The sequence below is a fragment of the Rhineura floridana genome, chromosome 7 (genome assembly GCF_030035675.1).
Source record: "Rhineura floridana isolate rRhiFlo1 chromosome 7, rRhiFlo1.hap2, whole genome shotgun sequence".
Taxonomy (NCBI): domain Eukaryota; kingdom Metazoa; phylum Chordata; class Lepidosauria; order Squamata; family Rhineuridae; genus Rhineura; species Rhineura floridana.
The window spans coordinates 36818362-37395077 of record NC_084486.1 but is presented as its reverse complement, the minus strand read 5'-3'; the positions used below and the strand labels follow the sequence as shown (position 1 = coordinate 37395077).

General features: G+C 43.4%; 3 protein-coding genes and 1 long non-coding RNA gene across 5 annotated transcripts; 3 read left to right on the top strand and 1 right to left on the bottom strand.

Annotated features, from left to right (window-relative positions):
• Positions 1–109927: 109927 nt before the first annotated feature.
• Positions 109928–111665, top strand: LOC133389649 (ankyrin repeat and SOCS box protein 15-like). The gene is made up of 2 exons (XM_061637685.1): positions 109928–109954; positions 110718–111665. The coding sequence occupies exons 1-2, from the start codon at positions 109928–109930 to the stop codon at positions 111663–111665; spliced, it is 975 nt and encodes a 324-aa protein (XP_061493669.1).
• Positions 111666–128925: 17260 nt separating this feature from the next.
• Positions 128926–136309, bottom strand: LOC133388842 (uncharacterized). The gene is made up of 2 exons (XR_009763951.1): positions 136086–136309; positions 128926–130554 (listed from the first exon to the last, which is right to left on the bottom strand). It is a non-coding gene; the product is annotated as an uncharacterized LOC133388842 (long non-coding RNA).
• Positions 136310–314334: 178025 nt separating this feature from the next.
• On the top strand, positions 314335–522913 carry UNC5B (unc-5 netrin receptor B). 2 transcript variants are annotated; one of them, XM_061635253.1, is made up of 18 exons: positions 314335–314434; positions 314570–315487; positions 453518–453739; positions 463472–463615; positions 468803–468906; positions 475049–475229; positions 477386–477553; positions 481073–481237; positions 486514–486546; positions 490383–490577; positions 493671–494060; positions 495217–495304; positions 497845–498013; positions 500315–500548; positions 509600–509749; positions 510677–510841; positions 512825–513003; positions 514547–522913. In XM_061635253.1, exons 2-18 carry the CDS (start codon positions 315397–315399, stop codon positions 514710–514712), a joined length of 2844 nt encoding a protein of 947 aa, XP_061491237.1. In that variant the 5' UTR covers positions 314335–314434; positions 314570–315396; the 3' UTR covers positions 514713–522913. The 2 variants fall into 2 exon arrangements, with proteins under 2 accessions (XP_061491237.1, XP_061491238.1); XM_061635254.1 differs by lacking the exon at positions 486514–486546.
• Positions 522914–532882: 9969 nt separating this feature from the next.
• SLC29A3 (solute carrier family 29 member 3) lies at positions 532883–570907 on the top strand. Its single transcript, XM_061635252.1, has 6 exons — positions 532883–533157; positions 535669–535967; positions 558670–558752; positions 564048–564274; positions 567097–567259; positions 569853–570907. Coding segments are annotated over exons 1-6 (1437 nt in total). The 5' UTR covers positions 532883–533156; the 3' UTR covers positions 570517–570907.
• The last annotated feature ends 5809 nt before the right edge of the window (positions 570908–576716 follow it).

Below are 576716 nucleotides of genomic sequence, written 5' to 3'. Positions count from 1 at the left end.
GCAAGGGCTGCAAACATACAAATATTTGCAAAGTAATCACATATGAAACAGGTGGTTGGTGCTGGGTTGAGGGACAGAAAGTAGAGTGAGATTAGAGTGGGATGGGGAGGAGGTGTTTAAAATGTTTGTGAAGCCTTGGCCTAAATGGTAAAGCTACACTGCTAACCATGTTGGAGACTCTGATGTTCTGTCTATCGAGTCTTCCCACATGATGGATAGGATATCTTATATGTTTGCCTCTTAAAAAGATATTTTACATATAAACGTAATATCTCAGTGGCTGTCCGTCCCTGGCCCAGGCTTGCCAGACCAGATTGCCCTTCCAGCCTTCTTCTTGCTCTGCAGTCACTCACACCTCATCGCTTTTTCTGCACGCAAAAGGAAATCACACCAGAACAGGGATGTCCCTGTTTTGCCTACAACAAGCAGAATGTGTGATATGCTGCCATGAGAATGAATGAATACCCCTGGCTTCCTTGCCTCACAAAAAGCAGAGAGTTTATCCATATCAATATTCTCATTGCATTATTGGTTTCAAGTGTTTTTTCCTTATTTTTAGCAGGTATAAGTATGTAGTCAACGGAAGGGGAGAACCGGGTGTGTGTGTTATGGTGTGCCACTATCTAATATGGAAGTTGTCGTGGGGTTTTTTCATCTCTTAGATTTTTTCTCTCTCTGTTTTTCGATGCAGACTGTCTTATTTTCTTCTTTAGTTTTTCTTCTTCTTTGCACCTCTTTTTTTCTTTCTTCATTATTTTTGGGTGGGGTGGCCTTTCAAGTTTTCACATATATGCTTTGTCAGTTTACACAAATTATTTGCTTTATCTATTTGCTCAGAATGAATTGCTATTACAAATGTTTATATTATAAAGATGTTGTGGTTCCATGCAAGGTGATATAAATCCCTAGAAAGTGTCCTCATAGTATAACCACAAATATGTTTTCCCTTATGATTTATATGGATTTTTAGTAGTTGTGGTATATGCATGGGCATCCAGAGATTTTACATAATGGTCTGAGGAACACACACCCCTTGCTATGTTTGAACATATTTTCTATAAATGCCAATCTTGTATGGATACCTATTTGGACACTTGGAGGGTTTATATTATACAGCCACGAGAGTGGCTGTATACTATAGTCAGCATGGATTTTTCACATTCTGCAATTTTAAATTGAAATTTTCCCCCATGCCATTCTGATGCTTCCCATAAGCTCATTTCAAAACAAAAATTACAAAACTTATAGTCCTGAACTCAGAAACGCTTGCTTAACAACCCTCAAAATTTTCATGGTGATACACAAAACAGTCAGAGAGAATCGAGAGTTCAAAGTGTAAAAAGAAAGAGGAAAAACCCCAGACCCCTTTTGGACTTTTTTCTATCAGAGTTCTCATAACCTGTTGAAATTCATGAAAAATCAGCCATGTTCAGAGAGTACCTGTAATCCTATTACTGACCTTGCCCCATACTCTGACCTTCATCTTCTGCAGTTTAAAAGTTAAAAAAAAGTGCCTGGCTGATTTTTAATTAATTTAAGAATTTTTGGCTTGAACTGAATGATAACGTCAGGCATGCTCAGTAAGAACCAACTGTCAGTGTTCTAAAAGCCAGACTCACACCTGTTGGGCTTGCCTTATCAGGGGGCCACACCCACACCAGACCTTTATTTCACTTTAGACAATCATGGCTTCCCCCAAAGAATCCTGGGAAGTGTAGTTTGTGAAGCATGGTGAGAGGAAACTCGTATTCCCCTGACAGCTCCAGTGGCCAGACTGGTTTAACAGTCAGCAGCTCTGATTGAAGCTCTGGGAGAAGAACAGGGCATCTCCTAGCAACTCTCAGCACACACTTCCCAGGCTTCTTTGGGAGAAGCCATGACTGTGTAAAGTGAAATAAAGGTTTAGTGTGGATATGGCCAGTGACAGCTTTGGTTTAAATTTGGGTGGGAGGCTACATGTGTCTGCTGTAGAATAAAAAGGTGAGGGAAATACTGAAAAAGAATGATACTGTTCACAAAGTTTTCCTTTTGGAAAGGAAAGGGGCTTCCCCTCTGCATAGGACCCACCCATCCAACCTCCACCCCTCCCTCTCCCCTTCCTGCCCTTTCCTCTGCCCTCCCCCTCCTGCCCTCCCCCTCCTGCCCTCACCCTCCCCTCCACCCTCACCCTCCCCTCCGGTCAATTTTACCTATCCTAAGCATGATTGCATGGGAGTAAATCCCACTGAACTCAATAAGCATGCAAATGATCAAACTTGCCCTCCCCTCCTCCTCCCTCCCATCACCTCCCTTTTGCCCCTTCCCTCCCCGTTTCTTCACCCCTCTCCCCCTGTGCCCAGTGCCCACCCATCCAATCCCCTCCTTCCCCCTCCTTCTCCTTCCTCTCCCCTCTGCCCTCCTTCTCCCCCATGGTCAATTTTACCTATCCTAAGCATGATCATAGGATCATAGAATAGAAGAGTTGGAAGGGCCCTATAAGGCAGGAATCCAAATCAAAGCATTTCTGACAGATGGCTGTCCAGCTGCCTCTTGAATGCTTCCAGTGTCGGAGAGCCCACTACCTCTCTAGGTAATTGGTTCCATTGTCGTATGGCTCAAACAGTTAGGAAGTTTTTCCTGATGTTCAGTTAAATCTGGCTTCCTGCAACTTGATCCCATTATTCCGTGTTCTGCACTCTGGGAGGAATGAGAAGAGACCCCAGCCTTCCTCTATGTGACAACCTTTCATGTACTTGAAGAGAGCTATCATATCTCCCCTCAGTCTTCTCTTCTCCAGGCTAAACATGCCAAGTTATTTCATTCTCTCCTCATAGGGCTTTGTTTCCAGTCCCCTGATCATCCTTGTTGCCCTCCTTTGAACCTGTCCCAGTCGGTCTGCATCCTTCTTGAAGTGCGGAGACCAGAACTGGATGCAGTACTAAAGATGAGGCCTAACCAGTGCTGAATAGAGGGGAACTAATACTTCCCTTGATTTGGAAACTATACTTGCCTGATTGCACGGGAGTAAATCCCATTGAACTCAATAAGCATGCAAATGATCAAAGCTGCCTTCCTCCCTCCCATCACCTCCCTTTTGCCCCTTCCCTCCCCCTTTCTTCACCCTCTCCCCTCCCCTTCTAATCCCCTCCTCCCCCTCCTTCTGCTTCCCACTTCCCCCTTCCTTCTACTCTACCCTCCCCCTCCTTCTCCCCATGGTCAGTTTTACCTGTCCTAGCCATGATTGCATGGAAGTAAATCGCACCGAACTCAATAAGCATGCAAATGATCAAACCTGCCTTCTCCTCCTTCCCCTCTCCTCTCCCTTCCTCCTCCCTTCTTCCTCTCTTCCCCTCTTCCTTCTTCCTCCTCACCTGCCCACTCCAGGCCTCCCTCCCCATGGTCAGTTTTACCTATCCTAAACATGATTGCACAGGAGTAAATCCCACTGAAAAAACATGCAAATGATCAAACCTGCCTTCCTCCTCCCCCTCCTGCTTGCTCCCATCCCCTGTGGTCAGTTTCACCTATCCTAAGCATGATTGCAGGGAAGTAAATCCCACTGAACTCAATAAGCATGCAAATGATCAATCCATTCTCAGCAAACTTGCACATGATCCAATTTCTTACCTCTCAGATTAAAAAGCAGAGAAATTCACTAATCGTCAAAAAACCTTGTGGTTTAAGAACATACCTATAGCCCATAGATATTTCTAACAAACTGAAATTAATAAAAATAAATTTGACAGAGATTTTTAGGATGAATAATGAAATAAATATAATTTTCTAGGTTAGATTATCCGTAGAAACAATAGTAACACAGGAATGAAGCAAAGTAAGAACAACACCAACAAATATACAAAAATGTAATTGTCCATCTTTGGAGATGGCAGGTGTTGCCACCACTCACCATATGCTCAGAGGCACATGTTACCAAATTCTTCCAAGCTACACTGGAAGTGGATTGGACTGTGAAAGACCAACCCAAATGGTGTTTGCATTTTGACAAATTTATAGGGCAGTACAATATCTCAGAGAGGAGGTCAAGTTTCCTGCTCCGTTGGTGCATTCACTATAGCTGCCCAATATCCCTGCTTTATAAAGTTTGATAGAAATATCTGTGGGCTATAGGTACGTTCTTAAACCACAAGGGTTTTTGCCTATTAGTGAATCTACTTACAGTGTATGTTAATTTCAGATGGAGGTACTGATGGTTATTGAATTCTTACGCGAGCTGACAGTATTTTTTAACATTCTACTTTCCTGCTTTCCCTTTTGCCCCCTTTTTGTTTGTCTTCCTTTTTTCTTCTTTGGTAAATGTGATATTTAATAAATTATTTTTCAAAAAAGCAGAGGGTAAGGAGATTCCCATAAGGAGAATCTGGAGGCAGGGCTGCCTGTAATACTTCTGGGGGCTGGTAGCCTGGTCTGGAAGACTTCAATCAGTGTAGGCCCTCATTCAGAGGAGTTATATGAACCAGAGGCTTAATTTACAATAGGATTTGAGATTATGAAGACTTTGAAAAGAACTGTCTCTCTCTTTATATTTGTAATATATTTAGTGCTGTGACCATTTAATTTATTACCATATCATCATCATCATCAGTATTATGTGTCAGAGGCAGTTACAGCAATGTAAAATTATAATATTAAAATCTGTTAAAACAATTTACAATCAAAAGAACAGAGTAGAGGATTCTGAGGATCCAGAGCTAAACGAAAGAGGAAACATTTTGAGCATTATTTGACAAAACCAGTTGGACAAACATTGACAAGAGATAGTAAAGTAGGCATAAGTATTAACATTTAGGAAATTCAGCTGATTTGCATAAAATAAACTTCCAAGTTAATCCTAGATACAACTTCCACTATTTCATCAGAAGATAAAATTGCACACATGTTGAACTGTGAAGTAAAACAATTACTTTATTTGTATTTTAGAATTCTCTCTTCTGATGACTGAATAGTCTCTGTTGCAATGTGTGATTGGTCCTTTGAGCCTCAGAGGGTGGGGCACACTCACAGAAGGACAGACTCCTACTCAGGTGGGACCACCTTAGATACTCTAGCAAAGGACAAGATCCTTGCAAGTCTTGGGCTTGCTCTTTCCATTTCTTGAAGTGTAGTCCTATGCATGTCTACTTGAAACCAAGTCATAGGATAATAGAGTTGGAAGGTATCTTGGAGGTCAACTAGTCCAATCCCCAACATAAAGCAGAATCTACAATGCAGGATGCAGCTACAGCATCCTCAAAGATGCCTATCCAGCCTCTGCTTAAATACCTCCAGCAAAGGAAAGCCCACCATGTCCTGGGGCAAGTCTGTTCCACTTGACTGCCAGAAAGTTTCTCCTAATTATTAGGTCCTAATGTTTAGCTGAAATCTGCTTCCTTGCAATTTCCACCCATTCGTTTTAGTCCTGCCCTCTGGAGTAACAGAGAATAAGTCTGTTTCATCTTGTGCATGACAGCCCTTTAGAAGTTTGAAGTTCCCTATCTTGTCTCCCCATAATATTTTCTTCTCCAAAACTCCCCATTGAGTTCAGTGAGTCTTACCCAAGTTAATGTGTACAGGATTGCAGCCTAAATAATTCAGAGCAATAAAAATACTTCAGCAACATCCCTATAGTTATGGGGGGAGGATTACAGTTATATCCATCTTATCCTTCCTCCAAGGAGCTGAGGGTGGCAAATACTAGTTTTGTCCCATTTATACATTAATGATACAAGCATTGCCCCCATTTATTAAAATATTTATCTCCCACCTTTTCCATTCCTAATGGGACCTTCAAGGCAGCTAAAAGCATCCAAGCTAATAAAACAAAAAATCAATTATTATTTTTTTAAAAAAACAAGACAGCAGCACTATTATGGAGGAGGTGGAGAAGAAGAAGGATAAGCGGGGTGGGGGGGAGAGAGAGATTGAAACAAATAAAAGCCAAATTTGTTTAACTTATTTCAGGGAGCTCTTTAAGCAAAATGCCCATTTAAACAACAGTGGTTTGATCCTTCGCTCTCTTCTCACCAAGCAAAGAATTTCACAATTCAGTTATGGCTCTGTCTCACATGGAGGTGGAGCATTGGACAGATCTAGCAGAACTAACAGGAGTATATGCTTGCCATCCTGTTCCTAAGGAGAACATCCACCAGCGTGGCCAAAGCCATCACCAGCCTGAAATTAGTCAGAAACCAGCTTTAAAAGGATCCAGTTAATCAGTGTCACTTAGCAATCCCTGGAGTTGTGATGTTGCCATACTAGCACCTTCCCCAGAAATGGCATATGAGAAAGTGGTGGCAGTTACTCTTATATGGAATTCACATCACTACATACACTTCTTTAAATCAGGGATATCTAATGAAGGTTTTGTCAGTAGAGGTCCTACTAGAGTCTTCTTTAAGGCATCTGTTATAACACATCCTCTCAGCAAAAGATAATCTTCTACCCAGTCAGCAGATCCATTCTTACTGCTTTAATCAGCCAGAAAAGGTAGGCATCAAATGTGCATTTGGCAATTCTCACCTCTCTACAGGGCCTTCATAAAAACCCTGTGAGGTAGATCAGGCTGACCTATTGTATGGTCCAGAGACATCTAGGGATCTTCATGAGTGGGATTTGAACTCAAGTTTTCCTGGTTCAAATCCAGCATTCAACTTTCTATATTGCCAGGTGTAAACTAAGCAAACTGCTGTTCAGAATATTATTTTGGGAGCCACCCACTACAGTTTAGAAGTACTCAAGCATCATCATCCTTGCACTTTCATAGATTTTAGAAAGCCATTTCTTCAAAGAAATAAGGTTAAGACTTTTTCCATGTTGCAAGCTAACTTTGCTATTGTTAACAGATTAGCAACCAGGTCTTCATCCATTCTGAGGGATGTGACCTTTCAAACAACTTAATAACAGCTCTAGTTATTATTTATATAATAGTATGTGCTATTTCTTCGAAGGGATGCTTTGTTTTACCTTTGGAACCATCTACCAACTGCTGCTTTTTCAGTATTTGTGGTGACGTAGACCACAGCTGAATCTCACAGTGATGGAATCTTACTTGCCTTCCTATGAGCTGAAGGCACACTTAGGACCGGGAATCAGTACGGATCATCAGGCATTTCCCATGAGCATTGTGATCTGAAATGGTTGTGTGAGTAGCCCTTCCTCTTCTTCTTCTTCTTCAACTGATGTTTAATGGTGAATCAAGGCCAGGACAAGGCCCTATTATCACCACCTACTGTCAATCTCATGTAACACAACTCATTTATAGCCTTTCATAAAGCTCAGTATCTTTAACAAACTCCCAAATGGGTTCATTCACATGGGAGCTGAACTTTGTATTTTGATGTGTAAATTTGTATATTTGTCAAGCAGAGATTTACAGTGGTCTGAAATGTGAGTGTGCCAGTGTGTGTGCGCGTTTACCTAAGAAAGCAGGCTTTTACCCTGCATTAGGATCACTGAGACTTAAGACTTAGTAAAATAAGAAAAGCTAGTTTATTTATAGAAATACATAGTAGGTAGAAAGGCATACCTAGTTCTAACTAACTAACTAAGTTGGAGGCGCAACACCCAGGCTTGAGAGTTACCCTCATAGCTAGGAGAGAGAGAGCAGAGACAAAGGTGTCTCCTCTCTCCCAGACAGTCGGAGAAGAGAAGAGAGGAAAGGGCGGAAGGAGGAGGGGCAGGTAAGCTCCCCTTAAGGCTTATCAGTCTAACAGCCAGAAGGAAGTCAGTCAGAGCATCACAGGTAAAGGTAATCAAGCCTATCCATCTGGAGGACCTCTATCTCTGGAACATAAACAAAAGAACAAAACAGGAGTTGCTCTTGCCCCACTTCCAACAGTATTAAAGATGGCGCTTTTGCCATCACAATAGATTTGCAAGGTTGACACTTCCTACTTTCCAATCTGCTGTTTTTCATTCACACTGAAGGGAAAGGATCAATCATGTAGCTTCCTAATGACCACGCCCTCTTAAGGTCAAAATTCCACTTCCTCTGGTTACCTTGGCAACAGAACATGCTCAGTTTGTTCCAGAGTAAGTTTCATTAAAAAAAGAAAAAATCCTGAAGTGCGATTTGTATTTTCACTGCTATAATCCAGCTGAAATTTATTTTAACAGTGTTATGCCTTTTTGCACAAGTTAGGGGGGAAAGAAAAATAAAGCCCCATTTGCAGCAGGCTTGCAGAACGGGAGCCAGCAGGAGGAGGAGGGAGTGGGTGTGGAGAATGATTGACACACCCACCTAAAAGCCTCAGAGCACAGTGTCTGCAAGCACTAGAGATATGAAGTGGAGACATTTTTCCTTCCCTTTTTGGATTATAAAAGGATTGGGTTACTATGGATTTACAGGGGGCAAATTACATGCTAGTTTCTGTTTGCCAGTAATGTCATGTGAACCACGAGGATTAAAAGGGTCTGTGAGTAGCACCAGACACACACTAAACCTCAGTGTGAATCAGTCTCCAGAACCATGCCCCAGAGACTTTTGTCTCAAAGGACCAAACCCACATTCAGTTTTCTAATCCCCAAAACACTATGCTTCTGGAGGAGAGGCTCTCTATTTTCTACATATCTAATGCAATCCCAAATGACATGGTCCATGGTTTCCACCACCCTACAGAGCTCACAAGCATCAGAGTCCATATACAGGCATACCCTGCTTTAACGTACGCAATGGGACTGGAGTGTGTATGTAAAGTGAAAATGTACTTAAAGTGAAGCAATTATCTATGCATGTACTGCACTGCAATCGCCACTAGATGCCATTAAGTGTCCGTAATTGCGAAGCGCGCATACGTTAAGCAGGGTATGGTGGTGTATGGAGCATGTACGTTATAGCGAGGCGACGTTAAGTGAAGCGGCGTTAAGCGGGGTATGCCTGTATCCAACCTTGTATTAACTATATTAACTATATTGTATTAACTATAACTGGATATAAACTATATCGGAAGGACAGGGAAGGACGTATTGGTGGCGGAGTCGCTCTATACATGAAAGAAGGCATTGAATCCAGCAAGCTCGAAACCCCAAAAGAGGCAGACTCCTCCACAGAATCGTTGTGGGTGGTGATACCATGCCCCAGGAGGGACTTAATACTGGGAACGATCTATCGTCCCCCTGATCAAAATGCTCAGGGAGACCTTGAGATGAGATATGAAATTGAGGAAGCATCCAAACTAGGAAATGTGGTAGTAATGGGTGACTTCAACTACCCGGACATAGACTGGCCGCATATGTGTTCCAGTCATGACAAAGAAGCAAAGTTTCTAGATATTCTAAATGACTATTCCCTAGACCAGTTGGTCATGGAACCGACCAGAGGGACGGCAACCCTGGACTTAATCCTCAGTGGGGACCGGGACCTGGTGCGAGATGTAAGTGTTGTTGAACCGATTGGGAGCAGTGACCACAGTGCTATTAAATTAAACATACATGTAAATGGCCAATTGCCAAGAAAATCCAACACGGTCACATTTGACTTCAAAAGAGGAAACTTCACAAAAATGAGGGGATTGGTAAAAAGAAAGCTGAAAAACAAAGTCCAGAGGGTCACATCACTCAAAAATGCTTGGAAGTTGTTTAAAAACTCTATATTAGAAGCTCAACTGGAGTGCATACCGCAGATCAGAAAATGTACCGCCAGGGCCAAGAAGATGCCAGCATGGTTAACGAGCAAAGTCAAGGAAGCTCTTAGAGGCAAAAAGTCTTCCTTCAAAAAATGGAAGTCTTGTCCAAATGAAGAAAATAAAAAAGAACACAAACTCTGGCAAAAGAAATGCAAGAAGACAATAAGGGATGCTAAAAAAGAATTTGAGGAGCACATTGCTAAGAACATAAAAACCAACAACAAAAAATTCTATAAATATATTCAAAGCAGGAGACCATCTAGGGAGGCGATTGGACCCTTGGATGATAAGGGAGTCAAAGGTGTACTAAAGAACGATAAGGAGATTGCAGAGAAGCTAAATGAATTCTTTGCATCTGTCTTCACAGTGGTATAGGGCAGATCCCTGAACCTGAACTAACATTTGCAGGAAGGGATTCTGAGGAACTGAGACAAATAGTAGTAACGAGAGAGGAAGTTCTAGGCTTAATGGACAACATAAAAACTGACAAATCACCGGGCCCAGATGGCATCCACCCGAGAGTTCTCAAAGAACTCAAATGTGAAATTGCTGATCTGCTAACTAAAATATGTAACTTGTCCCTCGGGTCCTCCTCCGTGCCTGAGGACTGGAAAGTGGCAAATGTAATGCCAATCTTCAAAAAGGGATCCAGAGGGGATCCCGGAAATTACAGGCCAGTTAGCTTAACTTCTGTCCCTGGAAAACTGGTAGAAAGTATTATTAAAGCTAGATTAACTAAGCACATAGAAGAACAAGCTTTGCCGAAGCAGAGCCAGCATGGCTTCTGCAAGGGAAAGTCCTGTCTCAGTAACCTATTAGAATTCTTTGAGTGTCGGGAGGATGAGCTGGGCTCCTGGGGGGTTGGAAGAAGAGGATTCAGATGGCTGGCAGAGGGAGGAGGGAGGAACTTACCCTCTGTGGAGCGAAGCCGAAACAGAGGACATGCCAGAGATAGGGTCGCCTAGCAACGGGGAGCCTGAGAGCCTTGAAGTTTTAGAATCCCCCCCAGACATTCCCAGGCCCTCCCTTCTCCGCAGCTCAGAGCAAGAGGGAGGGCTGATCACAGCAGAAAGGCGGAGAGATGGTTTACCCTCAGCTTCTCCTTTATCACCCATAGTGGAATCGGACACTTCAGAAGAGGAGGAGGTGATGCCTCCCCCCTCACCACGCACACGCAGATGGTTGAAAAGACAGGAGAGAAGGGGGGAAGGCAGGCAGTACCTGAGGGGGAGTTAAGGAGGAGTGAAAGGTTGCGCGCCCGTTTAGCCCCTTCTTAAAGAACAGGCGGGAAGCAGCCCCTTGCTCTGTCAACTTTCTCCCAATGTCGCAGGACCTGTATCCCTGTATTGCTTCATGAGAAAGCGCAGTCTTTGTTTGGACATTACTCTAATAAAACACGAATTAACTACAACCTCTGGTCTGGTTCCTGAGTCTCATCCTGGGCCTGACAGCTTGACAGAGCCACCTAAATCACCCTCAACGCTCTCTTCACTTGACTGGGACAAGATGTCAAAGGGAGCAGCGGGGGGGACGAACCCCACTTCTGAGACGGAAGAAGTGAAACTCTTGAGGACTAAGGTAGCTGAATTGCAGACGGATGTCCAAGCCCTGCTAGCAGCAGTCAAGGCGCTGAAGATGGATAATCAAACCTTGAAGGCCACGACAGACCAGATGCAAACAGCCCCTCCAGCTGCCGCAGTAAAGGTTCCCATTGGATTGCTCCCAAAATATGCGGGACAAAGTGATCAGTTGGCAACTTTCGTGGCTCAATGTGAGTTATATCTGGATGTCAGGCACATGGAGTTTCCAGACGATGGGGCTAAAGTGGCCTTCGTGATTAGCCTCCTGGAGGGAGAAGCTGCAAAATGGGTGACTCCGTATCTCGTGAGAAAAGATACTGTCTTAAGAAGGTACAGAGGATTTATACAGGAGATGACCGAGATGTTCCAAGACCCGCAAAGAGCTGAAACAGTAGCGTGGCAACTAGGCGCTCTGAAGCAAGCTAAAGGGACTGCTTCCGAGTACACTAACGCTTTTAAAATTCTGTCCCAGGAAACTGGTTACAATGACGCCGCCCTGATGTTTATGTACCGGAGTGGATTAAATGCTGAAATCCTGGATGAGTTGGCCAGGACCTCCCCCCCAGCTGACCTACCAGGGCTCATCCGGCTATGCCTACAGATAGATCACCGGATGGAAGGAAGGCACCTGGAAAGGAAGCAGAAGGTCCTGAGATACTCAGCCTCGGCATCTCGCAGCAAGACCCTTCCCTCTGCAGGAATGGCAGGTAATGCAGCTGAGGGACAGGGAGGGGCTAGGCCAAGACTGTCAGAAGAAGAAAAGGAAAGACGCCGCCGAGAACGTTTATGCTTTTATTGTTCAAAGCCGGGCCACGTGGCCAGAGACTGTGGACTAAAAGGGGGGAAAGCTGAGCCGTCGGGAAACTAGAACACCCAGTCCACGTGCAGGCCGGTGGACTGGGGGCAGCGTTGTATAAAGGCCCCCCAACGATCCAACCTCCCTCAAAGGGGCTGTTGGTCTTGCCTATTTGGATTACAACTTCCAGAGGAGTGGTGTTTAATTCCACTGCCTTAATTGACAGTGGAGCCTCCACAAATTTTATTGATGCAAAGTTAGTCAAGCGTCATGGAATTTCCCGGTGGAAACTGAACGCTCCCCTAGCTGTGGAGACTATCGATGGGAGACCCCTGAAGTCAGGAGGGGTGACACAAGCCACGGAGGAAGTGAAACTTCAAATCCCCGGGCACGAAGAGTTCATTTCGCTATACGTGTCAGATCTCTCGAACTTTGAGGTGATTCTGGGAATGCCCTGGCTAGCAAAGCATGAACCCACAATAAGTTGGAAGGAGGCGGTGGTGTGATTCACCTCACAGTATTGCCAGGAGAACTGTCAACCTGAAGGAATCAAGAACACCTTAGCAAGATCGCTAAGAGATCGAGCAAGTGACCCTGCCGCCAAAGTATGAAGAATTCAAAGATGTGTTTGATGAAAAGGAGGCAGAGACTTTACCCCCCCACCGCCCTTATGACTGTGCGATTGATCTAGTGCCAGGAGCCAGCATTCCATCAGGGAGAATCTACTCTCTCACAGAGATTGAGAGGGAGACCCTGAAGGAATTCCTGGATAAAAACCTGAGACGAGGATTCATACGCCCCTCACAATCCCCTGCTGGAGCGCCACTATTGTTTGTGAAAAAGAGGGGGGGGAACTCAGGCCCTGTAACGACTATCGCGCATTGAACCAGATCACCATTCCCAACAGCTACCCACTGCCCCTGATCTCAGAGTTGTTGGACCGACTGCGCTCTGCAAAAATCTTCACGAAGTTGGATTTGAGAGGAGCGTACAATCTGATCAGGATGAAGCAGGGAGATGAATGGAAAACAGGGTTCTTGACCACTTACGGACAGTATGAATACCTGGTCATGCCGTTCGGACTTTGTGGAAGTCCAGGAATTTTTCTTTTCTTTTCTTTTTTTTTACAATAATTTTTATTCAGATTTTCATAAAACATACAAAACAAAATCATAAAACATTCAAAGACAAAAAACAAAACAAAACAAAAATGATTAAACAAAAAAATAAAATGTTGACTTCCCATTTGTTGCAGATCAAATCAGTTATAGGTCTACAATATATAACAATCCTGTCTCTTAAATTATATTATAAAATCACTTTCCTCCAGTAGTTATCTTAATTAATCATCAAATCTCATAAACATTACTTTATTCTTTCCACAAAAAGTCAAAGAGAGGTTTCAATTCTTTAAGAAATATATCTATCAATTTTTCTCCAAATAAACATATCGATTAATCCATCTCGTTAATAATAATAATAATCTTATTGTCATAACCATAGTCCAAATAAACATATCGATTAATCCATCTCATCAAAATCTGTTAGGTCCAATAATTTCAATAGCCATTATTCCATTATCCATATTAATTCCATCTTCCATCTTCAATAGTCCTGTTAAGTCCAGTAATTTCAGTGTCCAATCTTCCATGATCAGTATTCCATAATAATCTTGCTGTCATAGCCATAGTCATATAATAAGAGTCTGATGGGAATTTCCTCTATCCCAAATATTTTCTTGCCATCAATTCTGAATAAGTTGCTGAAATATTGTTGTAAAGTCATATCTCTGTTCTTCTTTTTTACAAAATGCACTGGCTCATCTCTTGAGAGTTTTTCCATTGTCACATGGCTGCAGTTAATTCCATAGATTTTCTCTATATCAAGCTCCATCACGTCATTCCAGTCCAGAAGATTATCCAAGCCATTGATAACTTTATCTCTAATATCTTCATTAATTTCTTCAGAGATAACGTTAAATTCCAAACAGTAGATTTTATTTCTAATATCCATAAACTCCAGATCTTTTTCCAATTCCACATTTGTTCCAATCTCCAGGGCTTGTATCTTCCCTTTATTTTTTCTTTTCTCATCTCTGATCTCATTCTCCTCTCTCACAGGATCCCCTATTTCTTTAAGCTCCTGCATCATTTTGCTCAGTTCAATTTTCAGCTCCTTACTGCCCTGTCGCAGGGTTTGTTCCGTTATCTCAATCTCATCTATTATTTTCTGAAACATGATTACTTCCAGATTCTCAGCCACTTTCTTGATTGCCATTTTTAAAACCACGAAAACAAAACAAAACAAAAATAAAGAAGAACCACTTCTTATTTCAGCAACAATTGGGTTAATATTCCAGGCTTGATGACATCACAGTATAAACAGAGCAGCCTGCCTTATCTCTCTATGTTCAAGAATACAAAACAAATTTAGTTCCCAGCATCAAAACAGTTAGTGGCGTTGTGAAGAAGCAGATTCGTCAAAATAAAATAGACCAAAAAGAGAATAGTCCCAGACAATATAATGTTCCACGGAATAGAAATCCCTCTTCTGTTTATATCTTTAGAATGCACTTCCAGGACAGCTTTTTACAATAGAAACAGAGATAAGCTGTTAATTTCGTGAATAACAGAGAAGAGTTATAGCTTACCCAGAAGTTCTTTAAAGCTGATTCATTTGACAAATCTCTTTTTGCTGCAACAATTTAAACCAAGTAAAAAAAATAATAGAAAGAAGGGTGCTTGCCTGTTAATCCGTTTTCTCTTTGAAGAAAAGATAAACGTATCGCATTAATCAGATAGAGCTTGTTCGGAAGTCCGTCCGGCATTGCTGGCTAGACCTTTTCTCATAAATTAATGAAATCCAGTCCTCCCAACAAAAACAGGCTTTTGAGGTTGATCTCTACGTTTCTCCCTGCCCGGGAGAAATTTCATCAGTTAAAAAAAAAAATGTTCTGACTGATTTATATCTGAATAAGCTTCTTTTGAGGCGGGAGCCCATCTCAAAAGCAGGCACAAGCGAAGTTACCCTTCCCAGAAGTCTCGGAAGTCCAGGAATTTTTCAAAAATTCATGAACGACGTGTTTAGAGACTTGTTGGACACATATGTAATCTGTTACTTAGATGATATCCTGGTGTTCTCAAAGAACCAGGAAGACCACGACCAGCATGTGAAGACGGTGTTGCAGAGACTGAGAGAAAATCACCTGTATGCTAAATTAGAGAAATGTGGATTTGACCTCAAGTCTCTAGACTTCCTTGGATATCGAATCTCAGCAGAAGGCGTGGAGATGGACCCAGGGAAAGTAAGCTGTATATTGGACTGGGGCCAACCTGTCACCAAAAATGATGTACAACGGTTTTGGGGGTTTGCCAATTATTACAGAAAGTTCATTCCAGGGTTTTCCAAATTGACAGCTCCTCTGACTGACTGTTTAAGGAGAAAGAAGAAGTTTCAATGGACAGAGAATGCCACCCAGGCCTTTGAGGAGCTGAAGAGAAGGTTCGCTTCCGAGCCCATTCTGCACTTTGCTGACCCGACCCGCCCTTTCATCGTGGAAGCAGATGCTTCAGATTTTGCTATCGGGGGGGGGGGTCCTTCTGCAATTAGACCAAGAAGGAAAGGAGCTGCACCCCTGTGCGTACTTCTCTCGGAAGTTAAAGCCTGCAGAGAAGAATTACACAGTTTGGGAGAAGGAGCTGCTGGCCATCAAGGACTCTTTTGAAAACTGGAGACAATACCTAGAGGGGGCCCCTCATCAGATCGAAGTGCGCTCCGACCACAAGAACCTGGAAAGCCTCCAAACTGCCAGAAAGCTGAACCAGAGACAAATAAGATGGTCCCAGTTCTTCACCAGGTTTAACTTCAAGATCACTTACCAAGCCCAAGCCAAAAACCAGAGAGCTGATGCCTTATCCAGACAGCCACAGTACAAAGAAAGTGAATCCGAGGACCAGCCTCAGTACGTGATCCCGCCACAGAAATTAATGTTGGGATCATGCCAGTCTTCATGGGAAGAGGAACTCAAAAAGGCACAACAAGAAGATGCAGACGTACTAAAATATGGGCAGGAGACGGGACAAAGTCAAGACTCAGAAGTAACCTTTCACTGGAGGAATGGACTATTATGGTTCAAAACAGCCAGATATGTGCCAGAAGGAGAATTAAGGCTCAGAATCCTACGCCAGTGCCGTGATTCCATCACAGCGGGACACTTTGGGATTTACAAGACCATTCAGAACGTGGCCAAGGACTTCTGGTGGCCTAAAATGCGTAGGGATATTGAAAGCTATGTAAAGTCCTGCTCTGTCTGTCTGCGGACACAAACAGGAAAACCAGCAGGACTGTTACAACCGCTACCTGTCCCACATGAACCCTGGAAGGATCTCTCCATGGATTTTATAACTGATCTACCCAAATCCCAAGGAATGACAGCTGTTTTAGTCGTGGTGGATCTACTCACCAAAATGGCGCATTTCCTCCCTTGTGCAGGGGCCTTAGAGGCTAAGGAAACGGCCAAGTTATTCATCAAAGAAGTCTACCGACTGCATGGGTTGCCAAACAGTGTAGTCTCAGACCGAGGAACTCAGTTCACAGTCAAATTTTGGAGAGCAATGTGGAAACAGTTGCAGACGGAATTAAAACTCTCCTCCGCCCATCACCCCCAGACAGATGGGCAAACGGAACGCTTGAACGCCGTTTTGGAAAGATATTTAAGAAGTTATGTGTCCTATCAACAGACTGACTGGGTATCATATTTGCATTTTGCAGAGTTCGCCTACAACAATTCTCTACACTCCAGCACTCAACAAACCCCATTCTTCGCGAATTATGGATTCCATCCTAAAGTCTTTCCAAGCAGCTCAGAAGGAATGCTGGTACCGGCAGCTGAGGACTTCCTAAAAGAATTGCAAGCGGCGCAACAAACACTGAAACAGCAGTTAAACGAAGCCAAAACAGAGTACAAGCGAGTTGCTGACCTGCACAGGAAGGAGGGTCCCCCCCTTCAACCAGGAGACCAGGTATGGCTGTCCACCCGTTTCCTCCAGATGCCGGGCAAATGTAGAAAATTACAAGACAAAAGGGTGGGTCCTTTTGAAATAGAAACTCAAATTAATCCCGTGGCGTACCAGCTGAAGCTACCTGACACGTTTAAAATACATCCTGTGTTTCATCGATCCCTCTTGACGAAAGCTGCCCCTCCCAGTGAGCTGCGGCCGGAGGAGCCTCCTGGGTCCCCACTCCTGATAAATGAGCAGCTTGAGTTTGAAGTTGAGGAAATCTTGGATTCCAAGATCAGATGCCACAAGCTGCAGTATTTGATTCACTGGAAGGGCTATGGAGTGGCTGACAGATCATGGGAAAATGCAGATCATGTGCATGCTCCAGAGTTAGTAAAACTTTTCCATCAACGTTTTCCTCACCGCCCCAAGCCAGACAGGGGGAGGGGGGCACAGCTTGAGAAGGGGGATGGTGTCGGGAGGATGAGCTGGGCTCCTGGGGGGTTGGAAGAAGAGGATTCAGATGGCTGGCAGAGGGAGGAGGGAGGAACTTACCCTCTGTGGAGCGAAGCCGAAACAGAGGACATGCCAGAGATAGGGTCGCCTAGCAACGGGGAGCCTGAGAGCCTTGAAGTTTTAGAATCCCCCCCAGACATTCCCAGGCCCTCCCTTCTCCGCAGCTCAGAGCAAGAGGGAGGGCTGATCACAGCAGAAAGGCGGAGAGATGGTTTACCCTCAGCTTCTCCTTTATCACCCATAGTGGAATCGGACACTTCAGAAGAGGAGGAGGTGATGCCTCCCCCCTCACCACTCACACGCAGACGGTTGAAAAGACAGGAGAGAAAGGGGGAAGGCGGGCAGTACCTGAGGGGGAGTTAAGGAGGAGTGAAAGGTTGCGCGCCCGTTTAGCCCCTTCTTAAAGAACAGGCAGGAAGCAGCCCCTTGCTCTGTCAACTTTCTCCCAATGTCACAGGACCTGTATCCCTGTATTGCTTCATGAGAAAGCGCAGTCTTTGTTTGGACATTACTCTAATAAAACACGAATTAACTACAACCTCTGGTCTGGTTCCTGAGTCGCATCCTGGGCCTGACATTTGAGAGTGTCAACAAGCATATAGATAGAGGTGATCCAGTGGACATAGTATACTTAGACTTTCAAAAAGCGTTTGACAAGGTACCTCACCAAAGACTTCTGAGGAAGCTTAGCAGTCATGGAATAAGAGGAGAGGTCCTCTTATGGATAAGGAATTGGTTAAGAAGCAGAAAGCAGAGAGTAGGAATAAATGGACAGTTCTCCCAATGGAGGGCTGTAGAAAGTGGAGTCCCTCAAGGATTGGTATCGGGACCTGTACTTTTCAACTTGTTCATTAATGACCTAGAATTAGGAGTGAGCAGTGAAGTGGCCAAGTTTGCTGACGATACTAAATTGTTCAGGGTTGTTAAAACAAAAAGGGATTGTGAAGAGCTCCAAAAAGATCTCTCCAAACTGAGTGAGTGGGCGGAAAAATGGCAAATGCAATTCAATATAAACAAGTGTAAAATTATGCATATTGGGGCAAAAAATCTTAATTTCACATATACGCTCATGGGGTCTGAACTGGCGGTGACCGACTAGGAGAGAGACCTCGGGGTTGTAGTGGACAGCACGATGAAAATGTCGACCCAGTGTGCGGCAGCTGTGAAAAAGGCAAATTCCATGCTAGCAATAATTAGGAATTGAAAATAAAACAGCCGATATCATAATGCTGTTGTATAAATCTATGGTGCGGCCGCATTTGGAATACTGTGTACAGTTCTGGTCGCCTCATCTCAAAAAGGATATTATAGAGTTGGAAAAGGTTCAGAAGAGGGCAACCAGAATGATCAAGGGGATGGAGCGACTCCCTTACGAGGAAAGGTTGCAGCATTTGGGGCTTTTTAGTTTAGAGAAAAGGCGGGTCAGAGGAGACATGATAGAAGTGTATAAAATTATGCATGGCATTGAGAAAGTGGAAAGAGAAAAGTTCTTCTCCCTCTCTCATAATACTAGAACTCATGGACATTCAAAGAAGCTGAATGTTGGAAGATTCAGGACAGACAAAAGGAAGTACTTCTTTACTCAGTGCATAGTTAAACTATGGAATTTGCTCCCACAAGATGCAGTAATGGCCACCAGCTTGGACGGCTTTAAAAGAAGATTAGACAAATTCATGGAGGACAGGGCTATCAATGGCTTCTAGCCGTGATGGCTGTGCTCTGCCACCCTAGTCAGAGGCAGCATGCTTCTGAAAACCAGTTGCCGGAAGCCTCAGGAGGGGAGAGTGTTCTTGCACTCGGGTCCTGCTTGCGGGCTTCCCCCAGGCACCTGGTTGGCCACTGTGAGAACAGGATGCTGGACTAGATGGGCCACTGGCCTGATCCAGCAGGCTCTTCTTATGTTCTTAACCACTCCTAAGAGCACAGTTCCATTAGAACTCTAAACATGCTAACTTGTCTCTGCCATCCTTTCAAGTGAAACACTCTGAAGTCCGTCAGAGTTGGACCAAAGAAAAACACTCACCGACTCATTGTTTCCATCTCCCAATGAGTAGCCCTTGAATCAGGGTCTGCTCATACTGCATTAAGCCCAGTGAATGAGATGAGAGCACTGGTGCTACAGTATTATTGAAGCTATCCAGGTGTGGACCTCAACATAGCACAATGTTGAGAAGGTTGGATTATATCTATATATGTGTATGTTACACAGAGATATATAGATATAGTCCAACCTTCTCAACATTGTGCAATGCTGTAGTGCAGGGGTAGCCAACATGGTGCCCTCCAGATTTTATTGAACTATAACTCCCATCACCCCAGATGATCAGCCATGCTAGCTAGGGCTGACAGGATTTAGAGTCCCAAGAACATCTGGAGGGTGTCACCTTGGCTACTCCTGCTCTAGTGTGACTGTCAGAAACTGCTGGATGTGAATGCAGCTGCCCTATATCATGAATCACTGAACTACAGCTGCTTGGCTTCTTAATGAACAACTTCCTGGACTGACTCCACCCCATTGGATCCAGCTGGGCAGGAGTATAAAGGGTTTCCTGCTGTAGTTGAGCTTTGATTGTGTAACAAGACTTTCTACGCTCAGGAGGGGTGTTTTCCTCCTCCTTTGTATTCTTCGTTGGTTCTCTTTGGTCTTGATTCCTGCTTTATACTTTTTGGTCCTGTCTCCTGGCTTGTCCCTTGTCCCTGTCTTGCTTGTCAGTTCGGACCACTGACCCAACACATAGCTCCTGGCTCATCTCTGACAACAGCCCATGGCTCACCCCTGACAATAACAAACAGAGGACAAGGCAGCACTAAGCACACAGGAGCTCACTTGACTCTCAGAGACTCACATTCTTGACTCCTACCCCTAAACAAAGTTTGTGGGTTACGGTGTGAACAGGATGATTATTTAGTTCAGTCATTAGGTGGTACTGGACTTAGCTGTACCTGACTGGAGTCATGAGTTTAGTAATGATGTTCTGCCCTTGTTTAGGAGAGGCAAAAAAGTTCTCATCTAGCTTCCCTACTCCTCAAGACCTAACAACCATGTTCTGTTTGGGGAAGCAGGGATAGCCCTTTGCTTTGCTTGATTCGGTGGCCTCAGTGATGGACCTGAGAGTGGGGAATGGCAGACAAATGAATGAGGCTCTAGATCCCTCCCTCTTTCTATCTCACCAAGCTTGACAGAGCTTTAGCTAGGTAATAACAAGAACTCATTACTTCTCAGCCAATCAAGAATGATGTTGTTCGTCCTCATTTCATTTTTTTTTTAAAAAAAGGCCCTAAGGGATTCTTGCTTGCTCAAGAAGATCCCAGCTACCAAAACATGGCACCATTTCAACAAAGAACAGAGTTAACCCAGCCAATGATTTTCCACTCATATCTTTCAGACTGTTCCCTGGTGATAATGCTTGCACCTGCCTCCTCCAGCAGCTCTGCCCGCATGCCTCCCTCCTTGCCCCCTGCATTAAATCCTTGATAACTGGGCTGTGTTTAATTAAGGGAAAGCCTGTATGCTCTTATCTGCTCCCCCCACCCCCATGGCCTCCCATCTTTAGTCTTACCCTGGTCGCACTCTGAGACCCAAGCCTTTAATGAGTTACAGAAATCAGGCCTCTGAGCACACACTTTTATCTGCTGGCATTCTTGCCCTCCCTGATTAAAGTCACGCTGCAATGAGGGAGAAGGCAGGGTCAAGCTGAGAACTGGCTGGACTGACTTTGCACAGTGACAAGAGATAACAACTCAGCTTCATCCCAGGGGGGTTTCCTATACACCCAGACATTTCATCATACACCTTTCCAGAGGATTACAGTGCTCTTGTTTGGCCTGCTCCCACCATAATTTATTATTCATATCAGGACATAGGGAAATATTGCAGCTTCTCCTCCTCCCTGTCCCAGGCAATTAGAGAAGTTTGATTTTCAGCTTACTGTCTTTGCAGGTCCACATTTAAACAGCTTTTTAAGAGCTAGTTTTGACCTCAATTTATCTTACCAAGGTGCGAGAAATATGAGTAGAGAACCAGCCAGAAAATGGATGCAGAAGGACAGTTTTGTAATGTGGGAATGGTGAAAGAAGAGTCCAAGGTGATGTGGCAAAGTGAAAAGGCCTTTCTATAGCACATTCCTTTGAGCCATGTTGAGAGTTTCTCTGAAACAGCAACAGAGGAAGGCTGCACAAGGCATTTATGCTTCCTCTTCCCATGGTTCCAAGTCTCATTTCAAAGAATGAGATGTGTGCATTCCCTTATGAATACTTCATTGCACATCACATGCCTGCATCAGCAGAAGATGCATTATCTTGCAGAGGAAATGCATAAGTCCTCTCTTTGGGGATGGCCAGATAAATTGCCAAAATAAGGAGAATGCATTGCCAAAAGACATAATGAAATTGCACATATCAATTTTATGTATAGATGCAAATTGAGAAATAATTTATGTAAAGTATAATACATCTCACTATCTTGGGGAAGACTGTGACCTCATGACCTGTATGCCTGCTCTGTCTGCTATCCAAATGCTAACTGTTGGTGGTGTGCAACTTCAAGGCCATTGCAGTGTTTTTCCTTCTTAGGGTTTGTTATCTTTGGATCAGCCAGTTCTTCAACTGCAGGACTGTCCTCTGTAAAATAGGGCACATTGCCTAGTGAGACCCTGCACATTAGAGACACTTGAAGTTATTCATGTTTCCTCTCACCACTTCTGTGAAACATTTATATAGCATAGAGGTAAAGAGCATGAGCTTGCTGAGCTGAGAAATCCCAACCACAAATGTTACATCAGAAACAAATTCACTATGAGAGCTTAAGCAAACAAATATTGTCTCAGTAGCTCCCATCTAAAGGCGAACCATCAAAACACTGATCAATCATAACTGCAGATCTGTTCCCCACATCCTAAGCCTATAAACCTGCAGTTCTCTGGCTGAGCAAAACCTTCCCCAAAAGGGCACACCACAACATTGTAGGAGGATTTTGCATCAAAGAAGTGGCCTCTCTGGAAATGTAGAGTATCTCAGAGTGAGTGGTTGGTAGATGAAAGAAGGAGTAAATTGTGGGTACATAGGAAGCAGTGATAGACTACAATTCTCATTCCTTTGTATCTTGAGTAAACCATAAGGAATCAGCCCTGGCTAAGACCTGGGGGAATTGGGAATTTAGAATAAAAAAGCACTATGTTTGCATAATTGGTTACTCCATGGTAGTGAATATCACTTGTGCTATGTGGGAGGGAATCCTAGTCCCTAAATCTAGATATGGACTAGTTTAAGGAGTTTGGCTGAAGGGCTGCAGCCTTTAGAGAACAGTTCTAGAATAATCCCCCTCTCTTCATTTATCCACAAAGGGGTTGGGAAATTCCCGATAGAGATAGAGAGGTGTGTTAGCACCTACCGTGAAGTGCTCTGAACACTGTAACATGCTTTACACAGAAGGAAACATTTCCATGTTACAGAGATACACATGATCTGTAAACCTTTCCTGGTTGCACACTTGTATACATTTTCAGAACACAAGCAGGAAAACAGCAGAAACAGTCCTTACCTGAGTTCTCTCTTAGCTAACATGGCTTAATCTGTGGTCTTATATCTAAGCACTGGAGAAAATAAGTCCTCCTTATCAAATATCAAAAGCCACTGAATGCAAAATGTTAACATTGATTATATCTGCAGAATATATATATATATATTTAATATTCAGAGGTTATTTGGTAAATATTCACTATCAAAATTTGCTTATTTGGGGGAAGCACATTCATTTCACGTCTTAAACATTTCCTTATATATGATGTGTTGATGATACTAGTGAGCTATTATGACTATTGGTTTTTGCACTTTTGAGTGTGCAAAATGTGTTTATTTCATTCTTCCACACTAGTCTGGTGAGGCGTTTTGTCAACTAAATGAGGGAGCTAGTTGCTTGGCCAAAGCTATCCAGTTAGCCTTTCTAGCTGAGCTGTGATTTTAAACCCAAGTCCACACTCAACATACTGATCTGCCTACTAGGACGTACAGCCAAAGGTTACCCCTATTTGGGCTGACGTCCATTATGATTAGTTGCTTAATGTCTGTCCAATAGTTTGACAATGTAAAGTGTTACTGTCTGTGACCCCAAAGTGTTTTGAACTCTGCCCAAAGTGGAGAAAGAGCAGCAGCAATGAACAGGGGCCAAAGAGAACAGAGTCAAGACAGGCTTTTTTCCAGGAAGAGTCATTACATACAATACAAAAACACTAGAAGATTAAGTGCAGGGACAGAGCTGGACCACTTGGTTTTTGCTACTCTGCAGCTAAGTGCCACTTATTTATGGGATTGTATTATTACCAGGGGATGATGGGCTGCTCGCTTCTGCTTCCCACGGAGAAAATCAGGGTGAGTGGGCATTTGTGAGCCTCTCTAATTCTAACACACTTTTGAGTAGTATTGATCAGATTTTCTCAGCCTCTTCCATTACAGCTGCTAAACAGAGGTGCAAGTGAGGCTTAGCAATCATATTCTGTCCAGTTTTTCTTTGTAAAGGTTCTTTTTTACATCTTCATACTTTCCTTGATTTTGGTTGTCAGCTTAGTGTGTTAAAGCGACACTGTAAGCTATGCTCCCAATAAACAAAGAGCATCTCTTCTTTTCTCTTCAGATATGGGTTGTATCATTTTAAAACATTATTTCTAATTGCATTACAATATGTAGTAAAGTCAGCTGAATTATTTGAAATAATAAATAGAAAGAGTTAGCAAATGTTGGCGTCTATTTTAAAAAAAATAAATATTAATGCTCTCCCAAAAATGCCTTTTGTTTTTTTTAACCATTCTCTATCAGTTAATTAGAAAATAAATAGCATTCAGAATAATTAAAGGGGAGGAGAAATTTCAGTGAAATTCTTGCGAGTGGAATGTGTGGATTGTCTTGGACTTTCCTTACTCTTGAGGTGGTCAAAGGGTTTTGTGAGTGAGTGAGTGGCCTTTCTTTCATTCTACAAATCATTGTTCTGGTGGCCTGCATTCTGCAGCTTTCCTGGGTGCCCACTACCCATGCTTCCTGAAAAACCAATTATGGCCTTGGCTGGTCTTTCCTGCGAGCACAGGAAGGTGGGGAGGCTGCCTACTGTGCTCCTCTCAGCTGTTCATTATTGTTGTTTTTAAGTGAAGTCTTTTTACTTTTAAAGATAGTGTGAACATTTTTTTAAAGGAAAAACTTCCCTTAAACACAAAATAAGTGAGGCTACTGATCTCAGGTGTTCAGTAGCCAACCTGTCATGGTCCAAGACCATGAATCCTCAGAGGCAAAGTCTTCTGATGATGGCAGCCTGAAGGAGAAGATGGATCCACTCCCTGGTCCATCCCATGTGGAACTACAGTCATTGGAGCCTGCAGCTCCTTCCCTGAACCCTGAGGAGACACCAAACTCCATTTACTATTCCACAGACTCTTTGGAGGATCAGGATAAGCTTGAGGAGATATCATCATAGCTTGAAACACCAGGGCCTAAAAGAAGTCAATGGCTGCAGAGGAAGGCACCAGTCTTTAACTAGCCAGTTGAAGCATTCAGAGGCTGGGGCTGCAATGAATACTTAACCTATCTGTCACTTGCTCCAGGACACTACTGAGCTGAATTATCTTGCATTCAAAAATGTCTTCTGCCTATTTATACAATTTAATAGATCAAGGTAGAGGTAACTAATGTGGTACCCTGCAGATATTGCTGGACTACAGTTCACATCATCCATGACCTTTGGCCATGCTGGCTGGGGCTGATGGGAGTTGTAGTCTAATAATATCTGCAGGGTACCACAGTAGATACCCCTGAGCTAAGGAAAGGTGTGAGCAGAAACAGGCTTTTGCATACAGATTCTCTATTAGTCTGGAAACCAGTTGTGAAATCTTTGCTATGAATGCAGTCCCCACCACAGAATCAGGATCTGTGGGTGCAGCCAATCAAGGTTTGTTGGTGCTGTCAGTGTTTGAGGTGGGGGGACTGAATCTGGGTTCCTCTCCTCTCTGTGCACGTGGTTGGCACTGACAGTGGTGACCCCAATGTCCTCAGCTAAGCCTAGGATGACTACTTACACACCACCAAAATAAAGAGGATACCTATTTTCATTAAATCTGCACATGCTGATTTATAGAAGTAAATTTAGAAGGAATTACTATAATTCAAACAGAAATACACCAAATAGAAATATTCTGCAAAGTAGAATGCATGGCTACCTACGCAGCTGGATCAGAGCCATGGTCCATACATAACTTTCTTTTAAGTGAAAAGAAAGCAATAGTCAATAAAACCAGTTTCTAAAAGATTGGACAATTACAGCAACTGTACCACAATAAAAAGAAGAGTTCAAAAATCATCAGGATCATTCAACAGATTTCACAAAGGTTAAACAAAGGATACAGGTTCAGACCTGTCTTGAACATATCCACAATAACGGACTGTTAGGCATCTTGGTGGCAGAGGACAGCAGAGGCATAGCAATACATGGAAAAAGTAGGAAGTTTTTCCCTCTGGCAATAGATTGTTAGTGTTTTGTCACTGCTTGTTGCTTGCTTGTTTGTTTTATCGACAAGGGAACCCAAGCTGAAAGAGATCTCTTTCTCCTTCTTCCATGCACGAATCACAGCAACTCCAAAAATTAAATTCAATAACTAAGGTGCTGTGTGGGATGTGTTTAATTGTCTCAACCCTGCTGCACCCTGATAAGCTCCTACTGATTTTTTGTACAAAGCTCGTGTGTGTGTGTGTGTGTGTGTGCATGTGCGTGCATGTGCGTGCATGTGTGTATACACAGGTGCACCTATCATTAACTCTGTATTTCTAATTTTCCATTAAAGGGTGAGCACCTGATATTTCCTCTACAAAACGACCACTTAAAGAATCATTTTCTCCATGTTGTCCCTTTCCCTGGTCAGTGATAAATTTCATCCTGTCCAAGATGATTCTGTCCAGAATGAACAATTTATCTCTTCATCCACACCCTGTGCTCACACTAATAAGAAAACAAAGGCCCCTGACACAGGAATACAATGTTGTTCACTTGTCCAGCCATCTATCCATTTATCTTCCCATATCCAATCATGGAGATGTTATGAAGAATGAACCTACAAGAACTTGTGTCAATAGGTTTTTGAACACTGACTACATTTTTCATCACTTCTTACTCAATATGGTACTGAAAGTTTATGATATTTTAAGATAACAAAACAATAACGTATTTCAGTATTTCTGGGCATGCGGTTATTTGCTGGTAATGATGCCCACTTCAGAGATCAGGCAAAGACAAGATTTCATTGGAATCAAGTTCTGGAACAAGACCCGACTGGAATTAATATGCATTTAGGCCCTAGTAATTGAAAGGGCTGCATCCTAACAGCACAGTCCCATGAATCCTTCCTAAACTAGGAGGAAGCCCTATTGGGCACCATGTTTTGGATTGCACTGTATAAGTCACTCATGCCATCCAGACCACTTAGAGTAGCAGCTACAGTTCAGAGTATCCCATCTTTGACTTCTAAGCCCAATAAAGTTTGCTCAGGTCTAATTATAAGGAAACTGGCCTGCCCTTAATGATGGAGAAATGTCCAAAGCAACCAACCATGAAGACAGGCAGTTGGAGGAGGGGGAGCAGCTTCCCTTGAGATCTAATAGGATTAGCAAACCTGCTTGACACATGTCAGATAAAATAAAATAAATAAATAACAATGTTTATAAGAAGATTAGCTTGAACAGTCAAATTTCTCTAGGGAATCTCCACGGTAAAACTCAAAAAAGAGAGCTTATCAGAGTGATGAATTTCCACCACTGTGGGCCATTCAAAATTGTCTCATTGCACTGTCTATTTCTGCCTTGCTCCCCAGCCATTTCCCACCCATTCCAGTTTTGATGTGGAAGATTTAGGGCCCAGCTGTTGGGACAATCCAGTTTTACCATGTATATCAGCATGCTTGGTGTCCCATCCACTTGGTGGGACAGGAGTAAGGCTTTGGCTGTTAACTCAGTGGAAGTAATGCAATGTGACTGTCTAATTTGCGACTGAGACCCCTTCAGGGAAAGGACCTGTCTCTGCGAGACCGATTAGCCACAGGCTTAACTGCATTGTTCAGAAATAAATCATTTTAAGTTGTAAGCATCTAATCAATTTGCTCCACAAACACACAGAATCATTATGTAAGAAGAACTATCTGGGCATCCATATCAAGCATAATGTGTAAAAAATTGGCTATGCATATTTAATACTCAGAGGCACATTAAAAATTAGTGATCTGGACATCTTGAGTGGGACATAACATTTGTTGTCTATAGAAAGTATTCTAAAAAGAGGTATATGACAGTATGTATGGGTAAGTCACAAATCATGTTTAGAATAAGGAACACTTCAGCCAGGGGAGAAAAGACTGCAAAATATTTGTATGAATGAGGATGTGTACAAACATTTAAAATGTGTTTAAAAGACACCTTTTGTTGTCATAAATGCACAAATATTGGGCCAATCGCTGCCTCCCAGCCTAGGTCACCTCACAAGGTTATTGTGGGGATCAAATGGAGAGGGGACAACCATATATGCCATCTTGATCTCCTTGGAGGAAAGTTGGAATTATAAAGGTAATAAATAAAACAAAACAAAACAAAATAAAATGTTATATAGTAGGAGTAATAAGCATACAGCTTATTGTGTTTACAAAGCACCTTTATGTGGTTTACAACTCTTATTATTAGAATTATTACGTGAATCCTCAGCTTTCATTATTTCATTTTTTTTTTGAAGTCTCTAGCCCTCATGATGAACTGGACAGCATAAACCAAGTAACTAAATTACTTTTAGTGTGTACTTCCAGCCTCCTGATATTAATACATTGTAAACAATGGAAATGCTTCCATTTGGGCTTCGGACCACACTGATATGAGAAACACGCATATGTATGCAGGTCTTTTATAAGTTTGAAATTTGAAGTACAAGAATAAGTCAAGAAAGAAGACATGGAGTTATCTAAGATGTCAAAGAACTACTCATGATGATGAACAGGGAAATTGGTGTGCTGCTAGTCAACCAAATGGAAATGTGAAATTCTGCAAATTCACTGTAGGCAGAGGAGAAGAGTTTATACAGCACTGTGCAAATCTAAATTAAATTATGCAAATATTTTGAATAGTTTGATCTAATCAATCAAATGTGCTTGATTGATTCTATCAGATCATAAATACACAAATCTGATTGTGAATTATGTATCTTTTATGTATATATTTATTTATTCAGTACATGTCTATCCTACCTGTCTTCTATCATGGAACTCAAGGACTATGTACATGGGGTTCCAAGGCAGTCTCCCATACAGGTACAGATCAGATCCAGATGTGCTTAGCTTTAGCAAGGTGGATGGTGATGATTTCCAGTGTGCTACAACGGATGGTATTGATTGCCAAACAGCACTAGAAAATGGAACTCACAGTGTATTGGTGGTAGTGAGTTGGCACAATGAGTGTTGAATAATGAAGTTATCCCATTCCCGGGTTCCTGATACACCATATAGAGAACACTTCTAGTCTCAAAGACAATAGCAGAAACTCTCTTGACCTTCTGAGCCTTTCCCATTTACCATGAGGGCTAGAAACAGGGGTGTTTTCTTTAAGTCACTCTTGAAGAATCTGATGGAGGCTCCAGATTCCATGCTGGAAGCCAGATTTTTGCAATTCATGATGCTCTCTTGGTCACACAATAAACCAATGTCCCTGGAAACGGATGGAGATGGAGACTGAGTAGTTGATTTTTATAGCCATATGTCATACTGAATAATGCACTCTCTCTGTGAGTACAGAGAGGTGGATGTGTGTATATACTGTATATTAAAGGCATGAGACAGATTGTTTGGCTTCATGACAATATATCAACACAACTTAAAAAGAGGTGACTGAATTATGATCATGCAATTCCTTTGTGGGTCTGTGGTGGCTTGCACTTCTTTTTAATGATTTATGGCAGTACATGGACCTCTTTTGCTGAGATCTCCAGAGAGCTGTTCTAGGGACACTGAGCCTAGGAAAACATGGGATTGCATGCCTCTTGGACATTCTAGGGGTTGATACTTAGCAAGCTAGATGACATGACAGAGATCCATTGCTTTCTCTTTACATGTTTGTAAAAAGGAATTGGGCTCTCTTTGGTTGGGACCAGAGCACTGGGGGAGGCTGGCAATGGTACATATAAGCTTTCCATGACATGATGGGGTATATCGCAGCTAGGAGGGGTGATTATCACTGGGAAAACAGTATAGGAAGAACGGATTAAAATGAAAAGAGATGGCAGATCTGATCATGGCACTCCATCTAGTTTGGCCCTTTACTTTATATTTTGTACAGGTATATAGGGATACTCCAGCAAAAATATATTAGCCTCTTTGCCAAGCGTGAACTCAATGCACATATAAAATTTGTCAGATATTCTTTTCACATGCTTGGTAAAGAGGGCCCACTCTTTCCCCAGTTGTTGATTCTGGGTATTATAAAGGGACACGCATTGTATTTCATACTAAATGAATGCAATAAATAATATGAGCATTGACATATTAAACCCATGCACAATTAGAACAGCAAAGTGCCACTTTCTCTCTCATCTCACAATGTTAGAGAATGCTAAAGGTTATTTCATTTTTCAGAGCCCCTGAAAAAGAACTGTCACAAGATGCACTGAAGGCCAGCAGCTTATATGCTTCTCCCTCCCCAAAGGATTGAACAAATTTATGCAGAATAGCCTTTCAATGGTGATGAGTTATGACAAGTGGGACTTGCAACAAATGTTGGAGAGTCCTAGTCAGTGAGCCATGCCCTCTTTCAGTATATGCCATCCCATTACCTCTCCCCTAGAGGTGGGGGAGAAATTTGATTTAGTTTGCACTTAAAGGTGAACTTACTTAATTTGCATTTCCCAAAACAATACATGAACCAAAACAAAGCCATCCTTCAAAATCTGCACTTCTCCGAATTTTGCAGCGCAGTTCTCCAGCCAAGTAATGTGCACAAAAATGCACACACTAAGGTAAATTGTGCCTACAATTTAGGCACGTATTGGTGAAAATAACATCCAAAAATGCATTGTATTAGGAAAAAATGCTTTGCAAAAATCTGTATATTCAGCAAAAGTGGATACAAGCATGTATATTCAAAGAAATCTGAATTGAAATACTGATGAATTCTTATGTGGACTTTTTTTTAAAAAAAATGCAAACTGTAGAACTGGAGATTGGAAAAATGAGAAATCAAAACTGACAGATTCATCCATCCCCTCCATCCATTTTGCATCCCCCCCACAAAAAAAAAATCAGCCAGCATTTTGTGATGACAGTCCTGTTTGGGATGTTCTGTGGTTCCCCTCCCCAGGTTTTTTTCCCTACAGGCTTTTGTACTTCTGCAAGCCTGCTGTTATGTCCCTCTTGTGCATAGAGGGAGCTGTTTTGGCTACGTAACCCAAACTACCTCTGAGCTTTGAAAATAGATGGAACAAGTATGGCTAAATGGAACCTGCATGCAGTATACTTCTGGAGATCATTTGCTACGGAGCAGTAGAAATCTGTTGCCTTCATGTCCTGCTTGTGAGTTCCCAAAGTCACCTGTCAAACTACTGTCATTCTGGACTAGATGGTACATTTGTTAAAATGACTGATTTTTATTATTTTCCAGTGATCATAAAACACTAGCAAGCAAAGTATATCACAATGAGGGTTACTTACAGCACAAATGTAGGTCTCTCAGATAATTTTTATAAGATCAAAGATCATTCTATATAAGATCAATTGCTATTTCTGCCCTGCACTTTGTAAGATCAAAGATTGGTACGTTGCCACTGCTATTTATGCACTGGCACTTTTAGGTTGTTAATATTGATGTTAATGATACTGTTAATGTTGCAGCTGGAAGTTACAGAATTATATTTTTGTAAATGCTGTTATTGTTATGGGATATTGTTTGTGGGTGCATAGGTGGAGGATTGGGAGAGCAACCTTTAAATGTAAGATACTATGTGTCAGGGCAGCAGGTGCAGAGGGGACCCAGTTAAGACACTTGTGTGCAGAGGGAGGTAGAGCCTCAGGGGTCAGTGAGTGTTGTGGAGGAGAAGAGAGCAGCGGCATCTTTGAGGTATCCTCTTTTCTGGTTATTCTCCAAGCAAACATCATGGCTCTGTCAGCCAGCCCTCAAGTTTGTTGGTGCTATTACTGGCACCAGGCCATTCCATATTAAGACTTATGTTATCTGTGATCTTATTGTGAATGAGGGGAGTGGCCTGATCTGTATTATAAGATCTGGGTAGATGAGTTGGGTGGTGTTGATCTCGCACAGCTTTGCAGTTCAGCATCAACATGCTGGATGACTGGAGGGCAGGGCACCGTCATCCATAGGGATTCAATCTCCCTTGCAAGGAGACTTCTCTAATCATGGACTGGATTTGAAACATTGCACCTGGTGTTGGATCAGAGAGACAGGATAGGTCTGCTGTTGGTGTACCACCCATCCTGCTGCCCTGCAACAGCATTGACCAACCTGACAGAGGTCCTTTTCAGTGTGTGATGCTGGAGACATGTGGGCACATGTCCTGAAGGCCTTCGACAAGACTGCTTTGGGAGGACCGCCATAGGACTTTATGGTCACCAAGACAACCATGGGGCTGTCTCAGTACACCACTGAACCAACACATCTGGCAAGCCATGATTTACATCAGCACTTTGCAACTGGGCAAGGGGCTGGTGGGGGAGGTGCAATAACCCTCTTATCATAGTCAGACCACTTTCTGGTAAAATTTGGGTTGACAAAGGCAGTTCCCCTCTGCAGGGTTGGAGACCAGGGTTGGAGGCCAGATGGTCTGCCCTCAGACAGTAAGTATTATAATGGATTGTTGTAAGTTCTGGGGAATTTTCCAGTTTGACATGGCAGGCACTCCTATTGAGACCCCAGTCTCACTGTGGCATAGTGAGATAAAGTGCCCTCTCCAGTAATGTAGAATCCATTTAACTCCCTGGTATTTTGAGGAACTCAAGCTGCTGAAACAAGCCGGACAGTGGCTGGAGTGCATGTGACAAAAGTCTCACAGTGTCTGCAGCCAAAGAAGAGTAAGAGCACATTATCATGCCTAGTATGTGGCAGTGATAATAGCACAAAAAAAGCCTTCACTTTGCGGCTACCATTGCCTCCTTGAGTAGCCATCCAACAAAGCATTCTTCGATGGGGAAGAGCCTATTAAATCTGGTCCAAGAGTGGAAGTGTTAGAGGCCTCTGAAGCGTGTTGTAACAAGTTTGCAAAGCACTTTGAAGACAAAGCTGAACTTGATGTTGCTGTTACTACAGATCCTGAGGAGGTGTCCGAAGAAGTGTCTTGTCAAGTTGTGTGGGATCATTTTCAGTTATTGCAGCTAGAGGATGCAGCCAAGGCCCAGGAAGAAATCCAGCTGACTACCTGTATGCTTGACTCTTGCTCATCTTTGCTATTAATATCTTGCTTGGCCATTAATATCTAACTGGTCATCAGGGTTTGTGTACAATGCTTTGAAAGCCTCAACAATCACTTCATCATTGGGGCTTGACCAGGCAAAAACTTGTTACCTGGTGACCCCATGGAGGGTGGGGGAGATAACAATCCGACTTACCAGCTGGATCCAGCTCACACCCCTGATCTGTATGAAGCCACTGGGTGAGGTCATCAGGGAATTTGGAGCAAGGTGCCATCAGTATGGTGAAGTCACTTGCTTCTATTTCTCTTTGTCACTGGAGTCAGGTGAGGCCATACAGGTGCTGAACTGGTATTTGGAGACTGTAATGGACTGGATGAGGACCAATACATGGAGACTAAATCAGGACAGGGACCCCTGTGAGTAACTGGTTCTCAGGTCCTGGAACTGGGTAGGCTGCGTGTTCTGGATGGGCTTGTACTTTCCCTAAAGGAGCAGGTGGATAGTATGAGAGTAGTTTGTGATCCAGCATTGTCACTGGAAACACAAGTAGCTTCAATGGTTCAGAATGCCTTTTTGCAGCTGTGGCTAGTTCACAGATAGCGACGACCTGGCCGCAGTGACACATGCTCTGGTAACGTCTTGCCTGGATTTCTGAAGGCACTTTAAAATGCCCTTGAACCTTCAATTCCTGCAGAATGTGGCTGCCAGAGTGTTGTTTGGGGCAGCCATAAGGGACCATGTGACACCTATCCTGAAAAATCTTAATTGGCTGCCTATGTTTATGGGCTGAATTTAAGATGCTAGTATTACCCTTTGAGGCCCTAACTGACTTTGGACCCATGCATCTCAAAGAATGCCCCTCCCCATATCATCCTACCTGGGATCTTATATCTGGAAGAGAGGCCCTTCTCGTGGTCAGATCATTAGTGGTGGAGATGCATCACGTAGTGATAGGGCCTTTTCTGTGGTGGCCCCGATTGTGGAATGTCTCTCCCTGGAAGTATGACTGGCACTGGCATTGCTAGCATTCTGGCACCAAGTAAAACATACCTTTTTACCCAAGGCTGTCAGGGATTTTAGCCTTTCATTTCAATGAGATCTGTTGGAGGTTGTCTGAGGCTTTATGGTTGTTTTTATTTGATCATTTACCATTTTATTGATGGCAATTTTAAAGGAAGAGTAAACCACCCTGAGATCCTTGGATGAAGGGCAGGCTAAAATATATATTGACAAAATAAATATAAATAATGCAAGTATGACAATAGCCCAGGCAGAGCAGTTTTACGTTCTTAACTTCTAAAAGCTTCTTACTGTGTCTCTGGCCAAATGAATGGAACACCTGCATGCCAGCATCAGCATCTCCCAATTGTCTTGTAGTGCTGCCATTGGATACTACACCCATTTTGGAATTTTAGTAAGAAGTATTTAGCTATTTCCATTTCCACCTCGGTTGCCACCACAGTGAACAGCTTTTTAATGACACTTCCATAAGGCTGGTAACATTTGAACCGGTCCAAATGCTTTCATAAAGGAGTACATTAAACCATTTCAGGGATTTTGCTTGCCAGGTTTCCTTTCCCCTGATGATCTTCTGAAAATGATTGCTGAGAACAGGGGTGGCCAAACAAAAGCAAATCTAAATTGTATTGGATTAAGTAGGAGGATATTTGGACACATTGCTTACAAGACAGGAGGCTGGTTGCCCCATTATTGGTTTTGCTTGTACCTTTTTGTGGACAATAAATGGAATACAGCAGAGACCCAAGCCAGATAATATTAATTGTTGATGGGGGTTTTTTTAACTGAAATGTTTAAAGTGTCGCTGCCTCTCATTTGCATCTTGCAGCCCACAGCACACTGTCAGAGCTTAATAAATGTTAAATTGCTAGAGTCATGAATTCTATTGCATATAGAGATAGCTCTTTCGCTCAGGGCTTGTGACAGCTAAGTACATTACAGCCCTGCTCTGGTTGCTAGGCATCTGACAAACACCCAGGCTTTAGTAGTTGTGAGCAACTAGTCATGCATAGCAACTGGTGGTGGGCTTGGATGTAGGGGGAGAAGCATAACGATCCATATGAGGCTGCACATAGAGATTCACATCTACCTTGGTGAACATTTATTTATTTATTTATTTATTGCATTTGTATACCACCCCATAGCCAAAGCTCTCTGGGCAGTTTACAACCATTAAAAACATTAAAAACAAATATACAAATTTAAAAACACATTTTTAAAAGGCAATTTAAAAACATATGCTAAAATGCCTGGGAGAAGAGGAAAGTCTTGACCTGGTGCCAAAAAGATAACAGTGTTGGACCCAGGCACATCTCATCAGGGAGATCATTCCATAATTTGGGGGCCACCACTGAGAAGGCCCTCTCCCTTGTTGCCACACTCCCAGCTTCCCTCCAAGTAGGCACCCAGAGGAGGGTCTTTGATCTTGAGTGTAGTGTACAGGTGGGTTCGTATCAGGAGAGGCATTCCATCAGGTACTGTGGTCCTAAGCCATGTAAGGCTTTATAGGTTATAACCAGCACCTTTTATCGAGCTCGGAAACATACAGGCAGCCAATGCAAGTGGGCCAAAATCTGTTTTGTATGTTCGAACCGTCTGGTCCCTGTTACCAATCTGGCCGCTGCATTTTGCACAAGCTGCAGTTTCTGAACCATCTTCAAAGGCAGCCCCTTGTAGAGCGCATTGCAGTAATCTAACTTGGAAGTTACCAGAGCATGGGCAACTGAAGCCACGTTGTTCCTGTCCAGATAGGGGCATAGCTGGGCCACCAACCAAAGTTGGTAGAAGGCACTCCATGCCACCAAGGCTACCTGAGCCTCAAGAGACAGAGATGGTTCTAGGAGAACCCCCAAGCTACAAACCTGCTCCTTCAGGGGGAGTGCAACCCCATCCAGGACAGGTTGGACATCCACCATCTGGTCAGAAGAACCACCCACTAGCAGCATCTTAGTCTTGTCTGGATTGAGCCTCAGTTTATTAGCCCTCATCCAGTCTATCGTTGCACCCAGGCACTGGTTCAGCACATTGACCACCTCACCTGAAGAAGATGAAAAGGAGAAATAGAGTTGAGTTTCATCAGTATACTGATGGCAACGCACTCCAAAGCTCTGGATGACCTCATCCAACAGTTTCATGTAGGTGTTGAACAGCATGGGGGACAGAACTGACCCCTGTGGAACCCCATACTGAAGAGTCCAGGGTGCCGAGCAATGTTCCCAAAGCACCACCTTCTGGAGCCGACCCGCCAAGTAGGAGCGGAACCACCACCATGCGGTACCTCCCACTCCCAACTCAGCCAGTCTTCCCAGAAGGATACCATGGTCGATGGTATCGAAAGCTGCTGAGAACTCAAGGAAAAGCAATAGAGTCAGACTCACCCTGTCTCTCTCCCAACAGAGGTCATCATACAGGGTGACCAAGGCTGTTTCCATGCCAAAACCAGGGACCAGGGACAGTCTCTTCAGGAGTGGTCTCACTCCTGCCTCTTTCAGGCAGCCAGGGACAACCCCCTCTCGCAGAGAGGCATTAATCACTTCCCTGGCCCAGCCGGCTATTCCATCTCTGCTAGCTTTTATTGGCCAAGAAGGGCAAGGATCCAGCACAGAAGTGGTTACACGAACCTGTCCAAGCACCTTGTCAACGTCCTCAAGCTGTACCAGCTCAAACTCATCCAAGAAATCAGGACAAGGCTGTGATCTGGATACCCTGCTTGATTCACCTGCTATAACACTGGAGTGTAAATCCTGATGGATGCTAAAAAATTTATTCTGGAAGTGCCTAGCAAATTTATTACAGTGGGCCTCAGATGGTTCTACCATGTCCTTTGGGCCGGCATGTTATAGCCCTTGGACGATTCTGAAGAGCTCCACAGGGCATCAGATTGATGATTTGATAGTGGCAGCAAAATATTGTTTTTTTGATGCCCTCACTGCCCCTAAATACAGCTTACCATAGGCACTTACCAGTGTGTAATTGCATCCACCAGGAGTTCATCTCCATCTGCACTCAAGCCATCTCCTATATTGTTTCATCACTCTCAGCTCTGGGTTATACCATGGAGCCGTACAAGCTCTACACAGGAGAGGGCGCTCAGGAGCAATCATGTCAACCACCCAGGTCATTTCTGTATTCCACAGTTCAACCAGGGTTTCGACAGGAGCTCCAGCCCTATCAGCCGGAAAACTCCCCAGACCCTTTTGGAAACCACCTGGATCCATTAGTCTCTGGGGGAGGAATACCTTAATAAGTCCCCCTCCCTTGCAGAAGGAAAAGCCGCTGTAAGTCTAAACTTCAGCAAGCAGTGATCTGTCCATGACAGAGGGACTGATGTAAGCCCCCCCACATTCAGATCACTATCTCCATGTCCAGTGGCAAAAACCAAGTCTAGAGTATGCCCTGCTACATGTGTTGGGCCAATGTCATATTGGGGCAGTCCCATGGTTGTCATGGAGACCATGAAATCCTGAGCCGCCCCGGATAAGGTGGCCTCGGCATGGATGTTGACATCCCCCAGAACCAACAGGCTGGGGGATCTCAACAGTATGCCCGAGACCACCTCCGTCAGCTCAGCTAGGGAGTCTGTTGGGCAGCGAGGTGGGTGGTACACCAACAGAATCCCCAGTCTGTCCTGCTGACCCAACACAAGGTGCAAACACTCCAGACCAGTAGTCACATGGACAGGGTGCTTGAAGAGGGAGATGGAGCTCCTATAGACCACAGCAACCCCCTTCTCCGACCCTCAGGTCTACCCTGATGCTGAACCAGGTACCCTGGCAAACATAGCTGGGAGAGACTGACTCCTCCCTGCTCACCCACCCAGGTTTTGGTTATACATGCCAGATCAGCTGCCTCATCCACAATTAAATAATGAATGAGGGAGATCTTATTATGCACCGATCTGGCGTTTAGATGCAGCATGTGGAGGTCTGAGAGCTGGCTGATAGGGCAACCAACAAACCTGCAGGTGTGGGGAGGACTGGAACAAGGCACAGTTGTTAACTGCCTGAGCTGCGTTCCCCTTACCTGGCAAGTCCTCCTCACAATGCCATATCTCCCTCTGCCCATCACTACACTAGTTGGGGCCTCCTCAAGTCTCCCCACTGGGCTCTGAGTCCTCTCTCCCAGGCACATGACTCAAGACCAGCAAAAAGCCAGGCAATCTGCAAATATGATTTCCAAAACAGACTCACTTCATTTGCATCCCCTGAACTGATGTGAGAATGGTACATGGGCCCTCTTCACAAACCTTCCAGACTAGTACAAGGATGGGACATGCACCCAACTCGCTTCACAATCTGTACTCCTACTAGATGCCATGACCAGATGGTCTGAGGGCTGATTCTGTTCTTCTTTTCTTTCTTTTTTTTTACATAGCTACTAGCCTCCCGGAGTAGCTAGTGTGTGTGGCTCTTGCCACTTGTATTGAAAATGTAGCTGCAATTCCCTTGGGAGTGATGGGACGGGCCATCACTCCCGTGGAAACCGTATGAGGAAAAAACATGGCAGTCTCCATGGGCATGTCCCCCACCCCCATATACACTCCTTGAGTGTGATGGAATGTCATCACATCTTGTCACTCCCAGGGGGAAATGCAGCCACATTTTCAAAATGTGCATCAGGAGTCATGCTTTATAACTGCTTCAGATGGCTAGTACTTGTAAGGGTCAGCCTTCAGAGCACCTCATAACCACTTCTGAAACATTATTTGCAAAAAACCCCCCCACAAATTATTATATTTTTGTGGGTTTTTAGAGGATTTTCCCTTAGAAAAAATCTATAGTGAAACAGGATGGAGTGGACCTTTCAGTGAACAAATTTTGTGCTACTCTGGACCTTCCCCTCCAGACACCCTGCCTCCCTGTGCTTAGCTATCCCCCACCCCCATGCCATCAGGTACCCTGCGTCCCCAAGTGTAGAAGAGCAATCCAAATCCTCAAACCACTGAATTGGAGAGGATTTAAGAAGGCATGGATATAAGCTGTTACCATCAGTAGCCATCATAAAGCTCCAGTGGGGTGTTTCAGGGGTAGAGCTGATCCAGCCCACAATCATGACCCTTTTGCTGCACTGATGTTAATATTAATATATGGTAATCCCTTCCACTCTGCCACCACCCCACTAGATTGGCTCTACCCACTCTGCTGACTGAGTATCCCTCTTTGTAAATTTGCTGTATGCAGTGTACTCTCTTTGGGGGAGTACTAAAGAAACTGTGAATTCTACAGATTGCTATACTCATAGTAACGTGTTGCATTTATAAATGTTTTGAGTTGCAAGATATTGACTTCTGCAAGTATGATAAAGTGCACCATGCTTGAGTATCTGATGGCTCTATAAATTTCTTGAAGCAACTTCTCAACTTCATTGTTATCCAAGGGGTGCATGGTTACTGCTTTTGGCATTGATGAAGTGGCCCACATGCTGGCATGGCTTGGCTCTGAAGCACTGCAGAGCTAAGAGAATCAAAGAGGTGAACAGGGATGGGGGAGAAATTAAAACCAGTTCACATTTCAATTAAAAGTGAAATTAGTACAAAGCTTGTACTTTCCTCCCTGTCTATTTTCTAAACGGAAATATACACTACATCCCCCCCCCACACACACACACCTCTTGCCCTCCTCTTCTATTAGCTTGCTTCCTTTGCCAAAATAAGAAGTCAGCTTCTCTCCTGATGTAAAATATTAGTTTGGTGGTTAAGATGGAGGTTCCAAACCACATAAAACCAGATTTCTGGTCTTCTGGCCTCTGGGGCAGGTGCCAGATTTGTGCATAAAAGAAGGGGAAGAAGCAAAGGGCTGAGGACTAGAAAAATGCATTCAATCTCCTCCTGACAGAACAATGCATGAAGATTTTGCAGGTCAGAGGCATGGATCATAAAGCAGAGGCAGCTGTGAAGTGGCTCATCAAGCCATGCCAAACGGCAAAAGTTATTCTGTGCAATCTCCTGCTGGAGCATGGGCTTCCACAGGTGACAACCCCTGGTACCAGCTCGGAATAGAGGCTAGCAGGCTGGGGCTCAGCTTAAGAACTTACAGCACAATGCTATGTAAACTTTGAAGATGGTCACACTTTTTTCAATAGGGCTTATTCCTAGGAAAGTACGAGTAGGGTGGCAAACTAAAAGAACTACACTGGCTTCCAATTTGTTTCTGAGCAGAGAGACTTTCAGTGTTCCTATTTTACTCTTTGACATTTTGTAAGGTCTGGTTCAGTGAGCATCAAGGCAGGTCACACTATACCACCAATTACTTTATTGTAGAAGTAGGAAGTTTCCCTCCCTTTATATTAAATTTTATTGCACTTGCATTATTGTAAAAAAAAAAATTGTCTATATCATACGTATTTATTTTAAGATATGGCTCCTCATGCCTTTCAGAGAAGGTTCTTTGCTGTTAGGGTAAAAGACAACATAGGGAGTTAGGAATATAGGAAGCTGCCTTATACTGAGTCAGACCATTGGTCCATCTAGTTCAGTATTGTCTACACTGACTGGCAGCAGCTCTCTAGAGTTTCAGAAAGGGAACACACCCAGCCCTATCTGGAGCTGCCAAGGATTAAACCTGGGGCCTTCTGCATGCAGAGCAGATGCTTTACTACTGAGCAACAGCCAGTCCCTGCCTTTTCTACTGTCTTTTAAATGGCGTTGGGATGTTTTCCCTAAATGGGGGTATGAAAATGAAGAGAATTGTTTAAGCAACCTGGCAGAAAGAACAGCAGGAACATCAATGTTCTATAGAAAAGTCTAGACTCAAAAGAAACAAAGGTAGATAGGTTGTCAAAAGTAACTGTGATATGTCCTCCTTTATGACATCACTGGCAGGTGGCCTAAAAGTCAGGTAATCAGAAGTGTCAAATGTGATGGAGTTAAGGCCAGGGGTGCAGTCGTTCAGGGTCTCAGGGGGTCTTAGACCCTTTACTTTTTGGGGAGCAGGGTCCCAGCAGGGTCCCTCTATCTCCAGTGTCCTATGAAACACTCAGCATGGAAGGGGAGTGTGTTAACCATTGACAGTGTCTTCTAACATGCTTCCTTGTCCTTTCCTACTGATTGGAGCCAATTGGAGTGAAAGGAGGTGAGCCAGCCACTGAGAAGACTCTTTTCAGTAGCTAACATTACCCCTTTCATGCTGATTGGCTTCTAGGGACATCTGCTGTTGTGGGGAAGTCATTAACAAGGATCTCATTCTCAACCCAGCAGCAAAAGAAAAAAGGGAGAGAGTGTGTGGCTGTGACTGTCATGACAGGACCCTGGACTTCTGAATTTGCCACTACATTACTGGTTAAGACAGAGTGAGAGAAAGCAAAAAGAGAGCACAAAAAGAAAACAAAGACTTACATATCTTTCTTTGTGTGTGTCAGATAGACACATGAGAGGTTTGTGTGTGTGTAGGAAAAGATAGATAGATAGATAGATAGATAGATAGATAGATAGATAGATAGATAGATAGATAGATAGATAGATAGATAGATAGATAGATAGATAGATAGATAGATAGATAGATAGATAGATATGGGTTTGGGGTTGAGATAGATGATTTCTATGAGTCCCCTTTCCATCCTCTGATTTGGAACCCTGCACCTGGAGGTGGGCTCTGCAGCTGAGAGGCCTGCTCTGTTGATCAGATGAGTCTCCTTTGTTAGTCTAATAGAGTGGCCAGGTGGGCTAATGGGTCTGTCAAGTGCTCATTAACTGGTAAATGGGCCAGGGAGATCCTCTTGTTATTGAAACTATTCAGGAGAGCCTTCCCCTCCTGAAGAGGGGGCTTGTGCTTTTAGCTAGTCTGGGAAAAGGCTGGAAACTGGAGACAGGCAGAGATGCTAGCTCCCTATACCATGGCTTTAGGATGCCTCCTGTAAGCCTGATGGAAAAGAAAGATCTATTGGATTGCTGATAATATGAACCCTTCCATCTTAAGCTCAGGTTGTAATGTGTAAATAAATAAACCATATTTCATAAAGAAACCATAGACTCCGCTAACCTTCTTTCCAAGGAAACCACACCCAGGGCAAGCGCAGGGACCTCTGGAGATCTCTCACCCCTCGAAGACTGGGGTGGCACGCAACAATAGATAGATAAATAGATAGATATTTGTGCTGGAGAGTTTGAGAAAAGAAACTGCCTAATGTTAAAGATGTAAGTAAATTTGTACTTCTTTTTGATTATATCTTTGATAGTTTCTGTTGGGAGTAAAGCACCAATGCTTGTAATAAGTAATGTGGACCAGTGGAGCGGGTGGATAGATAGAAAGATGACCTATTCTAATCCCTCACTGGTTCCTTCTTTAAAAATTACTTTGTGTTTTTGAGGCTTTACTTCCTTACTCCTTCATCTTTTTTGTTAGTGAGAGTGCTAGCCTCATGACTCTATAATGGACACACGTATGCCTGTAGTCAAAATGGCTTTATTTCCCTTCAGCTTCTTTTTCTTTCAACTACCAGTCTTACCAGATTAATCATTTCTGCACTCAGCTGCAATATATAACAAACTCCAATAGTTTCAGGATATTCCTAGTTGTCATCTCCCTCTCCGTCTAGGGCAGGGTTCCCTGAGAACTACTTTACATTTTTCAGACCAAACTACTTGCTTTTTCTTTCTGGGCATCTTTGGAATCCCACCATGTGATGTGTCATAGTGATGGAAAGAGCTACACACACATGCCTGCACACACACAAACCCCATCTGGAACAGACACCATTAAAAAGGAACTGCTGGGACATATGTGAGCTACCCATTGCCTGCATCCAGGCATCTTCCACTCTCTGTATATGGCCCACCAAGTCCCACACCCAGTTTCCTCACTATCAGGTTCATCAGCCACCAGCTACACAGCAGGGAAAAGATCACTGTCCCCGCACTGCTAAGTAGCTTGGGTAGGAGGAGCAATCTTGGCTGCATTGAGATCACTAAAGGGGGAAGAGGTTAACGCTTCTACTCTCCAGTGATCCTGACAAATAATCCCTGCCCCTACCCTGGTGGTGGTATACTGTCTCTCGGAGCTTGGACGATTACTTTTAAAAAGTAATAAATTACAGTTACATGGCCCAAAAAGTAGTAATTACCATTACAATTGCTCTGAAAGTAACTGATTACTTTTTCTCAAAAGTAATCACTACAGTTACATTTCAGTTACTTTTTTAAAAAAATGCCTACAAGGTGCTGGCCTTGGCTGCTGCACATCTAAGTAGCCTAAAACAACATGAAAAATAAACACACACATACAGAGGTAGTAGAATAATTCTTTTTATCCATAAGATAGCAATGGTGGTCTCTCCGTTGGTAAGGGAGGTGAGCAGGGAGGGACAGGCCACTGATCAGATCTTTGCACATCACACCAACTGCAACCCCCCCTCAGCCAGCAAGCACAATCTCTCTCACTTAACCACCTCCTGGACTCTGCCCTGCCACGAACTAAGGGACACTCAGCCAAGCAAACATTTTCCCCTGAGATGCAAAAAAGTTCAAATACTGCAAATGCAGCACAGTAGCCAGAGAGGGTGGTAGAGGCCGCTTTGTGTGCCAAGTGCAAACACACACACACATAAAGTTGCCAGACCCAGGGCCTGAGAATGATTCTGTATCTTTAAGAGAAGATACAGAAGACCTCTTGGTTGCCAGGCCCATCCTCCCAGAGGTCTTCTATATCTTTAAAAGTTGTGTAGGGGGAAGGGAGAATTTCACCTTGTGGCTTTTCCCATTACAGTGTTGAAAGAAAACCTGCACTTGGCTAAATTTCTCCTCTTAAAGATACAGAATCATTCTCAGGCCCTGAGCCTGGCAACCCTACACACACATGTTGTCCTCTTTCACCTCCACAGTTCTTTATTTCCATTCTGCTGCTGCCTCCTTCTCTTCCTTTCCCTCCAGCTCCTTTTTCCCTCCACTCCATTTTTTAAAATAATTGTTTTCTCTACTCCACCCTGTCTCACTCTCCACCTCCTCCCTTGTTGCCTACTACCCACCCACAGCCCATGATGATAATGAAAGTTAAAGAGGAAAGCACAAAAGCAGGACTACAGCTGAATGTCAAGAAGACTAAAACAATGACAACAAAATATTTATGTAACTTTAAAGTTGACAATAAGGACATTGAACTTGTCAAGGATTATCAATACCTTGGCACAGTCATTAACCAAAAAGGAGACAATAGTCAAGAAATTAGAAGAAGGCTAGGACTGGAGAGGGCAGCTATGAGAGAACTAGAAAAGGTCTTCAAATGCAAAGATGTATCACTGAACACTAAAGTCAGGATCATTCAGACCATGGTATTCCCGATCTCTATGTATGGATGCGAGAGTCAGTGTGGTGTAGTGGTTAAGGTGTTGGACTGCCACCTGAGAGACCAGCGTTCGAATCCCCACACAGCCATGAAGTTTACTGGGTGACCTTGGGACAGTCACTGCCTCTCAGCCTCAGAGGAAGGCAATGGTAAACCACCTCTGAATACCGCTTACCATGAAAACCCTCTTCATAGGGTCGCCATAAGTTGGGATCGACTTGAAGGCAGTACATCGTCATCATCATGTATGGATGAGAAAGTTGGACAGTGAAAAAAGTGGATAGGAGAAAAATCAGCTCATTTGAAATGTGGTGTTGGAGGAGAGCTTTGTGCATACCATGGACTGCAAAAAGACAAATAATTGGGTGTTAGAACAAATTAAACCAAAACTATCATTAGAAGCTAAAATGATGAAACTGAAGTTATCATACTTTGGACACATCATGAGAAGACATGATTCATTAGAAAAGATAATAATGCTTGGAAAAACAGAAGGAAGTAGAAAAAGAGGAAGGCCAAACAAGAGATGGATTGATTCCATAAAGGAAGCCACAGACCTGAACTTACAAGATCTGAAGAGGGTGGTTTATAACACATGTTATTGGAGGTCACTGATTCATAACGTCACCATACGTCATAATCGACTTGAAGGCACATAACAACAACCTCAAAGTGGCACACATGGTTCTCCTCCTTCCCATTCTATATTCACCACAATCCTGTGAGGTAGATTAGGCTGCAAGATAGCGAGTGGCCCAAGATGACCCTGTGAGCTTCATGGCTCAGTACAGACTTGAACCCTCTTCTCCCAGTCCTAGTCTGACACTCTAACCACCACACTACTCTGGCTCTACCCTATAAACTAGTTTTGGATACTATATCAAAACTAATTAGTAATGTTTTATAAAATAGCATATAAAGTGCAATCTGTAGAAAATCAAATGTCATTCAGTTATCTGCTGATTGCTGATGATGGTGGCACGAGGGGGGAAGTGGCAGGCGAGAGGGGGGAGAGGTGGCAGGCGTGAGGGGGGAGAGGCGGCAGCAGGCGCGAGGGGGGAGGTGGTGACAGGTGTGCGGGGGGAGGCGACAGGCATGAGGAGGGAGGCAACAGGCACAAGGCAGCGACAGGCACGAGGGGGAGGCAGCAGGCACGAGGGGGGAGGCTGTGGCAGGTGCAAGGGGGAGGTGACAGGTGTGAGGGGGAGGCGGTGGCAGGTGCAAGGGGGGAAGTGGCAGCAGTTGCAAGTGGGGAGGTAGAGGCAGGTGTGAGGGGGGAGGAGACAGGCATGAGAGGGAGATGGCAGCAGGTGCGAGGGGGGAGGTGGCAGCAGGCGCAAGGGGGGCTGGCAGGATGAGCCCACATAAGGGGGAGGTGGCAGCAGGCACGAGGGGGACACACACACACACACTATCATCATTCACCTTAGCTCTTCATCTCCATTCTGCTTCTGCCTTCTTCATCTTTGCCCTCCGGCACGGTCTGGCTCTCCACCTCCTCCCTCGTGCCTCCTAACACAGAGCACAAGGGAAGAGCAACGCTGCACAGAAGCCCAGTGCGAGGCACATGTCTTTCATCCACCAATCACAGCAGCAGACTTCCCTGTTGGCGTGTGTGCGTTGTTGCGTGAAACAGCATGCATTACGTTGGAGTTAAGTTGAGCAAGAAACTTCTTCAGAACATTAGAGCATGTTAAGAGTCTTTTATTAAGACATTATGGCTTAAGGCTTAAGAGTAAATACATGTAGAGTTTCTTCAGTCATCCCCCCCCCTCTGGGGGTAAACACAAAAGACAACCTCTCAGTTCAGAGGCAATATTCAGAAGACCAGCCTCACAGATCAGAGGCATAAATCAGAAGACACAACTTACAGACTCTGTTAGAACTTTCCCAGTCTATCAGATGGTTACCATAGCAACGGCCTTGGCAGTCCGTTCCCAGACTGGGCTAAGACAAAACTCCCCCTAGTTACAGTTTTGCAGACTTGATGGAAAACTACTAGGCCTCATGCCAACACTTTCTCCCCTAGTAACATCCAAAAGTAACGCTGCAAACGTTACCATTGCTGCTAAAAAGCAGGGAAAATACTAGTCGTTCTATTACTAGCAAAATGTAATGAAGTTACCCACTCATTACTTTAAAAAGTAATGAATTACAACTAACGTTATTTGTAACGAGTTACTTCCAAGCTCTGCTGCCTCTGAACCTGAAGATTCTACAGAGCTATAATGGATAAGAGTCATATATAGCTCTCTCCTCCTTCTCTATCACCTTTCAAAGCCTCCAAATTTCATTGCATCTTGTGGCAGTGAATGCAATAAGTTAATTATACACTGCATGAAGAAGTCCTTTCTGTGGTCTGACCTTGATCATCTTGACTCCCTTTTTCTACACCTTTCTCAACTGTACAAAGTCCTACAGTTACGTTCAACTGCAGAGGTAATAAATTAAATGATAGATGTAATGTTTGCAATTAAAGAGTTTGAAACATATTAAGCTGTCCATACTTCTGTTCTGGCATATATCTGTTCTGTCCTTGTCCTGTCTAGACTCCCCTCTGCACAACATTTCTGGCAGAGGGCCTCACTCTTACTTTCTCTCCAATCTGTTCTAGATTTAGACAGCTATAGAGTCTCATTACTGCAAAGGACTGCAAAGATCACCCTTTTAGAGGCTGGGGACAAAAATAAACAAAGTCCTGGTAATCCCTTGATCCTTGGAAGGAAATAAAGTAGTTTCTCAAAGGGAAGCTAGGCCAGGACAGTTGCTGGTGAGCAGCCATCCCCTTTTCTGGAAGTGGGGGAAAGAAAAAGGTTAGGATGGTATCACAGGATATAGGATGATAGCAGCTGGTGCTCAGGTATCTTGCAGCCTTCAGAACATAAGAGGAGTCCTGCTGGATCAGGTCAAAGGACCGTCTCCACCAGCATTTTGTTCCCACCATAGCCAACCAGATGCCTCTAGGAAACCCACAGCAAGACATAAGTGCAATAGCACTCTTCTTACTTGTGATCCCCAGCAGCCGGTAATCCTGCCTCTGATCCTGGAGATAATTCAGTCTTATACTCCATAGCCATCACATCTCATGGTAGGGAATTCACTGTGTGAAGTGCTTCTCTGTCCTGATTCTCGCATCATCCAGCTTCATTGGATGGCCCGTTTCCAGTATTGTGTGTGAGAGGGGGAAAGCTTCCCTCCCTCCTCTCTCCCCTCACCATGCATCATTTTATACAGCTCTATTCTTACAATGCAGGATAAAGCCAAGAAAAGGAGAGCGCACAATGCAAAATTGAGGGAAAGGAGTTGGATGTTAGGCCAGAAGGGATGCCAATGTCTGGGAGATGTGAGGCAAAGCTGGGACATAGGCAAGGAGCAAAAGGTGTCATCTGAGGATTAACCAGAAGATCGTGTTGGGTACCTGCCCAGTGCAGGGTCTGACAAGGAGCAAGTAGACAGTAAAAGAAGAGAAGGCATTACTGGAAGAACAGGTCCATGGAGACATTTCACAGGATTTAGGACAGAATGGAGAAGCTTAAAGGGAGACACAAGAAGATCAATATGATGGATATTATCATAATCAATACAGGAAACGCTAAGAAATGAGCTAACATTGCTCTAGGTCCTTCTTCATTCCTCCCATTTCGGCAACAGTTACCAAGACTTGCTGAACATATCTAGTTGCCTGAGGTTAGTATCTGAGATAACAGAAGTGAAGCGTGGGTACGAAACCCCTCAGCACAAGTGCTTCCCCTCCCCATAAGCCCAGGACCATGTCCCTTTGAGATGTTTGTCCCCTGGGCTCCCAGAGTACTGTCTTTTGCTCCCGTAAATTTCTCAGATTTACAGTCTCATCCACAGAAAAGTCCTTCCCTGGTTAACAGCCTCACTATTGCCACCTTCAGGAACTCACCCAAGATGATTTTTTTGTTAATGTGCACTGCAACTTGCAGGCACCTGCATAAAGGCCTGAGAAAGAAGACAGAGAACTCTGGGATGTTCAAATGACATAGTGGCCCAGGCAACCACGATGAGTGAGACACAGCATGAGGAAGCCAGAGGGAAGGTACGTGGGAGACCTAGGGATGGGATTTGGGTAAAGTTCTGTGGAAGTAAAGTTTGTGGATATGGCAGAGAGGAGGAATATGCAGGTGTTTGGAATAAAAACACCAATTACAGCTTAAATAAAACCCAAACTGGGATTTGGGGCTAGAGCAAGTCCAAGGGGAACTGACATTTCTCTTCTGCTCTTTTGTCTCTACCAGGATATGGGGGGGGGGAGGAACAGTTTCCCAGAGCCCAAAAAGGTTATGGCAATGAGAGTGGATGCCAAATACAAACTCAGATATGTTGTGGGGGGATATTTATTCACAATAAATAGGGATTAGTGCGGTGGAGTTGCGTAAGAAAAGGGTGGCTAGTGATTGGAAAACTTAAGAGTGGCAGAAAAGCCAACAGAACAATGGAAGCCAAGAGAAGAGGTACCAAGGGAACAAACAGCCCTTGATCTTGACAAGGAGCCAATGGGGCACAAGGAAGAAGGAAAGCTGTAAGTGAGCAAGGTGCTCTAACTATAGTCTAGGAGTGGATGGAAGACTTTTATGCTTCCAGGCCACACCACCCTCCCCAGTCTCCACCCCTTCCTTGAAGAGGGAAAAGCCTTAAAGGGGCAGATATCCGGCTCAGAAGCTGCATTTAAACTGGTCTCAATTCTGCCATTTGCCACATGACATTTTATTCACTTTGCTACACTAAAAGAAGAAATGAGGATGGCAACAGTGAGGAGGTAAATTCTGAGCTGATACCAGTTTGTTCATTATTAACGAGTTTGGACTTGTATTCGTTCAATTTATCTCCCAAATCTGGCATGTCTTTTTTTCTCTTGCTGATACTTTAGTAAGAGAGTAAGCTTGCTCACACTGATAATGGCATTGTTTTCATTGCTTTCCAACTATTATGTGCAATTTAAAAAAAAGTGTTTTCCCTTATGGAAGTGGATTTTGATTTGTTATTTGTTTTAGTGTGCCAATTTTATTTGGAGCTCACCTCTCTCTCTCTCTCCTGTTAATTTGCTTTTGTATCACACTCCCTTTGAACAATTCTGTACCACCTTTTCTTTAGGCCACAATTTATACTTTGTTTCTTTACACCCTTTAACGTTCATCCAGACTGTTGAAAAAAAAGTCAAACTTGCCTGACTTGGGGGTATATTTGGACCCCAATGAGATTTCCAATGGAAAGATGAGGGAGATTTTTATTTTTATTGGTCGCCGCATGTGTGCTTGACACTACCAAAACACCGTAAGCCAAAAAACTCTTCTCCATGCATATTGAGTAAACTGGGATAATTTTGGATTCCAGTGGGTTTCTTTTTCTTTCCAGAAGGAAAACAGTAAGAGGTAAATGGCTCAAATTTGAGGACATTGTACAGGTGACAGTTTGTGACAATGTCATAGAAGGACAACCCTGTAGGTCTACTCATGTAAATTATACAATAAAAGCCAGAAATTTGCCCCACGGCTTTTTGCTGGGCTATTTTTGGCCCCCAGTTGTTTTTTGTTTCCAGAAGGAAAACAGTAAATGATAACTGACTGAAATTTGGGGGCATTGTACGGGTGACAATGTCCTAGAAAAACAACCCTGTAGGTCTACTCATGTGTAAATTACACAATGAAAAGTGCACCTGGGGTCATATGTACCCCAGAAGTCAAGATGAATGCTACGTATTTTATGCATTGCTAAAAAATCTATTACCTGAGATTGTATCCAATGGAGTTCTGTGCATGCAGTGGGACTTCCCCTTCCTATCCTCTCCCTGTGTGCCCCTAAAATCTACCATGGAGGGTTCACTCTGGAGCAGATTATGAGGTTGTGTGATGGGTGCTGTAGGGGAGAGGAAAGGAGCAGGAAGTTCCGCTCCACAACTGAGAGTCTGTTAGGCAAATGCAGTGACAGTGCAGGATACAATCCCTGGATTTCTTTCCCCTTCTTCCCACATCCTCTGCTGCACTGAATCTATGGACCCATTTCTATTCAAGTGGTGATGGGCTCTCCCCCTCTTGGCAGGCAAACTGAAAACACTGCAACTCCATCCTACATCTCTGGAGGCTTGCTACCGTATAGCATTAAGCATGATCTAAAAGTCCAGGATTAAAACCTTGGGTTCCAAATCCATGCATCAAAGACAAGAGTCCAAAGAGATACAGAAACTCTGTTGTTTCACTTTAGAGGGTTTCTTGAAGGCAGTCATTTTCTCTCCTGAAAACACAGGGGCGGTTTATAGATTCATAAAATCACATGGGATAGCTTTCCACAGATTGTACCACTTCAGGCCTCAGAGGGATCTGTAGAACATATTGAATAAATAAAAATAAAATAGATATGAGAAAGAAAGCTATTAAAAACCTTGGTGAAAAAAGTGATGTGCTGCCTTTCTAAATAATCAAAGTGTTGCTGTTTCCCTTACCTGCCAGGGAAGGGCACTTCACAGACGGGGCACCGCCATTGCAAAGGCCCTCTCCCCACCTGGCCAGAACATCCGGAGGAGGGCCTCAGATGCAGAGATTAAATTTGGGGCAAGATCACATGGTAGAAGATGGCCTTTAGAACTGTTTGGGAGAACAAACAAGGAATCTCTCTCTGTATGGTGAAACAAAAATTTGAAAGTAGTTCCTATAGCTGCCAGGTAAACTCAAGGTGACTTAAATTTACTTTGGAATAGAACTTTGCATGATTTCTAGTTTATCTTCATGTTCATCCCCCCCCCCCCCAGCAAAAGGCCTTGACTCTTAGCTTTCATTAAAAAAAGTAAGTCAACTGGGCATCTATAAAGAAGTTAGAAAGCAAGATATGGAGGTACCGCTGTTGTTAAAGATGCTTAGCCACTTAATCACTGTTGCTAAGCAATCAGAAAGAAGAAAGGAGAGGCATTTTCTGTATCTTCCCTGCTAAAGAGATTTTCTATCTTCTAACTAGAGATGGAGGAGAAATTCTATTCAGTTCGCATGAACTTGAAGTAGAACTAGTTCTTTTTAAAAAGCATTTCCAAGCATTGAATACATTTTTGTAGTTCCTTTGCCACCCACCCGCCACCCTCAACTACAGATCATTTCTGAAGTTTAAAATTGTTTTGAAAACATAGTTCTTCAAGGATACTATAGATTTTCTAATTTCTGAAATGAGTAACATGGATGTACATGCTATAAGATAAAATAATGCACATCTACTGATTTCAGGATTAAGAGCCATCTAAAAGTTAACAGATTTCTTGCAATAATTAAAAACAACAACCGGTTATAAAATGAGACAAATTGAATAGGAAACAGTTTAAAAAGAACATAATATGAAACAGTTCTAAAGGAACATCAACAAGATTTAATAGTACCAATTCATATCACACACCATTATTCAGCTATAAATACATTTTAATTGATTAGTCAGTTTTTAGTACATTTACTATCCATTTCATTTGTGCATTCATACTTCTTTAAAAAATATTAAAAGCAAACATACATTGTTTAGAGTACAATGAATAGGCATATGAACATGAGATAAGAGTGAAGAACAACCTTTGTGAGGAACTTGGTGCGTGGACAGCTGGGGTGCTGGTGGGGCCAGGAAGATGTGTTCCCCAAGATTACAACGGGGCTTCTTTTTTCCCCTAGGAAATGCAACTTGGTTTCCTTGTTAACAATCCTTCAGGGGCCCTTCCCAGCCCAGTCTGTCTTCTCTGGCTGACACGGGAGAGTAATCTATCAGCCTCAGTGTTCCCTTAAGTAAAACGGGATTAACATTGCATAGAGTTGTCTCATGCTAAAGTATGCTCTGCCATAGATAAATTTAACAGGCTTGATTTTGTCATCTCAGATTTATTGTACCCAACTGTTAAATGGGATCAAAATATTTTAATCTGCAATGTCTTTTTAATGATATACAATATATCACATAGCATATTGTTGATGAAATAAACACACTATTCCCATACTGTGCTGCTAAAAGCTATGCCCACAAAGAAGATTTAGCAAAGCTCAGCTGGGCTGACTTCAGGTTTGGAGGATCTATTTTTATTTGTGATTACCAAAGGCCCAGGAGGAGCAAATAGGAAAATGGCAATTTGGAACCAAATGTAAAATAGTGGGTCAGGTGAAGGACTGAATTGTGGGGTGGAAAGAAGAAAAGGTAGGAAACTACACAGGTGTAGTATTAATTTTTAATAATCTCAAGCAGAAAATGTTTCAAGAAAATACAGAATGTTATCATCTCCCACAAGAAAATGGGGGAACAAATGAGGGAACAAGGTATAGGAAATAGTCATTCTGCACCTGTGTGGTTTTCCATGTTTTCTTTTTTTCACGATTGGTAGTTCTTTTTCCTGCCATAAGATTTCATGGACAAGAGTTCACATAATCTGATGCATGATGACTAATCCACAGTTGTAGATATACATACACATATTTAAGGTATCATAAGACTTGTTTTAAAGAGTTTTTTTTCACATTGTTGCAATAGGATAATTCAGTCCCTTGTTCCCTTCCTGCTGCCGTTTTTAATAACAGCACTTTCATTTGTTTTATTTGCTGCAGCATATTAACACAACTACTCCTCTGGAAATTGTTTTCATAAAGGTTTTGACCAACTGTAGAGTTCAGGTTTTGTTTCAATAGCAATGTCCCAAATCATGTAGGCCACTCTGGTAAAGTCTGAGGTAAATTTCTACCACAGCTTCTGCTTGTGCCAGACTTTTGTGTAAGGCTTCTTCAGGTATTTGCCTGAATTCACGAGGGTCAAAATTGTGCAAAAGGGTGGAGCACACAGGCAAGCCCAGCTCCCAATGTTCCCTCATGCAAGGTCTCCTCACAGACCATCTGGTTGACACCACTTTCACTAGCCTCTGATTTACAGCATGGTCAAAATAGGTTTGCTCAGACATAAGCCCTACGGAGTCCCTCAGGACTCACTTACAAGTAGGGATGGAAGAGAAATTCAATTCTGTATGCATGTTAATGTGAAGCTACCCAATTCACACTTCTCAAATCAATACAGAAACCAAAACACAGTTAGCCTTTGAAATTCGCATTTCTCCAAATTTTGTGATGCAGTTTTCCAACCAAACAATGTGTACAAAAATGTATATATTAGGGGAAAGTGTGCATAAAATGCATATGCCTGTATTAGTGAAAATAGAATACAAAATCGTATCTCCCTATACGAGCCTGCCCGGGCCCTGAGATCTTCAGGAGAGGCCCTTCTCTCAGTCCCAACACCCTCGTAAGTGCGACTTGTGGGGACGCGAGATAGGGCCTTCTCGGTGGCTGCTCCTAGGTTCTGGAACTCCCTTCCTAGGGAGGCACGAATGGCCCCCTCCTTGCCATCCTTCCATTGCCAAGTAAAGACTTTTTTATTCCGACAGGCTTTTGGGATAGAAGGCGTTTAGGATTGGGCTTTACAAGGCTTGTTTTATTGTTTTATATTATTATCTGTATTATTTTAAATTGTTTTTAGATTTTTAAGTGCCTTTTACGGTTTTAAGGTTGTGCATAGTTTAACTGTATTTTAATTGTATGTTTTTCTATGTTTTTAACTACATGTAGTTCTATTTGTAAGCCGCCCTGAGTTCCAGTTTGGAAAAAGGGCAGGGTAAAAATAAGGTTTCAATTCAATTCAAAAATGCTTTATGTTAGAGAAAATTCCTTTCTAAAATATGTATGTTTGTCAAAATGTTATGCAAAAAATTGTTTATTAGGAGAAATGCACACTAAAATGCTGACAAATTTTCATAAGGATTTTTTAAAAAAAAATTGCAAATAGCTGCAGAAATGTGCAGATCTGATTTTAACATTGGAAAAATAAGAAACTGAAAGAACTGAATTTGACAGATTCAGCCATCCCTACATACAAGTATGTTTCAGATTGCATTCTTCCTTTTCTCCCTTGCTTCAAGCTCTGAGCTTCATCCAAGAAATAGCTTGCATAAACTGTTATGTGGTGCTGATTGTTTGTGTGTCTGGATTGATTTGGATTTATCTTGCCCAGCTCCTTAAACATCACTGTTACTGTCTGACAACTGTTCAGCAGCCCTTGTAAAGGAATTAGTGGTCCTTTTTTGCTTGTTCTTGGCAGATAGCAGCCCAGATCCCTAAATCCCCCATTAGCAATGATATCAGTGGACATTCTCCCTTGCTGGCAAGCCCAGCTAAGAGAAGTGCCAGGATTAAAAGTGATTCACATTAGTTCAAAGCTTGTTCCTTCCTCCCCGTGTAGATTATAAACGGCAATACATGTTACAAACCCCACCTTTCTTGCCCTCCTCTTCTATTACTTTGCTTCATGTGCCAAAATAAGTCAGGTTCCCTACTCATGTAAAGTATTGGTCTTTTGCTTAGTGGTTAAGATGAAAGTTCAAGCCAGCTGCTATATTTGTATGTGTAGAAAAGCCAGAATTTGGAGACTGTCAGATTGTTTGAGGTTACAGCAGCATCCTTTTCTCTTAGTGTGCATGCAACTATTGAGTTCAAGCCAAGTTCACCATTTCAGATGCTGATGTGTAAGAGACTGCAAAGGGCATGTGAGGGTGTTCCTCTGTGTCCAGAGACAGACTCCCAGTCAGCATAGTCATGGGTGATAGGAATTGTAGTCTAACATCTGGAGGGCCATAGGCTGTGGCTCCCCACCCCCACTACTCCACAGGTTCCAGTGAGCCAAAGCAGGCAGGGTGCCAAGTGGCCAAGTGTTGTTCTTTCATCCAATATCCTGCACAGCTCCTTCATCCTCTAGCCTCCCCACCCACCCAGATTTAGTTGAGCAGCTGTCCAGGAGCAAACGTTGGGCTCCTTCCCAACTGAACAGTTTCCAATAATGCATGTATATGTGAGATTCAGACCCCTGTCTCACACCCTGGAGAGCTCCTGCCAGTCACTGTAGACAGCTAGATGGATCAATGGTCTGACTCGGTAGGAGGCAGCTTTCTGTGTTCCTATGAGATGGCCCTGTTCACATGATGCAGCTGCTGCACAAAAGAGGTGAGCCTCCTACATGGACATGATGTAATCATGTACAAACATTTGGAAAGAAGTCACACTGAGCTTCCTAAACATGGTAAGGGAAAGGTTATCCCTCTTACCTGTCTATATGTAGAATAGATATGCTGAGGCTGGGTTTAAACCAACTCTAAGATACTGTACCAATGAAAAGCCCAAGAGCCATCCCAGTTTCCTTCAGTGGGAGCGTATTCCAAAAGACGATGCACTACCACCAGTTAATGGTAAATAAGTCATATTACTACTGAAGTCTATTTTGCAAGCAAAATAATAATTGCTCTTGTTGTTGTCCAGTGGGTTCAGTTTTCTAAGGCATTGACTTTGGACATGGAAGTCTTAAGTTCACATCTCCACTTTTTCTTGCCTGCCTGACCAGCCTCACTTTGAGGTGCATCTAAGCTTGCAAACTACAGGATAAAATATACCCAAATTCCATAATCTGTTATAGAGAGCGTCAGTTAAACAAAAAAACTGAAAATGTGGTTTTGTCATTCACCCACCATGCTCCCTGAGAGTGAAGGAATGTTATGCTAGGCTTAACTCTGTTAGTTTCCTTTGAAAAAGAAACTATAGGAGACTTATAGTATATTTGTTGTCATTAGCTGTTGTGCAGGCTGAAGAGGCATAAAGTGTTACAGACTGTATGAGACTGAGAGAAACATTAGTTAAGTTTCCCAAATACTAAATTGAACAAGCCACATTCACATTGCTGCTTTTCATGTCTCTTTTCACATACTCTTCGAAATCAGGCAAACGATGGCCTCAGTTCCTACCCTGGTATGACTAACTTAGATAGTTTAACACCAAGTCTGTCATAGCAGGTGAGGAGCTGTAACCATCATTTGTCTGATTTGGAAGAGTATGTGTGAGGTAGGGATGAAATTCAATTTAGTTTGCACTTTAATAAGAAACTACCTAATTTGCACTTCTTGAACTAATACTTGAACTGAAACACAGCTATTATTCAAAATTCACACTTTTCTGAATTTTGCAGTGCAGTACTCCAAATGCGTATATTCAAGGGAAATGTGAATAAAAATGCATATATTCTTGAAAATAACATTAAAAATATCAGGGGAAAATGCTTGCAAAAACTGCATATATTAATCGGGATTGCAGCTTGAGATTGACAGACAAATAGCCAAGGAATACCTAATCACTTTGAACAAGTTCAAATCTCCAAGGCCTGATGAACTGCATCCTAGAGTATTGAAGGAACTTTCTGAAGAACCACTGTCTATTATCTTTGCAAAATCGTGCAGGATGGATAAAGCACCAGATGACTGTCAGTCTCATACAGTCTGTAATGCTTTATGCCTCTTCAGCCTGCACAACAGCTAATGTTGTTCCTATCTTCTAAAAGAGCAAAAAGAAGGAACCTGGGAACTATAGATCAGTCAGCCTGACATCAATTCCTGGGAAAATTCTGGAGCAGATCATAAAGCAGTCAGTCTGTAAGCACCTTGAAAACAATGCAGTGATTACTAGAAGCCAGCATGGGTTTATCAAGAGCAAATCCTGTCAGGCTAATCTTATCTCACTTTTTGGTTGGGTAGACTCCTTGGTAGACTGACGGAATGCTGTGGACATAATATATCTCGACTTCAGCAAAGCTTTTGACAAAGTACTCTTCAACATTTTTATTAATGACTTTGATGAGTAGGTGAAGGGAATGCTTATCAAATTTGGTCCCTCATAGGTCCCAACCCTACGATTCTATGATATTCTCATTAGCAAGCTAGCGAAATGTTGGCTGGATGCAACAATTATCAGGTGGATCCACTCTTCGCTACAGAATCATACTCAAAGAGTGCTTATCAATGGTTCCTTCTTAAACTGGGGGAGGTAATAAGTGGGGTACTGCAGAGCTCGAGCCTAGGCCCAATGCTCTTCAGCATTTTTATTAATGACTTGGATGAGGAGGTGCAGGGAAACCTTATCAAATTTGCAGATGATACAAAATTGGGAAGGATAGCTAATACCTTGGAGGACAGAAACAAAATTCAAAGGGATCTTGATAGGCTGGAACATTGGGCTGAAAACAACAAAATGAAATTTAAGAGGAATAAGTGCAAAGTTCTGTACGTAGGAAAAAGAAACCAAGTGCACAGTTATGAGATGGGGGATACTCGGTTCAGCAATACTACATGTGAGAAGGATCTTGGAATTGTTGTTGATCACCAGCTGAATATGAGCCAACAGTGTGATGTGGCTGTAAAAAAGGCAAATGCTATTTTAGGCTGCATTAACTGAAGTATAGTTTCCAAATCACGTGAAGTATTAGTTCCCCTCTATTTGCCACAGGTTAGGCCTAATCTTGAGTATTGCACCCAGGTCTGGACACTGCACTTTAAGAAGAATGCAGACAAACTGAACAGGTTCAGGCAAGGGCAATGAGGATGATCAGGGGAGTGGAAACAAAGACATATGAGGAGAGATTGAAAGAACTGGGGATGTTCAGCCCTGAGAAGAGAAGACTAAGGGGAGGTATGATAGCACTCTCCAAGTACTTGAAAGGTTGTCACACAAAGGAGGGCCAGGATCTCTTCTCAGTCATCCCAGATTACAGGACACCGAATAATGAGTGCAATTTACAGGAAGCCATATTTCAGCTGAACATCAAGAAAAACGTTCTGTTAGAGTGGTGCAACAATGGAAGCAATTACCTAGGGAGGTGGTGCACTTTCCAACGCTGGAGGCATTCAAGAGGCAGCTGGACAGCTACCTAAGTTGGATTCCTACCATTTAGCAGGAGGATGGACTGAATGGCCTTGTAGGCCCCCTCCAAGTCTACTGTTCTGTGATTCTTGATTCTATGATAAAACTGCACACAAAAATGTGTTTATTGGGAGAAAATTGCACTAAAATGCTGATGAATTTTTATGAGGAGTTTTGTTTTAAAAAATTGATAAATTGCTGCAGAAATATAAAGAACGGAATTTAACATTGGAAAAATGAGAATCTTAAGGAACCAAAATTGATAGATTTGCCCACCCCAGTTTGAAAACACCTGAAGAGCAGCAGTGTAAACACTATTAGAGAATGATCAGCTAAATTGCCCAACCATGTCCATTGTCAGTTACCACCCATGTAAATAGCTAAAGAGAGAGACATCTCTCTCCTTTGCTCAACACAAGAGCATCACACAAACAACAATATTTTTATTTCTTTCATATTCCCTTGCAGTAGAACTTGCTGAACCCCTGGAACTTGCATCCTTTTTTGCCACTTAGTTTCTTCTTCTTTTCATGAGTTATGTGCTCCTTCTCCTGCATCACTGCGTGGCTCCACCATGGTGAGGATGTAATTTATTTGGAAAGGGAGGGGTTGTTATAGTAGATGGATTGTTTGTGTCTAGTTTAAATACAGCATGCATAAAATATCTTTTTCTCCCACTAGATCCACCATTGCTTTTTCTGCACTAAATCCCTTATTTTTCATTCCAATTGAATGGTTTGGGTTTTTTATTTCATTTCCAGGGAGAGAAAAAAACCCAAAACATTAAAAGTTATAGGATGGATAACCTGTAAGCAGATCCTTTTGAGGGCTATGTGCCAAGAGAGGCTGCAAAAAAATATGAAAATGGAGCCGAAGAAATGGCAGCAATACATACATGACTTACAAAGGGCTCATTCATTCCCATTACGAAGAAGTCCGCCTCCATTAATAAACATTTTAAGCAAATGTTGCCTTGAGCTAACATGTCTGCTGCAGATTGTGGGAAACTGAAATTTTATTTAATAAAAACAACTGTGGATACAGATTCTCTTTCTTTCCCCCGAGATTTATTATGTCTGCACCAGTCTTGAAATGGGGCCATTTATTTAGCTGGTGTGCTTTTAGCAGGATGCATCCTGGATTTCCTTTGTTTCAGTATTTACCTTGAATTTCACATTGCAGTGCTGTGGTGGGGATTTCATATCAACACTGCAGTGTTGTGGGGCTCTTTTGACCAGTTAATGCCATACTATCAAACTGAACAAGATGCATGTATACTTTTCTGCGGATCTTTTAGGTTTATTTGGGACTAAAATAATGTCTTCTGTTAGGAAATAGTTTGGAGGAAACAAGCCCTTTTCAGTCATTATCACTGCCATCCTCTGCAGATTCAGTAAACACACGTAGAGGGGGATCACAAGCCCCAACTTGGATCTCCATGCATTCCTTAAACACCTGAATGGGGCTACTATGCATGCAGATATGGGGAAGGCTGTGTCCACCTAACTGAGAAACCTGAAAAGGTTTCCTGTGTGCAGTTGTACAGACAATTCATGCTTTTAGTTCATACATGGAGCTCAGAGGGAGAGTTTTTTGATGTGATGCCCCCCAACACACACAATGATTCATTGAATGCATGCAGGAGAGGCAGTAATAATATCTGAAAAGGGCCTACTGATTAATCAACTAAATCCACAAAGCAGCTAAATGTTTAAAGTGCTTTAACCCTGTGAATGTTTATATGGGTATAAGACCTGTCTAAACAAGGAATGGGTGGGTGAGAGTCTAGAGTCAAGATGCAGACTTCAAGACAAATATATGAACTGCCCAACTAATGCAGTAGCTCGGTGGTGAGATGGAGAGCATCTGCATTGCATGCAAAAGATCCCTGGTTCAATCGCCTGCCTCTCCAGATAGGCTTCTAAAGAGCCACTGCCAGTCCTTATCAACAGTGATGAGCTATAAGGACCAATGGTGTGACTCTGTTCCTAAAAACACAAGAACTGCTTTATTGGTTCAGAGGTCCATCTATTCCAGAATTTTGTTTTCAGTAGTGGCCATTCAGATGCCTCTGGCCACCTGCAATCAGATCATAAACAAGTAACCATCCAATTTTCGCCCTCAGAATCTTTTGTCCACCAAGGACCCAGTTAAGCTATTGTTGCTCATAACCACTGAAGGACGTCTCCTACATGACTACACCTTATCCTGTTAGAACCCTGTTTCAACTAATGCAAAAATATTTCCGTTAACATGTGAGTGTCGTGTGGGCAGTCATGATTCTACCAAGATGGTCTCATTCCCGCTTGGTAAATCTGACATCCACCACACATTAGACAGCCTGTCTGTGTAGGTTGGAATTGCACAATCTGTACATTTCAATTTTGCATGTGCACGCTGTAGTGCATATATGTAAGTCTCTATGCAGACATGATGCCCAACAAATGGATGCTAGGTGCACTGAGGAAGTGAAACTGGCCAGATCCAACCAGCTATTTTCTCATTACCACCGCCCTCCTGCTTTGCTTAATATCCAGTCTGGCGGAGACTTCTGGTAGTCTTAAAAGCGTGCTCATCTATTTTTGTGACATTTTGATTAGTCATAAAAATGGGACTTTGCATTTTTTTTCAAAATAAAAATGGCAGTTTAACCCTTAGCCATGTATACTAATGTGGGTTTCTCTCCGAGAAAACCTTATTTATTTAGCATATTAGCAAATAGCACCCCTGGAGATGACATCCCTGCTATGAAATAAGTGGTAGTGCTTCATCCCTAATCCATCGTACCACTGGAGAGGTATAGTGTATCCCTTTTCACACTGTTCTTAATTTTATGAATCTCTGTTATGTCCTCTTTCCCTTTAGTTGCCTTTTCTCTAAACTAAAAAGCCCCAGATGTTTTTCCATAATCTCTGTTGCCATTATTTTTTAAAACCTCATGAACTCTAATTTACCCACTACTGGTCTCAATCCACATGGATTTGGATCCAAATGGATCAAAATTACGAACAATAATGGATCATATAGTGGTAGATGTTATGGGCAGCAAGACTGTCAGGTATTTTAAACCTGCCTCTTACTGCTTGGAAAACTTTGGCATCTTTTGTTAACCAAGGCTACAAAGGAGAAGATTCAGAAGTCCAGGAATGGTAGAAGATTTCATTCTTAAAATTATCTCTCAGTGATCTTATTCAGCAACTGTATAAGTGTATAACTGTATAAGTGAAAAAGAGGCAAATGATGGGGAAAGCCTATTATAAATGAGGATTTGATTTAAGTAATTTTTTTTAATTCTAACTATTTAAAAGATAATGCTAATTATGACCTTTACCAAATGTGGATTAAATTATCGAAATGCTTTGGCAGAAGTGAACTTCAGACACCTGAATAAATGTTTCTGTTTGTTTAATTCATCTAGTTTTAGAGGTTGGCTAGAGTTTGCCAGTAGCAGATTAGTGCCATATTTACTGTGTGGTGGGTAAGCTAGCCCTGACAACAGTGCAAATGTCTACCTATATCTTAAGGGGGGAAATTTAACTGAAACTATTTCATTTCCCCAGTGGTACATGAAAGGTCTCATAGAAAACAAAATGCCCCTCATTTCAGACAGTTGAGATTCTACAACCATTATGTATTATGGCAGGAGTTTGCAAATGGCCACTTTCTGGGCCAAATCTCATTTACATATGCCATTCAGTCTTACCTAGTTGCCAATCACAGAGGGAAAAGGGTGTGTTTTTATGGTTTTTACATGAGGCAGCTATATTTTGTCCCCCATACATCTACTTCTGAGGGCAATGGAATGTTATCAAGTCCCATCACCCCTAGAGAGGCTTGCCTGTGAGCGGCTAGAAAACCTCTGCTAAGGTGTTTAAAAAGGAAAACAGTTTTTTAAAAGAGATGGGAGGTGCAATGCTGGAGCCCTCAGACTGCCTTATAAGTGCTTTTTTAACATTTGAATTTCCATGCAGAATTTAAAGATTTTTCCCTTTCAAATCCATGCAGAAACAGGACAGGATGGTGTTAGTCCAATCTTCGTGTAAAACCTAATGGGTCCATCCATCTCTAGTTGCTAATATTTACCGGTCCTGTGGTAGAAAGAAACTGAGGGGAAACCTTTTGGATTTTCACTATAACTTAGAAGGGGGTGATGGACACTGAATTTACAGAACCATGACCAGATTAATTGTATCCAGTGTGACTATCTTCCGGCAGAACCTGGTGTTACCATAAACACCTGGAGACAATGCCTGCTGCCTCCCCTTGCCCAAGGAACCCAAGTAATCTTTGACATGGCCAAAAGAATGACTCCTCCCTTGCAGTTTCCTTTTATTTGGGATTCTCTCAAACCTTTTTTAGTGTAGTTCAAAAATGGAAAAATCTCCTTAGAAGATTTAGAAAGATACCAGCTGGTGCCTTTATGAAGATGGGCCTTGCTAGTCCCAAAAACAAAACAATAAACATGGTTTAGACATAATGGAATGGGGAGGATATAGGCAACGAAAGGGTCTAGCTACAGTCTGCAAAAGGAAGTAAGAAGCCAGCTATCATAGCCTGCAGTGAGGGCAGCGTGTCGTGGAGAAAAGTGGTGCAAATCAGCCTCCCTAAGTGTCCCAAACAAGTAAAGTAATGCTCAAGATTCTACAACAAAGGCTCTTACCATATAGGGAGCGAGAAATGCCAGATGTCCAACCTGGATTTAGAAAGGGAAGAGGTACCAGAGATCATATCGCAAACATACATTGGATAATGGAACAGACCAAGAAATTTCAGAAGGAAATCACCTGTGCTTTATAGATTACAGCAAAGCCTTTGATTGTGTGGATCGTGAAAAACTATGGAATGCTTTAAAAGAAATGGATGCCACAGCACCTGATTGTCTTGATGTGCAACCTATACTCTGCACAAGAAACTACTGTGAGGTCAAAATATGGAGAAAACAATTGGTTCCCAATTTGAAAGGGTGTGAGACAGGGGTGTATTTTATCACCGTATTTGTTTAATCTCTACGCAGAACATATACGAAAAGTGGGATTGGGCCAAGATGAATGGGGTGTGAAAACTGGAGGGAGAAATATCAATAATTTACGTTATGCAGACAATACCATATAACTAGCAGAAACCAGTAATGATTTGAAATGAATGCTGATGAAAGTTAAAGAGGAAAGCACAAAAGCAGGACTCATTCATTGGCGATCACTTGTGGCCGAGTAAGATTGTCTTCCAAGATAAGGTCTTTAACAGTGGGTCCGTAAGTGACTGTGGAGGCCAATTCTGGATCCACACAACCTCCCACAGTGAGGACATAGGTTTCCAGATGGAAGATGGTCGCAATGAGGATTTGTTTGACATGCCTTCCGCTTGGCTTGTTTTATTTACTTATTTATTTATTGTACTTATATACCGCCCCATAGCCGAAGCTCTCTGGGCGGTTTACAGTAACTAAAAACAATAAAACAAATATACAAATTTAAAAACACATCTTTTAAAAGCAATTTAAAACACAATTTAAAAATTTAAAACAATTTAAAAAACATGCTAAAATGCCTGGGAGAAGAGGAAAGTCTTGACCTGGCGCCGAAAAGATAACAGTATTGGCGCCAGATGCACCTCATCAGGGAGATCATTCCATGATTTGGGGGCCACCACTGAGAAGGCCCTCTCCCTTGTTGCCAGCCTCCCAGCTTCCCTCCAAGTAGGCACCCAGAGGAGGGCCTTTGATCTTGAACGTAGTGTATGGGTGGGTTCGTGTCGGGAGAGGTGTTCCATCAGGTATTGTGGTCCCAAGCCGTGTAAGGCTTTATAGGTCAAAACCAGCACCTTGAATTGATCTCGGAAACATATAGGCAGCCAATGCAAGCGGGCCAGAATCGGTTTTATATGTTCAGACTGTCTGTCCCGTTTGCCCTGTATTCGTGCTTCTTCGAAGTCCACAGCACCTTTGATAATAGCTGACCTCCATTTGGGATGTTCATGGGCCAAGACTTCCCAGTTGTCGATGTATCATGTTACATTTTTTTTAGATTCGCTTTAAGAACATCTTTAAACCTCTTTTGCTGTCCACCGATATTCCGTTTTCCATCCTTAAGTTGGGAGTAAAGTAGCTGCTTTGGAAGACGGTGAACAGGCATTCAAATAACATGGCCGGTCCAGCAAAGTTGATGTTGAAGGATCTTTGTTTCAACACTGGTAGTCTTTGCTTCTTCCAAAATGCTAGCGTTAGTCCGTCTGTCTTCCCAAGTAATTTGCAGAATTTCCCGGAAGCAGCATTGGTGGAATCTTTCAAGAAGTTGGGAGTGGTGTTTATAGATGGTCCCTGTTTCACAAACATACAGTAAGGTCGGTAGTACAATGGCTTTGTAAATAAGGATTTTGGTCTCCCTGTGAATATCCCGATCCTCGAACACTCTACACTTCATTCGGGAGAATGCAGCAATTGCAGAGCTCAGACAATGTTGAATTTCAGCATCGATGTCAGCTTTTACAGAGACATAGCTGCCAAGATAGGGGAAGTGATCAACATTCTTCAGCGTCACACCATTAAGCTGGATTGATGGTGCTACAGAGGGACTAGTTCGCACCTGTTGATGAAGCACTTTGGTTTTTTTAATATTAAGTGAGAGCCCAAGCTTTCCATATGCTTCTGCAAAGACATTTAGGATACTTTGAAGATCTTTCTTTGAATGTGTGGAGACCACATTATCATCAGCATATTAAAGTTCTACAACAGAGGTTGACATTACCTTACTTTTTGCTTTCAGCCTACTGAGATTAAAAAGCTTTCCACCTGTTCGATATATGGTTTCCACACCAGTAGGAAGTTTCCCCTCAATAAGGTGTAGAATCATAGCAATGAAGATAGCAAATAAGGTAGGAGCAATGACACATCCCTGTTTTACGCCTGATCTGACTCTGAATAGATCACTCTGAAAGCCATTGTTATCCAAAACTGTCGCTGTCATGTTGTCATGAAGGAGTCGCAAAATATTCACAGATTTATCAGGGCATCCAGTTTTCAGAAGGATGGTCCAGAGAGCAGTTCGATTCACAGTATCAAAGGCCTTAGTCAGATCAATAAACGCCATATATAAAGGTTGATTCTGCTCCCGGCATTTTTCTTGAACCTGTCGTGCAGTGAAGATCATGTCCACTGTCCCACTGGAAGGGCGGAAACCATTGTGAGATTCGGGGAGGACATCCTCTGAGATCGATAGGCAATTTGCAAGGATCCTTGCAAGGATTTTACCTGCAGTAGCAAGAAGAGAGATACCTCGATAGTTTCGACAATCTGTTCTATCACCCTTCTTAATAAGGGTGATAATTATGGCATCCCTAAAATCTTCTGGGATCTCCTCCCTCATCCAGATTTTTTCAATGAGCTTATGAAGTTGTTGTGTAAGTTCAGGCCCACCTTCTTTAAAGACTTCAGCAGGAATCCCATCAGGTCCACTAGCTTTGTTGTTCTTCATTTGACTGATGGCTTTACTGACTTCATCCAAATTAGGAGATACTGCAAGCTTGTCTCTAGTTTGTTGTTGTGGAATTTGCAATAAGACCTCATCAGCCACAATAGAGTTACGATTAAGGAGGTCATGGTAATGCTCTTTCCAGCACAGTACAATAGACTCTTTATCCTTAAGAAGTTTGGTACCATCCACTGAACGTAAGGGATTTGTACCGTGATTTGTTGGTCCATAGATGGCCTTTGTGGAAATAAAAAAGCCCCCGTGCATCGTGAGCATCTGCAAAGTGCTGGATTTTTTGAGCTTTCTTTATCTACCAGGCACTCTTCAGTTCTCTAGTTCTTCTTTGGACCTCAGCCTTTGCACTAGCATAGATTTTCTTTCTTAGCAGCACAGTTAATGTCTTTCTGCCATATCTGGAAGTCTTTCCTTTTCTTGTCGATGATATGTTCAATCTCACTATCATTCTCATGAAACCAATCCTGATGTTTCTTAGTTTGGTATCCAATAGTTTGTTCACATGCTGCAATAATGGATGTCTTCAATTTAATCCAGCGTTCCTCAACATTTTCGGGGAGTTCCGTCATCATGGCCCTAGTGAGGAGTACATCACAACAATCTCTGGCACGGACACTTATGTAATTCAGGAGATGCCGGTGTTTTAACCGAGGGTGCTTCCATGATGTTTTAAATTTATTTTTCTAGTGAAAGAGTGTGTTTGTAATAACAAGATTATGCTCTGCACATTTAGCCAGAAGTAGAATTCCATTCAGGTTGTTATTGCCGACTCCTTTCCCAATGGTTTCTGGCCATAAATCAAAATCATGCCCAACTGTTGCATTGAAATCGCCTAAGAGGATAATTTTATCATCCTTAGGTATCTCTGATAAGATGGTGTCCAGCTGCTCATAAAAATTTTCCTTGATGTCTTCATCAGCATCTAATGTTGGTGCATAAGCACTTAGAATAGTTACCTGCTGGTTTTTGGCAAGTTTTAACCGGAAAGTTGAGAGTCGTTCATTAATGCCAGTAGGAACTTCTGACAAGAGCTTCACAAGATTGTTAATAGCAAAGCCTATTCCATGTATTCGTCATTCTTGTTCAGGCAGTTCTTTCCAGAAGAAGGTATAACCTCCTTTGTCTTTCTTCAGTTGTCCTTCAAGTTTCTTGGAGTGCTGCTATGTCAATATTAAAATGTCTCAACTCCCTCACGATGATGGCAATCCTGCATTCAGGATGTTCACTATCTGTATTGTCCAGCAATGTCTGTATATTACATGTTCCAAAATTCAATTGACTTTTGCGACTGCTAATTGGTGACCCCACTGGACGCGGTAATCCAGTCAGGGAGAGAGATGTGGCAGACTATGTTTAGGGCACCTATTCTCGCCCCCCCCATACAGGGTGAGCAGAGTGTATCCTGAATAGGACTGCTCAGTTGTGGATATAGCTGCCGAACTACTCAACTGCCTCAGTCCTTGAGCCAGGACAACTGTATCCACTGCCCATGTGCCAGTCCATGACCAGGGGCTTCCAGATTTCACAGTTCTGCCCCTGTTGCCATTCGCCAATCACCATGGGACGTTTGGTTTGGTTTGGTTGGAAGATGCCTGTGTGTGAATTTGTTTTATGTGGGGGGATTGGCGCATGACGATCAACACACAATCTTGACAGAAAAAGGCTTTGATCCAATGGCATGGATACCATGATGATTGGAAGTCTTTTATCTGCTGCAGCCTTCATCCGCCTTCACAGCTATTGTAACGGAAACATTGTTATCCTCCACCTGTTCTGCCATTGAGGACTTTCTTGGATCGTTCTTTGTCTGATTCCTCTCCCTTGACCTTAATGTCATGGGTGACCCTGCTGGGAGTACATGACTCCCAACGGCATTGCTGACAGGGTTCATTGGAACACGCAAGCCCACTCACCACTGCAAGGTGACGATTCACCGAATGAGAAAAGCAGGACTACAGCTGAACGTCAAGAAGACTAAAGTAATGACAACAGAAGATTTATGTAACTTTAAAGTTGACAATGAGGACATTGAACTTGTCAAGGATTATCAATACCTTGGCACAGTCAATCAAAATGGAGACAATAGTAAGAAATCAGAAGAAGGCTAGGAGTGGGGAGGGCAGCTATGAGAGAACTAGAAAAGGTCCTCAAATTCAAAGATGTATCACTGAACACTAAAGTCAGGATCATTCAGACCATGGTATTTCCAATCTCTATGTATGGATGTGAAAGTTGGACACTGAAGAATGTGGATAAGAGAAAAATCAACTCATTTGAAATGTGCTTTGTGCATACCATGGACTGAGAAAAAGACAAATAATTGAGTGTTAGAAGAAATTAAACCAGAACTGTCACTAGAAACTCAAATGATGAAACTGAGGTTATCATACTTTGGACACATCATGAGAAGACATGAGTCACTAGAAAGGACAATAATGCTGGGAAAAACAGAAGGAAATAGAAAAAGAGAAAGGCCAAAGAAGAGATGGATTGATTCCATAAAGGAAGCCACAGACCTGAACTTACAAGATCTGAACAGGGTGGTTCATGACAGATGCTATTGGAGGTCACTGATTCATAGGGTCGCCATAAGTCGTAATCCACTTGAAGGCACATAATAACAATAAAATATCCCAAAAAGCTGAACCAGAGCAGTCCAACTGGTTGTAGGAAAAGATCTTGATTAATCTCACCCTTAAAGTCAAAGGGATCTTTTTCAAAAGGGTCCATCCTTGTATATGAGTGACAGTTCGTGGCAAAGACATGTGTGAAGAAGTTCCGGGGACATCCTCACTTGATTTAATTAAAGGACATGCCACAGGGTAAAAAACCTAGCTATAGGGTTATTTCTTCCTCATTCAATTTTAGCAAGATTCCTTTCTTTGGTGGCCACTGGCCTACCCCAGTCCTGTTCAGATAAGCTACAGGAATGCCAGTGTTGAGAGGGCAGTGGTTGGTGATGGCCACTGTGATGTTCCTGCTTATATTGTAAATATGGTAAGTGCTGGTTATATAGAAGATAGATGGTAAGTGGAGTGAAAGAGGAGGGGGAGTACATGAGCAGTAGAATGCTGAATGATTGGCTGAGCGTTTGAATGGCTGGGAGTATAAATGGAAGAATGACAGCTGAATCTGTGTGGAGGCTTGGTGTTGAATTGAGGTGGTGGCTGTGAGGTGGTGTTTGGAGGTTGTTGTTGTTGTTGAGAGTGAGTCGGAGTTCTGAGGCAATTATTAGGAAGTAAAGTACATAAGAAAACATATATGAAACCATATGGCTTTTAAAAGGCATAGACAACTTCATGGGGATCATAATATTACTGGCTACCAGTCATGATCGTTACATACTACCTCCAGTATCAGACGCAGTATGTCTCTGAATACCAGTTGTCCATGAACTTGAGTGCGAGAGTGCTATTGCTATGTCCTGCTGCTTGCAGGCTTCCCAGAGCCATCTGGTTGTTCACTGTGAGAAGAGAATGCTGGATTAGATAGGCCTTTGGTCATATCCAGCAGGGTTCTTCTTACGTTCTTCGGTGATCACTGAAGTGGCCTCAGGCAAACCACTATTTCTGCCTCATTCCCCCATCTGCAATATAGTAATATTGATGCACCTTATAGGGCTGCTGTAAGGCTGCTGAGATAATGTTTTCAAACATACTTTGATGTGTTAATTAAATACTATTATTACTCATAAAGCCTGTGGGACATTACTTTGCTTTGTATTGGTGTTTCTTCTAGACCTGTGATTCATTTGCTTTGAAGACATCTTTTCATTTTTACAAACCTTTTGCTGATGCGAAAGCTACCATCCTTGTACTCACATGGTTTTGAAGCCCCTTTTCTGAAGTGTGATAAAATTATATCATAGGATATATATGCTGTTTTCTAGAATATAACTCTTTAACTGAGCACTGTCCTCCAATCTGTCCAGAAATGTATATAAAGAGGCTGTACCTAATTGTGATCACTTTATACTGTAACTTAATTCAGCTTAGTAGCTCTCCTTTCACCAGCGAAGGGTGGGCATCTGTGTGCCCTACTTGACAGAAGACAGTTGTCTGAAGGGCTGTTTGGTCCAAGGTCTGTTTAAAGATAAAGAACCATAAAAAGAGAGTAGTGACCTCGACTTAGGAACTGGACAGCAGACTGAGCAGGCACACAGGTTGCCTGGTCACAGTCTTCCCCCATTTGATGGTGCAATTTATTTCTGTTTAAATCATAGTAATTATTTCTACATTTGCATTTATAAATACAAACCAGCATATGTAAAGTTTATGCAAATCTGCCTCCTCTCTTTTTTTGGTGATACATTTCCTCTTTTCTTTTCCCCTCTTTTTTTGGGGGGGAGGGACAATGTCAGACTGACCACCCTACACCAGCAAGCCCCAGTTCCTGCTGAGGTCTTTCCTAAAAACCTTCCTTAAAATTCTCAGCAGGTGTTGGGTGCAGAGTACAGTTTCGTTTTCTCTTACCATCACGGTTGAAATACAGCTGCTCATTTTGCCTTGGTTGCCTAGGTTGGGTCCTGAGACAGAAAAAACAAATTAAAGCATTAGGGGATGTGCAGAAAGAAGGCATTTTAAAAAGCAGGATGAGAAGCTGCAGTGGCAAGGCAACACGGTATAATTTCACAGGCCATTTCCATAACATCTAATTTCAATGCAAAACTCATGTGTCTGTGACACTGTACAGATTCCTTTACAGCCATTCACTGTCTTTGCATGAAACTAGTCATTACGGAGAAAAATTGGGTTGGCTGTGGGTGGTTCCATCTTTTTCTGTTAGTGAATACCCAGAAGACACCATGGTTTAGAGATACAGAGGTCTCCTAGAGAAGTAGAATTATCACCAATGAAAGGAATATTTCTCATAAAGTAATATCACTTGGTATTGTTAGAATTATTATTCTTAAGCACTTAAAATTGAGAGACTTTGCATCTTTAGATTGTAAGTCTGTGGGCAAGGCACTGTTTTTTATTCTGTGTTTTATATTGCACACACACACACACACACACACACTAAAGGAAAAGGAAAGGAAGAGAAGATCTGCTGAAGACTGAAACCTCTGTTAATTCAGCAAGACAGGAGAAAGCATATGTGTCTTCAATCAGATGTATTTCTTAAAGAGCAGGGTAAACACAAACCCACAAACCCAACAGCTTAAAAGCATAAACAGGAACATTTCAATGTTAACAATATTAAACAGATAAGCAGTTAAAAATAACAGACCAAAATGTTTAAGTAGCACTAACAATACTCTTCATGGTGGGTTGCCCATCCCTACTATTAACAGAGCATTTTATTCAATGAAGTAGCCCAGTAACAAATTAGTATTTTGCTGCTGATAGCTCTTATCCCCTCATCCTTTGTTGAAGAATAGCCTTCTATCTGTTTTAGACTAGAAACTCTAGTATTTATGTATGCCACCAGTTACAGAAAGGCACCAGCAGTGCCAGACTAAGTGATGCTATTAAGATCAGACTTAGGGCCAGAGCAGGGGCGTCACTACTGGGGTGCAGAGGGTGCGGCCCGCACCTGGGTGTCACCATGAGGGGGGTGACACCCAGAGCCGCCCCGCACCGTTGCCCGGCAAGGCTGCTCCAACTCTTCCTTGGAGGCGGGCGGGCGGGCGAGCGAGACCGGGAGCAGCGTCGGCAGGGTAAGGGAGGCGCACCGGCGTTCCCAGGCCTTCTCCGGCTGGGTGCCCCTCCGGCACACGCCCTCCCAGGGGCATGGACGGGGTGGCTGGCCTTGAGTGTGCGCGCCAGAGGTTCAAGGCCTCACTCTGCAGAATGATCAGGCAGGCCCTAACTGCAGCAGGGCTGGCTTATCACAATTTGAAGTAACAGACATTGCTATTTAAAGAGGTGTGAGCCTATAAGAGCATCAAAACCATTTTAAAAATCACATAATTACACCACTGGCCAAATTGCAGCCATGCCCAACCAATAGACTCCACCTCCCCGCAAAAAAGACTATGCACAATATGCACAATGGTCCAAGTTGTCCGAACTGAGCCATCAAGCATAATCAAGCATATGAACTTTTGTGTGTGAAGTACCTGCATCACTGGTTCCTTTTGGTACATGGACTCATGGAACATGGATGACTGCTCGCTCCTCCACTACAGTCTTAGTCTTAGTTCTGAATATTTCTTTAGCAACTACATTTAAGTAACAACATATAAAAGATTCATGCAATGATTCCTCCTTCTCTTCCGATAATTCCTCATTTTTGCCGTGTCCCAGTGTGGTCAAGTTTTACCACACTCTGAAAAATTATCACTTTTGTAATGTGTCACAACTGCGTACATTCACAGTATAGGCTCACCCCACTGGCATTTTTTTCTGTTATTAAGGATAATCCCTAAATCATCCTAAAATAAAAACACAGAAGGTTTGCAGAGTAAGTGCAAAGAGATGGAAGGTGTAAAATGGAAGCTTAATGAGGAAGACAGAAGGTCAAGTCTGAAATGCTCAGGAGTTAACAGCCTCCAAACAAGCTCTGCTGAAAAGAACACTCTGCATAAGAGAACAATAACTTTGTTATTAGAACCCAAAGGGTATTTTCTTGTTGACAACTAACTATAATGGCCTCCATTATAACACTCTGTTCTTCAGTGTATGCCTAAGTGCTGCTAGGGGCCGCAATGTCATCAGAACATTTCTTCCAATATGCAGACTGATTCATGTTCAATGTTCTCTGTCTCACTTCCTCTTTTTTTCATTTCTAGGCTTGGATGGAGCAGCCCTTAATCGATTTGGTCAAAGTGGGTGGGACCAGGGCTTGGATGAAAGGAATCTGAAAGCACATTGCAATCAAACTGCAAAAATGATACAGGGCCCAGAGAGGAAGAGAGAATGATTGCTACTTATTATTCTATGCGGTAACATTTTTAATTGCATATAATGTGGGACACAGGTTTCCAATCAAGGCACCAATGCCAGATACAAAGGATAATATTCATCAGGGCACAAAGGTTTTGTAGGCACCGTGAGAGGACTCCAAAAACCACTGCCAGTATTCGGGTGGTTCTTGTGCCATGCCCTTTATCTGAATGTGTTATTAGAGAAACCTGAAGCAATCATATTACTTATAGCTGCTGTTTCATAATTGCATATCGTGGTCTACTTTTTTCACCCGCTGATGAAGTTGTGAAGGGAGGGGACAGGATTTGTGACTCAGTGAAGTTTCATAGGAATTGCACTGATTAATTCCACTTGCAGAGTCAACTTATGACATTGTCTAAGACATCCTGAAACAACCTAACCCAGAGCATAGAAAAAAATTAATCAGGCAGACATTTTGATAAATTATGCCCAATCCTTATTGAGATATGGATATGACAAAAAATCCATAAAACAGTTCTTATTTAAGTCAGGTTGTTTTCTTCAGGGTAGGCTTTGGGTGTACTGGTTGAACTTCTCATTTTGCTCACAGTTTGTCAGTCTGATCATTTTATCCACCAATTTGGTCTGCATTTGACGGTTTTGATTTTTTCTCCCTTTTATTCTGCATATCAGAAGTTAATGAACATAATGTTGGAATTAAAGGAATGATTGATGCACAACACTGAATGATCCCTCAGTGATTACAGACTGTGTGTTTCCTTTTTTGATGAGCTAGTTATTTTATACCCTACGGCTAATTGTAAATACTTAAGAATATTGACATTTGTTTTAGCAGAAGTAAATGAAGTACTTCTAATCTCAAGTCATCTGGCTTTTCTATTTGTGGGCCAGAGCTATTCAGTTGTCAATAGTTGGGTTTACACAAACAATGTATGTATTTATGTATGCATAATGTATTTATTTATTTGCAACGTTTTATACCGTGCCTTTTATATTAAAATCCCCAAGGTGAAGTACAACAAACAGTTAAAAATAAGAAACAAACAAGACCACAAGATGAAAGATGAAAAGAGGAATTTTTATTTGTTTCCAAAATGAATAGTATTATTCCTTTCCAACTCATAATATTCCAGACTGAAAATTTACAAACATGATGTTCTAGAAGAAATTCCTTTAGAATGTCAGTTCCAATAATTAATAAGAGCCCATTTTCTACCACAGTCTGAGGCTCTGATGGATTCCAGCTGGTAAGAGGGAACACGACTGTGGCAATTGTTGATTGTATTAAGATGTCTTGGATTCAGGGAAAGCTTGTAGCGAGTTGCACATTGTCCTTCACACAGATCCACAATAGGCCAAATGTGATCACTTACCAAATGCTGATTAAACATTTCAGGAAAGCTTTTCCCCAACAAATTTTGAGCAAGAACAGGAAGTTTCTACATTTGTAGAGTCTGTCTCCCACGCTATCTTTCCATCTCTGGCTGTCTGCATGTGGATTGGCCAAGCTCAAAAGCAGGATATGAATTTTTCAGTATCTTTGCTTACATTTGGTCTGGTGTTCTGACCCTAATGATAATCAACTAATGCTCTTTCAAGGATTTCCTCCCATGCTATACATGGTCCAGCTGTGTGTTATTTAGCTGCCTAACTCTCTTCTGGTCATAGCAGCTGATAGGGTGCATTAATGTTTCTTCAGGGCAATACCTGTTTTAATATTTGCTGTTGTTGTTGTTGTTGTTATGTGCCTTCAAGTCGATTACGACTTATGGCGACCCTATGAATCAGCAACCTCCAAGAGCATCTGTCATGAACCACCCTGCTCAGATCTTGTAAGTTCAGGTCTGTGGCTTCCTTTATGGAATCAATCCATCTCTTGTTTGGCCTTCCTCTTTTTCTACTCCCTTCTGTTTTGCCCAGCATTATTGTCTTTTCGAGTGAATCATGTCTTCTCATGATGTGTCCAAAGTATGATAACCTCAGTTTCATCATTTTGGCTTCTAGTGACAGTTTTGGTTTAATTTGTTCTAACACCCAATTATTTGTCTTTTTCCCAGTCCGTGCAAAGCTCTCCTCCAACACCTCATTTCAAACGAGTTAATTTTTCTCTTATCCACTTTTTTCACTGTCCAACTTTCACATCCATACATAGAGATTAGGAATACCATGGTCTGAATGATCCTGACTTTAATGTTCAGTGATACATCTTTGCATTTGAGGACCTTTTCTAGTTCTCTCATAGCTGCCCTCCCCAGTCCCAGCCTTTTGATTTCCTGACTATTGTCTCCATTTTGATTAATGACTATGCCAAGGTATTGATAATCCTTGACAAGTTCAATGTCCTCATTGTCAACTTTAAAGTTACATAAAACTTCTGTTTTCATTACTTTGGTCTTTTTGACGTTCAACTGTAGTCCTGCTTTTGTGCTTTCCTCTTTAATTTTCATCAGTGTTCGTTTCAAATCATTACTGGTTTCTGTTAAGAGTATGGTATCGTCTGCATATCTTAAATTATTGATATTTCTCCCTCCAATTTTCACACCTCCTTCTTCTTGGTCCAATCCTGCTTTCCGTATGATATGTTCTGTGTACAGATTAAATAAATAGGGTGATAAAATACACTCCTGACTCACACCCTTTCCGATGGGGAACCAATCGGTTTCTCCATATTCTGTCCTTACAGTAGCCTCTTGTCCAGAGTATAGGTTGCACATCAGGACAATCAGATGCTGTGGCACCCCCATTTCTTTTAAAGCATTCCATAGTTTTTCATGATCCACACAGTCAAAGGCTTTGCTGTAATCTATAAAGCACAGGTGATTTCCTTCTGAAATTACTTGGTCTGTTCCGTTATCCAACGTATGTCTGCGACATGATATCTGGTGCCTCTTCCCTTTCTAAATCCAGTTCATTTCTACTATATACATTTTTGTACACATTACTTGGGTAGAGAACAGCATGGCAAAATTCAGAGAATTTTGAATTTTAAAGTATGGTTGTGATTCAGTTCTGATATTGTTTTGAAAAGTGTGAATTAAGCAGGTTCATCTTTAAATGCATGCATTCTGAATCAGATTTCTGTCCCATCCCTGCTCAGATGTAACTACACCTGAGCTCAGTGGGACTAATTCCAGTCAGCATACTTTCTGTATAGCACATATGGCTGTGCTATACACAAAGACACAACCCTGAAAGAATGTCCACCAACCAAGATATGATTGTACGTGCATTGCTAAATGATCTTGCTGTACATACAGTGGACAATTATTGGCCTTTTTGTCCTGTGTAAGTCAGTAAGGCTTTGCCTAAACCATTCCTTATCTTTTATTTCCTATAGCCAATGTTATGTTGACTCTTTTATAAATCTAATACTTTATTCATTGTAATAACCTATATGCTGTCTCAAACATCAGATTCATTCAAGATATCCCATATATTTTTACACCATTTGACTAATTTTCTTTATCAACAGAAGCTTAGGTTGTTCTTTTGTTTCTCTGTTTCTCTGACAACCTACTTCTCTAGTTACCTCTTTCTCTCAATCTCACCAGCACATGTATTCCTAACACTTTCTCTCACAGCCATATGCTTGCCATCATTAACTCTGCTCTACTTGTTCTGTCTCCTGCTCAAAGGTCAGAAATGTGGGGAATTTGGATCCTCTACGCTCCAATTTGCAGATGAAAAGATACAATATCAGTGGCAGGAAAGACAAGAGTTTCCTCCAAGCTAGCATGTTAATTATTGATAATACTTTAATCTTAGGTTGCATCCACACCTGGGCCCTTTAGCGCTCTTGCGGCATTGCTTTTCTATTATAATCAGCTGGAAGTGAAATAAAAACAGTGATTCTACATGGTGCTGAATGTAGCTCTATATGTTCTAACAGTGTCCATTCAGATGGAAAAATTAGGACACCTAGCATCATCATCATCATCATTATTTTTATTTGCATTTGTTGTTGTTGTTATGTGCCTTCAAGTCGATTACAACTTACGGCGACCCTATGAATCAGTGACCTCCAATAGCATCTGTCATGAACCACCCTGTTCAGATCTTGTAAGTTCAGGTCTGTGGCTTCCTTTATGGAATCAATCCATCTCTTGTTTGGCCTTCCTCTTTTTCTATTCTGTTTTTCCCAGCATTATTGTCTTTTCTAGTGAATCATGTCTTCTCATGTGTCCAAAGTATGATAACCTCAGTTTCATCATTTTAGCTTCTAGTGATAGTTCTGGTTTAATTTCTTCTAACACCCAATTATTTGTCTTTTTCACAGTCCATGGTATCCGCAAAGCACATTTCAAATGAGCTGATTTTTCTCTTATCTGCTTTTTTCATTGTCCAGCTTTCACATCCATACATAGAGATTAGGAATACCATGGTCTGAATGATCCTGACTTTAATGTTCAGTGATACATCTTTGCATTTGAGGACCTTTTCTAGTTCTCTCATAGCTGCCCTCCCCAGTCCCAGCCTTTTGATTTCCTGACTATTGTCTCCATTTTGATTAATGACTATGCCAAGGTATTGATAATCCTTGACAAGTTCAATGTCCTCATTGTCAACTTTAAAGTTACATAAAACTTCTGTTTTCATTACTTTGGTCTTTTTGACGTTCAACTGTAGTCCTGCTTTTGTGCTTTCCTCTTTAATTTTCATCAGTGTTCGTTTCAAATCATTACTGGTTTCTGTTAAGAGTATGGTATCGTCTGCATATCTTAAATTATTGATATTTCTCCCTCCAATTTTCACACCTCCTTCTTCTTGGTCCAATCCTGCTTTCCGTATGATATGTTCTGTGTACAGATTAAATAAATAGGGTGATAAAATACACTCCTGACTCACACCTTTTCCGATGGGGAACCAATCGGTTTCTCCATATTCTGTCCTTACAGTAGCCTCTTGTCCAGAGTATAGGTTGCACATCAGGACAATCAGATGCTGTGGCACCCCCATTTCTTTTAAAGCATTCCATAGTTTTTCATGATCCACACAGTCAAAGGCTTTGCTGTAATCTATAAAGCACAGGGTGATTTTCTTCTGAATTCCTTGGTCCGTTCCATTATCTAACATATGTTTGTAATATGATATCTGGTGCCTCTTCCCTTTCTAAATCCAGCTTGGATGTCTGGCATTTCTCACTCACTATATGTTAAGAGCCTTTGTTGCAGAATGTTGAGCATTACTTTACTTGCATGGGATATTAAGGCAATAGTTCGATAATTACTGCATTCCCTGGGATCCCCTTTCTTTGGAATTGGGACGTATATTGAATGCTTCCAGTCTGTGGGCCATTGTTTAGTTTTCCATATTTCTTGACAGATTTTTGTCAAAATTTGGACAGATTCAGTCTCAGTAGCTTGTAGCAACTGTATTGGTATGCCATCTGTTCCTGGTGATTTGTTTCTTCCAAGTATTTTAAGAGCAGCTTTCACCTCACATTCTAAAATTTCTGGTTCTTCATCATACGGTTTCCCCATGAATGAATCTGTCATCCTGGCATCTCTTTTATAGAGTTCTTCAGTGTATTGCTTCCATCTTCCTTTTATTTCACCTCGGTCAGTCAGTGTGTTCCCCTGTTGATTATTCAACATCCCTACTTTTGGTTTAAAGTTCCCGTTAATTTCTCTAATCTTTTGGAACAGGGTTCTTGTTCTTCACTTTTTGTTGTCCTCTTCTATTTCTATACAATAACTACTGTGATAGTCCTTTGTCCCTACATACTAGTCACTGTACTGTTGCATTTACGGTTGTGACCGTGTTTCTATCTCCTCTTGCTTTTGCTTTCCTTCTCTCTTTAACCATTTTAAGAGTTTTTTCAGTCATCCATTGAGGTCTTTCTCTCTTTTTAACCCAAAGGTATTGCCTTTTTGCATTTTTCCCTGATAATGTCTCTGACTTCACTCCATAGTTCTTCTGGCTCTCTGTCAACTAAGTTTAAAGCCTCAAATCTGTTCCTTATTGGATCTTTATATTCTTCTGGGATGTTACTTAAATTGTATTTTGGCATTATGATTGCTTTGTTGGTCTTCTTTAGCTTTACTCTGATTTTTGATACTACCAGTTCATGGTCTGTACCACAGTCTGCTCCTGGTCTTGTTTTCACAGAAAGTATGGAACTTCTCCATCTTCTACTACCCATTATATAATCAATTTGATTCCTATATTGACCATTTGTTGATGTCCATGTGTACAGTCATCTTTTCAGTTGCTCAAAAAATGTGTGTGCAAGCAACAAATTATTGGCTTCACAGAATTCAATAACACTTTCTCCTGCTTCATTTCTGTCTCCTAAACCCCATTTCCCCACAATTCCTAGTACTTCTCTGTTTCCTACTTTTGCATTCCAGTCCCCCATGATTATCAGCACATCTTGTTTTGGTGTGTGATCAATTTCCTTCTATACTTCTGTGTAAAATCTCTCCAATTCCTCTTCTGTGTTTGCCGTTGGAGAATAGACTTGGATGATGGTTATGTTAATAGGTTTCCCATTTAATCTCATTGATATCACTCGCTCAGACCTTGCATTGTAGCTCCTAATTGCTCTTGCTACATCACTTCTCACTATTAAAGCAACCCCGTTTTTTCTTCATTTCTCATTTTCTGCATAAAATATTTTGTAGTTGCCTGATTGGAAATGTCTCATTCCCGTCCATTTTAATTCACTCACACCAAGTACTGTAATGTTGATACGTTCCACTTCTTGCTTGACAATTTCTAACTTTCCCTGGTTCATGCTTCTCACATTCCATGTTCCTATTGTGTGCGCCGTACAACTCCGGACTCTCCTTTCGCATCTGTGCACATGAGCCACTGGGCTTCCTTTCGGCTTTGACCTAGCTGCGTCATTAGTCACACCGCTACTCGTACTTGTCCTTTGTTCTTCCCCAGTAGGTCAGTGAGTGCCTTCTGACCTGGGGGTCTCGTCTTCCAGCACTATCTCATGTTGCATTTTGGACACTCTGTTCACAGGGGTTTCATGGTAAGAGGTATTCAGAGGTGGTTTACCATTGCCTTTCTCTGTGTCTGGATGCATCTTAGTCTTGTGTCTCAGCTTTGACCATTCCGTCTTGGGTGGCCATGCTAGGAGTCTAGTCCCCTGGTCTAGACTCCTGACGGCATTGCTCTCAGCCTCTTTAACACTCTCAAACCCCCTCACCATGTTAAGGTGTACATCCTAAAGAGAGATTTGCATTTATACCCCACCTTTTCTCCAAGAAGCTCAAGGTGACATACCTGGTTCTACCCCTCCTCATTTAATCCCCACAACAATCCTGCCAGGTGGATTAGGCTGAGAGTCAGTGACTGGCTCAAAGTACCCAGTGAGCATCATGGCTGAGTGAGGATTTGGAGCCTAGTCTTCTGGCTGGCCTTAGGGTTAGGCAAGCTGGGCGGTTGCCTGGGCCACCAAGCTGAGGGGGGTGCCAAGCTGTCCTGAGAATGTTTTTTTAATGTACTGTCTGCAGTGAGCTATGTTGGCAAAATGCAAGTGTCTGTAACCTTTTTTTTTAACTTTTGAAAGGTTTTGAAGGTTGTTGGGGTACTAGCTACTAGGGATGTGCTACAGTTCTGCTCAATTCGGATTTGGTACCAAATTTTCCATTAATTTGCTTCTTCTCTATCATTGTGGATCGGATTTTTATGTAGCAATTTTCTGCAGCTATTTTTTTTTAAAAAAAATTAAAAATCCAACTCTAAAATTTTCTTAAGAACAATAATTTTATTGATACTACCTTTTATTTACTGATATTGCCATTCATTTATCAATATTTCTTTTAAATTATCAATATTTCCTTAAAAATATCAGTATTGATATCAATATCTTTGCAAGGAAAAAAACGGATTGGAAAAGCAGCATCTAGGAGACAAAGAATGAACTTGAATCTATACCGGTCTGTGAAGTCGACGGAATGATTTCAAACCAGCACCAGCCAACAGATCCCATCCCTACTAACTACAAAAATGATCTTCCTTCAATTAGCTTTAAAGTATGTTTCTTTTTCAATTTCCACTTTGCACTAGGTAAAAATCCATAAAGAAAGTGAGTGAGTGAATGCCACCTAAGAATTCCAGGCAAGGTGCCACTGGAGAGGAATTTTCTGTGGCAGTTACCACAGGGAAAGGCACAGGAGCAGCATCAGGCCTTTAGGGAGGAAACCTTCCCTCCTGAGTAGTGGAGAAGGCCAACAGAAAGCCACAACCAGAATACCTGTGAGACTGAGGCCAGCAAGCAGAAAGACTTTGGGGAGATACTCAGAAGATGCACAACCCACAATCCCTATTCCTTATCTTCGTATAGGAAAAAATGAAGCACATTTTTCATTCTGCTTGATCCCAGGGCAAGGAGGAGCTGCAGACCCACCCCTAGGCACCGGGAAGCAGGGCACTTGCCCCGGGCCCCGCACTTTGGGGGGCCCCCGCGCTTGGCGATCTACTCACCAGCCGGCTCCTCCCTGCCTGCCTGCTTGCCTTCGCCATGCCAGGCAGGGCAAGTGCTCGCTCACTCTCTTTCTCTCCTCCCAGGACAGGGGCTCGCTCGCCTGCCTGCCCGCCTGCCATGCCAAAGCCGCCACCGCCACCGCTGCTCCTGCTGCGGTCAGCGAGCAGTAGCCGCCCCAGGAAAAGCAAGCTGGGCCGGCAGTTCCAGAACTGGTGCCTGTGCACCTATGGTGACTCAGCCAAGACCAAGATGGTGACCTGGAACAGATGTGGGGGGGCCCAACTATGCTTTTGCCACAGGCCCCGCACATGCTAAGGGAGGGCCTGAGGAGCTGCAGGTGAAAATTCTCACATGTAGTCCATGCAAACAATAATTCTCACTTGTGCCCCCCAGCTTCGAACACACATGCATGGGTCCTTGTATAGGGTAGCAGCAGGGCCCCCAACATCAGTCCTGCACCAGGCCCTATAAATCCTCTGGGTGGCCCTGCAAAGCTGACTAGGGGGTGGGTGGGCACCAAAGGCATTCCTCGCCCAGAGCGCTATCCTAGGGCTAGCCCTGCTGGTGGCCCAGGTCCTAGTCTAACACTCTAACCACTACATCACACTAGCTCTCACTATACCACACTAGCTCGTTGAACATCCAAAGCTATTCTTGTGACAGGATTTGCTAAGTATTCACAAGGTCAGCAGTTCAGCAAATCAACCCCATGCAAAGTTGCTGCAGGATGGCTTTCCCCCACATGTCACTAGCAATGTGTTACTAGAAACTGCTAGCAATTAGCCCCTCCACGTGGTCCATGTATGTATCTATCTATACAGCCCCAAGATCTCAAAGCAGAGAACAATAAAAACACATAAAATACAAACCATTTACCAGAAGAACAGATAAATTACCATTATAAGCTATCAGAAATTGCAGAACATTCCAGCTGAACAGTAAAAATTACTAAGGCCGTGGCCAATAGCCATGTTTTAAGCTGGTGTCCAAATAAAAACCAAGGGTTGTATCCAATGCAGCATTAGGTGATTGTTCTGTCAGTGCAAGGATTCAAGCTTGCACAAGTTCCTTCCCCTGTGCTGTCCCCACACCCTCCCCAAATCTGCTCCAGGAGGTTGGAGGAAAACCCAGAACAGATTTGGAGGGGGGACATGCAGGGGAAGGAGGGGAAAGTTCCTTTGTGCCAGCATGAATCCTTGCACTTGCAGAACAAGTTAGTTGGATATTGCCCACAGTAGATGCCAGATGAACTTCAGAGGGAAGGAAATTCCACAGCTGTGGCCCTCTCATACATCATTGCATGGTATATAACACTTGATGCCAGGATGAAGAATCTCCCTGGCAGATTTTAACAGCTGGACAGGACTATGTAGGAAGAGGCACTCTTTCATGTATTTGGGTCCTAAGTCATTACCAGTAGCTTGAGTTCAGGCTGGAAACATATTGGCAGCCAGTGCAATTCCTTGAGAACCACTGAATATGGTTCCAGCCAGTAGTGGCTGGTGCTTATTGGGATGGTGGGGTGGAAGGCAAAGGAATCTAACAGTAGGTACAGTCAGAGCCAGACCACATTCACACAATGCATATATTAAGAACATAAGAAGAAGAAGAAGAAGAGCCTGCTGGATCAGGCCAGTGGCCCATCTAGTTCAGCATCCTGTTCTCACAGTGGCCAACCAGGTGCCTGGGGGAAGCCCGCAAGCAGGACCCGAGTGCAAGAACACTCTCCCCTCCTGAGGCTTCCGGCAACTGGTTTTCAGAAGCATGCTGCCTCTGACTAGGGTGGCAGAGCACAGCCATCATGGCTAGTAGCCATTGATAGCCCTGTCCTCCATGAATTTGTCTAATCTTCTTTTAAAGCCATCCAAGCTGGTGGCCATTACTGCATCTTGTGGCAGCAAATTCCATAGTTTAACTATGCGCTGAGTAAAGAAGTACTTCCTTTTGTCTGTCCTGAATCTTCCAACATTCAGCTTCTTTGAATGTCCACGAGTTCTAGTATTATGAGAGAGGGAGAAGAACTTTTCTCTCTCCACTTTCTCAATGCCATGCATAATTTTATACACTTCTATCATGTCTCCTCTGACCCGCCTTTTCTCTAAACTAAAAAGCCCCAAATGCTGCAACCTTTCCTCATAAGGGAGTCGCTCCATCCCCTTGATCATTCTGGTTGCCCTCTTCTGAACCTTTTCCAACTCTATAATATCCTTTTTGAGATGAGGCGACCAGAACTGTACACAGTATTCCAAATGCGGCCGCACCATAGATTTATACAATGGCATTATGATATCGGCTGTTTTATTTTCAATACCTTTCCTAATTACCGCTAGCATGGAATTTGCCTTTTTCACAGCTGCCGCACACTGGGTCGACATTTTCATCGTGCTGTCCACTACAACCCCGAGGTCTCTCTCCTGGTCGGTCACCGCCAGTTCAGACCCCATGAGCGTATATGTGAAATTAAGATTTTTTGCTCCAATATGCATAATTTTACACTTGTTTATATTGAATTGCATTTGCCATTTTTCTGCCCATTCACTCAGTTTGGAGAGGTCTTTTTGGAGCTCTTCGCAATCCCTTTTTGTTTTAACAACCCTGAACAATTTAGTGTCATCAGCAAACTTGGCCACTTCACTGCTCACTCCTAATTCTAGGTCATTAATGAACAAGTTGAAAAGTACAGGTCCCAATACCGATCCTTGAGGGACTCCACTTTCTACAGCCCTCCATTGGGAGAACTGTCCGTTGATTCCTACTCTCTGCTTTCTGCTTCTTAACCAATTTCTTATCCACAAGAGGACCTCTCCTCTTATTCCATGACTGCTAAGCTTCCTCAGAAGCCTTTGGTGAGGTACCTTGTCAAACGCTTTTTGAAAGTCTAAGTACACTATGTCCACTGGATCACCTCTATCTATATGCTTGTTGACACTCTCAAAGAATTCTAATAGGTTACTGAGACAGGACTTTCCCTTGCAGAAGCCATGCTGGCTCAGCTTCAGCAAGGCTTGTTCTTCTATGTGCTTAGTTAATCTAGCTTTAATAATACTTTCTACCAGTTTTCCAGGGACAGAAGTTAAGCTAACTGGCCTGTAATTTCCGGGATCCCCTCTGCATCCCTTTTTGAAGATTGGCGTTACATTTGCCACTTTCCAGTCCTCAGGCACGGAGGAGGACCCAAGGGACAAGTTACATATTTTAGTTAGCAGATCAGCAATTTCACATTTGAGTTCTTTGAGAACTCTCGGGTGGATGCCATCCGGGCCCGGTGATTTGTCAGTTTTTATATTGTCCATTAAGCTTAGAACTTCCTCTCTCGTTACCACTATTTGTCTCAGTTCCTCAGAATCCCTTCCTGCAAATGTTAGTTCAGGTTCAGGGATCTGCCCTATATCTTCCACTGTGAAGACAGATGCAAAGAATTCATTTAGCTTCTCTGCAATCTCCTTATCGTTCTTTAGTACACCTTTGACTCCCTTATCATCCAAGGGTCCAATTGTCTCCCTAGATGGTCTCCTGCTTTGAATGTATTTATAGAATTTTTTGTTGTTGGTTTTTATGTTGTTAGCAATGTGCTCCTCAAATTCTTTTTTAGCATCCCTTATTGTCTTCTTGCATTTCTTTTGCCAGAGTTTGTGTTCTTTTTTATTTGCTTCATTTGGACAAGACTTCCATTTTTTGAAGGAAGACTTTTTGCCTCTAAGAGCTTCCTTGACTTTGCTCGTTAACCATGCTGGCATCTTCTTGGCCCTGGCGGTACCTTTTCTGATCTGCGGTATGCACTCCAGTTGAGCTTCTAATATAGTGTTTTTAAACAACTTCCAAGCATTTTCGAGTGATGTGACCCTCTGGACTTTGTTTTTCAGCTTTCTTTTCACCAATCCCCTCATTTTTGTGAAGTTTCCTCTTTTGAAGTCAAATGTGACCGTGTTGGATTTTCTTGGCAATTGGCCAGTTACATGTATGTTTAATTTAATAGCACTGTGGTCACTGCTCCCAATCGGTTCAACAACACTTACATCTCGCACCAGGTCCCGGTCCCCACTGAGGATTAAGTCCAGGGTTGCCGTCCCTCTGGTCGGTTCCATGACCAACTGGTCTAGGGAATAGTCATTTAGAATATCTAGAAACTTTGCTTCTTTGTCATGCCTGGAACACATATGCAGCCAGTCTATGTCCGGGTAGTTGAAGTCACCCATTACTACCACATTTCCTAGTTTGGATGCTTCCTCAATTTCATATCTCATCTCAAGGTCTCCCTGAGCATTTTGATCAGGGGGACGATAGATCGTTCCCAGTATTAAGTCCCTCCTGGGGCATGGTATCACCACCCACAATGATTCTGTGGAGGAGTCTGCCTCTTTTGGGGTTTCGAGCTTGCTGGATTCAATGCCTTCTTTCACGTATAGAGCGACTCCGCCACCAATACGTCCTTCCCTGTCCTTCCGATATAGTTTATATCCAGGGATAACCGTATCCCACTGGTTTTCTCCATTCCACCAGGTCTCCGTTATGCTCACTATATCAATGCTCTCCTCTAAGACCAAGCACTCCAGTTCTCCCATCTTGGTTCGCAGGCTCCTAGCATTAGCGTACAGGCACTTGTAAGCAGTGTCTCTCTTCAAGTGTCTTTGGCACTTGTGGTTAGGCCTGTGGTAATTTTGCTGTTCTGAATTTATATCCTGTGCCCCTGCTCTCACAATGCCTACTTCTAGGCCTACCCCTTTTAAAATTTCATCATTTCTTTGGTTTTTATCCCAGGGGGGAGGTTTATTCCGAACCGGACCTTTCTCAGCTCCTGTTGGGTTTCCCCCCTCAGTCAGTTTAAAAGCTGCTCTGCCACCTTTTTAATTTTAAGTGCCAGCAGTCTGGTTCCATTCTGGTTCAAGTGGAGCCCGTCCCTTTTGTACAGGCCCGGCTTGTCCCAAAATGTTCCCCAGTGCCTAACAAATCCAAACCCTTCCACCCGACACCATCGTCTCATCCACGCATTGAGACTGCGAAGCTGGGCCTGTCTGGCTGGTCCTGCGTGTGGAACCGGTAGCATTTCAGAGAAAGCCACCTTGGAGGTCCTGGCTTTCAGCATCCTACCTAGCAACCTAAATTTTGCTTCCAGGACCTCACGGCTGCATTTCCCCATGTCGTTGGTGCCAACGTGCACCACGACCACTGACTCCTTCCCAGCACTGTCTACCAAACTATCTAAACGACGGGCGATATCCGCAACCTTCGCACCAGGCAGGCAAAACACCTTGCGGTCTACACGCCCATCACACACTCCACTGTCTATGTTCCTAATGATCGAATCACCCACTACAAGGATCCCTCCACCCCCTGGAGATATATCCTCAGCATGAGAGGATAGTTGCTCATCCCCCAAGGAATGGGTCCCTTCTAAGGGATCGTTTCCCTCTTCCTCAGCTGGATGCTCTCCTTCCCCGAGACCATCGTTGTCCATGATAGCAGGAGAGCTATCATCGTTGGAGTGGGACACAGCTATAACGTCCCTGAAGGCCTCATCCACACACCTCTCTGCCTCTCTCAGCTTTTCCAGGTCCGCCACCTTGGCCTCAAGCAAATGAAGTCGTTCCCGGAGAGCCAGGAGCTCATTGCACCGAGAGCATACCCACGACTTCTGTCCAACAGGCAGATAGTCGTACATGCTGCAGGCGGTGCAAAACACATATTCTACTATTATTCCACTTTAAATAATCATACCCAAAGAATCCTGGGAAGTGTAGTTTGTAAAGAGTGCTGAGAGTTGATAGGAGACCCCTATTCCCCTCGCAGAGTTACAATTGCCACAGTGAGTTAACAGTTAATCCCTCTTCCCAGAGAACTCTGAGAACTGTAGCTCTATGAGGAGAATAGGGGACTCTTAACAACTTTCAGCACCCTTCACAAACTACACTTCCCAGGATTCTTTGGGGGAAGCCAGGACTGTTTAAAGTGGAATAAAGGTCTGGTGTGAATGTGGTCCCAATGACAGGGTCAATTAATTATACTGTTGCATCCATCCTCCTCCTTGCTGAGTTTGACAAGGAGAACACTAAGAGTAAGGAGGAGGAAGCTGATAGGCACCTGCATCCCTGAACTTGATGTAAGTAAGAAGGCGGGGCAAGTGGGGGCTGGCTGAGGGCAGACTGAGGTTGGTGTGACAGTGCCCCACTTGCCCCAATGCAGCCTTTCCCAACCTTTGGGTCCCCAGATGTTGTTGGACTACAACTCCCATCAGCCACAGCCAGCATGGCCAATGGTCAGGAATGATGGGGATTGTAGTCCAGCAGCATCTGGGGACCCAAAGACTGGGAAAGGCTGCCCTCATGGATCAGCCTCCATTGCTTTCAGCTGGCTGCTCCACTCCATAAGAAAGCGGCCACATTTGTAGTAGGCCCTACATGAATGCATTACAACAATCCAAATGCAAGGTTATCAGAGCATGAATTACTGTGCCCAGGCTATCTCTATCTAGGAAACCCAGCCCTCCACTATCTAGATTGGTGTTAATGCTGATTACCTGGGTGGGCTAGCCATGTTCTGCCTTGCCAACTGTATTGCAGAAGCAACTGCATGTGCCACATTCAATTGTATATACAGTTCCACCATTAAACTAGAGAGCCATTCAAGCAGGCTGCCTCAATGGGAGAGATGAGAAACAGGGCTAATTCCATCAGCTCCACTGAAAGGCAAGCTCCCTCAGGCCTCCTGCCCCTTAGCTGTGTGCAGTCCAGTGGGTCCCTATAAAAACTATTTAACTTTAATATTAAAATTTAACTGGCACTTGAGTTTGCTTTTTTCCTCTTTAGTCCCTATTCTTTTCCCCTTTTATGTCAGGTCTTTTAGATTGTAAGCCCAAGGACAGGCACTGTCTTATTTTAATTGATTGTATGTAAGCCATTCTGGGAACAGCTGGTATAGTACAGTGGGGAGGAGAGCCTGTCTGGGAGTCCACAGTCTGTGAGTTCAAATCCCCGCTGGTGTCTCCTGGGTGTCAAGGGCCAGCTAAAGATCACCCCCACAGTGAGTGGCTCAGCGGTTACGTGCCCCGCCACCTATGCAGCTGCATAGTCCAAGGAGCCCAGTTGCCCCCCAGCTGGCAGTTGCAGACAAGGAAGGGGCTGGCTTGTGCAGCTGTGGCAAGCTGAGCAGGCCCTAGCCAGCTGGAGAGGACTAGCCTCAGAGGGAGGCAATGGTAAACCCCCTGTGAATACTGCTTACCATGAAATCCCTATTCACAGGGTCACCATAAGTTGGGATCAACTTGAAGGGCAGTCCATTTCCATTTCCAAGCCATTCTGGGAGCCTTTTTGGCTGAAGAACAGGGAACCAAATTCTCTTAAATACTGATGCAAACGCTGGCTCAGGACATTCTGTTTTCATTGTCTTGTTCAGTCATTAACATTGATTGCCATCCTTATACTTCTTTTAGCCACTGCTTGACCAATCAGATACTTACTTCACCCCGACCCCTCACTAGCCACTCCAGCAAGATCAAGAATGATGCTTGCACTTGTAATTACTATGGCTGGTCGAGAAATTGTAGAGGAGGTGAAGAAGCAAGAAATGAGAAAGTACCAAGATCACCTGGTCACTTTTCCTCCCTTGTTTTTAGAGTAGAAAATAGGCACATCAGCAGTTCAGTATTTGAAATGCGATTGGGATCTACCAAGGATATCAAAACATTTGTGGAATGAATTTTGTCTGTATGACAAGCTTTGTCTCTTGAGCTTGCAGAATTGGTTAAGTTATACCATTAGCTGTATTTCCCCCTCGTATCAAACCTCAGCATTGTTTTACCTGCTTTTACTTAAAGATGATCTCTACAGAAATCTATCTACCTACTTATCTATCAGTGAATATAAGATGTCAGCTTGTATTATTTAAAAATGCAAAAGTCTGTTGGGTCAAGCAAGAGCAACATGAAGCTTATGGATAAAGTTATCTCTGTCCCGGTTATATGCCTGAGGCATCTGCAGATACTGTGAAAACTTCCCAAGCTGCAGAAGCATGAACTTAATATTTGCATATGCTTGGTTGATACTTCTGTCAATTAACTGATGAATCAATGTTTGATGCAGGCATTGCAAGAAGTCCTTGCACTTGTCCTTTGCCTCACTTACACATGGAAGGTTCTTTTCAAACCTCTTAAGACTTCCAGTTGTGCTTTTAGTGCCAAGACCTTGGTCTGTAACTTGAGTGTTACTTTCCTCTAAACCTGAAGAAACAATGTTATGTTATGGAATTCTGTTTCTCTCATTCCACTCAGTAGTTCAGAAAATCATTTTCCTTCTCCCTTTTGTTTTCTTCTTTTAAGCACAATCTTACAAACAGATTACATAAATTTTCCAAGAGAGTGCTCAGATAATTTTAAATAGTACAAGCTGACATCTTATATTGGATAATGCCGGTATAAATAACATTATGGAATGCCCATAGAAACGATACCTTCCTATCCATTGTTGCCTCCAGCCTGATCACATATGCATGTTTATTCAGAAGGAGATTTCTTTGTGTGCAGTGGGGGCTTACATCCAGATATGTCGGGCTTCAGCAGTTGTCTTTCTATTTGCAGTTAATTTATCCATGCTAAGTATTTTCAAGATTTTGCCCATTCACTCCTGCTTGATCAAAGGAACTGGGGTGTTCCAGCATTGTGCAAAGATAATTCCAACAACAACAACAACAACTTCATGGTTGTCAACTGGTATAACCTCTTTTATATCTTTCAATAATAAAGAACCAAAACGATCTAGTGATAGTTTACAGAGTCGCAGGAGGTACATTTAGAACTGATTGTCTGCCTCAGGCAGTCATCTGACCATATTCAACTGCCATCTGTAGTGCAAAGGTCTTGCAAAAACATTAATCTGAGTACTTCACACTTTCATTTTGCCAAAGTCTAATAAGGCTTAATAGTTCATTGGGTTTCATGCCCCAGCTAAAACTCTGGCAGATGAAATGAAACCAATGCAAGTACATCAGCTTGTTGTGACTCAAGACTGTAAGAAAACCAAGTGATATGGACCTTTCATTGGATCAGCTGGAGTATAAGACTCAGAGAATACAAATACAAAATGTTGCAGTGTATCCTCTCCTTGTCAGAGGAATGTTCCTGTTCAGGGCCCCAGCTACCCTGCCGCACCTTCCTCTGAGATACTGTAAGCACCTCAAGTAGGCTATTCCATCCTCACCCAGTTTTCTGTTTCCCTGTCACTCAAAATTTCATGAATACTGGACATGCTCAGTCTTCATTGCACTCATCTTGATATTCCATGGATAGAGATAGAGATTGATAGACAAATGATCAAGGAATATCTAATCACTCTGAACGAGTTCAGATCTCCAGGGCCTGATGAACTGCATCCTAGACTATTGAAGGAACTGGCTGAAGAACTCTCAGAACCACTGTCTATTGTCTTTGTGAAATCGTGGAGGATGGGTGAAGTGCCAGATGACTGGAGGAGGGCCAATGTTGTCCCTATCTTCAAAAGGGGCAAAAAGGAAGAACCCAAAAAGCTAGCGAAAGGTGGGCTGGATGCAACAATTATCAGGTGGATCCACTCTTGGCTACAGAATCATACTCAAAGAGTGCTTATCAATGGTTTCTTCTCAAACTGGGGGGAGGTAATGAGCAGGGTACGGCAGAGCTCAAGCCTAGGCCCAATGCTCTTCAGCATTTTTATTAATGACTTGGATGAGGAGGTGCAGGGAAACCTTATCAAATTTGCTGATGATACAAAATTGGGAAGGATAGCTAATACCCTGGAGGACAGAAACAAAATTTAAAAGGATCTTGATAGGCTGGAGCATTGGGTTGAAAACAAGAGAATGAAATTTAACAGGGATAAGTGCAAAGTTCCACACCTAGGAAAAAGAAACCAAGTGCACAGTTATGAGATGGGGGATACTTGGTTCAGCAATACTACATGTGAGAAGGATCTTGGAATTGTTGTTGATCACCAGCTGAATATGAGTCAACAGAGTGATGTGGCTGAAAAAAGGGAAATGCTATTTTAGGCTGCAATAACAGAATTATAGTTTTCAAATTACATGAAGTACTAGTTCCCCTCTATTTGGCATTGGTTAGGCCTCATCTTGAGTACTGCATCCAGTTCTGGACACTACACTTTAAGAAGGATGCAGACAAACTGGAACAAGTTCAGAGGAGGGCAACGAGGATGATCAGGGGACTAGAAACAAAACTATGTGAGGAGAGACTGAAAGAAATGGACATGGTTAGAGAAGAGAAGACTGAGAAGATATAATAGCATTTTTCAAGTACTTGAAAGTTTGCCACACAGAGGAGGGCCAGGAGCTCTTCTCGGTCATCCCAGAATGCAGGACATGGAATAATGGGCTCAAGTTACAGGAAGCCAGATTTTGGCTGAAAATCAGGAAAATCTTCATAACTGTTAGAGCGGTACGACAATGGAACCAATTACCTAGGGAGGTGGTGGGCTCTCCAACACAGGGGACATTCAAGAGGCAGCTGGACAGCTATCTGTGGGGTATGCAACTGTACAATTCTATGATACTTTAACATCATTTGTGGAACTTCAGGGTTACCCTGAACATGATGAAATCTCCCTCTTATTTTTCAGTAGCTCCATTTGGGTTCCAGTTTAGTTAGCGCTCACCACCTGATTTCACTATTAGCAGGAGTGATTTAATATCAGCATTTGTAGAGGAGAAATGTGAGGAAACATTTGGGAAGCAAAATAGTTGTAATGAAAACCAATGCAAGGTTCTCTGGGCAAGGGTGGAATTGCTTCATTAATTTCGGTACTGCATAACGCATGCTTGGTGTATTATACTTGCAGGTCCAAGACACCACCTTTTTATCTGAGTTGCAGGTGTCAGAAACTTGCTGACAAAGCTTTGCAACTCCTCATCTAGTTTTCTTTCGGTGTCTTGTAATGATATATAAATATAAGCCCTTCAATACATTGCCTGGTGTTTGGACACTGAAAGTTGTATTTTATCACATCTATAAATCAAATCAATATGCTATGCCTCTCAAACAAATTCATGATTGCCTGCCCTCACTGCACCAATAAGTTAAATGTTTACACACAAGTAAGTTCCACTGATTTCAATGGCACTCCCTGCCAAGTAAGTATGCCTAGGAATCCAGACTTAGTGCAACTGTAACAATGGAACTATGTTGCTATATGTTTGGAACTATGTATACACCAACCTGATGATGCAGTTTTTAGGATCACCATTTCTAGATGGGTGCCTTGTGCCTATTTTTGCTTTTATTAAAATCAATAAAGCCTTATGAACAGCAAGAACAGCAAATAATAACAGTATATCTCTGTGCCTCTGAGTTTGTAGAATAACTTGAAAAGGAACAGTGGTACTACACAGTGGAAATCTAAAAGAGCTCACAAATGTCCCAGCCCTCCTAGCCTGATCTTGTGCCATCTATACATTGAATCCACTGTTTCTGCATAACTCCAAGTGGGAAACTTAATTGCTAATCACCAGTGCAACTCTTGCCAATTTCCAGTGGAAGCTGGTTGCTCTGAAAAACATGGTGCTCAAGGCTCCTGCCCAAGTGTTTTCTTACCTTCAGCTGTCCTACTTCTCTCCAGGGGTCTCCTCCATACAACAGGACGATACAAACACATGGTACATGATTGGATGGCAATTAGAATGTGATAAATGTAATACTACCTTGTACAGGGACAAGCAGCAGGGACAACCAACTTAGGTTAAGAATACACTCAGGCTGCAAATGGGAGTATGTATTTTATGCAGAAGTGCTCGAATCACTTCCTAAAATATCAGAAAGAATGCATGTCCAACTGATGTGCCTGAATCCATCGAGAGGAACAACAGTAAGGATCTCTCATCTGTCTTGAAAAGCTTCAGTCACAGGCTTTTATTTATTTATTAGATTTAAATCCTGCCCTTCCTCCCAGTAGGAGCCCAGGGCGGCAAGACTTTGATCACTGGTATTGTGGGAATGGTTGTTGTTCTCTGGTATCTCCAGGTAGAGCTGGGAATATCCCCAGTCTGGAACCCTGGAGAACTGTTGCCAGTCACTGTAGACAGTAATGAGCTAGATGGACCAATGGTCTGACTCGGTACAAGGCAGCTTCCTATGCTCCTATGTACAAGAAAAGTTACTGAAAATGTCTACCTGAGATAATCAATTGTCCTTTGGATTCAGTGATCCATATACCAGGGTGATCTACACGTCGTGGGTAATTATCACTATGGTGGACCCACATACTCTCCAATGTTTCACAGGTGAAAATAGGGACAGGTTTGTAACACTTCACTTCCCCAAATGCCCCCCTATTTGCTGAAAGCTCCACTCTGCCTGCTGTACACTTTAGTTATTTATACTGCAATTTCCTATCTTGCAGCAATTTGAATGTCAGGAGAGTGTTTGTGAAGGCCATGCAAGGCACCCTGATTCACTGTAGGGTCCAATTTGGTGGTTCCAATTAAGCCATATAGCTCTGGGGCCAACCCTACCAAATCTGAGCCCCGAACCAAATCAGAGAACTTGCACAGCCATAGGGTCAGATGGCAAGGAAAGAAAGTGGCAGTACATAAAAACTGTCCAGTCTAAAGTACAAAGAAATGAGAAGGATGTTAACTCTTTTTATAATTGCTTATAACATGGGGACCCTTTGTCCAATTTTGCCTGAAACATGCCATATCTGATGCATGAATGGGGTAGTAGAAGGCCTGCAAATTTCATAACGTTTGGATGTTGCAGACAAGAGAATACGGGATGAATGTCCTTTAAAAGCAATGGGAAATGGTAAAGAAATTGCCTCTTTTTATTTGTTTATACAATGGGGACGCTTTGTGTAATTGGTCTGACTTTGGGACAGTCAATTGCCAACAGAGATTTGTACAGCACCTGACAATTATGTGCCATTTGGATTAAGACTTCCAACATCATCGTTACTGGAAGACAGACTGTATCTCCATTGTAATCAGTGAAAAAATGAAACAATACAAAAAATGAATAGTAGTAAAAGAAAAATGAAATTAATGAGACAACAACAAATGGAGAATGAAATGAATGGGGCTTCCAGAAATGGAATGATATAACAAGAAACAAAAGGAAAATCCCTAGCTGCCAAGGGCCAACTTTCAGTGAGGATGGGTCATGCCACTAGGGATAGTGGGCCTTTCCACTTGCCCATTCCTCCAACTGCAAGCTTATCTAGGCAATGGCAGTGGCAGGATCTAGGAAGCATCCCACTATTTAAAATCTCCCATTGAGCTACAGGGCTATCCCACGTAAACGGAGATAGATGAAGCACATGGGCCTTTTAAAAACATGATTCCAAGTGTGTAAAAAGTGCATGGCATTCACTTGTCAATGGCTTAAACTAGGTCACTGACACCACCTGTGTGTATAGGGATCCTTAAGGAACTTGATCTTTGAAAATTCTGATAAAAACTGAGCTGATCTGTACTTCCTGGACTAATGTGCAGATCAGAAATTCCCCAGAGGCTTTTGCACTTCCTGAATGTTCTGATGTAGTTGGTTAAAACAAAATACATTTGTAAAGTATGTTTAGAAATGTGTATTTTAAGAGAAAATCTATTTAAAAATGCATACAAAATTTATTTTTGGAGGAGTTTTTTTAAAAAAATACAGATGAATGTGGCCCAGTCAGAATTATTATTATTATTATTATTATTATTATTATTATTATTATTATTATTATTATTATTATTATTGATATTGATATTCTGGTCCATCTTCCCAGAAGGAGCCCGGTGCAGCAAACAAAAACACTAAAAGCATCTTTGAAACAAAACATCTTTAAAAACAAACCTTTTTCTAAAAAAAACCCTAAAAACAATACCAGCACAGATTCAGACTGGGATAAGGTCTCTACTTAAAAGGCTTGTTGAAAATGTGCACAGCTCTGATAGCCATCAAGTGTGCACAGCTCTGATAGGTTTGGTTTTTTACATGCCCAGCATCAATTTAAAATGGTCAACCTCCTATACAGCTCTGGAGTGGAGACTGGGAGAAAGTGTGCTGGCTGCCTTGCAAAGGAAATGCTACCTCTTCCATGTCCAGGGCCAGTGAATTAGGCAGAGCTGTGGTGCTTCAATTCATTGTTAACATGAACTGTTTTCTGGTGTTTTGGACACTCCTTTGGAATGTGTTATCATGGGGGGGGATACTCTGCTTCCTGCTCTACCCATGTTTATTGACAAGTTTGCACTCTTCTACGCACCAAGAACTCTACGTTTGCAGACATGCCAACAAGCAGCTGTATAGCAGAAAGGAGTGGAGATTGCTACCATGATTCTCCCCCATCCACCTTATCCATGCTCATTGAACACATGGAGCCAAGACCAAAAAACATGAAAGAAGCTATGGTTGTTTGGGGGTCTGTATGTGGAAGAGATTTAGATTTGCTGGGCATCAAGAAAATATGTTGGGAAAAGCCGAACTCATTTCAAGAGATGGATTCCACTTTAACAATAATGAAACTAGACCGCTGCTGCTACTTAAAAAAAAAAAGAGCTGTAGGGTTCTTCTAAGAAAAGGCTGACTAATGTGGAGATGCATCTTGCTGCAAAGGAAGCATCTGCGCTGTAAACAGCCATGTGTCAGAGACACATTTGGAAAGCTTACCCTCATACACATACACCCAGTAACTGAGCTACTTCTCCCTCCTTAGTAAACAAACATTGAGAAGAGGAAATCTGCTGTGATCTGGATCATCTTCACTGTCTGAATGTAAGGACGGAATAACCTGTGATAAAAGGAAATTAATTTGCATTACGTAATTTTGAATTTGTTTCATGTACATGTTTGCAACCAAATTTCATGGGCAAGCAAGTTTTACCACGTGTGGCTCCATACACAGTTGGATTTCCAAACTGGAACATACAGTCTAGCCTTTGTTGCATAAAAGTTGCAGACATTTCCTGAGAGGCTCCTCTCCCAGATGGAGAATTGCAAATTTCCTGAGTTTTGAACTTCTAGATAATTTTAAAAGTTATATAGCATATGAATACGGTTCTTTTAAAGGTTAATATATTCCCAGCCATAACTTTATCTTAAAAAATAATTTTAGGTTGGCAACAATCATACTGAGGCAGTAGGATAGGCCTTTTCAATCTCTAATTTCTGTGCTTCATTGATTCTTTTTTCTCCCTCAGGTCAACCATCCAGGATGGTTTTAAACTAAATTACAGGAAGAGTACTGAGGTTATATACATAAAGGTGATGCATTGCATTACTTTTGTAATTCCTTTGCTTAGGATACATCAACCAGGCCGATGATTTTGAAACAGAATGTTAACAGAAGCTACAAATAGAACCTACAACAAAATGTTGCAGTGTGGAATGCTCCCATTCAGGGTTCCAGCTAGCTAGCTGTGCCCTCTGTCTGCTATGATGTGAACAGGATACTGGACTAGAAGGGTCACTGGCTTGATCCAGTAAGCTCTTCTTATGCTCTTAGGATTCTCCATTTCATACCCACCCACCCAGTTCTTGGGGTCCCTTCCCCACCAGTAAGTCAACAAAGGGACACAGCCTCCATATGGCAACATTAGAAGCAGCCTTATCAGGAGTGGCACCACAGCAATGGAGTAGTCTTCCTAGAGAGGTTCCAGTCCTACAGTTTTACAGATCTAAACTGTGTTTTATATTTCAATTCAATTGTGTCTTAGTTTTTAAGGGAATAATCCGATAGCTATCGGGAGGGTGTCCTAGGGCCATAGGTTACATTGGTTTTCCTTCTCTAATGTTGTAGACAAGGTTCCAACATTGTAGAGGAAGTTTGGATGTTGGTACCCCTCCGTACCACCCCTGAAGCGTCTCACACTCCAACTTCAGTAAAGCCCAAAAAAAGAGTGTGCCTTGAGGGGGATTCTGGAGGAGGACTAAGAAAGAACTGGGATCTAAAGGTTTCAAAGCTTTTCTGGTCCCCTAACATGGCTCCAAACTGGGGGGAAAGTAGACCTGTTCCTGAGCTTGTCTAAATCTCTCCCACTGTTTCCAAAGGGAAAGAAAATGGGGGGGAGGGGAGAGGGAATTAACCTGGAAGAATGCGAGATCATTCCTCTGCCCTGCTGGCTCAAGTCCACCTTCTGTTTTTGCCCCCTCCCCAAACGTATGATTGCAGCTTTAATTCATTTGTTATCATTTTTACTGCTTTATAGTGGACTCCCACTGTGGGGCAGCTATATAAATGCAGTTCATAAATCAAGAGATCAGCGATCAACTTATAAAATATGACATTTTCAAGAAAACATGAAAAGAAATGTCAAACGATTGCATACTCATGCAAAAAGAAAGAAAGAACACTTCTCAAAATGGCAATCACAGATCAAGTCCTTCCCCTGTCTTTCCCATAACATTTAGACACAGTTATGATGTCACCATGCTGTTCCTCCCCCCCCCCGGCAGCAACTAATAATCTAATTCCACCTTTAAAAACCTGACATCTTCAGCTGAGTAGCCTTATTTTTTTTGGTCCTGGCATGGGGGGGGGAGAAAGGATGCCACTTGTTCACTTTTTTCCCCATAAGAGAAATACATTATATACATTAGAGAAACATATTGACTGTGAGAGTTATACAAAGGTAAGCCAGAGGGAACATTGAAAAATGGGAGAAGGTATAGAGAAGAAACACACAGCTGATTTTTTCCAGGGGGGGTGGTTGTTGCACCAGCAATTGATTTTGAGAAAGCATTTAATGGCTACAGCAACAAAGTACCCATTCTGATTCACTATGTTTGATCTTTTGTTGCAGCAGAGATATTAGTAATCTAATCAATAGTAATAGTTATCCTGATCTAATCATGACACAGATTTGATCACGTTAGTTTTATATTACTCCCTCATTTTTAATAACATGCTATTGTTATTCTTACATATTGGGAAGACTGCTCTGTCGACTGAATAACTTCTTTTAATTAAAAGAGTGGTACTGGTTTTGGCTCACCCGTACTCCTAATTAAAGTTGGATAGTGCTATTTTCTATGAGGATAGTTTAGCAATTAAAACATTTTCTGAACAGCATGGTCCTCAATCTGGGCATTCTTAATGTAGCTGCTGCACACAGGAAATGCCCCCCTACTGAATAAGGCAGCAATCCTAACCCCACTTACCTGCGAACCCTGTTCAGGTATTTTTAAATATCTGTGCCCCCCTCAGTTGCTGAATCCCTGACTTTCCCACATTGATCAGGAAGATGTGAAGGGAGATTTACATATTTACAGCCCATCCATGATCAGTAACACTACATCGATGGTCAAGGGGAGAGGGGTGGGGTGGTCAGAACCCCAACTGCAAGGAGCCCCATGTCCCTTCCACAGAGAGAGTTTAAGTACACCTGAATGGGGCTACAGCTGGATGGAATCGTTTGATATCTCTTAAAGATCCAAATCTCCCCCTTCACACAACTGACGTTTCTAGGATACCCTGGGGAAGAGGAAATAACCAGTAAGTACAGTACCAGTGGGACCTGCAACAAAATGCAAAAAACATTCCATTCCCCTCTCCCCCCCAAACTGAGTTTCCAGTTATTTCCCCCAACAGCCAGCCAATATTCTATGCCCACGGACCATACTAAGTCTTCACTGGGCTATTTTGTCTCAAGGACTTTTTGTACTTCTGCAAATCTCGGGGTTACCCCCAAGGCTGCTCATAGCTTCCTTTTGTGCACAGGTGGTTTCATTTTGTCTACATAAGCAATAGTAAGCACAGCCTGAACATTGGAAATAGATAAGTTTTGAGTACAGAACATTCCCTCCCATTCTAGCCCCATTGACCCTCTAACAGCGAGTTATTCACTCCCCTGCCAATATCTCAGCATATCCTACAGAAAATGTTACATCCATCATCCACCAGGGTTACTGTATGTTTGTTTATTATTAAATTTATATCCCACCCTTTCTCCCAGTAGGAGCCCAGCACGGCAAACAAAAACACTAAATGCTCTCTAAAACAACATAAAAACAGACTTTAAAATATATTAAAACAAAACATCCTTAAAAACATATTAAAACAAAACATCTTTTTAAAAAAGCTTTAAAAACATCTTAAAAAGCAATTCCAACACAGACACAGACTGGGATAAGGTCTCTACTTAAAAGACTTGTTGAAAGAGGAAGCTTTTCAGTAGGCACTGAAAAAATAACAGAGATGGCGCCTGTCTAATATTTGAAAACAAAATGAAAATGGACTGCCTCAAGTCGACCCTGACTTATGGCGACCTTATGCATAGGGTTTTCATTGCCTTCCTCTGAGTCTGAGAGGCAGTGACTGGCCCAAGGTCACCCAGTGAGCTTCATGGCTGTGTGGGGATTTGAACCCTGGTCTCCCAGGTTGTAGTCCAACACCTTAACCGCTATACCACACTGGCCCTCCGTCTAATATTTAAGGGGAGGGAATTCCAAAGGGTAGGTGCCACTACACTAAAGGTCCGCTTCCTATGTTGTGTGGAATGGACCTCCTGACAAGATGATATCTGCAGGAGGCCCTCACCTGCAGAGCGTAATGACTGACTGGGTATATAAGGGGTAAGATGGTCTCTCAGGTATCCTGTTCCCAAGCTGTATAGGGCTTTGTACACCAAAACCAGAACTCTGAATTTAGCCCGGTAGCTAATGGGCAGCCAGTAGAATTCTTTCGGCAGCGGGGTGACATGTTGGCGATACCCTGCCCCAGTGAGCAGTCATTACCAGTGGAGGTTACCAGGTTGGATTAATAATATTAAATAATTAATAATTATTTTTAATAAAATAATTAATAATCATTATTATTTAATTAGTTTTATTAGTCGTTTGCTACCCAAAGGTCTCCAAGCGACGTACAACACTGTTGAAAACAAAAACAAATATCATACTGTAAAAACAAAACAATAAAACAACAAAAACAACACCATACAGCTGTAGGAAGCTTTGGCAGCATATTAATAACAGACATCATCTTAGTCTATCAAATGTCTGGGGGAAAGGTGAGTCTTTACCTGGCACTGAAAAGATATCAATGAAGGTGCCAGGCAGACCTCATTGGGAAGCATATTCCACAGATGGGGAGCCACAACTGAAAAGGTCATCTCCTTTGTCAGACAGAGTGATCGACTGTTCGGTGGATTCCAGTGGCCAGAACAGCTGAAGCACCAAACATTTTTAATGCAATCTAATAGCTCAAGGAGTGTGATTGCTAAGCCAGAGAACACTAAGGCAAGACTAGGGAACCTCTGGCCCACAGGGCACTCTTGGGCCACCAGGAGGTCCCATAGGGCCATTTCCCATAAATCCCACCTGTCAATCAGCTGACATTACTTGTTCAGTTCTGCCTTGGCTAAGCAAACAGCTGCTTGCAGCCAAAACACGATTTAGCTTCCTGCTAAAATGTACTTAAATCACTTTGCCCCCAAACCACAGATCCCTTTACACAACATTGGGGTGCTGGAAGATGCACAAGAGGATCTCTGCACATTTATCTGCTAAGCAGTGAGTCAGTGGTAAAAAGGTTCCCAAAAAATAGAACAGACTTTAAAGGAGAGCTTGTGTCGAAAAACTTTGAGAAATGCCACACTATGTAAAGGGATACACAATAATGGACTGAAGCATTGACAGATTTGAATCCCAGCTTCACCAGAACTGTGAATTAATCACAGCCTTGTGGATGCAGGTGCAGGGAAGAGAGACTTTGGCATCATAAGATAATAACTAGAATAGCAAATCCAATTGCCCAGTAAGACTGGCAAACATTTGATCTATAGGTAGCAGCAATCTGCAGACAAGGAAGTGGGGGGGGAAGCACTCCCCTCATTCCCCATTCCATTTAGAAATCCTTAAACATAAGGTTTTATTTATTTGTTGCTCTGTTGTCTTGGTGAACTGGAAGAAGGTAAAACATAACATTTGCCCATAAGGAAAAGACAGACACTTTGAATGTCTTTCCTCCCAACAAAAGCTATCCTATTTCCCCACCCCCTGAGCTGCTTTTCCCTCTGCTACTGGGCCATCTTTCATTTACAATACCTTTGCTTTAGCATCAGCAATGCATCCATCCAGAATCCCTGCTAAGTGCTAACAATGCCTTTTAGCACGATGTAGCATGAGTAGCTACCAACAGAATAATCGTACTCTTTGAAACGGACTCCTCCCGCACAGCTTGTTGCTGTATGTCCAGCATGTCTCCTGCCTTCCTTTGGTAAATTCATCTGCTGCTTCTCAGTTCCCACAAGTTCTGTTTGTTCTTGTGCTTTCCTTCAAGGTTCCATCTGTGTGGTCACGATGACTCCATTTTGTAACACTTTTAACTGCCTTGAAATGTAGCATGGCTTAGTCTATTTATTTTAGCAGATGAATCTTTCAGGGACTCTTGGTAGAAAGATGAAATTCAGCCCTGGCTCATATGTTTGCCCTGGAATTGGGCATCACATGGAAGTAAGCCTCCTAGTGGCTGTAGCAGTTGGACAAGTCCCAAAAGCGACAGAAACTGTTGCCCTTCCAGACCTTTCCTTGCCTCACTGCGAGAAAGTTGCCACAGTGGCTCTTTTCACGCTCACAGCAACACAGTGCGTCACATTGTTGTGGATTGGTTTGCAACAGGGGACAAGACAATCAATGCACTTTAACAGCAACCTTCGGTCTATGCAAGACTTCACTGCATTTGCCACAGGTTTCCATGTGTCTGCAATCTCATTGCCATTGGCACTGCATCAAGCCTAAAAATAAAAAGACAGATTGTCCACTTCAGCTATAATTACTGACTGAAAAGGCCCTATGGGGGAGGGGGGAAAGAGAAAAGAACACAGCTATGAACAGCACATCAATCAGCAAGGCAGCCTACCATGTAAAGTCCCTGTCTAGCCACGAGGGCAGAGAGGATCTTGTCTCAGGCAATGTTTAGACCACCATGCAACTCCTTCCTATTTGCTTTTTTGTTCTCTTCTTCTCCCCAGCCCACAGCAGCAGTAACTAAGGGCACATCTACACTGTGGTTTACTGTGTGTTTGGTGCTACTCACATCTCCTTTAAATTTGCATAGTTCACATGACATTACCAGCAAACAGAAGCTATCACAATTTCCCCCCTGTAAATCTGTACTAACCCAATCCACAGATAATACAAAAAGGGAAGAAAAAACTCTTCATTCCCTTGCTCTAGTGCAGCCTTTCCCAACCAGTGTGCCTCCAGATGTTGTTGGACCACAACTCCCATCAGCCTCAGCCAGCATTGCCAATGGTCAGGAAAGATGGGAATTGTAGTCCAGCAACATCTGGAGGCACACTGGTTGGGAAAGGCTGCTCTAGTGCTTGCAGATGCTTTGCTCCAATGCTTTTAGGTGGGTGTGTCAATCGTTCCCCTCTCCACGCCCACTCCCTCCTCCTCCCTTCTTTCATTTTGTTTCTAGTAGACTGATAAGCAACTTCCTCCCACTCTCCGCAATTCTGCTGGCTTTTTTTATGTTTTTCCCTTAAGTTGTGTGCAAACGCATAACATTGCTCAAACAGAGATTTGTATTTCAGCTGTATCCCACCAGGAAAAACACAGATATTTGCCCTTCCGGGTTTTTTTTAAAGGAACCCACTGCAGATGGTAGAACAGACTGAACATGCTCAGTCACCTAGCAACCAGAGGGAGTGGAAATGTATAATTAGAGGGCAGGGCCACAAAGAAAAAGCAAGACTAATCGTCCCTGGAGAAGTGCCTACTTGTGTGAATGGAGAAAAGCAATTGGCAGCTAATATTGAGCAGGAACTGTGGACAGTGCGAATCTATTATAAAGGTAAATGCTGTGTATTTCCTACAGAGAAATGCTCCTAGATGAGACCTAACAGCTAATTTATACAATCGGTGTGTCATACAACTTTTCCGTGGACTGCTCCATTTCACAATATAGTGTATGTGTGAAGAGAAGGCGGGTTGTGTGCTTGACTGCCCTTCCTATATAAATACACAGAAAGATTCCTGCATGTATTTAGGATGCCAGGGGAAATAGTTCCACCTAGCCTTCTCCCTGACATTCTTCCCAGCACCCCATGAAGGAACATTAAAACATGCAGATTCCATCCTCTGTTGCTTGAAGTGGTGGTACAGTCCAGGGGAAGCTTTGCCACTTTATTCTGATGAGCATAACGATAAACTGGATCAAAGGTATATAGTGCGACCTACCTGAATATATGTGCTGTTCTTCTTGTTGTTCCCACAGACGTGGAGACATTACAGACATTACAGAATACATAAAGGTGCAACTGCAAGCAGCAGCCCTGCATCTTGTCCACTCTCCGCCATGTAACATCCAGTGACACAGTGTCTGAATTCAGCTGATCCTTCCAACCATGGTTTGGAGAATTAAGAATGTGTTCCGTATTCCTTCTCTCTCTCCTCCCTCTATGTGCCAAGCTTAGGCTACAATCCTATACAACAGGGGTGGGGAAACTTTGGCCCTCCAGATATTGTTGAACAACAACTCCATAATCCCTGGCCATTGGCCATGCTTTCTGGGGCTGATGAGAGTTTTTATTTTATTTATTTCATTTATTATTTTATTTATATCCCGCCGTTCCTCCCAGCAGGAGCCCAGGGCGGCAAACAGATGTGCCAAAAACACTTTAAAACGTCATAAAAGACCTCAAAATACATTAAAACAAAACGTCAAAAACATTTTTTTAAAAAGTCTTTAAAACATATTTTTTTTAAAAAAGGATTAAAAACATATTATTAAAGAATAACTGGAGCTTGAGTGAATTATAGAATTACACTTACTCATTTCCTCTTTGAATCAAACCATAATTTTGTTGTGACTATCGTAACAGGCAAACTAAGGTTTCAGCAGACCCTCCCAACCAGGATTGCAAATCCCTGTTTGATCTTTATTTGTAAATTCTGATTTGGAAGGCTCATTCAAACTACTGCTGGTTCTGACACAACAGCAACTTTGATTTGATTAAACCATGAAGAAATTAGTTAAGTCCTGCATAAAATGGGAGGAGGAAATGGATAACAGGGAGAGATGGCTCACACTCCTTGCTTGTTCCTCATCCCCAAACCACCATAGTTTGGAGCATCACCTGAATTGATCAAATGTGTCATGTGACATTATGATACTGCAAGTTTCTCAACTGCTGCTGTTCTTCAGTGACTGCCACATGGGGGTGGGGAAGCTCTTTGCATGATGGCATGACATGCATTTTGCAGCACTAGACCAGCCTTCCCCAACCTGGCTTCCTCCAAACGTTTTGGACTGCAACTTCCATCATCCCTGATCATAGGCCATGCTGACTGGGGCTGATGGGAGTTGGAGTCCAACAACATCTAGAGGGCACCAGCTTGGGGAAGGCTGCATTAGACATCACCTGGGAGCCCAGGAGAATGAGACATAGGGCTTCATTGGGGGGGGGTGGCCTTATGTCTGCCAAAACATTTTGTTTCAGCCTAAGCATAATTTTGACCAGAACAAAGAACTGAAGAACATACTCTCCTGAAAAAGCAGAGCTTGGAAAAGTTACTTTTTTGAACTACAACTCCCATCAGCCCCAGCCAGCATAGCCACTGGATTGGGCTGATGGGAGTTGTAGTTCAAAAAAGTAACTTTTCCAAGCTCTGTAAAGTCTGTGTCCATCGTAGGCTCTTAATGCTACTGTTGTCAAAATATATTGATAGAGCTGCATTTTGGATAAAATGAAGAACTGTGGTTCACATGCTCCATCTCTAGAATCCCCAGTGTTATTCCACATTGCTTCCCTCCTTCCCCCTGAAACATGCCAGGCTTAACTCTGACATGAGATCCTACATGACAAGAGTCCGTATTTGATAAATTATCTGGTAGAGCAGGATGAGATTAGGGTGACATTCCTGGAGTTTCTGACATTTCTCAGCATTGCCAAAATGTCTGAAGTGTGGTAGAAGCAATTTTGGTGATTGTGAGTGGCACTGTGTGACCTTCCCCCCCCCCCATACTTTCACCCCCTTGAAAATAGGCCTTGGAAAGTTAAACAAGAATTGGGTTTTTTTCACCTTTCCTTTTTAATTCCACTATACTTTTTTATTAAGCTTAAAAGAAGAAACAAAATTAAAATGTAACAAATACATGTGTTACATCATCAACAGAGACCATTCACATTTGCATGGTATATCCAGACGTTAATCAATTCTACCATGTCACTAATAAAATTTTCTTCTATTATTCATCTCCTCATCCTATCTACACAAATTATTTTTTATCGTTCAGGATAGATGCCATGTCTTCTGTAAATATGTGAGGCTGCTGTATATGTTGCGTCAGTCTATCCCCAGGATTGTCTGCTCTAGCAAACAGCAGTACTCCAAGGTCTTAGGCAAGGGGTAGGGAACATGTGGCCTGCCAGATGTTGCTGGGCAACAACTCCCATGATCATCCCTGACCATTGGCCATGCTGGCTGGGGATGATGGGAGTTAGCGTCTAACAACATCTAGAGGGCCACATGTTCCCATCCTGTCTTAAACAGAGGTTTCTTCCAAGTCTGGTACCTGAGATACATTAAAACAAGAGATGCCAAGGATTCAGCACCAGGCCTTTCTAAGCTCCAGCTTTTCTGTGGGACAGCTCTTCCTCTACCTTGCCTGCTCTTTTCTTAGGTTCTTTAACCCCTCTTTCCCTAGATCCTTTTTTAGCAATTTAACCAATGGTAAGGCAGAGGTTTCCTGCCTGGCTCATCCCTCTGTAACAGTAGGACAGATCAGCCAATCACTAGTGGAGGATTCAAATAACCCCCTCCATGCATGGGGGGGGAGGGAAGCATCCAAGTTAGCCCTGTCCCATGGAACACATAGGGAATGGCTTTACTTATGTACATGCATACAGCCGTTCCATGGGAGGTGACCACTGATTGTCACAAGGTATCCCCTCACATGAAGGAGCTCTGTACACTTAGGACTTCTTCCAGTGTGCTCCGAATGCATGGGTAGTGGGATGTGGCTACACTGCATGGCTCTACAAGCCCCCTCATGTGTTTTTTCAGTGCCTAGGGTGAGGTCTTCTGAACTGCCCTGTGATAGAAAGGCTCCCAATGGTGAAAGTGAGCAAGTAACCCTTCTGCATATTTATTGCAGGCATTTCTAAATATTCAGCATTTTTGGTAGTCACCCTTGAAACATACGAGCACAAATAATAAGAACATAAGAAGAGCTCAGAGAGATTGGATCAATTATTTTAGTCCACCACTCTGTTTCTAATAGTGGTCTGCCAGATGTTTCTGGAAATCTTCAAGGAAGGAAGGAAATCCACAACCCTCCCCTGTTGTTTACTCCGAGCATTTTGGTATTCAATGGTACACTGCTTCTAAAGGTGGAGGTTCCATTTATCTACAATGGCTAATGGCCAGGGATGCAGCAGTCTCCTAAGAATCTGTATAACCCAGAGCTACAGTTTCCCTGAGCTTAGTCTAATCCTTTTGGAAACAAACAACACACACACAATCTATGATAGTGGCCATCACTACATCTTTATGGAGACATAACTTTGTGGAGACACTTTCTTTGTCAGCAGTAGAGGGTGAGACAATGTGCCAGTTGGCACCATCGACCATTGTAGCAGAGTGGTTAAACAAGGAGGGGAGCCTCCCACCCTTATCTGTAAGCACCAGGAGGCAGTGGCAAAGACAGGGGTGCCTCACTCAACATAGTGATACCTCTATGGCCACCACCCAGCACTTATAGCAGGGGTGGGGAACTGGGGCCCTCCAGAAGTTGTTGGGACTCCAATTCCCATCAGCCCCAGCCAGCATGGCCAATGGTCAGGGATGCTGGGAGTTGGAGTCCAGCAGCATCTGGAGAGGCAAAGATTCTCCATCTCTGACTGAAAGATGATGGTGGAAAGTCCCCTCTTCACCTCAGTCATCCTGCAGCGGCAGCCAGTGGTTCCAACAAGCAAACAGCCTCATCAGCTGCTGCTTTTTTGGATTACCCGCACATCTCCCTCAGTAAGGAGGGAGGAGTAAGGAGGGTTTGAACCCACAATCCCTTGGGCAAAAACTTTGGACCCCTCCAAATGACCTTTCTGTTGAGCATTCATGCAGATTTGGTTGCATAAAGCGTACACAGAGGCTAGATTATCCTGTCTTCTTTGAGCATTCATTCTGATTTGTTTGCTGGGGGGTTATACGACAATGAGCATTCATCTTCCATTCATCCTGTTTTGCTTGCAGGGTGATTACACGTCTTCCTGTTAGTCATGTGTTCATCCCACACTTTTCAATGCATTTCCCCATCTCTTTCCAAACAACAAAAAGCCTATGTTGTTTTTTAAGTGGATTTATTGTGCTAGAGCAAGAGAGACCTTTAATCCACTTCCATTGCGCAAACCTAAAATTCTGGTATGCTCTTGAATCCCTCAATGCCAAACCGTGACAGTTTAGAGGTGCCCCTAGTGAGACTCTCATAGCTTAAAAGCATATTATTCCAAGAGGAGGAAGCAAAACTGATTGTCAACTGCCATGTATTATGCCATTTACATGTTCTTACAAGATCCGAGCTTAGATAATGCAGGTACTTACTTTTTTCAGATGCCGGTTATAGCACGTCTCCACCCCTGCCCACCTCCCATTACTTCCTCTGCCTGGTTCCTCCAGGGTCTATGGAGATAATTGTTACTGAGCGACTGTGAATGTATGTGACCTTTAGCAAAGTAATATCAGAAGCAGCTCTAAAAGAGACCTAGAGGAAAAGAAGGAAAGGAACACTCAGCAGAGAAGACAGGGTGGGAGCCTGCTCCAAGAATATAAGCTATGTAAAATGGTCTGCATCTGCACTGGAAGTGAAGCAGCAAAGAACCCATTCAGCAGCTGTTGGCTTTCCACAATGGGCCCATGGAAGTTTGAGTAAGATGACCGTGACAGAGGCATTCCATTACACTCAATGAGTATACAGTCTATGTACCTGTGTACACAATAGGTGAGCTACACAAACCATGTTCTCTTTCACGCAAACACCTATACATGTGTAGAGACCTCTAGTACCTAGTACACTGTGTTCAGTGTAATGTGTGAACAAGCCTTCTATCATGCATTGAGCCGAGGATTGGACTCAATAGCCGTATAGGCCTTCCAACTCTACTATTCTATTATTCTAACTCCAAGTGGGACCTTAAGCTCTAAGAGGAAGGGTTTATCAACATGGGAGCATTACTTCATACTAAAGACGCTGTTTTCACCTCTGTTTTCTATTTGCACTGTCCAGGGTAGGGGCTCAATGCTAGCTGTAAACACTATGTTTTCTATTCACACTGAGGGAAGGATCAATCACGCAATTTCCTAATGACCATGCCCTTTAATTTAACATTTACACTCCCTCTGATTACTTGGCAACCCAGCATGCTCAGTTCGTGTTGCAGCCCAGGTTGGGAGCAGAGGTTTTGAGGTGCCAGACTCTAACATTGAGGACTGTGAGGATGAGCTGGGGGAGGAGACAAGCAGAAGGGATATTTCACAGAGCATGCAAATCCCTGTCACTGACACCTTGACTCCCCTCAGTCCTGGCCCCCCTGCTGACCAGAACTATTAGAGGCTGCCCCTTTGGAGGCTGTTCTGTTAGGGACACCCTCATCACCTGCACCCGCAGCAGAGGCGGCACCTGTTTCACCTAACATTTCCTAGCTGGGCACCCCGCAGGTTCCCACAGTCAAGCAAGCTGACCACCCACCACTCTCGGAGGGGGAAGCTGAGAGCCAGCCCCCATCGCCCTGCACGCACCGGAGGCAGAAGTGGGAGATTCAACAGACGTTGAGGAGGAGCCAACAGCTTTGTGTGAAAGCCAAGCCTTCTTAAAGGGATGCAGGGGAGGGGTTCATTGCTGAGTCAATGTTGTAGTGCTGCAAAGTCATGCTTAGTCAGAGTTACTCAGGGAAAAGTTCCTAGAAAGTGTAGTTAGGTTAATGAGCTGCACTACTTTTGATGTAACTGTAAATTTAATAAAAAGAGAAAAAATCACAGCAGCGTCTGAGACTGGATCTCTCTACTTCGGGCAGCGCAGTTTGTTCTACCAGCTGCAGTAGGCTTCATTTTTTAAAAAAACCAACGGAGTGTGATTATTTGTATTTTCACTGGTACAAATCAGTTGAAATACAAATCTTTGTTTGAGAAGTATTATGCTTTTGCACACAGGTTAGGGGGAAAAGAAAAATAAGGCACCATTTGCAGCAACATAAAAAAGGCCAGCAGAACAGAGAGCAGCCAGAAGTTGCTTGTCAACCTACAGGAAACGAAATGAAAGAAGGGAGGAAGAGATAGTGGATGTGGAGAGGGGAATGATTGACACACCCACCTAAAAGCACAGAGCAAAGTGTCTGCAAGCACTAGTGAGACTTTTCTTCCCTTTTTGTATTTTCAGAGGATTGGGTTAGTACAGATTTACAGTGGGAAAACTGTGTGATAGCTTGTTTGCCAGTAATGTCATGTGACCCATGCGAGTTAAAAGGAGATGTGAGTAGCACCAAACACACATTAAACCACCATGTAGATGAGCCCCAAGGCTCCTGTTCAGGGCTCCAAGCAGCCTTCAATAGGAGCATTGTTCAGACCTCATGGGGAAGAGAGACATTTCAGGAGTGAGAAAGGAAAAAAGGATATACTGTTTTCTTTCTGACCCACTCCCTCGCCTGTGCATGTGAAGAAATATCCAATGAGGCCCTTGACATTTGAGCAACTATGAGGAAAAATATCCACAATTTCCCAAGTGACAAAAGTATTGTAATTGGAGCATAAGGCAGCGGTAGGGATAGTTCTCTCCATTTCTCGTCTTCCCAACCATAATTTCAGTTCTCCACATTTCTGCAGCAATTTGCGATTAATTTTTTGAAAATCCTCATGAAAATTCTCCAATATTTTAGTGCAAATTTCTCCTAATAAACACATTTTTGCAGGCAGTTTTGATTAATGTACACATCTTTGCAAGCCATCTCTCACCATATAATGTATTTTGGTATATTATTTTCACTCATACTTTTATTTTTTATGCACACTTTCCTCTAACGCTTGCATTTGTGTCAACATTGGTTGGCATTAAGTGCGAATTTCAAAGGACAGCTGTGTTTCTGTTCTCATATTGTTTCAAAAAGTGTGAATTGGATAGATTTAGCTTGAAATGCAAACTGAATCCAATTGCTCACCAATCCCTAGCCAGTGGTTGCAGGAAGGGGAGCATTAAAAGTACTTGTGAGGGGGTCACCAAGACACTGTGATCTACCCCTTCCCCAAGCCATGTCTTCTGCCAGCTGTGTTCACATGGTAAGTGTGTGAAGCAGCCTTATCCACATACCAGCCTTTCCCAAGCTCACTCCCTCCAGATATTTTGGGCTACAACACTCATAAACCTTAACCCTTGTCCACACCCCTGGGACTGATGGGGCTGATGGGAGTTGTAGTCCACCTGGAGGGCATTAGCTTGGAGAAGGGTGCATTGGATACCATCTGCGAGAGCAGGAGAATTAAGACACAGGGCTGCTGTTTTGGGTGGTCTACCTAGTTCCAGGCTAAGAATAATTTTGACCAATGCAAAGAACTAAAGAATGTACCCTCTTGAAAAAGCCTGCATCCATCATGGGCTCTTCATGCTGGTGCACACTGTGTCTCCACACAAAGAACAAATCTTGATCAGACCAGGATTCCTCCTGGCATGGAGGCACTCTACAGGTGCATGTTAGTGCTCATGCTCACTGAATGCACAGCTCGCAGGGGATATGGCCAGCAAAGATATTGGCAGTGGAGACAGGGCTAGCCTGCACACATCCCTGACCCCCCCCAATGCATGATTTATGTGGGAAGGGGTTTTTTTTCTGACCACCACCTCCCAATTCCCCCACTAGAACTGTTATCTTGAGGTTGGACACCTGAATACCATGCAACAAATGAATAACAACTATTCATTCATTTTTCTTTTTTTAAAACAGGGAAAGAGAAAGTTGCTGTAACGACCCTTTAAGGGTCCTCACCCTCCTGCAGGATTACAATTCCTAAGCTTCCTTTAAGACAGGGGCCTTACCTTTTACAGTACAGTCCTAACCATGTCTACTCAGCATACGAAGGGCATTATTTGGCCTTGAAATTCATAATTCCAGTTACATCCCAAACTGCAATCCAGAAAAGTGGGCAGAGTCCCATCCACTCAGCAGCAGATGGCCAACATCCACAGTGCCTAGAACTCCTCATTGAAAATGATTTTGATGTCAATGCCCTCCTGGCAGAACACATTTCTCAAAGTTATGATGATGAAAGGAAAACAGCACTTTATTTTGCTGTTTCCCACAATGACATCCTCTCAACCGAACTAATGCTACAAGCTGGTGCAGACCCAAATAAAGACCCCCTCAACTGCCTCCTTGTAGCAGTGAGAGCTGGCAACCATGAAATCGTAAGGTTGCTTCTTTCTTATGGAGCAAATGTCAACTGTTACTTTAACCTTGTGAATGACACCCATTTCCCCAGTGCTATTCAGTATGCCTTGAATGATGAGGTAATGCTGAGGCTCCTGCTGAATCATGGATATCGCGTGGATCTGTGTTTTGACTGCATGCATGGGGACATCTTTGGAAATTCTTTGGTGTGGTCAGCTCTGGGGGAAGAGGAAGTGCTACCAGGATGGACATCTTGTGTAATTAAAGATATTCCATTCTGTGACTTTATTACTGTTTCTTGGATGAAGCATTTAGTTGGATCCATTGCTCACATTTTGATAGATTACATGGACTATGTTCCCCTGTGCACAAAACTAAAGTTTGTCTTGGAGACACAGAAAGAATGGGCACATATCCGGCAAATATTAGAGAGTCCTCGCCCACTAAAGCATTTGTGCCACCTGAAAATATGTAAATGTATGGGATTAGAGAGGATGCAGAAGCAACAGTCACAGAAGAAGCTTCCCCTTCCGCCAGTTCTTAAAGCATATATCTTATACAAAGAATCTCGATTAGGAGACAGAGCTACGGGACGTGTTGGGTAGGCGGCGGGGAGTGCAGAGAGCAGCTGTACAAGACGGGTAGAGTCATGGTGGAGATCCGGGAATGACGAGAGGCAAGAGGGCAGAGGCCTTTCAGCTGCAGGTGAGCCAACTCCACCTCATGGAATAGGAGAGATACGGGCAATTGATACATATTTATTGGGGGTGGGGGGCCTGCCTGATCGGCAGACAGGGAGAGAGGCATGTGCAGACCGGAAGGGAGTACGGTGGGAGGAGTGGGGAGCCACGAGATTACAAGGCTAGGCGGCAGATCCTGGCAAGGCGTGCGTGGCAGGCCACGCCAATTTAGGGGAACAAGGGATAGATGCATTATATCCATCCCTTGTTCTGGGCCTGTCCACAACCAGAAGATAACTGGGGGGTGCAGGACTCCATCCAATCTTCGACTGCTGTTATGTAACACCAGGTCTGTGGTACAGAAGACATTGCTCATCCGGGATATGGTCCTGGATGAGAACGCAGACCTGGTGTGTATTACGGAGACCTGGCTGGATGTCTCAGCTCCCATACTTAAGGCCATGTGTCCAGTCGGTTTCCGGTATGCACAGCAGCCGAGAATTGGTAGGCGGGGAGGGGGTGTGGCAGTTATCTATCAGGAATCTTTGGTTTTCGCCAGACCTCCCCTCCATGAGACCAAGTTTGTTGATTGCATGTACTGGAGGTTGGGCCCAAAGGGCAGTTTAGGGATTCTACTTGTGTACCGCCCACCCCGCTGCACAGTAGACTCCCTGACCGAGGTGCTTGAGGTGGTCTCGGACGTGCGGTTGCTTTCCCCCAACCTATTGGTCCTGGGGGATTTCAATGTGCGCACTGAGGCCGCTCTCATGGGAACCCCTCGGGATTTCCTTGAAACCATGACTTCTTGGGAACTGCACCTTAGTAATACAGGGCCCACCCATGTAGCCGGTCATGCCATTGACCTTGTATTTGTCTCGGGAGGGGAGGGAAGTGCTCTGAAAATGGGGGCCGTTTCTTCTAGCCCCGTGTCATGGTCAGATCACTATCTGGTGAATATAGATTTTTCGATGCCGCACACCCTCCGCAGGGAACAAGGACCTATTAGAATGGTCCGCCCCAGACACCTGATGGAATCTAAGGGATTCCTGAATGCGCTGGGGAATTTGGAGCTGGCTGAAGGACGCCCGGTCGAAACCCTGGTGATGGAGTGGAACAGGGAGATCACTAGGGCAGTAGACCGGGTGGCTCCGAAACATCCTCTCCCCCTGAACAGAACTCAGATCACACCCTGGTATACACCATGGTTGCGGGGTCTGAGACAGGAGGTGAGACAACTAGAGTGCCGGTGGTGGAAATCTCGCACTGAAGCCGATCGGACTCTGGTCAGAGCAGCAATAGCCGCCTACCAGGTGGCAACAAAGGCAGCAAAGAGGGAATTCTTTGCTGCCTCTATTGCGTCGGCAGAGTGTTGTCCCAGGAGGTTGTTCCAAGTGGTCCGAAGCCTGGTCGGTCCAGTTGCTCAGGAACCCATGGAGCATTCCAAAGCCTCCTGTGACACATTTGCTAAACACTTTGCCGATAAAATCGAGCACCTGAAGTGCATGATTCCGTACACATAGTGGATACAGATAGTGGGCCAGAGTCAGCCAGTTGCATTCCGGTCCAATGGGATCGGTTTCAGCCTCTCCTCGCTGAGGAAGTGGACAAGGTGCTCTGTACTGTGAAGCCAACCACCTGTCTGCTTAATCCTTGCCCTTCGTGGCTCATTATGAGCTGCAAAGAGAGACTGGGCGAGGGGATCAAGGCAGTGGCAAATGCATCCTTGGAAGAGGGTGCAATGCCATTAGCCTTCAAGGAGGCAGTGATAAAGCCCATCTTGAAAAAGTCCTCCTTGGATCCCCAAGAGTTCAATAACTTCCGCCCTGTCTCTAATTTACCATTCTTGGGCAAGGTGATAGAGCGAGTGGTGGCCAAACAGTTACAGACACACTTGGATGAAGCAGATTACTTAGATCCATTCCAATCGGGCTTCAGGACTGGACATGGAACTGAAACAGCCTTGGTCACTCTGGTGGATGATATGAGGAGGGCGTTAGATAGGGGAGAATATACCTTCCTCGTCCTCCTAGATCTCTCAGCGGCTTTCAATACCGTTGACCACGGTATCTTGTTAAATCGCCTGGAGGGATTGGGAATAGGGGGCACTGTTTTATGGTGGTTCCATTCCTATCTCTCAGGCAGGTACCAACGGGTGGCATTGGGGGATGAGGTTTCAGACCCTTGGCCTCTTAATTGTGGAGTGCCACAGGGCTCTATCCTTTCCCCCATGCTATTTAATATCTATGTGAAACCGCTGGGTGCCATCATCAGGAGCTTTGGGCTGCAGTGTCACCAATATGCAGATGACACTCAGCTCTATCTCTCATTTAAGTCCTCACCAGAGTTGGCTGTGGATACCATGTCCAAATGCCTGGAGTCCGTAAGTGGATGGATGGGCAAGAACAAGCTGAAGCTAAACCCTGATAAGACCGAGGTGTTGCTCGTGGGTGACAGGACAAGGTTGGGGGATATAGACCTGGTGCTTAATGGGGTAAGATTACCCCTGAAGGACCAGGCCCGCAGCCTAGGGGTCATTCTTGACTCCCAGCTGTCCATGGAGGCTCAGGTTTCAGTAGTGAGCCGGGCAGCTTGGTATCAATTACATCTGATACAGAGGCTGCGACCCTACCTTCCTGTGCACCTGCTCCCACGAGTGATACATGCCCTGGTCTCCTCTCGCTTAGACTACTGTAATGCGCTCTATGTGGGGTTACCCTTGAAAACAGTCCAGAAATTGCAGCTGGTACAGAATGCGGCGGCACGCTTGAATAAGCATAGCCGCTGCCGGGATCATATTACTCCGGTGTTAGTAGACCTACACTGGTTACCAGTTGTTTACCGGGCCCAATTCAAGGTGTTGGTGTTGACCTTTAAAACCCTATACGGTTTGGGCCCAGTTTATCTGAAGGAACGCCTCCAGCATCACCAATTATGCTGCCTGACAAGATCAGCCACACAGGACCTCCTCTCGGTCCCACCAGCCAAAACGGCTGGGCTGGTGCGGACCAGAGAGAGGGCATTCTCGGTTGTGGCCCCCACCCTCTGAAATTCTCTCCCTTTTGGTCTTCGTCATGCCCCCTCCCTGATCAGTTTTCACCGAGCCTTAAAGACCTGGCTATTCAGGCAGGCCTACAGGATCCTTGGGATGGATTAGTTTTATGATGTATAAATTGATGTTTTAGAATGACTGATGATTTGTCTTTTAATTGTACAGTGTATTTTAATCTGTTGTTGTAAGTCGCCTAGAGTGTCCGTTAACTCGGACAGATAGGCGACTAACAAATAAAATTTATTATTATTATTATTATTATTATTATTATACTCAGAAGTCCTGTAGAATTCAGTGGGCCTTACTCCCAGGTAACTGGGGTTAGGATTGCAAACTTAAGACCATAGAATAGGAGTGGAGAACTTCATGCCTGGAGGCAGGGGTGCAATGTAGCCTCCAGGCCATGCTATCCAGCCCTCGGGGCTCTCCCCATGCCATGGCCCGTCATAGGCCACGCCACTCACCAGCCCTGCTCCTCAACCTCCTTGAAGGTTTTTGCCTGGTGAGAATGTGTCTCAAACTGTGATAAATGGATGGAGGGGTGTGCAAGTGTAGAAGCGCTGCGTTTTGCATGACCAGAATGTAGCCTGTCACTTTCACTGCCCGACCCGCTTTTGCTTTTGGCCACGCCCACCACCAGGATGCAGCCCCAGAAGATTGCCCACAAGGAAACGCAGCCATTGGGCTGAAAAGGTTTTCCCACTCCGGTTGTAGTATATAGACATGCCAGCTTGCCTGCCTGCTGATGCTGATGCACCTGGGTTTCTCTTTCCCTTTCCATTTTTGTTGATATATTGTATATTTTGTTCTGGAAAAAGAAATAAAAACACAATTAAAAAAGAATCAGTGAATATCCTCTTGCATTCCGAGCTCTTCCATTTCAGAACACTGGGATCAATAATGTTTTCCTCTCTTGAGCGCCATGCGGTGCCCACAAATTTCTATGCAAAGATGAGGTGTCATTAAATGAAAATGGGTTAAGAGCAGGGATGGGGGAGAAATTCAATCAGTTTACATTTAAAGCCAAATGTATCAAATGTACACTTTCCAAACAGTATGGATACTGAAATACAGCCATCGTTCAAAATCCACAGTTATCTGAATTTTGCAATGCAGTTCTCCAAGAAGCCAATGTTTTAAAAAATGTATATATTGGGGAGAGTGTGCATAAAAATGAATATATGAGTGAAAATAACATGCAAAAATGCATTATCCTAGGAGGAAGTGTTTGCAAAATGTGTCCGTTGGTCAAAACTGTATTCAAAACTGTGTTAATTTAAGAGAAATTTGCACTCAAATGAAGAATGTTTGTAAGGATTTTGTTTTTAAAAAATTGCCAGTTGCTGTAGAAATGTGGAGATCTGAATTTCAGATTGGAAAAAATGAACAACTGAGAGAACCGAAACTGACTGACCTTTCCCTTTCTAGGGAATAGCTGGGTTGAAGCACTGTTGGGCTGATGCTGTCCAAGACTACAAATGGATGGCAGAAGACCAAGCCATTCTGCCCCAGTCCTCTTATGCCCTGAGATAATATAAAATGCTAAAATAAATATTCTTTGCGGCAATGAAGTATTTCCATCCATTTTCACCATGGATCTTGTCTTCGTGTCGTATATTCCTTCCCCTCCTTGATGACCGTTTAGGGTGTAATTTCCCCCCTTTCTGTCATTTCTCACACTGGGCTGTGTGAGGTTGGTTATTTTTCTTTTTTCCAGGTTCGTTCTCTTATAAGGCCACACTGAGCTGCTCAAATCCTGTTGAAGTCTTGACAGATGATGTACCAGCCCCCCTCTACTTTGTATTTGACATTTTCTTGAGGACAAAATGTGCACACATACAAAAGAAAGGAGGGTCTATAATGGTCCTTTTTAAAAGATTTCATCAAGCTGAGAAATCATTACACACACACAAAATATGGGGATGTTTCTGGACTCTAAAACCCTTGATGTAGTTCCAGTGAGAAGTGCAGGACTGCCCGCCATGGTTAAAGTGCGGATGTTCCCTGATGCCACTGAAAAAACTGTGGGTTTCCCTTTTAAAAGGAGTCCATTTCCCCCTTGGAAAGGAAAAACATGGGCAAGACTAAGGCCAGGCGCAGAAAGGGAAGGATGCTTCCATTGCAATAGCATAGATTGCAGTGATGGGTGACTGTGTTGTTCCTGCCTTGACACCTGCTGAGCACTAGTCTATGTAAACAAAGCAGCAAAAAACAAGGACAGACCTACATTTTTCTCTGTCTGGCACAACCAGAGTCATTCTGAGATCATCAGTGCAGAAAAGACTTTGGATTTTAAAAAAAAATCATATCAATCCAATGCATATTTACTTGGAAGTCAACCTCTTTGAGTCCAGTAGTTGCTTACTCCCATGAGGACTGCAGCCTTAATTCTACCCTGACATATCCAGCTATATTTTCTACTGGCCTATCCACCCCCACTTCTCCTCTGCCCATCTATGTGGTCCCTGTCCTTCCAGCCTGGAAAGTCTGTTTAGATCCTTCTGCCAATGCTGCATCTTAATCTTAAACGGTGGTCACACTTGAACACATCCTTGGAGCATCCCTCTCTCTGCCAACGCTCTCCAGTCTGGTCCCTGGCCAGCCATTTGTGTTACGGATGAGGGGCTCTTCAACCATCTGTGCCAATTCATTACATTCAGATACAGATTTGCTAAAAGGACATAGGAATCTTCTGTATACTAGGTCAAGCTAGTATTGTTCCATTCAATTCAGTATAGGCTGCAGGTCTCCAAGCAGAGGTCTTTCCTATTATCTGCCACCTGATCCTTTTTAAACTGGATGAATTGCCAGGGACTAAACATTCTGCATGCAAAGCATATGCTCCGCCACATGCTATGGTCCCTCTCCAGAAGCCTGTGCATCCCGCCCTTCCTGTGGCTTGCCAAGCAAGCTTCATCTGCTGAAATTCCCTCTTCTATACAACTATTACAGGTAGTAAGTCCTCTTTTGCACCTGGCCACTCTATTCCTGAGTGAACACAAGGCCCTTAGGTTTTTCTCAGTCCACCCAGCTACCTCTCTGAGGCACTGCAGAATAGAAATGCAGCCATGAAAGCAAGACCCAAGACAACAGCAGAGCAGTAAAATGACTGAATTCCTGTGTCAAAAAACATGACAGCACATTGCACACACATACAGAGAGGTCACCTTTGGACATAATGCTAAGCCAGAAGGATGGTTTAGGAAGCATCCTGAGCACTTCTCCCTTGATGTGATCAGGTAAAGATGGCAGAGATAGCTGAACATGATGTCCCAACCTAAGATAATGATACACTTCTCCTTAATAAACCATGACTGCTAGACAGTCTTAAACTATTATTCATTGTTGGCTTAGGGAGCAATCCACTTCACCTTTCCATCGGGCTGGGTTGAGTTGGATGCTGTGGATCCTCGGCTGCACTGGGCTGCGCCAGGCTCTGCCAGCGACAGCCCTCCACCGCAGCTCCCCTCCTCGTTCACAACCACCCCTCCTCTGGCTTCCTGGCATTTGTATTGATTGCTCTGTTCGAGACTGTGGTTTGTTAAGGCAAAATAAACCACTGTTCCAGGTCCAGACAACACACTAAGCTACCCCCATTGTGGTTTGTTTACCTGCTTGTCTGAAGTAGGAGTGCTCAAGCTGTGTCCACCAGCTTGACTTAGTAAACCATGCTGTATAGAAGGGGTAACCAACGTGGTCCCCTCCAGAAGTTGTTGGACTCCAGCTCCCATCAGTCCCAGCCAGCATGGCCAATGATCAGGGATGGTGCAGGTTGTAATACTGCAACCTCTGGAGGGCACCATATTGGCTACCTCTGTTTTATTGCTTAGCATCACATGCAAATACAGCCCATCTGAGAAAACAAACAAAAAGATGATGGTGCTTAATAAAATATACCCAAGTCACCCCCTGGTCACCAGAATAGGCATACACTATTACTTGCTTAATAGTGTTACTAGATATTACAAAGCGGGAACATTTTATGCAGGCAGGGATGGAGTAAATTTCCAAGAATCAGGACATTTCTCTGTAGGCATGGTCAGTGCCTGAATGGGTGACCTCCTCAGAATTACCTTGGTACCATGATGGAAAAAGATGAAATATAAAGGTAAGAAAATAAATAAATAAAGCACCAACTAATAACTTCTGAAACTAAAACTGAACTGCTTCCAGATAAATATTGTTATAAGAGGGGGAGGGGGTACCCTGGAAATCATCTTTGGGATCACCTCCAAGCTTACAATTTTATATCTGTAAGAAGAGATTGATTACAAAAAGAGATTGCTGAAGTGATCAAACCAGTATCTTTGTTAAATTAATGGCTTGAGCCCAGTCTGTTAAGTATTCTTTACATGACCGTGCAGTACAGGTAACCGGTTGCCACAGAAACTACTAGCTGGCAGAAGTGTCTCACTGATGGGATGGAGACTATTATTTATTTATTATTAAATGTATATCCCGCCTTTCCTCCCAGAAGGAGCCCAGGGCAGCAAACATAAACACTAAAATCACTCTAAAACATATTTTAAAAAACAAAAGACTTCAAAACATGTTAAAACAAAACATGTTAAAAATGTCTTTTTTAAAAACTTTTAAAACATCTTGAAAAGCAATTCCAACACAGATGCAGATTGGGATAAGGTCTCTACTTAAAAAGCTTGCTGAAAGAGGAAGGTCTTCGGTAGATGCCAAAAAGATAACAGAGATGATGCCTGCCTAATATTTAAGGAGAGGGAATTCCAAAGGGTAGGTGCCACAACATTAAAGGTCTACTTCCTTTTTTAAGTGGAACGGACCACCTGATAAGATGGTACCTGCAGAGTGCAGTGATCTACTGGGTATGTAAGGGATAAGATGATCTTTCAGGCTATGTTAGCTTCTTGGCAGGTGGGTTACTGTTGCTTACTGGGAAGGAGAGGAGTGAGGCAGCAGGGAGCCAATATGGCAGTCCTTCCAAAGTGCTTACACCATGTTGACATCATTACTGCCTCACCCCTCTGCCTCCCAGTAAGCAACAGTATCCCATCTACCTGGAAGCTAACACAGCAGTTCCATCCCACGTGGCAAGCTGCTACCACTAGCCTGGAGATGCTTCCGGAAGGTGGAACAAATGTGGCAGGCTTTCCCCCATCTGGCTAGAGGTGATGGGTGGTATTCAATGCCAGTCTTACCCAGAGTAGACCCATTGAGGTTAATAGACATGATTAACTTAGGTTCATTAATTTCAGCAGGACTACTCTGAGAAGGACTTAGTTGAATATAACCCAGTATCATTGGTAAGTGTAAGAGAACATCAGACCAGGTGCTTCTGGGCTAGAAAGAGACATAGATGCTTGCTTGGCTCTCTGTGCTGGATCCAAAGCTATGGCACTCCTTCCCCCCCAAAAAAACTAATGGGGGAGCAAGATTTGTTGGGGTGTTAATGCTGTGCTCCCTTCTATTTTATGCTCAGCCTGTATACATGAATAAATTAAAAAAAATATGTCAGAAAGACACCACAGTCTCCATTGTCCTTCATTCTAAGGAAACCAAACCTGATATGTGCACTGGCACTCCTGAAGTCTCTCAGCACTCAGAGTCTGGGCTGCACATATCAATAGGTTTGTGTGTAACAGAGGGTACATAATACATCTGGGAATGGGTGAGGAAACAACATGTGAAGTGCACCCTTATAATGTCTGCTCAGAAGTAAGCCCCATGGGGATTACAAACATAAGTTCACACAGCCTCCTTATGCAAGGCATTCTAGAATCTGAGAGGAAAACAGGACTTTTTGAGACACAAAGGAAATCTTGATGCAGCCATCACTCTTACTGTCGGAAGGCAGAGCTGGGGTCCCAATCCCGGGGAGCTGGATCCCGGAGAGTTGGGAGAAGAGTATTCGGATGGATGGCAGAGGGAAGGGGGAGGAACTTCCCCCCTTTGGAGCGAAGACGAAACAGAGGAACTGCCAGTGATAAGGTCGCTTAGCGACAGGGAGCCTGAGCCCTCCCTGGACATTCTCACGCCTCCCCCTCTTTCAGGCTCAGAGCAAGAGGGGAAAGAGGGAGGGCTGCTCACAGCCGAAAAGCGGGGAGGCAGTTTACCATCAGCCCCTCCCCTATCCCCCATCCTGGAATCGGAAACTTCAGAAGAGGAGGGGGTGATGCTTCCCCCCTCACCGCGCACACGCAGACAGCTGAAAAGACAGGAGAGAAGGGGGGATGGCGGGCAGTACCTGAGGGGCAGTTAAGGAGGAGCGAAAGATTGCGCGCCCGTTTGGCCCCTTCTTAAAGAACAGGCGGGAAGAAGTCCCTTGCTCTGTCAACTTTCTCCCAATGCCGCAGGACCTGTATCCCTGTATTGCTTCATGAGAAAACGCAGTCTTTGTTTGGACATTACCCTAATAAAACACGAATTAACTACAGCCGTTGGTCTGGTTCCTGAGTCACATCCTGGGCCTGACACTTACTGACACTTATAAAAATCATGACAAATCCACTGGAGAATTCAAAGGGAACAAGAATGAAACAAGTGCATGTGCGTCTGTCAGCACAGCAACATCTTATCATGGTCTTGTTCCTCTTGATGACAACTGAGCCACTGGGATGGCATCCTCCAATGGTCAAGGTTATGGCCCAGCCTATGGAAAAATGTGAAAGTTGGACAGTGAAAAACGCGGATAAGAGAAAAATCAACTCATTTGAAATGCGGTGTTGGAGGAGAGCTTTGCGGATATCATGGACTGTGAAAAAGACCAATAATTGAGTGTTAGAACAAATTAAACCAGAACTGTCACTAGAAGCTAAAATGATGAAACTGAGGTGATCATACTTTGGACACATAATGAGAAGACATGATTCATTAGAAAAGATAATAATGCTGGGGAAAACAGCTGGGAGTAGAGAAAGAGGAAGGCCAAACAGGAGATGGATTGATTCCATAAAGGAAGCCACAGACCTGAACTGACAAGATCTGAACAGGGTGGTTCACGACAGATGCTCTTGGAGGTCGCTGATTCATAGGGTCGCCATAAGTTGTAGTCGACTTGAAGGCACATAACAACAAAAAACACCAAAGCTTCCCTGGATGTCTTAGGGTGATCACAAATAACCATCCCTTAACTGGCAGGTTATTCCAGTGTACACTTTTTGTGGCTTGGGTCCAACATATTTAAGAGACCATCTCTTCCCATATGTCTGGGAGCTGAGCTTAGGATGGACTTGTGTGAGCAGGCAGCCATTGCTGCCTTTCCCCCAATTAAGAGAGAAGGATCGGTCAAATTAACTGAAAAAAAACAACCATCTTGGGGATATCTGTGGCTTTCCTTCTAGTAACTCCATTTCCTCCTGGTAGAGCAAGTGTGGGGAACCTTTGGCCCTCCAGATGTTGCTGAACTTACACCTGTCATCAACCCCAGCAAGAATAGCCAATGGCCAGGGATGATGCGAGAGCTTGCATCACAAAGATGGTGAGAAAGAAGCTCTTCTGGTTCACTTCAGCCATGGCTAGGGTGCGCAGATGCAAAAGAGGACCTTTAATAGTAGCATAGAAGAGGAAAATTCCGCAGGTGCAGCTTGCCCAGTAAACTATATACTGGCTGAAATTCTCTCTTCTACAGAGCTATTAAAGGTGCAGGAGCTCTGTCCTCTTCTGCATCTGCCCCCCCTCCCAGCTATGATTGTTATTATTCCACAAACATCTGCAGCTCCTCCAGATAATCTGTTTATTCATCCTAATTTGTTGGTACAAAGCTTACACAGAGGTTAGACTAGGTCCAGTTCTTACTGAGCATTTGTTCTGATTTGTTTGCGGGGCAGTTATAGGACAATGAGCATTCATCTTGATTCATTTGCACAGGGTTTATATGTCTTCTCATTAGGGATGCAGGAGAAATTCAATCCAGTTTGCATTTGAAGCCAAATTTATCAAATCTGCACTTTCCGAAGCAACATGAGAACTGAAACACAATTGCAGTTCTCCAACTAAGGAAAGTTTGCAAAAATGCTGATATTATGGGAAAGTGTGCATAAAAATGAATATAGTAGTGAAAATAACATACAAAAATCATTATCTTAGGAGAACTTGCTTGCAAAAATGTGTACAGTAGTGAAAATTGCCTAAGAAAATGTGCTTAGTAGGAGAAATTCTCAATAAAATGCTGGAGAATTTTCATGAGGATTAAAAAAACTGAAAATTGCTGCAGCAATGTCGAGAACTGAATTTAAGACTGGAAAAAATAAGAAACGGAGAGAACTGAAATTGACAGATCCTTCCATCCTTACTTCTCATTAATTATTTGTTCATTCTGCTCTTTGCAGTGCATATCCCTGCCACTTTCCTAACTCCATAAAGTCTGCTGTTATTGTTTTGTTTATATCGGGTTTGTTTTTTTAGGGGAACAGAGTGATTTAATCCATTTTAATGGTGCAAACCTAAATTTCTGGTATGTGCTTGGATCCTTCTGGCAAAATATTGGAGGTGGCTCGCATAGATCCAAGGTTGAGAACTTTACTAGACCAAAAGGCAAGCCATCTTTTGGTTGCTTGGGGGGCATAACAAACAACTACTAACAAACAAGGTGGAAAGGGAGACTAAACTATAGCAATAAGGAGCCATGTCAAAATTACTAAATGTGTATAGTTAGACAACATCCCCAAGTGCCAACAACAAATATGCCTTGCAATACAACAGACACTTCTATGCGCCAGTGTATTTTATATATACCTTCTGGCGGGGCTCCAATGCTTTTAACAGCTGCATAGCAGGCAGAAATTCTGAAGGTGCTTTGCAGCCATTCCTCATTACACCACTGGAAAAGCATACTTGTTGATTTCCTGCTTCTCATGCAGCCGTTTGTTGGTTTGGTTTCTTTGCAAACTTTGGTCCTAATTTTTCCGGAGGTGCCACTCAGCACAGCTAACAAAGGTGTTGAATCCCAGGGGAGTGAAGGTGGCTACGGCAATGTAACACCTGATAAATGGTTGTCGATATCCACCCATAATTAGGAGCATAAGAAGATCCCTTATACTGAGTTAGACGATTGGCCCATCTAGCTCCGTAGTGCCTACAGTGACTAGCAGCAGCTCTCCAGCATTTCAGCTAAGGGACATTTCTGGCCCTACTTGGAGATGCCAGGGATTGAAGCTTCTGCGTCAAAGCAGATGCTCTACCACTGAGCTACAGCCCAGGTATATAAAATGAGATGAAGTGTCTGTTTTTATGTAGCATCCCATTACATACTGGAATGGCTTTTCTCCTCTCCACATTTCCATCAATACTTTGGTGAGTAACTATAGTTGGGAAGAAAAACACCACCTGAAAGCCAAGACTTTTCATACTTCAAGGGGCTACTTGCCCATCCTGTTGCCACTTCACGTAACACTACAAAGCGAATCTGCCCAGCATGTTGCATGAATGCAAGCAGGAAACCAAAAAGAAAGATTCAACGTACGCATCGCTTTTGAGTCAAAGGGATATTCTTTGCTTGGAAGTCTTGGCTAAGAAGTGTCAACAGATGCACCATGTAATACAATGTGAAACTTACTACTGTGATTTCAGAGAGTCTAAAGAGGGCGAAAAACATCCGGCGACACAGATAAACACACATGGTGTTCTAGAGCTTGCGACATTTAATGCTTCACTAATTGTGTTACTATTTCCAAGGTACATTGTCCGCTAGCACTGAACTAATTATTATTTCTATTTACCTACATCTATATAAAATGTTCAATCCCTCTGCAAGGAAAAAGCTCCCCACTTCTCACATTTGCCTCAACTTCTTTTTTTCTTTTTTTTTAAGTATGCAGTCTCCAGCATTGTCAACTTAATCAACTTTTCACATACAGTTGTCATTGTTTGTTTACTACTGGCACTGCTCTCATGCTTTTAGAAGTAGCCCTGGAATGGAGAAATTAAGGAGTTGATGCCGGAGACTGACCAAAATAGGCAGAACAAAAATCCAAAGAGCATGTTGCATAGAAGTAAAACAGAAAACATAAACAAGATCACTAACGATCTGTTGCACTTTAATGATAAACCAGAATCTGCCCCTAATGGAAGGGCAAGCTCTACAGATGGGGAGAAACTCAATTCGGTTTGCATTTAAATGCATCCCTACAGAATTTTGCCCTTTCCAAAACAATGCACAAAGCAAAACTCAGTCCCGCCTTCAAAATTCACACTGCTCCGAAATTTGCAGTGTAGTTCTCCAGCTAAGCAGCGAGTACAAAAATGCATATACTAGGGTAAAGTGTTCATAAAAATGCATATATCCATGAAAATAATATTTTTAAAATGCACTATATTAGGGAAACCTGTTTGCAAAAATGTGTATCTTAGGTAAAACTGCATAAAAATATGTACTTCAGGAGAAATGCACACTAAAATGGTAATAATTGTAATGAGTTTTTTTAATGCAAACTAACATGGAAAATGAATTTAAGACTGGAAGTACAAGAAAGTGAAATGGAAAGATTCACCATCCCTACCTAGCCTGCTTCCCTTCACTTTGTTCCCACGCCAGGAAAATATTATTTGGGAAGGGCTGTAGCTCAGTAGTTGGATACATAATTCCAAGTGTCTTCGGGTAGGGCTGAGAAGGATTCCTCCCTGAACCCTTGGAGAGCTGTGGCCAGTCAGTTTCGACAGTACTGAGCTAGATGGATCAATGGTCTGACTTGGTATAAGGCAGCATCCGATGCTCCTATGTGGATCTGCTTAAGTCCTGTGTGCTGGCCTGCTGTTAAAGGCAGGGGAGCAGGGCCAGGACATGTTAAATGCTAGCTGCCACAGAGGACCCCTGATCAGGACTGGGAGTGTCAGGAGGGTTGTTTAACCTTTCCCACCTGGGAACATGGCCTCTTGGGAAACATCTCCCTGAAGCAGCTATTCACCACAGGAGCGAAGCCCTGTTGGCACCAAGCTAACCTCCTTCCAGAGCAAATAGTAACTTGGGGTGTGTAGTTTTTGTCAAGATTCCAATGTGGGGGACAGACAAGGATAAGGGTTCTTTCCCTGTGAACCCAGTGGAAGCATATGGGGCACTAGCCCTACCCACCTAAAGCTGCGGTCCAATATCTGGGAGTAAGTCCCATTGAATCCAATGGATCTTACATCTGAGCAGACATGTATTGGGTTGCACTGCAAGTCTGCCTTTAGCTATTCTCCACCTGACTGCCTTCTTACTTACAACCACTCCAGGGGTTGGCACTGCTGGCTAGCTTCTTCCTCCTTCTAGAACAGCCTTTCCCAACCAGTGTGCCTCCAGATGTTGTTGGACCACAATTCCCATCAGCCTCAGCATATTTTTTTAAGTTAAATAAAACATATTCATACATTTAATATCTCACCTAGTTTGACCCTGAAATAAACAAGTTTCAAAAATAAGCTAAAGTAATAAAGAGGTTATATGTCATATATTACAGAGAGAGAGAAAACAAAGGAACAGCATAATATGCAGCTAATAGCCTTAATTTGGTGAGCAGGACTACCACCTTTGTTGCAACAGAGGCTCTGTGTCTTTACTGGCTGCACCCAGAAATCCAACAGGTACAGATTTTCGAAGCAGTCCTAATTAGGCAGAAACCTCTCTGTTACCATCTGAAGCTAAAGAGAGAAGCTTAAGGTTTATCATTCAATTGTAGCCAAAATAAATTATTGCATGTGTGAGGTTGCAGATTACAGGGCAAATTCACTCAACTGGGGAACAGTGAACATTGCCCCTACTCTTCTGCCTCTGCTGCTGTGCTTTTTAAATACAGTAGGGCCAGCGCCAGTTTCAGGCATGCCGGGGCCCTTGGGCATCAGCTTGCCCTGGGCCCCAGCATGTGTGTGCGTGCGCATTTGCGTGTGCAGACCCCCCACGCCCCCACCTACCTGTCTCCTGTCTTTTACTATTGCCATTAACCAAGATAGCGGCCGTGGTTTCCCTAAGGGGATGAAGCCTCCGTGGCCATCTTTGTTGATGGCATGCTTGAGTGCTACACACAAGCATCTCTGCCATCAACTAAGATGGTGTCAGGGGCTTCAGTGCTTTAGGGAACCTGCAGCTGCCATCTTCATTAAGGGCCATACTGAAAGGCAGGAGACAGGTAAGTAAGGGTGTGGGGGGGGCACAGATCGCCACAGATCACAGTAGGGGAGTGGAAGAGCCGCTGAGGGCCCCCCTGTAGCTCCAGGGGCCCTTGGGCCAGTGCTCCACCTGGCCTTCCTTTAAAACTGGCCCTGAGTAAGGCCCCACTCATACAGCGGGTTACTTTCTGGACCCCCACTGTAAAGCAAAAACTGCTGTAAAGCAGAACCCATGAAATAGAATGGTGTACGATGCCTGAAAAAAAGTGGAACAAGCGCCGTATGAGTGGGGCTTTAGTCTAATTGCATCTAATTGAGACCGCTCTATTAGCGAAGCGCTGTAAAGTGGGGCCCAACTGTAGCAGTCCTAACATACAGCAATGCTAGAGGTGAAATTTTACACATCACTTTATCTCCATGATAAGAAATGTGTCACCACCTTCATTTCTTCATGGCAGGCTACTGCTAAAGGTACAGAAAAGGGGCTGATGGGAAAAGTTGGCAACCCTAGCGCCCCTGGATGGAAATCTAACAGAGGGGTGCATGCAATGTAGTGCTAAGTAAGGATCCTGCCAGCACAAGGATTACCGTTAGCTCGAGGGGGGAAGTCCCATTGATTTGCCCCCTGCACCCCTAAATCATTTCTAGGACTTCACCCAACCCTCCAGAGCAGGTTTGGAGAGGGTGAGGGGTGTCTTGGGGGGGAGAGAGAGGGAAGTCTCATTGCATTAGTGGTAAGCCTTGCACCGATGGGACAAGTTAGATGAGTAGTACACAGGCTTTGAAAAAGTTAACAGGGTCTTCATTGCACCCATTCTCCCTTCTGGTGCTCAGTTTTAAAGTGAGGTCTTGTGCCACAGACATTGGATTTGGTCCAGACTTACACTGCTATCTTACCCATGCCTACTCAGAGTAAGTCATATTGAATTAAATGGATCTTATTGCCAAGTAAACAGGGTTAGGATTGCAGCCCTAGTCTTGCTTCTTGACACGGAACTAAAGCTTCCTGCTAACCATTTAATAAAAAAATGGCCTGGCCTGTATTGTTGTTTTTTTTGGCACCTTCAGCAAGTGAAATTTTTCATGCCATGGAGACATTTCTGCTAGCTTGCTGCGGCTCAAATGGTGGTTAGAGGGACAGCTACAGGGGGCCAGTTCAAAAGCTGGCAACTTCCCCTGGAACCCTTTCCTCCTAATCCCAGACGTTGTGTATAGGCCAGGAGACATCAGAGAGTACTGAATGAACATACACAGTGATGAAGGCATCTTAAATGACTTGTGGAGCAGCAAATGGCAAGCCATGGCAATATGGTACAAAACATGGGCCAAAGCAACAAATGGGAAGCTGCCTGCTCTCTGTTAATGGCAATTTGATCTGTAGAAATCAGGGGGGCACGTGAAGAAGCACTATCACCTGCTACTGAAAAATGACAGGAGCAGGGTCCAGTAAAAGTTGGCACCCTGATCATATTAAGTCCTACCTGCCAAGAAGGTTTGGTCCACATACTTTTATGGCTCAACAAATACCCAAACCAAAACATCAGGGTTAGATGCTGCCATCTGGCAGAGTCAGTGGCCCTCTTCAGGTGGTTGGAGTGAAGGCATCCCAACCTAACAAGGGGAGAGTCTCACATGCAAGCCCTGCCCACTGTTTCCCTGTATGTGCCACTACAAACCTTCCCACACTGAGCATGGGGGGGGGGGCTAAAGAGGAATTCTAAGTACATTTTGTGAATGCGCCTAGAACTCTCCTCACAGAGAAGGGAGATGCTAAGTACATTCAGCTGAACACAATTAGAATCCTCTCAGTAGGGATGGCAAAGAAATTTGATTCAGTTTGCATCTAAAGCCGAAATTATCAAATTTGCACTTTCTGAAATAATATGAGAACCAAATCCTTCAAAATTTACACTTAGCCAATATATGGGGAAAGTGTGCATAAATATGAATATATTGGTAAAATAACATACAAAAGTGCATTATATTGGGGGAAATTGTTTTGTAAAAATGCATATGCAAAGTGGCATACAAAATGTGCTTATTAATAAAATTAGTACCAACATGCTGAAACATTATGAGGATTTCTTTTAAAAAAAAAGCAAATTGCTGCAGAAATGAGGAAAACTGAATTCAAGACTGGAAAAATTAGAAACTGAGAAATTTGCCAGACCCCTCCATCCCCACTTCTTGTGCCCGGGGGGGGGGGAGTCTTACAAATTTACAGTGAACAGCAGGCTCCCCTGTAGTCCAGGGTACACTTGACAGAAACTCCACCCATGGGACATGTGGTTGTGTCATATTGGGAGGAGCTTTCAGCCTAATGTGGATGCTGTTGTGGTTCCCCATGTGTGGTGTGTTGTACAGTTTCTGCAGCAACTGTTAGTCTGGAGCCACAGCAGCCAGCCTCTGCTGAAAAATGGATGGCAAATGGCGTATGCCATTTTGTGAACAGAACTAGAGGATATCATGTTGCTTTGGTTGGAAAAGTTAACGTCAGGAATGGAGTACAAATTCATTTGGTTAGGATTTTAGAGGGGAAACTAACTTGCTCTTTCTAAAACAATATGTAAACCAAAACACAGTTATCCTTCAAAAGCAGCATTTCTCTGAATTTTTTAATGTGGTTCTCCAACAAAAAGAATATGTACAAAAATGTGTATGTTGGGGAAAGTGTGTATAAAAATGCATATATTAGTAAAATAATATAAAATGCATTATATTAAGGAAAACTGCTTGCAGAAAGGTGTGGATCAGGCAAAATTGTATATAAAAACGTGTATATTTGGAGAAATTTGCACTAAAAACCTGACAAATTTTAATGCAGACTTTTTTTAAAAAAAAATGCAAACTGATACAGAAACTTGGAGAACTGTTGGGAAAATGAAAAAGTGAGAGAAACAAAATTTGACAGATTTGTCCATCCCTATATGACATACAGAAATAATTGATCACATGTGAATAAAATAACCTGAATTTGTATATCTGTTTTTAGTATACAAAGCAGAAAGGTGAAGGAAGCCTAGCAAAACTTAAACTGGCTTTACATTTAATTAATCTTTCAAGTTCGTTGTAGATTCCTTCTAATATTTTTTACATTTTTACATTTGTACACCTCGGGGTGATCAATGAAAGTGGCTTTATTGTTAGCAGGGATTGCATCAAATATGGATTTCGTTTCCTTGTACTATTTAAAACAGATTTTGTCTTTGGAGATCTTATCCCCCTCTTTGTGTTTCAAATGCTTGCACATGCACAGAACTGACTCAGCAGCTGATCAATACTTTTGCAGTTCTCCGTTCTGTACACTTACTGATGGGGACACAGGTGGGGAATTATTCAAGTGAAAGTTACAAGAAGAAAATTAGTCAAGGTAGTTGTCATGGCTTATAAAAATGGAATAACTTTTAAGCCTAAAGCAAGCACATTGATTTGCATACTGCGCGCAGCTGAGGTGCGTTACAACTTGCACAAAGTGGAAAACATCTTTCCATTATGAAGTTCTACTACACACATACACAAATCATTTCTGGTTTTCTGTTTCACACATTCTGTGCTAGAGATCCATCTGAGCGGGGTTTTCTTCACTGTCTTCAAGAGGGAATCCAATCACACTGGGTGTGGCTGGATAAATTGCAGGAATTTACACTGTATGTTGAGATCCATGAAACATCCCTGCAGTTGGAGTCAGAAGGGCAGTGCTAGTAGAGCATGAACCTGGGACACAAAAGCAGAGCTTGGAAGAAAAGTAATAAATTACAGTTACATGGCCCACAATTACATTTCAGTTACTTTTTTAAAAAAATTGCCTACAAGGTGCTGGCCTTGGCTGCTGCACATCTAAGTAGCCTAAAACAACATTAAAAATAAGCACACCCACACAGAAGGTAGTAGAATAATTCTTTTTATCTAACATTAACAGAAAGGCGTAACAGAATCTCACATACCCCCACCCCACCCCCAGCAATGATGACACTCCAACACACATATAATTCACTTGAAATCAAATTTTACACTTGAAATGCTGCTTTTACAATACATTTCTGTTATGTCTCAAAAGAACAGGATACTCAAAGAGCAGTTCAGACAAGGAATGTCTTTCTACATATTAGGTTGCCATCAGTACTGAACAGATGTTCTACTGCGGTGCTTGAAGGCAAGCCTGTGTTGTGCTGCAAAAAACAACGCAGCACTAAACACTTTCAACTAAAACACATTTTGATCAAAATGGCAATCCCCTATCATCAAAGAAAAATGCAAAGTTTAGTACTTTACTAGTTGCCTTTGTAATTTTTTTTGTCAACAGTATAGCTCTGAGGTAACTTAATCCTGTACATACTTACCAGGAAGTAAGTCCCATTGAACTCATTGCGTAGACATGTATGCACAATTGAACTGTCAGAAGCAGAACTTAAGAGACGTAACGTAGGTAAACAGAAAATGCACATATCAAAAGTAATCCACCAGCATAAACATTATCCCTTCTCCTGCAATTAAAAATGTGGTCTTGCCCAGCATATAGTGAAACTATAGAATTTACTACCACAAGAAGCAGTGATGGGCACCAACTTGGATGGCTTTAAAAGAGGATTAGACAAATTCATGGAGGATAAAGCTATCAGCGGCACCTAGCAATGATGGCTATGTTCTACTTCCACTGTCAGAGACAGTATGCTTCTGAATATCAGTTGCTGGAAATAAAAGTGAGGAGAGTGCTGCTTGTGCACTAAGGTCCTGCTTATGGGCTTCCCTTTAGGGCATCTGATTGGCCACTGTGAGAACAGGATGCTGGACTAGATGGGGCACTGGTTGGATCCAGCAGGTTCGTCTTATGTTCTTGTATGTATTGCAACAAACAATGAAGGTACTTGTGGGGCCTTACAGATCAGGGATACCCAACGTGGTGCCCTCCAGATGTACGACTACAATTTCCATCATCCCTGATAATTGGTTATGTTGTCACGATGCTGAAGTTGGTTCCTAGTTCCCAGTTCCTTATTTGCTTGAAAGTTAAAAACACTAAAAAAACTAGTAAAGGTCACAGCTACTGCAACTCCAGAGGAAAGTTAACATGTCTCTGAACCCCAGAATATATGTTGGGGTACCCCATATCATATATCGCTGTGATCCGGGGACTCTCCCCGTCAAAAATAAAAAATTTATTCAGTCAAAATTATCAGGCTTGTAAAATGCTCATAAATGCATAATGATGTCATAAAACCATTAAAAATAAGTAACTGAGGGTGCCCACCCCAAAATCTGCCCTGGGCTGGGGCATACCATACACCCCAGGAAAGAGGAGGGTGTCCTCTACGAGATGCCAGTATGTCCCGCCTGGCCCACAACTTTTGCTGGGTGCAGGGCAGGGATAAGGACATCTATGCAGAACCAAAATGGACAAAAAGATGCAGGAAAAAAATTAGAAACTGAGGGTGCCCACCCCACAATCTGCTCTGGGCCAGGGCAAATCATACACCCAAGGGAAGGGGAAGATATCTTCTACAATATGCCAATGCTTCCCACCTGGCCTAGAGTTTCTGTTGGATTCAGGGCATGTATAAGGGCATCTATGCACAACCAAAGAGACAAAAAGCAAAGAAAAGAATAAATATCCGGGGGTGTTCACCACAAAATCTTCTCTGGGCCAAGACAAATCAGACACCCCAGAAATGATAGTGTGTCCTCTATGCTATGCCAGTGCTTACGGTCAGTGCTTATGATCTACGTGGATTTTTAACAATTTTGTATTGGTCTTCCCTGTTACTTACTTTGTTATAGCTCAATTATTATTTTTTAAAGCCATCGATGTTGGTGACAGGAGGACTCGTGGCAGGGTTAACAAACAATGATTTCCTGAAGAAGATGTAATTTCATAGATAACACTCCAAAGTATGCATGGATGGCATCTCATAGAACACACTCTCCTAGATGCATGGAAATATATCTGGTGCCCCAAATCATCTTTTAGGATGGGCACTCCAGTTTCTTGTTTTCTTTCCTCTACATATTTTTCTAATACATATATGCCCTTGTCTGTACCATACATACAAAAGAAGCTCTGAACTGGGTGGGAACCCTGTCCTGCATGCATGGATGTATGACCTGTAGTGCCCAAAACAAGTTCTGGGGTGGGAACCCACAGTTCCTTATATACTATTTATTATTCGATTTATTAGTCGCCCATCTGGCAGGAAACCCAGGCACTCTGAGCGACGTACAAAATAAAGGCATATAAACATCAAACATAAAAGTATATAAACATCAAAAAAACAAGCAATAAAACTAAACAACAAAGTAGAAGCTATCCCCCAACCCACACGGCCCAACCCAAAGATCAGAAAGTCCTCCTAAAGAAGCTGCGTTTGAAGGCTGGAGGGTGGGGCAAGGCAGGTGGAAAAAGCCTCCCCTGATGGCAACAGAGTCTCTCTCCCCTCATAGTCCTTCTCCTGAGGCAGCTCCCTTTTGAAGGCTGGAGGGTGGGGCAAGGCAGGTTCTACATTGCTTGTTGTGCGTAGATGTACATACCCGTTTCGTGTGTCCATAAGAAAATCCATTCCAGGCAGGATGCAGCGGCATCCCATTAAGGACACTCTCTCCTTTGCCCAGGTGAATGATGTTTCATGACCCACAGCAGATTTTGGAGTGGTCACACCAAATTACATATTTTCCTCTATTTACTCTTCATTTTAGTTCTGCCCAGATGACCTTATGAGTGCCCTGCACCCAGCAGAAACTATAAAACAGGTGGGAAGTACTGGCATCTTGTAGAGGCCACCCTCCCCCTTCCTGGGATGTATGATTTGTCCTAGCAGCAGGGGTATAGTTGTCCAGGGGCTCAGGGAGTCCTAGACCCCTTACTTTTTTAGAAGCAGGGTCCCTATGTCTCCAGTATCATATGAGCTGATCAGCATGAAAGGGGAGTGTGCTAGCCACTGAGAAGATTCTTTTAATATGCTTCCTTGTCCTTTCCTGCTGATCGGAGCCAATCAGAGTGAAAGGAGGTGAGTCACCCACTGAGAAGACTCTTTTCAGTAGCTAATACTCTCCCCTTTCATACTGATAATCTCCTAGGGACATCAATTGTGGGAGAAGGCATTAACAAGGACCTCATTCTAAACCCAGGAGCAAAAAACAGGGGGGAAGGGGGTCTGGCTTTGGCTGCGACTATCATGAAGGGACCCTGCACTTCTAAATTTGCCACTGCACTGCTGCCTGGCACAGTGCAGATTTGTGGGTGGGCACCCCCAGTTTCTTATTGTTTTCAGCATATTTTTGTCACTTTGGGCTGTGCATAGATGCCCTTATCCCTGCCCTTTACCCAGCAAAAGCTCTGGGCCAGGTGGGACACACTGGCATCTCGTAGAGGACACCCTCCCCTTCCCTGGGGTGTATGAGTTGTCCTGGCCCTGAACAGACTGTGGGATGGGCACACCCAGTTACTTATTTTTTATGATTTTATGACATCATTATGCATTTATGAGCATTTCAGAAGCTTGATACTTTTGATTGCATAAATTTGTTATTCTTGATGGGAAGAGTCCCCGGATCACAGCAATATATGATACGGAGTACTCCAACATATATTCTGGGGTTCAGATACATGTTAACTTTCCTGTGGAGTTGTTGTAGCTGTGAACTTGTCTTTTTTAGTGTTTTTAACTTTCAAACAAATAAGGAACTAGGAACCAACTTCAGCATTGTTATGTTATCTGAGACTAATGGGAGTTTTAGTCCAACAACATCTGGAGGGCACTATCTTGAAGACCCAATTAGATTAACACAACTCCCTTCCCACCTACCCATCTGTTTCAAACACATCCAGAAAAGTATGTCTCTTAAATTCTATGTCTGACAGTGCGTTCATTTCAGAGGTAAAAATTAATCTGCAATCCTATATACTTATCCATTTAACTCAATGAGGCTTAATTTGGAGTAGACATATATAGGACTGGACTCCACCAGAATACATTTCAGCATTTCAGGGGCTATACTTTATTAATGCTATACCAGCTACAACTACCAACTGCCACTTATGTACATATATTGTCTCAGCCTAAGCTACCTCACAGGGTTGTTGCAAAGATAAATGGGGGAGGGAATTGCAATGGTCATGGCATTCACAAATCAAAATAAATCTGGGGAGGGGCACACACAAGTGATAAGATGTCTGACAGATAGAATGTTAACAGGTGAAGCTTTCCCCATAATTGTATTTGCATACAAAAAAGGCTTACTCCGTTTAATTTCTACCAGCCCCACAGCTGTCCATAAGAGCCCGATCTCCTGCAATGCAACCCCTAAACCATGCAAAGAACTCAAGTAAGAAAACCAGCAACCAAAGAATTTGGGTGATTTTTTTTAAAAAAAGAACATCTGTAACAGTATGAAATACGACATTTTCAGGCAAAAGGAAGTTATGAGAAAGTAGACATAAAACTCACACACAAAGCCTTGACAAAGAGTGACAAAAATACTCAACATGAGCATTTTCACATTTTAAATTTTTACTCATCATTGCATAATACATGTCTACTCAGAAGTAAGCTTTATTGGGCTCAATGGGACTTACTCCCAGGTAAATGTGTACACAATACACATGTGGCTGGGAGTAAGTCCCATTAAACCCAATGGGACTTACTTCTGAGTAGACAAGTACTGGATTGCAGGTTAGTCCTTGTATTACATGCATCAAATTTTACTTGCCTTAACCAGATTGATGCATCTGTGTACTATGAAGAGCCATATTTTTTCTCTCCCCCCCCCAAATTGGTACAGCTGCAACCAGACCTTATCTTGCCTAATTATATCGTATATCCAATTTGATTTACCTGGGAGTAAGCTCCATTAAACATAAAGAGACTTACTTCTGAGTAGACTCATATATATTGTACGGTAAGTCAGCTACACAATTATTTTTAACAAGTGCTCGGACAAGTGCATGTTTGAAACTCTTTGCATTTGCCATGAGGAGGAGGATTTGCACAAAAGAGCTTCCAGGAAATATTTCCCTCACAAGATGAAGATGCATCCTACTTGTTAGGAAGAACTGGAAGCAGCAGCTCTTTAGGACCCTGGCCGCTTGCTGCTGCAATTTCTGCCTGCTCATCACTCACCCTGAAGCCATGGTTTTTAGTCTCTCTCTGCTGGTAAGAGAGGAGAGATGAGGAGAGAGGAGAGGTGAGGGGGGAGGGAGAAAAGCAGAGGCCACCTCAAGCTTTGCACACCACACACACATTGTTGTTTCTCACCTCTGCAGCTAGTTCTTTATGTCCATTTTCTGCTGCCTCCTTGTCCTCCAGCTCTTTTCTTCCTCCACTCCTGTCCATTTTTAAACAACTGTTTTCTCCACCCCATCTCATTATCCACCTCCTCCCTCAAGCACAAGGGAAGAACAATGCTGCACAGAAGCCCAATTTGAAGCACATGATATTTATCCTCCAATCAGAGGAGCAAAAAATTTCCCCTGCTCCCCTCACCGAATAACACCCAAAAGTAACTCTGGAAATGTTACAGTTACAGCTCAAAGGTAATGAAGTTACTACTCGTTCTATTACCAGCAAAATGTAAAGAAGTTACCCACTCATTACTCAAAAAAGCAATAAATTACAAGTAACTCATTATTTGTATCAAGTTCCAAGCTCTGCACAAAAGAATAGTTATTTCCAACCAGAAGACTTGCTGTACAATCTCAGTAAGGTTTGTTTGCTACTTCGGTTACTGCTTTTATGTGCTACTTCAGAATTATTACAAATCATTCAGTGTGAAATGTGAAATGTAATTTTCAGGGGTTTTTTTATTCTTATTATTTCATTCAAGTTTGCAATTACCTTTTGAAAGCAGGAGATGTTCTGAGAATACAGATAGTTTTGCCCCAAGACTATCTCATGAGCCTGTGACTGAGCTGGGACATGAACTCCAATCTCATGTGTCCAACTGTTGTTTTTACTACAAAGAAAAAAATTACCTTGCCAGATAAGACTTATGCCACCTTTTGTCAATTCCAAATTATAATGGTGCAATCAGAATAATTGCACTGGGACCCACACCTGCAAGGGGACCTGAACTCTGAACTTTCATTTCTTAAAAAAAAGTAAGTCTGTGGCCCTACTGGAAGCAAAGTTACAAAGCAAAATGTGCAGGCAGCTTTTTAAACTGAGGTTTTTGAACTTAATGCACCCAACAGTACCAATCTGATCAAGATAAGATTTTCCTGAAGTCAGGGTCACAGGAGCAGAGCAGTTCCTACACAGCTGTTCCAGGAGTTGGAAGGGCCTGCCCCCCTCCATTCTAATTGGCTGTGAAATAATCCTCTCCCCTTCTCTTTGGGTGGAATTCTGAGAGATTGTGCCGAAGGTGGTTGCTGCCAGAAGTGGTAGGCATATCTGCCTTTTGTTTGTTTTTTCCAGAGGGTGCTTGGGGGCAAGAAACAGCAATGGAGTGAAGAGGGGAATATTTTTGTTGCCCAGTAGCGTTTTTGAACGGATGGGGAGAAGAAAAGCAACAACAAAGATGGTTTCCTCTTTGGCTTTGCTTAGGGTTGCCAGGTTCAGGGCCTGAGACTGGTCCTGTTTAGGAGAAGAGAAAGTCAGTCAAGTGCATGTGTTCTTGCAACACTGTAAGGGGAAGAACCACAAGGTGGAATTCTCCCTCCCCCCTGCACAACTTTGAAAGATACAGAAGACCTCTTGGTTGCCAGGTCCAGCCTCTAAGAGGTCTCTCGTATCTTTAAAAGTTGTGCAGGGGGAAGGGAGAATCCCACCTTGAGGTTTTTCCCATTACAGGGTTGCAAGAACACCTGCACTTGGCTGACTTTCACTTCTCCTAAAGATACAGGATCCGTCTCAGGCCCTGAGCCTGGCAACCCTACCCACTCACCTGTCTACTCGTTTGCGGGGACAGAAAAGCAGTGATGGGGTGATTTCCCACCTTGCCTCTTTGTACCTGCCTATATGTTGGTGGTGTCAGGGAACAGATCTCCTGTTTTGCCCAGATGTAGGATACTGATTTCCATCCAGGCCAGAGCTTGGAAAAGTTACTTTTTTGAACTACAACTCCCATCAGCCCAATCCAGTGGCTATGCTGGCTGGGGCTGATGGGAGTTGTAGTTCAAAGAAGTAACTTTTCCAAGCTCTGATCCAGGCCTCATTGTGATCTACTACTTTGCCCAAAACAGGCTTTTGGGGGGAAGGAAAGCAAGGGGGTGGTTGGTCCACTTGTTTTGATCTGCTGCTTTGTCTGGAAGGGGGCTTTGATGAAATGGGGGGGAGGCAGGTAAGGTGGGGTAGTTGTGTCCTTCAAAGGTTTCTGCTTATTTATTATTTATTTATTATTATTATTATTTCAATTTATATACCGCCCTTAGCAGAATAGCTCTCAGGGCGGTGAACAAACAAGATAAAATACAATATATCATAGTAAAAATCATAAAAACATATACAAACAAACAACAACAACAAAACCCTTTTGAAGAAGGAGGAGGGGAGATAGTAAAGGCAGTATCTTACCCCCACCTCCTGTTCCCCCTGAGTCTACTATGTGTGAAGGCCCTGATTGTACAATCTAGCCACGTGTTGCTTTAAAAAAAAAACCTCCACCATCCACTAAGGATGGGGGAGAATATTGATTTAATTCGCATTTCAAGCTGAATTTATCAAATTTGCACTTTCTGAAACAATATCGGAACCAAAACACAGCCATCCTTCGAAATTCACGCTTATTGAAATGCAATGCAGTTCACCAACCCAAGCAATATTTACAAAAATGTATGTTAGAGGAAAGTGTGCACAGAAAGAAACACATGAGTAAAAATAACATGCAGTAATACATTATATGATGAGAAATGGCTTGCAAAAATGTATACGTTAGTCAAAACTACCTAGAAAAGGGTGTTTATTAGGAGAAATTCACACTAAAATGCTGGTGAATTTTCATGAGGATTTTTTTTAAAAAAAAATGCAAATTGCGATAAAGTTCTTGTGGAAAACTGAATTTAACATTGAAAAATGAGGGAACTAAAACTGTCAAATGTTTCCATTTGCCCACAAACCATATGTTTAAAATACCATGTGCACTATAATTTACTCTGCAATCCTAGCCATGTCTACTCAGAAGTAAATTCTGCTGAATTCAGTTTGGACTTACTCCCATATAACCGGGGTTAGGATTGCAGCCTAAATATGTAAGAATGAGAATGTAAACAGTTTACACTGTGCAAATGTTCTCCATTCAATCTGTGTGGTTAGTTCTCAGACTTGCTCTCATGCGGATCCTTTTTGTTTCTTCTTCCCGGTCTGAAGCAAGTAAGCAACTTTGCAGCTGGAGCAACGAGGATACTGCATAACATGTGCTCACTTGCCCACTTGTCTGCCCACATGACCTGTCTCCTGCTGTTGCACAGTGTACTGGACACGTTTTCTGGGTTGCTGTGGGCAGAGCTTGGAAAAGTTACTTTTTTGAACTACAGCTCCCATCAGCCCCAGCCAGTATGGCCACTGGATTGATTGGGCTGATGGGAGTTGTAGTTCAAAAAAGTAACTTTTCCAAGCTCTGGCTGTGGGTCTTCTCTGTTTCTTAATACCCTTAATGAAAGCCGTGTGTGCGTGCGTGCGTGCATGTGCACATGCACATGAGAGAGAATATGACAGTGCCAGAATGCCAAATGTTATTCATTGCTAAATGTAGGCTTTAAATTTTCCTTGACAGGAACGGCTTTGATTAGGCATGTTTATTTCCAGTGTAGACCAATGGAAACTGGGAACAGGTTTTATTTTTTTACTGGGACTTATGGATCTAAAACATGCAATAATCAGGCCAGGTTAAGATTGGTTGAAGTCTTGGAGCTGTATTGATTTGTGAGGGAAGAGGGGTGCGAAAAACCATGCCTTTTACAGCACAGGGATGTATCACTCTGGTTATAGGAACCAAAATTTAATTCTCTAATACAAGCATCAAGTTCCCTTTTGCAACTATTTTATACCTCCTTCTATACCTTCACAACAGCCATATGAGGTAGGTTAGGCTGCGAACTGATGACTGTCCCAAGGCAGGAAGTGAGCAAAAGCAATGAGTTAAGTGTTCATGCTCAGAATATTTTATTTTTATTTATCAAGGTGTTGATAAACAAAATTGTTTTTTGTTTGCTGAGAATTGTGAAACTGTATGTTGGGAGGTTGTAGTCCACGGAAACTTATGCTATTATAAATGGATTAGTCTTTAAGATGCCACAAGACTTTTTTGTGGTACTTTATTTTAGGCATTTCTTTTTGGGAGAAGGGGGGCCTATTTTGGAAACTGCAACAGGGCTCTCAACCACCTCAACCCCACTCTGTCTCTAGGTAAGAATGAATGAATCTGTCAACTTCAGTTTGTCCCACTGTCCTCCTAAGTACAGTTCCCCCCACATCCACATCAGTTTGTGAATCTTTTTTAACATGAAAATTCATGTTTCCATTTTTCCTTTTATATATGTGTTGCCAGCCTCCAAGAGGTCTTCTGTATCTTTAAACGTTGTGCAGGGGGAAGGGAGAAGTCCACCTTGCGTTTTTTCCCATTACAGGGTTGCAAGAACACCTGCACTTGGCTGACTTCCTCTTCTCCTAAAGATACAGGATCCGTCTCAGGCCTTGAACCTGGCAACCCTAGTGTGTATGCGCACCAACTTTGCCCAATGTAAGTGTTTTTGCAAGCAATTCCCCTTAATACAATTCATGTTTGCACATTATATTCACTAAAATAAGCATTTTTGCATGGCAAATTTTGAAGAAGTGCAAATTGTGGAGGATGGCTGCATTTTGGTCCACGTATTGGATTAGGTAATGTGAATTAGGTAAACTTGCAAAATGTGAACCAAATGAATTTCTCCCCCATCCTTCCCTTGATGGGAGTTGGAGTCCAGCACCATCTGGAAGGCCACAGGTTCTCCCTTTCTCATAATAGAAAAACTCCGGCGCACCCAGTGAAAGTGATTAACAGCAATTCAGTGGGGGAAAAGAATGCAACTCTTTACCCAATGAATAATGTAAATTATAGAATCTGCTGTTGGGATTGAAGGCAAAGGAAATAGTCTTAGATGGCTTTAAAACTGGGTTATATAAATTAACAGAACACCAGGCTATCCTTGGCTATTAGTCAGAACAAGTAAATGAAATCTCCATGTTGAGAATCCAGCACAGTTGGAAGAGCTTAAACTTCTCCCTCCACACATGGCAATATCCTGATTGGGAGTTCTTCTGCAGCTGCCGTTTTTTTAAAAGCAAAAACAAAACAGATACATTAAATGTGATCCTGCACTAAACATAATATGTAGTTCAGCCATGTAAATAAGCCCACAAAGGTTAGACGACCAAAACAGTGACAACCACCCCACCTTGCTTGTTACATATATAAGAGGGGCTGGCAGAAGCTCCTTTGGCAGCTCCTCTTGTGAGTAAAAAGCAGGCTAGTAAAAAAATGTTGCAGGCTATAAACAGGGGTGCAAATTAGGGTTGCCAGGCTCAGGGCCTGAGAATGATTCTGTATCTTTAAGAGAAGAGAAAATTCAGCCAAATGCAGGTTTTCTTGCAACACTGTAATGGGAAAAACCACAAGGTGAGATTCTCCCTCCCCCTGCACAACTTTTAAAGATACAGAAGACCTTTTGGTTGCCAGGCCCAGCCTCTAAGATCTTCTGTATCTTTAAAAGTTGTGCTGGGGGAAGGGAGAATCTCACCTTGTGGTTTTTCCCATTACAGTGTTGCAAGAAAACCTTCACTTGGCTGAATTTTCTCTTCTCTTAAAGATACAGAATCATTCTCAGGCCCTGAGCCTGGCAACCCTAGTGCAAATAGGCAGTTTTGGACTCGGCACTTGGCAGTCTCATAGGGACCCCCCTCGTGAAATGGAAAGCCATCTCCATTTCAAAATGTGGTAAGCCAGCCACGCTCACTCTGATGAGAGCCCGAGTCCTGCCCTGATGGCACTGCTGCTCTGAATATCAGTTATTGGGTGGATGGCAAACATGCTTTGCTTGTGGGTTCCTCAGAAGCAGGCTGGCCATTGACAGCAATGTCATGCTTGACTAGATGGCCCCTTGGTCTGATCCAACAAAGGCCCTTCTTAGGGCTTCATTTACCTCACAATGGTTGTTTTGTGAGATGCTGTGATGATAAGATGAAAGGAGTCTCTGAGCTAGTGCTAATTACTGCTGGGGATGATAACCACACAACTTAAATCTGCTCTCTGCCCACTTCCGAAGCACCAGTATGTTTGCTTTTCCTGCTGCTGTTTTGTCTTCCTTTAATGTGATGAATTGGATTAGAAATTGCACTTTGAGGCATTGCTTTGGAGTGTCAAACTTTTTTCCACCGTCTCTCTGCCATTAGTGCACTGATGCTTATTAGCTCTTTCTAAGCACTCAGGAAGGTGAGTCACCTTTCAGTTAGGCCCTTTAATTAATTGATGGCTACTTACCTTCCATTACCAAATGGCTGTGAGGGGAGGACTGAGCTTCCCCCTCCTCTGCACCCTTTGGATTGTAAAGTGCATTTACGGTGGTATATAATGCCATGTTAGGTAGCAGGGTGAGCGCAATGCACACCACCGGAAACTTCCAGCTCCTGACATTTAGTGGATTATTCCTGGTCTTTAAGCACAACACTATCTCACTCCAGCAGCAGGTTTTGAGGACTTGAGGTTTCCAACCTGTCTTCCAGCAAAGCTCCTATGTCTTGTAACAGCATTAGAAGAAGAAGCAGCAATGCAGCATGTGCCACTGCCCCCAGCATGCCGGATCAATGATGGAGAAAGCTTCACCCAGTGAATTTGTTTGTCATGAAGCTGTTAAAGGCCCAGGAACTCTGGTAGGAAACAAAGTTGTCAGCAGAATACTTGTCAGTCAAGGTGACCTGTAATATTATCTCAAAAAGAGCCTCTCTTCAATGATGCAGTCTAGAGGAAGTAACTTTTAGGCATGCTTTAAACCCATTGTGGTCAAAGGCCTTAAATGATGAACTGTGCACTTACTCTTAAAACTGTAGGGCAAGCCGCACTTGTTAAAATCCCTTCTTCTATAAAGCTAAGGGCCAGAAGTCCCTTTTCTATCTAGACATGGTATATAGAAATGAAGATGGCGAAGCTTTTTCCTGCCACTTTCTCTCTAGGAATGTGTGTGCTTGTAAAAAGAAAATCTAAATACTGCTCCATGTTAAACCAGATTCTGTACCAAGAAAGCTAAACTTAAGCAATTTTTTTATTAAAATAGCTATATGATATATGCAACTATGAAAGCTTTGCCTGTTGTCAAAGGCCCAATAACAAAAAAAGGCAAGCTTACTTCAGTCTCATTGATTTCAGTGGAAAAATCTATTGCGTACTTCTAAGAAGTAACACAATGTGTTTGGGCCTCTCTAGATGTCCTCCTTATTGTCCGTTCGTGATTTCTGCTCATTATGATATCCGGGCAGTTATATGTAGTTCCTCCTTCAATACTGATCGTACCCTCAAAGATTTTGGGGTAGACATGTACTAGAATTCCGTCCAATTTGGATTTGGTACCAATTTTTCCATTAATCTCCTTATTTATCATTATGGATAGGATTTTTATGTAGTGATTTTCTGCTGCTATTTTCAAAATTTGTTTTAAAAAAACTGCCTCTAAAATTTATATTTCATATAATAACTTTATTGATATTTCCTTTCATTTATCAGTATTTTCTTTCAAACTATCGATATTAATATCAATACTTTTTGCGAATTTTGCAGTGCAGTTTGCCAACCAACCAATGTCTAGAAAAAGCATACGGGGAAGTGTGCATAAAAATGTATGAGTGAATATAACTTACAAAAAAGCATTATGATGAGCAATTGCTTGCAAAACTTCCTACAAACGTGTTTGTTAGGAGACAATCACACTAAAATGCTGGAGAATTTTCATGAAGAAAAATATCGCAAATTGCTGCAGAAATGTGGAGAACTGAATTGAAGATTGGAAAAATGAGAATGTGAAAGAACTGAAATTGACAGAACTTTCCATCCCTAGAAGGGAGTGGAGGTGAGGTGTTGGAGGACAGAGCTGGCTGTGCACAGCACTCATTAAGCTAGCCTCTGCCCTTAGGTGAGGGGAAGAATGCTGTGTCATCGCCAGTGCTGAGATAAAAATCAACTGTCAGTCTGATTGGCTTCTGTATGAGTAATGGACACCATTTTGTCCTTCGCCTCAGGCTGCAAAATGTGTGTCCCTTCAGCACACACACACAAATTAAAGACCCAGTGGGTCCCTGTCTTCCACTGACCCTGGCAGCAGGCAAGACTGGCCTGTACAGTATCTTTTACTGGCCTGTACAGTATTGTTGCCTTTTGCCACAGTATTGGAACTGCTGCCTTGGCTGGTGAAAACGCAGCTGTCATCCTGAGGCTTAAGCATAACAATGAAAACTTGACAGCCCAGGTGAAACTGGCCACCAGTGACATCCATTTCTTTTGATGAGCGAAGATAAATGTCAGAAAAGTTCAGGCATCATGGTTTCATACAGAGCATACTTTTCTTGTTTTCTATTCTGCTTTTCCCAACTGCAGTTTTGTATTTGTGCAGAGAAAGGGAAATGTTTGGAAATAGGAGAGTAAAAAGTATTAAAATCCTGTATTATTTGAAAACTTAGCAGCCCAATCCTATGCATTTTTTTTAAAACTGGGAAGTGAGGCTATACACTTACCTAGGAGCAAATCTCATTGAATCCCGTAACACTTTATTCTGAGTAGACAGGTATGGGATTGCTTTCTAAGGACACAATCCAAGTCATACATATGCTGAGCTGAGGGGAGGAAGGTGGATGTTGCGGATCTCTGGCTGAGCCGACTAGGTCCCGGCTCTGCCAGGCTACACCAGCAGAAACCCTCCCTCCTGGCATAGCCGCAGCACAGCCACAGCACAGCCGGCGCATCCTGGCTCAGTCAGGGATCCACTGGAGAACCCCAGCCCGGTGTGCAGAAGCTGGCACAAAGCCCCCCAAAGGGGCATTCTGCAGGCATGTCAACTTACGCTACATCCGGGTCCCGTTTGGCTCCTTCCCACAGCCCTCTGTCCCGGCAACTGGTGTACCAGGAAAAGGGGTGGCGGAAGGAAACATGTATTTTGTTTCCTTCTGCCGTGTCCTGCAGGCACAGCCGGTGTCCTTCCCTCTCATTGTCTCTCCAAATGGCAGGTGGAAGTGGTGGCCCCTTCCGCCATCTCCACTCCAACTGGCCTCTGACAATATGGATTGCTCTGCCTGTTTCACTGAGGGCTGAAGCAGCATCACAAATATCTGTTTAGGATCTGATGGAGGGGTCGGGGCAGCCCTACCATTAGGTAAAGTGAGGTGGCAGCCTCAGGCAGCAGATGCTAGGAAGTATGCAGCAGTAGTGTTGTGTGCCCTGTGTCTTCAAAGGTACCCTCAGGTGTGGTAGGGGGTGATGTCCTGTGTCAATAGTGTGAACGTAAGATCCATCTGCCCATTTGGTCCCCTTCTGTACTTGGAAAGGCAGGGGATCTTGTCCTTTGTGTCAGGCCACAAAATTTCTCAGGCCAGGCCAGGGGTGACCCGCTGGAGAAAATGATTTGGGGATGTGAAAGCAGCAAGCAGAAAAGGTCAGTCACCCCTAATTCCCCATCTCCTCTGCTCAAAATCTCCCCCTCTAGAAGTGGTTTTTCCTGGATGGGGTGGGAAGAGTCACTGGGTTCTCTTGCATGTATTTGTGTATATATTAGGCCACAAGGTCCCCACCTTTAGGCTGTGTAACAGGCTGCTGTTAAAATGACAGCAGCTAGGTCATCAACATGGTTGGTAACTCTAGCACCCAGTGAATTTTGGGCTTCAGAAAAGGTGTTCCTTATTCTTACTGACTTGCAGAGGACATTCCGCTGAGCCTAACTGAGTCTTAGGGCTCATCTACATGGTGGTTTACTATGTGTTTGGTGCTACTCACATCTCCTTTAAATTTGCATGGTTCTCATGATGTTACCAGCAAACAGAAGCTATCACGCAGTTTTGCCCCTGTAAATCCTTACTAACCCAATCCACTGATAATACAAAAAGGGAAGAAAAAAAGTCTTCACTCCATATCTCTAATGTTTGCAGATGTTTTGCTCCGATGCTTTTAGGTGGTGTGTCAGTCGTTTCCCTCTCCACACTCCCTCCCTCCTCCTCCCTTCTTTCATTTTATTTCCTGTAGGCTGACAAGCAACTTCCAGTTGCTCTCCTCCATTCTGCTGGCCTTTTTATGTTGCTGCAAATGGTGCCTTTGTTCTCTTTTCCCCTTAACTTGTGTGCAAAAACATAACACTGCTCAAACAAAGATTTGTATTTCAGTTGTATCCTACCGGGGATATTTGCACTTCTGGGTGTGTTTTTTTAAAGGAACTTGCTGCAGTTGGTAGAACAGGCTTGGTCACCTGGCATCCAGAGGGAGTGGAAAATGTATAATTAGAGGGCGGGGCTCAAGGAAAAAGCAACACTAATTCTCCCCAGAGGAATGCCTGCTTGTGTGAATGGGAAAAAGTGATTGGTAGGTAACCTTTGACTATGTGGACGCTAACTGTGGACGATGCAATGAAAAACGAAGGCAAAAGAAGTGTATTTCCTACAAAGAAATGCTCCCATGTAGATGAGCCCTTATTTTCCAAACAAATACATTTAGTGAACTCAATTAATGCTATCAGCTCAGGACTCAGAGAGGGAAGGGGTGAGCCCAACAGTGTTGAGCCAACATCTATCCTCATTCCCAAGTACTGGAGGAATGTAGATTACAGTGGTGAATGAGGTGGATGTTAAAACAACTTACTTTATTCCCCGCCCCAAACTGTCAGTCAGTTTAACCTCAATGGTGGGAAACAAATTACAGTAAAAACTGTTTAATTCATTTTAAACAGCAGAGGCCAAGAAATATTTACCCTTGTTTATTTCAATTCAGCTCTCTGCTCTGCGAATTGCAGAGGAGGAGAAAGACAGGGGTGGCAGCCCGCAAAGAGAGGTGTGTTTGAATACCAGCCAGTTTCTAATTGAATGGATTCCCCTGTGTGGCTTCAATTGGATATGCTTGTCTTCTTGAAAGCTGCTGGGTTTGGCTGCCATGTGTTGTTAAGCAATTACCCATGCTTGGCATCAGTGAAGGTGAAGTGGTTCCTTCTTGCAGTTTACATTATATATTACATGTGGGATCATTTTAGTCATGCATGGGACAAGCATGTTAAATTGTACAATCTATGAGCTGCAGGGCAACTGAAATTTGGTTTTTAGGAAATTATTATCATGATTGCTATTATCTAAGTGGGATGAGTGGTGTTGTTTTTTATTAGATATTTGTGAAATAAGCAGCTGGCAGTGTATAGTTCAGTGTAGACTTGCTGCCAAAATATGCAGAAAATTTAATTCAAGTCAAATGTTGAGATTCTGTGACTTTTGAATCTGGCTCCAAAAATTCTGGCCTACCATGTTCATCCTGACCTAGGAAGTTTTCATTCCTAACGTGCTTACATATATTAGAATATTATGTTTATAACACAATCAAAAGTGGGGAGAGTGCTTTTGAGCCTATGGGCTTCCCATACACATCTGATTGGCACTGTGAGTATAGGATGCTGGACTAGATGAGCTTTTGGCTTATTCCAGCAAAGTTTTTCTTATATCCTTATTTTCTTACTAGGGGCTTCTGCCCCTGCTCTCTTTACTCACCCACCTACCCAAAACATCTCCCCTTCCCTTAGAGCAGTGGTTCTCAAACTTTTTTGGTTCGCGGCACACTATAAAACATATAAAAAATTTCTGGCGCACTTCGTGTACAAAATTAAAAATATATTAATATATTTTAAACTATGAATACAAATAACAAACTATAGAAAACTATTACTTACCCTATACAAATGGGTTTCTTCTCGTTTTTGAAATATACTTTCATAATATTTGAGGCACACCTAGCCACCTCTTAGGGCGCACCAGTGTGCCTGGGCGCACCGTTTGAGAATCACTGCCTTAGAGCTTGCCCAAACCACCCTCTCCCCTTAGAACTCGCCAAAAGCCTTTTACAGTCTTCCCCCATCGCTTCTCCTCCCACTCTGGCCCCAACACCAGAGGTGCAAAGGAGATGGGCAGGGAGGATCACTGCAGGTTTAGACCTTCCCATTTCCATCTCATGCTGCCGCTGCTGCCCAACCAAAAGAGTCAGTCTGGTAGGAGAAGCAGTGGCTGGCCAGTGGGGAGGAAGGTGGTCAGTTACAGAGCTTGGAAAACTTACTTTTTTTGAACTACAACTCCCATCAGCCCAATCCAGTGGCCATGCTGGCTGGGGCTGATGGGAGTTGTAGTTTTAAAAAAGTAAGTTTTCAAAGCTCTGGGTCAGTAGCAGCACTTGCCAGCCTTGGGATCTGGATCCCAGATGCAGCAGCCCAGGACTCCAGGCTGTGGAGCCAGTGGAGCTGGGCGGCTGCTGCATCCTGTACTGACTGTCCCTCTGCAGCTTGCCTGGGCTACCCATCTACCCCTTTTCATCATGCTGTAGTTTGCAGCACAACCTGTCCGCATCCAAGTGACGTGCACCATGATGACATTCTTAGAATTTTATTTAATATTGAAGAAATATGTCCCAGTCATTTCAATGAGTACTAGGGAGTCAGTACGCTTAGGACTGCAGCCTAAATAATATCAGGGGAAACTAGTGCAAAAAGCACACCCACGAGAATGGAGAGGTGTATTTATTCAGCTTTCATGCTACAAAACCTATGTGGCAGTGTGACCTGTAGTGAAATATATATGCATAATATGGCATCCTGGACCCAAAGCAGTAAATTCCTGTAGAAAAAAATACCTGTCTAATCAAATTGGAGCCAATTTTATTGGTCTTGCATGCTTTGGATATTATCAATTTCTTGTCTCTGGATGTTTTTGTGGAAGCCTTCAGATGTTTTCATGCATACATTTTAGGTGAGGATGCATTGTATCAATATTTTATTCCTTGTATTCTTAAGGCTACATAAACAAGGATTGTTCATTCTTGTTTCATTATAGGTCACACTGCAACAAAGGTTTTGTAGTCTCAAAGATGTATAAAACATAGTGTCCTTTTCATCTGGAAGCTCTGGATTCTTGTCCCAAAAGGTTGCATGGTGGCCCTGAGCATACATCACCTGAGCTTTTAACTGCTGACATGAATGGTCTATTTTTGTGACCAGTGTTAAAGGTAAAAGGGAGAACTCAATGAAAACCCGAAATCAGCTCCCATAAGCAGAATGCGTCAAAAATGCTGATGAACTGGAACTCATGTGAAGGGAGGCCTCTCTGTATATGCCTAGAGGCATTTTATTCTTGATTACTACTGCATGAAGACACAGATTTAATTAATCTAATTAAATCCCCAGCTGAAAGGCAGCAGTATTAATCCACCAACCCCTCATGTATCAACGTTTGGAATCTTGGCCACAAATGGACTGCAGGAGGGGTACTTCCACAGCAAATAGCTTGAAGTCTCATACAAGCAAGCCAAGCTACTGGAGCTGAAATGAATTTGCTCCCCAAAATCTCTCCTCTGCAAAACATTACTATCAGCTAATATTTGCCTAATATTTGGCAAATGTTCATTATTTCAGGGTCAGTATTAGGCATCTGAAAATATGTGGTTTGATTTCGGTATTTCCTTATAGGTAAGGATAGGGGAAATTGATTAAGTTTGCATTTAAAGGTAAACCTACCAAATTGCACTTTCTGAAACAATACATAAACCAAAACACAGCCATCTTTCAAAATTTGCACCTCTCTGAATTTTACAGTGCAGCTCTGCAGCCAAATAATGTGTACAAAAATACATATATTAGGGTGAAGTGTGCTTATGAATGCATTTATTAGCAAAAATAACATTCAAAAATGCATTATATTAGGGGAAATTGTTTTAAAAATGTGTATGCTCGGCAAAGTTGCATACAAAAATTATTTATTAAATCTGGGAAAAAAATGGAAATGGACTGCCTTCAAGTCGATCCCGACTTATGGCTACCCTATGAACAGGGTTTTTATGGTAAGCAGTATTCAGAGGGGGTTTACCATTGCCTCTTTCTGAGGCTAGTCCTCCCCAGCTGGCTAGGGCCTGCTCAGCTTTCCACAGCTGCACAAGCCAGCCCCTTCCTTGTCCTCAGCTGCCAATTGGGGGGCAACTGGGCTCCTTGGGACTATGCAGCTTGTCTACGGCTGCACAGGTGGCAGGGCACGTAACCCCTGAGCCACTCATTGTGGGGGTGATCTTTAGCTGGCCCTAGACACCCAGGAGACACGAGCGGGGATTTGAACTCACAGACTCTGGACTCCCAGCCAGGCTGTCCTCCCCACTGTGCTATAAATTTTAAAATGTGCTATATTAGGAGAAATTCACACTAATAAAATGATAAATTTTCATGAGGATTTTTAAACAAAAAATAAATATCACAAATTGCTGCAGAAATGTGAACTGAATTTAAGATAGGAAAAATAGGAAACTGAAGAAACTGAAATTGACAGATCCATCCATCCCTAATCATAGTAGGTGGCATGAAATGGTATTGACTGTATCTGGTGGTTGACATGCATACAACTACATTTGTCTAGATAAGCAGAGGTTTTTGATATCATTGACATGATCATTTGATAGTTGTCATGCATGACTTCAAACAGTAGTTCATTACCACAACAGTGGAGAGATGTGGGGAGAGCTAAGTAGGAGGACAGGAAGGATTCCAGCCTACCATTCTGACTAATATCTAGCATATGGTGCTGGGAATCCATTTTGCATATTATGGAGGGCAAAGGATGAAGGGCTGCACTGACCTTCATGGTGATTGTTTTGCACACTTGGGTGTATTTGGACTGGAAGAGAACATGCCCTACATATTCTGAAATGTTTATTTCAACTGCAATGTTGCAGAAAGGGCAAAATATTCCATAGTTGAGGCTTTCAAAGAAGTCCTAGAGCTAGGCTCAAGGTTCAAAGCTCAAATTAAAAATGTTATTTATTTATTTATTTTGCACATGTATATCCTGCCTTTAAATACAAAACATTTCCAGTGTGAAACCAAAGTGATTAAAAACTCAATGCAACCATGAAATAATAATCAAATAACAGCCAAATAAAGTGGCAGCATTAAAAAAAAGACCATGAAAGATGAAAAACCTGGAATTTTGCTGCCACCAAAATAACAACAGAGGAGGCACCAGGTGAGTCTCCTTGGGAACATCATTCCATACGTGGGATGACACAACCAAGAACCCCCTCTGTGCATCCACTGCCTATCTCAGTTCAGACACTGAGGGGACCCTTTAAAGTTTATTTTAATGAACAAGAAATGTTGATGTGGGAGTAGACTTCAGGTTCCACGTATGCTGGGCTGTTAAGCACTTTGAATTATGCTTGTGTTGAAAAACTGGCAAAACATGTTTCCAACAACTAGTCCCAGTTAGCAGCCTTGTAGCTGTTTTCTAAACTAACTGCAATTTTCAAGATCTTCAAAGTAATCTACACTGGAGGTCTGAATTAATAGCTACAGGGTGAATATGTGTGTGCAAGGTGGGGTTAGAGGACAGTTGTCTATGTGAAGGGACTTCAGTCCTCTGTTTAAATGTTCCCTCTGTTTAAAGGGGTGTCCAGTCCACGTCTGGTTTAAAGACAGTGGAGGCCCCTCATTGCCCACCCCAACCACCTTAAATCTCCAAACCTATAGCCCAGCCCATTTTCTGTTTCTTCCATTCATATTCAATACGTTACTTATAGCCCAGTGACCTTTCTCTGTTCCTTACATTCATATTAAATACAGTACCTCACGTTTAGAGACACTCTGGACTTGTTTCTGTCCATTGTCTGTTCTGTCCAATCATCGCTGAATGGCACAGCCAATCACAATCATTGCTATGGTTCCACCCCTGTCTCCAGGGCTAAAATTCTAGTAGAAGTTGCTTATGGAGGGCTGGGCCCCCCTCAGAACTTAAAGGACTTCCATTTTGTTTTTATTTCCCAAAGAATAAGCTCTAACCAATCAGGAAGAAATGCACTGGAAGTTCCATAGCACAGCATTAGGGCAAGAGTATGAAGAGCCTCCCCAATGCATATCAATCTGAGCCAATCAGATGCATGCATTTGCTCCTCTCTGTGTTGCCGTTCCCTCGCTTTTGCGAGTAGCAGGCTAAAGCAGCACAAAGCATGATTCTTTCTCTGCAGCCAGTCTGTGAAAGCAGCAGCAAAATTTCTGTGTGAGTTCAGTTCAGTATTTGATTGTGCGGAGTAGGTGGGTGGGTGTATGTTGCTACCACAGAGTGGCATGCACAGGGGGGTATGTTTTGGTCCTGATGGGCCTTTCGCTGACTGTTGGAGGGGGAGGAGGAGGAGGAAGAGGAGGGTGGCAGTAGCGAGAGGGGGTAGGCCTTGGCCTTGATGGGCCTTTTGTTGACGGGGAGGGGGACAAGGAGGAGGGAAAAGCAGGACCCAAATTGATCGTACTGTGTGTGGGGTGTGTTATGCAGTGTTTTTTGGGGGGGCGATGCATTTCTTATTTTTTGGCAATGTGTAAGGGACTGCTATAGGTGTGGGTCTGCGGGAGGGAGAGGTAATTTTCAGCTAATGCAAGTGAATTCCCCCCCTTCTTTTGCAGCTGTGTTCCACCCTGAAGTCATAATGATTGACAGTGCAATCCAGTACGTGTCTACTCAGAAGTGAATTTCATTGGGTTCAATGAGACTTACTCCCAGGTAACTGTGTACTGGATTGCAGCCAAAGTTAGGTAAATCGTGAGACCACATTTGCATTTATTTATATACAAGGCTTCTTGATAGATCCTTTACACCTGCACAGACTGAGTACAAAATGTTGGCCTACTTACATGATGCAGTTGGCGATCTCTGCACCTTGTCAAACAGTTATCCACAAACATCACCACTTTTACTTAGCTCCAGATGTTGTAGCAATTCTGTTCCTTCCCAAATCTTTGACTTTCTGCTCCTCACAGGCGAGATGGCTGATAAACCAGCCCAGGCTTCAGCTGAACAAATTAAGGTCAGTGGAAGTGATATTGCTTTCTCATTTACTGTAGCTTTTTCCTTCTTCATCGGCCTGAACGTAACTGTAATTTACGAGAACAATTTGCCAGGGCACTCTGCTTGGTCACCCAGAATTATAAGGCTTAAAGGGAAGGAACAGCTACAACTTGCTGATTTGATTTGACAGTATTTTCTGTGCACATGTTAGGCAACAAGAAGAAAAGGATAGTGTTTATAGTTCCCGTTATATTCCATCGTTCCCCCCTTTGGTACAACAGATGAAAATCAGATGGGGGGGGGGATCAAATAGCATAAGAAATAGTGTGCCACTCTGGAAGGCAGATCCTTACTCATCCCTGTTTTGCTATTTATCCAGATTTATATACACCAGCTTGAGATAAATGCTTCTGTACATGTGCTGTAGGTGTCCTTGATATTACTTTAACATAAACCTGGAATATAAGCTGCCTACCATGATATGTGTATTGTATAAGCTGCCTACCATGATGTGTGTGTGTATTTGGTGCAATGAGCTCTTGGCCCTTGGGGAACAAGCTGATTGAGAGAAGTGGAGAGGTTTGTAGATGAAGCCTTCAGTGACAGCTCCTCCCCTGTCATGAAAAAGGGTGTCACTGTGAAGACGAAGAAATGATCCCTTTTGTGGTGAGTATATTCTTCTGTGGGATAGTGGTTCATCGTAGTATGCAATTCAATCATTGAGACATAGCTGACCAGCGTGCAGACTGTATGGTGACTTGCCTTCACATGTCACCTAGACAGCCTGGTAGACAGGGTTGGAGAGGAGTCAGTACACGTGATAGAAATGTATAAGATATGTGTGATGCGGCTTGGGGAACGTTTTTCTCCCTCTTGCATAATAACTAGAACTGGAGGCCTTCCAACCAAGCTGTACAGTGGGAGATTCAGGAAAAATGTCTTCACGTAGTACATAGTAAAACTATGGCATTTGGTCCCAGAAGAGGCAGTGATGGACAGAAACTTGGATGGCCACTAGCTATAATGGCTACATACTACCTGTGGAATCAGAGGTGGTATGCCCCTGTGTGCTAGTTGCTGGGGAGCCCAAGTGGAGAGAGTGCTGTTGTGCTCATGCCCTGGTTGTGGTCTTCCCATAGGCACCAGGCTGGGCACTGTGAGAAATGGATGCTGGACTAGATGGGCCTTTGGTTTGATCCAGCACAACTCTTCTTACAGTATCTTCCTGCCCACAATGTGGACTGTATATCACTGCTGATGTTGTGAAAGGCATGCAATTGGGTCATGCATGTGATGACCACCTAGACAAGGCTAGAAAATCAAAATGAACTTTTTTGGTTGTATCCTGTTCCTGTTTGGTCACAGCCTGCTGTCTCTCATGTAACACAACGACTGCAGATATAATATCAGACAGGAAGCTTGCTTTTCTTGCAGCTGCCAGGATAATATAGCCTGCTTCCATGTCGATTCTCAAAGCCTTATCTGTCCATATTGCTGCCTTGCCCCATGCAGCGTAATGGTCCCCTGTTTTTACCAGCAACCTTTTCCTCTTTCATTTGTGATGGCATTCAAGCAATTAGCTTGTGGCAGGTCTCTCCTTGGCAATGTGCTCCAGTGTATCTCCAGTGTTAGCACTGCTCTCTGTCAGGTAGAATGACAGTGATCTTGGGCTGCCCTTACCTGAATGAAAGACTGAGCATTCAAGTAGACCTGAGTCTGGTGTAGCAGGTCGTGCATGTTTTGGAGCAGAGGATGCTCAGTTTCTGCTTTTGCAAACATGCCAGGTCATCCTCACACCAAGTTCTTTCTTGCCCAAGATTTATCTCGTTACAGCAACCTAACAATTGCAAGAAGATGACTGAACACCTGGAGGGCAAGTTTCACAAGTGGTGAATCACCTTGGGCCCCATTTGGGGTGATGGATGTTGCCATTACCTGAGGTTCAGTTCATTTTGTCAGCGGCTTTGCTGTGTTTGGCAGTGTTATTTCCACTTCTGCCATTCATTCACCCCTCTTTGGAGCCATGTCACCAGCTCTATGAGCTCTGGTAAATTCCTCTTCTGCTACATGGCATATAATCCCCCTGCTCTCCATATTCCACAAGCCTAGTAATCCTTCTCCTACATCCCACACAGCCAGTTATCTTCACCCAACCATCTCCCGAGTGCTCAGTAATCCCATAACACAAATGACCCTCTCTTCTAGACTCAGTAATCCACCTGTATTATACACTGTGTTGCCCCTGTGTTGCATGCTGAGATCTTCCATTTCCGTTTTCCTTGTGTTCGTTGCTTTTGCCCACAACACAAAACCTGGTCTTGCTTTTCTGCCTCCCCCCCCCTTTTTGGACACTCAATCTATGTATGATCTTTTTCATCACAAAATACAGCTCTTGTTATGATGACCAGAATTTTTCCAAGTCACGGTATCTTCCAGATGCTTGTACTGCATTATGATGACTGCCTTTTTGATACCCTGCCATGAATCTATTTTAAGCAATAATTCCCCAGAAGAGGAGAGCTGAATCGCAACCAGGTAGGCACCCTGCTTGAAGCGCAGCTTTAAGTCACTTACTCCGTCATCTCTGGCTTCCTTTTCTTTGCTGTATCTTGCCTTGTGCTGACATCCAAGAGAAAAGAGCATCCTATGTCAGAGAGGTGGGGTTTATTTCAAAAGACACTGGAGGCAACCCAGGACTCCCCTGGCTATGGAAGCAGGGCAGGTGGTGAATCCCCTACCTAGCCACTGAGCCACTAAGGAGTGTTGTTGTTTTTTCCCCAGAGGAAAGCTAAGCCTGTGTGTGTGTATATATATAAACAAACACATTAATAATTTCACCCTTTCTCTGCACATTTACCAAATTGATTTTTGAACTGCTAGCAGTCATATTGCAATAAATATAGTTGGAAATCCATTGCATATAATAGTTTATAAATTGTGAGTCATAATTCAGCAAGAGTCTGGGTGGCTTCCCTCTCCCCCTCCTATCCACCCATCACCACTTTTCTCCAGCCCATAAGCTTATAGAAGTCTCTGCTGGAGTAATAAATTGGGAATAACAGACGCTCTACTAACTAAATTTCTCTTGTCAGCTTTAAGATTTCATGTTGTGTTTTAAGTTCTTACAAATATTGCAGAGTAAAGGAGGAGGTTATCCATAAAACATTATTTCCTGCAAGGGAAAGGTCTTTGTTATGATTGTCTGAAGGGAAAACCTGATTCAGTTTTTCATAGGGAAATGCAGTTTCTGTAATCACCATCATTACCACTGCTACAAAAGCTGATTGCCCCCACCCCCTCCAACAACCATCCATTTCCCCACACAGGAAGGCTGGAGAATGGAAGGGACCTGTTGCTTCAGCAATGAAGCAGCTCAGACTGGGAGCTTATATAAGAGCTGGATGCTTCCCTCTTCCTGGCTCACAGCCAGCAGGCCCAGTGCTAGTGCGTGTCCAGGTTGGGCCTTGGCTGAGGGCCCATACAGCCTGGGGGTGTCCCTGTGGGTCCCCTCTTTATGGTGAGAGGGTGGAGCTCCCATTCTGTGATCTGCAGCAGCGTCAGGTCATGCAGCCCAATGCTGCCATAAATTGCAAAGTGGGACCTCCCAGGCACATTCCCATACAGGAGCGTTAGCGTGTCTATGCGCACACCCCATGCACTGTATGCATATGCCAGCTATCACCCAAGATGGCGATAGGGGCATCACTAAGGGGTTGACCCCCCTGCTGCCATCTAGGGTGATGGCAGGTGTGTGATCACAGTGCGCAGGGTATGCACACTGATGCAGGAGGTTGGTGGGGCGTGTGAGCCTATTTAAGCCCTGTGCCACCTGCATCAGGAGGGGGTGTGGGCTGGTGCCCAAGGGCCCAGTCATGCCTGGTGCCAGCCCTGATAGTCAAGCCCTGATCTGGGCAGATGCTCCCATGTGCTTCTCCCTCCTCCTGAGTTGTTTCACATGCGGCTAGCTGGGCACTTCAGTGGAAGCTCTGACGTTTGTTTTTGCCTGGATCGCTGTCTTCCCTGCTCCTGTGATATTGGGAGAGATGAGGGTAGATCTGAAAGCCAGGCAGGAACTCAGTTGTGAGGGCTTCCAGTCTTGCTGGAGCAGGATGGTCCAGATCCAATGGTTCTTCAGGATCAGTGGGTGACCTTGGGTCAATCACTGTCTCTCAGCCTAACCTACCTCACAGAGATGTTCTGCAGATAAAATCAGGAGGGGAAAACCATGTTTGTATGCCACCTTGAGGTTTTTGGAGGAAAGCTTGGATATACATGTAATAATAAGTTTTTTAAAAATATCAGGGTTCATCAACAGACACCGTATCAGAGAGTAGCCAGGAGTTGTGCCAGGAGTGCTAAAGAACAAACCAAAACACACCAGAGCCAGAAGGTTTGTTGTTCAGGCAAATTCCAACCTCAAACAAGAAGCCTTTTATAACCTTCCATGTCTAGGAGTGGCCAGTTGCCAGCCAGGATGGAGAGCGGTAGGTGAGCATCTGAAAATAATTAATTGTCCAGGAAGATCCTCCAAAGTGCATTTCTCATGGTTTGCCACATGGGACAGCAGCACACAGAGCTGAGAGAGTTCTTCCTAATTTTAATCCCATTGGGTCCACCTGAACCTATAGCTCTGGTGCTGCTTTCCTAGGGCAGAGCAGTGTACGGCAGCTGGGGTTATCCATGCTGCCATCAGTGGAGCAGCTAGGACTGAACCTCCTGGTCAAAGTCCCCCCAAGACCACCCAGAAAGCAGCAAATGATGAGGCCAATGGCAAACAGGCACTGCATCAGCACCTTGGCTGGCCTGGGCACGCCAGCACCCACCGGGCCTGGCGCTGCTCCCCACTGCATCCTTGCTTTGTTATTTTTGAAAACATTTCACAGTCGGGGTGGGCCGGCAGAAATATATATTATTCCAGGTGCTTATTTTATGACTTTTATTTCAAATATATATTATCCTTTTCTACTACAAAATGGGGCTATATTCCCAAGTAAATTCCATTTTATTTAGTTAGTGCTATGATTTAAGTGGGTTTAAAATGATAACATGCCCATAATCTAAGTTTTGTCTTTTTTTATCAGGGTTGGCAAACTGTTCCTTGGGGAGTTGTGTTATGTGGCATTTCTCTCTCTCAATCTAACATATCTGGAATGTAGAAGCAGTTATGAAGCTTGGAATAGCAAGCAGGGTGGGGGGAAGAGAAATGTTAATGATGTACTTCACAATTGAAGTAATACAGAGAGAGAGAGAGAGCAGTCTCCTAAAACCACTAAGTCCAGGGACTAAACTTACCTAGTGTAGCTGCATCATCTGCTGACCTGTTTTGGATTTAGGGGTCTGAGATAGGCAGCTAGGATAGCACAATGGAGACTGTTATCATGGCAGGGGGGAACAGTGCTTGGAACCATAGGAGAAGATGGGTCCAGGATAAAATACCTTGTGTCCACACCGCCGTCTACATAAGATAGTGCTTTGAAAGGGCCTTTGCAAGACCTGACAGTCTTATGCAGCACTTTGCACAGGGGTTTGCAGACACTGCTGATTGGTGGTGCCTGCAACTCCCATTTTTACCTGCTCCATACCTGATGTCGTATATTTTATTTATTTATTTATTTAATTTGTATCCCACCCTTTCTCCCAGCAGGAGCTCAGGGCGGCAAACAATGCACTAAAAACACTTTAAAACATCATAAAAACAGATCTTAAAATACATTAAAACAAAACAGCGTTAAAAACATTTAAAAAAAATAACTTTAAAAGGGGTTGAAAACATTATTAAAAACCATATTAAGCAGGTGCAGAAGGCCAGGGAGGAGTATATATGACGTCAGGTATAGGGCAGGTGGGCATGGCTTAACTGAAATGGCCTTGTGTGGAGGCCTGGAAGGCTTAATTAGGTTCATAGGATGGATGTTCCCCACCCCCGCCATATCCCCTGGCCCTAAGCTGCCTTCTGCTCACTTCACCACTTCCCAAGCAAGGCTTTTCTTAGAAGATCTGTGCCACCTAGCAAGGTGGATTGTGCCAAGATGGATATCTGTTCCCTGAGGATCCTTAGAAGCCCTTTTATAAACACATGCAGGCATCCTTAGTGTCAGTCTAAAACTCCTGCTTCCCCAAGTTGCCTTGCTTGCTGCAAAACCTGACCTCAAACCCACATGTAAAGAAACCAAAATGCTTCCATTTTTGCTTTTGAAATTTCCTGTGGGTAATAAGAGTTCTGTGTAAGAACACTGGGAAATCCATATCTTTCATAGATTTGTTATCCACAGCATGAAATGTAGTGCAGGTATTTTAAAAGCACAAGCTATTTAATTATCTTAGTTGGCCCTTTCTCCTGATATTCAAACAATGCAGTGTGACACCTTATATTTTAACTATCTTCCTCCTGGACTTGTTAACTATAGATTGTCTCATCCCATTTGCTGCAAAATGACATGAAAATGAACAGTTTCATAGCATTATGATCATTTTACATGTTTCTTATTCTCCCTGCTGGAAGTTAGTTGTTTATGGGCCGTCTCCTATGTTTCTGAAATCTCAGGAAAATGCATTAAGAGTGTGCTGTTTGTGTGCGCGCATGTTATGTATGTTGAGGTGCATGGATCTGCCATTTTCGGTTCTCTCATTTCAGTTTCTCATTTTTCCGATCTTAAATTCTGCTGTCCACATTTCTATGGCAATTTGCTAATTAAAAAAAAATCCTCAGGAAAATTCTCCAGCATATTAGTGAGAATTTCTCCTAATAAACACACTTTTGTATGCACTTCTGGCTAGTTTACACATTTTTGTAAGCAATTTCTCCTAATGTAATACATTGTAAAGCAGTGGAGGAGGAGGAGGAAGTTCCGCGCAAGGCACCCCTGGAGTCCCCGGAGGGGCAGTGGTGTTGTCCTCTGTCGCGTTGCCGGGGCAGCTGGACATCCAAGAAAATCAGGACATTCCCCTCCCAACAACAAACATATGAAACTACAGACCTGGTTGCAAATGCAATTCAGCTGGCTTTGAGGAGACTGGAATTTAACACAGAAAAATGCAGTTACTTGTAACACGGATAAAGCCACCATTAAGAGCTACTATGTGTATTGTTATTTAACTTTTGCAGATTGTATTTTGTATTGTTTTATTGATGCATTTTTATATTGTATTTTATATTTGTGTTTTTTGTAAGCCGCCTTGAGGGCCTTTGGCCAAAAGGCGGGGTATAAATAAACTAATCATCATCATCATTTTTATGCACACTTTCCCCTAATATATGTATTTTTGCAAACCTACCTTAGTTGGGGAACTACATTGCAAAATTTGGATAAGTGCAGATTTCGAAGGATGGCTGTATTTTGGTTCTTATGTTGTTTTGGAAAATATGGATTTGATCGAATTGGCTTTAAATGTGAACTGAATCTAATTTCTCCTCCATCCCCAGTGTGTATGTATATATATTGATGGTATTCACTGGAATGGAGTATTGACAGCTCTTTTTTGGCTCCCATGGCAACCATCAGGTGCTGGAATTCACAGAACTTTTATCAAGATATGAGTACCGGCACCTCATTTTTGACCCCCCAAAAAGCACTCTGTGTGTGTATGTATATGTATTGATAGAGAGAGTGTGTGTGATCTGGACCAATGGTAAAATTTGAAACAACTGAGGAACTGTATCAACTCTGCCTATCCCACTACCACTAAGAACACAGAAAATTTGCATATCCTATATCTATTTATTTTATTTATTATCATTATTTTTACCCCGCCCTTTTTCCAAAACTGGAACTCACGGCGGCTTCCAGATAAAAGCACACATATAATTAAAAACATACAAAAGTCTAGATTAAAATCAAATTAAACAATTTACAGTATTAAAACCATTCATACATACAGTTAAAATAATTCAAACTCAGTTTAAAATAATACAGTTAGGTAACAGCAATGCAGCGCCCTTCAAGACCTGTCCTTAACAGCTTTCAGTTCCAAAGGCTTGTTGAAATAAAAAAGTCTTTGCTTGCCGACGGAAGGACTGCGAGGAGGGGGCCATTCTTGCTTCCCTAGGAAGGGAGTTCCAAAGCCTCGGGGCAGCCACCAAAGAGGCCCTATCTCACGTCCCCACTAGTTGTGCTTGTGAGGACGTAGGTATTGAGAGAAGGGCCTCTCCTGAGGATCTCAAGGCCCGGGCAGGCTCATATAGGGAGATACGGTCTGACAGATAGCCTGGACCTAAGCCATATAGGGCTTTATAGATCATCACCAGCACTTTGAATTGTGTCCGGAAACAGAGTAGCAACCAGTGGAGCTTTTGTAACAGGGGAGTCGTAGGGTCCCTGTAACCAGCCCCAGTTAACATTCTAGATAATTATATCTTGATAATCTCTAGATAATCTTCCTCTCATCAAACAAAAGTAGACAGTAACAAATCTGCACATGAAACCCACTGATGCTCCCATTTATTGAAACTGTATTTCCTGCCATCCTAAACATATCAAAAGTGATATCAGCTGCAATTTGACTCTCAGAATTAAACACATCCAGGACAACAATGCAAATTACTTCAAAGGTAACCTACAAACTTGAACAGCTTCTTCACAGAGGTTGTCCCTCCTCATGCTATTGACTGTAAAATCTATCCTATCCAAAGAATTCTTGTCCCATAAAGGTGAGGAAAACATAAGCAAGGAACTTCATATCCCTTTGACAGAAGACCCAACATCTTCTGATTGGCATCAGAGGTAGACCCTGGTAGCCAATTCACAACACCTTGCAAAAGCCATCAGCAAACTTCCTTTCTCATTGCTTCCCATCCTCTCAACCTCTGCAAATTCCTATGAGAGCTTAGTACCTACCTTAAGGAAATTATATCCTTCCAAAGTAAAATGACTGGATAAAGCTATTACATAAAACAATTAAACTGGTTAAATACAGCAATCTAACACATTCCAGAATTCCTTAGATACTAGTTGCAAAATTCTGGGAAAACAGATCTCTGCACCAATTTTGGAATTCACAAATCAGCGAATAATAATAAAGGGCCTGGTGTGAAACCCAGCAGCATTGTGTTTACTGATGAAGGTAGAAGCCAAAAGTTTACCTAAATAATTTTAAGCTTATCTCTGTTTTGTCCATCACTTTCTCACCTATAATTCCTGTGATTCACTACATCCTGCTAAGGATCCAGAATTCAACTGAATGCAGCACTGTTTAGTTGTTTTTCAGATCATTTATTTCATATATATAAAAGCTTGTATATGTATTTATTGTGATTAGAGTCACTGTACAGGCTGGTGCAGGTCGTAACTATGTCAGTGACTTAGAGGGGCCGCAAGATATATTATAGTCACCAGCCAGCTGATACCATCAATTCTACATGACATAACCAGCAGCCTAGCTTGTTCTCTGTAGCATGGAGCTGTAATGAAAAGTGTCATCAACAAATGAAGAATCTCCTAATTACAAAGATGCCTTTTTATGGGATTAGTAGCCTGATCCGGCTGACTGGAAGTGAACATGTGACTTTCTTTGGCATTGTCTTGTTGTGATTGTACAGTTCTGGAGAGACTTTAAAAATGGAGTCAACATAACTTTTCTCAGAACTTTGTATTTTCCACTTTGTCTTCTTACTGCCATTCTGTACTGCCTGTATGTGGGTGTTGACCTCAAAAAGCTTCCTTACCCCAACAGATAGGGAAATAGAGGGCCTTTGAATGCCAAAAAATGGGTATTTTGAAAAAAAAAAGATGGAACAAGGCAGAATTTGGTTCCTGATACTTGGTACTTTCTTAGCTTCAGCCACCTATCTGCTTCATGGAGCTAATAATACTGGCTTACCTTACAGAAAAGTTGTCAAGTGCTCTTGAGCAATACAGTGATGGTGATTATGTATTTTACCATAACATTTGTCTGTAGTAGAAACTCACCCTGTGTTTCCAGTGGCCAAACGTAACTCACCATATTGTGTGAGTTATATCACCACAATTATATTAACAACAAAATGTCATTCCCATGTCATGGATCTGCGTGAAAAGAGCTGTTGAACTCATTCCAGTGTTTAATGGGAACTCAGCAACATTGCAAAAATTACCAGTACAATGGGAACTAAATATTATCTTTGTTGGCAGCCACAGGGGAGACACCAGACTGAATGTGCATGAAAGATAGACCACCCGGGTACTTTCTTGAGATCAGGGTTGTGACCCTTTAGCTTATACTATTCCTTGCAGTGTTGACTGTGTTCTTTGGTTAAGGTAGTACGTGCTATCAGCCCCTGCACTTAATGGCCAGAAGAGGGGGGAAAGTGGTTAAGAAAAGAACAAAAGAGTTTTAAGTCCAGACTGTAGAGAAACAGCAGTTAATATGTATGTGTTCCCATAGTCTATATTTTTCTAATTGCCTTCTGTCTTTGCAAAGTGTGCCATCTTCACTCCAAGATCATCCTTACACGATGAAGATGCCCATTTTATTGGTGTATATATATGGAATTGGAGGCTCAAGATACTACCTTGTTAATTCTATCACTGCTATAATTCATGCAGCAACCACAAGATTCACCTGGTATCTATCTGTAGCATTTGGAAGCAGCCTGAACTGTTTTGAATCCACTCTGTGTCATTCTAATTTGATTAGTGATTCGAGGCCTCCCAGAACTGACTAAGATTGCCAGATCTCAGGCAGATCCATGGGGGGAGGGGTTGTGCAGGTAAACTTTTAAAGAAAAAGTCTCTAGCTTTTTTAAAAAAAATTATGTCAGATTTGGATGCATATTGAGGGGATGAAGCTTGCCAAATTTCAGAAAGATGGATGCAGCCATTCTCCTGCAAGGGCCGACGTTAACATTTTGGAGTGGGAAAACAGAAATCATGCTCCCTCCCCTCATTTTTTTGTGGGCAATCAGTTTGAAAATTCCAGTACACAACTCCTCTGTTTGATTCCGAGAACAGGGTTGTGACAGAAAGGATCATATCAAGCAAAAGGATCACAGCTGAACAGTTCCTTGGTTGGCAATATTCTCCGGTGATGCAGTGAGTGAAATTGCTTGTACAGCATCAGGAATTAATCAAAGGCTGCCCCCCCCCATGACACAGGCAATGCTATCCAGGTGGTGGGAGGAAAACAGGATACAATACCAGGCAAAAGGCTAGAAGCTGAACAACTCCCTGGTTGCTGATATCTCTGGTTCTGTAGTGGACAGAGTCACTAGGCCTTGTATTACCCGGCTATGATGCTGATGGCACATCATCATCATAGCTTCCTTCTTACTAGGACATAATTTCTTTTCATGAAACAGCACACAAAATGAAAGGGAAAACATGCTGTAGGATTAGGCAGTTTGATGGATACAGATGCTGTGGAGCAGAAACTAAAGGAACGTTTACATTTGATTTTCATCTATCCTGGTTTTGCCTCTCAAATTAGAACAGGAAAGTCGTCTTTATATCCACCTCTTTCTTCCGCCTGAGAGCTCAGGGAGATAAACATGGGGTGGGTGGGGTTTGTTTCCCAAGGCTGCTATAGTTTAGGCTGAGAGAGATTGACTTCCCAAAAGCCACACAGTGAGCCTCAGAGCTGAAAGGGAATTTGAAAGCAGGACTCCCCAGGGCTGCAGATTTAATATTTCACATCATCTTGTTTAGCCTTTCAAAATATCAGCAACATCAGGACTAAACTTAATGTTTTAATGCAGAGCTGCGGAATGGGATTTGGATGACGGGTGAGATCCCCAACTCACCCCTGGCAGGCCACTTTGGCTTGTATTCAAAGTAGCGCTAAGTTCATTAGTGCAAGGGCCCATTCCGAGTCTTATCTGACATCAAATGGTGTCAGGTGTGTTGCAAAGGAAGATTCCAGGTAATCCAGGTAGGGCTTGGAGTTAGCATCAGTTGGCGCTATCTTCCAACCCTGCTTTTGACAGGAGTTAGCTGCACTCCAAAGTTCCTGAACAGAAATCCTGAAGTGTATCCGATCCCAACAGAGCTTAAAGTACCTGTCGATCAGCTGATCAGCACTGACTTCAAGCCCTGTGATCAACAGGGATCGGCTCCACTTGGGATTGAGAGCGCCTGAATGGAGTCAGTCCCAATGGGGCTTGCATTTGGTGCCAGATTTAAAAGCCACTGAAATCAAGCTCTATTTGGCAAGGAACAATTTTGAACACATTTTAAAGCCTCTTTCCCACACCAGACATCATATATGACATCAGGTATAGGGTGAATAGTCATGAGTTGGGGAGAAAAGCGTCCCAGACCAAATTAGGAGCCCTGCTGGTCCTCATAAAGCTCTCGGGCTTGAGGTTCACCACTGCTGTTTTAAGAGACAAGAATAAGCAGAGTCAGATTTATAACTCATCCACATAAGATGAGTATGCATCTTAAAAAGTGTGCTTAGGACTGCAGTCTTAACACAAATGTCTGTTCAACAGATTCTATTGGCTGCAGGTTTTAATCAGTTTAATGGTAGATTAATTAGCAAAAACTTTGATTAATTGGTGAGGACCAACCTTAATTAATAAAGACATATTTTAACTAGCCCACCCTTCTCACTGCAGCAGATTTGTGTGATGACCCTATGGAAACCTGAAGGTTAGGGACGCATTCTGGTGTATTACTATTCTACAATGAATGAAATACTAGAATCGATAATGAAAAAGTGTTAAAGATGGCTTTGCCTTCAAACTAGCATTTGCTTGTTATGTCTTCTCACATTTCCTTGCAATTCTTAAAAATGCCATCTTTATTGATGTTGGGTAATACTCAGGTGTGTAAGTGGTCAAATGACAGGTGATCAACTAAAAAGCATTTAATTATAATGTGCACATGGACACACATACTGCTGCAGCCTCTAATGTTCCTCCATCTTGCAGACCCAAAGATAGTCCATAAGAGGCCTGAATAAATATTTCTCCTTTCAGCATTATGAATCTCTTATCGTCGTTTTGCAAAGTTAGGGTTGCCACCACTTACTTTACCTTACTTAGAAATCCTGCAATGCAGTGGGCGACAAGGCAGCTGCACATTCTCCCCTGTGTTCCCAGTTACCTGTCCGCTTCCTTCACCTGCTGTGCTTCACACCTGGAGATTTGTTTGCTACAAGTCTGATATAGGAGATGATGGAGGGGAGAGAGAGAATGAGAAGAGGCAGGGAAAATTGGTCCACTCTTCTCTCCTCACTGGAGCAGATTTGTATGGTGTGACCATATGCAAATTTGAAAATTGCTAGTGAACTTCAAAAGTGACATTTGTAAAGGGCTTTTATCCTTTTGAAAACTCTGTTAGTTTTAATTCTTTATTTCCTCCTCCTAAATTCCTTAAAATTTCTTTTACATTTAATATTCCAGCATTTCTTATTTTTGCACATCTTTGCTTGGTTAGTTAGTTGTTGCTGCGTAGAACAAGGTAAGCTAAATCAATGCTTGGATGACAACTTCTTTAGTTGGTTTAGCCTGATCAACCTCCATTTAAAGCAGCAGCACACAAGCTTTCACTTCATTAACCGTACCAAATGCAAATTTCAATACTCTTAAGATTACATTCATTTCTGTCTTTAACAAAGTCACAAATGGGCATGAATCTTCTTGATCTGTTACTTGAATAGAAGATTTGTTAGAGGAAATTATGGCTGTGACTGGTTCGTTTCAGCCTTGTTCAAAAGGAATTGAAAATGTTAACTACAAATTCCTGATTAATCATGTGAATGTCTCCCCCATAATGAGCCATTATGAAAAAGTTCAATTCCAGCAAATGATTATAATAATTTGTGTGCTGTATTAAAAGAAAAGAACCCTCTTTTAGGAGAGCACATGCTTTGAATGTCTAGTATCTTCATTTAAAAAGATGATAGAAGGACTATGAAAGACCTCCGTCTTTCTATCTACCAAAGGCCTTGGAGAGCTTCAGTAGAGTAGACAGTACTAGGCTATGCTGGCTCCATGAAATATAGTCCTATATCCTTCATATTTAAATTTCAAACAAAAGTGGGTGAGACCCAGAGAATGGAATGATGGTATCCGTTCACATTGGGATCGAATCACAGTTCAACTGTGTGAGAGCTTGGACAAAAGAGTCTATCTGGGGATTTATCTCAGGCCCCAAAGTAAACACATGTAATGGTTGGCAAGTGGCTCAAAAATGTTTTCTAAAGGGTAAAGCTGGGAGCAGACAATGATAGGAGGAAGAGGCCCTTTATCTTTTTCTGTTGTTTCCCACTCCAACTCTCCTTTCTCTCAGGCCCCATATATACTATACACTTCAAGCTGCATCATACCACTTTAAATGGTCATGGCTTCTCTGAAAGAATCCTGGAAACAGCAGTTTGTTAAGGGTGTGAGAGTTTTTAAGAAATCCCTGTTCCTCATACAGAGCTACAATTCTCAGAGTGGTTTAACAATCAATCCTTCTTCTCGGGGAACTTTGGAAATTGTAACTGTGAGGGGAACAGGGGTCTTCTAACTCTCAGCCACAGCTTGGAAAAGTTACTTTTTTGAACTACAACTCCCATCAGCCTCAGCCAGCATGGCCACTGGATTGGGCTGATGGGAGTTGTAGTTCAAAAAAGTAACTTTTCCAAGCTCTGCACGGTCTCAGCACCCTTCACAGCCTACACTTCCTGGGATTCTTTGGAGGAAGCCATGACTGTTTAAAGTAGTATGATACTGCTTTAAATGTATAGTGCAGACGGGGCCTCACAGAGAAGATTTAAAATGTTTCTCCAGTTCAAAACAAGTCATCAGGATAATATTGCCCATCTATTTGCATGTAACTTGTAATAAATATTTTTTGTGACCTTAAATATTTCTTGTGAGGGAAAATGGGCAGAATGCTTTGCTGGGTGAAAAAATGTTAACATTCCAAGCTCAAGCCTTTGCCCTGTGTTTTCAGTTGTCATTTGCTTTCCTGTACCACACCCTAGCAGCATTTCCAAATACCAGCTTATTTTATTTCCCAGTTGAACTGTGGAGGCTCTTTCTCTGAGAACAAAATAGTGGCGAAGACATAGTCGCCAGGCTCCCTGCAGCGCTCTCTCTCTCTCTCTCTCTCTCTGTATATATATGTATATATACACACACACGCAAAAAAATGAAATTGAAACTAACATCAGTTTAGACAGTGTGAACAAGGAACTAAGAAGAACATAAACAACTGTCCAGGCCAGATAATCAGTTGTTGAAACATGCCTGCTGGTTTAATTATAAAGTAAATGAAATTGGGTTTAAATTTGAATTAATTGGTTGGCCTCTTATCCTTCCTATCTATCTTGCTTTCCCCAGCCCTTCTGGACAATCATGATGGAAAGAAATAACACAAAAAAGAAATCTCATCTATTTCTGAGGGGCTCACCCCCAGCCGAACGTCTTCCCTAGAGACCTGTGGCCTGTAATCCCTATAAACCATTCCAAGGAGCACAGACAATTGCGGCTGACCCAACCCTGCCCTTTGCCTACTCTCCCTCTGACCCCCCTTCCTTGTTCTCTGGTGCCAGCCTCTTTTGAAAGAGGATGAGAATGGCTAATCTGGCTTTTGGATGCTATTTTGGGGGGGTGGGGTTCTCCAGGGGCATCTTTGGGAATGAAAGAAGCAGAGACTGATGAGGCAAACTCTATTAGCTGTGATCATGCTACGCAGGTGTTAAAACTGGTCCAGGGCAAGGATGAAAGAGATGGTAAAATGAATAAATTCAATAGTGTTAACTCTTTATGTGCAAAAGATGCATCATACTACTATGAAGCTTGCAACAGAAGAGACTGCAGGTGTTTATGAATTCAAGATGGTATGAAAGAGTCATAACCGCCATCAACCTGTCTCACTGCCACCTCAAGCCAAATAGGTTTTTTGGGCATTTGAAGCACTATCCAAACTTGCAAAACCTGACTGTGGGATGAGTGTATATATCACAGGCTACACCACGAACATCTATTAGCTTTATATCAATATCATTATTATGGTTTCTCCCAAAGAATCCAGGGAATCTTAACTTCCTGTGAACTGAACTGGACTGCCTTCAAGTCGATCCCAACTTATGGCAAAACTATGAATAGGCTTTTCATGGTAAGCGGTATTCAGAAGGGGTTTACCATTGTCTTCCTCTGAGACTGAGAGGCAGTGACTGGCCCAAGGTCACCCAGTGAGCTTCATGGCTGTGTGGGGATTCAAACCCTGGTCTCCCAGGTCGAAGTCAAACACTGTAACCACTACACCACACTGGCTCTCCCCTAACTTTCTGTAGCTGCAGGGAATTCTTGGATAGAAATCCCAATTCTTACCTACCTACCTATGAGGGAGAAATTTGATTCAGTTCAAATTTAAAAGTGAATGTATCCAATTCTGACCTTCTGAAACAATATGAGAATCAAAACACAGCCTTCTTTCAAACTTTGCACTTATCTGAATTTTGCAATGCAGATCTCCAACCAATGTTTACTAAAATGTTTATATTGTGGAAAGCTGTGCATAAAAATGCATATATTAGTGAAAATAACATACAAAAATGCATTATAATAGTAAAATGACTTGCAAAAATGTACATTAATCAAAACTGCATACAAAATGTATTTATTATGAGAAATTCGTACTCAAATTGTAATGAATTTTCATGAGGTTTTTTTTAAAGAAAATTGCAAATTGCTGCAGAAATGTGGATAACTGAATTTGATATTGGAGAAATGAGAAAGGAAGAGAACTGAAATTGACAGATCCATCCCTATCCACCCTAGAACAAGAGTTTCTGGGAAGACAGAATGACTGCCAAAAAAAATGCAAGCCTGTAGTATAAAAATATCTCTCGGGAGCAAAGATGCCTTCAGTCCTCTAAAAAAAAGAGAATGATTGTCTGTGTTCAGTCTCTGGAGCGTTACAGCTGCCTAGGTTTTGGCTTCCAAAACAGGTAAAATGATTTGACTAACCACGGCAGTGATCCCATAGTTCCATTGCAATCCTTCCATCCCAGACGGTCTGGCTTTGTTTCACTTCTCATACAAGCCGGTTGGGTGTGTATTTTAATCCCACTGCCAGTAACCATCTCTTTGACATTTAGAATGTGCATTCAAAAATGCTTTAATAACAACAGTTTGCAGTCTGAGTGGAAATTTTATCTATTTCCTTTTCTGCTTATATGAGGTGACCACAGCATTTGTCTAGATGTATTTAAAATTTAAATGCACATGCCATAAGCCATCTAAAGCAGCATGCAAGCAGTAATCCAACTGGACTTCCTTCTTTGCAAAATAAAGCAAGCACCATTCCCATTTTAATCTACCCCCTTAGGAAAAGCCTGACTAAGTAGATAGACTGCAGTGTTTTTTGGAGGTTAAAAGGGGGGGCTGATCTGACAGCTCCATGGAAATTATGTGTTGCAAACAAAAGAGCTTCCTTCTGCTCTTCCAGCAACATGCTATGCAACTGATCATTACTGTGACACAAATAGAGATAAATAAATACACACATACACAAGAGCAGCGAAAAAGTATACACCATGGCTTGGTGGCAGTGCTCCTGCCGGTGCACTCATGCAGCCCCACTCCTGCTGCTGCACACCCCAGCCTCATCCAAAAGTGATGGCCAAATCTTCTCTGAGCATCATTAGAGAGAAAGCAGGAGCTCTTAGACTCTCCACAGCAGCAGATCTAGTCTCAACACAAAATAAAACTTGGTTCTTTGATGACAAAAAGGCAGAGCTCCGTGTCACAAGTCAGACCAAGGCTTCCCAGCCCTTCACCACCTTTCTAGTCCTACTTGTAAACTTCTTGAGGATAAAAGTTAGCCCAGCTGATGGAAAACAGATGGGGCAGAGGGAGGCATTGTCGAGGGAGAATTGGTACATATGAGAAAGGTTGTGCATCCCACTCCTGCCTTCTGATTCTCCCCTACATCCAGATGACCCCACCCTTCCATTTGCTGTGCCTTGGCAAGTGTAGGTATATGAAAGATAGGTTTGCTTAGGAAGCACGTCGTTCCACCCTCAACCAGCCCCTCCACCCACCCCCATTGAGGAAATCCAAGTAAATCATTTCAAGCAAAGCCTCAGTATCACAAACTTTCCAATAATATTTCCTCCATTTATTCTTTTAAAATATTCTTAGGAAAGACTTTCGCCTCTGTTGGCTGATTTTTGCTTGTTCTTAACTGTAAGCTATATTCCAGAATGTTCATTGTTAGTGCTGATGTTAGGGTTGATAATAAATAGGGGGCAGAAGTAAAACTCAGTATTTAGGTGCAAGTGTGTCCAAAACAGCATCTGCAAGGACTGATCTGTCACATTAATGTCACTTCCCCACCCCCCGAGTACATCATTGGGCAACTAGAGATGGGATAGAAATTCAATTCAGATAGCATTGAAAGGCAAACCTACCTAATTTGCACTTTCTGAAATATGCAAACTGAAACAGGCCTCCTTTGAAATTCACTCTTCTCTGAATTTTGCAATGCAGTTCTCCAACCAAGCAATGTGTAAAATGTGAATTAAAATGCATGTATTAGTGAAAATAGCATACAAATATGCATTATATTAAGGAAAATTGCTTTGCAAAAATGTGTATATTTGGCAAACTTCCATAAAAAAAAGTGTAAGGAGAAATTTGCCCTAAAATGCTGATGAATTTTCATGACTTTTTTTTTAAAAAAATCACAAACTGATATGGGCATGTGGAGAACTGAATGTAAGACTGGAAAAATAAAAAAAAAACTAGAGAAAGTGAAATTGACAGATTTGCTCATCCTTACAACTACAGGAGGGGAGCTGTGGTAATCTTTACTTTAAAACTTTTTAAAAGAATTCAGAATGTTAAGTCTCACTGAAATGATTTCAGTGAAAAAGCATGGGCTTGTGTAAACTGTCTGTTACTTTGTCGTGTTATAGAATGGGACTGAAGGCTTCATTTCCATCTTTTATCTGCTTTACATCCATGACAGTGCAACAGTCTTGGGAGCAGAACAGTTGCTGGCAATAAGAACAGTTGCTGGCAATAACTGGTACTCCTGTTGCGCTTTGCCAGAAAGGCAGATGGAAATCAATGATGTTTGAGAAAGCAATCAAGGAAAGGAGACGTTAAAATTCTGGAATAACTGGTAGGCACTGAAAGAATCCAGATAATCTATAGGTGTTAATGAAAGTTGTGTACCATATGTAGGAGAGACTGTACGTGTCTACTCCAGCTAGAGATCTTCACAAAAACAAAATGTGTATTGTGTGTCTTCAGTGTGATATTTTTAAACTGCAAAACCCGTTCACTGCCTGGAAGTTGTAAATTGGCGACGATGGTATTTGCCATTTCATTTTGGAATTTGAAAGTCACAGTTTGCTTGGAAATACATTTTGCTTTTATCCAGCCAGCAAAGCAAAAGCTGTATACTGTGTGCACCAAGAACCATTGGGCTCTAGCTCTTGTATTGTCGTGGTTTAAGAGCACTTTGAAGACTCCAAGTATTTGCAGCAGTTTAATGCATCCTTCAAAATAGTGTGTACATTGGTAGACTTGCCTATGGACTCCATAAAGTATTTGCTCAGAGCGTTTTACTTGGACTGTTGAAAACAGGTATTATGATCTATATCAGCCTTTCCCAGCCAGTGTGCCTCCAGATGTTGTTGGACCACAACTCCCATCAGCCTCAGCCAATATTGCCAATGGTCAGGAAAGATGGGAATTGTGGTCCAACAACATCTAGAGGCACACTGGTTGGGAAAGGCTGATCTATATACTAATACTGAACTCAGAAAAGCACATGGATACAGTGTTAGGGTACTTACCAGTGCTCTTCAAATACACTTAAGGGTGCCAAGGAAAAATGCTGCCTGTAGTTTTGCTCCTCGGCCAACTCCTCCTTCATCATTCCCCAAGAAAATTTCCCATGTGAACATTTAGAAGTGTAAAGGGGGGCAGCCTTGATCAAACAGCCTTGATATTAGGAGAGCCTCCACCTCTGTGACTCTGTCAAGCAGGAGGAAGGGCAATCCATGTCTCCTACTCTAGTGTGAGAATAGATATTTGCTCTGAGAAAGAGTACTGGATTTGGCACAAATCCAGCCCCAACTAGGGACAGATGACAATTTTGATTCAGTCCATATTTCAAGCTGAATCTTGCAAATTTCTGAAACAATATGAGAACGGAAAAATAGCTATCCTTCAAAATACTTATTTGAATTTTGCGATGCAGTTTGCCAATCAAACAATATTTACAAAAATGCATATATTAGGGGAAAGTGTGCACAAAAATGAGTACAGGTATATAGGTGAAAATAACATGTAAAAATGCATTATATGACAAGAAATGGCTTGCAAAAATATGTACATTAATCAAAACTGCCTGCAAAAATGTGTTTATTAAGAGAAATTTGCACTAAAATGCTGAGAATTTTTATGAGGATTTTTTTTATGAAAATGAAAATTGCTGCCAAAATGTGGAGAACCAAATTTAAGATTGGAAAAATGAGAAACTGAAAGAACCAAGATTGACAGATCTTTCCATCCCTAGCCCCAACCTCTTAAAGCCCTTGCAGGATATAGATAAGCTATTGCTGAAATAGTTCAGATTCTAAAGGTTCAACTTGGCTAAGGACTTGGAAGACAGAAAAAGAGGAGGGGTTTGGCTAAACTTTAAGTGATCATGGGTAGAGGGAGGTATAGCCATGAAGAAGTGGTGAGTTACCATAGAAGATGAGGGCAAAGCTATCTATGCCTTGTTCCTCTCTCCCACTCCTCACATGGATAGGTTCCTTGTTGCTCATTTGCTGTGCCCACTGGCCTGTGTGTGCTGTTGTTTAATGACAGATCAGTACACAATAAGACCACACTCATCCATGATTTGATCATGGATGATGATGATGCCAATTTGGTGTGCATTACCGAGACCTGGGTGAGTGAGCTGGGAGGAGTTGATCTGACCCAACTTTGCCCACCTGGATACTCGGTGCAACACCAGCACAGGGTGCAGGGATGGAGGGGGGGGTTTACTGTGGTCTGCAGAACTTCCATCTCTGTCACCAGGAAACCACTCTGTCTAGGAGCTGGCCGTGAGGGTCTCCACCTGGTGTAGGGCCAAGGAGACATTAAACTAGGGTTGCTGCTGGTGTACCATCCACCCTGCTGCCCAGCAGCTTCTCTGACTGAGCTGGCAGAGGCCAGCTCAGCTGGGGTATTGGAGGAGCCCAGAATGATAGTCCTGGGTGATTTCAATGCCCATGCTGAGGCTGCCTCTAGTGTTCCGACTCAGAACTTCATGGCCTCCTTGATGACTATGGGGCTGTCTGAAATTGTCACCAGCCCAACACAGAGGGGAGGGCACACTCTCAACTTAATTTTTGCTCCAGATAGAGGAAGGGGTGGTCTGGAGATGGGGGGGTAGATGTCACCATATTGTCATGGCCAGACCACTTCCTGGTGAAATTTAGACTTACGGCTCTGATCCTTCCCTGCAGGGACAGATTAAGATGGTCCGCCCCTAGAAACTAATGGAATCCATTGGATTCCTGAATGCCCTGGGGGAGTTCCCAGTAGATAGAGCAAGTGACCCTGTTGAAGCCCTTGTCACACTGTGGAACAGCGAGGCACATCGGACTCTTATCATGGTTGCCCTTGAGTGCCCTCTCCAGCATTGTGGAGCCCGGTTTGCAGCTTGGTACACCAGGGAACTAAGGACAATGAAACAGGCTGAACAACGGCTTGAGTACAAGTAGTAGAAGACATGCTGTGAGGTTGATTGGGCACAAGTAAAGCATCATAATCATGCCTACTGTGTGGTGGTGAGGGCAGTAAAGAAGGCCCACTTCTATGCCACCATCACATCCTCAAGTAGCCGTCCAGTGGAGCTTTTCCGTATTGTCAAGGTTCTGTTGACATCAACTCCAGCAAATGGAGTTTTAGACCCTTCAGAGGTCTACTGTGAATTGTTTGCAAGGGATTTTGAGGGTAAAGTTGCTCACCTCTGTAGCAATCTTGATGCCCCATCCACATCTACTGTAGTCCCCAGTGAGGTGTCCAGTGCAATGTCTGCTGCAACTTCTTGGGATTGGTTTCAGTTGAGGCAGCCTGATGATGTGAACAAGGTGCTTGCGATGATGCAGCCAGCAATGTGTCCTCTCGACCCTTGACCTTCTTGTCTTATTAAAGCTTGCTGAGGGGTTTGTCCGAGTGGATCCAGGGTGTGGTCAACGTGTTGTTGTGGGAGAGAGTGGCGGGAGTGGTTCCAGCTGCCGTGAAAGAGGTGGTGATCTGACCGCTCCTGAAAAAGCCTACTCTGGACTCATTGGCTTGTGACAACTACCACCTGGTCGCAAATACCCCCTTTTTAGGGAAGGTGATTGAGAGTGTTGTGGCGCAGCAATTGCTAGTACTCTTGGATCAAACAGATTATCTTGACCCATTCTAATTTGGGTTCAGGCCTAGTTACGGGACTGAATCGACCTTGGCCACCCTGATGGATGATGTTTGTCGGGAGAAGAACAGGGGGAGTATGACCCTGTTATTCTTACTTGATCTCTCGGTGGCTTTTGATACTATTGACCATGGTATTCTTCTGGACTGACTTTGAAAATTGGATATTGGAGGCACTGTTTTACAGTGGTTCTGATCGTACCTCCAGGGTCATTTTCAGAGAATAGCATTGGGTGAGCCCCCTAGCAGTTGTACCCTGGGGTGCTGCAGGGTACCATCTTGTCCTCAATGCTGTTTAACAACTATATAAAGCCCTTGGGAGCAGTCATGAGGAGATTTGGGGTGAGATGTCAGCAGTACGCTGATGATATCCAGCTCTATTTCTCTGTAACATCTGAATCAGGAGAGGCCATGCAAGCCCTGTACTTGGTTGTGGGCTGGATGAAGCCATGCACATCCAGACCGGTGGTAGGCTGGATGAGGGCCAATAAACTGAGTCTGAATCCTCGTAAGATGGAGGCACTGTGGTGGGTGATACCTGAGTTCAGATAATTGGTCAGTTGCCTGGTTTGGATGGGGTTGCACTCCCTCTGAAAGAGCAGGTTCATAGCCTGGGAGTGTTCCTGGATTCATCTTTGTCACTAGAAGCCCAGGTGACCTCAGTGGCTAGGAGTGCCTTTTATCACCTTTGGCTGGTAAGACAGCTGCGGCCATTTCCGGACCGGGATAGGCTGACCACTGTTGTCCATGCACTGGTAACCTCCAGGCTGGATTACTGTAATGTACTCTATGTGGGGCTACCCTTGAGGTTGGTCTGGAAGCTGCAGCTAATACAAAATGTGGCAGCACAACTGCTCACTGGGGCAGGGCATCGCCAACATGTCATTCCGCTGCTGAAAGAATTGCACTGGCTGCCCATTAGCTACTGGGCTAAGTAAAAGGTTCTGGTTTTGGTGTACAAAGCCCTGTACAGCTTGGGACCAGGATACCTGAAAGATCGTCTTACCCCTTATATACCCAGTCGATCAATTCTCTGAAGGTGAGGGCCTCCTGCAAATGCAATCTTATCAGGAGGTCTGTTCTGCACAACATAGCAAAGGGACCTTTAATGCAGTGGCACCTACCTTGTGGGATTCCCTCCCTTTAAATGTTAGACAGGCGCCATCTCTGTTATCTTTTTGGTGCCTACTGAAAAGCTTCCTCTTTCAACAAGCCTTTAAATAGAGACCTTATCCCAGTCTCCATCTGTGTTGGAATTTCTTTTTAAGATGTTTTTAAAGCTTTTTTAAAAAAGATTTTTTAAAGATGGTTTGTTTTAATTTGTTGTTTGTTTTAATTTGTTTTTAAAGATGGTTTGTTCTAATAAGTCTGTTTTTATTATATTCTAGAGTGTTTTTAGTGTTTTTGTTTGCCACACTCAGCTCCTATTGGGGGAAGGGTGGAATATAAACTTAATAAACTTCACCACCACCCTTTACTCACAATGATCTACCTCTCTTATGTGATACAGCACTTTAGCTGAAGTGGATGGAAGCCAACTTGCCAGGAGGCGTAGGCCCACAAGCATGGTTGCTTCCTTCTGATTTGCTTCCCTGCCTCTCCTGTCTCCAAAGTGCCACCCTAAGTAGTACTACAGGTCTTACAAAGCTGAGTTGCTCACAGCCAGGGCACACCGTGATGACGGCAGCACTGCTTTACTGATCCCAAACTGCTTCCCTGTCACTTTCCTCTTTGTCTTGCTTATGCGGTACTTCCCATGGAGCAGGCACTCTCCTCTTTCCCAGTGTCTTCAGCATCGCAAACCTGGAATTAATGTGCATGCTTTATTTCATTGGAGAGCCAGTGTGGTGTAGTGGTTAAGGTGTTGGACTACGTCCTGGGTAACCAGGGTTCGAATCCCCACATAGCCATGAAGCTCACTGGGTGACCTTGGGCCAGTCACTGCCTCTCAGCCTCATGAAAACCCTACTCATAAGGTCGCCATAAGTCGGAATCAACTTGAAGGCAGTACGTTTACATTTTTATTTCATTGGGCATACTGCCATAATACCCTGAACACGCCCGATCTCATCTTGAAAGCTAAGCAGGGTCAAGCCTGGTTAGTACTTGGTTGAGAGACCACTTGGGAATACCGGGTGCCATAGGTTTAGAGGAAGGCAATGGTAAACCACCTCTGAATACCTCTTACCATGAAAACCCCAAGTATATATCCAAAAAAGATTCATAGGGTCGCCATTAGTCATAATGGACTTGAAGGCATATAACAACAACTTTATTTCATGATGCAGTACTGACACAAAGCTCCATAAGAGAGATTCACAGCTACCTAAAATCCTTTATTTATATATTTACTATTTATTATTAATTAATTAATTAATTTGTATCCCGCCCTTCCTCCCAGCAGGAGCCCAGGGCGGCAAACAAAGCACTAAAACACTTTAAAGTATAATAAAAACAGATCTTAAAATACATTAAAACAAAACAGCATTAAAAACATTTAAAAAAACAACCTTAAAAAAGGGTTAAAAACATTATTAAAAAATGTATTAAACAATTCTGACACAGATGCAGACTGGGACAGGTCTCAACTTAAAAGGCTTGTTGAAAGAGGAAAGTCTTCAAAAGGCACCGAAAAGATAACAGAGATGGTGCCTGCCCAATATTCAAAGGGAGGGAATTCCACCGGGTAGGTGCCACCACACTAAAGGTCCGTTTCCTATATTGTGCAGAACGAACCTCCTGATAAGATGGTATCTGCAGGAGGCCCTCACCTGCAGAGCACAGTGATCGACTGGGCATATAAGGGGTAAGATGATCTTTCAGGTATCCTGGTCCCGAGCTGTATAGGGCTTTGTACACCAAAACTAGAACCTTGAACTTAGCAAATGGGCAGCCAGTGCAATTCTTTCAGCAGCGGGGTGACATGTTGGTGATACCCTGCTCCAGTGAGCAGTCTTGCTGCTGCATTTTGCACCAGCTGCAGCTTCCAGATGAACCTCAAGAGCAGCCCCACATAGAGCGCATTACAGTAATCCAGCCTAGAGGTTACCAGTGCATGGCCAACAGTGGTCAGGCTATCCCGGTCCAGAAACGACCGCAGCTGTCTCACCAGCCAAAGCTGGTAAAAGGCACTCCTAGCCACTGAGGTCACCTGGGCCTCTAGCGACAAAGATGGATCCAGGAGCACCCCCAGGCTATGGACCTGCTCTTTCAGAAGGAGTACGACCCCATCCAAAGCAGGCAACTGACCAATTATCCGAACTCGGGAACCACCAACCCACAGTGCCTCCATCTTGCTAGGATTCATTCATTCATTCATTTACTCATTCATTCATTTTAATTTTGAAGCAGCAAACCTCAATAAAACATGAGAGACCAGTTTCAGGTATGAAGGAGAATTTTGTTCTGCATTTTAAAGCGAACTGACCTAATTTGCAGTTCCCAAACTTACATGCTGAACAGCACAATGTTAATAATCAGATTGAACACTTCTGATTTTTGCAATGATGTTTCAGTTAAAAATGCATTAAATATAGTGTATTTTAAAGGGGAAATGTATTTTATGGGAAAATGCAAACAAATGCATGTGGGGAGAACACACAGAAAAGCATACAAAATGGGTGTTTTGTGGGAAAGTGTATACAAAAAGTACAATTTAAATGCAACTTTTTCATCTTTTTTTTACAATAATTTTTATTCAAATTTTCATAAAACATACAAAACAAAATCATAAAACATTCAAAGACAAAAAACAAAACAAAACAAAAATGATTAAACAAAAAAATAAAATAAAATCATTTTTTTTAATCCACTGAAAATGAGATAGAACGGGCTTGTGATTGAATGCAGGTGACATTGCCATGGAACAGAACTAGGGTGATCCATCCATCCCTAGTCATATTCCTGACCCTAGATATGTTCTTTCAATCCATTCCAGGTGAATAAAAATCTACTTTCAATTTTTATTCCCCTTGTTTGCACATACACTGACCAGAGCCTTCCCCTATTTTATCGTTGAGATATACTAATACAAACTTTTAAACTTCCATAGATACAAGTAAATCCCAGCTTACCAGAAGGACAAGGTCAGTTTCTTCAGATATAGAAGCATTAGCCACCTAGCCACTTCAGTGTTTATGAAATAATCAGCCATTTCTACTGTAAGCTGCAAAAAATCCATAATATCTCAGAACTGCAACTGCTGTTCTGGACACTTTAAAATCAGTATTGATGGAGAGGAAGGGAAGGAGACACATAGGGGTGATATCCAACATTAGTCATCAGAGAAGGCCCATTGAAATCAATGAATTAACTTAAGTCCATTGATCTCAACGGATCTACTTTTGAGCATGACTAACGGTGGATATCAGCAGTGTAACTGTTGCTCTGAGGACTTTTCTTTATTGCCGTATTCAATCTTGTTTCTGCTTTGTTCCTTGTACCTTGTACCTGTGTCTGGAGAACTTTGAAAAACTTGCAGCTAGTCAGTCCAATTAAGTGTATCATATTAATACGGGTTAAAACTTACCAGGTAAAAACGTATCTTTCCCCCTAGCTTTTGATGGACTATGATGATCTTGTTTTGCTGTTACTGTGCTGCCAAAGCTTTCTGCTGATGTTATGGGGGAGCATTTTATGTATTTTTTATGAATTGCACGCAATTTTGTGTGAATGTGTCCATATTATAATGTATTTATACTTAGGCTTATGTTTTTAAATATGCTATATTTCACTGGTAGACCTTAATGTGTAACAAGTGACTCACAAGTAGTAGTACTCCAGTGTGCCAGATATGTCAGAATCCATGGTCTCCATGCAAGGTATGACCCATTTTGCAACTCTGATGTTCAAATATATTAGAATGCAGGCTTGCACAGTGCAGTATTAACTTGGACAAAACCATAGTAATTCCTAATGTCCTAATGCTATGGTCTGAAGGCACATAAGGCCAGCTCTAAGCAGGGTCAGGTCTGGTCAGTGCCCGGATGGGAGACCGCCTGGGAACCATATGTAAGCCGCGTTGGGTTTCCATCATGAAAAGAAAGGCAGAGTATAAATGTAATAACTAAATAAATAATGTGTGGCCAATAAATCTCAAGCAGGGGCATGAGTTTGGGGACAGCCTGATTTACTACTGTCACCCAGTCAGAGGTCATTTGTTTCTCCAAGGAGAATTCCAGTCAGGAATCTCTTCTCTCTGAAGGAAGAGGCTTCCGCTCCCCTCTCCCAACCTCAGTTTGTCAAAGAAGATTATGGGTAGCTTCTCTCCTCCGGCAGTGCTGCTTAGGGAGTGTAGGGGAAGAGACTGAGGATTTTCGTTGCTACTGTTTACAAGAGAGGAGGAGGAGTGGGTGAAGGGGCAGGAACAGGAACAGGAACATGGGAATGTGGCAGAATTAGATTCAGATCTCATTTAAAGGGAACTTCTCTCATCCACACTTTCCAAAACAATATGCAAACCGAAACATAGCCATCCTTTGAAATTCACTCTTCTCCAGTTCTCCTGCCAAATAATGTGTGCAAAAATGCATATACTATGATAAACTGTGGATAGAAATGCACATATTGATGAAAATAACATACAAAAGTACGCTATGTTAGGGAAACTCCATACAAAAGTGTGTATATTAAGGGAAATTCACACAATGATGAATTTTCATGTGATATATATTCACTTGCTGATATGTCAAAGGTTGCTGCTGCCTGCGGTGATAAGGGGAAATTGCTGAAGAATGTGGCAGCTGGGCTGTTCCCAAGATATTTTCCCAAAGCGCAGTGGCTTGCCATGTGGTGCTGTTGTGATCTGAAAGAAGAAGGGTGCAGGAGGAGATGACGGCTGGAATTTCTCTTCTCTTATATCTGAGCAAACCCTAACAACATGTGAGGCTCTGGGAAGACGGTTCCAAAATGATAATCTGACAACCCTGACATGGCTGTCTCTCAGACCCAGTTCAAACGACTTCAGGCTACTGGAGTGGGGTGGCAAGGTTGAATGTGTCTCCATTTAAAAACAAAAAAACAACCATGCACACACAACTAGCACATGAGGGAAAAGGCTGGTTGAGGAATCTTCCGTCTTATGTCTGTCTCTGTCTCTCTCTCCATCTCTGTCTCTCTCTGTGTGTGTATGTGCATGTGTGTGTGTGTGTTAATATACAGCGAAGCATCCATGGACTCCTCCACCTGCAGTCTGAAATGGTACAACTCACAGGTGGCTTTACCAACTCATTGCCTGCTTCTCAGTAGGACCAGCTCTGCTACCAAAGCACTTGAGTCCAACAAGTCTGACTATGCAAGGGTTTGTTGGAGGGAGGGGGGCACGTGCTTCTTGTTTTCCTTCCATTTTCCCAGAGGTTCATTTTCACAACTTTTCCAGGCAGGAACCCAGTTTGGATGGCAATAGAACTGTTGCTGACAGAAACCCTGTTTGGCAGCTCATGAATAACCCAGACCCATTAGAGTGCTGTGCTTGTCCCACACGCCTCTTTTCCTTCAGCTACATCCCTATAATTCTTAACATGCATTTCATTCCATTTCAGATGCTGACTGGATAAAGGGTCAAGAGAGGGGGGAGGCTCAGGGATGTTTCCAGGTGCATTCATAACTCAGTGTCCATGGAGGGGAAGAGGCCATGGTGATGTCTCATTATTTTAAATTATCAAAATAGATCTTGCGGTTGTTTTAACTAATCAAACAACAATGGCTGTCCCAGAGCATACAAGGCATGCAGCTGATCTTTCTATCGCTCTCTTCCTTAGCTGTGCCTCTTCCTTACTTTTGTTGCGATGCTGGAATGAAGATTAAAACCTTTTCCTATTTGAAAACAAATCAGAAACCAACTATGGTTAAGACAATAAATCCCCCAAAGGCAGGACCTGATAAATAAGATGCGAGGGTTGACATCTTTATTTTTGTCAGGTCTTTTAATCCTTGCATGCCATTTTTTTTATTTTTATTTTTTTTCTTTAGTACAAGTGTCACATTTGGTTATATTTCTCAGCAGCTTGAGAACTTCGAGCTTTTCTGAGCTGCCAACAGAGCTGTTCAGCTCTTTGATGGCTTAAAACAATTTTTTCCACTTCTGAGTGTAGAGAGATGAAGATAAGTATACTAGTTCTTCAGTTGACACTCACTGAGGGGTCTTTGCAATAGCTGGGTGGAGGATGGAAGGAGAGAGGGGATTGAAATTCTGAACTACCAAAAGCTCAGCTTGTGTTGGTATAATGTATGTAGGCTACACCAGTAAGATGCAAACAATAACTGGGTTTATTTCTTAGGTTCTTTCATACAGTTCTCCGTTTGGAATTCATCTTGGAACCACACCCTAAAAAGCACAGGCCTCAGGCACGCTCAGATCCAACTTGTCTAAAAAAACTTTTTCTTTTTGGCCACTAGGTGGCAACCAAATGAACATATCTCCTCCCCCTTTAGTTCAGCCTTTCCCAACCAGTGTGCCTCCAGATATTGTTGGACCACAATTCCCATCTTCCCTGACCATTGGCAATGCTGGCTGAGGCTGATGGGAGTTGTGGTCCAACAACATCTGGAGGCACATTGGTTGGGAAAGGCTGCTTTAGTTTATACTATCAACATATCATCTATCTATATTACTAAACACCAGATACATTGTCTTAACAACATCCCTTGTGTTTATACATTCAGCCTCTCCCTGGGCTTAGGAATACTTTTTGAACAGCATAGTGCAACTGGGGGTGTTCCTGGCTTGTCCACCACTGTCATTGGATGTTCTATCTCAGCAGATATCTCAGCAGGAAACACCTCTAAAACAGTGTTAGGATCTGATGCAGAAATTGTCAATCTCTTTGGTTGTATCAAGTGGCCTATCAGTCTCTTTGGCTGTATCAAGTGGGCAATGTAATGGTTCCCCATCAATTTGCTCTTCTACTTCAGTCTGTGGACCCTCTGCAGGAAACTCTTCTCCATGGTGTAAATGCACTTGATTTTGGTGTCGCCAAATATTTTTTATTTATTTACTAAATTTATTAGTTGCCCATCTGGCTGGTTGTCCAGCCACTCTGAGCGACGTACAAGATAAAAAAACAATACATTAAAACGTTAAAATTTAAAACCATAACAGTAAAACCCTAACCCACCCCAAAAGCCTGCCTGAAGACCCAGGTCTTCAAGGCCCGGCAGAAGCTCATCATAGAAGGGGCATGGCGGAGATCATTTGGGAGAGAGTTCCACAGGGTGGGGGCCACTATTGAAAAAGCCCTCTCTCTAGTCCTCACCAGTCTAGCTGTTTTAACCGGTGGGATCGAGAGAAGGTCTTCTGAGGCTGATCTTGTTGAGCGGCATCCCTGATGATGCTGGAGGCGCTCCTTCAGATAGACTGGGCTAAAACTGTGTAGGGTTTTAAAGGTCAAAACCAACACCTTGAATTGGGCCCGGTAAACAACCGGTAGCCAGTGCAACTCCTTCAGCACTGGAGAGATGTGATCTTGCTGGCGGCTGCCTTTAATCAGACGAGCCGCCGCTTTCTGTATCAGTTGCAGCTTCCGGACCATTTTCAAGGGTAACCCCACATAGAGCGCATTACAGTAGTCTAGGCGAGAGGTGACCAGGGCATGTACCACCGGTGGGAACAGATGGTTGGGAAGGTAGGGGCGCAGCCTCCGTATCAGATGGAGTTGATACAGCGCCGCCCGGCTCACAGCCGAGACTTAAGCCTCCATGGACAGCTGGGAGTCAAGAATGACCCCCAGGCTGCAGACCTGGTCTTTCAGGGGCAATCGTACCCCATTGAGCACCAGGTCCACATCCCCCAGCCTTTCCTTGTCTCCCACAAACAGTACCTTGGTTTTGTCAGGGTTCAGCTTCAGCTTATTCCTTCCCATCCAGCCACTCACCGACTCCAGGCACTTGGACAGGGTTTCTACAGCCAACCTTGGTGAAGATTTAAATGAGAGATAGAGCTGCGTGTCATCCACATACTGATGACATTGCAGCCCAAATCTCCTGATGATTGCCCCCAGCGGCTTTATATAGATGTTGAACAGCATCGGGGAGAGGATGGAACCCTGTGGCACCCCACAAGTGAGAGGCCAAGGATCCGAGACCTCATCCTCCAATGCCACTCTTTGGTACCTACCAGAGAGGAAGGAATGGAACCACTGCAATACAGTGCCCCCCATGCCTAACCTCTTCAGGCGGTCCAGGAGGATAACGTGGTCAACGCTATCAAAAGCCGCTGAGAGATCAAGGAGGACAAGGAAGGTGCATTCGCCCCTATCCTACGCCCTCCTCATATCATCTACCAAGGCGACCAAGGCTGTTTCAATCCCATGTTCAGGCCTGAAGCCCGATTGAAATGGATCCAGATAATCCGCTTCCTCCAAGTGCGCTTGCAACTGCTTTGCCACCACCCGCTCAACCGCCTTGCCTAAGAATGGCAAATTTGAGACTGGGCGAAAGTTGTTCAGATCTTGGGGATCCAAGGAGGGCTTCTTTAAAATTGGTTTTATTACTGCCTCCTTGAGCACTGATGGCATTACTCCCTCTTCGAGAGATGTATTTACCACCATCTTGATCCCCTCACCCAGTCTATCTTTGCAGCTCATAATGAGCCACGATGGGCAAGGATCGAGTAAGCAAGTGGTTGGGTTTAAGGTTGAACGCACCTTGTCCACTTCATCAGATGGAAGATGTCTCCCATCTGGTAATTCCACCACCCATAAGAGGGGCCCTGCCTGTGCTACAAGACGACCTCCCAGCTAATGAGGTCCAGTCCCAAAATTAAGGGCATAAATTAAGTTACCCACTGTTACAGTTCTTGGTGCTGTTTTTAAGTCATAGTAGAATTTTTGTGCTTCCTGCTTCTCACACACCTTAATAGCCTTATCAGGGTATAGGATGTCCAGGTGTGTATGCAATTTCCTACCCATTAGTAGTTCTGCTGGTGATTTTCCTGTGGTGGAATGTGGTGTAACATGATACTGGAAAAGGAATCTGGCTAATTTAGTCTCTAAGCTGCCACATGTCTTTTTTTTTTTAGTCTGTCTTTCAAGGTCTGTACAATTCTTTCTGCTAGGCCAATGGAAGATGGGTGATGTGGAGCAATTCTTACATGCTGGATGTGGTTTTTCTCCAAAAATTCTTGGAAAATTACACCTATAAATTGTGGCCCATTATCACTTACCACTACTTCTGGAAATCCAAAAGTAGAAAAAGACAGGTGGAGTTTATCCACAGTTGCTTCAGCAGTAGTGGATGACATGATGTGAACTTCAAACCATTTGGAATGTGCATCTGTTATTATTAAGAACATTTTCCTCATGAATGGACCAGCATAATTGATGTGAAGTCTTGACCAGGGTCGTTGTGGCTATTCCCATGGACATGGGGGGGGGGTTGGAGGAGCATGGCGGTTAGATTGACAAGTCCCACACTGTTGCACCACTGTCTCAATCTGCTGGTCTATTCCAGGCCACCACACATAACTATGTGATAATCCCTTCATCCGTACAATGCCAGGATATGCTTCATGCAACAATTTTAGCACAGCAGACCGACTCCCTGGTGGTACTACTATCCGAGACCCCAATAATAAACATCCATCCTGGATACTCAAGGACTCCCTATGGTGATAGTAGGGCTGTAAATCTGTGCTTCCCCCCTCAATCCATCCACTAGTGACCATTCTTTGCACTCTAGATAACAGGATCTTGGTCCGTTTCTCGTTTAATCTCTGCTGCATCTGTCAAGAATGTGGACATCAATTCAATAAGAAGAATGGTTTCAGTAGGCTGAGGTACTGACTTTGGGCAATCTGGTAAATCTGCTAAGGGCATCAGCATTACTCAGGGATTGACCTGGTTTATATTCAAATTTGTAGTGATACGCAGACAATGTCAAGGCCCATCTCTGGATTCTAGCAGATGCCATTGGGGGTACTGGCTTGTTCTCTCCCAGTAGACCCTGAAGGGGCTTATGATCTGATTGTATGACAAAACATCTGCCATATAGATAGGAATGGAAATTCTTTACTGCAAAAACCACTGCTAATCTTTCATGTTCTAGCTGTGAGTAGTTTTTTTCTGCTGGGGCTAGGGATCTTGTTGCATAACTAACGGGACGCTCTGATCCATCAGGCATTGGGTGGGCTAACACTGCCCCCACTCTTTATGGAGAAGCATCACAAGACAAGAGAAGTTCTTTACAACTGTCATAATGCATAAGGAGCATGGATGACTTCAACAAGTTCTTCGCTGCTGCAAAAGCTCTTGCCTGCTCTTGACCCCAATGGAATCTTATCCCTTTTCATAAAAGTCTATGTAATGGTGCCAATACTGTTGCCAAATTGGGTAAGAATTTGCCATAATAGTTTAGCAACCCCAAAAAGGACTTCAGTTGTGAAACTGACTTCAGTTCTGAAACTGACTTCAGTTCTGAAACTGAATTTATACATGGAATTTGGTGGTTCTAGCCTGATCAAGCTTTGCTTGCATCAAATTGCCTCTTGTATCAAGCACCCTCGTATGTCTGAGCTGCTCATGCATTGTTGTTGTTGTTGTTGCTCTTGTTGTTTTAAAAAAAGCCTGACTAATTATATGCAGATTTACACACACAAAAAGTATATTGTACGTTTAATATGTGTAAAAGTGCAAAGTCCCATACTCTGCTATATTTCTGAAGCATAATTTTATGTGCATTAACACATATGCATTTTATATAGTTCTGTGCATTGCTGTATATATCTGTTTATGTGCTAGTTATGTTAAGAATCCTGGAGTATATATGCACAAAATATGCATATAATAGTATACATCTAATGACGTGTATAATATGTAAGAATTATTCATATTTTTAATGGAACTGGGGGAGGGAGACTTGATTCTTGTCAAGATTAAGGAGCAAGAAAGGAATGAGAAAAAAATCCATGCTGATAAGCTCAGCACTAATATTTTCAGAAAATTCCATCCCTAATTGGGACTGAGGCTGGGGGCACAACTAGTTGCTTTAAAAGCAGCAAGCATAGTTTTTTCTGGCTGCGTTTTGAAGTGACTCTGCCCTCAGCTGGACACACATCCCTTCCCCACTGCTGAATTGGCCTTCAAATGGCAACCATTTAGCCTAATGAGAGGTAGATTGCTGGGCTAGTACTGACTCTGCCCTCAGCTGGACACACCTCCCTTCCCCGATGCTGACTTCAGGCCTTTCAGGACCACCCGCAGCAAACGATTGGGCCAATCACTGTCTCTGCCTGAGCCTACAGCAAAGTGTTTCCATTGGTCACACCTGGAGGGGCAACAGGTTCATCTACCAATCAGTTGTGAAATCTGTCTGAATCTGAATTAAAAAACGTACTCAAGCTGATCTGATCAGCTTTTAGAATAAAAAGGGGTGGACTTTGACTAGCATCGTGGGCCTCTGTTTTCAGAAAACAAAGGTGGAGACACACTGGAACCGGCACAACAGTGTGTCTTTATCCTGAGTCAGTCAGTTCACACAATCAAAGACACAGGAAGGTTGATGAATGTTTGGCTGGCATGTGGTAAACATTCAAGTGATTACTTTGACATCATTAGCTGGCAAACCAACCCCACATTGTCACAATGCAGTTGACAGGTGGAATGAGTTCACTTGGAAGCCCTGACAAGCTTTACATGGCTCCACTCAACCCACCTTCTCTACATACATGCCAATCTGATTGCAAGAATTGGCCTTCAAATGGTACCCTTTTAGCCTGATGAGAGGTAGGCTGCTGGTACCACACCCAGGAGCAGTAGCAAAGTGGTAGTGTGGATGTTCTGTCAAAAATTCAGGAGGGAAGGGAAGCACCACCTCTAGGTGTCCCTGGCTCCCTCCCTCACACCCTGACTCAACTCTTTCAGTTTTAAGATAGGGTCCCAACATAAGGCTATAATGTTCAGCACCCTTATCTGCTGTTTTATAACCTTCTCTCCTACCAGGAAGAGGCCAATGTTTTTTTCAGCCCATAGTGTTTTAGAAGGCTCCCTTCTTTCCCTACCCCAAGCAATATATTACTGGCTCCTGTAGCTTCTCTAGCCCCGTGGATCCTAGTCTGCCCAGGGTCTGAATGCCCACTACATTCCACTCCCACTTTCAATGGCCATCCCATCATATTCATGAATCACACCACTCCAAGCATATCCTCAACTCTGCCTTCCTTTGGATGCTTTATGGTAACTACCTGGTGAAGCAAACAGGCACTGCCATTCACTCTAACCCAGATATCACCATTATACATAGGTTCCATGAAATTTGCTTTTGTTTTCCAAATCCAAGCCATGTGGATGAGAACATTCATGGGAAGGCCTTGAATGCCTGAAAAGGTACTGATTCCCTCTTAGGGTGTTTGTATGCTGCTCCCCCTCCTCTTTCATCTTGTCTCATCTGCATGATTTAATAACTCGCAGGCCTAATTCAGCCACCCATTCCACCACTTGGATAGGAGTCCTCCTCCCTTGGCATTTTGAATGTTCCTATCCATCAGTAGCAGATGGTGTCATGGGGCAGCATTGCTCACCTGACCTTCCGACAGCTGAGTCACTTCTGCTTACTGGAAAGGGAGGATGAGGCGGCCAGGAGGCTGGCACAGTGCAAACACACTCGCAGGACCACCCAGTTGGCTTCACCAGTGCGTTTGCACCACACTGACCTGCCTGCCACCTTGGCCCTCCCCCTTTCCTTCCCAGTAAGCAGCAGCAACTCAGCTGTCAGGAGAGCACTGGCGCCCCACAATCCACTACTGCTATCCCTCGGCATTCTCACAGATAGAGTGTGAAACCTGTATCCAAATAGCTGCTTATATTTGGAAGTAAGGTCCTCTTTCTTCAATGGGGCTTGTTTCCCCAATGAATGTGCATTAAGTTTACAGCCTTATTTGTTTACCTTCATTCATCTTGCTCTTTCTCCAGGAGGAAAAAGGAGAAGGTATCACTGTGGCCAGGTACAGGCTCATCACTCGCGGTGATCTTTTGGCAAGTGTCAAATTCATTCCTGCAAAGAAGTCCCTTCCTTGGAGGAACTGCAAACATGTGAGTTGCACTTAATTTTCTTTCCTTCTCAAGGTTGTAATAAGAGTTTATTATTGTAGTATTTATAATAATACTTTGTACAGATGAGAATTGCAGACCAAAACGTTTGGAGGGCACCAGGTTGGAGATGCTAACTTAGCTTAGAAGCTGAAAAGCCCTCCCTCCATAGCTACCCACAACCCCCAAGAAGCCTCTCTGGATGGTCAGGGGACCCTCCTGAATACTAGGGGATGGAGCAGGAGGATAGCTGGAAGAGCCAGAAATGCCTGAAATCAGAATTGGACCCAAAGATAAATTAATTTTGAGGGAATTCACAGAAGAAAAATTTACTGTCCTCTTCTCCAAGCAGCCTCTGGGGCCTCATCCAGTCTTTTTCAGGAGAGCCTCCTGATCCTCTGGAGATACTTTTCTGGGGTTGCAGGTGGCTGCTGTACTGGGAGAAAGAGGAGATGGAAAACTTGCCCTCTGTTAACTTATCTCAGGACCCAAGCCACTGTCTTTTTTTAGACATTAAGCCTTAGTTACAATAGACCTGAGAAGTTCTGCCAATATTTTTATCCCCTAATTACAGATGATGAGAGACTGGAGCTGAGAGAAAGTGGTTCACAGCTCGCCTGAAATTTGGACCTAGCAACTTCTGGTTTGCAACCAAGACTTTAGCCATCACGCTATACCAGTTTGCCTCTTTCTTAAACAATGAAATCCTCCCGTTTTGCTAGTTTTGAGCTGTTCTTTTCTTTTTGGCGTGCTGAAGCACTTCGAAATATTATCAACATAAAAGTCGCATCCCACTGTTTCCCACCCCCATTTCAGATGGGGATCCGCCTCGCATGACAGCTTGGGATGAGGACATTTTGAAGCCCCAACAAAGGTACAAGCAAATAAGGAATACTTTTGCTGAGCATTAACCAACACGGAGAAAAGGGAATTGTCAAGTAGTGAGCACAGGCACTTGTTCCCCTTTTCCTTTCCCAGCAGCTTGTTTATAACAATAGAAAAACCCTCCTCAACCATTGCTTGGAATAAAAGCCAGGCAGAAATGAAGGTAAATGCCAGAGGTTTAAGTACCACACGGCAGTGTGTCTTTTAAAGGTTACCTTTCAGGGGGGCAGGAGAGACAGCACAAGCCTGCGACAAGAAGGGAATAAGTGCCAGAGCGTTTCCCATGGCAAAAGCCACTCTCCTGCTTAATGGATTTTTTCGATCCGTGTCTGCCTGCCACGGTATTATTAAAACTGTTTATTTTTTAAAATATATTTTTGGCTCTCGGTTTTTACCCCCCTCCCCAGTTTGTTTTTGTTTTAAAAGAGGAAAAATATATCTGTTGTTGTCATATCAACCCTCTGCAGTCACACACACACAAAAGGCAGGGGAACCCCACCAAATTTAGTTTTGACAGGCTTAGAGCAAAATGGAAGCTTGTGTTTGCATGTGTCCACAAAATTAGAACAAAAGTCATTGCGTATAAAAGCAGGGGGAGGAGGGCAACATTTTTGGCCCTCGCTTTGCTCAGGATGGAGCAGCAGGGAGTGCAGCCAGTCACGGTCCCATTGAATTTCAGTAGGGTCTAGGCATTTGATATAAAAGCTCTTTCTTTACATAATCCCAGCCTGGGTCTGCAGAATGCTCTCTTGGTGCTTTATAGATCTAAACAAATAGAGCAGAAATAACAAGGAAGGCAAATTTTTCATCACTTGCACATTCTGATTAGGGTTGCACTCTGTCCATTGGGTTTGTGCAGTTCCTACGAGCTGTTTGTTTGTTTGGTTTGCTTCTAGCTCAGTGGTAGAGCACTTTTTTTATGAATAAGGACCCAGATTCCCTAGGACCTACAAGGAAAGACTCCTGTCTGAATCCATAGAAAGCAGTTGACAGACAGTGACAAGATTTAGCTAGAGCACTGTTCTTCAACTTTGGATCCCCAGATGTTGTTGGACTACAACTCCCGTCAACCCCAGCGAGTTTCCAGTGGCCAAGGATGATGGGAGTTGTAGTCCAATAACAACTGGGGACCCAAGGTTGAAGAACAGTGAGCTAGAGGGACCAATGGTCTGACTCACAAAAAGGCTGTACCCTAAGAACTGTATGAAGCAGCCACCATTTCAGTTGTGTATAAGAAATCTATCCATCCTAAGCTTCAGGTTGTATTGTCCATCACAGGTGCATATTACCGCAACCATTAATTAGGAATAAATTATGTATCTTCCTGAGAGCGGAGTCACCTGACTCTTTGGAGCATGGCTGGGCATGTATTTTCTTCCTGGGTTGGCTGGTGTGCCTGAGTGAGTAGTTGTCTGAGGGCTGATTTACACATGCATGCCCATCACTCAGTTTCACCTTTCACTGCCTCATTTGGAAAGCAGTGAGCTTGAGGTGCTGCGAGATGATGCAAAAGTTCTGTGTCGTGTTCAGTTTCAGCTGGCTCTTCCATACATGCAGGCCGACAGTTAATGATACTACGTCAAGTGGTGGAGATGCACATCTGAATACACCCCTTGCAAACTACTCGAAAAGTTATGGCCCATTTTGAGTCAGTCCAAAAGTTTAGATAAGGTCTTGAAATGGACTCACTTTTCTCCACACCAATTCTACAGTCTCTATGCCAGTCCCTGCCCCCGTTCATTAAGCAAAATAAAATAGTTGCCTTGGTGAAGTGGGAGAGTAACCAGCTGCAGGATGGAGCCTGGCTCATTTTGAGATAGTCAGACATGTCTGTCCAGTTAAGAACATACAAAGAGCTCTGTTGGATCAGGCTAAAGAGCCATCTAGACCAGCATCCTCTTCTCACAGAGGCCAATCAGATGCCCATGGACAGCCTGCAAACAGAACCTGAGTGCCACAGCACTCTCCCCAATTGCAATTCCCAGAAATTGGTATTGGCAGGCAAAGTTTATGAAGTAATGCAGATCCGCATAATACATTTAAAGCATATCCAACTTGCATTTAAAGCGCATAACTTCCCCCAAAGAATCCTGGGAAGTGTAGTTTCCCGCTCGCAGTTACAGTTCCCACAACCTTTAACAACCTACAGTTCCCATGATTCTGTGCAGGGATCCATGTGCTTCACATGTATATTGAATGCACTGTAGATGCATGGTGTGGATCTGTCCTAGGTATGCTGTGTCTTCTTAAGTGAATTGAAAATAACAATTTTAAAAGATACTTTTTGAAACAGAGGAAGGGTTGTAGCTCAGTGGTAGGGCACATGCTTTGCATGCAAAGGTCCAAAATTTAATCTCTGGAAAATACTATTACCTAGAATCCTGGAGAGCCAATGCTAGTCCATGTCATCAGCACTGAGCTAGATGGTACCAAATGGCCTGAGTTGCTATAAGGAAGGTTCCTCTGTTCCTAAAAGAGGAAAAAGACCCAAGAGACAGTGACTCTAAAATGTATTTATGTATTTTATTTACAACATTTATATACCACTTTGTTGTAAAAAACCTTAAAGCGGTTTACAGAAGGAATTAAAACAATAACATTATTGGGAAAAACAGTTAAAGTCAGGTATTTAAAACATTCAGAATAATAAAACCAGCCATCAGTTAAAAACAGATAAAATGCAGAATAGCTTCTACGTGCCTGGGTAGGCTTGCCCAAACAAAAAATGTTTTTAGCAGGTGCCAAAAAGAGTACAATGAAGGTGCCTGCCTATTGTCAATAGGCAGGGAGTTCCAAAGGGTAGGTGCTTTGGATCAAAAGGATCGATTTCTTACAAGAATAGAACAAATACCATGTGGCACCTGTAAAATGAAAACCACACCTTGAACTTGTCCTGGTAGCAAATCAGCAACCAGTTCAGATTTCAGAGGAGATGTATTATGTCCTGATAGGCTCTCATTCATGCAAGCAATTGTGCTGCAGCATTCTATACTAGCTGCAGCCCCCAGGTCAGGTTGTGCTGCATGGGAATTTCTGTGACCTTGGCTGATTGGCTGCCAGGATTTTCTAGTTTTGGGTTTTGGTTAGGAGCCCTGACTAGTTGTAGAATGCTGAGTTTTCTGCCTTATTCATAGGAATCGTGGTTGGTATGGTATTGCATTTAGGAAATCATCACTGTCTTTTGGGGTTTTTTTCTGTTTGCATTTCTTCTACCTCTGACCTCACCCCCTTACATCCATAGAAGCAACAACAGTAGTTCCATATGATCAGCTCAACCCCCTTACACCCACAGATGATGCACCTTGTTGTTTGCATGATGGTTTATTTCTTGCCCAATAGTGGCAAAAGAGAATTCATATACCAGGAAGAGTGGCTTCAATTGCTGTTGTTCCCAATCTACTGCCTGTGAAGGTAGACCAAACCATGCATGTTTTCTTTCTGACAATTATTACTAATTGGAATTGTGTTGGCTGTCAAAGTGAGTTTATAGCAGCCGGCAGGGTAGGCAGAAAAGAATAGAGAATCTTCTTAACCCTTACTCATTTCTCAGACCTCTCTCTGAGAAGGGTCAAGTCTGTAAAGAAGTTTTGGGGAAGCCAAGCTAAAAGGCAGGGGCAGGGCATTCCAGGCAAGGGGTTGCCAACTGCTTGGATATGGATATATTGTCAGAGGATCCCTAATCAAGCCTTAGCAATAGCACAATCCTAACCATATCTACTCAGAAGTAAGTCCTGTTGCGTTCTATGGGGCTTAGTCCCTTAGTAAGTGTGTTTAAAATTGCTGCCTTCAGGGGCATCCATCTTTACTCCCGAGTGTTCCCATCTAACATCTCCACAACATTAGGCCTTCTGGTGACTGCCTGGCCTGAGGGTACTTAAACCCTTCTTACCAGTATGCTAGATGAAATGTTCCCCATCCCAGGCTCCCAAAGCAGGTGAGAAGAAATAATCCCGTCACTTCAACTGGACCTGGGATCATCCTCATTTAGCTAAGATTTGTATCTTAATTTCTAATCGGAGAAATTTTTTTGTTTGAGTGGTATGCTCCAAGCAACTGTGGTTGATACTTAACATATCATGCTTAATGATATCACTATGGCTCGCCCCGTGACATCACTAGGGCCCATCCCTGAAATCTCAGGGTTTGGAATGCTTCTGACCTGGCAACCCTTATCTGCAGTCTCCTTCATAAAGGTAAGGTTTTTATTTTGCTTGTGAAGTGCAGAGGGTGTCTATGCAAGTTCTCCAAAACCTGTTAAGAGTTTCATGGGGGTGGGGCAATGAATGCTTTCCAAACCCATATCGTTTGGGGAGGAATGCTGATGGGGAGGGTGTTATCTCATTCCTAAGAAGTTGCATTTGCACTCTTCAAGCAGCATGGCTTTGAAGGGGGCCAGATGCCCCTCCTAATGTGTCCCATACTTAGGCATCATGTTGGCTACGTCGCTGTGGTTTTCACAGAGGCAGACCCTGCATTTCAAGGCTCCGGAAAACCAGCAGACTGTGCAGATGGAGGAAACGCTCTGTTTATTAAAGGTGGGGAAGGTTGTAGTCGTCTCATCAGATTAAGTCAGTTTGTGGGTTAAATTCTGGAAAGTGAGGGACGGGCTCAATCCTGCTTAGAAACTGGACTTGAAGTCCAGTTCTGTCATGCCAGCTGAGTGTGAACTGCCAGTGGTTACTAAACAGTGTGGGTGAATATTCTGCACATGCTCAGAGGTTCTCTTTTTTACTGTTTCATATGCTTTAAGACTGATCCCTAAGATTCAAAACAGATTGTGAAACTGAGCCTAAATTGACATTATGGGAACATACAAGTCATAGACGCAGTGATTTCCAGATATGGTCACGGATACAGTGTTTGCGGATCTGTGACTAGCAAAGGAGCAAACTCCCCCCTTATCTACCTCTTATCTATGTCCAATGAATCACCCTTAAATCACAAGGCACACAGACATTTGGAAGTTCAATTCCAGCTTGATTTATTCTCCATTTGCAGCTGGAGGATGCCAAGAAGCGATCAAAGATTCTGGTGGGAAAGATGCAAGACGAACATTTTCTGCTTGAGGGGCCCCTCCTTCCATACAGGTTGTGCCTGCCACTGAAAGGGACTGAATGGGTTTTTTGCAGGTGTCAGATGGCCTTGGGGAAAACAAATTAACACTTTGGCTTATGAGGTTAATGCAATTTCATTTGCTGGTTTCCCTTTGGAGTGAACTGTGGCCACTGGGGGAACCTGGCAGCGATACAGAATGGATGCTGGAGAGAGCAGGCCTCAATGACAGAGGGAATCCCCCGCATAGAACTTAATTTTAGTCTCTGGCAGTGTTGTTTCCTGAGTGAAGAGGGATTTATATTAATAACAAAACAAGAAAGAGAGACAGAGAGAGAGAAAATGTGAATGCAGGAAGCCTGTAGGCTCACACTCTCACCTTTGAAAAAGAGAGTATTTGTAATCCAGCAGGTAAATTCTATGGGGAGGTCAGACAAAACCACATTTTCCAGTTTGTGAGACTCCCCCAAAGGAACTCATTGAATATTTTTAATTCAACACAACTTGCACTTCAAATACGTCTGGTAGCCCACTGTTCACTCAGCTGCAAAAGTAATGAAAAGTAAATCCAATCTCTCAATATTCTCACCCCAGAGAAAATAAAATAACAATAATACTTAGCATTTATATAGCATAAATTAAGTGTTCAAGGTGATTCACGTGTGTTGTGCATATTAGAAAAAGAAAGCTGATCCCAAAGGAAGGTGTTTTTTGCTAACAATTTTCAGCATGAAAAACTGTCCACCTCCCCCCCCCATGCTTTTGGTGTTTTTTTAGTGATTGCTTTCAAATGGGAGGAAATGTTTTTATTTGGGAATCATTGCTCTTGCTCTGAATGGGCTTTATTTGCTCTCAGTGATGTTGGCATATAGCCAAGTATGATTAGTTACAAAGCAGATTGACATCAGCATGTTCACTACATGATCCCTGATTGGCTGGGATCTCTCTAGGAAGCAGAAAGAAGTGCTCAGGATATGGAACAGGAGTAGCAGAATATAGAGGAAAATGAATGCTGTGGCAAAAGCTCAAGATTCCATCACCATTCTCGTTGTCCTTTCACGGGAGCATTGGTTCAAATAGTTCCATTTTGCCTCAGAAAGTGAGCTAACAGAGATGAAGCTAACAAAGTCAAATCAAAATGTAAGTTTCCCACCGCAAACTTTTCCTGACATGGACAAGGAGAGAGTCCCATCTGCTATTCAGCCTACATGAAATCTCCAGAGATTGTTAATGCCAAACCTTCCAGTTCTAATCTGGTCAAAGCCTCACTGTACCACCCTATTCGTAGGCAATGGAGAACAATGAGATTGTGAGTGGCTTTTCTAAAAAGTACTGTACAGTACATGGCAAGTCCAGGTGCCTCACTTTTGTTAAGAAATCCACCTGGAAGTTACCCTTCCAGGACCACCCTTTGGCTCAAGAGACATTTGTGCTATTCATATCTATAAGTGCCCCGGCACACCAGAATTCTCATGAGTCTCTCCTTCCCCTCCCCCAGGTCCATGCTTGCCCTCCATGGAATTCCCTTCTTCCTGCATGTCTCCTTGGAGTCTTGTCCCCCCTCCCAAGAATCCTCCTCTTCCTCAAAGTTTGTGCATCCAAAGTCCCGAGCCCCAGCTGAGTGTCTCTTCTTCCACCCTTGATTTATTCCTTACTTTCTTTCATATTTGAAGAGAATCTAAAGGAAGATTTCTCTCCTCTTTCACTCTTAGAAACAGACTATTAGTCCATCTAGCTCAGTATTGTCTACACTGACTAGCAGCAGCTCTCTGGCATTTCAGGTGGGCATCTCTCCCAGCCTTATCTGGAGATGCCAGGGATTGAACCTGGGACCTTCTGCATGCAAAGCAAATGCTCTGCCACTGAACTACTTTATCTGACTGCCTGTTTTTTGAACTACAATCCCATCTCTTCCCCCTACATCCTCTGAAGCTGAAGTCACACTGGGCAGTCACATTATTCCCCACAACCAGGCATTTTTTTCCTGTTTCCATTCTTGGAAAGCCTTCAACAGTCTAGTTAATTGTTTATTTTGCTCAAGCAAAATAAGTCAGTTAATTGCTTATTTTGTTATGTTTTCTCAGTAAAACGTCATTTCTGGAAAAGATCTGATCTTCATTTCTCCCTGGTGTATTTTACATGGGCACACTGCTTTCCTAACTAAAGCTGCAATCCAACTCAGAAGTAAGCTGTATTGTGTTCAGCAGGTCTTACTCCCCGCTGAGTGTTTATTGGATTGCACCCTAAGACAGCAATCTTCACTCCACCATTCTGGGAGTAAGATCCATTGAATTCAATAGGATTTACATCAGACTGAGTAGACATGGTTAGTATTACACCATAAGTGATCCCAGTAGTTACGTACGATTGGCTCCTGTACAGGTTGGTTAGAGTGCTAGATTTGAGGCCAAATTTACCGGACAGATGGCAACCTGTTCTCCACCAGAATACAGCCAGAGGTGATTTCCCTAGTACAACCTTGAGGTAGATGCTACACACACAACACACACACACACCAGTCATTCAGGTTCTGGAACGGGTGATTTCAGCAGCAGAGAGAAGTAGTGTGAGGACATGTCTGGAGAGGCATGTGCCCTTGGCATGTGTCATAATGGGAGTGAACAGGATTGAAAAGCCAACATTTTCCCAATTATTTTTATATATATGAAATGTATTTTCCCCAGCAATACTTGTGATAAAAATCAAAACAAAAGAACATTTGATGCAGTTTTAATAACAGTAGCAGTAATGTTATCATATTCTCCATTTACAATCTAGACATTTTATCTTTATGATTGTGTCCTGGAAACAATGCCTCCTCTTATTATATAGCACAACATCTTGTAAATGCATACGGTTTGCATCAGTTACCATTCATGATGCCCCAGTGAACTTCCATAATTTTAAATTAATTCTCTTGTGTTTACTAGAGAGCTGTCCATATAAGCCTTCAGGTATATTACTATATCAGAGAGGAGAGGGGTGTCTCTAAATGGGTCAATAGTATTTAAGTTTTTTTTTTTACATTTGAAGTCTGTATTTTTGTAGATAGCCCAGTATTATGTCTGATAAAATAATCCCCAGCTGTTCTCCAAGACTATATTTTTGGTCTCCAGGGGATCTGGCAGCTACACATTTGCTCTGATTTCCATTGCTTGAAACCCACAATACAGTAAAAAAAAAACGCTTTTGGAGGGGAAATAGACATTTGAGAGAAGCACTGTCAAACAGAGCAAAGTCAGAGGTGGGACACACACATTATACAGAGATAAACAAGCCCAGTTGGACCACATTTCCCTCTCATGGCACAATCCCGTACGTGTTTCTCAGAAAGAAGCTCTGTTGAATTCAGCAGGGCTTACTCCTAGGAAAGCGTGTATAGGAGCAAAACCTCAGTTACATACTCCAGTGGAGAAAACCAAAGTGAATTCGTCTTTTGTAAATGAGATCAGATTCAAACATGGGGGGAAAGAAAGCCAAGGGCACGGAAAAGCAACAAAGTAAATAAAAGGGGATTATGACAAATAGAAAGAGAAGGAAATCAATTCTATCAGGATCAGTCCTGCAATGTCAATGAAGCCAAGAAAAAGGAAGCATTGGGGTTCCATTTGGATGCACCCTTAGGATCCAGACCACCAAACCAAAGCAAAATCACTGGCAAATCTCCCTTGATCATCCAAAGGAGAGTTTTAAAATATTATACAAGTGCACTTCCTGAAGTCACATGCAGTACAAACCTATCCTATACATGTTCTGCTCCCAGACAGTGCTTACGAGGAGCATAAGAGGATTTGAACTCCTGTCTATAGGATTGCCTGGAAGAGAGCGCCGTAAAGCGAAGCGCCGTAAAGCAGGGCCCTACTGTACTGGGGTTGCTGCTGGCTCTGCCACTGGAGCTGATGGATTGGGGGGCAGGTTCTGTGGCTTTGCTTTGTATGTTGTGATGTAGGAGGTGTACTGGGGGGTATATCCTCATAATCATGAGTTGATTGGCTCCCTCTATGTACGGGCAGCATGTGGATGTCACGGTCTGCACACAGTCCCTGACTGATGAATGTTGGTGTTTGCAGAAATGCTGGGAATGTCTGCCATTTTTACACCATTTTTTAACTTTTTGAGCAGTGTGATTTCGCCTCCCCTCCAAAACTTAGCACGTATGGAGTACCGGGACCTTTCCAATAGTTTAGTGGTATTGTATCTCCCCACCCTCCGGGTAAATAGAAATATAGTTTTTATTTGCTGTTCTTTGAAAGCACAGTAACTTTATGTGTGAGTTTCAGAAAGCTTTTCTTTTAAGCCAAAAATCAAGTCATGCCACCAAAATCTGAGCATTGGCACAGACTAAGGAAGAAAAGTTCTGTCGTTTTCAGTTCTCTTGGTTTCTCATTTTTCCAGTCTGAGATTCAGTTCTCCACATATCTGCAGCAATTTGCATTTAAAAAAAAAATCCTTGTAAAAATTCTTCAGCATTTTAGTGTGAATTTCTCCTAATAAATATATTTTTGTAGGTAAATGTACACATTTTTGCAAGCAGTTTCTCCTAACAGAATGCATTTATGTTTCTTATTTTCATGAATATATTTATTTGTATGCACTCTTTTCCTGAATATATACATTTTTGTAAACATTGGTTGGAGGACAGCATTGCAAAATGTAGATACATGCGAATCTTGAAGGATAGCTGTGCCTTCTGTTCTCATGTTGTTTTGGAAAGTGCAAATTTGACAGATTCACCTTTAAATGCGAACTGAACTGATTTCCCCCCCCCATCCCCAGCACAGATAGGCCTCTTGAATGATGAGACCGATCACAAGCCCCTCTGCCGCTCAAACATCATTCTGAACTTCAAACCCTGATCAAGCTCAGATTTTTAATATTTTTTGGGTATCCACATGGATATGCCATATTGTTGAATCTGTACAGAATTTCCATGTGGATATTTGAAAACTGAAAAAGTCTTCCTTTGGATTCTTTCTCACTCCATACCCCGAAGCTTCAAATGCAGTGAGTGCACTACTGTCTAATGTCCAGGAAAACCAGTTGGCACATGGGCAAAGAAGCATCTGTGGCAAGCACTCTGTAGCTGCTGGCTGTGCAGCTTGCTCAGCCTCATGCCATCAGCACTCTCTGCAAGCATCATTGCCAACATTCAGCAAGATCAGCCCTCTCCCCCAAAAGGAATTCACAAAGTATGTGGCTCATTGCCTTTTAGTCTATAATCTTTCCCTTGCAGCAGGTGCCAAATCCCATGCCAGCTTATTGCTTGCTCACAAAAAATGGAAATCATAGGACTCTTACTGAGAAAGTTCATTTGTTAAAGTGTAGATTGGGATGGCTACTGCTAAAGGCTAAGCAAGAACCACTAACTCAAGGCATTCTTAAACCATCTGTTTTATTGCAGGAACTTGATTCAAGTTGACATGAAGCAATGAACTAGGAAGGGCAAGAAATACCACCCTTTATGGAAACGGAACTCCCCCAAGGTTGTGTTTTAAAAAATGCTAACATGGATTTACATCCAAGGAAGTTATCCTGTTAGCCCAAGGAAGCCCCATATCCCCCCGCCACCATCTGTTATGGGGTTTTCCTAGAGCAGACTTGGAGGGTGCAGGGACACATGGGAACATGAGAGGGAGAGGAAGTCTCACTGCGTAGGATGAAGTCCTTGCGTTAACAGGATGACTTCATTAGATACAACCCACTGACAATATTCTTGCCTGCTCCTTATGGATGTGAAGCATTTCCATTTCTCGACGTTTCAAATTTTTCCAGTTTTAAGTTCAATTCTCTACATTTCTAGATCAGTTTGCATTTTAAAAAAGTCCTCATGAAAATTCATCAGCATTTTAGTGTGAATTTCTCATAATATACACATTTGCAATTCTCCCTAACACACATTTTTGCAAAGCAATTTCCCCTATATAATGCATTTTTTGTATTTTAGTTTTACTAATATATGTGTTTATATAAACACTTTACCCCAATATATGCATTTTTGAACACATTACTTGGGTGGAGAACTGCACTGCAAAATTTGGAGTAATGCAAATTTCAAAGAAAGTCTGAGCTTTGGTTTTTGTATTATTTTGGAAAGTGCAAATTAGGTAGTTTCATCGTTAAATGTTAACTAGATTCAATTTCTCCCCGTTTTTACTGCTACTGCCATTGTACTTGGAAGGGGAGGGAGGACCATCTTTCCAGTAATAGGAAACATGGAGAATCCCAGCCAATCAGGGATTATATAGTGAAACATGATGGTGTCATGATACTACGTAGCCAAATCTGATTTGGCAGTCTGATGATTTGGCAATTGAGCCAATTGAGACTGAAGGCAATGATCAGCAATTTCTGACTAGACATGGTTAGGACTGTGCTGTTAGTTATTACTTTGATTTCTGTGATGCCTTCTATCTCTGTCATTTTATGGAGATAAGTGGATGATTTGGGGGATGGGAAACGGTAGAGCTCCCTAATGCCTAGGCTTGGTTTTGCAGCTTTTCTGATGCACTTTTTAGACTTCTTTCAAGATTCCTACAACCCCTACAAAGCTTGGCACTCTGCTTCTCCCTTTGTTTCTCCATCCTAGCGCCCAAGAATTTCAACTTGTTTCTGCATGACACTCACAACCCCTGCTAAAGAGTGCCAAATCGGCATCTGGCATATGCCCATGTTCATTCCATTCCCCTTTGTTGCCTCTGTGTTAAGGGAGTTCACAGCCCTGTGTCAGCCATTGTATACGCTTGCAGTTGTTCCCATCAGCCCTGCGACAGCGCCCAACAGCGAGCACCATATGGGGATGTGCATTGCACCTTATGATTACTTCATTTGGTATTCATTTGAGCAGGGTGGGTTTATATTGGTTTTGCTGATAGAGTTCCTGGTGCAAAGAGGGGGATGCAGAAGTGAGGTAGTGTGGGAGGGGGAGGGAGGTTTAATTGGATAATTCTCACTGAAGCGTCTTCTGTTTAACCAGCCAGAACCCCTTCTGCATCTTTACATTATTTTGCATCCTAACAGGGTCTGCTTCCTGTGGAGCGGCTGATGAAGAGTGGAGCATTAATAGAACCAACGGCATGGCTCCCTTAAATCCCCATGACGATTAAGAGGCGTTGGGGGGCTTTGTGAAACCTGCAAAGCTTCATGCATCTGCGTGTGCATATGTTTTCATCTATACTAATTAACACTTAATGAGACCTAGTTGTACCTTATTTGTGTGGGGCTGCACATGAACTGGGGCACAGGAAAGTTCATCCCAAGTGTCTGGGTTGCCTATTTCCCATGGGTGCAATTAATTTGGCTTGCACTCGCACTCCGGGACACTTTAGAGTTGAAAATCATGACAAGCAGCCCTTCGTATCTGTCCTCATGAAGTTGTCTTCTTCACGTTGGAAGCCATGACAGCTTTTATAAGCCAACTGTTGCCAGTATAACCGCTAATGCAAACATACGTGTTATAGCAACAAGCGAACCATTTAAGTTACTTTTGTGGATTGTCCAGTGCTCAGTCTGATCTGATTCTGATTTGCACAGATGAAAAGTCAATGCCATATATGAAGGAATGCTTCTTACCATTAATAAAGAACAACACCAGGCAGTGTATTAATAATAACAACAATATAGCATTTTAATGTGAAAGGTTTCACAGTCATTACCATTTGTTCTCTCAACAGCCATAATGGAACGCTACTATTTCCCTCTCTACAGATGAAACACTGAGGCTGTGGTAGGGAAAGGTACACTCCCAGAACCCATGGCTGAACAAGAATTGGAATACAACTATTAAAGAAGCTAGTTTATATACGTAATTTATTAGGGTTTTAACATTATTTCAATAAAACGGTACAATCGCTTATTCCCTCCCCCACCCCCCTTCCCATCTCCCTTTGCCTTCGTGCTTTTTTCTTTTTCTTTACATACATTTTCATTTCTGGTGGCCCGTTGTTCGGCATGTTACACAGTGTTCAGGTTCATATGCTCAGACAAGGATTACGATTATTATTATCATCATTATTTTTACCCCGCCCTTTTTCCAAAACTGGAACTCACGGCGGCTTCCAGATAAAAGCACACATATAATTAAAAACATACAAAAGTCTAGATTAAAATCAAATTAAACAATTTACAGTATTAAAACCATTCATACATACAGTTAAAATAATTCAAACTCAGTATAAAGTAATACAATTAGGCAACAGCAATGCAGCACCCTTCAAGACCTGTCCTTAACAGCTTTCAGTTCCAAAGGCTTGTTGAAATAAAAAAGTCTTTGCTTGCCGACGGAAGGACTGCAAGGAGGGGGCCATTCTTGCTTCCCTAGGAAGGGAGTTCCAAAGCCTCGGGGCAGCCACCAAAAAGGCCCTATCTCGCGTCCCCACTAGTCGTGCTTGTGAGGACGTATGTATTGAGAGAAGGGCCTCTCCTGAGGATCTCAGGGCCCAGGCAGGCTCATATAGGGAGATACGGTCTGACAGATAGATGAGGGTTGATGTTCTGCTGGAATCTCAGATTAACCCAGCTGAGTGGAGAAGGGTCTCCTCCTGCATTGCATTGTGCCTCCCATTTCTTCTAGTTGTAGGATTTATTTGGTGAAGAGTTCCCAAACCACGCTCCAAATCTCTTGGAAGTTTCACTTTTTGTGTAGTTTATAAAGCAGAATTTCCTCATAGGCTGCTAACTGCAGAAGGTCTTGTATCCAGTTTTCTGTGCTGGTATGGTCCGAGCTTTCCAATGTTGAAGGACAATTTATTCTGCTGTTAGTGTGGTTCAGTGAAACCATCCTTCTTGTCCTTTTGATAGCCCCCACCTGGCAGGTATGTAGCCAGTTACTATGTTGGTGTCTTCTATTAATAGGGATTCATCCAGAACCAAGTTAATTCTAGCATGTTCTTCCTTTTGGAAGGGTTTGAATACTGGGCAGTTCCATAGTAAGTGAGTTAGATCCGCTTATGGCTGTTTGCATCTCGAGCAGTCATCCATGGGTCAGTCATCGAGTTCCTGCTCTTAAGGCGTGCTAGTTTTCAGTACGCCCAAAGGAGTATTTTCTTTTGGATTAACCTCAGCCTAATGTCATGGGTGGCTAGTTTAATACTGTGTACAGCTTTTCCCCATTGTGCAGGTGTTAGGTGAGTTTCTAATTCCTTGTTCCACTTATGCCTAATTGGTTCTAAATCAAGGCTTAGTGTATTACATACTGATGTGTAAAGTTTTCTTGAGAAGGTGAAGGTGCATGCTGTTTATAAGAGATCTGGTATGTCCGCTGCACTCAGCGCATGTGGGCCAAATTTTGCTACTATACTGTGCTTGCGTTGTAAGAATTGCCAGGCAGCTGCAATGGGGAGACTGAATTCTTCCTGAAGTGTCCCAAAGGTTTTAAATTCATGATGATTTGTGAGAGGTACAGGATACCCCTCTCTGCGCATATTTTCCATGAAACTAGATTATTGGCTATTGTTATATGTGGGATGTCCCAGATGGTGAGGTCTGCATGTGCAAATGGGTTGGAGTGCAACTGGTCTACTGTTTTCACCCAGGCTTGTTTGGCTGTAGCTACAGTGGGGATGTATATTGCAGAGAGCCTCAAGTACATAGACCCTAATGTTGCCCAGCTCTGCAGTGGGGCTAGGCTGTCCAGTTCTATCTCTGCCCACTGTGGTTTCGTAGTTTGCTTTCTGCGGCCAGTATCTAACTTGAGTTGTGAATTGTGGTATATTCATAGTTCTGGAAAGTTAAAAGCCACCTTTTGCCCCTGGGAGCTGTAGTTTGGCATATGCTGAGCAGGGCCTGTTGTTGGGACCCCACAAAAAAAATTCTAAATAGCTAGTCAGTTTGTGTGAGCTACTTCTGGGGGATGGTGAGTGGGAGGCCTCTAAGGACATACCCTAGTCTGGGTAGGATGTTCATTTGAATTATGTTCATTTTCCCCCATAGGCTCATTATTAGCTCTCCCCAGTGCTCCAAGTCTGCCTTTATTTTGACAAGTGTTCCTTCCATATTGAGTTTTACTACTTGGTCAATTTGCTTGGGGTTAAGGAAACCTAAGTACATCAAATTATCATTTTTCCACTTTAGGGGCCGGTCTGTGTGGCAGACTGGTTCCCGCCCAATGGACATTACCTCTGTGTAGCAGACTGGTTTCCGCCCTATGGACATTGCCTCTGACTTCTGCCAGTTAATTATGTATCCAGTCAAGTGGCTGAAGTTGTCTATAATAGTTATCAATTTGGGGATGAAGGTCTGTGGGACTGTTAAAAAATTAGTGTGTCATCTGCAAAAAGAGCTATTTTGTGTTCCTGTTTGGCCATAGTGATACCCTTAATTTTGGTGGATTGTTTAAGTATGCTAGGGCAGTGAGACCCCCTTTGTAAGCTCAACGATTTTTGTGACAACCCCCCATGCTAATTGTAATTTTAGTCTCTGTTAATTGAAAAAACAGTGTGTGGCAAAATCATATCTCTAAATATCCCTTTCCATTAAAAGGTCGCTGTAGACAGGGAGGTGTTGCTTTCTTTTCTTAATGCAAAGATCCAATCAAATCAGTACACGTACACACACACACACACAATCTGAAGATGTACAGTCCTGTCTCCCAACACCAGTGGGTTACAGTGTTGGATTAAGAACCAGGTTCAAATCCACACCCAACCGTGAAGCCCACTGGGTGACCTTGGACCAGACACAGACTCTAAGCCTCACCTGCCTCATAGGGTTGGTGTAAGGATAAAAATGGAAAGGGGGGGCATGTGCACCACCTTGAGCAACTTGGAGGAAAGGTGGGATATAAATGCAATAATAAATAAATACATTTCTGCTGCAATACCAGGATCCCAGCCTCAGCCAACCTGCTGAGCCTTTTTTTCTTTGTCTTTTAATAATAATCAAGAAGCAGAAGTGTGTTGGTGATGGGGATGCTAGATTGTGCACTGCAGACAACAAGGTACACAGATTGAAGAGGGGCCTTTTAGGCCTTGGGATGATCATCAGAATTGTTGACTTGGTTAGTGTGCACTTGGAGAATGAAAGTGGAGCAGAAGACAGATCAGCACGTGCACACACACAAACACATCTGTCCCTCCTACAAGCATCTCTAGGCGTCCATGCATTTGGGCACGTGGGACGGGGGAAGAAGCTATCAACTGCTGCAGCATCTTGGGAGACTGGGTGGGCAGAGTGCAGGTGGAAGAAAGGAGGGATGCTGGCACACACACTTAGCATCAGAGATGGGGGGGAGCAAGTCCTGAGCTTCCTCACTGCTCCTTGGCTCCATCTTGGCCAAAGGTGAGATCTGGGCGGCCTCGCAAATAAGAATACTTTTTAAAAGGAGGTGGCGGCGAAGCAGGAGTCAAGAAAGGCAGGCAGGCTGGCTGCCCGGAAGGAAGAGGGAAGGCTGCCTTTCCTTGCAGCCTTGCTTCTTTTTGCTTCATGAAAAGTCCTCACATTCTGAGCAAGGGCGTCGTCAGCAGTGGCAATGTGAGGAGATGAGAGTTGGTGATAGTAATCCCGTCTTCTTCCTGGTAGCTCCACCCTCAGCCTCCTTCGGCGTCTACCACATGTTTTACAGGCAGACACCTGCCCTCGGTGCACCGGAAAGACACTCTGCTGCTTCAGCAGAAGTCCTCCTCTCTTGTTTGGATCATTCCTTTACTGTTCACGCCCCCCCCAGATTACTTCTCTGCCCCCCAGGGGATCACAGCCCCAAGGTTGGGAACCACTGTGCTAGGGTCTATGGCTGTGTCAAAGAGCATTAGTGAAAGGGGACATCCCTGTCTCCCTCCTTGCTTTAGTGGTATTGGGTCCGAGTACCCACTGTTACTTGTAACTCATCCTGTGGATTCCTTGTACGTTGCCTGGGTCCACTTGAGAAACTGGGTGGGAAAATTTAGTTTATGCATAGTGATTAATAGCAAGTCCCACTGCACATGATCAAAAGCTTTTTCCACGTCCAGGGACACCAGTACTGATGGAGACTTTCTTGCATTTCCTGCTGCCATGATGTCGCTTTAGTTAAGGCAAATAGCACACAACAAAAAGTTCCACCATAATAATCCTCACATTTTTATAGTTTATAACAATGACATCTGTTGAAGAACCAATAACTGGAAACTTGGCATACGTGATCTACCTGAAGTCGTCTGCAAATGGGCCAAATTTCAAACCAATCTAATAAAAATTGTCACAGCTACAGCAAGTTAAAAGGTGCTGAAAATTGACACAGTAATCCTTTCTACTCCAATTTTAAAACAGGAATATATTTCCAATTTGGGTGTAAAGTACTGGTACTCTTTATTCAGGCTTGTCAAGGAAGGCAATCCATACTGCATAATAAGGCAGTACATGCACAGATCACATTTTGAAGCAAACATTTCTCCAGGACTACAGTGTTTGCAAGGTGTGCCACATCACTCATTGAATGTTACAAGCAAAGTGTAATATAACTCTGTGGTGCAGTGGTTAGGCAAGGCGTTGCCAATGTTTTTGGGCCCAAGAGGTCGTTTGGAAACTTGAGAAACATATTGACATCACACAACCACCTACACACGCTGAAATCACATGATACAATATGCAGTCACACCCATGCAGAACCACCCACACACCACACAACCACAAGTACTCCTGCAATCCTGCAACTAAACCCAGCCCCCCTCCACACAATCACACAATTTGGAAAATGTGGTTTTCCAGGGCTTCTGGATCCATATTACAATATCGGGAGCCCTGGGGAACTGCATTTCCCAGAGTTCCTTGAATCTGGTACACTGCTGTTGCAGCATTCTAGAAGGGCAGAGGGAAAAGTCTTGCCACTACCACTACCTCATCTTGCCATTAGGTAAGGTGGGGGGAGGGAGGGCTGGCAGTTTATGGCTAAGTCCTTATGCAAAGCAATAAGAGCCTAAATTTGGAAGAGTCTGTGCTCACCTCAGATTGGCATATGGCATTTTTATCTGGGAGAGTTCCTGTTCAAATCTTGCTCCGTTCACATTTTATCTCCATTACTGTTGGGAAGCACTGTTCAGACTGATTCTGTTTGACTCATCCTTCCAGTTTCCTCCCCAAGCTATCCAGACAGATGTCCGGGCCAGGCCACTCACACGGTACAGATATGCACAGTACCAGTGGAGTCATGTCCTGTTTCAACCAGGTATGCAATGCTGAGTGACAAATTTGGAACAAAGATGTTGGCTTTATGGGAAATGATTATTACACAGGAAGCATTGGATGTTAAAGGTTTTTGAAGTGCAGCCGTATAAACAAAAATCCGGAGTTGCAAGGCATGTATTTAAAGAAAGTTTACTTGGAGAAAAGGAGAGGGAGTGGGAGGCAATAGCTGCACAAAGAAACTTGCAAATAAAATCAGTAAAGTGGATCTAACTTAGCTAATTACACCTTACCAGGGTGTAAACTCAATTTGTAATACATGCACATTTATTGTGCTAAAAATTCCCTCCATTCGTTCATCATTCAAACATTCCCACTTACATTATCTCTGTCTCTCTCACACACATCCATTTACATACAGGGAAAAGGTATAAGGAGCATTAAGGACCACACAGAGGGAAAAGTGAGGGCCATGTGGCTCCAGAGCCACAGGTTACCCACCTGTGGTCTATGTGTTCTTTCTGCAAGCCTCCAAACTCCTGGATTTGGAAGGATGTGAGGGGGAAGTTGCTAGAGGCTCTTCCTAGCAGGCTGCTTCTGCACTGTATCTTGAAAGACGTATGCAGTCGATTGAGTGACATCATCCTGATGCTTCTGACACCACTGTGTTAACTGGTCCCTTCCATACATGATTAATATAGGGGCATCATTGGTGAACGTTGTGATTAGTGGGACTTTATCGTAGCATCTGACATTACACTAGTTTTTCTTTCAAGTGCTATTATATGGGGGGCAGTATTTTGCTTCAGGGCACTGGAGGCTGGTCCATTTGGGCAAATGGAGCACTGTCCCACCAACCTCACTCTGCCCTCAGCCAGCCCCCACTTCTTACTTACAACCAGTCCAAGCGATGGCACTGCTTGTCAGCTTCCTCCTTCTTACTCTCAGTGCTGCCCCTTGTAGAAATCAGCTGGCAAAAGGATGGCAACAAGACTAGAATTGATTCCCTCTGCCTGTCAATAGCTTTGGCTCCACCTACTCCCTGCCTTCTGCCCTACAAGTTCCAATGGACACCAACAACCCCTGCTTAGGAAATCATAGGATCCCACCTGGGTGATGCCAGCGTATGCCCTGTCCTATTCCGTTTATCTGGATCATTGGATTGCCATGGCCTCATATGGAGCCAGTGATGAGCTGCCAGAAATGCATGAAGGCACTCCTAAGGAATCATCACATGTGGTCTAGGTGGGAGATGAAATGCTCCTTTATCTTATTTATCAGTTTCATGAAGCTGCAACATTTAAATAACCCTACCTTTCTACCTAGAATAGGTGTTTGCATCCATCTGGTAATTTTTTTAATTGATTAAAAAAACCTCTAAGATGTTGGATATTATTCTGGGAAGTGCAATGCTAAAAAAAAAAAAATAGTCCAGTGAATGCAGCCAGGTTACTTCTATGATCACACATCAAATGTGTTGCTATGGCCACATGAGGCACCTCTTGTTTTTGTAGGTGAGGGAAAGCTTTCCTTGACGTTCCTTGAAGAAACCATTGTCTGTTTTTTCCTGCTCCCATGACAACCTTTTGCTTATCTGCTCTTTATCTAGCCTTTCTTGTGTCAGTTCCCCCAACCAGCCTTAATGCCCTTGGCTATCTTCTCCCACAAATATTGTCATGCTGATCTTTACTCAAGAAATGGAGAGCCAGCATGGCGTAGGGGTTAAAGTGTCGGACTAAGCCTGGAGGGACCCAGGGTTCAAATTTTTGCTCAGCCATGAAACTTACCGGGTGACCTTGAGCCAGTCACTATCTCTCAGCCTCACCTACCTCACAAGGTTACTGTGAGGATAAAATGAGGGAGGGGAACCAAATATCAGAAAGGTTGCATCCATCCCTACAGACCTTCTTGGATGTTAACATTGACTGAGGTGGTTCTCTTGGTAGTTCTGCCATTCTCAGAAGTGGGGAGTGTTGACCTGGGAGAGGACCTTCCCTGTGGTAGCCCCTAAATTGTGGAATTCCCCACAGAGGTGTGCCTAGCATCTTCATTGTACAGCTTTTGCCGTAAGCTGAAGACGCACCTCTTACCCAGGCCTTTTTACAGTTAAAGTATTTTTGTAGGACACACCTCTTTTGATTTGTTTAATCTGTACTGTGCTGCTTTTGCTTGGAATGGTTTTCCTTGTTTTCATAATTGTACATAAACTGTTTTAACTTCTTTTACTTCTTTTTAATGCTATGATTGCATTGCTTTAATCTACCCTGGGACCTTATGGCAAAGTACAGGTAAGAAATCTTATGAATGAATACATAAAAATGAATAAATGTGTGCCACTTTGATCTCCTTGGAAGAAAGGTAGGATAAAAATGCAATTATTAATAATAATGGGGTGCTTGTTTACTGCATGTGCACCAAATAGTTCTTATAAGTTCACTACAAGTGAAATGAAATATGTACTGAAAAATACAATAAAAGGTTAAAGGGGGGAAATCAAGGAGGTAGGAAAAAAAAAACAGCCCAATGAGAACTGAGCATGGACAGTCAATCAGCATGGAATGCTGACTGACAGTTGGAGGGAAACAATGGAAACAAGAGGAGGGGAATAGAATGGAGGCTGTCTGGAACCCTGAAGAGGAGGAGCACTCCAAACTGCAACATTTTGTTACAGGTCCCATTTCTTTTGTAAATTGCTATTCTTAGTTAGATGAAAACTTCGGAGCTTTATCACTGCTCTATACCATATAGTACCTGGCACTATTAGTAAGTGTTTAACACTAAATAAGTGTTTAGTAGTAACAGTCATCAAAATTGTATGGGCTTAAGTTGGTCCAAGTTTCATTGGCACTGGAAGCTGCTTTCATGGCCAAGGCTCACACCCTAGAACGGGTGGGGAACATTTTTGGCCCAGTAAGCCAGATCCTTTTCTGGCTCCACCCCCATGGGCCAACTTTGATAAATGGGCAGGACAGCAGGTGGGTTGTCCCACCCACCAAAGTCCCTTGTGCAGCACTTCCCAAGCACCATATAACCAGCTGACTGTCAGGCACGTGGGAAGCACTGCACAAAGCGCTTTGCAAGCCCTGTGCTTAGAACTTCCCAGGCCCCGAGCATAGGGCTAGCAAAAGTGCTTTCTGCAGGGATTGACTGTACAATCAACATTCCCATGCAGAACTTGGTGCCAAAGCTGATCCAGCAGGGTTGAAGTCACCACCCATCAGCTGATGAGTGATGACTTCAACCCCTCTTTCTGCAGGGAACAACTGTGTGATTCAGTTCCCCACAGGGGACTCAATCACGCAGCTGATCCAGCTGTATGTCTACCTGCTGGACATCAGGTATGGGGCAGGTGGGCGTAGTTTGGGGAAATGGCCTCATGAGTCAAACTGGGACCAATGTCGAGCCAAAATTGGCCAAAATGAACTAATCATTTAAAAGATTGTGCCTATGAATGTGTGAAAAATCCCTTTCCCTCACCACCAGGAAAGCGCAAGAAGCAACCACCACACATTATGGGTCAGAGAGCAGAGCTTCTGGTTGGGTGGGGAATGATTTCCAGACAGCACAACTGGTTCAACAAATAGTATTGCTTTGGTTCAGAGAAAAACGGTCCCACTGAAATGAGTGGGAAATGTTAGTTGTGCCTTTCATGGGAAACGGTATGCAATAACCTCAGAATCTTTATTCTGCTGAGTGATATAAAGAGGGGACAAGGTGTGGAGGATGTGTGGGAATCAACATGTCTGTGGGTGAGGAGTGAGCGGTCTGAACATTTGCCCTCTTTCCCTTTCTGCGATTCACGGGGCTGGTCTTTCTGGAGGATGCCGCTAATCAACTTCATCTGCTTTTGGTCATTGCTGTTGGCAGGTATATTGCATCAGGAAGCTCTGCATTACCTTGGAGACACCAGAAGAGAGGATGTTTCCCAGAACTGGGCAGTGACTCTCATTGTTAGCAGAACAGTCTGAATCGAGGCAGAGAAGGGGGAATGACACTCCCTGGTCTGTTATTCGTCCTCCTGGCTCATAACTCTGTCAGCCCTTTCAGCAGAATTGTCAAAATACGTTTGGTCACGGAACATGACATATCTGTCCTCCACTTTCCCCCCCCCCCGTCCCTAAACCCTATTGCTAAATTTATCCATTTGGAACATATTATCCAGTAAACAACCCTGGGTAGTTTATCTAGTTCAGGGGTGGGTGCAAATGTGAAACCAAAACACCCTCAGACTTTTCCCTCCCACCAAGATCTCCTGCCCCCTTTTCAATTTTTGGCTGGGATGGGGGTGTTGTTTGCCTTGAGGGGCACTAATTCAACCCTAATTTCAGCATGGGGAAAAGGAAGGGGAGGGGATCCTCTGGGCACTAGGAAACGCTTCTGTGGACATGTATGCAGTGTGCAGCCACAGGCACTGCGTTGGCAACCCGATGTATTGGATTGCACTGTAACTTGCAAAACAAAATGCAATCCATTTCTTGATGTATTGTCATCATACACCTTTGGTTGAGTCTGATGGAGATAATCCGCTTCACTTTTCCACCTGAAAGAGACACACAGACATTTTTATAATGCCAGAGAGCATCATAAATATTCATAAATATCCTCTTTTCCCTTACCCTGTCCACACCCTTCATTTCCCTCCTTTAATACCCCTCTGTGCATAATCACCATGCAAAGGGGGGCAAGCTAGCTCGGTCCCTTTGGTCACTCTCCACATTGCCCTCCACAAGCTGAAGGACAACTTGTGGAGGCTGCTCTGGAGATGCGAGATCCTGGTTTTCCACTGCATAGGGAGCCTATGAAACTGGCAGCAACTAATGCAGCCCTCTTAGAAGTTTAATTTTTTATGTAATTTATAGAGCAGAATTTCCTCAGGCTGCTAGTTGCAGAAGGTCTTGTATCCATTTTTCCATGCTTACTATGGCCCGGGCTTTCCAATGCTGAAGGGCTATTTGTTTTGCTGTCTGCGTGGCTCAGTGGAATAATCCTCCCTGTCCTTTTGATAGTCTTCCACCAGGCAGATGTGCAGCCAATTACTATGTCGGTGCCTCCTATTAATAGGGATTTGTCCAGAACCAAGTTAATTCTAGCCTGTACTTCCTTCCAGAAGGGTTTGATTGCTGGGCACTTCCATAGTAGGTGATTTAGATCTTCTTGTGGCTGTTTGCATCTCCAGCGGCATAATGCTCTTGTGCTTACAGGATGTTGGTGTGTCCAGTAAGCCCAGAGGATTATTTTCTATTGGAGAGCATTTACTCTTCACCGAGTAAAACCAACAACTAGACAAAGTGAGAGGTACGATGCAATGCAAGGATGGACACTTCTCCAACTCAACAGTTGTTAATCTGGGAGTCCAGCAGAACACTGGCACTCGTTTATTTTAACCCTTACCTGAACCTGAACAGTGCATAACACCAAACAACTGAACATCAGAAATGAAAAGGTTGTACCCCTCCCCCCAAAAAAGCATTAAGGCAGAGGAAGTTAAGTGAGCTGGGGGGGGGGAATAAGAATTGTACTGTTTTATTGCAGAGATGTAAAAAAAATCTAATAAATTATACATAAAAATGCAGTCCTCCTTGCAGTTAACTTTTTTCGGGGGGATGCTTGAAATTAAAATGGTTGCCTATTCCAGGTAAGGGTCTGTTTGTATTGATATGCCCCCTCCCCTTTGGATGCAAGTGTGAGTGGCCCCAGTTTGGTGTGAAACTGCACCTGGCTTCTGCAGTGCAAATAAATGCCTTCCACTGCAATGTTCTGAGATCACACCTTTATTGTCCATCCCACTGTCTGGTCTGTCGTGAAAGTGTAGGAAATCTACTCATCTTTATGAGAGACGAAAATGCACATGGGGACATCCATTCTTCCCTTGCTGCTCACACTGCAGAGGACAGCACTGAACTTGCATGCCAGGCAGAACTACTTTGAGTGGCAGGGAATCCGTCACTCTGGTCAAGGACAAAAGAATGGGGCATGTGTTTAAACAAGAAAACCAATTGCAGCTGCAAATGAAAAGACGATGAGGTGCGAAGAAGGACTGGAGGGTGTCTGGTCTATTCTTACCATGATTGGCCTGCATTGTGTTCTTATGTGGCTATTCTCCTGCTGCTGAATCTCCAGATCCCCCTTCTTGATCAGGAGGAATGATTTTTACTCTGTAAGACCCAAGGAGGCCTCGTGATCTGTAACACACAGCACATTTCCATTCTAACGTAAGCCTGTTTGCACCTGTCCTATTAATTTTAAAATAGGACTCATAGCACAATATATTCATAGTGTTGCTATCTCATTAGAATTGTATCCCATTTGGGCACACGAGTGCGACTTGGACATACGTCTCGGCTAAACTCCTTGATATTAGCAAGACCTCCTTCTGTTTTCTGGAGGCCCAGATATAAGTGGGATCTCACTTTACGCTCCTTCCAAAGTGGCTCTATTTGCTCGGTTGCCTGGACCAGAGAAAAGGTGGCTGCATGACAGTGGAGGCAGCAGCAAAGAAAGGCTACAAGTGGACAGAGCTTGTTTTTTTCTCTCCCTGTTAGGAACATAAGGTGGTTTTATTTATTTATTACATTTATATACCACCCCATAGCTGAAGCTCTCTGGGCTGTTTACAGCAATTAAAAACAATAAAACAAATATACAAATTTTAAAACACAAAAAACAATTTAAAAACACAATTTAATTTTTTTAATGCATTTGTTCAATTAGTGCAAGGATTTGTGCTAGCACAGTGGAATTTTCCCCAGGCCAGATTTGGGCATGTGGGGGAGAAGAGGGGGGACGTTCTGTTGTGCACATGTAAATCTTTGCACTAACGAAACACCTTACTTTGTGTTACATTGGAAACAACCCATAGGAGGCTGCCGTATAGCAAGTCAGGCCACTGGTCCATCTAGTTCAATATTGTTTCCACAAATGTTTTCCCCAGCTCTACCTGGAGATGTCAAAGGCAGGACCTGGGACCTTTTGAAGGCAAAGCATGTGCTCTGCCACTAAGCCATGGCCCTCCCCTCCCACTCAGAAAGGCTAATATGCCCTCAGCTAAGCAGTCAGTGGAGGAAAACTGCAGCTGTTCAGCCACTACTGACGAAGCTGGCACTGGCAATCCTTTACAGGGCCGACCCAAACATTAGGCAGAGAGAGGCAGGTGACACAGGCAGCTGGTTTTGGGTGTCATGAAAGTATTTTTTACTCATGTAGGGGCTTGTGGGACTTTCTGCCTGAGGTGCTAAAATACCTTGACCAGCTTTGGGTATTAAGCACATTGACGGGTGTGGGGGAGGGAGGGAAATCACCACTTACTGCTTCACCTCAGGCAGCCAAATGGCTTGGGCCAGCCATGATCCTTCACACCCGCAAAGGTGTGTCTCACACACCTCAATGGCATCCATCTTACAGTTGTGCTAAAATACAGTCCACAGTGGGCCAAGATTTCAGTTTAGCTGACTGATTTCATTCATATATCAACTGTAACCTATTGAGCGTAAGAAAGGCTGGCAGAGGAAAGATGGTGGCTGGTGCCCATTGGGACTGGTAGGACAGAAGACAGGGAACCCATTGGTACTTGGTGCTAGAGCCAATGACGGGCACAACCAACCAATTCTAGTTTTGTCACCATCCTCTCTGCTGAGTTCTACAAGGGGCAACACTAAGACTAAGGAAGAGGGAGCCGACAGGGAGTGCCACCCCCTCAACTGGTTGTAAGAAGTAGCAATGGGCTCCATTTTCTCAATAATCGGATTTGCCATCAGATTAATTATTATTTCTGATATCTATCTTTGCAGAGGAAATTTTGAAGTAGCAGCTCTCTGCGCATGGTTTCTGATTCATTCTTTTCTGATTTCTTTTTAAAAATTCACTTTGAAATCATTGTGATACTTTTAGAGATCTACTTTCTGTGTGAGCTCTTCAATATGTATTCCCTTTCTGATGTCAATGAAGTGTTGATTGTAACTGACAGACAGAAAGCAGCAGGGGGGAATGAGGTGTTGCTTGTAAGGAGCAGAGGGAAATGAGGTACTGATTGTAAGGAGCAGAGGGCAAGACACTGACTTGATTATCTCCCTTAATCTGCTCTGCTCTGTAATGCACTTGAAAAGAAATGCTAACAGGCAATCATTACAGAGTTCAGAATAAAGACTCATACCAGCGGAGACTCATGAAGAAATAGCTATTATAATATCAATAATTCTTTGCAAAGCAAAAAAATAATAATCAGAGGAGATTGGAAAAATGAAAAGATATTGGAGGAAAAAGGAATTGGATTGTTAAAGACCACATAAAAAAGGAGAGGATTCCATCTCTAGTAAGCAGGCAGGCAGATGGGCTGGCTGAGAGCAGAGAGGTGAAGGGGCAGTGCCCCCGTTGCCTTAATATTTATTTATTTATTTATCATCATTATTTTTACCCCGCCCTTTTTCCAAAACTGGAACTCACGGTGGCTTCCAGATAAAAGCACACATATAATTAAAAACATACAGAAGTCTAGATTAAAATCAAATTAAACAATTTACAGTATTAAAACCATTCATACATACAGTTAAAATAATTCAAATTCAGTTTAAAATAATGCAGTTAGGCAACAGCAATGCAGCAGCCTTCAAGACCTGTCCTTAACAGCTTTCAGTTCCAAAGGCTTGTTGAAATAAAAAAGTCTTTGCTTGCTGATGGAAGGACTGTGAGGAGGGGGCCATTCTTGCTTCCCTAGGAAGGGAGTTCCAAAGCCTCGGGGCAGCCACCAAAAAGGCCCTATCTCGCGTCCCCACTAGTCGTGCTTGTGAGGACGTAGGTATTGAGAGAAGGGCCTCTCCTGAGGATCTCAGGGCCCGGGCAGGCTCATATAGGGAGATACGGTCTGACAGATAGCCTGGACCTAAGCCATATAGGGCTTTATAGGTCATCACCAGCACTTTGAATTGTGTCCGGAAACAGAGTGGCAACCAGTGGAGCTTTTGTAACAGGGGAGTCGTATGGTCCCTGTAACCAGCCCCAGTTAACATTCTGGCTGCAGCACGTAGCACCAACTGAAGTTTCCGAACAGTCTTCAGAGGCAGCCCCACGTAGAACACGTTACAGTAATCTAAACGGGATGTAACTAAGGCATGTGTCACCGTGGCCAGATCAGATGGCTCAAGGAACGGGCGCAGTTGGCGCACTAATCTTAATTGTGCAAAAGCACTCCTGGCCACCGCAGAAACCTGGGCCTCCAAATTTAAAGCTGAGTCCAGGAGCACACCCAAACTGCGAACCTGCGTCTTCAGGGGGAGTGTAACCCCATCCAGCACAGGCTGAATCCCTATTCCCTGATTTGCCTTTCGACTGACCTGGAGCACCTCTGTCTTGTCTGGATTAAGCTTCAATTTGTTCGCCCTCGTCCAGTCCACCACTGATGACAGACACCGGTTTAAAACCAAGACAGCTTCCTTGGAGTTATGTGGAAAGGAGAAGTAGAGTTGGGTGTCATCACCATACTGGTGGCACCGAACCCCAAACCCCCGGACAACCTCTCCCAGCGGTTTCATGTAAATGTTAAATAACATGGGGGACAAAACTGAACCCTGAGGGACCCCACAGGCTAATGGCCAAGGAGTCGAACAGGAATCCCCCAGCACCACTTTCTGGGTTCGTCCCTCCAGGAAGGAATGGAGCCACTGTAAAACAGTGCCCCCAAGTCCCATCCCAGCAAGGCGGCCCAGAAGGATACCATGGTCGATGGTATCGAAAGCCGCTGAGAGGTCCAGCAAAACCAACAGGGACACACTCCCCTTGTCCAGTTCTCTGCGTAGGTCGTCTACCAAGGCAACCAAAGCTGTCTCCATCCCATAACCAGGCCTGAAACCAGACTGAAATGGATCTAGATACTCCGTTTCATCCAGGAATCCCTGGAGCTGGGAGGCCACCACACGCTCTATTACCTTGCCCAAAAATGGGATATTGGACACTGGCCGATAATTATCCATTATGGAGGGATCCAGGGAGGGCTTTTTCAACAAAGGCCTTACAACTGCCTCCTTTAGGCACACTGGAACTCTGCCTTGTTGTAAGGAGGCATTGATCACTCCCATCACCCACTCAGCCAGTCCCTCTCTGGCACATTTGATGAGCCAGGAAGGGCAGGGGTCTAGAAGACATGTGGTGGCTCTCACCTCTCCAAGGATCCTGTCCACATCCTCAGGCTGTACAAATTGAAAAGAATCCATTATTATTGGACAGGCAGGAGCCAAAGTTACATCCACTGAGACTGTATCAACTATAGCATCCAAGTCGGAACGAATCTGAGTGATTTTATCTGCAAAGTGCCGTGCAAATTCTTGGCAGCGGTCTGTTGAATGGTCTATATTATCCCTACAGGGGCCAAGATGTAAAAGACGTCTGACCACTCAAAACAGCTCTGCTGGACGGCTCCCTGCAGACACAATAGTGGCAGAAAAGAATGATTTCTTTGCTGCCCATACTGCCACGGAGTAGGCCTTCAAATAGGCTCTAGCCCGTGTTCGATCAGACTCGCTCCGAGTCTTCCGCCAACATCGCTCTAGTCTCCATCTCATTCGTTTCATCACCGCCAGCTCCTTGGTAAACCAGGAGGCTGGTCTGGCTCCACTTCGTGAGAGGGGACGCTCAAGGGCGATCGTGTCCACCGCCCTGGCCATTTCCCCATTCCAGAGGTCAACCAGAGCTTCGACAGAATCGCCTGCTGAGGTGACAGGAAAATCCCCAAGAGCCATCAGGAAACCATCCGGATCCATCAGCCTCCTGGGGCGGACCATCCTAATGGGTCCCCCACCCCTGCAGAGGTTCTGAGTCCCAGTGAGTCTAAACCCAACCAGGTAGTGGTCTGTCCATGACAACAGAACTACAGAAAGTTCCTCCACACCAAGATCACCATAATCCCCCTCCACACAGAAAACAAGGTCCAGGGTGTGGCCAGCAACATGAGTGGGGCCAGATATTACTTGGGACAGACCCATGGTTGTCATGGAGGCCATAAAGTCCTGAGCCACTCCAGACAGGGTGGCCTTGGCATGGATGTTGGAAGTCCCCTAGCACCACAAGCCAAGGGGACTGCAACATCAACCCCGAGACCACCCCAGCTAGCTCAGGAAGGGAGACTGTTGAGCAGCGGGGTGGGCGGTACACCAACAGAATCCCTATTCTGTCCCGACCACTCAACTTCAGATACACACACTCGAACCCTGGATACTGTGGGATAGGGCACCTGGTCAGGGAAATGGTATCACAATAGACCACTGCAACTCTACCTCCCCACCCCCCAGGTCTCGCCTGCTGCTGCACAGAGAAACCTGGCGGGCACAGCTGAGAGAGATTAACCCCCCCCCAGCTTCATCCAACCAGATCTCTGTAATACAAGCCAGGTCGGCATGCTCATCCAGGATCAAGTCTTGAATGGCCGTTGTTTTACCATTCACCGACCTGGCATTCACAAGCAGCAATTTCAACCCAGGGGGACTGTCACCAAGGCTATCCAGGCTATTTGCAAGGGGAGACAGTTTGGGGGCAACCAGCACTGGATGGAGTGTTCCATCCTTCTTGCCCAGGGGTGCCAGTAGGATTTTCTGGGCCTAATACACTATATGTAGATTGCCCTCCCTACATTTCCATCCAACACCCACCTTCAGACAATCTGTTGGCAAGAACTGCTGCTTGTGTGTGTGTGTGTGAACAGTTATTTTGAATCCACTATCTCGATTTAAGATGTATTTAACATATTTTTATCCTGTCTTTCAGTGTTCCTGCCCTTCCAAGGCATTTTACAACAGCTGCTTCAAAAGCCATAATCAAACTATTATTAAATAACACGCACACATTAAAATTACATTAAAAAGATAGGAGCAACTAAAAGAATTTGTGCAACTTCACTGAAACAACTCTCAGCCTAACCTGCCTCACAGGGTTGTTGCAAAGATAAAAAGAGAAGGGAAGACCGAGGAAGAAAAGCAGGGTGAAAATATATCATGTCATATTCACATACCATGCAGTGATGGGGTGGGGAAAACATGCACCAAAAGCATCCCCATCCCAATTGCTTTAACTGTAACATTCCACAGTCCTAATACTTTACAGCAAATTACCAAAAACAAAACCTTGCCAACACACACACACTAACCATGTGCAGCTGACTGAACCAGCTGTCAGCCTAACCTACCTCACAGGATTGTTGGACATACTCCATACACACACAGTGGAGATTACATACATCCCATATAATAGTTTATTGTCAAAAACCAGTTGGTTATTGCAGAACATGTAATGGCATCAGACGATGCATGTACACTTTTTGGTTTCTGTTCAAAAATTATTTGATAAAATGTATAATATGCTATTTTCTGGCAAATAATTTTTTTAAAACCCTGCATGTACACTTTTGTTATCATCATCACTGAAATTGTTTACTGTACATGCCAACAAGACCTGCTGTCCTGTGTGTGCTTCTTTGATTTTATGGACCTAGTGTTGGATGTGCACAGAGACAGAAAAGTGGGCAGGCAGGCACACATGCTGCTGCTGAAAGTTATAAGCTTACTCAACTCATGTGATGTGCACACGCACACACCATTGTCTAATATGCAGAGAGAAGCATGAAAAGGCAGCTCTTTTCAGGACTTGCAAGGGTTTCTAGCTATTGCCTGGTGTTCAACAAAACCCTTATCATTCACAGCTCTCACTTCACTCATTGGCTAAAAACCTGAAAGGACAGGGTTTGGAGCAGCAGCTCATTTCACAGAAATTGCAGGAGGGAGCAGTTCACATTTTGATTTATAACTTTTGTTTCCTAACAGAAACTTACTTTTTTTAAAAGAAAAAGAAAGCTAAAAGTCTGGGCCCCCTGATGGCCCTGGACCAGTTAGAAAGGGAACCGTTCTCTGCATCTGTCAGTGACCCTGGTCCCGCCTTTGCCAGTCTCTCTTATGTGCAATATATGGGCTGATAAAATGTGCAGGCTATAAGCTCAACTAAATTGGCAGGCAGAGGAAGGACAGAGCACTCTGTGCCTCGCCCGTCAGCCTGATTGCTTTGCTAAGTTATACTATCGCTCTTAATACTAAATGTGCTTTTCACATTTGTTTCTAGTATTTATGGAATGTTTGCAATGTGTTTTAAAGGACGAGTTTTGTACTGTTGTTTGGATGTTCAGTGATGTTGTAAATGTGTATTTCATAACATTTATAATCAAGGGGTTTTTTTCCATTTAAAAAATGTCAGTTTTGATAAGGAAAGAAGCAGGCAGACATCTATTTCTCTAAAAAGACCTCCTCTGACCTGTGTTCAGCCACTTCTGGTGAATTTCCTGTACAGCGCTGCCAGTTGCAAATTGAGTGTATGCTCACCATACATAGAACGTATTGTCCTTTCTTGTGGTGTATTTTTTTTTAAACAAGGGCATGGGAGAAATTACCCTTATGAACGCTCTTGAGATCAATTGGTTTTGCTATATGGTTATGCCTGAGTTGATTACAAATGAGACTGAGATGGCTTTTTGGACAGGCAGCATTCCATTCTGAAAGGAAGGGAATGTCAGTTCCAGGGGTTCTGATTTTGACTTGCCTTGGCTATTCTTCTTCGGATGTGATGATTCTGTGCAATTAGCTGGACGTGGAAGTGACTTGGCTTGACTATGCACTCAACTTACCATACATCAAATCCAATGACACCACATCACATCTCCAACACCACCCTAAAGTGAAAGGAGTAAAGGCCAAGCTACCTGCTATGTTAAAGGCTTGGTTGCATTTGATGTGTCAGTGTATATGCTTTTAAACATCAGTCTTGGGGGAGAAGCCTGTTACACCACGTAGGAAAGGTGCTAACACATCATGCTGTGGTCCCAACAAAAATGACTCCCTAGAACAGGGGTCCTCTAGATGTTACTGGACTCCAACTCCCATCAGCCCCACCCAGCATGTTCAGCAGTTAGGGATGATGGGAGCTGGAGTCCAGCAATATCTGGAGGGGCACAGCTTCCCCATCCCTGTACAAGAAACTACTATTTCTCTTGGGGTAAATAGCAGCTTCCAGAGACTGGTCACTAAAGGTTACCAAAGGCTCCAATACAGTTGGAAAAAGTTAAGCCTCCTTCCCACAAAGTTGTGTGATTGTGGCTGCGTAGACACACCATACATTTAAAGCACATTCCCCCTCCCCCCAAAGAATCCTGGGAACTGTAGTTTACCCCTCATAGCTACAGTTCCTATTACCCTTAACAAACTTCAACTCCTAGGATTCTTGGGAGAGGTATGCTTTAAATGTATGTGTGAATGCAGCCACAATCGCAACATAATTTGTACTTCAGCCTTTTAACAAGCCCACAAAGTAACTACTCTGCACACACACACAAAACTAGCCTGCTTTTTTCTATGAGTGTGGCTGTCAAAGGGAGGATGAGTGGCCCATGTCTCTTTCTCCAGCATGGCTGGTTTCTGCGCCAGATGTGCAACAGGGGCCTTTCCTCCTTCTGCCCAGAATAGAAGTGTAGCAGGCTAATGGAAGAGAAGGGGGCATGCTGTTTCTCTTCCAGTAGCCCATTCCCTCACCTGGCTGCAATTCCTTGTCACCCATGGTAACCACCAGGCAAGTGCTTGCAAACAAGACTCTTATACAGCTATTTCGTGGGATTTGATTGATTATACAGAAAAAAGAGAGCACAGCTACCCCCTGCGGCCTGCATATGCACGATGGTGGATGATGTGAAGCTACCTTAACGGTAGCGTTCTAGAAGACATTTAGATGAATGTACTTTAAGTTTACATTCTGTGAAAATTATTTTTTTTTAAAAAAAAAACAAGACACTGAGAGTTGAGCCACATAATGGCCTTCCCCTCTTGGTTCGTTGCCAACATCTGGCATTCAAATATTCTCCCTGTGTCCCTCCCCTTAAATATTAGGCAGGCGCCATCTCTGCTATCTTTTTGGCTCCTATTGAAGACTTTCCTCTTTCAACAAGCCTTTTAAGTTGAGACCTATCCCAGTCTGCTTCTGTGTTAGAATTGCTTTTAATATGTTTTCTTTAATAATATGTTTTAACCCTTTTTAAAAGATGTTTTTAAAGCTTTTTTTAAAAATGTTTTTAATGTTTTGTTTTAATGCATTTTAAGGTCTTTTTATGATGTTTTAAAGTGTTTTTAGTGTTTCTGTTTGCTGCCCTAGGCTCCTGCTGGGATATAAATCAAAGGCGGGATATAAATCAAATAATAAATAAATAAATAAAAGTCCCATTAGCTCTGATGGCAGATACTGGATGATTAGTTCCCTAGACAATGCCTCCAGCTCACCTCGTGGGTGAAGTCCTTAGATATCTCTGACCTTTTAAAAGAAATGTACATATTCTCTGAGACTCACAGAAGCAGCCCATCCTTTTCCAGCTTGCGCATGTTGGTTTTGTGATTTGTGCTATGGCATCTGTACAGGGCCGGCTCCAGGAATGCCGGGGCCCTTGGTCATCAGCTTGCCCTGGCCCCCAGCATATGTGTGCATTTGCGTTTGCGTTCATGCACACGCAGGGCCCCCTCCACCTACCTGTCTGCTGTCTTTTACTATTGCCATTAACTAAGATGGCGGCCGCGGTTTCCCTAAGGGGATGAAGCCTCCGCCGCCATCTTTGTTGATGGCAAGCATTCGTGCTACGCACGCACATCTCTGCCATCAACTAAGATGGTGGCAGAGGCTTCAGTACCTTAGGGAAACTGCAGCCGCCATCTTCGTCAAGGGCAATGGTAAAAGACAGCAGACAGGTATGTGGGGGGTGGGGATCACAGGAGGGGCGGCTGAGGGGGCCCCTGTAGTTCCAGGGGCTGTCAGGCCAGTGCCCCACCTGGCCGCCCTTTAGAACCGGCCCTGCATCTGTACCCCAGAGCACCCACAGCTAAGTTCTGGTCTTTTTTTACTGCTGACAAAGATGCCAAGCACTATAGTTTCTCCTAAGGGAGCATCGCAGAGACAGGGGAAAACATAAGAATATAGGAAGCTTATAGTCAGACTATATCATTGGTCAGTATAGTCTACATTGCTTCACAGTGGCTCTCTAGGGTTCCAGGCAGGGGACATTCTCAGGCCTACCTGGAGATGCTGGGGATTGACCCTGAGACCTTCTGCATGCAAAGCAGATGCTGTACCACTGAGCTACACTCCTTTCTACAGAATCATGTTGCCTTGCTTCTGAGTTCTCAAAAGGGAGGGGAATCGGGCACAAGCCAAGAAAATATAAATAAAATCAAACTCATTTTGCCAGTGCAATGCAACAACACATCGTCAAGCCACACTGACTGCATGCCCACAAAAGGAGCAGGTAGTTTCATTTTCCATACGCTCAGAATAATGATTCTTGAGAGCCCCAGATGGACAGATTCTATGAAATACGTATGGCTGCTTCACATGAGTTGATTTCGCTACACAGAAAAATGATATATTTCCCATATAGTTGTATTTATGCAGGTCTTTCGTCTCCATGACAGGCACAGATATTACAAGCAAACAAAAAAAAAAGATGTTTTTCACCGCATCAGGTTTCCTCATTTTGACCCATTCTGCCACCTTCCACAGGTTTCTTCTACACATCTGGCAGCTGCCTTCATTTCTCCTGTCGTTTTGCTAACACTCAGCCTCCAAGGTGTCACGGTGTGTTTTCTTTTCCTTTTTTCCAGCTAGTTTGCAGACGGTGCAAAGAGCGGCATATGACTGTGTTGGGGTTAAATTGAAATCCCCAGTGCTTGTAAAACTATAGTTCACTTGTCCTATCTAAACCAGCTTGGGCTTTATGGGAAATAGAACCAAAGTGGCCTTTATTTGACTTTTGATATAAAATGTCGGTTTATTTCCTGGTGACCTGACCCTTACCTACATTCCAGTGGCTCACATAATAAAAGCTGGTTTAAACTGGACACGTCCCTACTATGCATTTCTGTATCACATTTATGCTTATAACCTTGCTTATTGTTACTAATGTGCCTTGCATAGGAATGTCAAACGCTGTTCCAATGTCCCACAAACCTTGACTTGTAAAGCTCCTTTGATATGTAAGCAAAGTAATATCATGTCTGTCTCCAGTTTAGGGGGCGCCCGGTTGCAGCTGGGCCTCCCCTCAATAGTTGCCTTTGTCTGCTCCTGCATAGTGCTTATCTCAAGGACATGCGAAATATGCAGACATAGAGTCTAAGAGATAGTCTTGATGTTTCCACTTTGTCCTTCCCCCTGTACCCCTTTACCTCCTTACATATGCCCCAAAGCTATGACAGTTAGCAATTGCTTCTTTTGTATTTTATGACGTGAACCCGATATTGTAAACTTCGGGGTAAGCCTATATAAACCCTTGAACACCAATAAACGAGGTTCCCATGCTGGCCTGCTTCGGCTTGTAAGTATTGGGTCCCCTTTGCAAAGGTTTTTGTCTCGTGTTACTTGATCTCTGATAGTGGGTTCATTTGCACTCAACTCCGCACTCTTCCCGGGTGTAATAAGCGAGTTGGGGTTGACAGGGCGACTTGCGTGTTGGGTTTGGACCTAACAATTGGGGGCTCGTCCGGGATCCCTTGTGCGGACCCCCTTTTTGCCATTGCACCCCTTAATTTGATAACAGGCGCCACGAGAGAGTTTTCTCGGTTATCAATAAAAGCAGGCGGCTTTGACATTTTGGGGATAAAGCACAGTTGAGGAAAACCCGCTATCAGACGTCATGGGAAATAAAGGGAGTGTGCCGGTAAAGGACAGCCCTTTGGGAATAATGTGTATGCTGTGGCAAGAGGAGGACTTGCCTGTGTGTAAGAGAGGCCTGAAAAAGAGAAAGATGATTGAGCTCTGTGCGGTAGCGAGACCGCGGGTAACTGCAGTATTGGCACCGGGTGAACGGTAGCCAAAGAGTGGCTCCTTTAAACCCGTTCCTTTAAGAGGAGTAGGGGAGCGGATTGAGGTAAAACATTCAGATTAATTGCATTTCTGGCTCCTATGGCAGATGGGAGTGCAGAGATTGCAGGGTTTTTACAATGCTGAAAGACAGATCTTTGACCGGTGAGGCCCCCCCTCCAAGTTATTTTTCTGAGGATGACTCAGATAGAAAAATGATTTTAAGTCGTTCTATTATGCTTTCCGCGCCAGCGCCGCCTTCCAGCCCTGAAGGCGGGGCTCCTCGGCCGGCGCGGAAACAAGTCTCTTCCGATTCAAGTGCTGAGACGGAAGAGAAGGATCCAGGAGAGGGGCCCTCAGGGGGGAACGGTCACGTGCTTGCGAAAAGGAGAAAAAGAGAAAAAGAGAAACGGTTATTGACTAAGGAAACGCCATTGATTGTGCGAGACCAGCCGTACCTGGACGCCCAGGGACGGGTCAGACTCCTAGGTGTGTAAGGCTTGTGTTTTCCCGGGAAGTAAGAACGTAAGAATGGTAATAGGAAGGATTTGCATAAAAGAAATGTGTATGAGTTGGGTACCCAAGTGAGAGGTTGTATGCGTATAGCTTTTTTTGAGTGTATGTATGAAAGTTTTTCTGTGGGTTTGCTTTCAAGGGAACTTTCCTTCCATTACTGTCGTTCATAAATCATGCTGATTTTACCTTTTCCTCTTTTAACTGCTTGGATCAGCTGCGCTGCCCACCTGTTCTCTTAGTAGTTCTTAGCATTTTTTTTTATAGAAAGTATAGGATTTGAACTAAGCGATTCCTTTTAGAATGTCGGGGTTTCTTTTTCTTTTGTTCCTGTACTGGGTTAACTCCTTCTTCCCTTCCTCCTTATTTGATATGAATTTAGATTATTAAGGGTTTTTTTGTGTTTGTCTGTCTTGCTTGCTACAAATTACTTGTGTGCATCTTCCTTCCTGATGTAATGTTTTATATCTTCCTTATCTCAGTCCTTGCCATTGAGGAATGTTTTATTTCTTTGGAGCTCCCTTCCTTTTCAAGCTTCTTAAAATTGTTTTCTCCAGTCTGTTTAAACAGTGGGATGATTGTTTTCTCTGCAGCAGTTTTATGCTTTAAGTCTAACGTGATCCCTATGGTTTACTATGTTTTATATAAAGACGGATTGGCTGTGTTTTCCTAATTATTGTGCTGTCTGTTATGTGATTGTAACTTATTAAATATAATTTCTTATTTCAGCCCTTGCCGTTTGACATTAATCCCAATAGCAGATGTTCACAGAGGGGGGGATATTTGTCTAGAATAAGTTTTGCTTTTCATTATTTGTCAGTTATTTCTTATCTTGTAAATGTTACGTTTCTTTTGACGTGGTTCTGTTTTTTTGTTTTTTTGTTTGTTTGTTTTGTTACTGCATGTTGAGCCAGAATTACAGAAAAGAGAAAGAGATTGGTTTCCCCCCCCCTTGTTCTCTAGATCTAGCACAAACGTATTAAGCATACATCTTGAAATCAGGAGAAGATACTAGAGTTCCTTTTGTTTAGATTAGACCTGAACCTTTGGCTGTTGCTTGTAGATAAAAGCCTGGCACAGTTAGTTTTTCTGTCAGTGGCCAAAGGGGCAAAAATAACAAAATTACTTTTGAAACTACTCTACCCACTTACCTGTATATAAAGGGAGGCAATTGTAAGTGCCAACTAAATTTGTATGTAGTGCCTTGTGGGTAGAAATGTTTTCCTCCCCCCATACACTTTGACAGGGAAGAGATACCCATGAATTAGAAAGGTTGTAAGTAAAATGAAGGATTCTAGGAAATAAGTTATTTTGATGGTAGAGGAAGAATAGTTTGAGAAATAGTTATTGATGGTAATAAGAAAAGGGAAAAATGACAGGAAAAGGGAAAAATGACAGGAAACAACAAAATGTTGTATGTGGGGTTTTTTTTCTCTCTTCATCATTGTTGCTAGATTGTGGATTAGAACCTATACCTGTTTAAACTTTTGAACTTGAGTAAAATATATATATATTTGGAAGTCAACAACAAAACTTCTTGAAGGTTCTTTCTTCCATAAGGAAAATAAAACCTCTTCTTGAGGTACTCGATCCCAGGTAATTGTTTTAAATTTGTCTGTGAAATGTATGATTTGCCCATTTCCTAGATAGGCAAAACTGAGGCCACCTTGCTGTTTAAACCTAATGTGATGCCCTCTTGTGATTAGGTAAATTCATTAGCAAAAGGGGACCAAAATGCAGAGCTTCCAGCCACAGTAATTGTCTACCTCATATTAGAATTCACATTGGGAATCAATATTACTTTGCTTCCAAAACAGAAACTCATCCCCAGTTGCTCTTTGACTGAAGATGGACCAGGACTTTCAACAGGAAAATGCTTTCCTCATTGTCATACCTTGTGCATATAAATCACACTATTACTAATGAACTTTTTTCTTTTAAAATGATGTTCACAATTATAACGCATGTTAGTGCATTTATTCCTTGACAGGCACTTAGAGCAACTGCTCTACATACAGGATGAGCACCATTGGAACACCCTGCTGATTTGGAACAGAACTTAATCTATTTGTGCCACTAACATCTCTTTGTTTTGCATTCATAGCAAGAGGTATAAATCCTTTTTCTCTGCTTTCCGTGGCTACTTTTCATGAGCAAGGCTCTACATAGCCAGAGGATGGGGAAACTCAGGAGTTTAGAATATGTTGTACTGTTGTGTGTTTTGTCTGTCTGTTGCAAAAACAATATTTTGGTTTTGTCCACTTTGATCAGAAGTCTCATCTGTGGCCATGGATGTTTTATTTTTATATTTTCCTTCCTGTACTGAAGTGTTTTCTCCCCAAGGAACATTTTCCTTTTGCGTGTGTATCACAGAAGATTTTTATTTTGAGACATTTTGGACTCGATCTTTGAAGTGCTCCAGGACCAGAACACGATATGCAACTGGCATGCTGTTTTCCTGTATTGCTGCAATAACAGCATAGAGGCCTGCTTCATTCTACCTAACCACAGAACTATTTTTGGGCCTATTTTGGCCAGCAACCTGAAACGGGCACCTTGTGCAAGTTTGCAATCTTTTCATACAGTCCTTTCACTGCCTAGCATCAGCAAAAGACACACATGTTCAGTGGAAGCTGTAACTGAACATGAACAGGAACAGGATGAACTTTGTGCAAGCCATCCCACAGTGTGTTTATTTGTTTTATTTACTTGTTTTCTTTGTAATATTTCCATTGTAATATTGAATGTAACTGTTTATGCATTGTCCTTTAAGAATGTGTTGTTGTTATTGTTTTCCCTTCATAATTTATATGTTATGGCTGTTTTGTTCTTTAGATGTTTTTACTTTTCAAATCCTTCTGAGTGATTCTGTAATAGGGGTTTACTGAATTTGGCTACTTCAGATGTGAGGTTCATCAATGTGAAGTTTTGACCCATTTGTTTATTTTCTCACTCTGTCATTACAATGGCTAGGAATAGGTAACAATTAATGTGAATGGATGTCAACACCATAAGAATCTAGGAAGATGATAGTTTGGAATTCCATCAAGATTGCTTTTCTCTCAAAATTATTAATGTATCTTATGGCTTTTTCATGCTAAGAAATGAATTAAGTTCAACTATTGTATATTCTGGACATGGGTGCATGTGCCTTAGAACATTTTGTGATTATGATGTTATTGATAAGTGCTATACACAACCTATGCTAACATTTCAATAGATGCCTTTGTGGTATTAAGGAAATGGTAGGATGTGATTTTCCATTTAAAGTCCCTGTATGGATCATCCAGAGAATATTAGTTAATCCAGATTTGTTTCAACACCTCAAACCCATCACATTAGGTTATGACCTAGCTGATCTTCAGACACTACTTTCTCATCCTATGTACAGAAACAATTAGAAGCAGTTAAACAAATGGGGGAGCAAGTACACTCTAGATAGCACATGATTGCCATACAGTAATTTACATTATAGATAAGCACTCACAGATATAGTAACATGGATGTATTTGGAATTCCCTGTTTGGCTGGGATAAGGATGCCAAAGAAGGTTTAACCCTTATAATGCACCCCATTGTGGTGATTTGAATTCTGATCTTTGTCTAATTAGCCCTTGTAATGTGTATCCATCTCATATGGCACAGTCACACCCTGGAAGTCAGTATTGGAGCCAGGGGGCAGAACGGTGCTTGCTAATATGTGAAAGGTCATCTGTGTACATCTGCCTTTCACATAAAAGGAGGGAGTGGTACGGCTTGGCTAACCCCGTTTTGGTTCAAGTGGAATCTAGGAGGTGCAAAAGCCAAGAGCTATAACTTCCACCCCAACTCACACATACCCCCACGGCTGGTAATGCGTTCCAGAGGTTTTGTGCATAGAAAAACAAGGGCAGTTAAACGCTGTCGCATAAATGTTATCTTAATCCTTGGCGGATACACCCCCATCCACAGGGAATCCCATTGCTCGTTAGAAATAGCATTAGTTTTCCTTTTTTCTTGACTAGAAGCACACATATCGGAAAATATATACAGACATAGGGGGTCTTCTTATATTGAGACCCCCCCACTGGCCTGGACTTTACAGGAGACAGGGACAACCAAAACAAGGAACACACACTTCACCACATGGATAAGTGGGAGTCCCCTTTGTTACTTAAGGAGTACAGTCTCCTTTGCTTCCTGCTACAGCTTAAAGGAGGTAGAGGAGGGCTGGGTGATAAGCGGTTTAGTAAGAGGTGAGGTCTGTGTGACCAATACATGTGATATACCCACTTGAAAATGGCAATTGGACTTTGAAGAATGGGACATAAAACAGTGGGTAAGGTAATATTACTGTTGAGATGGTAGCATTTGTTGCATTTGATTTTCCTTTGGTCACTGACTTGTTCTTTTCCTATGGGGCTTAACAGGTCGCCAAATGCCTGCTGGCCCTTGGTGGCTCTGTGAATTTTGGTCTAGCTGGCAGAAGATATTGTTTTATGTGATTATAGTAATAGTTTTTATTATTATTATTATTATTATTACTGGGTGTTGTTACTTGCAATGTATTTCTAAGGTTATTCAGTTAATGTCTATAGGTCTCTGAGTTTAGTTTTAGGGACCAAAACCAAGCAAACGGGCCATTCTAGTAGCATCAAAAGGTCCAGTCATACTTGACAGTTCCTTGGTCGATGTACTGAAAAGGAAGTTGAGCAGACTGATGCAAGATTGTGTTTTATGTTGTAATAGTTATAGTATTATTAATAGCTGTTTGTTGCTGTATACAATGCATCCCAAATTTAATCCAGCTTGCTTCCGCCTGCCTGCATAGGCTGATTTCTTCATTTTCCCGAAAGCCTCAATCTGCTATTCCAAATTTGATGCAATTGGCCTCAGTCTGTATAAACAAGCTCACACTGTCATTTTTCCGAACACCGCAACCAACTTACATGGAAATGGCTTTGAGACCGATTTGGCAACCCAAGCAAGGTAATACAGCTACCTGAGAGACTAGTTAGTCTCTCAGGGCTGAAAGGGGGGACTGTTGGGGTTAAATTGAAATCCCCAGTGCTTGTAAAACTATAGTTCACTTGTCCTATCTAAACCAGCTTGGGCTTTATGGGAAATAGAACCAAAGTGGCCTTTATTTGACTTTTGATATAAAATGTCGGTTTATTTCCTGGTGACCTGACCCTTACCTACATTCCAGTGGCTCGCATAATAAAAGCCGGTTTAAGCTGGACACGTCCCTACTATGCATTTCTGTATCACATTTATGCTTATAACCTTGCTTATTGTTACTAATGTGCCTTGCATAGGAATGTCAAACGCTGTTCCAATGTCCCACAAACCTTGACTTGTAAAACTCCTTTGATATGTAAGCAAAGTAATATCATGTCTGTCTCCAGTTTAGGGGGCGCCCGGTTGCAGCTGGGCCTCCCCTCAATAGTTGCCTAACAACTGCAACCAGTTAGATGATTGCTTTGTACCTGGAGGGGTTTAGTGGTTTGTTCACAGTGGTTCCCGGGTGTACCTGGGAGGCGATGCTGATGAAGAGAACTGTTTTGATTTGCCTCCAGCTGAGCCATGCAAAGCTCAGGAGGACTTTTTTCTGCATCTCCATTAATGGACAAACAGGCGGCAATGCTGGCTGCTGACACCAGGGTTAATTAAATCTATCTCTCCATCAATTCTTATTCAACTATTATCGATGGCCATTAGATCAGTGACAAAGTAACAAGAAAACAGTATAGGTTCATCTTAACCCTTGCAGTGCCAGCGGAGCTAAATGAGAAGTAGAAATGGTATTTCTTTCAAATGCTTAAAAATAAAAGCTAGAGCTTTTTAATTTCCCAGCCTTTTCCATCTTAAATATTTTTAGTACTTTTTGAATCTGCTGCACTCGTTCTTTTATTCTACTTTTATTCTGTTTTAGATTTTATTTTCATGTCGTATTTTATGGATTTTTTTTTTTTAATTACTTGTAAATCTCCCAGAGAGCTTTTGTTATTGGTCGGTTTATAAATATTGAAAATTAAATAAACTGAGAGAACCCAGAATCAAGAGAAAAGGAAAGAAGTATTAAAACTTCTGAGGATTGAGATGATGGCCAAATAGCTACAGCTTCTGCCTGGGTGAACTTGATATGCTCTGAAGTGTTGAACTTATTGGGGCCTGAGGTGGAAAACAGAGAAGGGCAATCGGGCCTCATTCAGGATACTCTGACAAATCACATGTAACTGTTAATGGAAAGCCATGCAATGACATTGTAGGGTAACAATCTGGAAATTTGGCCTTATATTGTGATGGTGATAACACTGATTTGCGGAATTCAGATCTCCTGGTGAGGCATATTGATGGCTGTTTAGTGCAGACACTTTGGCAGTTAATCAAGGAAAAGAAAATACTCATGTCCCCCTTTAGCAAACTAATGAAACAGTATTCGTTCCCTTTTTGTGATTATTACTCAGGTCAATAGTGGATGTTTTATTTTGTTTTTCCATAGAGGAGGACAAAAGCCATGCTAGAGGTGAAAGCCACAGTTTCACATTTTCCATACTGTGATGAAGAGCTGAAACAAGAACTGGAGGATCAGGCCACTGAAGGACAAGTAGTGCGCTACCTAAAATCATAAGAAGAGCCCTGCTGGATCAGGCCAAAGGCCCATCTAGTCCAGCATCCACTGACCAACCAGAAGTCTATGGGAACCCTACAAGCAGGACCGGCGTGCAAGAACACTCTCCCTACCTGGGTTCCTGGCAACTGGCATTCAGAGGGATACTGCCTCTGACAGCAGAGGGAGAACATAGCCATCATGGCTAGTATCTGTTGATAGCCTTATCCTCCATGAATTTGTCTAATCCTATTTCATTGCTAACAAGTTGGTGGCCATAACTACTCCGTGTGGGAACAAATTCCATAGTTTAAATATGTGCTGTGTGAAGAAGTATGTCCTTTTGTCTGACTCTTCCAACTCTGTATGACTTCAAGTTCTAGTATTATGAAAGAAAAAAACTTCTCTGTCCACTTTACCATACCGTGCATAATTTTATGCACCTCTATCATGTCCCCTCTTACCCTTTCCCTAATACATACATTTATATATTTATGTTTATATATTTCTGCCTCTCTTTATTCTGTGTTCCTGTCCATCTACCTGTAAGTAGGGATAGGGAAGTAATGGATTCATGTTGCATTTTAATGCAAACCTCTCCTAATTTACACTTCCTGAACTAATGCGCAACCTGAAATGCCACAGCTATCCTTTGAAAGTTGCACTTCTCCAAATTTTGTGATGCAGTTATACAGCCCAAAAATAAAAGGTGCGCAAAATGTGTGTATTAGTGAAAATAATGTGCAAGAATGCACTGAAATTGCATACAAAACAAAAATATTAGGAGAAATGTGGATAAATTGAGTACAAGTTTTCATGTGGATTTTTAAAAAAATATGTCAGAAACTAATCTGGAATTGGGGCAAAATAAGACTGGAAATAATAAACCAAAATTGACAGATTTGCACATCCCTGCCTTTAAGGTCAATGCTGGCATATCTAGAAAGTACCATTTGTGCTCTGTGCCATTGTTTTTTTTTAAACCAAGAAGTGGGAAGACAGATTGGTGTAGTAGTGGTAACTGCCCAACATCACTTGAAAACTCTTCTGCTCCTGCCCATGGCATTCCATTGTATAGTGAAACTGACACTCAATCCTATTGGTCATGTGAATTATATGGAGCTGGGCAACTTAAGGCCAGGACAATAGGGCAAAGGTGTTGTGGACCATCCCTTGGAGATCCCATATTTCTCAGACAACAACTGAGGAGCAAGAATCTGACTTGAAACCTGGGGTCCTTAAGGCTGCCCAAAGTACATTTCAGAGGTGAATTTGTCCATCTTAGGGAAAGTGATATGGTATCTTCCTCTAAGGTCAGCTGCTCAGACCTCTCCATGCACAACCTAACCAATGGTGCAAATGCATGCCCTCAGCTCTAGACATTCCTACAGGTCTGTCAGAGGCTGGCTGTAGCGTAATGCAACTGAACTTTGTCTCTGTGGAGCCTCACAGCTATGTAGAATGCGCTTTCCCTCCTCAGCATCCTTTAAAGAAGAAGAGAAGTTGGGGAGGAGAAACAAGCCATAGAAGCAGCAAAGATTTGGAAGGAAAATTTATTCATTTATTTATTCATAGTATAGCCTGCTCTTCAATGAATAATTCCAATCCCAGAGCAGGGAACAAAATAATAAAGATAAACAGAAAAATATACAAAACTTACAAAATTATATAAACAGGTCCAGTAAACATATTAACAATTCTCCTTCAAAAGTGAAGCATTGTCTCAGCACGGGAGACGCAACAGGAACTGACAAGGCACACTGACAAACAACCCAATGGCGAGCCAAGAAAGAAACTCCTTACACTAATATATTCACTAATAGGCAAAAAACCTTGCGGTTTAAGAATGTACCTATAGCCCACAGCTATTTCTACCAAACTTTAAAAAGCAGGGAAATTGGGGCAGCTATAGTGAATGCACCAGAGGAGCAGGAGACCTGAACTCCTCTCTGAGATATTGTACTGCCCTACAAATTGGTCAAAATGCAAACACCATTTGGGTTGGTCTTTCACAGTCCAATCCACTTCCTGTGTAGCTTGGAAGAATTTGGTAATGTGCCTCTGAGCATATGGTTGAGCATATACGAGCATTCCCTGCTTTTTAAAGTTTGATAGAAATAGCTGTGGGCTATAGGTACATTCTTAAACCGTTTTTTGCCTATTAGTGAATTTCCCTGCTTTTTAATCCGGGAGGTAAGAGATGGGATCCTGTGCAAGTTAGCACCAGCAGTAACAGAAATAGTTCAGCAGTGTATTTTAAATGTTATATTACCATCAAGAATGCCTTTACTTTTACAAGAGGGTCATGGCTTAGTGGCAGAGAACATGCTTTGCATAAAAAAGTCCCCACATTCAATACCACATTCAATCTCCAATTAGGGCTGGGAGAGATCCTTATCTGAAACCTTGTCAGTCAGTACTGAGCTAGGGATGTCTATTGTTATAGGAGAAGGCATTAAAAAGGATCTTATTCTCAACGCAGCAGCAAAAAAAAAGGAGGGGCATGGCTGTGACTATCATGAAGAGACCCTGCACTTTTTAATTTGCTACTGCACTACTGGTCACAAAGAGAAAAACCACTTGGCCACCTCATTAGTGTAATATGGTATTACATTAACTGCAAATGTTTGATGCCCCTGCAAATGTCTGATGAAGACCTTCTGTTCTCTGCAAAAGATGAAGAGGAAAATGCCTCTTCCCTATACAGCAAAAGCTTTCACAAAAGTGGGAGGCAGTGACCAACACAGCACTAATTTCAGATGGGGGCTTCAACACAGGACTAATTTCAGATAGTGAATGAGTGAGTGAGTGAAAGTGATTTAAGATTAAACAATTCAAGATTAAAGTGTTAAAAACAAAGAGTCACATCAAATCTCAAAATAACTACAGCAATGTTATGAGCACAGGTTAAACAGCCACATACACTTTAAACAAAAAGTATTTGAGCGTTTGTCGTTTATAAACCCATTTAAGGATTTATACCACCAGCATCAACCCAAACACAAGAAGCCTCTATTTTTCTCCCATAAGTGGGAAAGCAATGATCCCTCCACTCATTGCCGCCCTGGGCTCCTTCTGGGAGGAATGGTGGGATATAAATTTAATAAATTAAGAAATAAATGCTGCTGTTACAGTCAATTTAAAAGTTCTTTTCAAAAAATAAAAAGAAAAAAACACAAAACCAAGAGACTGAACAACACTGGACTACACTTCAGGGTTGTCATACACAACTCCCTCTCAGCCCCCCCTCCCAATATCTGTACAGCCACACTAGGCTACTTTGCAGGGCTGCTGTAACCTATCCAGCACTATATCCACCCCTCCCCACTGCTGCACTATGCATATACTAATAATTGTGTGTGTGTGTGTGTGTGTGTGTGTGTGTGTGAGAGAGAGAGAGAGAGAGAGAGAGAGAGAGAGAGAGAGAGAGAGATTTGAGAACCAAGAGCTAAATTCAGGATTAAAGTGTTACAAACAAAGAGTCTCATACAATCTCAAAATAACTACAACAATGTTATGAGCACAGGTCAAACAGCCACACACACTGCAAACAAAAAGTATTTGAGCTTTTGTAATTTATAAACCCATTTAAGGATGGGGGGTGGGGGGTGGCAGGGCAATTGAGCCAGCGGAAAGAGCAGGCTGCGGGAGACAGCGGGGGTGGGAACACACACACACATCACTGTCACTCACCTCCATGCTGCTGCTGCCTTCTCCGTCATCCTTGCCCTCTGGCTTTCTCCCTCTGCCGGCCATTTTTCTCTCTCTCTCTCGTGCTTCCTTACACAGAGCACGAGGGAAGAGCAAGCTCAGCAGAAGGCCAGTGTGAGTCACATGTCTGTTGCCCACCAATCACAGCAGCAGACTTCCCCTGCTTCCTCCAAGTAACTGGAAGGGGAGGACGTAGGTGGAGTGAAATGAAAGGACTGCTTTCTACTGCGCCTGCGTGACGTTATCACCCACGGTAATGCATTTTTTAATCTATTAAAAACAAACCATGCCTTTTTTTACTTTAAACCTACTGAAGATGAAGGTCTGTGTTTGGGGCAAGCTCAGGGATTTGATTAGAGATACCTTACAGTCATCTCTAATTTTTAATGAATTTCAACAGATTATGAGAATTTCTCAAGAAAAAAAGTCCAAACGGCTTCTTGTTTCTCTCTCCCCCATTTTTCACTTTAACCTGTGGATTCTCCGTGGGGGGGTTGTGTATCACCAAGAAAACTTTCAGAGTTGTAGAGCAAGCGATTCTGAATCCAACAGTATAACACTTGTAAGTTTTTGTTTTGAATTGGGACTATACAAAGCACCAGAAAGGGGTGTAGGGGGGTATTTTCATTTAACATGGTAGAATGCGAAAAATCCCTACTGGCTATAGTATACAGCCACGAGAGTGGCTGTATAATATTGAGGAAGGAGAGAAAGGTAAAGGAAATTTGCCCGGTAACCCCATGAAGAGCTCCTATACTAGGAGCCAGAGACTCACCAAAACCTCTGAAGGAAAGATGAGGTTTCAGGGCTCTGAGAGCACTTGTAACTTAGCTGCTCTTATCTGGGGGAGATTTCAGAACAAAAAGGACACTACAAGGTCACTCAGACATATTGGAGTATGAGGCACCAAGCAAAGATTCTGCTTGGTTTCATCCTGCTCAAAGCTGAAGAATGGTGTACTGGTTCAGCTCTGGTATTCTAGCAGTTTAGCTCTGCTAGCTGGGTAGCTCTCCTAGAACCTACATATCTCACCTCCAGCTCCCTGTTACCTGAAGGCTGCTGCCCAATGCTGTCTACTTTCCTGCTTCCATGCCAGTTCCGCATTGCATGACTCAGCTGGCTCTGTGGGCTTCGGTCACATTGGTATGAGATGCTGGGTGCGTTTGGGTCACAAGCATGTTTAGATAGCGCTACTAACTTGTTGGCTTAGACAGCAATTGGTTCAAATCTTTCTTGAAGCAGGCACTATGGAGGAAACTATGTTCCTTTATGAGCATCACAAACTCACCAATTGTTCAGGAGTGGTACAGTCAGGTTCATAAATGAAGTGTAACTAGTGAATTGCCAATAGGGTTTATATACTGCATCAAGTCTGATGATCCAGTGTCTAGGATCAGTAACAGAATGGATGAGGACCAATAAACTTCAGCTCAGTTGCAACAAGACAGATGTGGGTGGTTTGTCTGACTGGGAAGGTGATGTTTAATCTGTCCTGGGTGGAATTGCACATCTCTTGAAGAATCGAGTTTGCAGTCTAGAGGTGCTTGTTAACCCAGATTTGTCACTAGAGACCCAAGTGGCATCTGTGCCATGTAGCATATTTTATGAGGTAAGACTGCTGTGCCATGCTCCCTTTAGTAACCTCCAGACTAGACTGCTGCAATGTGTCATTTGTGGGGCTGCCTTTGCAGGCTTCTCAGAAACTTCAGTTAGTGCAAAATATAGTTTATAGGTTACTATGGCTGAAGGAAGCACATCTCACTACACTGCTATACTGACTGTTGATTTGTTTCTGGGCATAATCTATAGTGCTAGTGTTTATCTTTTAAACCTTGGGTCAGTGTATCTAAGGACCACCCCCTCCCACATGTTTATCTGGAAGTAAATCATTGTGCAGCACAGCAGATAGTGTAACAGAAATGAACAGCAACAGCAGCTAGATAGATAGACATGATCACTACACCATAGGCTCAGTTACCCATAGCATTCACTGTTCTGCCTCTCTGCAACCCTCCTCTTCCCTTCCTACCCAAGCTCCTTCTTAGTCCATAGACTATGTGAAAACAGCTTCTTCATCTTTGCTGCCACGAAACCAGAAGGGTCCTTCACCCAAGTGACAGAGCTTGCTGGGTGGGGGTAATTTGCGATGCTTGAAGGGCAGAGATGGTGGGGGCTATGAGCACTGCCTGAGCAGATGCATCCTGCCTGTATTGGTAGAAAAAGGCATTGAAACAAGCTACTTTAAGTCCAGATTCACCCTAGCAGGCCACAGTCTGAGGATCTCAGTTAAGCCAACCTCCACATTCTGTGGAATGTGGCAGGAAAGTGATGGATTCTGGGTTTCACCTTTTAAGGCACATTTTGGTTGTTGATCAGTGGGCTGGTTTTTACTCATTTGGGGAGAGTCTGGAAATTTGCCAGTCAGGCCATGTTGGTGTCACAGGTGGGATAGGCCTGTGATCCCCTGGTTTTCTGAGGGAGCTCCTGTGGTGAGGGGTATTAGCCCAGTTGGGCTGTGAGGGGCTCAGATAGTTCGGACCTTTTGGTTCCCTCAGTTTGCATTAGAATTTGCCTTCAGGCCATGGCATTAATTGCTGCCCATGAGGCCTCAGGGGCAAAGAGGACATGGGGTTCTGGGGACATAGCTATGAGTGGGGCGGTGCCTGTTTTGGGGGCTATCACAAGGTGAGGTTCATCTCTTTTGAGCTGTGCTCTTGGTAGCTTTTTTTTTAGTTCTTTCGGGTGAATGAGTAAGTGATTAGATCTAAGTTGCATAGGTCTAGCCATGTCACATTCAGATGTTGCCCTGGGCATGACATCCATATCCATTATTTTCAGGTGGTCCATGACTGACCAGAGAAGGATGGAGCATGTGATTGAGTTGTTTCCGGAACCAGCAGTGCACTTTTGCCCCTGGTGGGTGTTGAAGTATTGGATGGTGCTGATCCTGATGTGGGCCCCTTGCTTCGCTGTGTGTATGGGCTTCCATTGACATCATTTCAATTTTCTAGGACTTTGCAGAGGGTTGAGGCAGCTGTTGGTTGTCTTCTAGGGGATACCTGTACCATTCTTCCACACAGGGGCAGCCACAGTACCCCCATTACTAGGTTTCGGCAGTGAGGACACCATGGCAGTGTGTAGATGGTGTTCAAGAGCATATTGGGAGATGGGAATGGTCCAAGGGGTCATGCCAGGACAAGGGGATTGCTTTACTAGCTAAGCATGGACTTTAGTGGGGTTTTTTCTTCTCTTCCAACCCTCCTCCCCTGGAGGTATGTGCTGTTGGGCACAGCCTCATGTATTGGGCAGAAAGATGTGTTGCTGAGGCAGGACTCAGATACCATTGGAACCTCAGCAGGAGAGTTGACATCAAGTCATTTGGATTCCGGAGGATGCTTTGGTCCCTCACTTGATGAACATTCTGAAGTCTCTGGCTCCTCCTCATATATTAGTGAGAGGGAAATCACTTGGTTCAGTCCCAGGTGGTTTACCTCACTTATTATTGGGTACTTGACTGAGATACTGAAGCTTTGCCCCAAGGCCAGGGTGACACAAGTGGACATATTGCCCTGGAGATGTGGGTTGGGGCCAATGCTCCCAAAGCTATTGAGCGAGTTCAGCCCAAGGCCAATACTGGACTTGCCAGGGCATTTACTTGGCAGAGAGGAGTTCCATAAGGCAGGAGGGGAGTATGTGGGATCAGGCCCACCTGTATTAACATGTTGGGATCCACCTTTCTCATGAGGGGTGTGATAAATGCATGAAGAACCTGATGCAGGGTTTGTCCTTTTCCATTGCTTGGTTAACCTCTTGAGCTGTTGTGGGGTTCTTGGTGTCTTCAGAGGTCTGGTTATGGGGAGGATGGGCAGAAGGAAAGCAAGCAAGGCTGGGCCCTTCTGTGGCAGATGGACCCTGATGGTGGAGAAGAGCCAATTACAGAAAGCTGAGAGGCACTACAGCATATAAGAGTAGATAGGGGAACTGCATTGCCTTCCAGAGATGGCGAGGGCAGGGTTATCATCTGGACAGCAGACCTGAGCAACACCTGTCTGGCTGGCACCTCTTTCTCTATCAAAAGGTAGATTTGCCTGATTTGGGACAGCTTGGAACTAAGCTGACCCCTGGAGTCAATCGGTGGGACAGCCAGGCCTAGCATATGGATGATTAGGGCACTTCTCTAACACCCTGTTTTGTTATCGCATTATTTGCACATTTTAAACATTGCATTGCTTTTTACCAGTTATAGCTTAGCCTTATTTAATCAAGCTGTGGCCAATTTTGAATCCATAACTCTGTGACTGACTCTCCTTTGCACCCACAAAAGGTGGGATTCTGTTTGATCTGTCAGGACCTTGAGTTTGTTTCCATCAGGCCACAAACAGAACAAATTTCTTTCTACCCTTACCTGGAAAGAAACATGTTTTCTTGCTCAACTTTTACCAAAGGATGGGAGGAAGACTTGCAACAAGCACAAACATATTTTTGTTATTCCAGGCAGCAGAGTATAGACCGCTGACTCCAATGTCAGTGGGGCAGTGAATCTGCTCTGGGTTTTAGTCTGAACTTTCAAGGAGCTGTCCAAAGTGCTAAACCTTATCCCATACTAGGTTCAGCACCTTGGACAGCTCCTTGAAGTTTGGGTTGAATCGTGGAGTGGATTCACTGCCCCAGTGACATCAGAACCACCAGTCTCCATTGATTGCAGGATTTTATTTAATTTTATTTAAAAAAACTCAATTTCTTCTCTAAAGACCGTTGCTATCAAGGTAATAGAAAGTTTGATTGCTGGTGTACTATCCTATTCAGCATTCATTACAACAAAAGGAAAATTAACCACACAAAAGGCAATAACTTCATTACTTTGGTCATCAGCTTCCTCTTCTACAATGCATGTAATTCAGTGACGTATATGTTTCACATATGTGAGACCTCAGATCTGATCAACAGCTCTAATTAAAGGATCAGAGGGAGCAGGACAGAGAAAGACCACTGACAGAGACCCTAGGACCATTCAGTGAGATTCATTTACAACTTACATTTCACATTAAAGTGGTATGACTGACAGGTGAATGGCCAGAAGGGTTAGCCTGTTTACTTCATCACCCTGGAGAATGGGCTTCCAGTTTTGTATGGTTACAAATGACAATGACTTTAGTTTCTCTGCCTAATTCCTTGTGGAGGCTGGTGAGGCTCCCAGTGTAAAAACCACTACTAAATAAGCTCAGTTATATTGCTTTCTGCCCAGGAGAGCTGCTGGACTATAATAGCATGGATATAACATATCAAGACTGGAGAGAATTGGCTAGCTTCTGTGGAGGCCCCAGGCAGGGGTGGTAAAAGACAATGGTGCTAAATGTAATTTGCACAGTTGCACTGGCAAAATTTACTGGAGTAGTGTGTTGATTGGGCTACAGCCACTTTCTCTGCAACAATGGTTAAGAGATTATTATTTTTCCACCTTGAAGTCAGGGAGCATGTTAACAAACAGAAATGTGGTTTTATTTTGCTCTTCAATTGCTTCAACGATGCATTCAGAAATTCACAAAATCTTGATTACACCAGCCAAAATGTTTCAAAATAGCGTGCAGTGTGTGTAAGCTTTCAAGTTCCTTAGAATTCTTCCATCAGGCTGGATGGTAAACAAAACAAGGGTCAGGGGAGGAAAAAGCTGGCTGATGTTGGAGCTATGAATAAAGTTAGTCACAGCATTAAAATGGAGTGTGGAAGGCAGTGGAGAGTGGTAGCTGTCATGTCAGTGGGGCAGTGAATCCATTCTGGGTTTTAGTCTGAACTTTCAGCACCTTGGACAGCTCTTTGAAAGTTCTGAGTAAAACCCAGAATGGATTCACTGCCCCAGTGAGATCACAACCATCAGGCTCTACTGGTGGAAGGAGGTAGCAAGTCATTCAAATACAGCTCTGTTACGTGCTTTGCAGGTTTCAGGTTGTACCTAGGCCTGCTGGGAAGAAGCAGCATACAATGGTTGTTTCTGTATTGTTGAAAATATAAAATCCAGTTATCACCCGGGATCTTTCCTAGACTGCATACGCGCCATACCTTTGCAGCACATTCAAAGCACATCCCCCACAAGAATCCTGGAAACTGTAGTTTACCCTCTCAGAGTTACAGTTCCCAGCACCATTAACAAACTACAGTTCCCAGTTTTCTTGAGGGGGTGGGGAATGTACTTTGAATGTTCTTTAAAGCAGCCCTAGATGTACTGCAGTAACCATCCCTTCAGCTTAGAAAGTCTGACTCTGCACATATGTGTATTTTGAGATCTGAAGCTAACTTTGAACATGTCTTTATTTTTGATTAAGTGGGAGCTAAAGGGTGAGCAGCATTGGCTCTGCCTACTGAGCCAAGACACGGGTAAAAGGCTTACTGTATTAATAGGGATGGATGAATCTGTCAGTTCTAGTTTTCCCAATCTTAAGTTTGGTTTGATCCATTTTCACATAATTTTGCAATGTTAAAAAAGTCCTCATGAAAGGTCATACAAATCTTTGTACGCATTTCCTCTAATATACACATTTTTATATACAATATATGCATTTTTGTATACAATTTTGGCTAGTATACGCATTTTTGCAAGCAATATTCCCCTAATAGAATGCATTTTTGTACACTTGTTTCACTGAAGTATACACTTTTCCAGGCACTTTCCAATAATATACACATTTGTTTGCATTCTTTCACAACATTCAGAAAAGTGTGAATGTTTAAGGAGAGCTGTTTCCATTTACATATTACTTTGGGAAGAGTGAATTTGGAAGGTTCATATTAAAGTGATAACTAAGGGATTTCACGACCTTCCATTGTCAATTGGTATCATGTACTGAGTAAAGATTATATAAGAGAACTAGAACAATGCTTTGTAAGAATGCCAATAAATGCATTACTATAGATGGAAACAAAAGATTAGATTAATGTCTGGAAGTACCTTTCCAGTTTTGTGGAAAATATAGCACAAATTTAAAAATAATCGGTGCTTACCAACCTCTCTAATTGCCTCAGTCCTGTTTCATCCACAATTTAATTTTTAAAAAGGCTCAATAAGCCAATTTTCTAATTGGCAAGAAGCAGGAATCAAGAAATTCACTGTTTGGATTACTAACAATCAAGAAAAGATCAAATGAGGGAAGGGTTGAGGGATAAAAACTCCCCCTTATAAATATTTTCATATGGGTGGTTTCTTAAACTAGTTAAGAAACCACAGAGAAGGAATGAGGCATTGGCAGGGTGAAAAATTCATATGGCAGAAATAAACCAAAATATCTTCCCAAACATATCAAGTGACTACTCATTTGAATAACAATCATTCATGTTACAATACAAAATGGGAAGAGATGTCAGGAGTATCCATTCCAAGCAATATCTGGAAATATAGTTATTAATAAATGTACCACATCGTTAATAGACAACTCCATAAAATTATGGACAGTGTTGTATTTAACTCCATTTAGGATATCTAGAATTCATAATACTGGTAACAATTGGAAATGTGGAATGGTTACAACAGATTTTATTCACTGCTGGTGGAACTGTCCTGAGGCTGGTGAAACTGTTCTGAACATATTTCCGCTGGCTTACTTGAAAAAAGCAGTCCCCAAAGACAGAGGGAAACTTATTTCTTATGAATTTGGCAGCAAGGATTTTATACACAAAATACTGGGTGTGGCAGGGAGAGAACTTTCCAGTTTAAGGGACTGGTATATTAAATTATGAGAACTGACAGCTTTGAGTAAAATCACCTGTGGGTCCGACAAGGGAAAAAGAAAACAAATAGATTTGAACAAGATTGGGCAATGTTTAAAGACCTTTGGAATAGTAAGCAGAGGTTACAATCCTTATGAAAATATATCATTATGGTCTCCTTCAAATTTTAAAATTCAAATGATATATTATGAGTTATAAATTTAAAGAGTATATACATTTAATATCACTATTCAAATATCACCCTCGTACCTACTATAATTATATTTACACTTATTTTATTTATAGTTGTTTATTATTCAATTTTATTTATTGTTTAATTGCCTGAATCGTTAAATCTCTAATTGTTGATTGCTTAACTATTTACCATTCTGTTACGGGTTTGTCAATAAGGTGTATTATTTCCTGTTGCTTTCTATTTAAATTCTGTATAAATATAACATTAAAAAAACACACCTAGTGTGCAGAGCACCAGGGCCACATGAACATCCCAGGTACCAGCTCTGTTATGTGTCTACCCTTCATTGTATCTGCCCCACAGTCACCTGCACAAAAGGCGCTCCCACAAGAGGCCGCGATGGCTGCTACCTTGAGCAGCTTTTAGAACAGGTTTAGATGCATTCATGGAGAAGAAGACTATCAAAGGCTATTAACCATGATAGCTGTGATCTTCCTCCACTGTTGGAGGCAGCATGCTTCTGAATACCAGTTGCTGGGAATTGTCCGTTGGGAGAGTGGTGTTGCGCTCAGGTCCTGACTGCGGGCTTTCCACAGGCATCTGGTTGGCCGCTGTGAGAGCAGGATGCCGGAATGGATGGGCTGTTGGCCGGATCCAGCAGGCTCTTCTTACGTTCTTATGCGCAGTAAAGGCCTGGTCTATATATGTAACAGAATGTGCTGGTGGAATTCCAATTCTAGAATTTCAGACTGGGAGGAACCATTTTGAATACTCCCCCATGCAATACACTTACTGTAATTTTAAGAAATGGCGAGAGAGAGATTCTAACTAGCCCAAGCTTCTTTCAGTTGTGTTGGTTTTTACTTACCTAGGAACGTAGTAGACTGCCTCATAGTCTATCAAGCTCAGTTTTGTGTACACTGACTGGCAGTGGCTCTCCAGAGTTTCAAGCTGGGGTCTCTTCCAGCCCTACCTAGAGATGCTAGGGATTGGCAGGCAAATCATGGCCTCTACCACTGACTTACAGCCTTTCCTTGCAGGGATCCTTTTTCATATATAGATATTAAATTTTCCACATCTGCATCCTGAAGTGGTAGAGTCCATTCAACCACCTTAGTATCCTACCACCTCATTCTGCGCAAATGTAGCCCAGGTCTATGTTGCCAGTAGAACACAGGCCAGAATCACTGAATCAGAGGGGAATGTCTAGAAAAAAAACTGAATTCTGTGACCTGTATATATTTTGCAAAGGAAGCACTGGAGGCAAATTCTACTGGAAGTTCCAGAAGGGTAGCGGTACAGCTACAGTACCTGCCTGGTGGTGGTTTTTCAGTAGCAGCTGATGCTTTTAGCATCCTGTCTCATTTGGCCAAGAGTACTTGTTTCTCAACCAGCCAAAATGAAGATAAAATGCCATATTCGTTGATAAGAAGGAACTAATTACCTCATTCATGACAAGAAGTCAATTTCCATCCTGAACCAGAGGGAGTTCCACACTAAAAGAAGGAATTTCAGAGATTGACATTTGTAGGACTCAATTAAAAATAAAAAGGCGCTTGTTTTTCCCCACCCCCATGTCTCTTTCTGGCACATAATATCAAATTGCGTCAAGGCTACAGTCTGATAGAGTTTAAAATACCTTGGCTCCTTATCTTTAAAAGGAAGGGAAGCCTCTCAAACCCCAATTAGTCATAAGACTTGCAGAAACTTTTACAGTTCAAAAATACTTTTTTGCTGAAGAGGTTTTCTTTCCCTGTTGTCTTTGTAAACCGAACTGAGCCTAAAGGCTGTTCCAGACTTTTCTTTTCTTGAGACAACAATGGTAGAGTTGTTATTCACTGGATATAAGAGATCCAGATATATTTTTCTTCCACTATATGTTTCCTCCAATAACCTGGGTCCATTTAATCTTTCAAGATTTGACATGTTCAAATTGACATTCATATTCTAGTTGCATTGTAACTATTGTTTCCAGAATGTGAATGTTGTTCGATTAGGAATCACAGGAAATACTCTGTTTGGACAGGATAACTGATATTAATTAAGGCAAAGGTGTATAGAAATTCTTGGAATGGTGGGCGAGTGGGTGAGTAAACATATCTATTTTTCATGAACTGGTCTAAAATGATTGAAGTTTGTCAAGGGTGATATATGATAGCAAACTGATAAAACATTAATGGGTGGTGTATTAATATTTCAGGAGAGGCCATACATGTTTTGTGGTGTCTTCGTTAAATCTTTAAGTGGCGTTGGATAACCTTGAAAGGTGTGTTTACACATAATTATTTATTTGTTGGCAAGGCAGGCAGTAAGTGCTGTACAAAACGCTATTTAGGGATGGTTTAGTCTGCACATTATCTTCACAAAAATCCTATTGGTGAAGGTGGAATTGAATTATAATCTCATGTGATATTTAATAAACACTTGCAGAGGTCTCTGACGATATGTTGCTTTCACACACTCACAAAAATTGATTTTGTAATCAGGGCTGCTAGAATGCATGTTTCCTTTACCATGTCTGAAACATATATTTGCCATGATAAACTCTTGATTTTAAAAAAGAATCAAGAAACATGCCAGAATTTTTTAATTTTCTAGCCCTCATAATTATTGCAGGGAGGAGGTAGATGAAAGCAACTCTAATTGTAGCTTTGTAGCTGCCCTGAGTCAATGCCTTTTGATACCAACATACCTATATTATACAGCCATAAGAGTGGCTGTATACTATAGTCAGCGGGGATTTTTCACATTCCGCAATGTTAAATGGAAAATACCCCCGCATGCCATTCTGATGCTTATCATAAGCTCATTTCAAAACAAAACTTTACAAAACTTATAGTTCTGAACTCAGAAACGCTTGCTTAACAACCCTGTCAATTTTCATGGCGATACACAAAACAGTCAGAGAGAATCGAGAGTTCAAAGTCTAAAAAGAGAGAAAAAAACTCAGAGCCCTTGTGGACTTTTTTCTGCGAGTTCTCATAATCTGTTGAAATTCATTAAAAATCAGCCATGTTCACAGAGTACCTGTAATCCTAATACTGACCTTGCCCCATACTCTGACCTTCATCTACTGCAGTTTAAAAGTTAAAAAATGTCTGGTTGATTTTTAATTAATTTAAGAAATTTTGGCTGGAAGCCTATTATAACGTGGGGCATGCTCAGTAAGGACCAACTGTCAGTGTTCTAAAAGCCTCACAGCTGCTGGGCTTGGCTAATAAGAGGGCCACACCCACACCAGACTTGATTTCACTTGAGACAGTCATGGCTTCCCTCAAAGAATCCTGGGAAGTGTAGTTTGTGAAGGGTGCTGAGAGGAGATTCCTATTCCACTGAGAGAATGGTTTAACAGTCAGCCACTCTGATTAAAGGTCTGTGAGAGAAACAGGGCATCTCCTAGCAACTCTCAGCACCCTTCACTAACTACACTTCCCAGGATTCTTTGAGAGAAGCCATGATTGGCTTTGAGCCAGGGCTTTGAGAGAAGCCATGATAAATTGTTTTAAATTGTTTTTAAAAGGTGTTTTTAAATTTGTATATTTCTTTTTAATGTTTTTAGTTATTGTAAACCGCCCAGAGAGCTTCGGCTATGGGGCGGTATATAAATACACTAAATAAATAGATAAATAAATAATGATTGTCCAAAGTGTAACAGAGGCCTGGTGTGGATGTGGCAAGGGACAGCTTTGTTTTAAATTTGGGTGGGAGGTAGGGTTGCCAGGTTCAGGGCCTGAGACTGATCCTGTATCTTTAGGAGAAGAGAAAGTCAGCCAAGTGCCGGTGTTCTTGCAACATTGTAATGGGAAAAACCACAAGGTAGAATTGTCCCTTCCCCCTGCCCAGCTGTGAAAGATACAGAAGACGTCTTGGTTGGCAGGCCCAGCCTGGTCAGTTTTAGCTATCCTAATCATGATTGCATAGGAGTATATCCGATTCAACTCAATAATCATACAAATGATCAGACCTGCCTTTTCCCTCCTTCCCCTTTCCTCTCCCTTTCTCCTCCCCTCTTTCTTCTTCCGCCTTCCCTGCCCACTCCAGCCCTCCGTCCCTCCCCCCCAGTCAGTTTTACCTATCCTAAGCATGATTGCACAGGAGTAAATCCCACTGAACTCAATAAACATGCAAATGACCACATCTGTCCTTCTTCTCCCCTCCCTCTCCTGCCTGCTCCCATCCCAGTCCTCCCCTCTGCCTTTCCACCCCTCCCTCCTCCCCCTCCTCCCTTCCCCATCCCCTGTGGTCAGTTTCACCTACCCTAAGCATGATTGCCTGGTGTGTGTGTGTAAATCCCACTTAACTCAATAAGCATGCAAATGATCAATCCATTCTCAGCAAACTTGCACAGGATCCCATTTCTTACCTCCCGGATTAAAAAGCAGGGAAATTCACTAATAGGCAAAAAAACCTTGCGGTTTAAGAATGTACCCATAGCCCACAGCTATTTCTACCAAACTATAAAAAGCAGGGAAATTGGGCAGCTATAGTGAATGCACCAGGGGAGCAGGAGACCTGAACTCCTCTCTGAGATATTGTACTGCCCTACAAATTGGTCAAAATGCAAACACCATTTGGGTTGGTCTTTCACAGTCCAATCCACTTGCTGTGTAGCTTGGAAGAATTTGGTAACATGTGCCTCTGAGCATATGGTGAGTAGTGGCAACACCTGTAATCAGCCCAAATAATAGAAAGAAGATATGTCCTGTGCTGATCTTGTTTTAGCCGGGAGGAAGCAACATTATTAAGACAGTTGATATACTTCAGATGGTCACTTTAAATATGTCTGATTTACTTTGCAATTTTAGTGAAGTTTTCTATAGGAAATCATTTTCTTTTGCTTTTGTTTCTATGAATATGTGAAGTACAGCAACACTTTGCAAAATTTATACTAAAAAAACTCCAAACATAATTGTGGAATAATGGCACTGACTTCTGCAAAATAGTCTCCAGTGGACCTCAGAAGTATCTCAATTTGCACAAGATAAGACAGTGGAAGGTGAAATATATTCTAGCAAAATTCTAGATGTGCTCTATGTTTTTAATTGATTGTGAACACCTTGCCTTAAATAAAGTGGTTTAAACATAGCAGGCTGAAAACATGCATCCTCTTTTTTCCAACAGCTAGAGTCATTGCTGAAGTAGCAACATATTGTGATTAGTCTGATTTTACATCAAACTGCAGTTTCAGATTCAACTGTTAATGCACCCAAAATAGAAATAGAACATAACCTCCAATATAAAACACAAAAGGCTGTCTTCACCATCACATGACAATGACCAATAAAAAGGCTTTGAAATTAATAAAAATACATGTGACACAGATTTCTAGGATGAATGAGGGGGAAATTTTCTGGTTTAGATTCTCTGTAGAAACATTAGTAACACAGGAAAGAAGCAAAGTAAGAAGAACACCAACAAACATACAAAAATATAATTCTCCATCTTTGGAGATGGCAGGTGTTGCCACCACTCACCATATGCTCAGAGGCACATGCTACCAAATTCTTCCAAGCTACACAGCAAGTGGATTGGACTGTGAAAGACCAACCCAAATGGTGTTTGCATTTTGACAACTTTGTAGGGCGGTCCAATATCTCAGAGAGGAGGTCAGGTCTCCTGTTCCCCTGGTGCATTCACTATAGCTGCCCAATTTCCCTGCTTTTTAAAGTTTGGTAGAAATATCTGTGGGCTATAGGTACATTCTTAAACCACAAGGTTTTTTGCCTATTAGTGAATATATATATAGGGTTTTCATAGTAAGAGGTATTCAGAGGTGGTTTACCATTGCTTTCCTCTAGTTCTACGGCACCCAGTATTCCCAGGCGATCTCCCATTTAAGTACTAACCAGGCCTGACCCTGCTTAGCTTCCGAGGCGCTATTTACTATATATTACTATATATTGGATGGTATAGAGGAATATCTAATTAAAATTCTAATTAAAATTCCACTAGGGATGACTCAGTAGGAATGGAATTTGCTCAAACTCAGTATCTAAGAGCTGGTCCCAATGGGAATCTATGTACATAGTACAGCCCTCTCATGGAACTGTCCCCTTAGAATACATGTGGAAGAACCTCATGCACCCAGAAAAAGAACCTATATCCCTGATGAGTTAGCTTTCAATACGTCAGGAGATTTGGACTTGGAGGAACTTTCAAGTCATCATTCCCCCCATGCATTTAGTTGTGTTCCACAAGAAGATTGTGATGTGTCAGATGTAGGTTGCTTGTAGTGGCTCACTGAGACTGTGAAGAATTTAACTCCCACCCCACCCAGATCAGATTGACAGTGATCTTGGACCTGGAATGTTTTTGCCTTCATCTGTAACATGTGATTCGGGTCCTTGCTAGAGTCATTCCAACTACTTTGTTCAGTAGGCATCCCTTTTTCAGTAGCCCTGTTTCTACCTTATGAAATTCTGTGGTCAAGATTGTGCGGCCTGAATGATTGGGAACTGGTATTCTGCCTCACAGCATGGGGTTGGTCTAGCTGGACTTTTTGATCTCTCCACCTCTATAATGTATCTTAGAAATGAAGCAGGTTGTAAAGAACCAGAGGGAAAGTGGCAGAGAGGCCAGGCTGAAATATCTGTGCAGACATTAGGCCTAATGCTCTTCAGTGACATTTAGATATACCCCACGATTGCCCTCTGGATCATCGACTCTGCATGTTTTGATTGTTTATTTGAAAAATCTGCATTGCCTGAACTTTATTTTGAATACAACGTTTGAAAGCTCGTACCTCAAATGGATTCCTTCTGGAACACAGGGAGCAATTCTTGTTTAATAATGTTCATGGGAAGAAAAAGGCTTTCTCTGCCCTGGGAATTTCACGCAGCTCCATCAAGAGTGCCTGGTGACATCTTTGTAGTGATGATTTATGATGACATGAGAACGCCAGTGTGGCATTATAGCCCGGTAACTTTAAATGCTTTTTTTTTTAGTCTCTCAAATCTAATTAATAGGTTTGTGTCAATACAAAAACAGGATGAGCTCTAAAGAGACAGGTGAGAAAAGGCCAGGGGAAAAGAAAATACATCCTATGAGCTCAGCGCATGCTGTCTCCTGTGCGCACAAAGGGAAATATCTGCTCATTCTGGAATTGTTGCCAATTATCATCCTGTCACTTGACCCAATTCCCTTTAGAAAAGACAATCTGGAAGGTGGTGGGGAAATGATGTTGCAGGCAGCTGTCCTCACATTTCCTCAGTCCCTCCATCCCATCCAGCCTGATTTAAAAAAAACAGAACAGAACAGAACTGGTAGAGATTGAATCCCTCTCTTTGTCAGCCTGGCTGGTCCTCCTGGACATGCTGGATACATTACCACCCATTCGTCTCTCCACCCCGTGACTGTTCTCTTGCATTGTACTTCTGGTCTGGGGTTCTATGGCACAGTGACTAAGGCCACACCCACACCAGACATTTATTCCACTTTAAATAGTTATGGCTTCCCCCAAAGAATCCTGGGAAGTGTAGTTTGGGAAGGGTGCTGAGTGTTATTAGGAGACCATTATTTCCCGTCACAGAGCTCCGATTCCCAGAATTCTCTGAGAAGAGGGGTTGACTGTTAAACTACTCTGGCCATTGGAATTGTGTAAGGGGAATAAAAGTCTCCTAATAAGGATTCTTTGGGGGAAGCCATGCCTGTTTAAAGTGGAAAGAGTGCAAGAGTCTGAGTGTCAGTCTCTGCCGACCAAGCTGAAATAGTTTATAGCTGCAGTGAAGTAATTAGCAGATAACTGCCAGTGGCCAGGCCGTAAATCTGTCAGGCTTGAGTTGAGGAGGAGAGGCCAGCAACTACAGCAAGTGTGGGCACCGAGTGGGAAGAGCTCAGAGAGTGTAGAACAGACGAGTCCTTGGGGCAGTCCAAAGTCAAGGTACCGGAGATCCAAGGTCGAAGGCACGGGATCACGAGTAGGACTGGCAATGATCCTACACAGAGGTCTGACATTGTTTCCAGCAAGAGCCCAAGCCAGTCACGGCCTTTTAAGTTCAGCGTCTGAGGCCAGGTTTGCAATCAGACTTCCCTCTTTCGAGAGCTTGTGGTACTTAAACAGACTGATTGCCTCCATTGTTCCAACACCTGTTAGTGTCTCATCTCTGCTGGGGTCGGAGTAGCTTCCTGGTCGCTCTCTGAATCTGACAGGATGGCTCCAGCAAGGTTCTGCTCCTTGTCTGATGGTGAAAGGTCTTGAGCTGCCTCTCTGCTTGTCCCTTCCCCTGGGTCTGAGGTCTCCCATTCCCCTTCATCCTCTGTTGAGTCCTCTGAGGGAGGCATGACAGTGAGATAGAATGTTCCTAACGCAAATCTCACTTCAGTCATAAACTCACTAGGTAGCTTTAGGCAAGCTATGTGCTGTCAGCCCCTTATGTGCAATATGAGGACAGTAAGTATGGCCTGCTTTGCAGGGCTTTTGCGACAAATAATTGTAAATAATAGCTAATGATTCCATATCGAAAGGAGATTTTAAAAACTGAATTGATCAGGTGTGGCGAACCTGTAGGGTTGCCATATTGCCCAGTTAGCTGGGTTTTACCCAGATTCTAGCCATGCTACCTAGTGCCTGCTTGCTTAGCCCATTAGGTGGCCCAGATTCCCAGCTTTCCTTTATATAAAAAAAAGCAAGTCTCTAGCCCTTGTGGATCCAGAGATACGAGTCAAAATATGGAGGCAGTTTTCAGCCTATTTCCACCTTCCATTGTTCTTAGCCAATGAGGGACACCACAGCTGTCCTGGGAAAATCAATAATTTTAGTCTGCCTGCCTGCTACATATGCAGAATCTAGTAGTTTAGAAAACTGCACATGCTTACAAGGAAAAGCAGTCTTCATCTCAATTGCCTCTGTGTTTCAGGGTATGTGTTCTAAGTGGTGAATGAAATGGGAGGGTCTGCCTGCCATCATGGAGGATGGAATAGAGGGGTATGAATCCGCCAAATGCTCCTTCCCCTGAACAAATAAAAGATATAAAAGCAAACCTTTCTGTAGAAAAGGCTGCACTCTAGGGTTGCCAGATCAGAAGCATCCCAAACCCTGAGATTTTGGGGGCAGGTCCAAATGATGTCATGGGGCATACCCAAGTGATGTCATGGGGTGGGTCCAAGTGACACCATGGGGTGGGTCCAAGGGATGTCATTAAACATGATACATTAAGCATCAACCACATTTCCTTGGCACATACAATGCATTCAAAAGCATTTATCTAATTGGAAATTAAGATAGAAATCTTAGCTAAAACATGGAGCCTGGGTAGGGAACATTTAATCTAGCCAATTCACTTCTGGCAAAAAGGGTTCAAGTGCCCTCAGGCCAGGCCAGGCCAGTCACCAGAAGGCCATTGTAGGAAGAAAGGAGCCTAGTGTTGTGGAGATGTTAGATGGGAGCACTCAGGAGTAAAGATGGATCCCCCCAAAGAGCTGCAATTCTAAACACACTTACTAAGGGACTAAGCCCCATAGAACTCAACAGGACTTACTTCTCAGTAGATATGGTTTGAATTGTGTTGTTGGTAAAGCTTGACTAGGGATCCTCTGCAAGGATATCCATATCCAAGTAGGGTTGGCAACCCCCTGCCTGGAATGCCCTGCCCCTACATATTAACATCCAAATTTCTTTACAGATTTGAACCTTCACTTCAGAAAGAGGTCTGAGTAATGAGTAAGAAGATTCTCTACCCTTTTCTGTCTCCCCTGTGGGCTGCTATAAACTCACTTCGTCAACCAACCCAATTCCAGTGAATATTATTGACAGACAGAAAGCACACATGATTTGGTCTACCTTCATAGGCAGCATCTTGGGAACAACAACAATTGCAGCCACGCTACCAGTATGTGAATTCTTTTTTACCACTATTGGACAAGAAACAAACAACAAGGTGCATCATCAGTGGGTTTAAGAAGGTTGAGTGGAGTGCATGGTACCACTGTTGTTGCTTCTATGGATGAAAGGAAGTGAGGTGAGGATAAAGATAAATGAAATGCAAATAGAAAAACAAAAGACTGATGATTTCTTAAATGCAATACCATACCAACCACAACAAGATTCCTACGAGTAAGGCAGAAAACTAAGCATCCCACAACCAGTCAGGATTCCTAACCAAAAACCAAAAATATGAAAAATGAAGAAATATTTGTATAAGCCGACTATCAAATATGTTTATTATTTACACAACCTGTAAAGATATTTATAGTGCAATCCTTTTTGTTGTTGTTATGTGCCTCCAAGTCGACTACAACTTATGGCGACCCTATGAATCAGTGACTGCCAAGAGCATCTGTCATGAACCACCCTGTTCAGATCTTGTAAGGTCAGGTCTGTGGCTTCCTTTATGGAATCAATCCATCTCTTGTTTGGCCTTCCTCCCTTCTGTTTTTCCCAGCATTATTATCTTTTCTAATGAATCATGTCTTCTCATTATGTGTCCAAAGTATGATAACCTCAGTTTCATCATTTTAGCTTCTAGTGACAGTTCTGCTTAATTTGTTCTAACACCCAATTATTTGTCTTTTTTGCAGTCCATGGTATCCACAAATCTCTCCTCCAAAACCACATTTCAAATGAGTTGATTTTTCTCTTATCTGCTTTTTTCACTGTCCAACTTTCACATCCATACATAGAGATCAGGAATACCATGGTCTGAATGATCCTGACTTTAGTGTTCAGTGATACATCTTTGCATTTGAGGACCTTTTCTAGCTCTCTCATAGCTGCCCTCCCCAGTCCTAGCCTTCTTCTGATTTCTTGACTATTGTCTCCATTTTGGTTAATGACTGTGCCAAGGTATTGATAATCCTTGACAAGTTCAATGTCCTCACTGTCAACTGTAAAGTTGCATAAATCTTCTGTTGTCATTACTTTAGTCTTTTTGACATTCAGCTGTAGTCCTGCTTTTGTGCTTTCCTCTTTACCTTTCATCAGCATTCGTTTCAAATCATTACTGGTTTCTGCTAGTAGTATGGTATCATCTGCATATCTTAAATTATTGATATTTCTCCCTCCAATTTTCACACCTCCTTCATCTTGGTCCAATCCTGCTTTCCGTATGATATGTTCTGCACTTAGATTAACCAATTAGGGTGATAAAATACACCCCTGTCTCACACTCCGATTGGGAACCAATCGGTTTCTCCATATTCTGTCCTTACAGTAGCCTCTTGTCCAGAGTATAGGTTGTGCATCAGGACAATCAGATGCTGTGGCACACCCATTTCTTTTAAAGCATTCCATAGATTTTCATGATTTACACAGTCAAAGGCTTGGCTGTAATCTATAAAGCACAGGTTGATTTTCTTTTGAAATTCCTCGGTCCGTTCCATTATCCAACATATGTTTGCGATATGATCTCTGGTACCTCTTTCCTTTCTAAATCCAGCTTGGACATCTGGCATTTCTCGCTCCATATATGGTAAGAGCCTTTGTTGTAGAATCTTAAGCATTGCTTTACTTGCATGGGATATTAAGGCAATCGTTCGATAATAATTACTACTTTCTTTGGAATTGGGACGTATATTGAACTCTTCCAGTCTGTGGGCCATTGTTTAGTTTTCCATATTTGTGGATAAATTTTTGTTAAACTTTGGACAGATTCCTTCTCAGTAACTCGTAACAACTCTATTGGTATGCCATCTGTTCCTGGTGATTTGTTTCTTCCAAGTATTTTAAGAGCAGCTTTCACCTCACATTCTAAAATTTCTGGTTCTTCATCATACGGTTCCTCCATGAATGAATCTGTCATCCTTGCATCTCTTTTATATAGTTCTTCAGTGTATTGCTTCCATCTTCCTTTTATTCTATCTCGGTCAGTCAGTGTGTTCTCCTGTTGATTATTCAACATCCCTACCCTTGGTTTAAATTTCCCTTTAATTTCTCTAATCTTTTGGAATAGGGCTCTTGTTCTTCTCTTTTTGTTGTCCTCTTCTATTTCCATACATTAACTATTGTAATAGTTCTTTGTGTCCCTATGTACTAGTCGCTGTATTGTTGCTTTTAGGGTCCTGTCAGTGTTTCTATCTCCTCTTGCTTTTGCTTTCCTTCTCTCTTTAACCATTTTAAGAGTTTCTTCAGCCATCCATTGAGGTCTTTCTCTCTTTTTAACTAGAGGTATTGTCTTTTTACATTCTTCCCTGATAATGTCTCTGACTTCACTCCATAGTTCTTCTGATTCTCTGTCAACTAAGTTTAAAGCCTGAAATCTGTTCCTTATTTGATCTTTATATTCTTCTGGGATGTTATTTAAATTGTATTTTGGCATTATGATTGCTTTGTTCTTCTTTAGATTTACTCTGATTTTCAGTATGACCAGTTCATGATTCTATACCGCAGTCTGCTCCTGGTATTGTTTTCAAGCAGACTTGAAAGAGCAAGCAGGTTTTAGAAAGGGAAAATCCCCCGTGAACCATTGTCTAATATTATTTCACCTAGTAGAGAAATATACCTCTTCCCACAGCAATGGGCTTGCAGTTGCCTTTATGGACCTTAAAGCGGCCTTTGACTCGGTCTCAAGAACTAAGCTATGGTCCAAGCTATCTCGCTCCATGATTGACAAGAGACTACTTTTTCTTATAAAACGCCTATATCAACGCACTACCCTTCGCGTTCATTGTGGAGCGAATGGCAGCCTGACCAGTTCCATCCTAGCCTCCAAGGGGGTCCGTCAGGGCTGTGTTCTAGCCCCTACCTTATTTAACCTCTTTCTTAATGACTTGAAACATTGCTGTTCTTCTCCAAATTTCCACTCCCCTAAACTGGCTGGATCTGATTGTCCCCTCCTTCTATATGTGGACGACGCTGTTTTAATGTCCCTATCGAATGTGGGGTTAAAACGCCTTTTAAGCACCTTTATGAACTATTGTTCTGAGAACTCGTTAACTATCAATTTTAACAAGTCTAAGATTCTAGTTTTTTCTCGTCGACGGTCTGTCCAACCATGGAAGATTAAGGGTCAGACAATCGAACAAGTCAAGCAGTTTAGATATCTGGGGGTGTTATTCCAGTCAACCCTTTCTTGGTCCTCTCATATTTGCTCTGCGATCCAATCTGCTCTCAATTCAGTTAAGGCAATAATCCATTTTTTCTTTACTAAGGGCGGGCAATACGTACCTGCCGCGATCCAAGTGTTTAAACTCAAAACTCTTTCCCAACTTCTCTATGGGGTCCCGTTATGGGCCCCGAGCTTTAACGCCAAGGTTGAATCTGTTCTTTCTTCTTTCCTCAGAACAATCTTTGGCATGCCTCGCTGCGCATCCGCTGCAGGCCTCCGTTTGGAGGCTGGGCTTTGCTCAATTGAATGCACTGCTTGGCTACTGGCCTTTAGATTCTGGCTTAAAGTGGCCTATGCCAATCCTGACATGGGCTACTTACATCTACTATGGAAAGACTCGTATATTAGCTCATGGTCAAAGAGTTTGCAGGACAAACTAAAGCTGTTTGGCCTTTCAATAGCCTTAGTGTCCTCACTAGATGCCAGTTCAGCAAATCGCATTATTGAGCAACGTATTAATGATATTGATGATCAATATTCCAGATCTAGGGGTCGCAATACTTGCTCCCCTATGTTTTTTGATCTCCAATTCTCATTTCCTGCCCGTGCATCCTATTTGATAAATCTATCTATTCCAAAATATCGTATACTCTTTTCACGAGCGAGATTCAACTGTTTCCCCCCCGCAATTTTAGACTGCCGTTTTAAAGGCATTCCCTATGCAAACCGCATCTGCCCATGCTCAAACTCTGAAGTCAAATCATTGGTTCACACTTTTCTTTTTTGCAACCTTTATCATGCTGAATGGCTTAGATTTATTTCTCCCATAATTAATCGCTTTCCTGGAAGATCAAATAACTGGTATGTCCAACTCCTCTTATCCAATGCTGATAAGCTATGGACAGAAATGGTTGCCAAATTCTTAAACTTAATCCAGTTAAGACAAAATAATTCTTCCTTTTAAACTGTGTTTTTATAGGATTATACTGTTATATTAATATATTATGTTTTTATTTTTTATGTATTTTGTTGTATTTTTTGTACGACGGGTCTGTGACCATATAATAAAATTCATTCATTCATTCACAGAAAGTATGGAACTTCTCCATCTTCTGCTACCAATTATATAATCAATTTGATTCCTATATTGACCATTTGGTGATGTCCTCATGTACAGTCGTCTTTTTGGTTGCTCAAAAAATGTCTTCACAAGAAACAAATTATTGGCTTCACGGAATTCAATAAGCCTTTCTCCTGCTTCATTTCTATCTCCTAAGCCCCATTTCCCCACAATTCCTAGTTCTTCTCTGGTCCCTACTTTTGCATTCCAGTCCCCCATGGTTATCAGCACATCTTGTTTTGGTTTGTGATCAATTTCTTCCTGTATTTCTGCATAAAATCTCTCCAATTCCTCTTCTTCTGTGTTTGCCGTTGGAGCATAGACTTGGATGATGGTTATGTTAATAGGTTTCCCATTAAATCTCATTGATATCACTCGCTCAGACCTTGCGTTGTAGCTCCTAATTGCTTTTGCTACCTCACTATTAAAGCAACCCCATTTCTTCTTAATTTCTCATTTCTGTCAGCTCTGCACTGAGTCAGCAGTGGGGGTTGGAAATTCCTGGGTCGTTAGCAGGGAAGGGAAGTCCTTAGCCGGCAGACTGGTTGTAAATCTGCCAGGCCAACGAGGAGGGAACCTGATAAGGGCCAGGCCTGTCTGAAGCTTACTTGCCAAGTCACAAGTCCAGAAGCGAGGTCAGTAGAGGTCCGGGATCAATTGCCAAGGGGTCAGTCCAAGAGATGCTGCAGGGAAACTGGGAATACACGAAGCCACGCCTGACGTTGCAGTCAGCAACAAGCTGCAGCTAAGGTGTGCCTTATAAAGAGCAGGGTTGACAGCAGGTGTGAGCCCTCAGCGTTTGGGCCTTAAGGGGACAGGCCTGCCTCTCTTCTGCCTGACCTTCTGCTGTCTATGTTCTGCAGGTGAGGGGGGAGCATCCTGTTCACTGTCTGCGTCTGGCTGCAGGGCCTCCGCTGTATCTGGGGTGCTCTGCAGCTGAGGGGGAGAAGGAGCTGGATTCTCAGGAGTCTCTTCCGTGTCTCCTTCTGGGTCTGCTGCTCCTGGGTCTGCTGCTGTTACTCCCGAGTCGTCCTCATCGGAGGAGTCCTCTGAGGGGGCCATGACAATTTCCTGCATAAAATATTTTGTAGTTGCCTGATTGAAAATGTCCCATTCCCGACCATTTTAATTCACTAATGCCAAGTATTGTAATGTTGATACATTCCATTTCTTGCTTGACAATTTCTAACTTTCCCTGGTTCATGCATCTCACATTCCATATTCCTGTTGTGTGCGTCATACAACTCCGGACTCTCCTTTCACATCTGTGAGCATCAGCCTCTGGGCTTCCTTTCAGCTTTGACCCAGCTGCATCATTAGTCACAGCACTACTCGTACTTGTCCTTTGTTCTTCCCCAGTAGCTTGGTGAGTGCCTTCTGACCTGGGGGTCTCATCTTGCAGCACTATCTCGTGTTGCATTTTGCATTCTCTGTTCATAGGATTTTCGTGGTAAGAGCTATTCAGAGGTGGTTTACCATTGCCTTCCTCTGAGTTTGGATGCATCTTAGTCTGGTATCTCAGCTTTGACCATTCCACCTTGGGTGCCCTTGCTAGGAGACTAGCCTCTTGGTCTAGACTCCTGACAGCATTGCTCTCAGCTTCTTCAACGCTTTCAAACCTCCTCACCACGTTAAGGTGTGCATCCTAAAGGGGGATAAATCTTCTTAATAAATACATATTACATACTGTTGGAAACTAGAGTCTAGGCATTTAAGGCTGAAAATGTAAGTTTTTTTCAAAAAGGATTCCTCACATCCTCCCCCAGTTTCTGGTGATAATTACTAAGCACAAAAATGAAACAACTGGACAATGCAGTAATTAATATGCTCAGTTTGCATAATTAGCAAATAATTTGTACAATATGCAAATTAGCCTGCTCACGTTTGTGGAATATGGCACTCCTAGGGTTTCCAGACGTTGTTGGATTATAACCCCCATAATCCTTGACTATTGGCCATGCTGGCTCAGGGTTATGGGGAGTTGGAGTCCAACAACATTTGGGGGGGCATAGGTTCCCCATCTCTGTATTAGATAATGAAATGTGCTATCTGTTCAGTGCTGTTATGGCTAACCCACCTGCCCTTTCCATTGATCTGTGAGCTATACTACTATCATCACCTGTCCCTGCCTTCTAAAATGATTAATTTGGTTTACAGACTGATGCTAAGACTCGCTGTACCAGCACATAAGTCTTTTAAGGCAGGGATCCCCAAATGATGCTCATCACCATAAAATATTAAGCTTCAGTAACCTTTATGCTTGCATCATAAGACAGAAAGAGGCAAGAAAATACTTAGGATCAAGATGTGAACCTCTCAAAGTGGATGAGTGTTTGACTGGCAGGATCCCACAGTGGCCCTTGAATTGACTATTTCTGTAATGCTGGGTGACAAATCGGTCTGTGAACCACCATCTAGCTCTGGCTAAAGGAGGGAATTGGAGGGGGACCAGCCACAACAGCAAGGAAGCTTCTTCACAATTTACACCAGTAGTCCAGTACGTACTTCTTGACTCCTATTAATGTTTCCAGATCAGGCCTGAACTCTGGTCTGAGCCATGAGAGGACTCTGTCCTCATCCCCATCATTCATAAGTGTTAGATCTGCCCTTGAAGCTGACAGCATTGTGTGTGGCTTCCTAAGAAAATGGAGAAGAGAAATAAGCACAGTGGAGGAAGGGAAGATGCTCATTCGCATTAAAGGTAGTACTCAATGGCACACAATCTCAAAACGGAATTCAAGCGTTTTATTTTATTTTCAACTTTAGCAGTTGCTACTTCACCATATAGTGCTTGAGGGGATGTACAACAAAATGTCCTAAAGCCAAACAAACACATCTTTAAGGGGGGAAAATCAAATACAGAGTTGTGAATAAAAGAAGAGACAACAGAAGATTAAACACAGGAGAAACTCTCCATTGAGGCACCATGTTTCATGGTGAAGTAACAAGGCAGGCATCTCTAGGGATTGCATTCTAGAAGAGGAGCAGCTCATGGAATCCTAAAGCAAAAAGTGTTTGAACTTGTTTGAACTATGTTGTTTGAACTAGATCAGGAATGGGAAGCCTGTGACTCTCCAGATGTTGCTAGGCTACACCTCCCATGATTCCTGGCCATTGGCCTCGCTGGCAGGGGCTGATGGGAGATGGAGTCCAGCAACATCTGGAAGTCCACAGGTTCCCCATCCCTAAACAAGGTGTATTCAGCTTGAGGACTTGGGGATGGGTGGTTTGTGCCATGTGCTCCAATTCCCTGAACTTAAGCCATAAGAGAGGTGTGTGGATCTCCACACTGATACTTTCTAGCTGAAATCTACTAGACTGGGTCCTAATAGGGTTAGCGCGGGTGGCACAGTTTAAAGAGTATCATGCAGTTTGGTACCTCTTTTTGTTGTTGTGGGTACAGCTTCCTACCCTTGTGGTTTTGTGCTAAAGCAAGCAACCAGCAGTGTAGGAAGCTGCCACCTGGGTGTGCCTTTAATTGCAGTGTCCATTTCCCTAACTGCTAGAGCCCTCTCTGCTCCTTTATATATTTCCCAAAACTTGCCATTGCCCACCTGGACCATCTGTCATGTATGCTGTTGTGAAATTTGTCATTAGATGGGCCACATAATATCTCTTCCTGATAAAGAACTCCTGCCGTGCACCATGTATAAGACCTATCTCAGCTGCACACAGCCAGTGCTGATTTACACCCTGCTGTGTGATGTATTTCATATCTGCAAACATCCTGGGCTGACATACTAGCCATCATTGTTGGCAGATGGGCTTTGCACCCGTGAAACCTCCTGCCTGCCTATCAGTGATGTCACACCTGTGGTCAAATGTGCTCCCTAGTCTGTCTGTTTTGGAAATGATCAAAAGCTATTCAGCCATGATTGAGTGATGATGCCCTGAACTGCAGTTCAGCGATACTTCAAGCTGCTCAAAAAAGAGGGCAGTTTCTGAAATAGCAAAGGGATGCCTTGTTGCGGAGCTTGAGTACACAGGTTAAATCAAAACCTGAGGTGAGAGACTGCTTGATCTGCTGAACAAAGACAGAACAAGATCTAGCAGACAGAAGCCAAAGCTTGATCGGTTTACAATGGAATCCAGAGTCTTGGGCGCACAGTCACATGAAGGCATGGAGAATGTGTACAAATATATAGCATCAGCGGGGGATTTTGCATGTTGCTGGGTCGATATTGATGCCAGAGGAAATGAACCAAATGATTACAGGAGAATTTTTGTACATTGACCAGTTAATATGGGTAGCTTCCAAGTCAATTTTGTATGCTACCTGTGGAATTTGCATTGTCCCTTAGTGGAGGATATACAGTAAACATTAAATGGCCACTGTATCTACTACCCACCTGACATTGTCCATTTGTGCACTTTCTTCAAAAGTGTCAATTTAGGAATAAAAGCTGTCCGCTAATTAGAGATGTATGCAGTGCAAACCTTTGCATGTGAACTCAGAAGTATGTACCATCACATTCAGTGGGACATCCCATGCTGTGTATAAAACTGCAGTCTTAGATCAAATAATTAACTGAAAATATTGTTGTTAAAATGTTTTGTTGATGTGTTTGCTGCCCTGGGCTCCTTTGGGAGGAAAGGCGGGATGTAAATTGAATAAGTAAATAAATACATAAAATATATTACCAACACCTTAACATAAATGGCTTTTTAGATACTGAAAGAGGCATGTCAACTTACAAATAAACAAAATCTACATCAGTTCCATTTCTTGCTAAAAGAAAAGGCCTTTTTAATTCCAGCTTTGTAATAAAATTCCAGAAGTAAAATCTAAGTGTGCCCTTAATTCACAGCTCCGCCAATTAAAATTTGCCTTCCCCTATTTACATTCCTTATTTATTTATTTATTTATTTATTTTATTTATATACCGCCCTAAGCCCGAAGGCTCTCTGGGCGGTGTACATTAATTAATTAATTAATCATCTGCTGGTTTATGCTGCTGCTCTAGAATAAAGGGATGCCATGTACATATGTGGAAAATGGAAAATATGTTTTAAGCACCAGTTGTGAGAACAGCCATACAAAAATAATGGATGTAGGACATTTCTTGTAATAGACCGTAGACACGGTCACAGCTGCATAACTGTGGGCACAGAGTGGTGGGTTCAGCTTTCTGCCCTAACCTCTGTGTCCACCTCAAACCTTTGCCAACCTGGGGCCCTCCAGATGTTGTTTGCATCAGCCCCAGCCAACATGCCTGTACTGCCTAGGGCTGCTTAGAGTTGTAGTCTAAACCATCCATAGGGCCCTAGGTTTGTGAAGGATGGCCTACATTGCTTCTCCTAATCCAGATGTGGTACTTTCCCCACACAATCCTACTTTAGTCTAAGGGCCAGCCATGTCCTTGTTGGCAAATGAATGTACAGAGATTTTCTCTTCTGGGATGTGTTCTTGGATAGTATAGGATATTTTCTGGCTTGGTCACATCATCCTGATCCTGTCAGTTTTTCCCCCCAAAATGGCTGCAAATCTACAAACTGGCCACTATGCTTCCTTGCTTCATAAATCATCTTTTTTTTCCAGAAACCGTTGATTTTTAGGAAGGCAATTATTATTATTATAAACTTTGTTCCTAAGATCATTTTGAACAATTTCATTTGTGACACTTATTGCCCTAAAGTCAACAGTTAAGGAAAATGCGATGTTATGAATTCAGTGTCTAATATGCCACTTATCCCTAGATCAAAGAGCAAAATAAGTAAAATGTTGCTGAAGTTTAAGCCTCTTTATTTGTTACTTAATAGAGTTATTACCATAACACCTTTCAGAGCTAAATACTAGTTAAATGGATTTTGGCATACATTGTTACACCCCAAAACACAGAATCTAGAGCAAGAAATTATATTCGCATGGCATTTGCAAACAGTGCCTTTTGCACATTTCCTGTGTGTGCAAGGAATGAGAAAATCATTAGGAAGACTTTCTTCAGTGATACGAGGTGACTAGTCACCATCTTCCTCTGTACAGTTGTAGTGAGATGGGCTAAGGGCTGTCACATCTTCAAGTACGGTATGTCTGTGGTACTACAATAGATCTGCAGATGTGCTCTCTTTATAGTGAAAAAGTTTGGAGAATGATGCCGGTAGTAGAGTAGAAGTGCATGCATTCATCCCACCCTCAATATTGCCAGGCTCACCTCTTACTTTAATCCTTTGCAAGTTTATTGCAAATGTCTGAAGGGGGGTTGTAAGTGCATTTGCCTGAATGTTACAAGCCTCGTTATCAGGAACCCTGCCTTATCAGGGTTCTCCACTGTGAGGAGGCTTGTAAATGATAAGCTCCCTTCAGACCTTTGCGCTAAACATGCAAAGGATTGGGGAGTGGGCTTGATGCACATTTCCTCTGTTGCCCCCATCTGCCCAAGCTGAATGCCTGAAGAGGCCTCAAGCCTCATTTGACTGGCTGGGGTAGATGGGAGATGGTGTGTGTGTGTGCACGCACTCACGCTTTATGTAAACTGTTCAGAGGTTTTTCATGATTCAGTGGTATAAAAACCTTGTCAAATAAAAATAAGTGAAGGATATCACTTGTAAATGCTCTTCCACATTAAAAAGAAAACAAAACCTCCTATGAATAGAAAACCTCCACATCACAGAGAAAAGCAGTAGTTCAGCCCATTTTCTGTGGGGGTTTGTTTTTTTAAATGAAGGAAGGTATTAACAATGTTGTCTTCTCACTTGAAGTCTGAAGAGATGCAGTCCATTTTACCCTTCTTTCATGAGGCCATGCCATGAAGTGTTTGCAAAATGGCGTTGACTGTCGGTTATGTGTTAAATCTTAATGGCTCTGGAGGAGGTGCAAATGGCTGCTTTTCAGGCACTATAGTGAATATGTGAAGAGAGAAGACCCAGCATAATACTCCTCTAGCATGAGAGTGGAAGAAAAATCCAATGCACAACAAAGGCAAAGTGAGGAGTGTTCTCTTATTAGAGTGTGCTGCATCAGTTTACCACCATCCCCTGCGGCTGCCATGTCATGTCAAAGTTGCATGCAAAAGTTTCATCACATTTATATTATTAATATTCTAAAATTCAGAATCATGACAGAGCTGGTGAAATGCAGTCGACTTGCCATATTAGAACCCTACACTCAGCCCCATGGAAGTTAGATAAATGAATTTCTCCCTTCCAGTCAGTAAATCTGTGGCACGTTTTATACGAGAAGGCAAGACCTCAAGTCTCAGTGTCTGCCTGCCTATACTTTGTTTTGGGAAGCAAACTTAAGATCTGACACCCCAAGAAGGCTGCACACATTCAAAAATAACAAAATTGTCTGAGATTGTAGAACATTATTGCCAATGAATGACTGGTAGCTATTGTACCCTCTGGACAATAAATTATTGAGGTAACATACTGACAGGGGTTTGTGACCTCAGTTTACAGCTTGCAGATCTGGGCTGTTGGTTTTTCCTCCCTACCCTCCTTTTTTATTCAGTGCATGAGGTTCTTCCAGTCCAAGGTCAAATTGAGATGTATACGCTGTAATACCATGCTCACCTATCTGTGACTAAGCCCCACTGAATTCAGTGGAACTTACTTCATCGTCAACATGCATAGGATTGTGCTGATAGTGCCTAAAAGGAAGTCTTTGATGCCAATGTCTTATTTAGGTTATTGGCCTAGGCAACCTGTATTATCTGTAGGCAATATCCAACAGAATTCTGGTTCCGGGATCTGGTTACTTGTGCTACTAATTGAAAACAAAGGGCAGGATGCTGGCCAGGAAGCAGAAGAGCATGAGATTTAATCCCATGCTTGCAATCACTGGACAAGGCACAAAGCTTTACATGGAGAAAATGCTTCTTTCTTTCTTAATATTACTTTATTTATGTCACATAATACCTTCCATTCCATGGGGTCATCAGTGCATCTTACAATCAAAATATCTTAAAATGTAACAATTAAAATGAACAGCCCACCAGCAGCATCAATAACAAAACAAAACCCAGAGCCAAAGCCAAGACCAAGAGGAGGTCTTCAAGCAGGTGCTGGGCAGCCATTTGTTTGAGATGCTCCAGCTCGGGATTTCATGCATCAAGCAGGAGATCAAACTACATGGCCTACACAAGCTAGGCGCCCACTTAAGCCTAGGGATGGGGAAATCTGTCAATTTCTGTTCTCCCATTTACTCATCCCAATCTTAAAGTCAGTTCTCCACATTTCTGCAGCAATTTTCCATTTCTAAAAAAATCCTCATGATAATTCTCCAGCATCTTAGTGCCAATTTCTCATAATAAACACATTTTTGTATGCAGTTTTTACTAAAGTACAAATTTTTGCAAGCTATTTCTCGTCATACAATGCAGTTTTGCATGTTCACTCATATATACATTCTTATGCACGCTTTCTGTAATATATACATTTTTTTAAACATTGGTTGGCGAGCTGCATTGCAAAATTTAATGAAGTGCAAATTTGGAAGGATAGCTGTGTTACAATTCTCATATTGGTTTGGAAAGTGTGAATTTGATAGAGTCAAGTTAAATGTGAACAGAATCGAAATTCTCACCCATTCCTACTTATGCCCCACCAAAAAAGAAACAATGCATCATTGGAAAGGGGACAAAAGTGGGCCAGAATTTGTATAGAATTTACATGTGCTACTGTATGGTATATCTGCAAATTTAGAAATCATTACGTTGATGTAAAAAGAAATATTGTACACCTTGTTGCTATTGTGGGGAGAAACTATAACCAGATGGTCTGTGTGCCTGCTGAGTCTACTGTGCAAGTGCTAACTGTTGGTGGGCAAATATGAGGCCTGCTCTCCCTTCTTACGGTTTTTTATCTTTAAATTGATTTGGACCAGACAGCCCTTCAAATAGAGGACACCTTCAAACAGAGGGCTATCCTCTGTAAAGCAGGACACACGAGCACCCTACTTACAAAGCCCCCTCAGCAATATGATGCTATGAATCAAGCTGAACAAGCAGTTCTATAAAAGGCACACTTAAACAAGGACACTTGGACCAGCCATCTAAATGATGCACTCAGTGATGTGGTCAGTCAAGTCTTCCAAGGCAAGAATTCTACAGTCTTGAGTACCAATCATACATTTCTACTCTCTGAAGGTATGAATATTTCATTATTCTCTCCACCCTTTTTTACTTGTTAAACCACAAATCTCTTCTTCACTGGTTTATGTAAACCCTTTCTCGTTTGCCTTCTCTGGCATCTCCAGCTGAGCTGGGAAAGAATCCTGTCGGGTGGCCAAACTAGACAGGATGTGAATTGGGCTAATGCAATTAATGTGCATGATTTTGAAAATGTAAACAGCAGCCATGGGGGCGGGCAGAGCAGCATTGGACGTGCAAGGATGGGGAGGGCCAGTTTAACCCTTTCCCTTTGCCATGCTCCTGCCATAAATAGCCCCCACACATGCACACACCATGCAGTCGCTTCCCTCTTGATGAAAGGAGCAGCTTTGGAAGGGTTGCTGGGACCAAAGCTGGAAATGGCTAAACTCTCCTTGCCCTTCTCACCTTTGCAGTCCAGATACTTAGGGTTGCAACTAACATGCTATCAAACAAGAGAACAAAAGAGGAGACCAATTTTCATTAAAAATTATATATGCTAATTTATATGTATACCTGCAAGTTTAGAAATAATTGCTATAATTTAAAATACAGTACATCTCACATAGACCTGTGTACCTGATCAAGCTGCTGTACAGATGCTGATTGTTGATGGGCAGCTTCAAGGTGCCTGCTGTCCCTTCCTGAGTATCTTTAAATTGGACGTGGACCAAAGAGCCCCTCTCTCTTAAATAGAAGAAACCTTCAAACAGAGGACTATCCTCTGACTGGCCTACTTTGTGTTCTCTTCTAGTTGGAGTTCTCCACTTTTGCATATATGACATGCCACTGTATTCCACTCTCAAAAGACATTTCTTAAAGCCTACCTCTTTTTCTTCAGCCTTCCTCCGAATAGCAATCTCTATGTCCAGCCATCAGCAAGAGCTTGCATCTGTTGTATTGTACTTGTTTTATTTATTTTCATTATCCCTTTCCTCTCCCATTCCCTATCCTCTTTATGTCTGTTTTGTTAGACAAGTTATGTGCAAAAGAATAATGTGCATTCTCCTTTATTGTATAGTACCTAGATGTGGCGATAATAATGGTATCCATTATTGTACACTGGAGGATTTCAAGAGGCAGCTGGACAGCCATCTGTCAGGAATGCTTTGATTTGGATTCCTGCATTGAACAGGGGGCTGGACTTGATGGCCTTATAGGCCTCTTCCAACTCTACTATTCTATGACTCTATAATCTACTAGATACTGTTATTGTTATTATTTATTTACTGTTATTATTTACATTGCCAGGCATTTATAAGATAAATAATTGCCAGACATTTATAAGATAAATAATTCTGAGACGATAGGCTTGGCTGAGAGAGAAGCTTGTGGAACTGTGGTTTGGCTATAAATGAATTTCTAGCGAGCGAAAACCCATGGCAGGAGTGCTTGAGTTTCTTGAGTCTCTTCTGCTCTATGGGACTTAAGATCCTCCTGGATATTTCTGCTCTGACAACTATTCTATGTAAAGTAACTACTTCTCTATAACTACTCAGGAAATGCCTGGTGGCCCTCCAGATGTTTTGGACTACAGCTCCCATCAGACATTGGGAGTGACAAGCAGGGGTGTAGCCATCTGGGGATTTGGGGGGTCTTAGACCCTTTGCTTTTTTAGCAGCAGGGTCCCTACAGGGTCCCTATATCTCCAGCATGCTATGAGCAAATCAGCATGAAAGGGGAGTGTGTTAGCCGCCGAGAACGGTCTTCTAACATGCTTCCTTATTTTTTTGCTGCTGATTGGAGCTAATCAGAGTGAAAGGAGGTGAGTCAGCCACCGAGAAAACTTCTCAGTAGCTAACACTCTCCTCTTTCCTGTTTATTGGCTCCTAGGAGTGCCTGTTGTTGAAGGAGAAGGCATTCACAAGGATCTCATTTTCAACCCCCCAGCAAAAAAAGGGGGAGGGTTGTGGCTGTGACTAACATGAAGGGATCCTGCACTTCTGAATTTGCCACCACAGTACTGGTGATAAGGGCTGAATTAAAACATTAACTGAGTGACATGGAAGCTGTCCCTGTGTGATGCATCCACTGGACTCCAATAACCCTGCTGCATTTTATTTTATGCCTTCTGAAGCTGCCCTTTTCTTCCATTCGATCAGAGTTCCTTCCTTTCTGTCTTTCTTCCTTGTTTTTCCTGTTTTCCAAAAGTCTTTCCCCCCTTTTCCTATGTACTTTCAGAACGATTGGAAGGGGCAGTATTTTATTTGACCAAAAATAATAAATTGTTATTGTGTGTGTGTTTTAAAATGTGTTTTTCCTGCTTGTATAGCTTGGAGAACATAAGTTTTTCTCCTAGCTGAGAAGAAATTAGTAGGCTTCTGCCATGTGGGTGGAGGCGGGTATAGCACACTAAAGTAGAAAACAAATTTCTTCTACTTGCTTCCCAGAAGAGTAGTTGTGTTGGTCTGTTGCACTTTTGTTTAATTTAATTTGGTTGTTTTTTTTAAAACTGTCTATATGCTTACTTCAGAGTTATCCCACTAATTACATCAGAACTTACTTCTGAATGGACTGATTGAAAAATTGAAGCAGGGTGGTCTTCATTCTGGATTAGTTAATCCAGGACAGCACTTGTGCCTAGCTCTGCCCATGATTGGCTTTGGATCCACTCACTGCCAGCACATGACCTCTGACAGAATACCCCTCAGAGAAAGCAGCCTTCAGCATAAAAAGAATGCCCACCCCTGATTTAAGATACATCTCTCAAAACAGTAGCAAGGATATTGGTCCTAATCCAGTTCTAGTCATGTTTTGTTGCATGTAACTGGTGACTCCAAATGGTGCATCCGCACAAGGCCATCCTCATCAGACTCACCCATTAAATTCAGTGGGGAGCATATGGGCATTTCAGTGCACATGCCATGGATACTTGAGTGCTCGTCAGCCATGCATGTGGACATCCTTTGCTGGATCTGAACCACTTTGTCAACCACAGTCAAAGTTCTCCCTTATTTCTATGGAGTTTTGTTCTAGCCCATTTTTTCACATCAGATTTAAGACCTAACAGGTAACTAGTACTGATTGGTTAGGACCCAAAGCATGGAGTTCAGCTCTCAGCACAAGCCACTTTAATAATCTCTGTACTATTTTATTTTTATGATTTTGTGTGTACTTTCAGTGTCCCACTGTCTCCATGCCTCCAGTAACCTGATCTTATACAAAAGAGGGTGTTTTCTCACTTGTGCAATTCTTCAGTTTCTTTATATCCTACTCTTTTCCTTGTTAAAAACAATGAAAGACAACTCTGAAGTGAAGAATATTCGATATTCAATCATTTCCCCTGACTTGCTCTTTTTTTTTATGTGTAGGGCATTTGGGGTTGGTTTTGTTTTTTGCAAGGCAGCATCCACCTCTTCTGTCTCCTCTCTGCAGTCTGAAGTGGTACCATCCAGCAAGATGGACATCACATGGAACTGCTGATTGTAGGGCATTGCTCTCTGAACATCAAGGCTGGATCCTTGTATTCCTATTTTATTTATATATTTAATTAATTAATTAATTAATTTGTATCCCGCCCTTCCTCCCAGCAGGAGCCCAGGGTGGCAAACAAAGCAATAAAACACTTTAAAACATCATAAAAACAAATCTTAAAATACATTCAAACAAAACAGCATTAAAAACATTTTAACAAAACAACTTTAAAAAAGGGTTAAAAACATTATTGAAAAACAATTCTGACACAGATGCAGACTGGGATAGGTCTCAACTTAAAAGGCTTGTTGAAAGAGGAAAGTCTTCAAAAGGTGCTGAAAAGTTAGCAGAGATGGCACCTGCCTAATATTCAAAGGGAGGGAATTCCACGGGGTAGGTGCTGCCACACTAAAGGTCCATTTCCTATATTGTGCAGAACAAACCTCCTGATAAGATGGTATCTGCAGGAGGCCCTCACCTGCAGAGCGCAGTGATCAACTGGGTATATAAGGGGTAAGACGATCTTTCAGGTATCCTGGTCCCGAGCTGTATAGGGCTTTGTACGCCAAAACTAGAACTTTGAACTTGGCCAGGTAGCAAATGGGCAGCCAGTGCAATTCTTTCAGCAGTGGGGTGACATGTTGGCGATACCCTACTCCAATGAGCAGTCTCACCGCCGCATTTTGCACCAGCTGCAGATTCTGGACCAACCTCAAGGGCAGCCCCACATAGAGCGCATTACAGTAATCCAGCCTAGAGGTTACCAGTGCATGGCCAACAGTGGTCAGGCTATCCCTGTCCAGAAACGGCCACAGCTGTCTCACCAGCTGGAGCTGGTAAAAGGCACTCCTAGACACTGAGGTCACCTGGTCCTCTAGCGACAAAGATGGATCCAGGAGCACCCCCAGGCTACAGACCTGCTCTTTCAGAGGGAGTACGAACCCATCCAAAGCAGGCAACTGACCAATTATCCAAACTCGGGAACCACCAACCCACAGCGCCTCCATCTTGCTAGGATTCAGACTCAGTTTATTGGCCCTCATCCAGCCCACCACCGATTCCAGGCAGCGGTCCAGGGCTTGCACAGCCTTTCCTGATTCAGAAGTTACAGAGAAATAGAGCTGGGTATCATCAGCATACTGCTGACACCTCACCCCAAAGCTCCTGATGACCACTCCCAAGGGCTTCATATAGATGTTAAACAGCATGGGGAACAAGATGGTACCCTGTGGCACCCCACAGCACAGCTGCCAGGGGGCCGAAAGACACCCAATGCTATTCTCTGAGAATGACCCTGGAGATAGGATCGGAACCACTGTAAAACAGTGCCTCCAATACCCATCTCACCAAATCGGCCCAGAAGGATACCATGGTTAATGGTATCAAAAGCCGCTGAGAGATCAAGCAAGAACAACAGGGTCGCACTCCCCCTGTCCTTCTCCCAATAAAGGTCATCCATGTGGGCGACCAAGGCCGATTCAGTTCCATAACCAGGCCTGAACCCAGACTGGGATGGGTCAGGATAATCTGTTTCATCCAACAGTACTTGCAGTTGATGCGCCACAACCCTCTCAATCACCTTCCCTAAGAAGGGGGTATTTGCAACCTGTTGGTAGTTGTCACAGACCAATGGGTCCAGAGTGGGCTTTTTCAGGAGTGGTCGAATCACTGCCTCTTTCAAGGCAGTTGGAACCACTCCCTCTTTCAGTGATGCGTTGACCACACCCTGGATCCACTCGGTCAGACCCCCTCGGCAAGCTTTAATCCAAGAAGGGCAAGGGTCAAGAGGACATGTTGCTGGCTGCATCATCGCAAGCACCTTGTCCAGGTCATCAGGCCACATCGACTGAAACCGTTCCCAAGAAGTTGCAGCAGACATTGCACTGGACACCTCACTGGCGACTACAGTAGATGTGGATGGGGCATCAAGACTGCTACGGAGGTGAGCAACTTTATCCTCAAAGTGCCTTCCAACAATTCACAGTGAGCCTCCAAAGGGTCTAAAACTCCATTTCCTGGAGTTGATGTCAACAGACCCCTGACAATACGGAAAAGCTCCACTGGACGACTACTTGAGGATGCAATGGAGGCAGAGAAGTGGGCCTTCTTCACTGCCCTCACAGTAGGCACGGTTATGATGTTTTACTCGTGACCGATCAGCCTCACAGCACATCTTTCGCCACTTCCGCTCTAGCCATCGTCCAGCCTGTTTCATTGCACTTAGCTCACTGGTGTACCAAGGTGCAAGCCAGGCTCCACAGTGCCAGAGAGGGTGCTCGGGGGCAACCATTTTGACAGCCCGATGCACCTCGCTGTTCTACAGCATGACAAGGGCTTCAACAGGGTCACCTGCTCTATCTACTGGGAATTCCCCCAGGGCATTCAGGAATCCAGTGGATTCCATTAGGCTCCGGGGGCGGACCATCTTAATCTGTCCACCACCCCTGCAGGGAAGGATCGGAACCATAAGTCTAAACTTCACCAGGAAGTGATCTGACCATGACAATGGGGTGACATCCACCCTTGCTATCTCCAGACCACCCCTTCCTCCATCTGGAGCAAAAACCAAGTCGAGGGTATGCCCTGCCCTATGTGTTGGGCCAGTAACAACTTGAGACAGTCCCTTGGTTGTCATGGAGGCCATTAAGTCCTGAGCCGGAACACTAGAAGCAGCCTCAGCATCGACATTGAAATCACCCAGCACTATCGTTCTGGGCTCCTCCAACGCCACAGCCGAGATGACCTCCACCAGCTCAGTCAGAGAAGCTGCCAGGCAACAGGGTCGATGATACACCAGCAGCAACCCTAGTTTACTGTCTCCTCAGCCCAACACCAGGTGCAGCCCTTCATAACTGGCTCCAAAACAGAGTGGTTTCCTGGTGGCAGAGATGGAAGTTCTGTAGACCACAGCAACTCCTCACCCCTGTCCCTGCAGCCTATGCTGGTGCTGCAGCGAGTATCCAGGTGGGCAAAGCTGGATCAGATCAACCCCTCCAAGCTCACCCACCCAGGTCTCGGTAATACACACCAAATCGGCACCTTCATCCACAATCAAGTCATGGATGAGAGTGGTCTTATTATGTACCGATCTGGAGTTAAACAACAACACACCTAAAAGAAGTTCTTGGTGAAGGAGAATGCAGTTTGGCCAACGTTTAGAGTGTTTTGCCCCAAAGTGGAGCAATTGAAGGCACCTGACCCTAGAAGTCGCCTTTCTGAACCAAGATCATCCATGTCTGTCTTGGTCAACTTTCTCAACTTCTCTGTTCAAGCCATCTGTTTTCCAAAGAAGCTTGCTGAATCAGTACTCAAAGTACAAGGGGGTGGGATACCTTTTGTGACAACTCCCTTAGCTACTGTTTTTAGAAGGCCACGGTTTGACTGAAATGGGGGGGGTCAAGGAGTGGGGTTAATAGATTTTGTTAATGGCTCACTACCTCCTCCACCCCCAATAATTTGAGCATTGTGGTGAAAAAATCTGACATCCAGCCCTTTACCATTACTATTAAGCAGAGTGAAACAGCCATTGCAGGCACCATTAAAGTGGTGGTCATTTAAAGAAAATATATTCTCACTAACCGTATTGTTCCCAAGATTGGTGGGAGATACAGTTTGGATTTTCTGTCTTGAGTGTCAATGTATTTTGAGCCAGCCTACAGAGAAGAGTTACAGATGTATACCTCTTTCTATGTGTCTCTTGGGCTTTTTTCTTTTCAGTCCTCTCTATCCCAGATACCTTTGTCAGTAGAACTGCAAAATATAACAACAGATACTTCTCTTACCTTCCCAGATGCTGAGTTACAGCCCCTGCCTCTTCTTGTGATGCTGGATGACCCCAGTGTCCTCTGATGTATGTTTCCCTGTCAACCTACCACCCTTCAACAGGGTCAGCTATCTTAAGGAAAGCAACATGCATAGATCTTGGATTTATGAGAATGATCCAGGGAGGAAGAACCTCTGCTTCTTGCTGGCTGTTGAACTGGATTTATATCATACTCTCAAATGAAAGTCAAATAGATTTTGGAATCAGTAGAAAGTGAAGTGCTCTCCCTAATCGAATCACGCACCAGTGTTACTTGTGAAACTCTGCAAAGCAGAAAACTCTGGAGTTACTGAACTGAGAGCCACTCCCTCCTACCCTGTTTCTTTTTTTAATTTCCCTTTGTTTTCCAAATTTTGTTTCCCTTCATGAACAAGCTTTGAGAGAAGGGAAAACAGCGACTCATTGTTGCTCATTCTCTGCCTTGCATTTCCCTCATCTTGATCTCCATGGTTCATCTTCCACGAATCATCAGCCAAATCTCAAGGTTAATAAAAATCTGGAAATGTCACATAGACCAACCTGAACAGTGTATTTGTGCAATGGGGTCCAAAATCCATTGGACAAATACACTGGGGGAATCTCATGTGTTGAGAAGCAAGAGGTAATTATAGGTGTTGCTTCTGGGGCTTGAGTCAATTGTCTTCAAAAGCTTTGGGTCCACAAAACTGATGCCCAGCATAGCATAGCTATCTCTGGAGAAAGAAAGAAAGAAAGAAAGAAAGAAAGAAAGAAAGAAAGAAAGAAAGAAAGAAAGAAAGAAAGAAAGAAAGAAAGAAAGAGAAAGAAAGAAAGAAAGAAAGAAAGATTTGACACTTTATTTTCCTGTGTGAGTTTCAGTATGTTGGCGTTGAAGGGGAATTTTCCACTCTCAGGGGTCGCTGGTACTAGTATGTAAATAAGGTGGAAGGGGACGGATGTGGTGACAGGATGGGGCAGACAAAAGATGAGTATGTGTGTTCATACTTCCTCTTAATGGAGAATTACCTGATGAATCACAGAGCCAGGGGAGCGGGAAACAGGTAAAGCCCCTTATTGGGTACCTTGGGACACATGACTGTACATTGTAAAATCTTATAAAAGACCCTCAATTTGGGGAAGAAGGCAGTCTTCCGCCATAGCACATGCTAGCAGGGACTCCTTACAATTGTAAGTATAATAAACAGCTGTAAGCTTCAACCTGCCTCAGTGTCAGTTCCTGGACAAGGTCTCCATTAAGGAGAAAATTCCACAACAGCATCATTGTACCAAACTAGGAATTCTCAGAGGCAGAGTCCTTCTACCACAACAGCCCTGAAGTGGAGCTGCATCCACTCCCTGGCCCTTCCTATGTGAATCTGCAGGCACCGGAACCTGCATCTCATTCCCAGAACCCTGAGGAGACACCTCTGCCACCACCAGACTCTGATAAGTAGACCACAGATTCCTCAGAGCACCAGAAAAACCCTGATGAGCTACCTCCACTGCCTAGAAAAGGCAGCGTCTGCAGACAAAGGTGCCGGCCTTTAACAAGCCAGATACAGCAATCAGGTGGCAGGGCTTACATTTTAACTACCTAGCCCAGACTATCAATTCTGCCAGTCGCTTGAAAACACTGCTGAGACAGCTTGTAATTCTTGTATCAGGGCTACAAACTGTGGTCCTGAACCAGCACCTTGGCCATTATTGAAGGGCCTACTGATGTCCACCTTGCTTGAGTGAACCATAACCTTCCCTTGATGGTGGATGCCACTATGAATCAGGACAGCCAGGAACTCCGTCACTTGAACCAATAGAATTGAAGAGCATTTATTGCATTGGTTGGTAGTAGGGTTGCCAGGCTCAGGGCCTGAGACTGATCCTGTATCTTTAGGAGAAGAGAAAGTCAGCCAAGTGCAGGTGTTCTTGCAACACTGTAATGGGAAAAACCACAAGGTGGAATTCTCGCTTCCCCCTGCACAACTTTTAAAGATACAGAAGACCCCTTGTGAGGAGGAAAAGGAATTCAACAGCCCAAGCTTTAGCATGCCTTCTCAGAAGTAAGTCCTGCTGAGTTCACTGGAACTTACTCCCATATAGATTGCAATCTAAAGTTATTTTGCCTTGTGTTATTATTTTTTATTATTTATTACTTTTATTTCCCACCTTTTTCTTGAGGGGACATACATGGTTTCCTCCTCCGTAATCCCCACAACAGCCCTGTGAGGTAGGTTAGGCTGAGAGGCAGCGACTGGCCCAAGGTCACCCAGTGAGCTTCATGGCCAAGCAGGGATTTGAACTCTGGTCTCCCAGGTCTTCGTCCAGCATTCTAACCACTACACCACACTGGCTGTAGGATTTGAAGGAGGAGGAGCTATGTGTTTAAAGAGAAGGGTAGGCTTCTGTTACACTTCCAGAGTTTGTATCTCTCGCATCATATTGTGGGGCAGAGATGAGCAGATCAGGTGACATCAGATGGTCAGAAGGGAAAGGAAAGAGCAAGGGATTTAGTGAATTTACAGCCGTGCTTGCAGAAGGTGGAGACAGGAAGATCTGAAAGGGAAGGGGTTACAGATACACCAAGAAAGGGGTGGGGAGTTGATTTTAAAAGATTTCATTTTTAACCCTAGATCTTGCTAGTCTAAAGATTTGGTAAGGAAGGAAAAAGCTAGAAATTCTGTTAGTTCTCAGGATTCTTTCCTGTGCTTTTATAGCCAGTCATTCGGATGTAATATTCTAGGGTCTTCATCTGTCAAGAAGGAGGCCACTAGAATATTAATTCCAAGGTGGGCATTCAGTGGAAGATGCTATAATTCATTTGAAAGCATGAAGAGAGAGGAAGAATCCAAAGAGAGTGAATAAAGATAGTGGATAAGGATGGTGAGAGAGAATGTCAGAGAGATAAGGAGTTTTATCTCTGAAGCATCACATTTTCTTCTAAATTAAAACTTGGATAATTACGTCAAATTAAATGTTGTAATGCAGAGAAGAAGAAGTCATTAAGTCAGATATTGGGACTCTGGCAGTTCCAAGAGAGTATTTTCAAATGTGCACAGAGTATCTGTTGTTGAATAATCATAGAATTTCTGCTGTGCCAAAGTTTATAAGCTCTAGATTCTCATCAAATATTGCACCATTGGGGGGAAAAAAGTCTTAAGGCATTTGAAGGTACTCAAAGTATTTTGGAGGTCTCAGTGGTTCAACTAAGGGAGAGTTTGACTCAAATAATTTCTCTCTGGGTCAATTAATGGGCCCCAGAATTTATTGTCATGTCCTTTTCCAAGGAGAAGTGTGTCAAGTGCAGCCTCTGCTGCATTCACTTGACTTTCATGTTACCCAGCTACAGATGAAACACAGCGAAAGTCATTCCCTTGATGATGTGTTCCTCTGGAAAGGGATCACTTTGGAGTTAGAATATGATAGAACTTTACAGATCTAATGAACTGGTTTGAGTATGGAAGTAATTGTAGTTGTAGGTGCAATTAACTGCTAGGCTTGCAGCCTAAACCTGTGCATGTTTACTTGAATGGAAGTCCCACTGTATCCATTGGGGCTTACTCTCAAGTACTGTGCACTGAATTCAGTAGATATGTATCCACATCCCAAGAGTTTGAAGGACTGTCTTCACTGGTAACCTCCCCACACACCAAGATCCTCAGATAAGACTTTGTTCAGGGCCATACCACCATCTGAGGTACAATGAGTGAGTGCATATAAAAGGTCCTTCTTGTAGTGGCACCTAAGCTTTGCTGGCTGCCCTGTGATATACACCTGACTTCTTCCTTTCTTGTTTTTAGGCACCAGATCAAGCCGCTATTGATAAGGTGAGTGACTATTCTAGGTGGTTTCTAGAAGGGTAGCTGTGTTAATCAGTTGCTGCAAAACCAGTAAAGAGTATTGTTGCACCTTAAAGACTAACACAAGCTTTCATGGACTGGAGTCCACTTCATCAGATGCATGAAATATAATCCCTAGTTACAGGGGATTATAAACACAGAGAGAGAGAGAGAGAGAGAGACTGGATTGTAAGCAATGATATCCAAGAGAAATGAATTACTAAAAATGCAGATAGTGACAATTCAATAAGCACTAGAATTTTTGCAGAAGCACGGTGACCCTTTACAACAGCTGAGATAGGTGATAAAACAATCAGCTTCACAATGCTAAGTTAATTAACCTTAACTAGTTTGTTACATTCTTCTGCACCTGTTTAATTTTAGAGCTTCTGCTGTTTTATTGATATTTTAGTGCATATATTTTAATCTATTGTGAACCCTTTGAACATCCTTGATAAACAGAATGGGATAGAAATGTTTTGATCACACAAAAAGTTACTTGTCACAACAGTCACATGTTGTATGCATGAACTACAGAAACACAAGAAAGGCTTATCATGGAGATATGTATGCCCTCCCTTTTTAACCCAGTAGGTGGCACCCTCTGGTAAGAGTACAGTGTCAATGGAGGGTTTCCTATGACTCAAAAGTTTGCATTTGTCAAAGTTTTTCCTCTGCTGGTTGCATACATATTCTAGCAGTCATGGTGTGTACCAGATACCTTATATGACTCCACCTCTTTCCCCTCCCAGGAAAATGTGGATTGTCCATGTGGGTTACTTGACTCAGAGCCCATGTGAATGATCATCTTTTGCAAGGCTTTTACATGGCCAAGGCATCACAAACTGGTGTTATTTTGGGACGGGGATTAGGATGACCAGTATGGTGAGAGTGCTCTTTTGTATGCTGAGGTAATGACTTTATGCTGCAATCCTATAGCTTTTTTCCTGGGAGTAAGCTCCATTTAACTCAGTGAGACTTACTTCTGAGTAGACTTATGCAGTGTCTCCTGGCCCAAACTACATTTTAAAGCTGGAATGAGGGAGCTGTGGCTGGACTACAATTCCCATAATCCCTGGCCACTGGCTGGGTCCGATGGGAGCAGGAGTCTGACAACATTCGGAAGGGGGCACAGGTTCCCCATCCATGTTTTAAAAGATTTTTCCAAGGTTGAGCTGTGTTCTTGACTGGTGTCAGAGCCTTCAGAAGGCCACGCTCAGTTCTGTGATTCAGCCTTTGTTTGAAGGCCCTAGCAACAACAGTGGTGGGACTGACTTGTTGAATGTGACTCTGGAGCACTTGATAGGCCACAGAACTGTCATGTCCAGGACTGCTATCTCTGCATATATACTATACTAACAGAATAAACTTTTTAAAAGCGTAGCATATTGACATAGGAAGTTGCCTTGTACTGAGTCAAATCATTAGTCCAACCAGCTCAGGTCTAGTGCCAGCAGGCAGCCAGGATGGGCACTGGCTGAGGGTCCCTGCGACTGAGAGGAACCCCTGCCACTGGGGCTGGGCAAGTGTAGTTCCCGTTCTGCGATCCAAGCAAGCATCAGATTGTGGAGCATGCACCTCACAACCCAATGCTGGCATGGATGGCAGAGCGGGAGCCAGCCTCCCTGGCAATAATCCCCCCCCGCCGCCGCTGCCAGTGTGAGCTGGCCATGCCACTTCCTGTGTTGTACTGCTGCCGCCACAGGCTAACGCACTGATGCAACTGGGCCTATTTGAGCCCCTGGTGGCAGCAGTAGTGCTGCATTGTTGTCATTGCCACTGCCATTGAGGGGACACTGCAATCTGGTGCCCAAGGGCCTGCTGCAGTCTGGTGCCGGCCCTGACCCAGCTCAGTATTATCTACACTGACTGGCAGTGGCTCTCCAAGGTTTTAGGCAAGGGAAATTCTGAGCCCTACCTAGAGTTGGCGGCATCTGAACCAAGGACTTTGTGCATGCAGACAGATGCTCTTCCACTGAGCTACAGCCCTGTTGGTTTTCCATTTTACATATATTGGAGTAGATGGCTTTTTAAGTCTGTAGGTCTCCTGATACGTCAGTGCCATACCTCAATATTGATGCAGTGGGGATGGGGCAGTGAACCAAGCTTCTGCTTTGTAACCAGGGTCTGTGGAGGACATCACTTACAAGAGTGACTTAATTTCCTTCTTTCATTTTTATCCCACCCTTTCTCCCAAAGAGTTCCAAGCAATGTTTTAGCCTCACACATCCACCTTGAGAGAGGTAGTGATTCGCCCTAGGTCACCCAATGAGCTTCAAAACTAAGTGTGGTTTTGAAGCCACTTTGTTTTCATCCCCATTGTGGCACTTTTTTGCACTCTTAGGGAGTTCCTTTCTTGATCTGATCAATGCCTGGAATGTATGAACTTAGCCATTTCTTTTTACATTCTTGATGCCTGTTTCTTCCTTTCCTTCACCTCGCAAATTCCTAATTACACTGGAGTGACTGTCAGACATGATAGTGTAGTTATGTGTAATTTATGCAAATTATGTTGAAGATTAAAGAAGCCCTGAAGTAGAATGGACAAAGCCCTGTAGCTAACCCCATGTATACCTACTAAAGGCTCTTTCCATTTTGACCAAGGCTGAAAATAACAAGCCTGAGTATGTTAATCTCCCTGAGAAGCATCAACTACATCTTGAAGTGATAAATTGGATTAAGACAAAGGCTGCCAGAAAAAGCAGTGGTGGTTGTTTTTGTGTGTGTGTGTTTTTAAAAAAACAGCATCAGGCTTTTAAAAGGTTTTTATCTAGCACAATCTGAACTGTGTTCTGGTTTATGTAGCAGGGCTGGTTTTCTCTCCCGCAACCCACAGCCCAAACTAGTTTAACCAGGTCACTTGGTGTGATTTAAGCTGCTGATGCTTCTTATCATTTATGCAGTATTTCACTGTTCTTCAGCCTTGGGTCCCCAGATGTTGATGGACTACAACTCCCATCATCCTTGGCATTTGGCGAAGCTGGCTGGGGTTGATGGGAGTTGATATCTGATGAGTCCCCAGGTTGAGTCCCCAGTGCTATTTTAATTTGCAAAGCACCTTATGATCTTTTATTGCGCTTGCCCTTACAACAGCCCTGTGAGGTAGGTCTCTATTGCACCTATATTGAAAATAGGGAACTGAAACAACAACATGATTCTTCCCTAGGCCAAGATTTAGGTGAATGAGACTGGATCCATTCTAAGTACATCCACCTCCAACGTTTCCTTGTACTACAGCCATCATTTGTACTGTTCTAGTGTTCCCTTGATGTCTGTTAGGACTGAGTCATTGCAATCCACAATCCTGTTAAACTGGAGGAGCTTTCCCATCCATAAGAACAGTCTGGGATGAATCAGACCAATAATCCATCTAGTCTTATTACTCCAACAGTAGCCAACCACATATATTCAGGAAGCTCACAGAGTACAATTGAGCTAGGTATCCCTTATTGCTTGACCTCAACATCTGGTAGTCAGATATATGTTGCATCTCATAGATTAATACTCCATAATTATGTCTAATCCCTTTTTAAAGCCATCCAAGGACCAAACCAACCATAAAATGACACCTATTTGACTGAATGGCTTTAAAATGTCAACCATGTGTCTACTCATACTGTCTAAACCCTATACTGTCCAACAGAACCCTGTCATCCTACATTTTTGCACCATTCACAGCCAATGATGTGGAGCAAAGAAATGCAAAACCAATGTGGCAAAGTAGTTAAATTGTCGGACGAGGACCTGGAGGCCAGGGTTCAAATCCCCGCTCGGCCATGAAGCTCACTGAGTGACCTTGAACCAGTCACTGTCTCTCAGCCTAACCTACCAAGAAGCCTGGCAGGTGGGGGAAGGTTGAGGTTGGTGGGGCAGTACTCCATTTGGCCTAAGGGACCAGCCTCCAATACTTAAAAATAAGCACGTTTCAGACTCCAGTAATGCTGATCTGACAGAACTACCTTGGCTCTTCTTGGAATGCAGGGCATAATGCCAGACACTTAGACAATACGGTCATCATTCAGCACAATTTGGGCGAAACATGCTGCCCCAACACACAATCCAGTTTGTAATGTTACACAAGGAGGGCTGAACTTGCCAATGCAAGTTGAAAAATGGGTCACTACACCGGAAAGTGGTTACATGAATGGCCCAATGAAATCCAATGAAATTGCTTAATGAAACTGTCAGTCATAGTCTTGGAAGTCACTATGACTCAACCTAGTCTACCAGCAGCCATTATTGAAGCAATGATGTCATGTCACTATGGGTGACAAGAAAACAGACTTATCATAACCTCTCAGGTAGAATAAAATGTGCTGGGGTGCTAAAATGTGCTGGGACTTTCCTCTTTCAACAAGCCTTTTAGGTTGAGACCTATCCCAGTCTGCATCTGTGTTAGAATTGCTTAATATGTTTTTTAATAATGCTTTTAATCCTTTTTTAAAGTTGTTTTTTTAATATTTTGTTTTGTTTTAATGTATTTTAAGATCTGTTTTTATGATGTTTTAAAGTGTTTTTAGCGCTTTGTTTGCCGCCCTGGGCTCCTGCTGGGAGGAATGGTGGGATATAAATTAAATAATAAATAAATAAATAAACATGCCTGCACATTTCTCAAAAACCTCCCTTTTTTTCTGCAGCACCAACGACTGCTGCAATGAGAGAGAAAAGAGATTTGGTAGCATGGATTATTCTTCACAGCCAATGGGACTGCAGCCTTTTTTCCCCCATGGGGAGGCTTTAACTATTTGCTATATAGCTTTATTGGGAATCATGATAAATTTTCTCTCATCCTCATGATTGTGTTTTGGTTAATTTGTCTTTGGTTACTATCCTTGCCTACAGATGGCTTTAAGTCCACAGAAGGCCTCTAGCAAAAAGTTTCATGATTAGAAGCTCAGTGCAGTCTGAACAAGGTTGAGACTTCTCATAGACACAATTCTCTTATGGTCCTCCTATTCTCACTTCCGCTTTCTGCCCTTAGAACGAAATGCTGCACTGCAGGGACCTTTACTGTGGTGCAGCTTGGTCCTGCTTGTGACACACTTAAGCTGTGAGTACACTAGTCACCTACAGCAAAGCGTTTCCATTGGCCATACCTGGAGGGGCAATGGGTTGATCTGCTGATCAGTTGCAAAATCTGTCTGAATCTGAATTTTTTTTTTAAATGCACACAAGCTGATCCCACCAGGTTTTAGAGTAAAAGGGGGTGGGATTTGACTGGTGTCATGTGCCCCCGTTTTCAGAAAAGAGAGGTGGAGATGCACTAGAACCGGCAGAACAGTGTGTCTCTACCCTGAGATCTAGATGAATAAGCTGTTGATGTGTGAAGGATCTCCCTTTCCTGCCATGGGCTGATTTTGATATACCTCATTCAAGCTCATTATTCTACACCACTAAAATTGACGATAATTGGTTTTTTTCCCCTTCATCTTCAGATAGTTGGGTTGAAAAAGGGATCACTGCCTGTGGTGTCTGTATTCATCCTGCTTTTTGCTTTGTGGGAAGCAGTTCTCTTGAAAACTATTTTCTGTCTGCAGGCTAAGAATACTTCATTTCAGAGAAGCCAAATATCCATTTGACAATGATGAAGAACTCATTGACACAGCTTTGAGACAAACAATGGATGTCCTTGTCAACTTTTTAATCTCATGATGATGATGATAATTTTATAATATGGATTTATTCTGATCTGATTTTAATGTGGATTTTAGGGTATTGTTGTTATGCACAGCAATGCATCATGTGTGTGGAGAGACAAAAGGACTCATCCAGATAATGTGTCTTCTAGTACAACAGGGTCATGCACAGAAAGCTCTTGTAGAAGAATACATAGTCATGGTGATGTTTTCATTTTCTTTCTTTTTTTGTAATGTACTTATAGTTTCTGAAGGCAGACAGAATGGGTGCATTAAGTAGAGTCAATAAAGTATAACAAATGAGGGGGAAAACATTTTTCAAGATAACAGAAGCTGATTTAAAAGGAGGAAATAATCAGAGGTTTGGGTGAACCAAAGCGTGGTACAGAAGGGCAAGGAGGAATGCATAAAGATCTAGGATTTGCCTACTCACTCTCAAAACTGATAGTAGGTTGTTGTTTTTGCAGAGATGGGATGACAAAAGCATAATTGTTTCCTGGAGTTCGTGCAGCTATCATTTCTGGACCAAGAGATGTTGCAAGCTTTTGAGGTGCTTAAAATCCCAGAAAACCCATAATCAGAGGCAATAGTGAGATGAGTGACCATACCAGAAGTAACATGCTTCTACCGTTCAATCTTCATTCTTTAGAGATGTCTGTCTTGGGCCTAACATTGGAAACATGATGGAAGAAGATGAGTGTGTGAAGAGATTCAAGATGTTGACAGATTACGACACAAGCGTCTGAGAAAAAACAACCCTGTTAGTGATTTTTTTTTTATTATAAGAGGGAGTAAGAAGAAAAGACCTGCAGCAGTAGAAGGGGAGGATTCTGGGGGCTGGAGGAGGTGGAACCATCCTCCTGCCTCCCTCAAGGGGTGGGGGCTATGGCTCACAGTTTCCGAAAAGCACCACCAGTGTCACAAGCCACAACTGCAAGTATCCCAGTGACTCCCAGCCATCATGAGGCAAGACGGATTCTCACTATTCTCACATTCTTATGTTGTATCTGTTTTTATGGTACTGTTTGTTTTTATTTTGTATCCGTTGGGGCCTGCTTGAGCAGTTGAGCTATTTGGAATTGTTGGAGGGGTGGAACTGAACCTCTTGCCCAGGAGGACACCAAGGGAGGGCAGGGATCAGAACAGGTGGGGAGCAGAGTAAGACCTCTTGCTGGTGAAAATAAGCACCTGTCCTAACACTTTCAGCACAGGAACAAAGGTGGGAAGGCTGTAGGGGACGGACTGTCCGGTCCAGCAGATTTTGGGCAACTGCTGCCAAAGGGACCTACTCTTGGTCTAATATATGTCCAAGCACAGGACATCATCATAGGCGTAAACAGCAGGGTCAAGAGACAAAAGCCTCTTGGATAACCCGCCCAGTTCCTCTGGCAGAGGAGTGGAGAAGGAGGGCCTCCTGCCCCACTTCCAGTACTCACTGATCCCTGATGAACCGCTTGATGTTTGCGAATATTCAGTAAAAGTGGTGGCAAAAATAGGTGTCCACCTCTTTCGTGTCAATCCCAAAGCAAGGGATTATATCAATTGATTATTACTACTTAAGTGTACTGTGCAAATGGGAATCTGCAAGGAGGGTTTTTTTGGGGGGGGGAGTGGACTAAGTCTCCTTTTGTCCTCTTCATTCCTCCTCCCTGTGACCAAGTCAAACATTACAGTGGGGCCATATCTCAGAGAATGTTTTCTATAAGAAAATACCAGTGTTGTGAATGAACTAGGTGGGTTTAATCAAGTTCACTGAATTAGTTCAAAAATCTCTGAACTACACTTGAAAATAGTTCCCATAGTTGCTTAGTGAACTGAATGTTAATTAAGTTCATTTTGGGGTAGAACTTTTAACAAGTTCTATATCATCTTCATGTTCATTCTCTTACAAGTTTGTTTTTTATGCTTTAGACTCTTTGGGCCTTTAAACGTAAAGGTCATAATTGTTGGGGAAAATAAATTAAAACAATTCTCATTGCAATTGGTGTGTGTTCTCATGTTTCCTAGTCTTCTTAAGTATTTTTTATACTGCAGCATAGCTGTTTATAATATTCTGAATGCTGGGGAAAAATTGCCAAGGATCATTTGGATGAATTGAATTCAACTGTGAACTGCCTGTGAACTGAACTAGTTCTTTTTATAAAGGGATGAACCTAAACTGGAATTAGTTTTGGGACATCTTGAACTTGAACTAGAAGTACTGCCTTTTAAAAATGAAATGTACAAGCTCTGAAAAATACTGATAGTAGATATCTCTCCTGCCCTGCCTTCCCGCTTATGAGGAGCGTTGAACATACCATTCCAAAGCTGCTTAAAAGAAAGGCAGTGAAGTATGACAAGAGGTCCTTAGAATTGTCCGTTGTTGGTGTTGTTAGAAACTAATTTGCGATTGCTACACCTACCAATGTATTGAGATTTACCAATATGATATAAAAGATATTGACAGTTATATTATGGGTATTTTTGTCTGGAGAGTCCATTAACTCTCCCCACACACACCTTAAATGCTTATAATATCAGCTGAAACCAGGCAATTGCACAGAGTTCCTGTTGAGGAAAATTTCATCACAGTTGGACATCAGTCTCATAGCAGATTTTAAGCTGAGTATTATTGTCAATCAGAAATTGTGTAGACTGCAGGTCATTACAATAGGAACACAGAAAGGAACGAAGCTAAAATATATCTAGACAAATATCCCAGCTAAAAGACACAGTATCAAAGCTAATAGATCTTTTTACTTAGAGTATACTATATGAGAGAATAATCATTATAGCTGATGATATCAGAGAATTGCCATTATAGCTTATTGCATTTAGTTTAGTAAAACCCATCTAATTTCAAGGCAACTGAAGCTTAAAAGGCCACTTTATTGACAACAAATTTATTATAGATACAGACATTATAATAGGGTAATTGTATTAATTGTATTGTACTTAGGCTGGTATAATGCAATTTCATATTTCATTTCGTAGTATTGTAGTATTTTATACACACACACATAATTTCACTAGCAGCCTACTTCTGTACAAAAATGCTTAGGAATGGGCTAATGAGATCAAAGCTGTATTTGCATAGGACAAGTTATAGGACGCTGATCCGCAGCAAGCATGTAGAGGGAAACCTGAGACTCAGGGCTGGTTCACGCATGCTCATCACCTGATGGCTGCAGCATCAGGTGGTGCTTTACATGTGGGAATGATCCATCATAGATCAATGATCTCAAGCACAATGCTTTTTGAAGGATTCTATTCACACATTCTGCTGCAAGTCAAGTGTTGAGTGCATGCATGTGTGAAACAGCTGTTCTAGCTGTCTACAAATGAGCTAAAGTAACGATGAAGCCCCATCAAAACCAATGCAGTCAATTATTCACAGGTTACTAACAACCTTTAGCTGGATCAAAGCCACTACATATTGGTCAGTTGTCCTTCTTTACTTCTTACCTTGTCGAAGGTCCATTCTGCCTGGAACAAATAGTTCTCAGATGCCAGGCAAGCCTATTTTCATATGACAGCTGGCTAAGATGTTTATAATTTTACATTGTGTTGAGCAGCTGCACATTTCTTTGTAGGTTCCTTTTATTAATCTTTTCCAGGTGTCTCAGCATTCTTTAAAAAGATGACTGCTGGCCAATCCCTATTGTACATACAGGCCCATGATTTAGTATGTGGATGCATGTATCTTGTAATAAGGGAATAGCTGTGCTAATCAGTTTTATTTCTGATCTGATAGATATGTTGAAAATCCAGCCTATGCATCCAACACATGGGGGAGGGGGGAACATTAGCACAGTCATTCCCAACTTATTAAATACAGGTATCTTCACAAGAAAGGACCTCCATACATATCAATCTTTAATAAGTACTTAGAAGACTACTCCGCACTTCCCTTTAAATGTACAGCCATTCCTGGATTGGGATAGCTTGACCACAGTTGTCCATGTATTGATAACCTCAAAGTTTGATTACTGCAATGTGCTTCATGTCAGGCAACCCTTGGGGTTGGTTCAGAAGCTGCAGCTAGTGCAGAACGTGGCAGCTAGGCAGGTTGTGGTGGCATACTTCTGCCAGCATACAACACTTTGCTTACAGGATTTGCACTGGCTGCCAATCTGCTACCAGGCCAAATTCAAGGTTCTGGTACTAAAAGGGATTGTGTCCCTTTTTACTTGGGACATCTGATTTTTTCAATATATATATATGTAAACATATATCACATATACAACACTGGTAACTCCTAAATTACCAGGTAGGCCAAGATACTGTGCACTGCAAGATGGAGCAGCTTCTTGAGTCACACACTCAAAACAGCTCTTTAATGAAAAACAATGAGTACAGAAAGAAAATTGCTACAGCATTATACTTGCATAACCCTCAACTGTCTTTACACTTCAGGACTGGGTGCTCACCTTTGGAGAGGAGGACCAAGATCTGAGCACAGGCTCTCCATTTTAAGGCCAGCTCCAAACCATCAAAAGGTGATGCCAGTCACTCCACAATTCTGATGTCAGTATCTTTTGCACCATGAGCTCATTCTGGTTATGTATTCACCTGATCTTGCTGAGAGCTTCAAAACTATCATACTTCCCGCATTTGATACCTTTTTGTGTCAGTCCAGAAACCATGACACTTCCCAGTTCTGATTATTTAAAACAGTCACCAGATGTTCTAACACAAACAGCAAGGCTATGCCATTCTCCTCATGGGTTCCATGTTCAGTGTCTCTTTATAAACAAGGCATATGCAGAATGTTTGTTGGCTCTACTAGTTTCATAGTCTGTTAATTCCTCTTTTTATTCTGAGGTGTAGGTTTCTGTCCTGACACTAAAACACTTATAAGATTAATGGAGAAACTTCTGTGTTGTTCTCTGCCAGCTTTGGATTTCACTTTTTTCCTAAGCAAACAATCCCTGACGCACATGTTGGCCATGTACACTTCTTTGCACTTCTTCTTTTTCTCCTCACTTCAGCCCATTTGTAATACAGCAGTTATCAAACCATTTTAAAGCAACTTATCTCACCTCATTATCACAAAGGTTAAAATAAATGAATGGACCCCACAATCCTACAATGTCCCCAAAATATCAAAAGCCTGCTCCACAGTAATGCGGATCAGGGCTTTCAACATGGCTGCCCCTGTATTGTGGAACAGCATTTCTCTCAAGATATGACAGGTGTCTACTGTGTGTACTTTCTGGAAACAAATGAAGATGTTTTTCTGGCTGGATGAAAATGTCTCTGCCTTAGGTGTTCATTTTATATTGTGTTCAAACCTATCTTCAGTTTGTTTTTTGTACTGTTTTTAAAACTATTTATAGCTGATTTTGTGATAGGTTTGCATATTGCCTTGACACATGTAAAACGTGATTCACAAATTAATAGTAGTAATAATAATTATTATTATTTCTATATAAGCACCTTCGAGATTATGGGTGATCCTGTTAAATAAATAAATAAAATGTTCTATTCACCCATTCATGGAGGCTAAAGAGCACACCTTAACATGGTGAGGGGGTTTGAGAGTGTTGAAGAAGCTGAGAGCAATGCCGTCAGGAGTCTAGACCAAGAGGCTAGTCTCCTAGCAAGGGCACCCAAGGTGGAATGGTCAAAGCTGAGACACCAGACTAAGATGCATCCAAACTCAGAGGAAGGCAATGGTAAACCACCTCTGAATAGCTCTTACCACGAAAACCCTATGAACAGAGAATGCAAAATGCAACACGAGATAGTGCTGCAAGATGAGACCCCCAGGTCAGAAGGCACTCACCGAGCTATGGGGAAGAACAACGGACAAGTATGAGTAGCACTGTGACTAATGACACCACTGGATCAAAGCAGAATGGAAGCCCAGAGGCTGATGTGCACAGATGCGAAAGGAGAGTCCAGAGTTGTACAATGTATACAACGTACTTGGCATTAGTGAATTAAAATGGACAGGACTGAGACATTTTCAATCAGGCAACTACAAAATATTTTATGCAGGAAATGAGAAATTAAGAAGAAACAGGGTTGCTTTAATAGTAAGAAGTGATGTAGCAAAAGCAATTAGGAGCTATAATGCAAGGTCTGAGCGAGTAATATCAATCAGGTTTAATGGGAAACCTATTAACATTCAAAGAAGCTAAATGTTGGAAGATTCAGGACAGGCAAAAGGAAGTACTTCTTTACTCAGCGCATAGTTAAACTATGGAATTTGCTCCCACAAGATGCAGTAATGGCCACCAGCTTGGATGGCTTTAAAAGAAGGTTAGACAAATTCATGGAGGACAGGGCTATAAATGGCTACTAGCCGTGATGGCTGTGCTCTGCCACCCTAGTCAGAGGCAGCATGCTTCTGAAAACCAGTTGCCGGAAGCCTCAGGAGGGGAGAGTGTTCTTGCACTCGGGTCCCACTAGCGGGCTTCCCCCAGGCACCTGGTTGGCCACTGTGAGAACAGGATGCTGGACTAGATGGGCCACTGGCCTGATCCAGCAGGCTCTTCTTATGTTCTTAACATAACCATCATCCAAGTCTATGCTTCAATGGCAAACACAGAAGAAGAAGAATTGGAAAGATTTTACTCAGAAGTACAGGAAGAAATTGATCACACACCAAAACAAGATGTGCTGATAATCATGGGGGACTGAAATACAAAAGTTGGGAACAGAGGAGAACTAGAAATTGTGGGAAAATGGGGATTAGGAGATAGAAATGAAACAGAAAAAAGACTTATCAAATTCTGTGAAGCCAATAATTTGTTTCTTGCAAACACATTTTTTGAGGAACCGAAAAGACTGTATATGTAGACTTTACCAAATGGTCAATATAGGAATCAAATTGATTATATAATTGGTAGCAGAAGGAGAAGTTCCATACTTTCTGTGAAAACATGACCAGGAGCAGACTGCAGCACAGATCATGAACTGGTTGTATCAAAAATCAGAGTAAAGCTAAAGAAGTGCCAAAATACAATTTAAATAACATCCCAGAAGAATATAAAGATCAAATAAGGAACAGGTTTGAGTCTTTAGACGTAGATGATAGATAACCAGAAGAATTATGGATTAAAGTCAGAGAGATTATCAAGGAAGAATGCAAAAAGACAATAGCTCTAGTTAAAAAGAGAGAGAAACCTCAATGGATGATTGATGATAAAGATGGAAGGAAAGCAAAAGCAAAAGGAGACAGAAACACAGTCAGAACCCTAAATGCAATAATGCAGTGACTAGTACATAGGGACAAAGAGAACTATTACAATAATAATTGTATAGAAATAGACGAGGACAACAAAAAAGGTAGGAAAATGGAAATGGATTGCCCTCAAGTCAATTCCGACATGGCAACCCTATGAATAGGGTTTTCATGGTAAGCAGTATTCAGAGGGGGTTTACCATTGCCTTCCTCTGAGGCTGAGAGGCAGTGAATGGTCCAAGGTCACCCAGTGAGCTTTATCCCTGTGTGGGGATTCGAACCCTGGTCTCCCAGGTTGTAGTCCAACACCTTAACCCAGCCTTTCCCAACCAGTGTGCCTCCAGATGTTGTTGGACCATAACTCCCATCAGCCTCAGCCAGCAATGCCGATGGTCAGGAAAGATGGGAATTGTGGTCCAACAACATCTGGAGGCACACTGGTTGGAAAAGGCTGCCTTAAGCACTACACTACACTGGCTCTCAAAAAGGTAGAACTGGAGCCCTGTTCCAAAATCTTAGAGAAATTAAAGGGAAATTTAAACCAAGAGTAGGGATGTTGAATAATCAACAGGAGAACACACTGACTGATCGAGATAAAATAAAAGGAAGATGGAAGCAATACACTAAAGAACTCTATAAAAGAGATGCAAGGATGACAGATTCATTCACAGAGGAACCATATGATGAAGAACCAGAAATTTTAGAATGTGAGGTGAAAGCTGCTCTTAAAAATACTTGGAAGAAACAAATCACCAGGAACAGATGGCATATCAATAGAGTTGCTACAAGTTACTGAGACTGAATCTGTCCGATTTTTGACAAAAATTTGTCAACAAATATGGAAAATAAAACAATGGCCCACAGACTAGAAGCGTTCAGTATACATCCCAATTCCAAAGAAAGGGGATCCCAGGGAATGCAGTTATTATTGAACTATTGCCTTAATATCCCATACACGTAAAGCAATGCTAAAGATTCTACAACAAAGGCTCTTACCACATATGGAGTGAGAAATGCCAGATGTCCAAGCTGGATTTAGAAAGGGAAGAGGTACCAGAGATCGTATCGCAAACATACATTGGATAATAGAATGGACCAAGGAATTTCAGAAACAAATCACCCTGTGCTTTATAGACTACAGCAAAGCCTTTGATTGTTTAGATCATGAAAAACTATGGAATGCTTTAAAAGAAATGGGTGTGCCACAGCATCTAATTGTCCTGATGAGAAACCTATACTCTGGACAAGAGGCTACAGTAAGGACAGAATATAGAGAAAACGACTGGTTCCCAATCAGAAAGGGTGTGAGACAGGGGTGTATTTTATCACCCTATTTGTTTAATCTATATGCAGAACATATTATATACGGAAAGTGGGATTGGACCAAGATGAGGGAGGTGTGAAAATTGTAGGAAGTAATATCAATAAGATATGCAGACAATACCATACTCTTAGCAGAAACCAGTAATGATTTGAAACAAATGCTGTTGAAAGTTAATGAGGAAAGTACAAAAGCAGGACTACAGCTAAACGTCAAGACTAAAGTAATGACAACAGAAGATTTATATAAATTTAAAGTTGACAATGAGGACATTAAACTTGTCAATACCTTGGCACAGTCATTAACCAAAAAGGAGAATAGGATTAGGGAGGGCAACTATGAGAGAACTAGAAAAGGTCTTCAAATGCAAAGATGTATCACTGACAGTGAAAAAGTGCATAAGAGAAAAATTGACTCATTTGAAATGTGGTGTTGGAGGAGAGTTTTACAAATACCATGGACTGCAAAAAAGACAAATAATTGGGTGTTAGAACAAATTCAAACCCAGGCCGTAGTCCAACACCTTAACCACCACACCACACTGGCCCTAACTTTTTTTTTCTATTTCAGAACAAATTAAACCAGAACTATCACTAGAAGCTACAGTGATGAAACTGAGGTTATCTTACTTTGGACACATCATGAGAAGACATGATTCACTAGAAAAGACAATAATGCTGGGAAAAACAGAAGAGAGTAAAACAAGAGGAAGGCCAAACAAGAGATGGATTGATTCCATAAAGGAAGCCACAGACCTGAAATTACAAGATCTGAACAGGATGGTTTACAACAGATGCTACTGGAGGTCGCTGATTCATAGAGTAGCTATAAGTCAAAATTGACTTGAAGGCACATAACAACAAAGAACAAATCCAGCCAAAGATATTTTGCTGCCAGAGGTGAAGGGCAAGATGGCCCCCCTATCCCCTCCCATTTCACTTATAGAAGCTGACTCTTGCTTCATCACTGGTGACAGGACAGCAACAACCAGCTCAACCATGACAGCACAGTATAGGTTAGCTTAAGAAACGCAGGGCAGACGGCATGGCACATACAGCTCTGACCTTCAGTCCCTTGCTGCCACTCCCCACCCCCACTATCTGCCACCTGAGGCAGCTGCCTCATTCTGCCTAATGACAGGGCTGGCCTTGCCAAAGAGCAATTAAATGATTGGCTTTTTTTCAACATCTAGTAACACTTGTTACTGTGGAACGGTTAAAAGATTCTAATTCATTGCTGGGTGTTTATGAATGCGAACAATTAATATACTCAGAATAAACGGCATAGAACATAACTGGATTGTGAAGCTGCTCCCCATTTATATTCATCAGAAAAGTGCAGAACTCCTTTCTCTCATTTTAACCATAATCTTTGTCAAGCATGTTGAGGGTTATGAATACTAACTCTTGGGGAGTGATGTAGAAAACAGACCACAGACTGTGCTTATTATCCATCACAAGTGATGGTGAGAATGGAAGCAGGCAGAGACATTTAGTCTGGATGGCCTAAACTGAAACATTACAAGAAATATTATCTGAATATTTCATTATCAAGGGAGCCAACCAGGCTTGAAGGGACTTATCAGTCTGTCCAGGAAAAGAGGCATAGCAAGTTGGAGACTTGCCTGAAAAAGCCTTTAGGGCAGCAGTCCTTAACCTTTTTGGGTCATGGACCCCTTCAAGAATCTGATTAAAACTATGGACCCACCAAAACATACAAACAAACAAATAAATACAATTTTTATTGCATTGGATTTAATTTTTTTTGCATCCAGTTCATAGCCCCCCTAAAGCCCATCCAGATTAACCCAGGTTAAGAACCCCTGCCATTGGGTAACTATAGCAGAGTTGCAGGTGTATGTTGTTATTGTGCCTGAATATATAAGTTGCATCCATCATAGCACTTGAGGCTTTTTTGATTATCTGTGTTTAAAGGTTGCATTCCTATACACACCTGGAAGTAAGACCAGGTGGCATTAGCTTCTGAGTAACCATGGAAAGGATTGTGCTGCATGTATCTTGTGTATGGAGTTCTGTACATTTTGACATATAGAATGTTTGGGGAGTGTTTTAATGGATATATATTTTGTTGATGTGTTTCGGTGTCCCTAATACAGCTTTCCCCCCATTAACCATTGGTCATGCTGACTGGGACTGATAGGAGTTGTAGTCCAACACAACTGGAGGGCACAGGTTGGGAAGTCTGGCCTAACACCTGGAGGGCCAAAGGTTCCTCCACACTTGTTATATTACTTTCTAAATTAGTTGATTTTGTTGTTTTTGTTCAAAAGGTTGCACTGTGGTTTTATTTATTCAGATAGTAAACCCCCCTGATTTTGATGAAATTTACTCTCAAGAAAGTGTGCATAAGAATGCAGCCTTTATGCTTTTTTGTCTATGGCAGGTGTGGGGAACCCTTGGGCCTCCAGATGTTACTGAACTACAACTGCCATCATCCCTGGCCATTGGCCATGCTGGCTGGGGCTGATGGAAACGGCACTCAGCAACATCTGGAGGGGCCCAGCTTCCCCAGACCTGCTCTTTGGAATAAGGATCAGAATGAGGACCTGATTATGCACATACTTATCTCCTGAGGCAATGGTAGCCCGTTTTCATAACAAGAACTGTAATCCCAGTAAATTTACTTCACAGCAAGTCCCCGTGAACTCAGGGGGCCTTACTTCTGAATAAACATACACAGGATTGAGCATATCCATGTGTTTTCTGTCCATTGTTTATGTGCTTGTAGCATCTGGTTTTGCTGATCTATTTACTTTACTGCCATGATGTTCAAACCTGGATTCTGCAAGGAGAATTAATGGCCCGTTAACTAATCCAGTGGCACTATCGTCACTAATGATAGAAGAATAAGAAAAAAAGAAAGAGGGAGGGGAGAGAGAGAGAAAAGAAAAACACCCAAACAAACACAACACCACCAAGTGTTTTCCCTCTTAATAAACACAGAAGCGCATAACCGAGGCGGCTGTTCTTCGCAAGTCCTCGGAACTTGACCGCACAAGTTTCGATGCAGCTGCTTGACCGCGGCCTCATCCCACGCCTGGCTTTGCTGATTAAGCTTTTGTTGCTGCTGCTGGACATCTGAGGATTACAGCCCAACCGCCTCCTGACTTTTCTCCGAGATTTCGAGAAAACAAGTGTGCCTCTGTAACAATAGATCTTAATTAGACCTCTACTAGATCGCGGGTACAGCAAGCATCGCAATCCTGACTGAGGTGAAAGTTGCACAGCGCCCCCTTGCGCTTGTTTCTTTTACTACCGCAGGACTGTGCGAGGAAACCAGAGCTTTAAAAGATGTATTTACTTCCTGTATTGAATTACCCTCCTCCTCTTCATTTTTAACTGAGCAATAAATTTCGTTGTTCTTGTCGTTGAGACCAACCCAAACTGAAGTGACACAGCACAGAAAGCCGAGGAGAGGGAGGGGGACCTGCTTGGCACTACACGCTCCATTGATCATTCAGGTCCATTATTGTTTTCTATGTTTCATTAATAACTACAGATGTCAGGAAAGAACCCAGAGGCAAGCAAGAAGCTTAGAAGGAGCAGGAATTCGACCACCTCCTTGCAACCCAGCAATGAATTAAAATAGCAATGCAAAACTAGTCGTCAACATTGGGAGATTCGAGGCAGTTAACTAATCCATCACTTTTCATCCTGTATGTAATTGGAAAGAGGAAACAAGTGTTATGGAGCTGGAATTTAAGGGGAGGAAAGATGCTTATTTTTAAAGCCCTGAAAAAAGCTGTACATTGCATAATGGTGCAGCGATATGAAATATTGAATGGGATAGGAAGGGGTTTTTGTGAAGAATGTGAAAACAAAAAAGGGTTAACAAGCAGTGGGATCTCCAACAGGTTGCCCTATGGTGTGCTCCTCCTGTTCAAGGTCTCAGCCAGACAGCCATGCCCTTTCCAGGATACTCCATTCCATTCCCCCAGTTTTCCTTTCCCCACCCAGCCCCCAACAGTCTGCATTCTCAGTCAGAGAAGCCAGCATGCTCACTCAGCATGCTCAGTTCTCATGGGGATGTTTTGAGGTACTGTCTCTCTTTCCCCCCTTAGTTTTTAAATTATTTTTTAAACTTCTGCAAACCTTGGGGTTCCTTCTATCGATACCTGCCTCTGATGTGTGGGTGATGCCGTTTGGGCTGCATAACGATCCACACTTGGAGAGTTTGTTACCAGCTTATAAGATGCTCCACGAGCTAGAGGGAGCCCCAGCTGACAAAGCGTCAAGGCGAGTTAAGCAGCAGAGCGAGTTCGGCAGCAGGGCGAGGAGGCCAGGCCCCCCCACTCTGCTCATCTGTTCCCTGACCTCAACTAAACCGCAGTCTCCAACCCATTGACGTAATAAACCTTAAACAAAACTATGCAGGTAAGAAGCCAGCAGGGGTGTGGGGGCTTTCCAGTGTTTTGCACCACCTGCAGCATGTACGACTATCTGCCTGTTGGACAGAAGTCGTGGGTGTGCTCTCGGTGCAATGAGCTCCTGGCTCTCCGGGAACGACTTCATTTCCTTGAGGCCAAGGTGGCGGACCTGGAAAAGCTGAGAGAGGCAGAGAGGTGTGTGGAGGAGGCCTTTCATGGATGTTATAGATGGTCTCGGGGAAGGAGAGCATCCAGCTGAGGAAGAGGGAAATGATCCCTTAGAAGGGACCCATTCCTTGGGGGATGAGCAGCTATCCTCTCGTGCCGAGGATATATCTCCAGGGGGTGGAGGGATCCTTGTAGTGGGTGATTCGATCATTAGGAACATAGACAGTGGGGTGTGTGATGGGCGTGTAGACCGCAAGGTGTTTTGCCTGCCTGGTGCGAAGGTTGCGGATATCGCCCGTCGTTTAGATAGTTTGGTAGACAGTGCTGGGAAGGAGTCAGTGGTCGTGGTGCACGTTGGCACCAACGACATGGGGAAATGCAGCCATGAGGTCCTGGAAGCAAAATTTAGGTTGCTAGGTAGGATGCTGAAAGCCAGGACCTCCAAGGTGGCTTTCTCTGAAATGCTACCAGTTCCACGCGCAGGACCAGCCAGACAGGCCCAGCTTTGCAGTCTCAATGCGTGGATGAGATGATGGTGTCGGGTGGAAGGGTTCGGATTTGTTAGGCACTGGGGAACATTTTGGGACAAGCCGGGCCTGTACAAAAGGGACGGGCTCCACTTGAACCAGAATGGAACCAGACTGCTGGCACTTAAAATTAAAAAGGTAGCAGAGCAGCTTTTAAACTGACTGAGGGGGGAAACCCGACAGGAGCTGAGAAAGGTCCGGTTCGGAATAAACCTCCCCCCGGGATAAAAACCAAAGAAATGATGAAATTTTAAAAGGGGTAGGCCTAGAAGTAGGCATTGTGAGAGCAGGGGCACAGGATATAAATTCAGAAGAGCAAAATTACCACAGGCCTAACCACAAGTGCCAAAGACACTTGAAGAGAGACACTGCTTACAAGTGCCTGTACGCTAATGCTAGGAGCCTCCGAACCAAGATGGGAGAACTGGAGTGCTTGGTCTTAGAGAAGAGCATTGATATAGTGAGCATAACAGAGACCTGGTGGAATGGAGAAAACCAGTGGGATACGGTTATCCCTGGATATAAACTATATCGGAAGGACAGGGAAGGACGTATTGGTGGCGGAGTCGCTCTATACGTGAAAGAAGGCATTGAATCCAGCAAGCTCGAAACCCCCAAAGAGGCAGACTCCTCCACAGAATCGTTGTGGGTGGTGATACCGTGCCCCAGGAGGGACTTAATACCGGGAACGATCTATCGTCCCCCTGATCAAAATGCTCAGGGAGACCTTGAGATGAGATATGAAATTGAGGAAACATCCAAACTAGGAAATGTGGTAGTAATGGGTGACTTCAACTACCCGGACATAGACTGGCTGCATATGTGTTCCAGTCATAACAAAGAAGCAAAGTTTCTAGATATTCTAAATGACTATTCCCTAGATCAGTTGGTCATGGAACCGACCAGAGGGACGGCAACCCTGGACTTAATCCTCAGTGGGGACCGGGACCTGGTGTGAGATGTAAGTGTTGTTGAACCGATTGGGAGCAGTGACCACAGTGCTATTAAATTAAACATACATGTAAATGGCCAATTGCCAAGAAAATCCAACACGGTCACATTTGACTTCAAAAGAGGAAACTTCACAAAAATGAGGGGATTGGTAAAAAGAAAGCTGAAAAACAAAGTCCAGAGGGTCACATCACTCGAAAATGCTTGGAAGTTGTTTAAAAACACTATATTAGAAGCTCAACTGGAGTGCATACCGCAGATCAGAAAAGGTACCGCCAGGGCCAAGAAGATGCCAGCATGGTTAACGAGCAAAGTCAAGGAAGCTCTTAGAGGCAAAAAGTCTTCCTTCAGAAAATGGAAGTCTTGTCCGAATGAAGAAAATAAAGAAGAACACAAACTCTGGCAAAAGAAATGCAAGAAGACAATAAGGGATGCTAAAAAAGAATTTGAGGAGCACATTGCTAAGAACATAAAAACCAACAACAAAAAATTCTATAAATACATTCAAAGCAGGAGACCATCTAGGGAGACAATTGGACCCTTGGATGATAAGGGAGTCAAAGGTGTACTAAAGAATGATCAGGAGATTGCAGAGAAGCTAAATGAATTCTTTGCATCTGTCTTCACAGTGGAAGATATAGGGCAAATCCCTGAACCTGAACTAACATTTGCAGGAAGGGATTCTGAGGAACTAAGACAAATAGTGGTAACGAGAGAGGAAGTTCTAAGCTTAATGGACAATATAAAAACTGACAAATCACCAGGCCCAGATGGCATCCACCCGAGAGTTCTCAAAGAACTCAAAGGTGAAATTGCTGATCTGCTAACTAAAATATGTAACTTGTCCCTCGGGTCCTCCTCTGTGCCTGAGGACTGGAAAGTGGCAAATGTAACGCCAATCTTCAAAAAGGGATCCAGAGGGGATCCCGGAAATTACAGGCCAGTTAGCTTAACTTCTGTCCCTGGAAAACTGGTAGAAAGTATTATTAAAGCTAGATTAACTAAGCACATAGAAGAACAAGCCTTGCTGAAGCAGAGCCAGCATGGCTTCTGCAAGGGAAAGTCCTGTCTCAGTAACCTATTAGAATTCTTTGAGAGTGTCAACAAGCATATAGATAGAGGTGATCCAGTGGACATAGTGTACTTAGACTTTCAAAAAGCGTTTGACAAGGTACCTCACCAAAGGCTTCTGAGGAAGCTTAGCAGTCATGGAATAAGAGGAGAGGTCCTCTTGTGGATAAGGAATTGGTTAAGAAGCAGAAAGCAGAGAGTAGGAATAAACGGACAGTTCTCCCAATGGAGGGCTGTAGAAAGTGGAGTCCCTCAAGGATCGGTATTGGGACCTGTACTTTTCAACTTGTTCATTAATGACCTAGAATTAGGAGTGAGCAGTGAGGTGGCCAAGTTTGCTGATGACACTAAATTGTTCAGGGTTGTTAAAACAAAAAGGGATTGCGAAGAGCTCCAAAAAGACCTCTCCAAACTGAGTGAATGGGCGGAAAAATGGCAAATGCAATTCAATATAAACAAGTGTAAAATTATGCATATTGGAGCAAAAAATCTGAATTTCACATATACGCTCATGGGGTCTGAACTGGCGGTGAGCGACCAGGAGAGAGACCTCGGGGTTGTAGTGGACAGCACGATGAAAATGTCGACCCAGTGTGCGGCAGCTGTGAAAAAGGCAAATTCCATGCTAGCGATAATTAGGAAAGGTATTGAAAATAAAACAGCTGAGATCATAATGCCGTTGTATAAATCTATGGTGCGGCTGCATTTGGAATACTGTGTACAGTTCTGGTCGCCTCATCTCAAAAAGGATATTATAGAGTTGGAAAAGGTTCAGAAGAGGGCAACCAGAATGATCAAGGGGATGGAGCGACTCCCTTACGAGGAAAGGTTGCAGCATTTGGGGCTTTTTAGTTTAGAGAAAAGGCGGGTCAGAGGAGACATGATAGAAGTGTATAAAATTATGCATGGCATTGAGAAAGTGGATAGAGAAAAGTTCTTCTCCCTCTCTCATAATACTAGAACTCGTGGACATTCAAAGAAGCTGAATGTTGGAAGATTCAGGACAGACAAAAGGAAGTACTTCTTTACTCAGCGCATAGTTAAACTATGGAATTTGCTCCCACAAGATGCAGTAATGGCCACCAGCTTGGATGGCTTTAAAAGAAGATTAGACAAATTCATGGAGGACAGGGCTATCAATGGCTACTAGCCATGATGGCTGTGCTCTGCCACCCTAGTCAGAGGCAGCATGCTTCTGAAAACCAGTTGCCGGAAGCCTCAGGAGGGGAGAGTGTTCTTGCACTCGGGTCCTGCTTGCGGGCTTCCCCCAGGCACCTGGTTGGCCGCTGTGAGAACAGGATGCTGGACTAGATGGGCCACTGGCCTGATCCAGCAGGCTCTTCTTATGTTCTTATGTTCTTATGTTAAGATCCAGAAAAAGAATCTGAGCCAGGGGCATCTGCAGGCAGTCCCCACCCCCACCCCCGCTGAACCATAACCCTCAGATTCTCAGCTTTCATTAAAAAGAAAGAAAGTACATTTCTAGTATTTGTAGAAGCTGATGTATGAGACAAAATGTACAGGCATTCATTTTTTGTCCTGAGAAATTAGCCTGTTTCCCCCTTTTCAGTGTTTTACTCCTCCCACCCCATGGAAAAATTCCTGCAGATGCGCATTGGGGTAGTGGCCTCTGAACTGTAAAGTAACTAAGGTTTTTGTTTAAAAATAAGACTCAGAGAATCTTCAGCATTTGTTTTTAGCCACGCAATACCAACTCCTATCAGCCTGTCATCATAGCCAATGGTCAGCGATGATGGGAGCTGTAGTCCAACTGCAAAGTGCCTGCTGCACTTTATAAGTCTTTTATTTTATTTTATTTTATTTTATACTTTTGGTAGCACTTTCTTCCATATGAACTTTCATGATCACTAAGAAATAGGAGTAAGAAGCCTCTGATCATTCCGCCATCCATTAAGCTGGTGAGTACCACTGAATGAACCTTTTCAGTGGTGGCCCATTAGCTTTTCGGTCAGCTTCTTTTAAATAGGCTGTTAAGACCTTTCTGTTCAGACAGGCTTTTGGTAGTTTCATTGGTCATGTTTGATGCTTGCTCTTGGTTTCATTTTGTTTCTCTGCTTTTAATTTTATTTTTATTATTAAAATATTTTAAGTATACCCCACTTTGGGAATCTAACACAATTGAAAAAGGGGCCCCAAATAACCTACATACAATTCTGACAGCATGGTACTTTGCTGACAGCAGCCTTGATCTCAAGACATTAAACAAACAAATCTGATACACAGAGAAGATTTGGAATAAATTTCATTAAGAGGATGCTGCATTCCCGGGTGATGGTGGATGTGCTTTTTTTGTGAAGCAAGTCAGGTTTGGACTAAGGCAATTCCATGAACTTTATAGCTGAGCAGGCCTTCCCAGGTCCAGCACTCTGTCCATCACACCACACTGGTTCTCTAGCCTTATTGGGTATTCAAGGAAGTAGCCAAGCATAAGGGCCAAACTATATGTTACATTGTTCAGAGTTGGATTTTTTAAAGTGTGCCTAAACTGGGTACTTCTAGTTTTTTTGGGGGGGGGAACCGCAGCAGGAGCCAGATCCATAAAGTCCTCCTGATCCGGAATGAGAAGCCCATACCAGTTTCCTGATGAAAATCGCTTCCACCTGGCTGCTACTCCCCCTCTTCCGTGCTGTTTGCAATAACCAGCACCTTTGGGGACAGCTGCAGGACTTTCTGCAGGAAACTATTGCAGGGCTCTGATCCACATAATGGTCACATTCCTGAACTAGGACCCATGGCTGTATTTTTTTCTCTAGAATAAAAGTGGCCAGTTTAAGCACACAACTGACATGACACGTAGTTTGGTCCTTACTCTACTTAGTTTCAGAGATGGAACTACATCAGCCTCCCTCAAGCTGCAGAATGTCCACTGCTCCCATAGTTCACTTAAGTGAAGGAGTGGTGCTAGAGCCAAGTGGGAAGCCATGTGGCAATGGATGGCACCTTCTTTTCTCTTCCCTAGGGTCGAACTTAGATATGTGAGAAACAGCACCTGAGGAAAGGCAATCTAAGCTTTAGATGCCAACGTCAATCTTTTCCTTGTGTAGGCCTTAAGAAAACAGTTTGCATGTTTTTCTGGACTTCCCACAGTGTTACACCGGTACTCTTAAGTTTTAAGTGGATGAAATATTTAACTGGAATTCTATAATGTTTGCAGGCATGCTGCATGTTTGCTTTTGCCTTCTTGTACCATTGTGTACCCAAATACCCATGAATGGACTATGCCAGTCTTTTGCAGGGATGCGGACCCTATGGCCCTCCAGATGTTGCTGGACTACAACTCCCATCTTCCCTTATCATTGACCATGTTTGCTAGAGGCTGATGAGAGTCAGAGTCCAATGACATCTGGAGGGCCATAGGTTCCCCAGCTCTGGTCTATTGATTGCATTACTTGACACAAGTGTTCTAAATTAGCTTACAAAGACTCACCAAAAAGACAGACATATGTGGATGTGAGTCCTGGACAAGCACATGCAACTGGGGAGAAGAAGGCAATATCTTCTGGGGAGAAGCCACATGCATGAGGTTCCTTTTTAACATCCAGCATCTCTGCCTGACAGGAGCTCAGGTAGATAGTGCTGGGAAAGAGTAGGCTTGTGACCTGGGAGTGTGGTTGCCATTTGGAGCAAACAGCATGGAACTAGATGGACCAATAGTCTGACTTCATATATGCTGGTGTAATGCAGTGCCTAAGAGACTGAGCAATGAATCAGGAAGTCCCCGGTTCACTAGGTGATCTTCAGCAAGCCCCCCCCTTCTCTCTTTGCCTCTGTCCACCCATCTGAAGTATAGCAGGATGATAATAATAGTGACATACCTTACAAGAGAATCAACAAAAAATCTTGTAGCATCTTTAAAAAACAAAATTATGGCTAAGGTTTTGTGGACTAGATCTTCAGATGCACAACAGTGAAGTGGACTCTAGTCCCTTAAAGCTTATGCCATAATAAAATTAGTCTTTAAGGTGCCACAGAACTCTCTGATAATTTTTGCACCAACATGGCTGCCCAAGTGGAAATAACTTACAGCAGCCTTCCCCAGCCTTTGGGTCCCCAGATGTTGCTGGACTACAACTCCCATCAGCCCCAAGCAGCATGGTCAGTGGTCATGAATTATGGGAACCTTAGTCCAGCAACATCTGAGGACCCAACGGTTGGGAAAGGCTTCCTACAGGGTTGCTGGAAGGCAGGAATGAGGAACCTGTGGCCTTGCAGATGTTGTTGGACTCCAACTCCCATCAGCCTCCAGCCAGCATGGCCAATGGTCAATGATGATGACACTTGTAGTCCAGCAACATCTGGAGGACCACAGGGTTCCCCATGTGAGGGTTATAACTTGATAATGCTTTGAACATGTGAAGCTATACAAATGATGGTAGTGAGGGTGACGGTGGTGATTCAGTTGCACATGTTCAGTGTAGGGTGTTATTTGCCTGAGCAACATACAAGAGGTTTATTGCAAGGACTGGGCAAAGAAGTGGGCAGTGGAAGCACTATATGAATGGGACTGTCAGATGCAAGATCATGAGTGACTGTCTGCTTCCTTCACTCTTAGCCTGCCCCATTGGCGCCTGCTCAGTAGCAGCTACAGTCAAGCCTGAAGGAATATCAAGGAAAGGCATCAGATTGCAGATAACAAAAGAACCAAACTGTTATGATCCCCTTGCCAGCCACTTAAGTCACACACCCCCACCCAGGGGGAAAGGTGTCTCATTGTAATCTGTGGCGCCTGGAGGAGGTATAGGCGGGGGAGGTCTGATAACTCCTCTCTCCTGGCTTGAAGCATTCCAGGGCCTCTTTAATCGTCTTGTGGCTATTAAAACAGAGACATCTGGCAGGTGTGGTTTCTCCAGCTGCACCTGCTGGATGATTATTAAATAATAATAACCTTTCATATGGTTGTATCGACCTTTCAAGGTGCACAATTCTGGGATAGCCTTATTGCAGAAGTAGGAAGGAAATCTGGGGACTGGATGCAGCCCTCCAGGCCTCTCTGTCTGGCCCTTGGGATTCTCCTAGCCCATGTCCACACTTCTCACTGGCCCTGGTCCACACCCTCCTCAAACTGTTCTTGAACTGTGTCCTTGAACTGTGACAGTGCCACATGCTTGCTTAGAAGGAGGATGGCAAGTGCAGAGACCTCTGCCTTTTTGCATGGCTGGAATCTCCAGATCTGCATCCATTGCTCTGCTACTTTTAATTCTGACCCCACCCACCACTAGCATGAGACCCCCAGGAGGTTGCCCATAAAAGAATGTGCCCCGTGGGCTGAAAAAGTTTCCCCATCCCTGCCCTGTTGTTTGTTACCAGCAAATAACCCTTTGAAGTTATTAATCATTGACTCCCTCTTTTTGGTACGAGGTAAACCTCTAGCTCCTATTCATAACTGGATAGGACTAGTCTGAAATTCCAGAACTGTAGCCACTCATTGGACAACAAGGCACCAGTCATTGAACTTCATACTGAGTGCCTGAGAACAATGTGGTGGTTGTGGTGTGGAGAACTAAGTCACCTGACATCTCTATGGTGGAACTCATACTGTATCTGAAGATCCTTCGTCTCCCAACAAGGTTCAAGCAGTGATGAGCGGTGTAGGGCAGAAGGCAGAGAGCCCTTCAGTAAGTGAAGCCAGAGCCAATGACAGGCAGAATCAACTAATTCTAGTTTTGTCCCCATCCTCCTCTCTGCTGAGTTCTGCAACAAGGTACAGACATGCTTGTGGTTGTGTTGGCTTCAGTACTTCCCCACATCTTTTTTCTGTAGTCAGAGACATGTGGCGCCCCTTTTTACTCCCAAACATGGGGAAATGAAGCTCCAGTGTGTTTCTTTGAGAAATCCACTTCACACAGAAATCAAAACTGTTTGGTAGATCAACTCATTTCCACTGTGTGCTGAGTCCAATAAAAACACTTTACTGTAGGTTGAGCAGAGACAGTGATTGGCCCTGTGCTTTGCTGAGATCAGCAGCGGAGAAGGGAGGTGTGCACAGCAATGGGCAAACATGTTTTAAACCAAAGGCAAAGGAAATGGTCTGGCTGGTTTTGAAGCTGCTACTGTGTCTAAAGAGGAGGAGGAAGATGACAGGCAGAGCCATCCCCTGGACTGGTTGTAAGTAAGAAGGTAGGCAAGTGGGGACTGGCTGAGGACAGATTAAGTTTGGTGGGGTGGTGCCCCATTAGCCCTAATAGAGTAGCCTCCGCTGAGTTCAAGTCTCTAGGTCAATTCTAAATGCAGGATAGGGAAGTGAAGCAGAGCTGATCATCCTATATACTGGCAGGTATAATGGAGTGGAGATGAGACCTGGATTATGTGTGTTTTTCCCCCCTCTGCCCCCTCGTGGTGAATTTCCTTCTTCCCATCAGGTGTGTGGCTCAACATTTCACCAACAATGGTGGTGAAGCCAACCACCTGTCTGCTTGATCCTTGCCCTTCGTGGCTCATTATGAGCTGCAAAGAGAGACTGGGCGAGGGGATCAAGGCAGTGGTAAATGCATCCTTGAAAGAGGGTGCAATGCCATCAGCCTTCAAGGAGGCAGTGATAAAGCCCATCTTGAAAAAGTCCTCCTTGGATCCCCAAGAGCTGAATAACTTCTGCCCTGTCTCTAATTTACCATTCTTGGGCAAGGTGATAGAGCGAGTGGTGGCCAAACAGTTGCAGACACACTTGGATGAAGCAGATTATTTAGATCCATTCCAATCGGGCTTCAGGACTGGACATGGAACTGAAACAACCTTGGTTGCTCTGGTGGATGATATGAGGAGGGCGTTGGATAGGGGGGAATACACCTTCCTCGTCCTCCTAGATCTCTCAGCGGCTTTTGATACCGTTGACCACGGTATCTCGTTAAATCGCCTGGAGGGGTTGGGAATAGGGGGCACTGTTTTATGGTGGTTCCATTCCTATCTCTCAGGCAGGTACCAACGGGTGGCATTGGGGGATGAGGTTTCAGACCCTTGGCCTCTTAATTGTGGAGTGCCACAGGGTTCTATCCTTTCCCCCATGCTATTTAACATCTATGTGAAACCGCTGGGAGCCATCATCAGGAGCTTTGGGCTGCACTGTCACCAATATGCGGATGACACTCAGCTCTATCTCTCATTTAAGTCCTCACCAGAGTTGGCTGTGGATACCATGTCCAAATGCCTGGAGTCCGTAAGTGGATGGATGGGCGAGAACAGGCTGAAGCTAAACCCTGATAAGACCGAGGTGTTGCTCGTGGGTGACAAGAGAAGGTTGGGAGATATAGACTTGGTGCTTAATGGGGTAAGATTGCCCCTGAAGGACCAGGTCCGCAGCCTCGGGGTCATTCTTGACTCCCAGCTGTCCATGGAGGCTCAGGTTTCAGCAGTGAGCCGGGCAGCTTGGTATCAATTACATCTGATACAGAGGCTGCGACCCTACCTTCCTGTACACCTGCTCCCATGAGTGATACATGCCCTGGTTTCCTCTTGCTTAGACTACTGTAATGTGCTCTATGTGGGGTTACCCTTGAAAACGGTCCAGAAATTGCAGCTGGTACAAAATGCAGCGGCACGCTTGATCAAGCACAGCCGCCGCCGGGATCATATTACCCCTGTGTTAATAGATCTACACTGGTTACCAGTTGTCTACCGGGCCCAATTCAAGGTGTTGGTGCTGACCTTTAAAACCCTATACGGTTTCGGCCCAGTTTATCTGAAAGAACGCCTCCAGCATCACCAATTATGCCGCCTGACAAGATCAGCCACACAGGACCTCCTCTCGGTCCCACCAGCCAAAACAGCTAGGCTGGTGCGGACCAGAGAGAGGGCATTCTCGGTTGTGGCCCCCACCCTCTGGAATTCTCTCCCTTTTGATCTCCGACATGCCTCCTCCCTGACCGGTTTTCGCCGAGCCTTAAAGACCTGGCTATTCAGGCAGGCCTATGGGATCCTCAGGAGGGATTAGTTTTAAGATGTATAAATTGATGTTTTAGAATAATTGATGATTTTGTTTTTGATTGTACAGTGTATTTTAATGTATTGCTGTAAGTCGCCTAGAGTGTCCATTAAGTCGGACAGATAGGCGACTAACAAATAAAATTTTATTATTATTATTATTACAGTGCAATTCCAGGACAGCCAACGTGGTGCCCTCCAGATGTTGCTGCACTTCAACTTCCATCAGCCTCAGCCAGCATGGCCCATAGCCAGGGATGATGGCAGTTGGAGTCCAACAATATTTGGAGGGCTGCAGTACCCCATCCCTGGTGTGATCCTAAACAGCTTGTCTTAAATAAAGTCCTCTCAGTTGAACAAGACTTACTCCCAGGAAGCATGCATATGATTGCAGCACGAATCACAATTAAAGTTAACCAGGGTTTGCCACCAATTTGATTAAGAAATAAGCATGAATGTAACAGCTGGGAAGAGTCAGTTCTTCTGTTAAGAGTACTTCTGAACCAGCCCTAAGTATACATGTAGAGGGCTCATACACGCAACTGAATACAACCAGTGGTGGTATTCAACCAGAATACAACCAGAAATAATATTGCTGCTGTTCTTTTCATTGGTGATGTATATATCATGGGGCTCATAAGTGGTGGTGTATACTTTTTAGTACATGTCTTCCTCCTCCTCTTCCCCCCCCCATATTACTTCCACATAGTGCAGCACAAGCCTGGAAGGTGATCTGAGGCAAGGGTGCCAACACAGTACTCACAGGCACCAGAGTGCCCACCAATTCATCCTATGGTACCCACAAAATAATTCAGCAAATATTCCCTCAAAAATCTACAATGTCTGAGAGACTCTTTCCTCTTCCTGCTGTGTTCCTATTTACACTGGCTCGGCCTCTCCTTAAACATGCCCACATTTCACTGGATGCCAGAACTGGACACACACACTCCCATCCAGGGCCGGATTATCCATTAGGCTTAGTAGGCTGAAGCCTAGGGGCCTGGAGCTCTTGGGGGCCCGCGATCCACAGAAGTAGGACAGGAGCCGCGGATCGTGGGACAAGAGCTTCTGAACCACTTGCCATCCCCCCGCTTCACTTACCTTTTTCTCCGCTGTTTTTTGTGGTTTGTCATCAATCAGGTTTCCCTAAGCTATAGCTTCTGCCGCCATCTTGGTTGATGGCACGCGTGCATGCTACACGTGCGCATTGCTGCCATCAACCAAGATGGCAGCAGAGGCTTCAGCCCCTTAGGGAAACCTCGGCTGCCATCTTGATTGATGGCAAACCTGTGCGCGCAGTGCGCACAGCCGCAAAAAAAGCGGAAAGGTAGGTGAAGAGGGGGGGATGGGATGGGATGGGATGGGACGGCGGGCGGCTCAGAATCAGCCTAGGGGCCCTCTTCAGCTTAATCCGGCCCTGCTCCCATCTGTTCTAAGCAGAGAGGTACAAAATGCTTCTCTGTATGTGTGAGCATGAAAGTAGCTGAAGTAGGTGCCTTTTCCGCATTGATAGAGGATTGATGGAAGTCATGCCTGCACCACTTTGTACTTCTGTCTCTTTCTGCTCTTTTAGATGGAGCAGCCACCTTGTGTTATGCTATGCCCCCCAAGGAACCATTTTGTGATACGCCACAAGCCCACAGCAGCCATTTTGTGACTGCACCCATGGCACTTCACCTCAGATTTTGCCCACTGGCCCAAAAAAGCTTGTCAACCCCTGAACACCTGCTGTCAGTGGTACATTAAGATACTTTAGCCTCTGGATTTCGTGGTCTTATGGGTCCCCACTAGTTTTGAAGGTAATGTGTATTACTTCACTTACCTCAGTGATAAGCTGTGTTTGGGGACCCTCCTGTTCATTCTCCTGTGTGGGGTCCTGAACTCTTTCCCAAAGTCCTACCCTGAGGATGCACCAGTCCATGCTGCTCCTATATGGCTAGAGGTAAGCAGTTCTGAGCCTGGTTATTGCCTTCACGCAAGAAAGCCATGACTGGAACTTCCTTTCTTTCTTTCACTGAAATGCAGCTGGGAGGGCTGCCAAAGTGATTGGAGCTGAGGAAGGGTGGAGCCTGTTGCCCACACATACAAGCTAATAGCAGCCTGAAAAGAGGATAGATGGAGTTTGATTGAGAAATTCAGTCTCCCCTGCCACTGCAGTGTGACCCAAACTGCTAGCACCCTCTTCCCCCGTGCAGCTGGATTCTGAGGCACGCACTCTTGGATCTCTCACATAATGTGCAGCTTGGCCCTTGGCTTCCTGGAGGGAGAGTGGGTTGTATCAGTGAAACAAATGGATATAAATGGAGCAGGTTCTATGCTTTTCCATGCTTTATTTCTATGCTTTATTTGTTAAGAAAAACTGTGGGTGGAACTGAAGTAGTCCTGAATCATGAGCCTCTCAAAGAAGGTTTCAGACTAGGGCAGTGGCAGCTTCTTCCATCTAAATCAATCCCACGTTGCCTCTTCCACTTTCCGAATCCCTTTTTGAGAAAGGCAATAATTCCTCTTGCTAGTCAAGAGGAAAGACGCATTAAAAGTGATCAGCAGAGTGCAAACAGTCCCTCTTTTCCCTCATCTCTTTGAGATTATGATGTTTTTAAACAGTGCTGTGGAGGGGGAAAGGGGGCTGTTTCTTTATTCTGCTATGGATTCCACACCCTGCTAAAGTTAATGTTAATCTTGCCTGCTTTCATCTGTCACAGACAAAACAAAATCAAAAAGACCAGAAATGTTTCCTGGTCATTTGAGAACTCTGTGACCTCTGTTTCCTCCTTATAATATAACAAGCACACTTGCTTGGAGAGGTAGAAAAGGAGAGGGAAAATGCAGAGGGAGGGGGAGAACGAAGTGTAAACTTTCTTAAGATTTTGTCCCCATATTCAAAATTCATCCTTACGAACCTGGCAACCCTGGAGGGGAATGTTTATTTAGGGATATTGAACATTAATAAGTTGAGATATACCTGTTGCCTCCTTTTCCACATATGACAAACGTGGAGGATTTCTGTTTCTCTGCATGTACACATTAAGATGGGTTGGCAGTCCCCTGCAGGCAAATGATTTTCTGGCCCTCTGCCATCTTCCTCCTGCCCTTGCAATAATCGGCCCCTTCATACACGATAGGTAGAATGCTATCTCTCTTTCTGTTCCTAGGAAAGCATGCAAACTTCCCAGTTACACAGAGTTCTGTTCTGAGAAAAGTCACCCTGTCAGTTTTCAGCAGCAAAGAGACAAAAGGCTGCAAGTCTAAGCATGCATCGGTAGTCCCCGAACTTGGTGGCACTTTCTTCCAAGTAAATATATTTAGTGTGCTTAAGACCACAACTTTGCTTGTATATAAGTCTCACTGATTTAAGGACTGTGTGGCTCTCTTAAGGCTGATTTACACATTACCCGATCTGTGTAGTAGCTGTTTTTCCCCTGGTGGTCTCCCACTCCCCTGCTATAACGTGTAATAGCATTCATCGCAGGACAACTCCGAAAGACCTGGAGAGTTTTCACATCAGTGGTTTTCTGTCCTCTGGGAACACCCAGCATTGAAGTGGAAACTCATTGGCAAGTTTCTGTGTAAGAAGTAGTTCCTATTACGTTACAGAGAGACAGTCAAAAGTTGCTGTGTAGAGAAGCAGTTGTTCAAGTAATGCATAGACCAGCCCTCAAGCAGCCCGATACAGTTAAGCAGAAGAACATGTACTAGTATTTAATATTTGTTTCAGCACCATCATGTGCTCGATCAAGGGTGGGGAACTGTGCTCCTCTAGATGTTCTTGGACTCCATTAGCTCCAGTCAGCATGGCCGATGTCCAGCTGCCTTGGGGGGGGCAGGTTCCCTATCCTAAGTGCTCTACAAAGCATAGAACTGATAGCATCTTCCCAGATTGTGTGCCAAAAATTACCCTAGTAGCACCCATGTGCAATGAACTCCTAACCAGGTTTACTTAGAAGTAAGAACTGCTGATTTCAGTGGGATGCCCCCCTTTTTCATTAGGTTTAAAACTGCAGTTATTGAGGGGCATTAATGAAAGTTAAGGCTGCACCCCCCCCGCAAACATACAAAGAAGTCAGCCTCATTAAGCTCAGTGGAACTTGCCACTGTAAAGGACCAGGCTGTACATTCAAACTCCTCATACTGAACGGCAGTAGTGTAGTGGAAAATTTAGAAGTGCAGGGTCCTTTCATGATAGTCATACAGCCACACACTCCTTTTTTTTTGCTGCTGGGTTGAAAATGAGATCCTTGTTAATGCCTTTTCTCGCAACAACAGACGTCCCTAGGAGCCAATAAGCATGAAAGGGGAGAGTGTTAGCTACTGAAAAGAGTATTCTCAGTGTCTGATTCACCTTCTTTCACTCTGATTGGATCCAATCAGCAGGAAAGGACAAATAAACATGTTAGAAGACTCTTCTCAGTGACTAACACACACCCCTTTTGTGCTGATTGGCTCATAGGATCCTGAAGACATAGGGGCCCTGCTCCAAAAAGATAAGGGGTTAAGACCCCGGACAACTATGCCCCTGTGAATGGTATTGGTTTGGTTGATCAGAGCAGAGCAACAGAAGGGAAAAAGCTCAGCCAAAGTCAGAAGCTGAGAAAGGCTTTGAAGAGGATGACAATGAGGAAGAACTTTTTATTGTACACACAATATTTAAGGTTGCCAGATCAAAATTTGAAACGGAAGGGGCATGAAGCTTGGTTATACTGTGAAGCATGTTCTTTGTGGACCACAGTATATACATGTGTAACTTAAAAGAACTGGAAGACCCTTTCTTACCATGTGGGAATGAACTTTAAAGGCTTTCAAATTAAAATTCAGCGGATGAATTTGACCTCTTGGCTCACCATCCAGCAAAGTGAAATGCTCACATGGCAGAAACATGTATTCTATCAGTTTTTTTAACAGTTTGCACTGCTCTTACTTGCATTACTGAAGAGACAAGCCAGTCTAAAATTTAAACTGGAAAGTGGATTGCCTCTTCAGCATTTGGTGGAAGCCTCAAAGAAACCTCTACATTTTCCCCTGATTGTCATGATAGTCTCAAAGTGTACCTGAAACTACACCAGGCATTTGGTTCAGGGTAGTCCCTGGATCACAGTTCAGGAACCACTATTATACATAGCTTTGAATTAAATGGCACTGCTTCCTTAAAAGCAAATGAAAAAGTTTCAGTACTTTGAGTTGTAGGGGGGAGGTAAGAGAAGGTTAAATTAATAATTCCATCTCCATTTTGTTCCCTCCTCAGACCCCACCTTACATTTACCTGGGAATAAGTTCCATTGACCTCATTGGATTGCAGTGTAAATTGCTGGCACCAGAGATTATCATAGAGAAAGCTAGTTAATTTGGAGGGGGGTGGAGAAAGAGATAGAATGATCAAACCAGCAGTAGCACCATAACCCTTAACCTGTACTTGGAAGAAAATGGCATTTATTTTCAGTGGAATCTAATTTTCTAGTAAGGATGCCATCTTGTGCAAACTTACCTGTGTGGGTAGGGCACATTCAGTCAAGTGAGACTTGCTTCTAAGTACACAGGATCAGGACACACATGCTGTTGTTGTTTTTTAAAGGACATTATTGTAAAGGTGAAGAGCCTGGCATACCTTAAGAACAGGAAGTATTGAAACCAATGGAACTTACTTCCAAAGAGCTGTGGAAAGGCTCACCCTTCAGAGAACCTCTTTTAAGCAGTAGAGTAGTGGCACATTCAGAAGTGTAGGGTCCCTTCATAATAGTCACAGCTGTGTCTCCCACAGCCACACCCTTCTAAGACTATATGGCCAGGCTTGAAAGCTGCTTTCTGCTTCTCTGCCACAGTCACCATTTGACTGTCCTTTCTCACTGTCAGATATATTGCTTGAACTACTGAATTCAGTGTTTACACATTTATCTCCTGCTGCTACCAAACTGCTTGATGATGTAGATGGGATGCTAGTATCAGCATTCACAGTCCCTTCTTCTGCAATTACAGAAAGTTGACAAGTTGGCTTTTTGAGGTAGGAACTAATAGGAACTGCTTTCACCCTGATTGGCTCCAATCGGCAGGAAATGATAAGGAAGCAAGTTAGAAGACTCTTCTGAGGAGCTAGCACACTCTTCTTTCATGCTGATTGGCTCATAGGACGCTGGAGACACAGGGAGCCTGCTGGGACCAGGCTTCCCAAAAAAGTAGTGTCTAAGATCTCCTGAGACCCTGGAAGACTGCATCCCTGCTTTTAAGACCCCAAATCCTAAACATGATTCATCATGTCCCTAGTGATTCCGAAATGGTGGTAAGAGAACGTATTTATGGTTCATTATGCCAGAGCTTTGTGGCGAAAACAATTTAAAAGTGGGGAAAATTTATTTAAAATAAACACGGGGATTGGAAGGATTTCGTACACTGTGGGGATTTTTTTTTTTTTTAGGACTGCCATGTATCACATACTTTCACGGAACAAAGCCACATTGAATAAGGCGGGCCTTATTTCTGAAGAAACGTGCTTAAGATCGGGCTGCCTGTGCGTCTTCTTTTCGACTACTGCCAAGCCAACAAGCCCAGAGAGGCTCCAGCTCCAAGATTTGGAAGCCGATCGGCCCAGCCAGGTCCCCCCACCCCGCCTCGCTTCGCTGCGCGTGCGCGTGCCTAATTGCTTCGTTGGCCGTCGCTAGCTCCCTACCGTCCCCCCTTCGCCCAGCTCCGGCTAGCGCCCCGGCTGTCGCCTGCCCCCTCTCGCGGAGCCCTCCTCCAGTCAGTCCCCTTAGCTCCTGGGCTCTTCTGCGTGCGGGACACCTTGGCATTGTAGAAGGAGTCTGGGCAGGGGCAGGATGCTAGTAGCTTGCTAGGAACAGCAGCCGGAGCGAGGAGGGATCTACAGCGATGAGAGCCCCGCGGCAGCCGTGGCTGCCTCTGTGACTCGGCGGCTCCGCGTCGGTACCAATTTGGAGCGTGAGGACCTCCCCAGCGTGGCACCGGAGGAGGGATTCAGCGGCGGAGGCGACCCTCTCCCTTTTCCTCCTTGGCTGAAGAGTTGCAGAGATCCCCCGCCCCACCGAAGCGTGGCTGCGCGAAGAGGGGAAGCGGGAAGGGGAGGCTCGGGGCATCGGGCGGCGAGGAGGCTGGAGCTTTGGAAGGGTTGCGAAGGGAAGAAGCAAAAGGAGAGGACGCCCCTGGAGAGGACGAGGAGAAGGAGGAGAAGGAGGCGGCGGCGGAGAGAGGGAGACGCTGCAGCCGCAGCTTTATCCGCGCGGAGCGATGGCTTTTGCTTGGAGCCGGGGAGTTTCTGGCCCTGGTGGGATCCTCCTGCTTCTGGGGGGCATTTGCAGCCTGAGGCTTTGCCACGCAGGTAAGCCCAACCCCGAAGTCGGCGTGGCTCGTGAGAACGCGAAGGGAGAAAACTCGTGGAACGTTGTTTGCTTGTTTGTTTTTATGACTGATGCTAAAGAGGCTTTTCTCTGTGTCTTTCCTCCGGACGTGGCTTGAGGTCCAAAAATGGGGAAGGGGGGGCGAGATATTTCCTCTCCTTCTTTCCCACACCATTCCAAAAAGTTACCCTGGACTTTCAGGTTCTTCTCTCCCCCTCCCCGCTCCTTCACTTCTCCCACCCCGCGTGTTCTCCGTTCTCGTCTGGATTCTTCTGCTCGTGCTTATTCTGCGAGGAATGCGAGCTGGACTTGACTAACAGGCTTGCAGGCAAAAAAAAAGGGGGGGGGATAGTAAATAAAATAACTGCTTTACCCTCTCCCTATGCCGGCTCTCTTCCCTGCCTTCATTCCCCCACTCCTTTTCGGTAATTGAAAGCCAAAACCAACGTTGCTATCAAGGGGGGCGGATAAGTCTGGCTTGTCTCGTTGGGTCGAACCATCCCGCTGATGCGACGGGATATTCTGCTTGGACCAGTGATTTTGGGGAAAGGAAAGTGGGAAAAGACAGTTAACATTTCGGTCGGTTTCAGGGAGAGAGAAGGTCAGAGGAAAGAAGTAATGATGGCTTAGTGAGCGGGACCCAAAGAGAAGACCGGGGAGTTGGAGGTATTCGCAAGTGCAGAAAACCCCAGCCAGCGGGAGTAGGTCCCATGTGCAACCCGAGCCGATGCATGTTTACTCGGAAGTCGGCGCCAGTGTGTGCAGCGGGGCTGGCTCCCAGGCAAGCATGTAGGACTGCAAGCCTTTGAGTGTAACTTGGGAAAGCGTCAAGTGGGTATCTTTTTCTTATCGTCCTTGGGAAATTTTGTTTTCGGCCTCCCAGAAAGATAGATACAACCCAAGTCATCTTGAAAAGGTTTACGTTTACGGTGGGTGGGTAGGAAGGCGATCGTGGACTGGCTTTGGGGGGGGGCAGGTATGCGTGGAGGATGCGTGGCTTCTAGGCACGTTTACTCGAAATAAACACCACTTGTTTCCCTTACTCCAGTTCACACTTACTGGGGAGTAAACTCTATAAGATTGTGTTGTGTGCATAGATTTGTGGCTTTAAGCTGACATCCTGTGCATGCATCTTGCCCACGATTTCTTTGATATCCAGGTTCCTGCTTAATCTACAGCAAGAACCGACTTGTTAACTTTTAAACTTTTAGCAGAGCAAGAGGGGGTACTGCCAAGAAGAGGGGGAGGGGTTGACTCCACTTGTAATTCAAGGAGAAGTCGGTAATGTTGCTCTGAATCTTTGTCATGAATGCCCATTGTGGAAATTTTAAAAGTATAGTTTTGGAACCCTGAATCAGCGGGCCTGATTGTTTCAGGTATTGCCCGTACTGAATAGCTACTGTGCATGAATTACCCATGTAAAGCACCATTTAAAAATCTGTGCAGAAGTAATCCGGCATCCCTCCTGCCGGGGAAAATGACTTGGATGTAACCTCCCCCTTACTGAGTGGCATCTTCCTCTGAGTAGTTGCTGGCCTGAAACTGCAATTCAAAGTAAATCACTACTTCAAACCCTGCTGCTAATTTGAGGCGACTCCTACATGAACTCTCCATGACTTTACTCTTTTAGACTGCAGCCCTAATGCACACTTTTTCCTTGGGCAGGAAGTCTCTTGAAACAGTGGGTCTTGCTTCCAATTTAATACTCAGGCTGCTTGTGCTGTTAAGCTGTGATCCAAGTTTTATTTGGAAGCAAGTCCCATTGACTCTACCTATTTCCCCTGTCACTTTAGGACTGGAGTGGTAGCAATCTGTCACAGCAGCAGGGGGAATCTAGAGCAGGATGGTGGCTATGTTTCTAGCCATCTTATTTGATACAAGTTCCATTGAGATCGATAGAATTATCTATGGGATGCATTTAGGAAGGAAATTGTGTGTGTTTGTGCATGTTACAGAAGCAAAGTACAATAATTATCTGCCCGTCTCTTTCTCTTTAGGATAGAACTTTTGAGTCAAAGGAATATAATCTGATTGTCAGAATAGGCTGTAACAGGAGACTACAGGGTCTGCATGTGTGTTTGAGAGAAAACCCTGACGTTTTAGGTTGCCTGAACTGGTTTTGTTTTTTCAGTGTGGACTATTGCCTCTTTCAGTATTGTTAAGAAGTGTTTTACCTGGCCTGTGCAGCTGGAACAAGGATTGTGTGTTAGAGAGAGATTTCTTGGGGGGGAAACATGCTCACGCGACCACCCTACTTGGGAGGAGTCTCCTTATTCGTTTGGTTTGGTTTGGTTTGAGTGCTGTGGCCTAAATATATTTTGTTGATCCTTGTTTTCATATACAGTACTTCATCCTCCTTTAATACCCTTTTGCTTTAGGAAAGCATAGCAGACCTTGTTCCTTCCCAGGCCTGAAAGTGTGAACTGATTCCTAAACCTTCATCTCTTCCTGTTTATTTTTGGATCTTTTGGCAAATATCTGTAATCCGGTGTACACCTAGCTTGGTGCAAGTCCCACTGAACTCAGTGGGGCTAACGTCTGAGCAGACATGTATATGACTGTTTATTTTTTTTTAAAAAAACAGATTAATTTTGGGTGGCCTTTTCAGTGTAAAGCCAAACCCTTAAAACAAGGTATCTGATGATTTGGGTGAAAGCTGATGATGGATCAGCATGTTCATAATTGCTAATAGCGACTATGTATGTTGAGCAGCTACTAATAAGTACACTGAGTGCATTGTTATAGGGTGCAGTTTGCCCTGGTTCCAAAGAGCTTGTCTGTAATTAACTAAAATCAAATTATAATTTGCTCAGTCTGGTACTTTAAAGATGTATTTTGAAGTTGCAGTTAATGATAGGGGAGAAAGAGTTTATAGTGAACAGAGGACATTGTTTAAAGGGATTCTGGAATGTGAAATGGGAGCGCTGCTTGAAGAGTTTCTCAAAGAGTACATTTATAGATATGCTTTGCTACAAAATTAAAGAGGTCTAAATCAAAGGAGCAGACTTTTCCAAAGCAGGGACTCTATTTTGCATTCCTGGAGCATTCTGAACATCTGTTGGAATAAAGGAAGGTTTGAGAGTGTGATAAAGTATGTTGAGACCCTGTAGGACCCTCTCAAAATTTGTATTGCCTTGAATACGATAATTTAGGGATAGGCAGCAATGGGAAAAGAGGAAGGGATAGGATGTCAGCCAACTGAGGACCGGAGCAAAGTTGGTAGCTGCCTCTGCTGTTCCTTCCAGCTTTGAGCTGCATTTGATTCTTAGTGATGTTCTCTTTTGCTAGCTGAGCAAATAGTAACCCTGTTGAGGATTCCATTCTTTTATTTAATAACCATGCTAGCTGGAAGTGCTGCTTGAAGTTCAGGCACAGGGGCTCCGTACTGTGGGGATGATGGGATGAGTGAAGGTAATAATCACTTCAACTCCGAGCATTACTTTTTAATTGCAGACCTGCTATTGCGTCAAACATTGACTTGAATTATGTTCACCCCATGCTGCTCTCTCCAAGGTTGTGAATGAATGTGTCGGGACAGGCTTCTAGATTTTCTTAGCCTATGCCAGCAAAGTTTTCCTTGTGCAGCCAAGAAATAGCAATGATCATGTGATATGGAAACTTGAACCTTGTAAGTCAGGGGTGGGAAGCCTTTTCCAGTCCACGGGCTGCATTCCTTGCTGGGCAGTCTTCCAAGGGCCACATGCCAGTCGTGGATGGGGCCATAGGCAAAAGCCTGTGGAAGAGCAAATGTAAATTTTATCGTTGTAGTGTGCATCAGTTTCTACACACACTCACCCCCCTCTCTACTCTCCATCCAGAGGAGCAAGAGGCATCATGGACACACATCAACCAGGCAAAACCCTTGGGTGCAAAGGTGGGGAGGTGGGGAGAGGGGGGTGACCCGGGGAGTGTTCCCCTGGCCTGACAGAGAGGCCTGAAGGACCACATTCGACCCCCAGGCCTGAGTGTGCCCACCCCTGCTCTAAGCTGGTATACTATGGTGACTCCACTTCCTTTTTGCTGAATACCCAAGAGCATATAACACATTCTGGCACACCTTCTGCTCCAACACCAGCAACTTTGCCACTGCTCGCCAGGGGGGAGGGTGGCATTTTATTTGAGCCAAGACCTGACCCCAGAACCTTGCTTCAACACTAAGGCTGAGCCCTGTGATGGTACGAATAGTCCCACTAAGCGCATGCAGAGTGCTTTTTCTTTGTGGAGCATATCTGAGCAGACCAGTGAAGATAAACCACCCATTCATTGCTTCAAAAACGTTTCCTTTCTGACAGTTTGCCTCTCATTCAGAATACTGTCTCGTATATCTATTGCGATTCTCCAGCAAGGGAGACATGGAGGTGCTGGTTTTCCTTTTAAGTGCAGCTATAAAGAGATGTGCAGCTAAAGACATCTCAGAAGTCAGGAAAGCATAAAGTTTGATGGCTGCAGAGTTTGGGGAAGATCATCACTATAAATGTTAGGGGCTTGGAGTGCCCCGACAGGCTGTGACAGGCAAGACAGCTTATACGCTTTCCTTTTAAAAAGACTTTGAAGTCTCTTTAACTTCACTGAACATTTTCCTCCTACCTTGTAAAGCAGGAGGGTGCCTGCATAATGTGGGGATGTGCCACCAGACATGTCTGTGGCATTTGTTTGATCAATGCCAGAAGCATCTTGTCGCAAGCGGGCCCTGCAAGCATATTGAAGGGGGACATTGGTTTTTACAGTGCAATTAAAAGTTCAGGAAGAGTTTGCAGGGCATGTAGCAATCAGTAGCAGCCCCTCCGCTCCAAATTCCCAACTTCCTTTCACAAACAGAAAAATAAGTGACCTGATCGTCTGTGTTCTCGTTGTCATGAGAGGGATGGGTGTTTATTTTTGTTTTTAGCTCTATCATGCTCTGCCTAGGAAATGTTTTCAACACAGGTATTGTTCATACATTGGGTGTGCTCACAGTGTTGCAATAATGACAAGACTGCCTAGCATGTTAACATTCACACTTAGCAACCCAGTTTCATGCTCCCATATTCTGCAATCCTTGTGTTGAAATGATTAATCCAAAAATTTCCTTCTTTCCCTCCTCCAGTATGCACTGGGTCTTTGGAGTCTATGCAATTCTCCATAAGAAAAGCAGGACACAGTATATACCCAAGGGATAATTGCTTTCCTGACTGGTTGAACTAATAGAGCTAATAGTGCCAGACTCTCCACTTTTGTGTGTGTCTGCACAACTCATCAGGGGAATGATTCTGCTGACTCTATTATTTTTACTTTCATCTGATGTCAGTATTGGGAAGGATAGGCACAGAGTACGGAAAGGATATTGTTTCTGGTTAGAGGTCTTGAGGCTGATCTATGCACGATGGAGAATAGTGGCACAGCCTTACGAGGACTGTACCACTTCAATATGCAAGTGGAAGATTTCATGATATAATGCTTCTTTATGTTCAAAATGAGTTGCACTTGTCAAGTTAGTACATAATGCTGAAAGGTTCTAGTTTGGCTTGCTCCTCAAATACTATTTTTCTTTTCTCTTTTTGGGATGGGGAGTATTGGGATAGGCAAAGAGCACAGAAGGGATATTGTTTCTGGTTGTGCAGAGTTTAATCTTTTTATTCCTATTGGAAAGCTTTCAGTACCAAGATGTCTGTACCACGTGATTATTTGAAGATGTAGCTCAGCTCATGTAGTCCTTGCTAGATAGGGTGAAGAGAGGCCAGGGATTGACCAACTATTTTCTAGTTATAGCTTTCTAATTCTTGTTTTCTAAATATGTGTGAATTCTCTAAACCTAGCCCTTAAAAGCAAAGTCACTCCTATCAGAGACAGGAAGCGGTTGTTAACTCTAGGATGAGACAAGTGGAAAGGGAGGTATTCTTTCACAGAACCCTCCTATTGGAAGGTGGTCATCTAGACCCATGCTCAGTGCAAGATCTGCTCAGAAGGATACTACTACCAGTTACTGAGAATCAGAAGTGGGGAGAGTGCTGTTGCACCCTAGTCCTGCTTGCAGGCTTCCCATAAGCATGTGGCTGGCCACTGTGAGAACAGGAGGCTGGACCAGATGGGCTGTTGGCCTGATCTAGCAGGGCTCTTCTTGTATTTAACTACACCATGGCCTGACAGATGGCTGCCCATCCTCTCTTAAAATTCTTCCAGTGAAAGAGAGCCCGGCACCTCTGCTCCACTCTTACTAGACAGCTCTTAGAGTTAAGGTTTCTCGTAATGTTTAGCCAAAATCTGCTTCCCTGCAGTCCCCCCCCATTGATTCCCAGTGATCATTGGCAGGGTTGGGGAACTGCAGCAAGGAGGGACCCTTCTTAGTCTTGCCCTCCCTTTGCTTTCTCCCCCCAAAAAGAATTGATCAGTGGGGGGGGGAGAGAGAGGAGGCAAAACAACAGAGTCCAGTCTCCTTACCCATTAATTTTACATGGTCCATGCTCTCTCTGTGTGTGAGAGAGAGGGGGGGTGAAGGGAGGGAGGGGGTGGGGTGAAGGGGAGAGAGTGAGCAATCTATATAGAAGAGGTAAGGAATTTGTGGTCATCTAGATGTTTTGGACTCCACCTCCCTTCAGAGTTAACCAGTACGGCTAGTAGTTGGAGATCATGGGACTCCAGCAATATCTGGAGGGCCAGAGACTAGCCACCCCGGCTGTACAAAGAGCCCTGCGGGATACTTTCTCCCTCAGTTGAAACGGTTCTCTGTTTCCATCCACCCCTGCTTAGTTTTCTGATGCTACTTCTCCTGTCTGGGTTGATAAAGCTGTCCAGAATGAATAGGTAGTAGGTTTGCTCACTTGCAGACATCTAGAACATTTGTATAAAGATGTATAGCCCTGATTCGTCACTGCCCCCCAGCCAAAGTCAGAACACCTCTCTGGCACTCTCCCCTCACCACAATTTCTCTCTGGGGGGGGTGTCAGCATGGTTCCAGCCAGTTGCTGTCCACCATGAATGTGTATATATAACACTTGTAATATATGAAATGTTCAATATTTCAATGTACTGCAGCCCTATTGAATTAATTGGTATTTCAGGGCTTAATTTGATTTCTTTGGATTGTACCCTTTATCCGGATTGTACCCTTTACGGCAATCTTGTGAGGTTGGCCAGTGTCAATTTTCATTTTATAGACTGTCCAAGAAGCTGAGAGTAGCCTTTTAAAATAATTTGAACCTGAGTCTCCCAGATTCAAGTACAGACATCTGTCCGCTATACTCACTTGTTTTAGGAAAACTGGATTCCTAAGTTAAATTCTGAACTGAAACATAACAAAGTTAAATGAATCTGCAGTCATTTGAAGGCTAGAAAGAGAGCAACACTTCTTATGTGTCAGGAATATTTTCCCCATTCTACTATATTATGATAAAAAGAGCTCTTGATAATCTTATTTACCCTGCAACATTTTTAGTAGAAAGGTGGCATAGATGCATTTATCCTTTTGTTTTATGATTCTTCATTCCCTGCTGCTTTAAGCTTGCAAAAATGTCAGCCTCATCCAAATCACTGTCTTTCTTGCTGAAAACTGAGTTCACTCCATAAACTGTCATTAATGATAACATCAGAAAATAATATTTCCATATAAGAAGTCTGTTACTGATGTTTTGGGATCTTTCTCTGTGTGTAAGAGGATGTTGGAAACGAGAGTAATATTGAGGGGGAGGGGCTATTCTAAAAGTGATATTTCAAATGCCGATAACACTTGTTTAAATAGAAAAGCAGAAATAAATTAATATTATGATTTCCTTCCTCCACACAGGGTTTTCTGATGTGAAACTAGAGCTACCACCTTCTTCCTGGCAGAGATTCAATGCCTTTAGAAATTATGTGGCAAGCAAAAATCCCAACAGGCGTGTTTCCCTGCAATGGAGATACTGTGATGGAGTACTTTTGCCTGTCACACAGCTGTTAAAGATCTGTATTAGAAGGAGAGAAATGTGGTGACCTTCTTTTTCTGGTTGAGTGTGGTTTTTGAAAGATATTAGACAGGAATGGGGATGCCATGGCCTTCCATGTGATGTTGGATTGCAAAGCCCTTCATCCCTGCCCACTGGCATCTGGAGGGTCACAGATTCCCCTTGCCAGGTATAAGGAATAGCTAAGAGCAATATCAGTAGGGAAGGGTTGGAAAGGAAAGCTAGTCTATGATGCTATGCAATGACTGATTAACTTACCATAGCAACTTTCTTTGGACATTGAAACTAGAGGGAGATACTTTGGCTTTCTGCCTCCCCCCTCCCCACCTCTGATACTTGGATCTGAAACTCATGCACTAATTAGGTTCTTATTAATGTTTTGAAAAGCATATTTGTAAATTCTTACCCATGGTGCTCTCCTTTCCTCTCTCCCTACCTCCCTCCTTCTGCTTGTATGGAAACAAGAGCTTGCCTTTTGTGAGAGGTGATGGTGCAAGCCCCCACCCTCCCACCTACAGGCTTTGGGGTTTTTTGCGCATTTGTGGAAGATTTTAGTGTTTTGTAGCATTGACTCTGTGTGCGTGTCACGGTAAAGCTTTACACAGTTTCTGTCTTTACATATTGTGGTGAATTATAATTAACAGTTTATCTTGACGGTGGAGATTGCTCCCGCTTCACTCCTTGGTTCACACCATGGTTTTCTAGAGTGAAACAAACCATGGATTCCCAAGTTCAGAATGCAGCCCCCTGGCCTCTCTGGCCCTTGGGACTCTCCCCAGCCCTCCCCAGCCCTGCTTCACACTTTCCTTGAATGTTTTTGCCTGGTTGTAAGGTGCACTTGAACTCTGATCATGTCTCTTGCTTGCCTGGCTGAAGGAGGGTGTGAGGGTGTGTGTAGAAACTAATGTACTGTACAAAGGTAAAAAGTACATTCTTTGCTCTGCCCACTTTTGCCTCTGGCCCCAGCTACCATTGGCATGTGGCCCCCAGGAGGTTGCCTGGAAGGTTCCTCATTCCTGGCCTAGGACTACAGAGGGAGTTTGCCATGCAGTGCCAGGCCTCATAATATAAAGTTTATATAAACACTGCGGTAGAGGTAGGAATGCTGAAACCATTTTAAACTATATTGATAAATGTCTGAGTGGATTCAGTTCAGCAGATAATACACTTAAGGGCCCACTGTGGTACCGGCTATGCTTATGCCAATGCAGCCCAGCCAGTGGTGACAAGTGCTGAAGATGTGATGAGTTGCCAGAAAAATGTGGTCCATATGTCCTGGCACAGCTTGAATGCTGATGAAATGCAACTATTAGGCTGAAAATAGAATCAATCTGGTGCTATCTACATCTATACCATTTTCTTTTGGTATTAGCCCATATTCCAACTATATTGGCACTTGTGAGACACAGTAGCCAGTGGGTTCAAAGAAGAAGGCTGATTTCTAAAAGCAACAATCTTGCAATTTTGTAAATCCCAGAATCTCCCACCAATTGAACCATAGGTAAGACACATGTAAGCTGGTTTTTACTGATAAAGTATATGATATACGTGGCATGTTGACTTGTACCATCACTGCGACTTTGACATAGATCTGATGCTTTGGGCACCTCCTTTCCCAGATCTGCTGTATTTCATTTTGTTATTTCTGTTTCTCTTGAGACTTCACAGGTTTGTTTTTAATCTCTCTCTCTCTGTGTCCCTTCTGTCAGCCCTTAAGTTTTTAGATTCTTAACTTTATAGGGCCATTGCAGGTTTGGGCAGGAAGGGAGACCCCTGTTAGGAAAGGTGATCATGGGCCAGTAAGGTTGGATTTTATTTTAATATTTGTAATAAAACCAATGCAAATTGCAAATAACAGTTCTGAAAAATGTTTCAAGGCAGTGGGCGAAGATGCAGCCAGTACATCTTCTGCTGCTTTTTTAAAGTGACCCCATCACCCACCTTCCTCTCCTGGATTCTGCTTGCTACCAGAGGCAGAGGAGGAAGCTGGATTTAGAAACTGGTGGAAGAATGTGAAGAAAAAGTGGAGTAACATGACTGGATAGAACAGCCCCTGAATTCTATGCCACTGCCTTGGAACTTCAAAAGGAATAAGCCAAACCTCAGATTTATGATCTGGCTCCCTTTTTGTTTTGTTTGGCCAGGGGATGTTTGTTTGTTTTTTTAAAAAAGTTCTCAAGGCAACATAGAAATTCATAAAACACAAAAAGACAATACAATTCATAAAGGCAAATGAGACAAAGCAAGAAAGCGTAATCATAATTGTCATCAAAGGGTCTCATAAATATCTCAACACAATGGCTCTCAACCCCAATCAGAAACAGCTGGGATCCTGTGCCCCTTCCCCTGTGAGATTTGAACCCACAAACTCCAGGGATGTAGACAAGTAGTCTGGTCCCGTGAGTACTAGTCTACATATTATTTACTAAACATTGTGTTTCAACATTGGGTTTTCAAGTTTAGTGGAACCTAGGTTTGGTCTTGTCTGTACTGTGGCAGAATGCTGTTTGGACCTACGGATGAGACCAGAGGTATAAATCAAGGGGGGGGGGAAAGGTATTTTGGGTTGACCTCTTGGAATAAGGTTTGCGCTTCAGTTGAGTCCCTGGCAGTTCTGCCATGCTGCTGATATGATTACATGTTTGATTAGATTAGATGTTTGTTTCTTATTAGGAGTGGCATGTGAAGCTCCTGTTAGGATCACAGCCTCTCTTGGGTATGTCTGCCTTCTATCATTTCCCCCTCCCATCACCCCCCCCACACCTTGACAACACCACGTGGACTGCCTAAGCAGCTGCGAAAATCTGGGATGGGATGCTGTGAAAGTGACTGGCACACACACACTCTTGCCAGCAGGAGTGTGAACCTGTGATCATTGATTACAAGGCAACGCTCTTGTTTGTATTTGATGAACATATGGGCTTATACAGCGTGTTTAAAAATAAAGTGGAAAAAGGCATACCCATGTTTATCTGGCTTGACTGAGGAGGAATTGGGGGTGGGGTGGATATGGAGTTGAAATAGCAGCAATGGTAGTTTGTATGTGTGACTTCAGAACAGTGTGAAGAGATGATGCTGTGCCTAATTTCTCATTATTTTTAAACCTACATCACCAACAGCTTCTTTTGAAAGTTGGTGCCGTGCATTGTCAGCCAGGACAAGGAGAAGTGGTGGGGAAGAGGACCTGTCAGGTGGCAGTTAAATGATCTATTACCAGCTTCATTTCCATCTAACCTGTGAGGGGATCATCTACTAGATCCATTCATGTGAGTCCAACAGGGATGCCTCACCCTTCACATCGCTTGCTTTTACTGTACTGTCGGCAAAGGAAACCGGAATAACCTGTACAGACAGAAACAGCCCAAGAAGGGAACTGCTTCGGGATAGGCTGCAGCTCAGAGGTAGAGCATCTGCTTTGCATGCAGAAGGCCCAATATCTGATCCCTGGCGTCTTCAGGTAAGACTGGGAATGTCCTCTGCCCAAAACACTGGAGAGCCACTGCCCATCAGTGCAAACCGTGCAAAGCGACATGGCTTTGGTATAAGGTAGCTTTTTATGGCCCTAGTCGCCAGAACATTAAAGTGCTCCTTGCCTACTGGTCTATGTTGCTGCTGAGGATGTGTCTGCTTTCTTCTTGCGCACTGCCATTCCTTGCCTCTGGAAATGGGAGGTAGTAGTAGTTACAGTAATGGTAATGTTACACAGGTTCTGTTTGTTTACTGCCAACTGTAGATTATTTTAAGCAGTGGAACTTAACATCTGGCTAGATGGTTTTGGGGGTAGGGCCAGCATGACTGCCCACAAAACTCAAGTGGTTGCTTGGGAGGTGGGACAGCAACGTTTGGGATGCTAACGAGGCAGCATGGAATTAGAAATGTATGCCCCAGGGTCCTTTGCTGATGTTCCAAGCGGCATGGAGAAAATGTCCCCGGACAGCCCTGGCTTTCAGGGTTCTGCATCCAAGGCACCAAAGCCTCTTTTTACCAACTTCAGGGCTTCCATGAATCATTGTTCGTTCACACCATAGTTCCATATTTGTGATCGCTACTACTTTATAGTGTGCATAGGAATTTCAGTCTGATGAGTACTTTGCAGACTTTATTGTGCTTTCCCTCGCCACAAACCTGTGTGTTAAATAATTATTACTCCTATTTTATAAGCTGGGAACTGAGGGGGGTGGTTGGTGACTCTCAATCACATGGTGAAAATACAGCTGAGGTGTGACTTGAACTCTGGCCTCTCAAAAACTCCAGAGTGTTCATTCTCATGCATGCAAAGGCTGGGTAAAATCCATCCTTCATCAGCCTTATGTAAACGTTGATACACACATAGTATTGGGTGGTCATCTATCTGTACTAAGATCCATTCGTAGATAATTCAGATAGTTGAACTGGCATTAACCTCTGATAAAAGCTGTATAGCAGCACCCTGGAAATCTGCACAGTTCCAGCTCATTCAAACTGGAAAAAAAGAATTTGGGACATGGCATTATCAATAAAATAGATCTTAGGGTAGAAACACACCCACTGTTCTGCCGGTTCTAGTGCGTCTCTTCTGAAAATGGGGGCTTATGACGCTAGTCAAACCCTGCCCCTTTTTACTGTAAAACCTGGTAGGATGAGCTTGAGTGTTTTTATTTTTAAATTTGCTTCAAAGAGATTTCACAGCTGATCGGCAGATCAACCCATTGTCCTTCCACTAGTTGTTGTACGCGATAAGTGTGTTCACAGCCTTATTTCTCAAGAAGGTAACCAAGGAAGCAGATTAAGAGATTTGTTGGAAAAGGGGCCTTGTTTATACATTTCTGGAATAATAATTTTCAAGACCAAATACAACCTTAGGTGTTTTTCTCTCTGTTGTAAGTATGGAACTTATTCTTATTTTCATAAAAGTAAATAATGTGCAGTGTCATTATTGGAAAGCTAAATTCTAATTTCATTTTCCTTGTGTTTTCTGTATTTTTATCCTTTTAGACATGTTATCTTAAAACATTCTAAGTTTGATTAACTCTGATATTGGTGAACCTTTATTAATCGTATTAGTTTCGTTAACTTATACATTTTCTGTATTATCCTATGTTGTTACTCTTGTTCGCCATGGTGGCGTTAGCCAGTGTGGTGTTTTCCAGATGCTGTTGAACTCCCATCATTTCTAACCATTCACCATGCTAGGGCCGGCACTAGACTCCAGCGGCCCCTTGGACACCAGGCTGCAGTGGCCCTTGAAGGTGATGGTGTGGTAGCTTAAATAAGCGTGGCTGCGTTAGCACGCTGGGTGTGCATACCTGCCATCACCCAAGATGGTGGGGGAGCATATTGATGCCCCTGCCGTCATCTTGGGTGATGGCAAGCATGTATGTGGTGACACAGAACGTGGTGTGGCCACCTGGCTGCAGCGGGGGTGTTGCCTGCAAGGTTGGCTCATGCTCCAGGATCTGCACCAGCATTGGTCGCAGCGTGCATGCTCCATTATCTGATGCTAGCATTAACTGAGGTGTGGGAACTACACCCACCCAGCCCCAGGAGCCCCTGTCAGCTGCTGCAGGGGCCCTTGGCGAGTACCCAACCTGGCTGCCCACGCTGACTGGGATTGATGGGAGTTGGAATTCAATAAAATCTGGAGGGCTGCAGATTCTCTATTCCTAATCTAGAGAATCAGACAACTCATTCCTGGCACTTAATCCTATTAGCTATGGAAACTCACATTGTTGTATCTGTCACAACATTGACAAAATTCCTTTATGCAGTATTGTTAATATTGAAAGGGGGGAGCTGTTCTAGATGTTGTATTTGCCCTGGGAATTGGCATCTCCTGGCTGTCCTTAGTACAACTTACTCACAGTGAATTTCCCTGTCTCCACTGGCAAATTATATAGACATGGAGCATGTGTAAGGAAATTTGCTGTGTGACATCTCCAACATGTACAGTGAATTGTGCTGAACAATAAAGCTGCGTATGTGTATGAAATGAACCACAAGGATACCATTCTCTATGGGTATGTGAGCCAGGTACACTCAAGATTACCAACAAATGATCTATAGATGAGCTTTAAGTAATCTTGACAAACCTGGTCCATTTTCCCATAGGGACTGGTATTCTTGTGGTTCAGTTCATACACATACACAGCTTTATTGTTTGGTACCATTCACCATGTACATTGGAGCAAACCTGGTCCATCAGATGACAATCCTTCAGCAGATGAATCCTCAGGGATGGTCTTATTAATTTGTTTGTGACAGGTTGACTGGATGGAGACCTACTCCCTCCAGTATTACTGTGAACAAGCAGCCAAAGGCTAACAAGAATCATTCAGTGTTAAACGTTTAAACTCTGATAGGTCTGGCATTTTTGCAGAAGATGAATTAGATCCTCTTGGATTAGAACAATGCTTTTTGAAGTCACTGATTGACAGTGGTTTGTCTCAGGATTCTCAGGGGAAATTTTCGGGATCTGATTCCTCATCGGGAGGGTGGTTCATACTGATGATGATTTTGCACTCAGTTGAAGGGGCATATTATAAATGTGGCTCATCATGAAGATTTTGTTCTGAACCTGATATTTGAGATTGCTGAATCTTGGGCTCCTTTGGGGATGGGGAAGGTGGCAAGGAACAATGCTATTGGGATAGGATAAAAGGATTGTATGGGCTGAATTGATAAACAATAATGACTGGAGGTGGTGAGAGAAACAGACACTTGAAGGGCACAGACTTTCTATTGCCTGAACATCGCAGATCTGATTCACTCAACTGCAGCAAGGAGGGCTAGAAAAATGTAGTTTAAAAGTGGGAGGGTGGAGGAACACCCAACAGCCCTGCCCATTTAGTGTTTAGAAACAATAAGGCACAAGCACGTCCCTATTTTAATGTTTCTTTGGCTTACTGGATGGGCCGATGCCTTTTAGCCAGAGGGGATGTCCACTCTGCTAATATCTGAGTTCCATGATTTGCTGAAAGTATGTCTGGAGAGAGCTGGCAGAAAGCCGTGAGCACCGAGGCGCTGATGGAGAGGGCTGTACATAGTCTGCAAGGAGTTCATTACAGCAGATGTTAGTGCCATAAAAGCCACAGGTTCCTGCTGTTTCTTATTCACTTACTCCTTTAGGCTTTAGCAATGCTAATGTTAGTGAAAACATTTGCTGAAGTGGAGACATAAATCACAGTCCTCTTTCCCTCTTGTCTGCCCCTACATCCCTTGTCTGCCTCTCTTATCTCTGTTTTCACTTTTGTTTGCCTATTTTCTTTCCTCCCACAAAACAGCATTTGGGAATCACTGACAACCCAGGACATTTCTTCCCTCCCTCCTTGCATCTTTTTAGCACTGTGGATTTAATTCAGTGATTATCAGCAAACACTCGTTTGTTACAGTCTGCAACGCTTTTTCTGTCTCTGACTCTTACTGACCTATCTGCCCAAGCTGACTCATTTGCTGTACCCAGAATTGACCACTTGCTTGGTTCTGCTCACTCCTGGATCCAGTGAAGCTGTTCTGGTGCTGTGGAGTAGTGGGGGATAATGATGGCCATGTGCTGCCTGTTGTTGATGATTTCTTTTAGTAGTGAGTTGCTATTTGATCCCTAGTATTGAAGGTTGCTGGGTTAGAAAGTGGTGCTCCAGACAACTGCAAAAGTTGTTGCTCCAGGTACCAGAACTGTTTCTACAGTCTTTCTCAGTGGTTCTTATCCTTTTTTGGGTCACAGACCACTTTGAGAATCTGATGAAAGCTATGGACCCGCATTTAAAAATAAATACCATTTATTTTATTGCATTGGACTTTTTTTGTGTGCCCGGTTCACTGACCACCTGAAGCCTGTCCGTGGACCCCCTAGGCTACAGGTTTTTCTGTTCATGCTAGCTCTCCTGATGTAGGAAGAACTACCAGTGTATCTTTCAGTGGTTGATTTGAGACCGATCTTGCTTTGGAGAGGACACTTATAAACAACTTGTAAAATGCTAATGTGAAAACATGTCCTCCCTCCACCTCAGCATGTGACCACACCTCTTTGTATGCTGCTACTCCTCACTAATTATTTAGTGTTAAGTGTGTAATGCTCTGATCTTTAATTATAAGATTGCCTTGTATCAATCTCTACTGCATAATCCTGAATGGAACACACACATAAAACAAGCAATACACAACGGTTAAGGCAAAGCCTTTTATTGGGCTGATTTTTTTGTGTACAGTAGTATGCAAGCTTTCTGGTTCCATAGAACTCTTCATTAAACTCTTCATTAAAGGACTGAAAGAGTAACTTGGTAGCATGGATGCTACTGCCTCAACAGAAGTTACTTCATTAAAAGATACTACCCTTTCTGTTTCATTTGTCTCATTCACTGGGACCATCATGGCAACGGCCATTTTATTACACACAAATAACAGCAACAAAAAATAATGAACTCTTATTACCCTGAGGGTGGTGAGTTCTTTTTAGGTTGGGTCATGCTTCGAAGCTGATGTTTTTTCAGAAAATGAGGTATTGATGTTGAGGAAGCTGGAGAGTGACTCCTTCGCCTTGTTGCTCGGCCTTGATTTTAGTTCATTTTGCCAGTTTTAGGCCGAGCTGTTGCACTGATTTGATTGTTAATGAAAACCTGCATTTTGTGTCCCCCCAAAAAGGCTGTTTTCCCCTTAAGGCTTTTCTAGATTTCACTGTGATTAAGTTGACTCCCCTCTGTTTGACTGCCTAGGAAGGGAGAATGGACTGACTCACACACACACACAGTAGTTTCTGCAAATAACAAATGTAAATTTCTACTTAGACCTCCACCATAAAATGAAAGCACAGAAGGAGAACATTCTGAAGTAAGTGGAAGGTGGATGGAACGGGGCAAAAGGATCCCTTTGCAGTATTTGTCCCTTTAAATTCAGTATAATTATGAAACTCTTTAAGCAGTTTTGTTTCCTTGTGATTCTTACTGACTTTTTAAAATTGATTGACCTGCAATGAACTTTATGATGTGTTGCTTTTTAATTAGCTCTGGAGAAATTCAGGGTTTCATTTAAGAGGGGATCTGCCATTCAGAATATGGAAGAGAAATTTTTCATACCGTGTTACCTGCTTGGTGCTCTGCCTTTTAATTTTGTTCTCTAGTGGATCTCCTGTGCTTTGTAACTGAGTGGGCAGAAAATTCAGTAGGTACAGCTTTTCCGGGCACTGAGATGCAGAAAATGGAAAAATCAACATCTGTTGAATTCTTGCCTTATGTAGGTGTTAAAGGCACAGGAGCCCAGCCAGCCAAAATAGTCAAATTAGCTTTCATATGCATGGCTATTTACATGTGATTCATATAATTTGCATTAACATGCTGGGTACTAAGCTTCTGCTGACTGATGGACTGTCAATGTTTAACCTAACTAGTGAAAGGAAATCAGCAACAACAAAAAGACATTTGGGTAGTTATTTATTTATTGCTTTTCCTTTCTGCTTGCTTTTTAGTGCCTGAGGGGTAAAAGATGTCCACAACCGTACCTGTCAGAAACTTGAAGGGGAGAAGTAGTGATGTGGCCTTAGATTCTAAATGAAAGCCTCTGGGTCACACAGGATTCCCAGGGATGCTGCTTGCCCAAGATGATAAAATACCTTTTTTTTTTTAGTACATATAATTATTTTGGGGGCAGGGTGGAGGAGAGTAATTTGCCATAAGAGAAATGCCTCTGTAGGACATCTTGTTATCCAAATGTCCTGCCGGGGCTGGGCCCCCTTTCTCCCAAGGCACTGTACGTGTTTGTCTCGGGGACAATAGTTAGAGGCTGCTTTCCTCTTGTGCTGTGGCTATTGCCAAATCTGGGTTCCTTTGGCCTTGTCTCTGTGGCTCTTGGCAGGGCTTGGCTAACCCAGGCCCAGGGGAAGCCTGTTTGGCTGTAAAGTATGTCAGGATAGCAGCTGACACATGTGGTCTGCTACATCTTTTCCCCAGGGCCATATGTTGTAGTGCCTTCTCTTCCATTAGGGGAATCCGGACATGTGTGGGCATAAACCTGCAGCTTGGAGAGGACTAGCGCAGTCACATTTAACGTTTTGGCCCAAAGATCTAGCGTGAGGCTAAAAGATTAAACTGGGGGAGGATGAGTGGAGTGGAGGAGGAAGAAGAGGGAGGTGGGAGAGAGGAAGAGATATAAAAGTAAGCCTTTAATTCTGGGTTTGTTGCAGGCTGTCCCACATCATCCCATGTTACTGAGTCACTTTAATCCTCTGTGCTTTTTCATTGTCTGCTTTAGCAAGCTTTTTAACATTCTTTCCCTTGTTCTGTTCTGCCTTCATTTCTCACCTCCGGCACCCCACACCCTTTGCTTGTAGGGTCAGGTGAGCTCCCTGGGTGACAGATTGGCTTCTTGCCCCAGCAGGTGCTTCAGGATGCACAGCCCTACCATAAGGTCACTTCAGCTCCCTATTATTAGCAACGTTAATGACAAATGTGTCCAAAGGCACTTTTATTGCATTCTCAAAGCTTGGGGCAACAAACGCATATTATGAGGATAGCACAGAACAGCACTTCAGGGGAAAGCTGCATTCAGGAAACCAGGTTGTGTGAAATTTTGAATCCTGTACCAAAAAGGTTATTTGATATCTTGAGTGCAGGACCTGAAAATAAGGAATGCCACTGATATCATTATGGGATTAGCCAGGGAAGAAGGGAACAGTCTGTCATCTAGGCAAGAGAGACCCAGTATTTGGGCAAGCCTTATAACAGAGCCAGTGTGGTGTAGTGGTTAGAGTGTTGGACTACGACCTGGGAGACCAGGGTTCAAATCCCCACACAACCATGAAGCTCCCTGGGTGATCTTGGGCCAGTCACTGCCTCTCAGCCTCAGAGAAAGGCAATGGTAAACCACCTCTGAATACTGCTTACCATGAAAACCCTATTCAGAGGGTCACCATAAGTCAGGATCGACTTGAAGGCAGTCCATTTCCATATTATAACAGAGAAACAAGAAGAAAGTGACAGTTTTTATAAAGAGATGAGTTTGTTTTCCCAGCATTTCCTGCATTATCTCCATGCATATCAGTATCCTATTATTCTTGGCCCTCTGAAATCCACACCCTCTCATTAACTGTGACAAATGCCCCGTGAGCTTGATATTATATTCTGAGAACCCACACCCTCCTGTTGGGTCACACCAATTTCCTGGGTGTTCTGCTTTTGGGGATATCTGCCTTCTTTATCAGTGGCAGGCCTTTGAAAAACTCCCTGACCCTCTTCTAAATCAAGGCCAATCTTCTCTTGCCAAATGATCTCCTGATGGGCCTGCAGCGACCTACTTAAGCCAAAGAAACAATTGTTTTCTTCCTCTGCTACCTGGTCAATATCGTAGGAAGTGCTTAACTGCATTTTGGAAATCAAGAAGACGAAAGAGAAAACATTATTCATAAAGAACATGAAAAGCTACTCTAACCTCATAAGTATGAGATAGTTTTTTGTATAGATGCATCTGTGGACACCTGAAGATGGGCATAATAAGACTTTTATCTCTGTAGCGTCACCCGAGCCTGAGGATCTTAAAAGCTCATGGGCACCCAAGGGGGTGAGCCTCAGTAGGAGCAGAGTCCAAGTCGGTAGTGCAAAAGGAGTAAGGACCTGAAACACTTATTGCAAACACAATATAAGCTGTGGTGGCTGGTGCCCGTTGGAATTGGTAGGGAAGGTAGGAAATTAAAATGTAGATTGTTGTACTGCTCAGTCATTAGCTAATATCTTGAGAAGCTGCGGGCAAGGCTAGTTAAATGCAGTGAACTCAGCTGAGCTATTACATGTGACTTAAGCCTCTGATAGAAAGACCAAAACTTTGAACCTGCTCCTTTACTCCCTTCCGCAGGCAACTGCATTTCTTCCACCCACTGGAACTGAATCAAGAGCAGAGTTAAACCCTCATTTTTGAAGTGGAGGTGGACTAAAACTTTGGATGGCAGCAGGATTTGTGCATTGAAACACATTTAAAGGTAGCATACCAAACTGCACATCAGCTATAAAACTCTAAAATGCCTCTGGCATGTTGATTCCATAAGTTATGAAATAAGTTTGACAGCACATCTGAGCTGTCCCTTCCTCTTTTTTTTTACAAGTTCTGCTTCTTTTGTCAGCAAATAAAATTGTGCAGAGGTGTTTTTTTTTTAAAGGAGCAGCTGTCTCCCATCTCTGCCGCTCAGAGCCTGATCTGATGCAGGCCAACAGAAAGAACTATGTATGATTAGTGAGCCAGGAAGAGCTTCCATTACTTTCCCAAAGGTTCAGGGTAAGGCATAAAGTACCCATTTGTTGAAAGAGGGGTGGAGGACCCTGTGGCTCTCCAGATGTTGCTGGGCTACCGACTCCCATCATCCCTGACCATTGGCCATGCTGGCTGAATCCAACAGCACATGGAAGGCTGCCCTTGGTTTAAGGGTAGGCCAGCCAATTTGCATATAAAGTAACGTGGAGCCTCATTTTAAGCATCAAAGGAGCATTTAGATGAGAGGCTCTGAAATCTCCTCTCTATTTCAACTTACTTTTTTTCAGAGTCTATCACCAAACCCCTCCTTTCACCATCATTCCGTCTCCCAGTCTTGGCTCTGATACTAAAAAGGTCCGAAGAGGGGTGGGGGAGGTGCCTGGGATGATAAACGAGGATGGGGGGTAAGCTTGGGGGGAAAGGGAGGGTTTGTTTCCCCCCTCAACCAGGCAAGACTGGGCCACCCCCACTCCCTCTCCTTTGTATTATACATGGTTAGGAAAGGATTCAGTTCAGCCAAATAGGCCTGCTGTGGTTTTTTGTGGGATGGGGCACAGGAGTTGTTCTGGAATGAGTGGCAGCTTTTCTCTCCCCTGCCCCCCAAAAAAACCTGTTGGGAAGTGGTTGCTTGTCTTCTGCAGATGGTACCACCCTGCTCCTTTCTCAAAGGTTTCAGTGCAGGAACACCCAGGGAGCTTCCTCTGCTAACCTTCAGGCCACTTGTTTGATTCCTAACAGCAGAGAGTGTGTGTCGATGTGAGCAAGCTCTCCAGGGAACCTGGAGAGAGGAAAATCAGCCCCACAGAAGGGATGGGGTTTCCTTGGTCATTACAAAATCCTCATCAATCCAGGAACAAAAAGTCAGATTTCCAATGCAGGAGGTATTCCAGGGTGGCTTTTTTGGGTGTGTGTGTGTGTGTCTTTTTTCCCCTGGTGTGTATATGTCAAAGATCCTTTTCTTCCCCATTCCTCTGCTCCTCTGATGAATACCAAAGCTAAGGGGATTGTTTCCTTGTGAAAGAGCATGAAAAATCTCTCTTGGAGGAGTTTAATGCTTATTAGACCCATCTGCCTCCAGGGCGAGTTCCTCTTTTCTTTGGAGTTGAGGCCACCAAAAGAGAAGAAGCAGAGACCTCCTGAGCCAGCACAATAATTGGACAGAGGCACAGGACTGAGATGGAAACAGGGCAAGTGTTCACCCCCTCAGTCCCAGCCACTGCCCTCTTTTGAGAGAGGTAGTGTGGGCAAACAATCTCCCAGCTGTTGATACAAACTGTGATAACTCTTGAGAAGTAGGCCTCCCCACCTGCACATGAGTTTTTCCAAATGTACAGTAATCACCCTACCGGAGATATTTCCACACAGATGTTTGTCATTTATTGATAGAAAAGGAAGCCAATAAATCAGCACTACTGCACTTCTCACTTTCTCAGTCCACCTTAATGTACTTGAGCACAGTAAGTAAGCTGCAAGGAGAGCTTAGAAATTAGCTCTGAGATCAAAAATGCAACTTGATACACTTTTCTGATGAAAACATGACTTAAGTTCATATATATGTATCAAGCAGTGAATGGAAAGTAATTGCTGATGGCTTACTTTTTCCAAAGTTGATTTATGTAATATTTCATTAACTAAGGCTGCAATTCTAGTTCCACTTGGCTGGGAGTAAGTCCCATTGAATTCAGTAGGACTCGCGTCTGAGTAGTCATGATTAGGATTGCACCGTTAATCTCTGTTTCATGAATTGATGTGTGTTAGTTAAGGCTAATGTATTTACATTGTAATAGTTGAGTAAGGTTTCCATTTATAAATTTGTTTATAAGGTTGATAACTTTCTTATGAGAGAAATGTGATTTATGAATATCCTAGTTTTTAATAGTGTTAACGGTGATAAATCAATTACAGTAATTTGATTTTTTGTATTAACTTAGCTAGTCATTAGTACTACTTAGATATTTTATTAAATCATTTAAGAAATACATTTTTCAATAATGATTTTTTTTAAGTGTGAGGAGTATTCAGAGAATATCTGAGGAATGTTCTATACTGGAGTTTGTCATAGTGGGATTTTTGATTAGGCGGTTCACAATGTCAGGATTAGCAATTTGTCAAAAAAGTAGTTTTATATAATTATCATTAGTTGATGCTTATGTTTATTGTGCAGGAGAGGAGGGTTACACATAGGTCTTGGTATTACTCAAGAACTGAACTATTATATTACACCATAATTTAATTAGAGGTATGGTGAAAAGTGAGATCAAAGCACAAACATTTTCTAATTATGTCCCATTAACACATGAGATAGAATTCAACTCCCTAGATAAGAATGGATTCTGACAAATTGAATAATCTTCCCATAATAGATTAGGAGGGGGTTGTCAGTTTGGAAGATTGCAAGGTATGTTAAAGGGGTATTTTTATTTCAGTCTTGGTTTATAGAAAGAGATGAAACTTCAGTACAATGAATCCATTTTTTAAAAAAAAAAGATTGGTAGTCTACTGCTGTACTTCAGAGCAAACATGTAAAGGTCTTGTGGCCAATGGTGCTTAACTCCTTTGCGAGTGTGCATAGGGGCTGCAACCATTGACAGGCACTTAAGGCACTTACAGAGAATTGTCCTTGGAGTAAAACTAAATAAATATATATTAGTATATGGTTCAAGTCACACGCAAAAAGGATTAAGGCTTTGCATTTGGGCTCAGAGTTCAGGTCCCAAGCAACATGCTGTCAGGTCTAGGAGGACAGCTTCCAAACATGAGATGTATTCAATTTCTTTCTGTCTTGTCACACACAGCTATGCCTTGTCTTTTGAATGTTTCAAGCACCCACAAACTAGCATTGTACATCAAACATACAGAGTTTTAGTTGGATACAAGTCTATCATAATTTTACTGAAGTAAGTGTGCTGAGAATTGTAGCATCTCTTGCTCTCTCGCTCTTACTCCATGAACTATTGAGCTCTAGAACAATTGTTCACCTTTAAACTTGTCCTGAGTTTCATCCCCTTTTATTTGGCCTGGTTCAGTTCAACTTTTTTTTTCTTTTCATCCTCCATTAGATGCTTCTTGGAACTAAATAAGGGTGGGAGGACCAGAGAGAGAATTTTTCTCATGATTTCACTGTTCCTGATGAATTACCAAACGTCTTCATATTAAGTGAACTTTATTGTCTGCAAGCAATACAGAAAACAAAAGACACAGATGTCATAAAATAATGTCTACCTCTCCCTCCCATGGTTGACTTCAATGCAGTATTGTATTAAACTTCAAGGTGCAGGTTGGGTGGGGGGTGTTGGAATAAACACTGGGCTGATCCAAGAATGTTTGCTTTATTATCAAACACAGAGACAGAGAGCCTGTGTCTTTGTTCTTTACCAGAACTTTCATTTCATTGTATCTAATGGTAGCGGGTAACAGTAGCATCTGTTTGTTAAAGATAAAGTGAAGCATTGCAACTGAAATGGAAGGACTACTGTAGATGGAACACCGTGCCACCTTGTGAACAGGCAAACCTATGGGGTACTTGTATTCTCACCTGATCAGCCTAGGGGTTTAGTGCGTCTATCTGTGCAGAATCTGTGTATATGTTCTTAAATTCATTTGGACATACAGGAATTTGAAACTGCATTAGCTAGCACTGGAGCCGAGTTCAGATAGAGTGAGTGCGGTGCAGTGGTTAGAATGTTGGGTTTAGATGTGGGCAACCCAGTCTCTAGTCCTTGCTCAGCTCTGAAGCTCACCAGGAGGCCTTGGGGAAGTTGCCATTGCTCACTGTAACAAGTCTACTTTACGGCTGTGGCTGCCAGATTGCAGCTTGGACAACCTGTTCTCCCACTCGCCAATTTGTAGGTCAATTTGAATGTCTCGCTTGCTGAGCAGACAAGGAAGGAGGAGGTTTGTGGACAGCAGGGAGAACCAGGGAAGTAATAGGCAGGAGGCACTCCGGTTTTACAATCTCCCACCACAGTTGTTAATATTATAAATCTGGTTTTCCAAGTCACGAGGTAGTAACACCATGAACAGGCCTGGTGTGTGAATACAAACTGATAATCCTATGTATATCACTCTGAACTCTTTGGAGGCAGGTAGGGTACAAACATAACAGCAAACAAAATGAAAATCTGTGTGGCCAATACCCTTTAAAACTGGCTGGGCAACAGCTTGTACCTACCCCAGTTGACAAAACCAGAGACAAAATATTGGCATAGCCAGCAGTGCTGATAACTTGTTTTTATAAAAACAGCCCTGAAGAGGTGTATAAAAATATTACCAACTGTCCGCCAACATATACTCTGTGATGCACAATCACTTGAGTGGTAGCTGGGGTAAGATGCTCAGTGTCAGAGAATGGTTGCCTGGTCAGGTTAACAGCAACAACAGACCAGAATGTGTGCTTCTGGCAAACAACTAGAGGGACTATGTTCCCCTATGAAAGTAGCAAATTGTGCCCCTCAAGTTATTCACAGGAGGATTGCAACATAAGCAAACATTTATGCAAACTTAAACTTCCCCCTCCTTAGAGAGACAACCTGCAGGGTTAGGAGATGGACCACCTTTTGCTAAAGTTCACAATTAACAACTCCCATTTGGATGGTGAGTTCACTAATGTGGGCATACTTGATCTACTGGGAGCTGGTCTGAAGGCGGTGGCTGGTTTCAACTTGTTCACCACTTGGCTATCCAGCAGAAGCATTTTTGAGCAATTCTCCTCATTCGCCCTGAATAAATCATATATTCTGTCACATTTATATCCACCCTTCTTCCATACACATACATGTGTTTTAAATGGTTTTAAATTGTGTTTTAAATAGTTTTTAAAGATGTGTTTTAAAATTTGTATATTTGTTTTTAATGTTTTGAGTTATTGTAAACTGCCCAGAGAGCTTCGGCTATTGGGCGGGGGGGGGGGGATATAAATAAATAAATAAATAAATACTATCATTTGCGAGGTTACTGAATTTTATCCTCCCAATAACCGTGTGGCTGGCCCAAGGCTACTTCTTAGCTAAGCAGACACTGTAATTTGGCTCTTCCTGTGCAGTGATCTACCACTCTACCATACTGGCTCTAATATACATATAATATATACACACCCTGAAAATATAATATATTAGCTGTTGTGCCATAAGACCTAGGGATATTCTTAAATGAGAGAATTTAGATGATCACCTGAAATTCTGTAGTGACTTCAAAAGAGGCTAGTTGTGGCTATTAAGGATGGACAAATATGTCAATTTCAGTTTCTTTTTTTCCAGTCTTAAATTCAGTTGGCCACATTTCCACATCATTTTGCAATTAAATTTTCATGAGGACTTTTATTAGCATTTTAGTGAACGTTTCTCCTCATATACACAGTTTTGCAAGCAATTTTCTCTAATGCATTTTTGTGTGTCGTTTTCGCTAATATACACATTTTTATGCACACTTTCCGCTGAAAATAATTCCCCCAATAATTTTTGTGCACGTTGTTGTTGTAAAACTCCATTGCAAAATTCAGAGAAATGTGAAGTTCAAAGGATATGAGTCACGTGTTTGGTTTGGATATATTTGGGGGCAAGTGCATAATAAGTTACCAAATTTTTTTCTTCTTCTTAGTGGCAATGTAATCTGGTAATAAATTTACCATGTTTCACCTAGCAGCCTTAGGTTTCTGGGGTTTTTTCTTTCTCTGTGTTGTCCTCACATGGGCTTCTGCACCTTTTGACATTCCAAAACTGAAATCAAGTATGATCTGCATCTCATGCTGAGTGATAAAGGATCCAAGCCATGTCATGAGAAAGTGGTCTGGATGTTGTCATGTGTGTCATCTAACCACCACAATGTCTGTTTGTGGTTTCTTATCAAGGGACCTATGTTTTACTCTTGCAACTGTGCCCCTCTTGGAGATAGATCTTGGTGCTGCAGTGTAAGCAAAAACATGATTCTGAGCCCACCTTGGGATGACTAGCTTGGAAATCGGAAAACTGCCTTTAAGCCCTTCAAAGGGCTGCTTATTTGTTCGGCTGTGTATACAATTTTGAAGTGAGTTGTCTACAAGAACAGGAGGAAACCATTGGCTTGAAGTCCCATGAGAGGAGACTAAGGAATGGCTAAGATGCGCACAAATGCTTTTGAAGATACTCCTCTAACATCGCCCAAAATAAGATGGCACAAAAAATATCACTGTGCAGAAAACAAATGTGGAAATGCAAATGCCTTTCCTCTTCTTGCTAGTCGGAGCTATAGCCTTAGCCTGATGCTGTGATGTGATATAATAATAGGACCAAAGAGCTCTCTTTAGCCACTCAAACACTTCATCAACTGGCCAATATGGTTAAGGTTCAAAGATGATTTTAGAAAACAGTTGTCAGCAGGGAAAGCCACAAAAAACACAGCAGGAGATCTCGGCTTAACGTGGTTCTTCATTTCAACCATCCTATCTTGAGCTATATTCCAGCAGTTTTAACGCCTCCCAAAATATGATGAAGAATAGATTCTTTCAAAGCCATTCTAGTAGCTAAATGTATAATCACAATATTGAGTGCCTAAGGAAGTTCCAGCAAGAGGACTTTTAACAGAGGACATGATGGATCCAGGAATAAAAGATCAATATTAAATACATATAGGAAAGCCCAGATGACCGGGTTTGGATCTGGACGTGATGTTTAGAATTAGTTGGATAAGAAACCTGAACTGCAATCCTGCTCAAACCTTCCCTTTCCTAATCTCGCCTTTCCCTCTTCCCTATCTGCCCCATTTTGTTAATGTGACACTTGATTACGGTGAGCTAGGGAGGAGTGGATCATTGGGAACACTAGGCATGTTGGATATACGTATTTGGGGTTTGTTTATTGTTGCCTCATGCTAATTGCCATTTTGTAAATATTGCTTTTTGAAAAATAAAGACATGCTTTACTTTGAGGAATACAATTTCTTTTAGTCTCTCCCCTCCCACAACAAGGTAAAAGCTTGATTAACTATTCACCTCTCATTTTCACATATTCATGTTTGCTTTTAGCTCAGCTTTCTTAGCTCCCTACCCGCCCCAGCTGGCTTAGCTACAATTAACAATGCTGTGAGTTACAGCCAGATAACATTTTACAAATGTCATAGACGCTTGGAAATGGGCAGGAGAGTTCACGCCACCTGCTGTGGTCATCACGAGTAGCACTGGGCTGGCTATCATGTCATTCGAATGATAAGCACTGAGAATTTTTCATGGCAGCACTTGCTGCCTCCTAACTGGAAATGCTAGAGCCGTAGTACTAGCATGGAAATTAGCGTACCAGGCCAGCCCTGTGTGTTATGGCTGCAGTGGGGATAAGTCTGAAATGGTGTGGAGGCCGTTCCTAGCTTTCCCTGCATAATTTTGCTCTGAGTGACGGTGCAGTGGTTTTACTGCGTAGGTAAGGACCTGTCTCTTCACATAGGCTGTAACTTAGTTCTAGCAAAATCTGCCCCATTAAAGCTCTGTGGAGGCTGCCAGTTTTGCATTCCTCTATTTTATTTAAAACATTTATAAGCCACTCACATTATAAAATATCAGAGCAGTATGGACAAAAACAAAAATAAGGTGACAATATACACCAGAAGCAATACAGTTAACATAAGTGGACGACGGCAGAAGCTTTTCGGCAGACAATTAAAATTTTAAGTCAGAAAAGACTTGGGTGAATAAAGAAAGTTAAAAATCTCACACATGCATTTGAAAGAATAGATTGCTGGAGTATGCTTTATCTCAGATGGTCAGGAATTCCACATTAAAGAGGCCACAGTATGATGGACATTTCCAATGAATGAGGGGATTTGGCTTGGCTGTAATATTCGAGTGTAACATGGCAGATAATGGTGATAAGAGTCATGATTCTCCCAATATCCAGGTTGGTGTTTAAGTTCTTGGTCTGGTTCTATGTCAGTTTGTTGCTGTTCACGTTAGGGATATTCACACATTACATTCAAATAGTTGAGCTGCCCACTCATAATGTTACTCACATGTAACATTCAACAAGTGTATAGTCTGTATAACTCTGTACACAATAGTTCAGCTGTACAAATCAACAAGTGTGGATTCCTCCTCCACACAAACATGTGTAGAGACTGCTTGAACCTGTGTTCAGTTTGACATGTGAACAAGCCAGCCTGCGATGGTCCTTGGTACTCCTTCCTCCTATAGCACTCTGGTGAGTAATCATGCTGTGGAGGGGGAGGGGTGGGACCGGGGCTTCCATCTGCCAGCACATACGAAACAGTTGCTTCTCCCAGCTGGTCAGCAGGTGAATGGCAACCTGCACTTCAGGTGCATCTGTATACCTTGAATGTCCAAATATTGGCAAATAACATTCTTTAACCTCGTATATGGACATATAACTTTTCTACAGGCCACTAGGCGATGGTTTTGGAGAGAGATGAATGAATGAATGAATGAATATTTTTACCCCGCCCTTTTTCCAAAACTGGAACTCAGGGCAGCTTACAAATAAAAACTACACATAGGTAAAAAACATACAAAAATATACAATTAAAATAGAATTAAACTATTCGTAACATTAAAACCAGAGATCTGTGTCCCGGGATGGTACCAGTCAGAGCCTTTTTTTAAGACAAACATTTTTGGTCAACTGGGTATTTCCTCTGGTATTCACTTTAGTCTTTCCCTATTTTTCCATATGCAAATAACATATTGGATCTGTTTTTGTTCATATTTATGTGCTAGCTGTAAGGGAATGCAGCCCTTCCAGCCTGACTATTAATGATCCCTCCATGCAATAGCCAAGACCACTTAGTAGTCTCAGCTGAGGAATTTTACTGCCAGCCTCTCCATCTAATTCTGCCTCAGTCTGTCTTCTGCCTTTTGAGAGTGATATAAAGAGATGAGTGTCTGATTTTCACTGTGAAGAAATATATTGGTCTGTACATAGACTCCAAGATGGGATGCAAAGTGGGCTTCCACAAGGCTCTCTCTGCTTGCACAGTCTAAACGAAAGGGAGAGAGGAACTTTCCATTGCTTAGCTAGACTTGCATGTCCAGTCAGCCCTGTGCAACGTACCATGATATATTTCGCATTATATGCATTTTTATCCTCAAATGAGGCGTAGTTCTTAAGTATCTTTTGTGGAAATGCTGGCATTTTTGGAGCACCTGGACCTTGGAGCAAACTGGAATGACGTGTTAGGTACGGTGGAGACGGACCCTGCTGGCTCCTGACTGCATGTGCCACAGGACAGCTGGATGGAGTCCTGGTGGAGAAGGGGAGGCCTTCAAGCCAGCAGGCAAAACGCTCTGCCCAGAATCTTTTGTAGCCCAGTATTCGAAAGAACCGACCGTCTCCCATTCTCTCCCTTTAAAACCCAGGGCTTCCTGCTGCTTTTCATTCGGAGCAGCAAGTTTCAGAAGAGAGCCACCTGGCAGTTCCTCATAGCCGGCCAGCCCTGCCTGCATCCTTCCTTCTGTAACTGCTCCCGTGATATCTCTGCATTTGCCCTGCCCTGCTGGATCCCACATAGTGCTGCATGCCTGGCACAACTGTTAAATGATTTTAGAACTGGGCTGTTAGTCAAGAGCATGCTCTCTCTCATTCTTCTCTCATCCCCCCCCCGCCCAATCCTCTGCTGTTGCCCCCAAAGGGACAGGAAAATAGAATTTGACCTAGTTTAGGAGACGCTAGTCTCTTGTGCATCTCCACAACTGCTGTTGGCAACCTAGTGACCCACTGCCAAAGCTCTCATAATGGCAAGCCTCCACTTGAGCACCATTGAAGCAGAGCACACACCCGCCATCCCGCTCAAGAAGGCTCCTCCTGTAAGTGGCAAGAAAAGAGGAATAGGGTCAGTCATGATCTGGATAGGTTAATAAAGCAGACTTGATTCATCTTGACAGCTTCTTTGCAAGCTGCTGTCTCCTTACCCACAATTATTTTTAAAAAGCAGTTGGCGGGTTTGGCGCAATGGCGGTTGGGAAAAAGATTTCACATGCATCGGAGGTGTTTTCCTTCTCTACCGCTCTTGACCCATCACTTCCAATTTTTTTTTTAACCTTTGGGATTAAAAATAAATTCTCTGGGAGTTCAGGACAGAGAGTTGTTTAACTCCCCAGAAAAATCCTCTCTGGGTTCCCTCAATATCTAAAGGCCAAAGAAGTGCAAATAATTACAGAATGTAGAGAACTGCACCAATAAACCGAGGGAGGGAAGGGGCCAGTGGCTGCATTTGCGTATGACAATAAGCCAGCCTTACTGAAAGCCCATCCTTATGTACCCAGTCGATTACAGCGCTCTGCAGATCCCATCTTATCAGGAGGTCCGTTCGCTCAGGCACAGTCTCTGTCATCTTTTCGGCACGTACTGAAGACTTTCCTCTTTCAGCAAGCCTTTTAAGTTAGACACCTTATCCCAGCCTGCATTTGTTTGGGAATTGTTTTTAAGTTGTTTTGAATTTTTTTAAAAAAAGATGTTTTATTATAAAAATGTTTTTAAGATGTTTTGTCTTTGAGGTGTTTTAAGATTTGTTAAGGCTTTGTCCTTTGTTTGCGGCCTTGGGCTCCTTCTGGGAGGAAAGGCAGGATAGGAGTTAAATAAATAAATGTTACTGTGAACAAGCAGCATGCTGGTGCACTCTGCTCCAGTTGCTCCCATTCCACTCTTCGGGAAGGTTTACTTCCTGTTGCGTCAAAATCAGGAATCATGACTTTGTTTATCCCTCACAAGGCAGGATTGCTAACCAAACTTGGGGCATGATTTGTTGTTGGCTTCCTGATTGTGGCTTGTTAGGGAGCAACAAACCATGATCCTTACTTCAGATGTAATGGGAATCCAAGGCTTCCTGGCTTGTTAATCCTGCTTGCATCAGAGGAGGGGCAAAGCTGGAGCAGTCAGATAGCGTGCACTATTAGCACATGTTTCATTCACAGTAAACCACAATAAGCTAGGATGTCTAGCTGATCATTAACTGCAAAAGCAACCACAGTCTTTATGTCGTTCAGAAAAATTTTCAATACATCAAGGCTGTAATTCTCAGCATTCTTACGTAAAGCTTGCTTTTGAGTAAACTGATCTAGGATTGCACTGTAAAGTTGTAATGTGTAAGATTCTGGGGTTGTAAACACATCCAGAAGCCACAACATGACATTTTGAAGCTCTACTCTTTGGCTCTAGAAATGTAACAGCTTGCAGTTGTGACTCAGGATGTGGGGTAGGCACTCTGCTGAAAATTAGAGCTGAAAGCATTCAAATAAATTAGTAGTAGTGATGTTGAAGGAAAAAATAATTTGATTAATGAGAGAATATTTTTTCTAGTAAATGTTGCCACTTATGTCACATGGGTGTGGTGGAAAGAATCCTCCATCCTTGGAAACTTTACAGCATATACTTCATAGACCCACTAATAGGTAAAAGATCAATGGTGCACTATTACGTTGGAGTATTGTAGAAGTAAGCATAAATATCAATGGATATGCTGCGGTCCCTGTCATTTCTGAAGAAATGTGCAATCAAAATATTGCCAATACTAAATACCAAAAAATGTTGTCGATACTAAGTGAAGGGAAACTGGAGAAATATGCTAAGAAAGTTATTAGGTTAGTTTTAATGCAGAATAACCACTCTGCTGCTTATACAGGTCCAGCTGTTAATATGAATTAGGCTGAAAGCTACACACCATACATTAAAAAGTGGAGTAAAAACCTGTTTAAACATGCATTCACAAATGGACTGTGAGTAGGATTCAAACCTGCAGAGAGGATCCCCATTGGGTTTCATGCCTAACACCTTGACCAGTACAGCTTTTGCAGCCAGGAGCATGGAAGTCCTGGCAGAGTAGGACTAGAATTTGGAGGGAAATGCTGTGACCTAAGAAGTGAGAGTGCGCAGGGATCTGGATGAATCCCCAGTAGAAGTAGGATGCCTTGGAAGGAGTTTGGGCTTGTCAGAGGTGCATCAGAGTACGAGGTGCCCCGAACCAAATGGGGTCCCCCACACACACTGAAGCACTGTGGCACCTCGGCAATATCCAGTTGATTACTGCCAAAGAGAAGAGATAACACACTGCAATGATCTCTTTTTGGTATTTCTGGCAAAATATCATTTATTTCATATGAATGGTTGGTTGATGATCGGAGTAGTTTTCTTCCAGAAGGTTTCCTGGATAAGGCTCTTGTTGTATAAACTTTAGTCAGAATTATTTGGGGCCATTCATCTGATCCAGGAAATCACAGTATGCACGGAAAAGTTGCATCTGTTGTAGTGTGTTTCTCATGTAGTTCAAATAAGGATGCCAACCATGCTTCAGCACAAGACATTCACAGTTTCCCCTTCACTCCCTCATGTACTTGTCACAAAAATCTAATATAAATATTTTTCTAGGCTTGATTAATCATTCTGTTCTGAATACTAAGCAATGATTCATTTTTCCTAATTCCTTTATATAATTTGTCTATTTCTCTTTCTATATTTAAATTAAAGCCACCACTTTTAGGCTGCAGTCCTATACACATTCGTCTGGATGATTACTTTTTAAAAGTAGTAAATGACAGTTATAGTTACATGGCCCAAAAAAGTAGTAATTACCGTTACAATTACAATTGCTCTGAAAGTAACTGATTACTTTTTCTCAAAGAAAATCACTACAGTAACATTTCAGTTACTTTCTTTAAAAAAACACATACAAGGTGCTGGCCTTGGCTGCTGCACATCTAAGTAGCCTAAAACAACATTAAAAATAAACACACACATACAGAGGTAGTAGAATAATTCTTTTTATCCATTATAGCAATGGTGGTCTCTCTGCTGGTAAGGGAGGTGGGGAGGGAGGCAGAGGCCACTACTCAGATCTTTGCACGTCAAACCAAGTGCACCCCCCCTCAGCCAGCAAGCATAATCTCTCTCACTTAACCACCTCTCGGACCCTGCGCTGCCACCAACTAAGGGACACTCACCCAGGCAAACATTTTCCCTTGAGATGCAAAAAAGTTAATAATAATAATAATAATAAAATTTTATTTTTAGGCCGCCTATCTGGCCGAATGAACAACATATAATACAGTTTTAACATATAAAACAATTATAATCCACCAACCTACATCTATACACTGTAAACTAAAATTATCTAGGAGACTTGTATGCCTGCTGAAACAACCAAGTTTTCAATCCTTGGCGGAAACCTACCAGGGAGGGGGCATGGCGAAGGTCGTATGGCACAGAGTTCCAGAGGGTGGGGGCCACAACTGAGAATGCCCTCTCTCTGGTCCACACCAGCCTAGCTGTCTTAACTGGTGGGACCGAGAGAAGGTCTTGTGAGGCAGATCTCGTCAGGCAGCATATTTGGTGATGCTGGAGGCGCTCCTTTAGATAAACTGGACCGACACCGTATAGGGCTTTAAAGGTTAACACCAACACCTTGAATTGGGCTCGGTACACAACTGGTAGCCAGTGCAGATCTTCCAGCACTGGGGTGATATGATCCCGGCGGCGGCTGTTTTTAATCAACCGTGCCGCCGCATTCTGTACCAGTTGTAATTTCCGGACCGTCTTCAAGGATAGCCCCACGTAGAGCGCATTACAGTAGTCTAAGCAAGAGGAGACCAGGGCATGCACCACCCGTGGGAGCAGATGGACCGGAAGGTAGGGTCGCAGCCTCTGTATCAAACGTAATTGATACCAAGCTGCCCGGCTGACCGCTGACACCTGAGCCTCCATGGACAGCTGGGAGTCAAGAATGACCCCGAGGCTGCGAACCTGGACCTTCAGGGGCAATCTAACCCCGTTCAGCATCAGGTCAATATCTCCTATCCTTCTCTTATCTCCCACAAGCAGTACCTCGGTCTTGTCAGGGTTCAGTTTCAGCCTGTTTCCTCCCATCCATTCACTTACAGATTCTAGGCACTTGGAAATGGTCTCCACAGCCAACTCCGGTGAGAATTTAAATGAGAGATAGAGCTGAGTGTCATCCGCATATTGGTGACACTGCAACCCAAATCTCCTGATGATAGCTCCCAGCGGCTTTACATAGATGCTAAACAGCATGGGAGAGAGGATAGAACCCTGTGGCACACCACAATTGAGAGGCCAAGGGTCTGAAACCTTCTCTCCCAATGCCACCCTCTGGTGCCTGTCAGAGAGATAGGAATGGAACCACCGTAAAACAGTGCCCCCAATTCCCATTCCCTCCAGGCGATCCAGGAGGATACCGTGGTCAACGGTATCAAAAGCCACTGAGAGATCCAAGAGGACGAGGAAGGAGTGTTCTCCCCTACCCAATGCCCTCCTTAAATCATCCACCAGAGCGACCAACTCTGCAAATGCAAATGCAAACACTGCAAATGCAGCACAGTAGCCAGAGAGGGTGGTGGAGTCCACTTTGTGTAAGTGTAAATGCGCGTGCGCACGCGTGCACACACACACACACACAGGTTGTCATCTTTTACCTCCACAGTTCTTTATCTCCATTTTGCTGCTGCCTCCTTCTCCTTTATCCATGTTCTTGCCCTCTGGCTCCTTTTTCCCACTCCATTCTTCACCACCACCCATTTTTTAAAACAATTGTTTTCTCCACTCCACCCCGTCTTACTCTCCACCTCCTCCCTTGCTGCCTCCTACCCATCCACAGAGCATGAGGGAAGAGCGACACTGCACAGAAGCCCAGTTTGAGGCACATGATTTTCATCCATAAATCAGAAGAGTGGAAGACTTCCCCTGCTTTCTCTCCCCCCAAGTAATGCCAAAAAGTAATGCTGGAAACATTACAATTACTCCACAAAAGTAATAAAATTACTCCTAGTTCTATTACAGTCAAAAGAATTACCCACTCTTTCCTCAAAAAAGTAATGAATTACAAGTAACGAATTACTTCCAAGCTCTGATCTGGGTGCCGTTAGCCTCTATAGAATATAGTTTGGAACTACTGTCGCCCTGTTCTGTCCTCCACTTGCCTACCTATGTTGCATCTTTTTTTCAGTGTGCGAGTCCCAGTCTTCTAGTTTCAAACACGAAATGTCTTTTTAATTCCATCAAAGAAAAGTAGATGGGAAGGGCCATAGTCCAGCGTGGAGCACATGCCTGCATTGTGAAGGCGCCAAGGTCTATTCTTTGCACCAGTTGTTGAAAGGATTCCAGATAGGGATGGGCAAATCTGTCCGTTATGTTTCCTCTTGGTTTCTCATTTGTCCAATTGTAAGTTCAGTTCTCCACATTTCCATATAAATTTAAGATTTTTTTAAAAGTCCATGTGAAAACCTGTCACTGTTTTAGTGCAAATTTCTCTCTCTATATATTTTTGCATATAATTTTGCCTAATATATACATTTTTGCAAAGCATTTTCGTCTATTATAATGTAGTTTTGCATGTTAGTTTCACGAATATATGCACACTCTACCCTTGTATAATGCGTTTCTGTACACATTATTTGGCTGGAGAGCTGCATTGCAAAATTCAGAGGAGTGCAAAGGACGACTGCATTTTGGTTCGTGTGTTTTGGAAAATGCAAATTGGGTAGGTTCACCTGTGAACTAAATCAAATTGTCACCCTGGGCTCCTTCTGGGATGAAGGGCGGGATAAATTGAATAAATAAACAACAAATAAATAAAATCCTCCTCTAAACCCAATAGGCTCCTATTAGCATTGGGCTAGAGACACCAATAGTCTGACTGAGTATAGAACAGTGTGTGTGTGAGAGAGAGGGGGGGGGGGAGGGAGAGGGAGAGGGAGGGACAGGGAGGGAGAGGGAGGGAGGGAGAGGGAGGGAGGGAGTATAGGAAGTAGGTGGCTCTTGAGCGGTGGAAGATAAAGGAGTTGAAGTGAGGTTTGAGTAGGCAAAGGCAGGTCAGAACTTTGGCAGACTTTTCAGCACTCTCAATTTCGGATACTGGTTAAGATCACCAAAATTGACCTCTCTCAAATGTATTTGAGTGCGGACTTGCAAAATCCACCACATATGAGAAAGGGGGAACGATTTAAACATTTGTGTGCTGAGAACGCAAAAATTTCCATACAATGTACTTGGTGTCCTTGCTATGGCATAAAACTGAGTATATCAGATTCTTTTAAATTGAAACCTTAGCGTCTGGTTCAGATGACATGTTAATGGTTGTATGCCACAATTCTTGAGAGATGCTGAAGAATTTCTTTAAAAAGGGTGCCAAGATATGAGGTCTAAAGGAAGGAATGCTAAAACACTATTTATTTAGTGCATGGGGGGGAGTGAGAGCCAGTAAATCGTGAGAGAGTACCTCGAGGTGTTTTAAAGCTAAGATTTTTGGCTCTGTAAATTTCTGTAAAGAGTTTGTTCTGATTCTCCCCATCCTCCCTCTTTAGTCAGTGGGAAAACCAACATGAATTTGGACCCAAAGTGGAGGGGGGGGTAGGAACATTTAAGAAAATAGAATGGAATAATTCTAGGGTGTTGTGGGATAGGACAAAACTGAGAGAGTTTTGAGGCACGATAGTTAAACATTCGTTTCAATCAATCAGTGCCTCTTGCGTAGAAGCGGATATTGAAGTCTCCTTGTTCTGTTCTCCCTGTCCTCCTCCGGCAAAGAAAACGGGCACAAGAAACTCGGAAGCTGAAAAACATTATGTAAGGTTGGAAAGAATTATGCTCATGCTGCAAGAAGCAATTGATGTCATTTAGGGGGCAGTTAAATTTCATGGACACCTATTTTGAAAGAAACAGCATAAACATAAAACTTCCAGAAAAGAAACTAAGTTCAGTGTATTATTGTTGCTTTTCATAGAGATATGCTTTTTAATAATAATTCTGAAGGTGGTGGTGGTTTTTTGTTTTGCATGTTACTTTACCAAAGCCTTCAGGATAGGGTGAGTTAAAACTCTTCAGTGCATAAAAGTTTTACTGCATCTTGCTGCTCTGATGGTGCTGAAAACGGAAGCATAACAAGAAGCAGAATCTTGTTGTATATGACCTCTTCCTTAGAGGATCTTCCTATTGCTGCCACAAAGTAAACAGTGGTTCTTAAGAGAAATTCTGATTTGGTTACTTCATGCGCTGTGTCATATTGTCCTTAATGTAGTCCTTGGGCAGTATTCAGTGCTAGTCCTACTCAGAGTAGACCCACTGAAGTTCATAGACATGACTAACTTGGGTTCGTTAATATGTGTGGGTTTGCCCTACGTAGGAGAGAGCTGAATACAACCTATTGCGTGTGAGGATTTTTCTCGCTGACCTCTTTGCCCCCCCATGCCCGCAAAAAAACTAGAAACCAGTTATGACTGGATGACTTGCCAAACCACTTTCACACCAATAGCATATAATATCAACCACATCTTTACTTCAACCTGTTGAATGAAAACAAGTTTAGAACAGGAAGAACTATTTATTTCCCCCTTATGTGTCTCAGAATCTGCTCTGTTTCTTTCAGCTCAGCAGCTCCATCCATCCAGATGGTAGCTCAGCAGTCGGGGTGCTCTAATCCTCAGAGTGTGGCAAAGTGTTTAGAGTGTTGGACCAAGACCTGGGAGACGAGAGTTCAAATGCCCAGTTAGTCATAAAGCTCACTGGGTAGCTTTGGTCCAGTGATTGCCTCTTAGCTCCACCTGCCTCACAGGGTTGTTGTAAGGATAAAATGGGGAAGGGGAGAACTATGTACACCACCTTCAGCTCCTTGGAGGAAAGGTGGGGAACAAATGTAATAATAAATAAATGATAAATAAAATGATTACATAATAGGTGATCCAAACTGGGTTATGCTTGAGCGCACAACCCAGAATTGCAATATGGAGCTTTTACAAAACACCGCAGGACTAAGATTTTGGCTTTCTCTTCATCTCTTTAGTAAAAGAGAGACTTCCTCATGAGTTATCTTGATTCTATTGTCTTCTCACTGCGGGTAGTTTGCCCAGCTTCTCTGCCAGCTCTTTAAAAATAGATTGTCTGCTCACTGAGTCTTCTTTGAAGAGTGATGCATTTCTCAGCCTAGCGATTCTTCTAGCTGTTTTCCTGCCAATAGCTCTGTGATTTCAGGCAGCAACCATGAAGCACCCCCTGTGCTCTCTGAAGCTTCCAACAACACTCTCATCTGTTCCCCAGAGGTGATTTAGTTATGAGGCAATTGCTAGGCCTTCTTCAGGCAGATCCTTCTCAAGAAAGTTCAGACCCATTCCAAGCATCCCAAATACGTTTCCTCAAACAAAAATGCTTTCGAAGGCAGCTTATTGCTTCCTAGCTCTACTTCCACAGTTCTTATGAGAGGAGCTCAAAGGTGTTCTTATGCACCTGCTTTACAGGCAACAGTGGGGCTTTATCCTCCAGATCAGGAGTACGCAAACTGTGGCATGGTCCATGAGCTTCACTCAGGTGGTCTGTGGCATGTCTGTGAAGAACGACTGGAGCAGCAGCTGTGAACAGCGGGCATAGTGGCTGCTCCATCGTTCTTCAGACCTGGCTGTCTGCCCAGAAGATGAGCAGGACAGGCCAGAATTGATGGAGGGGAGGAGGCACTCGAAAGGAGTGGAGAGGATTAGCAGTGAAGTTAATGAGAGCAAGTTTTAAGAAGTTTAATCTCGATTCAATTAGAAATCATATAGCAACTAACACGGTGCATTACAATTGCTACCACAGGCAGAAAAATCAAGTGGCCCACCAAGACCCTCAGCAATTTTCAAGTGGCCCATTGGGGGGGACAGATTGGGAACCATTGCTCTAGATGACTACTGCTCAAGACTATACCTTCCTCCAGTGGCTTATTTCTACGTGGTGTGATTGGACTCTTCTAAATGACATGCACCCACAGCTAATGACCAGAGGCAGCTGAAGAATAGGGCCATCTCTGGCAACTGTTGTTGTTGTTGTTATTAATTGGATTTATTAGTTGCCCATCTGGGAGGTTGTCCAGCCATGGTGGCATGATGGAGCTATTTGTGTAAAAGCAGACCCTATTATAGAAGTCATGGGAGCATACATTGGATAGTTCCATAGTCTCCCAACACATCATGGTTGGCTATAGGGCTGCTCATGTATAACTTGTGACGATCCTATTTTTTCACCCAGGGCCACTATCCCAAATCTCCCTCCCTCCACTGTTATTGGACTGAAGGCTCTTCTCTGCTCACTGTATGCTTTATTAATTTTCTTTGCAAAAGCTTCTGGGGCAAGAATTTAAAAGTACATAGTTTGCTTATGGTTAAAGATGTTCTGTAGATATACTGCCAACACTCAAGATGACCCTTACTGGCTGCAGCATTTGAAATTGCCAGCGGCACTCTGTGCTGCCTTGTGGCGTGATCCTTTTTATCAAGAATTGAATCCCACTTGAGTTCAGTGGTACCTGAATAGCTGCTAACAAATTTGTACAGACTTCTTGCAAACAGACACTCAGTTAGTCACTTGGGGCCATTGGGCAGACTGGGATGGCAAATAGATTTGCCCCCTTTTTTTGGACCATGCATGACCAAGACACATGGGTGTGTCCCACAAAATTTCAGCAAGCTGCTTTTTTATTTTAGTAGTTTTGCAAGCGAGATTTAGTAAAGCATTAATGGAACACAGTGTACAGACACTTGAGAGGAGCTCAAAGAAAAAGTGAGTCCACCCAACTTTGAACCTTCCTTTCTTATTTGGCTTAGCATTACAGATCAACACACAGAAAACCCCAGCACTGTTATTTCTTAAAACATCAGCTAAGAATCCAATTTGATTTGTTTTGACCAGAAATAACTATGGAAATGAGACAGAGGAAGAAAAGCACCATATAAACCCCTTAGACTTTTTTTTGTTTAGAACAATAGAAGGACTTAATATGCGTCCCTCCACTTTCTTCTGCTGGCCCAGCCAGCCTCTTGCTGGCTGCCGCCAACAGAGTAACACTTTATTGCTCTGCTGGCGCAGACCTCTCCCTTCTTCCCATCTAACGTGCGGGCAGGTGGCAGACGCAGCCTGCAGTTAGTGCAGAGTTTAGTCCCAATCTGGCTCCTCCCTGCACCTTCCGCCACCACCATGAGTGACCAGGCTGTGGAAGCAAGCCGCTTGGATTCCTCTGCCCATTGAAAATGCCAGTGCGTAGCTATGTCGTGTTTCATTGGCACAGTCCTTAGAACTAGTTAGAAACATTCACATGCAGACTAATGGCACAGTCAGCTGATATCTTAGTCTAGTGGAACCATGTCAGGAGCATACATTATATTCGCTTTAGTGATGTTCAAATTGTTTTTTCAAACACCCACTCTGCTACAAAGATGGATGAAAAAGAAGACACTATTGCAAAAAACAAAACTAAAAAGGTAGCAGTGGAGGATGGGAAGGACAGAGTAAAGGAGACAAGGAAGTAAGTGTTGACGTAATGGTCCAGGAAGACAAGACAGAAAATTAAGCTTTGTTGGCCTATTTTCTTTTCATACAAAGAGTCCAAGGAAGAACACCTGTCAGTGATATTTAGAAGTAATAATGTGCGGCAACTGAACTGTGCATTAGAGCAACTTGGCACATACACCTGACTCTCTCACCATAGGAGGCCAGGCTGATGATAGCTGTTGTGATTCGTGAGGCCTGGGTACCAAATAGTGTTTCTGCAGACAGAAAGCAGGCTTTGATTTCATTAACTGAAGTGCCTGGAGCTCCCATTTTCAAGGCTGGTGGGATGATAATAAATGCCAAGCAAAGGAAGTTAATCTGTAAATCGCATTTCGATAAATAAGTCAGAAACAAAATGACTGCAGGCCCATTGTCTCCTGCTGACTTGTCTGTTTGCTTGGCTTCCCCCACCCCACCCCCAGTACTTTAGATCCATGGCAGTGCAAAGAATTGGGACAAATGACATGATCAAAACTGGTCTAATTCTGGATGTCAGATGTTCCTAGGCCCAGCTTAAAAACTGCAGGGGCACCTGGTGAAAAGCTACGTAAGTGTTTCCCAAACACTTGCTACCTGGGGCACACTCCCGCCTCCCAGATTGAAACTGGAGGCAGACTTCATTCCTGCACTCAGAAAGATACAATTATCTTTTCTTGATCATCTGCCACTGAAGGGGTAGCCCAGTTAATACTGTCTCCAGCATTTTGCCCTTCCCTTTCCCAGCACCCAGCCAAAGGATTGTTAGGTGCTTAGGGCCAAACTTAGGATGGGGCTGTGTCTTCTGTGCTTCTGACACTCCCTCATGCACGTCCGCTGTAACATGGGCTGTGTCAAGGAATCTCAGAGAATCCTTCTTTCACTTGGAGATGCTATTGCCCAGACTGGCAGAGCGGAATCGATTCTGCATGGGGCCTCTCAACTCCAATGGGCTTAGACTTCAGCATGAGCGGCGTACTTTTTTTTTCATAGCACACACTTCAGCCCCTCTTGTCATGGCACACTACTGTGCCCCATGCCATAGTTTGGGAATCTGAATGCTAGATGTTGAGAGATAGGATTGCTGTAAGTTGTAGGGGCAGCAGTACCCATGCCTATAATAAGAAACAGCCCCTATTTGTGGATAGTTGGATTGATTTGTGTCTCCTGTTGTATCCAAAAATGGTCTAATGGTGATTTACGTGGATTTTGAATAAATAAAGATAAAGATGATAATGGAAATGGACCGCCTTCAAGTCGATTCTGACTTATGGCGACCCTCTGAATAGGGTTTTCATGGTAAGCGATATTCAGAGGGGGTTTACCATTGCCTCCCTCTGAGGCTGAGAGGCAGTGACTGGCCCAAGGTCACCCAGTGAGCTTCATGGCTGTGTGGGGATTCGAACCCTGGTCTCCCGGGTTGTAGTCCAACACCTTAACCACTACGCCACACTGGCTGTCAGTGATGATAATAGTGGGATATTATACTACTACAATTAGTAGTAGTAGTAATAGTTTTTATTTATTTTATTTATTATCTTTATTTTTACCCCGCCCTTTTTCCATAATTGGAACTCAAGCCAGCTTACAGATAAAAGTGGATACATATAATAAAAACATACAAAAATTTATTTATTTATTTATTTATTAAATTTATATACCACCCGACTAGCAATAGCTCTCTGGGCGGTGAACATAAAATAGCATAAAAATACAATGAATAACAAAATAATACTAAAATACAATCATCAATCCAATACAATAAACATTTTAAAAAGTAAATCAGTGTAACTTAAAATGCTTCAGAGAATAGGAAGGTTTTGACCTGGCGCCGGAAGGAGAGCAGAGTCGGCACCAGGCGTACTTCCTCGGGGAGACTGTTCCATAGTTCGGGGGCCACCACTGAGAAGGCCCTAGTTCTTGTCATCACCCTCCGGGCCTCCCTGTGAGTTGGAACCCGGAGGAGGGCCTTCGTAGCAGAACGTAGTGCACGGGCCGGTTCATATCGGAAGAGGCGTTCCGCAAGGTATCGTGGTCCCGCACCGTATAAAATCTGCATTAAGCTAAAATTAAACTGTTTGCAACATTAAAACATTAACATACACTCAATATACTTAAAAACAATTTTAAAATAGTGCAATTAAAACTGTGAGCAATACAGCATACCGCTTAAGGCCCTGTCCTAAGCACCTTCCATTCCAAAAGACCGTTGGAATAAAAAAGTCTTCACCTGCCGATGAAACGACAGCAAGGAGGGAGCCATTCTTACCTCCCTAGAAAGGGAGTTCCAAAGCCTAGGGGCGGCCACCGAAAAAGCCCTATCTCGCGTCCCCACCCGTCGTGCTTGTGAGGGTGTTGGGACTATAGTAGATGATGATTAACTTCCCATTCCAGAGTTCTGTTTAAAAGGGGTATACAATAGAAAGCATTTCATCAAGAAAGTTTATTGTACCAAGGCATACTTAAGAATTAATCCACTGGTGCATTTTTTCCTTGTTGTTTTTCTTCTGCCTGTCTAGCATCATGGAAAGTTGAGTGTAGCCCTGAATGTGGGAAGAGAGACTGGAATTCTTAGTTTGTGGTTTACCAATGTGATGCCTGTTGGCATTTGAGCAAATGTTTGCTTTTCAATTCCTGAGGTTTTCTTTTTCTTTTACAGTAAGATTGCATCTTCCTTTAATTTATTTGGTACAGTTCTTGGATTTTGGTTTTGAAAAAATGCTGACTGGAACTGTACTGCTGTTGTTCAGTTTTCAAAAATGGCCTACACTTTGCATTCAATTTGACCCTGTTTTCTCTCCCCCCACCCCACCATTTATATATACTTGCTGCATGTGTAAAGCATTACTGAACCACCTGCTATACTGAGTACATCTGAAGTTGCCAAATTTCATCATCCTTCCATTATTTCAGTAAATTCCCCTTTAATTGAATGCAAAATCCTTTTGAGTCCCACAGCACAGACAGGAACCTTCAAAAAAAAAGAAAATAATGATTTGAGTTAAATCCACTGACGTTTCTATTGAGTTATTTTTGTTAAAAAAAAAAGATTAAGCAGTCATTTGTTAATGCAAATTGGGACTGGGCAACAGATACTATTGTTAATAGGAGCAGCATATCTAAATAGCTATGCACGGCACTGGAATGAATTAATCACTTACATAAATATACCCTATGTGTGCTAGAGTGATGGGTTCCTGAAAATCTGGTTAAAGGTCTAGATTTCTAATTAAAGTAATAATCACAGCATATTTTCCAATTTGTTAAAAATGTGTCTCCAACTTTTCTTGCTATATGTATAAATGGGGCTTGAACTGGGGTGGCAAAAAGGCTAAGCTACGGAAATTGTTTAGAACTTTACACCCTCTCTGCAAAGTGTTTGCATATGGGATTAATATGAGATTTTGTAGTTCCTTGGCCTCGTCTCAGGTTACTCTGCATACATCCAAAAAGCTCAGTTTCCTAATTCACGCCCATTGGGCATGTACTGGCGTGTGAATATCTGAACCAGTCCATGAGGTTTTCTACCTCTGAACTCTTTTTGTCACGTACTCCTCTACCAGAACACTCTTCGTTTCTGCGTCTGCCACCTCTGCATTAAGCATTCAGACCTGGGTTTTTTAAAGGAACTTAGGAAGTTTTCTTAGATTGTCAGGCCACTGGTCTATCTTGCCCAGGTCACACTGAGTCACGTAGTTTGCCCTTGAGCAGTGGGATTTTCCTTAACAAATATCTGGCTCCGGGGACCCTGAACCATATTGGGACCATGACGGGGGAGGGGAGGTTAATCATTGGCCACCATTGTAGTCCTGTTCAGAAATGACCCCCCCCACCTTGTGCTTGGAATGAGAAGAAAGCCCCAAGCATAATATAGACACACCATGCCATCATCCCAATTTGACCTGGTCGCAACACTGACTGGCTTTAAGGAAAATCTGGACATGGGCAAACCACATGGCAGATGTTGCATTTGATGCGCCACTCGCTTTTGCCTCCATCCCCACCCACCACTGGCCTGCATCCCCCAGCAGTTTCCTCATGAGGGAATGTGGCCCTTGGGCTGAACTGACTGGCAGGAGGCGGTCATTTCCAGCCTTATGTGGAGATGCCACAGACTGAACCTGAAAACTTTCTAATCCAAAGCATGTACCCTGCCACCAACCTGTGGGCCTTCCCAAATTGCTGTGTTCCTTCTCCGCTCTCAGATACTTTAAACGTGTTCTGTCATATTCCATCTCCAACAGGACATCCTCGGCATGTTTACTCTGAAGCAGGGATGGGTCAATCTATTTCTAGTCCACATCAGTTTCCCATAGGTTAAGAAGTCTGTCTGTCCCATCTCCCCGTCAAGAAGTGGCACTGGTGGTACTGGTGATTTATTTTTTAAAAAAGAATAACCTTGAAACGAAAGCTTGAGAAAAGCTTGATAACACAAAGTGAGGAATTGATGTCTGAATGGTGCAGCAAGACCCAGGGGGATGTCTGTAGCTAAGTGGTGGGGCATCTGCTTTGGATGCAAAAGATCCCAGGTTCAGTTCCTGGTTTCTCTCAGGTAGGGCTGGGAATATCTCCTGTCTGGACCCCAGGAGACCCACTGCCAGCCACTGTAGACAATACTGAGCTAGACTGGCCAATGACTTCGCTTGGTGTAAGGTAGCTGTGTTCCTATCTTCCTAAAGTGCTGACCCTTGCAGGGAAGGGACGCCATTTGAGCCCTACTTCAGGCAACAAGAGAGCTGATCAAAGAGTCCAGGGAGTTGTATTCTGTGACCAGATGTGTTCCTTGGATTCATGATGCGTCCTGTGAATGTATGTCTCTGTGAAGCTTATGAAGACCAGGAGATAAAGGTAATAAAGTAGAAGGCACAGAGATAAACCAGAATACCTTATGGGTGAATGACGTTATATATGCACTATGTATCTTGCCAACAAATTGTTGTTCAATTTCATCACACAGGTACCATAAGACAACTGTGCTGTGATGTGCCTAAATAGGAAACGAAATCCATTTGATTTGGTAAGAGTAGGGGAAATGTTGAGCAGAGACTACCTTGACATATAATACGCTTCCTATAGTAGAGCACTCTCTGCCAAGCAGTTGAATTCATGGGAAGAAGCCATGTGCTTTCCAAAAGGGAAGGGACTCTCATTGCCATGCTGGCCTGCTTCTGGTGACTTTGTTGAGTGTGCTCCCTTGGTGTTCCATCCAGAAGTGTGGATAGCTTTGCCTCTTTTCACTCATTGAGGAAGCCGTTTCCCTCTTTCCATTATTTTTGTTTGTTTGATGGGTGTGTTTCTCCCTCCAGGGGAAAAAAAAAGTTGTACTTGTTGCCTTGATCCACAGTTCTCTTTACAGGGAGATAAAGATCCTGTCTGGCGCCTGGGTTTCAAATCTTCTCCTTGATTATCTGCAGACGCCCTGGTAGAAGAGCCCGAGGCAACAGATAAAGAGAGAAGGAAGGCATTCTTCAGCCCACAGCCACAGCCAGTCTCTTTTCACCCCAATGGTCTGTCTGTTCTGCTGGCCCGGGCAAGACAAAACCCTACTGGGATATATTAATACCGCCACTGTGTGGAGGGATGGGGAGTTCACCCCTGCTAAAAGGACTAATTTTAACTGCCTTCACCTGGGGGGGGGATGACAGGAGGGAGGGAATGTTCAAAAATATTAGGAGAAGGGTAGAAGGAATGCTGGGCTAAGCTTGTGGCCAGCAAGAGGGCAGCAATCCTGGTGAGGTGCTAGTGGAATTAATGCATTTATTAGGCACCCAAAAAAAAGCCTCTAGAAGTGTTCTCCATGGAGTCATATCAAGAGATGAAATGAAGGCAAAGGCAGAGTGTAATGCTGTCCACTTTCCCCCCTGCTGAGCAGTTTCTTCCATGATGGAATTGAGGAAATGGAAGTGCTAATGTGAGGCAGCTGCCTGGCCATTGGTACAGAGATGAGAGAGAGAGAGAGAGAGAGAGAGAGTTAAGGCAGTCCTTGCTCATTGCTTACGGGGCTTCCAAATGGAAAATGGGAATGAGGTGGGGAAACCTACCCAACCAGTTTGCCATTTTGTGGGTTAGAGGTGGTTCCCGTGAAGCCAAACCACAGCAAATGAAGCTAGGGATTTAATATTTCAGTGTTTCTCAAGGGGTTTCTTTCGGTCATTAATGTGAACATGTGAAGCTGCCTCATGCTGAAACTTGAATAGGAGATGCCATGGATTTCAGGCAATCTTTTTTCGTGTTCATATTACATGGCCAATAATCCTTAGAATGATTCTGTTAACAGGAGAGGGGAACCTCCAGCCCGCAGGCCAATCTTGGCCCACCAGGGGGTCCAATTTGGCCTGTGAGGCTGTTTTCCCCAAACCACACTCACCTGTCAGGCTGTCACTGGGTGCCATCAGCTGAGGCAGGGGCAGCTTCAGTCCTGCTGGGGGTTGCTTCATTAGCGCATTGCCTGCTGGTGAAGCAGACCTCCCATCTCCTCGTGGGTCATCTTCAACAGCTGTCAACTTCAGCTTTGTCAGTCGCATGGCATTATCATGACATTCAGGTGATTGATCATATGATTAGGATTTGGCCCACGAGACCAAGAAGGTTCCCCACCCCTGTTCCAGAAGGTAAGCCCCAAATTATCTCCCCATTACAGATCTGAGGCTGAGAGAACAGTAGTTTACCGAAAGCTTTCTAGGGAGCTCAGGGTCAAGGTAGAGTTTGAATGTCAGGCTTTCAAAGGCAACTTCTACACACTTTGGTGTAAAGGGAGATGCAGTCAGGGACAGGGGCAGGGCCTGGTCTTGTGCTAGTGCTCAGCTGCACAAGCAGTTTGAGATGTTTTGGTTCCATCCTGGAACTTACGCCACAGCTGGAAACAGTGTATCTTAGTATGTGTAGAGAGTTCCCTCTTGCTGAACCTTCACAGTCTGTATCTCTGTCCACTCCTCCCCTTGCCAGAATTTGGGAGTAACACTGCAGACAAAGAAGAGAGTACCATTCTGATGAAAGCAACAGTGACACTGATTTTAATATGTCATGATTCAGCATCCAGGAGTTGTAAAGTACCATTGCATCTTCATGCTGGGTAAATAAATGCTAGGCACAGACTGCAAGTCTAGGCCAGTCTGTATATTCCCACTGCATCATCTGCTGTAGGGCAAACTGCTGAGCTAGGCTGGCAAGCCCTTCACCAGCCTTGCCCTGGCTGTGCTCAGAGTCCTGACCCATTAACTGTGTTGTTCTATTTAAAGCCCATATAGTTCTGTCCCTGCAGCAAAGGGAGCTTTTCCCCCCTGCTCATTTGCATATTAATAACCGGAGTGCTTTTCCAGCTCAGAGGCACTTCATTGCCATGGTAAATATTGGAGCTTGCAGGAATGATCTGAGCAGTTGTTGTCACAGCCACATCTCTTTCCCTCCCCACCCCATCTACATATCTTAAGAAATGGTGTCAAATTATTTATTGTTAAATCTCTCTCTCAATGTCAATCCATTGATAAAAGGTGGGGATGGGTGGGTTGACTGCTTAATTCTCAGTGAAAGCTACAGTGGAGATATTTCTCCCCTGCTTATTTAAATTTAACACTGCAGAGTCATGGAATCTGGGCCAGCAAGCTGCCCTCTAATAAGTCCAGGCAGCTTCCCCTTCAACCTAACTCTCTGTGTTTGTGTGATCTGATCTTCCCCGTCTTACAGTGAAGGCTAGGTGTGGTGTAGTTTCTAAAACATTTTCGCCTGTAAGAGCCTTTGAGGGTTGGGCGTCTAGAGAGGACAGTCCTTTTCCAGTCTTGCCCATTTCTGATGCGGAAGATGGACAAAATCCCGTTCAGATTTTCAAATCCGTGTGAGTGTGTGCAGATAAGAAGGGCAATGGATGCTCTTTGTGGGTGCTTCCATTGGGGGATGTGGGTGTTTCAGGCCATCTTTCTTCATCTCCTGCACCCTGACTACCCTCAGCATAAGCTATGCAATGCAATGCACTGCCTTAGCTAAGGGAGGATATTTTATCTCTGCTTCCCTAACACCCCACCCCCATCCCATTTCAGAATAGTTAAGATTTACTTCTCAGATAAGTCTTTGACATTTGAGAAATTGTCTCAGAGCCATGTTGTTATAAAGAAATGCTGGGCATGCCTTTTTAATGTTTGTTAATTTTGATTTGTAAGAGTTATTTGCTCTAAATGAATATTTATATAACCCTTGATAAAAGAATGCCTTCAACTTTGTCAGTTTTTTATTTCACTTGCAACACAGTTCCGTTCAGTGAAGTGTTCAGGCCATTTGCAAACTATCTGGGCAGTGAAGATGTATATTTTTGCATAAATTGTTGTAGTTCTGCTGGTGCACAAAGCAGCCTACTAGTAATAGTGTGCTGCAGTCACCAAAGTTTAGAGGGACAGCAGATATTGAGGATATCTCTATTGTTTACTTTTTGCCAGTCATTTATCCCTCTTGCTGCTTGGACCATGTGGAGATGTACCTTCTCAAGTTCCTGTATGGCAGATGTAGGGAACCTGAGGCCCTCCGGACGTTGTTTGGGCTCCAACTCCCATCAGCCCCAACCAACATGGCCAATGGTCAGGGATAATGGGAGCTGGAGTCCAACAACATCTGTTTCCCAGCCCTGTATACCAACTTCCCCATCCACAAATACCTGAAAGTCCTTTATATATAAGAGAGAGAGAGAGAGAGAGAGAGAGAGAGAGAGAGAGAGAGAGGATTTATATACTGCTAACTACAATAGTCTCCAAGCAGTGTACAAGGAATACAATACAGAGGAATTAAAAAATAATTTAAAACAACAAAGTCTGATTTCAGTTGAAATGCCTGCTGGAATAAAAAAAAAGTCTTCAGTAGGCGCTGGAGGTTCAACAGGGGAGGGGGCCTGTCAGACCTCAACTAGGAGGGAGTGCCATAAAATTGGGTCCATGATACTGAATGCATGGCTCATGGTGGATACGAGCCGTGCATCCAAGCCACGGAGGGGACCACGAACAGTGACTCCTCATCTCTTAATTGTCCTCCTCCCTAACTGTAATGAAGCCTACATACATTTGTTATTTTCATCCCTTCTTTATCCTTCCTTTCGTCTTCTCTCTCTTTCCTGTCTTGTTGTTGCCCCCACTATCTAATCTCAGGTTGCAAGCTCATCAGAACAGAAACTTTTTTTTTGCTTATGGTACTCCAGGCATTGTTGGGGTGGTATAAATCAATAATAATTGTAATACTCTATTGTGAAATAACTTTCTTATAAGAAGCATTTATGAAAATTAGATGTTACATTTATGCATTGTGGTGATTTGTAATGCATGATAGCTAGATGCATTTTTTTTGAGCATCTACAGCTGAGAATGAGACTCCCCCCCCCAAACCCGGAAGTTATTAAGGGCACTTCCTTGATGTTGTTCTTTAAGTTCTCTCATTTTGGGTCCAGGGTGTCAAAAAGGAAATAGCAATTGAGATCCAAGTATTGTTTCCAGAGGCTCTCATTTAACAGTATATTCTTGAAATATACCTACCCAGTATATGCTTCTTTTGTGATGGTACTTGCCAGTATAGAGTACTGATGCCCATGGCAGCCATTTTGTGCTGGGACCCACAACACTTTTATTAAGATATGTGTACCAGCACCACATTTCTTTAATTAAAAAAGCACTGCACCTACCTGTACACTCACTGCATATGAGGGGTCCAAATGCACTGAACTTCAAAAATTCTGTTGGTTTCCTTGCTCTGATGTTGCTTGTTGCTTGAAAAGAAACTCTGTCTCTCTTTATAGTACCAAAGGCATCAGCAAGGCCTTCAAGTTAATTCTCAGCTCCAGAACATTGCCCCAAGTCCATCTTGCGTCCCTTGTCAAAGACTGTTCCTTTCATCCCTCTTGAAAACAATTTCTGATATGCCCAAATAGGAGAAACAGGGTGATGTGCGAGTGAGTAAGTGGGAGAAACATATCTTCCTCCTTTGAGACAGACTGCGAATATGTGGCCTCTGGTTTCCAATATACTTCCTGTGATCCTTCATGGCATGAATATTTGATACTGTTCCTCGGGATGAATATTAAAGATGTACAGCCCCTCTGTCTTCCCCACCCCCCCAAAAAAAGTTTAGAAAAATGGAAGCAAAATCGTTTTTTATGGCTTCCTGGATCTGCTATTGGATGCAGTTGGGCAGTAGTGGGTCAGGAGCAGAAGGGCTGATTGCCTACCTCCACATATCTTTCCCCTTTTAGGTCGTAAATATAAAACCACTCCTTGAAAAACAAAAAGGTCATTAAGCTGTCAGCAGGCTCTGGCTTAGAAGATTGTAAATGTTTCTCCTTAGCAGCAGTTCTCCCTTGGCCCTTGGCTTAGGTCCCTCTGTATCCTGGAAAAGCCATAGCATCCTTCTTTGAGGTTGAGTGCACAGAGAGTGGTACCAGGACCTAGCAGATTCTAGGGTTGAGCTCCATCACTGCCATGGGTGTGTTGCAACTTGCCCACAGCCTACACAAAATCTCTCTAGTCTTAACTATGCACAAACTGACCCCATCATCATTTGAAACTCTCTTTGAATTGTTATGTATGCCCATCACCAAAGTGCATCTTGGGAACATGGCAAGCATAATATGATCATAATGCATTCTTCTCTTGCTGCTATCACATGTGCTTTGTGGATAATAGTAGTTGACAAGGAACAGGAGCCATGGACAGAGGCAGTGGTTACTGAAGCAAGAGTGGCTGTCAGCAACAAAAAAGCATTTTTATTCATTGCAGGGCTCTGCATGTTGCTTAATGCTGTTGGGAAGGAGACTAAAGGGTTAAAGTAAAATCATTCAAAGGCATTGAACATAGGAGATCCTACAAATGAACATTACTAAACTGACAGTAAGTAGGGTTAGCGAGTTGCTCACAGGTCCTCCCAAAGATGAAGGAAAATCTGAATATAGGTAGCTGGCTGTGTGGATGAATAAAGACACACACACACCGCCTTCCAGGTTATGTTTCTACTTCCATCTGTATGAATAGCATTACATGCCTATAGCATGTAATGATTCTGTGATGCAGCTTCTAGCACTGATACTTTATCACAATGGTCTGAGGCTTCACTTAAGTACTGAAATCTAGAGAGCCCTTGAAACATTGCTAAGGGATAGTACTGTACTTACTTATTTTATTTTATTTTATTTCTTTTATTAGATTTATATCCTGCCTTTCCTCCCAGTAGGATCCCAATAGGGCTCCTACTTAATGCTTCTCTCTACTGGATCTGCAAGAGCAAGGTCTGAGTTTCTTGACAGAGCCAATATTTTAACTGGCCCAAGGGGCAGGCTCTTCTTGAGACTCAGCAGCTGAGTGACACTTGCTTCTGAGATGCTTTTCTCCATGAGACAGAGGCTCCTTGGATAACACTTAGCCTGGCATTCAATGGGAACATTGGAGCAGACTCTAGAACATTAGATGAGTACTAGAGTTCCCTTGCTTGGCCATTCCAGTTTGCTCAGGGAACTAAGGAACAACTTCTTCACCGAGGTGGCATGTGCCAGGGTTAAAAAACAGACAGCATTTTCAGTATCACTTCAACTGTATCACTTCGGAATATGAATGAAGCTCTCTACTTGTTTACTAGTACCAAATGAATATCTAGCACTCTACTAAAATCAAGGGTGAAGGGGAAAAAAGTGGGTGATATTTTCAAGACATCTGTTATTTGGATGTTTAGTGATTTTCATTCATTTCACACCCCATAACATGGGGTCTACTTTTCCATTTCTAGCGCAGTCCATTATCATTATTATACAGCCATGAGAGTGGCTGTATACTATAGCCAGCATGGATTTTTCACATTCCACAATGTTAAATTGAAAATATCCCCATGCCATTCTGCTGCTTTCCATAAACTCGTTTCAAAAGAAAACCTTACAAAACATATAGTCCTGAACTCAGAAACGCTTGCTTAACAACCTTCTAAGTTTTCATGGCAATACACACAACAGTCAGAGAGAATAGAGATTTCAAAGTGTAAAACAAGAGGGAAAAAATCCAGACCCCTGTTGGACTTTTTTCTGTCAGTGGTCTCATAATTTGTTGAAATTAATTAAAAATCAGCCATGTACACAGAGTACATTACTGACCTTGCCCCTACTCTGACCTTCATCTTCTGCAGTTTAAAAGTTAAAAAAAATGTTTAGCTGATTTTTAATTAATTTAAGAAATTTAGCATTGAATACTATAATGTTGGGCATGCTCAGTAAGAACCAAATGTCAGTGTTCTAAAAGCCAGACTCACAGCTGTTTGGCTTAGCTAATCAGGAGACCACACCCAAGCCAGACATTGATTTCATGCTAGACAGCCATGGCTTCCCCCAAAGAATCATGGGAAGTGTAGTTTGTGAAGGGTACTGAGAGTTGTTAGAAGACTCCTGTTCCCCTAACAGAGATGCAGTAGTCAGAGTGGTTTAACAGTCCCCTTTTCTGGGAACTGTAGCTCTGTGAGAAGAATAGGGCGTCTCCTAGCAACTCTCAGCACCACAAACTACACTTCCCAAGATTCTTTGGGGGAAGCCATGATTGTATAAAGTGAAATAAAGATCTAGTGTGGATGCGGCCAGGGACAGCTTTGGTTTAAATTTAGGTGGGAGTCTGCATTTTATTCTGCCTACTGTAGAATAAAAAGGTGGAGGAAACCCTGAAAAACAATGATAAACAATGATCTTGTTCACAGTGCTTTCCTTTTGAAAGGGAAAGGGGTTTTCCCTCTGCCCAGTGCTCACCCACCCAATCTCCTCCCCTCCCCCTCCCTCCCTCCCCCTCTATCTCTGCCCCTCCCCCAGGTCAGTTTCACCTATCCTAAGCATGATTGTACAGAAGTAAATGCCACAACTCAAGAAGCATGCAAATGATCAAACCTGCCCTCCCCTCCCCTTCCCTCCTTTCCCCTCTCTTTTGCCTCTTCCCTCCCCCTCCCCTTCTAATCCCCTTCCCTTTCTTCTCTCTCCTGTCCCCTCCCCATTCCCCTCCTCCTCCATGATACGTTTTACCTATTCTAAGCATGATTGCACAGGAGTAAGTCCCACTGAATTCAATAAGCATGTCCACCTGGATGCCCACCTGGATACTCGGTGCAACAGCAGCATAGGCTGCAGGGACGGGGGATAGAAGTTGCTGTGGTCTACAGAACTTCCATCTCTGTCACCAGGAAACCACTCTGTCTTGGAGCTGGCTGTGAGGGCCTGCACCTGGTGTTGGGCTGAGGAGACAGTAAACTAAGGTTGCTGCTGGTGTATCATCGACCCTGTTGCCTGGCAGCTTCTCTGACCGAGCTGGTGGAGGTCATCTCGGCTGTGGCGTTGGAGGAGCCCAGAACGATAGTGCTGGGTGATTTCAAAGTCGATGTTGAGGCTGCCTCTAGTGTTCCGGCTTGGGACTTAATGGCCTCCATGACAACCATGGGGCTGTCTCAAGTTGTTACTGGCCCAACACATAGGGCAGGGCACACCCTTGACTTGGTTTTTGCTCCAGATGGAGGAAGGGGTGGTCTGGAGATGGGGGGGTTGATGTCACCCCATTGTCATGGTCAGACCACTTCCTGGTGAAGTTTAGACTTATGGCTCCGATCCTTCCCTGCAGGGTGATAGACAGATTAAGATGGTCTGCCCCCGGAGCCTAATGGAATCCATAAGATTCTTGAATGCCCTGGGGAGTTCCCAGTAGATAGAGCAGGTGACCCTGTTGAAGCCCTTGTCACTCTGTGGAACAAGCGAGGAACATTGGGCTCTTGACCCGGTTGCCCCCGAACGCCCTCTCCGGCATTGTGGAGCCTGGATTGCACCTTGGTACACCAGTGAGCTAAGGGCAAAGAAACAGGCTGGATGACAGCTACAGCGCAAGTGGCGAAAGACGTGCTGTGAGACTGATCAGGCACGAGTAAAACATAACCGTGCCTACTGTGTGGTGGTGAGGGCAGCGAAGAAGGCCCACTTCTCTGCCTCCATCGCATCCTCAAGTAGCCATCCAGTGGAGCTTTTCCGTATTGTCAGGGGTCTGTTGACATCAACTCCAGGAAATGGAGTCTTAGACCCTTCGGAGGCCTACTGTGAATTGTTTGCAAGGCACTTTGAGGGTAAAGTTGCTTGCCTCCGTTGCAGTCTTGATGCCCCATCCACATCTACTGTAATCCCCAATGAGGTGTCCAGTGCAATGTCTGCTGCAACTTCTTGGGATCGGTTTCAGTTGATGCAGCCTGATGACATGGACAAGGTGCTTGCGATGATGCGGCCAGCAACATGTCCTCGTGACTCTTGCCCTTCTTGGCTTATTAAAGCTTGCTGAGGGGGTCTCACCAGGTGGATCCAGGGTGTGGTCAATGAATCATTGCGGGAGGGAGTGGTTCGAGCCACCTTGAAAGAGATGGTGATTCGACCACTCCTGAAAAAGCCCACCCTGGACCCATTGGTTTGTGACAACTACCGACTGGTTGCAAATACCCCTTTTTTAGGGAGATGATTAAGAAGGCTGTGGCCCAGCAATTGCAAGTACCGTTGGATGAAACAGATTGACCCAGGCCTGGTTATGGGACTGAATCGGCCTTGGTCGCCCTGATGGCTGGCCTTTATCAGGAGAAGGACAGGGGAAGTGCGACCCTGTTATTCTTACTTGATCTTTCAGCATCTTTTGATACCATTGACCATGGTATCCCTCTGGGCCAACTTAATGAGATGGGTATTGGAGGCACTGTTTTACAGCGGTTCTGATCCTATCTCCAAGGTCACTCTCAGAGAATAGCATTAGGTGACTGTCTTTCAGCCCCCTGGCAGTTGTGCTGTGGGGTGCCTCAGGGTACCATCTTGTCCCCCATGCTGTTTAACATCTATATGAAGCCCTTGGGAGCAGTCATCAGGAGGTTTGGGGCAAGGTGTCAGCAGTATGCTGACGATACCCAGCTCTATTTCTCCATAACATCTGAATTAGGAGAGGCCATGCGAGCCCTGGACCACTGCCTGGACTTGGTGGTGGGCTGGATGAGGGCCAATAAACTGAGTTTGAATCCTAGCAAGATGGAGCCACTGTGGGTTGGTGGTTCCCGAGTTCGGATAATTGGTCAGTTGCCTGCTTTGGGTGGGGTCGTACTCCGTCTGAAAAAGCAGGCCCATAGTCTGGGGGTGCTCCTGGATCCATCTTTGTCACTAGAAGCCCAGGTGACCTCCATGGCTAGGAGTGCCTTTTACCAGCTTCAGCTGGTAAGACAGCTGTGGCTGTTTCTGGACTGGGTAGCCTGACCACTGTTGTCCACGCACTGGTAATCTCCAGGCTGGATTACTGTAATGCGCTCTATGTGGGGCTGCCCTTTAGGTTGGTCCAGAAGTTGTAGCTGGTGCAAAATGCAGCGGTGAGACTGCTCACTGGAGCAGGGTATTGCCAACATGTCACCCCACTGCTGAAAGAATTGCACTGGCTGCCCATTTGCTACCTGGCCAAGTTCAAAGTTCTAGTTTTGGCGTACAAAGCCCTATACAGCTTGGGACCAGGATACCTGAAAGACCGTCTTACCCCTTATATACCCAGTCGATCACTGCGCTCTGCAGGTGAGGGCCTCCTGCACATACCATCTTATCAGGAGGTCCATTCCGCACAATATAGGAAATGGACCTTTAGTGTGGCGGTACCTACCCTGTGGAATTCCCTCCCCTTGAATATTAGGCAGGCGGCTTCTCTGCTATTTTTTTGGCTCCTTTTGAAGACTTTCCTCTTTCAAGAAGCCTTTTAAGTTGAGGCCTATCCCAATCTGCGTCTGTGTTAGAATTGCTTGTTAATATATTTTTTTAAATAATGTTTTAACCCTTTTTTAAAAGATGTTTTTAAAGCTTTTTGTTTTTAAATGTTTTTAAAGTAGTTTTGTTTTAATGTATTTTAAGGTCTGTTTTTATGATGTTTTAAAGTGTTTTTAGCGCTTCTGTTTGCCGCCCTGGGCTCCTGCTGGGAGGAATGGTGGGATATAAATCAAATAATAAATAAAATAAAATAAAAGGTCAGACCTGCTTTCTCCAGTCCCTCCCCTCTCTCCTTCCCCTCCCGTCCCCTCTCCTTTCCCCTTCTCCCTTCTCCCTTCCCTCTCCTCTTCCTTCTTCCTCCTACTCTGCCCACTCCAGCCCTCCCTCCCTCATAGTCAGTTTCACCTATTGTAAGCATGATTGCATGGGAGTGAATCCCTCTGAACTCAATAAGCATGCAAATGATCAAACTTGCCCTCCTCTTCCCTTCCCCCTTCCCTCGGACTTCCTCCTCCTCCCTTCCTCATCCCCCCATGGTCAGTTTCACCTATCCTAAGCATGATTGCAGGGGAGTAAATCCCACTGAACTCAATAAGCATGCAAATGATCAATCCATTCTCAGCAAACTTGCACAGGATCCCATTTCTTACCTCCTGGATTAAAAAGCAGAGAAATCCATTAATAGGCAAAAAAATAAAACCAACTCTTGTCCTTTAAGGACGTATAGCCCACAGATATTTCTATCAAACTTTAAAAAGAAGGATAATTGGGCAGCTATAGTGAATGCACCAGGGGAGCAGGAGACCTGACCTCCTCTCTGAGATATTGTACTGCCCTACAAATTTGTAAAAATGCAAACAATTTGGGTTGGTCTTTCACAGTCTTTTTTGCCTGTTAGTGAATTATTTTGGATTGGTGTGCATGCAGATGCATCAGGCTAGCTGGTGTATCTGCACTGCACTGGTTTCAGTAGTATATGAATCAAAAAGAACATCTGAGTACCCATCCCACTGACACAGTTGCAGCTAGAGAGTATTTTGGATATGTATGCCATTTATCATGTTCCTTCAAAACTATAATGGAACATTTGCCATCACAGCTTAAAGCAGCCTTCCCCAAACTAGTGCCCTTCAGATGTTGTTGGACTACAACTCCCATCATCCCTGACCACTGGCCATCCTGGCTGGGCTGATGGGAGTTGGGGTCTAACAACATCTAGAAGTCACCAGGTTGGGAAAGTCTGGTTTGAAGAATTCTTTCTAGGGCCTATCCCCAGTTTCCCACTTTGGCTTGTGGAGCAGTTGTTGATTTTCCTGCCCATCTTGAGGTTCTTTCCTACCCTGTAAGCAGGAAAGCCCTCCTGGTCTGTAATTTTTCCATGTTTTCCTGTCCAATGTGCCTATATGCCACACATCATGTTTGCAACTAGTAGGCATAATATGTCCATCATTCCCTTTCTTTCTCTGTTCTTTCTTTTTGTATTAAGCACAAAAAATAGGAGTGACGTTGCTGCTGATGCACCCCATTTTAGATTGCTTTGCTGCTCTATTGTGTGGGGATATGATTCACTAGCTGACTATGTAACTAATTTGATTTCAATCATACAGTAATGTACTATGCATGTTTCTGGAGAAGCAAGGCCCACTGGATTCAGCAGACTTCACTTGCAAGCAATTAACTGTGCATAGGATTGCAACCACAGCGAGTGTGGTGCTTACATGATAAATTGAAAGGGGATGCCTCTTAAAGCATCCTCTTCCTATCATAGCTTTTTCCTCAGGAACGGTTGAGAAATTTCTGTGGTTGCTGTTGCCTCCCTACACTGTGTAATTATGGCTTTCTTAATAAAGTTTTTAATGCCTATGCTAGAGTGATAAAGGACACTAAAATCTGAAATTAGATTAGTTCTTCCTAATTATACTGAGGTTGTAGCTCTGGGTTATACTGTATGTATGCAAGTGAGAGGAGGAGAGGCTGGGGAATGAAGAGTCTGAGAAGATGGAACATTTAATGGGAACCTGATTTCTGAATCTGTGTTGGGTTTTTACAGTCTTGTAGGTAATTACAACAGGCAGCCTTCATTTTCTTCTTCTGCACAAGGAGAGGAGAGAACTGAAAGCAAGGGCACAGAACCCTGGCATCATGTCACTTCATTAAGTTTATTACTAATAACTTGACTCTGCTGCCTGTAACTTCCTGACATGTGGTAATTAGGGAACCATTCAAACAAATAAGAAAAATAAATAAATACAGGTACAAGAGTTTGCCTCAAAGAACTGCCTATGGGGTTCTGTCTTGTCATCTATCTCTGTACTAAAATTTGGCCAAAGTGGTCTGTCTTTCTGTACTGTTAATGGTTAATTATTTACAGGTATCCTGCATTGAAATTTCTCTGCTTACCACGAGGGATTTAAGGCTGCTTTCATGCTGTCAGAATTTGATCCTGGATTGGCTCACTATGGAGTGGCTACAAGTCAAAATTTCGTGATCAAAGTGTAACTAATTAGCCACACAACAACATGTGGCCAGATGGTGATTTGGGTAGAGTCCTGGTGTGGGCAAGGCCAAGTGTTCAAGAAACGTTGAAAGCAATCTGCTCTATGATGAAATTCAAAGCAAGATGGATGAACAGAGATAGCTGTACGACAAGGAATAAATATGCCAAGTGACGAGGATAATTTTCACCAGACTTCCACTCCGAATCAGAAATGTTGAGGATCAGTGGAGTGGCAAAATTCTTCTCACCCCTTGGTAAGTGGTTGCATGTGCACTGCAGTAGGTGATAAATGTGCAGCTGGAGGGACAGGTGTAGGTGATCACTCCAGGTTTTGCTGAGTAATTGCCCACAAAATTATGATTTGCCAGCTGTATTCTGATAAATCCTGAAGCTCCTTGGAGGCTTAGCAGGGATAGCTGAATTATAATAGCAGTCATGATGGACAAGCTTCCTTGGAAAGAGAGCCTGCCAAGCACTACCATTCTACCCCTGCAGTGTGTCACTTAGGAAAGTAGGTGTTCCCAGGGGCGTCACTACCGGGGTGCGGAGGGTGCGGACCGCACCCGGGTGACACCCTGAGGGGGGTGACACCCTGAGGGGGGTGACACCCTGAGGGGGGTGACACCCAGAGCCACCCCACCCCGTGCCGTTGCCCCGTGCCAACTCCTCCTCGGCGGTGGGCGGGCGAGACCAAAAGCAGGCGCCCGCTTGCTGGCAGTGAAGCCAGGACAGGCCTCTCACTGCCAGCCTGGAGCGCGTGGTGAGTGTGTGTGTGCGCGCGCGCAAGACCAGCCACCCCTGTCCACGCACCTGGGAGGGCACGCGCCGGAGGTCCACACCCCCCCCGCACTCCCGCTAGTGACACTGCTGGGTGTTCCTAAACCATACTAGTGAGTTCAAGCAGGAGAATGGTGAGTCCCAACAAGGCTTGGGGAATGCCCCATATGAATGGAGTGTACATTCGAGAACATGAGAAGAGCCTGCTGATTCAGGCCAATGGCCTGTCTAGTCCAACATCCTGTTCTTACAGTAGCCAACCTGATGCCTGTGGGAAGCTCAAAAGCAGGGCCTGGCCACAACAGCATTCTTCCCACTTGTGATTCCCAGCAACTGGTATTCAGAGGTAGAGGTAGAACATAGCTATCGTAGCTAGTAGCCATTGATAACCCCTTCCTTCACTAGTTTGTCTAATCCAGTTTTAAGACAATCTGAGTTGGGGGCCATCACTACCTCTTGTGGCAGTGAATTCTACAGGTAAATGCTGTGCTGTGTTGTCTGTCCTGAATTTTGCAACATTCAGCTTAATTGGACGCCCTCCCAAGTTCTTGTGCTTTGAAAGAGGGAGAAAACCATTTCTCCGTCTACTTTCTCCACACCATGCGGGAATCTAGAACCATCTGCAATGTGTCTGGGGTTCTGTGGGATGGAAAAGAACTATCTGGCAACCAAGCTACTTTTGACTTGCAAGCAGTGAACATTCTAAGTGTGGGATGAGCAGTCATGAGCCATGAATAGCCAAATCCCTGACCAATTTGGGCTTAAAGAAATATTGAAGGAATAATGTGAAGGAAAGCAGGGCAACTCCTCAGATGCAATAGGATTCATGAGGTGACGAGACAGAAGTGCTGCAGCCGAAAGCTCAGGTACCCACAATTAAGTCCTCAGCAGCACTTTAGCAAACAGCGGCCATCATGTGCATCACAGTAAAATAACTAACGAAAGAAATGGAGGCTTCTCTTGTTTTATGAACCTGAAAGAGGAGGGGGGAGAAGAGGCAGATTTTATGTATAGCAATGAAAAGGTAAAATGACTTAATTAAGGAAGATGTGCTTAGAGATGGGGTTTCTGCTGTGTGGTTTCTCCCCCCCCTCCCCATGTGCATGCATGCACACTTTCCCCCATGAAGGACAGCAATAATTGCATTGCACAGCTGTTCTGTAGCTTCCTATTTCTGTTGTTACCTGCAAAAAAAAAAGCAGTTTCAAAAAAATGTAGCTCTTGAGTGGTCCACAGGAGGGATGTTGGAGTAGAAGCAGTAGGCAGCTGCCATTGTCAAATGGCTGTGAAAGAGGGGTTAATTTCTAACTGCACAGAGCAGAAGCCTGTGTTGGTTCTCTTTCTGCAATGGCAGCAGATGTGCCATGGCAGGAGACAGGGCGGGATAGCTGTTGCTGGTTTAACGTTTCTGTACCCATGCAAAAAGGTGGAACTGAAAGCCTTCTTCCCCTGGCGATTATAAAGTTGTGCTAAAAAGCAAGGGGATTTCACATGTTGCCCGGGAGACTGGCACCCATGCTGTCACACAGTTGTTGCTGCTTTTTTTAAAAAATGTACTGTTCTTTTGCACCACCCCTGTAAAACAATGTCTGTCATAAAGCTTTCATTTTCAGGAAAAGGAAAGGTTTAGCAACAACCATTTGTCATTACACCTAAATTCAGCCCTCCTTATCTTTCTCTACACCTGCTGCCACCAACAGCATGCAATTCCAGTATTCCATCTTCCCAGGCCCTTTATTCGCCACCCCCACCTTGCCTTTTGCTCTGGTGTCTTTGGTCCCCCATCCTCCTGCCCGCCTTGTTTTCCCAGTCTCCAGCAGCATCAGTTACTCCTTTTGTGAAGGTTTCTCCCTCCTGGTCAACTCTACCTTTCATGTATTTCCCCCACAGAAACTGTCCTGTTTTGTCACTGCGATATGAGTCACCCTACACACTCCCCCAGAAGCTGTCAGCTAGGCCAGGACACAGCAAGAGGCAGAATTTTCAAAGGCAGAACTGGCAAGTAGATGCTGATGACATGCAGTGTAGGCCTTTCAAAATGGACTCTAAAGCCTCATTTTAAGATGCCCAGGCAGTTTCCCCAGATATTCCAGTGAATGTGCCAGACTAGTAAATAGTAACGGGGTTTCTTGTAAGACCTCTGGCCTAGGGAAAAGCCGGACATATCAAAATTCTCCTTATTGCAGGACTACAAACTTTGTACAAGCTGTGCTTTCCATATCTCACAGTGCCTGTGCTCAGTGGCATTGGGTATCTATAGGAAATAATGACACCGCAAGGGTCTTAACGTCCAGTGGCGAAAATAATTAAAGTAAGTAGTTGCTCTGAGCAGCTTTGGGGATATTGTTACAAATAAGCCTCCAAAATCAGAGGATAGTTTGCTTCAAGTGGGAAGATGTTTCTGGCATAAGAAATCATGCTCTGTGTGTGCGCGCGTGTGTCTAGGTGGGTGGGTGGGTGTACAGGGGTTTCCAAAGTGATGCCTTCCAAATATGACTGGACTCCAACTTCCACCCCCTCTGACCATTGGCCATGCTGGATAGGGCTGATGGGAGCTGGAGTTCAACAATATCTGGAGGGTACCATGTTGGCTACCTCTAGTCTCTAGTATACCTCTTTTTTTAAAAGGGGGAGTAGCTGTTTTATTTATGTTCCTGATGTTTCATTTATTTATTATTTTATTTATTATTTTATTTATATCCCACCCTTCCTCCCAGCAGGAGCCCAGGGCTACAAACAAAAGCACTAAAAACACTTTGAAATATCATACAAACAGACTTTAAAATACATTTTAAAACAAAACAACGTTAAAAACTTTTTTTTAAAAAAAGCTTTGAAGACATCTTTTAAAAGAGGTTAAAAAACATTTTTTAAAAAAGGTTTAAAAGCATATTAAAAAGCAATTCCAACACAGAAGCAGACTGGGATGTTCTGCAATAAGCCCTGTGTGCACATGTACTTAGTGGCTGCCTGAAAATGCAATCCCATGGAAACACATTCACATAGCAAACTTTTTTGTGTGAAGCAGCTCCCGGTGCAAACTTGCAAAGGGTGGTTGGCAAAACTAGGACAAAAATCAAAATAAAATATAATTGATTACAACATGTTAAAATAATACAAGCCTGGGAGAATGACACATGGATTGTATTTGTGAAACTGTTTGAAGGAGCTATTTCTGATAAGTAGCCTCCCAGATCAAGACAAGATGGTGAGTTTTGCATTTTCAAGCTGCTGCCATGCTTCAGTGTGTGTGTGGGTTGGACCCTAAGGCTTCTTTTGTTACAAAGCTGTGGGATCTTTTAGGAATATAACAGGAGGGGGGGAATATATGCAGAAAGTATATATGTGGAAAGCTACATGGCTTCTTTTCAGGAAGAATCCCCTAAACAAGTACTATAAAACATAACATAGTATCCCACTTCAAATTATTCTCCTGGCCCCCAATCCATATGGATTTCCAGTTACAACATGAATTCTTCCACAAGAATCATCCCAGAAGCACTCCCATCAAGGAGCTGTATTGTCAAAACCAGCCTCTACCTAATAGCTCTCATCAGTCTAGTAAAACATTTCTTTCAGTCACTTTGTAAGGACCACTGACTACAAGCCTGTATTTTTCAAAAGGGTGGAAATGGATCAGAAAAGACCCAGAGTCTCCATTACCTCTGGTGGGATTATCTGTTTGTTCTAGTTCTTTGTCCCATCTAACTTTACATGTGCCAGGAGCCTGAGCTACTTCCTGTGGAGACAGTTTCATTGTGTATTGACAGACATGTGTGACCTAATAAATTGAAAAGTTCTCTACAATGGAGCTAAAAAGAAACAGCCTCTGTCTCCTGGCTTGCATTGTTTATTATTTTATTTATTTATTATTTGATTTATATCACGCCCTTCCACGCAACAGGCGCCCAGGGTGGCAAATTGTTCTTTATAATCAGCTTGGCATTTCATTAATTTAAAAAAAAACAAAAAACATATATTTCAGCAGGGATTTGCAAAGTGCCTGCAGACTTTAGACAGTGAAATCCCATTCAAATTGTGCTCTACTCCCTTCAGTTTCTTCAGCATCTTTAAAAGCAACATCAGTAATCCATATGCTCTTTGGGTAACATGGTAGTGGTCACTGTTTCAATTAGTTACGTTTTGCCAAACCTCCTTCTCCTGCAGTTTTTAGCCTGATGCGTCTCTTCCCTTCTTTTAACTTCCTCTTTCATATATCTTAATCTGTTCCTTCTAATACTGTTTTGCCCTCCATATCCTGCTCAGAGTGATACTTTGTGAGAATCATATTTGCAGACACACCTTCAAATCCTGGTGGTTTCCCATAGCAAGCACGTGAAACATTATAGCAGACGCACTTTCATGGACAAGAGCTATAGCTCAGTAGCAGAGCACATGTGTTGACCCTGCAACTTTCTGCATGCAATTCCTGGCATTTCCTGTAGGCTTGGAAGATGCCTGTCCCCTGTTCCATCTGTATCTGTGGGAAACACCAGCGTAACAGTGATGTCCATGTGGTAGGTATGATTGCTGCATAAAATGATAAAGCTTTTCTTATTGGGTTCCAGAGTTTGTATCCACTTGGATGCTGATTCAAGCATGCAAATTTTGGAATGAGATGGTGGTTCATGAGTGGGCCGTATATCACCAAAGCGTGTTCACATGAGGCGTCGTTGTTTGAAAGTGTTCACAGAGAAGACCAAAGTAGGAGAAAATGTGCTGGATTCACTTTTCCTGTGGACATGGCCTGGTAATGGGTTCAGACTGCCAGGAGCCAGATTCCTGATTTGAGCTTGATAGTCCTTGATACTCTTAGGGATGTGGAGTTAGAGAAAGGATGTACCTCTAGGATGGGGCGATTCTATCAGAATCTCAAGGGCTAATGCATCATTTTCTTTTGCCCGGGATACACCAATGTTCTGATATCATGAAATTGGAAGGTGTGAAAGGGAAAATGCAGTTCCCTGTGTGTTTAGACCCTCTTCCTTTTTGTGTTTTATGATGTTTACCAGGAAGTAAGTGACAAAACAAGTCTGCTACTTAAAATGTGACTCGGATTACTGTGAAAACTTCAGAATCCCCAGTTTTGTGATACAAAATAAATGTGTTTGGGTGTGTGTGTCACGAGAGATGACACTCTGTTACCTGTCCTCTTGGTTCTCTTAATAAGAACCCTCCAGAGAGAGACCTGTGTGAAAGAGACGACTCTAGGTTTGCCAGCTGCTAAGATTTAGGGCTATAAAACTTCTTTTGTCTTAGAAAAACTTGTCAGCTAGCCTGTGGTGCTAATACTCTGAGCATTGTAAACAGAAGCCTAAAGTAGCCATTGCGCTCACACACATGTAAAGCATTATCAAATGAACAGCAGGACACCAGATGTTCTGCTGTCAGAGAGAGCTTCAGTCACTTTGGCACCTGTTTGGTCCAGCAGAGCTCTTGCTGAAGGAGCAGGAGGCTGCCTGCCTTTTTTTTTTTTAACTTCACTGTTGGAGAATGCAGAGCACTAACCCCAAGATTTAAGAGCAGATGGGAAAGCATCTCTCCCTCAGAAAGCAGAGATGGAATTGGGGGGGGTCATTTTTAAAATGCCTGTAGGGATTTTATGTAATGTGGCTTATTTGAAATATTCTCATCCTGGTTCGATCTACTGAGTTGTTTCTAATTTGGTTTCCAACCTTAATGAAGCAGAGTTCATTAAAAGTTTTTCCTCCTTTCCTTCTCCTTTGCCTCAGATTGTATAAGTGGAATGAGCTTATAAACCACTTACTGAAATCATACCCTGCACATGTTAAGAAACCACACATATGGGTATGACTGTTATGGCTGCTCTCTTTAATCCTGTTGGTAGCGGTGACATACATACTTTTGTCACTGACATCATGGACATAATAATGTGTTTCCACAGTCAATAGGATTGGTTGGTAGGAATGAATTGTCTGGTTCTCTGTTATTAGGGATGGGGGACCTGTGGCTCTCCGACTGTTATTGGACTTCAACTCCCATCACCCTCAGCCAGCCCAGCCAAAGGTCAGGGATGATGAGAGTTGGAGTCCAGCTGCATCAGAAGGGCACCTTGTTAGCAGCTATACCTGCTCTAGATTCTGGCCCTGAATGGATTCTACCTTTTGGTTTAAGTTGGTGCTACTCTCTCTCCACCCCCACTCCCACCCTCACAATTACTATCAAATCTATAACTGACTGTTTAGATGGGCCATATCTTCCTGTAGGAAATAAAGTGCACGTGTGAGGCTTCACACAAGGCAAGCCTGGCTTCATGTCATGGTGTGAGTCTCAGGATCTGAAGCTTGAGGAAAACTTAGATTGGCTCAATTTGTGAAGGTAATCTGTCCATCTCACTCACTGTGGAGCAGATCATGTATGTTGAACAACGTGTAGGCTGACAGCAAGCTGGCTGTCTGCCACCTGGGGATTCTCCTTCCTGAAAGGGAATCCTCTGCAAGCTGGATAAACCAGCTTGCTGGATGCTTTGCTCACTGGGAACAGTCCCAAGAATCAGGGCCATAATCTCTGCAGCCTCCAGAGAGTCCTGATTGTGTGTCTAAATGTTAAGAGCTAACGGGGATTAACAAAGCAAACAAAACCCTAACCCTCTGCCCCCAAACCTTCTGGTCAGGATCTTCTCCTCCAAAGCAGGACATTGGGGGCAGGCAAAGCAGAGTGGACATTAGGCCAACATCCACCATTCTCTTCCTGGCTGTTCAGAGAGAGCTTTGCAAGTGCTTGTCTCTTCCTCTGGGCCAGGAACTTGTTATGTAGGGGATTTGAGGCCACAGGATCTGCTGCACAAGATTTTGAAACTACAGAGAAACTTTGGGCTATTAGATAATGAAGTTTACCATGGGGTATGGAGGGAGTACGGTTTCTCTGGCTTCCTACTATAGGGCTCATAATGAGTGATAAAGCCTTCAACAGAGCACTGTCTCTGTTGGTAAAGTCACTGTTTTTCCTAAGTTACTGGAAGGGGGTGACCTGTCCAAGCCCAAGCTAACCCTTGATATGTTAGGTCAATGTTTCATGTACAGTAGGGCCCCACTCATACGGTGGGTTAGGTTCCAGACCCCCACCGAAAAGCAAAAATCACTGGAAAGTGGAACACCAACAATAAAATTGTGCCCGACGCCCTTCTTGGAGCACGTCATGCCGAAAAACACCAAAAAAGTGGAACAAGCGCCATATGAGTAGGACACTACTGTAATTGAAAACCGCCGTATTAGCGGAACGCCGAGAAGCAGAACACTGAAAAGCAGGGCCCTACTGTGCTATTATCAACTCCCTTTCTCTCTTTCGAGTGATCAGGCAGTGTTTTGTCATCCCTTAGATCATTGGTTTCCCAACTTTTTTTCCCCCAAGGACCACTTGAAAATTGCTGAGGGTCTTGGGGGACCACCTAAATTATTTTTCCGCCTGTTGTAGCAATTGTAATGTGTTACACTTGGTACTGTATGATGTTTAATTGTATTTTTGTTGCTTCTTTTAATTCTTATATTGTATTTTATTGTATTGCAATTTGCATTCTGTTGAACGATTCAAGAAAACATGAAGAACTGTGAATTTTTATGAAACACAAATCCCTGGAAAGCACCACAGCAGGGAGAGCCAACCTGGTGCCCTTCAGATGTTGCTGGACTCCCAACTACCATAAGTCCCAGCCAGCGTGGCCAGTGGTCAGGGTGGATGGGAGCTATGGACTTAGGGTGCAAAGGTGCCTGTTCCTCTCTCCTGCTCTGTGGAGGGGTTGAGCTTCGGAATGTCTGTGAATCCAAGCATTTTGACCTACATTTTAAAGTAAGCCTTGGGAATCCTAAAGTGTGGAGAATAAAGAAAGGCAGAGTTCCAAACTGGAGCCATGGCTGTGATTAAGCCTAGGTAGTTGTTCCACTGGGGGTCTAACCTGTTTAGTACCGAATCCTTCGCATCTTCCACACCATGGCACTACAAGTGCCCTCTTCTTCCGTTGCCTTTTCCTTTTTCCACTCTGCTTGCCTCCGGAGCTCAGCAGCAGAACAGCTTGCCGGGAGCCACTTTTGGCAGGCCGCACAATCATCTCAATTAGCCATTAATCACAACTGCCCGCAAACCAGCAGCTCTTGGAGAGAAGATGGGATTCTGTGTGGGTAATACTAAGGGACAGCTTAAAAAAATTAAGCTCATATGAGGGACAGAAAGAAATTTCAAAGAATTTTTTTCTTTGAAAGAGAAATTCCAGAAGAGTAACCGTGTTACTTTGTAGGAAGGAAAGTGGGGCAAGGCAGAGAGATCAGTGATCTCACAGGTTATTGGCCATCTTTCTCTTGCCCCCTTTTGAGCTCTGTTTCCTCAGTACCTGCCTCCCATTAGAGAATGTAGAATATTTAGGTGTTTTTCACAGTACTCGTGTGCATGTGTATGAATTGTGTTAATACAAAGCCAGTGTGGGAACCTTACATTTTTCAGAAGCTGTAGTAGAGCTCTGTCTTGGTTTATCGCCGAGGCCATATGTTTCTTGCATCCCATTAGCTAAACCATTGCAAGGATTGTGAGGCTGTTTGTCAAGGCATTACATGCCCATTTACCTCTCTCGTCTGGCCCATGGCAGAGCTGTTGCTCTCGCAGGAAAAGTCCTGTGAGGTCCCTCTGGTTGCCGCAGATATACCCTGCGCCTTTCATTCCTGTCTCCTGTGGGCTATAGCCGGGATGAGTTATTTTAGACATTTTTTTGGTTCCATTGTCGTTGTCTCCCTCAGCAACACAGATGCTACCAAAAAAAGGGGGGGCGATGTTGCCATTCACCTCTGCTGCTGTTTTGTGCCTGTAAATATTTCTGCAGGTGTGGGCAAGTGTGTGTTTATATCTCAGAAGCAGAGCTTGGAAAAGTTACATTTTTGAACTACAACTCCCATCAGCCCAATCCAGTGGCCATGCTGGCTGGGGCTGATGGGAGTTGTAGTTCAAAAAAGCTCTGCTCAGAAGGCTTTCCAGTTTAACACAGCAAATGAGAGCTTTTTGAAAGGGGTAGGTGGGAACGGGCAGGGAAATCTTGTGTATTCCCAGGGCTCTCTTGGGCACTGCTGTGCTCTGTAGTTTATAATGTGGATCATCCCTGCTGGAAGAAGAAAAATGTAGCCAAGAGCCCCATGTAAAGCAGCACTTTCAGAATCCATAAAATAGGGAGGGGGGGATAAGAATAAAAGGGGAAGGGGGAGCACCAAACATTTGACTGTGTTGTTCCCCCCCCCCACACACACACACAATTTGTAGAAACTGTAGCAGGTATATTAAGAACTCCTGCTCATGTATGGCTTGTAGCAAAGCAGTGCCAGATGTTTCCCAGATGGTTTTCGCTTCCTGTCTGGCTCCTGCACATTTAGTCTTTTTAAAATATAAAAATGAACGTGTTTGCTTTGGACTACAAATAAAAAACAACAACAACAAAAAGTAAAGACGGCGTCTTTTATAATCCTTTTCCCATGAGAGGTTGTTCAGGACGTAATTTCAACTCTATTCACTATTGTATACTATTGTGAAACTATTGTTTCTCTTCCTCCCTCCCATTTTGTTGTTGTTAAATGTTTTCTGTTCCCCCCCTTCCCCGCTGCCCTTTCCTTATTGTGTCACCAGGCATTTGGTGTGATCTCTTCCAGCCATCAGTGAAATGCCGGGAATGACGTAGTGCAGTGATTCTCAAGTGCAGCCCACAACAGAGTTTGCAGAAGCTTTAACAGCTTTGCTGCATCCTACCACGAGCCCAAGTCAATGCATTATTATTAGTAAGCATTAATTACTTCAGTCAATAAAAGCTTTAGTCATTTTTTTACTAACAAAATGCTTATCATAATGACAGGCAAGGCAGTGGTGTGTTTGTATGTGTGTAGCAAAGAGCAGTATGTTGCAGGAATCCCCTGTTTGTGTGCAGGTGTGTATGAAAGAGAGACATTACAGAACTCATGGTTTCCTTATTGGTAGGGCCTGGACCATTCGGTGCCAGGGTAATTGACAGGTTTTGATCTTCCCTCTAGTTGCAAGTGCAGCCCTGATTTTTGTTTCATATATGACCCAATCGTTGCTCTTCACTTATATGGGAAAAAGCAAAATGTGCTCGTCAGGGTGCATCATTTGAGTCAGGGGTCACCTGTTCCCTGCTCCTCAAGACCCCAAACAGTAAGAATCAAATTTGCTTGCATCTGTATAACCACATTCTGAGTGCTATTTCTTGATCACACTTACGTGTGAAGGAATTCTGGGGGGAAATAGATGGAATGTTGGTAATTTGTGTTTTATTTATATAGCACCCCCAGTTCATTAAAAAAGGGTCCGTGCTATCTAAATTTTGAAAGGAGGGAGACAACGGGAGCAGAGGGAAGGGAGGAAAAGGATAGTCACAGGTAACAAGGGTGAATATGAACAGTACTTAGCTACTGGGCTACGTTCAAGGTTCTGGTTTTAGTGTACAAAGTCCTATATAGCTTGGGGCCAGGACATCTGAAAGATCATCTTACCCCTTATAGACTCAGTTGATCACTACTCTCTGCAGGTGAAGGCCTCCTGCAGATACCATCTTATCAAGATGTCCACTCTGCACAACATAGGAAGTGAACCTTTAGTGTATTGGCACCTACCCTTTGGAATTCCCTCCCCTTAAATATTAGACAGGCACCATCTCTGTTAACTTTTTTCTGCCTACTGAAGACCTTCCTCTTTCAACAAACTTTTTAAGTAGAGTCTTTATCCCAGTCTGCATCTGTGTTGGAATTGTTTTTAAAGATGTTTTGTTTTAATATATTTTAATGTCTTTGTGATGTTTTAGAGTGTTTTTAGTTTTTTTGTTTGCCACCCTGGTCTCCTACTGGGAGGAAGGGTGGGATATAATAATAATAATAATAACAACAACAATAACAGCAGCAACAACAATAATAATAAACACAAGGTTCATTTTGATTATATGTTGCAATTGTTTAATTGATGATGGCCAGTTTTAATTCATCATGGCAAAATTCAATCTGTAAGGCTGAGAGAAAAAACATTTTTAAAAAAAGGTTTATTTAGCATCTCTGAGGCTGATGTGGTATAGCTGTGACAGATAATGAAAACTAAGTGATGAAAGTAGCATTTTCCAACTATTCTTAACTATTTATATCCAGCCCTTCCATCAAATGATCTCCAAGGAAACTTATGAAATAGAGCAACTAATAAAAGCACTACCTAGTGCATCTTGTTCCTCTGGATGGTGGCAGAGTTCAAAGTGTCCTTCCCTTTTTCTTTGCCAGTCTCAGGCCAACTAAGGGAGGGATGTACCTAACAATGAGTGGTAACGTCTAATGGGATAAGCAAAAGCTATCTTAGTCATGTCACTAACTGGTTAAGAGGCAGGCGGTAGACAATCTGACTGCTAAAGTATGTTTCTTGTGCTTGATTCCCAATGGCTGACCTGTCTGGACAACCATTAGGAATCAAGCACATAATATATAATTCTGTAAAAGATATAATAAAGTATATGATATATAGTTCTGTAAACAGTATCTGTAGTCTTGGAGGTCCATAAGCGCTTCCCATTTTCGAGATGGTATAATCGAGGAAGGCATTGATAACCTCTGGACACATGAATCACTTTGTCATTTTGCCTAACAGTGAAAGAACTCCTACAATGGTCGCCAACCTTTTTAGGTCCTTGGGCACGTTTAGGTTTTTGAGTGAGTGCTGTGAGCACCAACCCTTCTGGTCACTTCCGTTCTCCCAGATCAGCCAACACCAACCCACAGGGAGGGAGGGAGAGAGAGCGCACCTACCCTACACTTTTCTAAGAGATCTGGGTAGAAGTGAGATCCAATAGAATAGAATGTATCTGAGCTTTGAAAAGCACACAGAGCAGGAAGAGGGAAAAAGGGTCACTCTTCCAGCTTCCTCCTTTAGCTCTAGGTACTTTTCAAGAAAGAAAAAGGTCACTGCCCTTGCCACCTCATGACCAAGGGGGTAGTGAGTGGGGAAGCTGAGAGGCTTTGTGGAAGATACAATTGTACGCACAGCAACCCCTGCAGTACTGGATGCCGCAGACTGTGAGAGATGACCGGAGGAGTTGCTTTAACAATCTTACTGCTTTTGTAAAGCAGTGTTTAGGATGCCTGAGCATGCCAGCTGTTGAACCAATGAAACAATGCGCGTTCTGAGGTTATGGCACTGTCTGAGAGACAACTGGATGGTATTTCAGTCAGATGTCAATATTTGGTTTTGGAGTACAGGTTCAGCCCACGTGTATTTGTGCACATTTGTTTACGCACATTTTCACCAAAACTTTCTTCCTTTACAGAGCAGTCTGAAGTTCCTAGGTGGAAAACATTATAAAAACCACATCTTTTACGATGATTTATAATTATGTGCCTAGGCAATTGTGAGCATGTACAATATTTAGCTGAGCCTTATGTATCCAGAAATGTTCCCAGAACATCAAAACATTCTGATAAATGGCTTGGTTTATGGTCTGCAAAACAGACCCCAACATACCCACAGCATGGTAGTGAGTGTGCGTGTGTACGGTGAATAGAAAAGGAAAAAATAATGCAGAAAATGAATGGCAAGTCACAGTAGCACTGTGAATATGATCTGCAGCCTATTTATTTTGATTTATATGCAGAATATAGAAAGGTGGGGAAACATTACATAATAAAAAGGAGCAATCAAACATGAGAAATGTATTCTGTGAAAAGAAATTGTATATGACAATGAGGAGGACTCACAGCAGTCCTCTACGCTAAGGTCCAAGCTGGGCTTCCTTCTGGTTTAGCCAGTATTCTTACCTGCCCTGTTTCAGGTAGGGTGCCTGCCTTTTAAAGTGCTATGTATGCATGTTTAATAACTAAAGTGCCAACAAGTTTTAAAAATAGTTGCAAAACTGTTTTATGGGGTAGGGAGAGGTGCCTTTGTTGTGTCATAGGTGCAGTGAAGACTGGTGGCTCCAGTGTCAGTGGGGCGGTGAATCCACATCAGGTTTTAGTCTGAACTTTCAAGGAGCTGTCCAAGGTGCTTTCATGATGCATCTTGGATAGCTCCTTGAAAGTTTGGACTAAAGCCCAAAGTGGATTTGCTCTAAAACCTGGAGCAGATTCACTGTTCCACTGACATCAGAGCCACCAGTCTCCACTGCATAGGTGCCAGCTAATCAGTGCTGTACATAAGTGGGTTTCTGCCACACACCTACAAAGGTGGCATTTTCAGATTTTTACCTGAGAGGAAAGTTACTTTTGGATTAAATGCAGCAAAGATGCTTCCAAACTGGTTCCAGTAGTGTAAAAAAAAGAGAGAGGTTACTTCTGTCTGAACCCTAACACAGCACAAGAAAAAATCCCTACTGCCTGGTAGCATAGGCTTCTGCTACAATGCTGCTGGTGCCTAGGAAAGCATACAGCTTTATTTTCAGTTCTGTGCCAGAATAGCTCCAAGGTATTTAAAAATATGTTTTCCCAACCCTGATGCAAGATGCTCTGTCCAAAACTGGCAATCAGCATGCCAACTTGACAGTATCCGTCTAATAAATGTGTCAGCTGTTTTCTTCCTCCTCTCTCCCCTCTCCCCAACAGCCTCTCCTACTTATGGAGTTAAAGATTCTCTCTCCCTTGTTCCAGCTCTCCCCTCTCTTAATTGTCCATTAAATTATTTAAATATTTAAGACTAAAGGGCTTCAATTATCCATTAATTTACATTAGTAATTTATATATCAGACTGAATGGACACGCTGTTAGTATAATGGGCCCCAGTGGACAGGCAGAAGCCACACTGCAGTGCATTTTCCTGGAATATGATCCATTTCTTTACACCTACATAGCTTTTTAAAATACACACACAGAGATAGGCCCTCAGCTGCATGCACATGCGCACCAACATGTGCATTGAAAAGCATGTGCAGGGCTGCATGTGCTCTGTGCCACACTAATACACAGTTGCATTTGTATTGCTTTCATGAATGGATGCAGAGAGAATAATGAATGCCTACACAGTGAAATGCAAAGAGCCCTGGGCTTACATTGCCATGCATTTTCAAGTTCTGTGACATGCCATTGTGTGCCTGCTTTTTCAGCTGAGCTGCATGGAAAGACCCCTTCTTAATATGTCCTTTAGAAAATGGCAACCCATCTTTTCCTCCTCCTCTTCCTCGACCTGCCTAGTTTGTGTGTCAAATGTGACTTTGCGTCCTGTTAATCAGAACACTGCAGGCCTTGGGATCATTCTATTGGCTGTAGGGGCAGCAAAGAAGCAAACATTTATTTCCTCTTCAATATTAAGAAAGGAATCTGAATCATAGTGAGGGTGAAGGCTTCAGTGGTCTGCTAGACCTGCCCATTCTAGTCCTGTGCAAGCTACAGGTAGCAGGGCCAGTTGCATAAGAGGACAGGGCTCCTGCACCTTTAATAGTTGTGCAGAACAGGGGATTTCAGCAGGTGTGGCTGGCCCCAGCCACCATGGCCACTGGTCAGGAATTGACAGGAGGTGTGGTCCAGCAACATCTGGAGGAGGGTCAGGACAGGCCAACAAGAGTAGCTGAAGGTTCTTTCTCATTGCTTAAATTTAACAATGAGTGGTTCCGGGATTGGGCATGGATTTCAAATAGTAGGGGATATCTGGGCCTTTCAGAGTTGTTTGTCAAGGGGGATAGATTTCTGTAATTATGGGGCAGAGGGGAAAGGAGATGTGTCTGCTGAAAGTGTTCCTTCAGCAAAGTTGTTGGATGTTGTCAGCTGCCTTGGGGAAAGTGTTACATTTGGTTAGCTGCCTTTCAAAATACATTTGGAGTAAACTGGAATAAATAAATAGATAAATAAATGCTAAAGGTGCAAGAGCCCTGGCTGTTTGCCAAATCTGTGCCCTTTAGTGCAGGGTTCCCTCCCCGCCGCCTCCAGGCTCAGTTTGCCAGTGTGAGAGGCATGATTTGGATCAGGAGGACCCTAGCATTTAAGATAAGGATGGGGAAGAACTTCAGTTCAGTTCGCATTTAAAGGCAAACCTACCTAGCTCACACTTTCTAAAGTAGTACGTGAAGGCAAACTCGGCCCGCCTTCAAAATTTCCTGTGGATCGCAGAATGGGAGTGGTACCTGCTCATCCTAAGGAGGGGCACCACAGTGGCCCTCAGCCAGGGCCCGACCTGCCCCCCCCAGTGCCAGCCTTGGTTCAAGGTAATACAAAAGTTCTGTACACTTTTGATCTGTACATATACAAGTCACTGGCACCATTACATGACAGAACATCCATATGTGAATTGAGCCTTATCCTTCTTGAAACTACTGTGTAGTGATGCCCCAAAAACACTTTACTAAGGTCACAGAACAACAAAGGATCCCAAGTAAAGTAACACACTTTTTTTTATTCTGAGTAAAACAACAGATGTTGGTTCTACTTGTGATTCGTCTCTTGATCCCTATACTACAATATAGAAAATGCTTGTACATGCATAGAGATGCATTTTGGGCCCTGATGCTACTTCACTCCCAACAAATATTGATCAGCTTGCGTGACTCTCCACCATTTTGGACTTAACTAGCAGCAGGTGACAGCAAAGATAGATAGCATCTGTCTCATTATCCCCAATCTTGGCCCACCTTCATCTTTGCTGTATAGATATGTGAGCTTTACAGAAAACAGTGAGTCAAATAAAAGCCCTTGTGTTATCTAATCTTGGCCAAGAGCTGAGTCTCTGTCTCCACTTTTTAAGCTCTGAAACAGTGGTACCCTTTCAGAGTTGTAAAGAATGCATACACAGGCCTTGTGCAAACACAACCTTAAGAGTGTCTCCACAGGGCATGTGAGGCCCTTGCCTATCCCAGGCTCCTTGTTTCTGTGCTACCAAGAAATAAACTGATTATGCATTCTTTTGCATATTTTCTTCTGCCTATATAAGACAGGTGGATTGGATGATACTTCCCTTTCCTTCCCCATTCGAGCCCATTACGTGGAGGGGATGACAAGCACACTGCCATCCCTGCCTAACCAGCACACTGGCCCCACCTCCACAGTCCCAACTCCCTACATAGGGGACAATGTGTCCAAACCTGGCATGTGCATGTAGAGTCCAGGATGTATAAATAAGAACATAGGAAGCTGCCTTATACTGAGCCTGACTGTTGGTCCATCTAGCTCAGCATTGCCTACTGATTGGCAGCAGTTCTCCAGAATTTCACACTGAGGTCTCTCACAGCCTACCTGGAGATGCCAGGGATTGAACCTGGGACATTCTGCATGGAAAGCAGATGCTTTACTGCTAAGGCTCTTGCCCTTCCCTTCCCCTCCCCAGTTATGTAGTTGATTACCAGATCTTTTCCTGGCCTAGTGTGGTGGATTTTACATGTGTAGGCCGTGTTAAGTTGTGTCGTCCCCATATTGAGAGAAGGGCTAGAGTTCAGGAACACCAAATTTTCTAAATGTATTTATTGGGTGTATGCTGCCCTTCAGCACTGCTGTTCCCAGGACAACTAACAGGTCAGTAAAGCAGACAAACTAATTCGAGACACAATTAAAATAGAGTTATTCAAAAAGAATCAGAGAAGAAATGGAGAAACAGTTGGAGATTGCACAAAGTGACCTGCAAAGGGGCAAGGAGGCTGATGAACATTTGTGGCAGGAGCTTGGAGAATTACAAAAGGGATCATGAGAGAGACCTAGGGGAGAAGGTGACCTCAGGTGGAATGCCAATGAGAACAAAGGTATCTAGGAAGGAACATAGCATGTGCCAACAAATGAAACCACCGGATCTTGAGTAGTCTGAGTGATGAGGAAAATGCCCTTGCTGGAGTAACGGTGTTCCACCTCCAAAATTAATTTCCAGAAAGTTCTTGGAGAAAGTCTCAGTAGAACACATTACCATGAGGGCATGTATTATACCTCCAGCATGTTTGGGGGTTGTTCAAAACCACAATAGTAGACACTCACCTAGAAAGTATACCACTGATTAGGAAAGGTACCATGATGGCTAAGAGGATGATAGCATGGTTAACAAGCAGAGTCAAGGGTTATTAGAGTTAAGAAGGCTTCCTTAAAAAAAAAAAAAAAGAAGTCCTGTTCAAATAAGGAAAGCAAAAAGGAATACAAATACTGGCAAAAGAAATGCAAGTAGACACTAAGGGATATAGTAGTAGCAGTAGTAGTAGTAGTAATTGGAACAGCACAAAACTGAAAACTAACACAAATCGTTAAATACATTAGAAGCAGGAAAACTGCTAGAGAGGTGGTTGGGCCTTTGGACAACAAAGGAGTCAAAAGTGTGTCAAAGGGCAATAAGAGATTGCAGAGAAGTATGGCATATCCCTGTACCTGAACTGTCTTTCTCAGGAAGGGAATCTGAGGAACTGAGGCAAATTTATTTATTTATTTATTTATTAAATTTATATCCCGCCTTATGGCCAAAAGGCCCTCAAGGCGGCTTACAAAAACATGAATATAACACATCATAAAGCATAAATACAATAATGCAATTCTCAAAATTAAATAACAAATAACATTATTAAAAGAAAAGAAAAAACATTTAAATGTGTCACAAATAGTAGTGACAAGGCCCCACTGACAAATTAAAAACTAACTAATCCTTGGGTGTAGACGGCATCTATCCAAGAGCTCTTAAGCTACTGGAATGTGGCATTGCTGATCTTCTAACAAAAATATGTAACATGTTCCTAAGATCAGCCTCCATACCTAAGGACTAGAAAGTGGACAAAATAACAGAAAAAATATATATATAGGGGCATCCAAATAGGATCTGGAAAATTATGGGCTGGTTAGTTTAATAGCTGTTCTGGAGAAATGACTGTTCTGGAAAAACTGGTGTGAAGCATTGTTAAAGATAAAATAGCCAAACATATAGAAGAATAAGCCTTGCTGAAACAGAACCGTCATGGCTCCTTCAAGTGTAAGTCCTGCCTCACTAACCTCTTTGAGAGTGTCAACAAGAATGTAGATAGAGGTGATCTAGTTGACACTGTGTACTTAGACTTTCAAAAAGCTTTCAACAAAATACCTCACCAAAGACCCCTGGGTAAACTTAGCAGTCAAGGAGTAAGAGAGAGGCCCTATGATAGATCAGCAACTGGTTAAGGAACAGGAAGCAGAGAGTAGGAATAAATGGACAGCTATCCCAGTGGTGGAGGGATGTAGAAAGACCTGTACTTTTAAACTTCTTCATAAATTATCTAGAGTAGTGAGATAACCATGTTTGCTGCTGATACCAAATTGTTCAGGATGGTTAAAACAAAAAGGAGCTCCAAAATAATCTCTCTAGGCTGGATAAATGGGCAGAAAAATCACAAGCACAGTTCAATGCAAGTAAATGCAAAGTGATGCACACTGGGGCAAAAAATACTAATTTCATATATATGCTAGTGGATTGGAACTGACGATGACCGACCAGGAGCAAGACCTTGGAGTGATAGTGAATAGCTTGAAGGAGTTGACCCAGTGCGCAGCAGATGGGAAAAAGTTGAACTCTATGTTAGGGATTAGGAAAGGGACTAAAAATAAAACTGCCAATATCATCACACCATTGTACAAATCTAAAATGTGACCATACTTAGAATACTGCATTCAGTTCTGGTCACCTCACCTCAAAAAGGATATTGTAGAGCTGAAAAATGCTCAGAAAAGGATAATAAAAATGATCAAGGGATTGGAACAACTCACCTGTAATAAAAGGTTGCAACATTTGGGGCTTTTTGGTTTAGAAAAAAAGCGAGGAAGGGGGAATATGTGTACAAGATTATGTATGTGGGGAGAAAGTGGGTAGAGAGAAGCTTCTCTCCCTCTTTCGTGATATTAGAACCCGGGGCCATCAAATCAAGCTGAATGTTGGAAGATTCAAGACAAACAAAAGAAAGTAACTTCTTCACAAATAGTTAGACTTTGGAATTCACTCTCACAAAATGTTGTGGTGGCTATCAGCTTGAACTGATTTAAGAGAGGATTAGACAAATTCATGGAGAATAAGGCTATCAGTGGCTACTAGCCACAATGGCTATGCTCTGCCTCCATGGTCAGAGGCGGTATGCTTCTGAATATCAGTTGCTGGAAACCTCAGGAGGGGAGAGTGCTCTTCTGCTTAGGTCCTTGGGGCTTCCAATAGGCGTCTGGTTGGCCACTGTGAGAACAGGATGCTGAACTAGATAGGCCTTGGTCTGATCTGGCAGGAATCCAGGATGTTCTCATGTTCTTCTTGTTAAAGGGCAGGGGAGTATGCAATGTCTATTCCTTTGAAGTCATAGAATGCATGTTGGGAAAGAGCAAGGGGACAAAAAGTCAGTTGGAGACAGTTGGAGAGGCAGCTAACGAGGAGAAGCTGGAGGCAGAATCAAACACCAGAAAACACATAAAATAGAGAAGTGAACACTGGGCAACGGCACCGCAGACTGAAAGGATTTTTTTGTGACAAGCACTGGCTGCTACCCAGGTAGTGACAGACAGCTCATCCTGATGCCATGTCAACAAGAGTGGGTTGGTGTGGGCTTTTTGATTTGTTCACTGTAATTGCTGCTTGTGCTGTCTGCAGTAAAGTGATATCGCTCGTGTTCATTAAACTCTAGAGTGACTGCCAGTCTGTCTCTCCTTGTCTGTAGCTGTGGGCTGTGTACGTTTCTTCCCCCTGATGGTGTAATGGCCAGCCATCCCACCTGAGGAGGCTGAAGAAACTTCAAGTGAATCCCTCAGTTTCTCCCATCTTCCAAAAGAGCTGGGAAGGCAGGGCATCCCCAGCCATTTTTAACAGCTAGTTATTCCCTTTAAGGCTGCTGAAGAGTAGTAATGTGAGTTCATGTTAATTAACGCAAGAACATGTATTTTGTGTTATTTTTGTACATCACTTTGAGAGCTTATTTAGCTGAACTGTGTCTAATAACTAAAACAAAAAGTGGCATCTCACACACCCTGGTATTCTCAAATGGTCCAATCCATTTGACCATCTCATTCCCACGTCTTACTGCCCTGTGCGTAGAGCCAGCCTGACTTTCCTTGTTATTGGACATTATGTGCCAGGAACATTGTGGCCATATTACTACAAAGGGGACAAATAATGCTTTGTATGTGTAATCCCACTGCAAGCTGTTTTAGATTGTGCAGACAGAACTTGGCACTGGGTTGGCCTTCAACAGAAGCCTTGTGAGCCTGAAATATATATGTAACTTGTGGCTTGGACCATTTTGTCATGCTGGTGACCCTGCTTTCAACCTCTGCCACAGTAAACCTCAGCTCCAGCAAATCAGCATTTATGCACCAAATAAAACCCAGCATTCTGGATCGGGAGCTATCAATACGATGTCATACAGCCACAGCCTGATTATAGTATTAACAGAGGAAATAGGGCCTCATGTATTCCTTGAGAAGCTGCTAAAATAGGATGAGGTTTCTGTGGTGCCGTTTGTGTTCAGTCTCAAAAGGGTTCTGCAGAGTTATAGGCTTTAAAGGGTGCAATGATAAAGGAGGCAAATAGAGGCCATTGTGGGTTTAGCAGAAGCAGACCCTAAATGTTAGATGGCTGCTTTAGAGACACGGTAACCTACGTCAAGGCAGGAGTTGGACTGTACGGCTCACAGGCCTGGTTCGGATGCTTATGTCTTCCATACTGGTCCTCCCAAAGGCCTGTTGATGTGGTCACACAGAGTCAGACATTACTTCCTCCATGCAACCACATCTGCTGGTGTGCTCAATGGGAATAACTTTGCAGTATCTGAACTGGGCCACAGGCATCCATTCCATATATCTGGCACAAAACTGGACTTCTGGAAAACCTCAACTTTGATTTTTCTTCCAGAAAGTATGTTTCTAGTCTTTATGGCAGTAGATGGTTAAAAAAAACCAGAAGCCAGACAGTGATTGAGCAGATTGCCCATTGGTGAGGGTACAATTCCTTTCGTACTTTGCACATTTATTGTTCAATTTATATCCCACCCTTCCTCCCAAAAGGAGCTCATGACCACATCCTTTTTTTTCACTTGTCCCCATTTAATCCCTGCTTTTTTAAAGTGCCCAAGCTTTGAAAACTGATTTGGGCTGATATTTGGCATGGAATGGAATGTCAGGAAATTGCCCTCTGTTAGATCCTGTTGCCTTGTGTGAGTATGTCAGTTTGCTGGAGATTGCAGCCATTGTGAACTAAGCCAAACATATTTAGGTTCTGCAGAATTCTGTCATACCAGGGACAATATTTCTTTTCCATTAGAGATTTGTGAAAGAGTTAGCAAACTCTTGTAAAAGAATAATCGGTGCTATTCAGTGCCTCCGCCCAACTTCTTCACTGTATGAATGATTGTGGGATGAATGCCTAGCCTGACAGGCTCCTCACTGTCATGGACTAACACCCGATTTCATGACTTGCCAGTCACCCATTATTTCACTGCTACAGAGACTTCTGTCTCTGTGGAGGCAGATTTAGCTTGGCAAATCACCTTTTATTAGATCTTAATGGCTAATGTCCACTGGAAAATGACAACCATTGCTGGCTTTTCATTATTGTCGTACTTGCAGGCACAGGCTGTAATCTGAGTAGGCAGACTGGTCCAAATTAGGTTTCCTGTTGGGGAAGGGACACAGGCAGACTTGAGTTCACATGGGAGCAAAAACTGAATCCATAAGCATAAGCCTGAGAAAGTTAAATCACACATTATGTATTTTAGGAGAATTTCTGTTTTTAGTTTACTTCTAAAAAGAATGTGTAGATGCAATTAACAAACATGTTTGTAAATGTATTCTAGGTGTGCTTACCAGGGAGCCAGGTTTAACAGCAGCTGTTGAGCATATACTTAATGGTAAAGTGGGTTTGCTGCCTTGTGAGGTGTCAAATTGCTCTTCATTCCATTGAAATCTATAGGATTTGCGCACACAACCATTGCTGATTTCAGTGGGGCTTCAGCACATTTAGCTTCTTTTGGAACACCCATCCCCAACCTGGTGCCTTCTAGATGGTTTTGGACTACAACTCTCCACTATTCCTGACCATTGCCCATGTTGTCTGGGGCTGCTGGACATTGTAGTCCAAAGCATCTGGAGAGTATCAGGTTGGGAACATTGCTTTGGATTGTGCCCCAGTCAATTTAGCTCTTAGGTGATAATACCTAACCTATTCTAAGAGTCCAATTTCTGCTGTTCCTGATTCTTAACTACAAAACTGATCAACAGAGTAGTCAGTCATTGCAGAGTTTGTTTATACGTCTTGACTTTGGAAAACCTTCAATGTCACTGATCGAATTATGATGTTCACTTTGATCTGGAGGAGGTGAAAAAAATCAGAGATCTGTAATTTTGCTGCATTTGAAATCATCAGTTCTGAATCAAGAATACCTGAATGGCTGTAAAAACCCTGCAAAATGTATGTTCCAAGTGTGTAAGGTAGGTATAGTTTTTGCAAACAACAGATGAAGAGGTAATTAGAATTTGCACTGTACCACTTCAAGTGTGAGGGAGCTCACATGCCTCAATGTGCCATCATATGGGGTTCTTGAGGGAATAATTTTCTGTAAATTCCAGTGCAAACTGACCTCTTCTGCATCTCCTAATCTGCAAATTGGAACATAATTATCCTTCATTTGCATTTCTTCTAATTTTGCAATACACTTCTCAGATCAAAAAATATACGGACATGTCTTTAATATCCTAAAATGCATATTTAGTTTAGAAATGTGTTCATTGAGATAAAAAACTCTGTAAACAGAGAGGCTTCAGAGTTCACTGCAGTTTGGAATTCACCCACTGACATGGGCCTTATTTTCAGTCATGTATTGGTAGCTTTCAGTTCTTTAGTGCGTGAAAGACACTCTACACATGCTCAAAGGCATTTTCTAACTGAAGCATTTTCCCTATTGCAGGGATGGGGAACCTGTTGCCCTCCAGATGTCATTGGACTCCAACTCCCATCAACCCCTAGCTAGCATAGCCAATGGTCAAGAAGGACGGGAGTTGTAGTCCAGCAACATCTGAAGGGCCACAGGTTTTCCATTCTGCCCTATCAGAAGAGAGTGTCAGGTAATGCAGAAATGTATCCAGAACCTGTGCAATAAAGGAATGCTATTCCATCTTGGATTAGGATCTACCACCCTCCCTTTATTGTTGTTTTCTTGTTCTTTGGATGCACTTCTACTTATCTGCCCTAATGCATTATGGGACAGTTGGCATCTTTACATTTGCTCTTGCCATACTCCCTTCCTTTTCTCTCTTACATCTGTGAATTATTATTAAGCGCTGATGAAAATTACACAAGATGTACTGGGGGAAGGGATATGAGCACCAGACAGAGCTTATACGCCAAAATGTGTCTGTTATCAGACCTTTCTTTCCTCCTCCTCATTCTGGGACACTTATCAGTTTTAATTTTGACTCATACAAGCGAGCTGAGTAGACAGGCAGATAAGGGGAACCATCAGAGTGGCAGGCACTGAGTCAGCCCCTTGGACAGATGCAAGCAGATGGCTTAGTAATGCTCTGAGATCCAAATAGGAAGCTTAGTTTTCTCATTTAAAAATAATAATAATTGCAAAACATTTTTTGTTCATATAAGATAAGTTCTCTCTAATTGGACCATACCTGGTTTCCCGTTATATGTATCAAAAATGAAAAATGTTTGGCCTTCCTCTTTGCTAATGTCTCGGTGTAGATGTAACCCTACCTAGTTTTTTATAGTGGTTAAGGTGTTGGACTACGACCTGAGAGACCAGGGTTCGAATCCCTATATAGCCATGAAGCTTGCTGGGTGACCTTGGGCCAGTCACTGCCTCTCAGCCTCATGAAAACCCTATTCATAGGGTCGCCATAAGTCGGAATCGACTTGAAGGCAGTACATTTACATTTTTATGGACCAGTGAATCAGACCTATTGACATAAGGATTTCCCTGCCATGAGCCCTTTGAGTTTATGGAGTCCCACCCACCACACAAATGATGGGAGATGAATTCATCAAACAAACAAAAATTCTTTGTCCTCTGATACTGGCGACATTACATCTACTGGGAAAGAGAGGGAGATAGAGTCACCTGGGACCACCTTGTTGGAAAGGATCTGCCATCTCAAAATTGACCAGCTAAGACATGCACACACACACACACACACACATGCATACTTCAGTTTTTACTAGATTATTTATATTTCATAGGCGAGCAAACAGGGAGAGCTAACAGGAGTTTGGCAGCAAAGTTTGGCGAGGAAGGTCAAGGGGGAGGTCCCTCACATTTTTTTTCTTGTTGCACGGACCACATACCAGTGGGACTCTCCTGTTTACCCTGAAGTAGGACAGGGAAAAGGGTGACAGGAACAGAAGAGCTAGAAAACACCCTTCACCAGTGGAACTATGGAAGCACTTTCAGGCACTTGAGGATGAGACTGGAGGACAGCCTGCAGAGGAAGAATCACAGGAGGCCCCACGCAACAGCGAGCAAGAGGCTGAAGCTCAGTCAAGCAGAGGCGATGAAACTATGCCCCACAACATGAAGAGGAGGAGGAGTATTTTGAAGGATAATAGAAAGGGAGGTGGAGTCGCACTATGTGTTAAAAATACATATCCCTACACAGAAATATAGGAGGATGATCTTGGTAGCTTCACCAAGAGTATCTGGATTAAAATGAATGGGGCAAGGAATAAAAGGAACATGGTAGAGTCTAATACTAACCACCCAATCAAGGAGAAGATACGGATGAAACTTTTGCAAAGCAAATTGCCGATGTTTTGAGGAGGCATAATGTAGTAGTAATGGGGGACTTCAATTACCCCAATATCTGTTGGGAGTAGGATTGCCAGGCTCAGAGCCTGAGACTGATCCTGTATCTTCAGGAGAAGAGAAAGTCAGCCAAGTGCAGGTGTTCTTGCAACAATGTAATGGGAAAAACCACAAGGTGGAATTCTCCCTTCCCCCTGCACAACTTTGAAAGATACAGAAGACCTCTTGGTTGCCAGGCCCGGCCCATGGTTTGCCCTTTCAAGGCAGCTTAGCACAAGCTAGCAATGAAAGCGTACAGAACACAATCTTATTTTGGTGTGTGTGATGGAAATGGCGTGTGATATATGCCCTGTAATTATTGTATGAAGTGAAGAAGCCCTTGGGTTGGGACCATAAATAAAAGATTGGATGTTACTGCACCAATATGCTGCTACATAGATGTCCATTATATCCCCCACAAGTCTTTCCTGTATCCTTTCCCATTCCCAGCCACTCTGTATACAGTTGTGATATTTGAAATGGAAAATTGCACCGTTTAGAAAATCCCTTGGACCAGACTTGTGTGGTTTTGGTAGCATGAAATGGTCCCTTCTGGGAGATGTAGCTACTGATGCAATGTGGAGTAACGACAGACAGAAGCAGTCTGGCAGCCTTATTTCTTCCCTTTGTGTCGGGAATATTGGCAAGAGTAACGCAAAGGTTCCAAATGCAGGTGTCAGCCAATGGGACTGATTGCAACAACTGGAAGCTTTGCTTCATTTTATAGTGTGCATTTTATTTTATTTTAGTCTCTGCTGAGGGTATGAATATGTTTCAACCTCTCCTCCTGATCACGTAGGTTTCCAAATGCTGGCTGTATTACCATCGGCTGGAATTCCTTTTAATGTTCAAGCTGCCGGTGGGGGTGGGTGGGGGATGCTGGTTATGTCCAAACTGTCCGGGAGCCTGTTGGAGTCTTAGTATTTGACTTCAGAGTGTGCTGCTCTGCCTTTAAAAATTTGGAAGGCTGGTTCCAGGATTTTGTGGGCCCTCATGTGAGTCCATCAGTAGGGTCCCTTATCCAGTGAAGGATGGAAGCGGACAGGATCTGAATTTACACACACACCCGGTTGCCTCAGCATCCTTTTTCTCCTCCACATCATGATCCTACACTCTCCTAGATGCAGTTTTCCAGTGGGATGGAAGAAATCCCACCCCACCTCCCACATTCCCTGTGCACTCTAAAGGAGTTGGAGGAAGGCTACTCTCACATTACAGTGGACTCCTGGGAAGGCCAGAGCAGCGCTACTTATGATTTTCCTGGGAGCCTCGAGCATAGTGAAAATAGCAACCCAGCCTACTTGATGGGCCCTTCACAGGCATCTTAATTCATGTTGCCCCGGCTGTGATTGCTGCCATAATGTTATATTGCATAGCCAGACCTACTTCATGTTTTATAAGCGTAGAAGCATTTAGGCATCAAAGTGCAGAACCCTTATTAAGGACAAGGGAGGGTGGGTGGGTTGAAGAGTTCTTGGGCACAAATGCAACCTGGTCATGCCATCATGTTCATTCCTTGCAACGGCATGGATAACAGCCAAATCCTACATTTCCTGTTCTCAATCATTCTCCGGAGTGTCATTCCACGTAGCTGGCATAGGCTGCAAAGTGATTTGAGCCCACCAGGCGTGGGGTTCCAAGAGCTTCATTACCTACAGTGCACCTCTAGGAAGCAAAACGGCTCCTGTTGCTGTATGTACAGAGTGCTCTATTAAAGAAGACTATTACAGCCCCTGACAGGGTGGCGGTGGAGGATGTATTTTGCATGGCTGGTACCAGCAGGAGCTTGTGCTCCTCTTTATTTGCACATGGAGGTTGTTTGGTGCTATTGTTCAAAGACAGGTGTGTTTGATCATTCTGCACGTGGCAGTGGTAATGCTTGGCACTGCTACATACTTAACAAGAACTCTGGCATATGGAGGGGGTGTCTTGCTTTTCAGGGCAACACTCAGCTTGAGTACCTTGTCTGATGGATTGCTGTGTCTCTGTGTTACACAAACACACACACAAACTTTGACAAGCAGTACAATTCCACATGGACTCAAAGATATGATTTCAGGTCCTTATAAATGGAATTCAAATGTTTATATTCTTGGGAATAATAGACACATAGAGTTGGACACCTTGTCGGCCAGGTGTGGGGAACCTTTGGCCCTCCCTCCAGATGTTGCTGAATTACAACTTCCATCATCCCTGGGATGGGAGTTGTAGCTCATCCATATCTGGAGAGTCAAATGCTCCCCACATCTGTTGCAGGCCATCTAGTCCAATCCCCTGCTCGAGGCCGGGAAAGTTCTAGCTCTGGAAATCCTATAGATGGCTGTTCAGCTTCAACCTGAAGACCCCAGCAAGGCTTCCAGAATCTGAGGACCAAACTACATGTGCAGATCTGTGACTGGATTCCCAAAATTTCTTTTCCTTCCCCACTAATGGATGCTTGAAATTTGATCAGAGGAGTGAAGCTAGAGATGTGAAAGCCTGAAGAAAAAAATCTGGGAAAATTCAGAAAAAAAACATTCCCCCTGCGTGTTCCCCCCCCCATTTGGGGGGGGGAAAACCAAGGAGGTTGGGGGGGGGAATGGGGGCATCCTCTTGAAATGTTCTTTTTTTCCCTGGGCCTTCACATCTCTGAGTTGAGGGGGGGGTTAACCTTTCCCTGTAACATTTTCTGACAACCCATCCCCCATCTAAACTGCTGTTAGACGCATGGAGCAACACCAACAGAAAACCAAACCCAGGGGCCTGTATTTTCCATTTCAAACTGTATAGCTAGTCATCTTTAGAGGTGGAAGAACTTCTGCATTCTGTGTTACTATATTGTGGTCTCCAGTCACGGTCCCCTACATACATTGCTCTTCACTCAGGTTGATTTGTTTGTTAGTATCTTCCATCATATAAAATCTATTTGTGTAGAAAGCTGTATGCAATCATCTGGAAGATCATCACTGCTCTCCATCCAGTGTGTGTGTGTGTGTGAATGTGAATGCATACATTGACCAGGAAGCTCCAGTCCAAAGAAGCAAATTTGTGTTAGTGTTCATTTGCAAAGATAAGCACCGAAGTGTGGATTCACAGTACAGTCACATCAGCAGGGTATCAACAGCTCTAATTAAACTGGACACACACCCTGTGAAAACACAAAGTAAATGAGGGGATACTTATTGGGTGAGCTAATGTTCAAAATGGCTTCTTCAAGCTCTTTCCCTCTCTAGCCACATTCACACCATACATTTATTCCACTATTATTCCACTTTAAACAGGCATGGTTTCCCCCAAAGTATCCTGGGAAGGGTAGCTTGCTAAAGGTGCTGAGAGTTGTTGGGAGACCCCTATTCTCTTCACAGAGCTACAATTGCCAGAGTGGTTTAACAGTCCCTCTTCCCAGAAAACTCTGAGAATTGTAGCTCTATGAGGAGAATAAGGGTCTCCCAACAACTCGCAGCACTACCTATCTCTGAAGTGATTAGCTAAGGATGGAGCATGAGGGCACCTTGTTTTTGGCAATAGGGGTTTCTTTTAGATCAGTTGATGTTCTTTTTTCTTATCACAAGACAGGGAAACAGAGAGAATATTCCCAAGTGGATGAAGATGTAAAATATGGATGAACTGTAGTGTGAGACACAAGGTGCTGTCTGTATGGTAGAAAATTTGAGAACGAGGATTGGGAATTGTACATGTTGTGTATCTGTTTCTGCTTCTCAAGAGACCCTTCTCATGATCCCAACACCTTCACAAGTGCGACGGTTGGGGACACGAGATAGGGCCTTTTCGGTGGCTGCCCCTAGGCTCTGGAACTCCCTCCCTAGGGAGGCAAGAATGGCCTCCTCTGCAGAGCTTGGAAAAGTTACTTTTTTGAACTACAGCTCCCATCAGCCTAATCCAGTGGCCATGTTGCCTAGGGCTGATGGGAGTTGTAGTTCAAAAAAGTAACTTTTCCAAGCTCTGCTCCTCTGTGCAGTCCTTCCGCCGACAGCTAAAGACTTTTTTCTTACGGCAGGCCTTTGGAACTGAAGGCTTTAAGGGTAGTGTCTAAATAGTTTAATCCTGTTTTAATGCTGATTCTATATGTTTATATGTTTTATATGTTTATAGGTTCTTAATGATATGTACTTATTTTTATCTGGAAGCCGCCTTGAGTTCCAGTTTGGAAAGAGGACGGGGTATAAATAAAGATGATGATGATGATAACGATAATGATGATAATGATGATGATGATGATATTAATAATAATAATAATAATAATACTGTTGCATGTGAATGCTGACAAATGGCTAAGTTATGAGTGCTGCCTGCATATAATTAAGCATAAAAACTGTTATGATTTAATCCAGCTCTCCCTTTCAAGACAATATTGTAGTACTAGTGCAATCTTATGCTCCCCATTTTCGTTGTAAGGATTGAAATTTGAAGTGTGGGACGGGTTGGTCCATTAGCTCCTCTGAGAAAGGAGAGCTAGTTAAATTTCTGCTACCCAGTTGAATCCAATACAACTTGCCTGACATTGAAAACAGAATGCATATTCTAGCCAGCACTTCCCAAAGATCCATTGGTTTCATGAGGGCATTAACTTCTCACTTCCCCATTGAATTCTGTGAGACTGATTTTTTAAAATGTGGGTTGCAAGCTTGGCTTAGTGTTACATGTGAACTAACGCTCATGGTTTGCTTCTCCCTCAGCATCCACTCATGGTTTGTTTGCAGAGAAACAAGCCACAAGCGCTGGCTCACACGTAACCCTAAGCCAAGCCTGGTGGTTTGTTTCTTCTGGCTCCAAGCAGGGTGGATCAAAGCAGGAGCGGCTGGGCAGCAGGAAGTAGCCCACTGCTCATTCACAGCAAGCCATTAAACCATGATTTATCATGGCGAGGGTATTTGTATTAGCCCAGGTGAGAGATGGGGTGGAAATGATTGATTTTGGAAGCTTTTCACTTGTTGTTAGATAGTTATTCAGCTGACATAACTTTCTGCACATGATTATTGGTTGTTGGATGTTTTTTTAATATTTCATTGAACTGAGAAATGAGTGGACGGAGTGAGGAGGAGGTGGGTGCCAGGAGGGTGTGATTGTTGAGTGATTGGGTGTGACAGCAAGGCTCCTGAATTCCTGGTCTGTATTATTCCATGTGAGGGTGTTTGTGTTTTGTAATATTTATGAGATTTTTTAAAAGATGTATATTGTAATTAGCATATAACCATCACAAGTTGTAGCCATTGACAGGCTTATCCCCCATGAGCACACATGAAAAGAATGTGCAGACTGGACCATAGTTTTACACTGAGACAACATAGTAACTGTGTTCCATAAATGCATAGCTTTGGGGGATCATCTGCTTCTGGTGCTGCTCCATGCTGAATGGCATCTCCTTTCCCAAACACCCTGTGCTGCAGTGTCCCAACGGAGATGCTGTTTTCCATGGTGCCAGGCAATAATAAAGTGAATTCACACACACACAAACCTGTCTTGTTGGCATGTGCTTCTCTTTTGCAGCTAGGGATGCTGTCTGCAGGTTCCTGGTTCTCATTGCCTTGATTTCTCCTAGGAATATCAGTGAAGCCCCTCCCTTCCCAATCCACAGTGGAGGATATGATGATGAGAATTGCTGCTGCTGCTGCTCTCATTTCACACTGTGGTCGTACCAGTTGCAGTTCCTTTGAAAACTCAGTGTAGAAAATGCGTTTGAGAAATGCTCAAGAAAGCTACTTCAGGAGAAGAGTTTCACCGCAACCAGTAGTAGTTTAGGGAATGCTGAGAAAGGAGCAGCAAAGGAGAAGGGGTGTGTAGGTGTGCACGTGCACTTTTGGAAGGAAAAAAACAAGCAGTAAAAATGTGTGCCTGTGTTTTCCTGAAGGAAAAATTGAGAGAGCAATAGCAGTGCAATCCTAACCATGTCTACTCAGAAGTAAGTCTTGTTGAATTCAGTGGGGCTTACTTCCAAGTAAGTGGGGTTAGGACTGCAGCCTGACCCAGGGTTGGCTGCTGTAGCATTATTAATATTGGTTAAAGACATCTGTTTCTCTTGCAGACTGGGAACAGAGGTAATCATTTGGAAAATCACCTATTAAAACTCACCAGCTTTCTCTGTTTTAAAATAATAAAAGGGGCTAAGCAGTCAGAGGTATCTCTTTACTGCTTGGATTAGGAAGTAATCCAGTGGCACAGGCAATGCCTGGAGTCAGATCCTGTTTGTAAGTGTTAATAATACATGGTGAAAACGTAGACGCCGCATATCACCCAGCTGCTCCAGGGAGGGCGAGAGAGAGGGAGGGAACAGCCGCTCACTGTGAGCTCAACCTGGACAATTTGAGGAAACTCCCAGAGGAAACTTAGCAGGATCCAAGCAACACAGTGTGACGGGGGGGGGATCTGCAAAAAGGGAAGGTTTCCCACCAAATACGGAGAATCGGAGGATGTGACTGGCTTCTAATGAATGGGCATGGAAGTGGAGGCAAAGGGTTAGGTTTTCAGTGTTGATTTCCTTTCTTTCGAAACTTTTGGGTTTTTTCATCCGCTTCCACTGTCTTGCAAACAAACAAAACACATCAATAACAGCAAAGCATGAGATTTCCAGTGGCAGGTGCTGATGGAGTTGAGTTCTCTCAGAAACTATCTTCTATGACGAGATTTACATCGGTAGTCAGGAGAAGAGGGTTAAGTCAATCTTGGAACCTCTCCCTCCCTCCCTCTGGGTTTGTGTGTGTAACTGTGCCTGCATGAATGGGTGAGTTAAAAGCAGGCTAATGATTTTGCTGTTCAGTGTATACTGTTCTTTAGAAATTTATATGGAATACTAAACTGGCTGTGGAATTTACCAATAGGAGTTGTATAATGTAAACCCAGGAGACTTGATTACACATTTTATATGCTGCAGGATAATTTGGTCGATGTCTTATTTCAGGAGTGACTAGCCTGTGACACACATCCCCCCATTATCCTTGAGCATTGGCCATTCTATCTGGGGCTGATGGAAGCTGGAGTCCAACAACATCATGCTCTGCAGGTTAAACACTCCTGTGTTACACGGAAAGAGATCCAGTGCAGGCCATGATTAAGAGGCTGGGAGTAGGCCTCAGGGACATACATTCCCTCCCCTCTCACATAGTAATTCGTTCCTGGCATTTCCCCTATATTCTTAATCATAATTAACGATTGGATTTGCACCAACTTTAATCATGGTTTACATTATGGCTCCCTGGGCTGAGCTCTTGGGATTTATGTGGCCTCCTCTGAATTTGCTTAAGTTTTTCCAATTTGTATAACCATAAGCAAATAATTCCTATGAATATTATACATAAAAGAAAATACCGTTAGTACATGTGATACAAACTACACGTGAACAATATCAACATATTGTAGCATATTAGCTTGCTCTTATTTCTTAAGTATGGCTTGAGTGGGTTGTGCCTACTTCAGGAAAAAGAGGAATATCTTGACATTGTGGTTTTTCTTTTTTAATGCTTGGTTTCCAGAAGCTTCTGCCGTCATTTAGGCTATAGCAGTATTGATTATGCTGATTTTTATATCTTTTTAAATATTTGAACTCCATGGTTCAATCATGAACTTTGAGCAATTTCGTTTCCTGCTCAGTTTCGCCCTTTCCTTGCTTGAGATTCACCAACATTGAATACTAGCTAAGTTCTTCAGCATAAGCCATCCTCAAAGACTGTTTCTAAATGTTCACAGGTAGGCCTAACCTGCAAAAATGTGAACAGCATCTCAGGTGATTTAGCACCCACCCAGCAGTTACGTAGAAAGAGAGCGAGAGAGAGAAAGCTGGGTGAGTTCCTCCTACCTCAGGGTAAACCTTATTAAACTCAGTGGGATTGGCTTCTGAATAGACAGGCATATAATGCTGTAAATCTCTTGAGGTACTTTTTTGGGTATGTAAATCCACCAGAATTAATTGATTCCATTGATCATTTAAGAAGGGCTGAAAAGCAAAGGGGCTTTTATGGGAGTTGGAAGATGCAGCATGAAACTTTGCAAAAGATCAGCCTTCATTGTTTAATAATATGTAGAAAACATGTGGCAGCATCACTGTCACTTTTATGTCCCTCTCAGGGCGTGTTCACACAACCATTAGGCACATGGCAGCTATAGGATGAGTTCTGGAAAAGTCTCTGCAACTTGGCTTTCAGTCCATGGTGAGCCGGTCATGTGCATCCATCCTCTGTACTGTGAAAGATGCGATGTTTTGGCATGGCAGGGTAAATATAGCTTTTTCAAGTGCTGGGCAAAATATGCTGAAAGTCAGATCCTGTGCATGACAATTGTTGCACCCCACTGGCTTAGCACCTGGATGCTTTTCTGACAGCTATCACTGTTATACTGGACCAGTGGCCATCTGCCCTAGGAAGTCACCTTAAGCACCAAAGGCAAGACTTTTTGCAGTTACTAGGAGCCCAGGCATACGGCTCAGGGAATCATCTCAGTTCTTGTGAAGGGCCCCTCTGTGGCAATCATCAGTGGATCTTTTATATTGTTCCCAGAGACAGCCAAGCACCCTAGGCCCCAAGAAATACTTGACACAGTATGCAGGTCCAAGGCTTTACTTGCTTGCACAGCAAAACACTATAAAACAAAGCGTATATGAATAATAATTTCTAATTCCTACTTAACTTTCCTGTCTAGTATTAGGCAATCAACTAGACAGAAATGAATTACCTTTTCAGTAGGGCAGTTTGTTTTATGTGCTCATGCATACAGGCCCTTTTTCAAGGATTACAGCAGTAATTCTCCAACTGGGTTTGAGGACACCCTACCACTATGCCTTGAGAACTGCCATGAGAAAGAGAAGAAATAATAAAAGGCTTGTTTGAGCCCAAAGTTCCTACATCGGAGAAGGCATGTGGGTTCTCTGGCTTTGCCTCATTTCAATCAACTTCTGATGTGAACATGTAATTCTGCTGCATTTTTGCATCAAGTGTGATGAAATAGCTCAACCACTTCAGATGAGCAGACTCACCTGTCCTCTGAGAGAGCTGCATCTCTGCATGATTTGCTGCTCTGAACAGAGCACCTTCAGTTCAGGAGATACATCCAGAACAGCAATGCATACATAAATACAAGGGGTTGCACTTCTGATGGTAGGTAATTCTTACTCTTGCACATCCTAGAAGTAAAACCTTTTCAGCTGCAAGAGTGAACTATGTCTCCATTTTTAATTTTAGGGGGAAACGGGGGGGGGAGTATGCTTTGGCTGAAAGAGGTTTAGGAAACACTGTGTTAGAGATAGCTGTTCAAATCAACAGTGCTCGCAGACTATCTCACTGCTCACTATCACGTGTTCTATTTATACCATACCAGAGAGCCAAGGTGCAGAAGAGCACCTACAGGGATAAGGCTTCTTTGCTATCAGTGCAGTTGCTCATGTTATCAGTAATGGTGGTGGTGAAAATGTGGAATTGCTGTGATTTAGTGATGGCTTTTGTTCCATGCTGATGCCATCTAGATGTATATTTATGTTGTAATGGACAAGCTGCACAGAGCCACAAGGAGATAATTCCCATCAAGACTTGTTAGATGACAGCAGAAAACACGAGAAGTAAAAGTGGGATGGGGGAATCTAAAGTGCAGAGTATGAAAAGAGATTAGCCTTTTTCGGATCTGGTACCTGGATTCCTAAAACATGAAGTCAGGATTAAGTGTCTGGTCCATGCACTTCCTTTCCTGTTCCTCTCTTTCCTACACCCATCACATACTGACTTTGGCTCTATGGTCTTGCTCTCTTTAAACCACAGTTCCCCATTATGGTTGAAATGGGGAACTGGTTAGAGTTCACTATTCAGGCTCTTAAAGCACAATTTGGTCCATGAAACCACAGTTCCCCATTCTGGGTGCAATAGGGAACTGTGAACATCAAGAAAAGCTATGCTAGATCAGATCAAAGGTTCATCTAGTCCAGCATCCTGTTCTCACAGTGGCCAACCAGATGCCTGTGGGAAGCCTGCAAGCAGGACCTGAGTGCAACAGCATTTTCCTCACTTGTGATTCCCAACAACTGATATTCAGAGGCATACCGGTATCTGACAGTGGAGGTAAATTATATCTTTTGTGGCAAGTAAACAATGATACCCTTAGCCTTCATAAATTTGTATTTAAAACCATCCAAGCTGATCCCTTAGGGTGAATAGGGCACTACCTCACCAAACTCAATCTTCCCTCAGCCACCTGCCTTCATACTACAACCAGTCTTGTGGGTGGCACTGCCTGTCAGCTTTCTCTACTTAGCCTCAGTGTTGCCTTTGCAGAATTCAGCAGGTGGAGGGGGAGAGAGAGAGAGAGAGAGAGAGAGACTAAAATTAGTTGACTGTACCAGTCATTGGCTCTCTTTCCGCCTACTGTTGGTCTCCCTGCCTTTTGCCCTACCAGTCCCAATGGGCACTAGCCACAACTGACTACAACTGTCGTCATCTCTGACCATTGGCTATGTTGGTTGGTGCTGATGGAAGTTGTAGGCCACACTGTTTTAGCTACCCCATGATGTAGTCAATATTACATCTAATACTTGATGGACCAATGATCCCCATCATGGCAAAATATATGCTTGTGCAATTTTCACATATGAACATTGCACAACAATACAAGATAGTAAATGTGTGTGTTATATAGATGGATGAGCCAGCAAGCTGGGATGAGCCATGAAAAAGTCCTTTAGGCATTGCTCAAAACTGCTGTTTGCTTATTATAGTAGAGCATCTATTAAAAAATCACATGCCAAAGATGATAGTTTATGATTCCCAACATCTTTTTTTCATCTTTGAGAGAACATCTACTTGAGTTCCTTCGTTTATTGTGTTGGCGTTGTCCTTCAGCGTTGTTTGGAAACCCTGGAACAGTGGAGGTTAAAGCTATAGGAAAGTGTGTACATGTGTGGGCTTGTAGTCATTTTTTCCAGTTGGATAATAATTTGACTTGGCATATAGAGCCCTAGAAGGACAAAGTTGCAAGGAGAAGTCAGTTTCAGTCCTAAAGAAGGGTTAGTTTTTTTAGGTAGCAGCAAGGTCATTGTATGGTGTCTGGGCTGTGCAGTCATCTTCAGATGCCAAGATTTATTTCGAGTGTCTTGCTAAGGATGCTGTTTGCTAGTTCTCATGGCTCTTAGAACCTAGTGTTAAGCAGTAGGCACTGGAAATATGCTTGGAGACACTTCAGTGCCAGTGGATGGAAGGAGGCCTGGGGACATTATAAGGCCAGGACATTAGCAAGTTCCACAGCTGTTGTGATATGTGGCAGCTGTAACATGTGCACTGGCTGCAAAAGCTTATGCAATGGTTGAAAGCATAAAAAGCTCCTCACTGGGTTAATTCCCACGAGAGCAAAGCTGAGCACCAGCAATACCAAGAGGCTTCAACAAAAAAGTTCCAAGGACTTCAGACTTGGGTGTAGATTTTGCATTTGTCTTCCTAAGTCCACCCTTAAAAATGAACAGCACTGTACAGTCAAGCATTTATACATGATCTTACCTGCCAGTAAATGGGGGGGGGGCGCTAACCTGTGATCCTCCAGATGTTGTCAGGCTACAATTGCCATTGCCATCATCCCTGACCATTGGTCATGCTGGCTGATGGGAGCTAGAAACACAACATCTGGAGGGGCACACGTTATCCACCCCTGCTGTAAATGAGCATCTATTCTAGGTTTGTGGGGCCTGCTTATACTGCTGTGGGAAATGCACTCCATTGCACACAGTACGATCACAGGCACAATCTTTTGGAATGAGGGCAACTGGGTGGATGGGAGAAGGGGAGAAGCCATCTGCTCTTCTCCGCATTGCTTTTCTAATGTGATAAGAACATGAACTCCTGAGTGTATTTTGCCTTGGAAAGCAAGAGTATTATGTGGCAAGGCGAAGATCCCACCCTTTGAGGCAGCAGTTTTTGGCAAGACCACACAAAAGGTGAGGAATGTGGCATCTGGCACAGCATCCTGAGAATCTCAGCTTTCACCTTTTTAGAAGGGAAAAAAACAAGTTTCTAGCATTTATGGCTGCTTGAATATGTGTGGCTGATGCCTGCTGAAATCCCAGAATCCTACAGAAAGCAGAGTAAGATTTCCAGTGTTGAGGTGGGAGATTAGTGCCTTACCCTATGTCTAGACTAATCAAATTAAATTATGTAAAATAGTAAAAATGGCAGAATAAATCATGCAAATAAAACGAGGTTGGCCTTAGATTTGCACAGTTTACAAAGGCTGCACAACCGAAGGACGGGGAGGTGGGGTTGCTGTGGTCTATAGGAGTTCTTTCTCACTCACCGAGCACCCTGTCCAGGTGACGACTGGTTTGGAGTGTCTCCACCTTGTGCTGGGCCAGAGAGACAGACTGGGAATTTTGTTGGTGTACCGCCCGCCCTGCTGCCCAACAAATTCCCTAACTGAGCTGACAGAGGTAGTCTCGGAGGTATTGTTGCGGTCCCCTAGACTATTGGTACTGGGGGACTTCAACGTCCATGCCGAGACTGCTTTATCTGGGGCGGCTCAGGACTTCATGGCCTCCATGACAACCATGGGGCTGTCTCAGGTTGTTACTGGCCCAATGCATGTGTCGGGACATACTCTTGATTTGATCTTCGCCACTGGGCATGGAGATGGTGATCTGGTGGTCGGGGATTTTTCATCTACCCCATTGTCATGGACAGATCACCGCTTGCTGAAGTTTAGGCTCACAGCGACCCTTTCCCTCTGCAAGGGTGGGGGACCTATTAAATTGGTCCGCCCCCGGAGACTAATGGATCCTGAGGGTTTCCAAAGGGCTCTGGGGGATTTTCCGACTGAGAAGACTGGCGCTCCTGTCGAAGCCCTGGTTGGATTGTGGAATACGGAGATGACCCGGGCGGTTGACACGATCGCTCCCATGCGCCCCCTCCAATGTAGAGCTCATACAGCTCCATGGTATACCGTGGAGCTGAGAGTGATGAAGCAAGAGAGGAGGAGGCTTGAGTGCAGATGGAGATGAACTCCTGACGAATGCAATTATGCTTTGGTAAGTGCCTCTTCTAAGCGGTATATAGTAGCGGTGAGGGCAGCAAAAAAGAGATATTTTGCTGCCACAATTAAGGCATCTCTCTCCCGCCCGGCGGAGCTCTTTAAAATTGTACGAGGGCTTTTACATTCTGGCCCTCGGGATATTATGGATTCATCTGTAGCCCACTGTGATGAGTTCGCGAGGCACTTCCAGGATAAGATCGCATGCATTCGCCGGGACTTAGACTCCAATGTTATGGCAGTGAGATCTAATGAAGCATCCAGAACACGGTCTTGTCCTTATTTATTGGATGAGTTTCAGACTGTACAGCTTGAGGATGTTGACAAGATCCTTGGACTGGTGCGGGCGACCACATCTGGACCCTTGCCCCTCTTGGCTGGTGAAAGCTGGCAGGACCGGAACCGCCGGCTGGGCCAAGGAGATAATAAACGCCTCTTTGAGAGAGGGAGTGGTCCCTGACTGCCTAAAAGAGGCGGTAGTGAGACCGCTCCTGAAGAAACCCTCCTTGGACCCAGATAACCTGAACAACTATAGACCTGCGGCAAATGTTCCGTTCTTGGGCAAGGTACTGGAACGGGTGGTTGCCGGCCAGCTCCAGGGGCTCTTGGATGACACTGATTATCTTGAACCATTTCAATCTGGTTTTAGGCCCGGTTTTGGCACCGAAACAGCCTTGGTCGCCCTGTATGATGACCTCTGTTGGGAGAGGGACAGGGGGAGTGTGACCCTGTTGATTCTCCTTGATCTCTCAGCTGCTTTTGATACCATCGACCATGGTATCCTTCTGGGAAGACTCACGGAGTTGGGAGTTGGGGGTACTGCTTGGCAGTGGCTCCGCTCCTACTTGGTGGGTCGTCACCAGAAGGTAGTGCTTGGGGAACATTGCTCGATACCCTGGACTCTCCATTGTGGAGTCCCGCAGGGATCGGTACTGTCCCCCATGCTTTTTAACATCTACATGAAGCCGCTGGGTACGGTCATCAGGAGTTTTGGGGTGCGTTGTCATCAGTACGCTGATGACACGCAGCTCTATTTCTCCTTTTCATCCTCTTCAGGTGAGGCTGTTAACGTGCTAAACCGTTGCCTGGCCGCGATAATGGACTGGATGGGAGCTAACAGACTGAAGCTAAATCCAGACAAGACCGAGACGCTGTTGGTGAGTGCCTTCTCTGCTCAGATGGTGGATGTTCATCCTGTTCTTGATGGGGTTACACTCCCCTTGAAGGAACAGGTTCGTAGCTTGGGAGTTCTTTTCGATCCTTCCTTGTCTCTTGAGGCCCAGGTGGCCTCGGTGGCACGGAATGCTTTCGATTGGTAGCCCAGCTACGTCCCTATCTGGACAGTGACGACCTCGCCTCAGTTGTTCATGCTCTGGTAACTTCTAGATTGGACTACTGCAACGCGCTCTACGTTGGGCTGCCCTTGAAGACTGTTCGGAAACTACAGCTAGTCCAAAATGCAGTGGCCAGATTGTTGACGCGGACCAGAAGGTCCGCTCATATAACACCTGTTCTGGCCCGTCTGCACTGGCTTCCTATTTGTTTCCGAGCTAGATTCAAAGTGCTGGTTTTGACCTATAAAGCCCTACACGGCATGGGACCGCAATACCTGGTGGAACGCCTCTCCCAATATGAACCTACCCGGACACTGCGCTCAACATCTAAGGCCCTCCTCCGAGTACCATCCCATCGAGAAGCTCGGAGGGTGGTGACTAGAGCTAGGGCCTTTTCATTGGTGGCCCCCGAACTGTGCAACAGTCTCCCCGATGAGGTGCACCTGGCGCTGACGCTACTATCTTTTCGGCGTCAGGTGAAAACCTTTTTATACTCCCAGGCATTTTAAAGTGTATTTTAATAGCATTTCTGTATTTTGGACGTTGTTTGGTTCTTTTGTTGTTTGTTTGTTTTGTTTCTTGATTTATTGTATTTATTGTATTTATATATTGTGCTTGTTTTTATCTTTTTGTACACCGCCCAGAGAGCCTTCGGGCTTAGGGCGGTATATAAATTAAATTAAAACAAATAAATAAATAAATAAATAAATAAATTCAACTTTTGGAAGGAGGTGGAATTTGAGTTTCCTTGAGTCACCCCCTCCTACCCCCACACACCACTTAAATCTGTTCTAGGAGTTTCCATGACCCTCTGGAACAGATTTGGGGAGGGTGCGGGGCATGCCTAGCAGGAGAAGGGGGGAAGTCCCATTGTGCAAGCAGAAATCCTTGCACTGACGGGACACGTTCACTGAATACCCACACAATACTATTTAAGAGTTTTTCTGACTGTAATAGGATGATTTTGTTGATGTTTACAGAAGAATGTCATGGGAACATTGGCTAGAACCACAGCTATTTGGGGGTGTGGAGGGACTTCTTTGCTACTGGGAGGTTAACAGTTAATGGCTTGATTGGGAGGCATGCAGTGAAAGGTGAGATAAAAGGGCACAGTGGATGATACATAATCAATATACCCCATTCATTAACACAAAGGCTCTCAGACAGCCAGTGCTTATTCTTCCTGCCTAGGATGAAAGCAAAACAAGGGCAGTTTCCTGAAGATACTCTAGGCTTAAACTGGCCTCACACAGGAGGAAAATGTCCAGAACTTGAGAGGTGAATATTGCAATCCCTTCACTTTTGATTCCTGAGCCAGCCATTCTTACATCTGCCATTTTTCTTACACATCTGCTCACATGTTTTCCTTGCATGAACAAGAATGATTTGTTCTCATATTAAACTTGTTTTCTCCCCAAGCTCTGTGTGTACAGTATTTTCAAATGTGCAGAACTTCCCATGTTGAGTAACTTTGTGAGCAAAACCTATATATGGGAGAACTAAACAGCAACATAACATTCAGGTTTATTTTTGTGGTAGTAGACAGCCACTACAACCTAGCAAGAAAAACCAGCCTGGAGAACATGAAGACAAATAAAGAGAAAATACTCTCCAGTACGCATAAGCAAAAACCTGAATCCCTAAAAAAATACAGGGAATCGTATATGTTGGCTTCCGTAAAAGCAATTGTTGAAGTATTGTGTGAGCAAATGGAGCTATAATATGGAGCCAAATCATTGGCTGTCTTACACCACTGTCTGTAACCTGGACCACTCATACTGGAGCAGGTTTGAAGTTCCTTTGCACCAGAGGGTGGGCAGAAGGCAGATCTGGATCCACTGGTAGATCTTTGGGTGATATACAGTAGAGTGGCAAAGATTTCTGAATTCCAGTTGTTTAACAATAGCAACAACAAAATGATGCCCTCGCTAAATTTTACTGCTGAAATAAAGAAAGCTGGGGTGAGAGGAGTAACCAGGAAGTGTGGAAGGATTGTGAGCTTTGTTCAGTCATTAGACTTAAAAACTAATTCCTGGCCTCAGAAGTCTTTAGTTCTGCCTGTGTCTTTCCCACCAGGGTTTGCTTTTTTGATGTTTTAGTGAAAAATCAAGTAGATCCTGCAAGCCTAAGTCCACCACTTCATACCGTCTTGGTTGGTGTTCATCAGCCTTGAGTTCCCAGATGTTAGTGGGCTTTTACTCCCATCATCCCCAGTCAGCTTAGTCAATGGCTAGGGATGATGGGAATTGTAGTTCAACAACATCTGGGGACCCAAGGTTGAAGAACATTGATCTAGATTATAAGTCCAAAGTGCCAGATCAAAATGTATAAGAGCTAAGTAGCTGTAGATATCCCTTTGTGTTGACTAGCTCTGGAAGATTCTAAAAAGAAGGCAATGTAGCTCCATTATCTTCCTAACATCTGTAAGTTTTGATCTGGCAAGCCTGGTGTAACTTCCCCCACTCTCATTTGTTGTTCTAGGCCTGGGCTGATGTAAAACTCATAGATCCATCTTGAACAGCCCAGGTAATGTTTTGGTCAAATCATCTCCGCAAAACTCATCTCACAATCTTTGCATATTTCCTATTACTGGAATCTGAAAGCCTAGATCTGTCTCATTAACAGGCCGGCGTCAGGTATGAGTGGGCCCTCAGGCACCAACACACACACACCCATACAGCCAGCGCAGGTTTAAATAGGCCCAACCGCCCTGCCACCTGCATTGTCATTTCAGTGTGCTGCTGCACACATTCGAGCACATGGTGATGTGGCAATGCAGGAGGTGGGGCAGTCGGACCTATTTTAAGCCCATTATGGCTGCATCGGGGGGGGGGTTGTCTGGGACTGGGAAGGTGATGCGCCTACTCTGCAATCTGTACCAGAGCTGGGTTGCAGGGTATGATTTGTGATCTGGGGTAAGGGTTGATGCCACCACCACCACCATCTTGGGGGCAACAACCCCTTGTCCCATGCTGTAAATCACACCCCGCAACCCTACCATGGTGTGGATCATGGATCTCCACTCTCCCAATCCCAGCTTATAGATTTAGGTAGGGGCCCCACTGGGCCACAGGGGCCCTCAGGCCCAGTCCGTGCCTGACCTGGGTGCCTGCTGGTGCCAGGCCTGCTCATCAATCTACCTTGTTCTGTATGTTTCCCTTTTTTGTTTTCCTCCTTTGGGCACAGATGCTTGCTAGACTGTTTAGGAAAGCTGAAACCTCAAGGGGGAGAGGGAATAAGAGAGAAGAGATCTGCGTGTAGTGTTCGTGTCTATCTACCTGACTTGCGGTGCACCAAGAGTACACAAATGTTCTGTGCCGATTAATAAAAGCAATAGTATTTCTGCCATGTTTATTACTCTTGTTTGTATATAGACATTCAAAACAGCTGACGAGTTTTACAGCCTGCTCGGAATCCAACCTTAATATACCATCTTACAATGGCTGCTATAACAGAGAAATATTCAGCTGCAGCCCTGCAACTACTTGTTTCTGGAGTAATGAAAGTTCCTCTGATTCAGTACAACTCCTCCACAGTGAAAGGAATTAAGTCATAGTGTGTTTTATTTTACTACAGTTTTGGCTGTTAGTGTAAGGGGCTGTTCTTATTTGTCATTTAAGTATGTTACTGAGCATATGTGACTATGAATACCATCTCCTGCAAATCAGAGGTTTCCATCTCCTATCAGTTACCTATAATTATTGCGCTCTCTCTCTCTCTCTCTCTCTCTCGGTTCCAGAAGAGTGGCATCATGGGGAAAGGCTTGGCAGGAAGCAGAATTCCCTCCCCATTATGTTGTGTTTGACTTACAATTTACCTGAAGGCACACAGAGTGCAGAGAAGGATGGGAGGCAAGTGTAAAGGGGAGGGTAGAGGAAACTGATAATAATATAAGAACAGGGTATGTGAGGGTCAAGACACTATTACTGGCTACTTCAGACTTCAATGAAACTTGATACACCAGTTGTGGAAAAGGAGAATGACTAAGAAAAATGGAACAGTTTCTAGAAGTGTAACCATCTTAGAAGCGGACTAGGAAATGCAGTTGCCGGGCATGCGAAGGTGCAATTTGAATTGCTAGACAAGATATTTTTACGAAATCACAGTGGGAGTGGGGCTTAGAGATACAGCATAAATTTTTACAGGGAGTGTTTTTTTGTGTGATGGTACTCACCGATACAGAGTCCCCACCACCTCTTTTTTGCTGCCCATGGCAGCCATTTTGTGCTGGCACCCACGGCTCTTTGATCAAGGTATGAGAACGGGCACCTCATTTTTTACAAAAAAAGAAACACAGAACACTGAACACAGGGATATGAATGGAATAGGGATGGGAGAGAAGAGGATTGCAAAGGTCCCCAAATCAACTCATGCTTTTCCCCTTTGCACTTTCTGTTGAGCAGGAACTTAAAGGGGATCTGGTTATGTGGCATCCGCTGTGTTAGCCTCTTTTTCAGGAGATCTTTCTACCACATTCCTTTAGGAGTGGGTTTAGGACAGTGTTTACATGTGCAAAAGCCTGTTGCCAGAGAGGAGAGGATAAGATAAGCCCCTACCCCCACCCCATCCAGAGTTCTGCTGCAATTTTTATTATCTACACTTTGCTTAGCTCAGCATTAAACACTTAAAGTAAGTGAAATGGGGAGCGGGGAGCTCAGCTGCATAATATAACAGAGACCACCACACAAGCAGGCATTGCTAAACCCCAAAGCCCACCCTGCTTGGCTGACAAAAGTTTCTTCCCCCCCTTCTCTCTCTCTCTCTTTGTGTAGACTTCCCTTTTTTTTTCTCTGCGTCTCAGTCCCTGTTTAATAAAGGTGCACAGCAAGGGAGTCCGTCTGCAGACTTTTAATTTTGCTTGGAGAAGAATCTGCTTATTTTAAAACTGTATAATTACTGCTGGCTGAAAGCACCCCCTCATTACCAGAGCCTGGAAGGAATGCTGTGTAATTACAGCATTTGTCGGCTACAGAGAGGGAGAGCTGCCAGAGGGCAAAGGGAAGGGATCTGCTACCACTAGGTCTCTAAAGCTGCAGGATCATCTGTAAAAAGGAGGCGAGTATTCCCTCACTTCACAACTAGCTGGATCCCAGAAATAGCAAATCTTGAGCAGGTCTAATACTGGGAAAGTATCTATGCACATATCCACGTGTTCTCCCGGGTCCCTAATATACTAGGGAACTTGTAATATAGCAAGTTTGGAACTTGCGATTATAATAAATCCTGTATAACATACAACACTTTTACTGTGATCTCTCAGAGCACCTTACCTGAGAGGTAAGTTAATTAGCATATATTTATTAAATTGCAAAGGTCCCAGGTATTCACCTCCTGAAAAGATGGGAAGCCATGTTGCCTTTCAGACATTATTGGGAACATACACTTTACAACTTGGTGATGACTCTCCACATTGGAGAAAGTAATGTGTGTCATGATTTTTCATCCATGGAAGAGTTGGTAACAGTAACCAGGGCTGTCTTAGGCTGCAGACACACTTGTGGTTGTACTAGTTTCTCTTGCCTATCAACTTCTGTTTTTTAAAAGCAGGGACACACTTCTCTCTTTTTTCTCCAAAACCCAGGAAATTGGAGATCAAGTGGATTTTACCTTGAAGTCAGCTTCACACAGACTTCAAAAATGGTTGACCATCATCACCGTTGCCACTTTGAAATGTGCTGTAGGCTCAGGCAGAGACAGTGATTGGCCCAACTCTTTGCTGTGGATAGTCCTAAAAGGTCTGACATCAGCCGTGGGGAAGGGAGATGTGTCCAGCTGTGTGCAAATATTTTTCAAACCACAGCTAGACAAAACAGTTTCACTGGTTTTGAAAAAAACTACTGTGCATGTAGCCTTATAGTCTAGCAGCACATGGAGGGAATAATGGGAAGTATGGCGTTCTGATGGGAACACCCAGTTGAGGTTTCCTGAAGCTGCAGCATCGACACTTGCCCCTAGTGCATTATCAAGGAGCCATAATGTAATATTGGTGCAATAGGCCTCTTCCACTAGTGAGAAACCAAAGGCAGCCAAAGGAGGTTTACTGTACAAGTTGGCTAATGCATGAAATGGAGATCCAGTGCTGTCCTTAAAACATGCAATTAAATCCCAGTTTAGCTATACAGGGTGTCCTTGGGACACTTTAGTCCTCTAATTAACTCCAAATAAACTGTCCAGAAAACCTTAACGGAGTGCAGGTTACATATTACGGCCACACCCTTCCTGTAACACTGGCGGTTTCGAATGGCCCAGACCAGGCGGGGAAAGCCTAGCAACAGGAAGGTTCTACTGCTCAGGGTTACTTCATTTTGCTATCATGATGATAGTATTTTTCCAAACTATTTTAGGAAAACCATTTGAAAGAAGGCATGTGGTAGGAAAGGAAGCAAAATATACTATGCCCCACCGGCGTAGAGATGTAGGGATGCAGGAAGTTGCTTTCTCCCAAATCAGACCACCAGCAGTGGCTCCCCAACATTTCAGGCAGGGCTTTCTCCTAGCCCTATCTGGAGCCTCCAAGGGCAGACCTTGGAGCTTCTGCACAGAGCAATGGACCTTTGCTATTATAACGCTGCTGATTTTTTAGCCATGGCTAAGAGACTAGGAGAGCAATTCATGCTTGAGCTCTCTCTTCTCCTCCAACCATTCTCTCTAGTGCAACTCTGCAAACCCCGGTTAAGATGGGGAGCCTAGTTCGGATTTGCTGTAGATGTAACGCTGATCCATGCATAACGCTGACAAGGGGACAGAGGTAGGAATCTGCACCAGAAAGGGAAGGAGGCAGAAGAAGGGAGTCCATGAGCCCGTAGCTCATTCCTAGTCTCTTAACCATGAGCACTGAGATGTGTATGTAACAGGGATGGTGAACTTGTGGCCCTCCAGATGTTGTAGGCTACAACACTCATCATTCTTGATTAATCGTTGGGCATGTTGGCTGAGGCTGATGCAAGCTGAACTCCCACAACATCTAAAAAAAATGGAGGCGTGAAACTGAATATACCACAGAGCTTGTCAGATAACAGGAAGAATCAACCACTGGCAAGAAAAGAAACACCCAGGAACACCAGGGAAAAGGCAGCTGATGGACCCAAACCGGTCAACTTATTAAGGAAAGATGTACTAGGGGATAGTGTTTCATCCTTAAATATTGTGTCGTTTTACAAAAAAAAAAAAAAACATTCTTCAGGGTACTGAATGGGCTAGCCTTGAAGATAAGGAAATGTGATATTTTGGAGAGTAAGTATCTGTGGCTCACAATATCATGTATTTATCTATAAACCCACATTTATGAACAAAGTCTCTTCTGTGTTGTTCTGTCTAGTTTTTACAAAATCTAAAACAAATGTGCTTGAAGAGAGTGAAATTTCAGAATAATTTATCTCAGTGGAGTTAAAACATTTTACTTAAGTGGCTGTACTGTGTGCAAGATTCTACCTACTAATTCTATCGTATGCCCTGGCTGTCGTATCTCCCATTACTACCAGTGGATGCTTTTAATGCAGGTGCACCTGCAGAAAAAGTCTGAACAAAGAAATAACCATTGTTGTGCAGCTGTAGAGAGCCTTTTATCTAAGATCCTTAAGGTGCTCTCTGCAAACTTCAGTTAATGTACCGTGTGGGTCCACATCTGGCAGCTTAGAAGGTGTACAGATTGGGCTTGTAACAGAGATGGGTAAACTGTGGTCCTTCGGGTGTTCTTGGATTGCAGCTCCCATCATCCCTTCCCATTGGCCATGCTGCCTGGAAGTGATGAGAGCTGTGGTCCATTTGGATTATACCACTTTGGCCACCCCCTTGTGTAGAGAATACTGAGCTAGATGGACCAATGAGCTGGCTTGCTATAAGGCATCTTCCTATTTTGTAATCCATTCTGTAAAATTGTTTTATGAAACCATTACAAAAAGTTATACAGGTTCGTTTGGAGCAAGGCTGATATTCTATCCTACTGCTTTGGTGCTAACTTAAGTGTTCAATATACACTCCCTCTGTCTCCCCCCTCTATAAAAATGCAGAGGCTAAGCTTTTCAAGGTAGGAGCTTGTTGCTCTCTAACACAACCTTTCTCCGGCCTGGTGCGCTCCAGATGTTTTAGACTATAACTCCTATCAGCCCCAGTCAGCATGGCCTTATGATGCTGGGGCTGATGGAAGCTGTAGTCCAAAACGTTGGGAGGCCATGAGGTTGGGGAAGGCTGCTCTAACATAATGATGTTGTGCTGATGCCATGACCATTGATGGGGCTACATAAGTGTTTTAGAAATAACTATTACTACTTGACGTTTCTAATTGCTCATATCCCCATCTACTGGGAAGGATTATCTATGCATTCTTCCCTGAAACATGGAACACCTCCAGTTGTATTCCCTAGAGCTTTGGAAAGCCTTGAAAGCAAAGGCATTACAGCTAATTGGTGTAATGGGGTTCTAGTAATTCTTGAGCCACATGTGTTGTTGTTAAGAAGGAAGGAGTCCAGTAAAAAGGCCTCACTCCTTAATGACTGGTTAACGTAACTCTGTCCACAGCAGCAATTCCCAAGGCAAAAGTGCCTGATGAAACTGCAGTTTTTTACATCCAATTCCCATGGCATTATTTCCATCTCACTGTTAGATTTTTGCATGCACTGTGTGGCCTATCGCCCAACATATGCAAATTTAATATGGTGTTCTGATGCCTGTTTGAATGTCCATTACCCTGTGGAAAGAAAGCTATATGGACTCTTTGTACACATCCCATTTCCATTAGATCTCTCCATAAGGTGACTGGGAAAAGTCACTATGTGATCATGTAGATTCACCTTCCTGGTTGAGAGAAGATATGGGCATCAAGAACACAAAAGGCGCGTCTGCCTTTCCCCATGCCAGTCTTGGAGGGGAAACTGTCATGTCTTTTTCTTGGGTTTGGTCAGATCATACAGAGACATACAGTACTTACTTATTAGGCCTGCTAGATGTCTCTAGAACGATCCATTCTGTGGCACCAGTCTGCGGCCACAGAGATTAAAGGCCAGTTTCAAATACATGCGGTTCAGCCTTGATTCATCGCAGCATAACTCAATTTGTTGATGCCATAGAAAATGATACAATTCTTTATTTGCTGTGGTTGTGAAAACATATTTGTGCAGGTCAATGATTCATTGGTACCGTGTTTTTACCTTTCTTTTTCAAAAGCTTGGAAGGGGTGTTAGAAAGCTGTCAGAAATGCACTTAACCCAGTTTCCAACTTAACTCCTCCCTGTGGCCTCTCTGTTAAATATGGAGACCATGTGAGCACTGGGAATTGGTGTGGCATGTGTGCGCGCATTTATATACACTGAAGTATTTCAGATGCTACAGTGATGATAAGTGTGGTATAAATATGTAGGTGGACAGATCTAAGCACAGCTCCTTCAATATACACACGCTGTCTCGTTCTCATGCACTGTCAGCAATAGCTCTGAAAACAATATTGTAATAACTCTCCTTTCCTGCCCATCCCTCTCTCCTGTTAATTCTCATCCACTGGGAACCTACCAGTTGTAATACACATGTGGTCCTTTCTGGCAGACAAAACGTCCAGCTACACTCCTGTTTTCCCTTTCCTGCAGGCCTGTCTGCTTACCCTAGTAAGGCACTGTTGCCACGACCGCACCCCCCAAAAAACAATCTCCCACTCCTCACTTTAGAAAAAGAGGTTAATGTACTCCTTTCACTGAGTTAATGAGGACCAGCGATTACATCAGCAAGCTGCAAACAGCAGCTAGAAAGTAACAGCAGCTGTCCCAGGAGGCTGCTGACAGGGCCCCATTATATCCTCTGTATCTCTGTTTCATCGACTGTTTCCAACTTGCATCAGCCTTTTGCAGCTCCTTGTCATAAATGAACAGGGTCAAGTGCATCGCATACACAAATAGCCCCATCCTGGGCTCTTCTGGCCATTCAAAGGCAGCTGCCATGTTTTTGGCAGGGCTGGATTTTATCAGGAGGAGCAGCAACTAGAAAGGCCTGGCACACCAACAAACCTGTCTGCAGCTCCTCTTTTTCTTTACAGCTCTTCCTCACTGCCACCGCGCCCTGGCTTTCCAAATGCAAGTCTGGGAGACAAGTGAATTGCAAAGTAAATCGCTGCATCTTTTCCTTCCCCTGCATCCCACAGAGCTGGAACCAGAGGACAGAGAAAGGAATTGGCTGGTTCCTTGCTCTGTAATGACAGTGTGATCTAGTGTTCTAAACAGTTCAGCCACCCTAAAGAGAAGGGTTTCTCCCCTAACATTAGGACAATAGTTGTGCCAAGTAGTTCTTAAACTGGGACAGCTTCTGGTTTTTGTGTGCATCTGTGTGTGAGAGAGCAAGAAACATGCATATTCTTGGGGGTGCAAGTGGATATGCAATATCACATCTGCCAGGACTAAAACTGGAGACCTTTGCTTCCCAAGTTGCATTGGGAAATAAGACTGCAATTCTAAGCCCACCTACTCCCTAATAATTCCCATTGAACTCAGTGGGCTTGCTTGTAGACATAGACATGCTCAGGATCACACTGCATGCTTTGAAATGGTTTTGTCCAATCGCTGCAATCCTGTCTGCATTAAGGCTGCTTAAAACCCATTGAAGTCAACAGGTTTGCAGCCAAATGGGAGTTTAAAAGAGGAGCTGCATTAGCAGGTCTGCTGGTACTCAGCTACATCCCTTGCAGATGAAGGCATATGCACAATTTCATGTTTTTGACTGGGTCCAGGGGTGGGGAAGATGGTATATATTTTTCCTCAATGGGACTGTGTTTTTTTCCCCCTTTCCTGAAAAAAAGTAGTCCTTGCCAGAGATAAAAGGGGGAAGCCATATCTCTTGAGCTTTCGTTTCCATCTACAACTTATGAAACAGCAGGGAATTTGTTCCATTATGCTTCTCATCTGTAGCAGTCCTGCCTGGCCATGTCATATTGCATCTGGCTCCTTTGTCACAACATGTGGAGCTTCATTGCTCCTCCCCCTCCCACGGCCCCTTCTTGAGGAGGCCTGGCACCTGCACTGTGTTTTGATGTAAACCAGCAATGAATACTTAACGAGCATTAAAAGATGATGATGAGAGAGTGTATTCATAGTAGATGTTTTCCCAGGCCAAGGGGAAAACTCTTCATTGTGGTGATCATATGGCAATTTCACACCCTCCTCTCTCTCAGAGGAAACAACAACACAGGCCTCATGATTTGTGAGTGGCCGCTCCGGTAAGTCTAGTTTTTGTCTGGATCGTGCATTGGGAAGTGTAAAAGAGATGCTTACCACCATTCAACATGTTGAGGTGCATACTATCTTTTGAAAGAAATACTATGCTAGGCTTGTGCTCCCTTTGGCCCTTTAAAAAAAAAGTTCTCTCATTCTGTGCAAAATTATCCCTTTAAAGTGTTCTAAATTAAAGCATTGTCATGGTTTGGTTTTTTAAAACACTACCACAAGCCAAAACCCTTTTTTAAAAAAAATGACTGTGGACACACATCTGCCTTTTATTTCCAATACCTCCTAGGTGCATTTTTGAAGAGGAAAATTGCTAGCACTAAAATACATTTCTGACTTTTGATTCTCACCAGTAAACACCAATTTCATCAGCTTGCAAATGGAAACATGCAGGGAAAAAAGCAATAGAAAATCAGGGAAACATATGACAGCTAACGTAATTAATCCTCTACAAAGAGCATATTATTGTTCAAAACTCAATGAGAAGGAAATGCGAGTGGGATTCATTGGTTTGAGAATGTTTATTTTGTATGTTTTCACAGCCAACTTTGGCTTATTTTATTTCATTCTGTATTTTAACAGTTTACCATAGCGTAACTTATAAAATGTCGGTGACTATTGTTGTTTAAACAGCTATTGTTTCTCTCTTCAGTTGTCCAGATTAAATTAAAACTGGCAAGTGGGTATGCCATCATACACATTTCTTGCAAAAACTGAACTGACAAAATTGAGAAAGTAAATGTTTGAGTTCCTTATTTCAAAAAATGATTAATTGTTCAGCAGCATCTATACAGCACTTTTCATGAGTTCAGAGCACTTCTTGTTTACTTTCTCAGTCCTTACAACAGCCTTATATGGTTGTCTAGTATTATAATCCCCATATTGCAGATGGATGGCGGAGATGATAGAATTACTGGCCATCTAGTCTGTTTGTGGCTGAGGTAAGATTTGAACCAGGACCTTTCCAGCTCCCACTCGTCTTAGCCACTATGCTGTACCTGCTCTCTTAACAATACATATTATACTTAGCAAATCCCCCCCCCAAAAAAGAAAAAACAAAATCTTCCTAAAGTCAGTTACAAAATACTACCTCTTTGGTTTCAATTTTCCTCTGATGCTTTTATTTGATTTTAAAAAAGAGGAGGCAGCTCTCAATCTACCAAAAAGTAAACTGAAAATTACATATACAGCAGCAAAGTTGGTAGCAGTGCTTCCTGTGGGCCAGTGACATCTTTAATGAAAGAGTGTATTTTTGCATTAAATATCCTAATCCCATGCTAATTTTAAAGCTCTACTTTCTGTGTGTCTAACCCAGGGGTGACAAATGTAGTACCTCTCTGCTGTTTTGGACTACAGTTGCAATTACCCTCAGCCAGCACAGTCAATGGTCAGGAGTTATGGGAACCATAGTCCACATCATCTGGAGGGCACCATGTTGATTACCTCTGGTTTAACTTTCGACTCTAATTTCTGTACATGAGGAGGTTTGACTCTTGTTTGAGACTGCAGAGGCCCAAATTGAATGACACAGGAAGATGGGTAGGAGCTGCCAAACAATATCCCATCCCAAGTCTCTCTGCTAATAGGTGTGTGGGGTGTGTGTGTCCCACAAACCCTTCCATGTTCAGAAGGGTTCATGGGGTGCATGAACTAGCCCTACCCATTGCTACCACCATGCTTCCTAACATCCATGCATTCAAGAGACATCAGAAAGTTCCACTTGCAGACAGAGGTGTTCCTCTACATATACCACCAGGTATGTGGCAACAGAAGGCAAGGCTGGTGACGGTGTGGGCAAGGCTAGATTGCACAGTCCCCACTCTGCAGTCTTTTAATGCATGGATGGGTTTGTGTGAGCATACACATGACATGGTGTCACTGTGTTAGCATCCACCAGCAAGTGGAAGCCAATGAAGCAGAATGGGGAAATGTTGACGTCACGCCACAGGGCTCCTCCAGATGCCCTGTTTAGTGAGCATTCTTCCCGATTTGCTTACACAAAGCTTATGTGGAGGTTATACAATGTCCAGTCCTTATTGAGCTATCCTTTTGATTTGTTTGTGTGGAAGCTATGCAGCTTCCCATTAATCTGTTGTTTATCCCACACTTTTTCGTTCACTTCCCTGTCACTTTCCTAACTACAAAAAGTGTTTTTGTCGTCATTTTGCCAGAGCAACAGAGAGCTTTAATCAACTTTAATTACACAAACCTAAATTTCTAGTAAACAACTGAATTCCTCTTGCAAAATACTGACAGTCTGGAAGCAACCACAGGTATTTTTGGACTTGCCATGGCCTGTGTCTGGTTGGCCACTGTGAGAACAGGATGCTGGACTAGATAGGCCATTGCCCTGATCCAGCAGGTTCTTCTTCTATGTCCATACCTCTCCTGCCAATTGAGTCCCTGGCCTCAGCTGCACTATACTTTTAAAGCATTGTTATACCACTTTAAATAGTCATGGCTTCCCCCAAAGAATCCTGGGAACTGTAGTTTGTTAAGGGTGTTGTCAGGAGATCCCCCCCCATCCGTTTTCCTCTCAGAGAACTACAGTTACCACTGTTCCCTGGGAAGAGGGATTGATTGTTAAACCACTCTGGAACTGTAGCACTGTGAGGGGGATAGGGGTCTCCTGACAACTCTCAGCACCTTTAAACTACAACCCCAGGATTCTTTGGGGGAAGTCATGACTGCTTTAAATATATGGAGCAGGTGGGGCCCAAGTTGGAGGAGATTCAGTCCAAAGCAAAACAATTATCATTTGCATGAAAGGTTCATCCGCAGTGGCGTACCAAGGGCGGATCGGTGGGGGCGGTCCGACCCGGGCGCAAGCAATAAGGGGGTGCATTGTCTGAGATTCCCTCTGTCAAAGCGCTGTGAACCGGAGGGTTGGACGGGCGTGTTCGGCTCCTTCCTTCCCCGCTCGCTGAGTGGCAAAGTAACTCTACTGCAGCACACCAGCCGCCGTCGCCAAGTGCAGGAGCGCCTGGCTCGGGATTGTCCCTGGAGATGGGTGCACACACGAGGGGGGAGGGTAGCCCAGCGTAGCCACTGCAGAGGAGAAAAGGTGACTGTTCCAGCTTTTTAAAAAAACAAAACTCTGGTCCCTTTCATCCTGGCAACAGGACGATCCAGACTGACCAGGAAGACGAACTTTCCTCGCGGCGTTAGGAGAGAGCGCCTGAGCTGAGTCAGACTCCTCGCAAAAGTTCTCCAAACTCAGCATGGCCCCGGCAGTTGGAGCCGTCGGTTTGCTGGCGGCGCTCGCTTCCTTCGTCGTCCCCTTGGCTGTCCTACTTGGAGTAGCCCGCGGGCAGTTCTCAGCAGATAAGCGGCTGCTTCCCGGGAAGGGGTCCCGTTTCTACCACGGAGGAGGGCCGCCTCTCTTTGACTCTTCTTCCGCTCAGGCGTGTGTGTGTACCCTTTTTTGACTCGCGTCGGGGCTTGGAGAGCTCCTAGTGGGGGAGGGTCGGGGAAGATGGAGACCGTCCCTATGTGTCACGGCCAGCGGCCAGGGAGGCCTCCTTAGCAGCAGTGGCAGAAAGGGCTCTGGGCAAACAGCAGCCTCCCCCCCCCACACACGCAATCTTCCCCTGGGAGAAAGGAGAGGATGCCACACCTGCATGTGGGGGGGGGGCTGGGGAGCAGGACTCCTCCTGGGCTCTTCGGGATGGGTGGCCTGCGCGTGTGTGTTGGGCTTGAACTTCCGGGGGAGGGATCTGGGGTGCCTTCTCTGTCTCATGTTGGGGGGGCAGGGAGCGTGAGGCCACCTGTCAGCCACTGCCTGGAGAGGCCTCAGTGGAGGTCGTAGCAGTAGCGTGTTTGGGGGTGGGGTGGGGCTGCCAGCAGCTGTGGAAGAAGGCCGGGGGCAGCAGGGAGAACATCCACGGGGGGGGTGTTAAGAAATTATCTGCTCCGGTGTCAAATACGCTAGGTACGCCACTGTGCATCTGTAGAGTTGAACCATGCTACTGTGCTCTTTTTTTCCTTGCAAGCTGAATGACACCTGCATAATTGCTATACTCAGATGGGCTCTTAATGCTTGCCACTCCCATTCCTCCTCTTTCTCCTCATCTACTCTGTTTCCAATAAGAGACTGAAAATCTTGGTTACCCTTCAAGTTTCTCTTGACACTCAAAGCTCTTCTGAAGATCAATAAACCTTCCCCTCATTATTTATACTCTCTGACTGTGAGAACTAAGAATAGCTCCATGAGCTTTGCTGCTAGCAACACTCGAGTGGCGCCAGACCAAGTACTGAAAGGATTCTTGCCAACCCCACACCCTAACACTGAAAAAACCCTGAAGGCTACAGAGAGCATAGTTCAAAGCCTAGCCAAGTACACTTTGCAGGGGGAAATTTTAAGAAATCCTATGGATGAGCCAACCATGAAGCAAAGATGCATGGAGGAGTAGACTCCTAGGCATGTGTTACAGTATATGACCAGTTTTTTCCTGTCCATTTAAGGGTATGCTTTCGTACAAATCATGACTGATAAAAAATATATATATATTTTAAAAAAGCATTATCATGGATGTATAATAATATGAAATACAAGAAGTCATAGGAGAGTTGCAAATGCAGCAAACTTTTGTAACCACCTGTTTTATTCTACCAGGATGGAAGTTACAGAGAGCAATTTTAAAGCGTACTCAATGCACGTTCATGCTACGAATGATTGCAAAGGCTTAGAAATCTCTTGAGCCCTGGGCACGCATTACTCATGTGTAGGGAAATTGTGTGTTCAGTAAGGAGCAGGGCTAATAGTCTACACACACACCCCTATGCTGCACCTGCTTTTCTGCAACTGTCTGTAAAAAGGCAGCAATGTGCAAGGCCTGGATTGCATGTAAGGGACTCTGTGCAATCAGGACATTCACACAACTGGCTGTCCTCATCACACAGCTTACAGACTGGGTTTTCCGTACAGACAAGCATGTGCAAAGCATAGTTGTTGCAGGAAGGAGATGTGATGGCAGAGGCAGGGCTAAAAATGGAGCCCTGCTCTTGCCTTAACCCACTGTTGCTCTATACATGAGTCATGCATGCATAGCGGTTTGCAGGTATGTGCAAGATAATGTTCTTCTTGCAACTCTCAAAATTGAAACTCTTGACCAATTCTCTTCTTTGGATATCAGTACCAATAACATTAAGTCTCCTGGCAAGTCACTTCTGAGAAAGACCTCAACCTCTGTCCATATCTTCGTAGTCTGAGGTGCAGAGATGTGGTATGCAGTCATCCTTAAGGCAACAACCTGAAAAAGATGGTGAAAAAAGCAGCCGTGCAGCAATCAAAATTTGACAAGGATATGCCCAACCAAACAAGCACAAAAAGAATATCATCATACCCAGATTTAGTTTCCATCCTTTCGCCTACCCAAGACAAGTTGTTCAGGCTTTAAAAATAACTGTCAGGTAGTTCAAACCAGGCCTGTAAGCTCCGCCAGCAACAATTGCAAAGGCAAAAACAAAACCCAGAATCCCTCAAAACAAAGAAATCCCCAGTGAGCGCCTGTAGCGCTAGAGTGCTTTTTCTTCCTCCTCAGCTTAAAGGGCCATGCACCAGACTTACACTTTAACCACATTTGGGATACTTCTTTGGGTTCATTTATTATTCACCCGACACATTTGTGCCCCAAGAAGCTCAGGAACGAATATTACAAAGTTGTACAGAAGGTTGGCCCATTTTTACCTCCACAACAAGCCTGTGATGTGGATTAGGCCGAGATACAGTGACTGACTGGCTTAGAATCACCCAGTGAGCGTCATGGCTGAGAGAGAGGGGGTCTTCAAACACCCAGGTCTTCCTGCACAATGTACATGAAGGTAACTCTGTAGCCAGTGCACTTGGATTATTTAGCCACTGCTGATACAGAAATACAGTAAAATCCCCTGGCCATCTATTTTGTTGTATCTCTGCATGAATTACAGCTCTGAATTTGCAGTTGCAGGTAATCAGTAGCGTAGAGACAAATTCTGAAGTGCAGAGTCCATTCATGATCATCACGTCACACCCCCTCACAGCCATGCCCCTTTTTCACTTTCCGTCATCTCCCTTGCTTTCCCTGTCATCTTACAAGTCCCCACTCCACTACAAAAGATGTCCCTAGGAGCCAATGAAAGGGGAGGCTGTGTTAGCCACTGAGAAGAGTCTTCTCAGTAGCTGACTCACCTCCTTTCACTCTGATTGGCTACAATCAGCATGAAAGAACAAGGAGCTTTTTCAGTGGCTAACATACTCCCTTTTCATGCTGACTGATTTACACAGAGGGACCTGACTGGGACCCTGCTCCCAAAAAAGGTCTGGGCTTATGATCCCCCCCTCACAACCCTGGATGACTACACCCCTGCAGGTAATCCCCATTGCTATATCACATACTCTAAAAGTTACTATACAAGGGTGATGTATGCCTACAATTCTCCCTGCCCCCACTCAGCTATCAGCGATTTGAAAAATGCTGCTCTGGATAGCAGGAAAGGGTCAGTATTGGTTCCTCTCTCCTTTTATGTGCCACTACCTCCACACAACCATGAAGCGCACTGGGTGACCTTGGGCCAGTCACTGCCTCTCAGCCTCAGAGGAAAAAAATGGAAATGGATTGCCTTCAAGTCAATTCCGACTTATGGTGACCCTATGAATAGGGTTTTCATGGTAAGCGGTATTCAGACAGGGTTTACCATTGCCTTCCTCTGAGGCTAAGAGGCAGTGACTGGCCCAAGGTGAGCTTCATGGCTGTGTGGGGATTTGAACCCTGGTCTCCCAGGTCGTAGTCCAAACCACTACCACCTCTGCATACCGCTTACCATGAAGACCCTATTCATAGGGTCGCCATAAGTCAGGATCGACTTGAAGGCAGTCCATTTTTCACCACCAGCTCTCCTGCTTCAAAAAAGGGAATTCTTACAGTGCAGTCCTTGTATTTGCAAACTACATGTTTATAGATCACAGCATGTGCTGCAATAAACACAATCCTATGAATATCTACTCAGAAATAATCCCCATTGTGTTAAATGCTTACTCCTTTGCATTTATTTATATAATTGTTATTTAGATTTGCATCCTGGTCTTTATCAATTTCATGATCCTAGAGCAGCTCATACTCTTGTAATTGTATGGCACTGTGCTGTAGCAGTTAAGAATGTTGTAGTGGGACCTGGGCAACCAGGGATCAACTCCACAGTCAGCCATGAAGTTCACTAGGTGACCCTTGGCCTATCACCATTTCTCAGCCTAACCTACTTCACAGGGAATTCCCATTTCTCCCCAAACGACCTTCATCTTCCAAAACCCACTCCCCTTGCTCACTTGCTTTTGCACTGTCTCTTAAATGCTTTCATTGTATCATGTGCAGGCATTTTCACACTGCTCATTTTAGGAGCCAGGATTTCCAAAATATGGATATGATTACAAAATAAAATTAGACTGATAAACAGGGAATAGATGCTACTTATCGGCCTGTATGCTCACTCGCTCTCCTCTCTCTCTCTCTCTCTCTCTCTCTCTGTGTGTGTGTGTGTGTGAGAGAGAGAGAGAGAGAGAGAGAGAGAAACTCTTCCAGCAGCTGTAGACTCAGCTTCAGAAAATTTCCCAGGAGCCACTTCATGCTGCCATGTCTCAGCAGGATGGCATCATAATAGGTGTTGCCTACGGGGCAGGGAACATTCTGGTTAGAAGAGTCTAACAACGCCACTTTGCAATTCTATAAGGCCTTTCATCTGAGGATTTCAAAACACTGAACAAACATTAATTAAGCCCCAAAATACCCCTGTGAGGAAGATGAGGGGTGATTGGGGATTGCCTGCATCAATTAGCTACAGTTTCTAACACAATCAGAAGATGATGGCAGGCAAGAGCACCTTAATACAAAGAGGGTCCCAAAACCAGAACTTCAGGCAATATCAGCCTCACTCCATGTAGAAGCTGGGAACTTATGTTCTGGATCACCAATACTGTGATGGAATGGGCAGCACCAAAAGCAAATATGTCCAAGTTAGGGACTTTTTAGTCATGCCCCCCCCCGTAGCTGGGCCTTTAGCAACTGCAATAATGAGCAGGCGATAACGTTTTCTTCTATATCACACGTTCCTGCATGTCAAGTCTTCATTAAAGGCACAAAACTAACCAGGCTGTTCTTCTCTCCTCCCCTCCCCATTTGGCAAGCATAGTTAGGATCACTTTGTCAATGGTGGCTAGTGCCCCTTGGAGTGGTGGGGCGAAAGGCAGGGAGGCCCATGAGAGGTGGAGCCAGAGCCAATGACAGACAGAGCCACCCCCTTGACGGGGTGTAAGAAAGGTAGGGAGGTGGAGGCAGACTGGTTGGTGGGACAGCGACCCATTCACCCTAATGGAGTAGCTTCCGCTGCAGTTTGTTCCTATTTTTATGAAGCCTAAACTACACAAACGCATATATCAGTAGCAGTGGCAGGAGCGGGAATGGGAGTGAGGAAAGGGCTGTCTTGCTATTTCCCTGCTTCAAATCACTCCCATTGCATTTTCCCCCCTGTGGGATTTCAAGTGCAAGAGAAAACACGCATTTGAAATTCCACCGGGGGGGGGGGGAAAGCCATGGGGTAATTTGGAGGGGGGGAAAGGTGGGCTGGAAAAGAGTTAAGAAACTCTTCCTCACTGCCCCTTCCCCACTCTTAATGACCTCCAGCCTTTCCTGTTTAAAATAGCCTCCTGGCTCCCATTACAAATCATTATTTGTAGCATGTAGTTGGGCCTAAGAATTAGTTGTCCATTTCTAAATGGCAGGAAGTGGTTTGTTGTTGTTACGTGCCTTCAAGTCGACTACGATTTATGGTGATCCTATAAATCAGTGACCTCCAAGGGCATCTGTCTTGAACCACCCTGATCAGATCTTGTAAGTTCAGGTCTGTGGCTTCCTTTATGGAATCAATCCATCGCTTGTTTGGCCTTCCTCTTTTTCTACTTCCTTCTGTTTTTCCCAGCATTATTGTCTTTTCTAGTGAAGTGGTAAAGTGAGTAAAATTTGACTTAGTTCTTCCTACACTCTTGTTCTTTACTGAGAAAGGAGACTAGTACATAGCCTCTTTGGGGTCTTCCTTCCGATGCACAGGGGGTTAGGTTAGTGTTTTTCCGTCAATGGCGACATTCTCTTGGGGGTAATCTGTCAGTGGCCACATGCTGGCAGTGGGTGGGGCCTGAATGAAAAGTGGATGGGCCACCCCCTTGTCTCTCTCTCGCCCTCCCACCCAGCAGGCTGCCAGGGGAGGGAGAAACTGAGCTTGCCGGAAGTCTGAGCTGATCACTTCCAGAGAGCTTTAGAGACAGGTTCAGAGGAGGGCAAAAAGGATGATCAGGGGAATGGAAACAAAGCCCTATGAGGAGAGACTGAAAGAACTGAGAAGAGAAGACTGAGGGGAGATATGACAGCACTCTTCAAGTACATGAAAGGTTGCCACACAGAGGAGGGCCAGGATCTCTTCTTGATTGTCCCAGAGTGCAGGACATGGAATAATGGGCTCAAGTTGCAGGAAGCCAGATTTCGACTGGACATCAGGAAAAAGTCCTGTTAGAGTCATACGACAATGGAACTAATTACCTAGAGAGGTAGTGGGCTCTCTGACACTGGAGGCATTCAAGAGGCAGCTGGACAGCCATCTGTCGGGAATGCTTTAATTTGGATTCCTGCATTGAGCTTGATGGCCTTATAGGCCCCCTCCAACTCTACTATTCTATGATTCTATGACTAGGTCAAGGGCTGCATGAATTTAGGCTATGGCTGCAGGTTGCCCACCCTGGCTCTACTGCTTCCTCAAAACATAGATCAATAGATTAGATACTCGGTTCATGCTGCTGGTGTACAGAAACAGGTGTAAATTATCCCAATGTGGGGAAGTAATGCCCCTGGGAAGATTGTATGGTAAGCCCATGCTTTTATGCTCTTGAAAGTTGTATTCAGTGATATGACACCCTTTGCACTTTTAGCAATGAGCACTTCCCACTGCACAAGCATATCTTTGTACATGTCACTTCATGAGGAAAAGATGGAGGAAAGGGGGAGAGTTGGAGGGGGAGAGGTTGGTGCCAGGATTCTTTGACATTCCTGTCTGTACCAACATCCCAAATATGCATACAAAAGACTCCAGTTCTTACTTTCTTTGATCCCCCACCCACGGGATCTTTCTCTATTAAATTAATGTTGCTAATCTGGACCTGTAATCCAAGTGCCACTGAGCAAGGATCTGGGAAAGGATCTGTCTGTCCCTCTCCCTCCGATACAGTGGCTTAGCTCACAAGAAGGAAGGGGATGTTTAAAGGGGATGGTGTTTCTTGCCTATAATTTGCTTGAGTTGAAACATAGAGCAGTAATCACTAATCCATAAATGAGTCTGTTTATACTTTTCTCCCAGAAACAGTAGAAGGGTGGGGAAGCAGAATCAAGGAATAGAAAGTGAGTGAGAGTCCTGCTGCAGACGTTCCTTCCACATGCACCTTTAAATAAAAATGCTTTCTAAGATACATACCAACCCCTGGATGGGCCAGTTTACACAGTACGCAGCGACAAACCGGTGTTTGTCACCGAGAGTTTCCATGGCAGGAAGCTGTAGCCAACCTGGCTCTCTGCTGGAATGCACCTCTGTGGGCACATGTTTTCAAGCTCTGCTGCATTCACACAGTAACAATTGTAGGAAGTAATAGGAATCACTCCCCATCATACCCCAAAGGAATGAATCCCAATAATATGTCTGTTCTTCAGCCGGTGGCACTTTGTACTTGTACTTGATAGTTTCAGTGTGCTGAGTTCTAGCTGGAATGCGTGACTCTGGTTTCTGCTTTCCTCATTTCCCTGTAATGTTAACCTGGTGAGATCCCGTGACCCCCAGATAATTTGAGGAGCTTGTATATCTCACCATGAGTAAGATCCACAAGTGTCACTTTGGATGAAGTCTCACCAGAGCTCCAATTCAGTTGTATCCCCCTTTTTCCTGTGCCTTTATAATGTTTGAACTGGTTCTACATTGCTGGTATACAGAAAACTGTGCATCACCCCCCCCCCCCATGAACAAATGTTGTGGCTCAGCACTGGCACCCACCTTGGTCACTATAATGCTTACTAATGCTCACAGTCTCTTGGTCATTAATGCTCTGGTGGATAACAACTGCAAGAGAGGAGATTTAAATGCTTCTTTTCCAGATATTTGCCCTGTGGCTAGGTGACAGTTGGTATAAAATATATCTCCACGTATAGGTAGAGGAGTTGAGTGAGGAAAAATACTGTATCACTTTGCCCAGGGTTATGTTGGTGTCTTTATTTTAAAACAATGATATTGACGTGTGTGTGTTTTAAATCTACACTATCCCATTGTTGCAATATTATGTCTTCAGTCTTTTAGGAGTTGAGAGAGCTAGCTGCAGACATCTGCAGATAAGTCACTAGGAAACAGATGTTGTGGGTAATCTGGATCAAGAACATCAGATTAAAATGTGTAATAATGCATCCCATCAAATATGCTGTGCACTAACCATTTTCCTGCTTCAAGTCTGAGAAAGAAGAGACTCTGGAAAAGGGTGGTGAAGGGAGAGGAGAGTGGCTTTTCCTTCTTTTCCTTCACTTTCAGTCCTACCTGTATTATTAAGTAATGATTTTCTGAACTAGTGCCATTATATTCTGTAGCTATCTGTTGTCAAGACACTCTAACAAACAGAGTTGACTAAAAGAGAATCATTGGCAAGAATTAAGAACAGAGTCTCCCATTTCTGACTGCATATGTGTTTGATCATGGGAAAACAGGAAGCTGCCTTATACTGAATCAGGCCATTAGTCCATCTAGCTCAGTATTGTCTACACCGACTGGCAGCAACTCTCTAGGATTTCATACAGGAGTCTCTTCCAGCTCTATCTAGAAATGCCAAAGATTGAACCTGGGTCCTTCTGCATTCAAAGCAGATGCTCTGCCACTGAGCTAAAGCCCTTCTCCTAGTTTTATTTGGTCTTGAAAGTCCAAGGTATTATTGAAACAGATCCCGTAGAGAAATCTAGGGGCATCTTTCACAAACAGTGGAGAGAGAGAAAGTGATGGCCTGGGAGTGGCTGGTCTCATAATAAGCTGCTTAGAGGACCTTGTGTAGTCAGGTCAAGGAGAAGCAAGCTCTTCAGTGGAATGGACAAAAGTGCAACGGTCTCAATACTAAACTGAAGCCAGCCTTCATAATTAAGTGGCCATATTGTTAACTGCTTTATTATCTGCTGAAAAATGTCTACCAAATGAGAAGTGGCATTTGTTCCTAGTGAGTTCAAAAGAATAGTGCAAACTTCAGTCTACAGCAATATGAAGGGGTTAATTCTCCTGTCCTCTTTTGAGCGGCACATCCTGATGTGAAATTACAAGCTGATGACCCTCAGATGTCAAAGTGGTTTACATTCACCATGGAGGGCCACTGTTCAAGAAACACAAGTTCAATGCCTCCTTGAGCACTTGGTTCTTTGGATCCTGCCCACAGTCTGAAATTCTAGTGGAGCTACATAGGGGGCAAATGTGAAAATGTGTTCATACTTGTGTATGTCTAAGGTTGCCATGTGATTCACTTAGCCATGTTTTACTCGGATGATTCCACCTATTTGGGAAATTTCCATGGGAAATGGGCTGGCCCAGAGTCTCAGTATTCACTTAAAATAAAACCTCTAGCCATTGCAGATTTGGAGATATGAGACAAAATGTACAAGCAGTGTTCTGCCCTGTCAAAACAAGCCTGCTCCTGCCTGTACTCACACACACATGGAACTTCTAGCTGCACATTAATTGTGTATATGTAGAGCCATGTGGTGCTGGTGCAGCCGCATCAGAGGCATTGGGACACACTATCTGGCTACATCTATTCTCCAGAACACTTTACTGTTGTCAGAGAAAAAAGGATAAGCAAATCCTGGCACCAGCAAATAGGCAGGTGAAAAAGATGCTTCCTCTGATCCACCCCCAACTTGTTTAAGTAATTGCCAGGAGCAGACACAAAGCAACCGGTAGATAATTCAACAGTGAATGTGCTTGGTTTGCATTCTTAGTGAGCAGTTTGCATAATATGCAGATTACATTGCCCATATTTGGAGAACTGGAAAGGTCCACCCCATGTGTGTCTAGCCAGCACTCTTAGCCTTTCCCCAATGCTATCAGTTTCTCTCTTTTGCAAAGGCTACCTTAAGAAACTGACTCTGGGACTGCTGGAGACAGAAATATTTCTCAAGCCCATTTCTTGCTCCATCTGTCTGGTATTGCTACTGCAGCGCATTGTGTCACAGTCTTGCAGTGTTGTGTTCCATTTAACCAAGAAGAGTCATGGCATCCCAGTGATACCGAAGTCAAAACACATGAACAACCCTCTGGTTTGAAACCCTTCACCAGCTGCATAGAGGAAAACGCTGGAGTATGCAAATGGCTCTGGAGGGGAGAGAATCTGAGGTTTGCCCCTTCGTACTTTAGAGCTGTTCACCCAACAAGTGAGGCAAGAAGGGACTTGTTGTCACCACAGAGAAAGCTCCCAAATTGCCAAATGTAGCAGAAAGCTCTGAATTGTATGTCTATAGATATGTCATGTATTGACCTGCTCTCTCCTTCCCTCACTCCTGGCTCCCTGCTTCTCATCTGTTGTTGTTGTCTCTCTTTTTCTTTCTGCACCCCTCTCCTGAAAGACATCCCCCCTCCTTTTCCATAACACCCCTTGCTGAGGGAATTGTCCTGTGGGCTGAATAGAGGTTGGGACAGGCAAAGGGGGGAGGAAGCCCCTGACCCACTGATACTAGCAAAGCAGAAACACAGCGTCGGGCAGAACGATCAAAACTTCACAACTACAGAGGACCTTTGTCATCTTGTAGTCCTCCCTCAATAGCTATATGTGTGAGGGCGAACGCGTGTGAAATCTTTGGCAAGTGCGGGACAGCAGAATAACGTTCTGTTCTTGTCTTTTATCTTTTTCACCTCTCCCTTCCTAAATCGCATTGTTTATTTGCAGATAAATAATGCCAAAAATCAAGCAGAAGTTAAATTATTTTCAGCTTTTCAAAGTTGGAGATAGGAAGCCACATGGATCCAGTTTCTGGTGATGCCTGCAAAGGAGCTTAATAATGCGATCACAGGGTGTCTGCCGAGTCGTGCATTATTAAGTCCCATACATTATTAAGCCCTAGTCATGTTAGACAGTCATTGTTCTAGTCTTGAAGGAAGACAAGAAGAGGGAACAATTTCTTTTGACTTGGCGGAACGGTTTATTATCTTGGAAACTCAAGTTATTAACCCTAGCACATGGTGTTGCTTTATTTCGGCACAATGAGACGAGGAGGCCCTTTGCTGTGGTGTAGGGGCCTCTCTTTTTTTGACAGTTGCAGAGAAATAGATCTGCTGTGTTCTACATTCAGGATTTTGTAGGAAATTCCACTAAGTTCAAAAAGGGAAGAAACCTGATGCCGCTTGTCTTTCCTTCTAAACTCTGCATTTGCTTCAGGTCAGAGGCTGTTCAAATATTGTGCTTTGGTTTCTGGTTAGACTACTATTCAGCATATATCATGCATTAGCTAATCCTTTAAGTTGTTCTCTTGTTAGGGAAGTCATTTATGTCTCCACTGAATAAGTAAATGGGCTGCGTGGGGGTCTGGATCAGAATTTCTACGACTCAAAGATAATAAGGAAGTTTCTATTAGAGTTAATCTTGACAATCTATTTGTTGGTCATAATCTTCAAACAAACCCTCAATGCGACCCTAATGAAAAGTGGTAGATTAATATTGGGGAAATCCATGGATGAGTTTACAGATGTGCATATTCTCTTATACCATGTGCTGCTGTGACAAACCCAGATCTTTCTACAACCCTTTTGCGAACAAGAGGGGGTGCATACAATCCCTTGGATTTCAGGCAACAACATATCAGCATAAATGGGGTGCGGGAGAGAGAGAGGGAATGGGACTCTTAACACCCCAGGGCCTGAGACAACACACATGTATTTATCTGTTTTAAAAAACACTGTATCTTTTCTCCTATTAATACATGTATCCTGGTTATTTACAGTGGCTCACATTTTTATAATGGGGTGTGAAGTAGGATCAGGGATGAGTGAGGCCTGGAGAGAGTTCCAAAGACCAGATAGAGAGGCAAAGCAACTAGGTAGGTAGGTAGGTAGGTAGGTAGGTAAGTAGGTAGGAAGGAAGGAAGGAAGGAAGGAAGGAAGGAAGGAAGGAATTAGACCTGAGACAGTGGAATTGCTGTGATGGAAGTAAGGAGGCAATTTTATTCTTCAAGAAGTGAACCTTCATAAAGTGACCCACAATACAAAATTAACTTTCATGTCTACCACAGGCTTGTACCCTGGCAGGACTTTGTCATTTACCTAGCTAGCTTTGATTAGGTATATTTTTAATGTATTCAGTTACAGGATATTGGGGATGGGGAGACAGAAGCACAACAGTTCCAAGAACTCAAAATGGTTTCAAGAGAAAAGGCATGCATTACTCTCTGGATTATCTGACGGAAATTACAGAATGTTGCGGTCATTTCTTCCAATCACGACAGAAACACTGAAAGAGTGCAAGCCTTCTTCTGTGGTCTGAGATATTTAATAGTTTGTCACCTCAAATAGTTTTATGGTTTGTGCCTGGAAAGTACAGCAAGTGCTTGGCTTGTGTGTGCATATCAGAATATCATTCATTCTCCAGCCATGCTTTGTGCAACCTTATTCACAGTCTTATTGCTGTAGAATAGAATGCAAGGAGAAGAACACTAGCAAGAGAGCATCATTCTAGCCCTCTGTGTGTATGCATGAAAGTATCTGTGTATATGTGTGTGTGTGTGTGTGTGTATGTATATATATATTCACACACACACACACATATACATACACACAAATACAGTAGCAGCTTTGCAGGTTTTGGTAGTGGGACAAAGTGGGACCAAGATTCATGGGAAAAGTTAAAGAATTATCCTTGGATATATTCATGTTTAAATTACAACTGGTTTGCAGTACAGACTACCTCTTCTTCCCCAATATCCCTTACTGTTGCTGTTTGTAAAAGCTCTTTCATGGGGAAAAAATCCTGTGCTTCCCCAATCCTGCCCTGAAGACCCTGTTCTATGTGGCTTCTTCTCCTCTCAAAGTCCTTGTATTCACTAAAAGGCAGAAAAACCCATGTGGTTTAAGAATGTACCTATAGCCAACAGATATTTCTATCAAACTTTAAAAACCAGGGGAATTGGGCAGCTATAGTGAACACCAGGGGAGCAGGAGACCTGACCTCCTCTCTGAGATATTGTACTGACCTACAAATTTGTCAAAATGCAAACACAATTTGGCTTGGTCTTTCACAGTCCAATCCACTTCCTGTGTAGCTTGGAAGAATTTGGTAAATGAACACTTAGAGGGTTGTTAAGCAAGAGTCCCTGAGTTCAGGACTATAATTTTTGTAAGGTTTTATTTTGAAATTAGTTTATGGGAAGCATCAAAATGGCATGGGGGGTATTTTCAATTTAACATTGCGGAATGCGAAAAATCCATGCTGGCTATAGTATACAATCACTCTCGTGGCTGTATAATCAGGCCTACACCAACTCATGAGTCCCCAGCCATATATTATGCGAGACTAGGAACTTGACCACATCCCTTGCTTTTGTAGTTCCCCGACAGGCAGCAAAGGCAGGAGCTTTATAGGGCCATGAGCGACATGGCTAATAGGCGTGCTTTCACTTGTTAGGTTCCAAGCTGAGCAGATGTGGTCTGGATGTTCTGCACCTGCTCCCCTTTTGCTCTTCCATCCTCCCACTCACTACTTCCGGTAGTCCCTCTTCTACTTCTTAATTCTTATTTATTTATTAGATTTATATCCCACCGTTCCTCCCAGTATGAACCCAGCAATACTTTGTGCTATTTCCAACACATTTTTTAAAAGGCTGGGACAAATGTACGTTTCCTGCTAAACCAGCTTAAGATAACAGGACAGTGAAAGGGGGTGTTGGGTGGGAGGGATTCCACCTGTCCATAAGGAGTGGTTCCCTGTGGCAACTGCTTTCCCCAAAACTTTTGTTTGATACTGGATTTTATTTTATTTGTAATGCCAGGCCCTTTAACAGAGCTCGCCTCTTGCCTTTTTTTTTTACATGAAGAGAAGCCAAGATCATCCATCCATTTGCCCACAATGCAACTTATGTGAAAGGGGAAAAGGCTGTTTTGTGTGCATTGCATGCCCCCCTCCATAATAATAAATGGGTTCCCCCCCCACTGAGAGCATCAGCTGAGTGGAGAGAATAAGAGAGGTTTCCCATGCAGTGGGTGGCCAGGCTGGCTGGAATGAGCCAGGGTTGGGAACAAGGGGTCTGAAAGACTGTTTTGATTACTTATGATAAATGTGCTCTGCATGCTACTTCCCCCCTCCTTCCTCCCCCTCCCCCTGATCATCCTTCTCTCTCCAACCCAACATCTTTTTCTCTCCCCCCCCCTTCACTGTGATTTACTTGAGCACCAGCTTGCATAACCTGCCTGGCAGAGGCATTTTCTCCTGCCATCATTGTCAACTCTGTTATCCATCCAGTGCTTTACCTGTTTTTTATATAGTGTTATTGGGCCAGGCACCATATAGTGTTTTAGGTGTGTGTGTTTGTTTGATTTCAAGAAAGAAAGAAGGCAAAGGCAACTATTGTTGTTCCCACAACAGCCTTTGGTCAGCTTATGATCCCAAGCCGCAGCCAATTACTGTTTTGTTTAAGGGGGGGTATGTTTTGAATGAAAAAGGCTGGGGGGCTGAGAAGTGTTTCTTATGTTGGCCACCCTGTTTTGCAGTGAGTAGCTTCACTTTGAGCTGAGCAAGAGCTTTAAGGGTCAATAACACTGGCACATAAGAAGAGCCCTGCTGGATCAGGCCAAAGGGCCATCTCCAGCATCCTGTTCTCAAAGTGTCAAACAGATGCCTATGGCAAGCCTGCAAACAGTTCCTGAGTGCAACAGTGTGCTCCCCGCCTGTGATTCCCAGCAACTGGTATGCTGTCATACCGTCCGCAACAGTGGAGTAGAACATTGCCACCATGGTTAGTAGCCATGAATAGCCTTATTCTCCATGAATGTGTTTAATCCTCTTTTTAAGTCATCCATGTTGGTAGCTCTGCCCATGTGAGCTGAGAAAAAGGGCTCTAACTTAATTCTCCCTAGTGGGAGCAATAACACACAGAGTCTCTGGCAAAATCCTTCTCTGATGCATCTCTGCTGTCTCTTTCTGCCATGGCTCTTGAATGCGAGGGGCCACAGCTCAATGGTAGAGCAGTACCTTTGTATGAAAATGTCCCCACTCCATCCCTAGCATCTCCAGTTGAAGCAGGGATGAGGAACCCCCAGGTGATAGGCCAGATGTGGCCCACAGAATTTTATTTGGCACTTCCCACCCATCACCTGTTCAGCAGGGAGCAGCTGGAAAGGGAAAGGGCCCTGATGTTGTGTAAAGTGTTCAATTGCAGTTCCTTCCTCTAGAAGAAGGTTTGCTGCAGGGTGATCAGAGCAGAATATTTGTTTCTTGCAAATATAAAAAAAATCATCCATTTATTTGGCAATTACATGCACTTTTGGGGATGCAATTACATTTTGAATGAAGTTTTCAATTGTAAGGCAGGTCATACAGTTCATCTATGCACTGGTGTTGTTTGCATTCTTCTACTGGGATTACCAAGTGTTTTGCTTTTTGCACAGTCAGGACAGGTAAAAGGTACTGGTGAGATTTTTTTACAAACTGTTGAAAAAAGTATATATAGAAAACAAAAGTTAAAGCTTGGGTGAAATTTCTAAGAATTAAAAATATGTGTCTGTATCTGTCAGAAATAGCTTTCCCTGTGAGTGTCTTAAGGGTGTGGGATTTTGTGTGGGTCTGGCCCACCCACTTTTTCATCTGATCTTGCCCACTACTGGAATGCAGCCCCCAACAACTTTCTATAAGGGCTATGCAGCCCTTGGCCTGAAAACAGTTCCCCCACCCCTGAGTTAAAAGATCCCAAGGAGCAGATGCCGAGAAAGGCAACTCTGTCTGAGACTCTGGGAAGCTGCCAATTTGAATAGAGAAATGATGGCCTAGAGTGACTCCATATGAGGCAGTTTCCTGTATTCATGTATGGGGATCTGGCGGAGAGTCATTGGCTAGATACACACAATACATTTAAAACACATCCCCACAAAAAAAAAATTCTTGAAACTGTAGTTTACCTCTCACAGATCTACAGTTTCCAGCACTCTTAACAGTCTATAGGATTCTTTGTGGGACATCATTGTTGCTCTTTTCATGAGGGTAGTGGAGGTAAAATACCCTCTGCTTGTGTGAGAGGAAGTAGCTAAGATGCGTGGGATGTTTGGGAATGGGTATGTATGGGGTGGAGGGCAAATTGAACCTCTGAGCTACTAATTACCCATCAAGGGTTGTCAGTTGGCCAATAAAGAAATGGACTGGCAAGTGTTTTGTTTTGTTTGATTTCAGATTTGTTGTCAGAAATGCAAAGCTGTTCACCTCTTCCTCACCTCTTCTCATTCCATTTAAGCTGGGTGTGTTTGTTGTTTGTTTATTTTATACCTTGAATAAACAGCTTTTGCACGAGACTCTGCCCTTGGATGTGATAAAAACTGCTGCCCTTGGTCCCACTAAAACAATAAAACACTGGGCTCTGCCTCTTGGCTCTACCACTGGGCCTGCCCCATATCTCTCTCGGGTGCCAGGATTTTGAACTTATAGAGCCGGGAGCCTTATGCACATCTAGCAGCTAGATAGGTGACCAGCTGCAGTTAAGAGCCAGGTGAGTGGTAGATGTTTGTGAGCTTAGAAGACTGTTGTGCATTCTAGAGCAGAAATAAAGGTAGTGTCTTATCTCAGGAGGCCATCATTTCATACTTTCTGGGGGGGGGGACAATTCTAGATTGCCATCAGGCCCTATTTAGGAGCATGTTCTCCTTTCCTGTGATCACTAAAAGGATATTTGGACAGATAGAAATGCTGGAGATGGATCCAGATCACTGAGGGGAGGAAAACAATAATTAGGGTAAATCCACAAGCCCACAATTTTCTCCAAATTAAGCCCTGACTCATCTGTGATTTTCTCAATTTTTTTTAAAAAAAGGTACACAACCCCAACTTCTGATGACCAGATAGCATCAATTATAATCAGCAAAGGAACAACTAGTGTCTAGTTGGCTAAAGAAAATTACTTGATTTGGATTAATAATGAGCCTCTGACATACCCCCAGGAGGATGTTCTTATTGCCTTGAGCAAAAGTGAAGCAGTCTGTCACCCACTTCTTTTTCTTTTCCTACTAGGCCAGATAAGTGAGCAGGCTGTTTCACATGACTCTTTGCAGTCACATTACATGGCAGTATGTGCTAGTTTTGTCCTATTGCAATGTAGCATCAACATGCAGGAAGTCATACTTTGAAGGCAAGTTGGGACTTGGAGATTAAAGAATTTAAGGAAAACTCTTGCTTTTTCCTGATGGCTGTGTAAATGAACTAGGTCTGTTGCTTGAAAACAGGCATCTTCTACCGGTGTCAGAATAGTGGAGGTGGATAGTATTTATGGGTGATGGGGGGGGGAGGAGGAATAGTGGTTCCCCAATGAACCATATTCTCTAGATTCCCTTCTTTCTTTCTTTCTTTCTTTCTTTCTTTCTTTCTTTCTTTCTTTCTTTCTTTCAACAGGAAGTCCTTAGCCCTTATAGAACCCAAGATATGAGGCAAAATCTGGAGGTACTACTATGCTCATTTGCTTGCTCCTGCTTTTTGATGTTTTAGCCAACAAAAGAAGCCATATGAATTATTGACATTTAGGGAAACATATCTTGCCAGTTAGACAAAGAGAAGTCTAGAGTTAGTCCATTGTCTATAGAAGGAACGTTGTGGTTAATCTTTGAGCTTTTTATGTTAATCTAACCTGGTGGAGAAGTGATTGCTCCTCAATAAAAAAAACAACAGTTCAGGTATCCAGGATTTTAATGTAATTGTGATTAGGCAAAAAGGTACCCAAAAACAAAAGATAACAGCAAAGATTCGGGTTTTATTTTGTAACCCCCACCTAAAACTTGGATGTGTTTTTCCTCCTGAGATTGTATATATTTAAAGAATTACTCTGCCAATGCCATTGCAGATAAAGTCCATCAGTATCATATCCATATTACAGAGAGTGGGATCATAGCTGTGAGCATGTGGGTGACATTAGCTTTGCACCGTAACCCAGTATTGTTATAACTTTTGTGCTTGGGGGGTGGGAAGAGGAGTTCGAGTACTATATACCAAGCCTGAGATAGTGTTCTCCAGCATTGTTTATCCTGATCAGTTTTGTATTTGGGGGGAAATGCAGAAAGGCTGAGAAGTTGATTGCAGCAGCAGAGCGAAATTAATTAAAGGCCGGAGGAAACCAGAGAAAGAACTGTGGATTTCAGCTGTGGGTGAAAGGACATCATCTGGATGCCAGATCTACCTGTAGATGGGCAGCAGGACTACCCATTGAGAAACAGTGGTGGGGTAATCTACATGCTAGTTTCGCAGAGGCCAGATCAGCCAAGGTCTCACAGCCATTCAGTCACCAGATCTACCAAAAATGGTAGACCTGTTCTCTGATGGTAGTTATGTATATACGTATGTATCTGTGAATGTATATTTACTCCCCCCCCGCTGAAAAATTCCTGTGGATGTATGTGATGGTATAGGCAGATCAAGTGTCAAAAAAGAGTGAGGTGCTATGAAGCTGCAAGAAACAAGTAAAGAGACTCCTTTTTATGACTCCAAAGCTTGCTTTTTGCATTTGAAACATTAGACAGCACAAAGGAGAAGAGTGTCTGACTTGCTCTATGTTTCTTACAGTTCTGTGGTAACCCCATGTTTTTCTTGCATAAAGTGCAACATGAGATGGTTTATAAATAACAATAATAGTATGATTATTATCTTTCAAACCTCATCAGTCTAGCAACGCAATACCAATTTTTTGCTTTTCCTCTTCCCATGTGAACCTCTAAGTCAGTCTTCCCCAACCCAGTGATCTTCATAGAATCATAGAATAGTAGAGTTGGAAGGGGCCTATAAGGCCATCAAGTCCAACCCTGCTCAATGCAGGAATCCAAATCAAAACATTCCCGACAGATGGCTGTCCAGCTGCCTCTTGAATGCCTCCAGTGTCGGAGAGCCCACTACCTCTCTAGGTAATTAGTTCCATTGTCATATGGCTCTAACAGTTAGGAAGTTTTTCCTGATGTCCAGTTGAAATCTGGCTTCCTGAAACTTGAGCCCATTATTCCGTGTCTTGCACTCTGGGATGATCGAGAAGAGATCCCGGCCCTCCTCTGTGTGACAACCTTTCATATACTTGAAGAGTGCTATCATATCTCCCCTCAGTCTTCTCTTCTTCAGGCTAAACATGCCCAGTTCTTTCAGTCTCTCCTCATAGGGCTTTGTTTCCAGTCCCCTGATCATCCTTGTTGCCCTTCTCTGAACCTGTTCCAGTTTGTCTGCATCCTTCTTGAAGTGTGGAGACCAGAACTGGACACAGTATTCAAGATGAGGCCTAACCAGTGCTGAATAGAGGGGAACTAGTACTTCATGTGAATTGGAAACTATACTTCTGTTAATGCAGCCTAATATAGCATTTGCCTCTTCAGACGTTTTCGACTATATCTTCCATCACCCCTGACCATTGGTCATGCTTGCTGGGACAGTTGATAGGAGCTGCAGTCCAACAACATCTGGAGGGCAGGGTGGAGGAGATGGATATGAGCATGAATTCACTGTGACTCCAAACACTGAACCCTCCAAATAAAAGGTGTCCCCTCAGGCAAGAACTAGAGGTTACAGCAGACATGGGGCTGGTGCGAAAGCCAGCAGCCCTGTGGCTCCTTCTCCTCAGTCCTTTAACATCTAGGGACATGGCATCACCATGCTGCAAGTTTTCCCTGCATTTCACTGGTTGGCTGATACAGGCTCGGGGAAATTTACAGGACAATGATGTTGCAACATGCTTTGAGAAACCCAGATGCTGACTTGGGAAAGTGAGGAGGAATGTGCTGTTGTTTATGACAGCACTGTCGTAACACCTACTTCCAAGCTCACATTCTGTGACTCTCGTTCTTTGGGACCAATGCAGCTGCTAACAGGCTGCGAAGCACCCGGGTTTGTTCTGTGAAGCGCTATGTATTGAGCAAGGCTCTTCTGAAATACGGGGCATCCATTACATCCGATGGAGCTGTCATGTTCAGGAACAAGGGACATCCCTTTAGCTGAGGGGCATCTTTCAGCAGGAGCTCAGGTGCCCAGAGTTAGAGGCTGACGGTGAAAGAATGTCATGAGCCGAAAGATGAATGGCACTCTCCTTCCAGAAGTGTCCTCCGTGGCAGAAGCGTAGGCATTTTTGGTTTGCAAAGTGCTATGCGGTTAGTCCTGTATCCTGGGGTTTTGAATAGTTTGTGTACGCACACATGCACATATGCAAACACACACCAGCAAAAAGAAAAAGAAAAAAGCAGCGCAAGCAAACAGCAATGGGAAACTTAATTGGTAGCTTCAGGCCTGTGTTACAATCCTGGCCAGGGATAATATATCTTTAAGTACTTGTAATCTTTTGAAATTCCCCTCAGCTCTGCCTGGGAGAGGACGTGTAGATTACCAAGGGGGCGGAGGGAGGGAAGTGACTTGGGAGGGAAGAACTTTGCCAGACGCACTTTAAGAGACTAATGGATTTCTAATGTTTACATTCTTTATATACAAACCTCCTTTATAAATGATCCTGGCATTATAGCTGTAAAACAAAGTCATAAAAACAGCCTGCAGCTCAGGCATAGAACATAAATGCCTTTTTCCTTCCTCAGGCAGATGAAGGAGAGGCAGAGTGGAGGGCAATCAATATTTATGTGCCTTATCTGTGTTTCTGTGGTGCCATCAGGGAGATGGTACATAAAATTAGGTATCTTATCAACCTCTAAGGTTGGGCTGAGACACACACACATACACACACACACTCACACGTGATAGGTGCCTGTTGCATGGTTGGGACCACATATGCTAAGTGACACTCATGGAGTTCCCTGCTTTGATTTTCAGCCCCCTTTATTCTATGTTCCCGTGATCCAAAGGGCATTTATTAATTATTTTATTTTATTACATTTAAATCCCGCCTTTGTTTCATCATGGGCCCATCCAGGGCCTGACCAGATCCAGACCTGCTTAGCTTCAGCAAGATGCTGGGCTCCCATGCCTTCAGACCATACCCTGGGATTTGTGCTACCTTCTTGTTTCATTTTGTTGGCTGAGCGTGAAGCTCCAACAACATTTATGTTACAAGGAGACTGTACCACAGCAGATCCTCTCCTGGATTTTGGAAAGGAAGCACTGACTTTGAGGTTTAGATAAACTGTTGCATCTCTGCTTGCTGAAATGTGGTGTGTCTATGGGGATGGGGGCGAGGGAGAGACCACCAGAGGAAGGTTACAATGATGGCTCTGAGATTTACTGGAGCTGTTCCAGTGCTGAAATGATCCTTGCTGAGTTTTAAAAAGTTGTTCTCTTGAACAACCCAGTATATGATGCATTATTACTTAACTGTCCATCTGCCAGTTTAAAGAGTCACACACAACTGATTCACACTATGGTTATGATTTGGCAAAATCAATGTTACTTCCTCCACTCCCTTTTTTTTTAATAAAAAAGTATGTTCTTGTTTCTGGTTAACGATGTCTTGGAAAACATTTAACACTGTGGCAGAACTGGGTGTTTGGAGCTCAAATTGTGCCAGAATATTTACAAGAGATTTGGTTGGGGGAAGGACACCTTTTTTTTAAAAAAAAATGGAATGTCAGCAACTTAATGTATCTTCCCTGTCTCCAAATATTCATGTAAATTGGCCCAGGGAATTCTGATAATCCTGGCTTTTGTCAAATTTGAATGCCAGTTGTTCTCTCGGTTAAGTTTTTTTTAATGTATGAATGGTTTTTATTCAAAGCCCAAACAACAGGCTGTTGGAGAGAACAATCTGTAATCACTGCACCACTCTGTTTAGCTATGGGACCTACACTACAGGGCATTTTATTCTTAATACTCATCTTGGACTTGAGCCTTTTCAATTTTAGCTCCAGAAAGGCCCATTCATCACAAAAACATCATCTTGCCTGCGCCCTGACTTTCTACCTCCTCCATTCCACTCTGGGATGCTCCTGGGTTCCCAGCTAACTGCTTTGGGCTGCAGCTGTGCAGCAGCTCACAAGGACTCGCCAGGAAGACATTGTGTGCCCTAATTACTCTGCATCCCTGTGCAATTGGTAGGGTGCTGAGAAAATTACAGACCCACAAATGAAATTAGGAAAGGGACCCCTGGCAGCAGCAACGTGGAAATCAGGGAACATGAGAGAGAGAGAGATTAGCCTGGAGTTTAATTCGTTGTTTCCAAAAGAGCAGTTAATGGATTATGACAAATGTCCTACTGCTTTCCCTAGTGCTGTGTTAAAATGGAAATGGAAAGTCAATTTTCCTAAATGGATCTTAAATGGCTGACTCGTGTGTGTGTGTGTGTGTGTGTGTGTGTGTGCGTGTGTTCACAGGCTGATTTTTGGTCAGGAGGCAGCTAGCTTCGTTGGGCCTATTCATTCTTTCCTTTGGGGTTTATTTTCTAAAGAACTCAAAAGGCAGGTCCTGCTGATATGTGGCCAACATTGGCAATCTTAAGATTTTGCTGGTGCTTGTTTGGATGGTACCAATGCATTACCTTTAGCCTGTGCTGCTTATGATGGAGGCAACCACGGTGGGAGTAGGGGGGGTGTCTCTGAGAAGCAGAATGGGAGGGAATTGGTCCGGTATACAGCCTCTTTTTTCATGGGGACCTCTTTGCTTTTGTTTAATCCTTTTAGTCTCCTTTGACTTTTTCAAATCTAGGGCTTTTATTCCAGTCTGTAACATAGGACCCACTTTTAAATTATTGCCATATATGTCCATCTCCCTCCCTTCTCTCCCCCCCCCCCCCGGTATGGTTCTTCTACTCTCTCTCTTCAGTTCTTGTCTTCTGAGTCTCCCACCTTTCTTGACTAAATAAATAAATAAAAGCCCCCCTCAGAAAAATATGATGCGACAGCCCGGTTGTGCCTCATGACTTAGCAGTCGAAGGCCATATGCCATCCAAGAAACCATTTCTTTAGTGAAACAAACCAGCGTCCTGTGATTCTTGTAAATCCATTTCAATGACTGTTGGGATTGCCTGGTGTCTCTGGCCCGGGTTTTCAATCCCAGAGATTGGTTTCATTGCAATTACTTATTTACTTTTCCTGTTTGTCCTGCATTGTCAATGAAGACCCTTAGGAGAGCCAAGCAGATTGAATACAAAGCATGCTTGCACGATGAAATGACACAGGAATACCATGCTTGTCTTAGCTGTGCCAGGACTCAGAGGTCTGGGGGGATTAATAGTAGCTCATGATGTCTGCCTTACTCGTGTGTGTGTGTGTGTGTGTGTGTGTGAGAGAGAGAGAGAGAGAGAGAGAGAGAGAGAGAGAAATATTGGTGTGGGAGCAATGTCGATCTATGTTGTAATACCTTTCAAAATTGCTATAGCCTTGTGGAGAATGTTCTCTGAATATGAAATACTTATTGCTTATGTTCTGTCCTATATTTTGTACTTAAGAGGTTTTTCCCCCCGCCCTCTGCTTCATCCTTCAGGGCTGCCCATGTAGGAGGAACATCCTCTGGACTCTTCCCCCACCAGAACACATATTATGTATCTTCCCCTACAGATGCTGTTCTGTTTCTACAGAGCGTAGGGGTCTCCCCAGGGTATGAGCTACTTTACCCAAGAGTACCTATTTCTCTTCAGGGCTCAAAGCCAGGAGTATGGCACCCAGACCTGGGTGTCCTGTGTCTCCTAGGGCCTGCCAGTCTGGCTCCAGTTTTATCATGCAACTATCGCTCTATTGTTAAGTGACTCAGAGTGCAATCAAGATCCCTGCCATGTGGCTGTAATACATGAAGGCTGCAATCCTACCCACACTTGGGAGGCATAATTATATTTATCATCTGTATAAGGCTTTCAAAAAGTTGTGGGCAGCCTTTTATTTTATTTTATTTTGTCAAAGATCTCATTCCCTCAGGGGAAATCTGTCATGCTCGTGGTGGCCAGACTGGGTCAATGTTTTCATCAAGCTATCAGCCACAACTGCCTTTCCTGATCAGGCACCACCAGTTCAGACCCCATGGGCATATTAATGAAGCTAGGGTTTTTTTGCATCACTTTATCCTAGTTTACATTGCATTTGCCATTATAATGCCCATTTACTGAATTTCGAGAGATCCTTTTGGAGTTTCTCACAACCCTCTTTCTTACCACCCTGAACAATTTGGTGTCATCAGCAAACTTGGCCACCTCACTGCTCACCTATAACTCCAGATCATTTATGATCAACTTAAAAAGCCCAAATCCCAGTACTGATCCTTGGAGGATCTAGAGATGTCAAGGCTGGGGGGGGGGACAAAAAACATTGGGGAAGGGAAAAAATCCCATTCCCCCCCCCCAGGACTTCACATCTCTAGCTAGAACACATCACTTACATCCCTCCTTTGTGAGAATTGTCCATTTATTCCTACTCTCTGCTTCCTGTTCTTTAACCAGTTACTGGGGCAGGTTTAGAAGGCATTGGGGGCTTGATAAAATAATGAGATTGGCCCTTGGACCACAGATTGTCTACCTGTGCTTTAGGATATTCAAAGCACTTTATTTCTCATTAATCCTGCAGGGTGGTATCCCCTTATGGTTGAGAGGGGCAGGAAGGTGGCTGAGCAATAGTGACTTGCCTGAGGCCTTCTACAGTGTTCATGGTAGAGCCAGGGACTTCCAGGTTCTGTCTCTTTGTCATGTTCCTGACTTGCCCATGAGCAAGTGCTACTTAAATTAATGGGATTTACTTCCAAGTAACTCCATCTGCTGGTTCTGTCAGAATAGTCCCACTGAGAAGTGTGCTTCCTTGCTTGCATCTCTGTTAAGGATCCACGTCCGAGACAAAGGAAGTGACAATGACATGGTTCAGATGCAGTGTTCTCCGTCCAATAAATCATCCTTTATTGAACTGAGAACAACTGTTGTGCCTGTATTCTCTGTCCTCCCTTTCTTTTCTCTTGAGCACCTTAATGCAATACTTCCAAACCAGGAAACGGTAGTTGGAGGTGTGGTTATAGTCCTTGCATGCAAATAATGGTATATCAGACCTAGATCGTTAAAGCTGAATTGGGTTAATGACTGTGAGAATATATTAACAAAGTGGGGGTAAAGAATGAAGGAGTTTGCAAATGACAAGGAGTCAAAAATCTCGAAAGAAAAGTTGTTGGCAGTCAGACATTCTTTTAAAGCCAATAACTGATGTTGGGTGATGAGGTACACAGTGCTGCTTGAAGCATGCAGAGCTATATTTTTCACACTTCTCATCCTTTCATTGCAGGGATTGAGTATGGAGAGGTGCTTCCAGATTCCTTCCCATCAGCCCCTGCAGAGTCTCTTCCCCATTTCCTACTGGAGCCACAAGATGCCTACATTGTGAAGAACAAGCCTGTGGAGCTGATCTGCAGAGCCAACCCTGCTACCCAGATCTACTTCAAGTGCAATGGCGAGTGGGTGAATCAGAATGATCATCTCACCACGGAGAGCTTGGATGAAATCACAGGTGAGAAGCCTTGGAGGATTAGACCATCTCTCATGTCCTCGCAGGACTGGACCTTCCACTAGAGACAGTGTAGTAGCTGCCTCAGGCGGCAGGTGTTGGGGATCAAGGAGTGGCAGTGAGGATGTTAGAGGACACTACTGTGTGTGTCACATGGCCTGCCTACACCCACTAAGTTAGCCTAAGTGAGTCCACTAAGCTAATATTGTTCCTTTGCTAATATTGAGGAAAGATACATCTGCCAATCCAGACAGAGGGAATGGGTGGGCATCTTGTACTTCACCCCAGGTAGCAAAATATCTTGGCCCAGCCCTGTGTCCCCTTCCACTCATCCCTGTCTTTAAGCCAGTTCCAGCATGATATTTTACACCCATGGGATGATTTATTCCCATTGAGACATCTGTTAAATAATATATTTATATCTTTTAAATATAAATGGCTTCCCTTCTTTAGATAGCAGGGAATTAAAACTGACAAAAGCTCCAAGACAAAAGTTTTCCCAGTCTGTCTCTTATTCAGTGGAATTCTGGGAAGATTGTTTGAAGGAGAAACATTTCCCCAAGCAGTGGTGTGTGTTTTTTCAACCTCTGTCTCTGTACAAGCTTACCAGAGGTCCTTCAACAAGAAGGCCAATAATGGCAAACAAGCTATTTTTTAAAAAAATCTTTATTAGAAAATTGAGAATGCAGAATATATCATCATCATCATCAGGATAGATAAAGGCAAGATTATAACCAGCAAACCAGTATAGGGTTATACTTGTAGTATTTAAAACTTTTCTACTGTACAAAATGTCATGCAAGTATAGCTTATTCTGCAAGAGTAAAATATTGAGATACTAAAATCATATTAAAGAGAGAATGACAAAGAAAATATCTATAGCCAAATAAATTATGGACAATTCCAAACCAATTCATAATGTGTAGGTATAAGAGCATTATACGGTTCATCTAACATACACTGTAAGAAATAAATGGCCACCATATAGCAGCAAGGTCATTGGGGTCAGCTTTGCGCCTTTGCATATTCAGGTGATGTGTTAATTTTTCTGAGACTGAAATAAATAAAAGTTCTTTATGCTATGCTTCTATGCTCAAATTATGTGCTTCCTTCCAATTCTGAGAGATCACTCCGCTAGCTGCGACAAACATAAAAATTATTATAACCTTGAGTCATAACTTTTCAGCTGGCTCAGGAAGTATAGAAAACTGATTTTTCTGACAATCAGCTGATCCCCCCAGTATTGCTCACTGCTGCCACAGGATAATGTTGGGGATGTTGTACCCAAAATTATCTCCTACATTTGTCATCAACTGGTGGGTCAGGACCCACTTGGTCACAGCCTAATATAAAGCCGGTCGCAAGAATAGCACTACTGCCATACAAATATATAGTAAAAAAAATAAGAAATAGGTCCCCAAATGCCTTTTTTGGGTTAAAGGGGGGTCCTGACTCTTGAAAGGTTGACAGCTACTGTTCTAGGGGACACTCTCGACTCATTAATTGGCCTGGCCAGCACACTCTCTAAAAGAGAATGCTTTGCAATTTGCAAGGTTTCATTGGAAACTGAGATATGTGGAAAGGATTTCCTGGAGGTAGAATGTTTGCAAACCAGAGCAGTAACAAGGTACTACACACGATTGTCTAGATAAGCCTTTAATATCATGGTGTAATTAATTTCAGCATCCTTTTAGGATGAGTTGTATCAACATGCCTGCTGTGGAAGAAACACAGTTCCTCTCTAACTTGCAAATTCATGCCAATATTTAATAGAACTGATTAGGTATACTTTCGTTAGATTTTCCAGTAAAGTATTTTACAAGAGGCTCTTCAGAAAAACTTATTATCTAAGAGCGACGGAGGTAAAATTCTGTCATGTATCAGAACTTGCTAAGAAGAAGAAAACAAGCAGTAGGGAAGCATAGTCATTTTTTACCGCAGCAAAAGGTTATCAGTAGGGAGCCTCCAAGAATCCAGTCTGAATGTTCAGTTTTATGTTGAGATGCTCTTGGGGATTTTTGAGGATTTTAAGGCTATCCTCCAGCAGCCTTCTGTTGTGGACTTGAATGGGGCTAGTCCACCAAAGTGAACAATTTATAGACTGTTGCCTGAGGACTTTAGAAGCCCTATCGCTATTGAGCTTCATAGAATCAAGTCTCTTTGGCTTTGTAACAGACAGATCCTCAGATAACTCATGATAATATTGTGTCCACACCTGATCAGTGCCTTGAGAAATGGCACCTTAGGCTTGCTTAAAGTACATATGTCATAGACCACAGTAGCTCACCAGGCTGTGTCCCAGGTTTCATGATTCAAATCATGGAGTGTTTGCCACAGCACTGGAAAGGGGCTAGATCTGTATGGCACAAACTTACTCCAAAACCAGCGCAGATTGTTTGCTCTTATAATTGGCTTATGGGTTCCCAGAGGCATCTGATTTTCACACTGCTGGAAACAGGATGCTGGACTAAGTGGGCCTTTGATCTGATCCAGGAGAGCTGGTCGTATGTTCTTCTACTTTTTGAAATGCAATAATCGATTCTACATTGCAAGGGCACCCACGCTGTGGTCTGTGGAGCACCAGTGGTCCATGAGCATCATTCAGGTGGTCCATGGCATGTCTGTGGATTTGTGGTTAAAGACGAGAGACAGCACATCCATTGCATTAAATATTCGTATTTATTTTTAATTGTATTTTATGGCTTCTTGTTTTATTGTATTACAATTTGAATTCTATGGAATTCAATTCAATTCAATTCAATTGTTATATAAGGTGGAAAAATCATTAAGTGGTCCGCCACGAACCTCAGCAATTTTCAAGTGGTCCATAGGGGAAAATGTTTGGGAACCACTGCTGTATTGTTTAGAAGTTCACTCTTATCTCTTTTTTTAAGCAATTCTAGCAAACTATTATTATTTATTTATTTATTGTTTGATTTATATCCCACCCTTCCTCCCAGTAAGAGCCCAAGGCAGCAACTAGAATCTGGAGTAGTTCCAATCCAGGTTTTATTTAAGGACTCAGGTCTCTCTCTATGCAAGCTAGTCCTTGTCAGGTAGCCATGAAAGATTCTGGTAGGGCCCAGTTTAAGTACTTGTTTGATACCAGAGTTGCTACAATAAAATAATCCTGAACTGAAGTGCTCTGTTTTTCTCTGATTTCAAGGAGTGGGGCAAATGTTTGAAAAATCATGGACTTATCTTTAAATACAAGGTGGCCAAGGATTTCTCCCTTTCTCCTTTTTTTCTTATAACAAAAAATTCTTACTACCACTTCGAATGAAAATCCCTCAGTCACCTCATGTTTAAAGGTAAGACTGAAAATTCTTAACATTCACCTGCCTCCCCCCCCCAAAGTCACTGAATATTCCTACACACACACACTCTTGTGGGGGTCAAAGGGGGGCTATTTGGACCAGCTTAAGCCATATTCTGCTTAAACCACTTCCCTGGATTTTCCTGGGTTGCTGAAGAATCTTGGAGATATCTTTTTTAAAAGGAATCAATAGTGGAAAGGCCATATCTGAAAATGAAATGGTCCAGATTAGATTTTGGTATTTTGGTTGTTTTTTCATGTGAGGAAATCTTCCAAACCACAGAGGAAACCAAATGGGTGATATGATGTGGGATGGAGTTTAGTACAGTGCATTAAAACTTATGCCCATTAAAACCACTCTTGTCAGTTTCACTCGAAGAACTCATTATAAGGTCGCTCATTGTATGTTTTCTACCTGAGGGCATTTGCTGCTCTTTTAGAATGTAAGAAAAGCTCCTTAGTATGCTAATTGCTTCAGCACATGGTAAATCTTCTGAGGTACTCAGTGTGGATACTGATTACACATTGACCACCTATGCCTGATCAGTTCATTATGGACAAGCAATGAATTTACATGCATTAAAAAGAAAGAGCCTATATATGTTTTTTTGTTTGTTTTAAACTTACTGTGTGAGCATTGCCTTCATCAACGTAAATCAGATTCCATGAAATCATGTTTGAGGGCTGATTTCACAAATTATGTTTTCTGGCCACAGAATCACTTCTGTGAGTAATCCCTGCATCCTTAGAAATGCAGAGCAGCTTTTGACATACCAAAGAGAAGCTTCACCTGCCTGGTCAGTTCCACATTCAGTTAGTGTTTTTAATATCAGCAAAGGACCTTGGGTAGCAAAGACACTCTGCTGAAGATGCAAATATAGTCTGCCCTATTTTTCTAAATAAGATCCCTTTTGGAAATTGCAAACAAGTACCAACAGTTGACTTGTGAAAGAGACTGTGCAGGTAGTTAGTTGGTAATGTCTGATGCATCTTGCACATGATAACTGCATCCTTACCAGGACTGGGCATGGGGACAGGCTTGATTAAACAGGTGTGGCCATCTTGGTAGTTTAATGTCATGACTTGCTTCCTTCACCTTTGTGGTGCCTTGTTATTCCTCACTTCTGCTCTCCAACCCCTTGTGTGGGACCGTTCAGTGGTGGATCACATGTTTTGCATGCGCAGTTCCAGGTTCAGTCTCTGGAATCTCCCAAGTAGGACTAGAAAAAAGTCCCGAATCAAATTCTGGAGAGATACTTTACATGAACAAGCAAACATGTGGGTACACAGAGTGAGTCACTTCCCTCCTCCCTCCTCCTCCAGACCTGTTGCTGCCACACTACCCTGAACAAAGCCATGGTTTGGCTTCATATTATGTGTGAATCCAGGCTTGTCGTTTGTCTTGCTCCAAACTAACCACAAGCAGTAAGCCAAGAGCAAACCTTAGTGTTCTGTGTGATCCAGGCAGTGTCTTGTCCAGTCTCCAGTCTTCTTAGTTACGCTGATAGAGATCCTGCAGGAGGATGTCTATATTGTGTTGCAATTTTTTTGAAGGAAGAGTCATGGTGTGAATTGGGCCCCATCATTTTTTTTCCCATCAGTGAGTAGCGGCTGTAAGATATGTTATTAACAGACACTCAAGATTCATTTTCTTTCTTTCTCTGTCTCATTTGCTATATTCAATCTCTTTTTAAAACAAATGTTAAACGAATATATAACTATAATTAAAGCTTCCATTAAACACGTCCGTGCTGCACTGCTGAACTCATGCAAAAGTCCATATTAAATGCCTTTGAGGGCTAAATTATTTAATTAGGATTGAAGTTGCCAACATGAATAGCAAATGGATTTGCAACAGGCGGGCAGGAGGCTTTAATGTCCCAAGAGACCACTTGCCACACATTCCTGCAGTCCCGGCTGTGTTAGCATTGCACCAGCGAAAGGAGCCAGACATGTTAGGATGTGATTCACAGGCACAGTACAGCAAAAGAATAAAGTGGAGGAATCAACTGTTTATAGCTGGAGGTGGGGCAACAGAAAGTGCCTCATGTTGGTCAGAATGAAGTGATAACAGTCAGAAGGTGGTACCAGCACCTATAGCTATGTCTGGTAGAGTGTAACTCCGGCTGGTAATTGGATAACTGTATGTTTTTTATATTTTAATGGGCTGACATTCCATCCTATTCAGAGGATTTGTCATAGAATCCATACACACACCAATGTTGTTCCTCATTTATATTCAAAGTTCAAAAAGTGCTTCATTGTCCAAAAAGAAGTAAACATTGTCCTGAGGTTGCAGATGGGGACAAGAAATTCAATTCAGTTTCTGAAAAATATGCACGTCAAAACACAGCCATTCTTTGAAATTCACACTTCTCTGAATTTTGCAATGTGATTTCTCTAGCCAAGTAACATATACATGCATGCACATACTAGGGTAAAGTATGTATAAAAAAGCATATATGAGTGCAAGCAGCATACAAAAATGCATTATATAAGGAAACATTGCAAAAATGTGTATTTTAGGCAAAATTGCATACAAGTGTGTATATTCAGAGAATTTGCATTAAAATGCTAATGAATTTTCATGAGAACGTTTGTTTAAAAAATCACAAACTGGTGTGGAAATGTGGAGAACTGAACTTAAAAGTAAAGAAAGAAAGAAAAAAAACAGAAATTGATACATTCCCCCATCCAAGTTACAGGACTGGCAATGGATGAACTAGACCAGTGCTTGTCTGTATTTCTCACATGCTCATCTTGTCCAACTATTATTTTCTTCCCATGAGGATCCACTTCATATCACATGCTTGCCTGCCTCTCTCCCTGCCCCAGTGATCTGTTTTCCATCTATCAGTTCATTATATTTATGTCCTGCCTTTCCTCCAATGAACTACAGATGACGTAAATGGTTCTTCCTCTCCCATTTTATCCCCACAACAACCCTGTGAGGTAGATTAGGCTGAGAGATGGTGACTAGTCCAATGTCACCCAATGAGCTTCATGATTCAGTAGGGATTGGAACCTGGGCCTCCCAAGTCCTACTACGTCTGCCCAGCACTTGGGATCTGGACTAGCTGCTGAGTCTGAGAAGAAAATGACAGAAAACTATGAATATATCCTACAGATTGAAACTGGTTTAATAACCATCCCCACTGTCCAGGGAATTCTGGGATTTGTGGTTCATTGAGAAGGGTCCCGGTATTGCCAAGAGATGATTCCTAGCACCCCTATCCCCAGACTATAACAGGCATTTCCTCATTCCAGGACATTTTGAGAATTGTAGTTTGGTGAGGAGGGTTCAGGGAGTAACAGACTGTTCACAGCATGCATGCACATGCAACAATTTCCAAGATTCTTTGGTGAGAAAACCAGGGCAAAATAATATAAATAAATTCATAGTGTGTTGTATATGTGTCCTCTGTGAATGTGCAACTAAAGTACAATCAGCCTTCTGCTTATGGACACAACAGGTAATTAGCTTCAGGCTTGAAAAGCAGCAGCAATTTGAAGGTCATGGAGCAAATTTACCATTTACTTATAGAATGGGCCAGTCCTGATAGTTTAGAATTTAAGCAGATGCCTTAAAGTATAAAGGAAGAGGCTTCTGAGACCTATTCTTATTAATAAGATGGCAGCTTCCCAGGGCCATGGAAACAGTTGGAAATGTCAGCCATTACCAGGCTCAAATCCCTTATCCATCTCTACCTACCGTGATCATTAAAGTAGCAGCCATCTTTATTGAGGGCATAAACATCTTCAGTCCCATTGCATATCTTTAGTACCATCATTAGTTACTGGATTTTTGGTGGGGGATTTTTATAAGCAAATGAAATGCAATTGGCATAACGGGAAAGGCAAGAGAAACAGTTGCTTTAACTGTCGCTGAATCCACTCTGCTCTTCATTTGTAGACAATTGGCAGTGAGGTTTTACTATATTACAGCAATAAGATTAAAGCACATGCTTATGTGCCTTGCTGAATTGAGGCTGTGATTTTTAATGTGATGGTGAAGCGATTAAGGTTGCTCTAAAACAGAGGGAGTAATGGGGTATATCTTAGCCTGTACTAATAGCGGCTCTTTTGTAAAACAGCTGAATCTTGATAATGGCTCTATCAGAGTTATCACCCTTGGGTGGCTCTAGTGTTCTGCCAGCAATGGAAAGTTCATTTGACCAGAAACAACCTCTCTTACAACTTGGTGGCTTTCCTTTTTAAAAATATTTATTTGTCCGGCCTGTTTGTATTCAGTTCTTAATGGTCTAAAATGCTTACTTTCTTCCATTTGCTGCTTTCTTTCTGCAACAGCCTTCTCTCTGTGTCTCTCTGTCTGTCTCTCTCTCTCTCTCTCTCACTCACACACACACACACACACACACACACACACACACACACACACACGGCAAAGTTGCCAACTATTATCACCCCACTTTACCCCCAGAGTTGTCATGGAAGTACCTTCAAGATTTTTTCCTATATCATGGAAGTACAGTAGGGCCCCGCTGATATAGCGGGTTACGTTCCGGACCCCCGCTGTAAAGCGAAAACCGCTGTAAAGCAGATCCCATTGACTTACATTGACCAAAATGGCGCCCGGCGGCAAAAAACCACCGTAAAAGCAGAACAAGTGCTGTAAAGCGGGGCCTTTCTACAATTCACAACCGCTGTATTAGCGGAACGCTGTAAAACGAAGCGCTGTAAAGCGGGGCCCTAATGTACCTTCAAGATTTTTCCCCCATCACAAAATAGCACTATGTAGTCTAGTGTGGCCTTCATATGTGGACCAAGAACTGTTCCAGGAGAAAACTATAGACAGTTAATGGGGTAATGACACTCCCTGACCAGTAATGGACACTCCCTGACCAATTCAAGAAAGTTAGTCGGAACATCAACATCTGCCTTATACTGAAGTTAGACCATTGGTCAATCTAGTTCACCATTGCCTACAGTGACTGGAGGTGGGTCTCCAGGGTTTCAGGCAGGAGCCTCTCCCAGCCCTACCTGCAGATGCTGAGGACCGAACCTGGGCCCATCTGCATACAAAGCAGATACTCTGAACAGAATTTTAAGGGGCACTCTGTGTGGGATTGGGATGACGGTAAAAGATTAAAAGGTGGGAAAGGGCTCCTGAATCTGTCATCATTGTGTAGAAGAGGCAGGACCCATCCAAGACATTTTACTGCCTGAGGCAAAGGACAAAATGGCACCCTAACTCCCATTCCATGTACAAAAGTCTGTTGGACTGGCAGTTGCGTTTTACTTCAGCATTGGCAACAGGACAGTACCTGAGGGCAGGCTAGCTTAGGGGGCACAGAGCAGGCCACATGGCACGCACAGCTTCTTACTGCTGCTTCCAACTCCCCCCCCCTTCAAGGAACTACCACATGGGGCAATCCTACAAAATCTGCTACTTCGCCCATAATAGGGGATGGGGCTGCCTCCTGGATTTCATTTAAATGACACTGGTTTTTAAGAGATATAAAAGTACAGTATAGGAAAGGTCACACAGCTGTTTTTGAAAGATGCCAAACAAAAAGTTGTGTGACTTTTTTTAGAAAGGCGCTCCCTTCTCCCCCCTTTTCACCATAGAACACTGCAGAAGATCAAACCCAAGTACATCCAGTACAAGTACAGCAGTGCCCATGATTTTATAGTCAAAGTTTTTTAGGGGTCCAGCCCCAGTGTTGACTTTGAAAATCAACACCTGTATAGTAATTTACACAATACAGCTGTATGTGTGTACAGTTTCCTGCACATGAGTACAGCGTAACGTGTGGATGTGTTTTGCTGTATTTGGGGAACATCTTCCAAAATGAACCACTGGTGTGAATATGTGAGATTTGTTTTGCCTTCAGTCCCATGAAAAATGTTTCTGCGTAGCATTGGCATGTGCTCCTCTGTTCCATTTTGGTACAGCAAAGAGCCTCATTTCAAGCAAGAGCTCTGGGAGACAGAACTCACCTGGCTGAGCTCAACCTTTGCTTAACTGAAGTTCATTTAAGAAAAAGGGAGACCATGCTGGCAAATATCTGAAGGGCTGTCATGTAGAAAATGAAGCACTTTTATTCTCTTTTGCTCCAGGTGGGCAGAACTAGAACTAAAGGGCAGATCCTGCACTGAATACAGGGGTTTGACTAGATGACCTTGAAGGTCCCACACAATTCTGTGATTATTTGAAACTATTTGAAAGTCTTTCCATAGATAGTAATAGAACCCACACAGGGAATCCATGGATGTTATGTTCAATTATGCTTCCTTTCCAGTATGTAGGGTCCCTTCTACCCTTGCTTATGCTATGTGCACCCATTTCCTACTTCCACACAGACAGTTTTTAATATGTGCACAGCTTTCCCAGCTTCACACACACACACCTGCCCAGCTCCCATAATTAATCCTTCTCCTTTTTTCTTTGGTTCCAGGGCTCCTTGTAAGAGAAGTCCAGATTGAAGTATCTCGACAACAGGTGGAGGAACTCTTTGGCTTAGAAGACTACTGGTGTCAGTGTGTGGCATGGAGCTCTGCTGGGACCACCAAAAGTCGAAGAGCTTATGTCCGGATAGCATGTAGGTCTTGAGTGTGTTTGCCCTTCTACACAGAGGTCTTTTTTTATACCATGCATTTCTCCCTACTACTTAAAGGTAAAGGTGTCCCCGCACTTGTAGTGCGAGTCGTTTCCGACTCTTAGGGTGACGTCTTGCGACATTTACTAGGTAGACCATATATATGGGGTGGGATTGCCAGTTCCATCCCCGGCCTTTCTTTACCCCCCAGCATATGCCGGGTACTCATTTTACCGACCACAGATGGAAGGCTGAGTGGACCTCGGCCCCTTTTACCAGAGATTCAACTTCTTCCTTTCGTTGGAATCGAACTCCGGCCGTGAGCAGAGCTTTGGCTGCGTTACCACCGCTTACCACCCTGCTAGTCATATGTACCCAACTGGGGAACGGAGATGGATGAAATATTCTGAATAGCCACATTGTGAGCAGTTCATGTTTGCTCAAATGAGTGCCATTATATACACTTTTGGCCCATTGGGGTGCCTATGTGAAAGGGTGTGAGAAAGAGAGATGAGATACCCCTTACTGGAAGGAAGAATTTGATACTACATTTTCCTTGGTGAGTTTTTGGGAAAAGGAGCAAACAAAACAAACGATACTTCATCTACCCATAGTTTATTAAATTTAGTTTCTTGACTTAAGGATTTAAATCGCCTTTTCCAACACATTCACATATTATTACCCCATTCTCATAGAGGAAAAGGAGATTCCGTGAGTGTGGGTTCAGAATGGTAAAGATCAGGCCTTACTGCGTGTTTTATAATTGAGGATGGAGGCAAGCAGTTGGAATTTCAGGGAAGGTAGTTTGAATTTTAGGTTGGATTCTGGTAAGTTTCCAGAGACATCTATACAGATTACTGGGAAGGTTTAGAGCTGGGGAACCTGTGGCTCTCCAGATGTTGATAGACTCCTATCACCTATAGACCCAGCTAATATGGCCAAAGGTCAGGGATTATGGGAGTGGTACTCCTGCAACATCTAGTTCCCCATCCCTGGTTTAGGATCTCTGTCACATGATGCAGTAGGAAGAACCAATGTGGCATGGTGGCTAGAGTAGAGACTCAGGAGCAAAGCCACATGCAGCTCACTGGGTGTGGTCTTCTCTGTGTCTGTGTAAGAGTGCAGTCCTGTCCATCAGGAATCAGTCCCATTGAGGTTGATTAGTACTATTGCCAGGTAAGTTTGTATAGGACTGCACCTTAATACTTTTTTTTAAGTTGCCTAAATTAGTGGCCATTACCACATCTTGAGAGAGCCAATGTGGCATAGTGGTTAGAGTGTTGGACTACAACCTGGGAGACCAGGGTTCAAATCCCCACACAGCCATGAAGCTCACTGGGTGACCTTGGGCCAGTCACTGCCTCTCAGCCTCAGAGGAAGGAAATGGTAAACCACCTCTGAATACCGCTTACCATGAAAACCCTATTCATAGGGTCGCCAAAAGTCAGAATTAACTTGAAGGCAATCCATTTCCATTTTTCACCACATCTTGTGGCAGTGATTTCCATACGAATTTCATGCTATATGGTGAAGTATCTCTTTTTATCATTTGTGAACCAACTGCCAATTTTATTCACTGGGGCAATCTTGAGTTTCTAGCAGAGCGGTTTTCAAATGCTCTACTTTTAGGAGATATTTCCCATTTCTTCTTGTCTGCTAGTGAAACCCCAGAAGCTTGGGTCACATTCTACGATACACACTTGGTTCACACGGGGCATGGCCAGGCCTGTTGAATCTCACCGTCACCCTGCATGAACTGGAAATGCTCCCTAAAACTCACTTGGCCTGCCCTCTGCTACAGATCTACGTTGCAGAGGAAGACTAAGAGTGATGGGCAACAGATCTTGTAGGAATGCACATTCCCACCCACTACTGGTTTTCCCACTGAGAAACCCCTGATAAGCTTTTTGGGAAACTCCAGATTCCTCAGAACACTTGTAGAAGGTTTAGTATTGTGTGTGTGTGTAGGAATGCCCATTTCTAAGTTCTTCTAACTCATCTATATGATTATTGTAAACTCTTGTTGTAATTAAATTCATCCCCAGTAGTGTAGCTGAGTTGCTAGCCAGAAATGGAACTCTTGATTCACTGCCTATTTGTCAGGAGATGTACAAACACATTGTTCTGTTACCTTTTTAGATGGTTTCGTTTGAAACTACAGAAGCAAATAATCAAGTTCCTTGTAGCTTTCTTTTCTCAAACAGCTCTGGTGGAAGGAGTCACTTTTCACAGCAGGGTTCTCACAGATAGAGGTACATTCCTATATTCAGCTTTGTTGTGTACAGGGGCTGCAGGCAGCAGTGGAACCATTTAATATTTTGAGTATGGATAGGACATATTTCAGTGGAAAACAAGATTCAGATGGTTGCTCTTGAGTTGATGACAGTGAAAAAGCTGTAAGCAGAGCTTGGAAAAGTTACTTTTTTGAACTACAACTCCCATCAGCCCAATCCAGTGACAATGCTGGCTGGGGCTGATGGGAGTTGTAGTTCAAAAAAGTAACTTTTCCAAGCTCTGGCTGTATGTGTATGTTTCGTGTGTTAAGGTGTATTTGCTGCAGTTGCTTTTTAAAGCAAGCACTAGTAATTCAGTCTGTATCATCAGTGAGCTTACCAGAGATACTGATGCTCTTGACAGATCATTGCATATCCAGACTGAAATAAAATAAAAGATGGCACTTTAAGGGACTGCACGTAGCTTTCAACACATTCAAATTTCCAGTAGTTGATTAATTTTCTATTCATTAAGCAGATTTCTGTGACACATAAGTAAAAGGAACTTATCCCAAAATGAAAGAGCAGATGATCAACCTGCCATGTTAGTGTGCTGGTCACATGACTCCAGGAAGAGATCACTGCAGGTACCCTTTCCAGAGACTTGCTTGGATGTGCTGACCTAGTTCAAAATATATGGATTTCTTTCTTCAAGGCCCCCTTTCCCCCCCCAAAAAATATGACTATTATCAAGGATTAGAAATACAACCAAATTTGTGCAACTGAACACTATAAACTTGCAACATGCAGCATTAGAAGCAGTGGTTCGTTTGAGGAAGTTAGTGAGTGAGCACTCTAGTTTCAGCAGATCATGCAGGGACAAGATCTACAACGATCCAGTCTTTCTCATAAAACAAGATAGCAAATTATCATTGTCATCATCATAATCATCCTCAAAAATAATTAGTTTGGACGTTTATTTTCATTGGAACCGTTTGTCAAAATTGAGAGCAATTAGGTGGCTTATACTGCCACCTACTGGTTCATTCAGGGATTTGTTTACTCATGTGACAGTTTTGTAAGCACACAAGTCCTTTATTAGCGGTATTCAAGTAAAACCACTGAATATTGCTAATATATCCTCTTTTGTGGGGCTATAGGTGATAGGATAGTTCTCCAATGCTAATGTATAGAATCCAGAACATTTAGCAAAGATTCTGATATATGGGGAAGTGATAGTAGGGACTGGAGGCTTTTGCTTGGGAGCAGAGATAGTAGAGGCAGAGCCAGTCCAAAAACTGTTGCCACCTGGAGAGAGGACAAGATGGTGCCCCCTCTTCACACTGTGTACTAAAGTCAACTGGACTTGCAACTGACTCTTACTTCATCACTGGGGTCATGTGAGCAGCATTCTCCAGCAGGCTAACTTAGGGTTTGGAGGACATGCCATGTAACAGACATAGCTCCATTGAGCAGACTTTGTCACTGCTGACCACCCCCCATCATCTGCTACCTGAGGCAGCTGCCTCACTGCCTAATGGCAGGGCCAGAAAGAAAATCAGGTCCTACAAACCATGAAGAGGAACTGTTCAGGGTTCTGAGACCCTGCTGTCTCTCAACGGTGTCACCTGTTGGATTTCTGAATGTTCAGCAAGTACAGTCTGTACATCTACACAGAGTAGTAACTTCCTTTCACCTGCAAGCCCATACATCCTAGGAAGTAAGTTTCACTGAAGGAGAAAAAGCTTATGCCCAAGTCAAAGTTTTTGAGTGGGATTTTTTTCAAAATGAAATACAAGGAATGTGTCAAACTCTGTCTGTCTATCCATCCTTCCTTTAATTACCTAAATGGAATCATTTGAGTACTTTTGAAAACCTTTACTGATACACCAAATGAGCAGTGGCCCCTGGTGGCTCCATGTCAGTGGGGCAGTGGAATTTGCTATGGGTTTTAGTCCGAACTTTCAAGGAGCTGTCCAAAGTGCTATTTCTACTGTTTGAAATCATTTAGTTTTGTTAATCATGGGGAAAGACAAGCAGCCATTCAAGGCACTGAAGCCCAACCCCTGGAAATGTTAGTCAGCCACTGTTCTAGCTGTTGAGATTCTAGCAGGCAAAATATTGATCACAAACTTCCAAAACAACAAAGGCTTGAAGCTGAATTTTGCACCGGATATCACATTCTGAACTTTGTCTGCACTCCCACAGAATTGCAACATACGTATGGCCCCGATCAGAGTATAGAGCAGAAGGGAAGCTTTTTTTCCCCCCCTCTTGGAGACCACATGCTGGCAGTGGGTGGGGCTGAAACCAGTGGTGGATAGGGCAAAGGCCAAAAGTAGGCAAGGCCACCACCACCAGCACCACCACCCCTCTCACTCTCTCTCACACACACACAGGGGCATTTGTTTTCCACACAGTGGGCTGCCAAGGGAGGGTCAGATTGCTGTTGCCAGAAGTCTAACAGTACAGCTTACAGATAACATTTTTCCTTCTTCCCATTTCCCCCTCCTTTTCTCCTGCTGAGCTCTCCTCCCCTCTCCACCTCATGAAATTCAGCATGCAAACTGCACGCTGCAGGTAGGCCACTCCTGGTGAAGAGCATGTTGCTTTAAACAGAGGCAAAAGCAGGCGCCTGACGTGACCATAGCAGAGATGCAGTGTGGGTGAGAAGTGGGTAGAGAGGCACATGAGATCATTCCTTAATTTCCTTGTGACTTTCACTTGAGGACTTTAGCGCTGAGGATTTGTCCTAGACAGAATAATGTAAGAATATCTGTTGGTTTGACCCATTATGGCAACCCCTGTATGGATTATGAGGCAATTACCTAGACAATCTGGGCTGGTTGTTTAGCTTTGTTAGGTCACGCTGAACTCCTGACGTGTTCCTGTCCCTTGACTAGAATGGTAAGACAATCTGAGCTCTTCAAGTGACTCCATGGCTAATGCCTGGTGCTTGTTTGTTGCCCTTTCTTAGATTTGAGGAAGAATTTTGACCAGGAGCCCCTAGGGAAGGAGGTTCCACTGGATCATGAAGTGCTTCTGCAGTGCCGCCCCCCTGAAGGAGTGCCAACAGCCGAGGTAAGCAAGACAGGCCATTAATAGCAGCCAGCTGAGAGGGACTTCTGGAACTGAAATGGCCATTACTTCCATGCTTGTTTGGGGGATGATTGGGACCATTGTTATTCAAGTGCACATGCAATAATTTTCTATGTGCCGAGTGATGTGCTGGCCTGTGAGAGAGAACATTTTATACTTGTTTTATTTCTTCCTCTGCCCATAAATTTGAACCATTCCCCTTCCGTTTGTCTCATGTAGGTACCCACTTAGTAGAAAATAGACTAACACTGCAATCCTAGGCGTTGTTTACTCAAAAGTAAGCTCAATTGGGGAGGGCTTACTCCCTACTAAGCAGGTGTAGGATTGCACTATAGGTTATGTCCAGTTTCTTTTACTATACATCTCTCTTCCTATTATATTGTGATATATGTTTCTTGTTGGCATTTGGGGATGTTCCTGAATTACACAGTTCAATAATTTTGACATGGCCCCATAGGGGAGTTTCGCTGTCCTTTCTGTTGTTTTTTATTGTTGGTAGTTAGGCCCAGGCAGGCCCCAGAAGAAGCCTACCCTTGAGTTCAACTGGCCTGGCTGTGGAAACATTACACTTCCATGAGTTAGTCAGTCTTTTGAGCTGCAGAAATAAATGTTACCCCTCCCACCATGCACTCCTGCCATCCAGCAAGGATTTATTTGTTTCCCCGATTTCAGTGTCCCCTTTGGCCCTATTTCTTCTACCCTGTTCTTTTGGATAGTTTTATCCATTCCACAAGAAGGTCAGGCAGCTGTGATTCTCTTCGCATCCCCCCCCCCATAGTTTTCAAGTCACACCACCCACAGGCTTTTTTGGAATACTTGTCTCTCCTAAAGAGAAGGAGGCTGGCAGAGGGAGTTTTGTTCCACTTTGTTAAAAAACAAAACGCTGTGGTCTGTCCCTTTCTGTTGTTCACCGTCACTTTTGATCAGGAATTGCAGCAATAGAAAGCTGTGGCCTTCAGTGAGGATTGCAACAGGGCAGTCAGATGAATCTTCTTTCTGAAGAGGTCGGTTCGGCCTGGCACTGTATATCCCCTTGAAAGTGGTGGTGCTGGCTGTGGCCTGGGCAAACAGCCAGCACTGCCAAGAAGTACTTGGATTAGTGTTTGATGCTGCTAATACCCAGTAGGAGAAGTCTACTCATGCAAAAAGCCACAGAAGGCAACTCTTCTTAGCCTCCTTTTATTTTACAATACCACTTTCAGGCTAGGGCATGGAAGTTGAGTTGGAAAGCACCCAAAGATTTTCTTGTTCCCAATCTCCAGCAGCAAGGTAGAACCATCCATCCAGCAGGTCAACCCCTCCACTTGATCAACATACACAACCAGACTACAGTGCTCAACAAGCAGAGAACAGATGTACTGCAAGCCTCTTTGAGCAGAGCAAAAAAGCAGGCTGACGCAATTACAGTTCAAGCCCCCAACAGACATACAGGTCTGCAAACTGTCAGACTAGACTAGGACTGACAGAACCCCTGTCCTAATCCCTACCCAGCAACAAATCTCACTGTGTGACCCTGGGCAAATCTCTCATTTTCATTCTCTCTCTCTCTCTGCTAACCTACTTCAAAGGGTTGTTGTGAGGATAAAATATTGGAGAGAAATATGTAAGCTGTGAGTTCATTGGAAGAAGGGCAGAAAAATGCAATAAATAAATGTCGGTGCAAGCTAAAGAACTGAGTAATTATTCCCATAAACAGAGAAAAAGGTAACATCCAATGAGCCATTCCAAAGAAATAGGACTGAGCTGGGAGCAAGAGATGTGGTGAAAAGAGTAGTCTAGGATTTGGGGGACCTCTGGCCTTCCAGATGTTGGACAACATCTCCCAGCATCCTTGACCATTCTCCATGCTGGCTGGGGCTGACAGGCAATTGCATAGTAGCTGACCAGTAAATATGGGCACAACAAGACAAGGCTACTTGGGCTCAGGAGATTCATGGTCTGCTTGGGAGAGGTGGTGGCTAAATAAAACGTCAAGGCTTCAGACCAGCTCTCAGAAGCTCTCCACATATATGAACGCCTTTCATCTGGAGACCTGAGAACCTTCCCTGATATTTATCTAATCCTGCTGAGTTTGTTCTGGCAGAATATTTTTGAGATTCATGAGCTAGGGCTGTTGCGTGGCCTCCGCTTGCCCTCCTGTTTTTTTTGCCATTGATTGTTGCCCTCCCATTAAATGTCCTCCTTTCCCTTTCCATGAGACATGCTGGAATAAATGTTTAAAAATCTCCTGGAATGTTTTGTCTCCTGCCTTTTTATTTTTAGGGTGTCTTTTCTTAATCACCCATGCAGATTTGTTTTATGGATTTTACTTGCTGAGATAATCTGCTTTCCCCCAAATTTGCTGGCCGTTGGTAACCAGAAACTTCCTGTCTTCCTCCCACAGCTGGACACATCTGTTCCTTCCCTAAAGGCACATTGTGAATGTGAATAATTGTTGGCAAGGCTGACATTTTCCCCATTCTGGTCCATTAATAAGTCACGGGGAGCTGTTACTTCTCTCTAAATATCTGCCCAGCCACCCTCTCCACACTATCTACACCTCTGAAACACACACACACACACATATGCTTTATTGTTCTAAGCAACTGCTGTAAAGTTCCAGCTGCCAGTGTTGGCACCTTAGAGATTGGCAGTTTATAGCCAGAAAAAAAGTGCACGTGAGGTAAATGAGTTGCCTCTCAAAAATGGATTGGGGCCGTGATGGATAGCCTTGCACTGAGGCCGTCTGTTTTCATTATTCAGCAGAAGTGTTTATTTTAGGCAGCGGATCTGTTATTCTGACACCTAATAATGTACTTAACCTCAACACCTGTTCAGCCCAGCCTTCCTTCCCTCCCACATGGGCTGATCAGCCATTAACCCCTCACAGGATTTAGCAAAGAAAACATATAATGAATTGTTTTCTCTGGAAGAGGAAAAAGCAATTAGAACTTCAGCATATCAGCATTCCTAGAATGTTCCTGACATGATAGGGCTCTGGGGTTCATCGTTTCCCCTACCTTAGCCTTTGACCCAGTAATCTCTGTGTAAATAGCCAAACTGGGGTAACAGCTGGATTGTTTGCTTGGATTTGGGAATCTCCAGTCCATATTCCTTCTAGGAAGATTCTAGAGCATCGAGGACAACCTTATCATGAGGCAAAGTGAGGTTACAGCTTCAGGCAGCCAGTATGGAACATCATCTAACTGGGGCAAACAGCTGCCCTAAATTTGCTCTTTCTGCAAGCGTTGTGCAGCATGATTGCAAATAGTGGGTGGTGGTGTGGGAGGTGACGTCATCTCAATGCTGGCTCCATATATTCAGGCATACAGGGGCAGTTGTGTGGCTGCATGGCACCTTCTCCGAGGCATAATTTTCTGCTGTCATTGCTACCGCAGGAAGCTTTCCAGTGACTTGACACAGCATAATGACAAGACCACCCACATGGCATGATATGCCTATGCAACTGTTTTAGGTGCCTGGGATGTAAAGAGTCCTATGTGTCATGAATCCCTACCGTCAAGGCACAGGGACCATGCGTCAGACCCAAACCCCACCCTTAGGGAAATGGGACTGGAACCGAAAACAAGAAAAATAGCAATTCACCCTTGCCAAGGTTGTGCAATCCAACACCAACCCTGCAAGGTAGAAGGTAGGCTGCCACCACCCCTGTTACTGGTCCACTCAGAGCCAGGGGACCTCTGAGCCCAGAAAATAGGTAAAACCAAGATCCTATAAGGCAAGAGCCACAGTTACACTCCTTGCCAGGAACCTCTGGTTTAATACCTCAAATTAGAATTAAGCTTTCAACTTCTTTTCCTCTTTGGTAGTTGCGTGACTGAGAATGGTCAGGGCACTGAATCCAGAACCACCCCTTCTCTCAATGAACACACCAAGTTAAATAGAAGTTGCTTTATTCCAATATAGGAGTGCACATAAAACATATAGCAGCAAGTAATCCTTTAAGACCATACACCCAACAGGGGGTTTGGTACAAACAAGAGGATTCAAAGACACAACAGAAAATAACAACCTCTTCTAGCCTAATACTTACACATGAGGTAGATGGTTGCAAAGGCTACTCTCCTAAGAGAGGTTGGCATCAGAACAAGAAGAATGGAACCCTGCGTAGTTGCCTCCCATAGGCAACACTTGGGGAACCAGGAACCCTTTAGGTCAACTTCAGGGAACAAAGGCTGGGGGTTTTCATCCCTGTACTTAAGGAAAAGAATCCTAACGGTCCAAGATTAATTGACCAATCAGGAATTGGCTGATGTAACCCCTTTCTGGATGTTTCTCACTTTTTCGCGCCTTCCAGGCCCCCTCCCAACTGTATGTTCAAACTTCACAGGCCAGGGATGACCTTGAGTGCCAGGCACTTGTTAATCAGCACAGATAACCAGGTGCAGCTTGTTGAGGCTTCTCCTAACCGTCTTCAGCTAGAAAGTGAAACTCAAGATTTTTTACTTTGTCAGAGGCCTGTCTTTTCTACTGTGAAATCTCCCAGAGTCCCTTGCTTGAGCCAAGATATTACTTATGAGATTTTTAATAACTCATGAACATATACAGGTTCATGACACTATGTATGCTCAGTCTAATATCCAGGCAAGGTAGCATGCATGTGCATTTACGGTGCCACTGCTGCGATCAAGTGCCGCTGGAGAGGCAGGTCAAACAGAGTGCACGTTGACCCATTGTGTTCTGTGGAGTAGCGTCTGGATTCTGCCACTGGAAGACAGAAGACAAAGGCCTGGTCCATGCATGCAGGCAAATGGGGAGGCAGAATGGGTTTTACCACTTCCGGCCGCAGATGGGGAATACTGTTTGTGAGTGTGCCCCCTAAGTTTCAACAACAACAAAAACCCCTGCTTGGCAAGTTTAAATAAAATAAAATAAAAATGCTAGCACATCAAGTCCAGCCCATTCCCTTCTGAGCTGGTTTTCTATGTGTAAGGTTTGTCTTTTTTACTGAAGCCTGAAGTGGTACAGTCTATTCTACCACCTCAGGACTCTTATCACCTCATTCCCATTTCACTTTTACTACATATGTAGACTAGGCCTAAAGCTGGCCTTTTGCAGTAGCCTTGGGCATCACACTCTCCCAGCCGAACTTACTTCACTAGGTTGTTACCAGGTCAAAACTGTTGGTTTCAGCAACTTAGAGCCAGGGCAGGATATAAATGTAAGAAATTAATCTGTGATGTGCCTGGCCTTGTTTTACTAACAAATACTGAGGTCGTTGAACTGGGCTATTTCAGATCCAGCTGGTATGGCAGATGGGAACAAAATTAAAAATAGAAAGGTTATGCGTAAGAAAGTCCTCTCCCGAACAATGAGCAAAGCCCAGGTACATTATGGTACTAGGGCCTCCTGGGGTGATAGTTAGACAGATTTTTTTGATTACAAACTGGGTTCAATGTTACAAATTTGGGATACTTCATAAGTAAGGCCTGTTTATACTTACTCAGTGTTTACTTTTATGTATGATATTGCGTGTTCCAGTACAAGACAACTGGACATATTCCAATTGCACCATGTATACATGCCACAGGAACAAACCGGGGCTTTCTGCCATGGGTACATAGGGCCGTCTAACAGAATTCTCAGCTCTGGGTAATAAATTCCCATGGCTTGCTGGGGGAACCTGTAACTTTTTAAAAAGTCGTTATAGACCAGTTATAGACAACTTTGAAGACCTGGCTCTTTACCCAGGCATGGGAAGAGGATTAGGCTGGCAGATTGCAGATCTTGGGGAGTTTAAATGTTTAAGCTTTTAATTTTTAATCTCTAATTTTTAGGATTTTGATTATGTCTATATGGAATGTACTTGTGTTTGGTTGTAAGTCGCCCAGAGTGGCAGATTAACCTCTGCCAGACGGGTGTCTAACAAATCTCATAAATAAATAAACAAACAAACAAACAAACAAACAAACAAGTAAGGCTTTGGAGTGGAGATCACATGCTGTGTGTATTGTGTGCATGTATATACAAGAGAGTGATATTATTTTATTTTTGATTTCTGATTACAATAGTAAACAGTGCCTCTCTCCTCCTTTCTTAATTTTCTACCAGTCCCAACATCTCTGCTACACGTCTCCTTCCTTTCCTTTCATCCTTACTTTTCTCCTTCCATGTCTCTCTTTAGGTGGAGTGGCTGAGGAATGAGGATGTGATTGACACTTCCCAGGACACCAATTTCCTGATAACCATTGACCATAACCTCATCATCAAGCAGGCCAGGCTTTCTGACACTGCCAACTACACCTGTGTGGCTAAGAACATTGTTGCCAAACGGCGGAGCACCACAGCCACAGTCATTGTCTATGGTATGGACTATTTGTTGTCGGCACTTTTGGGGGCTTATTCCCCTGGTGGATGAGGAGAGGAGAGGAACACAGTTTGCTGCAACATACTATTTTTTTTTAAAAAAAAATTGATGCAGCATGTGCCATGGAAACAGCCGCTCTGAGTGCAAGTAACAACCTGATCCTCTAAGCATGTTTGTTCAGAAAGGAGTCCCATTGAGTTTAATGTCACTTACTACCAAGTAAGTGTGCATAAGACTGCAACTCCAGAGTCCCTAGTGTAGTTCCCTTAATAGATCAGTGTTCTTACAGAGGCACATTTATGATTCTTGATTGGTAATGGAGAACATGCAGCATTTCAGGATCTCCTCCTAGGGAGGAGAGAGTTCCCTCTTATGGTAAGTGCAGGGGTTTGGTGAGTGTCACATGGAAAAAGGAGTTTCCCAGTCCTGCCATGTGGACTCCAGTTGAGGTAGACCAGTGACTGCCCATTTCCTCTCAAGCTAGACCAGAGACCACTTTTAGAGTTCAGTGAGGATAGTCTTACAGTTCCACTGACCTACCTTAATTGACTCTGTCTTCTTCCGGCGTAGGGAAATAGGAAGCTGCCTTACGCAGAGCCAGATCATTGATCTATCTAACTCAGCATTGTCAACACTGACTGACAGCAGCTCCTCAAGGTTTCAGACAGAAGTCTTTTCTGGCTCTAGTGGTGATAGATACCTGTGATCTTCTGCATAAAAAGCACATGCTCTACCACTGAATTGCTCCCCTTCCCCTAATTCTTGTCCTGACCACACTCTGTCCCGACAGGATTTGCTCTGTTCAACTTCTTTACTGATTGAGGGCCAGTTCTAATATTGCAGCTGCATTTTGGGAGCTAATAGAAGTAGCATCCACATGGATTTGGTTCCACTCAACAGCTTACCATGTGGGTTGCCCTAATCATTTGGAGCAAGGATGGCCAACCTTTTGGGACCAGAGGGCATGTTTCTAATTTTGAGAGAATGCTGGGGGCGTCAAAAAATTAGAGACTAGTTATGGTGAAGCATTTCCCATAATTGCATTTCCATACTAGAAAACGCTTGAGCTGTTCAATTTCTGTCTGCCATATAGCTATTACAGGCACAAGAGCCCTGTTTTTCCCCAGTGTCAACCGTAAAAAAAAAGCATAGGCTACCATCCTGTACCCACTTACCTAGAATAAGACCCATTAAACACAAAGAGATTTACTTCTGAGTAGACATTTACTGTACTGTAAGTTAATAAAACAGTGAATTCTTTATGGTCTTCAGCTCTGCAAAGCAGGGGACGCGCCTAAGCATCTTTGCAAAGTTTTTGCATTTGTCTTATGGGAGCAGGGAGATGCTTTAACATTCACCCATACTTGCTGTGTAGAAGTAGTTGCAGGAAGTAATTTTTAGGCACTACCTGATCTTAGGTGAACCCAGCACAGGAAATATGTATCCTGGTTGCTAGGGAAAAAGGAAGAGCAAACTATGGACATTCCAAAGACCAGAAGAAAAAGAGAGAAGCAGGAAAAATGCACTGAAAGGGAGAGCAAAACAGCACCTCCTTAGGACCCCAGGGATTCCTATTGCCTGGTGTCCAAACAACTCACTTATCAATCACAGCTCTGACTTCACTCATTGGCTAATAATCCTGACAAGCAGGAGCAGTCAGGCTGTCTCATTTCACATAAATTGCTTTGAAGGATACCTGCACATTTTGCTCTATGTTTACTTGCTAGGTGGGCTAGAGACTTAACTTTTTTAAAAAATGAATGCTTAGATACTGGTCTACCTGATGGAGATGCCATTGAAGACCTTTGAGGGCACCTGGCACCTGCAGACAATGAGCTGGTGATCCCTAATGTGAAGAGTCCCCAGTCTGGTGCCAACTTACACCAAAAATGTGCAACACTGGCATGACTGGGAAAATCATTTTGGTGAGGAATTCTTGCATGTCACAGTTGTCACATAAAGCCAACGTGATGCAGAAGTTTTCCAGCATCTTTCACATGGGCAGCTGCAACATAAAAACTGGCCGCAGGAGAAGGTTGTCAAAATTACTAGGTTGATATTGGGGTACTAGTATCATTCACTGCCTGCTTTTCCATTGTTTTTAAAATCCTTTAAAATCAAAGTGTTTGTTTCCATTTCCTTCTCTGGTCCTAGTGAATGGTGGTTGGTCTACCTGGTCAGAATGGTCCCCATGCAGCAACCGCTGTGGCCGTGGATGGCAGAAGCGCACCCGGACCTGCACCAATCCAGCACCTCTCAATGGGGGATCTGTTTGTGATGGACAGTCCTTCCAGAAGCTTGCCTGTACCACTATGTGCCCAGGTAAGGACTCCTCAGATAGCCATTCCTGGACTCTGTACTGTGAGTTGTATTCACACAGACAGCAGTTTCAGTTGAGTGAAAGAGTCCACAATGGACTTACCAAGGAAGTACCTAATGGAGAATGCAGATGAGAAATATGAGTGACAAGTGGAACTTGCGATGTGGAGTGCTCCTGTTGAGCTGTGCCCTCTTCCAGGATACTCCATTCCACTCGCCCTGCCCTACAGTTTTCTCTTTAAGTCACTCAGTGTTCAATGCCCACTGAGCATGCTCAGTTTCTCCCCCCTAAAGATTTTTGTACTTCTGCAACCCTCGGGGTTCTCCCAAGTATGCTGATACTTCACTTTTGCATGCAGATGCTGCAATTTTGGAGACACAAAACCAGTGCTCACAGAACTGAGATTGCTATTAGTACGTGTGATAGTAGATACTCTTTCCTGGGAAAACCTTCTTCTTGAATAACCCCAATACAAATGTGGAATTTAAATTTTGAGCATTAATACAGAAAGGCATTCTGTTCCCATGCCCTGGGGATTGTGCAGGGGTTGTGTTTACCATCAAGGGGTTCCATTAGGTTTGGAGTTCTCAGAACAGGAGTTGAGCCTTCCTAAAAAGAGAGAGGCATTTTCTTAATGAATTCTGTTTATCCTGCTGCTCTATATAGAAGTATTCACAAAGCGGATAACAAAAAACAAAACAAAACAGTAAAACTATATTAACAATGAATAGTATAGAATAATTCAAAACATAACAAAACACACATTTTGATCCCTTGACATCCAGGGATCAGTTTTATAACAGCAGCATCAGAAAACAATAAGCTTAAAACAGCTGATCCCTTGATGTTAAAAGTCTGTATATTTTCAACATCTGCCTAAACACAAAGAAGAGGGAGCTCATTTCAAAGCTCGGGGGCCACCAGCAAAAAGGCCTTGTGTCTTGTTCCCGCTTGTTGTATCTCTAGCAGCAAAGGGACAAAGAGCAGGGCCTCTGAGGTTGATCTTAGGTCTTAGAGAAGGCAGTTCACATGAAAACAAGCTTTTCTTTGCCACTTGCTATCTGGAGGAAGATCAATTTGCCCCTCAAAGCAAATTGGTTGTGTGCCCACTCCCATTGCATTGCTTGGCCAATGGGGTTGCAACCTGTGTTTGTGAACAGTTCCCTTTCTTGAAGTGTGATTCAGTTTCATGTCACCTGGCCTCTCTTCTTTTTTGTTTGATCTTCCTCCTCTCTAACCGGGGATAAGATTGAGGATTGCCATCTGAGCCATCTGTTATATTGGGGGAGGTGGTGGTGTTTGTCATTGTTCTCTTGGTCTGATGACCACCATCAGGCCTTGAGGAGGACGGAGGCTTTTTGAGCCTCTGCCCTCCACTCCACCTCTTCCATACTCCTCCTGCTTTGTGAGGACTGCAGTCCTTAAAGGGCCAGTTCTCCGGCCTACAGACTGGCACTTCTTTTGTGCTCCGTAGCCTTCCACCTAGTGCATTCCCTGTGCCAATGGACCAGCGAGGTAGGATCAGAAACACTGGTTACTCAGACCCAGGGGAAGGCATCCATGAGGGTCCCACCTCAAGATCTGTTGGCCCTGGTGTTGTAGGATCCAGTACAGGGAGCTTCTGCCTGCCAAAGATCATTATGAGGTCCTTACAATAGGTTAGGTCAGCCAGTATCATCATTTGGCTGGTTTGACTACAATTCACATTTCAGGTTTGTTTTGTCACCCAGATCAGGGAGGGGGGGGGGTCTTCTCCCACAAGGGCTGCATTTCTCTGGGAGAAAGTGGTCAGGAGTCATATACGAGTGACGGGCAGAGTCAGTGTCTAAAGTTGGTGAGACCAAAGCACATAAACATATACACACTCTGTTCACACATGCATATACATGCAACACATTCTCTCTCTGTATGTGTGAGTTAACTCCCACCACATGCTTCCCATTTGCACATACACGTACCATAGCTGCCAGGGGAGAGTGGGGGCCAGATTGAGAGGTCTGGCAGGTCAGAGGTTTCCCATCCATGCCCAAAATGGTTATCTGAAGCAAGCTAAAGAATGTATCAGTCAACAGTCTCATTAGCTAAAACTGTTTCTATTGCACAGAGTCTGGTGTGAAATCTTGCCTTAGCCAGTTGAGTTAGACTCTGTATCTTGTACAGAGGATCAGAATATCTGAATCAGCAGAAGACAGGAGACAGAACATTTGGGATCCATCTCTGTCTTTAGGGGGGGAAATCCAACAATTTCCAAATGCCATTTATTCAGAATTGCTCATTATTTAACTCAGAACTATCTTGAAATTTCAGGCATTTGGGGGAAGGCATCCAACATTCCAGTTTGTACAAAATGTAGTGTATGTGACAGCGCAAAGAGATTTCTGTTGAGTCACAATCAAATTTAGAAGCACTGCTAACACCACAGCATCTGATAGCAGCAAGATGTGTTATTGCAAAGTATTGGGGGAAAGAACAATCCTCTAACACTTGCAGCCTGGAGGGACAAAGCAGGATAAAAAATAAAGAAACTGGGTTTTTTGTGAGAGTTCAGTATACTTTTGTGCCTGGTTGCTCTTTTTAGACTTCAGAAGAAAAGAATAAGAAAAATTGTACATGTGATTATGAGAGGCTAGACCCCAAGGAAACCAGGGTTTTGGAATGAATTTACTAGTCAAATCTGTCCTATTGTTTTATGTTTACTTCGGATGAGAACTGGCAAATTTGGGGGGGGGGAAACAGGCAGTGATTTAAAAAAGGAAGCTGGTGCAGTAGTTAAAGAGTACAACCTAAGAGCTGGGAAGTCCCTTCCTCACTATATTTCCACAGCCTGGGTAATTTGGTAGGTGACCTTGAGCAAGTCACAGTCTCTCACCTCAGTCCTTGATCTGCAATATGGGGACAATGATACTGACCTGTATTACAGGGTTGTTCAAAGGATTGCTGAGATAATGCTTAATTGCTGCATACAAATTCAGATTATGCATTCAAATATGTGTGTAATCTGTCACATTAAGGGACCTTTGAACTATTATAGAATTCTTCATTAAAAACACTTCTATGTAAGGGACGATATGCAACCTGTGGCACATGCACACATCTTGCTTTCTGCGCAAAGGGTACTTGCAACCAACTGCAATTTTCCAGCATGTGTATATGCAGTGAAAGACATACTGTACTTGCAGGACCATCCTACATGAGAATGTACTTGCAGGCTGCATGATGTTTTTTACATGGAAGACCTTTCTGTGTTGGGATTTTGTAATGCTTAGGTCTGGTCTTGCCTGCCAGACAGTATCACTTTTTGTTCCTACTTTTTTGTTATGATCAGTGGTGCCAGTAGGTTATTTCACAAAGGGCAACCCAGCTCTCCGCTTATTTCAGCAGTCAGTAAGTTGCTTTCTTCTCCCCACCCACCCACCACCGCTGTGCCTGTGGGCCTCTGATTGGCTTCCTCTCTTTGCGGTGACAGTAATGATAATGAAGATGATGATTTGTGCTTGACTGTCTTGTCCCCCAAAATGCAGTAGATGGAGCTTGGACTGAATGGAGCAAATGGTCAGCTTGTAGCACGGAGTGCACACATTGGAGGAGCAGAGAATGCACAGCCCCATCTCCCAAAAATGGAGGCAAAGACTGCAGTGGAGTGCTGCTTGATTCCAAAAACTGCACCGATGGGCTCTGTATGCAAAGTGAGTCAATTTGTTGTGACTAATATGGAGAAGAGGGAAAGGGAAAGGCTGTGGCAGCGGGGGTGGGGGGAGTGTCAGGTTGTTCAGTTTTACTGAAAATGTTCTCCAGGCGAAGATAGAAACACTGGTGAAAAGTGACCCAGGGCAGCTTTCTGTTCCCAGCTGAACTAGGGTAAAGAGAGAATTCCTATTGCACCCTTTTCAGCTCCTCACCCAAATCTAATATCAATCCAGAGAAGTTCTTTGACTACCTAAACACGTAGGCTTGGATCCCAAGTTAAGTTGGCGACATTTAAGAATGGGGGGTTTCTCATCCCTTCCTACCGCAGCCACCTGTGACCCCCAGAAAGCCTCTTTGGAAGGTTGAGGGGCCCTCTTGAGCAATGTAAAATACAATACAGAAGGAGACAGCTGGGAGAGGGAAAGGACTGGAACTTCCCTTCCATGAACTTCCTCAAGTTAACCTTTTAGGATCATGTATACCTAAGATATTTCAGTGTGACTGTGATAACGTGCACATGTGCAGCATTCTGGATGCTCTTGTCAGAGAGCTGTGATTATGTTGCGCTCCCTGTTGAGTGCACACTCAGTAGCAAACCTGGATTTGACACAATGTAATATGTAAAACAGCCCATTGCCTGTGCCTTTGATTTTATTTGATTTTTTTATTAAATTGATATCCCGCCCTTCCTCCTAAAAGGAGCTCAGAGTGGCTCCAGGCTTTTAGGTGAATGGTTTCAGGTCTGGTAAGTGCATGGAAATTGCAGTCTGGGGCATACTAGTCAGCAGTAACTGAACTCAAGTAAAAGCTATTTCTGAGTAAACATGCATATGCGTAGGATTGGGCTGTGGATGCGTGTAGCCCATCTAAATGGGTCCCAGTTGTGCTGCTGCCCAGCTGACAGCTGACGTGGAAGACTACTGTCTGATGTAAACATCTGTGTTGCTCAAAGGATATGCAAGTCATTCAGTAGGGTGGACTCTTTCATTTAGAAGGGTCCTCTGTATGAACTACTGACTACCTTTGAAATATATATCAATCTCAAGAGAATTATTTTGAGGGATGTGTGGTAAAGGTTATTGGGTGAAGTATCAGCCTTTCCTTGCTGAGGCTTGATTCCTAATCTTGAATGTGAATCTCCTTAAAGAAGGTGGAAGAACTTTTTTTGAAGTATCATTCAGAACTCATGATGGCAGGGTACCTCTTCTGCCGACAGGATCAAAGAGTGAAACTACAAGAAGTGGAACTGGATACCCTCTTCACATGAGAGAACACAGACTTTCAGAGTAAAGGAACTGTGGATAGTGTTTTGTTGTTCCATGACAATGTGAGAGAGATCTCATATTTCATTACTAAATCGATTTTCCTTCCAAAATCATCAGTTCTGTTAGTGTGGGGAAAGCAAACCAGCAAATGTTCAAGTATGTGATCCCCTGCAGAAGCGGGTGATGCTCTTACATGTCCTCAGTGAGGTCTCAATGGGGTTTTTTGCTTTGCATTAACACATGTCTTAGGTTGATCCAGATCTCACAGGCTGCAGAAATTACTTTCAGTGCCAGGTCTCAGCCTCAGAACCCATAAAGCAATAGTAAGGAAGAGCCAGTGTGGAGTCATACGAGGACCTTGGAAGATCAGGGTTCAAATCCCCACTCAGCCAGGAAGCTCACTGGGTGACTTTAGACCAATCACTCTCTCTCAGCTTAACCTACCTTACAGGGTTGTTGTGAGGATAAAGAGAGGGAGAACCATGAATGACACCTTGAGCTCCTTGGAGGAAAGGTGGTATATAAGTGTAACAACAACAACATCTTTGAGCATGTGCATTTTCCTTGTCACTACATGACAGCAACCAGGTCTCCCCCGCCCTCATGCAACATACATTTGAGATTAGGAAGTCAGATTTTTATGTCAGAGGGTATGTCCTTCAGATGGGCTTAAATACTGACACTTCTCAATTTTAGAAATTAAACACTGCATGTCCCCTTTTAAAGCACAGGATTCCCTCAGGAATTCTAAGCTTTTCTTTTTAAAAAAAGAGGTTAGATCTGCCACAAGACTTTCACACACAACACAATCTTGCTTTTGAACCACCGCCCAAGGAACCATATGAGCTATAAAAAGTTTCATCCTTCAGGTGCAAAGCTTGAACAAAAACTGAGCCACTAGACACCTGCAGCCCAATATTTAGCTGGTTAGTTCAAATCGATATGTGGAATCCCCTCCCTACAATATGCACCCTTCATTGGCGTTGCTGCTCCCCAGCTCACAATCCTGCAGCCAGCAGCAAACCTTTGCCTGAGTACTTTTGCCCACAGCATACAGCTCTTGTCTTGTGGTCCTTTAGGTCTTTTGACAGCTCAGAGAAGCATATTGTTTGTGGGTATTCTGTTGCTGACATGAACATTCCATGACGTCATAGTAGCTCAGCTAATGTCTGAAGAGGTCATTGGGTAGGCTTACAGGAAGGCAACAGGCAAGTAACTGGCAAGTAACTGCCAGTGTTTAGCCTATTTATATAAACTGTAAAAGAGTTTGGTCTGAAACCTTCTGCTGTCTGAAGTTTAGGCAAGGCTGGGAAGACAGGAGAATTACTATATTTACTTCTCCCTTTAGAGTGTCCAAATAAATTGCCTGAATAAGCAGAAAAGCCAACTTTACTACAAGGAATTTCCCCGTTTATGAAGGGACTTCTTATCCGATTTGTTTTATCATATCAGTGCTGCCACCTGCTGTTGTCATATTCCATTGTGATACCTTCCTGGATGTTTATTTTGCCCAAATTTATTTTGTTGCCTGAATTCTGTCCTCCCCCCCACCCACAACAATCTTACCTCATGCCCCTGCTGCATGAATGTTTGTGTGCTATCTTAAATGAAATCACTGGATCAGTCCATGTTGACATACAGCAGTGGAAGAGGGAGTCCTGTACAGAGACTTTTTTTAAAAAGCATCTCACCCTTCAGTAACTGCTGGTTCTGGGGATGTTTCCGTCTGAACTGGTGCCTTCCAGAGGTCGTAGGACTCCTAGTTCCCATCAGCCCCAGGTGGCATTGGCAGGGATGATGGGAGTTGTAATCCAACAACATCTGGAGGGTACCATGTTGACTGGCACACGCTTTCATGGACCTGTCTCCATTTCATCAGATGCGTGAAGTATGAGATGACCCCAAATTGGCAGGCATACATTGGGGGGGGTGAAGAGGAGTGGGTTCAGAGGGAAACAAAATGCAAAAAGGCACCAGTTGCCTACCCCAGCTAACACTGGAAAATGAATTAGAAAGAGTGTGAATTAGATGCTGTTGCTGCTTCCAGCACTCCCTATATCAATCTGTTTTGGGGGGCGGGTATCTTTGGTGGTGGGTGGGTCGAATAATTGCCACAAATCCCCCAGACAGCTATGCATTGCCCAGGTACTTAGTCCCTCTCTTCCCAAAGGGTTTATTTGAGGTATCATAATCCAAGACAGAGTTCCAAAGGCAGGATGGGCGAGAAAGGAGGTGGCTCTTGTTGTTACACAGTATTAAGAACTTTGGTAATCAGCAAACCGGATAAAGGTTACCTCTGACCGAGCTTAACATTATTATTTTTAATCTTTCAAAGGAAGCCATCCTATGAATAATTTATGTGGGAGTAAGATTCATTAAACTCAGAGGGTCTTATCCTAAACATGCTTAGACCTGAGCTTTAAGCTACTGATTCCTAGCGCTCAGGTATATATTTTTTTTAAAAAAAGATGGATTGGGCAATGAAGGGAAAGGGATTCTGCAAAAACTTCCAAGCAAGCTCCTTGGAAGTTGCTGCCTTTTCTTATATGTTATTTGGGATGACCTCAGTGCAGAGTATCCTAGGAGAAGTGCTCCTGTATATGCGGAGGCATTGAGGTGGCAATCCAATTCTTTGTGGATGTTCTACACAGAGCACTGAAAACATATGCAGAGGGTGCCATTGTGCTCATAGCCACTGTGGGAAACAGGATGCCCAACATGATAGGGCCTATCAGATAAGTCTTTGGTCTGATCCAGCAAGGCTCTCCTTATGGTCTTAGATAACTCAGTGCCAGCCCACCTCCCAGGGTTTTCTTGAGGGCAGAGAATACAACCAAGGTTTTGAAATCTCTATAAGAAGTCATGGTAGGCTGAAAAGCCTCAAGAATATCAACACTTTTTTTTCCAAAATGAGAAAAGAAAGTGATGATATAGAAAACAGAAGGTCAGGTGGGTCATTTTTTTCTTTTTTTCCCACCCTTGCAGCTTGATTCATAAGGTGTGTCCAGATCAGCACTCTTGTAACATCCCATGCCATTTTTCATTTTTATGTGTCTCGTCTGTGCATGTTTCCTGTTCTCAGAATTGTAGGCTTGGATTTTGTTTTCCTAAAATAATACTGACTTTTCACAATGGCACCTAAATAACTTTGCACCACCACAATAAGATATGTGCAGTTTTTAAAAAAAAAAAAAAAGAGTGAGCCTTGAGATAGGATTTAAGTGGCCAGGTTTAGCTTCTGCACAGAAGAAAATTGTAGAAGAAACTGGCCAGCTGACAATGAATGGGTATGTGCACAGGTGCAATTCCACAAATAAAACAAAGAGGCTCAGATCATGAAGGAGGACAGGACATCCAAGAAACATGGCAGCTCAGTGTTTCTGTCCAGATGAGATGCAGGACGATGTGTCTCTGTTTTAATTATAATGGCAGATAGGATTGGCAGGTCACAATTTGTGCAGGAGTAACAGAAGTGCAATAGAGCAGATCATACCAAATGCTGCATGGCTATGGGTAGATAGCCATGTTCAGCGGCCACAGTTCAGAGTATGCCACTGAATGACAGTTGTTGGGAGAGCAACCACAGAGACATCTATCACCACCATGCACTCTTATGAGCTTGCTGGAGGCATCTGATTGGTCTCTGTGGGAAACAGAATGCTAAATGGGCCCTTGGTCTACTCTTATGTACATTAGTGCAATAACCCAGACCATGTTGTTGGTTTAACATTTCATAGACTCTGGACTTATATTGTGGGCAAATGCATCTGTGCAGATGTTGGAGAGGTGTATGTGGCGCAACCGTGAGCCTTCTGAAGTACAGTTTACATGGTTTCATCCTGCACATAGCTTCTGTATGAATTGTTCCATTATGCTTATGTTTTCACCATCTCCTTTCCCCATGGTTTCCAGGGGTGCTAAACTGCCCTTTGTTTTCTTTTATTACCATCATCATTGTCACCATTCTCATTTTTCAACCTTTGTTTTTTAACTTTGCTTTTCCCTGACAGATAAAAGATTTGTAAGCGAGCCCAAAAGTCACCGTAAGTCTCCATTTCATAGCCATTTTCTTTCACTGTTACACATTCAATTTTTTTGTTTGTTTGGATTTTGTCAGTTAAGCTAGTTGTGGAGAACAGTCATCTCTAGGAACATCTCTGTGCAACTCTGGAAGCCTCAAGGGAGCTGAAGATTTTAGACCTGATGGACCTACAAAGCAAATGGGCTTTACTGTACAAAATAGTCAAAACAGTTTTATTTCGGATTCAGTGTGTTAAGATACAATAGTGGTTTTAAATTCAATGCTTGTTTAAGTAATAAGGTTCGTAGTCACTGGAAGGAGGAGGATTGCATGCCTGTCTCTCCCAGTAGCATCCCTCCCTGAACATCCAGCTTTCTTTTTTAAAAAAAAATAAAACTCTAGCTTTACAGTGATATAGTGGAAAATGTGCTGGCAGTGTTCCACCCAGTTGCTCCCAATAAGAAGTAAAGCTGCTCCCAGTATTATTGCCAGTGCTGGCAAAGGCACTGGGATGGCTGACAACCACATGGCACTTAGGCCACACCTAGGCAGTTTTCTGTTTACTTATTATAATAGCTCTCCCAGTATACCTGAGGAAACCACCTACAAGCACAACATTTCTAGTCATTGGAATGAATAATAACAATAGCAGTTCAGATATTTCATTATTATTTATTGATTAGATTTATATCCTGCCCTTCCTCCCAGTAGGAGCCCAGGGTGGCCCAGTTCTTTAAATAAACTCCAAAATTATATTCCAGCCGCATGTTATTCATATGACTAAACTCAGTGGGAAGTTTCAGTGGGAACTAAAGCTCGAGTTCATCCATTCATATATGAGAGAAAGAAAGAGAGAAATGTTTTGCTTTTGTTTTTCACTCAAAACCAGCATTGTTTCCCCCTCCCTAGTTTCTTTCTCTCACCCTCAAATAACTTGCAATCCATTGACATTTATCTATAGCTGTAGCATTATTATTATCATTATTATTATTTTGCTAAAGCAGGGGCTGTTCTCGTTACACACCCATCCTCTTTTCTTGTGACTGTGTGCCATCAACTGCTGCACTGGATGGTAATAACATGTGATAACATCTATGAACATGCAGCATAAAAGGCATTGCTGGTTCTGCACAAGAAACACCCAATGTGGAATATTTATTAGTTTAACCAATGATAACTTATCTTCTATAATGCAGATTAAAAAGCAAATAAAAGGATGACAAAGATAGCAGAGGAATTGTCACTCTTCTAACTCTGCCATTCGCAGCCACCCAAAATTCTCTTGCTATTTTAAAGGACTGTTCACAGTCTCCCTTACTGTTCCTTATGTCTGGAACGTCCTCCCAAAACACTTACAGGGTGCAGCTGTCCACACACACACACACTTCAAATCCTGCTTCAAAACTGCATGTTCATGCAAAGCCTGTGAATCTTAACTCCTTAGCCTTCATCCCTTGGTCTGTGGAATCCTTCCTTGCCCTTGCCTCTCACCTCTCTTTTGCTTTGTTTTCTCTGTCAAACTTGAGAGTGGAAGCTCCCTGGGGCAAGGACCTGTCGTTTTTGCTCATACTGCAAAATGTCATGCATATTGATGGTGATATGTTACGAAATGACATTAGCAGTGAAGCCAACACTCCAAGCTGTAAACTGTTTAGTAGTATTCCTTGCTATGTATTCACCTTGTAATCAGATGGAGGGAAATTACTTCCATAGCAGCTAATGATGGAAGCCAGACATGGCTGTTCCTCCAGCTATTTTAGTAATCCTCCCTTTCCTATAGATTAGAAAGTGGGCCTGTTTGGATACTTTTGAGCAGGTGTGGGGAACATTTGGCCCACCAGATGATGCTGAACTACAGGTCCCATCATCTGTGGCTATTGGTCATGCCGGCTAAGGCTGATGGGAATTGTAGTTCAGCAACATCTGGAGGGCCAAATGTTCCCCACACTTGCTTTAGAGCCTGTAAATTGCCTGAAATTTCTCCTTTACTCCTATTTCTAGAAAGAAATTCCCAGAGGACCACACACAATGTTAAATATAGTCCACACATAATTACTATACCTCCTTGGTTCTCCTCCATATATTTCCCTTTGGAAAGAAGGAACCTGTGACAACAGGACACAGCAATGAAAGAAACCTAGAAAATCAGGAAACAGTAAAAGTGAAAAACAGGAAGGGGAGAAGATCATTGTAAATGCCAGTCTTTTGTTTTATCTGGAGTAATTCTTTTGGAGATAGTGATAAGATGAGACTTCTCTCTAACATCTTGAAGATGGGGAAAAAACTGCCCCAGAGATGCTTCTGTTTGAACAGATTGATCTGCAGAGCTTTAGAGAGGGTGAATCGAACGCCTACAGTTTTTGATATAAATAAACTTTATGGAGCAAGGAGATTTTAAAAATGAAATTCAGCATAGCGGGGGGGGGGGAGGACTAGGCAGCAATTTACCAGCCCAGCCACTCAGGGTTGATGGTGCCTTGTTTCTTATTTAGAGTGAGCTAGGAGCTGTTTGCTACCAAAATAAACCTACAGGAGAGTTTGATGCAATTCATGAACTATTGATCATCTCTGTGCATTCCATCTCTTAAAGCACCAATGCCTTTTCTTACATTTTTAAAAGTTCAAGGTAGATGACTTTTATTACAGTCCTCTTCCTGCGCCCCAAGAGAGACCAAGGAGTCACAGCATGCCTACATATAAATAGATCTAGAGGCAGTGTTAATTAGTGTTCTGCAACAGTTCCGGCACATGCTTCTCCAAGGTTATCTGTCCAAGTAATTTAAAGCATAGGTAGAGGGACATAAAGAATATTGCATTAGGATTTGCTGATCTTGAAACAGCAACCTTGTGGTTGGTGATCATTTCCCTTGCCACTGAGCCACAGCTCAGTGGAAGTTTCTGTAACCTTCTGTTGCACTCCACCACGGCTCCTTTTCAATTTAGTTGCTCCTGGATCTGAATACTATACGTCTCTCCCACTCGCACCTGAATAACAGATAATAACTTTGTGAGCTCATGGCTCTCATCTCCTGCCATTCCCTCTGTGCTGTTAACCTTTCTTTCCTTCTTGCTCCTGCTTGGGTCATTTCTTCTTTCCAAGCCACTGTAACCTTTATCTGGAGGGAGCCTAAGTTTGCCACCACTTCTTGCCCTTCTTTCCCAGCTTTATATACTGCAACAAAGCGATGCGAAGAAAACCAAAGACTGAATTGCAAAGATTGGTAGGGACTTACTATGAAATTGTAACTTTCACCTCAGTGTCTAAAAAACCCCACACCAAACACTTTTCTCTTTTGGGATATGAGGTATTTTGGATGTTCTTGTGAAGTAAAGCTCCCATCTTGATCTCTATATCCTAAAAGAGGAAGGCATTTGGGGAGTGGGTTCAGCACAGCTGTGCAGCTTGCTATATAGTATGGCAATAGGTAACACACAGCTGACAGATAACACTCATGAGTTGTAGTCGCATAGGGGTGACTGTGTGGGAACTAGATGAAATGCTTCAAAGTTGGGGCTTGCTGGTCCCACCTAAAGGAAGGCCAGAGAGTTCCAGGCATTAAGGCAAGCTTTGCCTTTTGCTTATAAGTTCTGTTCAACTGGCCTTTTTGTTACTTTCCTTGTAGCCTTTCCAAAAATCCTGAGAGAAGAATCAAAGAATGAGTGGTGAAAATGTGGTTGGATGTACAACATTTAGGTTTAGAATTCTGAGTTGAGGAGTCATGCATTTGTACATCACCACAATAGCTTTACTGAAGCACAGCCTATTTGTTTTTTAAATAAATAAGCCGAAAGTGGCCATTCTTTTTTAATTTCCATTTTAATCTCTCTCTCTCTCTCTCTCTCTCTCTCTCTCTCTAGTACTGGAGGCTACTGGTGATGTAGCCCTGTATGCTGGCCTGGTGGTCGCCATCTTTGTTTTCATTGTTATCCTGATGGCTGTTGGGGTAGTTGTGTATAGGCGCAGCTGCCGGGACTTTGATACTGATATAACAGACTCTTCAGCTGCTCTGACGGGAGGCTTCCACCCTGTCAATTTCAAGACATCCAGACATGGTAAGACCCTAGTCTGCTTATTTATAAAGTTTATTTATTTATAAAGTTTGCATCATATTGTTTTTGTGCATCCATTTCCGTGCCTTTTTTAACCTCCCAAGGCAGGAGGAGAGAGCAAATACAACCAAACATTTGAACTGAAAGCCACTTTAGCCCATTGAGGAGAGAGCTGGACTTGATCCAGGGCAATCTGGGTTCAAATCCATGCTAATCTTGGTCTCACTGAATGCCCTCAGCCAGTGCCCTCTCTCTTTCTCTCAGTCTCAGCTTTTTCCAACAATAAAACAGCACAGAAATTGTGAAACAAACTGTATCAGTTTAACAAAAATAATAAAACAAAGTGGCTCAAATTCAGAGGAAAGGCTACATCCCTTGGCTGCAGACATTTGCTAAAATCTGTGCCGTGTTCCACACTTTATCCAAGATGAGCTGGTAGAACCCTAAGTACTTCAGATTGCAATGAAGGGTCATTCTTTTGAATAAAATCTCCCTGCATGTTTTTTGGTGTGTGCTAAAGACATTTTTATTCCGAAGCCTTTGAGGAGTAGCAATGCTGCCTTTGATTGATTTATGGGTCTTCCAGATTTATGCATTTTTATCTTTCTCAGTTTAATATTTTGTTCTGTTTCTAATATGTTGTACACTACTTTTTTATAAACAGTTTTTTACTGGATTTTCTAGAAAAAGAAACAAACACAAATACGGTCGAACAGTACATCATCATCATCATAAATCAAATAATGTGTTCTGTGCAAACATATAAGGAGGGGGAGGGAAGAGGGGGGAGCAGGGGGGAGATGGCTGATGGGCCAGACGAATCCAGAGTCAAACATTCTGTTTGAAGGAGTCCATATAACAGTGAACTTCCCGTCTTTCTTGGGTTTACGGATGGTCACCTTCTCATATGCTACCAGTTCAGTCATGTCCTTTGTGTGTAGGGGGATAGACTTCTCTTTCCAGTACTGAAATGTTAGACGTTCAGCCACCATGAATGCCCTTAGAAGCCAGTTAAATTGTCCCTCTGTCAAATTCCAAAGCACCAGCATATAATTCAATAGAACAGTAGCATCTGTGAATCTCAGAGATGTATCCCAAACCATATTTATGTGGCTGATGACTTCTGACAGGACTTTATGACAGGAGCAAATCCTGTCACAGAGTGCTGCATGTGGAGCATTACGACACCAGCACCTATCAGTGCTAGGTTATTTTTTCTTAAAAAGTCATTGTGGAATCTAACAAATGTGGTACACAACTTTGAAAACACTTTGAAACTTTCTGTATTAGCAGCCTAGAAATTATCGCAAATAAAAATATGACACCCAGCTCGTATTCTGAAGTGGAAGAGTCCAGAATTCTGCTCTCTCTGTAGACTTGTGCATATGTTCTACTCACAATTAAGTAGAACACATGAATGGGGAGAGCAGGGAGGGGTGCACTGGCTCTGCCCCCTTTTGCCATCCCTGAAGACTACCTGTGGGATGTAGAACCCTCATTTTCCAGGGTTCTCCATCGTTTAGTGAGCCTACATAAGTAGAGCAGTCTCCCTGCTGCAGATGGCTACCCTCCAGCTCATAGAGGTTGATGGGAGCAGAGCTAGTGCATTTGTCCCTCACTCTCCTTATGCACTCTACTTACACAAGCGAGTACAGCACCTGAATGGGGATTGTACTTTTTGTTTTTCTCTGTGTTGGCCTTCTGTCAGAGAGTTCCTGTTCCATAAAGATACTTCTGGTGGTAAAAGGCCCATGGATTAATAACTTCTTGAGATAACATTTTTCATTTGTGTTAATTTATCTTTTTAAAAATAGTTTTAGTGAAATTTTCCAAAAAGAAGTAACCAAAAACAGAATCAGCACTATCAAGACACAAAATCAGCAGAATTGTTCACCCAGTGAAGATGTTTACTGTTGATACAACAAATGAGTAGCTTTGTTTAGAATCTCCTCAGATAGGCGAAAATAGAGAAAATGCTCCAGGCTGCAATCCTGTACCCCCTTACCTGGGAGTAAACCACACTGAACTCAGTGGGACATACTTCTGAGTAGACATGCCTAGGATTGTGCTGTCAGTTCCTACTGTATGACAGCTAGTGTGTTGGAAAGGAGAAATTTTAGCATGTTTCATGAAAGGCCAAAGTTGCTGTTGTATGCTTGCCCTATGAAGTACATAAAGTTCACTGACACGTGTATTATATCAGCACCCTGCTCACACAATTAGCACAAGTTATGCAGAAGAGCTAATAATTAAACAAAAAAAAATATATTTTTAGTTCTGATTCTCTGTGCAGAAACTTTTGTGTCAAATCATTGTAAAAGGCTGACAGTTGTAGTTCCGAGAGCACACACTCTGAATTGTATCCAGCTTTGTCCCTCCACTGATGAGAAGCTCTTCAGTCCAGCAGAGGCTTTGGTGATCCAAAAGCATGTCTGTTAGGAGGGTGAAATTTGCAATTTCTCCCTTTCTCCTGCACTCATGTGCACCATGCTGTTCCAAAGACCCCCCCAACCCTGTTGTTCAGATTTTGGGGTTGCACCTTTTCCATCAGCAGAAGCCTCTGGTAGATCAAAGAGCCTTCTGTCAGTGGACGGACATTATCAGCAGGCCCTCCCTTAGCATATGCGGGGCCCGGGGCAAAAGCATAGTTAGGGGACCCCCACATTTGCTCCGGGTCACCGTCTTGGTCTTGGCTGAGTCACCATAGGTGCGCAGGCACCAGTCCTGGAACTGCCGGCCCAGCTCGCTGTCCCCAGGGCGGCTACCACTCACTGACCGCAGCAGGAGCGGCGGTGGCGGCTTCGGCATGGCGGGCGGGCAGGCAGGCGAGCGAGCCCGTCCTGGGTGGAGAGAAAGAGAGCGAGTGAGCTCTGCACCCTGCCTGGCGTGGCAAAGGCGAGCAGGGAGGGAGGGAGGAGCCGGCTGGTGAGCAGATTGCCAAGTGCAGCCCCCACCAAAGCGTGGGGCCCGGGGCAACTGCCCCGCTTCCCGGTGCCTAGGGGCGGCTCTGATTATCGGATATAATCCTCTGTTTTTAGACTACATTTCCCTTTATGGAAAATACATACAATACATTTGTTGTCCTCTCTTTTGCAGACACTCCCCAGCTGCTGCACCCTTCAGTGCAGCCCGACCTAACAGCCAACGCAGGCGTGTACCGTGGCCCTATGTATGCCTTGCAAGATTCCTCTGACAAGATCCCTATGACCAACTCTCCATTGCTTGACCCGCTCCCTAACCTCAAGATCAAGGTGTACAATTCCTCCACAGCATCATCCTTACCCGGGATGCATGAGGGGGCAGACCTGTTAGGAGTCATGCCCTCGGGCACCTTCCCAGGGGAGAACCTCAGGGACAATCACTTCATGAACCTAAGGAACAAGACCATGGGCTCCCAGCAACTCTTGACCCTGCCTCGTGAGCCTGGGAACAGTGCTACTGGGACATTCGGCTGCCTGGGAGGAAGGCTCACTGTCCCTGGCACAGGTAAATGTCAGCGTGAAGGGAACCTTCTACTGTCCTGACTACATCCAGCAGACCATAGGGCAAGAGCTTTGGGGGAGTTTGACCAAGTCAGCATAGTGGGTCAAGCTGGAGTTGCAGAACCTCGGACAGCACTGGGCAGACATCTTGCTCCAGTGAGGTCTCCTTAATTGTGACAATCTCTTGCAGGCTGCTCCCCTTCACTGGTGCGAGGAGAGCCTTAAAGGTACATTCCTCTGTCCTAGAGCCTAGCACTCTGATACTCTCCATTTACTCTTGCCAAGCACTTTTGAAAGGAGTGCAGCTCATATTCGCTAAAGCTGGTAAAAAACATAGCCATCACCTGGGAATCCAGATGTAGGCCCAGATCCATCAGTATCTACAAAACTGTGAATCTGCTCCTCTTGGGGTAATGCAGTTCCTCCCTCAGCAGTCCATGTACCATGACCATCTCCATCTTGCCTATATTGAGTTTCAGTTTATTTCCTCTCATTCAGCCTATTGCTGATCTCAGACACTCATTCAAGGATGATGCTTCTTGTTCACTTAGATGTTTTTCCAGGGTCAATTGCTGAGAAATTTAAATTATTTTAAATTATTGCAAGGGAAAAATCCCCTCCTGTGGGATGACTTGACTCTCTCTGTTCCACAGATTTTCCTGCAGAGAGAGTGAGAAAGTAAAACATAACACACACTGCTAGAAGCAGCCTCTTGGTTTATCTCTCGTACTAAATGAAACCAGAGTGGGTGATAGGGGCACCTTCCCCAGACACAGTCTGGACAGATGTACATCATGGGCATCAAAAGTCATATAATATATTGACGGATACTAAGACAGTGCTAAGAGATGTCATGTTTTCTTCTCTGTTTGGAATAGTTAGGCATCTCTTTCAAGTTAAAGGGCAAAAAGCCAGATTATGAGCTTGCTTTGAGACTTAGCAGCTGGCCACACCATGGGTCCACTGCAGCTTCTTGTGGGCTCAGCACCTGTGGCCTAATGTAATAAGGCACATTCAGCTACTGAATACTGATTCCGGGGGAAGAATCGGAGAGATGGGAAGATGTAGTATTCTGTTGAGGGTTTTATCTGTTTGTAATATTGAAGGATCAGTGCTCTAAAAACTGTTTATTCATTCGTTCCCTCCCTCCTTCTTTTTAGGGGTGAGTCTGTTGGTGCCACATGGGGCAATTCCTCAGGGGAAGTTCTATGAAATGTATCTGATGATCAACAAAGCAGAAAACATGCTGTAAGTCAAGCAGATAACATGCCGTGTTCTTCTGGGCTGTGCCCAGCCTTCCCTATCCGCCTTGTGGCCCCTGTCTGTGGGCCCCAAGGAGGGCCAATCCACCTTGTCCTGAAGATGGGACCACCCACCCCACCCTGCATCCATCCCCAAAGTTATTCAGGGGCGGGGCGAAGGGGTTTTTAACAATTAAAATATGGCTGGGGGGAGGAAGAAGACGCTGTGTCGCCTTCTCCCCGCCCCGACTGAGAGCAGGCAGTTGCAACCAGCACAGGATGGGACCATTGTGCTTGCCGGCTGGTAAGCAGGACAGTTCCATCTGAACGTTGCCGGTCGCTGCTGCTCCACAAGCAGCTTCTGTTCGTGCAGGGAAGCCATCCATGAATGAGTGGCGACCAACACGCAGGGTGAATTTCCCACGTATAAGCTGATCAGCAAGAGGATTCCCTACTGTGGGGTGCATGCAGGGAAGCCGCTTGCAAAGAGGATTTGGTGTGTGAGGCTTGGGGAGGTCTCGCAGGCAGGAGGAGGGATTTGGTGGAAAAGGCAGGCACCTACTTCTCCCACAAAGAAGCCCCTTTCCTGCCTGACCTTCTCCTTCCGGCCCATGCCTGCCTGTTCTTCCTGCCCTCCCCCCTCCCCCAATAGCCCCAGATCACTGTGGGCCACCATACCCGACCTGTAGTGATACAGGGCTATCTTAGCCTGATTTAGCCAAGGCTCAAATGCCTCTGAAGAGGCCCGCTTGATCTTGGGCCTCGGCTGAATATGGAGCGCAGCCCTAGTGCTTTTCATTCTGTCCTGCATTACAGTGGCCAGTATCCAGGAGAGCTACTTCAGGCACAATCATAGGTTTGGGCCTGCCCAGTGTAATCCCTCCCGCAGCCCAAGCATGGCATATCACAATTGCTTTTGAAATCCCTGTCAATTTCAATACTGTGTTTTGTTCAAGAAACACAAGCTCACAGAGCTGGATCCAAATAAAGTTAGTTGCATTGAGCTCCAGTTGAAATCAGCGTGTTATGTTAGTCATGGCTAACTTGAAGTCCCATTGATTTCAAAGACAGTGAAATACAACTAACTTCAGCTGAATTCAATAGGACTTACTTCTGAGTAGACATGGTTAGGATTGTGCTGTAAGTCAGGATTGAACCCAAAGCCGCTTTGGGCATACAACTAGTTGCATGGGTCTTTGGATCTCTGCCTGCACACACCTTGGCATTACTACCTCTTCTTTACTCCTATCAGTGCAGCAGTCCTGGATACAGCTAAGTTGCTTAAAACCCTGCTGAAGTCAAAGAGAAGGGAGATTGTGGCAGATGGATAATTCTGACTGACTGAAAAATTCAGTCAATCTTTATTTAGGCTGTTTTCAGGGCTTTATTTCCATTCAGGGGTTTATTTAGCAAAGCTTGCTCTTGTCGGGTTAGATTCAAAACCAGGTACAATTGTTCAAGTCCTCCCTACACCCCCTTTAGCTAACAATTATCGAAGTTTAAACTTAGGGTCAGTCCAGGCCTTTAAGAAATGATGCCTACCCCCATCCCTAGGGGCAAAGAAGGCATGAGGAATTGTCTATGGAAACTGGACTTGCCTGCAGGCACTTGCGGGGGGGGGGGGCAGAGATACAGGAGAGGCACTAACCCTCTCCACCACTGTATGCCACCTCAGTATGGCCCTCAGTGAAAGCTAGGGTGGTATCCAGTGCTAGTCCTACTCAGTGTAGACCCATTGAGGTTAATAAGGGGCTGCCTTTGAAGACTGTTCGGAAACTGAAGCTTGTGCAAAATGCAGCGGCCAGATTGGTAACAGGGACCAGACAGTCCGAACATATAAAACCAATTCTGGCCCGCTGGCATTGGCTGCCTGTATGTTTCCGAGCTCGATTCAAGGTGCTGGTTTTGACCTATAAGGCCTTACACGACTTGGGACCACAATACCTGATGGAACACCTCTCTCGATATGAACCCACCCGTACACTATGTTCAAGATCAAAAACCCCCCTCCGGGTGCCTACTCCGAGGGAAGCTGGGAGTCTGGCAACAAGGGAGAGGGCCTTCTCAGTGGTGGCCTCCAAATCATGGAATGGTGTTTGTGACGAAGTGTGCCTGGCGCCAATACTGTTATCTTTTCAGCACCAGGTCAAAACTTTCCTCTTCTCCCAGGCATTTTAGCATGTGTTCTAAATATTTTAAATTTTTAAATTGTGTTTTAAATTGTTTTTAAAAGGTGTGTTTTTAAATTTGAATATTTGTTTTAATGTTTTTAGTTACTGTAAACCACCCAGAGAGCTTCAGCTATGGGGCGGTATATAAGTACAATAAATAAATAAATAATAGACATGACTAACTTGGGTTCATTCATTGACTCATTGAGTCTACTCTGAATAGGACTGAGTTGAATACAACCCCTAGTTTGTGACCAAGAGTAGGGGGAGTTCTGTTTTCTCCAAGGCCCAGATAATGGGCATCATGTTCCAGTTCTTTGCCTTCTTCCAGTCTTTGTGTCACCAGAGACAACTTTCTTGTATTTGCCCTCTCTAGCTTGCCTTCAGAAGGCACACAGACAGTGCTGAGCCCTATGGTGACCTGCGGACCCACCGGGCTGCTCTTATGCCGCCCCGTCATCCTAACTGTCCCACATTGCGCAGACGTCAGTTCCCCAGACTGGATGTTGCAACTGAAAACCCAGTCCCATCAAGGAAACTGGGAGGTAAGATGAATTAGATGGAGGAGCAGGGTTGTAACAGTATGGGAATGAAATCTCATCAGAGGCTGTCGTTTCACTGGTGAAGACATGTATGTTGCTCAGCATGCAATCTGTGGGTCAGGTCAGTTATTTAAAATTGTATGATTATCAATTATAAAGCATTTAAAGGTAAATAGATGTTTCTAATTTTTTCTTGTTTCTTGATAATAATCTCTTATCAAGCTGCGAACCCTCATTGCTCACAATCATGAACTGTCCCCTCAAAAGTATATGGGAAAGAACCCCTTTTCAAAGGCATATGAGTAGTATCATGAGACCTAGAAAGTTTGTCTTCTTATACCAATATTTTTCTTAGGCAGAACTGGGAGGAACTGGGAAGTGGGGGGCAGGTGACTGGGGTGAGCAGCGACGTGCCGGTGGAGCGTGAGTGAGGCAGCAGGGGGGCAAATGAGCGAGGTGGTGGGGGTAATGCTGTGGGGCCATGATGGATGGCAGGTGAGGGACTGAGGTGGCAGCAGCCAGGTGAGCCACAGTGGAACAGTCAGGACAGGCCGGGGCAGCTGTACTTTTGCAGCTTGCCACAGCTCCTCTGCCTCACAGGAGAAGGTCTAAAGGGGGGATGAGGAGGCTTGGTGACCTGTGGGGGGGGAACAGGGAAGCTTGGCCAAGTCTAAAGGGAGGGAGAGTTTGGCAGGTTAGGTGTTGGGGTTGGTGCACAAAGCGCACAGGGGTGGAAGCCCCCAGGATATGTATATGTATGAACGTAATTGTGATTAACAAAACAGGTTTTTATTATATTAACAAAACTTTTCAGCTTCCGCCTTCATCAACTGCTAACATACAAATGCTCACAATAGAATTACTCCAATTGTATATTTAAATGGTTTTATTATTGCACATATTTTAATTGTATTTTAATGTAGATTTTTTGTTTGCTTGTAATTATATGTATTTTTATATTTGGAAGCCACCTTGAGTTCCAGTGCTTGGAAAAAGAGCAGGATAAAAATAACGGTGATGATGATGATGATAAAAATGCTGTTACCAAGGTGGCAGTTATAGAGCTTTGAGGATGGAATTATTTTTATTAATACAATAAAACCCTCTGTTTTGTTAATCACAATTACGTTCATATATATTTTTAGGTGATTAACAGAATCCTTATAGGGATCCAGAGCAAGCTTGAGTGAAGTTTTGTTTGTTGCTTTCAAAACTCTTATCTGTATATGTATATCTATGCACACACAGAAATAGAGCTATATCCAAAATGAAAGCCAGGAATAGCAGGATTTAAAGAGCCAATAATATGTGAATATATGCCAGCAGTGACACTGCCAGACCAAATTTATGTAAGGCAGATGGAACCTTACAGGTATTCCACTGCTACCCTCCTGGAAGTCTTGTAAATCAGAGTTGTGTGTATGCTGCAGTTCTACACAAAAGCTTTGGTTTAGAATATGACACTGGCCATAGAATTCAACTGGCTGGAATCACAGTTTTCACATTTTATCATGAGTGACAAGAGCTGAATAAATTGGGCAAAATACTCTTTAAACGTGCAGCATACAGTATGCAAAATAATGTTAAAAGCTGCAGTATGCAAACTATGAGAAATTTATGCAAGTTGCACTAGGTTTTCTTGTCACAGAAAACCTATGACAAGTATATATATTTTTTAAAGTAGAGTGCCCTCACTCCTGATGTAATAAATGGAGAGACTAATCTATTAAATATTGATTTCATGTTTGACCCAAAACAGTGTTGACTGCCCTGGTTGTTGTGTTTTTTTAATCTAAATGATTTGGGGACCTTTGCAATTTCAAATGTTAAGAACTTGCACTTCTATAAATTTTGCTAAACTCAGGCTGCGTGCACACCATACATTTAAAGCCCACCCACCCCTAAAAATAAACATCCTGGGAACTGTAGTTTGTTCAGGGTGCTGGGAAATGTGGCTCTGTGAGTGGTAAACTACAGTTCCCAGGATTCAGTGGGTTCCTTTAAATGTATGACATATATGCAAACTTAGTCTTTGATTTCCTTGTTCTTTGTGTGTGAATTACATTGTAAGAACATAAGAAGAGCCTGCTAGATCAGGCCAATGGCCCATTTCATCCAGCATCCTGTTCTCACAGTGGCCAATCAGCTGCCCATGGGAAACCCGCAAGCAGGATCTGTTGTAACAGCCATCAGCTACAAACAATAAAAATTTGACTGAGTGAGGGAGTGACTCCAGTTTGGAACTAGGCACCAGGAAGGAACTTTTCATGTTTCTGCTCTCCTTGCCCCCTTCTTCTCCTTCAGGAAGTTGTAACTCTGGATGAAGAGACTTTAAACACTCCCTGCTACTGCCAGTTGGAACCGAAGTGCTGCCATATTCTGCTGGACCAGCTTGGGACATATGTCCTCGTGGGGGAGTCCTACTCTAGGTCGGCCATCAAGAGGCTTCAACTCGCCATCTTTGCCCCCACCCTCTGTACTTCACTGGAATACAATGTCAAAGTATACTGCCTGGAGGACACCCCAGATGCCCTGAAGGTAACATTGTTCAGTTTGTCCCTCCTGAGTCTCTTTGCTGTTCACTTTTTCTCCTTTCTATCTACTTAATTAAACCATTCGTCAGACAGATAAGCTTTTCTGATGGGAAAACTTTGTATTCCATTCTTCTTGGTCCCAATAGTTATTTGGAGGGTAATTTAGAATTCAGCAAGAATGTAGATTTTCTTACTGTGACTATGGAGTACAGTCCCCCAGCAGTTTTCCTTCCTGACACTGAATGTTGATTCACTCATTCTAAAACCCTAAGGAAAATTGATCAGATGCTTCACTTTAACTGAGACTTTACCATGTACTTAAAAAAATATCCGTCTTAACTTGCTATCTCACCCACTTGGCTACTGTGGGTCAGACAAGAGGCAGTGATGTGTTCAGTACCATGTTTTAATAGGCTTTGTCTTAGCAAAGGCAAGGTCTTTGCCAGTGCAAAGTAAGCGTGAGATGCCATATCTGCTGTCTCCACTGAGAAGTGTCGTATCTGAGGTGGTGTAAAAGTTCTTTCCTTTAGTACTATAGTAACCTTCTCACATTCAAGCCATCAGTAGGGCATGAGGAACCAGACCTAATATGGCTATCTTTGTGAAATCTGCATCTCTTTAAGTGTCTAGGAACAAATCTTCAGCTAACAGAAGTGCCAGCCTCTCCATTTTCTGTTCTGGGACTATGTCTGGGACCATACCTCCAAGTCAATGTGGCAGTGGAATCCGCTCTGGGTTTAGTCCAAGTTTTCAAGGTGCACCTTGGACAGCTCCATGAAAGTTCAGATTAAAACCTGGAGCGGACTCCACTGCCCCACTGACATGAAGCCGCCAGCCGCCACTGATACCTTGGGAAGGTTAGTAAAAACTTTGCACATGGCGGCTGACTGCCCAGTGTTTCTTATCCAACTGCCCCGTTTGTGGTCACTTCAAGCTGGTCCTGTCCAAAGCGGCCATGCTGGGAATCAAAGGGAGCATGTGACGTGGCTTGGAAAGGAGTCACTCTGGGGAGCAAAAATGCCTGATGCAACGCCTTGAAAAATGACCCAGAGTTTGGTTCCAGTAATAAGTTCCTTCAACCCATTCCTCAGAGACCAGCCTCGTTATTTTCAGTGGAGCTCCCAGGAGAGAAAGGAAGGGTGTCTCAAAGAATCTCTTCCATGCCCTGTTTTGAAGATACAATGCAAGGGCTTTTGTTCACAGTTGCTGCTATGGCAAATGCGCTTGCTCGCTCTCGCTCTTGTTTTTCTCCTAATTGTCACCAGCTTGGATACAAGCAAACACGTTGCTTTGTTTACTCTGCACATATTACCTGACCTTAAAAATGTCAGCATCCCAAGCTTAGGTTGGGTGGTTGACCCAGCTGTGCGTTGCTACCCTCAAGTTGGAGACTACTGTGGCATAAAATGTCTGTACTGCAAGCATATGTCAAAAGGGATGTGGAGAGAAAGAAAAAAGGCCTCAGAAAGGGAAAGATGGTTCTGGCTTCCTCTTCCGTCAGTGAAGCTAAGGTCAAATGTCATGAATGAGGCCTCTGTGCTCGACTGCTTTTCCTGAACTACCCATAATACCTGCCTTCTATACTAGTGGGAGGCTTTTCTCCCACAATGTGATGTGGTAGCGCTCCAGAAACTTAATGCAAGCAGAAGCCGTCTCCATAATCCAAAGGCAACACACAGTGAACTGCCGCTCCCATCATCCTTGAACGTTGACCATGATGGTGGGGAGGGGCTGATGGGAGCTGTAGTCCAACAACATCAGGGGGGTTGCACTGGTTCCCCCCCTGCACTAAATCATGGTTTAAAAAAGAGCGGAAGGTCTGCCATGCCAGCATGCTTGTTTAGGGCAAGATAACTATTGTTGTTGTTGTTGTTGTTTATTTATACTCCGCCTTATGGCCGAAAAGCCCGAAATGCGGCTTACAAGAAAAACACAAATATAGAAATACATCAGTAAAACAGTACAATTTACAAAAAATAACAAATAACATCATTCATTAATAATAGTAATAATAAAAGTAATTTGAAGCCAATGAATTTAAGGATCCTGGGTTGCACAGACAGGTCTTAACTCGGAAGTAAGTGTGACTGCAGCAGGACATACTTGCGAGAGAGGAGAGCAAATGTGGTAAAGATCGGGGCGTCTATGGATGAATCCACTTATGAGCAACTCTCGCATTAATCAAAGCCGCAAAGAAAACCTACCACACAAAAAACCACGAAAAAGGGTATATGATTGTATTCATGGCAGAGAGAAGAATAAATTCCAGGAAGTCGAGTAAAAGTCTCAAACGTCTCCAATGGCTTTGACTGTCAGAAGCGCACACAGAATCGTAGCCTTATCCTGCAATCCCAAGCGCCTCTTCTGCCGGCCTTGGTGACTTAATAAAGTGAATTAATAAAGCACACTTTATGCAATTGTCTGGAAGGAAGGGCAGTATATCAAATAAATAAATAAACAAGACTTCCACCTTACCCTTCCTATACACAGCCACACAAGCTAATTCACACCATCCAGTTAAAGAGAAGCATACAAGATGGTGACTGTCATTTAATCAAACAAACAATCTAGACCAGTGGTTCCCAACCTGGGGGTCACAAAGTCATCCCAGGGGGTCGCAAAGAGCCAAGAGGAAAGCTATTCATTAATTTTTAAAAATTAATTAATAACTGGTCGGTGCACCACCAACGTGCAAGCCTACGCTGCATGTGCATGCAGCCACTTCCACCTCCCCTTCCTTCCGTCTGGCCAGCACAGTCAGTTCCCACCACACAGAGAGCTGAGTAGCACTCGAGCAAGCGCATCAGAGAGAAGGGGCCAGCTGGGCTCATTTAAGCTTCAGCATCTCTTCCCCTCTCTTTTGTCAGCAACAGTGAGGGAAGATTAATCGAGCTGATTTGCTCTAGCTACAGAAACAGAGGGACCCCGGGAACGGTCTGCGTGCCAAAAAAGTAACGGGACAGAAAAGCAACAGGACAGAGTTCTGGAGCATCCCCCCACAAATACACACCTGGGCACTCATAAAAAATCCACTGTATAGTTAACTTATAGTACAATCTGTACATGTCTACTCAGAAGTAAGTATTTTCATATTTAATGGGGTTTACTCCCGGGTAAATCAAATTGCAGTAATCAGACCAGACTAAGATTCTGTTGAAGCTTTGAAGCTATACTCCTTTTGGGAAGGGGGCCTGGGGCTTTACTGGTTAAAGGAAGTAAAAAAAGAAAGTCTATAATACGACCTAAGCTGCAATCCTAACCAGGTCTACTCAGAAGTAAGTCCTGTAAAATTCAGTGGAGCAACAGCCATATGAGGTAGGTTAGACTGAGAGTTAGTGGCTGACCCAAGGCAGTAAGTAAGCAAAAAATGGGTAAATTAAGTTTTTAAAATGATGAATTGCATGTGCCCAGTGTATTTTTGTTGCTGTTTATCAAGGCTTTCATAGAATAGTAGAGTTGGAAGGGGCCTATAAGGCCATCGAGTCCAACCCCCTGCTCAATGCAGGAATCCCAATTAAAGCTTTGATAATGTTTTCATGCAGTTATATATGTTCATTATATTTTTAAATATTTTAAAATATGTTAAGTTGCCCAAATTTTGTTGTTTTTACTCTTAACTTGAGTTGTTTGCATGGTTTAGGGTTGGCATTGGAGGAGAGCAGGGCTCTTGTGCCTTTAACAGCTGTGTAGCAGGCAGAAATTAAACAAATTAAATTAAGTCTTTTCTAGTATGGAAATACAATTAGGGGGAAAGCTTCACCTGTTGACATTCTGTCTGTTAGACATATTATTAGTATTGTCATATGGGGCTTCCTGCACTGAGTGCTGAAGAGGAGGCATCATTGTATAAGGTGGAACATTTAAAACCAGAGTCCAAATGCCCTGGCATCAACCAGGCTCTGGTCACCACTCTGGGTGGTTTACTTTTATCTCCTTCCTTTCATTTCCTTTAAATTTTGTTAAAAGTTGTTTATATTGCTGTAACCTGCCCTGGGACCCTCTGATGAAGGGCAGGTAATAAATACATCATCATTGTCATATTTGCTTTTGTGATGAATAAAAAATGACATTATTTAATGCTTCATTATGTATTTTTTTCAGTTAACAGAGACTAAAATTGCAACAATTAGCATGAAGGAGGTTGCAAAAAATTTTGAGATTACAAACGGGATCCTGTACTCATAAAGGTTGGGAACCACTGATCTAGACTATTCAGAGAGTATGTAGGCCAAGACTGAACAAGTGACCCATCACTCTGAATGCATCCAACTAGCCGCTTACTGTGGTGCATCACAACCCCGCCCCTGTTTAAGGTTTGAAGCAGGAAGCAAAAATAAGTTTATAAAGCCCCAGTTGGGGTGCTACATATAGGAAGGGCCCATAGCTTGTTTGCAGAGAGCATGCTTTGCGTGCAGAAGATCTCAGGTTCCCTGTCTGGTAAAATGGACACAGATAGTAAGCCTAGGAATAACCAGTCAGGGTAGGTAACAACTTAGATAATAACCCTAAACAACTTGGGCCCGAAGTATCTTAAGGAGCGCCTGACTCCCTATGTTCTGTCTTGATCACTGAGATCTTCTGACAGGGCACCGTCAGTGGTTCCTCATGCCCCTGAGGTTCAGTTGGTCTCCACCAGGGACCAAGCCTTTTAGTGTGACAGGCCCTGCCCTGTGGAACTCCCTGTCAATAGAGATTTGGCAGGAACCATCCCTTCCTTCTTTCAGGCGTCTCCTGTAAACTGACCTTTTTAAACATGTCTTTTACTACAAATTTTCTTTTCCAACCAATGCAGTACTTATGGCAGAGCTTGGAAAAGTTACTTTGTTGAACTACAACTCCCATCAGCCCAGCCAGCATGGCCAGTGGATTGGGCTGATGGGAGCTGTAGTTCAAAAAAGTAACTTTTCCGGACTTCCGGGAAGGGTGACTTCGCTTGTGCCTGCTTTTTGAGACGAGCTCTCGTCTCAGAAGAAGCTTTTTCAGTTTTAAAATCAGTCAGAACGTTCTTTTTGACTGGTAAAGATTTTCTCCCGGGCAGGGAGAAACATAGAGATTAACCACAAAAGCCTGTTTTTGTTGGGAGGACTGGATTTCATTAATTTATGAGAGAAGGTTCAGCCAGCAATGCCGGACGGACTTCCAACAAGCTCTAACTGATTAAGTGACACGTTTATCTTTTCTTCAAAGAAAAACGGACTTTAACAGGCAAGCATCCTTCTTTCTATTTTTTTTTCACTTGTTGCAGCAAAAAGAGATTTGTCAATGAATCAGCTATAAAGAATTTCTGGGTGAGTTATAACTCTTCTCTTTTATTCACGAAATTAAGGAGGAAAGAAATTGAAAAAGCTTATCTTTGTTTTTATTGCAAAAAGCTGGCCTGGAAGTGCATTCTAAAGATACAAACGGAAGAGGGATTTCTATTCCGAGGAGGAAAATAAATAAATTTGATTTATGAACTTTGGAATATTATATGTCCGGGACTATTTTCTTTTTGGTCTATTTCATTTTGACGAATCTGCTTGTTCACGACGCCACTAACTGTTTTGATGCTGGGAACTAAATTTGTTTTGTATTCCTGAACATATAAGAGATAAGGCAGGCTGTACTGTCTACACTGTGATGTCATCAAGCCTGGAATATTAACCCAATTGTTGCTGAAATAAGAAGTGGGGGTTTTTTCGTTTGTTTGTTTTGTTTTCGTGGTTTTAAGAATGGCAATCAAGAAAGTGGCTGAGATTCTGGAAGTAAGTATGTTTCAGAAAATAATGGATGAGATTGAGATAACGAAACAAACCCTGAGACAGGGTAGACAGGAGATGAAAATTGAATTTGGCAAAATGACGCAGGAGCTTAAAGAAATAGGGGATCTTATGAGAGAGGAGATTGATGAGATCAGAGATGAGAAAAGAAAAATTAAAGGGAAGATACAAGCCCTGGAGATTGGAACAAATGTGGAACTGGAAAAAGATCTGGAGTTTATGGATATTAGAAACAAAGTTTACTGTTTGGAATTCAACGTTGTCTCTGAAGAAATTAATGAAGATATTAGAGATAAAGTTATCAATGTCTTGGATAATTTTCGGGACTGGAATGATGTGATGGAGCTTGACATAGAAAAAATCTATGGAATTAACTACAGATATGTGACAATGGAAAAACTCTCAAGAGAGGAGCCAGTGCATTTTGTAAAAAAGAAGAACAGAGATATGACTTTAGAACAATATTTCAGCAACATATTCAGAATTGATGGCAAGGAAATATTTGTGATAAAGGAAATTCCCATTAGACTTTTATTATATGACTATGGCTATGACAGCAAGATTATTATGGGATACTGATAATGGACTATGGCTATGACAGCAAGATTATTATGGGATACTGATAATGGAAGAATGGATACTGAAATTACTGGACTTAACAGGACTATTGAAGATGGAAGATGGAATTAATATTGATAATGGAAGAATGGCTATTGAAATTATTGGACCTAACAGATTTGATGAGATGGATTAATCGATATGTTTATTTGGACTATGGCTATGACAACAAGATTATTATGGGATACTGATAATGGAAGAATGGCTACTGAAATTACTGGACTTAACAGGATTATTGAAGATGGAAGATGGAATTAATATTGATAATGGAAGAATGGCTATTGAAATTATTGGACCTAACAGATTTGAACGAGATGGATTAATCGACATGCTTATTTGGAGAAAAATTGATAGATATATTTCTCAAAGAATTGAAACCTCTCTTTGACTTTTTGTGGAAAGAATAAAGTAATGTTTATGAGATTTGATGATTAATTAAGATAACTACTGGAGGAAAGTGATTTTATAATATAATTTAAGAGACAGGATTGTTATATATTGTAGACCTATAACTGATCTGCGACAAATCGGAAGTCAACATTTTATTTTATTGTTTAATTATTTGTGTTTTGTTTTGTTTTTTGTCTTTGAAAATTTGAATAAAAATTAATGATAAAAAAAGTAACTTTCCAAGCTCTGACTTATGGATACTTATGTTATTGTTTTAATGATGTTTTTATTTCTATCATGTTTTTGTATGCTATAATACCGCCTTGACACGCTTTTATGAAAAGTGCAGCTTATAAATATTTTAAATAAATAAATAAATAACATTAGGCTGGATGGACCTGTTCTCTAACTTGGAAGAAGGCAGCTGCTTGCATGTTCACCTGGCTAAACGTCAGGCTTGCTTCCTGTTGAGGACCTGGAGGCTTGAATCATGAACATTGTGTGCAGAGACTGGAATGTATCTTAGGCTGCAGTCTTAGACACTGAACATAGTGGGACTTGCTTCCAAGTAAACATGCATGGGATTGTTCTGTTAAAGTGGGGTCTGTATGTGTTCCAAGTCCTCCTCAGCCACACAAATGGACCAGGATGTGCAATATTGCCCCAGTATGATGGACAGGTGGTGCAAAGCCTCCAGATTGGCCTGTCTGGTATAAATACTGGGATCCTGGCCTGTTACCCTCATATGGTCAACAGAACAGTATCTTTGGTCATATATAACACCCTGCTCAAGCCACCTGCTCCAGTAACTAACTTGGAGACTCTCTGGATTCAGGTATGGCATTGCTTGGCCTTAGCCTGGTCAGCTCTCACAAAGGGTCAGAAGTTGTGCAGGCATGATGTAGGCTTACCCATTGTTTTTCATACACAAGCTTGTCAGTGATTAAAGGCCCACTAGGAATTGTCTGGTTGATCTCAATCTGAAAATACCTATTTTCAGAATATTTCCAAAGCCTATCAATAATATTAACACTGCTTTGCATGACTAATGAAAGCGACCCATCATTCTTAATGAAGTATACATCTCCATCTGCCCTTACTCTACAAGAGTGATTAGTTCCAGTGATCAACAGCAAGCTGGTGTTTCAGATCCTCCTGCATGGTGTGTTTTAACCTTGTTGTCAGAGTTGGTGTCTAGCTGCTCTTCATATGGAGAAAGAGCCAGAAGAGGACTCTAGAAATTATCTTTTTGAGGTTTATATTTAGGATATGACTAGTGAAGCATTGGGAAAGAAACTGTGTTTCTGCTGCTTACACTGTAATGACTGTTGGCTGGGTGGTGCAGGAAGTAGAGATTAATTTCCCAATATGCTGTTGTGAGAGTTGCAAGAACTGCTGAGTTGGTTGTTTGCTGAAAAGATTGCATTGCTGCAGAAAACTATATCATCCTCACCATTACCCCACTTCACCCCAAATGCTGGAATTCTAAAACAGAATTTGGAGAAAGGCCTCCATTTTGGAGAAGAATGTATGACTAAGTTGGACTCGGCAAAACAGAATGAGATTACTGGGTGGGTCTGTTTGATTGGTTTGAATTATGGCATCAGTCAGTTGCAACCTGTTACAATGGTAGTCGTACAAATAGCTGTATACTGGATTTAATTAATGGTACATCTAGGTCAGCATCCTGGCTACTGACAGTGCCTAAAGACATATTGCAGAGACGTTCACAAGCAGGAGGAGGGGGAGGGGTGGGATGAGAGTGGGAATTGTGCGCAGTTCAACCAGTGCAGGCAGGACAACTTGAACTGCTCTATTTCCACCACCAGAGTAAACTTCCTTTGTGGGGGCTGTCATTCTTATTTTCCTGGCCCCTTGCAGGTTAGCTTGCAAGAGTGACTCCCTTAGACTGTTTGTTATAATGGTGGCAGTGGTGACAGCTCATGGGGTTGGGGCATGATCCTAGAAAGTGTCCACCACCCTAGCCAAGGTTTCCTCCCAAAGGGGTGGTCCTGTCTGTACTAAACACCCTTACTGTAAGGAATATTAAACAGCATGTGGAGATACCCATCCCATGTTAGTAAAAGTTTTGGCATGTGGTAGTCAGAGGGATACTGTCTCTGAAAGTGAGGATTGTGCTTTTAGTTATCTACTGAGTAATTATTTGGGTGTTATTGTGTGCCTTTGAAGCAGCATGTGAAAATATTGTGCATGGGAGGTGCTCTCCAGTTGAATTGCCATTAGCTGAACTTTGGTCTCACAGTCATCCTCCCCCATTTATCCCACAGGAAGTGCTTGAATTAGAAAGGACTCTTGGTGGCTACCTGTTGGAAGAGCCCAAGGGCCTCCTGTTTAAGGACAGTTATCACAACTTGCGCCTCTCCATCCATGATATCCCTCATTCCCTTTGGAGGAGCAAACTTATGGCCAAGTACCAGGTGAGTGGCAGAGTTACTTACCAGTATGCCAGCAACTGAGGGAGAGACCCCATGGCGCCAACAGCAAAGTTGCTGTTGTTCATCACTGTTCTCTTTCAGAATATGCCCTCCACCATCAAAACAAGCGTGTGTGTTCATAGAGGTTTTCAGGGTCCTTCATACAAGGCCAGTTCCAGTAATTACATTCTGTAGATTCATTATTGGTGAAACAGTCCTGCAACAGGATTATGTTACTGACTTTTCAGGAAGATGTATTTCAAATACCTTAGTAAAGCCCCTGACTATGTGACTGCTTTGCCCTCTCCCACATCCTTACCTCTTGATTTCTATCAGTAGGTTTTAAGTCCTTTTATTTCTCAGTCTCTTGTGGCACCCAACTCGCTTAGGAGCCCTACAAAAAGAGATCTGAGCAGCATCCATCCATCACAGTGCTCTCCACAGTTGCATCTCAACTAGACCTTCTTGCATAACACACACATTATTGTAACTAAGCAACAACTCTTTCGAAAACAGGCCTGACATCTTAGGAGCATAAGAAGAGACCTGCTGGATCAGACCAAGGGTCCAGCATTTTGTTTCCACAGTGGCCAACCAAATGTTCCCAGGAAGCCCTGGACTAGAAGGACTTATGATCCATCAAGTCAAACAAACACATCCCACCAACCCATGTATGATAGCCCAACAGGAGCTCTATGACCTTTTTCCCTCCTGCCTGCCTGCCTGGAACTACAGAAACAGAAGAAGTTTGTTGAGCCAGAGGAGATGACTGGGGGCCCGTGTTTAGCTTGGAGGGTCAGAAGGTGTACAGGCCTGTCCTAGCTGTGCAGGCTTGTTCTACTGCCACAATGAACCACTGGGACATTTCCAGTGTGATGACATACCACTGTGCTGACCTGTCATCTCTCTTTTTTTTTTTAACTGCTGCAGGAAATCCCTTTCTATCACATCTGGAGTGGCAGCCAACGGGCACTACACTGCACCTTCACACTGGAGAGACACAGTCCAGCTTCCACAGAACTGACTTGCAAGATTTGTGTTCGACAAGTGGAAGGGGAAGGGCAAATATTTCAGCTGCACATTACACTTGGAGAGGTGAGCAAAGGAAATCCAGGTTGTAGAAGGTCAACTGTGTGGTTGGTTGATGGAAGACGGAACAGAATATTTAACTGGGATCCTGGTGGCTTCTCAGACATGTTTGTTTATTCATTCACTCACTCACTCACTCATTATCCCACTCTTCCTCCCAAGGAGCCCAGAAATGACTAGCAAAATCTTGACACACCTGAAGGGCAACTCTGGGGTTCATTTTGAGCCATGACCATTCCCAGAACTTGCTAAAGGTCACATGCCTGCTGGTACCTTTTTTCTAACACTGATATAATGCTATAATCCAGGGAAACCAGGGATATGTACAGTAGAACCTATTATCTCATACAGGTAGGTCTGTACCCAAGGAAATGCAGACTTCCTTCCCCTCGATGTTGAGGTTATATGACTTTGGCTGTTTATTGTACATTCATTCTGATTTGTTTGCAGGGAGGTTTATACAATGTCATGTCAAGCAATTGTTACCCCATTTTCCAGTGCATTTTCCTGTCACTTCCCTTACTGTGAAAAATCCACATTTTGCGGGAGAGGGGAGGAGAAGCGGGTTTATTACACAAGAGCACAAGACTGCCAAAACCATTTTAATTGCACAGCCTGAAATTGCCAGTATGCAATTGATTCCCTCCCACAAAATAACAACAGCCTGGAAGTGGCCTAATTCTTCTGTCGTGGTTACCTGTTCTGACTCACGTAGACCTGCTGTTGTTCAGCCATGCATGTTGATAGCTGAAGGGTGGTTTTTCTCTGGGTTCACTGAAGCAAGAGAACGTGATGCCACTATGAAAGTCACTGTCTTATTTTTAAGGCATGATGTTTATCCTTCTCTGTCCTGTTGTTTCTATTTTTATTTCATGTGTGTTGGATTGCCTAACGCATTTTAGTCAGTGCTATCAGATTGTCTCTTTCTCAGGGTACCTCTGTCAACTAGGGGTTTTTTGCCAATTGGTTTGCAAAGGTATTCAGAAATTCTACCAGATTTTGGACAAAAATAAGCAGATAAGTGAATTGCAACAAAGTTGATGAAAACAGGAAGATGAGATTAAGGCAGTCTTCACATGTGAGAAACTCAAATTGCTTTTAAAACTTTCTCGTGGCATTTATCTGGAAGTCTCTTCCTATGTTTGAAATTGGGAGAGGCATTTGTAGCACAAATGAGCATTCCCACCAACGTAAGATTTATATTTGCATTACACAGAGATCTGACGCAAGAAATGCATTGGGCCTCATGTGTGAAAATGAGATGGTCACTTACTGATTTTTTTTACGGGCCAGTTCATACAGCCACGTTTATTACTGTGGTAGATACCAGATCAGCCTTTCCCAACCAGTGTGCCTCCAGATGTTGTTGGACCACAACTCCCATCAGCCTCAGCCAGCATTGCCAATGGTCAGGAAAGATGGGAATTGTGGTCCAACAACATCTGGAGGCACACTGGTTGGGAAAGGCTGTACTAGATGTTAAACGCTACGTGACAGTTTAGCCAAGGTAAATTACCAGCAGATGTATGGAATAGGGTTTTACCACATGCTCATCACACATCTCCTGTATGAGTCTGCCTAGTTTTATGATCAGCTACTGAGGCCCTGCTGTCTGGCTCTTCAATAAGATATGTTGACTTGACAGGTATCAGGGCCTTTTTAATGGTGGCACCACAGCTCTGGAATTCACTCCCCCGGGATATTCATGTAGCCCCATCCCTGTTATGTTTCAGAGACATCTTAAAACATTTTTTTATTTCAAGCCACATTTTACTAATTGCCATGATAAATTAATTACTACTGTTCAGTTTTAAAGGGGTGCAGCATAGTCTTGATTACCTGCATATTATAATGTTCTTATGGAATTTTGTTACACCATCATGGAGAGGGGAATTGGGCCACGAAAGGAAGGTCATAACTCAATCAACCAACCAATCCTGCCTCTTAATCTGATGGATGTCAATGAACCTACACCCTTTTTCCCCCCAGAACTCCAACTCCTTTGATGCCTTGCATTCCTATCCTGGCAGTGCCCTGACAACTCAGCTGGGGTCATATGCCTTCAAGATCCCTCTGTCCATAAGGCAGAAAATCTGCAACAGCCTTGATGCCCCCAACTCCAGAGGAAACGACTGGCGGCTCCTTGCTCAGAAACTTTCCATGGATCGGTGGGTTTTGTTTCAGCACTTTGCTCTCAACCATCCTTACAGGAAACACATCAGCCAAGGGAGCTGGTTGCTTGCACTTATTTATTGTTTATTCTGATATCAGTAGACTGCCTTTTGATCAAAATCCTTCATCAAAATAGTTTACATTTAAAAACAATGAAAACAATAAACACTACAATATATTAGAATAGAAACAAGCCATAAAGCAGCAAACATAACATTAAACATTATCTATCAGCTGAACACTCCCTGTATCAAATATCTGGAAGAAAAGGAACATTTTTACTGCCTTAATAAAACTATATAAGCAGGGAAAGTCACCCATGTTGATTCATGCAATTGTCTTCAGGCAAAAGTGCTCAGAAATAAAATACAGTAGAACTTGTTTTATGCCCAAGCAGTTGAATGCCTGGCCAGTTCCTGGGTAATTGGAATCTACTGTGCTATGGATGGCATTTTCATGGAGAGTGTTTTAACAGAAAGAATCAGGAACAGGGAGTAGTTACTGAAGTATTGTCATGGATTCTCAGGATATATTTCACCCAAACAGTTGGAGATCACCAAACATAATGTGCAGGAGCTGGGAAGCCAATACCAGACCAAGGGCGTTCATACCATGTAGGAACTTGGCTTCACACTGGTCGCAGGAAGCAGCAAGGTCCATGCTACCACAGCTTATAAATCAATTTTCTTGTAAAGTGGCAGTGGTCATTTGCTGAGTGGCTTTCTCATGGAGGTTGTGTCAGTGCCATTCACTTTGTTTAAAGACGTCAGGCCCTTTGGGGGACCACTCCTGGAAAAGTCAAAGAAACTGAGTCAACAGAAACGCTGGGATTCTGGAGTCTTGTGTCAGTAAGAATTTTTTTTTGGGGGGGGGGAATTCGCCCTGCCGACCCTTGGCTTTCTCATGTATATTCCATGCTCCTTCTCTGACATTTCAGCTTTTTTTTTTCTTTTCTTAAAAGTGTTCCACCCAATTTCTTAGCAAGAAGTAAATAATATCCCACCTTCTACAGTGTTCTGGCCAGTGCACATGGATGCATTATACGCACTTTGTGTTGGAGTTTGATCTGCAGCTAAAAATAAATAAAGTATAACTTTGGTGTTACATTTTAGACTTTGTCATAGCTGCTTCATTAAAATAAAATATTTCATCTCTGTTGCCCTCTTAAGTTCTGTTCTGACTCCATATTTTCCCCCACTGGCCATGTGCAATAAACACCAAAGGCCTAATCCTTAGGTCAGGGATGGGGAGCCTGTAGCCCTCCAGATGCTGTTGGCCTACAGCTCTCATTGATCATGCTGGCTGGGGCTGATGGGAGTCCAACAACCTCTGAAGGTTCCCCAGCCTTGCCTTAGGTGGAATCATGGGATCTGTTTTTAATTTCTTGTGGGTGGGGATTTTATCAAAATGGCTGCCCTTCCAACTACTACAACCTTGATGTCACAAAAATCTAAGAGCAACCCTTCCTTAGCGGAGTAAGATACAGGAAGTTTGACACCAACAAATTCTCCTCTCCCCCTCCTTTTATTTCCTGCACAGGTATCTGAATTTCTTCGCCACCAAAGCCAGCCCAACAGGTGTGATCCTGGACTTATGGGAAGCCCAGCACCAAGAAGATGGGGATCTTAACACTCTGGCCAGTGCCTTGGAAGAGATGGGCAAGAGTGAGATGCTGGTTGTCATGGCAACAGAGGGGGACTGCTGATGCATCTCGCAAGAAGCCTTCTGGCAATGGCCGAATGGGATGACAGAGTGAGAGAGGGAGAGAAAATGGAGGGAGCAGCCCATTTGGAACTGATGGGGAGAATGATTGCAGAGAAGAAGCAGAACCGTAGCTTAACTCTGAAGTGATCAAACTGGGTTTCTTCTCCCTTCTCGCACTCCTCCCTCCTCAAATCACAGTCAGCCTTAGAGATCCACATTGCGCAGTTTACAAGCAATCCAAGTGTTAAAAGACTCCTTTCCTCCTTCTCCTCACAGCCTTTGGGTTGGGGCACAAAAGCAATGTATCATTGCTAACCGTGACCATAGCCTGTGGCAATCATGGCCTCCTTGGCTTCTGCTGCCTCACGTGGCTTATGAGGGCTGCTGGAATCTGGGATGGGGTTGGGTTTTCTTTTGTTTTTCTTTTCTTTTCCTGTCCTTTTCCTATTCCCTGCCTTGTTCTTTCTTCTTTCTTCTTTGCTGGCATTTATGCTTTGAAGAGTCAAGTACAATCTAGAAGACTGCTTACTGCTGTCAAAAGCTTCAAACAGCTTTAAGACACATACAAAAAAAAGGAAAAGGGAAAAAAAGGAAAACAGTTTCTTAGGAAACGCAAGTAATTTATTATCCAGATCTTTGGATGTGTCCTTTTTTAAAATAAATAAGAATCTTTCATGTATGTGAGAGCAAGAGTATCATGGCACTCAGAAACAGAGAGAGAGAGAGAGAGAGAGTCCTTTTGTGAAAATTAAACATGACCAATTTATGGAGCTTGTTCAGGTAGGATTGGTGAATTGACCTGAGCCTCATGTGTGTCTTAAAGGGCAAACTTTGTCTTCTCTTTAACATTTGATTGCATTTCTTTTTCTGACTATAACAGATTGTTTGGGGGTAAGTCTAAAAATCTACTCGCAGCAGATCAAACTTGTTTCTGGAAAAGAAGCCAAGGGGAATTTCTTGGGGAGCTTTCTTGAAAGAGCAATACAAATCCTTTGCACTCTTTCCGGCCCACCTCAGAATCTAGTGAAGTGCCCAAATATGCCTGACCAAATATCCACTGATGTTTTCTCCTGGTCACACCTCAGTTGTGTTTGGAGCCACTATTGCTTTGTATAGCCAACTTGTCTTTGTGCATGCCAGCACCACCATTTCAATGGAACTAAGTTCCGCAGCAGAAACGTTAAGGTAGTGCAGGAATAAGTCTCAGGCCAAAATCAAGACAGCTTCATGAAGGACTGCATGTGCCCAGAAGGCCTTTCGACCAAGGGGAGTGGGGTGGAACAGGACCTACACACACACACCCTTGCTATGCTGTATAGCCCAGGAAGCTGCAGTTCCAAAATCTTCAATGAGATGGTGAAGAGGGAAGGCATTTAGCAGTTAGAGGCGCTTCCAGTCTGTTACTCTTTTGGGGTAAGATTCAATCACATACAAGCAAATTCTGGTTGCACAGTTGTAGCAAGTCTTATGCAACAAACCCTTTTACCCCCAAAAAACTGACTTTTTGCTAGAAGGAAAATAATGGGAAAATGCACTGTGAAGTGTGGGATAACACTTGCTATGGCACATCGTCATCATCTAACCTCCCTGCAAACAAATCAGGATGCATGCCCAATAAAGAAGTTGTCTGGAAGTGCCCTAGGAATATGGTACTCAGTCTGGACTGTGCTCTGGAGACCTTTTTTAAGGGATTTTTTTTATCGGTAAGACACTGTAAAAGCCTTAGAATGTGAGATGCTGATCTGAGTAACTTGGGGGCAAACTTAACAGAGGCCTTTTCCTGTCACATTCTGCTGTAATGTGATGCCCATGTGCAATGCTGTCTTAGAAAGCTGATGCAGATGTAATGATGGTCATGTATTTTCTAACTTAGATCAACTGGTTTGATTACGTGGTATGTGAGAGGGGAAAGGCAAAGTTATTGGACCAACCAGTGACAAATGAAATAATGTAGAATCCATAGGATAGTCTCTAGCATATTCGTCAGCCTATTTTGGTATATGAGGTAAATTCTAGAAGCCAGAGATTTTAGCCATCTTTATTTTTCACTGGACGTTTAAGGCCACTTCACATAATACCTAAGAGGTGTCTTTACACTTTCGATGATGAACATTACAAAAAAACTTTCCATCTCCTCAAACGTTACAACATTCACTAAGAGGAGACAGTAGACACACTACGAGCAAATCTTTTTCACATTATCTGGAGCTACCCTTTTTATTGTTTGGTATGTTTCTTTAGACGCAGATTGTGTATGAAGGGATGGTGCTAGTAGAGCATTTTTACTACTGCAGATACATAGATTATCAAATGTGTGTATGGATTTATCCTCAGGTAGCTAAAATTTAATAGATGAACTGTCTGTTAAGAACAATGTTGGAGTAACTGCCCTTTAGGCACTGATGTTCATATCTCTTAATAGACTATAATTCTTGATTCTACCTGTATGTAGCTCTATGTCCTAGTAGAGAGTCCAAGCACAGAACTCTTAAATCTCTCTAATGTTGAAAAGTATTGAATATCTAACTGCATGCTATGGTAACAGCAGCATTGAACTAGTGCCAGTGCAGGAATGTTGTGCATGGCCCTGTGGATCATGTGGCACCTTTGTATGTTACATGGGCACTTCTTACATGGGGGGTGTCAGCTATTTTTCTCATGGTACATCCCAGAACATGCCACAGACAGCTGATGCAATCCACCTCATCCTGAGACCTGTCCCTAAAAGGCATGTTATTTCTGGGGGGGGGAGGTGCAGGAAAGAGTACTACTTTAAACAGTACCTTCCCTGTAAGTGTCTGGATAGACATTCAAGCAACACATTTATCACTCCTGCGAACAAATAGATGGGATGGATGTGTGCAATTTCAAGTGGCACACAACCGGATCTACTCATGGGTAAAACTACTCACAAGTATTTGCTTTATATTGATTTCAAGCAGTCTGAATTTTTAGTTTTAGTTTTGAAAGCATGAATAAGGCCCACTGTTTCAAGTGATGGGCCCAGAGTATGTAGGATCCAGGATTAAACAACAAATACTCCTATCTGAACTCCTTTTGGAAGAATATGAAATATTAATGCTGAAAATGCAAACTGGAGGAGCAGCAACTTCCCACCAGTGTTGTTCTGAGCTGGCATCCAAAAAAGCCTTGGAAAAATGTTTTGGTTGCTTCACAGGAGTATTTCAAAGACCTGGTCCACATGCCACATTAAACCATCATCAAAATAAATGATAGATTAATATGATCAAGCAACCTGATAGTGCACGCTGCTGAAATTGTGGGTACTTTGCCCCCTGGCTGCCAGTAAACAAGCCATGCTCTGGCTTGTGTCATTCAAATCTAGACTCATGGTTTGTTTCTCCCAAATAAACCACAGTTGGTAAAATGTAAATGTCCTGCCTTCAAGTCGATTCCGACTTATGGCAACCCTGTGAATAGGGTTTTCATGAGGCTGAGAGGCAGTGACTGGCCCAAGGTCACCCAGTGCGCTTCATGGCTGTGTGGGGATTCAAACCCTAGGCTCCCAGGTCGTAGTCCAACACCTTAACCACTACACCACACTGGCTTGCCAAAAACAAACCTTGGTTTCTGCTTATAGCTTGTTTGGAGAGAAACAAACCCCAGTCCCAGGTTTATACAAAATGAGAAGCCAGACTGACTTGATTCCTGGCAGCACAGCAGGAGCAGAGGAGGAGCCAAGTGCCTGCAATTTCAGCATGCACCTGTACACTGCTCATTTACATGAAACCATTGGGTTGTAGTCAACTAAGTCCTGCTCAGAGTAGACCCATTGAAATTAATGACCGTGTTAATCATGTTTATTAAATTCAGTGGGTCTACTGAGTAGGAATAGCATGGAATACCACCTATAGTTTATTTTAACTGTGGTTTAATGCGACATGCAAACCTGGCCTCTTTCATAAAGAGTTTTAACTTCATCCTTTTCTTTCCTTTTTGTTTCTAGCCCTCATGATTGAAAAGAAGGGGTCGGGGAAGCAGGGAACATTTACTTAAAGATTAGAAACCACAGTGTGGTATTACTGTATTAGAACAATGTTTGTGTGAATCCACCAGAGTGGGTGGGTGGATGGGTGGGTATTGTTTTGAGTCCATTAGCTTGTTATAGGTGAATCTCATTCCAGACAGTCTAGCTACAGAATTTCACAAGAACTCAAAGCTAGTAGTGGGTGGTGATATGATACTTTTTGTTTACTTGTTGTTTCTATTTGTAATGTTTTGCAGTGCCTTACTTTTGTCCCCTGTGTTGCAGATGTTCTATTAGAAAAGAAGCAAAGTGCATAACAAATAATTTTGAATGAGTATTCATCAGCAATACAGATTATTCTTTTATGTGATAGCTTACTGAAAAGAGGAATGAATATTGTTTGAATAGCCAAAGATTGAACTAACTTTTTTTATAAACTCGGTCATCAGATGAGCTGATGAAGTCCCTTATATGCCAACAATATTTTGGGTGGAAACAGAAATGTAGCAGAAGTTATTTTCCTCTTAGCAGGAAGTATTTCTAAAGATTTGTAGCTGCAGCTCACACAATGCCCAGTCCAGGGAGTTCTTCATACTTTTCTTTCATACAGGCTTCTAGCCCTCATTGTCACAGGAGGAAAACAGCTGGCAGTGTTTGCTGGAAGTCTGCAGCATGCTTGGCTGTTTATTCCAATTATTAGGAAGCAAATCTTTGAATTGGCAGTGGGAATGTCCCTCCCCCCTCCCCCATTTTAAAAGATCTCAGTTTTGCCATTGCTGCCTATTGTATTTGCCAGATCTTTCGTTCATAAGTAAAGTAGATTTAGTACAACGCTATGACTGAGGGATAAAAACCTTACAGTATAAGGATAGTTCCAGCAGTAAACTTCTAATGCAAATGCGCCTGTATTACCTTACTTTCATATATATTTCTATATTTCTATTTGCATTGGCTTTTGGTTATCCGTTATCCTTCAGGTTGTTGCAAGTACTGTGTAGTTGCAGGGTATTTTCTTATCATCACTACCTCTTCAAAAGATTGTCTTCTTCCACCAAGAGCAACACTGCCTCCTAATGCTGCTACTATCGTTCTTAACTCTTCTTCCTCCCCCACAAGGACTTGTTTTGTAGGCAATAACTTTAAACGCCTGGCATGACATAGCAAGCCTTGCACCAGAAGGTGGTCACCATTACCTCAAACTCCTTAAACTCTAGCATGCTCTTGGGGAAAGAAGGACTCTGAAGACAATGCGATGCACATACTCAGGGAGCTGAAATGTGACTAGAGATTATGTCTTCATGTGATAGCTCAGTAACCAGTTGCTCAAGGAAGGGGCAGCTGCAACCCTCCAGATTTTGCTGGCCTCTCAGTTCCTGACTGTTTCCCATGCGGATTAGGGCTGATGGGAGTCCATCAGCATCTGAAGGGCGACTGTTTCCTCACCCCGGTAGGAGTTTCTCAGGATCCACAGTTTTGTTTGCTTGACATGTGCCCCAGGAAGGCTTTGAAAGCTATTTGCCACCTCTCGTTCCTGTAATAACAGTAAACGTATCATATAGGAACCCGGGGAATGAGAATTGTTTGTAGGCAGTGCTGCTTAACCAGAGATATTGGGAATATATAACTCCAATTGTTTAGAGGCCACTTATCACAGAAAAAACAAATGAACTGTTAAATGTGTACTCTTTATTCAGAAAGATATCTTTATACCTTGGAGCCTAAGACGTCTACGTGGAAGGCAAATCCATGTGGGAGGATGGTGGGTTAGGGTGTTTTGTTAAATGCTGCAAACACAGGACCTATTTTTAAGATGAAAACTTTCTTCACTCATTGTTTTCCTCAGGCAAAAAGTAATTTGTGTTAGCTTTGCAACCCTGTTCTCTAACTTTTGGGGATGTGTTGTGAATTTGTGTCATTTGTAAGGTTCAGGAGTGCAGAACCACACCGTCTAATCTTTATGCTTTTCCAAATTATTTTACACCAAAGCAACATTCCTGTTGCAGCTCAGGTCTCTCAAGAGTATGGCAAAATTTATAAAGACAGAAGAAGTCAGTGTTTGGGAGTTTTAATGGCGCTTCTTGTGACAATAGATTTGAAAACACTGGATGTCTTCATCTGTACCTGACAAATAAGGTTAATTAAAGGTCTAAACCGGTTTGATGCAGCATCTGTATCTCCAGTTCTGTATACACACTAGCAGGTCATACTTCCTTCTTTTTCACATTGTAGAGGTCAGGGATCTCTGTATGCAATATACAAATCTGAATAAACATCCAGATTTTTGGAACCAAATGATGAACTTTCTGAAAATCACAACTTTTTTTTAAATGGTGAAGTTATTAGTGTTTGTTTCCTGTGTGGCAGTAAAAAACAGAACAAATTCTCTGTCAAAGCTACAGTAGCTACTATAGTCATTTAACCACAAGGTATTTGGGAAGGATTGCAGGCATTTCCTTCGTTCAGCATGGCATCAGAGCACTGTAGGTTTTTGTAGCATTTCCAGCTAGCTGGAATATATATATATACACACACATATACATAAAGGGCTGATCTGCTTGCTGATAAAAATGAAATTCCACTTTGAATCTCAAATCTATACATGATTTGGACAAAGGTGGGGCAATAAGGGAGACTATATTAGGAGTTTGTGAGAAATTTGAAAGGCTCCAGTCTTTAATCTGATCTCTTGGTGCAAACGATGATTTGTTCCCAGATTGCACTTAGGTTAAGAGTTCAGGCTAGAAACACAGGTAGACACTTAGGATTTGTAATGTTTGGCTAAGTAAATGAATGCTAACCACTTTCCATAGAAATCTATGTCCCTGATATTAGTTTTAAAATTCCAGGAGCAGACTGTGTTAAAAGTGTATGCATTTCTCTCTCGCTCTCGCTCTCCCTCCCTTCCTCTTTCTCACCTCACCACAAAAGATTACTTCTCATGGCTTCTCGTGTTCTATTGTCCAAGGAATGTTTTGGTCATGGCCACATGGAATCTGTGAAAGCTTTCACATATTCACAATTTTCTCAAGTCCATGAGCAAGTTCATGTGATCAGGCCACTTCCTCTATATATCTGAATGTACATTAAGACCTTTAACCCAGGTCTGGTGTGAATAGCCCCTGCTTATTGTGTATCTTCTGCAGGCCAACATGATTGATCATCATGATCAACATGATGATGATATGAGATGTGGGGAAAGTTGAGCTCTGTATGTGTGCTGATGTGAATTCATACTGACATTGACCTGCTATATACACAACAACCAGTGAGAAACAACCAGCGGCGTAGTGACAAATTCAGAAGTGCAGAGTCCCTTTATGATAGTCACATCATACCCTCTCACAGCCATGCCCCCTTCTCCACTTTCTGTCATCTCCCTTGCTCTCCGTGTCATCTCACAAGTCCACACTCCACTATAAAAGATGTCCCTAGGAGACAATGAAAGGGAAAGCTGTGTGTTGGCTACTGAGAAGAGTTTTCTCAGTGGCTAACTCACCTTTCACTCTGATAGGCTACAACCAGCATGAAAGGACAAGGACTTTTTTTCAGTGGGCAACATGCTCCCTTTTCATGCTGATTGGCTCACACATAGGGACCTGGCTTGGACCCTGCTCCCAACCAGGTCTACAACCACCTGCGACCCTGGATGACTACACTCCTGGAAACAACCACAGAGTATCCTGTTAAGAGGCTGGTTGGGCTTCTGCCTCATTCACATTGTGCAGGTGTATGCATTTGATGCTGGATGTGCAAATGTGCACTTGTGTGTGTGAGAGAGAGAGAGAGGGAGAGAGAGATTTCAGAAGTAGAAAACTGGAAGGGAGTGTGCAGGGTTCACCCTCTTTCTCTTTGCTTCTTGTTCAGAAGAGTGTGTGCTGACAAAGGAGGGAGGCATATGCCTGTCTTTCTCACTCCCCTGCTGTCTCTTAAGGTGCCCTCTTCACTCACACTGAGCTTTGTGACATGGGCGGCCCATTTCACCATTTTTGTGAAAGCAAACTACTGCTTCTTTCACCCGTCATGAAGCACATGAGTGTCCTTCATTCTCTTGCTCTCCATTCTGTTTTCATATTTATACGTCCAGAGGATTTTGGGGAGGGAGGAAGGGTCTGGAAGCATCCTCAAAACACACCTGTTTATTCTGTACACTAAGAACTGTAAATAAGGTTTAGCATTCCTATTGTAACAAATTAATTTTTATGCAATAAATTATATTTCCTAGTCTAATAAAAGGTTTAAAATTAAAACCAATTGTATGCGATTCATTATTTTTGCTCCAGGTGAACAAAAGAACTCCCTGCTACACAGGTTGGTGAGATTTGGGACTGGCGTGGCAGCTTCAGTGGTGACGGGTTGGATGAAGACAGGAGCACTGGGAAACAGGAGTATTATCACCTAGGCAATCTCATTGGTCATCCATCATATTGTTGGTGTTGAATATAATTATCAGCTGAACCATAGTTATCTAGAAGCCAAAATTCTCATGGGTAGTTTCAAATGAAGTGACCTGTTGCAGTGGTACTTTCTCAAGGCTGCTAGTAAACAGGTGCAATTTTCTCCATAGTATTGTTAGAACTGTGTCGAATATTTTCCAGTTTTGATTTTTTGGGGGGGGGGGAAATAGAGTGTAAAAGTTTCCTCACACACACACACCCAAAAAACCCAGCTAGACTTTGTAAATATAGAACTTTCAAATAAATCCTGCCTGTGCAGAATTTATTTCTGTTTGATGCTGCTGATTCAGTGCCAGATTTTTCTTCTTGCTGCTGCTGCCTCCTTCTTGTATAAGTCACATGGAGGATTCCACCCAACCAGGAATCACAGATGAATAAAAAAGTCAAAATCCGGTCAGATTTGGTCATATAACGGCATTGGTGAGAGCAATATTATATAAATGGATATTTTTATAAGTGTTGGAGGGGAAATCCCAAACAGGAAGATTTTTTTTGCTGGTGAAAATGTTTGCTAGAAAAACATTCTGGGCTCCTGCTGGGAGGAAGGGCAGGATATAAATCAAATAATAAATAAAAATTAGTAGTTTTAACTTTGTTCTAAACACTACTGAATCCCACTAACCTTATTGTTTCCCCTCCTTTTGCATTCTTTGTTTGCTCAGTGGTTCTTTAATTGCTGCAGTTCAAAATTCCAATCCTGTTTTCTCATCAGTATTGTTAGAAGTGTATTCTTACAATTCATACAACAGGAAGGATCCAGTTTTGAATACTTGTAGCTTGCCATTTCACAAGGGCTCCATAAGGTGGTAGCATAGTTCTTCCACTATTTACCAGAACTTGGTATTGGATGTGGCAAGTTTATTATGTTCAGATTGTCTGAAGCAGGCTAATTCCATCACTCATGTTTGATCAAAAATCACATCCATACATTTATTAAACATGTATTATATTACCCAGCTGCCTAATACTTTGGTTAACATTAGGTGTGGCCTGACATATCTTATAGCATTGGTTTGCCAAGGGCGGAAAGGAGCCCCCTCTCCTCTTACAGTCATGTTTGCTTCCCTAATGCATCAGAGTTGGCCACACAACTCTTATGCTATTATGTGCAATGATCTTGTGTTAAAGATTGCACATTTTCTTGGGGATGCCTTGCATTCACTCCCTGAGAATGGTGAATAGAAGGTTATTGTCTTGAGCAATCCAGTTTGTTTTACAAAACAATGGGGCAAGTTAATTTGCTCTCTTTTTCTGCAGCATTGGCAATTTAGGGGCTAGGGCTGCTCCATTATGGAGGGTGCATTTTGAGCAGGAGTGGCTAGTTGACAGCCTCTAAAGTACACATGTGTTATAGGTACCGCTTTAACTACTAGCACCATGGCTTTCTTTGCACATTACTCAGTGGTATGGGGTACCACCACCTCTCTTTTTTTTCTGCACATGGCAGCCATTTTTTGCTAGCACCCATGGCACTTTTACCAAGATATGAATACTAGCACCTCATTTTTTTACCCAAGAAATGCACCGACAAGCAGTAAGGGTGGAATCTTGGAAGAGAGCTGGCCTGCTACCAGGACCGGCCCTACCATTTAGTAGAGTGAGGCAGCTGCCTCAGGTCAGGTGGCAGGTGCAAGGAGAAGGGGAGCAGCCTCAAGAGGTTGGAGGGCAAAACTATAGGTGCCACTTGGCCTGCCCTGCACCTCCCCCCTCCCAAGATTGCCTGCTGCCTTCAGATGCAGCAGAAGAGGCTACCATTACCAGTGTCAAAATAAGATTCAACTGCCAGTGCAGTCAGCTTGTTTGTCAAATGGGGGCAGCATCTTGACCTTCTCCTCAAGCAGCAAAATATTTGGGTCAGCCATGCTGCTACCTAGCATATCAGCACAAACAGCCAATAGTGGAGCAACCTCCAGTGAAGGATAATAGCTACAAAATCCATAGGGAATTGGAACATAAGCCAGCAGGGCCAGTACCATAAGGTGTGGTGGAATAGGGTGGGTGACACACAGTATGACTGGGTTGTATCCAATGTAGCGTTAAGTCAAGGTCATGTCAAAGGAAGGATTACCAGTAGTAGCATGATAGGACGTCACCCTGTGCCCCCCAAATCTGTTCTAGGTGTTCCTCCAACCCTCTGGTACAGATTTGTGATGGGTGGAGGGCACAGGGGGATGGGGAAAGTCCCATTGTGCTAGCGGTAACCCTTACTCTGACAGGACAAGTTACCTGAATACCGCCCAATGCATTTTATTTATTTCCTAGCAGCCTCATACAAAAAAAACAGTGCAGCTTTGAAAGGTTCCGTCTGCCATCTTGATTCAAAACAGGAGTCCAATTGTATCCAAACATGGAAAGAAACCTGCTCCTTGATCTCAGGAACCATCATGCTAAATTTGGTTATCTTTTAAGAGGTGTCCAAATGCAGAGCAAGCAAAGGTTCCAAAATATAGAGTAGATTATTGCATGTATATCCCACCTTTCCTCCAAGGAGCTCCAAGTGGCATGCAATTTTATCCTCCCCATTTTATCCTCACAACAACCTGTGAGGTAGCTTAGGGTGAGAAACAGTGACTGACCCAGGGCCACCCGGTGAACTTCATGGCTGAGTGTAGATTTAAAGCCTGGTCTTCTGGGAGCAAAGTCCCCACGCAGCCTCCCGAAGGCTCTGTAACATGGCAATAGGAGGCCACTAGAAGCCAAGCCTGCTGACCTTCACCCCATTCCACTGCCTTGGTGGAGGTTAATGATGATGGGAGAGAGAGTAAGGCTAAGGGAGTTCGATGTGACAAAACGCTGGAAAGGGATCCCATCAGGGAGTTGAGTGGAGAGTCCAACCCCCTCCAGCACAAGATGGGGCATGAATGCATTCTCTTCCCCAGCAGTCTAGGTGAGGTCTTGGCACGTTTGATTCCACAACCTTTTGCAGCAGACCACAGGAAGGAGGATTCACCTTACTTTCACTCACAGGAATGCCCCGGATCAGCCCCATCCTCTTACATAGATGGACAGTCATCATCAGTAGTGTGTGAGTAGGGACAGTGTGGATGAGGAGTTATTGTTGGCAAGACACATCAGATTTGTAATCTGATGTATGCAGCTTGTGAACCTGCTTCAGGAGCTCTGCAAATTCCATGCAGCCCTGATACAAGAAAAGCTACGTAACTAGGTATGAAAAGGAACTCTTGATGCTCAAAAGGCGCTGCCTGAAGTGGGTGAAGCTGCTCTGATCTGTATTCCAAGTTCCTTTAACATTTGTAATTCTTGGAACATAGCATCTGTTCTCTTAACACATGACTGAGGTGCATCAGCCCTGATTCTAGCAATGGGAAAACATACAATCCTCCTGACAACACAGGCAGCAAAAGAACAGCACATCCTGTATTGTAGAGAACATTTCAGAAATGGACTTACTAGCAAGGACAAGAGAGCATGTAGATGTTGTGGCACAAGGCTCAGAAGACATCTGGAGGGTTAGGATGGGGATCAGCGAATGGGCTTGGTTCACACACACAAGTCCACCACATGGTTTCTCTATTGGGAACTCTGTTGTAACTATTGGGGTTACAATACTGTACAGGGTGAACAGGACTGTGGTGGTGGTGAGCCCAACTCCCAAGCTATGTTTGAAAGCAGAGTCCCCAACCAGGCATGCAACTCTGTGCATGTACACAAGGCAGTCTAGTAAACATGTGCTGGTCAGGGGCTGGTCTTCCTGCCTCAGTCCCATCCCACCCCATGCATATGGACTCTACACATTACCATCCTCTGATGAGGGCTTTAGAGGCAGCTGAATGTGTGGGCTAAAGCCACAGAAAATCATTGCAGTGGAGAAGGCGATATTAATGTTTGTGGTTTTGTGATTGTGGTGTCCTGCTCAAGACATCCCTTGATGCTGTTGTCATCAGCAGCTGAACATATGTGAGTGAAGCAGCCCCCTACAACTCCCACATTCTTTAACTCAGCACTACAGAAAAAGAAGTGAAACCCCCATGGGCACCCATTTTATAGAGCAACTCTGCAGTCCTCAAATTTAGGCTGCAATCCAATACACGCTTACCTGGGAGTAAGTCCCATTGAACCCAGTGGAGCTTACTTGGATTGCAGCCTAATTGTCCCATAAGGGTTTTGCTGGCTTGCTACTGAACTCAGCAACATTACTGTAGATGTGTAATTGACAGGAGTACACCTCTTCTTTTTTTCTGCTGAGTTAGGCTGCTGAGTTGATTGGATCGAAAAACAGAATCTGGGCAAACATTTTACCTGATAGACTGGAAAGGAGCAATCTTTTGTTGGACACTTTATGTAATGTTTTAATTTATTGTTACATTTATATCTCATCTTTCCTCCAAGGACTTCAAGGTGGTGTACATAGTTCTCCCCCTTTCCATTTTATCCTCACAACAGCCCTGGGAGGTAGGTTAGGCTGAGAGACAGTGATTGGCCCAAGGTAACCCAGTGAGATTCATGGCTGAAGGGCTTGCCTTTATGGAGAGACAAGCTGTGTCAAATACTGCACCAAGCAAAGCTTCTGAGTGGTCTTCAAGAGGGTGTTCCACAAAGATAACACTGGCGTGTATGTTGGGGTACCACTTTAGGTTTCACTGAGGGGTTCAAACACCTGCTCTTCAAGGTATTCAAAAATAACGAAGACTGATTTCATTTTTATACCTCCTAGCAGCTATAGCAAGGTCAGCCACACATGACATGTTTTGGTTTTGGTTTTGAAGAGAAGCAGCCATTTTTTTTTTTACTTTGGTTATGCGCACCTAGTACACTTGTCCATTTAGGCTGCAATCCTATGAATCCATATATATAGTATACCTCAGGTGGGGAAACTTAGCCTGGGGGCCGAATGCACCCCTCCTGGCCTCTCTACCTGGCCCCTGGAACTGTTCACCAGGCCATTCTCCCCTTCTTAGGCTACACCTCTCACTGGCCCTCCTTCAACCCCAAGAGTTTTTGCATGGCTGGAATGTGTCCTTGAACTCTGATAATGCCTCTTGCTTGTCTGGGCCCACATTCACACCACACATTTATTCAGCCATTATTCTACTTTAAACAGTCATGGCTTCCCCCAAAGAATCCTGAGAAGGGTAGTTTGTGAAAGGTGCTGATAGTTTTTAGGAGACCAATAGTCCCGTCACAGAGCTACAATTCCTGGAGCTCCCTGGGAAAAAAGATTGACTGTTAAACCACTCTGAAAATTATAGCTCTGTGAGGGGAATAGGGGTCTCCTAACAACTCTCAACACCCTTCACAAACTAATCTTCCCAGGATTCTTTGGGGGAAGTCATGACTGTTTAAAGTGGAATAATAGTGGGATAAATGTATGGTGTGAATGTGGCCTGGATGGAAGATAGAAAGGTGTGTGTGTGTAGCAGCTAGCCTAGTGTAGAAAGATAACATTTATGTTGTTGCTTTGCCCACTTTTGTCTCTGGCCCCATCCACTATTGGCATGCGGCCCTTGGAAGGTTGCCAATAGGCCCTGGGGCTGAAAAGGGTTTCCCAACATTCGTAGACAGTTACCTGGGAGTAAGTCCTGCTGCATTCAATGGGACTTACTTCTGAGTATACATGTAGCCAGGGATGTAGTCGTCCAGGATCACAGGGGGTCATAGACTTGTTACTTTTTTGGGAGCCAGGTCCCGATGTATGACCCAATCAGTATGAGGAGTGTGTTAGCCACTGATAAGAGCTCTTGTTCTTTTGTGCTGATTGAAGCCAGTCAGAGTGAAAGGAGGTGAGTCAGCCTCTAAGAAGACTCTTCTCACTAGCTAACATACAGCCTCCCCCTTCATGCTGATTGGCTCCTAGGGATGTCTGTTGTAATGGAGTGTGGACTCACAAGGTGTCAGGGAGAGCAAGGGAGATGAGGAAGATGAGGGAAAGGGGGCATGGCTGTGAGGAGGTGTGGTGTGACTATCATGAAGCAACTGCACTTCTGAATTTGCCACTGTACTATTATATAGGATTGACTATTACTTATTTAAAACAAACACCATTCAGTGTGCAGAGCCAGTGAACTGAACACAGATTAATAGCCTGCAATCCTAATGAATAGTCACATGGGATCAGAGAAGGGGAAATCTCTCTCTCTCTCTCTCTCTCGCTCTCTCGCTCTCTCGCTCTCTCACACACACACACCCTCCCTCCCTCTGAGTATATGACCTGCTGAGGGAAACCAGGAAGTCTTTTTTTTTCTCGAAGAAGACAGCCCAAAATGAAGTGGAAAGGCTTTAAAAAGACTTCGATACATTTTGAATATGGGCCATAGCTGGCTAAGGAAAAGGACACAGGGAAAACCAAAGCAAATTATCAGTGGAAACATTCATATTACAAGTGAATGAAAGCCTGTAAAAACTGTTACGGGCCACCAGACAAATCTGTATTACTGATTGAATACATCTAGCTTTTGGCTTTCTAAGCAGTTTTTAATGGAGAATATTTACTTGATGGACCAGAACAGCTTCAGCTAAATGTAGGTTTTTCCCGTTATCCACCCTAATTGTATTGTTTACCCCTGGCAGGCTGTCACAGTCTCTTGTGCTAATCTGATCTGAGGTGCTTTTTCAACAGTGGCTTTTCTGATGTGCTCAACCACAGCAGCTTGGAAATGTCAAGTTTGTCCTTCTCTGCCAACAACTTAGAGGCCAGGACAGGCTGAGCGATCTCTTCCTTGGGCGCTTTCATGGCCATGCAGTTGAAAAGTACTGTGCTCTCATGGATTCTTCTAATTTTAGACATGTCTCCATTTGGTAACCTGCTTTGGGGCATGCAGAGGCTTTTATTTTGTCTGATGAAAAACAAAACCATTTGCAGCCCACTATGTTATTTTTGTTAGAACTGGAGGCCATCTATTTTGATATCTCCTAAATGAAGAAGCAGATGCAACTCTTCTAAGGACACGTTTTTCTAAATGGATGTTCTCTGAAGTGCATGCATGTAGTGCAGAGGTTGTCTGTATTTGTGGTTACTGGGCCTGCAAACCTTTTTTTGGACTACAACTTCCATCACCCCCAGCCAGCATGGACAATAGCCAGGGATGATGGGAATTGTAGTCCACAACATTTGGAGAGCACCATGCTGGCTACCTAGTATATAAGCTTTGGATCTTAGAAGGATACTGTCAAATACTAGCTAATTATACATGAAAAATAAATTAATGATGAACAGAGATTTCTGGAACTATTTTATTGTTTTTTTCTTCCTCAGTAAGAGTTGGGATTTCTAAAGAAGGCTGTGAACCATATATTCTCTGAGTGGCATCATTGCTAGGGCTGCCCTTCTTATTTTATATATATGTCATTTTATATAATAGTATTATACAAAAAAGTACTGTAAACCATACTCAAACTTTGACTGTAACCTTTACCGATTGTAAGACTGTTTCCATATATAAATAGATTTTGCCTGTGTGACTTTAAAAGGAGGACATTTCCCCATCATTACATCTCCACACCAGTAAAAGTTTCACCCATACACAGCCCTATCTTATGGAGAGTTAGGGGCACATAAGCCCACTGAAATCTTTGGGTTAAGCATACCTAATTTTTTTCACTTTGATTTCTGTCAGTCTGATGAAATCTGGAGTCAGTTTCATTGAATTCAAAAGGGCCTTTTTCCAAGGAGCAGTCTGCAAGTGATTCTAGGCAGCACAGAATCTACTTCTCATTGGATGTGGCAAACAAAATCAATATCAACAATTGGGAGCCAATTTATAAACAAACTTTTTGAACCCCATCTAGAACAAATATGAATGCTTCCAGACAGTGCTGATTCAGATCATTTGACCAGCAGAGCAAAAATTACCCTAAAGAGGAAGAGAAAGAGCTATTTTTTTAAAAAAAAAAGTGTAGACCAAGGCCTAATTCTCACTGAGACAGCAAACCTGTCTGGGTTGCACTAGCTCAGATTGCAGGCAGGTTTCATCTGACTGAGGCAGGATTTTATCTGATTGGATGCAAGAGCATTCAAAAATTCCTTCTGATAGAAAATTAGATTTCAGGAAGAAAGTTTCTGCCCTTGCCCTGAAGTTCTGGTTTCCAAGTGCAGGAATTTAAAAAAAATATATGGAGGAGCAGTCATTCATTCATTCTGAGGTGGTATAGCCTAGATACAAGATTACCACCTCCAAGAGGACTAGGCTGGAGAAATGGATTTTAAAAACCTCAGACTGTTTTTCTTTCTTTGACAATCTCACATTGCCTTACAGGTGACTGGTTTAAATGTAAACATTAAAGTAAATCAGTAACTTGCAAATGAAATTCAGCTTTGTGAGGCCTCCAAAGAAGTGAAGAAGGAAAATGAATTAAAGTGGGCGCTCCGAGTATATAATTTAGTACTGACATGGTGCTATTACTGAGGATGGTGATGAATCTCATTTCACCCTTCCCCAAACCTGGTGCCCTCCAGATATTTTGGCCTACAACTCCCATTAGCCCCAGCTAGCATGTTATTGTTATTATGTGCCTTCAAGCTGATTACCACTTATGGCGACCCTGTGAATTAGTGACATCCAAACATCTGAAGAGGGGCAAGTTGGGGAAGCTTTCTTATTCCAAGGAGCATATTCTTGTGGATAAGGGCATGCAAGGGGAAAACCTGCTGCCTCACTTCCAAACTGGGATGTGACGTTTGTGATTCATATGACTTCTCCCTGGCCCAGAGCAACAGTATCCAGAGAGAGAAGGGCCATGGCTCCGTGGCAATGCATCTGCTTTGCATGCATACGGTCCCAGATTCAACTCCTAGGATCTCCAGGTAGGGCTGGGAATATCTCCTGCCTGAATCCCAGGAAAGGCCCTGCCAGTCAGTGTGGACAATACTGAGCTATATGGACCAACTGTATGACTTGGTATACGGCAGCTTCCAATGTTCCGCTGTCTGTGCTTTTGAACCCTAAACAATTAGAAAGCACTTTGATTACAAAGCTGTAAGGCTGCTTATTGGCAGGTCTAGTCCTCTTAACATCCACAACCCGTTTGCACTCAGTGTATGAGTATGAGTAAACAACACCCTACATAGCAGGTTATGTCTAGAAACATCCTTATGACATTAAAGAGCAAGGAGCTCAGGAAGGCGGGTTATGAATTTACCTACACTGGAAGAGTCAGGAGATTGCTTTAAATGAGCACACTAAGGCTCCGTATCTCATAACTATAAGTGTGATAGCTGGCTATCAAAGTCCACTCTGACAAACTCCATAAAGAGACACTCCAGTCTTGCATATGGGATACAGGTTTAATGAAAAGCTCAGAACATACACTTAAATAAGGAATGCTAGACAAGGCACTTGGCAGATTGAATACTTCTCAAAGAGGGAAGTGGGACCGCGCTCGCAGGCCTCAGGGGACGTCGGAACGGGGGGGGGTTTGCCTTAACTGCACGAATTGCTAGTAGGCTGGAGTGTGCCGCGGTTAAGAGTATGGGATATCCGGTAAACTACCGAAACACCAGAGTTTTGAAAAATTATGACTAATTCGTTCAGCACATAGGTCTAACATACTCCTGGAAAAGATTTCCCGAACTGAGCGTTATGAAGGACGAAGGGAGGAGGGCGACATGGGGCATTAAAGACATGGGGTATTTAGCAATCGGGAGGAAAGGAAGGCATCGGATATATATAACTGAATATTGGCAGCAGTGGGGATTGGCGTCCGTTGGGTACCGACATAACGCGACTTTATTACATGATGGTGGGGATCTGAGGCTTTTCTGAGAATATCTGATTTGGGCTAAACACGTTCAGGAAGATAAATAATAAGGGAGTTGGATCCTCGCAGGAGCCGGTACGGTGCTTGCTCAGGCCACGGAACAACTATCAACCTATTTCCTTCCACCGCCCCGCCCGTCACCGGAGGAGCCAAGGGAACAGGACCGGCTACTGGCAGAGCCGGCTCGGAGGGCGGCGCTGGGCGGCCGGTGGGGGTGGCTGTGCTTAGGAAAGGCCCGACGGTGAGCCACGGGCTCTGAGTTGATGGGGAAGTGCGTTGGGCCGGCGACAGTAAGTGGCGTCTTCTGCGGGGCTCTCTAGCTAGCTTTGCGTGCAATCGCCTGCGAACTTTTCGCCATAGACTTGCCAGGGCATTAAGCTACTCTTCTCTTTTGTTTTGCTCTCTACCTGTGATTACTTTTCCCGCTTGCTTATCCTGCGCCCGCTCCGGCCCTTTATCCCCACCCGGTTGTTTTGTCTCAGTCTCGTAACCCCTTCTCAACGCCAAGGTAAAGCCTTGGCGCATTTTGAGGGGGGGGCTCGGAGCGTGTGCAGAGTGCACTTCTGTCCCACGGAGCAACCGTTGCTGACTCCCACGCTCCTGGAATTAGGGGGCTGAGCTTCCGGTTCACAGGATGCATCTTTCAGGCAAATCTGAATCCCACTGCCTCTCTCCTACGGACTGCTCCTGTTTCCGATATGACAGGGAGAGCTGTACCTCTTTGTTCTGGGAAGATTCCACGATGTCAGACATTTTTGACTTCTTGCTTTCCTGTTGTAGCTCATCAGGGACTGGGGCATGGGTTTTTTGGGGGGGGAGGGGGCTTTAAGCAACATGCATTTAGAGGATCTTGCCCCCCATCCTCCTCCATTTCTGTTCCCCCCCCCCCGCTGTGGGTCTAATCCTCTCCCTCAGAGCCTACCTAAGATATTTTGCTGCCTGAGATGGAGAGTAGCAAATAGCAACCTCCCCACACAAGCACACAATCGAGGGGTACAGTACCCAGTGCTGGTCAAGTGTGTTTTAACCACCTGAGGCAGAGGACCCCACAAGTGTCTCTGCCCCTCCGTGGCAGTAAATACAAATAAATAAATAAATGCTACCCTTTCATACTGCCCCAGTCCCCAGATCACCTACCTCCCCCTGCCTAATGGTAGGACCCTCCAGTGCTGCTTCTCATTCCAGGAAGAGGATAAATGAACAGTTATTAAGGATCTTCCGGTGTTTCTCAAATCCAAACTCCTGAGAAAGGTTCAGATGTCTTTCAGATTTTTTTTTTTTTTAGTTGAAGCTAGATTTGTATTGAAGCTGGGTTTTTCTGTGAAATCCCACCCCTATAGAAAGGAAAAGAAATTCCTGGATTGGATCACAAAGCTTATTTGCGACCCAAGAGAATTCAAGCGCAACATGTATGTGTGTGTGCGCGCACTATCAAGTTATACTACCTTTCCTGCAGAGCACTTTTATGTCACTAAAGCCTTCATATGGCCAGTTCAACTTTCCACTGTTGATTGACATTGAAGTGCCCCCCATCTTCCCCCAGGAACAATATACTACCTCTGCTTCAGCTACACTTACTGGGAAGTGAACCCCTTCTATTCTTCCCACCACCCATTAACTCTTGACTGCTGACCTGGACAATAGGGTTTAGAAGAGTGGAGATTACTTAGAAACTTAAGAGTATAAAAAAGTTGGCTTTTACAGCCCAGAGTAATTTCATCCCGTTTTTAATTCTGAGGTAACTATTTCCATGCAATGTTGTCCCTTTGCTGCGTACCCGCAGAGACTAGCTATCCCATACTCACTGTCTTACACATTTTAATTACATAACAAGCCATTTTATCCTGCCTTCTCTGAAGACTCAAGGCAGCTAACAGTTCATACAGCAAATCAGTAGCAAACTCCATGAACACCCTAAAAAAACCTTCCAATAAAACCATATGAATATTTCAGAATATATTTAACAGTCTCCGTTTTAAGTAAGAACATTCAGTGTGCCCTTCTGAAGGCCTGCTTGGGCTGGAGCAGGCCTCAGCCAGCCGAGTTCCATTATGCCTAAGAATATTTTTTATTGTAGTTACTTTGAGATCTCTATGCTTTTAACACTAGTTTCTTCAGGATGCTTGAACTGTTGCTTCAACTGTAAGTGGCAACCAGATGGGTTTTATTTCTTAAAACTACAAAGCATTTATATAGCACATTTCAAGTGTACAGGTGCAAAGGGCATCAAACACACACAGTGCCTTACAGCAGCCCTGGGCACTTCCAAGCTATCGCTATTTTGGGGTGGAATTCAGTCACATACTGGCAAATTCAGGTTGCACGATTGTGGTTGATTGGGAGGCAACAAACCTGCTGTCCCAACATCAAGGTTTTTTCCAATAAGGAAAGTGATGGGAAAATGCCCTGGAAAGTGTGGAATAACACTTACTTTGATGCAACGTCAATAGGGCTGGCTAAAACTCCTGCCTAAAATTCTGGAGAGCCTCTGCTAGTCAGTATAAAAAATACTGAATTCGATGGACCAATGGTCTGACTCAGTATAAAACAGTGTCCTTTGTTCCTATGACTAGCAGCTTGCCTAAGGCCCCCTTTAACAGTTTATGACTGAAGTGAAATTTGAACCTGTGCCTTCCTCTTAGCTGCTGCTCGGCACCAGCTAGTAAGTACCAAATGCGACAGTGGATCTGGTGGCAGGAGTTTCCACTGGTAGTTCCAATAGTTAATCAGGAGTGAAGGGTTAGTGATAATGCCAGGCTATGAGACCATAATCTTCACCTGTGTTTAATTTATTCTAAAAGTGGCTGTCGATTTGGAGGATGAAGATGACTACCACCACAGTGCTAACTCTTTGTACAAGCCATTGAATGCCACCATCCAACAAGAGACACCACTGTGTGAGGAGCCAGCGGGAAACAGATACGATTTTCACAAGCCTAAGGATCACTTAAATGGAACCTACATTATTTTCTTCTTTCTGGGGACTGCTTCTCTCTTGCCTTTGAACTTTGTCATCACCGCAAAGAATTACTGGATATACAAACTTCAGAACTGCTCGGAACAGATCTCTCCGGCTGAGCAGGGAGCTTCAGATATTCGTGTAAGTGTTGGGAGTTCAGGTTTTAACTTTGCGGTGTTAACACTTCTCTTTTCTGTGAATTTAATGCATGGGTTTGATGTCTTTATCCTCATGGAGGATAGGCTATCAATGACAACTAGCCACAATGGGTATGTTCACCTTCCACTGTCAGAGGTTGTATCCCTCTGAATGCCAGTTGCTGGTAATCACAAGTAGGGAGAGCACAGTTGCACTCAGGTCCTGCTTGTCTTTGACCACTGTGAAAGCAGCATGCTGGACTAGATGGGCTCTTATGTTCTTACTGTTATTAGTAGTGAACACATGAAGCTTAAGATGCAGTGTCGATTCCTCGGTATTCAAGCAGTGTTAATCAAAATTACAGCAGAAAAACAATAATTTCATCCATAAACACCAGAATCCTACTTTTTCCACACTCTTCTTCCAATATGGCTGTGTTTTGATTTTTTTTCCTGTCCTATGTTGCACCAGACCACACACTGTGTGACCCTGCCTCTCCTTCCCATAGTACTTGCCTCATAGACTGAGGCTGTCGCATTGTGATTCTGCACCCAGGACACGATTCCTTGGTGTCTTTGAGAGAGCCACCAAAGAGAACTCTGGTTTGTTTTTGCACACACATTACAAATATGTCGCTTTGTTTGGGCCTTTTTAGTTTCAGAAATATGCCTAGGGGTGCATAGGTCTACGAAAATGATGCATTGTGTGAAGAAAGAGGATACAGATATTCTTTCCCGTCCCTCTCTCGTAATGTAGGTCCTGTTTGTGCATTGCATTTGGTTGTCCACTGGATGCTGGACTAGATGGTTTGTTGGTTTGATCAACTAAACTGATGACTGGCGGGATTCATGACAGACAAAAGAAAATACTTCGTCACACAACACATAATTAATTTTTGGAATTCTCTGCCACTGTCTGATCTTTTATGTGTGTTTTTTCCTCTCTCACTCAGGGTAGTACTGTAAGGGAAGCGGGCTGGAGCACATCCATCAATGTTTTTGCTACGGTCTAGACTTTCTCTCAAAGCCCTTGCTCCCCGGGCACTCCAGCTAGGACACAAAGTTTATCAGCGCTAATGGGAGCAGGATGGAAACACTGTGTGTCTTCTTGCCCAGGCTCTTTAAAATAAAACGCTGGAACATAAGAATCTGGTGCATGTACAGTTCAGTGCTGAGGTGTTGTTTTTTTAAAAATTATGCAGTCTCCTAGACATTTTAAATAGTTTTGTAGAAACGTGAAAAAGTTTTCCAGTCTTGCATAGGAATTGCAAAGGAGTAAGAAGACAAATGTCAGCAATAAGGAAGGGTCTGGATTGGAGGACCTCTGAATAAAAGGCTTTGCTGTGTGTGATAACACCAAGGATATACTTTTGAAATTGCACTCTGCCTGCATCTAATGGTATTAATCTCACAGACGTATGGGGACTTTTGTTGTAATACATATAGCAAGAAAACTCTAACTGCATAATTGTCGTGGCTATTTAGCATCAAATGAAAGATCCACACACATCACAGTAGTGCAGCTCAAGTTAGGAATTTGTCACAGTTATGGAATGACATGGAGGGAATGACTATTGCAGCACTTGGGGGTGCAACCCAATACCTGCTAGGATGCAGTGGGCATCCAAGTCTTCTGCCATGTTCTGCAAACCCTAACTCAGAAATAGCAGGATCAAGGCATGAGATTCTGGAGGACTGATAAACTATCAGGCACAAAAACCTATCCTGGGCTCAGGATTTGTTTGTCTCTTAGCAGGAATACCAGAACTGGATAACTCTGGTACGAGGTGAGTGAGTGATGGATGGATGGAGTTGGCACTTGCCTGTGAGAGAAGGGAACAATAGCAGCTCACTTCTAGGCATTGTTTTTGCCAAGACAGATCTTGTGGCTTTAGCATGGCCGAGATTGAAGCTGGATGTCTCCTGTCATATCCCCCAACTTTAGTTGGTTGGCTGTTTCACTTTAAAGCAGCTGCTTTAAAGGTGGGGAATGAGCCCCTCCACAGAATAAATACAGGCACAGTACAGATGGCTGTGTATGTGTGTGTATTAAAATTTGTTGTTTTTTAGAAAGGAGATTCAGTGATGGATCGCCCAGGTCACATGTCATGTGAAAGTCCTCTGTTCTTGTGCTTGCCCCTCCTTGCTTGAGCTGTTCACAGCTCATTTAGTCTGTTTGCCTTGATTGGCTCTCTAATACGGCACCTGTCTGTCCCCCTAGACTTGAGAGTCAGTTAGGTCTTCGCGTGGTGGGGCCCCAGTTGCTGGCGTAGCAGCTGACACTCTTTGGGGCTGACTTTGTTTTCGCCAGGATGGTGCAACCTCTCTCAGGGCACAAAGCGCCATTGCTGGGATGTTCAGAGCTGAGATGCTTCCTGCAGCTCGGGGGAATGATAGGCCTTGATGACAAGATCTGTTTCCCTTGTTACTGTCATTTATTTATTTATTTATTTATTGTCTTGATTTATACCCCGCCATTTTTCCAAAACTGGAACTCACGGCGGCTTCCAGATAAAAATACATATAATTAAAAACATACAAAGTCTACATTAAAATAAAATTAAACTATTTCCAATATTAAAACCATACACACATATAGCTAAAAGAGTTCAAAATAGTTTAAAAATAATATAATAGACATTAGCAATGCAGCACCCTTCACACCCTATCCTTAACAGCCTTCAATTCCAAAGGCTTGTTGGAATAAGAAGGTCTTTGCTTGCCGACGGAAGGACTGCAAGGAGGGGGCCATTCTTGCCTCCCTAGGAAGGGAATTCCAAAGTCTAGGGGCAACCACCGAGAAGGCCCTCTCATGCATCCCCACCAGTCGTACTTGAGAAGATGTGGGTATTGAGAGAAGGGCCTTGTGACGCCCTTCCCTGGCTCTCCCTGTCAGGTTCCTACCTGCTCGTGGTTACTGCCTGTCTCTAGGCACCACCAGGGACTCCGCCAGTCCGGACTGTCCTTTTTTTTATGGTTTCTCTCCCCGCTCTAGCACAGATCTCAACAGATCCCCCTGCTAGGCAGCACCACCAGTCACGTCCTATAACCAGTAGTCCCAGAGACTCGGCCTGAGTCTCCCTCAATTAGGTTACCTCTGTGACTGCGTGCTTAAGCTGTCCCAATCCCTTTGATTTACTCAGACTGCTTGTGGTGTTATTCTTCCCTTCCCCGCTGCCACCATTTGTTATCCTTCAGCCTTGGTATTTACCTTACCCTCCCTTCTGGTCTGTGAAACCCCAGCCAAGGATCAGGCCTTTGGTAAACCAAAAGTATTTATTGAACAACAAAGATAACAAGATTTCTTTAAAAGGCACTTAAGCATATGGTTACATCTATTCCTGAGGTACTGGTCTTAGTATTAATCCGAACTCCACACTCTCCTCTCATAAACCCACCCAAACAACCCACTAACATCCACCTCACATCCACCCAGATTTACCTGTCATCCTTCCATTTATACTGTCAGCCATTTTAAACATTCAGCCAATCATCCAGCATTCTACTGCCCATTCACTCCCCCTTCCTCTTTCATTCCACTTACCATGTATCTCCTATACAAACAGCACTTACCATATTTACACTAATACAGGAACATCACATGCCTCTCCTGAGGATCTCAGGGCCCAGGCAGGCTCATACAGGGAGATACGGTCTGATAAATAGCCTGGACCTAAGCCGTATAGGGCTTTATAGGTCATCACCAGCACTTTGAATTGTGTCCAGAAACAGACTGGCAACCAGTGGAGCTTTTTTAACAGGGGGGTAGTATGCTCCCTGTAACCAGCCCCAGTTAACATTCTGGCTGCAGCACATTGTACCAACTGAACTTTCCGAACAGTCTTCAGAGGCAGCCCCACGTAGAGCGCGTAACAGTAATCTAAACGGGATGTAACCAAGGCATGTGTCACCATGGCCAGATCATTGTTATTGCTACAGGGTTATTTGGCAAGATGCCTGCTTGCCTTAACTTTAGAACTGCCGGGCAGCGTACTGCTTTAGTGCCAGTTCCCATCCAACATTGTGCTCATGTCTTCCCCACTTTGCCTGATACTTAATTCATTTCTCATGTTAGGGTAAGCACCATAAACATAGGAAGCTGCCTGACGCTGCGTCAGACTACTGGTCCATCTAGCTCAGTGTTCTCTACACTGACTGGCAGCGACTCGCCAGGGTTTCACACAGGAGTCTTTCCCAGCCTCATGTGGAGATGCAGGGGATTGAAACTGAGACCACCTGCATGCAAAGTGGAATGGCATCAGCAAATGAACTGTGACTTTTGGGCTCTTCACATGTTTCCAATGTAGCCTTCAAAGTTGAAGTTGCCTTGTCACTGCATAGGAGCTTCTTCTCTCTCTCTCCCCCCCCCAGTACTCTCTGAATCGCATGTTTCCTGCATTTGCTGGCAGGACTGGGTCTTGTGGAATGGGTTGCAACAGCTGTCTGGGAAAACCAATTTTCGCAAGTGCTATCAAACTCGTAACAGAGGCTTACCAGCCTATCTGTCAGATTGCAAAGTACTATAGGGAGGATTAAAACAAAGTTCAGACAGGGTAGGCTGAGCGATGATGGCTGGCAGTTGAACATCACATTGAGAAAAGTGTAAAAAAATGAATAAATCTTGATCTTGAGAAGGGGACCCCAGAGGACACAGAGTAAACTTAAGGCCTTAAATTGCAGAAGCGGGAAGGCCTGCTCAGCTTTCTGATCGAAATGTCGCTTGAAAATAGTAGCTATTTATAGTTTGCGTGCAGGTATTTCTGCACGAGGGATCAATATGAGAAAAGGGAACAATGGAATGTGCATCGATAAGCCATCCCAAGGGTAGATGCAGTGAAGTGCACTGAGCAGCAAACCTAGTGCATGCTGTTCAATGCCAGAGACTTTTGCCTAGTGCCTTGAGAATTGGTTCCAACTCTTTGTCAGTTTTGCCTGTCTTGGCTCTGCTGAACACTGGAATACAAAACATCTCCTCCCTTTTCTCCTCTCACAGTCTCTATGATAGATCAGGTTCATCTTGCTTTGTGGCTGAGGAGGGGAAATTATATCCATGTTTCTGTTGATAGAAGTGGATTACCTGTCCACATGGTATTGAATCTCCTACTGGAGAGCCCTCTCCCTATTGACAGCCCGTATTGGAGATGAGAGGACTGATCTCACAGTGATGGGCCGTATGATGAAATCTTTAGTCAAGCAGGCTGTCATGCAATAGCATACTTTGTGGTTAATATGGTGATCTGAATGAACCATGTCAAATACAGGCAGACGGCTTTTTTGTTCAATTTTGTGCTGGGCTTTAGAGAAGGTGGGAGCTGAACATATCTCCTCTTCAGAGCCCAGTGCAAAGTGAGAGTCTCGCAGTCAGATGCCTGTGTTATTCACAACATTATTACAAGTTTGCTGTTGCATGCTCAGAGCGCTCAGGAGAAGGAACGGCACGGTGGCAACCAACAATAATTACTGACTAGTCAGCGAAAATGTATGGCCCTCCTGTGTGTGCCTGCTTGCAGATTCCATTCCACCATCATTTCATCTCTCTGCTATGAGGCATGTGTTGAAAAAGCAAAGGGGCAGACATGGCAGCAGAACTGCAGATGCCAGTTATCATCCAGCTTTTCCAAAGTGAAACCCTCTTAGCACCTGTTTGGAATTCTGTAAGCTGCCTGCTGTACTTGATGGCTTTTTCCAAAACACTGGCAGGTGTGAACAGGCTGCCTACTGCAGCCATGAGCCTCGCATCTTAGCGTGCAGGATTAGAAAGTTGTTGCTTTTCGATTCATGGGCTGGGTGCTCTGATGCAAATATGCCAGTAGAAAAACCCTGCTTGGCATCTCTGTGTCTAACCTTGTCATTTTTCTTCTTAATTCCTAGCTTCGTCTCTTGGATTTTTAGTTTCTCTGTAAGAGAGCTGATAACATTGGCTGAACATAAACACATCTGTCATGATGGGCATCTGCAAATATTACTAGGGTTCCCCCTCCCCCACATCTTTGAATACAAGGCTGGATGCTAATACTGTTTTAAAATGTTAGTTTCTGAAATTCTAGCATGGATAAAATTAACATACTTGATTTGCAGTTCTACTGAAAATCCTCACTTTCTCTAGACAGCCTAATGCTTTGCTAGCTCTTGGAGCCAAGTTTACACCTGCCGAATATGTGAATTGTAGAACAAAATGATTCACTCAAATTTCCGACATAATGTATGGAGCAGTGAATAGTGGACCTCTGCGTATGTGAGGTCTGGAGCGATAGCAAATCTTGCTTTGAGATTAGATCAATGAGGCTTGAGTAGTAATGCTCTATTTATTTGTACCTTGCCATCAAAACATTTAAGATCTCACATCAATGAGATAATAAAACACTAAAAATCAGCAACAGTGAAATCGCCACTAAAAATGCAATAAAAAGTGCTATATAAACATTAAGTACTTGAAGCATTTCACATACATTATCAGCAGTCCTTGCAGCATCCCTGTAAGGCCAGTACTGCTATCCCCATATTTCAAATAGGAAGCTGAAACTGATGTGACTAGCCTAAGGCCATTCAGCAACTTCATGTGTGAGCTGAGACTTAATTTGTAGTTTTTGTTCTCGCTGGTGAGATGTAGAGAGATACGGGCCTTTTTTGCACTGGAGAACATCTGTACGAATGATTGGAAGAGAAGCATTCACACAAACAAAGAGACTGTTATATTCCTATAAGCTTAACCCCAGACATTTCCACTAGCAAAATCAGGGAATAATTTCAGGTCATTTCTTTAGAAATACTACCCATTATATTTCATTGGTGCTTATGGCATGGAGTTGTTTGGATAGGCAAAAGAACTGAGGAGGCATACTCTCATGGGCAATTGTAATTATTGCATTAGATGTAGAACTTGCAGAAATGTGAGCAACTCTTCCTTCACCCATGTGAATTGGTGTAGCACAGTCTTGATTTTAAGCACTATCCCGTTAGCCACCTGTGACCAGGAACTGAGTTCAGGCGTGTGCATGGAATTCCATGTAGGTGAGTGAGAAGGCTGGCAGAGTGGGGTATGGAGCGCTCCAGCCACCTCCATGTCTGGCATAGAAACCAAATAGGTTACCAGAGGAGGGGTGGGATTCTCCATCCTTCCTTTTCCAACCTCCAGCAGTTTAGTAAACATTTTGGCAGGCTAGTAACTTTTGTGAGCTTATTTACAAGGCTGGTGTAGCAGCTGAGGCAAAAACATGAGTGAGGGGAAAGTATTTTTTTGCCATGCTGTTTGGGATAGAACCCCAGCATACATTGAACCACAATTATAACTGCATCCCAGTAAGAAATTAGATTAGGGACTAATTGGGAAGCACTTCTTGACTGGAAAAGGGAAAAAATGACACTGTTGCTGTATTGCTAATAGTCCACCAAGGTGCAAAAATCGTGGTACAACTAGCATCAGCTCATGCAGCCCAGAAAGGGCCCAAAGGGGCCTCTCTAGTCACTCCATCAATCTCTGAGTGATATAACAGCAACTTGGGGATATTTGTTCTTCATCGTGAAGGGTCACAAAACACTGTGTGGATTTCACAAGTTGATGTGGAAGTATATGCCGGGATTAAGGTCAGGGCTGTGGAGTCGGAGTCGGGAACAATTTTGGGTGGAGTCGGAGTCGGGAGCAATTTTGGGTGGAGTTGGAGTCGGAGTCCGTAGAAATGTACCGACGCTGACTTCCAAATAAATTTTGATTGACAAGAAGCAATTTTAGGCGGAGTCGGAGTCGGACAGTAGAAAAATAGAGGAGTTGGAGTCGGTGTTGTAGTTGGACAGTGGAAAAATAGAGGAGTCGGAGTTGAAGGTTTGGCGTACCGACTCCACAGCCCTGATTAAGGTACAGAGCCGTCAAATAAAGCCACTCCTGTGATATTGTATAAGTTGTAACATTGTAGGTGAGAAGTGTTTGATCGCTAGCAGGCTGTCCCCTGATGCCTTCAGGGAAAGATCTGACACTGGAGGGTCTGGCACTGTGAATTTGACTTGTTTCACTTTTCTGAACCTATTTCTCTTGACTTGTTTTAATATGAAGGCTGAAAATATAGTGAGGCAGCCACCTCATGTCTTGAAACTCTGGGCACCTCTCCTCTGGGGTAAATTGCTTTCCTACCACCAGCCCTGCTTTTTTCCCCGTGCACCCCCCCCCACAGCTGCCTGACCACTTTGGGTGGGTTCCAGGTCCATGTTTACAACAGTAGCTTGCAGTTTTCTTCTCACAGTATCTGTTAGCATGCAACATTTCTGTGGTGTTTGGGAAGCGTCAAGTGAGGTGGTGCTCACTTGAATAAACAATCTGTGTAATATGATAAAAGAGTCTATTGTCTTTGAATTTGGAACCTGGCTTCAGAAGATACTCAAAAGTGGTCTTTTCCACTTCTTTCCCTCCCTCCCATCTCTTGTGGAGAGGCCCCTTTGTTGGAGAAAAAGCAAAGCCCTTTAAGTCAGGATTGGATAATTGGAAATGTGAAACAAGCATCTTGGATAGAAAAGGTGACCTATATATGACTTTGGCTTTGCAGATAAATCCACAGATGTCACTAGGCCAGATGTTTTTAAAAGGTGCCAACTTGCCTGCTTACATATGTCTCCCCATGTTTATAGCAGGTCAACCTAGGAGGAGAAAAGCGTGTATGGGGAGGGAGGGAGTGTATTGGGGGCAGTGGGGTGAGAGGGGACAGAAGAACCAATTAATTACCAGCTTTTACAAAAAAAAATCCTTACCTAGGAATGACTTCTTATTTGCTGCAGGCAAGCTGGCGAGTAGTTCTTTACACACCTGTGTATCATCATCTAAAACCCCCAATAATATCTATATTTGAATCTATATAGTTAGACGAAGCATCCAGGGACTGCCATTCAAAGACTTTGAAAGCCTATTACAGAGCTTTGGTATTCACCTTCATATGACAAACTTGGGCTTCTTGCTTATTTCTTTAATGCATTTTTATCCCATCTTTTTTTCCATCTTGGTATTAAAGGTGCCATATATAAGGTTTTCCAAATCATCTTCCATCCAGGCACTGATGGCACCGGACCTGTTTAGCTTTGGCAAGATGCCTGTATCCTGTGCCCTCAGATCATGCCCTGGGATGTGGTGTTCTTGTTTTTCATAGAAAAGAGCATGTTGATGTCCTCGGTTCATTCCTCCTTGATAATGAAATCAGTGCAATGGAGTTGCATCATTTAACTTACGCAAATTCATCTATACGCACTTGGCAAAAAAAAAAGAATAAATAGTGCAGGTGATTCTGCCTGCTGTTCCACTCAATGAGTGTATGCCCTGGAGTAAATGTGAGATGGGAAACGTGAATCTGCTGTTCTCTCAGTCGGTTGCTGTTCCCGCATGCCTCTCATAGCGTGAGCATCTCGCTGCACTGTGATTCTAGTGTTTAAAGATATGCATTTTTCATACTGTACTTTATGGGCGATTTAAGGGATTTTCAAGGGTAATTTTGACTATACACAATTTTTGCCTTACGCGCTGACTTTAGAACCTAACCCTGCCTAAGGTGCAACCCCACTGTATCTCTCTATATCATCTAATCCTGGCTGTCCTAATTCACTTCTTTTGCAATATTGTTTGTTTGTTTGTTTAAGCTTATTACTATGCCACCTTTTGGTCAAAAAGGCTCCCAATAATAATATTGGTTCACACTCAAATCCAAAATTCAGTTTAAAAAAATACAACTTAGAACAATTTAAGGCAACAAAACCTCAACATTTGAAAAAAGGGACTTTGTTAAATGTCATTTAATTGAGATGGTTACATTCCTGCTTTGGCCATGTGATTGAAATTATGAGTTTGGGATTTATTCCACGTACTGTATACCCATAGAATATGGCGTTGTTTTGTGAAAGTAGCAAGGGGGAAATAAGGGGACAGAGATAGCATGCCTTTGTCCTATCCCATGGGCAGAGAGGGGCCTGCAATGTAAGAGTTAAATTTGGAAAGGCTCTTACCTTGCTGTGAAATAAAGTGCATCTTGGTAGGTGGGTACTGAGGCAGGGTTTTTTGGCAATGGCACCACACTAATGAAACTCTCTTCCCCCAGAAATACAGATGGCCCCATTTTTTCTCCTGAAATGTAAAAGATTTTTTTAAAAAAACATATCAGTTTCAGTCTGTTTTTTATGAATTGCTATTGGTGTATTACTTGCTACTGCTGAGTTTTATGGGGGTATATTGTGGTTTTAATTTTTATTTATTTTATTTCTAGGAGTATTTCTAAACCTCCAACATTCAAAAAAAATCATGGTGACATACAGTATTAGCATGAAAACATTATGAAATCATAAAGTACAAAACACATGACCACCACTGATTCAAATTCTCTAAAAGCGCATGGTGAAACAGAAATGTTTTCAGCAGGTTGTGAAATATCAGAATTGTGGGTGCCTGTCTGATTCCATTAGGAACAGTGTTACAAAGTACTGGTACCACTATATTAAAGGCCTTAGTTTGCACAGAAATGAAACAAATCTGAAATTACTGTGGGACAGTCAGGAGAGCTTCTCCAGATGATTGAAGTATCTAGCTGGTATATAAGCGACTAAGACCCCTTCAGATTCCCTGGTCATAGGCCAACTAGGGCTTTGCAAACGATCAGTAATACTTGAATTTAGCTCATTAAGGTACTTGGATGATATTTTTTAAAAATCAGCTCATTTGAAATGAGATGTTGGAGGAGTGCTTTGTGCATGCCATGGACTGGAAAAAAGATAAATAATTGGGTGTTAGAACAAATTAAACCAGAACTATCATTAGATGCTAAAATGATGAAACTGAGGTTATCATACTTTGGACACATAATGAGAAGACATGATTCACTAGAAAAGAAAATAATGCTGGGAAAAACAGAAGGGAGTAGAAAAAGAGGAAGGCCAAACAAGAGGTGGATTTATTCCATAAAAGAAGCCACAGACCTGAACTTACAAGATCTGAACAGAGTGGTTTATGCTATTGGAGGTCGCTGATTCATAGGGTCACCATAAGTTGTAATCGACTTGAAGGCACATAACAACAACAATTTTTTTATGAGATCTTGTTCACCACTTTGAAGGGGCTATTGTGCTTAAAACGTCGCATATAATGCCAGTAATAAATTGAATAAATGTATCCAGTAGTCTATTAAGGCATGAGAATCACAAGGGGGAATTTGAACTCTTGTTTAAAATAAATAAATAAATAAAATTAGCAAGCAACCTATTGGGTAGGCCTGGGAGGGTGGGTGTGAGGATTTAGTTTTGGAGGTGACTAACATTTTAGAAGGGAAAAATAATAATCTGTCTTTCAAAGAGAGCGAGAAAACATTTTAATAAATTGTAGAACACAGATTTACAGGCACTTGATTTATGGTATAGAAGAAAGAATGAAAACGATGTGGATGTTAGCATTCTTTGGGTATGGCCAAGGCAGTTGTTTTCCATAGTTGCAAATATTATAGTCCAGAGTATTGAGATGAGGAAGCAGTTATGACCTACAAATCCAGAAGTGACATCTTGAAGTGGAAAGTCTGTCGTCCGCAGAGGAAAGAGACAGTCCCTCCCCCAAAAAATTATTCATATTTAAAAGACAGTTCAACCCTTTGAAGAGGCAGGCAACCTCACCACCTAGGAGGTTTCCTGTAGCAAGCTGACCTGATTCCTAGAGTCCAGTGGAAAATAAATGTAACTTTATCTGGAGCTCTGTAGGAGTTAATATGTAAAATTTCGTTAATTGCCCCATACATGATTTGGAGGGACCAGGTTTTTAGCTGATAGAAGAGACATCATTTCACAGACTCAGGAAGTGGCATGAAACTTCCTCCACACAACAGTGTCCACATGTATAGGACTGTCTAGAGAAGTGTATTGTGCACACCACAATCACGGTGGGACTTGTTGGAGGTGCCCCATTAAGACTGAATAGGTGCATACTTTGAGTTCTGGGAGAGCACAGGCTGGGTCATCGGACATGGAGTTCCACTTCTCCAAAATCTCTCTGTATGTGTACATAACAAAGCAAGTTTCTAGACCGTATAACTATAAAGATAGACTTGGGGCGGGTATCTAGTAAATCACCAAAGTTATTCCTGAATAAGATTTCTGCTGCATTGGGGATGAGGGCTTCAGAGGGAGGGGAGGGGAGACCAACATGGCCCCTTCCAGAAGCTGATGGACTTCAGGTCCCATCATCCCTGGCTATTGGCCATGCTGATGGGAGTTGTAGTTCAGCAACATCTGGAGAGCACCGTGTTGGCTACCTCTGGTCTAGAAAGAAGCAGAATACACTACATAAAACAAGCAATAAAATAAATGCAAGAATTTCTTTATGCAGAGTTTAGGTTATGCTGTGACCTTTTATTTTGTACTGGGGATGGGTTCCTTGTATGCTACTTGAGTTTTAAATTTGCTTATGCTTTCTGAGTGGTCTACTAAGAACATTTAACGTCATTGCATATTTTTTTCTGAACTGGACGCCTGCTCTTTCTTTAACTCCCTGCATCAAAGCCCATGACATTGTTCTCTGCTCAGCTTTGCATGATTTGCCATGAAGTGGATGAATGTTCAAACAAAAGCAATCTCCTCTTCCTAAGGAATAATGGAAGGTGGAGGCTTTAAATATTTCTCAGCACTTAACAATTTGAAGAGTGGTGTAGTTGAATTGCCATTGCACAGGAATTTTAATAATCCCACCAACATTATTGCCAGATATGCGAAAGCAAAATGAAATGCCAGCAAAAGAGGCCCAATGTGCATATATGTCCAGCAAACCAAGTTGATTGCACAGCAAGAACCCTGGCAACCTGCTGAGGAGGCCTGACCTACTATTTGAGGAAGGACTGGCTTGCACTAATGGTGTAGTAAAGTCGTGGAAGGTTTGGGTTGTTGGATTTTTAAAAGATATGAACAAAACAGGCTTGATTTGGTGGGATTAACAACCCATTCTCAGCAGTCGAAGATCAGAGTCTTAAAGAACCTTTGTGCCAGGGTTCAGCCATAACCTATGGAATCATAGAGTTGGAGGGGGCCTTGTACAGCATCCAGTCCAGTCGCCTGCTTGATGCAGGAAATCCAGAGCTCAAACATCTCCAACAGATTGCTGACCAACCTGTGCGTGGAATCCTGCAACAAGGAGAGCCCAATCAGGTAACTGGTTCCATTGCCAAACTCCTTTTGCCGTCAAGATGTTCCTCCTAATGTTCAGCCTCAAGCTGATTATATCTAATCCTGCCCTCTGAGGCACCACAGAGTAAGCCCTTACCCTCTGTTGGGCAGTCCTTCACATCCCCATTCACCTCAGACTTCTCTTCTCCAGGCTAAATGTACACAGGTCACATCCACGCCATACAGGTAAAGCACTCATGAAGAATCTTGGGAACTGTAGTTTGTGAAGGGTGCTGGAAATTAAAGCTCTGTGAGGTCAGCACCCTCTACAGTTCTCAGGATTATTTGCGGGAAGTCATGACTGTCAAATTGGTGTCAGGGTCCTTTAAATGTATCGTGTGGATGGGACCCCAGTTCCTTCAGCCTTTCCTTAGATGACTTGCTTTCCCATCTCTCTCTCCAGCCTTTGACCTTGCTCAACCCTGAAACATACGAAGAAAGAACAGGTGAAAGGGTCTCTGAGCCAGCACAGAGTAACCTCTGCACCAAAGAATGTGCAGAACCCCCACAGGTCACGTATTACTAGGAAGAAGGGCTTCCAGTGCAAAAGATTGTGATATTTCCTGGAGGGACTTGAGTCCTGGCGTCTCTTCCTCCTCTTCTAAAAATTAAGCACTGGTTGGAACTAAGCCCTGCAAAGCAGAGCAATCTCCTGCAGCGTGTTGTTTAATTATAGTTCCATCCATCTGGTGGTTTCTCGAAGTGCAGCACAGTCAGTAATTTCTTCTAATAATAAATGACCGGGGGAACTGGTATGAATGCTGCAGTTCTGCAAAGACACTGAGACCCAGAGTGATTAAAGGTGTGATCAGAAAACAAGCCCCCTGAGCTTCAGGCCACATCGCCATGGGCCCTTTTTTGGGGGGGGGCAAGGAGATGTCACAACTTGGGTGACTCAGTGCATCCATTCTTCACAAGCTATGCGGCATCCGTGCACACTGATTTCTTCCTTCAGCCTGTGTAGTAGTCTAGATTGTTTGTCATAGGTGGTACAGTCAGTGCAGGGGAAGGGCACTTGCTTTTCACCCTTCCTTCTTGCGCTGCTCCTGGTTGCCCACTGAAGTGCTTTACAGGTGTGGCCTTAGCCTAATGCTGCACAAACCTTGGGATTAGGAAGGGCATGGATGATGCTGGCAGGTGTAGCAAGCTGGAGTTCTGTGGGTGTCTTCCATTGATCTCCAGGTATTCTTTAAAGCAGCATGCACCTGATGTGAATTCAGTCTGGGAGCGGGGTCTTACAGATAGCTGCCAGTATGCCAAGTCAGACCATCTAGCTCCGTACACTGACTACTGGTGGCTCTCCAGGATTTCAGACGGGACGTTCTCAGCCCTACCTGGAGATGGCAGGGATTGAACCTGGGACTTCTTGCTTTCTAAGCATGCACTCTGTCGCTGAGCTAGACACATGGGCCTGTTTTATCGAAGTCTGCCTTGTGATCAGAGCTGTGTGTCTTCCTCAGTTCCTTGCAAAAACAGTAATACATAGAATGTGGTGTTTGGGTGCATTATTGTCATATATGGGGGTCTCAACTATATTTTAAGCTTCTAGTTTTCAAGGATGCAGAGATACGTTAGGAAGTATGTAGTGGTGCCTGGGTGCAATCTCTAAAGCCTTGGAGAATGACTGAAAAAGATTTCCACTGTTTTTTAAAAAAAACAAATTTTACCACACCTTTTGACTGCAAGGTCCGCAAGACAGTTTACACATTGTTATATTATGGTATTATTTTGTTATGATACTAAAAAGTAAAAAGGAAACAGCAACTGAAAACCCAGGACACAAAATTTTAATTAAATATAATTAAATGCCTGGGTTAAAAATACATTTTTTCCTGGTGCCTAAATGCACCATTCTGGTGAGTAGATATGAGGAGGGAGTTCCCAAAAGCAGTGCATCACCACCACCACCGAAAAAGCTCTTTCACAGGTAACCACCCATCTCATTTCACCTGATTGGCTGGTTTTGTAAATTTACCTTGAGGGGCCAATTAAGGAAGAAAGGCAGGATATAAAAGTTTTAAATGCATTTTTAAGGGGAGGGCACAGAGCAGGGCCTCCAGTGGAGATCTCAACAATCAGGTAGGTTCATAGTTCAGAAGCAGACAGCCCTTCAGATCATTCCAGTGTCTGGAGATCCAAACCAGCTGTTTGAACTGTGCCTGGAAACAAACTGGCCTCCAGTGGGCTGTTTCGCACGACATAGTAAGCCAAACTGTGTCTTAGTGGGACCAGATGAGTGTGTGGGCTCTCATTGAGGAGCTTGCAGCCTCTCCTTCTCTCTGGTGATTTTTACTCCCAGGCCATGTTGAACTAAGTCAGGGTTTGGCTTAACGTGTCCAAACCTGGGCTCACAATTAAACTGTCTCTTTGCTAACCACCTTGGCTACAGTTCCTGGTTAGTGAGGAGGAGGGAGCTTAACCACAAGCCTGAGTTCAGACCGCACACTAAGCCAAATTTTGACTTATCTCAGTGCTGGGAGGAGCAGCACCGCTGTGAGTTCCTCTCCGGAAGCCAGCCCATTTGTAAGTTGGGCTTACCGTGTTGTGCAAACCTGGCCAGAGAAGAAGTTCCAGTGCTGGCAAGGCGTCTTACCCATATCCACTTAACAGTTGCTGTTTTCTGAATTAGTTGAAGTTTCTGAATGGTCTTCGAATAGTTTGCAGTACAAGCTATATGTATTGCAGAGCCAAACCAATTACAGTTCTAACCTCTTCTTAAAAAAAACCCCATATATAACCCTGCCTGTGTGATCATAATCAACTCCTAGAAAGCACTAACAAAATTGAAAAGGGATGTTCCATTCAAAATCTGGTCAGCAGAAGTGTGACTCTAGGCAGCAGATGGGAGGGGGTGGCCTTTTCACAAGTATTGAAATTTCCAGCCCAGCCGCTTGCTTTTGGAGTTGGCTACTGTCAGGGTGTTTGGTGCTGGGGTGTGATAAGTGAGCAGCGGAGAGGGGAAGAGTTCAGTGGCCGTGCACAGACTCGTTAGAAGCAGGTCTCGGCTATCTGAAGATGAGCTCACAACTGCAAGCTATTCTTGGCTGCAACCTGCTTGCTGCTGCTAATTTCATGCCCTGTGATCCAGGTAACGCTCTAGTGCCTTGCTCCATCACCCAGGGCTTGAACTGCTTTTTTAGCCCAGCGGGAGCCCAGCTGCTTCTGCTGCCAAGTTTAAGATGAATAAAAAGCTACTTTGCAAAAGCATCTTGGCGGCACAGGGCAGACTTTTTGCTGAAGCCACTGGGCTTTTTTTTTTGCCATTTAGAGAAGACAAATACGTACCTATTTAAGCATCCAGCATTTTTACAGAGCTCATTGCATTGTGATAGAGAAGCTGTGGCTAATACTACGTCATTGTCTGTCCACTCACCATCTCATTATAAACCTCAGTTTTCATTGATTTAGAACACTGAATGCTTATTGGGCTGATGCAAGAGACTGGAGAAAAGGAGCTTTTCCTCTTGAAAATGTTATTAAGATCAATATACCCAGCTTTTCTGGAATTTTCCAGAGCAAATTCTATACATAGAAGCTCACATGAGGACAATGAGCTCGCATCATGATGCTTTATCTGTGTTCTTGTATGTGCAATAAGAGACGTTTGAGAGAATTAAGTAGCAATAAAACAGAAGACTTCTTGAGTTGCAGGGCAGCTGAATCACTTCCTGTAAATAAGTCCACACAAGTTACTAGCGCATAAAAGTGTTTACTGGCCTACCTGCACCCACACATGCCTGCATTATTAATTTGTGGGACATGGAAAGCCTGAAAAAGAAAAAAGAATTGTCCAGTTTGTGAAAGCGTCCTTAACTGGTCACTTTCAGAAGCCTGGACATGGTGTGTGTTTTTTGTAAACAACCCTTCAGCTTGCTACAAATGGCAGACACAGGCATATGTGAGGATACTGGGCAGGTAGGCTAAATTTTATGAGATTTGAGCAGGCATTTGCCCACACATACATACATGCATGCATGCATTTATTTCATTTGTTAGTCGCCTTATACCCTACGGTCTCTAGGCGACTTACAACAAATTACAACATTTTTAAACGTATCCTCTGGCATGATTGTTGCTTATCCCAGGAGTGGCTTAATCTTAGGCAGGGCTGGCACCAGGCATGACTGAGCCCCTGGGCACCAGCCTGCCCCAGGGCCTGCAGTGCCCGCCCACCCGCATACCCCACCTACCTTTCCATTGGTCCTTAGGAAGTATGCCCTGCGTGCTCTGAATGCATGTCTGCCATCAACTAAGATGGTGATGGGGACTTCTCTAAAGAGCTGATGCCTCTGCCACTATCTTGGTTGATGGCATGCATGCGTGCTATGCACACGCACATGCCTGCCATCAACCAAGATGGCAGTAGGGGCATCAGCCCCTTAGAGAAGCTTCTGCCACCCTCTTCGTTGATGGTAGGTGTGCGTGCGCAGTGTACACAGCATTCACAACAACAGGAGAGATAAGTAGGGTGTGCAGACCAGCATCATGGGCCCATGCAGTCTGTAGGGGGGGCTGGGAGCTCCTCACTGTGATCTGCAGCAGGGTTGGGAGTCGATGCTGCTGTGGAACGGGAGCGCTTCCCCCCCATGAGGAGGGACCCATCAGAGTTCCCTCTGGGCTGCAGGGGCCCTCAGACAGGGCCCGACCTGGCCACCCTCTGGCACTGGCCCTAATCTTAGGCTGTGGCCACACTAGTTGCTTCAAAAGCAGCCAAAATGGTTTTTCTGTCAGCTTTTTGATGCGACACTGCCCTCTACTGGCCACACCTCCCTTCCCTACTGCTGCTTTCAGGACTGCCCACAGCAGAGGTTGGGCCAATCATTGTCTCTGCCTGTTGATGTTGTTGTTATGTTCCTTCAAGTCGACTACGACTTATGGCGACCCTATGAATCAACAATCTCCAGCAGCATCTGTCGTGAACCACCCTGTTCAGATCTTGTCAGTTCAGGTCTGTGGCTTCCTTTATGGAATCAATCCATCTCTTGTTTGGCCTTCCTCATTTTCTACTCCCTTCTGTTTTTCCCAGCATTATTGTCTTTTCCAGTGAATCATGTCTTCTCATTATGTGTTCAAAGTATGATAACCTCAGTTTCATCATTTTAGCTTCTAGTGACAGTTCTGGTTTAATTTGTTCTAACACCCAATTATTTCTTTTTCGCAATCCATGGTATGCGCAAAGCTCTCCTCCAACACCACATTTCAAATGAGTTGAATTTTCTCTTATCCGCTGTTTTCATTGTCCGACTTTCACCTCCATGCATAGAGATCGGGAATACCATGGTCTGAATGATCCTGACTTTAGTGTTTAGTGATACATCTTTGCATTTGAGGATCTTTTCTGGTTCTCTCATAGCTGCCCTCCTCAGTCCTAGCCTTCTTCTGATTTCTTACTATTATCCCTATTTTGGTTAATGACTGTGCCAAGGTATTGATAATCCTTGACAAGTTCAGTGTCCTCATTGTCAACTTTAAAGTTACATAAATCTTCTGTTGACATTACTTTAGTCTTTTTGATGTTCAGCTGTAGTCCTGCTTTTATGCTTTCAACATTCATCAGCATTCATTTTAAGTTATTACTGGTTTCTGCTAGTAGTATAGTATCATCTGCATATCTTAAATTATTGATATTTCTCCCTCCAATTTTCACACCTTCATTTTGGTCCAATCTCACTTTCCGTATGATACGTTCTGCGTATAGATTCAATAAATAGGGTGATAAAATACACCCCTGTCTCACACCCTTTCCGATGAGGAACCAGTCGGTTTCTCCATATTCTGTCCTTACAGTAGCCTCTTGTCCAGAGTATAGGTTGTGCATCAGGACAATCAGATGCTGTGGCATCCCCATTTCTTTTAAAACATTCCATAGTTTTTCATGATCTACACAGTCAAAGGCTTTGCTGTAATCTATAAAGCACAGGGTGATTTTCTTCTGAAATTCCTTGCTCCGTTCCATTATCCAATGTATGTTTGCAATATGATCTCTGGTGCCTCTTCCCTTTCTAAATCCAGCTTGAACGTCTGGCATTTCATGCTCTATATATGTTAAGAGCCTTTGTTGTAGAATCTTGAGCATTACTTTACTTGCATGAGATATTAAGGCAATAGTTCAATAATTACTGGATTCCCTGGGATCCCCTTTCTTTGGAATTGGGATGTATATCGAATGCTTCCAGTCTATGAGCCATTGTTTAGTTTTCCATATTTCTTGACAGGTTTTTGTCAACATTTGGACAGATTCAGTCTCAGTAACTTGTAGCAACTCTATTGATATGCCATCTGTTCCTGGTGATTTGTTTCTTCCAAGTATTTTAAGAGCAGCTTTCACCTCACATTCTAAAATTTCTGGTTCTTCATCATACGATTCCTCTGTGAATGAATCTGTCATCCTGGCATCTCTTTTATAGAGTTCTTCAGTGTATTGCTTCCATCTTCCTTTTATTTCATCTCTGTCAGTCAGTGTGTTCCCCTGTTGATTATTCAACATCCCTGCTCTTGGTTTAAATTTCCCTTTAATTTCTCTAATCTTTTGGAACAGGGCTCTTGTTCTACCCTTTTTGTTGTCCTCTTCTATTTCTATACAATAACTATTGTAATAGTTCTCTTTGTCCCTACGTACTAGTCACTGTATTGTTGCATTTAATACAGCGTGTTTATTACACAGCGGGTTCTAACTGTGTTTCTAGCTCCTTTTGCTTTTGCTTTCCTTCTCTCTTTAACCATTTTAAGAGTTTCTTCAGTCATCCATTCTCTCTTTTTAACTAGAGGTATTGTCTTTTTTCATTCTTCCCTGATAATGTCTCTGACTTCACTCCATAGTTCCTCTGGTTCTCTGTCAACTAAGTTTAAAGCCTGAAATCTGTTCCTTATCTTCTGGGATGTTATTTAAATTGTATTTTGGCATTATGATTGCTTTGTTGTTCTTCCTTAGCTTTACTCTGATTTTCGATACAACCAGTTCATGATCAGTACCGCAGTCTGTTCCTGGTCTTGTTTTTGAAGAAAGTATGGAACTTCTCCATCTTCTGCTACCAATTACATAATCAGTTTGATTCCTATATTGACCAACTGGTGATGTCCACATCTACAGTCATCTTTTCAGTTGCTTGAAAAATGTGTTCACAAGAAACAAATTACTGGCTTCACAGAATTCAATAAGTCTTTCTCCTGCTTCGTTTCTGTCTCCTAGGCCCCATTTCCCCACAATTCCTAGTTCTTCTCTGTTCCCTGCTTTCGCATTCAAGTCTCCCATGATTATCAGCACATCTTGTTTTGCTGTGTGATCAATTTCTTTCTATACTTCTGCGTAAAGTCTCTCCAATTCCTCTTCTTCTGTGTTTGCTGTTCGAGCGTAGACTTGGATGATGGTTATGTTAATAGGTTTCCTGTTTAATCTCATTGAGATCACTGGCTCAGCATTTGCGTTGTAGCTCCTAATTGCTCTTGCTACATCACTTCTCACTATTAAAGCAACCCCATTTCTTCTTAATTTCTCATTTCCTGCATAAAATATTTTGTAGTTGCCCAATTGGAAATGTCCCATTCCCGTCCATTTTAATTCACTCATGCCAAGTATTGTAATGTTGATATGTTCCATTTCTTGCTTGACAATTTCTAACTTTCCCTGGTTCATGCTTCTCACATTCCATGTTCCTATTGTGTGCGTCATACAACTCCGGACTCTCCTTTCGCATCTGTGAGCATCAGCCTCTGGGCTTCCTTTCGGCTTTGACCCAGCTGCGTCATTAGTCACAGCGCTACTCGTACTTGTCCTCTGTTCTCCCCCAGTAGGTTGGTGAGTGCCTTCTGACCTGGGGGTCTCATCTTCCAGCATTATCTCGTGTTGCATTTTGGATACTCTGTTCTTAGGGTTTTCGTGGTAAGAGATATTCAGAAGGTGGTTTACCATTGCCTTCCTCTGAGTTTGGATGCATCTTAGTCTGGTATCTCAGCTTTGACCATTCTGCCTTGGATGCCCCTGCTAGGAGTCTAGCCTCTTCGTCTAGACTCCTGATGGCATTGCTCTCAGCTTCTTCAACACTCTTAAACCCCCTCACCACATTCAGGTGTGCATCCTAGAGGGGGGTCTCTGCCTGAGCCTGCAGCAAAGTGTTTCTATTGGCCATACCTGGAAGATAAAGGGATCAATCTACAAATCAGTTGTGAAACTTCCCTGAAGCTTAATTTAAAAAAAAGAGTAAAAAGGGGAAGAGTTTGACAGCATCTTGTGCCCCAGTTTTGAGAAAAGAGAGGTAGAGACACACTGGAACTGGCATAACAGAAAGGCTGTGGGCACACTAGTTGCTTCAAAAGCAGCGTTTTGAAGTGACACTGCCCTCTGCTGGCCACATTTCCCTTTCCCACTGCCGCCTTCAGACCTTTCAGGACCACCCACAGCAAAGCATTGCCTGAGCCTGCAGCAAAGCGTTTCCACTGGCTATGTTGAGATTTTGGGTCTCACAAACCCATTTCTCCCACAAATCTATTTCTCCTGTCTTTGTGAGTGCTCAGGGAAGCTTGTTCTGTGTTACTTCTGCTCTAAATTTTACAGTTAGCATCCTATCATCTTATCTTATCTTATCATCTTAGTGAAGGCCACTTTCACTTGTTATCCTAATGTTATGACTGCAAGCCTTCTTGCAGAGCACACTGCTTACACACGAAAAAGAAATTCAGCACTTTGTTCAGCAAAATGTAAGGCTGAAGGAGAGAGAGTTTGCAAACTGTTGTAGAAAATAAAGAGCAATTTGACACTGGAAAGTAGCCAGCCAGGATGAATAATAAAGTGTGCCATATATGGTGTGTGTTTTCTGAAACCTCAGAGCCTGAAGGTATAAGATACCCGTGTAACTGTCTATTGGGGTCGACTCACTCATCTGGCATCAGATGCGTGTGAGTGCTCTTTCTTTTTCTTGAATAAACATGTTTTTGTAGTTTTACTCCTGGGCTGCTGTCTGGTGTTTATACTAATGACCAGAGCGAGAGATGGACCGGCTTATCTCACAACAACTACCTGGAAGACAAAGGGGTCGATCTACCAATCAGTTGCGAAACCTCCCTGAAGTTGCATTAAAAAAACACTTTGATAATGACCCTTAAATTATGAGCCTTCCCTAGGATGATTTTTGCCCCATGTGGAGACAGTCGCTGGAGTTTAAAGGGTTCATATCATGTATCTCAACTGCTGGTACAATTCATAAAAGAAAGGGGAAAGAGAGATCTGTGCCCTTCTGTTCTTACCTTCTTTCATCAGATCTGAGAAAAGGTCACTGTGTGATCCATGTGCCAGAGGCACTGGTAGTGCAGGCAGGGTATCTTGAGGTTTACAATAGCAGACATGCTCCTCAGCTGAACAAATTGAGTGGGGTAGGTTTAATCACTTTGCAAAGTAAGCATTGGAACGCCATGAAACCGTGACCTTGGCCACTGTGTCTTGATGTCTGTGATTTGCGACAGGGAGACTTGGGGACAAGTCATGTCATGTCCTTTGTTCTTTTTGAGGCAGTTTTTAGAACCCTCTTTGACATTCTTTCTTTCTCTTTTAGGACTTCTTTGAAAGCTACATTTCCCTGGCTTCCACTGTGCCGTCTGTGCTGTGCTTGATTGGGAACTTCCTGCTAGTCAACAAGTAAGTGCAACTGCATTAGTCACTACCATTTTACCCCCTCTCTGCAGTCCTGCCACGCCACTTGTCTCCCCAGGCTGCAGCGTTAGCACAGCGGTGGGCTAGAAGTCATGCTAACGCTTGATGGGCAAATCTGTTTAGCCAGAAAACCCTTCACAGTAAAACTTCTCAAAGTGATCCTGTCTGTTATTTTAGCTCCAGACTAAGGCAGGCAGTTTGTTCAGGTGATGCCTTTTATTGGGCCAGTTGCAGAAGACTAGCAGGCTTTCAAATCTGCAGCTTCATCCAGACCAGACATGCCAATAGCCTAATGTAGGAAGGAGATGAGGATTAGCAAGAATACAGGAAGCTTGATGCCCGTTGGCTAAAGAGGGAAGAGATGAAAGGAGAAATTGTGGGCATGGATACTTGCCAGACTGGCTGAATCTCTCTGTCTGTCAGCAGCCATGTGGTAGCCAAGGAGGACTTGGTTACTGTGGCATTGAGTGGACCACTTAAAAACAAACTTGCCGTCGCATGGTATCTGGTCTGTACCTTTGATGTACAAAGCAGATGTGGGAGGGGACTGCTTCCATGGGAGAAGAGAGGGAGACAAGTTGCTTAACATGTCCCCCTATCACTTTTCCTCTGCAGTTCCCTCCCTGAGGGCTTAGCCAGACCATACTAAGCATACCGGTAGTCCAAACCTGATTGCTTTGCACTTTCTTTGTACTTGAATCAAACTTTTTCCGCATCCCTACTTGTAGGCGTGCCCTTCTTTGTTTACAAACATCCCCTCCCGCCTTCGCTTTTTGTGTGTGTTGCTGATTGGCTCAGATCAGAAGAGAGAGGGATGAGGGAGCCAATGGGAACCCCACAGACCTGGAAGGAGGTTAAAAAGCAAGTCTAAGCAACCAGCCTGCCTCCTTAGCAACTCTTTGTAATCACTGTTTCTCTTCTTTTCTGTGTATAGTTGGTATTAGAAACTCCAGATCAAGGGAGGGGAAAGTGTGGGCAGGCAGTGATTGGAGGAGAATGTTATATGGATGAGGGTGAATTAATGGAGGCACAAGGGGCTTACATTACAGATTATAAGGATGTATGGATGAGCCCTGAGTTGCCTAGATAAGTAGGAAAGCTGTTTAGGGGAGGTGTTGTAGAAAAAAAGTGATGCACAGTAGAAATAGTTAAGCACCCCTCTCAGACTTTGCATGTAAGAATCTCATGTTTGACGCTTGGTTCAAGATGTGACGTTCTGATACTTCCTACATTTTGGCAGCATGAGAACACCTTGCCAGATCTTAAAGTGAAGGTATAGATGCTGCTTGTTAAACCCTGCGGGTATGATATCTTATTTGAATGCAGACTTCTATCTTAAATCTTTCCCCTTTTACTGTTTAAGAGCATGGTAGACATGAGTGTGATATGTGAGAGTGCTCTCTGGGATGATTCTTAGGCAAAAGACCCAGAGCTTGTGTGTGTCAAGGAAAATCCAGAGGTAGACAGGCTAGGCCAGGGATGGGGAATCTGTGGCCATCCAGATCCATCATCTCTGACCTTTGGCTGTGCTGGCTGGGGCAGATGGGAGTTGGAGTCCAACTACTTCTAGAAAGCGACAGATTCCCAATCCCTGGACCAGGCTGATGATAATACTCTCTTCTTGATGCCTTATGTCCTATTTGTGCTCTCCCTGCCCCAAATGAGCAGATCAGCATCCAACAATGAGCTCATACAGCTGACCATTGCCTAATATTATACTTCTGTTTTTACAACACATGTTCACCTGATATATGATTAAAATCCCTCCTAGCCACAGGGTGAGAGAATTCATCTCAGTGCAATTTGTTCATCATCTGTTCACAGGTAGGGGGGAGGAGTGAGAGACGTTTGCAAATGAAGTTTTAAGGTTCTTGTCCAATTTAAACTTAAAACTTTTAATTCTCGCATAGCTTTGGTTTGCATCCAGCTCTTCATGGTCCCTTGAAGGGGCCACGTCCCTAGTCTCTTTTTTTCTACATCAGGTCTATCTCTCTTGCATGCAGACTTTTTTGTGTGCATCAGGTACATAGAGTCCAGGATCTGGCAGGGCACAGAGAGCTGTTCCTCTTTTATATCCATTACCCCCTGCCAAGAGAACTGGAGAAGCTACACAGCAACACTGTGTAGCACTCCCCACCACCTGGGTGGAAATCTATACAATAGAACTTCAGTGTTGCAGCTCCTTGACTCCCTGCTGGGCAGGAGCTGCAGTTTCTGAGTTTCTGGGCCTTTGATGTTTCAGGGATGCCGATGCTTTTCATCTTCTTCATTCTTTGTGCACTTCAGCAATGAAACTGGAAAGCCACCAGAAAATCCCAGGGGTGTACCTGCTATAGTTCTGAAACTTGGTCTCCAGAATTCTCTAGTGGAGAAAGCCCTCATGTGCTTAAATGGAGCTTTCTGCATGTTAATACCCAAACGTTCTCCATTGCTGCTACTGTCTTTATTGCGGAAGTCCTAAAATAGAAAGCTGGGTGGTGGTTGTTTTCCAAATTATGCAATGAAATTGGAAAGTAACAAAAGGCAAAGGAAAGAGACCAAGAGATAGGAATGCCTGCTCTTATATATTCTGCAGGTTGGAAATTCATTTCACAATACCCATTGTTTGCTTAATGCATTACATTTTAAATGTAGCATTCATTTATCTTTGGCACATTGTTGATTCTGTTGAGTGGCACATCCATAATCAATAAGTGTTTTATTATGCTAAGTTTTCGGCATCATAAATACACATGAGGCAGGCTTGCATTTATGGAAACTCCTGAGCAAATTGGTTCCCTGTAGTTCCATTGCCTCCAGAGAGTAACTTATGACTACTCTGTGCTCCACCCTTGTTAAGGGCATCTGCTATGATGGCTAAAATATGATGATGCTTCTGAAATGGATTTCCTGTCTGCGTGGGTGAAGGTGACATTTTTGGGGAATAGAGCGAGGAAGAAATTGAGCAGCGCTAGTATGTTAAGGGCCCCAGAAGTGGTGCTCCTGTTTGCCCAGTAATCCATTTTGCTTTCTTACTGTGTCTTTTTTAAAGTGTTCTGTGCAAACAGGTTGCATTAATCAGGGAGTCCCTGTGTCAGACAGACAGTGTCTCTAACTTGTACAGTGATGTGGCATGAAATATATCTCATCTGGAGTCCCTTAGCAATGGATGCATATCACAAGGGGACATTTGAGCTGTGGTCTTATCCCTAGAAGAGAAACAGAATGCCTTTTCATTGCTAGATTTTGGTCATTTTCTTCCTTTTTCTCCTTCCCTGCCCTCTTCGCTGAAAGGGAGCCAACCAAGTCTTCAGTGTCTATAATAAGTAACCTTCCTGTTCAGTCAGCTAATTATCTTGTGGTGATAAGCATGCGATTGCTATTCCCCAGCCTGCAGAATTCCCCAAGCTGGCTTCATTCCTGTTATTGCTGCCTGTTGCTGTTGTGATTTCTTTTAGAAATGGGCATTTCCAACTTGGCTGGGTTTCTAAAGAGATTGGATCAAGTAAAGGCTGATGAGAAAAAACAATCTGAACATTTGATATCAAGTGAAAAAATGCTTGTGTTTTCTTCCTGTCCCCGGCCTCCACCCATTTGTGTCTTGTGTTCTTTGTAAATGGTTCTGCCCTCTCTAAAGCATTGGTTCAGAGCAGCGGCACAGACTCTGGTTCATCCCTCCAGCTACCTAGCTTCCTTTTAGCCCTTGGAGAATTCCCCAGGGCTCTCGCATCCCTTACGAAGGGCAGGCATAACTAGGCGGCTCATGGGCAGTGCTGTAGCGAGGCATTGTGGGAGTCTGGAGGAAATGCCATGTTTTCCCCTTTTTCAATTAAACCCGACTAAAGCAAATACTGTATTTGGAATCAGCCAAAGTGAAGAATAGTCAACTCTTTTTTTAACTAGGTGAAGCAGCGTAGAAGTAAGGAAGTTTCCATTTATTGTTATAAAGAACATTGAATTTTCTATGCACAGACTACATCCAGGTACTGTAACAATAAGATGTTTCATAATTAAAGGGAATGCATAAAAGCCTAAGCCTGCCTGCAGTCTATCACCAGCAACAAAGATCCTGGCTCATTTGCCCATTCTGTGCTACTACAGCCCTGCTTGAAAAGTTTTGCCTGTTTCCCAGAATGTACATTACATTTTTAAAAGTATTCTTCGGATTCACACACACACACAAAAAGTAATATGTGATGGGCGGAACGAAGCACATCACATAGTGGATCTTTTGGTGTAAAGTGGAAGAGTACTCTTAAAAAAGTAAAATGTGAATGTGACAAACATGTGCATTGCATGGGAATGCTCCCCATGAAACTGATTGGCTGAAGCCCCAAGTGTACAATTAGTGGCAAACCCGTGTTTGCCTCTGTGTGATACATGCAATGGCCCTTTTAAAGCCAGGGCCCCTTGGCCAGGAGCAGCCAGGCTGGTGCTATAGAGCTGCTCTCCTGACACTAGTGTCACTGCTGCTTACCTGGGTGGAGTGGGGACAGGTGAGGGCAGCAGAAACGTTGGGTCTGTGTGGGTGTACAGCTAAGCCAACCCTGAACTTCCGCTGGTGCCCTGGGCAGCCCCACCCTTGTCACTGTCCCCCACACTGCCCAGCTCAGCTGCAGCAACACTGGTGTCGAAAGGGCAGCATCTCACCAGCCACTTCTGCCCCTGGCTAGAGTGTACAGGCAGGTACGAAGAGGGCTGGAAGGCATGGCCCAGTTGTTTATAGTAGACAAATGAGGGGTGGGGGACAGATTAGCAGTCTAATTCAGGTGTAAGCTTAGCTTGAATTGCCATGTTGCTTTTGAATGTAGTTAAGCTACTGCAAAAATCTCTCTCTCTCTCATGCACACAAACACGCACACACGAGTGTTTCCTTGGTGAACCTTCTGAATATGCCCTTTCATTGTAACATCTCAGGTTTACTAACTAGCATATTTGCCACTTAGATTGCTGTAGGGTTCTACAAGGATTAATTAACTTAAACTGAATATTTGGCTCCCATGAGAGATAGCACAGTTTGCACTAGCTTTTGAGTTGCCAGAATGAGGCCTCTCAGTTCCTGCCTGTGCCACTGGTATCCTCTTTGGATTTGTGCCATGTGCCTTCCCTGCCTGCCTGCCTTCCTTCTGCTGTGGGCTGCTTCCCTGGCTACTCATTGCTTGGGATGCCCTTCCGTTTAGTGCCACTGTGCAATACCTAAGACCCAGTCACCATCTTGGTACAAGGTGGACAAAGGAAAAGAACAGGGGCCTCATGTATGGGAACCACCTGCTGCTAACCACCATTGCGTTTCTTCTCCAGGGTCTCCATCAGCATCCGCATTCTCTCCTCCTTGACCATCATGTTGGCTGCCTTCGTGGTGATCACGGTGCTGGTGAAAGTGGATACCTCTGCTTGGACTTCGAGGTTTTTTATCCTCACCATCGTTTGTGTGGTCATCACCAGCGGTGCTGCCACCATCTTCAGCAGCAGCGTCTTTGGCCTGACAGGGTGTTTGCCCATGCGGAATTCCCAGGCATTGATTTCAGGTTAAATCTCCCTCGGATACCTAAGCTGGAAACTGTAGCAAATGAATCGGGGCCTCTCTGGCAGCTGAGCCTTGTAATTTTGTTTCTGGGCAGGATGCATGTGCTGTCTTTGGACTTGAGGTTTTGGCTGTGCCCAGTCACATGACCTTGCATTTGCTGTGAATGAAGTTAACTTAAGCTGACTTTTAAAATAAAGAGCGATACGGTGCACTTAAAAGGAGGTTTTAAAGGAAACTCGGCAGACTAAGCAAGCTGACTTTCCAGCTTATGGGGATTCTTCCCTCCCCCCTCCTTTCCTTGGTTCTTATTTCTTTCTTTGAGGTCTTATCTCGCGACATCTCAGCTGGAGAACCAGAGTTAACTTTCTTACATAAAAAGAAAACATCTGCATTCAGCTCCATGTTTGTTTATATCTCTGGAAAAAAACATGAAACTTTGCATTGTCTCATTTTATATTCACCATTAACATTCATTTCCATAACTGATGAGTTCCAAGTTTGCAGCTATGAATGATGAGGCCCCTCGAGGTTTACGAGGCGTTGATAACACTGGAAACGTACTTTAAGATAGGCAGAGTGAGGAGAGAGGTTTAAAAACCAATGCAAAGATTTCATACTTTTTTTTCTGGGCTGCCACAGCAAAAGAGTGTTATTAGGGGCAGTCCCACTGCAGAGACATTCACCAGAGCCACTGCTGGAAAACTCGCAACATAAAGCTGTTGGATCACAACTTTATTTTTAGCGCAGAGATAGAAAGCTGCACCATGTGTGCATAAAGGAACTCTTTGGCAATAGAGATGGGAGGACGGAAGGCTTTACCCACAAGACCACTGAGATGCTATTTCACAGAACTGGGGGTCGGGTAGGAGGATGTAATTCTGCCCATCCATTTTTCTTCTGCTCTCAGTCATAGCAATTTAAGTGTAAACCTTCTGCAACCAGTCAGCCTAACATCAATCCCTGGAAAAACTCTGGAGCAGATTATAAAGCAGTCAGTCTGTAAGCACCTTGAAAACAATGCAGTGATTACTAAGAGCCAACATGGATTTATGAAGAACAAATCCTGCCAAACTAATCTTATCTCATTTTTTGATCGGATAACCTCCCTTGTAGACTCTGGGAATGCTGTGGACATAATATATCTCAACTTCAGCAAAGCTTTTGACAAAGTGCCCCATGATATTCTGATTAGCAAGCTAGCTAAATGTGGGCTGCATGGAACAACTGTCAGGTGGATCCACAGTTGGCTCCAGAATCATACCCAAAGAATGCTTATCAATGTTTCCTTCTCAGACTGGGCGGAAGTAACGAGTGGGGTACCACAGGGCTCGGTCCTGGGCCCAGTGCTTTTCAACATTTTTATTAACGACTTGGATGAGAAGGTGCAGAGCATGCTTATCAAATTTGCAGATGATACAAAATTGGGGGCATAGCTAATACCGTGGAAGACAGAAAGAAAATTCAAAGGGACCTTGATAGGCTGGAGCATTGGGCTGAAAACAACAGAATGAAATTCAACAGGCATAAATGCAAAGTTCTACACTTAGGAAAAAGAACTAAATGCACAGTTATAAAATGGGGGATACTTGGCTTAGCAATACAACATGTGAGAAGGATCTTGGAATTGTCATTGATCACAAGCTGAATATGAGCCAACAGTGCGATGCGTCTGCAAAAAAGGCAAATGCTATTTTAGGCTGCATTAACAGAAGTATAGTTTCCAAATCACGTGAAGTATTAGTTCTTGTCTATTCAGCACTGGTTAGGCCTCATCTTGAATACTGCATCCAGTTCTGGTCTCCGCACTTCAAGAAGGATGCAGACAAACTGGAACAGGTTCGGAGGAGGGCATAATCAGGGGACTGGAAACCAAGCCCTATGAGGAGAGACTGAAAGAATTGGGCATGTTTAGCCTGGAGAAGAGAAGGCTGAGGGGAGATATGATAGCACTCTTCAAGTACATTAAAGGTTGCCACACAGAGGAGGGCCAGGATCTCTTCTCGATCATCCCAGAGTGCAGGACATGGAATAATGGGCTCAAGTTGCAGGAAGCCAGATTTCAACTGGACATCAGGAAAAACTTCCTAACTGTTAGAGCCATACGACAATGGAACCAATTACCTAGACAGGTATTGGGCTCTCTGACATTGGGGACATTCAGGAGACAGGGAATGCTTTGATTTAGATTCCTGCATTGAGCAAGGGGTTGGGCTTGATGGCCTTATAGGCCCCTTCCAACTCTACTGTTCTATGATTCAATGATCTGGGATAGTTAAGCATGGCAAACGAGTGTCTCTTACTGACATTTCCCTGATTGTTTGGTTGTTTGTTTAGGTTGCTTGAAAAATGATTACATGAAGTCATCCTTCTGTAAATGGTTGGGCAAGGGGAGCCTCTAGATTCAAATGAAAATTATCACTCAAATGCAGAAATTTGGCAAGGAGCAAAAGCTAACCCTTCCTAAACCTCACAATGGGATGTCACCATTGTTAACCCTGTCAAGACCCTATGGTGCATATGGGAAGGAAGTGGGGGGGGGATGAAAACAAGCAAGGTAAGAGGACCAAGGAAGGAGCGAGTGACAGAAGGCAAATAATTGTGAGCAGAACAAACCGAAACCACGGGACATCTTGCTAAGTAGCACCACTGAAATGTCAGCCTCTCGAATGACTGCTTTAGCCTCTTTCCCCAGTTCCAGCTTGTCTGATTTGCCTTCAGAGCCACAAGCGTCTGGCTTTAGCTGAGCCAGCATTGGCTGGGGCCTATTTCACAGTTCGTTGACTTTTGTTCTCCTTCCCCTCACCCTCTTTCCTTGTCATGTAGGTCAGGCCATGGGAGGAACAGTGAGTGCTGTGGCATCAGTGGTGGATCTGGCAGCAGCGTCTGATGTTACAGACAGTGCTCTGGCCTACTTCTTGATGGCAGACATCTTCATTATTCTATGTATTGGGATGTATTTGATCCTTCCCGAGCTGGAGTACCCCAGGTAAATCCTCTGTCACTCATCATGTGTCCTAATGGTTTAGTTCCAAAATAGCTTGCTCGGGATGCCTTCTTCCCCTGCTCCATTCTCGGAAAATGTTATGTGGTGCATCCGTTGCTTCTGTTTCTCTCTTTGCCCTCTCCTGCTGAACTTCCTGATTTGCTTTTAAAAACCTATGCAGAAACTGTGGGATTTATCACAGTGTGCACTGATTCCCCCACATCCTAGCTGCATGGGGGTCCAGCGGCAATGTCAGAAATCTTCTGGGACTGAAATAGGGCTGGTGACTGTGACTTCTGGCCCTGAAACCTTGGGGCCAGCCAGCTATATCAGCCTTGTTACAGAGCTGCCTCTGAATCTAGTATTCACACGGTTGGTATGAGCCTTCTTGGAGTCACGATGGGTTGTATTGAACGTAGCGCTAATGCTATCATTCCATCAGCGCAAGGATTTCTGCTTACGCAGTGGAACGATCTCCTCTTCCCCCTGTGCACTCTCTAAATCTGTTCTGGGGGGTTCCCTCAACCCTCCAGAACAGATTTGGGGATGGCGCAGAGCATGCATGGGTGGAGAGGGAAAACCCCATTGTGCTAGCACAAGCTCTAACACTAGCGCAAAAAGTTATGGAGCAAAATGTGCAGATACCCTTCTTAGCAATTTATGTGAAATGAGCTGGCCTGGCCGCTTCTGCCTCCCAGTGTTATTAGCCAATGAGTGAAGTCAGAGCTGTGACTGGTAAATGAGTTGTTTGGACACCAAGTAATAGGAATCTCGGGGGTCCTAAAGAGCCGCTGTGTTGCCCTCCCTTTTAGTCCACTTTTCCAGCTTCTGTCTTTTTTTCTAGGCCTTAGAATCTCCATAGTTTGCCCTTTTCCCCTAGCAACCATCTTTGCTGTGCTGCTTTCGCCTGTAATCAGATAGTGCCTACAATTTTTTTAATGCAAATACTATTGCACAGTAAGTGTGGGTGAATGTCAAAGAATCTCCCTCTCCCCAAAAGACCAATGTGAAAACTTTGCAAAGAGGCTTTGGCATGTCTTCTGCTTTACAGGAGCTAAAGACCAGGGACTGATTAAGAATTCATTTTATAGTTAACTTACAATACAATGGTACACATGTCTACTCAGGAGTAAGTTTTTTGTGTTTAATGGGGCTTACTTCCAGATAAGTGGTTACAGGATGGCAGCCTATGCTTTGGTTTAGGCTTGTCATTGGTGAAAAACAAAGGTTCTTGTGCCTTTAACAGCTGTATGGCTGGCAGAAATTCAACAAGTCAAGCCTTTTCTAGTATAGAAATACAATTATGGAAAAAGCTTCGCCATGACTACTCTCTTTGTGCTATGCCACACACCCTTGGCAGCCATTATGTGACTGGTGGCTCCAACACTCTCTCAAAATTTGGAATGTGGCCTCTGGTCCAAAAAGGTTGGCAACTCCTGCCTTAACACATATATCAGTAATAAATTAATTATTCTAAAGAGTCAACTGTAAGCAACTATGGATGTTAAAAGTGGAGTACTCTCTGTATGCTTGTAGGTTTACCAGTCAGACCAATACCAGCATTTAAAAGAAATAAGCTAGTTTTCGATTTATTTATTTATTTTAAATTTCATTCGCCCAATGTAAACTCATAGAGTAGACAAGGCACAGTTCACTGTTACTGAGTTGGTGCTCTAACTTGTATGGGGAGTTAACTCACACCAGCTCAGAGTGCCCAGGAGCCAAACTACCAGGTACCTATAGTGTAGGGATAAGGGCCAGTAGAGGGAGAGTCTGCAGCCATCTAGAGCATCCATACATTTGTCCTTCCCTCCTCAGTACTCCATACTGCCCCCTACATGTGATCACTTGTATAGGGGCACTATCAGCCTCCTTCCCTCTGCCATCTTTACTCAGACACTCCTGAGTCGTTCATACACTCCCTACATCACAGAACCCTGAATAAAAACTTCCCAACACAAGCACAGTATAAGGCTATAAACACACTAGTTGCCAGAACAAAGTGTTTCCATTGGTCACACCTGGAGGGGGAATGGGTTGATCTGCCAATCAGTTGCAAAATCTCTCTGAAGCTGAATTTTTTTTAAAAAAACACTCAAGCTGCTCCAACCAGGTTTTACAGTAAAAAGAGGCAGGGTTTGACCAGCGTTGTGTGCCTCCATTTTCAGAAAAGAAAGGTGGAGATGCACTGGAACCAGCAGAATAGTGAGTGTGTTTCTACCCTTAGTCTTCTCTTATTAGCAGTGGCAGTTCAGAATCTTGAGCAGAGATTTGTTGTGCCACCTGAGATCCTTCAGATGTGGCCAAGGATTGGACCTAGGATCGTACATATACAAAGCGGCCACTGAACTATGGATTTTTGGCGCTATTGCCATCTTTGATGATGATGGGTGGTAGTCAGTGCTATCCTATTTGGAGTAGATCCATTGCAGTTCATAGACATGAGTTATTTAGGTTCATTAATTTCAGTGGGTCTAAGTAGGACTTAGTGGAATGCAACCCAATGTCCTTTCCATTTCAGTCCTAGCTTTACCAGCCAGAGTTCTGTTTGTTGGACTTTCTGACAGTACCTTTTTCTCTGCCTCTCTTGTTTCAGGTACTATATTAGAAGGCAACAGGGCAGCACACAGCCATCATGCACCTTGCCTAGTGACTATTGGGAGGAAGGGGATAAGGCAACAGGCAACAACAGCCTATTTCCACCAGATGGAAGAATCCCTCCCTTGCGGTCCATCCTGAAGAAGACCAGTGTGTTGGGCTTCTGTGTCTTCTATGTCTATTTCATCTCTATCATCATTTTCCCTGCAATCTCATCCAGCATAGAGTCTGTCAACAAGGTCCCAGGCAGCTTGTGGACAGATAAGTACTTCACGCCCCTCACTAGTTTCCTTCTGTACAATTTTGCTGACTGGTGTGGACGGCAAATCACCGCCTGGATCCAAGTCCCTGGACCTCATAGCAAGTTGCTGCCTGCTATGGCTCTGCTGAGGACTTTTTTTGTGCCATTCTTCATGCTTTGCAACTTTCAACCTCGAAAACACATCACAAATGTAGTCTTCACCCAAGATATCTATCCTGTGGTCTTCACAGTATTCCTTGGATTCAGCAATGGCTATCTGAATACGTTAGCAATTATATATGGCCCCAAAGTCACCCCTAAAGAACAGTCGGAAGCAGCAGGAGTATTGATGATGATGTTCATGCAGTTGGGATTGGCTTTGGGATCAGCCTTCTCAGTTCTTATGGTCCATCTCATGTAGACGAAAGAGATGGGAGTAATCAAGTCCATCTCCTAAGCTTTGTGGGTACTAGGAAATTTTCAAAAGGGTGGAACAAACACGTTTTAAAAACCAACTATTTTCTTGGGGTTTTTTAGGAGGTGATCTGAACTCTCTTCCTCAGTAGCGGTGGGGAAGAAGCTTGGCAATGCACCACAAAATACAGGGGCCAAATTCACAAGCTTGTGATGCATGGGTGAGCCCCTCTCCTTTCCGGGGCAGTGGGGTTATGTGTGTACTAGTGTGTCCATTTGAAATATTTTGGTACATGTACATATCTTGCCTCAAGTTTTGCTGAGGACACTAGATTCTAATTTTTTGTTGCAATTAATCTATCCATTGTTAAAAAATAAAAGCAATTGTTATAGAACAACTCTCTGAAGGAGTGGTTAACTTACTGCATATTTCTTGACAGGCATTTTATGTAACCCCTCTTAGAAAAATATGCCTATTAAGCAGTTTCTGTTGCATTCATGCTCCCTAAGCAGAGGTTAAGAACGTGTAACATATCTACATATCAATAGGGGAGAATTCTCAGCAGCTGTTTCTCAAAGGGGGAATCATGGGACAATGGTGGGTAAAAAGAGGGTGTCATTAAGCAATAAGATTCCATATATTTCTAGCAGGTGCCTAGAGTGAATTACAAAGCCAAGTGTCAAGGAACCTTAGTTAACCAGAAACTAGAAATGCAAGGACTCCTCCTGGTATCAGAACTTTTAAAAGCACAGGAGGTACAAAACGGGGAGAGGGATAGTGCTTGTCCTGTCACTGACTCTGTTTGTACGGGTATGGTTATTAATTGTCTGGGGCCCTAAAGCTATTTTGCACTCACAATCCCAGCTTTTCAAAGTGCATCCAAACCCCTGCTTGTAACAAATTAAAATCACTATTTAAAGGAGAGAAATTCTTAGTTTATTTTGAAACAAAATCAAGCGCTGGCAAAAACATTGATGGAAATGTAGAGGGAATTAGTCCAGCATGCCATTGTTACTGTAGTTGTGTTCAGGGTGGGAAATACCTTTCCATCCTAGAGGGTTGCTTAGTGAAGGGCAGAAGTGGACCTTACAGTGGAAAGGGAGAGAGATTCCTTTGCAAAGGGAATGCAGGGGCAGGAAGCTTGTAAGGGAGAAGCGGCAAGCGGGAGAGGATGCTTTTAACAATCCCTCCCACCGCACCTAGCTGGGGTGTGTGCTTGTTTTTAAATCCTGTGTCAGCCTGGTGTCCTTCAGACCTTTTAGACTATGTTCCCCATCAGCCCCAGCCAGCACAGCTGGGTGTTGTAATTCAAAACATCTGGAGGGGCCAAGGTTGACAAAGCCTGCTTTAAACACATTTCCCTTCTTGAAAGGCACTGCAACTGGAAGAAACCCTGGTTTGATGGGGTAGGCATTTGCAGGGGAGAATTAAGGAGCAGGAGAAGGCTTGTATCCCTTTCATGCAGTGATTCTTCAGTTGCATGATCTCAGCAAACGTAGGTTTGAAAGCGGGTTGTTGGCACATAAGTGTATTGAGGAGGAAATGTCAGAACAGGGTTTTTAGGTAAGTGCTTTGAATAAGAGGAGGAATCATAACATTTGAATTGCACCTTTTCCCTTGAGATGCAGCCTGCCAGGCTCATCGCTGCAGATAAAGTTTGACAGAGGGATGGCATGGTGACTGGCAAAAGGACCCACTGCTACTGTCCTTACTTTTTATATCAGCTAGTGAAGAAACGAGGTCTCTCTGTGTCATTTATTATCTGACAGTATCCATTTACTTTGACTGGAGGCTGCCATCCTACACCATCCTACCTAGGAGTAAGCCCTATTGAACTAGGTGAAATTTAATTCTGAGTAGGGATGTTTAAACTTGAATTGTGAGATCTCGCAGTGACTTATGGACTAATCTGGTTTAATCTGAATCAGAGAAGGGGAACCTGAAGCCCTCTAGGTGTCATTGGACTCCAGATACCATCAGCCACAGCTAGCATCGCCAATGGTCAGGGATGGTGGAGTTGTAGTCCAACACTGGGGAGAGAGTCACAGGTTCCCTATCCCTGATCTACATGTTTTGGAACTGTGGATTTCATTAATAAAGTTTATTTATATAAATGAATGCATGTGCTTATTGAGTTCCAAGCTGACAAAAGTATGATAATCAGAATAATTTTCCAGTACTGATGAATTCTGTGTTTCTTCAGCTAAGGGGACCGGATGGTTTTGAAGAAAGGGACACCTGAAATTTATGGTAATGTTTTGGCAAAGGTGGGTGTTATGGAATAGAACAGACTTGTTACTAGATGTCTTAGGTTTATCTTAATTACAGTGTAAATATAACAATTACTGGTTGGCTTAATCTGAGGCTTCAATCCTACATGCATGTGCTAGCTGAGAATAAGCTCCACTGAAAACAACAAGATTTACTTCTGCGTAGACAAGCATCAGTTTGCACTGTGAGAGGAACAAAGCAAAACTACAGTTATCAAATTATGTATAAGTCAAAGAAGGGGGCTAGAAAATGATTGCACAATTTTATAGGCTTCTAAATGGTATCTAATATTTCATTGTAAAACTTTATGAAGTATGTACAAATCTGAACTCAAGCAATATGCATTTTACTGTTGTAGAAGGCTTTTTTTCAGGCAAAGATGTAATTTTTATGCACACCTGATGTTGTATTAAGCATAGGAAATATTTGCTTTGGGCTTCACTGTCTTACTCCTGCTCACATCTTTGAATCTCTTGCATACATGACATTTACACATAAAAACCCTTCCATGTATAATCATAGAATCATAGAATAGTAGGGTTGGAAAGGGCCTATAAGGCCATCAAGTCCAACCCCCTGCTCAATGCAGCAATCCAAATCAAAGCATTCCTGACAGATGCCTGTCTAGCTGCCTCTTGAATGCCTCCAGTGTCGGAGAGCCCAATACCTGTCTATTAACAAAGTAACAATAAGCCAGAAGGGGACTAGGGCAAAGTCCTAAAGCAATATTGTGAAACAGGGAGTGGCTGGTAGTGCTGCCTAGCGGTGGGATCTTGCGAGATCTGTGCTAGAGCTGGTGAGAGAACAAATAAAACCCAGGATCCTGACTGGAGGGACCTAACAGGTGGTGGTCTGAGATGGGATCCTCACACCCCCTTTTTTCCTTGTTGGAATTGCTTGCCATTGCGCTTTTAGAATTTCTTTTTTTAGAAACTCCCACCCATCTTGGACTCCTTTTCTCGTTAGGGTCACTTGCCATGGAACTGTACTTACAATTGTTTTGAGTTTATTAAAATCTGCTTTCCTGAAGTCCAGGGTGTGCGTATGGCTACTCTCAGCTTTTGCTTCTGTTAAAATAAAAAATTCAAGTATGGTGTGATCACTTTCCCCCAGAGTTCCCGTAACTGTCACTTCATCCACCAAATCATCTCTATTGGTTAGAATCAAGTCCAGGATAGCTGATCCCCTGGTTGCTTCCTCCACTTTCTATAGGAGAAAGTTATCTGCAACACAAGTCAGAAATTTGTTGGAGGGGCCGTGTTTGGCAGAGTTTGTCTCCCAATAGATATAGGGGGTAATTGAAGTCCCCCATTACCACTACATCATGCCTCCTTAAAACATTGGCAATTTGCTTTTCAAAAGTTACATTCTCGTCTTCTCCTTGATTGGGTGGTCGGTGGTAGACTCCAAGCACCACATTCTTTTTATTACTTGCCCCTTTAATTTTAATCCAGTTACTCTCGGTGGAGCTACCAAGCTCATCTTCCTGTATTTCTGTGCAGGGATATATATTTTTAACATATAGCGCGACTCCACCTCCCTTTTTATTCCTTCTGTTCTTTTTGAACAAGTTATATCCTTCCATTGCTGTATTCCAGTCATGGGAGTCATTCCACCATGTTTCAATTATACCTAACAAGTCATAATTACCCTCCTGTATTAAGAGTTCAAGTTCGTCCTGCTTGTTTCCCATGCTCTGCGCATTAGTATACAGACATCAAAGACCATGTGATTTATGGCTTGGCTTCCTTACTACATTTTTCTGAGGACTGTCACTGGGCACTATTAGAGCCGATCTGTCTGTTCCTGTTACTGTGCACAAGCCCTCATCAGTCATTACCACCAAGTTTACGTCTTCCTCCCTCTTAGGATTCAGTTTAAAGCCCTCCTGATGAACTCCATATAATGGTCCCTAAGATTAATCCAGACATGTCTGTTTCACTGCATTTACAGTGTAGGTAACTGAGGGCAGGGGGAAGACGTGGGCCCTCAACAGCTGTGGTGACATATGCAAGTAATATCCCTATAGGAAACTGCAGTAAATGGAAGAGTGGGGAGGATACTGGACATTATTTTGAAATTTTAGGGCAACAGTTGTAAAGTCAGCCTGGCTATGCTAAACTGATCTCACTCTGCTGGGTATGTGCAGTAACTGCAGTTAAAGCACTGTGAGTCCCATCCAGTGAGACCTCCTACGTAAGGCCCATAGAAATGCATCCAGCTTGTACAAGAACAACAGGGTGTCAGTCATGCAGGAGAGATTCCCAGTAGCTTGTAGAGTTGGAACACTGGCACAGCTTAAGGTGCTGCAGTTTTTCAGAATGTTTCTGTGTTGCTGAGGCAGTGTATTCAACCCACTCTGTTTTGCGGCTGAATTAGGAAAGGACTTAAAAGTCCACATCTCTGTAGTTCAGTATTTAACACTTGACAGAATGCTACTTGGAAAATAATCTGACCACAACACTAAAGACAGTATCGCACATCATGTGTGGGAACATTGGCTTGTTGTCATCTGTTATGAGCAGGAAAGTGGTTTTTTTTAGATCGAAATCTGATAGCTGTGCAGTTTTTAAAAAGCACCTGTTTTATTACTAGACCTGAGGAAGGGAGCAGAGCTACTAGATTGTAAACTGACATGATTGACAGAAGTAACTGAGGATGGAGTACCCTAAGTGAACATTCATTGTTTAATTTGGGATCACTAGTAATGCACACAGAGGATAGCTTTGTAAGTAATTTAGAAATAAACATGAAAACCAGACGTGAGTAGAAAATTTACTAGGCATGTGATGACGGAGAAGCAGCTTTATGGTTTGTGAGATGCCATTGTGTAAACTCTGGAAATTGTAAGTGAATACTTGTTCCATTGGGAAATTCCCCCCCCCCCGTGTGTGTGTGACACACAAGACCAAAGTGTATTTCGGGCTTTGTTTTCTCCCATCAGTTTCCGAAACCCCAGTTCTGGGTGCAGTACAGTGCTATACCATCCATTCATTTCTAGAAAGCACAGCTCTGATCCAGTTAGACAACTGAAGGAGGCATCTTGGCAACTTCAGTCAGTGTGGAGGAACCTGTGGGTGCTTCCAGACTGTCGCTATTTTCAAGTGGGATTCAATCACATACTGGGAAACTCAGCTTGCACAGATATAGTTGATTGGGATTGGAGCAACAAATCCACTTCTCCAAAAGTTCAGACTTTTTGCAATAAGGAAAGTGACCATGAAATGCAAAGGAATGTGTGGGGTAACAGTTGTGTTGATGCAACAAGGTTTATCCTCCCCACAAACAAATTAAAGTGAATGCTCATTAAATAGCCAATGCCATCTAATCTCCCTGCAAACAACTCAGGATGAATGCTCAAAGAGCTTATCTGGAAGTGCTCTATGCCTGAAGCAATGATATAAGATAATCAGATACTCTCCTTCCCTTTCCTTGAAAGATCTTACTCATAACGCCAGCCTAGGAAATGTCCACAAACGTTGCAAGCCCATAAACTTCTTTTTTTTAATAGCCCACCAGTCTACATGTAACTTCGTTATCTGTGCTTATCTTTTGTAAAAACCTGCCTGTTTGGTTCCTTGGAGGCTATCTATGTTTATTACTGGCAAGCAGGTAAGCAAGTACTGGCAAGTTTGTTTAATGTTCTCCTGGAATGACAAAAATCACTTACCCCAACAGCATTTTGGATTGAGACCTGTGAATGAGGAAGATGCAAATAACAACTATTTGTGTTTGCAACATCACCTCAAAAATAGAGTTGCTTTGGCTCTGTTTCTTGACTGCACTACTTCCAAGAAAGTAAAACACTACAAATCTTTCCAGGTGGTGAAGACTAGATGAATGGCTGGCTGACCTACAGTTTTCTCTGGCTGTTTACAGACTAAACATTGTTCAAGCACTTGGCTCATACTGGAAATGCACTGACCACAGTTTCT

Excerpts from the sequence above, each read along its gene's own strand:
- LOC133389649 (XM_061637685.1), top strand. The coding sequence starts at position 109,928 with ATGTCTTCTGCCAGCTGTGTTCACATG. Across the intron at positions 109,955-110,717 it reads CTGCCAGCTGTGTTCACATG|TACAGTCCTAACCATGTCTA; the intron begins GTAAGTGTGTGA and ends TACCTTTTACAG.
- SLC29A3 (XM_061635252.1), top strand. Across the intron at positions 564,275-567,096 it reads TTCCCAGGCATTGATTTCAG|GTCAGGCCATGGGAGGAACA; the intron begins GTTAAATCTCCC and ends CTTGTCATGTAG. Across the intron at positions 567,260-569,852 it reads CCCGAGCTGGAGTACCCCAG|GTACTATATTAGAAGGCAAC; the intron begins GTAAATCCTCTG and ends CTCTTGTTTCAG.
- UNC5B (XM_061635253.1), top strand. The coding sequence starts at position 315,397 with ATGGCTTTTGCTTGGAGCCGGGGAGTTTCTGGCCCTGGTGGGATCCTC. Across the intron at positions 453,740-463,471 it reads GAGCTTGGATGAAATCACAG|GGCTCCTTGTAAGAGAAGTC; the intron begins GTGAGAAGCCTT and ends CTTTGGTTCCAG. Across the intron at positions 510,842-512,824 it reads TGCACATTACACTTGGAGAG|AACTCCAACTCCTTTGATGC; the intron begins GTGAGCAAAGGA and ends TTTTCCCCCCAG.